The 576716-nt window shown below is 40.7% G+C and overlaps 9 protein-coding genes, 1 non-coding gene and 2 pseudogenes across 19 annotated transcripts; 7 read left to right on the top strand and 5 right to left on the bottom strand.

Annotated features, from left to right (window-relative positions):
- The first annotated feature begins 26063 nt into the window (after positions 1–26063).
- Positions 26064–26136, top strand: TRNAR-CCU (transfer RNA arginine (anticodon CCU)). Its single transcript has one exon. It is a non-coding gene; the product is annotated as a tRNA-Arg (tRNA).
- A 6771-nt stretch (positions 26137–32907) lies between these two features.
- ZMYM4 (zinc finger MYM-type containing 4) lies at positions 32908–203576 on the top strand. 5 transcript variants are annotated; one of them, XM_061184504.1, is made up of 30 exons: positions 33049–33175; positions 105224–105269; positions 142168–142692; positions 144395–144456; positions 144813–144983; positions 151831–151915; positions 152148–152403; positions 156249–156423; positions 156535–156747; positions 160290–160440; positions 160938–161053; positions 161484–161759; positions 161933–162083; positions 162883–163055; positions 163837–163987; positions 164543–164683; positions 165016–165053; positions 166006–166150; positions 168639–168757; positions 169467–169638; positions 172606–172659; positions 173064–173243; positions 173661–173755; positions 185055–185223; positions 185412–185507; positions 187724–187875; positions 190476–190587; positions 192069–192317; positions 201856–201985; positions 202855–203576. In XM_061184504.1, the coding sequence occupies exons 1-30, from the start codon at positions 33137–33139 to the stop codon at positions 203060–203062; spliced, it is 4650 nt and encodes a 1549-aa protein (XP_061040487.1). In that variant the 5' UTR covers positions 33049–33136; the 3' UTR covers positions 203063–203576. The 5 variants fall into 5 exon arrangements, with proteins under 5 accessions (XP_061040490.1, XP_061040487.1, XP_061040492.1 ...); XM_061184507.1 differs by lacking the exon at positions 105224–105269 and having other exon boundaries at positions 32908–33175; XM_061184505.1 differs by lacking the exons at positions 33049–33175; positions 105224–105269 and adding an exon at positions 106737–106771.
- On the top strand, positions 86475–96969 carry LOC133089061 (neuropilin and tolloid-like protein 2; annotated as a pseudogene).
- On the bottom strand, positions 96594–96729 carry LOC133089328 (U2 spliceosomal RNA; annotated as a pseudogene).
- Positions 203577–229490: 25914 nt separating the features above from the next.
- KIAA0319L (KIAA0319 like) lies at positions 229491–335404 on the bottom strand. 4 transcript variants are annotated; one of them, XM_061184501.1, is made up of 21 exons: positions 335293–335404; positions 331794–331960; positions 297669–298183; positions 269970–270213; positions 266998–267099; positions 264159–264256; positions 260803–260890; positions 260247–260339; positions 258278–258410; positions 255002–255230; positions 253709–253832; positions 252828–252960; positions 250929–251077; positions 249362–249513; positions 248856–248994; positions 247152–247311; positions 241949–242091; positions 240976–241098; positions 240152–240242; positions 237221–237312; positions 229491–230767 (listed from the first exon to the last, which is right to left on the bottom strand). In XM_061184501.1, the coding sequence occupies exons 2-21, from the start codon at positions 331930–331932 to the stop codon at positions 230580–230582; spliced, it is 3135 nt and encodes a 1044-aa protein (XP_061040484.1). In that variant the 5' UTR covers positions 331933–331960; positions 335293–335404; the 3' UTR covers positions 229491–230579. The 4 variants fall into 4 exon arrangements, with proteins under 4 accessions (XP_061040484.1, XP_061040482.1, XP_061040483.1 ...); XM_061184499.1 differs by lacking the exon at positions 335293–335404 and adding an exon at positions 334961–335156; XM_061184500.1 differs by lacking the exon at positions 335293–335404 and adding an exon at positions 335041–335156.
- NCDN (neurochondrin) lies at positions 335253–344345 on the top strand. The gene is made up of 7 exons (XM_061184503.1): positions 335253–335968; positions 336838–336978; positions 338068–339036; positions 340019–340260; positions 340823–341047; positions 341435–341577; positions 342853–344345. Exons 1-7 carry the CDS (start codon positions 335936–335938, stop codon positions 343287–343289), a joined length of 2190 nt encoding a protein of 729 aa, XP_061040486.1. The 5' UTR covers positions 335253–335935; the 3' UTR covers positions 343290–344345.
- A 6922-nt stretch (positions 344346–351267) lies between these two features.
- Positions 351268–367887, top strand: TFAP2E (transcription factor AP-2 epsilon). The gene is made up of 7 exons (XM_061186806.1): positions 351268–351294; positions 351619–352098; positions 352688–352739; positions 363401–363623; positions 364987–365105; positions 365664–365805; positions 367605–367887. Exons 1-7 carry the CDS (start codon positions 351268–351270, stop codon positions 367885–367887), a joined length of 1326 nt encoding a protein of 441 aa, XP_061042789.1.
- Positions 367888–373921: 6034 nt separating this feature from the next.
- PSMB2 (proteasome 20S subunit beta 2) lies at positions 373922–410726 on the bottom strand. The gene is made up of 6 exons (XM_061186805.1): positions 410506–410726; positions 406238–406360; positions 403510–403580; positions 378032–378194; positions 376463–376512; positions 373922–374156 (listed from the first exon to the last, which is right to left on the bottom strand). Exons 1-6 carry the CDS (start codon positions 410594–410596, stop codon positions 374049–374051), a joined length of 606 nt encoding a protein of 201 aa, XP_061042788.1. The 5' UTR covers positions 410597–410726; the 3' UTR covers positions 373922–374048.
- On the top strand, positions 410595–470988 carry LOC133087218 (solute carrier family 28 member 3-like). Its single transcript, XM_061184021.1, is given in 10 exon segments — positions 410595–410767; positions 464557–464641; positions 466699–466842; positions 466930–467049; positions 468872–469082; positions 469085–469876; positions 470004–470312; positions 470315–470617; positions 470620–470758; positions 470760–470988. Coding segments are annotated over 10 exon segments (2505 nt in total).
- A 6524-nt stretch (positions 470989–477512) lies between these two features.
- Positions 477513–480741, bottom strand: C3H1orf216 (chromosome 3 C1orf216 homolog). The gene is made up of 2 exons (XM_061186804.1): positions 480556–480741; positions 477513–478454 (listed from the first exon to the last, which is right to left on the bottom strand). The coding sequence occupies exon 2, from the start codon at positions 478447–478449 to the stop codon at positions 477760–477762; it is 690 nt and encodes a 229-aa protein (XP_061042787.1). The 5' UTR covers positions 478450–478454; positions 480556–480741; the 3' UTR covers positions 477513–477759.
- An 11394-nt stretch (positions 480742–492135) lies between these two features.
- CLSPN (claspin) lies at positions 492136–519468 on the bottom strand. Of its 2 annotated transcripts, XM_061186802.1 has the most exons (25): positions 519393–519468; positions 515466–515574; positions 514490–514938; positions 513706–513867; positions 512949–513026; positions 512544–512616; positions 511867–511975; positions 511099–511679; positions 506956–507147; positions 504672–504910; positions 503547–503725; positions 503381–503445; positions 502267–502466; positions 501468–501622; positions 499905–500131; positions 499175–499286; positions 497773–497848; positions 497455–497558; positions 494809–494973; positions 494576–494697; positions 494200–494327; positions 493760–493865; positions 493082–493164; positions 492650–492811; positions 492136–492331 (listed from the first exon to the last, which is right to left on the bottom strand). In XM_061186802.1, the coding sequence occupies exons 1-25, from the start codon at positions 519414–519416 to the stop codon at positions 492221–492223; spliced, it is 4011 nt and encodes a 1336-aa protein (XP_061042785.1). In that variant the 5' UTR covers positions 519417–519468; the 3' UTR covers positions 492136–492220. The 2 variants fall into 2 exon arrangements, with proteins under 2 accessions (XP_061042785.1, XP_061042786.1); XM_061186803.1 differs by lacking the exon at positions 506956–507147.
- A 21717-nt stretch (positions 519469–541185) lies between these two features.
- LOC133088748 (protein argonaute-4) lies at positions 541186–576114 on the top strand. 2 transcript variants are annotated; one of them, XM_061186800.1, is made up of 18 exons: positions 541186–541404; positions 548625–548790; positions 553406–553526; positions 555064–555245; positions 555424–555560; positions 555653–555787; positions 556476–556563; positions 558754–558901; positions 559144–559263; positions 559409–559537; positions 559779–559912; positions 561012–561196; positions 562263–562422; positions 565557–565872; positions 566023–566157; positions 572399–572500; positions 572755–572954; positions 575029–576114. In XM_061186800.1, the coding sequence occupies exons 1-18, from the start codon at positions 541386–541388 to the stop codon at positions 575135–575137; spliced, it is 2586 nt and encodes an 861-aa protein (XP_061042783.1). In that variant the 5' UTR covers positions 541186–541385; the 3' UTR covers positions 575138–576114. The 2 variants fall into 2 exon arrangements, with proteins under 2 accessions (XP_061042783.1, XP_061042784.1); XM_061186801.1 differs by lacking the exon at positions 541186–541404 and adding an exon at positions 541829–541854.
- Positions 576115–576716: the final 602 nt, after the last annotated feature.

Raw genomic sequence — 576716 nt, 5'->3', positions numbered from 1 at the left:
AGATCTTTTTTTTTTAATTCATTTATTTAATTTATTTATTTTTGGCTGCGTTGGGTCTTCGTTGTTGCACGCGGGCTTTCTCTAATTGCGGCGAGCGGGGCTACTCTTCATTGCGGTGTGCGGGCTTCTCATTGCAGTGGCTTCTCTTGTTGCGGAGCACGGGCTCTAGGCGCGCAGGCTTCAGTAGTTGTGGCACGCGGGCTCAGTAGTTGTGGCTTGCGGGCTCTAGAGCGCAAGCTCAGTAGTTGTGGCGCACGGGCTTAGTTGCCCCGCAGCATGTGGGATTTTCCCGGACCAGGGCTTGAACCCATGTCCCCTGCATTGGCAAGTGGATTCTTAACCACCTCAACACCAGGGAAGCCCAGCCTAGATCTTTAATAGCTCAGCCACCCTGATACATTGTGACAAACCACTATTCCCATTCATTCAAACCTTATACCATTCTCCTACTTGGCCATCTGAATGCTTGTTCTTAAAAGAATAAAGTACCTCCCATCCTTGAAAGACGAGAGATGAACCCATCTGGTCAGAATTTCTGCTTTGATGAAACTGTAGTGGCTCAATTTCTAGGTATGAAGAGATTTCAATTCATGGAAATGAGATTGTTTGCAAAGTTGAACGGAGGGAGAGCAGCCCTCAAACCGGAGACCAAGGACTGATCTGTGAGTTAGAAGGGTGAGCAGAATCCATAATCATAGAAACAAAAGATGGATTTCAATGCCTTGAAATTCAGCTTCTTGTGCTTTGAAAGGTCACTGATGTCCCTTTTGAGCCAGTCCACGTCTTTCTTTAGCCCTTATCCTTCTTCAATATTTGTAATTCTTCTTGGCTCTGCACCAAAGCCTTCAAGCTCCTAAGAGCTTGTTCAGGGGACAGTGGCAAAGGCACTGTTGAAAGGTTACAAGGTAGGGGGAGTTCCCTGGCAGTCCAGTGGTTAGGACTCGGCACTTTCACTGCGGTGGCTAGCCGCACTGTGCGGCCAAAAGAAAAAAAGAAGAAAGTTTACAAGGTAAAAGTTATCACCAGAAAAAAAATTCTAACTAAGTGTGGTGATGCATATTAACTAGACTTATTGTGGTGATCATTTTACAATATATACAAAAATCAAATCATTATATACACATGAAATTAATATAATGTTATATGTCAATTACAACTTGATGAAAAAAATTTTTAAAAAGGTTACAAGGAAACTCCACTACAACATAGAACAGTGGAGATAATATATAGGACAGAAAAGATGGAGGAAAAGGGATGAACTCTACCAAAAGCTGCTGGGTTAGACTTATTTCCTTCTCCCCCCTTTTCTTTCTATTTGCTTTTTAAAATATTTTTTTAATTTTATTGAAGTATAGTTGACTTACAATGTTGTGTTAATTTCTGCTGTAAAGCGAAGTGAATCGGTTTTGTATATATATATATATATATATATATATATATATATATATATATATATATATATTCTTTTTCGTATTCTTTTCCATTATGGTTTATCACAGGATATTGAATAGAGTTCCCTGTGCTATACAGTAGGTCCTTGTTGTTTATCTATTTGCTTTATTCATGCTAAGTATAAACTACATTACAAGGAGAAGAGACCTTTCTGGGGAGGAGGTAAGAGATTATAAATATGTAGAGAAGTTAATAATGTTTTTGTTTCATGATGCTTATCTAATTTACCATTTTATTAATTGGTTTCTTGGTTTTTGTCCATTACTCCACTACACTGTAAGATCCAGGAGAGCAAGGAACAGACCTTCAGTCTTGCTTATCCTTGTATCCCTAGCAACCAGCACAATGCCTGGCATATTGTTATAGATTTTGACATAGAAAACAAGCTATAAAAATACTACAAGGAAATATTGGAAGACATTTATTTTTAAATTCTTGGGGTACATAAAACCTTCCTACACAAGAGAGAAAATCAAGAAGCCATGACTGACCACACACACACAAAAAAATCTTTCCACCTGAAGTATAATAACCAGCAATTATTTGTCACTTTATATGTGACAGTTTCTGTTCTAAGCACTTTACATCTCTTAACTCATTTAAGCATCCTAATAATCTTATGATGCAGGCACTATTATCATTTCCCTTTTACTATAAGGAAACTGAGGCACAACAAGATTAAATACTTTGCCCAAGACCAGCTAATAATTGTGGAGCCCCGGACTAGAACTCATGCAGCCTAGATCCAGGGTCCATGCTCTCAACCATTATGTTACAGTTACCCTTGAAAAATACTACAGCAAAATTTTTAAATTAGGCAAAAGACTGGGAGAAAAATTTTGCAACATATGTAGCAGACAAAGGCTTAATATTCATAACATATAAGGGTTTCTAACAATCAAAAAGAAAAACAGATAATCCAGTTGAAATATTGGCAAAGAATATGAATCAAAAATTCCCTGAAGAAATAAACACATATGGTCAGTAAATATTCCTCATTAGTAAGTAGTGATTTCAAAACCTATAATAATAGTGAGCTACTACTTTTTATCCTTTGATTGGCAAAACGTACAATAGTGCTAATATCCAGTATTGTCAAGGGTATGGGGAAATAGAAAGAGTAAACTGTTAAAACTGCTTTCTTATTTTATTCACTGGGTTGTCATTACTGTCACTAATGACTGACTAATCATGAGTGTTGACTTTCAAATTGTTCTAGATTTGACCAGTGGGAGCCTCTTCAAGCTGGCTCATGTGTACTTTTGACATGTCCCATCATTCTTTGAGCACTACTTACTTTCTGGCACAACAAAATATTTGCAGGCTCATTCTGTCTCAGCCCTGTAATTAGTCATTTGTCTAAGTGTTCCTTGTTCCAAGGGTATTCAATGTTATTGTAGTGTCATTGCTTCTAGTCCTCTTGAAGGGCTAGAAAATGAATGTGCATAAAAATGCTTAATGATGGGACTTCCCTGGTGGTTCAGTGGGTAAGACTGCACTCTCAATGCCGGGGGCCTGGGTTCGATCCCTGGTCAGGGAATTAGATCCCACATGCCGCAACTAAAAGATCCCATGTACCGCAACTAAGACCTGGTGCAGCCTAAATAAATAAATAAATATTTAAATTAAAAAAATGCTTAATGGGGACTTCCCTGGTGGCTCAGTGGTTAAAAATCCTCCTGCCAATGCAGGGGACACGGATTCAAGCCCTGGTCCAGGAAGATCCCACATGCCGCGGAGCAAGTAAGCCTATGCACCACCACTACTGAGCCTGCGCTCTAGAGCCCCGAGCCACAACTACTGAAGCCTGGGTGCCTAGAGCCCGTGCTCCGCAACAAGAGAAGCCACCGCAATGAGAAGCCCCCGCACCACAACGAAGAGTAACCCCCACTCGCTGCAACTAGAGAAAGCCCGCGCCCAGCAACGAAGACCCAATGCAGCTATAAATAAATAAATAAATAAATAAATAAATAAATAAGTAAATAAATGTGCCACAGTTTGCTAAACCGTTCAAAACACATGCTCAATGATAAATGTTAAGTAAAATAATCAAGACAGAAAATTGTATACACGGTATGGTAGTTTTCATTCAAAACACACAGAGACAGATACAGCAAAATTTTGGGGGTAATTTTTTGTTTAATTAAAGTATAGTTGATTTACAATTTTGTGTTAATTTCTGCTGTACAGCAAAGTGATTCAGTTATACATATATATACATTCTTTTTTATATTCTTTTCCATTATGGTTCCTCAGAGGATACTGAATATAGTTCCCTGTGCTATACAGTAGGACCTTGTTGTTGTTTGGAATGATGTTCTTGGTTTTTTTTTTTGGCCACGCCATGCGTGGCTTGTGGGATTTTAGTTCCCCAACCAAGGATTGAACCCAGGCCCTCCGCAGTGACAGCACAGAATCCTAACCATTGGACCACCAAGGGATTTGGGAAGATTTTTCAAATTTCAATTTGTACTCCAAATTTTCTGAAACGCTGCATGTTATTTTTATTTTGAACTGCATTTTGGGGCATGTTATTTTTTAATTACTTTTTCAATAAACTTTTTATTTTAGAGTAGATTTAGATTACCAAGAAGTTGCAAACATAGAAGAGAGAGTTCTCTTATACGCCACTCTCAATTTCCCCTATTATTAACATATTTTGTCACAATTAACAAACCAATATTGATCATTATTATGAATTAAAGTCCATACTTTCTTTAAGTGAAGTGTTATTCATGCTTTACTTAAAGGATCATTTATACTTTAACTCCGTACTAAAAGGACATTAGTTTTTACCCAATGTCCTTTTCCTGTTCCAGGATCCTATCCAGGATACCACATACAGTTGTCCCTTGTTTCCAGGACTCCTGCAGATACCAAAATCCGAAAATGCTGAAGTCCCTTATATAAAATAGCATAGTATTTGTGTGTAACCTACACGCATCCTCCTGTATACTTTAAATCATCTCTAGATTACTCATAATACCTAATACAAAGTAAATGTTATGTAAACTGTTGCCAGTGCACAGCAAATTCAAGTTTTGCTTTTTGGAACTTTCTGGAATTTTTCAAAAATATATTTGATCCACAGTTGGTTGAATCTGTGGATGTGGAACCCATGGATGTGGAGGGCTGACAACAGTTTTAGTCATTATGTCTCCTCAGGCTCCTCTTGGTTGTGACAGTTTCTCAGCCTTTCCTTGTTTTTGATGACCTTGATAGTTTGGGGGATAGTCAGTTGTTTTGTAAGATTTGTTTGATGTTTTTCTCCCAATTGGACTGGAGTTATAGGTTTAGGGGAAGAAGACCACAGAAATAGTGTACCATTCTCATCATGTCAAAAGTACTTATTTCACTTGTTGGTATGTTATTTTTATAATGAAAAAATAAATGCGCTTTTAAAAGTTCTGCCTAAGAACAAACATAATGCATTTTTGTATATTAGTTAAGGAGGTAAGTTTGGTTGCTATAACAAAAAGAAAATATTAAAACATGATAGAAATTAATTTCTTTCTCTCAAAAAGGTATAGACAGCACAGTCCAGAGCTGATAAGGCAATTTGCTTCACAAGGTTGATAAAAGACCCAGGTTTCTTGTATCTAATAGCTCTGTTTAACAAGTAGCTGCTGTGGCTACAATGGAAGTTTCGGTTGTTGCATGGCTAAGGTGGGTGCTCTAGAGCCTGCCATTGCATCCACATTCAGTAGAAAAGGGACAATATACTCTTTGTTTTTAAAGACACACCTGGAAGTTGCACATTTCATTCATTCTGCTCATATTCCATTGGCCAGAACCTAGTCACATGGCCATACCTAGCTGCAATGGAAGCTGGTAACTGTAGTCTCATAGTACGCAGCTCTATGCTCAGCTAAAGCTTCTATAAAGATTAAAGAAGGGGAGGCTGAATTTTGGGGAGACCATCATCAGTCTCTGCCAAAGTTGGAGTGCAAGCATCCTAAGGGTGATATGGGAGGGCTTCCCTAGTGGTGCAGTGGTTAAGAATCCACCTGCCAATACAGGGGACACGGGTTCAAGCCCTGCTCCAGGAAGATCCCACGTGCCACAGAGCAACTAAGTCCACGCACCACAACTCCTGAGCCTGCACTCTAGATCCTGCACTCTAGAGCCCACGAGCCACAACTACTGAGCCCACGTGCTGCAACTACTGAAGACCGGGCACCTAGAGCTCAGGCTCTGCAACAAGAGAAGCCACCGCAATGATAAGCCCACACACCACAATGAAGAGTAGACCCCGCTTGCTGCAACTAGAGAAAGCCCACGCGCAGCAACGAAGACCCATTGCAGCCAAAAATAAATAAGTAAATTTATAAAAAAAAAAAATTAGTTGCCGGGCTTCCCTGGTGGCACAGTGGTTAAGAATCCACCTGCCATTGCAGGGGACACGGGTTCAAGCCCTGGTCCGGGAAGATCCCACATGCCACGGAGCAACTAAGCCCGTGCGCCACAACTACTGAGCCTGCTCTCTAGAGCCTGTGAGCCACAACTACTGAGCCCACATGCCACAACTACTGAAGCCCGCGCGCCTAGAGCCCGTGCTCCGCAACAAGATAAGCCACCACAATGAGAAGCCTGCACACCATACGTACCGAAGAGTAGCTCGCACACTGCACCGAAGAGTAGCTGCCGCTCACTGCAGCTAGAGAAAACCTGCGCACAGCAACAAAGACCCAACGCAGCCAAAAATAAATAAATAAATTTATATTAAAAAAAAAAGATGGATATGGGAAAATCCAATACAGTAGCTATTCATCATTACCTTCATTACTTTACCACCAAAAATTTCAGTGTGAACACCAGGCATTCCTTTTTCTAATGTTATTTGGCTACCCCACTGCTAAGGAATTTATACCAGCCATTTTCATTCCACATAGTCTCCAACCTCATGCCATTTCCACATTTCTCTGTCCCAGCCCATTCTTCTTTCATCTCCCTCTCAGGGGCAAAACCAAAGTCCCCAATTTGCTTGAAGTGGTTTATCCAGCCACAGTCATTCCCCTAGGGTTTCACCTTCTACTTTAAGAGGATTATCAAGATATTTTCTCAAAGAAAAACTTTCCCTTAGCAAAGCTGTTAAATTTTTTGCACCTTTACACTAAGAACATCCTTTTCACCAACAGATGAGGTAAAATTTCCTAGTGTCTAGCACTCCTTGAACATTTCTTCACATGACAACCAGGAGTATTAGCTGAAAACTATTGTCCTCTGCAGGCTCCCTGGCCCCATGTAAGACTATAATGTTGGAAAAGTTTGTTTTCAGGTACCTTCAGTTTTTTCCTACACTCGTCCCCTCTCCCTCATCCTCTCCCCTCCTTCCTTTCCCTTTATGGCACTCCCAAGCTGTTCTCCTGCCTTTGCTTTCTCAAAACAATTCATGAACCACTTTTGACTAAGTCATAAATAACAGTGGGGCATCTAGTTACTAATTTCAGGGTCATTTACATTTCAACAGGGACTAAAGGCTGAAGCCTAAGAGGTAAATATCTAAATGGGAGAATTTCAGGTATCTCAGTTCTCAGGGGAAACTTGATCCTTGATGGTATTCAGGTAAAAAAAATGAGGTAAAAACAAACTTTTACTGAAAAACTAGTCCATACTAGGCATTGCGTACAACACTTTCACATAAGTCAGTGTATTTAATCCTCACATTAATTATGAGTAGCAATAGTATCCCTATTTTATGGATAAATTGAGGCTCAGAGAGATATCGCAGTTGGAACCCAGATCTGTCTGAGTTTCCAAATCTGCATTGTTATCACTATAGCAGCTGTGAATATTTGCCTGAAGAAAAGAAATTAAGGATTACCACAATCCCAAAGGGCCAAATCTTCCCTGGAACTACCTCCAGATAGATCTTGGACCAGAATTGGCAACATAGGGAGTGGTTGCAAGAGATAATTAAATTCTATACCCAGCCAGACCCAGTCCCTTTCGTGGTGTTTCTCAAGAAGTGGCCCAGGGACTTCCCTGGTGGTCCAATGGTTAAAAATCCACCTTCCAATGCAGGGGACACAGGTTCTCTCCCTGGTGGGGGAACTAAGATCCCGCATGCCAGCGGGGCAACTAAGCCCCCGTGCTGCAAAACTACGGAGCCCATGCACACGCCACAGCTAAGACCCGACACAGCCAAATAAATAAATAAATGAATAAATAAAACTGCAGGCACTGTCTTAAACATTAAAAAAAAAAAGAGAAGTGGCCTACATCAGAATCACCAGGGGCCATTAATCAAAATGTGGCCTCCTGAATCCCTTCCCAGACTACTGATTCCAACCTCTAGGGACACAGCCCTGGAATCTGCATTTCAAATAAGACTCTCAAAAGCACACTCAGTTTGCAAATCACTGGTTCAGTGAATAAACACTCCTCCTTCCTACGCCTGCTCATATTTTTGTAATTTTATAGTTTGTTTGCACTCTTGTCAGAGACTGAGAACCAGAAAGGCTAGGATTTGTTCTTCTAAATTATTCATTTAACAATTATTTATTGCATGCCTTCAAATGTGCCACGCATAGGAAAGCCAACACATTGCTTTTGAAATGTATTAGAAGGGAAGGAAAAACAACAGGGGGGAGGGAAATTTGAAAGCAACGGTCAAGAAGAAATTGAGAAATTATTTGAATGGTCAGTCACTCACACAGACTCTCAGTGTCCCCAGTGAGGTAGCTGGAATAATCTGGGACTACACAGGAGTCTCTGTTTACCCGTGTGCTCCATGTTATGGTATTGGAGCCTACCTGCCTGGATATGCTGGTCAAAGATAAGGAAACAAGAGAACCAATTCTCTTCTGCTTCCCGTGAAGAAGCCAGATCACTAGCTATTATCTAGCTTAGGAGGGATGTGTTTTTATATATGCAGTGGATCCAGGTTTTGTAGGAACTGAGCTTCTACAGTACTGAAGGCCCTCTCCAAGAAAAAGAATGCAAAATTATGAGTACAGTATTAAGTATGAACGTGAATATTTCTTTAGAATGAGAAAAGAAATCAAGACAAATTATTGAAGACTCAGTTTCAGATACTCTTTTCTGAGATCTTCAGGCAATTTTCCAGAAATGCTTCTTCATTGCAAACTGCTTCCTCTCCTCAACTCCCAGACTACAGCTCCCAGCGACTCCCACCTCTCATGGGGTCCCCTGCAAGTGTGGGGCCCTGAAACTTAAGCTTCATTAACTTTACAATAAATCTTATTTCCTTCCTTCTTTCCTTATAGGGCAAAGTGCTAATTTTTGCTCCAGTGGCCTTTGCTTGTAGGCTAGCTCCAGCAAATATGCACAAGGCCAGTTGTTAAACTGATTTAGCTGGGGGAGCAATCTTCACAGAGTAAAGTCTGATGATGGTGGGGGTATAGGGAGGGAAAAATGAATTATTGGATCTCAGAGAGTTAGCCCACCTCATTCACCCTGGGGAATCTGAAAATGGCAAAGGGGGTCTGTGAGGATTGCAACATAGTTTATATATTTGCTTCAGCTAGGCTGTGCAAGCTGGGTAATAAAATTCTCTTGGCTTGAATTTACTAATTAACTTAGGCTGCAAGAGGTATCTTTACCCTGCTATTCAGAAATTCTCATTGACTGTCACCCCTTCTCTGAGTAATACACACCAGGAAAGAGAATAAATAATTTCTTAGTAAATGCAATTTGTTCAGTAGATAAAAACATGATGTTCAAAGTAAGGGCCTTAGTGGAAAAATTGTGAGGAGTACTGTTCTGGTCCAAGCACCTCATTTTACAGATGCTAAAACTGAGGTCAGAGAAAGGAAGAAATGTGTTCAAAACCGTGTAGTCAGGCAGTAGCAGAGCCAGAATAGAATTGCTGGTCCAGGCTTCTCTTTCACCAAATAAACTTCCCAGCTCAAAATCTTGGCTTCTAATAGAAGGTACAGGAATGACCCCAGAGGCAAATAAGAATAACCTGTTAAATTGGATTTGGAGCTGCTGACAACCTGGTGGGGAGGTGATGGGCCAGGCTAGCCCTCTGTTTATGGGAATGCAAATCAGCCTAGCCCTGCTAGAGAGTTATTTGGCAGCTAGTATCAAAAACCTTGAACAGGAACTTCCTGGGTGGCGCAGTGGTTAAGAATCCACCTGCCAGTAGTTAAGAATCCGCCTGTCAATGCAGGGGACACGGGTTCGATCCCTGGTCTGGGAAGATCCCACATGCCGCAGAGCAACAAACCCCCGTGTGCCACAACTACTGAAGCCCGCACGCCTAGAGCCCCTGCTCCGTAACAAAAGAAGCCACCACAGTGAGAAGCCCATGCACCGCAACGAAGAATAGCCCCTGCTCGCCGCAACTAGAGAAAGCCCGTGCAGAGCAAGGAAGACCTAATGCAGCCAAAAAAAAAAAAAAAAAAAAACCCAAAAAACAAAAATCCTTGAACATATGCATGCCCCCAACTTTGAAATTTTATTTCTTGGAATTGATGGTAAGGGCATAATCAGAAGTGAGTGTAAAGATATATATATTGCAGCATCATTTATAATTTTTAAAAATTAATATAAAGGTTTTAATGTACATGTAATTAAAATATCAGTATGAGCTGGCTTATGAAACCCAGTCATCCTTTGTCTCCCAGTCCCCACCCACTAATTCCACTCCCCAGACTCTCAACCGTGTTACCTATATTTTTTTCTGATATCTACTTTCATGTCTCTTAATCATATGCTCATACCACTATTTTTTTTTCTTTTTTTTTAAGGCTGCTCCATGTGTCATGTGGGATCTTAGTTCCCCAACCAGGGATCCAACCCATGCCCCCTGCATTGGGAGCATGGAGTCTTAACCACTGGACCATCAGGGAAGTCCCTGTAATCTGAGATTTCAAGAATGTGCGCCTTCACGTGAGCCTCTTTTCATTCATTTGGTAGGCTCTTTCAATCTAGAGGCAATTTCTCTTAACATAAAGGTATATAAAATATCAATTGTGCATATATTCGTTCTTAACACACAAATAGTAATAACATAGTTTGATTCTCTTACACTTTTCTGTATTAAATTCTAAAACTTCCCAGTCTTAGAAGATGCAGGGGACTTCCCTGGCGATCCGATGGTTAAGACTCCGTGCTTCTACTTCAGGGGACGCAGGTTCAGTCCCTGGTCAGGGTAATAGGATCCCGCATGCTGCACGGCCAAAAAAAAGAAAAAAAAAAAATAGAAACAATGCAGACCAGAAAGGGAGACATTTACTGAAGTTATGAATGACCACAGAAATACTGAACCCTCCTTAAAATTGTTAAATCAATACTCATTAACTTCAAGTGGAGTATGATAACAAGCCCATGTTAAATATACACATTTCCTAATTCTTCCTTCTTCTCACATTCTACTCATATTAATTAATTGATTGACTTTTGCATTTCTTTGGTTCTTGAATATGTATATGTCATTTCTTCCTAATTCTTAAAACCACTGAATTTGAGGGGATCCAAGGATATGTTGTCTTCCACTTAAATTTTTGAGTTTTAAATACTTTGGAACTTGAAGGAATCTTAGAATCTTGCATTCTCACATATTCCTAGAATGAGACAATTATTCATTTTGAATATTTAAAATATCTCATTTAATTTTGAATATCTCATAGATTTTGTGAGACTTGCAGCAACAGCTGAAAACATCATTCTACCAAATTTTGAGTGCCCAGGGTTCTCCAGGGAAGCCTAAAAAGAATCATGAGACCAAATCTGCATGAGGAAAGTCAGAGGACCATGGAGAGAAGACTAGATTTCCCTTGAAACAAAGAATTTGCTCCAAGTGTTCTAACAGCAAATGTTAGGCCTTCATAATCCTAGTATTATTTATTAATAACCAATATCAACATCACAAACGTTTCTCTAAATCCCCTTGTTGTGAATTTTACAATGCTTCCTATCAAATCTGTTGATTCGTCTGTTCATTCAACACATACTGAGGGAAGCAAAGGTCTTCTCGTTTATTGAGGGCCTACAATGTGCCTGGCACTAGGCTAGGTATCCATAGACATGACCTTATTGAATTTTCCCAGGAACTTGCAAGATGGGCATCATTATTCCCTCTTTACAAATGAGGAAACCGAAGTTAGGATGGCAGCTAATTTGCCCAAGTTCACCTAAGAAGGCGCTTTGCTGAATATGCTGTGAGGGAAACAGGCTCTTACTCTGGAAGTTCTACAATCTACTGGCAAGACAGATAGACAAATGACTACAATATAAAACAAAGGAAATAAATGAGAAGGTAAAGATACAAGCAAAATATCCAGAGAGCACACAGGTAGGGCAATCTTTCCTGACTTGGTGGGGACAGGTATTCGGGCTGGACCCTAAAGGATGAGTAGGATTTTAAATAAAATAACAAGGTAGGGGACTTCCCTGGTGGCTCAGTGGTTAAGAATCCGCCTGCCAATGCAGGGGACACGGGTTCAAGCCCTGGTCCGGGAAGATCCCACGTGCCGCGGAGCAACTAAGCCCGTGTGCCACAACTACTGAGCCTGCATGCCACAACTACTGAAGCCCTAGCGCCTAGAGCCCATGCTCTGCAACAAGAGAAGCCACCGCAATGAGAAGCCTGCGCACTGCGGCAAAGAGTAGCCCCCGCTCGTGGCGACTAGAGAAAGCCCGCGCGCAGCAACCAAGATCCAACGCAGCCCCCCCCACCAAATTAATTAATTAATTAAATTTTTAAAAAAAGAAGCTAGTCCCTAGAATGTTGCTTGAGCAAAGCCAGAGAAGTGTGAAAGTGCATTTTGTATTTGGGGAATAGCAACTGTCTGTGTGGTTGAAGCACAGAGAAGTAGACGCAGAGAAAGGAAATGAGGCCAGATCACGAATGGTCCTGAAGGCCATGTTGTGGAGTGTGGACTTCATTCTGAAGGTAATCGGGAGCCCACAGATGATTTATAGCAACAGTTCTCAAGATGTGGTCCATGCGAGTCCCTGAGACCTTTTCAGAGTGTCCATAAGGTTAAAACTATTTTAATAATAATAAATATTTTGCCTTTAAAAATGGTGGTAGTGGTTAAGACTCTGTGCTTCCACTGCAGGGGACACGGGTTCGATCCCTGGTCGGGAAGTAAGATCCTGCATGCCACATGGCGCAGCCAAAAAAAAAAAAAATGGTGGTAAAAAGCACATGCCATAAAAATCTATCATCTTAAACCATTTTTAAGTGTACAGTTCAATAGTGTTAAGTATATTCATATTGTTGTGCCACCATCACCATCATCCACCTCCAGAACTCTTTCATCTTTCAGAACTGAAACTCTACACCCATTAAACAATAACTCCCTATTTCCCATTTCCGCTAGCCCCTGGTAATCACCCTTCTACTTTCTGTTTCTGTGAATTGGACTACTATAGATACCTCATATAAGTGGAAGTATACAGTATTTGTCTTTTTGTGACTGGCCTATTTCACTTAGCATAATTCTTTTTCTTTTAATTAATTAATTTTATTTGTTTTTGGCTGCATTGGGTCTTTGTTGCTGCGTGCGGGCTTTCTCTAGCTGTGGCGAGCGGGGGCTACTCTTCGTTGTGGTGTGCGGGCTTCTCATTGCAGTGGCTTCTCTTGTGGAGCACAGGATCTAGGCACGCGGGCTTCAGTAGTTGTGGCATGCGGGCTCAGTAGTTGTGGCTCATGGGCTCTAGAGTTCAGGCTCAGTAGTTGTGGCACACAGGCTCAGTAGTTGTGGTGCACGGGCTTAGTTGCTCCGTGGCACGTGGGATCTTCCTGGATCAGGGCTCGAAGCTGTGTCCCCTGCATTGGCAGGCGGATTCTTAACCACTGCACCACCAGAGAAGTTCCATCTTTTTTTTTTTTTTTTTTTTTTTAAAGCTCCATCCTGGTCTCTTATTTGTTTGTTTATTTATTTATTTATTTATTTATTTATTTATTTAGGTTGCACTGGGTCTTAGTTGTGGCATGCAGGATCTTTACTTGCAGCGTGCGGACTTCTTAGTTGTGGCATATGGACTCTTAGTTGCGGCATGCATGTGGGATCTCTCTAGCTCCCTGACCAGGGATCGAACCCAAGCCCCCTGCATTGGGAGCGTGGAGTCTTAGCCACTGGACCACCAGGGAAGTCCCTGAATCTATATTCTTTACTGTCACATAATCCCAGTAAAACAAGTGTTCTTGATGAAGCAGTAAAAATGATTAATTTTAATTTTACTAAATTTCGACTCTCGAGGACATATCTTTTTAATATTCTTTGTGGCAAAATGTGATGAAGGCATAAAGCAATTGAGCTGCGTATCAAAGTATGAGGTTTATTTCAAGGAAAAGCTCTTGTGAGATTGAGTTGGGAGCAGATCTGGCTTTTTTCACGTAACACCATTTTTACTTGAAAGAATGATTGACAAATGATGGTTATACAGACTTGCGTAATTGGCAGACATGTCCTCAAAATGGAATGAAATGAGACTATTACCTCAAGGAAAACAACTGACAGTATTTGTTTCAAGTTTTCATGTGAAATTATAATTTTGGAAAACTTCTATCTACTATCATAACCTTGACAGGTTTGCAATACTTGAAGACTTTTATGATAAGATTTATGGGACATTAATGAATGAGATTTTTGATATTTTATAATGAAATGTGTCAGCATTTGGAAGATTAGCATAATGTAATGAATCAATATTTTCCACATGACCAATGCATGGTGTTATAAAATTATTCTTGGGTGGAGCATCTATTCAAGGTATAAGATAGACCAATGAATTTTAATGCAATAGAATACAGAATTTATTGATATGGCTTCAGATTCCACACTGAAACTAACCTTTCATAAACTACTGTGTGTATGTTGCTTATTGGTATAATACCAAAGAAGAATATCCACATCCCAAAAGGCTTTTAAAATACTTTCCCTTTTCCAATAATATATCTCTGTGAGGCCAGATTTTCTTCATAGACTTCAACTGAAATAGCATATTGCAATAGATTGAATGCAGAAGATAGGAGTATCCAACTGTTTCTATTAAGCCAGACACGAATGAGGTTTGCAAAAATGTAAAGCATTTCACTTTTCTCTCTAGTTTTATTATTTTGGAAAATATAGTTATTTTTCATAAAATATGTCACTTATATTAACACACAGTTGGTTTATTGCTATCATTTTAAGGAAACTAAAATATATTTTAAAACTTTCTCAGTTTTAATTTCAAATATGGTAAATATACATAAACAAAAGCTCAGTAATTTTTAAGAGTGTAAAGGGGTCCTGAAACAAAGAACTTCAGAACTGGTGATTTAGGGGCTGAGTGCAACATGATTAGGACTGTTTTTAAGAATGTAATTCTCAAGATGTTATCTGGAAAGTCTGAAAAGGTTAAAAATTGGAGATAGGGAGGTCAGTGAGGAAGCTATTAAAATAGTTGTGATGAACATCCTACAATCCGAATGCAAAGTAAAAAAAAGTACAGGGAAAAGGTTTCAACCCAGTAGAAACTTTAAGAATACTCAAAACTACAGGAAGATGCCATTTTTTCATCTAACTGATTGGCAGTGCTCAAGAAGTCTGGTGATGGATTTAGTAGGTGAAGGTACAGAGAAACAGTCACTTTTATACACAGCCGGTGGATGAACAGATCTTCACAAAACATTAATATCTATCAATATTTAAGGTATCCCTGTATGTTGACCCAGAAATTTATACTTTTAAGAATTTATGGGGCTTCCCTGGTGGCACAGTGGTTAAGAATCCGCCTGCCAATGCAGGGGACACGGGTTTGAGCCCTGGTCTGGGAAGATCCCACATGCCACAGAGCAAATAAGCCTGTGAGCCAGAACTACTGAGCCCGCGTGCCACAACTATTGAAGCCTTAGCGCCTAGAGCCCATGCTCTGCAACAAGAGAAGCCACCGCAATGAGAAGCCCGCGCACCGCAACTAAGAGTAGCCCCTGCTCGCAGCAACTGGAGAAAGCCCGATTGCAGCAAGGAAGACCCAACACAGACAAAAATAAATAAATTAATTGATTTAAAAAAAAGAATTTATACTACAAATATATGCACATTTGTTCAAAATTACACACACACACACACACACACACACACATTGCATACTTATATATGGAAAGACTCTAAACGTCTGTAGAGAATGGTTAAATAAGTTAAGCTATCCATACAATGGCATAGTATGAAGCCATTGAAAAGAATGAATGTTTTATGGGTACAAATATAGAACTATCTCCAAAATATATTGTTAGTAAAAAAAAAAAGGTTGAGAGCAATGGGCATAGTGTGCTATCACGTGTGAAAAATATGTGTGTGTGTGGCAGATCTGTAGCTTCTGGAAAGATATACAAGAAACTTGTAACAGTGGCTGCCTCTGAAGTGGAGATAGATGGCTGGGAGACAATAGTGGAAGGGAGATTTACTTTTCACTATATAACCTTTTATATCTTAAAACATTTCCCATCAGATATATATGTATTATTATTCAAAATTTTACTTAAATAATTAAGAAAGAGAAGATAGTTCCAGTGACAGTTGGCGAGGGTCTTATCTATGGTTGATGCAATGAAATGGAGAGGTGGAGACAGGACAGACATCGTAAAAGTGGAATTGATTGGTTCTGATAACTGGTTTGATTTTGAAGGTATGGGTGGTGATGGGGCTGAAAGCAAAGACAAAGAGGCATTAAAGATGATTTAGTTTTCCAGACAGAGTGACTGATGGTTGCCATAACCTTGAAAGAAACAAAAAATAAGGAGCAGGTTTATGGGGGTGGTAGAGAGGAGATGAGAAATCATGAGTTTCAGGTCCAGATGCTTCTATCATTTATGGAGGATGCACCTATAATTTACTAAATATATTTTTCACAAACATTGTCTCTTGAATTCAAACCAACAAATAAAATAACTGTACAAGGTAGGAATTACTCTCCCTGTTTGATAGGGACAAAGTAGCCTCTTCAATGTTAAGAAACTTGCCTAAGGCTGAACATCTATTAAGTGGGAGAGGTGGCCTTGAATGTAAGCTGTTCTTATATTCCAGAAATGTTTTTCTTCCCATATACCAAATGCCAAGCTTTAGACTGGCAGAAGAGGCTAAGAGAACAGGCTGTGGACTTGAACAGACTTGGATTCAAAACCCAACTCTGCTAATTCCAACTTGTATGACCTTGAACAAGTTACTTCAACTTTCTAAACCTCACTTTCATCCTCAGTATCTAGTAATGAGATTTAAATTAGATGATGTATCTAAAGGTTTTGGCAGACACACATGATGGCTCAGTATATGGCAGCTCAACTGTCGTATTGATTAGATATGGGAACTATCAGTTCAGTAAATTGACAGTAGAACTTTACATCTGGAGTTAAGGAGGGAGGAATATAGATTTACTTCACATAAAGATCGTTCAGATAACGAGTTTTTGCCACAATGGCTCTTAAAAAATTATTCCACTTTTCAGTCAATGACTCATTTTTCCCAGTGCTACAATTTTTTTCACTTAAAAAGCAGTATCCTCTCTTTTTATCATATAATATTTCAATACTATGGTTTTGGGTAAAGATACACTCACCACTTTATTTGGCACAACAGATTTAGAGAATATCATGTGAACAAATTTGAATTGTGCTCTAGATTTAGATGAACACAAATGTTTTGTTTTGTTTTGCATATGTACGCCAAGTGAGAAAAATGAAGCATCTTCTATGATCAGTCAGATGTGTTTATGTCATTTCCATTTTTCAAAGCGCTTTTGGATTTAGCCTTTACTTTGCTCTGGAGGTAGTTTTGCTTGTTATAAATTTATTTTTAAGTGCAGTTTAAGTGCAAGAAAACCATGCGCTCCTAGGGACTTCCCTGGTGGCACAGTAGTTTAGAATCTGCCTGCCAGTGCAGGGGACACAGGTTTGAGCCCTGGTCTGGGAAGATCCCACATGCCGTGCACCACAACTACTGAGCCTGCGCTCTAGAGCCCACAAGCCACAACTACTGAGCCCACGTGCTGCAACTACTGAAGCCCGCGCACCTAGAGCCCGTGCTGCACAACAAGAGAAGCCACCGCAATGAGAAGCCCACGCACCGCAATGAGAGTAGCCCCCACTTGCTGCAACTAGAGAAAGCCCGCGTGCAGCAAGAAAGACCCAACGCAGCCAAATAAAACAAAAAACAAAAAACCATGAGCTCCTAAAAGATTGAAAAATTGGTGAAAATGGGCAACGAAAGAGTACATCTTCTAAAGAATAACTTCCTTGTACCACTCCTCCACCAACCACCTCTCACGGTCAAGTCTTCTCTTCTTCCTTTGATAAGTTTAAAAATAATTGAATTATATTTTATGTACAAAAGATACTAACTTTCAAATAGCTGTTTATTTGAAGATTAATATGGTATATTACATGGTACACTTCATATAATATTATATTAGACAATGGTATATATTGTAATTATATGTTATATATTATAGTATGTAATGTATATCATGTAATATACCATATAATGGTATATATTTACAATTATATATTATATTACAACTGTGTACCATTATATATATAATATGGTATAACATATAACTATGATTTTTAAGTGAAAATAATTGTATATGTTATAAATCATATTATAATTATAATATATATACCATTATATAATTGTATATATATTGTATAATCTATTGCATAATAGATTATACAATATAATATATATAATTTATATGTGATATAATTAACATACGTTATTATATATTATAGATTATAATATATAGCATTATAGCATTTATTTATTTATTTATTTATTGGCTGAGTTGGGTCTTCGTTGCCGCACATGGGCTTTCTCTCTAGTTGCGGCGAGCAGGGGCTACTCTTCATTGCGTTGTGTGGGCTTCTCATTGCAGTGGCTTCTCTTGTTGTGGAGCACTGGCTCTAGGCACGGGGGCTTCAGTAGTTGTAGCACTCAGGCTTGGTAGTTGTGGCCCACAGGCTTAATTGCTCCGTGGCATGTGGGTTCTTCCCAGACCAGGGCTCGAACATGTGTCCCCTGCGTTGGCAGGTGGATTCTTAACCACTGTGCCACCAGGGAAGTCCTACAGTATATAATATTATATAAACCTATTTTCATTGCTTAACTGATATATTTCTTTATCTTTAAAAATTGTTTGCATATCTTGGGTTCCAAATTGGCTCCCAAAATTTCCATCCCTTTGTGTACATATTCTATAAAATCCCTACCCTTAAGGATGGGTGGGACCTGTAAATATGATGGGATATAATTTTGTCATTAGGTTATTTTATATAGCAAAAGTGAAGGGATTTTGGAGATGTAATAAGGTTTCTAATCAGTTGACTTTAAGGTAATCAAAAGGGAGATTATCCTGGGTGGGCCTGACCTAATCAGCTGGGCTCTTTGAAAAGGGGCCTAGAGGTCAGAAACAGAAATCAGAAAGATTTGAAGCTCCAGAGATGCTCATCTGTTGGCTTTAAAGAGGCAAGTTGCTATGTTGTAGAGAGGTCTATGTAGCAGGACATGGTGGTTGGCCTCTAAGAGCTGAGGGCCTCAGTCCTACGACTAGAAGAAATTGAATTCAGCCAACAAGCAGCAAGCTTCGAAGAGGACCCTGAGCCTCAGCTGACATAAGCTGACTTTGATAAGTCCTGGCTGACATATTGATTTCAGCTTGATAAGAACAGAGCAGAGGACCTAGCTTACCCATGCCCAGATTTCTGACCCATAGAAACTGAGATAATGAATGTATTATTTTAATCCACTAAGTTTCTGATAATTTGTTATGCAGTGGTAGAAAGCTGGTACAGATGTGTATAAATTATCTATCGCCACAATAATTCTGTATAACAAACCATCCCAAAACTCAGCAGCTTAAAGGAACTACCATTTATTATTTGTCATCACTCTAGGGGTCACCCGGGCAGCTCTTCTGACCAGGGCTGGGCTAGGCCAATCTCACTTGGACTTGTTCATGAATCCATAACACCTGTCGAATTGCCTGGGGGTTGGCTAGTCTAGAAAGGCCTCAGGTGGGATGACTTGGCTTCACTCCACATGGTCTCTCATCTTTCAGCAGGCTAGCCTGTGTTTGTTCCCATGGTAGTAAAAAGGTTAGAGAAGAATTAAAATTACAAAAGCAAATTTTCAGTTGTTTGTATCAAGTTTGCTATTGCCCCTGTAACGGAAGCAAGTCACATGAGAAAAGAAATGAAAATATATCCATACAAAGAGTTGTGAAAAAATGTTTAGAGTAGATTTATTCATAAGAGCCAACAACAGGAAACAATCCAAATGTCCATCAATAAGAGAAAGAATAACAAACAACCCAATTAAAAAATGGGTGGAAGACCTAAATAGAAATTTCACCAAAGAAGACATACAGATAGCCAAGAGGCACATGAAAAGATGCTCAACGTCACTAATTATTAGAGAAATGCAAATCAAAACTACAATGAGTTATCACCTAACACTAGTCAGAATGGCCATCATCAAAAAAATCTAGAAACAATAAATGCTGGAGAAATAAAAGGATTGTCTCACTTTAAGATTAAAAAAAAAATGCTGGAGAGGGGGTAGTGAAAAGGGAACCCTCCTGCTCTGTTGGGGGGAAAGTAAATTGATACAGCCGCTATGGAGAACAGTATTGAGGTTCCTTATAAAACTAAATATAGAACTACCATATGACCCAGCAATCCCACTACTGGGCATATACCCTGAGAAAACCATAATTCAAAAAGAGACATGTACCACAGTGTTCATTGCAGCACGATTTCCAATAGCCAGGACATGGAAACAACCTAAATGTCTATCGACAGATGAATGGATAAAGAAGATGTGGCACATATATACAATGGAATATTACTCAGTCATAAAAAGAAACAAAATTGAGTTATTTGTACTGAGGTGGATGGACCTAGAGTCTGTCATACAGAGTGAAGTAAGTCAGAAAGAGAAAAACATATACCATATGCTAACACATATATATGGAATCTAAAAAAAAATGGTACTGATGAACCTAGCTGCAGGACAGGAATAAAGATGCAGATGCAGAGAATGGAGGTTGAGTGGAAGGGGGCATAAGGGCATTCTCTGGGTTCATGGAAATGTGCTTTATCTTAATTGGGTTGCTGGTTACAAGGGTATATTAATTTATCAAAATTCATTAAATTGTACACTTTAGATCTATGCATTTCACTGCATCAAAATTTTACCTTAAACAAACACTGATGTAGTAGTAGTAAGAACATAAGCTTTGGTGTTAAAAAGCCTAGTATTTGAATACCATTTCCAATTCCCAGCTGTGTAAAGTCACTTAATCTTGATAGACTTTATTTTTTTAATCTATAAAATAGGAAATTTGTTTACTTCATTTTTTTTTATTGTGGTCAAGTGTATATAACATAAATTTACCATTTTAACCACTTTTTTAATAACCATATTCCAGTCCCAATTTCTTCTTCTTCGTTTTTAATAAATATTTATTTATTTATTTTGGCTGCTCCAGGTCTTAGTCATGGCACACAGGATCTTTGTTGCAGCATGCATGCGGGATCTGGTTCCCTGACCAGGGATCGAACCCAGGCCCCCTGCATTGGGAGCGTGGAGTCTTACCCACTGGACCACCAGGGAAGTCCCCAGTTTAACCATTTTAAAGTGTACAGTTTTATAGCATTTAGTACATTTATATCACTGTGCAACCATTACCATCATCCATCTCCAGAACATTCTCATCTTCCCCAACTGAAACTTTGTACCCATTAAACACTAAATCTCCATTCTCCTCTTCCCCCAACCCCTGTCAATCACCTTTCTACTTTCTGTTTCTATAAATTGGGCTACTCTAGATACGTCATACAGGTGGAATTGTACAATAGTCGTCCTTTTGTGAATGGCTTTTTTCACATAGCATAATTCTTCAAGATTCATTCATGTACTGTATGTCAAAATTTCTGTCCTTTTTTTTTTTAATAAATTCATTTATTTTATTTATTTATTTTTGGTTGTGTTGGGTCTTCGTTGCTACGTGCGGGCTTTCTCTAGTTGTGGTGAGCAGGGGCTTCTCTTGTTGTGGAACATGGGCTCTAGGCACGCGGGCTTCAGAAGTTGTGGTGTGCGGGCTCCAGTAGTTGTGGTGTGCGGGCTCAGTAGTTGTGGCTTGTGGGCTCTAGAGTGCCAGCTCAGTAGTTGTGGTGCACAGGCTTAGTTGCTCCACGGCATGTGGGATCTTCCCGGACCAGGGCTCAAACCCATGTCCCCTGCATTGGCAGGCAGATTCTTAACCACTGTGCCACCAGGGAAGCCCTTCTGTCCTTTTAAAGGCTGAATAATATTCTATTACATGGATATACCACATTTTGTTTACCCATTCATCTGTTGATAGACCCTTGGGTTGCTTCTACCTTTTGGTTACTATGAATAATGCAGCAATGGACGTGGGTATACAAATATCTGTTCAAATCCCTGCTTTCATTTCTTTGGGGTATATATCCAGAAGTAGATATGTTGGATCATATAATAATTCTATGTTTAATTTTTTGAGGAACTGCAATACCCTTTTCCACAGTGGCTGCACCATTTACATTCCTACCAGCAATGTACATGGGTTCCAATTTCTCTACATCCTTATCAGCACTTGTTATTTTCTGTTTTATTTTTTTATAATAGTCATCCTAATGTGTATGCAGTGGTATCTTATTGTGGTTTTGATTTGCATTTTCCAATCCTTTTCTTTTATTTAAATTAATTTTTATTGGAGTATAGTTGCTTTACAATGTTGTGTTAGTTTCTGCAGTACAGCAAAGTGAATCAGTTATACATATACATATATCCCCTCGTTTTTAGATTTCCTTCCCATTTAGGTCACCACAGAGCACTGAGTAGAGTTCCCTGTGCTATACAGTAGGTTCTCATTAGTTACCTATTTTATACATAGTAGTGTATATATGGTTGAGCACCTTTCCTTATGCTTATTGGCCATTTGTATATCTTCTTTGGAGAAATTCAAATCCTTTACCTTTTTTTTTTTTTTTTTTTGCCACACTACGTGGCTTGCTGGATCTCAGTTCCGCGACCAGGGATTGAACCTGGGCCTCAGCAGTGAAAGCCTGGAATCCTAATCACTAGGCCACCAGGGAACTCCCACCTTTACTAATTATTTAAAATTGTTTTGTGTTGTTGTTGTTGAACTGTAGGAGGTTTTTATTTTTAAATTTTATTTATTTATTTTTGGCTGCGTTGGGTCTTTGTTTCTGCGCACAGGCATTCTCTAGTTGCGGCAAGCGGGGGATACTCTTCGTTGCGGTGTGCGGGCTTCTAATTGCGGTGGCCTCTCTTGCTGCATGGGCAAGAGAGCATGGGCTCTAGGCACGTGGGCTTCAATAGTTGTGGCTCACGGGCTCTAGAGCGCAGGCTCAGTAGTTGTGGCACTCGGGCTTAATTGCTCCGTGGCATATGGGATCTTCCCGGACCAGGGCTCAAACCCATGTCCCCTGCATTGGCAGGCGGATTCTTAACCACTGTGCCATCAGGGAAGCCCAGGAGTTCTTTACGTATTCTGGATATCAAATGATATGCAAATATTTTATCCCATTCTGTGGGTTGCCTTTTCACTCTGTTGATAGTATCCTTTGATGCATAAAAGTTTTGAACTTTGATGAAGCCCAACTTATCTATTTTTTTTCTTTTGTTGCCTGTGCTTTTGGTGTCATGTCCAAAAAATGGTTGCCAAGTCCAATGTCATGAAGTTTTCCCTTATGTTTTCTTCTAAGGGTTTTATAGTTTTAGCTCTTATGTTTAGGTCTCTGATCCACTTCGAGTTAATTTTTAATACAGTGTAAGGTAGGGGTTTAAACTTCTTTCTTTTGCATGTGGATATCAAGTTTTCCCAACACCATTTGTTGAAAAGACTATCTTTTTCCTGTTGAATGGTCTCAGCCCACTCTTGTCAAAATCATCTGACCATTTATAGGAGAGTTTTTTTCTCAGCTCCCTATTCTATTGCAATGGTCTATATGTCTGTCTTTATGTCAGTACCACAGTATTTTAATTACTATAGCTTTGTAATTTTATTTATTTATTTTTAATTAATTTTTATTGGAGTATAGTTGCTTTACAATGTTGTGTTAGTTTCTACTGTTCAGCAAAATGAATCAGCTATACATATACATATATCCCCTCTTTTTTGGATTTCCTTCCCATTTAGGTCACCACTGTAGCTTTGTAATTTTAAAATCAGGAAGTATGGGACTTCCCTGGTGGCGCAGTGGTTAAGAATCCACCTGCCAATGCAGGGGACACGGGTTTGAGCCTGGTCCAGGAAGATCCCATGTGCCGCGGAGCAACTAAGCCCATGTGCCACAACTACTGAGCCCACATGCCACAACTACTGAAGCCTGCGCTCCTAGAGCCCATGCTCCACAAGAAAGAGAAGCCACTGCAATGAGAAGGCCACGCACTGCAATGAAGAGTAGCCCCGTCACCCCAACTAGAGAAAGCCCGCATGAAGCAATGAAGACCCAATGCAGCCAAAAATAAATAAATAAATAAATTAATTAATTAATTAAAAAATGAAATTTATAAAAAAATAATAATATAAAAAAATAATAATAAAATCAGGAAGTCTGAGTCCTTCAGCTCTGTTCTTCTCTTTCAGGACTGTTTTGGCTATTCCAGTTTCCCTGAGATTTTAGATGAATTTTAGGGTGGGTTATTTTAGTTCTGCATAAAGGTCATTGGGATTTTGATAGGGATTGCATTGAATCTGTAGACCTCTTTGGATAGTAGTGACATTTTGACATTAATAAGTCTTCTAATCCATGAACATGGGATATGATTTCATTTATTCATGTTTTCTTTAATTTCTTTTGGAAATGTTTTGTCATTTTCATTGTACAAGTCTTTCACCTCTTTGATTAAATTAATTTCTAGGTATTGTATTCTTTTTAATGCTATTGTGAATGGAATTGTTTTTGTAATTTCCTTTTCAGATTATTCATTGTTAGTGTATAGAAATGTAACTGATTTTTGTGTGTTAACTTTGTATCCTGTTACTTCGCTGAATCCAGTTATTAGTTCTAACAGTTTGTGTGTATGTATGTGTGTTTGTAATCTATAGAGTTTTCCACATTTAAGATCATGTGTCTGTAAAATCATCTATGAAAATTTTACTTACTCCTTTCCAATTTGGATGGCTTTAATTTCTTTTTCTTACCTAATTGCTCTGACTAGGATTTCCACTACTCTATTGTATATAAGTGGTAAAGGGGCATCCTTGCCTTGTTTCTGATCTTAGAGAAAAAGCTTTTAGTCTTTCACCATTGAGTATGCTGTTTGTTGTGGGTTTTCATATGTGGTCTTTATTATATTGAGATACTGTCCTTCTATTCCTTGTTTGTTGAATGTTTTTTATCATAAAAGTGTATTATATTTAGTCAAATGCTTTTTCTGCATCGCTTGAGATGATCATGTGGTTTATTTTCTTTATTCTGTTAATGTGGTGCTGATTGATTGATGTTCATTGATTGATGTTCATACATTGAACCATCCTTGCATTCTAGGACTAAATCTTATATGGTCACGTGTATAATCCTTTTAGTATGCTGTTGAATTTAGTTTGCTAGTATTTTGTTGAAGATTTTTGCTTTAGTTTTCATAAGGGATATTGGTCTATAGTTTTGTTTTCTCGTAGTCTCTTTGTCTGGCTTAGGCATTAGGGTAATGCTGACCTAATAGAATGCATTAGGAAGTATTCTCTCCTCTTCAACTTTTTGGAAGAGATTGAGCAGGATTGTTGTTAATTCTGTAAATGTTTGGTGGAATTCACCAGTGGTGACATATGGTCTTGGGCTTTTCTTTGTTGAGGGTTTTCTTATTATTACTGATTCAATCTCCTTACTGGTTCAGATTTTTTTCTTCATTATTTTGTCCTGGTAGGTTATGTGTGTTAGGGAATTTATCCATTTTATCTGGTTATCCAATTTGTTGGCATATAATTGTTCATAGTACCCTGTTATGATATTTTTTATTTCTGTGGTGTCAGTAGTAATGTCCCCACTATCATTTCTCATTTTAGTTATATGAGTCATCTCTCTTTTTTCTTAGTCAATCTAGCTAAAGTTTTGTCACTTTTGTTGATCTTTTCAAAGAAACAAGTCTTGGCTTCATTTATTTTTCTCTCACTAGGTTTTGTGAGGATTAAATAAGATAATGTAATACCAATTTCTAAAGAAGAAATGCAAATGGTCAAAGTCATATTTTAAAGAGTTCAGCCTCCTTAAATAATTCAAAGGAATTAAGTTAACAGTAAGATACCATTATTTTATCTAATTGTCATAGTTAGAAGCAACCCAGCTAAAAATCACCCCCTTGTGTGTAAGTTTAGTTACTAAAAGGAGAGAGTTAGAAGGGCTTTAAGGAGGCTGGTAGTATTTTATTTACTGACCTGAGAGCTGGTTTGATGTTTAAAAATTCATCAAGCAATTGTGCATTATTGTTTACTAGGTACAGAGTTTCAGTTTTGCAAGATGAAAATAATTCCTGAATTGGACGGTTGTGATGGTTGCAGAACAATGCGAATGTACTTAATACTATTTGTACACTTAAAATGGTAAAGTGGTAAATTTTATATTATGTGTGTTTTACCACAGTTCATAAAACCCATTGAGTTGGACTTCCCTAGTGGTCCAGTGGGTAAGACTCTGCGCTCCTAATGCAGGGGGCCTGGGTTCGATCCCTGGTTGGGGAACCAGATCCTGCATGCAAGCCACAGATAAGAGTCTGCATGCTGCAATTAAGAGTCCACATGCTGCAACTAAGAAGTCTGCATGCCACAACAAAGAGTCCACATGCCACAACTATGAGCCCACATGCCTCAACTAAAAGATCCCACGTGCTGCAATTAAAGATCCTGCATGCCGCAATGAAGATCCCACGTGCCACAACTAAGACCTGGTGCAGCCAAATAAATAAATAAAAATATTTAAAAAATATAAGCCTTTGGAACTTTCCTTTTGAAAAATAATTTTCATATTATTGAAAGCAATGTTATTATTGTTATTGTTATAGTAGAAAATAAAAATATCTCATGATTATTCAGCTAGCCTACAACAATTATTGCCACTTGCTAGGCTATGTCATTGATCTTTTCTTTCTGAAATTTCAAAATATCTAACTCATCAGCGTTAAATATGCTCACCTTTAATATATCCTTGTTAGTCCTGAATTTTACCCCCTCTGCTATGACCTGAAGAACAAGGTTTATACAAGCAGCAGTACAGTGATATTTACCTTCTTTCACAGAAAGAAACCAATAACTATGACAACTCTACGGAATGCATTTCCCAAAGATTAAATGTTGGATGGAGCACTGGCTTCTAAAGATGGCTTGACCCCATGATGCATGATTTCCTCTTTTTGACCCACCTCATCATCCACTTCCTGGCCTTTATCCGCTCTTTCAGCCTTGTCTCCATAGCTTGTGCCATCTTGGAGGCAGAGGTCTTTGATGTTGTGTTGTCCATTTGACCTTTCTAATATGTTTGGTGATGCTTTACTGTTTTTAATATGCTTTAATGTTTCCCATCTTAAAAAGAACTCTCTTGACCCACAATTCCCCATATAGTATAGTGTTGCCTTGAAGGGATTTTTAGGTTCTCACAAGTCATGTCAGGTCCCCATAGTTTGCATTTCATCTGCTTTTAGTTTCTTGAAGTATAAGTTTGGGTGGGGACAAAGTTAAGGAGCTCAAGTTGAAACATACTTGTAATAACTGGAGCCTACAAAGCTTGGGAACCCTTCCTCTGTGCTCCTTACCATACTGGGCTCACTTCTCTCTTACCACCCAGTTTAATTGTCTAATTGTATGTCCATATCAGTCATTATCTTATTTATAAGATAATGTGCCTAATAACGTGCCTGATTTCTGGTATGTGCCAGGCTTACAAATAAGTAAATTATGTTAAATCATCATGCAGTGGATATGAGGTTCTAGAGCTCAGAGAAAGGTCTGGACTGAAGATATCAATAGAGGCAGCCAATGAATTATGTGGTGGATGAAATTCCACCAGGGAAATTTCCCATCTTCCAGGCCCTGTAAAGCTGACTCTGCTCCAGTCTCTGAGCCTCTCTCACACACCTGGAGTACATTCATGCCTTACTGGGTCACTTTTTGTGAAGGGAAATGGGGAAAATATCTTGTTCACATGAAGACAATATAATGTGCACTCATTGTTTAGGCGTTATACCCTTCTCAATATCTGTGATAGGAGATTTGTATAAAGGACACTTCTGAAAAAATTGAATTGAAAATGTGGACATTCTGTTAATAAAAGGTACAGTAAACTTGTCATAAGGAATCCAAATAACTTCAAATCAGTAACAATTTTTCCTCTATTTCCTGAATGCTACTTTTTTGAAAAATGACAAACATGTCCCTTATTTCTCCAATGTATGTCAAGATGTAAGTCAGGAATGAGTCAGCCCAACCCCCCATACCTTCTGGTAGAGAGTTAGTATGTTTGACTTGATGACCCAGCAGCACTGCAAAATCTTGGAATGTCTTCAAACCACCAAAGCAAGATTAAATTCTACTCTGAATAGTTTTTTATGTGAATTATACTCTCATATTCTGAATTTTTGAAAATTAATTCATGCACAACATACATATTAACTATCAGTTAAACTGAATAGTCACCCTTTTTCCTAACATTTTTGGTAGATAGATGTTAATTATATTTATACTTATGTGTTCAGTCCTCTGAACCACTCTCCTCAGGCACACAAGTCCTTGAAGCTGAAAAGTTTCCATGGTCCTTTTTACTATTATTTTTTATTCCTTCAAAAAGGAACAGAAATATATTTTATTACGTGCTTAATTTTAGTTTTTCCATTGTCCTCATTTCAGAATGAGAATCTTTAAATTGTTTTTTAATTTAATTTAAAAAAAAATAATATTTGAAGGTCATTCTTTAAGTCAGAATTTTCTGCACAATGGCCTGGTATGTGAAAAGGAGATAAGCAGTATTTTCTCCATTTTAGGACAAGAAAAACAGGGGTTATCCTTTAACAAAAGAATCCTTCTTCTCCAGGTTTTGTTTTTCTTCTTCAGCTAATTAAAAGGCTTTGTTTCAAAGAAAAGCTATAGACCAGATTTCTGAGTCTTCATTACGCAAAGGGCAGTGTCAGATTGGAGGATCAACTTTTTTCCATTCCTTCTCTCCATTCCCACTGACACAACGGCAAATACTTAAAACAGTGAGATTAAATTGCTTTATCTCAACAGCAGTCACATGAGTTTATAGAATCAAAGAAATCTAGAATTAGGAATAATTAGTAGAGCATTTAATTTAGGGATGGCATATGTGATGGGCAATGTAGCTCCCATCCACCCTGTCTCATCTGTGGCAGACATCACTAATCAATTACTGAACCTAAATGTGGCCCAACAGATGTTTTCTGCATAATGCCCCCAGCTGTCATTACCAAGTAATTGGAGCTGCCAGTGAGACCCTACCTGAACTAATCTAATCACCTTACATTATAACATTGAGGCCCATAAAAGTAAGGTGACTGGCCCAAGGTCACTCAGTGTCTGACAGAGAACCCCTATTTTGTATAATGTAAAAATCTGTTCTCTTATGAGCCTTGAATCAATTGACTATGTCCCAGTTCCCAGCAAGGGCACATAAGAGTCTATACAGGGTAGATCATTTCTATCTGGGAAGACAGGTTCCTATGGCATCAAGAAACCCAAGGGAGCAGCCAGAGACAGACAGCAAGACATTACTGTTCCTCCTCGTATTCCAGTGAGGGCAGGGGATAGAGAGGAGGAAAATTAAGATCTTCTACAAGCCTTATAATTGTGGAATTCTTGAAACTGTCCCACCAGGTAGCAGGGAAAGAAGGAAGGTGTCCCTCTACAAGTGGCAGTCCACAAGAAGGGTGCCCAACTCCCCTTCTATTGTACTTGTTCATGTTCCCACAACCAAGGTTTAGAAGTTGTTCAGAAACTAAATAACTAAAGTAGTCCTACTCTAGTCACTTTTTATCCCAGCACCCTGTTTTACTTTCTTCTTAACATTCTCAGAATTTATCTAATATATCTAAGCGTGTAATTTTGTTTAAGTCATATTTGAATCTGATGGATGAAATTCCTTTAGGTAATAACCTCTTTTGGGAAGAAACACCAAGTATTTCCTACAACTTCTCTCTACTTCTGCACATGTCCCTAAGATAGCGTTGTCGGCATGTAGGAAGCGTTATATTGCTGAGGAAGCCTGAGACCTTGGATCCATTTTGTGTCCTTGTACTATTCTCTGACTTCTCTGGATGCTCAACAACCTGTTCATCGCGAGCAGTATATCTTGTAGCTTGGCCTTGCTAAGCTTGCTGAGAACATGGGGGCAAACCACAGTTCTTCCTGAGATCTGGCTATTACTACTTTTTGTTCCCAGCCCGATTTTCAAAGCTACCTCCCCCTATTCTTGCCAGCCAGTTCTCTTGGCTACCTTCCCTATTCCTCCACAGGGTGTTTGGGAACTTCTGGATACATTCCATATCACACTGGAGCTAAGGGCCCCTCACTTGCAGAGCTCCTTCCAAAACCCTGTATCTAATTTTGTATATGGAATTTTGTGGGAAGACAGAGGCATGTGTCTCTCAATCGTTGCCTCTCTTATCTCTCTCTTCCTTCTTCCCTCTACCTTTTAATTAAGAGTCAGGCTTTTCTTTTACTTCCCTATATCACAGGTTCATGGCAGAGCTGTCCTAGATGGAAGGAGTATCTCCTCTGGAATGTGGGAGAATATGAGATTCTTATGATGTGAACTTCATAGGTTAAACAGAATTAAGGAAATTTAGCAAATTCTTTTTCTCTCCGCTAAGCCTATTCTAGTCTCTCCTGATTAGGGAAATAAGTCTCAGAGTTACACTTCAGACAATAGTCTATAATGGAACATAATTTAAAGAAGAAAATTAAAATGAATCAGTTTGATATTCACAAAATATTACACCATTATATTCTACATTTTTTAAAGAGAAGTCAGAAAATTGGATTAGTACGTGAAATATCCCTTTTTAAATGTTGGCATATAATCAATATCTTAATTTAAAAATTATAAAAATATATAAAATAATATGCTCTTTTGCCGTTAGGAACCAAAAGTGTTCTAAGAGACTTAGAGGTATTAACTAATTATCCCAAAAACCTATTTTACAGATGAGGAAACTGAGACACAGAGCAAGTAACCTGACTAAACTGTACATGGTGCAAACCAAATACATGACTGTGGGAAAAATTTGTCTGCAAAACCACCAATCTGCAACCTCCTGTTTATGATATATTTGCATAAGCTAGAAAGAAAAAGGCTTTGAATTCTGACTTGGCTTCTCTGCTGAATGATATTGGACTGTCACTTAAAAAAAACACTTAACCTTGCAGTGCTCACTAAGTGGTGGTTTTCTCTTCTCTCCTTCCCCCACATGGATGATTGCTCTGAACATTCATGGTATGCTTGTATATTATCTGGAATGCATAAATCCTGCGTACTGTTCAAGACCCAACACACTCCCAATACCTCTAGAAACAGTGTGATATAGGAGACAGCCCTAGGCTGTCTATTCCAGTCCTAATGTTGTTCCTAATCCTTTGTGTGATCTCAAGCAAGTCATATCTTATCTCTGGGCCTCAGTGGCTCCGTCTTTAAAATGTGGAGGAAATCAATGGCTTTAAACTGTATTCTGAGAAACAGAACATTTCTCTAACAGTGGGGGCATGAAAGAAGGAGAACAATGAGTGCAAGGGGGAAGCTGGGTGAACAGGCGTATGGCTTCTCCATTTCCACTTCAAATTTAGCAACTCCATTTTAAGCCGCCAGATTTTATTAGAAGGAAATGACTAGACCTTGTATGTACCCAAATTCCCTGGAACTATCTTTTCTTGGCTTCTCTTTTTAAATCCTTCTTGTTCTTAACATGGAACTGAAGGGTCTGACGCGTCTTTTAAATTCTGGCTAAGATAACACTTATTATTATTATTTTTTGGCTTTCTCTCCTCTTTCCTACCCAAAAGTGAAATTAAAGGTGAACAAGAGTAAGCAAAGACCAGCATGGAAACTTCTAGCAATCTCACAGAGAGTTTTCAGCAAAATGTGATGGATTAGGAATCTTCTTAGTTTCAAAACATCTACCAAGTAACATATAAAAGTTCAAGTGACACACAAAAGTTATATCTCATTATCCTGTAATTTTATGAGTTGCTCATTTGCATTTGAATATCTCTCATCATGGGGAATGCCTTTCAGGAAGCAAATTCTTTGTATTTCTTTCTTATATGATTGCCCCTAAGCTATCATTATAACTCCATTAGGGCAATTTTTCTCCATCTGAGGGTGGGGCACTGGAATGGATGAAGAGGAATGGATCAAGCCCTCATTTTCTTCAGCCATCTTCAGCTCTGGTTTCAGGGCAAGATAGACCCAAATCTCCTTCCCAATTTTCTGCTTAGAGAATAAGATGCTCATTCTTTGAGTCAGATTCTCAAAGTTCCTTCGGTGGAGGTGAATGAGGACACACAATATTTGCAAACCATCACACATCTTCAGAGGATAATGACAGTATTCTTGAAATATCATGAACTTTCATTTTTAATCTTCTACATTAAAATGAATTTATTTCTTGTTTCGAAGACAGCTTGGTGCATTGAAAACCCTGGAGGGTTGTGACTCAAGTCTTGATTCTAATTTCACACCAACCTCTACATGCTTTGGGGCAAATTACTTCCCCTGACCAGGCTGCAATTTTACCATTGGGAACATCACAGTAGATGGTTCCTGAGATCCTTCTCGATTTAGATATTCAAAGGACAAATTACTACCGGGGAAATTATCTCCAGTTGTTTGTTCAGTCTTCAAAATCACCAAAGGATTTGGCTTTGACATTAGGCTATCAAAGTTGGCCCTTAATATTCTATGTTCTGTGCTTCAGATCGGGCCATCTAAAAGCAGGTAAGTTGGATCTTCTTGAGATGACTGGCTTGTTCCCTCATTGCTTGGGATTCTTCACATTCAGAGGTCCACTGTGAACTTCAGCTCACCACCATCTTCCCCTTACAATGGTATCTCTGCAGTCATGTGTAAGATGGTGATCTGGACCCCTCACTGACATTTCACCCAATACTCCAGATACCCCTTTTACTAATTTCTTTCATTCCTCCTTCATCACTGCGTCATGGTCCCTTTAAGGAAGCGGCCATAGTTGAGTAGTGGGAGCAGCTGCTGGCTGCAAAAAGACTTGCAGGATTTGGCCTACCCTGGGCCACTCAACGCGCACGCTCGGGACCGGGGGCTTGGTGGGAAAGGAAGGAGGGGCTTAGGGTGCGCCTGCGCATCAAGGGCGCGCGCAAGGGGCTGGTTTGGTGATCCCTTTAAGAAACCGCAGGCGGAGGAATTTCTCTGAGAGAAAATAATCCTACTCACGGGGCCCCTTGGAGGCCATTAACCCCCCGAGTCCCGGCCCCCCCCCCCCTTTCTCGGGCAGGCCGTACCGCCTACGCGCGCACCCGTGGGATATCCAGATCTCCGACCCGGCGCGCGGCATCCGCCCCCTCCCCACTCTAAGCGCCAGGCTCGGCCAGGTCCGGGGAAGCTGCCGCGAGGCGGCCGTGCCTGCAGTGTGGGCGGGGGCCGGGGGCCCGAGAGGTTCCGCCGCCACAGCGCTGGGAGCCGCAGTGGTTCCGAGCGGGGCCCAACATGGCGGAGAGAGAGGTGGAGTCCAGCCCCCGAAAGAGGGTAGGTGAGGTGAGGCAGAACTCGGGCGGCGGGCGGCGGGCGGCGGGGGGCGGGGCGGGGGCCGCGTCCCGGGGCCGGGGCCGGGGCCGGGAATGGGCCATGCGTAGGCTCGTGGAGGGGTCGCCGAGGCCCGGTTGGGGAAAGGTTGCGGGCAGGACTGAGGCAACCTTGGGTCTGTAGCGCGCTTAGAGTGGTCCTTCGGCAGGTGGGACAAAGATTTGCTGCTGGTTGGGAGGGGGAGGGGCGGGGGCTGTTGTTTGTGTTTTTTTATTTTTCCAACACTGGGGGTGGGTTATTTGGGCCAGGGGAGGGAAGGTGTCAGATACTTAAGTGCATCTTCGGTGAACCAGAGTCTGGAAGTTTAACAGGAGAGAGGTCAGGTGGGGGTGGTGGTGGCGGGAATGAGTGGTGGAGGGGTCTTCGGTGATACCATCGCGAATTCATTTTCCTGCCTCCTTTCCCCTCCCCCCCAACCATTATCAAGACCAAGGTGGAAGTGGTGCTCTTACCTGAGAAGAAGTGGGGTCGTTGGCATGCCCTGATGTATGAGAAAGATTTTGGCAACTATCAATGTCATTTTCTAGTCTAGCCTCTTTACCAACATTTAAGAACGTGGAAGAGTGTGACAAGTTTTGTCATATCAAGGATGTACCCAAACAACCTGCAGAGGCGAAGCCAATTCCACATAGTTGTTGAGTGCCTTTTAAAGTTTGTCTTGAAACTTTTCTTATTTAATTGAGTGATTTTTTTTTCAGATGGAGAATAATACAGTACTGTCGATTGAGCAGTATTTTTAGATTTTTTCTTTTACCCCCCGCCGCCCTCCCGCTTAGCGTGTTAAGCAGTAAGTTTACTACCAGGAATCTTCCTTTTTGTGAACGGTATCAAAATGAAGTTAGTGTTAAGCCAACTGCTTAAAAAATTACTGCGTAATCTTTATTGAGAATGCCCTTTCGATTTATCATAAAGTTAGCAATCTCATATAGATAATACAACTAACATTTTGAGTGCTTACCATGTGCCTAGCACTGTGCTTTATAGGAAGAATTAAACCTCACATTTACTATGTGAAACCCATTTTGCAGATGAGGAAATGTAGGCGTAGAGGGGTTAAATAGTTAAGATCAGATAGCTAGTTAAGAGGTTGAGCTGGGATTTGAATCCATGTTTGTCCAAACTACGGTGCTTGTTTTGGATGTCACATAGGCGTTTTTAAAATCTATGTTTCTCTCCTTAAAAGCTTAAAGGGTAAATAACGAGGGAAGTGTCAAGCAGTATTTTTTCCACAATTTATTAGGAAAATATTTTCAACTACATAGCTGAAAAAATTTACAGGGAGTGTCCATAGTATCCACCATCTAGATTCTACCATTAACATTTTGCTATACTTGTTTTATCACATATTTATCCACATTTGTCTCTTTATTCATCAGTTCTTATTTTAATGCATTTCACTGTAGTATTGAGCAATTAAAATTTATTGTTGCTAGTCTTAGGTTTATAAAATTTTAGATCTCCCTCATGCAATAATTAGATCTTTCTCATACATAGGACAAATTAAGCTGTGTGATAGTATGTCCAAATAGTTCACTTAGTATAAATGTTGGTTATGGAATGCACGTGTTTTGAAATTTTAAATTGTTCTTCATGCTGTGAGCCAGTTTTAAACTGGATCCTCATTATGCTTGAGTGAAGGCGTATGGCATGTGGTCCACCAATTAAAATATAAAGAATAAATTATTTTAGATGTGTAATGTTTATTCAAGGAGGTCTCTGAATCCAGTTACTACTAATGCTGTTGTCATTCACAGTATAAGGTAGAATGTTTTAGAAAACATCTATGTGCTTTGGTAACAAATTCAACTAGATATTAAATACTTCTTTCTCTTCTAATACACTTAAAAGGTGCCACACTGGTAGCAGTCTAAACTTTATTATTTTTTAACAGTATGTAATATATAGAGCACTCGTACAGGTTTTCCCCATTATTTTACCAGTTTCATTGTGGAGGAAGGTTACAGTCAGTGTCTTTTAGGCTCCATAATCCATTTTGGTTTTGATAGTTTGGTTAGAATGTTCAGTAGAGTTGTCTTAAATGGTACACATGGTGCATGTGCTTTTTTTCCTTCATTTTTTGTCTGTGCCTGTGCTTAAACTCCACATGGATTCCATATGTGTACTCCAAGCAGATTAGTGGGGACTGTGTACAAAAGTACAGTATCTTATAAAATAGTTTGCCTTGAGGTAGTTAAACAAACTACGTAGGCCTAGATAATAAGTTTAGATTATTTAATCTGAAATTTCATTGATGACATGGTATTGTATTTATGATGCTTACTGCCTTTGACTTTTATAATCATAAGTCACAAAAAATTGTTGAGTACCTGTGCTAGTTCATGAACTATATGCTAGGCATTGTGCTCTGGTATATGGTATTTATGATCATTTAGAATTATATATTCTGACTCTTCTGCTATATTGTGAACTCCATAAGGGTAGGGCCATTATATGCTTTTTGCATCTCCAACACCTATGACCTTCACATAATAGGAACTCAAAAATTGATTTTTGGTAAGAAAAGTTTACCTGTTGCATTAGAGGCTCTATGGCTTGGGTACCAAGTTATCTGGTTTGTAATTCTGGGACCTTCAGTTATCTTTCATATCACCCTTTACACCCTAAGTTCTCTTCTGTGAATCCAGATTTAAGGATCTTGTGATTGTTCTGGATTACAGTTAGATGGGAGAGTGTGTTTTTAAAACCATTGAGTTAACAACCTTAAATTCTTTGTAGGTCTGCCTGGTGTCTTATGTTTGTGGGCACTTAGGACAATAGGTATTAATTAGGTAAGATTGATTTGATTGTATTCAGACTATATCTGAATGCCAGTCTCTCAATTTGTGAACATGGGGAAGCTGAATATGTGGGTGGGTGAGCACTACATCCATCTGTCATCTCTGCCTTAGAAAGAACCAAGTTCAAATGAAGGCCAGTATTTTTTTTTTTTTTTAAGGCACTGAGGTTTGTTTTTTTTTTTTTTGATGTGGACCATTTTTAAAGTCTTTATTGAATTTTGTTACAATATTGCTTCTGTTTTATGTTGTTTTGGTTTTTTGGCTGTGAGGTATGTGGGATCTTAGCTCCCTGACCAGGGATCAAACCCGCACCCCCTGCATTGGAAGGCGAAGTCTTAACCACTGGACCACCAGGGGAGTCTCTGAAAGCCAGTATTATACACACACACTCACACTCTCTTACTTTAAAGTCAGGATACTTTTGAGATATTATTTATGAGTTTTTTTAAAGACTGTAAAATTTTTATTTTCTGAAATAAGTTTTAAAATTCATTACGTAGGCTTGTAAGTAGAGGGGTTATTTTATGCATGGTTATTGTAATAAACTATTAGAAGCATGAGATCTAACTAAATCTGGTGGCCAAATTTTTTTGTGAAATCCCTTTATCTTTTCAAAGGTTACATACAAAATAATAATAACTTTTGTAAGTGTATGTGTTATTACCTGGTCTAGTAAGTTGTGTCCATTTTCATACTTAAACTTTTCTGTATATTAAATTTGAGGTATATGTGTTTGGCATGCTTAATAGAGAGAGAAAGCATATGTATAAGTAGTATGCTTCCATTTTTGTAAAAACAAAGTGATCTTTCTTCCTCACATATGTGTCTATACTTGTATATGTATGAGCTTGGAGAAACTTGTGGAGGACACATGTCAGGCTGTTACCATTGATTACCTTCAGCAGGTGGGGATAAGAAAGGAAAGGGAGACTAAGGGGGAGAATTTTGCAAAATGGAAAAATACTCGGGGTATAATATTAAGTGAAAATGTAATCTATTTTGTTATTGTAAGTATGTAAAAATTGAACGTGCATGTAGATAGGAATAGAAAATAACATGAACAAATGAAAACATTGATTTTACTACTGATGGAATTATGGAGAAGTTTTGTTTTGGATTTCCATTATTTTAATATTTTATAATAAAATAATTGCAAAAGGTTTATCCCTCTTAATTCCTTAATGAACTTTTTATCTTTTGTCTTTTGGCTAAATGTGTTGCTTAAAAACATGGTGGTACATATCATTAAAAATATTTGCAGATCATGTGTACACAGTGTAAGTTATCTACTTTAAGAATGCATTGGCTCTTCGTATAGAGAGCATTTCGAAGAGACCATTCTAGTGTTGACAGTGATCCTGAATTGTTTTCACAGTGCCCATCTTGTAACTAGCAGAGGCTTCTGTAAATAATGATAATACCTGGCATTTATAAACATTTTAATTTCCAGTCATTCTAAATATTTTATATGTAGTATGTTTTTTAATTCTCATTAATTCCATAAATAGTAGTTACTATTACTGTCCCATTTTATAAATGAGGAAACTGCGGCACAGAGAGAGCTCAAGGTCATAATATAATAGGCTAAACCAGGATCAAGTACCACTTGAAAAATTGTACTGTTTGATAAATAGTATAGGTTAGAATTCATTATAATAACATGCAGTAATTAATAAACATACATTAGTTATTAATATATATGATATATGGTAAATGTGTAATATATGGTAATATGTGTAAATAATAGTATAGGTTCAGAATTCATTATTTGGAATTTTTGGTTGTTAAAATAATATTGAATTAGGGACTTCCCTGGTGGTCCCAGTGGTTAAGACTCCGCACTTCCTCTGCAGAGGGCGCAGGCGCAGGCTTCGATCCCTGGTTGGGGAACTAAGATCCTGCATGCCACGTGGTGCGGCCCCCTCAAAAAAAAACCAAGAAGAAACAAAACAAAAAACATTGAATTATATTTAAAACAAATCGATGTAAATTACTTATCAGGAAGCATCAAATTAACTTTCTGCCTATGAAATATATCTTGAGATAACCTTAAAACACATGCAACTCACATGTTTATTTTTAAGAAATATACACCAAATATTTTAAAGCTATGATTCATTTAAAGATGAAGCTTATGCTTCCTTTGAAAATGGAATGATTTTATTATATACTAAAGAGAATATAAATAGATAAATGTACAATTGCAATTTCTCTGGATTTTTTTTTTTTTTTAAAGATTTATTGATTGATTGATTGATTGTTATGTTGGGTCTTACTTTCTGTGCTAGGGCCCTCTCTAGTTGCGGCAAGCGGGGGCCACTCTTCATCGCGGTGCGCGGGCCTCTCACTATCGTGGCCTCTCTTGCTGCGGAGCACAGGCTCCAGACGCGTAGGCTCAGTAGTTGTGGCTCACGGGCCTAGTTGCTCCGCGGCATGTGGGATCTTCCCAGACCAGGGCTCGAACCCGTGTCCCCTGCATTAGCAGGCAGATTCTCAACCACTGCGCCACCGGGGAAGCCTTCTCTGGATATTTATAAGATATTTTTGAGTTCTGTATTAGGAGACCAACTTTTAAAGAAGACTGACTACTACTACTTTTTAAAAAAGACTGACATTTCCCTTAAATATTCTGATTATTTTACTATGAGTTAACAGTATGTAATTATTGTAGCAAAAGAAAGAAAAAGAAAGCATTTTAACATAGTATTGGGCTCTACCATACAAAATTGCTAATATTTGATGTACAGAAATGCCTTTTCATATGGCTCAACCCAATAGTAAGAGCATGGGCTTTTCAAAGTCTGGTTATGTTCATCCTCTGGTATTTAGCAATAATATACCCACAGTCACTTTCTTATGCTTAGGGAATACTTATAATGTTATTTTAATTTCATTCTTATCGTTCTGGCCTCCCAGAATCTTGAGTTAGCTGCCTTCCTGTCTTTGACCAAAGACAGTACCTGAACAAACCTTTTTTGTCCAACATATAGGCTACCCACTAATCTTTGAGGTCAAAGATCACATGTGTTCATCTTTCTTTACATTTCCCAAAATGTCTTACAAATTTATATGTAGACACTCACATGCATACTACACATTTATGGGCAAAATTTAAAAACTTTGTTTCATAATTCTGTATCAATATAGAATATAAAATATAGATTGGTACAATAAACCCCATGTTCTTAATACCCAGTTTTGACAACTAAACAGTTATCAACATTTTGCCATTCCTGTCTCATCCAACTTTTTCCTTCCTTTCTCTTTTTTTCCTTTTCTTTCTTTGATGAAATAACTTCAAAGAAATCTCAGGTATCACATCATTTAATCTATAAATACTTCTGTATGTATTTCTAACAGATAAGAAAAAAAAAAAAACAACCACAATACTATCATACCTAACAAAATTAAGAGTTTCTTAATCTAGTTCAGATTTCTCTGATTCTTTAAATGTCTTTTTACAATTGGTTTGTTTAAATCGCTATCCAAATGAGATTTACTATTTCATTTGGTTTATATGTCTCTTAAGTTTCTGTTAACTTTAACCATCCCCTCCCATCCCCTGTCCCCTATAGCCCCTGCACTTTTTCTCATGCTATTTATTTGTTTAAAAAACTAGCTCATTTGTCCAGGAAAATTTACCACATTCTGGTTTTGGCTGATCGAATTCTCGTGGTGTTTAACATGTTCAATTACCCTTCATATTTTCCACAAAATAGTTAGATATAGAGCAGTGGTTCTCTATTTTGGCTGAAACATTAGAATTACGTGGCGAGCTCTTAAATATCCTGATTCCCAGGTCAATTAAATCGGAATTCATAGGGTGGATTCTAGGCATCAGTATTTTAAAAAATTTCCCAAGTGATTTCAGTCTGCAGCCAAGGTTGAGAACTTGAATTGGTAGAGCTTTATGAGATTTAGGTTCAGTTTCTTTGGAAAGAAAAATTCATAAATAGAGTGATTGTATAATTTATTTTCCATCAGACAATTTTAAGAATGAAAGGGTGTGCTATTTAATAATTACAGTGGGACAATAGCCATGAACTGGGACTGTCCTGGACTAATTAGGACGTATAGTCACTCTATTAGGTGATGCTGCAAATTCTTAATTGCATCATTCCAGGAGGCAACTAAACAGTTATCAATATTTTGCCATTCCTGTCTCATCTAACTTCTTCCTTCCTTTCTTTTTCTTTCTTTCCTTTCTTTTCTTTCTTTCCTTGCTCCCTCCCTTCTTTCCTTCCTTTCTATGAAATAACTTCAAAGAAGTCTCAGGTATCACATCATTTAATCTATAAGTACTTCTGTATGTATTTCTAACAGATAAGAATTAAAAAAAAATACAACCACAATACTGTTATACCTAACAAAATTAAGAGTTCCTTAATCCAGTTCAGATTTCTTTGATTCTTTAAATGTCTTTTTACAATTGGTTTGTTTAAATCACTATCCAAATGAGATTTACCATTTCATTTGGTTTATATGTCTCTTAAGTTTCTGGTGGTTGTCACACTTAGTGATACTAAAATTGATCAGTTTAGGTTCTGTCAGGAGAATCCAATATAGTTCTTAACTTTTCACCTAATGGATTTATCAGCCATTGATGATTGTTGCCTAGATCCATTATTTCATTAGAAGAGTGATTTTCTATCATTTCCCCTATATTTATTCATTGGAATTCTTTCATAAAGAGTTCCTTTATCAATTATTTGGTTACCCTGTAAAATCATTTATACAGGAGAAGCAGAATAATTGCTTATTTTTTCCCCTTTACCAATTTTCAGAAGAATGAATTGACACCTTAGCAAATCCCAAAGTTGAGGTTTGGGAGGGGATACCACTATGAACTCATGAATTTTAATATAGTTTATATATTTAAATTTATTGTGGTTAGTATTCTTTTTGATGTTTAAATTTGTCATATTTTTGATCAATGGGTGTCTGTATTAGTTTCCGAAGGCTGCCATAACAAATTACTACCAACTTGGCTTAAAACAACAGAAATTTGTTATCTCAGAGTTCTGGAGGCTGGCTGTCTGAAAATAAGGTGTTGGCAAGGCAGTGTTCTCTCTGAAGGCTCTAGGAAAGAATCCTTCCTTGCCTCTTCCAGCTTCTTGTGGATTGATTTGTGTTCCTTGATTTGTGGCAGTATAACTCCAGTTTCTGCCTCCATCTTCACACTGCCGCCTTCTCTCTATGTCTTTCAGTGTCTTCTAAGGATACTCTTCATTGGATTTAGGGTCCATCCTAATTCAGGATGCTCTCATCTCAGGATCCTTACCTTAATTACATCTGCAAAACCCATTCTGCACACATTCTGAGGTTCTGGGTGGACATGTCCTTTAGGGGCCACAATTCAACCCACTACAGTCCGCCCTTTTGTCCCCAAACTTCATGTCCATTCTGCGTGCAAAATACATTCACCTCATCGCAACACCCCAAAAGTCTCAACTCATTACAACATGAATTTTTAAGCCCAACTCATCTAATATCATCTCAAAAAGTCCCAAATCTCAGTATCTCAACCATCTAAATTAGGTATAGGTGTGACTCTGGGTATGATCCATCTGGAGTAAAATTTCTCTTTATGTGTGGACCTGTGAAACCAGAAAACAAATTTTCTACTTCCAAAATACAATTGTGGGACAAGCATAGCATGGACATTGCTTTTCTAAAAGGAAGAAAATGGAAGGAATAAAGGGATCACTAGTCCTAATCAAGTTCAGAACCCACCAGGACAAGAGAATAATTCTCAAGACCTGAGAATAATTCTCTGTGACTTGATCTTCTGCCCTCTGGGTCCATGGAGGCACTGTTGACCCCTGTTTTGGGCCTGCTTCTCTAGCCTCTGCCTTTGTGCCTGTGGCTCTGTCTTTGGAGTCATTTTTCTTTTTCTTGAAGAGTAGCACTTGTTGGCAGCTGAGTAACTTTATTAGCTCTTTCCTGCCCATAGAATTCCAGAAGTCAGTTTTTTTTTTTTCCACTTCGTCTAGTTTCTTCCTTTAAGAACAGTCTGACCGTGTTTTTTCTGGTTTAATAATGCTCAAAAACCTGTGACTCTCCTTTATATATTAAGGGTATCCACACAGTTAGAAAAGAGAGTTCTTCACAGATCTTTCCTGGATAACCCCATCTCTATTCCTGACTTAAGTTGAGATGATTAATTGGATCCATGAGTCACACACTTAATATCTTCAGTAAGTGGTTGCCCAGCTACACCCTTCATCCTCTCACTAGAGCACACTTTTCTTATAATGGATTTCCTAATTTTAGCATCCTTTGCAATCTGGATAGGCTCAAATCATTAAGAGTTGTTTCCTTTTTGCTTAATGGTTCCTTCTTTAGTTTACCTCTTTCCTTTCCCTTTTTCCTATAAGCAGCAAGGGGTATCCAGGCTCACCTCAACACTTTGCTTAGAAATCTCCAAGTTCATTGCTTCCAAGTTCTGCCTTCTACCTAACAGTAGAACACAATTCAGCTGAGTTTTCTGCTCCTTTCTAACAAGGATCACCGTCTAGTTCCCAGTAACATAGTCTTCATTTCCCTCTGAGATCTCACCAGAAGCACCCTTAACATATTTTTTTCCAACATTCTGTTCATAGTATATGTATTCTCTAAAGTAATAGTAGCTTTCTCTTTTTTGCTCCTCACTTCTTTCTGAACCTTCATTAGAATTGGTGAATACAGATATGTCTATATTTGTACCAACCATCTCTTAAAGGCAATCTAGACTTTTTCTATCATGCTTCTCAAAATTCATCCACCTTGTACCTATTTCCCAATTCTAAAGTTACTTCCACATTTTTAGGTATTTATTACAGCAGCACGCCACCTCTGTGTACCAAAATCTGTATTATTTTCCTAGATTTGGCATACCTCACCAGAAACTTAGTGGCTTAAAACAGCAGAAATTTATTTTGCACGGTTCTGGAGGCCAGAAGTCCAAAATCAAGGTGTTAGCAGGACCATGCTGTCTCTGAAGACTCGGAAAGAATCCTTTGTCTCTTCCAACCTCTGGTGGACCCAGGTGTTATTTGATTTTTGTGGCAGCATTACTCCAGTCTCTGCCTCCACCTTCACATGGCCTCCTGTCTCTGTTTCTTCTTTTCTGTCTAAGGATGATCTTCATTGGATTTAGGGCCCACCCTAATCTAGGGTGATTTCATCTCAAGATCTTTATATTAATTACATCTGCAAAGAAGTTTATTTCAAAAAGATCACATTCTTAGATTCTGGGTGGACATATCTTTTGGGGGCACAATTCAGCCTACAGCAGGGTCTTTAAGGTTAGTACCTGAATCCTTTTTAAAAATTGTTATTATTTTATATTTAAACAATTGCCTTAAAATTTTGTAATGTCTTAAAATATACATAACATAAAATTTATCATTTTAATCATTTAAAGTTTATAATTCAGTGGCATTAAGTACATTAACAATGTTGTGCAACTATCACCACTATTTCATCCCAAACAAACTTTGTATGTACATTAAGGCATAGCTCTCCATTGCTTTTCCCTCCAGCCCTTGGTGTGTTTTCTGCCTATTCTAATCAGAATTTGCCTATTCTAGGTATTTCGTATAAGTGAAATCATAAATATTTGACCTTTGGTGTCTTAGTTCACTTAGCATAACGTTTTCAAGATTTATCCATGTTGAAGCATGTATCAGAACTTCATTTTTTTAATGGCCTAATAATAGTCCATTGTATGTATGTAACACGTTTTGTTTATCTGTTCCTCTGTTGATTGATGCTTGGGTTGTTGCTACCTTTACGTTGCTGTAACCATTGCCATACAAGTATCTGAGTTCCTGCTTTCAGTTGTTTTGGGTATGTACCAAGAAATGGATTTGCTGGGTCATATAGAAATTCTATGTCTGTCTTTTTGAGGAATCACCAGACTGTTTTCCACAGAGGCTGCACCCATTTCCATTCTCACTAGCAACGCATGGGGGTTCTGATTTCTCTACATCCTCTCCAACGCTTGTTCTTTTCTTTTGGTAATAGCTATCCTAGTGGGTGTGAAGTGGCATCTCATTGCGGGTTTTTTCCCCCTGTTTTATTGAGATATAATTGATGTACAGGATTGTATAAGTTTAAGGTGTACAGCATAATGATCTGACTTACATACATCATGAAATGATCATCACAATAAATTTAGTGAGCATCCATCATCTCGTATAGATACAAACTTAAAGAAATAGAAAAAAAATTTTTTTCTTGTGATGAGAACTCTTAGGCCTTATTCTCTTAACAACTTTCATGTGTAACATATAGCAGTATTAATTATATTTATCATGTTGTATGTTACATTCATTGTGGTTTTGATTTTTTTTTCAAGTATAGTTGATTTACAATGTTCAGGTGTACAGTAGAGTGATTCAGTTATACATGTATATATTCTTTTTCAGATTCTTTTCCATTATAGGTTATTACAAGATATTGAATATAGTTCCCTGTGCTCTACAGCAGGTCCTTGTTGTTTATCTGTTTTATATATGGTAGTATGTATCTGTTAATCCCAAATTCCTAATTTATCCCTCATTGTGGGTTTTTGTTTGTTTGTTTTGCCCTAGTGGCTTGGGGATTTTAGTTCTCCAACCAGGGATTGAAGCTGGGCCCTTGGCAGTGAGAGCACAGTCTTTTTTTAAATAAAATTTATTTATTTATTTATTTATTTATGGCTGCATTGGGTCTTGGTTGCTGCGCGCGGGCTTTCTCTAGTTGCGACGAGCGGGGGCTGTTCTTTGTTGCGGTCCACGTTCTACTCATTGTGGTGGCTTCTCTTGTTGCGGAACATGGACTCTAGGTGCGTGGGGTTTAGTAGCTGTGGCTTGCGGGCTCTAGAGTGCAGGCTCAGTAGTTGTGGTGCATGGGCTTAGTTGCTCCACAGCATGTGGGATCCTCCCAGACCAGGGATTGACCCCATATCCCCTGCATTGGCAGGTGGATTCTTAACCACTGTGCCACCAGGCAAGTTTCGAGAGCATGGAGTCTTAACCACTGGACTGCCAGGGAAGTCCCTTGTTTACACTGTTTTGATTACTGTAGCTTTGTAGGAAGTTTGAAATTGGAAAGTGTAAGTCCTCCAACTTTGTTTTTTGTTCTTTTTTTCAAGATTGTTTTGGCTACTTGGGGTCTTTTAAAATTCCTTATGAAATTTAGGATTTTTTTCTGTTCCTGTGAAAAGTGCCATTTGAATTTTGATAGGGATTGCATTGAATCTGTCAATCTCTTGGGTAGTATTTTTCATCCCAACACTATTAAATGTCCCAATAAATGGGATGTCTTCCAATTTATTTAGGTCTTCTTTAATTTCTTTCAGCAATGTTTTGTACAAGTCTCTCAGTGTGTAAGTTTTACACCTCCTTGGTTAAATTTTTCAAAGTATCAGTGAGTGTAATACACCACATTGATAGAATGAAGGAAAGAAACACATGATTATATTTGTTGATATAGGAAAAAAAGCATTTGAAAAAAAACCCAACACCTTTTATAAAAGCACTCAAGAAACTAGGAATAGAAGGGAACTTTCTCAACATGATAAAGGCCATATATGAAAAATCGTAGCTAACATCATATTTGATGATTAAAGACTGAAAATTTTTTCCTCAGAATAGGAATAAGACAAGCCCTATTTTGGCATTTCTACTCAATGTATATGAAGTTTTAGCCTGAGCAGTTAGGCAAGAAAGAAATAAAAGACATCCAAATTGGAAAGAAAGAAGTAAAACTGTATTTACAGAGGACATGATCATGTATGTAGAAACCTCTAAAAATCTACCCCCCACCGAAATCAAACCCTGTGAGAAATTCAAAAAAGTTCAGGGTAAAAAAAGCAACACAAAAAAATCAGTTGTATTTCTACACGCTAGTAATGAACAATCCTGAAAGGAAATCAAGAAAGTGATTTCATTTATATTAGCATCAAAAATAATAAAATTCTTAGGCACCTGTATCCTTTTGACTTAACTCCAGTAGTCCTTGAAAGAGTCTTCCCTTTTTGGCCAAAAAGATGTTTCTAGGCTCATCCTATACATTATCATTTCAGATTTGGAATTAACTCCAAGAACTTCCTTTCAGTGGGAAATGGTAGTTATAGACTACAGTTTGAACTCAGGCAAGCCTTTTGACTTTGGAGTTGTTTTGAGATGGTATCAGCTGTATATTTCCTGTTCACTCCTCAGCCGCATCTGCTTTTCCTTCTGTTTCACCACTGAAATTCTCTTTTTTTTTTTTTTAATTTTTATTGGAGTATACAGTTGCTTTACAATGTTGTGTTAGTTTCTACTGTACAGCAGAGTGAATCAGCTGTATGTATACATATAGCCCCTCTTTTTTGGATTTCCTTCCCATTTAGGTCACCACAGAGCATTTAGTAGAGTTCCCTGTGTTATACAGTAGATTCTCATTAGTTATCCATTTTATACATAGTATCGGTAGTGTATATATGTCAATCCCAATCTCCCAATTCATCCCACCCCCCGGAAATTCTCTTTAAGATCACTGAAATGATCTAATAATCACCAAATCTAATTGATGCTTTTTTGGAACTTTCCTTTTTTTAAAAAATTTATTTATTTTTTTATCTTATTTTTGGTTGCGTTGGGTCTTCGTTGCTGCGTGTGGGCTTTCTCTAGTTGTGGCGAGCGGGGGCTACTCTTCCTTGCGGAGCATGGGCTTCTCATCGCAGTGGCTTCTCTTTTTCTGGAGCATGGGCTCTAGGCAGGTGAGCTTCAGTAGTTGTGGTGGGTGGGCTCAGTAGTTGTGGCACACGGGCTTAGTTGCTCCGCGGCATGTGGGATCTTCCCGGACTAGGGCTTGAACCCTTGTCCCCTGCATTGGCAGGTGGATTCTTAACCACTGTGCCACCAGGGAAGCCCCTCCTTTTTGATCTTTGTTAGACATCTGATCCTATTGCCCACTCCTTCCTTGAAACTTCTCCCTTATTTATAAGAAGGCATTCGCATGGTTCTTTTCTTGAATTGCTTCTTTTCAGTCATTTTAACTCTTTGCTTGCCCAGTAGGTCTTGTTCCCTCAGCCTGTATTTTTCTTGGGTAATCCCTTCTACAGTGATTTTAACCACTACCCATTAAATACATTATGTGATTTCCTTTCTTCTTTGCTTCGCTGTTGTCTCTAAAACTCAAAATCAGTGTTTCCAAATGTGAGCTTTGACTTGTATTTTGATGTCTTACAAATATTGCTAAGTCAGTATGCCTAAAATGGAAGAACTCTCTATATCCTTGACAAGTACTTACTCTCCCAAATAGTGCTCTGTTCCTTCTTAACCTGTTTTTCTTCCTGTGTTATCTCACCCAAGTTAGAAACTCTGAGTTATCTTGCTTCTTCCCTTTTTCTTATTAATCCAGGTTTTGTTTTTGATTTTGTTTATTTATTTATGGCTGTGTCGCATTTTCATTGCTGCGCGCGAGCTTTCTCTAGTTGCGGCGAGCGGGGCTACTCTTTGTTGCGGTGCACGGGCATCTCATTGTGGTGGCTTCTCTTGTTGCGGAGCACGGGCTCTAGGCGTGCGGGCTTCAGTAGTTGTGGCTCGCAGGCTCTAGAGCACAGGCTCAGTGGTTGTGGCGCACGGGCTTAGTTGCTCCGTGGCATGTGGAATCTTCCCGGACCAGGCATCGAACCCGTGTCCCCTGCATTGGCAGGTGGATTCTAAACCACTGTGCCACCAGGGAAGTCCCAACTCTCGTTTTTTTATAAGGTGAATGATCCAGAAATACTAAGTTTTCAATCTTGTTGAAAGTCTTGGAAGTCCCAAGTCCCGTGATTTTTAAAACTTTATTTCTGCTGCCACCACCCTAGTTCTGGTACTTGTTTTACGTGCTTTGTCTTTTTACTTTCCTTGCCTTTACGACTCGTTTTCCCTTTCCGTTCTCTACTGTTTCCTCTACCCCATTCATTTTATACGTTGGAGACTGATTTATCTTCAGAAATGAAAATCTGTTCATCTATAAGGTAACACATTGGCTCCCTCACTACTATTCTAATTCTCCAAGATAGGTACTCTTTGGATTCTCTCCCTGTGGCAAGCGGCAGGTTGCCTCACAGTCCTTACTGTCATCCTAGAAATTTACTTTTCCTTCGTGGGAGAGTTTCTTTTTGGTTATCTCTGCTACTATCATGTTAGCTTTGGTAGGGGTTCTCCTTGGGCTCTGCAGCCCGAATGTGGAGACAGAATCTTTGCTTAATTCCACCCAACACAGCTGAGATCAGGCTATGATTTTTACACAAGGCTGTTAAAAGTTTAGCATAGTAGGAGGGAATTAGAAAACAAATACAACTGGCTCTTATATATGGCTGATCTAGGAGAAATGGGCAACATTTACCTACTAAGCCTTCAGCTTGTCTAGTGAGCAGAGGATATCTTTTCTTTGGAACTTGGAAGCAGTTTGAGATTTGGGGGGAAGAACTCATTCCCCCCTCCTTCTAAGGAGCTAACATCCTGACCTATAATTTCTTGTTTTTTGGCTGATTAACATTAAGAATAGCAGTGCACTTCAGGAGATTCAGTCTCCTTTCTTCGGAGATGTAGTGTCATGTTAGTCTTTGGCTCCAGTGGAGCAAATAGATCAACATTAGTGTAAGAGAGATTGGTTCATTCAACAAATGTTTAAGATACATTTCACACATGGTTTTAGGTGCTAGAGAAATAATAATGAACAAAAGAAAAAGAAAGTCAAGGTTCGTGCTAATGGGGGGGGCAAGATAGAAAATAAACAAGAAATTGATAAAATAATTTCAGGTAGTGAAGAACATAAGAGAGCACAGGATAATATGATAGTGAGTGACTGGGGTGGGAAGAAATAATGTTAGATATTTCTCTGAGAAGCCAGTTTGTGGTATTCAAATATGAGCTCTTAAAAAGATTCCTTTAGCTCCTGTGTGCAGGATGAACTTCAGGGAGCAAGGTGGGCAACAGGGTCAGTTAGGAGGCTCTTTGGGTGTAATCCTTGTGTGAAGGTAACCGTTGTTTGGGGTAGGTGGAGATGGTGAGAATTGGTTGTGATACATTTTGGAGATGGAGTCAATAGGACTTGTTGATGGATGAATGTAGGAAAATAAAGAAGACTGCTGACCCCTAGGTTTTCACCTTGTTAAACTAGATAGTTGGTGGCACCATAAACTGAGGTGGGAAAACTGGAAAAGAATATACATAGTAATGGGGATGAAGGAGGAAACTATTATTTCTTTATATTAGATTACTGATCTAAATTGCTCATGAGTAGTGTATAACAACTTCATTATAAAGTGTAGGTTAGAGTTTCTCAACCTCAATACCATTGACGTTTTGGACCAAGTCATTGTTTGTTTGGGGCAGGGCGAATTGTTCTGTGCATTGTGGATGTTTAGCAGCGTACCTGCACTCTATCAACTACATGCCAGTAGCCCTGATTCCCCATTTGTGGGAACTAAAAATATCTCCAGGCACGGCGAGATGTCTCCTGAGGGGCAAAGTTGCCCCTGGTTGAGTACCACTTCTCTAGATATTTTTACCATATATCCTAAAGACCTGTCCAAATTGTTCCAACTACTTCTCATTCCATTCTCTTATATAAATTCTGATAATACAACCATATTGATTGACAGGCCATTTTTCTTAACCTTTGTGCCTTTTTAAAAATCACAATATTTTATTCAAGCATAACTACTACTTATATAATTTTGTTTCCTGAATTTTTTTAACCTAAATTTTTGTTCTAAGCACTGCTTCTGTTATTAAAAATATACCTGTTAACATAATTTTAATGGCATTGTAATATTCTTTCCTACAGATAAACCATAATATAGGACTATTCTCCAGTTCTTAGGTTGTTTAAAATTATTTCCTATTAAAAATGAGGCTAAACTAGGGGAAATGCTGGGACAAGGGAGTGATAGACAAAGGGTTTGAGATTTCTTTCTGGGGTAATTAAAATATTCTAAAATTGATTGTGGTCATGGTTGTATGACTCTGAAGATACTAACACTGATTGAATTGTGCACTTTAAATGGGTGAATTATATGGCATGTGAATTATAGCTCATTGAAGTTGTTACTGAAAAAGGCTAAAGCAAACAGCATTATGTGTAATTTTTGTCTGTAACTGTAGAAGTGAAATTACTGATTCAAGGCATGGGGAAAATATATTTAAGGTTTATTGAGGTAAAATTTATGTAGAGTAAAATTTACTCTTCTTATTGTACAATTCAGTAAGTTTTGACAAATACATATATTTCAGTAGCTACCAAGATAGTCAAGATATAGAACAGTTCCATCAACCCCCAAATTCCTTCATGTCCCTTTACAGACAGCCTGTCCCCTACCTCTAGCCCCGATCTGTTTTCTTTTCTGTAATTTTGTGTTTTCAGAAAGTTGTATAAATGACATAATACAGTACGCAGCCGTATGAGTTTTGCTTCTTTCACTTAGCATAATGTATTTGAGATTCATCCATATTGTTGCATGCATCAGCAGTTGCTTTTTATTGGTGACTAACATTCTATTTTATGGATGTAGCACAATTTGTTTATCCACTTGGCAGTTGAAAGACAGTTGTATTGTTTATAGTTTTTGGTGATTATGAATAAAGTCATAATATTTGCCTATAGGTTTTTAAAAAATACTATATTATAGAAAGAATGTACTTAATACACTAAGAATATACCTTTAACAATTAGCTGTTTCAAAAAATTTTAAAGCAAAGTATACAAATGGGAAAAAAAACTCTTCATAAGTTTATTATGTTGGGTATAATTTTTTTGTTTTTTTGGCCGCACTGCGTGCAGCATGTGGAATCTTAGCTCCCCAACCAGGCGTTGAACCTGTGCCCTCTACAGTGGAAGCCCGGAGTCTTAACCACTGGACTGCCAGGGTATAATTACCCCTGGGTATAATTTCTTTATATTTGTTCAAACTTAACCCTTTCTACAATGAATTTGGGGCAGTTCATAAAAAGATACATGAAAAAAAGATTAAAAAAACAGGGACGGGGAGGTGGGAGGAATTGGGAGGTTGGGATTGACACATATACACTACTGATACTATGTATAAAATAGACAACTAATGAGAACATACTGTATAGCACGGGGAACTCTGTGTAATGCACTGTGGTGACCTACATGGGGAGGAAATCCAAAAACGAGGGGATCTGTGTATATGTATAGCTGATTCATTTTGCTGTACAGTAGGAACTAACACAGCATTGTAAAGCAACTATACTCCAATAAGAATTAATTTAAATAAAGTAGAAACAGACTTAAAAAAAAAAAAAAGGACTGTAGTAGGAAAATACAGATAATTCTAATGTTGTGATTGATCAGAGAATATGATTACGTAAGTGTGTACCATTATTAAACGGAGCAAACATTACTGGATCCGCTTAAAAAAAACAGTATTTTCTAGCAGTGATTCTAAAAGTAATTTCAGATGGGAATCTTCAGTAGGAGACACTGAGATATAAGGAACAATAACATTTTCTTTTTAACAGAAAACAACTGAATTTCTTGCTTATAGGTTTTTGTATACACATACGTTTTCATTTCCATTAGGTAAATAATTAGGTGTGGGACTGCTGGGTCATATAATGTTTCCTTACATTGCATTTTGAGAGTTATTTATGTATTTTGGCTACAAATCTTTTATTAGAGATGTGTTTTGCAAATATTTTTTCCTAGTCTATGGCTCAATTTCATTTTTTTTAAAGTGTTTTTCAAAGAGCAGAAATTGAGATTGATGAATATACACACAGACACAAATTTAATTTTGTGGGAATCAGCACATAGATCACATCAAAGGACCCAGGAGAAAACATCATGGTGTATTTCTTTTTTCTTTCTTTTTCCTATTTTTTTCCAAAACAAGTAGCTTTTTATTGAAGTATAGTTGATTTACAGTGTTGTGTTAGTTTCAGGTGTACAGCAAAGGAATTCAGTTATACATATATTTATTTTTTTCAGATTTTTTTCCATTGTAGGTTATTATAAGATATTGAATGTAGTTCCCCTGTGCCATACAGTAAGTCCTTGTTGTTTATTTTATATAGAGCAGTGTGTTTCTGTTATTCCCAAATTCCTAATTTATCCCTTTTCCCTTTTGCCTTTTGGTAACCGTAAGCTTGTTTTCTATGTCTGTGAGTCAGTTTCTGTTTTGTAAATAAGTTCATTTGTATCATTTTTTTAGATTCTACCTATAAGTGATATATTTGTTTTCTTTTCCAACTTGCTTCACTTAGTATGATAAATTCCAGGTCCATCCCTGTTGCTGCAAATGGCATTATTTCATTCTTTTTCATGGCTGAGTAATATTCCTTTGTATATATATATACATCTTCTTTATGCATTCATCTGTCGATGGACATTTAGGTTGTTTCCATGTCTTTGCTATTGTATATAGTGCCACTGTGAACATTGCGGTGCATAAATCTTTTTGAGTTAGAGTTTTCATCTTTTCCAGATATATGCCCAGGAGTGGGATTGCTGGATCATATGATGACACTATTTTTAGTTTTTTAAGGAATCTCCAGACTGGTCTCCATAGTGGCTACACCAGTTTATATTCCCACAAGCAGTGTAGCAGGGTTCCCTTTTCTTCACACCCTCTCTAGCAATTATCATTTGTATGCTTATTGATGATGGCTGTTCTGACTGGTGTGAGGTGATATCTCATTGTAGTTTAGATTTGCATTTTTCTTAGCGATGTGGAGCATCTTTTCATGTGCCTGTTGGCCATCTGTATGTCTTCTTTGAAGAAATGTCTATTTAGGTTTTTTGCCCATTTTTTGTTGTTGTTTTTTATTTATTTGGCTGCATTGGATCTTAGTTGCAGCATGCGGGATCTTTCGTTGTGGCGCGCGGGTTTCTCTCTAGTTGTGGGGCGTGGGCTCCAGAGCACATGGCTCAGTAGTTGCACATGGACACTCTAGTTGTGGCATGCGGGCTCAATAGTTGTGGCACGTGGGCCTTGTAGTTGTGGTGAGTGGGCTCCAGAGCACGTGGGCTCCAGAGCGTGCAGGCTCAGTAGTTGTGGCATGTAGGCTTAGTTGCCCCACGGCATGTGGGATCTTAATTCCCTGAGCAGGGATTGAATCCGCGTCCCCTGCATTGGAAGGTGGGTTCTTAACCACTGGACCACCTGGGAAGTTCCTGCCCATTTTTCAATTTTTTGGTTTGTTTGTTTGTTTTTTTTGGTATTGAGCAGTTTGAGCTGTTTGTATCTTTTGGAAATTAATCCCTTGTCCGTCGCATCATTTGCCAATATTTTCACCCATTCCGTAGGTTTTTTTTTTTCATTTTGTTTATGGTTTCCTTTGCTCTGCAAAAGCTTTTAAGTTTAATTAGGTTCCATTTATTTATTTTAGTTTTTGTTTCCATTACTGTAGGAGATGGTTCCAAAAAAAACATTGCTGCAATTTATGTCAAAGAGTGTTCTGCTTATGCTTTCCTCTAGGAGTTTAGTATCTGGTCTTACATTTAGGTCTTCAATCCATTTTGAGTTTATATTTGTGTATGGTGTTAGAGAATGTTCTAATTTCATTGTTTTACACGTAGCTGTCCAGTTTTCCCAGCGCCACTTATTGAAGAGACAGTCTATTTCCACTCTACATTCTTATTTCCTTTGTTTTAGATTAATTGACCGTAAGTACATGTGTATATTTCTGGGCTCTCTATCCTGTTCCATTGATCTGTGTGTCTTTTTTTAAAAATCTGTTTGATTACTGTAGCTTTGTAGTATAGTCTAAAGTCAGGGAGCATGATTCTTTCAGCTCCGTTTTTCCTTCTCAAGGTTGTTTTGGCTATTTGGGGTCTTTTGTGTTTCCATGCGAATTTTAAAATTATTTGTTGTAGTTCTGTGAAAAATACCATTGGTAGTTTGATAGGGATTGCACTGAATCTGTAGATTGCCTTGGGTAGGTAGTATGGTCATTTTAACAATATTGATTCTTCCTACCAAACAACACAGTATATCTTTTTTCTTTTTTTAAATAACAACTCTATTTATTTATTTATTTTGACTGCACTGGGTCTTTGTTGCCGCGTGCGGGCTCTCTGTAGTTGTGGTGAGTGGGGGCTCTTCTTTGTTGTCATGTGCGCCCTTCTCATTGCGGTGGCTTTTCTTGTTGCGGAGCATGGGCTCTAGGCGCTTGGACTTCAGTAGTTGTGGCATGCGGGCTCAGTAGTTGTGGCTTGTGGGCTCTAGAGCACAGGCTCAGTAGTTGTGGTGCACGGGCTTAGTTCCTCCGAGGCATGTGGGATCTTCCCAGACCAGGGATCGAACCCATGTGCCCTGTGCTGGCAGGCGGATTCTTAACCACTGCACCACCAGGGAAGTCCCCATTCAGTTTCTATCTATCCTAGACCTTTTGAAATAGAATTGAGGGAGAAAGTGGAAGATTGCAGAGTAGGAACCACTGGCAGTAGAATTTGGCTCTGTTCCTTACCAGTAACATGGTTTGTGTTTCCTTATGGGTAAAATGGAAATGAAGACACTCTAAGTCTTAGTAGTTTTCAATAGGTTATTGCACATGAAATACACTAGGTGGTGATTTCTAAAAGCAAAGGGGAAAGAGTAAGAACCAAGGGTAATGTCATGGAAGCCTTAGAAGTCATCATTGCCAGGAACTGGGAGTGAACATTACTCTTTTCTTTTCTTACATTCCATTCTGTGTGACACTTGAATTATTTTAGAAGGAAATATTTGCTCCAATTATTCTTTCATTCAACCCATTTTTTCTCCTGAAATTGATGTTTTTGGAAGTTCTCAAATTCCAGTATATCATAGTAACTTCTTTGCTTTTTTTATATGATCTTCGTATGAGTTTTCATGAATTTATGTCAAAGTTGAAATGTGTCTCTAAAGATAGTTATAGAAAATATGCGTGTTTACTGACCTTCAGTTTTTCTTCATGTTTGATGCCTTAATATATGTATTAGAGAAGTAAGTACTTTTTTTTACTGTAATTTTTATATATGGAAAATAATTTCATTTTAATTGGAAGAGTATTTGACCATAATGACCATAATGAAAAGGAAAAAAGGGTCCTGTGTCTATTAACAAAAGAAGGTTTGTTTTATTCATTTCATTGTCATTTGTTGGAAGGAAAGAATACAGAAAGGCCCCCAAATAATTATTTTTAGGGTTGTTGTAAGAAGTTTTATTTGGAAAAAAGCTGCTTGTTTAGTGTGAGGAATAACAACTGTGTTTAAGAGGTTTCTGCTTGATTACTACTTTTTTTTCACCTTTGTTATGAAAATTTTCAAATATAAATATAAATGGATCGTTCAACTAATGCTCATGTATTCATTATTTATCTTTTTTAAGAGTCATCTATTTTCTGCCTCTTGTTTCATCGATTCCTCCCACATTTCTTTGTCTATAAAATTTTAAAGCAAATCCTGGATATATTTTTTTTCATCTATGAATACGTAAAGTATGTATCTCTAAAAGATGAATTTTATTTTTAAAAATCATAATCCTAAACATTATCACACTTAATAAAATCAGCAGTAATTCCTTAATATCACCTATAATACTCTGTTCAACTGTTGAAACTGTTTATTTCAAAAAGTTAGGAGTTTAAATGAGATTCGTGTGTTGCTAAAACAAGGTCTTTGGGTTGCTGTGTCTCTTCAGCCTCTTTTCATCAATAAATCTCCCCCATTTAAAAAAAGTGCCATTTATTTTTAGAAGACACTGATTTGTTCTGCAGCATTTCCTACATTCTGGGTTTTGCTGGTTATATCCTGGTGTCATTGAACATGTTTTTCCATCCTTTATGTTCCCTGTAAGCTGTTAGAAGTATGATTGGATTCAGGTTCAAAATTTTTTTTTTTCCATAGAGTTCTTAGGTGGTGCTGTGTTCTTCCTATGACACCCCTAGTGGAAACACATCACTTTTAGTGATATTCGTCCTAGTTCAGGTGATGTCAGCCTAATCCATATATTAAGAAATTCCCCTTCAGTTTTGACCTAATGGTTTTTGTTTTTTGTTTTTTAAATTTTATTTTTGGCTGCCTTGGGTCTTAGTTGCGGTACACAGGATCTTCATTGCGGAATAAGGGATCTTTTGCGGCACGCAGGCTCTTTGTTGTGGTGTGCAGGCTTCTCTCTAGTTGTGGTGCATGGCTCCAGAGTGCGTGGGCTCAGTAGTTGTGGCTTGAGGGCTTAGTTGCCTCACGGCATGTAGGTTCTTAGTTCCCCGAGCAGGGATCAAACCCCCGTCCCCTGCATTGGAAGGTGGATTTTTTTTTTTATTTTTAAAGAAACACTTTAAAACTTTCTCTTTTTTTAAAAATAAGTTTATTTATTTATTTATTTTTGGCTGCACTGGGTCTTCGTTGCTGCGCGCGGGCTTTCTCTAGTTGTGGCGAGCAGGGGCTACTCTTTGTTGTGGTGTGCGGGTTTCTCATTACAGTGGCTTCTCTTGTTGCGGAAAACAGGCTCTAGGCATGCAGGCTTCAGTAGTTGTGGTGCATGGGCTCAGTAGTTGTGGCTCATGGGCTCTAGAGCGCAGGCTCAGTAGTTATGGCGCAGGGGCTTAGTTGTTCTGCAGCATGTGGGATCTTCCCGGACCAGGGATCAAACCCGTGTCCTCTGCACTGGCAGGTGGATTCTTAACCACTGCTGCACCAGGGAAGCCCCTGGAAGGCGATTCTTAACCATTGGCCCACCAGGGAAGTCCTTGACCTAATAGTTTTATTGTTCATTGATTAGTTCTTCATTCACTATTTCATTAGGGGTTATAAAATGATGGTGTCCTAATTCTTTTGTTTTTCCGGTATCTGTTAGCTGTGATTATTTTATAGAGAAAAAGTTTTCCTTGTCAATTAACTCCCTGGTTTCTTTATTACCTTGAAATATTGTTAATACAGAAAAGACAAGATAAATACTTTATTCTTGTATTTATCATTTTTAAGAATGAGTTGATGCCTACCCAGCCTCCACAAATGACCGCTGAAGGTTGTTTTTTCGGGGTGGGGGGATGAGGGCGCTATCCTGTTTAGTCATTAAAAATGGATTTATGTATTATTTATTGCATTGTATGTCAGTCTGTTGAACGTCTTTGGTCAGTAAAAGCCTACTCAATTAGCTCTTTAGTCGTTTTGTCATGACTTCAGTAGTCTTTGGTATTATACTTGCTTTCTGGTGCAAGATGAAGCAGTGTCAGCTGTATATTCCCTGCTGTAGATCTGATATCAGCCATTACTCCCAGGAGTCCTGGTTCCTTTTGTTCAGAAATGGTATTTAGAGACTGTAACACTTGATAACACTTTTTTTTTTTTTTTTGGCTGCGCCACACAGCTTGCAAATTCTTAGTTCCCTGACCAGGGATTCTAGAGCCTGGGCTCTAGAGCATAGGCTCAGTAGTTGTGGTGCACGGGCTTAGTTGCTCCACGGCATCTGGGATCTTCCCGGACCCGGGCTCAAACCCGTGTTCCCTGCATTGGCACGTGGATTCCTAACCACTGCACCACCAGGGAAATCCCCTTATTGTAGTTTTTATTTGCGTTTCCCAAGTAATAGAGACATTGATCATCTTTTCTTATGTTTATTGGCCATTTATATATCTTCTTGGGAGAAATGTCTGTTCAAGTCCCTTGGCCCCCCTTTTTTAATCAAGTTTTATTTTTTGGCGGTGCCACGCAGCATGTGGGATCTTAGTTCCCCAACCAGGGATTGAACCCATAGCTCCTGCAGTGGAAGTGCGGAGTCTTAACCACTCGACTTCCAGGGAAGTCCCCTTTGCCCCTTATTGAATTGGGGTGGTTGTTTTTTTGTTGGGTTTTAGGAGTTTTCTATATATTCTTGATGTTAATCCCTTACCAGAAGATTTGTAAATACAGTTGACCCTTGAACAATATGGGGGTTGGGGCATCAACCCTCCATGCAGTTGAACATCCATATGTAATTTATAGTTGTCCCTCTGTATCTGTGGTTTCTCCATATACGTGTAGTACTGTAGTATGTACTGTCGAAAAAATTCATGTGTAAGTGGACCCATACAGATCAAATCTGTGTTGTTCAAGGGTCAGCTGTATTTTAACCCATTCTGTGAGTTGTGTTTTTACTCTGTTGGTACTGTCTTTTGATGCACAAAATTTTAAAACTCTCACGAAGTCTAATTTGTTTATTCTTCTGTTTCCCGTGCATTTGGTGTCATATCCAAGAAGTCATTGTCAAATGCAGTGTCATGAAGCTTTTGCCGTATGTTTTCTTCGAATAATTTTGTTTTAGGTCTTTTAGGTTTTTGATCTCTTTTGAGGTAACTTTTACATGTGGTGTGAGATAAGGGTCCAACTTCATTCCTTTGCATGTGGAGATCCAGTTTTCCAATCAGTTGTTGAAAAGATTGTCCTTTCCCCATCGAATGATATTGGCACAGCCTTGTCAAAATTATTTGACCACATACGTGAGGGTTTTTTCTGAGCTCCCTATTCAATTGGTCTGTTTGTCTGTCTTTATGCCAGTACCACACTGTTTTGATTACTGTAGCTTTGTAGTATGATTTAAAATCAGGAAGTGTGAGTCCTCCAGCCTTGTCCTTTCTTTCAGGACTGTTCTGGTTATTTGGGGTCCCTTGAGATTCCATATGAATTTGGGGATGGCTTATTCTAGTTCTGCAAAAAAAAGTCACTGGGATTTTGATAGGGATTGCACTGAATCTGATTGCTTTGGGTAGTATTGACATTTTAACAATATTAAGTTTTCCAGCCCATGAACACACCATGTATTTCCATTTGTCTTATTTACTTTCTTTCAGAAATGTTTTATAGTTTTCATTATATAATTTTTTCACTTCCTTGGTTAAATAAATTTCTGGGTATGGTTTTCTTTCTGATGCTATTGTAAATAGAATCATTTTTGTAATTTCCTTTTCAAATTATTCATTATTAGTGTATAGAAATGCAACTGACTACTGATATTTGTGTATTGACTTTGTATCCTGTGCTACTTTGCTGAATTCATTTATTCTAAAAATAATTTGTGTGTGTGTAATCTGTAAGGTTTCCCACATTTAACATAGCATCTGAATAATCATCTGAAAAATTTTTATTTCTTCCTTTCCAATTTGGATGCCTTTGATTTCTTTTTCTTGCTGTCTAGGACTTCCATTACTATGTTGTAAGTAAGTGGTAAGTGTGGGTATCCTCGCCCTATTCCTGTTAGTAGAGGAAAAGCTTTCAATATTTCACCATTTGGTGTGATGTTTGCTGTGGGTTTTTATATGTGGCTTTTATTATGTTGAGGTAGTGTACTTTTTTAAAAATAATTTTTAGAAATATATATTTGGCCACGCTGGCTCTTAGTTGCAGCACGTGGATCTTTGTTGCCGTGTATGGGACCTTCGTTGTGGCCTGAGGGATCTTTTAGTTGCAGCATGCGAACTCTTAGTTGTAGCATGTGGGATCTAGATCCTTGACCAGGGATTGAACCCGGGTCCCCTGCATTGGGAGTGTGGAGTCTTAGCCACTAGACCACCAGGGAAGTCCCAAGATAGTGTCCTTTTATTCTTAGTTTATTGAGTGTTTTTATCATGAAAGGGTATTACATTTTTTCAAAAAGATTTTTTTCTGCATCAACTGAGATGATTAAGTAATTTTTTTCTTCATTTTGTTGTTGTGGTATATTATGTTGATCCATTTTCATATGTTGATCCATTTTCATATGTTGAACCATCCTTGCAATCTAGGAATAAATTCTACTTGGTCATGGTATATAATTCTTTTAATATGCTGCTGAATTTGTTTGCTAGTATTTTGTTAAGGGTTTTTTCTTCAGTGTTCTAAGGGATGTTGGTCTTTAGTTTTCTTGTAGTATCTTTGGCCTAGCATTAGGGTAACCTCGGCCTCATAGAAGTGTTCCTTACGCTTCATTTGTTTGGGGAAAACTTTGAGAAGGATTGATGTTAGTTTTTCTTTAATTATTTGGTGCAATTTACCAGTGAATCCATCAGCTCCAGGAGTTTTCTTTTTCAGGAGATCTTTTATTACTGATTCAATCTCCTTACTAGTTATAGGTCCATTCAGATTTTCTATTTCTTCATAATTTAGTCTTGGTAGGTTTTGTGTTTCTAGGAAATTGTCCATTTAATCTAAGTTATCCAATTTGTTTGCTTAAAATTGTTCATAGTACTGTATAAGAGTCCTTTTTGTTTCTGTAGAATCTACAGTAGGTATAACTCCACTTTCATGTTTGATTTTAATAATTCACATCTTCTCTCTTTTCCTCCTACTCCATGTAGCTAAAGGTTTTCAACTTTGTTGATCTTTTCATAGTATCAGCTTTTGGTTTCATTTTTTTCTCTGGCGTTTTTCCAGTCTCTATTTTAAAAATTTCTCCTCTAATCTTTATTATTTCCATCCTCTTGCTTGCTTGTTTAGTTAGTTCTTCATTTTTAGTTCCTTAAGCTGGAAAGTTATGTTGTTGATATATCTTACTTATTTTATAAGGTAAGTGTTTATTACCATGTTTACTCCTTAGCCCTGCTTTTGTTACGTCCCATAAGTTTTGATATGTTGTATTCATTTGTCTCTGAAGTATTTTCTAATTTCTCTTGATTTCTTCTTGGTCCTTTGGTTGCTTAAGAGTGTGTTGATTTTCACAAATTTGTGAATTTTCTAATTCTACTTTAGATAGTGATTTTTGACTTCATCCTGTTGTGGTTGGAGAAGATAGTTTGTATGATATCTATATTTTTAAATTTTTTGAGACTTAACTGTAGCCTAACATATGGTCTATTCTAGAAAATATCCCACATGCACTTGAAAAGAATGTGTGTGCTGTTGTTGTTGGGTAGAGTGTGTTGTATATGTCTGTTGAGTCTATTTGGTTTATTGTTTAAATTCTCTACTCCCTTATTTATCTCTTGTTTGGTTGTTATATCCATTATTGACAGTGGGATATTGAAGTCTCTGTTATTGTAGAATTGTCTGTTTCTCCCTTCAATTCTGTCAGTTGTTGCTTCATGTATTTTAGTGGTCTATCATTAGGTGTATGAATGTTTATAATTGTTATATCTTCTTGCTGTATTAGACCTTTTTATTAATATATAATATTTTTCTTTGTCTCTTGCACCTTTCTGATTTAAAGTATATTTTGTCCAATGTTAGTATAGCCACCCTTTGTTCTGTTTTAGTTACTGTTTGCATGGAATATCTTTTGCCATCTATCTACTTTCAGCCTATTTGTTTCTTTGGCTCTAAAATGAGTCTCTTGGAAGGGGGAAGGGTAAGCTGGGACAAAGTGAGAGAGTAGCACTGACATATATACACTACCAAATGTAAAATAGATAGCTAGTGGGAAGCAGCTGCATAGCACAGGGAGATCAGCTCGGTGCTTTGTGACCACCTGGAAGGGTGGGATAGGGAGGGTGGGAGGGAGACACAGGAGGGAGGGGATATAGGGATATATGTATACATACAGCTGATTCACTTTGGTATACAGCGGAAACTAACACAACGTTGTAAAGCAATTATACTCCAATAAAGATGTTAAAAAAATAAAAGAAGGTATTCAAAAAATAAAAAAAATAAAAAAATGAGTCTCTTGAGGACAACATATAGTTAGATCATGTGTTTTTATCAGTTCTGCCAATCTCTGTTTTTATTGGAGAATTTAAGACGTTACATTAAGAGTAATTGATGATAAGGAGAGACTTCTGTCGTTTTGCTAATTTTTTCTACATGCCTTGTAGCTTTTTTATTTCTCATTCTCTGAATTAGTTTTCTTTTGTGTTTAGTTGATTTTATTTTGTAGTGACATGTTTAAATTTCTTTCTCATTGTGTTTTGTTTATATTTTAGAGCTATTTTCTGTGTGGTTACCATGGGGATTACATTTAACATTCTAAAGTTATAACATACTAATTTGAATTTATACCAGCTTAACTTCAATAATATAGAAAAACTATGTTCCTCTATAGCTTCAGCTTCACTCTTTTTGGTTACTGATGTCACAGAATAACATCTTTATACATCGTGTGCCTAAAAACAAAGTAAGAATTTTAAAAATTGCATCAGTCTCTTAAATTATGTAGAAAATTAACTTTGGAGTTATAAACCAAAGTTATAATAATCCTAGCTTTTATAATTGCCCATGTATTTACCTTTATGAAGATTTTTTTTTTTATATGGCTCTGAATTACTTTCCGTTGTCTTTTCATTTCATTCTGCCTGACTTCCTTCAGCAGTATGAACTTCCTCAGGTTTTATGTATCTGGTAATGTCTTAATTTCTCCTTGAAGGAGAGTTTTACCGAATATAATATTCTCGGTTGTCTGCTTTTTCTTTTTTTTTTTTCTTTAAAAATATTTATTTATTTGGCTGCTCTGGGTCTTAGTTGCAGCATGCGGGCCCTTAGTTGCAGCATGCGGGCTCTTAGTTGCAGCATGTGAACTCTTAGTTGTGGCATGTGGGATCTAGTTCCCTGACCAGGGATTGAACCTGGGCCCCCTGCATTGGGAGCATGGAGTCTTAGCCACTGGACCACGAGGGAAGTCCCTGCTTTTTCTTTTAACATTTTGAATATATTAGCTTGCTAGCTTCTGGCTTCCAATGTTTCTGATGAGAAATCCGCTTATATACTTATTGAGGATACTTCGTATGTGGTGAGTCACTTGTGTCTTGCTGCTTTCAAGATTTTCTCTTTGTCTTTGACTGTCCAAAGTGTCTTTATGTGGATCTCTTTGAGTTTATCTTTATGGTGTTTGTAGGGCTTCTTGGAAGTTTATGTTCATGTCTTTCATCACATTTGGGGAAGTTTTCAGTTATTAATTTTTCAAATACTCTGCCCCTTTTCTCTCTCTTCTCCTTCTGGGACTCCCACAAGGTGTATGTTGGTCCACTGGTTTATGTCCCACAGATACCTTACTCTCTGTTCATTTTTTTTCTGTCATTTTTCTTTCTCTTCCTCAGACTTGATAATTTCCATTGTTTTGTCTTCAAGCTTGATTATTCTTTCTTCTGCCTGCTTAAAGCTGTCTTTGAATCCCGCTAGTGAATTTTTCATTTTAGATATTGAACTTTTTGTCTCCATAATTTCTTTTCAGTTTCTTCATAGGTTTTGCATCTCTTTATTGATGTTTGTATTTTGTTTATATATCGTTTTGTTGACTTTTTCCATATCGTCCTTTAGTGTTTTGAGCATCTTTTTTGTTTGTTTGTTTGTTTGGCTGCGCCGTGCTACATATGGGATGTTAGCTCCCCAACCAGGGATCAAACCCATGCCCCCGGCATTGGGAGTGCGGAGTCTTAACCACTGGACCCTCGAAGCATCTTTTTTTATTCATTTTTTTTTACTTTTGGCTGTGTTGGGTCTTCGTTTCTGTGCGAGGGCTTTCTCTAGTTGCGGCAAGTGGGGGCCACTCTTCATCGCGGTGCGCGGGCCTCTCATCATCGCGGCCTCTCTTGTTGCGGAGCACAGGCTCCAGACGTGCAGGCTCAGTAGTTGTGGCTCACGGGCCCAGTTGCTCCGCGGCATGTGGGATCCTCCCAGACCAGGGCTCGAACCTGTGCCCCTGCATTGGCAGGCAGACTCTCAACCACTGCGCCACCAGGGAAGCCCCCGAAGCATCTTTTAAGACAGTTGTTTTAGTGTCTTTCCTTAGTAGATCCACCATCAGGTCTTTTCCAGGCACAGGTTGTTAGTTTATAGTTTTCCTTTGTATGGGTCATACTTTCCTGTTATTTGTTTTTATTTTGTTTTGTTTTAGTGGAAAACTGGACTTGTGAATCTAATAGTATGGTAACTCTGGAAATCGCATTCTCCTCCTTCCCCAGAATTACCTGGTTTTTGTTTTTGGTGTTGGTTTTGTTTTTTGATGTTGTAGTCTCCCTTTGGGCTTAGGATCAGCCTGAGGTGTAAACTTAAGATCTTCTCAGGTGTTTTCTCAGTCCATGCCTTACCCTGGACATGCATTGTGGCTTTCTTTTTTTTTTATAAGTTTATTTATTTAATTTATTTATTTGGTTGTGTTGGGTCTTTGTTGCTGTGTGTGGGCTTTCTCTAGTTGCAGTGAGTGGGGGCTACTCTTCGTTGTGGTGCGCGGGCTTCTCACTGCGGTGGCTTCTCTTGTTGCGGAGCACGGGCTGTAGAGCGCAGGCTTCAGTAGTTGTGGCTCGCGGCCTCTAGAGCGCAGCCTCAGTAGTTGTGGCGCATGGGCTTAGTTGCTCTGCGGCATGTGGGATCTTCCCGGACCAGGGCTCAAATCCATGTCCCCTGCATTGGCAGGCAGATTCTTAACCACTGCGCCACCAGGGAAGCCCATGCATTGTACCGTTTCAATTTTTTCTGTATATGCAGTTGGTTTTGAACGTCATAGTCTTTTTTTTTTTTAAAAAGGCTCTATTATTTTATTTTATTTATTTACTTTAACATTTTATTTATTTATTTATTTATGGCTGTGTTGGGTCTTCGTTTCTGTGCGAGGGCTTCCTCTAGTTGCGGCAAGTGGGAGCCACTCTTCATCACGGTGCGCTGTCCTGTCACTATCATGGCCTCTCTTGTTGCGGAGCACAGGCTCCAGACGTGCAGGCTCAGTAGTTGTGGCTCACGGGCCTAGTTGCTCCGCGGCATGTGGGATCTTCCCAGACCAGGGCTCGAACCCGTGTCCCCTGCATTGGCAGGCAGATTCTCAACCACTGCGCCACCAGGGAAGCCCCAGTATAGTCTTTTTTAAAATCAATTAACTAATTAATTAATTTATTTATTTTTGGCTGCATTGGGTCTTCGTTGCTGTGCGCAGGCTTTCTCTGATTACAGTGAGCAGGGGCTACTCTTCGTTGTGGTGCACGGGCTTCTCTTGTTGTGGAGCATGGGCTCTAGGCTCGCGGGCTTCAGTAGCTGTGGCTCAAAGGCTCTGTAGTGCAGGCTCAGTAGTTGTGGCGCATGGGCTTAGTTGTTCCGCAGCTTGTGGGATCTTCCCGGACCAGGGCTCAAACCTGTGTCGCCTGCATTGGTAGGCAGATTTTTAACCACTTCGCCACCAGGGAAGCCCCAATGTCATAGTCTTTAATGTCTGGCTTTCAAAGGGGATAAAGAAAAAAGAAAAGGAGGGGGAGGGCACTGGCTGTTAAGTGAAGAGAGTTGTAGCAGTGGGGTAGGTGCAACAAAAATGGCCACCTGCCGCTTTGTCTTTATATCTGTGACGAGAAGCTGCAATGTGGAATCAGACCACAGATTCTTCATATTTCAGGATACAGTCATTTTTGCCCACCTTGGCTCTCACAAGCTGCTCCCACAAGAAGATGTGTGCAGCTGCCTGCCATGTAGTTGGAGGTGGAGGATGGGTAGCTATTAATCTGCTAAGAAAAGAAATTGATGAAAAATTTCCTTCCAAGTCCTCCCTCTGGAAGTTGCAAGCTTTCTATAGCCTCTTATCAGACAGACTCTACCTGTGTAGTTGTTGTTTAGCTGGGGAGATAGAATTTTGGTGCTTTCTTAGTCTTCCATCTTCTCAGATTTTCAATGTTTACATTAAAAAAAATTGAGATATAAATGGCATTGTTTTCAGATGTACAACACGATTTGGTATTTATTTATATATATTGAAAAATGATATCACGATAAGTCTAGTTAACATCAATTCGTACAAGTTTTTAACATTTCATTTTTCAGGTATTTGTTGCTGGTATACAAAAATAAGATTAGATCTTTGTAATTTTATCTTTTTAACTTGGGATCTTGCTAAATCATTAATTGTAGAAGGATTTTGGTGGTTTCTTAGGATTGACCATGGACGTGATTATATTGTCTGAATTAAGATGGTTTTGGGGAATGCTGTGGAGGTCCACTGGTTAGGACTTGGCGCTTTTGCTGCCAGCCCCCACCCCCCACCAAAAAAGATGGTTTTAATTTTTCTGTACTGTTTACTTTGCCTTTTCTTTGTTTTCCTTGCAATATCATGCTGGCTAGATCTTTCAGTACAATCTGAATGGAGGTGGTGAGAATAGACATTTAGATATTCCCACACATATTATGATAGTTGTAGGATTTTCATAGATTTCATCTCTCAGGTTTACAAGTCCCTTTTCTTTTTTTAACATCTTTATCGGAGTATAATTGCTTTACAGTGGTGTGTTAGTTTCTGCTGTATAACAAAGTGAATCAGCTATACATATACATATATCCCCACATCTGCTCCCTTTTGCGTCTCCCTCCCACCCTCCCTATCCCAGCCCTCCAGGTGGACACAAATCACAGAGATGATCTCCCTGTGCTATGTGGCTGCTTCCCACTAGCTATCTGTTTTACATTTGGTAGTGTATATATGTATGTCACTCTCTCACTTTGTCCCAGCTTACCCTTCCCGCTCCCCATGTCCTCAAGTCCATTCTCTATGTCTGCGTCTTTATTCCTGTCCTGTCCCTAGGTTCTTCAGAACCTTTTTTTTTTCTTTTATTAGATTCCCTATATATGTGACAGTATACAGTATATGCTTTTCTCTTTGTGACTGACTTCACTCTGTGTGACAGTCTCTAGGTCCATCCACCTCACTACAAATAACTCAATTTCGTTTCTTTCATGGCTGAGTAATATTCTATTTATATATGTGCCACATCTCTTTACCCATTCATCTGTCGATGGACATTTAGGTTGCTTCCATATCCTGGCTATTGTAAATAGAGCTGCAGTGAACATTGTGGTACATGACTCTTTTTGAATTATGGTATTTTCAGGGTATATGCCCAGTAGTGGGATTGCTGGGTCCTATGATAGTTCTATGTTTAGTTTTATAAGGAACCTCCATACTGTTCTCCATAGTGGCTGTATCAATTTACATTACCACCAACAGTGCAAGAGGGTTCTCTTTTCTCCACACCCTCTCCAGCATTTATTGTTTGTAGATTTTTTGATGATGGCCATTCTGACTGGTGTGAGGTGATACCTCATTATAGTTTTTTTTTTTTTAATATTTATTTATGTATTTATTTGGCTGTGTTGGATCTTCGTTTCTGTGCGAGGGCTTTCTCCAGTTGCGGCAAGCGGGGGCCACCTTCATCGCGGTGCACGGGCCTCTCTCCATCGCGGCCTCTCCTATTGCAGAGTACAGGCTCCAGACGCGCAGGCTCAGTAGCTGTGGCTCACCGGCCCAGGTGCTCCGCGGCATATGGGATCCTCCCAGACCAGGGCTCGAACCCGTGTCCCCTGCACTGGCAGGCAGATTCTCAACCACTGCGCCACCAGGGAAGCCCCTCATTATAGTTTTGATTTGCATTTTTCTAATGATTAGTGATTTTGAGCATCCTTTCATGTGTTTGTTGACAATCTGTATATCTCCTTTGGAGAAATGTCTATTTAGCTCTTCTGCCCATTTTTGGATTGGGTTGTTTGTTTTTCTGATATTGAGCTGCATGATCTGCTTGTAAATTCTGGAGATTAATCCTTTGTCAGTTGCTTCATTTGCAAATATTTTCTCCCATTCTGAGGGTTGTCTTTTCATCTTGTTTATGGTTTCCTTTGTTGTGCAAAAGCTTTTCAGTTTCATTAGGTCCCATTTGTTTATTTTTGTTTTTATTTCTCTAGGAGGTGGGTCAGAAAGGATCTTGCTGTGATTTATGTCATGGAGTGTTCTGCCTGTGTTTTCCTCTAAGAGTTTGATAGTGTCTGGCCTTACATTTAGGTCTTTAATCCATGTTGAGTTTATTTTTGTGTATGGTGTTAGGGAGTGTTCTAATTTCATTCTTTTACATGTAATTGTCTGGTTTTCCCAGCACCACTTATTGAAGAGGCTGTCTTTTTTCCATTGTATATTCTTGTCTTGTCAAAGATAAGGTGACCATATATCCGTGGGTTTATCTTTGGGCTTTTTATCCTGTTCCATTGATCTCTGTATCTGTTTTTGTGCCGGTACCATACTGTCTTGTAGTATAGTTTGAAGTCACGGAGCCTGATACCTCCAGCTCCGTTTTTCTTTCTCAAGATTGCTTTGGCTATTCGGGGTCTTTTATGTTTCTGTACAGATTGTGAAATTTTTTGTTCTAGTTCTGTGAAAAATGCCATTGGTAGTTTGACAGGGATTGATAGTCATTTTCACCATGTTGATTCTTTCAATACAAGACCATGGTATGTCTCTCCATCTGTTTGTTTTCATCTTTAATTTGTTTCATCAGTGTCTTACAGTTTTCTGCATACAGGTCTTTTGTCTCCTTAGGTAGGTTTATTCCTAGATATTTTATTCTTTTTGTTGCAATGGTAAATGGGAGTGTTTCCTTAATTTGTCTTTCAGATTTTTCATCATTAGTGTATAGGAGTACAAGAGATTTCTGTGCATTAATTTTGTATCCTGCTACTTTACCAAATTCATTGATTAGTTTTGATAGTTTTCTGGTAGCATCTTTAGGATTCTCTATACATTAGTATCATGTCATCTGCAAACACTGACAGTTTTACTTCTTCTTTTCTGATTTGGATTCCTTTTATTTCTTTTTTTCTCTGATTGCTGTGGCCCAAACTTGCAAAATTATGTTGAATAATAGTGGTGAGAGTGGGCAACCTTGTCTTGTTCCTGATCTTAGAGGAAATGGTTTCAGTTTTTCACCACTGAGAACGATGTTGGCTGTGGGTTTGTCATATATGGAATGGCCTTTATTATGTTGAGGTAAGTTCCCTCTATGCCTAGTTTCTGGAGGGTTCTTATCATTAGTGGGTATTGAATTTTGTCAAAAGCTTTTTCTGCATCTATTGAGATGATCATATCGTTTTGTTCAAAAGGATTGATCCTTTTATCATTATGTACTGTCTTTTTTAGTTTCTTGTAATAGTCTTTATTTTAAAGTCTGTTTTGTCTGATAAGAGAATTGCTACTCCAGCTTTCTTTTGATTTCCATTTGCATGGAATATCCTTTCCCATCCCCTCACTTTCAGTCTGTATGTGTCCCTAGGTCTGAAGTGGGTCTCTTGTAGACAGCATATATACGGGTCTTGTTTTTGTATCCATTCAGCCAGTCTGTGTCTTTTGGTTGGAGCATTTAATCCATTTATATTTAAGGTAACTATCGATATGTATGTTCCTATTAACATTTTCTTAATTGTTCTGGGTTTGTTGTTATAAGTCTTTCCTTTCTCTTGTGTTTCCTGTGTAGAGAAGTTCCTTAACATTTGTTGTAAAGCTGGTTTGGTGGTGTTGAATTCTCAGCTTTTCCTTGTCTGTAAAGGTTTTAATTTCTCCGTCCAATCTGAATGACATCCTTGCTGGGTAGAGTAACGTTGGTTGTAGGTTTTTCCCTTTCATCACTTTAAATATGTCCTGACACTCTTGGCTTGCAGAGTTTCTGCTAAAGATCAGCTGTTAACCTTATGGGGATTCCCTTGTATGTTAATTTTTGTTTTTTCTTTGCTGCTTTTAATATTTTTTCTTTGTATTTAATTTTTGATAGTTTGATTAATATGTGTCTTGGTGTGTTTCTCTTTGGATTTATCCTGTATGGGACTCTGTATGCTTCCTGGACTTGATTGACTATTTCCGTTCCCATATTAGGGAGGTTTTGAAGTATAATCTCTTCACATATTTTCTCAGTCCCTTTTTCTTTTCTCTTCTTCTTCTGGGACCCCTATAATTCGAATGTTGGTGCATTTAATGTTGTCCCAGAAGTCTCTGAGATTGTCCTCAATTCTTTTCATTCTTTTTTCTTAATTCTGCTCTGCGGAAGTTATTTCCACTGTTTTATTTTCCAGGTCACTTATCTGTTCTTCTGCCTCAGTTATTCTGCTATTGATTCCTTCTGTAAGATTTTTAATTTCATGTATTGTTGTTAATCATTGTTTGTTTGCTCCTTAGTACTTGTAAGTCCTTGTTAAACATTTCTTTTATTTTTTCTATTCTATTTCGAAGATTTTGGATCCTCTTTACTATCATTGCTCTGAATTCTTTTTCAGGTAGACTGCTTATTTCCTCATTTGTTTGGTCAGGTGGGTTTTTACCTTGCTCCTTCATCTGCTGCATATTTTTCTGTCTTCTCAGTTTGCTTAACTTACTGTGTTTGGGGTCTCCTTTTCGTAGGCTGCAGGTTCGTCATTACTTTTGTTTTTGGAGTCTGCTCCCAGTGGGTAAGGTTCGTTCAGTGGGTTGTGTAGGCTTCCTGGTGGAGGGGACTGGTGCTTGTGTTCTGGTGGATGAGGCTGAACCTTGTCTTTCTGGTGGGCATGACCACGTTCGGTGATGTGTTTTGGGTGTCTGTGAACTTATTATTATTTTAGGCAGCCTCTCTGCTAATGGGTGGGGTTGTGTTCCTGTCTTGCTAGTTGTTTGGCATAGGGTGTCCAACACTGTAGCTTGCTGGTCGTTGAGGGGAGCTGGGTCTTAGTGTTGAGATGGAGATCTCTGGGAGAGCTTTCACTGTTTGGTATTACATGGGGCTGGAGGTCTCTGGTGAACTGATGTCCTGAACTCGGCCCTTCCACCTCAGAGAGTCAGGCCTGACACCCGGCCAGAGCACAAAGACCCTATCAGCTACATGGCTCAGAAGAAAAGGGAGAGAAAAAAAAGGGAAGAAAAAAAGATATAAAGTTAAAAAATAAAATTATTAAAATAAAAGATTATTAAAAGTAAAAAATAAGAAAGAAAGAAGAGAGCAACGAAACCAAAAAACAAATCCATCAATGATAGCAAGCGCTGAAAACTATACCAAAAAAAAAAAAAAAAAGAACCCTAGGACAAATGGTAATAGTAAAGCTATGCAGACAAAATCACACAAGCATACACATACATACTCACAAAAAGAGAAAAAGGAAAAGATACATTAAAAAAAAGGAAGAGAGCAAGCAAATCAATAAACAAACTACCAATGATAATAAGCTCTAAATATTAAACTAAACTAAACATAAAGCCAGAAACAAATTAGATGCAGAAAGCAGACCCCAAGTATACAGTTGCTCCCAAAGTCCAGCGCCTCAATTTTGGGATGATTTGTTGTCTATTCAGGTATTCCACAGATGCAGGGTACATCAAGTTGATTGTGGAGATTTAATCTGCTGCTCCTGAGGCTGTTGGGAGAAATTCCCCTTTCTCTTCTTTGTTCGCACAGCTCCTGGGGTTCAGGTTTGGATTTCACCCTGCCTCTGCATGTAGGTTGCTCTCTGGTGTCTGTTCTTCACCCAGACAGGAGGGGGTTAAAGGAGTGGCTGATTAGGGGGCTCTAGCTCACTCATGCCAGGGGGAGGGTGGGGTACGGAATGCGGGGCGAACCTGAGGTGGCAAGATGCCGGCGTGATGTTGCAACAGCCTGAGTCGTGCCGTGTGTTCTCCGGGGAAGTTGTCCCTGGATCACGGGACCCTGGCAGTGGTGGGCTGCACAGGCTCCCAGGAGGGGAGGTGTGGATAGTGACCTGTGCTTGCACACAGGCTTCTTGGTGGCTGCAGGAGCAGCTTTAGCGTTTCATGCCTGTCTCTTGGGTCTGCGCTGATAGCCACGGCTCGCACCTGTCTCTGGAGCTCGTTTAGGCAGTGCTCTGAATCCCTTCTCCTCGTGCACCCCAAAACAATGGTCTTTTGCCTCTTAGGTAGGTCCAGACTTTTTCCCGGACTCCCTCCTGGCTAGCTGTGGCACAGTAGCCCTCTTCAGGCTGTGTTCACGCAGCCATCCCCAGTCCTCTCCCTGGAATCTGACCTCCAAAGCCTGAGCCTCAGCTCCCAACTCCCACCTGTCTCGGCGGGTGAGCAGAGAAGCCTCTCCGGCTGGTGAGTGCTGGTTGGTACCGATCCTCTGTGTGGGAATCTCTCCGCTTTGCCCACTGCACCTGTGTTGCTGCGCTCTCCTCCGTGGCTCCGAAGCTTCCCCCTGCCATCTCTGCCCGTGAAGGGGCTTCCTAGTGTGTGGAAACTTTTCCTCATTCACAGCTCCCTCCCAGAGGGGCAGGTCCCATCCCTATTCTTTTGTCTCTGTTTTTCCTTTTTTCTTTTGCCCTACCCAGCTACTTGGGAGTTTCTTGCCTTTTGGGAAGTCTGAAGTCTTCTGCCAGTGTTCAGTAGGTGTTCCGTAGGAGTTGTTCCACATGTAGATGTAGTTTTGACGTATTTGTGGGGAGGAAGGTGATCTCCACGTCTTATTCCTCCGCCATTTTGAAGGTGACTCCTAGGAAGTCCCTTCTATTATTTGTTTGCTGAGGGTGTTTTGTTTTTACATAATGGAGTTAAACTTTGTGAAATGCTTTTTCTGAATGTGTTGCAGAGATTATATAGTTTGTTCTATTTGAGTTTGTTCATTTGGTTTTTAAATGTTAGACTAACCTTGCATTCCTGTTGTCATCTCTGTATAATAATGATGGATAATACTTTTTATATGTTGCTGATTAGGTTTGTAATATTTTGATGAGAATTTTTGTGTATATGTTCATGTGGAATATTGATTAGCAGTTTTATTTTCTTGTACTGTTTTTGTCTGGTTTGGGTATCAGAGTAATGTAGGCCTTATGAATTGCGTTTGGGACTATGCCTTCCTCCTAATTTTTGAATAAGGTTGGGTGAGATTACTGTTATATCTTTTTAAAATCTTTGATTAAAAAAAAAAATTATTTAGGCTGCTCTGGGTCTTAGTTGCACCATGCAGGATCTTTAGTTGTGGCATGTGAACTCATAGCTGCGGCATGTTGGGACCTAGTTCCCTGACCAGGGATTGAACCTGCATTGGGAGTGCAGAGTCTTAACCACAGGACCACCAGGGAAGTCCCCAAATGTTTGATATTTTTGTCAGTAAATTCATTTGGGCCTGGAATTTTCTTTATGAGAAGTTCACTTATTCATTTGAGTTTTAAAGCAGGTACAGGAATTTCTAGTTTTTCTTGTTTTATTTTTGGTGACTTGTGTGTCTTGAGAAGTTTCTCCATTTCATCTTAAGTAGTTCAGTTTATTGGCGTAAAATTATTCATAAAATTCCCTTATTCTTTTAATGACTGTTTTACAGAGTATGTGTAGTTGTGTCTCTTCTTTGATATTTATTGTCAATTTGTGTCTTCTTTATTTTTTCTTTGATCAGCTTAGCTAGGTGTTTTTCAATTATATTGATATTTTGAAAGAAAGAACTTTTGATTTCACTAATTTTTTTTTAGTTTTTCATTTTCTGTTGAATTGATTTTTGTTCATATCTTCATTATTTCTTTTTCACTGCCTTTGGGTTTATTTTGCTTTCTATTCCTAGCTGCTTGATTTGACACCCTTTTAAAAAATACAAAGGAATTTAAAACTAAACATCTCTAAGTGCTGCTGTAAATACGTTCCAAAACTTAGTTTTGTTTTCATAATCATTTAGCTCTAAGTATTACATTATTTTCTCTGTGATTTTAAAAAATTTGACATATGCATTATTATAAGCACATTTAGTGTATAAATATTGGTGTTATTTGTTAGCTATATGTAATATGCTGGAAGTCAATGAATGTACCGTCTTTTATTTTTATTGATGCTTTTTTTTTTTTTTTTTTTTTCCTAAATTTATTTATTTATTTATTTATTTATTTTTGTCTGTGTTGGGTCTTCGTTTCTGTGCGAGGGCTTTCTCTAGTTGCGGCAAGCGGGGGCCACTCTTCATCGCGATGCGCAGGCCTCTCACGATCGCGGCCTCTCTTGTTGTGGAGCACAGGCTCCAGACGCGCAGGCTCAGTAGTTGTGGCTCACGGGCTTGGTTGCTCCGCGGCATGTGGGATCTTCCCAGACCAGGGCTCGAACCCGTGTCCCCTGCATTGGCAGGCAGATTCTCAACCACTGCGCCACCAGGGAAGCCCACCACTGCGCCACCAGGGAAGCCCTATTGATGCTTTTTTAAAAATAATTAATTAATTTATTTATTTTTGGCTGTGTTGGGTCTTCGTTTCTGTGCGAGGGCTTTCTCTAGTTGCAGCAAGCGGGGGCCGCTCTTCATCGCGGTGCGCGGACCTCTCACTATCGTGGCCTCTCTTGTTGCGGAGCACAGGCTCCAGACGCGCAGGCTCTGTAGTTGTGGCTCACGGGCCTAGTTGCTCCACGGCATGTGGGATCTTCCCAGACCGGGGCTCGAACCCATGTCCCCTGCATTAGCAGGCAGATTCTCAACCACTGCACCACCAGGGAAGCCCTATTGATGCTTTTTTTATGGTACAGAATGTGTATATCTTGGTGCTTGTTCTAGGTACACTTAAAAAAGGAGTATATAGTACAGTTGCTTGGTGTTTCATAAATATCGATTAGGTCTAGTATTTTGATGGAGTCATTAACACTTCTTGTGTCTTTAGTTGTTTTTTTTTTGTGTGTGTGTCTCCTTGTTCTAAAACTACTGACACCTAAAATCTACAATCATAGTTGGAGATTTTGTTTATCACTTAAGTTCTATTTTTTGCTTCATGTATTTTTTAAAAATTAATTTATTTTTGGCTGTGTTGGGTCTTTGTTACTGTGCGCGGGCTTTCTCTACTTGTGGCGAGCAGGGGCTACCCTTCGTTATTGTGCGCTGGCTTCTCATTGCGGTGGCTTCTCTTGTTGCAGAAGACAGGCTGTAGGCATGCGAGCTTCAGTAGTTGTGGCTCATGGGCACTAGAGCACAGGCTCAGTAGTTGTGGCTCGTGGGCTCCAGAGCGCAGGCTCAGTAGTTGTGGTGCACAGGCTTAGTTGCTCCACAGCATGTGGGATCTTCGCTGACCACGGCTCGAACCCATATCCCCTGCACTGGCAAGCGGATTGTTTTTTTTTTTTTTTTTTTTAACATCTAGCAGTTAGAAAACACTTATTTATTTATTTATTTATTTATTTATTTATTGCTTGCTTGCTTGCTTGCTGTGTTGGGTCTTCGTTTCTGTGCAAGGGCTTTCTCCAGTTGCGGCAAGCAGGGGCCACTCTTCATCGCGGTGCGCGGGCCTCTCACCATTGCGGCCTCTCCCGTTGCAGAACACGGGCTCCAGACGCGCAGGCTCAGCAATTGTGGCTCACGGGCCCAGCTGCTCTGCAGCATGCAGGATCCTCCCAGACCAGGGCTCGAACCCGCGTCCCCTGCATTGGCAGGCAGATTCTCAACCACTGCGCTGACAGGGAAGCCCTGACAAGCGGATTCTTAACCACTGCGCCCCCAGGGAAGTCTCTGCTTCATGTATTTTTAAGTTGTGTTAATTAGTTGCCAACACTTTTAGAATTATATCTTGTTGATCATTATTAAATGACTGTTTTTGTAATACTCTTTCTATTGAAGTTTTCTTTATCTGACATTAATATAGTTAAATCAGGTTTGTTATGCTTAGTATCTGAATGGCATGTGTTCCCCTCTCTCCTTTTACTTTCAGTGTATCTGTGTCTTTATGTTTAAAATGTGTTTCTTGTAATACCATATAGTTGTGTCTTACCCTTCTCTTGTGTGACACTTCTTAATTGTTGCATGTATTTCTTTTAGAGGTAATGTAATTATTTTTATAGTTCGGTTTAAGTTTTCTATCTTGAAATCTGTTTTTTATTTATCCATTTATTCTTCATTCCTCCCTTGTAGTTGTGTTACGTCTCTTTTATTGTTCCATTTTGAGTGTTTAGGTGTTCATCTTTGTGTCATTTTTCTTTTTAGAGGTTTCCCTAGAAATTGCAACATACATCTTTTCAGTTAACATCTTTAAAAATTACTTTATTTGGTAATTCCCTGGCTGTCCAATGGTTAGGACTCGGCACTTTCACTGCTGTGCCTGGGTTCAATCCCTGGTTGGGGAACTAAGATCCCACAAGCTGTGGGGTGCAGCCAAAAAAAAAAAAAAAAAAAAAAAAAAAAAATATATATATATATATATATATATGTAGTTTGTTTTCTTTTTTTATTGGTTGTTTCAGTAAGCTTTACTCTTTAGGTGTACTTTTGGAAATTTAGCTTATTTCTTTGATGTAGATTGAAAGTGTATATTTTCCATAGGTTATAAGAGTAGCTTTATCTTTTCATTATTTAGTCAATAAACATATTCATTATTTAAATTGTACCAGGTACTGTCTTAGACTTATTTTATAAGGAAAGGATAAGTTTGTTTGAATTTTATTTTATTTTTATATACAGCAGATTCTTATTAGTTACTTATTTTATAGAGATTAGTGTATATATGTCAATCCTAATCTCCCAATTCACCCTCCCCAACCCCCCCACCCCCGCTTTCCCCCCTTGGTGTCCATATGTTTATTCTCTACATCTGTGTCTCTATTTCTGCCTTGCAGACTGGTTCATCTGTACCATTTTTGTAGATTCCACATATATGCGTTAATGTATGATATTTATTTTTCTCTTTCTGACTTACTTCACTCTGTATGACAGTCTCTAGGTCCGTCCACGGCTCTACAAATGACCCAATTTCGTTCCTTTTTATGGCTGAGTAATATTCCATTGTATTAGATGTACCACTGCTTCTTTATCCATCAGTCTGTTGATGGGCATTTAGGTTGCTTCCATTACCTGGCTATTGTAAATAGTGCTGCAGTGAACATTGGGGTGCATGTCTCATTTGAATTATGGTTTTCTCCGGGTATATGCCCAGTAGTGGGATTGCTGGGTCATATGGTAATTCTGTTTTTAGTTTTTTATGGAATCTCCATACTGTTCTTCATAGTGGCTTTATCAATTTACATTCTCACCAACTGTGCAAGAGGGTTCTCTTTTCTTCACACCCTCTCCAGCATTTGTTGTTTGTAGATTTTCTGATGATGCCCATTCTAACTGGTGTGTGATGATACCTTACTGTAGTTTTGATTTGCATTTCTCTAATAATTAGTGATGTTGAGCAGCTTTTCATGTGCCTCTTGGCCATCTGTATGTCTTCTTTGGAGAAATGTCTATTTAGATTTTCTGCCCATTTTTAAATTGGGTTGTTTGTTTTTTTAATATTGAGCTGCATGAGCTGTTTATATATTTTGGAGATTAATCCTTTGTCCGTTGATGCGTTTGCAATATTTTCTCCCATTCTGAGGGTTGTTTTTTCATCTTGTTTATAGTTTCCTTTGCTGTGCAAAATCTTTACAGTTTCATTAGGTCCCATTTGTTTATTTTTGTTTTTATTTCCATTACTCTAAGAGGTGGCTCAAAAAATATCTTATGTGATTCATGTCTAAGCGTGTTCTTTCTATATTTTCCTCTAAGAGCGTTATAGTGTCTGGTCTTACATTTAGGTCTTTAATCCATATTGAGTTTATTTTTGTGTATGGTGTTAGGGAGTGGTCTAATTTCATTCTTTTACATGTAGCTGTCCAGTTTTCCCAGCACCATTTATTGAAGAGGCTGTCGTTTCTCCATTGTATATTCTTGCTTCCTTTATCAAAAACAAGGTGTCCACGTGTGTGTGGGTTTATCTCTGGGCTTTCTGTTTGTTCCATTGATCTATGTTTCTGTTTTTGTGCCAGTACCATACTGTCTTGATTACTGTAGCTTTCTGGTATAGTCTGAAGTCCGGGAGCCTGATTCCTCCAGCTCCGTTTTTCTTTCTCAAGATTGCTTCGGCTATTCAGGGTCCTTTGTGTTTCCATACAAATTGTGAAATTTTTTGTTCTAGTTCTGTGGAAAACGCCATTGGTAGTTTGATGCGGATTGCATTGAATCTGTAGATTGCTTTGAGTAGTATAGTCATTTTCACAATATTGATTCTTTCAATAACATGATTTATCTCACTCTGTTTGTGTCATCTTTGATTTCTTTCATCAGTGTCTTATAGTTTTCTGAGTACAGATCTTTCACCTCCTTAGGTAGGTTTATTCGTAGGTATTTTATTCTTTTTGTTGCAGTGGTGAATGGCATTGTTTCCTTAATTTTTCTGTTCTTTCGTTGTTAGTGTATATGAATGCAAGAGATTTCTGTGCATTAATTTTGCATCCTGCTGCTTTACCACATTCATTGATTAGCTGTAGTAGTTTTCTGGTGGCATCTTTAGGATTCTCTATGTATAGTATCATGTCATCTGCAAACAGTTACAGTTTTACTTCTTCTTTTCCAATTTGGATTCCTTTCATTTATTTTTCATCTCTGACTGTAGTGGCTAGGACTTGCAAAACTATGTTGAATAATAGTAGCGAGAGTGAACATCCTTGTCTTGTTCCTGATCTTAGAGGAGATGCTTTCAGTTTTTCACCATTGATAATGATGTTGGCTGTGGGTTTGTCGTATAAGGCCTTTATTATGTTGAGGTAGGTTCCCTCTTCACCCAATTTCTGGATAGAGTTTATCATAAATGTGTGTTGAATTTGGTCAAAAGCTTTTTCTGCATCTATTGAGATGATCATATGGTTTTTATTCTTCAGTTTGTTAATATGGTGTCTTACATTGATTGATTTGCGTATATTGAAGAATCCTTGCATCCCTGGGATAAATCCCACTTGAACATGGTGTATGATCCTTTTAATGTGTTGTTGCATTATGTTTGCTAGTATTTTGTTGAGGATTTTTGCATCTGTATTCATCAGTGTTGTTGTCTGTAATTTTCTGTTTTTTGTAGTATCTCTGTTTGGTTTTGGTATCAGGGTGATGGAAGCCTCGTAGAGTGAGTTTGGGATGTTCCTTCCTCTGCAATTTTTTGGAGTTTGAGAAGGATGGGTGTTAGCTCTTCTCTAAATGTTTTATAGAATTCACCTGTGAAGCCATCTGGTCCTGGACTTCTGTTTGTTGGAAGATTTTTCCTCACAGTTTAAACTTCATACTTGTGATTGGTCTGTTCATATTTTCTATTTCTTCGTCGTTCAGTCTTGGAAGGTTATACCTTTCTAAGAATTTGTCCATTTCTTCCAGCTTGTCCACTTCATTGGCATAGAGTTGGTTGTAGTAGTTTCTTATGATGCTTTGTACGGTGTCCGTTGTAACTTCTCCTTTTTCATTTATAATTTTACTGATTTGAGTTCTCTCCCTCTTTCTCTTGGTGAGTCTGGCTAAAGGTTTATCAATTTTGTTTATCTTCTCAAAGAACCAGCTTTTAGTTTTATTGGTCTTTGCTATTTCCTTTGTTTCTATTTCATTTACGTGTGCTCTGATCTTAATGATTTCTTTCCTTCTACTAACTTTGGGTTTTCTTTGTTCTTCTTTCTCTCCCTCCTTTAGGTGTAAGGTTAGATTGTTTGAGATTTTTCTTGTTTCTTGAGCTAGGATTGTATTGCTATAAACTTGCCTCTTAGAACAGTTTTTGCTGCATCCCATAGGCTTTGGATCATCGTGTTTTCGTTTTCACTTGTCTCTAGGTATTGTATGATTTTCTCTTTCATTTCTTCAGTGATCTGTTGGTTATTTAGTAATGTATTGTTTAGTCTCCATGTGTTTGTGTTTTTTACGTTATTTTCCCTCTAGTTTATTTCTAATCTCATAGCGTTGTGCTCACAAAAGATGCTTGATATGATTTCAGTTTTCTAAAATTTACCAAGGCTTGATTTGTGACCCAAGATGTGATATATTCTGGAGATTGTTCCATGTGCATTTGAGAAGAAAGTGTAATGTGCTGTTACCGGATGGAATGTCCTATAAATATCTATTAAATCTATCTGGTATTGTGTCATTTAAGGCTTGTGTTTTGGGCTTCCCTGGTGGCGCAGTGGTTAAGAATCCACCTGCCAATGCAGGGGACATGGGTTCAAGCCCTGGCCCGGGAAGATCCCACGTGCCGTGGAGCAACTAAGCCCGTGAGCCACAACTACTGAGCCTGCGCTCTAGAGCCCGTGAGCCACAACTACTGAGCCCGCGTGCCTAGAGCTCATGCTCCACAACAAGAGGAGCCACCGTAATGAGAAGCCTGCGCACCACAACGAAGTGTAGCCCCCACTCACCACGAATAAAGCCCATGTGCAGCAACGAAGACCCAACACAGCCAAAAATAAATAATTTTTAAAAAAAAGCTTGTTTTTCCTTCTTAATTTTCTGCTTGGATGATCTGTCCATTGGTGTAATTGAGGTGTTAAAGTCTCCCAGTATTGTTGTGTTGCTGTCGATTTCCTCCTTTATAGTTGTTTGCATTTGCCTTGTGTATTGAAGTGCTTCTATGTTGGGTGCATATATATTTATAATAGTTATATCTTGTTCTTGGATTGATCCCTTGATCATTGTGTAGTGTCCTTCCTTGTCTCTTGTAACATTCTTTATTTTAAAGTCTATTTTATTGGATATGAGTTTTATTACTCCAGCTTTCTTTCGATTTCCATTTGCATGGAATATCTTTTTCCATCCCCTCACTTTCAGTCTGTATGTGTCCCTAGGTCTGAAGTGGGTCTCTTGTAGACAGCATATATATGGGTCTTGTTTTTGTATCCATTCAGCAAGCCTGTGTCTTTTGGTTGGAGCATTTAATCCATTTACGTTTAAGGTAATTATCAATATGTATGTTCCTGTGACCATTTTCTTAATTGTTTTGGGTTTGTTTTTGTAGGTCCTTTTCTTCTCTTGTGTTTCCCACTTAGAGAAGTTCCATTAGCATTTGTTGTAGAGCTGGTTTGGTGGTGCTGCATTCTCTTAGCTTTTGCTTCTTTGTAAAGCTTTTGATTTCTCCGTATAATCTGAATGAGAACCTTGTCGGGTAGAGTAATCTTGTCTGTAGGTTTTTCCCTTTCATCACTTTAAATATATCATGCCACTCCCTTCTGGCTTGTAGAGTTTCTGCTGCGAAATCAGCTGTTAACCTTATGGGAGTTCACTTGTATGTTATTTGTTGTTTTTCCCTTGTTGCTTTGAATAATTTTTCTTTGTCTTTAATTTTTTTTAATTAATTAATTTATGGCTGCATTGGGTCTGCGTTGCTGCACACGGGCTTTTTCTAGTTGCGGCGAGCAGGGGCTACTCTTTGTCGTGGAACGCGGGCTTCTCATTGTGGTGGCTTGTCTCATTGCAGAGCTCGGGCTTCAGGTGTGCAGGCTTCAGTAGTTGTCGCACGTGGGCTCAGTGGTTGTAGCTTGTAGTCTCTAGAGTGCAGGCTGAGTAGTTGTGGTGCACGGTCTTAGTCGCTCTGTAGCATGTGGGATATTCCTGGACCACGGCTCGAACCTGTGTCCCCTGCATTGGCGGGTGGATTCTTAACCACTGCGCCACCAGGGGAGCCCTGTCGTTAATTTTGTCAGTTTGATTGCTATGTGTCTCGGCATGTTTCTCCTTGGGTTTATCCTGCCTGGGACTCTCTGTGCTTCCTGGAATTGGGTAGTTATTGCCTTTCCCGTGTTCAGGAAGTTTTCGATTATAATCTCTTCACATGTTTTCTTGGAATTTTCTCTGTCTCATCTCCTCTGGGACTCCTACAATGTGAATGTTGGTGTGTTTAATATTGTTCCAGAAGTTTCTTAGGCTGTCTTTCATTTCTTTTAATTCTTTTTTCTTTATTCTGTTCCATGGCAGTGAATTCCATTATTCTGTCTTCCAGGTCACTTATCCCTTTTTCTGAGTCAGTTATTCTGCTATTGATTCCTTCTAGTGTATTTTTCATTTCAGTTGTATTTTGCATCTCTGTTTGTCCTTTAATTCTTCTAGGTCTTTGTTAAACATTTCTTGCATCTTCTTGATCTTTGCCTCCATTCTTTTTCCAAAGTCCTGGATTGTCTTCACTATCATTATTCTGAGTTCTCTTTCAGGAAGGTTGCTTATCTCCACTTCATTTAGCTGTTTTTCTGGGGTTTTATCTTGTTCCTTCATCTGGTACATAGTCCTCTGCCTTTTCATTTTGTCTATCTTTCTGTGAATGTGGTTTTCGTTCCACAGTCTACAGGATTGTAGTTCTTCTTGCTTCTGCTGTCTCCCCTCTGGTGGACGAGGCTATCTAAGAGGCTTGTGCAAGCTTCCTGATGGGAGGGACTGGTGGTGTGTAGAGCTGGGTATTGCTCTGTTGGGCAGAGCTCAGTAAAAGTTTAATCCGCTTGTCTGCTGATGGGTGATTATCATTTATGTAGGTTATTCCAGCTCCTCGTCTGACATTACTTTCAGGAATACAGTGTAATGATTCTTATATTTGTATATATTGTGAAATGATCACCACAGCAGGTCTAGTTAACACACATCACCATAGTGTAAGAAGTTTTTTTCTTTGATGAGAACTTTTAAGATTTGCTCTTTAGTAACTTTCAAATATGTAGTACAGCATTATTAACTGTAGTCATCATGCTGTACATTATATCCTTATGACTTATTTGTTTTATTAGTGGAAGTTTGTACCTTTTGACCCCTTTCCCCGATTTTGCCTACCCCTTTCCCCCCCAACCTCTGGCAACCATCAATGTGTTCTCTGTATCTATAAGCTTGGTTTGTTTTTGTTTTTGTTTTTTTTGATTCTACGTGTAAGTGAGATCATGCAGTAGTTGTCTGTCTGTCTTATTTTACTTAGTATAATGCTCTCAAGGTATATTCATGTTGCTGCCGATGGCAAGACTTCCCCCTTTTCTATGGCTGAATAATATCCATTGTGTATATATACCACTTTTTTTAATATGTTCATCTATTGATGTATACTTAGGTTGCTTCCATGTCTTGGCTGTTGTAAATAATGCTGCAGTGAACATGGGGGTGCATATATCTTTTCAAGTTAGAGTTTTCATTTTCTTTGGTAAATTCTCAGAAGTGGAATTGCTCAATCATATGGTAATTCTCTTTTTAATTTCTTTTTTTAAATAAATTTATTTATTTTATGTATTTATTTTTGGCTTCATTGGGTCTTCGTTGCTGCACACGGGCTTTCTCTAGTTGCAGAGAGTTGGGGCTACTCTTTGTTGCGGTGCACAGGCTTTTCATTGTGGTGGCTTCTCGTTGCGGAACGTGGGCTCTAGGCTCGCAGGCTTCTGTAGTTGTGGCGTGCGGGCTCTAGAGAGCAGGCTCGGTAGTTGTGGCGCACGGGCTTGGTTGCTCCGCGGCATGTGGGGTCTTCCTGGACCAGCGCTCAAACCCGTGTCCCCTGCATTGGCAGGCGGATTCTTAACCACTGTGCCATGAGGGAAGACCTATTTTTAATTTCTTGAGGAATCTCCATACTGTTTTACATAGTACCTGCACCAGTTTATGTTGTCACCAACAGTACATAAGGGTTCCCTTTTCTCAACATTCTCACAAGAAGTTGTTATTTCTTGTCTTTTTATTAAGAGCCATCTTAACAGGTTTGTGGTTTTGATTTGTATTTCCCTGATGATTAATGATTTTTAGCTCATTTTTCTGTACCTGTTCATCATCTGTATGTCTTTGGAAAAATATTTGTTTAGATCCTCTGCCCATTATTTAATTGGAATGTTTTCTTTATTCCTATTGGGTTGTATGAGTTTTCGGTATACTTTGGATATTAATCTCGTCAGATATATGATCTGCAAATATTTTCTCCTGTATGTTGCCCTTTCATTTGGTCGATTGTTTCCTTTGGTGTGCAGAAGGTTTTTAGTTTGATGTAAACCCACCTTTTTTTTTTTTCTTTCTTTGCCTTTTATTTTTGGTGTTAAATCCAAAAAATCATCTGCAAGATTGATGTCAGCGAGCTTACTGTCTATGTTTTTCTAGGAACTTTATGGTTTCAGTTCTTACATTCATGTCTTTAACGATTTTGAGTTACTTTTTGTGTATGGTGTAAGATAGTGGTCCAGTTTCATTCTTTTGCATGTGGCTGTACAGTTTAATATGATTCTTTAGAGTCCTTGGGATTATTTGTTGTAAATTTTGAGAGAGGGCAATTCATTGTGAGAGAATGGGGTGGGGGTTAGATAGCAGCTGTCTGCTGTTATGATTAAGCTTTACACTTTGAGATCTCAGAATACATTATGTTGTTTTTTGGTGTGTGGGGGGGATAAGTATTTATTTATTTATTTATTTGACTGCATTGGGTCTTCGTTGCTTCATGCAGGCTTTCTCTAGTTGTGGTGAGCAGGGGCTACTCTTCATCCCGGTGTGCGGGCTTCTCATTGCAGTGGCTTCTCTTGTTGCAGAGCACACTCTAGGCTTGCAGGATTCAGTTGTTGCAGCACACGGGCTCAGTAGTTGTGGCATGTGGTCCCTAGACTGCGCGGGCTTCCGTAGTTGCGGAGCGTGGGCTCAGTAGTTGTGGCACATGGGCTTAGTTGCTCCGTGGCATGTGGGATCTTCCTGGACCAGGGATTGAACCCGTGTCCCCTGCATTGGCAGGCAGATTTTTAACCACTGTGCCACCAGTGAAGTCCCACGTTACGTTCTAATTTATTCATTTTTCAAGTAATACTATTTGTGAACTGTATTTAAGTGGCATACTTATAGTTTAAGTATATTTTGGTTAGTTTTGAATCATTTTATTTTATTACAAAAGCATTTAGTCATTTTAGACAGTTTGAAAGATTTTAGAAAGATATAAAAATAAAAATCTTTTGTAATTTCACTACTCAGTATATTTATTTATGATTATGTATAAGCTTATCTTGCATGTGTATGTGTATTTTATTTTAGAAATGAACAAATGCTAAAATTTCTTTTTTTGGATTTGGTGTATATTTGTATGAATTTTGAACACAGACATAGATTCATGTAACCAACACTACAAACAAGATTCCTAACAATTCTCTCACTCCAAAAAACTCTAGCGTGATATTTTTTTTATAGTCCTATTATCTGTTCCTGCTTAACCACTGGCAACCACCGTTTTGTTTTCTGTCAGTATAATTTTGTCTTTTGGAGACTTATGAATGGTGAACTGAAACAGAATGTTAACATTTTGAGACTGGCTTCTTAGAATCCATGTTTCATCACTTCAAGTGAAATTTAGATACCACCATATAGGTTGTTTTATTCTTCCCTTTTTTTGTTGTTGTTGTCATATTTCATATACATACCTAATTCCTATTGTATATTATAATTTTTATATTCAGATGTCAAACATGTTAAAAAACCGAAGGGTAGAAGATTGGTCTGTTTATAGTTATTCAGATAGTTACTAGTTTCTGTTGCTCTTTCTTCATTCCTGATATTCTGAATTTCTTTTTGATATCATTTCACTTGGGTCAAGAAACTTTCTTAACACTTCTTTTAGAGCAGGTCCACTGATAGTGAATGCTTTTAGTTTTCCTCATCAAAGAATATCCTTATGTCACCTTTATTCCAAAAGGTATATTCATTGTATATAGATTTATGAGTTAACAGTTCTTTTTTCCTAGCACTTTAAAAATAGTTTCCATTTTTTTTAGCATTCAAGATTTCTGATGAGAAATATGAAGTGATAAGTAAAGTGTTGTTTTTCTCTGCCTGTTTTTGAGATGTTTTTCTTTGTTTTTAGTTTTTAGCAGTTTAATTATGAGCGTCTTAATGTGAATATCTTTAGATATATCCTGTTTGGGGTTTGCTTATCTTAAATCTGCAGATATATATGTGTTTTTTCAAGCTTGTGAAGTTTTCAGCCATTATTTTTTCAAGTATTTTTTCTGCACTCCAGGTTTTCTTTCCTTCTCGGCTTCTGATTACATGAATGTTGTATTGTGATATGGCTCACAGATTTCTGAGGCACCATTCTTTTTTATCCCCCCAATCTTTTTTTCTCTTTTTTTTTTAAGATTAGGTGATTCTGTTAATCTATTTTCATGACTCTTTTCTCTCCATCTCTGTTTTGCTAATGAGCCCATGAATGAGGGTTTGTTTTAGTTTTATTCATTATGCATTTTTTTATTGTGGTAAAGTATACATAACAAAATTTACTATTTCACCCATTTTTAAGTGTAGAATTAATTGGCGTTAATAACTTTCACATTGATGTGTAAACCCTATCCATCTTCAGAGCTATTCCATTATCACAAACTGAAACTCTTTACCCATTAAATAATGACTATCCCGTTACCCCCTTGCCCCTCCCCCCAGCCCCTGGTAACCACTCAGTGAGTTCTTATTTTGGTTTTTTCATTTTTCAGTTTTAAAATTTTAATCTGTTTTTTCATTATATCTTCTGTTTCCTTGTTGAGACATTGGTCTTTCTGTTAGTTTTTCTGTCCTTAAGTTGTTTCAGAGTTTTAAATCTTTCTGTTTTCTCTCAGTGTGTGTCCCATTATAGTAGTATATTCAGATCTACCTTATTTGTGTGTGTGTTTCTATGGTGTTAAAATATACATAACATTTGCCATTTTAATCATTTTTAAGTTCAGTGGCAATAACTATATTCAGAATATTAGGCAAACATTTCCTCCATCAATCTCCAGAACTTTCTACCTCATTCTTTGTAAAGTCTGCATAGAATTCCATAGTATAATGTGTATTAATAAATAACTTAATCGTTTTCCTGCATAGGGACTTTTTAATAATTTTTCATAGTTGAAAATAATGTGGCAAAAATGTCTATCCTGCCTGTTTTTAAAAATAAGCTTTTATCTGTTATTTTGTTCCCAGGGACAGTTCTGGAAGTTAGGATATTTGTAAAGGGTGTGTGTGTGTGTGTGTGTTGGCTAAGATAAAGATCTTTATTGTGTTTTCAGTTGTTGCCATTTTGTTTTTAAAAAATTATATTAGGCCACTTCAGCGGGGTTTGCGCTGTGGCCGCAGGCAGACTGGCCTGCATAGGTCTGGTCCCTCGCGTCTGTGCTTCCTGGCTCTGAGGCAGTCAATGGGATGGAGCACTGTGGAGCAGGAGGTGGTACCCGTCGGGGGGCTGGGGCAGCACGAGAGCCCGCCGAGAGGCTTGGGTATGGCGGGCCCCAGACCTGAGGCCTGCCCCGCAGGGAGCAACCTGGTTGCGGGCTATGGGGACGGAGTGGGGCTGCTGCCGCCATGAGCTGTGAGCCCCGTGCTTCCACCACCGCTGCCTCGGCCCCTCGCGAAGTGCTGGGCAGCTCGGGAACACAGCCCTAGAGCAGCTCTGCTCGGTCCTCAAAGTGTTGTTAATAACAGTACTTGTAGTGGAAGGTACTGCTGTGGCCAAAAGACCCAAGATGGACAAAATATTGAATCAAGCACATTCCTGCAACCCAGTGTGGGATTTGGGTTCGAGCATTTTACTTCACCAAAGTATCCTGACTCATATCCACCAAAGAATATATCTACATTTTGGAAGCTGCTCCATGTCAGAAAACAGAGTTGACCTTTGATGAACATTATTATTATAGAACCATCATTTGAAAGTCGGTTTGATCACTTGGAAGTTCAAGATGGGCCGTTTGGTTCTCTCCACTTGTAGATCGTTACTGTGGTGTGAAAAGCCCTCCATTAATTAGATCACCAGGGAGATTCATGTGGATTAAGTTCAGTTCTGATGAAGAACTTGAAGGACTGGGATTTCCAGCAAAATATTCGTTTATTCCAGATCCAGACTTTACTTATCTAGGAGATTGCCAGTTTGAGCTGTCAGAAGCTGACGGAATAGTACGTTCTAGTCAGGTAGAACAAGAGAAAAAAAGCAAAACCGGGCCAAGCAGTTGACTGCATACGGATGATTAAAGCTACTCCAAAAGCTAAGTTGACATGGAAAGTGGATCAAGGGACTTCCATGGTGGCACAGTGGTTAAGAATCCACCTACCAATGCAGGGGACATGTGTTGGAGCCCTGGTCTGGGAAGATCCCACATGCCGCAGAGCAACTAAGCCCATGCACCACAACTACCGAGCCTGTGTTCTAGAGCCCGCAAGTCACAACTAATGAGCCCGCACGCTCTAGGGCCCATGAGCCACAACTGCTGAGCCCGTGTGCCACAAGTACTGAAGCCCGCACACCTAGAGCCCGTGCTCCACAAGAGAAGCCAGAGAAGCCACTGCAATGAGAAGCCCGCACACTGCAACGAAGAGTAGCCCCCACTCGCTGCAACTAGAGAAAACCCACACGCAGCAACAAAGACCCCACGCAGCCAGAAATAAATAAATAAATAAATTTATTTAAAAAAAGAGTTATATTCAAAGTGTATATATTTTAATTGTGTACGTAGTATAACTTATCTGGGCTTACAATTTTATTTTATGTTTATCAGAGTGATACATGATTATTTAAAATTTTGAATATTACATAAGTGGTTATAATTGAGATTATATATATCAATTTTTATATATACACACTTATGTAATTTATGCATACATATTGTTATATATTCTTGGTTTAAAGAGGTATGTTTCAGGTGTATGTATGTCCTTTCAAAAAGGGAGCAGCTAATCTTTAAATAATTCTAAAACAGCATTTATAGAATTTCATTAGTTAAGAGTTTTACAGACAAATGATTGAGTTCATCCAGTTTCTCTAGCTAGGAAATTTTATATAGATTGTCTTTTCCTCACTTTTGGAAAGAGAGAGCACATATAGACATATCTCAGAGATATTGTGTGTTCAATTCCAGATCATTGTAATAAATCGAATATATCAATAAAGCAACTCACGTGAATTTTCGGTTTCTTAGTGCATATGAAAGTTATATTTATACTGTATTATAGTCTATTGTGTGCAATAGCATTGTATCTGAAAAAACAATATGCATACCTTAATTTTAAAATACTTTATTGCTTAAAAACGCTAACCATTATCTGAGCATTCAGCAAATCATATTCTTTCTGGTGGAAGGGCCTCCTGCCTTGATGTTGATGGCTGCTGACTGAACAGGGTGGTGATTGCTGAAGATTGTGGCAACTGTGGCAATTTCTTAAAATAAGACAGCAGTTAAGTTTGCTGCATGAATTGACCCTTCCTTTCACAAACGATTTCTCTCTAGCATGTAATGCTGTTTGATAGCATTTTACCCACAGTAAAATTTCAACATTGGAGTCATTCCTCTCAAATCCTATCACTACTTTATCAACTAAGTTTATATGATGTTCTAAGTCCTTTGTTGTTATTTCAACAGTCTTCACAGCATCTTCACCAGGAGGAGATTTCTTCTCAAGAAAGCACTCTTTTGCTTATCCCTAAGGAGTGACTCCTTGTTGGTTATAATTTCATCATGAGATTGCAGAAATTCAATCACATTGTCAGGGTCCAATTCTAATTCTGTTTCTCTTGCTGTTTCTACCACATCTGCAATTACTTCCTCCACCAAAGTCTTAAACCCTTCAAAGTCATCCATGAAGGTTGAAATCAACTTCCTCCAAACTCCTGTTAATGTTGATATTTTAACCTCTTTCCATGAATCATGAATGTTCTTAATGACATCTGGAATGGTGAATCCTTTCCAGAAGGCTTCCAGTTGGCTTTGCCCAGATCCAGCAGAGGAAATCACTGTCTATTGCAGCTATAGTCTTATGAAATGTATTTCTTAAGTAATAAGACTTGAAAGCCACAGTGACCTCTTGATCCATGGGCTGCAGAATGAATGTTGTGTTAGCAGACACGAAACAACATTAATCTCCATTGGAGCGCTTGAGTGACCAGATGCATTGTCAGTGAGCAGTAATATTTTGAAAGGAATTTTTTTTTTCTGACCAGTAGGTCTCGACAGTGGGCTTAAAATAGTCAGTAAACCATCTTTTCAACAGATGTGCTGTCATCTAGGCTTTGTTGTTCTATTTGTAGAGCACAGGCAGAGTAGATTTAGCATAATTCTTAAGGGCCCTTGGATTTTCAGAATGGTAAGTGAGCTCTGGCTTCAACTTCAAGTCACCAGCTACATTAGCCCCTACACGAGTCAGCCTGTCCTTTGAAACTTTGAAGCCAGGCATTGACTTCTCTAATTATGAAAGTCCTGGATAGCATCTTATTCCAGTAGAAGGCTGTTTCATCTACCTTGAAAACCTGCTGTTTAGTGTAACCAACTTCATTAATTATCTTAGATTTTCTGGATAACTTTCTGCAGCTTCTACATCAGTACTTGCTGCTTCACCTTGTCCTTTGGTGTTATGGAGATGACTTCTTTCCTTAAACCCCATGAACCAACCTCTGCCAGCTTCAGTCTTTTTACTGTGGCTTTCTCACCTCTCTCAGCCTTCATAGAACTGAAGATAGAGTTAGAGCCTTGCTCTGGATTAGGGTTTGGTTTAAGGGAGTGTTGTGGCTGCTTTGATCTTCTCTCCAGACCACTAAAACTTTCTCCGTATCAGTAATAAGGCTCTTCTGCATTCCTATCATTTGTGTGTTCACTGGAGTAGCACTTTTTATTTCCTACAATTATTTCTCCTTTGCATTCATATCTTAGCCAACTGTTTGGTGCAAGAAGCCTAGCTTTTGCCCTATCGGCATTTGGCATGTCTTCCTCACTAAGCTTAATCATTTCTAGTTTTTGATTTAAAACGAGAGGTGTGCAGCTCTTCCTTTTACTTGAACACTTAGAAGCGATTGTTGGGTTATTAACTGGCCTAGTTTCAATATTGTTGTGTCTCAGGGAACAGGGAGGCCTGAGGAGCGGGGGGGGGGATGGCTGGTTAGTGGAGCAGTCAGAACACACACACTTATCAGTTAAATTCACTGTCTTATATAGCTGTAGTTCATGACACCCTGAAAAAATTACAATGTTAATATCAAAGGTCACTGATCACAGATCACCGTAAAAATAATAATGAAAAAATTGAAATATTGTGAGAATTACCAAAATGTGACACAGAGACAGAAAGTGAGAAGCTTTTGGAAAAAGGGTGCTGATAGGCTTACTTGATGCAGGGTTGCCACAAATCTTCAATTTGTAAAAAACTCAATGTGTAAAGTGCAATAAAATGAAGCATAATAAAACGAGGTATGCCTGTATGCATTTAACAAAAAGTTCATTTAAAATGACAAATAACTCTCATTTTTTTCTTTTTTAAAAAAATCTTTATTTATTTATTTTTGGCTGCGTTGGCTCTTCGTTGCTGCGCGTGGGCTTTCTCTAGTTGCAGCGAGCGGGGGCTACTCTTCGTTGTGGTGCATGGGCTTCTCATTGCGGTGGCTTCTTTTGTTGTGGAGCACGGGTTCTAGGCGCGTGGGCTTCAGTAGTTGTGGCACACGGCCTCAGTAGTTGTGGCTCGCGAGCGCTAGAGTGCAGGCTCAGTAGTTGTGGCGCACGGGCTTAGTTGCTCCGTGGCATGTGGGATGCTCCCAGACCAGGGATCGAACCCATGTCCCCTGCATTGGCAGGTGGATTCTAAACCACTGCGCCACCAGGGAAGTCCCAACTCTCGTTTTTTTATAAGGTGAATGATCTAGAAATACTACGTTTTCAATCTTGTTAGACATATTTTTATTGGTTTCTTTTTTACTGGTCTGTCAGATTATCTGGGATTAACATAACATGACACAGTAAATTAGGTGTGAGAACTAAGAACTATGAAAATTTAGTTAAAAATTATTTTTTAACTAAAAATAATTTTTTTAGTGACAATTTAAGTTTGATCCTTCTGGCCTCTACCTATATTATCTTGTTTAATATATTAAATGTTACACTTAAGTATAATTACATACAATCTTATTACCATACATTAATTGTGGCTTTGGAAAAAACACAGAAAACTTAGATTTTGTAAATGTCTTTCGTGATAGAAAAAGTTAGTGGGTTATCACTAAAGGAATTAATATTTTAATTTCAATTAAACTTGAACTGCCTGGGCTTGCTTTTAAGTTATTCTTTAAATAGAAGTGCTTGATCATGTCTGGTTAGTTCTATGAGATACTCTCTCTTAAGAAATTTTAAATATTTAAATCATATTTTCTTTCTAATATATATGCGTGACAGCCATTATTGGGCAGTGATGAATACACTCAACGACCAGTACAGTTTGGTGCTACTGCCTAAGGGGCCAGTAGTTGTACCCAGAATTGATTTTGTACCATTAGTGCAAATGTCAACACGGTAAAAATACAAGGAATGTCTTAGTATTACTGTGAAAATAGTTTTGACTTTGGGGGACTCCTGAAAGGATTCTGGGACCCTTATGGTCTAAGAACCACATGTAGAGAACCACTGCTTCTGGGGTTTTCTTTTTCAAAGGTTTCTTAGATGGCGGCAGATATTTGTAGGCTGAGTAATCTTTGTTTGCCTTTGTTTTTTCATTCCACAGATACTTTGAAGCTAGACATCAATTAACTTTTCAATTTTTTGTCAATATATGATTTAGGAGATTTCTTCGGATTGATTTTTACTTTTTTGGGTTGTGGCAGTTTGCATCTTGATTGATGTGAGGGATCCGAGTTTTTTATTTTTACCTTAAATAATTGAAGAAAACTTTTATTTATTGTAAGTTTTATAATTTACAAGTTTGTATTTGTTGTAGATATTAGGAAGCAGTGAAGATATTTCCCTTGAGGGATATCACGAATTTTATTATTATTTTTTCATTTTTTGTTTTTTGCTTTTGTTTTTTTCTGGCCGCACTGTGCGGCCTGTGGGATCTTAATAACAGTGAATATTATTTGTTTTGTTTTGTTTTGGCCATCTGACATGTGGGATCTTAGTTCCCTGACCAGGGATTGGACCCTCGCCCCCTGCATTGGAAACTTGGAGTCTTAACCACTGGACTGCCAGGGAAGTCCCATGAATTTTATAATAAATGTTCCTGAGCTTCCAAATGAGGAACCAAATTTATACATCATTTTGGAGTAGAAAACTTGATGACAAAAGTATAGCTAAACAGTTTCAAACATATTATAAAGAATCATGGGAGCACATATTTTCCTTGTTCCTTAGTTTATGTTTTAGGGTAAATGTAGCATTCTGTCAATACATATTCAGATTGAAAGGAAGACATTGTCCACCTATTCAAAAATGACTTTTCTTTTTACTTTTTAAATCTGGATAGCTTAATTTTCTCCTTAGCTGTTGTGAAAAAAGTCATAAAAGAAGTTATTTTAGGATGATAGCTTTTCACAGTTGAGTCTGATTTTTATTTGAAGTTTTTTTCTCAGCAATGACTGAGAATCTGTACTCTGTCTATGGTGATAAATATTGTCCATTTTATGGAGGTATTCGTAATGAGGTGGATGGAGTTAGAGTCTGTCATACAGAGTGAAGTAAGTCAGAAAGAGAAAAAGAAATACAGTATGCTAACACATATATATGGAATCTAAGGAAAAAAAAAAAAAAAGGTCATGAAGAACCTAGTGGCAAGACGGGAATAAAGACACAGACCTACTAGAGAATGGACTTGAGGATATGGGGAGGGGGAGGGGTGAGATGTGACAGGGTGAGAGAGTGTCATGGACATATATACACTACCAAATGTAAAATAGATAGCTAGTGGGAAGCAGCCGCATAGCACAGGGAGATCAGCTCGGTGCTTTGTGACCACCTAGAGGGGTGGGATAGGGAGGGTGGGGAGGGAGATGCAAGAGGGAAGCGATATGGGAACATATGTATATGTATAACTGATTCACTTTGTTATAAAGCGGAAACTAACACACCATTGTAAAGCAATTATACTTCAATAAAGATGTTTAAGAGTGTGAAAAAAAAATATTGTCCATTTTATTTATTAGGTTTTTGTAGCTATTTGAACAAATGTCTTTTTCATTAAAATATGCATGTTAATTAAGCAGTGAAATGATAACATTCTGTGAATCTTTAGTAATACATTTCTAAGTTCAATATAATTCTGAATTTGAAATTAATTCAGTTGCTTCATTTCATAGAATTATGAATTTGTAAAATCCAGCTTACTTCAGTTGTTTCTTTTGTTTTTAAAATTAATTTTTGGCTGCGTTGGGTCTTCGTTGCTGCGTGTGGGCTTTCTCTAGTTGCAGCGATTTGAGGCTACTCTTCGTTGCGGTGCGTGGGCTTCTCATTGCAGTGGCTTCTCTTGTTGCGGAGCACGGGCTCTAGGCACGTGGGCTTCAGTAGTTGTGGCATACGGGCTTAGTAGTTGTGGATCGCGGGCTCTAGAGCACAGGCTCACTAGTTGTGGTGCACGGGCTTAGTTCCTCTGCGGCATGTGGGTTCTTCCCGACCAGGGCTCGAACCCGTGTCCCCTACATTGGCAGGCGGGTTCTTAACCACTGCGCCACCAGGAAAGTCCACTTCAGTTGCTTCTAATTATAACTTTGGTTTTCTACATAGCACTTAAAAAACGTTACTAATAAGGTGTGCTGACAGTACACGAGATATTAATTACAAACACTAAGTATACTTATAGTAAGTTGATAGTGAGTCAGTTTTGTTTTGTTGGAGAAATCAAGCCTATTTAATTTTTAGTTCATGTCAAAGTAATTTTAGTGGAAATAATTATTATATTTTACTTTACGTAAATTTTAGAATGAATAAAAATGTGAAAGGAGTATGGATTTGATTCCATTTTAAGGGAAGACTTGTCAATATCTTAAGTCATTTAATTGGGAAAAAAGCACCTAAGGAGAGAGAGTGAGGTCTACTTTTTTAGTGTCTTCATCAAGTTTTCAGTCTCCGTTACACCAATTTGAGTTTTTAGTTTATGCCTAGCTTGAAGTGAATTGTGAGCCTCAAGTTTGAGAGTTTGGAGAGAACTTTTAGGATATTGTAGACCAACTTCATTCATTTATATGGGTTGAAGAATTTGAGCCCCTGAAGAGTTAAGTTTCTAGCTTAAGGTCTGTTAGTGAATTAGTAGCAGAGCAGCATCTAGAAAGAAACTCTACTGATGCTAACAGTCTTTCTTGAGACCTATTACATATTTGACAGCAGATATTTTCCACATCTAACTACATACTTACATTTTGTTTTCTCTGTACAGTCAGTCTTCACTTTGCAGGCTTCTGATATGCTCGAATTTCTGTTGGTATAGTTTAGTTAAAAAACACTGGTCACCTAACAACACAGTTCAGCTGTCATTTACCATGGTATGTTAACTGTGAATAATTGTGTAGTGTATAAACTTTGATGCTTGCTCTTCAGTTTACAAATCACTACATGTATCAATAGATAGATGCCCATCATAATTGGTGACCAGTCACATTACTTCTCTCAAAGTCTGTTGGAGGTTGGTCATTGTGCATCTGTTATTTATTTTTTGTACAGATAGCGAAGTGTACAGATGTGTTACCTCCTTGTTTTCCAATGATAAATTCATGTGACATTTTACAAAACTGGACAATCAAAGGAGAGAGTTGACCAGCAAAGATGGAAGTTTATCAAAGAAATGAAAGGTGATAATACTAGATCTGAAAAATTGGATGTTATAGAAGATTTGAAAATAGTGGCAGGTAGTGAAGATAGGACAAGTACTTTTCCTGTATGAAGGTTTGGTATGAACTGTATTGAAAACATGAGATGAATATAAAAAATAAGGTAAAATTGCTTCAACATCATATAGTTTAAATTGTAATAGAAACAGATCTCAATCAGTTTGGCTAGCATTCATGCCAAGCTGCATTGAAAGAAAACTAATTACAAGAAGGCTGAAGAAATTTTCATTACCAGTAAAGGCTGGTTTCATTTCAGAATCAGCATGGATTAAAGCTGCTAGAGCAAATAGGGATGCTGCTGTGAATTTTTTTTTTTTTTAATTTTTATTTATTTATTTATTTATTTTTGGCTATGTTGGGTCTTCGTTTCTGTGCGAGGGCTTTCTCTAGTTGCGGCAAGCGGGGGCCGCTCTTCATCGCGGTGCGCGGGCCTCTCACTATCGTGGCCTCTCTTGCTGCGGAGCACAGGCTCCAGACGTGCAGGCTCAGTAGTTGTGGCTCACGGGCCTAGTTGCTCCGCGGCATGTGGGATCTTCCCAGACCAGGGCTCGAACCCGTGTCCCCTGCATTAGCAGGCAGATTCTCAACCACTGCGCCACCAGGGAAGCTGCTGCTGTGAATTTTACTCCCAGATTCCAAAGATTAGTTGAGCAAATAATTGATCATAAACGATTTAATGTGGGATAGGTCTGTTTTGGAAGGCAGTCTCATCAGTAATTTATGTGATGGAAGACATAGGATTATGAAGTGGTCATAAGGTGGAGAATATAGATGTAAAGTCTGAGGAACTTAGTAAAGGCAAATTTATGAACATAAATGAAAAAAAGTGATTGTGACAGAAAGGATGAAGATGTCTCAGAGGAAGTGACTGGCAAAAATATCACGTTAAAGGAATTCTTGGAAGTATATGACAAGATTGAAAGGGCAAAGGATAAAATGTTGCATGTTCTACCAAACTTGGAAAAATTTATGACATTTTGCCAAGGCTTGGAAGAGATACTTATTTTGTATCATAAGTTATATGAGGAAAAGAAGGAGGTAAGCACTGTCTTACTTTCTTGGTAAGGTTTTTACAAAGAAACGAAATACTGATTTTCAATGTTTCTTATGTTTTAAATTCTAAAATAGTAAATATTACACAGTATTCTTCATTTCTCTATACATTTTAACTGACAGTAAAAGAGTCTTACATGTTTAAAAAATTTTAAATGTCACAGAACAATGTAATTTTTTCCCTTTGATTATTCAGATTGCTTTGCTTGATTTCAGATTGCAAAGTCATTTTTATGGTCCTGCACTACAGTGCAAAGTGAGCACTTCCTGTATAAAAAGTATGTTTTTCCCATAAGAAATTTGTTATATTTTCCAAGTTGATAAAATGATTATAAAGATTATCAATATGAATAAATTTGAAGCTTTAAGTAAAGGATGTTTGAATTGGAGTAGCAATAGGGAAAAAAGACTAGCATTACAGTTGTGGGGTTGAGGGAAGAGGATTGGACATTTAATTTGGAGTGGTCTGTTGCAAGCATAAAAACTATAGACGCTCCTGCTTAATTTTTGCGATTCTTGCAAATTTTAAAGTAAACGTAGGATGTTTAAGTTTTTAATATAAAATGAGTTTTAAATACTTATTAACTAGTAAAAGTAATTCTTTTGTTCAGCAAACATTTACTGATCTTCTGTATGTAAGGCGTTGTTGTAGGTGCTAGGCTTACAGCAGTATGGAACAGACACAAATCTCTTTAGACTAGAATATACTTTAACTTTCTTCCTGCTTTGAACTGATAAGAACAGATACTACACTTGATCTTAGCCAAAAGACCGAGAAGTGATTCCCTGCTTTGAGAAATGTGGAATCTCTAATTCTTTATGCGTCTTGATTTCATTTAGGTTCTGTTGAAAGAAACTAGATTATTTTTACTTTTTGTATAATTTTAAAGGCTTTTGTGTAGACAGTGTTTATTGTTCCTTTTTTAGATTGTCTCCAAAATGGGGTTACAACTCCAGGTTTATATAACCCCTGTCAATGAGATATTTCATGATACAGCTTCAGAGATGTGGATGGGTACTTGATTTCTTATAGAATCCCCAACTTGGGAGTAAAGTTTTTATAGTTGCTGTCATAGACGCATCTGTAGGTGTAGAGCTGGGAAAGAGTTGTGAATTCTACCTTGTTCAGGATGTTGGATGTTTGTGGATTATGTGAGATTATGGCATCGTTAAAGAGTTGTAACTTTAGTTTAGGCATGAAGGCTGAGTAGGCATTAGCTATTGATTTAAGACTGAAGAAGCTTAAACACTGCACAGTGGTCTAGAGAGATGAAACTATGTGATGGATTGGGTGAGCTATAGGTCATTAGCTAGAGCATTTGCTTTGGTGATGGGGATGTAATGGGTATATGAAGGCAGGAAAAGATGAAGCAATAGAGGAAGTAGGGCCAGATTGTGGAGGGTCAGAAGTTTGGGTTTTTTTCTGGGGAGCCTTTTTCACAGCTCTATGTGTGTGTGTACTTTTAAACTCTCAGTACCTCCATTTCTTCACCTACAAAATAGAGGTGTTAACTGTACTTACTTGATGAGATTTTGAGGAGGTTAAATTGAATTAAGTCATGTAAAGTGCTTGAAAAAGACCAGGCACAGGGTAAGGTTCTTGCTAAGTATTGACCACTAATCATTATGGTTTGTGAACCATTGCCTCAGGTAATCTAAAAAATTCTGTAATCAGGCAGTTGATAGAAGTGATAATCACAGATGGTTAATAACTATATGGAAAGATTCTTCAAAATTTCAAAAATGAAAATGAAAGCAATTAAATGTAAATAAAACAGCAAAATGCAAATTTAAATGAGATAACATCTTTTTCCTACCAAATTGATGATGATGAATAAAACTTCATGCCAAATGGTGGAAAAGTTCTATAATATTATATTTGGAAAAAATATCTGATCACAGAACTCTTTTTTCCTTAGGGCCCCTTGAAGGTTTTGCATAGCAAATACTGAGAAATGCAAAGTTATGATATTCACTTTATATAAAAGATATTGAGAGGTTATACAACACAATGTGCTAGGGCCTATAGGTATCCCATGATAAAAAAGATTTATCTAGAAAGTGATACGGACACATACATAAGTTAACTGTGCCACAAGTGACTGTAAATGAAATATGAATCAAGTGCTACAGAGAAGGAGTCAAGAATTCTAAATGGGTTATCAGGAAAGGCCTTATTGAAGAGCTGTATTTTAAAGAAGCATTGGAGAGAATTCTCTGGTGGTCCAGTGGTTAGAACTCCACGCTTCCACTGCTAGTGGCTCTGATTCAATCCCTGGTTGGGTAACTTAAGATCCTGCAAGCTGCGCGGTATGGCAGAAAAAAAAAAAAACAAAAAAAAAACCCAGCAGTAGCATTGGGATTTTATCAGGTAGAAGTCATTACCAGTAGAAAGAAAACAATATGAGAATGGTATGATGAGAACGTTGGGTAAGAGTAAGAAATAACCTTACTCCATAGAGTAATTGTTTTCAGAACATGAATCTTCCTTCTTGCCGTCTCCTTCAGTTTTTTTTCTTAGTTTAAAGTCCAGTGTCTAAACATGACTAATACTTAGGGTGACCAAACTGAGACTTTTTTTCTTTGCTTTTTATTTTGGCTGCACCCTGTGGCATGCGGGATCCTAGTTCCCCGAGCAGGGATCAAAACCTGCGCCCCCTGCATTGGAAGCGGGGAGTCTTAACCACTGGACTGCCAAGGAAGTCCCAAACTGAGACACTTTTGAGAGTGAAAGGGAGCACATTAACAATTACATGGGGATGATAGGCCTAAGCTGAGATGCTTTAGGCTAACTGGAATATGTGGTCACCCTGTCTGTAAAGAATGTCCAGTGTTTGGCCCATGATTTGTCATCAGCTTTATTTTACAGTGCTGACCTGCTTTACTCCCAGAATTCTTGTCCACCTAGTCTTTCTGTTTTTTGAATTCTCTATTTTTTCTCCTGCTAAGAACCTTTACATTTGCTGTTCTTTTCTTGAATCTTTTCTCCCATCTTTTCACCTGTTTTAATTCTTAGTCATCCTTCAGATCTTAAATTACGGAACAGGGTTTCTTTGTCTTTCCTGACCTCCTGTATAGGTTAGCCCATCATGGAGAGTAGTGGTTTATCTAAAATCCTAAGATGTGTTAGAAATATAAATGATAGTTCTTACTACTGATCAGTTGAAGAGAATGGAGGAAAAGTTTTGAGAGTTCTTGTTTGACTTCCAGGGTGTTGGGGCTCCTACTAAAATGAAAAAAGGTGAAAAGAGTAGGTTTTAGAGAAGAAGATGGTGAAGCACATTTGGTAGTTTTCAGTATCTGCTTAATAATTGAAAAATCCACCTTCATCTCCCTGAACTATTTTACAGCTATTGGTCTATTATTTAGTTTTCATTGAATAAGTTTATCATATAAATTCTCAAATTGTTACAAATATTAAAACCAGTTTGAGAAAAGTGTTTATGGTATTAGGCATTCTAGCAATTATGTCCAGGGAATTTGTGAAGTTGTATGGAGGATCAAAGAGAAAATTAACTTTTTTGAAATAAAAATTATTGGTTTAGGATCCAATAAGTTTCTTTTTTTTTAAAAAATTATTTTATTCTATCGGGTCTTAGTTGCGGCTCGTGGGATCTTCATTGCAGTGCGCGGGCTTCTGTCTAGTTGTGGTGTGTGAGTTTTCTCTCTCTAGTTGTGGCACCTGGGCTCTGTAGTTTGCAGCATGCGGGCTCTCCAGTTGAGGCACATGGGCTCAGTAGTTGTGGCATGTGGGCTTAGTTGCCCCATGGCATGTGGGATCTTAGTTCCCCGACCAGGGATTGAACCTCCGTCCCCTGAATTGGAAGGTGGACTCTTTACCACTGGACCACCAGGGAAGTCCCAATAAATTTCTAACTGTGATTTTTTTTTTTTTTTTTTTTTTGGCCACGCCACGTGGCATGTGGGATTAGTTCCCTGACCATGGATCGAACCCGGGCCCCTGCAGTGGAAGCACAGAGTCCTAACCACTGGACAGCCAGGGAATTCCCTCTAACTGTGATTTTTTAAATGTTTAAATTTTTTTCTGCAGGTGGCTGTGGGTGGTGTTTATCAATTCACAGTATATTGGGATTTTTAACCCCTCCAGGGTTAGGGAACTTGAGTGTTCTGTTTTGTAAGTAAAAATATACTTTATCCCTAGTGCTTAATGTTTGAAATACAGAGGGTTGAAACATTTGCCCAGTGCTTTCCTTTTATTTTAAGCAGTGGACACATTTTTACAAGTGAAATGTTGTAGTGAACCCTAATTTTTAAAACAAGGGAAGATATCTTCTATTAGTGTAATCATATTGCTCACATTTACTGTATATTTACAATTTGCTAAGTAGCATGCTAAATACTTTTCATTTAATCATCCTAACAATCCTGGGAAGTGTAAGTATCACTATATCTATATTTTGTGGATAAGGAAATTTGAAAGTAAGCTCTTAAAGTTATTTATTTTATAAGTTTAAATATGAACAGTTATATGTTTTGAATGGGTAGAACCTATGAGACTATTTTGATAACTAAAAATGAACCAGTAATTTTTGGTCTTAAATTAATATCTATATTCATTTATTTTTTTAATTTTAATTTTAGGTTTTGTAGTATTGAGAAAATCCTTGCCCATACAAAATATTTATTATGGATTTTTAAAAAAAATATTTATTTATTTGGTTGCACCAAGTCTTAGTTGTGGCAAACGGGCTCCTCAGTTGTGGCTCCAGGGCTCCTTAGTTGCGGCATGTGGGCTCCTCAGTTGTGGCATGCGAACTCAGTTGCGGCATGCATGTGGGATCTAGTTCCCTGCATTGGGAGCTCGGAGTCTCATCCACTGCGCCACCAGGGAAGTCCCGAAGTCAGCTTGGCTTTTAAGTCCAATTAAATCTTTCATGAAACTTGAGCGATGAGTAGTACATTAATTTCAAAGCTAAATTACTATTTGTATTTAATTTCTTATTTATAAATATACAGGTTGGACAAGAAGCACCCAAACACATTTAGCGAAATCACTATATTGTAACAAAGCTAAGTCTTATTACTTGTACATTTGTTGTCACCCCATTGGTGAGATTATAGGCCAAGCAGGTGTTCTGGAGTCCTGATGGAGTCCATAATTGAGAGTGATGTTAGTGTTACCTGCTTGTGCAATGTTAAGTGAGTAGTCACCAGCAGGTTTGAATTAAAACAAATAAAACTCAAAAAAACACACAACCCAATCAAAAAATGGGCAGAAGATCTCAGTAGACATTTCTCCAAAGAAGACATATACATGGCCAACAGGCACATGAAAAGATGCTCAATGTCGCTAATTATTAGAGAAATGTAAATCAAAGCTACAATGAGGTATCACCTCACACCAGTCAGAATGGCCGTCCTCAAAAAGTCTACAAATAATAAATTCTGGAGAGGGTGTGGAGAAAAGGGAACCCTGCTACACTGTTGGTGGGAATGTAAATTGGTACAGCCACTATGGAGAACAATATGGAGGTTCCTTAAAAACCTAAAAATAGAGCTACCATATGATCCAGCAGTCCCACTCCTGGGCATGTATCTGGAAGAAACCCATAATTTGAAAAGATACATGCACCCCAATGTTCACTGCAGTACTATCTGCAATAGCCAAGACAAGGAAGCAACCTAAATGTCCATCAACAGATGAATGGATAAAGAAGATGTACATATATACAATGGAATATAACTCAGCCATAAAAAAGAATGAAATAATGCCATTTGCAGCAACATGGATGGACCTAGAGATTATCTTACTAAGTAAGTCAAAGATAAATATCATATGATATCACTTATATGTGGAAACAAAAAAAATGAAACAAATGAACTTATTTGCAAAACAGAAAGAGACTCACAGACTTCAAAAACAAATTTAAGGTTACCAAAGGGGAAAGGTGGGTGGGAGGGATAAATTAGGAGGTTGGGATTAACATACATACTACAATATATAAAATAATCAACAAGGACCTATTATCTAGCACAGGGAACTCTATTCAATACTCTGTAGTAACCTATATGGGAAAAGAATTTGAAAAATAGATATGTGTATATGTATAACTGAGTCACTTTGCTGTACACCTGAAACTAACACAACATTGTAAATCAACTATACTCCAATATAAAATAAAAAAATTTTTTAAAGAAGAAAAAACCAAAAACAACAAAATCAAAATGAGTCAAAGATAGACTCTCCCTTAATTGATGCTCTGCCTTATCAAGAAGTTCAAATACATAAAGAGGTTAGCACTAAAATGAGGTAACCTCATCACACAGGAAATTGTACTTGAGGGACTTCATTGTATTAAACATATTATTTATTTAACACATTTGAATGTATATTTTAAAAATTACTGTTTAAAAAATACTGGTATATGTCCACATAACATCTCCCTGTTAATCTTGTTTCAGTAGCGCCTTTTGGTTTTTAATACCTAAACTTCATAGAAGTATTTTTCTCAATGTGTTTTTAAAACAGCTTAATAGAGATGTAATTCATATGTCATGCAGTTCACCCATTTAAAGCGCATAATTCAGTAGCTGTTAGTATTTTTCACAGTTGTGCAACCACATCAGCATTAAAACATTTTCATCACCAGGAAAGGGAAAAGCAGTATTGTACAAAAAGTGCATTATCTTCAAACACTCGGATCCCCTTCTTTCTTTTTTTTTCTTACATATTTTAATTTATTTTTAAAATTTTTATTGGAGTATAGTTGCTTTACAATGTTGCGTTAGTTTCTACTGTACCGCAAAATGAATCAGCTATACATATACATATATCCCCTCTTTTTTGGATTTCCTTCCCACTTAGGTCACCACAGAGCACTGAGTAGAATTCCCTGAGCTGTACAGTAGGTTCTCATTAGTTACCTATTTTATATGTAGTATCAATAGTGTATATATGTCAATCCCAGTCTTCCAATTCATCCTACCACCCTCGGATCCCTTTCAGTGCAGACAAGTGCTTTCATTCTTTGGCTTGCAGAGTCACATCTCCCATTTCCCTTTTATTATAGAGCATAGCTCATTGAGTGGAATGGTAGGTAGAATGACCTTTACTATTTCTTTTCTTTGCTTTCCTTTTCAGTGTTCGTATCAGTGAATTGTTACGTTAAATGTGTTTAATGAATAACCTGCACTATAATTTTTTATTTTCTCTTTTTGTTTGCTTTTGGAAACTCTGAAATTTCACCAGGATGTATCTTTTTTTTCGCTTTCTCTTTGTTATTTGGTGGACCCATTCAATCTCAAATATTCATTTATTTAGTTCAGGGAAGTTTTCTTCTATTATTTCACCTGTCTATTGTTCTCTTCTTTGGATTTGCCTTTGAGATTTCTTTTACACCTAATCATTTAATCTTCCATGTTTTCATATAAAATATCTTCCAACTGTTTGACTTTTTGTTTTTTGGAAACTGATTGAGAACTCTGTCATTAGCTTGTCCAGTAAGATTTTTATTTTTGCAGCCATTTTCTTGTTTCCAAATATTTTCTCATGTCTCCTTTTCATGGCCCATCTAAATATTTTCTCATGTTTAGTTTTTTGTATCAGTACCTTCTCAGATATCTCAGATAACCACTTAAAATATTTTTTAGAAGTTTGTTTTCTGTAAATTGTTTCCTTCTGGAGTGGTTATTCTGTTAATTCACCTTGAGCCTTCTCTTTCCCATAGTTAATTTCTTTCAGAAACCTGGGATCCTCGGTTGTCTGTCTGTTCACATTTATGAGTGTTAACTAGCTGTCGTGTTGTGTTTCATCTGTAGTTATGTCGGTAGCTAGGTAGTTCTTTTTCCCTGAAGTTTTTCCCTTGAATGGGGAGATTCACTCTGTAGCTTAGTAGGCAAGGTTTATCACAAAGCTGACTTGCTTCTGTTTTTGCCTCATTGATGAGTAGTAGGTAGAGAAGCAGGAGGTTAGAATGCTCAAACTTGCCAAAGTGAGGAGACCTTTAAAGACTAGGAGTGAAACATGCTAGTAGTGTCTTTATTAGCTTCTGGGTGGAGTTGCCGCTGCTTTACTTTTTTCCCCCCATGTCTGTTTTAGAGGCCTGAGATTACGTCAGACTTGGCTCTGCTTCTGTCTTGGGCCCTAACATGCTGAAAAAGGAACCATTCCTGTAATATGGTTTACTTTCATTTAAACAGAAGCAGAGGGACTTCCCTGGTGGTCTAGTGGTTAAGAATCCATCTTGCAATGCAGGGGACGCTGGTTCGATCCCTGGTCAGGACACTAAGATCCCACATTCCACAGGGCAACTAAGCCCGCGCACCGCAATGAGGAGCCCAAGCGCCACAACGAAAGATCCTGCGTGCTGCAACTAAGACCCGACGCAGCCAAAAAATAAATAAATAAATATTAAAGAGCAGCAGATTTCTGGCTTTAGCCTAAGAGCAAAACCTATTGATGCTGGTTGTTCTGTTCAGTTGTTTTTTTTAATTAATTAATTTTGGTTGCATTGGGTCTCCATTGCTGCACGCGGGCTTTCTTTAGTTGCCTCGAGCGGGGGCTACTCTTCGTTGGGTGCGTGGGCTTCTCATTGCAGTGGCTTCTCTTGTTGCAGAGCATGGGCTCTAGGGCGTAGGCCCAGTAGTTGTGGCGCATGGGCTCAGTAGTTGTGGCTTGCAGGCTCTATTGCACAGGCTCAGTAGTTGTGGCACACGGGCTTGGTTGCTCCACAGCATGTGGCATCTTCCCGGACCAGGGCTTGAACCTGTGTCCCCTGTATTGGCAGGCAGATTCTTAACCAATGCACCACCAGGGAAGCCCTGTTCTGTTCAGTTTTGATTAGAAGTTTTACATAGTTCTTAATAATAAGTGTTGTTAGTAAGTTCTCAGTAAGTGTTGGCTGTGTTTTTTATTATTATTATTACAAAAGTATATGATCCTCTGTATTTTGTGATAGAAAAGTGATTTTTCAAAAATTAGTAGCTTTTTTGAATCACTTTTTTGTACACCTGAAACATTGTAAACCAACTATACTTCAGTTTTTTAAAAAACCTTAAAAAATAAAATAAGTAGCTTTTTTATAGTGAGGGCATGTATTTATGTCTTCATTTTTGGGTTGGGGGCTTTGGCCTGAGAACCCTTTTATTCATTCTGAATTTTACTTTACTCTGTTTGGCGGTGTTTTTGTTTATGTTGTTGTGAATTCATATACTTTGGGTTGAAGATTACAGCTCTAAGGAGAGCAAGGAGGGACACTAAAGGGTATGAATGAAGAATATGATAATAATGTTACTTTTTCTTTTTTTGCTTTTTCAGTTTGAGCAGAAAACTGGTGCAGTTTTTGATGAAATTGTAGAGAACTGTAAGTACCGTTCTAGAAAGAAACCAATCATGTCTTTAGATAGATAATAAATATGTCTAGAGAAAACAATCTATAACAGTGATTAGTTAGGGCTAATTAATGTGATGGTCCAATTTGATTTAAGTTTAGATCTTATCACACCCTGTTAGTATTTTAATAAAGTTAATCTGAATTGTAAGAATCTTACTCTTTTCTTTAAATATTTTATTCTCATAGTTATTAATGTTGAAATGTAACCATGCTTTGTGTATGTGTGGATCATATTGAACTTATCACTCAGTAAAGGTTTCTACTTTGTTTACAGGGTCTCTTAATTTTCTCTTCATATTTTTTCCATTGTTATATGGTTTTCTTAAAAGAAACTTTGTTTCTTAGATTATAAAAGTAATACATTCTATTTTATAATACAAAAATGAATAAAGCAAAAAATAAAAGCCTTTACCATTCTCCAAGGAGAATCAGTTTTAAACGTGTAATATATATCTTTCCAGACTTTTTTCTATGAATGTAAATGTATATCTCTATGTGATGGGTGGGGATTTATGTATCCTATGAATGCTGTTCTTGCTTTTTTCATACAACTGCCTAGATATGTTCTATGTCAGTGGATATGGACCTATTGCATCCTTTTTAGTGGGTACTCAGTATTTTATTGTATAGCTGTACTATAAGTTAATCAGATTCCTCTTTTACATGTGTGTTTATTATTTTTAACTTTTTACTGTTACAAACAATATTAAGTATGCATTTCTATACACATCTTTGTCTATTTGCTGAAGTGTTTTTGTAGGATAAATTCTAAGGATAGACTTTTTCTTCCAGTTTTATTGACATATAATTGACATAATGTTTTGACTTACATACATGGTGAAATGATTACCACAATAAGTTTAGTGAATCTAAGAATAGAATTGATGAATCATCAAAGGATGTTCATGCAGTTGTTTATGAAGGATAAATTTTATCATCTAGAATTCCTGAGTCAAGGGGAATGTTCATTTCTTTTGTTTTTTGTTTACTTTCACCAGAAGGATCTGTGAGTACCTTCTTTCTCTTTGGAATTAGTTTGTTTATATTTTTTGAGTGATAACAGTTTTCAGACTACATGTTGAGAAGAAACTAGCTCTCCTGATCCTCATTGGGTTTAGTTATTGAATATCCTTTTTGTTGCATGTAAGCAAGAAAAATAGACTCTTGCTCGCTTATCCAGCAAAAATCTTTAGAAGTATATTGGGGTATTTCACAGAATTTAGGGAGGAGGTAAAGAACAAATTTCCTCCAGGGAACTCAGTGAAATGTGATTGTGGGCCTGCTCTCTCTAGTGCTGCCAGAAAGCAGTTATGCTCCAATGACTTTTAGTCTTTCTTTTTATCCATTTTAGATTTTAAGTTCCTAGGAAGAAGATTATGATTGGGCCAGCTTGCATCCGATGTTTATCTTTGAACCAGTCATCTGTGGTCAGGGGGAACAGGATCAAAAAAATAAAACATGGCTGTTAGAAGGTATCCCTCAGCCATTATGTCTCACTTTTAGCAAATAATTTTTGATTTCCTGCTTCTGGATATGCCTTTGCTCAAGTCCGTATACTAGTAATAGAAATTAATCAAATAGCTTTCTAATGATGGTTTTAATCTGATGCTTTATTTGTTAAAGATGTTGCAGTAACAACAATCTTAAAGTGGTAGCAGAAATCTTAAGGCAGTAACCAAGCTGCTATACAATGGGTCTGTACACACAACATTTGGGTTTATGTTTCTGGTGCCTGGTGCTTTTTTTGCTTCATCCCTGCAAACATTTTTAGGCTGGAGGTTTACAAGCAGGGGATTTTATACCAAATGTTAAGTGCAAATGGTATGGTAAAGATTACCTTTATCTCCCCCTTTCTGGTAGTTTATAATTAAGGGGCTGTTGAAGGCAGAGAAGTGACTAGCTTGGAAGAGGAGACTGGCCTCCCTCTGTGAAGGGAACTCAGGAACACAGACACCTATTCAGGAGAGATAAGGGCAGACTGCTACATAGATGGTATTCAGGAAGTGCTTGATTCCAAAAATGGTCATTTGAGGCCTACCATTTTGTCTTGATGTCGATGTCCAGAAAAAAAGGAGATTCACTGTTTCTCAGGCAAGTGCATCAGAATGTTTTGTGTAATACCAGACTTACCATATGTTCATTGCCCAAGACCACCAGGACGTGCGGCTTCACATATTTGGTTTTATAGATCAAGTTCAGCCCTTCTAGGGCACAATCCTTCTGAAACTTTCAGCAGACTATAGTGTCTGCTAATTATTGGGACACATAAACTGATAGAATGTAACTCCATCAGTGAGGACTTTGGGAAATTTGGTTTAAACATGAAAAAGCTGAATTGACTTTCCAAATATGTAGTGTTTTCAGTGAAAGGGATTTAAAAGAAAAAAGCCTTCAATATTTTATGCAAATCAAAAGAGAGAGTAGGGTTGTCCAACTTCTAGTTCATCGTTTGGAGGATTTGTGCTGTGGATTATTCAAGATAACATGGTGATAGTGGAAGTGACTGATATACGGTGCATTACCCTAATTCATGTTCCCTTAACCAATGCCAGTTTATGTGAAGTTTGAAAGAAGTTCAGATAGAATAGAGAGGGACTTCCCTGGTGGTCCAGTGATTAAGACTCTGCGCTCCCAGTGCAGGGGCCCGGGTTCCATCCCTGGTCAGGGAACTAGATCCCGCATGCCGAAACTAAGAGTTCGCATGCGCAGCTCAAGATCCCACATGCCGCAACTAAAAAAGATCCCGCACGTGGCCATGAAGATTTCGCATGCCGCAACTAAGACCTGGCGCAGCCAAATAAATAAATAAATATTAAAAAAAAAAATAGAATAGAGAGATTTAAAATTTTTTTTAATTGAAGTATAGTTGAGTTACAATGTTGTGTTAATTTCTGAATTGGCCCCTAGTTCACTGGAATCACAGGTTTTGAATTATAATTGTTACTTGGTAGAAATAAAGGAATAATTGGTAAAAGAGATTTCTGTGCATTAATTTTGTATCCTGCTACTTTACAAAATTCATCGATTAGCTCTAGTAGTTTTTTGGTAGCATTTTTAAGATTCTCTATGTATAGTATCATGTCACCTGATGCGATTTTAAATGGGATTTTTTTTTAAACTTTCTTTTTGTGATTTCATTGTTAGCGTAAAGAAATGCAACAGATGTCTTTACATTAAGCTTGTATCCTTTTACCTTGCTGAATGCATTTATTAGTTCTAATAGTTTTTGTGTGGAGTCTTTAGGGTTTTCTATATAGAGTATTGTGTCATCTGTGTACAATGACAATTTTACCTCTTGCCTTCCAATTTGGATACGTTTTCTTTTTCTTGTCTGATTTCTGCGGCTAGGACTTCCAATACTATGTTTGAATAGAAGCGGTGAGATTGGGCATCCTCGTGTTGTTCCAGAATTAAGCAGGAAGGCTTTCAGGTTTTCACCACTGAGTGCTGTATTGACTGTGGGTTTGTCATAAATGGCTTCTATTATGTTGAGATATGTTCCCTCTATACCCATTTTGGTGAGAGTTTTTATCATGAATGGATGTTGAATTTTATCAAATGCTTTTTCTGCATCTGTTGGTTTTTGTCTTTTGTTGATGTGATGTATCACATTGATTGCTTTGCATATGTTGAACTATCCCTGTGACCCTGGAATAAATCCAAGTTGATCATGTTGTATAATCCTTCTTATGCGTTGTTGGATTCTGTTTGCTAATATTTTGTTGAGGATTTTTGCACCTGTTTTCATCAAAGATATTGGCCTGTAATTTTCTCTTCTTGTATTTTCTTTGTCTGGTTTTGGTATTAGGGTGTAGGTGGCTTCATAGAATGACTTCGGGAGTCATTGACCCTCCTCTTCAATCATGACCCTCTTCTTCAATCTTTTGGAAGAGTTGGAGAAGTATAGGTATGAGTTCTTCTATGTATGTTTGGTAGAATTACCCAATGAAGCCTTATGGTCCTGGATTTTGTTTGCAGGGAGGGTTTTGTTTGTTTGTTTGTTTTTTATTACAAATTCTGTTTCATTTCTAGTGATTGGTTTGTTCAAATTATCTGTTTCTTCTTGATTCAGTTTTGGCAGGGTGTATGTTTCTAGGAACTTGTCTATTTCTTCTAGGTTGTATATTTTATTGGCATATAACTGTTAATAGTAATTTCTTAGGATTTTTTGAGTTTCTGCTGTATTGGTTGTTACTTCTCCTCTTTCATTTCTTATTTTATTTATTTGGCTTTTCTCTCTTTTCTTCCTAGTGATCCTGGCCAGTGATTTGTCAATTTTGTTTATCCTTTCAGAAAATCAGCTCTTGGTTTTATTGATTTTTTAAAAAAAATCTCTATTTCCTCTCTGATTTTTATTGTTTCCTTCCTTCTTCTGACATTAGGTTTTGTTTGTTCTTCTTTTTCTAATTATTGTAGGTGGTAGGTTAGGTTGCTTATTTGAGATTTTTCTTCTTTTTTGAGGAAGGCCTGTATCACTGTGAACTTCCCTCTTAGATCTGCTTTTGATGCATCCCGTAGATTTTATATGGTTGTGTTTTCATTGTCATTTATCTCGAGGTATTTTTTGATTTCCTCTTTGATTTCATTGTTGACCCATTAGTGTTTTAGTAGCATGTTGTTTAGTCTCCATGTAATTGTTTTTTTTCTTGTTTTTCTCTCTGTGCTTGATTTCTAGTTTCATGCCTTTGTGGTCAGAGAAGATGCTTGAAATAATTTCTGTCCTTTTAAATTTGTTGAGGCTTGTTTTGGGGCACAGACTGTTGTCTATCCTAGAGAGTGTTTCACGTGCTCTCAAAAAGAATGTGTGTTCTGGTTGTTTTGGCTATAGTGTCCTATAGATATCAATTCAGTCTAACTGTTCTATTGTGTCATTTAGAGTCTATGTTGCCTTATTAGTTTTCTGTCTGGAAAATCTGTCCGTTGATGTCAGTGGGGTTCTAAAATCTCCTACTATTATTGTGTTCCCGTCAGTTTCTCCTCTTATGTCTGTTAGTATTTTATGTGTTTGGGTGCTCCTATATTAGGTACATTTATCTTAATGAGTGTAATATCCTCTTCTTGTATTGATCCTTTTATCATTATATAGTGTCCTTCTTTGCCTTTTTTTATACCCTTTGTTTTAAAGTCTATTTTATCTGATATGAGTGTTGCTGTCCCCACTTTCTCGTCATTTCCATTTGCATGAAGTATCTTTTTCCATCCCCTCACTTTCAATCCATTCATGTCTTTTGCCCTAAAGTGGGTCTCTTGTAGGCAGCATATTTTATGTTCTTGTTTTATCATCCAATCAGTCACTCTATGCTTTTGATCGGAGCTTTTAGTCCAGTGACATTTACAGTAATTTTTATTTATTTATCTATTTATTTATCTATCTATCTTTATTTAGCTAGCTAGCTAGCTGTGTTGGGTCTTCGTTTCCACGCGAGGGCTTTCTCTAGTTGCGGCAAGCGGGGGCCACTCTTCATCGTGGTGCACGGGCCTTTCACTATCGTGGCCTCTTTTGTTGCGGAGCACAGGCTCCAGACGCACAGGCTCAGTAGTTGTGGCTCACAGGCCCAGTTGCTCCACGGCATGTGGGATCTTCCCAGACCAGGGCTCGAACCTGTGTCCCCTGCATTAGCAGGCAGATTCTCAACCACTGCACCACCAGGAAAGCCCTACAGTAATTATTGATAAGTATGTATTTTTTGCCATTTTTCCTTGTTTTTCTTTATAGTTTTTAACCACATTTTCATTGTTGATCAATATATTGTTTAGTTTTGCTTATTTATGAACTCTGTATTATTTTTTAATCCTACTGTATATGTTACCACTTCGTTTTATCATTGTATATTCTTTTTCTTAAAATTAATTTTATTTTTGGCTGCATTGGGTCTTCATTGCTGTGCGTAGTTTTTCTCTAGTCGTGGCGAGTGGGGGTGCTCTTCGTTATGGTGCGCAGGCTTCTCATTACAGTGGCTTCTCTTGTTGCAGAGCACGGGCTCTAGGCGTCTAGGCTTCAGTAGTTGTGGCACACGGGCTCAGTAGTTGTGGCGCACGGGCCTAGCTGCTCCGAGCCATGTGGGATCATCCTGGACCAGGGCTCGAACCCGTGTCCCCTGCATTGGCAGGCGGATTCTTAACCACTGCACCAGCAGGGATGCCTGGCAGGCGGATTCTTAACCACTGTGCCACCAGGGAAGTCCCTTATTGTATATTCTTGAGATTTGTCTGTACTGATCATTTAGTTCTCATTCATTCATCACTGATGTATAGTAATTCATTATATAAACATTACAATTTTTATTTATTCATTTTAAATTGTGGTTAAAAAACCACATAATGTAAAAATTTACCATCTTAATCATTTTTAAGTGTATAGTTCCATAATATTAAGTTCATTCACGTTTTTGTGCAGCAAATCTGTAGAACTATTTTATCTTGCAAAACTGAAATTTCTATATCCATTGAACAAAAATTTCCTCCCCTCTTAAGGTTTATACATGTTGTAACATGTATCGGGATGTCCTTCCTTTTTAAGGCTGAATAATATTCCGCTGTATGGGTAGTACCACATTTTGTTTATCCATTTATCTGTTGATGGGCATTTGGATTGCTTCTGCCTCTTGGTTTTTGTGAATGATGCTGCACTGAACATGGCGAGCAAATATCTCTTCATGATTCTGCTTTCATTTGTCTTGGATATATACCCAGAAATGGGATTGCTTGTTCATATGGTAATTCTGTTTTCATTTTTTTTGAGGACTTGCCATACTGTTTTCAGGAGCGAGCGGTGGCACCGTTTTACATTCGCACTAACATAGGGATTCCAGTTTCTCCACATCTTTGTCAACACTTGTCACTTTCTGTGTTTTTGATCATAACCATCCTAATGGGTGTGAGGTGATATCTCATTGTAGTTTTGATTAGCATTTCTCTAATGATTAGTAATGTTGAGCATCTTTTGATATGCGTGTTGGCCATTTGTCTTCTTGGAGAAATGTCTTTTTCAAGTCCTTTTGCCAGTTTTGAATTGGGTTATTTGTTTTTTTTCTTATTGTTGATTTGTAAGAGTTCTTTACATATTCTGGATATTACCCCCATCAGATGTATGATTTGCAAATACTTGCTTCCGTTCCATGTGTTACCTTTTCGCTCTGTTGGTGGTTTCTTTTGACATCCAGAAGTTTTAAAAATTTGATGTAGGTAGTCCCGTTTGTTTATTTTTGCTTTTGTTGCCTGTGTTTTTGGTGTCATATCCAAGAAATCATTGCCTAATCCAGTGTCATGAAGGTTTTACCTTATGTTTTCTTTTAGGAGTTTTATACTTTTAGGTCTTATATTTAAAATATATCAGAATTTTAAAATCTATTTTAGTGTATATATATTGGGTTGGCCAAAAAGTTCCTTTGGTTTTTAAGTAAAAATAAAAGGCACATTTTTCATTTTCACCAAGAACTTTATTGAGCAACGTATTCACCCTTTTGTTCCACTTCTACCATTTTTCAGGCAACTGCATAATTCCATCTTCCCAAAACTTTTTATCTTTTTGAGCAAAGAACTGTTCCAGGTGCCTTTTAACAGTCTTCCAGGGAATTGAAATTTTTTCCATTAAGAGAATTTTGAAAAGACCGAAATAAATGGAAATCCAAAGGTGCAATGTCTGGTGAATACGGCAGATGAATCAGAACTTCCCGGCCAAGCTGTAACAGTTTTTGCCTGGTCATCAAAGAAACATGCAGTCTTGTAGTATCCTGATGGAAGATTATGCATTTTCTGTTGACTAATTCTGGATGCTTTTAGTCGAATGCTGCTTTCAGTTGGTCTAATTGGGAACAGTACTTGTTGGAATTAATTTGGTTTTCCAGAAGGAGCTCATAATAGAGGACTCCCTTCCAGTCCCACCATATACACAACATCACCTTCTTTGGATGAAGACCGGCCTTTGGTGTGGTTGGTGGTGGTTCATTTCGCTTGCCCCACAGTGTCTTCCATTCCACATTATTGTACAGTATCCATTTTTCATCGCCTGTCACAATTTGTTTTAAAAACGAATGTTTTCCTTACGTTTAAGTAGAGAATCGCACACGGAAATACGATCAAGAAGGTTTTTTTCGCTTAATTTACGTGGAACCCAAACATCAAAGCGATTAACATAACCAAGCTGGTGTAAATGATTTTCAGTGCTTGATTTGTATATTTTGAGTATGTTGGCTATCTCCCATGTGGTACAGCGTTGACTTTTCTCACTTAATGTCTCGATTTGATCACTGTCAACTTCAGCTGGTCTACTTGACTGTGGAGCATTGTCCAGCAACAAATCTTCAGCACGAAACTTTGCAAACCATTTTTGACATGTTCAGTCAGTCACAGCACCTTCTCCATATACTGCACAAATATTTTTTTTGCGTTTCAGTTGCGTTTTTACCTTTCTTGAAATAATAAAGCATAATATGCCGAAATTGTTGCTTTCTTTCTTCCATCTTCAATATTAAAATGGCTACACAAAAGTTCACCAATTTTGATGTTTTTTTTTTTAAGTACTTGCTGATAAGACAGCTGTCACAATACAACCTAACAAAATTGTTTCGAATGAAGTTTAAAGACAGCTAAATGCTACTAGAGCCATCCTACAGAAAAAAACGAATGAACCTTTTGGCCAGTCCAATACTTCTTGATGTTTCTAGTTTTTCCATTACAAGTCTTTCCTCTATGAACATCCTTGTATGTTTTCTGATTCATACAAGAAAGTACCATGTATGGAGTTCAATGTGAAATCTATTTTTTGTGGTGAGTCTGTCAAAAACAAGTTTAGAATATATTTCTTTAGGACAGGAATTGTCAAACTTTTTCTCTAAAACACCAGATAGTAAATATTTTAGGCTTTATAGGTATGCTTTTTCTGTTGTAGCATTCAGCTCTGACTTATTAGCATGAAAGCAGTCATAGACAATACAAGAAGGGATTAGTGTGTTTGTTTCCAGTGAAACTTTATCGGCACTGAATTTTGAATTTAGTGTAATTTTCACGTGTCAAGAAATATCTTTCTTTTGATTTTTTTTTTTTTTAACCACTTAAAAATGTGAAAACCACTCTTAGCTCATGGGTTATACAAATACAACACAGGTGGCTTCTGGATTTAGCATGCAGACACAATTTACCTACCCCTGCTCTAGGGTGTATATGGAAGGTGATTGCTCAGGCATTGGATGTGTACATTCTCAACTTACTAGAAATGCAAAACTCATTTTTTTTCAGTAGTTTCATCCATTTATAATTCTACCATTGTTTAGAGTTTTGGTCACTATGCATTTGGCCAACACTTGATATTATCAGACTTTTAAACTAGCAGGTATAACATGGAATTCATTTTTTAAAATTCACATTTTCCTGATTAATAATTTAGTTGAACATTTTTTCATGTGTTTTGGCCATTTCTGATTCCTCTTTTGCAAAATCTGTTGCCCACTTGCTATTGGGTTGTTGGTCTTTTCTTAACTGCATTGTAGTTCTCTAAATATCCTGAAGAATAAACTTGTCAGTTATAGATATTGAAAATAAATTTTCCTAACTCATGACTTATCTTTATAAGTCTTTGCATAAGCAGAAATTAATTTTAATTTATTTGAATGATTATAAATGTATCAATCTTTTCCTTTATGGTTCGATTTTTTTTTTTTTTAATTTTATTTAGGTAAACCTTTTCTAGGTTGAGGTCAAAAAGATCTTTCATATTATTTCCTAAAATGTTCATTGGTTTTACTTTATCATAGAATTAACTGTTTTATGGTTTGGCTTAGGGAACTAATTTTATTTCTTTCCATAATACTAACAAATTGTCTCACCACCATTTATGAAATACTATTTCCTTTACATAGTTACCTGAAAAGCTACTCTGTAGTGTATACCTATGGGCTTTTTCTCCACATTCTCCAATGGAAGTTTTATTTATTTCTGTGCCATGTTCTTTTAATTAATTTAGTTTTATAATAAGTCTTGATAACCTGATGGTTGACATCCTTGAAAATTTTTCTTCAGGAATGTTTCACCTGTTCTTGCTACTGTTCATTTTAGAAATATCTTGCCAAGTCGCTAACAAAACAAAATCAAATAAGAGCAAAATTTTGATGGGATTGTCTTTAAGTCTATAGATCAACTGAGAGAGAATTGGCATGTTTATGATAGTGAGTCGTTCTATCTATGAACTTTATGTGTCTTTTCATTTATTGAAATCTTTAATGTTTTTCAATAAAATTTTATAATCTATAAAGGATTATCTTGGAAGATTTTATATTATATTTTAGCATTTAAGTCTTACTTAGTTTGATATTTATTTTTGTATTTAGGATAAGATTGGGGTCCACCTTCTTCAGATGAGTAGCTGATTGTGCTAACATGTTAAATAATTTATCTTTTCCTCTTAATAGTTAATATTTTTATCAGTGAACTGAATTGGCACTATGAGGTATATTTAGGTTCTATATATAAGGGAATCTTTTTCTGTATTTCTATTAAATTCTATATTTATATATTTACATATTAATATTTACAGTAAATAGTAATAGTTAACTCTATACTATTGTCATTGATTTTATTATTAGTATATATTATTATAAGAAATATTTTTTGGCTTTGAGGTATAGACATTTATCTGCTATGTCAAGCCAATGTCTTAGTTTTAATTTCTGTTATTTTAAAGCTTTTCTTTAGGCTGTTCATCCACTGAATTTTAATGTGATTGTATTGAAGATCCAAAAATAGTCTGTTGGAATTCTAATTGAAAATGCATACCTTTATATGTTACTTTTTAGGGAGAATCAGTAGTTTACTATATTTTTCTATTCAGGAGCAGACTATATCTTATACAAATTTTGGTTTATGCCATTCACTTAAATTTTATAGTTGCTTACAAGTAATATGTATTGTGCTTTTCTCGTATCATTTGAACTTTGCAAATGGAGTTTTTTTTTTCATTTCTATGTTCTTATTACAAGAACAGTCTATTATTTTACTTAATTTCCCTATTAAATCTAATAGTCTTTTAAAATTTGAGTCTAGTTATCCAGTCATAAAACCGTATCAACTAAAAATATTTTATTTCTTTATCCCAATGACTACTCAGATTATATATTTAATGTTTTTGCCAAACCTCGTAGGATTTTATTGTAAGTGATAATCAAGGTAGTTGTCACTTTTGACTAATTATTGAGTCCAGTTAAGTAGTTCTCATATTTTATATCATTTAGGGATAATTATTGTAGGTTTCTGTCACATTTGCGAAGGTTTTATTACATTTTTTATAATTATTATTCCCATTTTACATTGAGGAATGGGTGAAGAATATTAGTATTTAAAAATTACTGGGATCAATTTGCTAATATTTCATTAAGGATTTTTCTAGCAGACTTTGTATACGATTGGAGTTATAGCTTTATGAAATGTTTTATAGGATTCACCAATAAAACCATCTTGGCTTGGAGATTTCTTGGTGTGAGTTTGTAAGTTATGAATTCAAATTTTCAAATAGATACAGGATTATTTACATTTTATGTTTAATCTTGTGTCAGATTTGGTAAATTGTGTTTTTCAAGTAATTTGTTCATGTCATTTAAGTGGTCTTTGTCTTTTGAATTATAGTTTTTTTAAAAATTGGGAACGATAGTGGCAACTCATTGTGGTTTTAATTTGCATTTCCCTGCTGACTAATGATTTTGAATATCTTTTCAGTGTGTGTATTGGCCATTCTTTTTTTTAAATATTTATTTATTTATTTATTTATTTATTTTTGGCTGTGTCAGGTCTTCGTTGCTGTGTGCGGGCTTTCTCTAGTTGCGGTGAGCAGGGGCTACTCTTCGTTGCGGTGCGCGGTCTTCTCATTGTCGTGACTTCTCTTGTTGCAGAACACGGGCCCTAGGCGGGTGGGCTTCAGTAGTTGTGGCTTGTGGGCTGTAGAGCTCAGGCTCAGTAGTTGCGGTGCACGGGCTTAGTTGCTCCGTGGCAGATGGGATCTTCCCGGGCCGGGGCTTGAACCCGTGTACCCTTCATTGGCAGGCAGATTCTTAACAACTGCGCCACCAGGGAAGCCCATATTGACCATTCTTAAAATGTTCTTTTCTAAAGTGTCTGTTCAAATCTTTGCCCCTTTTAAAAGTTTGTCGGTTTTTCTTTTCTATTATTAAGTTGTAAGCATTTTTTACACATTCTGGATACAAATCTTCTGTTTTATAGATCATTAGAAATAGATGGGGATATCTCTATCTCCATCCATCTGTATCTATGTATCTCTTTCCATATCTGTCCATCCACCCACCCATTCATTCATCCATCCATCCATGTATTCTGTGGCTGACCTTTCCATTATCTCAGTGGTATCCTTTGAAAAGCACAAGTTTTAATTTTGATGAAGTTCCATTTTTTAATTATTATATTTTTGTGGGCTGTATTCATTGTATTCTGACTGGAAGACCTATTGCAAGATCAAGAATATGTTCATGTGTTTATTCCTAGAAGCTTAATAGTTTTAGCCTTATCTTTTAGTTTTTATTTTATTTTCTTTGTTATTTTTTAATTATTTATTTTCTTTCTTTCTTTTTTCTTTTTTGGCTGTGTCAGGTCTTAGTTGCAGCACGCGGGGTCTTCATTGAGGCATGTGAGATCTTTCGTTGCAGCGGGGGCTCTTTGTTGTGGTGCGCGGGTTTTCTCTCTCTAGTTGTGGCACTCAGGCTCCAGGGCACATGGGCTCTGTAGTTTGCAGCACGCGGGCTCTCTCATTGAGGTGCGGGAGCTAAGTAGTTGTGGCACATTGTCTTAGTTGCCCCATGGCATGTGGGATCTTAGTTCCCTGACCAGGGATCAAATCCGCATCCCCTGCATTGGAAAGCGGATTCTTCACCACTGGACCACCAGGGAAGTCCCTAGCCTTAGCTTTTATGACTAGGTTTATTATCCATTTCAAGTTAGTTTTTGTGTATAGTGTTATTTAAGAGTCAAAATAAATAATTTTTGCATATGGATATCTGGTTGTATCAACACCATTTATTGAAAAGATTGTTTTTTCTGATTGATTTACCTTGGTATTTTTGTTGAAAATCAGTTGATCTGTATGTTTGAATTTATTTCTGTACTCGGTCTGTTCCAAGGATCTGTATGCCTTTCCTTAAGTCAGTACTTCACTGTCTTAATTACTTTAGTTTTATATTAAATCAGATATTCTAAGTAATTTTTTTTCAAAGTTCCAGATCTTTTGCATTTTCATGGAATTTCTTAGAAGCACCTTGTCATTTTCTATAAAAAGTCTTCCTGGGTTTGTGATTGGGATTGTGTTGGATCTATAGATGAGTTTGGGGAGAGTTTCTATCTAAATACTAGTGTTTTCCAATTCATATATATGATGTGTCTTTCAATTTATTTAGCTCTTCTTTCCTTTCAGCAGTGTTTTGTAGTTTTCAAGTACAGGTTTTATGCATATTTTGTTATCCCTGTATGTTTAAAATTTCTTGTACTATTGTAAATGAAATTTTAAAAAACTAAATTTGCTGAAGTATAATTTACAGATAAAATATACTGTATCTTGAAATCATTTTTATTTATTTATTTATTTTTAAATTTTAAAAAATTGGGGTATATTTGTTTTACAATGTTGTATTAGTTTCTACTGTACAGTGAAGTGGAGTTCCCTGTGCTATACAGCAGGTTCTCATTAGTTATCTATTTTATACATATTAGTATATGTATGTCAATCCCAGTCTTGCAATTCATTCCACCCTCCTTTCCCCCCTTCATGTCCATACGTTTGTTCTCTCCGTCTCTGTCTCTATTTCTGCCTTGCAAACAGGTTCATCTGTACCATTGCTCTAGATTCCACATATATGTGTTAATATACAATATTGTTCTCTTTCTGACTTACTTCACTCTGTATGACAGTCTCCAGCTCCATCCACGTGTCTACAAATGATCCCATTTCGTTCCTTTTTACGGCTGAAATCATTTTTATTTTAACTTTAACTTTGAAATAATTACAGACTTAAAAAAAAAGTTACTATAAGTCATCCAACTCTGTTCTTAAAAAAAATTGCTTTGTCTATTCAAGTCCTTTGCATTTATACATGGAATCAACGTGTAAATGTATCAATATACAGATAAGCCATTGGGAGTTTTATTGGAATTGCGTTAAATCTGTAGATTAATTTGGAGGAGAATTGACATTTTAAATATATCCCTGAGCATGGCATATTTCTGAATTTATTTAGTTCTTTAAATCTGTAAATAATTTCTAAGTTATTAAATTTCTAAATAACCTTTTGTAGTTTTCAGTCTATAGATTTTACACATATTTAAGAAATTTAGGGCCTAGAGACTCTTTGGTGGGGCTAATGGCAGATTCTGGGAGGGCTTATGCCAAGGAGTACTTCCCAGAACTTCTGCTGCTGCAGTGTCCTTGTCCCCACAGTGAGCCACAGCCACCCCCCACCTCTGCAGGAGACCCTCCAACACTAGCAGCTGTGTGCCTGACAGGGTCTTGGTGCTCCGGCCAGGTGTCAGGCCTGTGCGTCTGAAGTGGGAGAGCCGAGTTCAGGACATTGGTCTACCAGAGATCTCCTGGCTCCACGTAATATCAAACAGCGAAAGCTCTCCCAGAGATCTCCATCTCAGTGCTAAGACCCAGCTCCACTCAGTGACCAACAAACTAGAGTGCTGGACACCCTATGCCAAACAACTAGCAAGACAGGAACACAACCCCACCCATTAGCAGAGAGGCTGCCTAAAATCATAATAAGGTCACAGACACCCCAAAACGCACTGCCGGACGCGGTCCTGCCCACCAGAAAGACAAGATTCAGCCATCCACCACAACACAGGCACTAGTCCCCTCCACCAGGAAACCTACACAACTCACTGAACCAACCTTAGCCACTGAGGGCAGACACCAAAAACAGTGGAAACTACAGACCTGCAGCCTGCGAAAAGGGGACCCCAAACACAGTAAGTTAAGCAAAATAAGACAGAGATACACACAGCAGATGAAGGAGCAAGGTAAAAACCCACCAGACCAAACAAATGAAGAGGAAATAGGCAGTCTACCTGAAAAAGAATTCAGAGCAATGATAGTAAAGATGATCCAAAATCTTGGAAATAGAATGGAGAAAATACTAGAAACGTTTAACAAGGACCTAGAAGAACTAAAGAGCAAACAGACAATGATGAACAACACAATAAATGAAATTAAAAATTCTCTAGAAGGAATCAATAGAAGAATAACTGAGACAGAACAATGGATAAGTGACCTGGAAGATAAAATAGTGGAAATAACTACTGCAGAGCAGAATAAAGGAAAAAGAATGAAAAGAATTGAGGACAGTCTCAGAGACCTCTGGGACAACATTAAATGCACCAACATTCGAATTATAGGGGTCCCAGAAGAAGAGAAAAAGAAAGGGACTGAGAAAATATTTGAAGAGATTATAGTTGAAAACTTCCCTAATATGGAAAAGGAAATAGTCAGTCAAGTCCAGGAAGCATACAGAGTCCCATACAGGATAAATCCAAGGAGAAACACGCCAAGACACACATTAATCAAACTATCAAAAATTAAATACAAAGAAAAAATATTAAAAGCAACAAGGGAAAAACAACAAATAACATACAAGGGAATCCCCATAAGGTTAACAGCTGATCTTTCAGCAGAAACTCTGCAAGCCAGAAGGGAGTGTCAAGACATGTTTAAAGTGATGAAAGGGAAAAACCTAGAACCAAGATTACTCTACCCAGCAATGATCTCATTCAGATTCGACAGAGAAATTAAAACCTTTACAGACAAGCAAAAGCTAAGAGAATTCAGCACCACCAAACCAGCTTTACAACAAATGCTAAAGGAACTTCTCTAGTAGAGGCAGGACACACAAGAGAAGGAAAACACCTACAATAATAAACCCAAAACAATTAAGAAAATGGTAATAGGAACATACATATCAATAATTACCTTAAATGTAAATGGATTAAATGCTCCAACCAAAAGACACAGACTGGCTGAATGGATACAAAAACAAGACCCATATATATGCTGTTTACAAGAGACTCACTTCAGACCTAGGGACACATACAAACTGAAAGTGAGGGGATAGAAAAAGATATTCCATGCAAATGGAAATCAAAAGAAAGCTGGAGTAGCAATTCTCATATCATACAAAATAGACTTTAAAGACTATTACAAGAGACAAAGAAAGACATTACATAATGATAAAGGGATCAATCCAAGAGGAAGATATAACAATTGTAAATATTTATGCAGCCAACATAGGAGCACGTCAGTACGTAAGGCAAATGCTAACAGCCATGAAGGGGGAAATCGACAGTAACACAATCATAGTAGGGGACTTAAACACCGCACTTTCACCAGTGGATAGATCATCCAAAATGAAAATAAATAAGGAAACACAAGCTTTAAATGATACATTAAACAAGATGGACTTAATTGATATTTATAGGACATTCCATCCAAAAACAACAGAATACACTTTCTTCTCAGGTGCTCATGGAACATTCTCCAGGATAGATCATATCTTGGGTCACAAATCAAGCCTTGGTAAATTTAAGAAAACTGAAATCGTATCAAATATCTTTTCCAAATACAACACTATAAGACTAGATATCAATTACAGGAAAAAATCTGTAAAAAATACAAACAAATGGAGGCTAAAGAATACACTACTTAATAACCAAGAGATCACTGAAGAAATCAAAGAGGAAATCAAAAAATGCCTAGGAACAAATGACAAAACACAATGACCCAAAACCTATGGGATGCAGCAAAAGCAGTTCTAAGAGGGAAGTTTATAGCAATACAATCCTACCTCAAGAAACAAGAAACATCTCAAATAAACAACCTGACCTTACACCTGAAGCAATTAGAGAAAGAAGAACAAAAAAACCCCAAAGTTAGCAGAAGGAAAGAAATCATAAAGATCAGATCAGAAATAAATGAAAAAGAAATGAAGGAAACAATAGGAAAGATCAATAAAACAAAAAGCTGGTTCTTTGAGAAGATAAACAAAATTGATAAACCATTAGCCAGACTCATCAAGAAAGAAAGGGAGAAGACTCAAATCAATAAAATTAGAAATGAAAAAGGAGAAGTAACAGCTGACACTGCAAAATCCAAAGTATCATGAGAGATTACTACAAGCAACTATATGCCAATAAAATGGACAACCTGGAAGAAATGGACAAATTCTTAGAAAAGCACAACCTTCTGAGACTGAACCAGGAAGAAATAGAAAATATAAACAGACCAATCACAAGCACTGAAATTGAGACTGTGATTAAAAATCTTCCAACAAGCAGAAACCCAGGACAAGATGGCTTCACAGGCAAATTCTGTCAAACATTTAGAGAATAGTTAACACCTGTCCTTTTCAAACTCTTCCAAAATATAGCAGAGGGGGGAACACTCCCAAACTCATTCTGCGAGGCCACCATCACTCTGATACCAAAATGAGACAAAGATGTCACAAAGAAAGAAAACTACAGGCCAATATCACTGATGAACATAGATGCAAAAATCCTCAACAAAATACTAGCAAATAGAATCCAACAACACATTAAAAGGATCATACACCATGATAAAGTGGGGTTTATCCCAGGAATGCAAGGATTCTTCAATATATGCACATCAATCAATGTGATACACCATATTAACAAACTGAAGGAGAAAAACCATATGATAATCTCAATAGATGAAGAAAAAGCTTTTGAAAAATTTTAACACCCATTTATGATAAAAACTCTCCAGAAAGTAGGCATAGAGGGAACTTACCTCAACATAATAAAGGCCATATATGACAAACCCACAGCCAACATCATTCTCAATGGTGAAAAACTGAAACCATTTCCACTAAGATCAGGAACAAGACAAGGTTGCCCACTCTCACCACTATTATTCAACATAGTTTTGGAAGTTTTAGCCACAGCAATCAGAGAAGAAAAAGAAATAAAAGGAATCCAAATTGGAAAAGAAGAAGTAAAGCTGTCACTGTTTGCAGGTGACATGATACTATACGTAGGGAATCCTGAAGATGCTACCAGAAAACTACTAGAGCTAATCAATGAATTTGGTAAAATAGCAGGAGAGAAAATTAATGCACAGAAATCTCTGGCATTCCTATACACCAGTGATGAAAAAGCTGAAAGAAAAATTAAGGAAACACTCCCATTTACCATTGCAACAAAAAGAATAAAATACCTAGGAATAAACCTACCCAAGGAGACAAAAGACCTGTATGCAGAAAACTATAAGACACTGATGAAAGAGATCAAAGATGACACAAACAGAAGGAGAGATCATGTTCTTGTATTGGAAGAATCAACATTATGAAAATGACGATACTACCCCGAGCAAACTACAGATTCAGTGTAATCCCTATCAAACTACCAATGGTATTTTTCACAGAAGTAGAACAAAAAATTTCGCAATTTTTATTTCCATACGGTCCTTCCATTTCCACAAAGGACCCCGAATAGCCAAAGCAATCTTGAGAAAGAAAAACAGAGGTGGAGGAATCAGGCCCCCTGACTTCAGACTATACTACAAAGCTACAGTAATCAAGACAGTTTGGTACTGGCACAAAAACAGAAATATAGATCAATGGAACAGGATAGAAAGCACAGAGATAAACCCACGCACATATAGTCACCTTATTTTTGATAAAGGAGGCAAGAATATACAATGGAGAAAAGACAGCCTCTTCAATAAGTGGTGCTGGGAAAACTGGACAGCTACATGTAAAAGAATGAAATTAGAACACTCCCTAACACCATACACAAAAATAAACTTAACGTGGATTAAAGACCTGAATGTAAGGCCAGACACTATAAAACGGTTAGAGGAAAACTTAGGCAGAACACTCTATGACATAAATCACAGCAAGATCCTTTTTGACCCAACTCCTAGAGAAATGGAAATAAAAACAAAAATAAACAAATGGGACCTAGTGAAACTTAAAAGCTTTTCCACAGCAAAGGAAACAAGAAACAAGGCAAAAAGACAGCCCTCAGAATGGGAGAAAATATTTGCAAATGAAGCAACTGACAAAGGATTAATCTCCAAAATTTACAAGCAGCTTATGAACCTCAATAACAAAAAAACAACCCAATCCAAAAATGGGCAGAAGACCTAAAGAGACATTTCTCCAAAGAAGATATACAGATTGCCAACAAACACATGAAAGGATGCTCAACATCACTAATCATTACAGAAATGCAAATCAAAACTGTAATGAGGTATCACCTCACACCAGTCAGAATGGCCATCATCAAAAAATCTACAAACAATAAATGCTGGAGAGGGTGTGGAGAAAAGGGAACCCTCTTGCACTGTTGGTGGGATTGTAAATTGATACAGCCACTATGTAGAACAGTATGGAGGTTCCTTAAGAAACTAAAAATAGAACTACCATACCACCCAGGAATCCCACTACTGGGCATATACCCTGAGAAAACCATAATTCAAAAAGAGTTATGTACCACAATGTTCATTGCAGCTCTATTTACAATAGCCAAGACATGTAAGCAACCTGAGTGTCCATTGACAGATGAATGGATAAAGATGTGGCACATATATGCAATGGAATATTACTCAGCCATAAAAAGAAGTGAAATTGAGTTATTTGTAGTGAGGTGGATGGACATAGAGTCTGTCATACAGAGTGAAGTAAGTCAGAAAGAGAAAAACAAATACTGTATGCTAACACATATATATGGAATCTTAAAAAAAAAAAAAAGTGAGGACACGGGGATCGGGAGCGTAAGCTGGGACAAAGAGAGTGGCATGGACATATATACACTACCAAATATAAAATAGATAGCTAGTGGGAAGCAGCCGCATAGCACAGGGAGATCAGCTTGGGGCTTCGTGACCACCTAGAGGGGTGAGATAGGGAGGGTGGGAGGGAGTCGCAAGAGGGAGGAGATATGGGGATATATGTATACGTATAGCTGATTCACTTTCTTATAAAGCAGAAACTAACACACCATTGTAAAGCAATTATACTCCAATAAAGATGTTAAAATAAATAAATAAATAAAAATAAAAGGAAATTTACAGCTTGCCTCGTGACACAGTGGTTAAGAATCCGCCTGTCAATTCAGGGGCCACGGGTTTGAGCCCTGTCTGGGAAGATCCCACATGCCGTGGAGCAACTAGGCCTGTGCGCTACAACTACTGAGCCTGCACTCTAGAGCCCGCGAGCCTCATCTACTGAAGACCGCACGCCTGGAGTCCGTGCACTGCAACAAGAGAAACCACCTCAATGAGAAACCTGCGCACGGCAACGAAGAGTAGCCCCCGCTCTCCACAACTAGAGAAAAGCCCTCACATAGCAACGAAGACCAAATGCAGCCAAAAATAAATAAGTAAAATAAACACATTTATTAAACAACAAAAAAAAGAAATTTGCCCTTCCTATTTTTTTTGTTTTCAGTATTTTGTCTGGATTTTGTGTGAGTGTGGATGAATTGAGGGATAGTTTTCCCCCATAGGACTAGCGAATTTTTCTTTTCCAAGTTAGTGAATAATAATCCATTCTTTCCTTACTAACTTGAAATGTAATATTCCTATTTTTATTCTATTATAATGATTAAAAAATTGTTTTTAAGTTTCCAGTTGATCATTATTATCTTTGTAGATGCCTTTTCTCAGGCCGAGGACCTTCTCTATATTTGCTGAACGATTTTTTTCAATGAATGAATATTTTGTCAAATGGTTCATCTTCATCTGCTGAAATGATCATGTTTTTCTTTATTGTGTTAATGTGGTGAATTGATTTTTGAATCTTAAACCCACCTTGCATTCATGGGATAAATCCTACTTTGTCATGATCCTATTATTTGTTTCATATCTTTTAAATCTCAATTTGCTAACATTTTAAGTGTGCTGATTTTTGTGTACCTATGTTTATGAAGGATATTGGTATGTAGTTTTCTTTTGTTGTCATGTCTTTCTCTGGCTTTGATTCCAGGGTGATAATGGCTTCATACAATTAGTTAGGAAGTGTTCCTTTCCCTTATATTTGCTGAAAGAGTTCATGCAAGATGGGTATTATTCTTCCTTAAATATTTTACTTAGTTTACGTCATCTGGGCTTGATGTTGTTCATATTTTCTATTTCTTCTGTGTAATTTGCACCTTTGAAGACATTTTCTCGTAAGACAGCACAGTCTGGTAGAACTTTCTGTGACAATTGAAATGTTCTATACGTACACTCTTAAAGTACAGTAGCCACTGACTACCTGTGGCAGTTGAGTACTTGAAATGTGATAAGTGCAGAGCTGCAGTTTTAATTTTATTTAAATTGTCACAGGTGGCTGGTGGCTTACTGTACTGGCTATTGTAGCTCTAAGTTGTAAATTCATTTCTATAAAATTGTTAATAAATTTAAAATATACTGTCATAAAGTTGTTCATAGTTTTAAAATTTGTTTCTATAAAGTTGTTTGTAGGGAATTCCCTGGGGTCCAGTGGTTAGGACTCTGTACTTCCAGTGCAGGGGGCCCAGGTTCGATCCCTGGTCGGTGAACTAAGATCCTGCAAGCTTCACAGTGTGGCAAATATATATATATATATATATATATATATATATATATACACACACACACACACACACACACACACACACACACACGTATATATGGAGATACAAAGTTGTTTATGATTTTTTCTTAATTTATTTTTACTCTCTAATGAAATCTTTAGTGCTCTTTTATTCCTGAGATTGGTAATTTGTGTCATCTTCTCTTTGTCTCCTTTCCTCCCCCCTCAACTCTCTTTGTATTTTTTCATTAAAATATTTTAAGGGTAAAATACACATAAACTAAAATTTACCATTTTATCATTTTTAAGTGTCCAGTTCAATAGTGTTAATTACACTCATATTGTTGTGCAGCCAACCTCCACAACTATTCATCTTGCAAAACTGAAATTCTTTTTTTTTTTTTTTTAATGTTTATTTATTTGTTTGGCTGTGCCCGGGCTCTGTTTGGCTCTGTTTATGGTCACTTTGTCTAGGAGTTTATCATTTTTGTTCTTTTCAAAGATCTTGCTCTTGGTTTCCTTAGTTTTTCTTCACTGTTTATTTTCTATTACATAGATTTTTCTTTTATCTTTACTTTTCCTTCTACTTTGTGCTTAATTTGATCTTTTTCTTGCTTCTGAAGCCAGAAGTTTAGGTCATAGATTTTAGAATTTTTCTTGATAGATGTGTATAAATCCATAAGTTTCCCTCTGAGGACTTCTTTTACTGCACTTCTCAAATTTTGGTAAGTTGTGTTTTCATTGCCATTCAGTTCATATTTTCTAAGTTTCCTTGTGATTTCTTCTTTGACCTATGGCTTTTTTTCAAAGAAGTATTTCTAAATATTTGAGGGCTTTCCACATGTGCTTTTGTTAATGAGTACATTTTGATCAAAGTAGATATTCTGTATGAGTTTCATTATTTGATAATTTTACCATGCAGTATTTCCATCATTTATCATGTGATCAGTGTTGGTGATTGTTCCATGTGTATTGGAAAAGAATATGTGTTCTGCCATTTTGGGGTTAACATTTTGTAAATGTCATTTAGGTTTAGTTGATTGACAGCATCTTTTCAGGTCTTCTATATTTTTCTTGATTTTCTGACTGTTCAATTACTGGCAGAGAAATGTTGAACCATTCAAATATTACTATGGGGTTATCTGTTTTTGCTTTTAATTCTGTCAGTTTCCAGTGTTCATTCTCTTGTTGAGATTCAGGTTTCCATCAGGTGTCTTTTTCCTTCTAGCTAAAGAACTTTAACATTTCTTGTCATGCAGGTCTGTTGGTAACATATTCTTTCAGCTTTCATCTAAAAATATTTTTATTTCATCTTCCTTTTTGAAGATTATTTTCTCTTGTTATAGAATTCTAGGTTGACAAGATTTTTTTTCCTGGCACTTTTAGGTTCAACTGCTTTAGAAAGTATTTATTTCTTCAAATACCCATCTCTCCAATTAAATATGTTAGCCTGCTTAATATTGTATCACATGTCTGACACTCTGTTATTTTTCAGCCTTAAACTCTCTATGCTTCTTTCTATATAATTTTTTACTGCCCTCTCTTCCTATTTCACTGTTATTTTCTTCTACGTGGTCTAATGTGCAATTAACCCATTCAGTTGATTTTTCATTTTAGCTATATTTTTCAGTTTAGAAGTTTCTTTTTAAAAAATACGGTTTCTAATTTTATTCTCATCAAGTTCATGTTTTCCATTAAATCTTTATACTTTTTTATAACTTTTCACGTCCTTTGTGGTAATTCTAATTCCATCATTTGTATTATTTCCAGCCCCATTTCCATTGGCTGAATTGTCTTCTGGTTATGGCTCTCATCTCTTGCTTTTTCAAATGTGTGATAATGTTTGATTGGATGCTGGGTTACACTGTTACATTGTTGAGTGTCAGATTATATTTTATATTCTATATTTCCTTTAGGAGTGTTGACTTTCATTCTGACATGCAGTTAGTTTGCTTTGGATCAGCTTGATCTTTTTGAGACTTGTTTTTTTTTAACATCTTTATTGGAGTATAATTGCTTTACTATGTTGTGTTAGTTTCTGCTGTATAACAAAGTGAATCAGCTATATGTGTGCATACATCCCCATATACCCTGCCTCTTGTGCCTCCATCCCACCCTCCCTATCCCTTCCCTCTAGGTGGTCACAAAGCAGCGAGCTGATCTCCCTCTGCTATGCAGCTGCTTCCCACTAGCTATCTGTTTTACATTTGGTAGTTTATATATGTCATTGCTACTCTCTCACTTCATCCCAGCTTCCCCTCCCTCCCATGTCCTCAAGTCCATTCTCTATGTGTGCATCTTTATTCCTGTCCTGCCCCTATGTTCATCAGAACCACTTTTTTTTTTTAGATTCCATATATATGTGTTAGCATACAGTATTTATTTTTCTCTTTCTGACTTACTTCACTCTGTATGAGAGACTCTAGGTCCATCCACCTCACTACAAATAACTTAATTTCGTTTCTTCTTATGGCTGAGTATTATTCCATTGTATATATGTGCCACATCTTCTTTATCCATTCATCTGTCGATGGACACTTAGGTTGCTTCCATGTCCTGGCTATTGTAAATAGAGCTGCAGTGAACATTGTGGTACTTGACTCTTTTTGAATTATGGTTTTCTCAGGGTATATGCCCAGTAGTGGGATTGCTGGGTTGTATGGTAGTTCTATTTTTAGTTTTTAAGGAACGTCCATTCTGTTTTCCATAGTGGCTGTATCAATTTACATTCCCACCAACAGTGCAAGAGGTATCCCTTTTCTCTACACCCTCTCCAGCATTTATTGTTTGTAGATTTTTTGTTGATGACCATTCTGACCGGTGTGAGGTGATCCCTCATTGTAGTTTTGATTTGCATTTCTGTAATGATTAGTGATGTTGAGCATCCTTTCATGTGTTTGTTGGCAATCTGTATATCTTCTTTGGAGAAATATCTATTTAGGTCTTCTGCCCATTTTTGGATTGGGTTGTTTGTTTTTTTGATATTGAGGTTCATAAGCTGCTTGTAAATTCTGGAGATTAATCCTTTATCAGTTGCTTCATTTGCAAATATTTTTGTCCATTCTTAGGGTTGTCTTTTCATCTTGTTTATAGTTTCCTTTGCTGTGCAAAAGCTTTTAAGTTTTGTTAGGTCCCATTTATTTATTTTTGTTTTTATTTCCATTTCTCTAGGAGGTGGGTCAAAAAAGATCTTGCTGTGATTTATGTCATAGAGTGTTCTGCCTATGTTTTCCTCTAAGCATTTTATAGTGTCTGGCCTTACATTCAGGTCTTTAATCCATGTTAAGTTTATTTTTGTGTGTGGTGTTAGGGAGTGTTCTCATTTCATTCTTTTACATGTAGCTGTCCAGTTTTCCCAGCACCACTTATTGAAGAGGCTGTCTTTTCTCCATTGTATATTCTTACCTCCTTTATCAAAAATAAGGTGACAGGGGGCTTCCCTGGTGGTGCAGTGGTTGAGAATCTTCCTGCCAATGCAGGGGACACAGGTTCGAGCCCTGGTCTGGGAAGATCCCACATGCCGCGGAGCAGCTAGGCCCGTGAGCCACAACTACTGAGCCTGCGCGTCTGGAGCCTGTGCTCCGCAACAAGAGAGGCTGCGATAGTGAGAGGCCCATGCATCGTGATGAAGAGTGGCCCCCGCTTGCCGCAACTAGAGAAAGCCCTCGCACAGAAATGAAGACCCAACACAGCGAAAAATAAATAATAAATAAAAGCTTGCTTAAAAAAAAATAAATAAATAAGGTGACCATATGTGCGTGGGTTTATCTCTGGGCTTTCTATCCTGTTCCATTGACCTATATTTCTGTTTTTTTGCCAGTACCGTACTGTCTTGATTACTGTAGCTTTGTAGTATAGTCTGAAGTCCAGGAGCCTGATTCCTCCAGCTCCATTTTTCTTTCTCGAGATTGCTTTGGCTATTTGGGGTCTTTTGTGTTTCCATACAAATCGTGAAATTTTTTGTTCTAGTTCTGTGAAAAATGCCATTGGTAGTTTGATAGGGATTGCATTGAATCTGTAGATTGCTTTGGGTAGTATAGTCATTTTCACACTGTTGATTCTTCTAATCCAAGAACATGGTATATCTCTCCATGTGTTTGTATCATCTTTAATTTCTTTCATCAGTGTGTTATAGTTTTCTGCATACAGGTCTTTTGTATCCTTAGGTAGGTTTATACCTAGGTATTTTATTCTTTTTGTTGCAATGGTAAATGGGAGTGTTTCCATAATTTTTCTTTCACATTTTTCATTAGTGTATAGGAATACCAGAGATTTCTGTGCATTAATTTTGTATCCTGCTACTTTACCAAATTCATTGATTAGCTCTAGTAGTTTTCTGGTAGCATCTTTAGGATTTGAGACTTGTTTTTTTTTTGAGACTTGTTTTTAAAGCTTGTTAGGGCAGCTCTAGGATTGGCTTTACTTTAGAATTAGTTTAGCCCTACTTTTATTTCACTTTTTAAAAATATTTATTTATTTATATTTTTGGCTGCACCAGGTCTTAGTTGCAGCACATGGGATCTTTGTTGACGCCTGCGGGGTGTTTAGTTGCACCTTGCAGGATCTTTTAGTTGCGGCATGCGGGATCTAGTTCCTTGACCAAGGATCAAACCCTGGCCCCCTGCATTGGGAGTGTGGAGTCTTAACCACTGGACCACCAAGGAAGTCCCCCTAGCCCTACTTTTAATGTGTGACTTTTCAGAGGTCTCCATTGATTCTCCCAGTTGTTTGACAAGGTCTCTTTTTCTTTTTTAAAAATAGACTTTAATTTTTAGAGCATGTTTTAAGTTCACAGCAAAATTGAGCAGAATGTACAGAGTTCCCATATGTTCCCTTACATCACACAAGCATAACCTTCCCCATCGTCTCATGTGTGGTTTAGTGTTCAGGCAAAGGATTTCTAGTCCTCTTTCAGTGGGTCTTTGTCTTTTCTTTGGTAATCTGTCCTGCAAATACCAGCTCCTTTAGCTTTCTCAGTCTGTTGTCTGCCCAGTTTATTGAGACTGGTGTTCTTTACTTGAGTTTTCCCTCTCTATACTGGAACTTGCTAAATGTTCCCAGGCAGAAAGCCTAGGACAGTCACCTCATTAGTTCGTTTTCTCAGAGATCACAGTCTTGTGTTGATTGTTGTCCATACTTTGAATACATTTGTTTTATATATTTTGTCAAGCTTTTTATTCACAACAGGAGGATTATTCTGCTATCAGTACTGTGCCACAGCTGGAAGTAGAGTTTTATGACAGTGGATTGTAGCTAGTGCCTAATTTACAATATCTTTGTTCTAAATCATTAAAAAAATTTTTTTAGTTTTATTTTTTGTTTGATTTTTGTCTGCGTTGAGTCTTCGTTGCTGCGCGCAGGCTTTTCTCTAGTTGCGGCGAGCGGGGGCTACTCTTCGTTGCGGTGCGCGGGCTTCTCATGCAGCGGCTTCTCCTTGTGGAGCATGGGCTTTAGGCATGCGGGCTTCGATAGTTGTGGCACTCGGGTTCAGTAGTTGTGGCTCACGGTCTCTAGAGCACAAGCTCAGTAGTTGTGGCGCACGGGCTTAGTTGCTCCACGGCATGTGGGATCTTCCCAGACCAGGGCTCAAACCCGTGTTCCCTGTCTTGGCAGGGGGATTCTTAACCACTGAGCCACCAGGGAAGCCCTGTTCTAAATCATTTTGGATATAACTCACAAATAGTTCTGTAGATAATTGCCCTAAGGACTTTCCTAGGCCTATTTAGCTTCGTATGTTTTTCTGGCATGATGCAGTTATACTGTGTGAACTACACTCAGCAATATTCCTGTAGGTAGGGCTCAGGAAATCTTTTCTGAAAAGGGCCAAATAGTAAACATTTAAGGTCTGTTGGGTGTAGTCAGAAAATATGGTCTCCTGTGTATTCTTCTCTTCCTCCTCTTCCTCCCTCCCCATCCCCTCTCTTTTGTCTTCTTTCTTCTACTCTCTCAAAAATGTAGTAACTATTTTTAGCTCAGGGGCCATCCCTTGATCAAGGGTTGTAGTTTACCAACCCCTACTATAAAATTTGTCAAGTAGGACTTTTTCTTTCTTTGTTTAAATCTCTGTTGACCATTGTCGCAGGTAATATGTGCCAGTAGAATTGGTGTATCTTGTGTTTAATGAGTTCATGAGAGTAACAGCGTGGAATTGTTATAAGTTTACTAATGCTATTGAAGGGGGAAAAGTGCAAGTTACTATGTTTCTACAGTTTTAAAGCCCTTAAAAATGATTATTTTAATGTTGCGTTTTTTTTCCTGGTTAAAAGGGATAAAAAATTAGGTTCAGGACTGGAACAGATCCTTGTTTATCTGTAAATATATTGCAGAAGTTTTAGAATTAGCAGGAATAGCAGGAATGTTGTAGAACTGTGGTTTGGGACGCAGTTGGAACTGTCTCTCCATACCTCTGTGGCACTGTGCTTCTGCAACTGTTAGCATAAAGTACTTTCGCTTTTGTTTTGTTAAAATTTCATTGTTTTCTACTTATAGAAGAAATATGTTCTCTGAAATGTTATAAAAACATATAAACATTTTACTCCATTAAAATGTATAATATTCTTTTGTAGTGATATGCTTCAGTTTTAATAGACCCTGGACAATTTTTAGGTATATGCTGAATATATCCATTTATAGATGTCTCTGATCTTCTTGATCATTGCTTTCAGAGCACTGTAAATGTCAGTGAGTAAAAGTCTTTTGTATTTATTTCAGTTTTCCTCATAATGAAGAAGAAATAATTAATGTGTTTTATTTTATAATGTGTGTTAAATTATATTTTAGCTTTAATAGTGTACAAGTGGCCTATTGAAATTAGTAAAACGTAACTGATTTCTGTTAGAGGTGTTTCAAGTGTTCACATTTGTTAATCACCTTTTAGTAAGTTATAAAATCAAGTTGTTCTAAGTATTCCACCGGTTTCAAACTGTTTTTTCCCCACTGTGGGAACAAATAAAAGCAAAAATTAGTGAAAGTAAGTTCTGTGAATCTCACTTATGAGTCTCATCTCTCCTCATTGAATGTATAGAATGAACAATGGCATACCTTAATAGTATGCCACAGTAACAACACGTATTTAAATGAAAACAAGAAAAGAGAGCTGTAATCTTTAGTCATGACTCCCTGACAAAACTAATTCATCTTCATTAGTACTTAACATGGGTTGTTTGGGAACTGTCATAAATGGTTCATCTCTGATGTGGTAGAGCATTCAGTGGGTCATCTTTGTTGGTATAACATTCAAAGGGATGGTTGACCACTTGGGGTTTTGTGGAAGAAATTCAACCATCTGATAAGAGATTGGACTTGATGAATCTGAAGATCGCTGTTCAGCCTCTGAAGTACAGTGATTTATTACCTGCAGTTTATTTATGGCTGGTTCATAAAAAACTAGAGCCTGTTACTCAAAGTGTGGTAGGGCATCAGCAGTATTAGCGTCACCTGGGAGTATGTTAGAAGTCAGGTCCTTGGCTGCCACCCTTGACCTACTGAACCAGAATCTTTAGAAGTGGAGCTCAGGAATCCATTTGCAAGCTCACCAAGAGATTCTGTTATCCAGTAATCGTTGAGAAGCATTGTTTAGTTCAGTGATCCTCAAGCATTATTGTGCATCAGAAGCAAAATTATCTTAGGGGTGCTTGTTTTTTTGTTTAAGACATTTTTTAAAATTGAGATAAAATTGACATATAACATTGTATTAGTTTTAGGTATACAACACAATGATTTGCTATATGTATATATTGCAAAATGATTACCATAATACATTTAGTTAACATCCATTACCACTGTTTTTTTAAAATTTTGAAACACTGTTAGAAATATATTTTACATTGAGACCTACTTGTGTGTGTGTGTGTGTGTGTGTGTGTACAGGTGTTTTGTAGCATTACTTGTTGTCACTCTGAATTATGTTCTTTGTTTTCCATTCTAGCCTATTTACAAAAAACAAATCATGGCCCTGGCTCACTAATGGGTTGATACTTGGAGTTTGAAAGAACACTGGATTGTTGTGTTTCAGTTATTGTCCCATTTTCATGAAAAGTTTTCTGTTGGTTATTGGCCTATTAGTAGCTAAGATTCTTTTTGAGCTAAGGATCATAATTAGGAATTACCATTCTTCTTGTTACTGTAAATTGTGCCTCATTGAGAATGAGGATCTGTCATTAAGGGAAGAAGCTAGAGTGGCTATTGAGGAGCATCTAGTAGTTTCAGACAAAGACAGCTTGATTCAGCTCTTGATGAATTGCATGCTTACCAAGAGTCAGTTGTTCCCAAACCTGTTTATTCGAGTAGTACTTGTCATTGTAATTAAATAATTTTTATTGTACCATTTTGACACTAATGAAATTTCCTCTGAAAAGTAAATTGTGGTTTCTGTGAATAATTTTAATGCTTTAGAAAGACTTAGTAGGTAAAGTCAGTAAAAAGGTGGAGGGGCAAGTGTCTTTATTTTCTCATTCCATTTTAAAAAAATATTTATTATTTATTTATTTAATTTATCTTTGGCTACATGGGGTCTTAGTTGCAGCACATGGGCTCTTCACTGCAGCGCGTGGGCTTTTCTCTAGTTGTGGCATGCGGGTTTTGTCTTCTCTAGTTGTGGCATGTGGGATCCAGGGCGTGTGGGCTCTGTAGTTGTGGCGTGTGGGTTTCAGACCGCGTGGGCTCTGTAGTTTGTGGCATGCAGGCTATCTCTAGTTGAGGCGCGTGAGCACAGTAGTTGTGGCGTGAGGGCTTAGTTGCCCCATGGGCACGTGGGATCTGTGTTCCCTGACCAGGAATCAAACCTTTGTCCCCTGCATTATAAGGCGGATTCTTTACCACTGGGCCACCAGGGAAGTCCCTCATGCCATTTTAAAGAAACCAAAGTTGCAATCATGAAGATTGCACTATGGCTGTGATTTGTTCAAGAAAGAACTCAAATTAGCATACCCATTTCCAAAGTCTTGATTGATCATCATTGATTGGCCAAGGTGCTTTTTTATATATTCCAAGTAAAAATAAATGTTTAAGGCATGTACGTTTCATTTTTAAGATTCCTGACTTCATTGGTCAATGATTGGCCAATGTGCTTTTTTATATATTCCAAGTAAAAATAAATGTTTAAGGCATGTACATTGCATTTTTAAGATTCCTGACTTTATTGGACTTTTAACTGGTGACTGCATTCCTGATCTTATAGTTTAAAGAGGCTTTTATTATTTAGGAGATTGTATTTTATTGAAAATAAAAATAAATCATCTCTTAGAAACAAAATGCAGATTTAAGTTTTTATTTAAGATGAACCAAGATTACCTCATTTTTATGCTTATTATTTGTTTTGCATTCTTTGGAGTTTGTGTTGTTGTTTTTTTTTCTTTTGATCCTTTGTTTCTTTATATAAGAGAGAAAAACAGTGTCAGAGAATTGTTAAAGAACCATAACTTCTGAAGTTAAAATTATAATTGATATTAGTTTAGTTCTGAAAATTATCCTTTGATTAAAACAAAAATGTATGGAAGTAATTGAGTAATATATTGGCAATGAAAGTAACTAACAGGCCTTTCATAATGTTCATCTATGTGGGTTCCTTAGTTGGTGGTTGTACCTTAAAATGAAACGATTCTTGGGTATAGTATATAAATATCAGTATGCCACTAAAGCAAGGACTGAGCAAAAGGAGGACAAGGAGTAAAAGTTGATTTGACATCATGAAATTTATTTTCATTATCAGACACAAATATTGTACTTAAATTGCTTAAAATAACTTCCATTCTCCTTTTACAAAATCTAACAGCCTACCTGCATTTAACCCATGTGCTCCTTTCATTCTTTCACAAAGGAAAATTATGTACTGATCACATGCCCTGTTGCACAAAGATTTTCCCTCTGAACTTACTAGTTATTCTCTCTTTTTTTTTAATTAATTTTTTTATTGGAGAATAGCTGATTTACAATGTTGTGTTAGTTTCTGCTGTACAGCAAAGTGAGTCAATTATACATACACATATATCCACTCTTTTTTAGATTCTATTCCCATAGTTATTCCTTCTTTATTGAATCATTCCCATGAGTATACTGTAAGCTGTAATATTCTCCATCTTTAGAAAAACAATCTCATCAAAAAAAAGAAAAAAAACAAAACAAAAATACAAAGTCAGAAAAACTTTTCACTCCAGATTTTAGTCCAGTTTCTGTTCATTTTCTTTAATTTAGAGCAAAACTCCTCTAAAGAGTTGTTTGTACTTAAGTTTCCCCAGTTCTCTCCTCTCAGTCTCTTTATGGGATCACCCCACTCCAGCTTTTGTGTACCCATTTTTTCACTGATATAGCTCTTGTCAAGGAAGAAGTTCATTTCAACTTTCCCAATATTAATAATCAATCTTCAGTCTTCATTTTATGTGTTATCTCAACAACATTCATTATGGTTGGCCACTTCTTTCTTATTGAAATGTTTTCTTCACTTTGCTTCTATAACATCACCCACCTAATTTTCCTCCTACCTCATTGGCTGTTCCATTTTAGCCTCTTTCTCTGATTCCTTCCTTTCTACAGATTTCTAAAAGTTGAAGTATCTCAGGACTCTCAGCTCTCTTCCATCAGTAGTAAGTACAGTCACTAGGTGATCTTAACTAGTCCCATGAACTTCATTGATGACTCCCAAATTTATATGTCATTTCTTGGCAAGAGTCTCCTCTTTAACTCTTTAATACGTCCAATTGCCTTCTTGATATCTCCATTTGAAGGTTTAATAAAGTTCTCAAAATTAATGGGTCCAAACCAAACTATTCATTCTACCCCTCTCAGTCTGTTACTCCCTTAGTGTTTACATCTCAAGAAATGGCACCCTGTTGTGCTCTTTTTGACTTCTTTTATATTCAGCTTCTCATATACCAAGAAATGCCTCTACTTTCAAATTATACCCAAGTCTGACTACTCTTTCTCACATCCACCATTACTATCCTGGTCTTAGCCACCAGTTTTCCCTTGGATTATTGCATTAGCCTCCTATGTGGTGTTCTTCCTTCCCTTCTTCACTCCCTGTAACATTTAACAGCCTTAAAGTACTCCTGCAGAAGCTGGGGTGTTCCTTGTAAAACGTAAATCATGGAATTCCTCTTTGGGATCTTTTTTGTGGTTTGCAGATTCCTAATATATCTGTTCTCTGGCTTTTTCTCTTTTGTCATTTTTAAGCACTCTTCCTCACGCTTGTTCAATTCCAGCCCTATATTCCTTGCTTTTCCTCAAACATACCAAGCCTGTTCACAGTGTCTAAAAACTAGCAAGGAATCTTCTGTGAGAAATTTGCTTTCAAGTGTTTCATTATCTACTGTGGTCCCCAAATATAATTTTAGTGTTGCATTTTTTCTGTAGATGTAGGCTTTGAGAAACAGAAGCTATTTCTTTTATTTGGGCCACAAGAATGAGTACAATTCTGTTCCAGTTAATTATATATATTAATATAACTAACATAATTTAATCTCATAAGATTTTATGCAGCCTACAGATTTATTGTGTGATAACTAGCAAAATTGCAAATTCAAATTAGATGCTTTGTTAGAAATTGCCATCTCTGAAAAAGCTTGAGTACATTCTCAAATAAGGATAAAAAAATTTTTTTCAATAAACAATAGATGCATGTGCTTCAAAACTCAAGATACAGAAAGATATGCTTTGAAGAGTTAGTGTTTCTGTCTTACAGCCACCTGATTCTGGTGTCACAGAAAATCAGTGGAAGGTATTTTAATGTATAAACAATTGTACATACACATAAATTATAAAACATACAGCAGTGGTAGGATAGCATATATATGTATATTCTTCCTCACTCAGATTGACTAATTGACCCTGAGAACTCGTATAAAGTTGCCTCCTTCTTTTTAACAGCTATATGATATTCCATTATAGATATGTACTGTAATTAATTGAGCCTCACTGTTGAACAGATAGGCTGTTTCCAGTCTTTGCTGCTTATACATGTTCTTTTTCATAGATCTTTTGAGAAATATCTGTAGGATAAATTCTTAGAAGTTGAATTGCTGGATCAAGAGGTATGTGTATTTAAAGTATCATAAATATTGCCTGGTTGCTCTTTTTTACGACTGTACCATTTTATACTTCCTCTAATAGTATTCTACTACAGGGATTGGCAGACTTTTTTTTCTGTTAAGGGCCACATAGTAAATATTAATATTTTAGGCTTTTCAGCTCACATACGGTCTATGCCACACTCTTCTTTGTATACTTTTCTGGCCTCAGGTCATAGTCTGGCAGCTTTGGCCAGTAGCATAGCTGCCAGGTTGTTATCAAAACCTTTTGTCTTTATCAGCCTGCTGTATGAACATGGTATCTAATTGCATTATTAATTTGCATTTAACTTATGAGCAAAGTTCAACCTTAGTGTTTCCTTTCCTGTGAAATGTTTGTTCAGATCCTTTGCTTTTACAAATGTATTTGGTTGTTGGTATCTTTATTGAACTATGAGTCTTAATCTTTATCCATTAGGGAAATGACCTTTCATGATATAAAGTGCAGTAAAATGTTTTCAACAACTTTGTCTTTAATCTTTTGGTTTGGATTATGTTTTCTTTAGGAATTTTTTATAGTCACATTTGGTCTTTTATTCTTTTATTCAGTAAATCGGTCTTTTATTCTAGGTTTTGTGTCATTTTTAGAGAGGTTTTTCCCCTAAAAATAATTCTTCCATGGTTTTTGTAATACTAGTGTTTTATTTTCTATGTCTAAACCTTAAATACATCTGGAAGTTATTTTGGTATGAGTTAGGGATCCAGTTTTTTCAGGTGGTTACCTTTTTTCCCAGTACCATATCCCGAATTAAAACATAGAGATTTTGGAAGTTGCTTGCAATATTACTTTTTAGTTGACTTCTTATATACTATAGAACTTAGATTAAACTGTTGATCACACGAAATGCATATTTCATTCATGAAACAGTTACTGAGCATATGCTGTGTGGTCAGGTAGTAAGGATAAACTGTTGTAAAGAGGAGGTTCTAACCCTGACCTTTAGTTGCTTACAGTCTGGCAAATTTATTACACTATATGTATGTGTGTGTTTTAACACCCTGCTTTTTTATTTATATTTTCTCCCTAACCTTCTATTACTATGAAAATTTTCAAATAGAACAATTGGAAGAACAGTATAGTGAATATCTATAGTTTTGTGCATGGTCTCTCATCCCTCCCTGCTTTTCTCTCTGTAATATATGTACTATGTGAAAGTAAGTTGTAGAAATTCGTAAGATTTTAGCATCTTTGTTTGAATTAATTACTTAGTTAAGTGAAAATGGTGATTTTTAAATTTTATTATTTCCTCCATTTGTCTGTTTTTCTGGTTCGCTGAGGAGAGGGAATCATAGCTATCTTTTTCATCTAGCATAGTACTTATCACGGAGTGATTTCCTAATAAATATGTGCTGAATGAATGAGTGAGTACTTTAGGCTGTGGGATGTTATTGAAGGATTTCAAGTGAAGGTATAATGTAGAATGATTAATGGTGTAGAAGGATAATTCTGATGTCTTTATGGAGGAGGGCAACTTGAAGAAAGCTTTCATTTGGACCCTGTATCAGTTAGGACTTGATTATAAGTAATCCAACTCAAATCAAATCAGCTTGAACAAAAAGGAATTTATCCTGGATCATGGAACCCAGGGAATAATTTGAAGATCCAACCACACAAAGGGTTCATCTGGGCTTCAGGAACAAATAAAAGCAAGGCTGTCGGTGCCGCTAATATTTTTAGTCTTTGCTTCACTCTGTGTTTTTACCAGTTCTAGTTTGTCTGCTCATGGACCAGTTAAATATGGTTTCAGGGCAGGATTTGTAAGAATATGGTTGCCTCCTAGATATCATGTGGATTGAGTTAGTACACTGTCAACAGGAAGAGATATGGAGTGTTGGAATGGTACCAAGTGGAGGAGATGGATTTGAGAGAGAGATTAATTAATACAGTTTGCAGAATTTGTCCAAGGGGAAGGAGAATTGGAGTGATTCTCTTTTTTATCTTGAGCAAATTGCTGACTTGGTGATGCTGTTAATTAAATGACGGGAAAACAAGAAAGTATGCTTGCAACGGGAACATGATGAATTTGGTTTTAGAGGTGCTAAGTTAAAGGTCGCTAGGGGACCTATAGAAGCTAATTGAATATAGATATCTGAAGTTTGGAAGAAAGGTCTAAGCTAAAACGCTTAGGAAGTCAACAGCAAAAGTCAAGGCTATAGTGGTGAATAAAATAGTCTGAGTGTATGAAATGAGATGAGAATTGGAATATTGAGCACATAAAGCAGAGGAAGAGATGTATAAAATAAATTAATAGGACAATTATAAAATTAGGGAACAATACAAAAAAACCAAAGGTATTTTATCTAGGAGGGATATGCCACATAAGGATTGAAAAAATAATTGGACTTGACCATGAGGAAATCATTGATGATCTTAATGAGAGAAGTTCCGATGCGAAGTTGGGAACCAGACTGCATTAAGTTCAAAGGATTAATGATTGGGAGATGAAGTAGAAACAAACCAATGTAAACTTTTTCCCTAGGAGTTTGTGAAAGAAAGGTGAATTAGGTCAGGAAAAAGAAAAACAGGGCTGGGGGTTTTTTGTTTTATTTTGGAATGGAAGAGACTTTAGCATGTAGTTTTGAACAGTAAACAGTTTTTAATATATATTCTGGCTTGGATAAATTTTATTTTTATGTTTAAATATTTACCATTATAAACATTAACTGCTGTAAGTGTTTATTAGAGTTAGTGCAGAGAAATTAGGACTCTGAGGTCAGAGATCTGGGTTCTAATCTCAGCTCCCTAGAGTAGTCTCTATGATAACTATAATTATCACTTTTATATTCCCTTCTATGTGTCAGTCACTGTGTTATTAGGCCCTTTTTACATACTGTCATTAAACCTCACCACAAATTAATCTCCAAGGTGAGTATTACACTGTTTTACAGATAAAGAAGCCTGAGAGTTTACTTCTCAGGATCACATAGATTTTCAGTTAATCATGCTATGATTCCAACACAGATATGTCTAATTCTGAAGTTGGTGCTCTTTTTTTCTATATTGCATTGACTTTCTTTCTAACCTGAAATAGTTTCTCAAGTTTTACGTCCCTATTTCCTTATCTGTCAGATAGGGATATTTTATCTGTCACACCTATATCAAAGTGCTAATTGAATACCACAGTATTATTATCTATATTTTGTTTGAAAAGGAAAAATATATATTTGGTTAAATGCCAGACAGACCTTATAAATATGGTCATCTTTAGCACTATCATTTGTCTAAACAGTATTTTACTTTTTAAGGTGGTGGTATCATGGATACAGAAATGTCTGAAGATATAGACCACAACTTAACTCCTACCCTTGACAGCATGTCTTATGGAATGCCGAATCAAACAGGATCTGAAAATTCATTGCTGGATGAAGATGATTATTTTTTGAACTCTGGGGATCTTGCAGGAATTCCAGTCGTTGGTAGTGACAATGAGGATGAACAGGATTTTAGTTCAAAGGACAATCTTGTTTCTTCAATTCATACTGATGATAGCTTGGAAGTAGAGAGAAGAGTCACACAGCATGAATCAGACAATGAAAATGAAATACAGATTCAAAATAAATTAAAAAAAGACTTTCCTAAGCAATTTGATCAGGTTTCTGTCTTTAAATCAATACGGAAAGATTTTAGTCTAGTAAGAGAAAACAGCAAAGAGACTTTTTCTGGAAAGGAGAAAAATAGAGACCTAACTTATCTTGAACGTGAAAAACGGTTGGATAAACCCCATAAAGAGTTGGATTCAAGGTTGAAAAGCAGTTTTTTTGATAAAGCAGGTAATAATTGTTGGAATAGAGCCATAAAACACAATAAATAACAACGTACTGATAATAATACAGCTTTTATTACTTCTGATGCTAAGCAAAGTATGAACAGTTAAATTCATTGTAAGCTTGTCATTTTTCTTTTATCCTTGTTCTTTGCAGAGTGACTGAATTTCTCCCAGTAACTATTGGTAATGGTATAAATGGTTGAAAAGTAGCTCTAAACCTCATTTCTCCCTCCCCTGGTTGCAATATTTTGATGAGAAGGCAAGATACTCGAATCACCTGTTCATTTTCTTTGGTTGAACATTGGAACCTGAAGTTGGATTTAACTTCTTTGTGCTGTAAGCACTAATTCAAACTGCTGTCCCACCAATTAGTCCAAATTAGGGAGGGTTTTTCTTTTTGATAACGTTTCTATTTTATGTTTTAGAAGTTTCTTGAGACTCCTCTTGAGCCTCTTTGCCCAGTGTACCCTATACTTAGCTTCAGTTCCATTCTTGAATATATACATTTTCTTATTTCTGTGCCTCTCTTTCCTCCTGCTATTCCATTTGCCTGAATGTCGTTTTCTCTCTTTGTATATATGCCTGTAAAAGTGCTTCTTATCCAACAACACCTGACTCATAAACCTCTTCTACCCTATGGTCATCCCTAACCTCTCTACATCAAGAATGTTTGTTTCCTTATCTATATTTCCATAGCATTTTGTTTATGCCTCATTATTTATAGTACTTATCACACGGTATTATAGCTCTATTTGTTTTGCCTTACATGCTAGTGTAGGAGTTTATTGAGGGCCAGATTGTATCTTATTCATCTTTGTGTTCTTGGGGCCTAACCTGGTATAGTGAAAATAGTAATATTTCAATAAATGTTCAATAGGTGTGAAAGAAAGCTTGGTAGAATATACCAATCCTTATATTTCTTTTGACAGTGCTAGGAAAACTGTGATTGAAAGAACAAATCAGTGTTGTTAAAAATAACAACTAATTTAAGTATCCATTATGTACAAGACTGTACAAGGGTATACTGTATTTTTCAGTATATATTATTCAATATGTTTTTTCAATATCCCTATGAGGGATAAATTATAAGGGTACTTGTCTTCAAGGAACATAGTGTCTAATAGCAGAAGGGACAAGACAAGTCAAGTAGCAGAAGTGTCAACGACCAGTTGAATAGCATACAACTTAATTTATAATTAAAGACAGTAGTAGAAGAGTTTGTTATAAGGCAGTATAATAAAATTTCTTTCAAATAACTGAAACTGTTTTAGGTATTCTTAGGGGAGAGATGATTTTTAACTCAGTGGACAAGGGCAGATTTTATAGAGGAGAGGTGAATTTTGAACTGAGCTGAGTCTGGAAGACTGTATAAAGATTAGGATAGAGGGGACTTGGAATGATATAAGCAGAAATGGGGAATAACAAACATAAGTAATTTTCAGAACATAGTGAATAAAGTAACCACTTTATTTAGGTTTGAACAAGGAAATAGCATGAGGCAAGGCTAAAAGTTAGATGGGGCCAGATTGTTTGTTTTGAGTGAAACTACCTTTTGGGTATTTTTTGGTACCCATTTCACTCTAATGAGCGTCTTCACTGGAAAAGAGAGGTGATTATCAAATGATAGCTTTTTAGGTCACTCTTCGTAAGATTTGTTATTCATATACATGTGTTTGTTTTGTTTTGTTTTGTTTTTCTTTCAATAGCTAATCAAGTTGAAGAAACATTACATACCCATTTACCACAAACCCCAGAAACAAACTTTAGGGTAAGTTTTCAGTGTGTATGTAGATTGCTGTAACTGTGGCAAGTGTCAAAGTTTTCTTTATGTGATTTTCTAAACTGTAACTATATGTGTTAGGTAGAGCGCTGATTTTATTTTTTTTAATTTCCTTTATTATTTTCATAAGGACATCTTTGGAGATGTTCTCAGAAGCCTCTGCTCTTAGATTCTTTATTTGTATTTGATATTTAGACATATATCACATTTACTTGTAAGCATAGGGACTCTAATGAATGTCCGTAGAGTTCTTCATTTCCAGTGAGCTTTTCTTTGGGTGTTAAACCTGAAGAGGAATAATTTTAAAATCTGAATATTTATTAATCCTTTATATTGTGTTTTAGGATTCCAGCTATCCATTTGCCAATAAAGAATCCATTGGTTCGGAACTGGGGAATTCCTTTGCATCAAATATTAGAATTAAAGAAGAACCTTTGGATGATGAGTATGACAAAGCAATGGCACCACAGCAGGGACTACTAGACAAAATTAAAGATGAACCTGACAATGCTCAAGTAAACATTTCACCTTTTTTTCCCCCTTCTTTTTGTTCCACACATGAATTATTCATTCAAGAAAGGAAGTTCTTGATTAAGAAGTGAAGTGTTTTGTTGATGGGGTGAGAGGAGACTCTTAATGAAGGTTGAGGCAATTGAATTATCTTATAAGAATAATACTAAGGAATCAACCAGAGTTATAGGAAACTTTGTCCAAGTAGTAGTTAAGGCTTTTAATCCACATCGTTCCTTTATACCACTGTTCTGTGATTTTTACAGTTTCAGTGCAGGATTAGGGAAAGTGAGTCTTCAAGGATTTGAGATTGATACAGCAGACATGGCTAAAAGTTTATGGTGTGATTGAGCTTATATAAGGTAGTAAGCCTTTTGCAGTTGCTGCTAATGAAGTATAGGCTATGTATGGATTTAAGTGTTTTTCAGGAGGGATTAATGGGATTAATTAATCTTTGGAAAAATAAATTGATTGAAGAGCCAGTTCATTAGATCAGTGGGTAGAAGATAAAGGAGGTTTTGATGCTTTGATGGGTGATATAGGATTCCAGTTTTGAGATCTGTGAGTAATAAGGGTAAGGATAGAGCTCTGTTATTTCAAGGTTGCTCTGGAGGTAAAAGTCATAAAGACTCTGTACGTGTGAATGCTGAAGTCAGTGAAGTTATCCATGCAATTAATGACATTGCAGTGGTTGGAACAGAATAAAGATGCTGTAATCATTTTGGAACGTAGGAAAAGGACCAAGGGATGAATATGCAATAGCAGCAATTGTTTGGGGGTGTTCTGTGTTTTATACAGCTGGTATGAGTGCAGAGGCTGAGAAGTAAAGATAGCATCAATTAGCTATTTTTTTGAAATGACATTTGATGTGGAGAAAGCTTACCTCTCCATATCTTTCTTTTATATTAGGGGGGTTGAGAATGTGAGACTTCTGTGGAAGAAGTTTTTTTCACTCAGATGTCTCTTAGCAGGGTTTCTCGGCACTATTGACATTTGGGGCCAGATAATTCTTTGTTGTGAGGGTCTGTCCTGTGCATTGTAGGATGTTTAGAAGCATCCTTGACCTCTACCTGCTAGATGCCAGTAGTACCATGTCTCCAGACATTGCCAAATGTCCCCTGGGGGACAAAATCCTCTGCTATTGAGAACCACTCTTTTAGAGTAAGGAAATGGAAGAATAGGTGATTTATAGATGTAGGTGATTTATGTGAGTCAGATTGATGCTTCAATTAAGTGAGAATGCCATGGTGCCCAGTGGAGGGTAGCTGTATAGGGTAGTGATGATAAAGCTGTAGAGTTGGATGGGTGTGAGTGTGGTAGCTACAAAGATGGTAGAGAAGGAATATGAAAATATCTGAATAATGAAAGCATGTTAATAAAAGCAGGCAAAATGGAGGTCGTGGATATCTGAACTAGAGATAAGGAAGTGTCCTGGCACCTAGGGGAGGTTCATATGGCAGTGTATGCTTCAGAAGACTACTACCATGTCTATACAGGGCAGATCTCCTGTCTTTTAAGTGCCCCAATCTGGACATGGAAATCCATAAGAAATCATAATGCTGGCAGGGTACCAAAGACATCACTTTCTCCCTGTACATGACCCAGTGACACTTTCCTTGAGCTGAAAAGGCAGTTATAGCAAAGACCAAATACATTGTGGGAAGAGGGCATCAGGAAAGGTTATTTGTATTGGGTTGGCCAGAAGGTTCGTTCAGGTTTTTCTGTAACGTCTTATGGAAAAACCTGAATGAACCTTTTGGCCAACCCAATATTACTGTTTTGAAAACAATCAGAGATTCCAGTGACTGGAGAATACCAACAGGGTGGAAGTGTCAGGACACAGAAACACCTACATTTTTATCGCTATTCAAAGTGTAATAATGTGTTATAAAATGCCGTATATGAAGTTTCATCATGATTTTGGGGAAGAACTTCCCTAAGGGCTCACCACCTGATTGACGGGACTCTTAAAAACCAAGCAGGAATCTGTGTAAGTCCTAGGCATAAGGTCCAGAAGCATTCTTTGCCCTGACCCCACAATAAGGCAGTTCCAGCATGTGAGTGAGTAAAGCTAGGTGTTCTCTGAGAAGTCCTTTCTGTTATCAGCTACACCAATCCTGTGGGATCATACCTTTGATAACTCTTCTAGAAATACCTGACCTCATGTTAAACTATGGTTACCTGGTTCTTTCTTTTTTTTCCATCCCTTCCTTACCTTCTCTCTCCCCCTCCTCTCCCTTTCCCTCCTACTTCCTCTCCCCCCCTCCTATTTCCTCTCCCCTTCTCCCACCTCCTTCTTCATTGTCCTGTTCTTTTAGGTATTTCTCCTCAGTGACCATTGGAAATCTATATTCCTTGTTCAACACTGCCTAATGCTTTATCATTCTTATTCATTTCCCATAGACTGGAAAAAGGAGTTCCAACAAATTATTCTCTTAGACTCTGAAACAGTACTATTAACCTAATGCTCATAAAATACTGATAGATTTAACAGCTGTGGTCAGTCTTTACTTTTGACCATCAGTTACTTGTAATAACTTTTCTCTTGGTGTAATAAGATCATAGCTTTAGCTTCTGGCACCTTGTCAAAACCTCCCTTGGCTTTTCTCTTTGCTTAACTTGTAGCTCCGCTCTCAACTCACTTCCTTATTCTCCTTTTTACACAGTTAATTTTGGTCTTAATTTTTTTACTTTCCCATATAAATCACTAAGATACTGAAATGTATGTTTATATATATATTTACTTCTTCCCAATTGTTCTTGATTATTTCTTCAGTTATAATTTTCTGGGTTTGCCAGTTGTCATCCTCCTGCCTCTGTTATTGGCGTAGCATCATTTGTCCTCCTGGTTACATTTCTTCATTCAAATCCTATTGCATGTTACTATAATATATTCTGTATGTAATACTTACAGATACTTTTATGTGTACTATGTTGTTTCATCCTCCAATATAAGAAGGCCAGAGTAGATGATATCAACTCTATTTTTAGGTGAGGGAACTGAGATTCATAGAAGTTAATAAGTTAGTTACTCAAGGCCATATGGCCAGGAAGGAGCCAATCAGGGGCCTTCATCAAGGCCTTATTATTATAGTCTACCAAACTTTTCTATAAATAAAAGTTGTTTAAAAAAATGACTAGAGAAGTTTTTAAAATAAAAACTTTAAAGAGCCAGAGACGTCATTTTTTCTATTCCCCTTTTCTGTAGTTTCTGAAAGCTGGAAATTCAGTAAATATTACATTAAAATCATGATTTTTTTTCTTTTTGCTCATAATAAAAGGAGAGCTAATCTATAATCTCTCATTGAAGTAAATGGATTAGAATGGGAAAGCAAATCAATTAATTGTCACAATAGTGAGTCATATAGTCTTGGAAAATAGAATGCAGTAATTAAATGTTGGGGCTTGTTTTTTTAGCCATGTGAAGTTAACTTGGTTATAGAAACTGGGTTCTTCATTTCTAAAATACTGTCTTGGGATACTGACACATACTTTATGGTAAATAAAGGGAAGGTAAAGATATTGGTAAAGGATTTTTTGGTTTTGTTTTGACACCTGTTTTTCTGTTTCTGAAAGCTTTTGGGTCATCAGATTTTCACTTCTCAAGTTATTAGTCATTGATTTTTTATTAAATATTTGTAAAATTAATCATTGTTGGGAGGATACTAACAAACATGATTATGCCTTGAAGGCATTGTGGGGTGTACAAGCAGAGTACTTAAGATATATACTTACTTTACTGTATTATATAAGTAATATGTACTTGAGGCTTAAGGAATGTATCAGAAGTTTGAAATAACTGTCACAGACAGTGAGAAAGAGAGCTGACTAGAGACCATGAAAATATGCCCATGAATACTGATTTTTTTTCTGGAGTTTTCTGAGATTTAAAAAATTTTTAACTTGTAATATGCTTTAATATACTATATAATGTAGGAATGTTATGATGAATCAATATTAGAAAATCTCTTAATATATGTAACTTCATCAACAGGTCAAATAAGACTAGATCTATAGATAGATAGACAGATGCCGAAAGACATTTCATGTAATTCACTATGCATTTCTTATAATAGATACTCTCTTGATCAGGTAAGGAAATATCTACTTCTGATCAATAACAGTCATTGAATTTAAAAGTAAAATGATGGAAACCTTCTGTTAATAATAACTAAATGAACACAAATTACTGATGTCAGCATTATTATTTAACTCTTGTTGGATTTTCGACCCAATACATGTTAAAGAAATTAGAAGAAATAATGGAAAAGGGGAGACAAAATTATCATCATTTACTGGTAAGGATCTTTATTAGAAAATTAATAGAATTCATGAAAGTTTAGTGGAGTAGCTAGTTGAATTTTAGTTATATAAAACAGAGCAATATTTCTATAAATCAGTTGTTTCCCAGTTAGACAATATGATGAAAAGATACACTGTTTCCTACAGCAAAGCAACTAAAAAGTGCTTGTATCAGATAAAACAACTTGAATGAATGCAGAGACTTTTTTTTAATATATTAGTTATTCCTAAATTAAGATACAGTTTTGATACAATTATGAAAATATCAATGGTTTCTTATGTTTTGAAGAAAAATAAATAGGCATGCACACACACATTATGTTACATGTATGTTCTAAAAATTAGAGATGTGGTGAACTATTAAATGATTAAACATCTCACAATTATTTTCATTAGGATAGTGTGATATCATAAGAGTAGTCAGCCTGATAGTGATGCAGAATAGATTGCCATAAAAGAGATACTTTTAGAGGAAGTTGATATGTTAATAGTAAGTGGAAGGAATTCATCAGCTATTCAAAGAAAGGAAAAGAAAAATGCTCATTATATATCAAAATAAATATCAATAAATCACAGATGAATTAAAGCAGGAGTTGGCAAATTATCTTTCAGCAGTGGGCCAAATCCAGCCTGCCCTCTTTGTTTCTGTTTTGTTTTTCTGCATACTGTTTTTATAGTTTTATTGGATCATTGCCACATTCATTCATTTACGTATTATCTATGGGTACTTTTGCTCTACCAGGGCACAGTTGAGTAGTTGTGATAGCATGGCCTGAAAAATCAAAAATATTTAGTATCTGGCCCTTTGCAGATAAAGTTTGCTGACCTCTGGATTAAAGGACTGTATTATAAACAATGAAAACTTTCTTAGTATTTTATTGTGGAAGTAGAACTTTGTAAGAAATAGAAGGAATCGCAAAGGTAAAAACCGTCAATTTTTTGGCATAAAAATGGAAACTTAAGTATGTAAAATTTATCTCATAGTACATATTGAGGAAATGTTGATAACAGATGCTGTCGGAGGTTAATCTTGTTACCTTATAATGCTTTTTTTATAAATGGATATTAAAAATATTGGAAATTAAAACAAGAATGGGAAGAGACTTTTAAGTGGCTTTTATCACAAATTGCTAGAATAAATAAAATTAAGGTTTTAAAAAACAATCTGTCATTGTGCATCAAGAACCTTTACTATGTACTTATTTACCTAGTAATTCCACTTTAAGATTCTTTCCTTAGGAGATAATCCTAAATGTGAGTGTATGAGTATTCACAGAGATGTTCATCATGGCATTACCAATTAAAGCAAATGTGTGGAAACAAGTGAACCAACACTGGGTTGTGGTTATGTAATTTCAATGCCATAAAGGGCTATCAAATTGGAGACTGAGGCCAAGGGAAAAATTAGTAATACTGATCCTGTCTTTACTTATTTAAAGTTTTGGTATTTTGTTTATCATGGATTATGGCATTTTAAAAATATTACTGAGATTTTTGGTGCCTTAATTTGTGCATGAGGCAAGTGCCTCACCTCACCCCAGTCTCATCCTTATGTAATCTGATATGTCTATTAAATAATATATATCAGTATTTCTCAAATTCCAGTAATGTACAGACACCTCTTATCACAAAAAAAGGGGGTATGTTGGAGTTGCCTGAGAATTCCAAGAATAAGACGTCTTTCGGGGTTTTGCAAGTTTCAGTGTGATAAACAGTGAATTAAAATAAAAAGTTAAGTCTACCACTTAGGGGTTTCACAATGCAATAATATAATTGTAAAAGCTAACAACAGCACTAAAAACTTGTTGTATAACTCAGTTATATGTGGTTATTCATGACTAAAAATATACTTATCATTCACTAAAAAAATTATTGAAATAAAAACTCAGACTTTTAAAATATTTTTTTAGAAGTCTCAGACTGCCTGGAGTACCTTTACAGACCTCAGGGATTCTTGGACTCCAACCTTAGAAACACTGATATTTAGCCACTAGAAGTTATTTTGGAGTAATATGTGATAATATGCAAATGTTCACTTGATTAACATGACCAAAAAATCATAAGAATGCTATATTCAGTATAACTACAACTGTGTGAAGAAACACATACGGCAGGGGAAAAGACTGGAAAGAAATATAACAAAAGAGTAACAGTGGTTGTTTTGGGGTAATGGAAATATGATTAGAATTTTTTTCGCATTTCTACTTGTCTAAATTTTGTATAGTAAGTGTGTATTACTTTTATAATAGATAAACAGCAACTTAAAATACTGTAATAATATTAAGAATTAAAAAAATAATTTGTGAATATCTGGTAGTGCTATAGGCTAGATAGCTACTGTCATTTTTTACCTCAACTCTCAGCGTGTATAAACATGTTATACCCTTATTGTAATTATAGTTTGCTTGCTATTATTTCTTATTAATGTTAATGTAGTAAACATTTTCCACCCCTATATAGCCATAGTAAAATGTCTTGAATATCTGGATTTCTTTAGATACATTGTATTTATTTTTTCTTTACATATTTATTTATTTTTCTTTTTAAAAGGAGTATAGTCATGGCCAACAGCAAAAAACTCAAGAAGGGGAACTGAAAATTAGTGCTGTGTTTTCAGTCAGTGGCAGTCCTCTTGGTAAGAAGCAGAACTGAATGAATGAATCATGTTTATTTATTCTGACCAGTATGAGTGAGAGGAAGTATCTACTTATATTAGTAAACTAGGCAGTTTAGAATGGCTTTAATTGTGTATTGCATAATTAGTGTTGGGTTTCAAGACTAGCTCTAGAAGAGAAAGAAAGGATGCCTACTTAAAATTCATGGTAAAAAGTAAAACTTTTTTTTTTTTCAATTTTTTTTTTTTTAAGCTCCACAGTTGACTACTGGCTTTCAGCCTTCACTGGCATCATCTGGCATGAATAAAATGCTTCCTTCAGTTCCAGCCACAGCTGTTCGAGTTTCCTGTTCTGGTTGTAAAAAAATCCTCCAGAAGGGGCAAACTGCTTATCAGAGGAAAGGGTCTACTCAGCTATTCTGCTCTACACTGTGCCTCACTGGATATACAGTTCCACCTGCCCGCCCACCGCCTCCTCCCACTAAGAAAACTTGTTCAAGTTGCTCAAAGTATAGCAGAATTCTAAATTATTGTCTTTGCTTTCTTTCTTTCAAGATACTTTGTTCTTATTTGTGTATTGTTTAATTTTCTACCTTTCTGTGTTTTTTGAGAAATATCACATTGTTTACTACGAACATGTTGTTGTTGCTTTTAGTCTTTCTGGATGCTAGGTGCTCAGTTTTCTTTTAACTTTAAGTAATGTGCCTTTTATATAATAAGAGGTGCTTTTGAAATGTACTTTACCATCCTTGTTAGTTGAGATGCTTTATAAAACAAAAACTACACCATTTAGGGGTATTACATGACCACAATATTTTATCTTATAACTGTAGGCAATAGATGCTTAAATGCAACAAATATTTAATGTTTATGTAATATTTTCTATTAGGTAGTTGGAATTCATTTAATACTTTTCATCTTAACTTTAATTGGATTCCAGTGTATGTATTTTTATTTTCTCAGTATCTCAGGTATCTCAGAGGTTGTATTTCAGTGTTTAACAACAAAAAATTATGACCTTAGATCCTAATAAAATCATCCTGATATATTTGAGGAATATGAACTAATTTAGGCTAATTTTGCAAGGTGGTCATTAGACACTGTTTAAATAAGTCAGAAAAAGATGAATAATGCTCTTGTTCTGAAATATTTTGGCTTCTATTATTAAGCTACTCAAACCATGATTTATTAGTTTCGATATTTGTACTTAGAGTACCTCACATGGATGCTGCCCTTTCTCTGTCTAGAAAGGGAAAAGATGCTCCCTCTTCTGGTTCAATTGGAAAAAATATAGAAAGAAACTTCTAAAAGAAATTTGAGTATGGTTAGAAGATTTTCTAGAAGTTATATTTGCATCCCTTTATGTTTCAAGTTTAATTTAGTAAAAATAGACTTCTGTTTGAATTATGAAACATGTTTTAAAAAAGAGTACTTATAGATGACAGATCTAATTTCTATATTCCAGTATAGTCATCATTTCTAAGATCAAATCAACTAGAAAATTATAATTTTTATAAGGTTTTTTCTTTTCCTATTTTGCTATGAAATAATTTCACGTAATAACTTCCTTTTATGTTTCTTTATTTAATTCTTACTTCAGCGATCAGCGCTTTCTAAAATTTCAGCAGTATTTCTCCTTTCATAATAATAGTCATAGATACTTAGTGCAAAGATTTAACAGTGAATTTCAAAATGACCATAGGAAACTCATGGAAGTTTTAAAATGTGTGCCCTCTTTCTGTGTTTTTTAATTCTTGTCCATACATGTTGTTCTTCTCATCTAAATTTACTATATCTCTTTGGTCTCTGGTGTTTGCCTCGCTTTATCTGGAGATGGTCATTTATACCTGCATGTCATATCTTAGCTGTGTCTGATCTTATGTAATTTAATTATTTTTAAGATTAAATTTTCTTCTTTTGTAATGTTTGGTCTTATCCATAAATTTTAACCTGTCGTTCTTTGACTTTTAACTGTTCTACCTCTTCATTCACTTATTCTGTTATCTTTTTTTTTTTTTATCTCTTGTTCTTTTCCATTCTCCCCTTTCTGTTCTTCTTTCAGGTACTCCTTGCCTGCCTATCACCTCAGCTTTTCTTTTTCATTTTCTGTCTTTCTTAATTTTCCCCCCTTCTCTTCTTACAGAATACCTTTTTCTCTTGTTGCTCAGTTCTCAACCATTTATCAGTCTTGTTTTTCTTTGTATTCCATTTCATTTTCTGTACTACTCTTTCATCTCCTTTTCACCACTTTTCCTTTCCTTCCCTTTTTTCTCTCTTATTTACACAGTCATTACAACAGTTTGGGATAGTCTGGTTTATCTGATTATAAAATTATTGATTTGGATTGTGCCTTAAATATAAGGAAATTAGACTCAAAGAAGTTAAATGATTTGCTCAGTGTCACATAGCTGGGTCGTTCTGGCACATGCATTTTCCCCCCTAGATAGTCCATGTAGTCAAACAGGTTTAATTTGTAAGTCAGTCCCTATAAGAAGGATTTTTACTTTAATTTGAATAGGTGGAGATAGAAAAGATTTACTTCCTGGTAACTACTGCTGTTTTTGTAGACCACTAGAAATATAGCAGCAGCACTTAGGTTGAAGGAAACTCCTTAGCTGTTTGGAGTAACAATTTTATTTTTGTTAATCTTTTATTAACCAAATCTCTTAGCATCTTGAATTTAACCTAAACTCTGAATATGTTTTGGCTAATCATCATTTAATTTTTAGATTTCATTAGTAATAGGGACCTAACAATTTGTTTTTAAAAAATCAGTTTAAAATCCTACACTTTAAAAGAGGTAACTTGGAGGGTACTTTTGTTAATACTGTTAGAAAGATCAGTTTTCTTGATATAATGGCAGTAAGAGAGGTAACTGTTTCAGGATTGTCTGTACCATCTGAATTTTTACTATCTGAAATGAGATTGCTCCTCATTCTGATAAGATGCAATCTGTTACAATAAAATGTAATTCAGTTGGATGTTAAGCATACTGAGAGTAGTGAGAAGTAGCTACTTTTATGATTCTATTGCCTTGATCCATGCTGTTCTCCAACTTTTATCTCCTTAGCCTTCTAGAAAACATCTATTTAAGGTCCAGCTAAAATATCACCTTTTGGGTAGCTTTTCGTGTCACATCTTATCTGAAATAATTGTGTCTTCATTTCTATTTCTGTAGTACATGTTATGTATATAAATACGTTTTTCAAAATTATTTTACTTTTTTATATTAAGAATGCTGCTTTTATGGTATTTTATATATCATTTGTCTATTTGTCCCAGTATACTGTGAGCTCCTTGAGGGCTTGTACCATATCTTGACATAGGGTTGGGCTAGTCCCTGGCTCAAGGTAACTGCTCATTAAATACCCTTATAAATGAAATAGATTAAAACCCAATAAAAAGTGGCTAGAAAGGCCAAAAAAAAAGAATGCAGATAATAGAGCACTCTCAAGCTACTAAGTATTGAAGATGAGGTGTGATGCTGTGTATTACAGCGTAGTACAATATCAGGTGCTCCTTGTGATGGGTCCCATTATATCTACTATTATCTTTTATTGAAGCAGAGATACTTGTAATCTTTTCTGAAAAGTACTATATTAGTATAATCTGTTTAAAATGTACGAGTGAATATAACAGTTTATTTACTAAATATTATGTGAGTGTATACTCATGGGAGAGAGACATTGTTTACAGAATTTCATCAAGGTATTTTTAAAATTGGTTTTTAAAATGGTTTGTACTTAAGTGATAAACTACTATGTAGGAAGAGTAATTTGGGAGTGGGTTAAGGGGTGAAGTGGTAGGGAGTCTTAATCCTTAGGGTTTTAATCTTCATTGTCTTTTACTGCTAATGCTTACAAATTGAATTATTTAGATCTGGAAATGTTCAATTTTATATAATCATGCTAGAATATGCACTGTGTAGTTTGAAATGTATTCCTACTTTTAAAAGATAGTGGCTTTAAAAATTTTCAAGTGTAATGTTTAAGAGTATTTTTGAACATATAGGAGAGCCTAAGGAAGAAAATGAAAATCTTCTATAATCCTACCTACTAGAGATAGTGAATGATAAATGTTTGATGTATATCTTTTTAATCTTGAAACATAGTGTACTAATCCTCACAACAGTTCTATGAACTAAGCCGTGTATTAGTTTCATTTTATACAACAGAGCTTGAGGATCAAAGTGATTTATCACTTTATTCAAGAAAACCCAGGTTTTCCGATTTAAATACCAATGCCCTTTCCCTACACTTTTAAATGCCTTTGTTTTATTTGATATTTTTAGTTGACAAAAAGGGGAAAAAATGAATTATACTATGGCTTATTTTATCTTTGTTGTCATTTTTAGAGACATTTTAAATCCAAAGGATGTGATCAGTGCCCAGTTTGAAAATACCACCACTAGTAAAGATTTTTGTAGTCAGTCATGTTTGTCAACATACGAACTGAAAAGAAAACCTGTTGTTACCATAAATACGAATAGCATTTCAACCAAATGCAGCATGTGTCAGAAGAATGCTGTTGTAAGTTATCTTTTTACTTTAGTGGGGGAAGGAGTCTGATATTTGTGCTTAAAGGACAGCTTTTGATGGTCTTTGCTTGTTGTTTCTAAGTTATTACTTTATAATTCCTAGATTCGACATGAAGTTAATTACCAGAATGTGGTACATAAACTTTGCAGTGATGCCTGCTTTTCTAAGTTTCGCTCTGCTAACAACCTCACCATGAACTGTTGTGAAAACTGTGGGGGTTACTGCTACAGTGGCTCTGGACAATGCCACATGCTCCAGATAGAGGGACAGGCTAAGAAGTTTTGTAGTTCCACGTGTGTCACAGCATATAAGCAGGTACATGACCATATTTAATCCCGACGTCTTTGTTCATTTCAGAAGGATCTAAATTTTTTTGGTAGAAATTATTTATGAAAATGTCACAAAAATATTAAGTTCTTGTTATTAGCTTAATTAATATTTTTTGCATGTAAATAGTATTTGTCAAATGCATGTGTGTTAAAAACTCTTGTTATAGAATTTTATAAGTACCATATACAGTTGTACCTCAGTATCCGTGGGGAATTGGTTCCAGGAACCCTGAGGATACCAAAATCTGAGAGTGCTCAAGTCCCTTATATAAAATGGTGTAGTAATTGTATGTAACCTACACACATTCTCCTGCATACTTTAAATCATCTCTAGATTATTTATAATACCTAATACAATGTAAATGCCATGTAAATAGTTGCCAGTGTGCAGCAAATTCTTTTCCTTTTTGGAATTTTCTGGAATTTTTTTCCTGGAATATTTTCGATCTACATTTGGTTAAATCTGCAGATGTGGGACCCAGGGATACGGAGGGCAGACTGTATTTCTCTTAATGCATTTGAAATATCGATACATGTTTTTAAGGTATGGATTATTTTATTTAAAATATGATTAATGTTTTTGAACAAGATTTTGAAAATGCAAAAGAGCATGAAGAAGAAAAAATTAGGCATCTCCCAGAGTTACCCAGTCCCATCATTTTGGTGTATACCTTCTAATCTTTGCTTCTGCTAATCTCAAACTCCCAATCCATCCCTCTCCTACTCCCATCCCCCTTGGCAATCACCAGTCTATTCTCTATGTCCCTCATTCTGTTTCTGTTTCATAGATAGGTTCATTTGTGTCAGATTTTAGATTCCACATATAAGTGATATCATATGGTATTTGTCTTTCTCTTTTTGACTTACTTCACTTAGTGTGATAATCTCTAGTTGCATCCATGTTGCTGCAAATGGCATTATTTCGTTCTTTTTTATGGCTGAGTAGTATTCCATTGTATATGTGTACCACATCTTCTTTATCCATTCATCTGTTGATGGACATTTAGGTTGTTTCCATGTCTTGGCTATTGTTAATAGTGCTGCTGTGAACATAGGGGTGCATGTATCTTTTTGAATTACAGTTTTGTTTGAATATATGCCCAGGAGTGGGATTGCTGTATCATGTGGTAATTCTACTTTTAGTTTCCTGAGGAACCTCCATACTGTTTTCCACAGTGGTTGCACCAATTTACATTCCTACCAACAGTGTAGGAGGGTTCCCTTTTCTCCATACCCTCTCTGGCATTTGTTATTTGTAGACTTTTTAATGATGGCCATTCTGACTGGCGTGAGGTGGTACCTCATTGTGGTTTTGATTTGCATTTCTCCAAAAATTAGCAATGTTGGCAGTTTTATTTATAATAGATTTATATTTTGTTAGTAAATTTTGATCAAAAGTTCAATTTTAAAATTGGTAAACCCAAAGGAATACTAAGAACTTTTTACATTTTCAGTTTTACAGTGTTTTCCTGTTTCACTGCATTTGCTGATCTTCTTTTTCTTAGAATAGTAAATTTTTATACAGTTTACCAAAATTGGTGAATTTAATAATGTTGATTTGGAAATTTCTCTTAAATGTTCTTAACACTTTGCAATGATTTTGTAATTTTAAACATTCTAGTGTTTCAGTTTATTTCTTGTTAATATACAAGCACATTAAAAGGGATTAGTGTTAGTTACTATTTATTTCTTCCTTAGAAACACCTTGTTTTTGTTCTCAAAGGGGGGAAAAACCTAATATCTTCATTAGCTTTATTCTTGTACAAAGGACAGTTTTCCTGATATTGTATCACGTTCTAAAAGTTACTTTGATTCAGTCCATTGAAAGGTGGTATACATTCCATAAGAGAAGTATTTTGAAATATCTTAATTTTAAATTTATTACTTTTAATTTAACCAATACCTATTAAAATTTTCACATATTAGTGTGTACTGTGGTTTAGAGAAAGAACGTGGATTTAGAAGTGAAGCAAATCTTGGTTTGATTCCCAGACTTTCTATTCAAATAGAATTTTACCTTGGGGAAAGCAGTTAAACTCCCTGAGTCCATTTTCTTATCTGTAAATGGGTATATACTAGCAATGTCACTGGGGTGTTTTTAGGATTATATGAAGTAAGAATGAGAAAGCACCTAGTATAGAACCTGGAACATTGAAGATGGTCATTTCTGCTACTTTTCTTTTCTTCCTTATATAAAATTTATTCAACAAACATTAGATGTGATTCCTGTTTTGAGGAGCTACATGTCCCCTGGGGGAGATATAAGTATGTAGAGATGTTATGATAGAAGTGTTATGGGATGTAGAGGGGCACAGTGGAAGCAAGGTCAGTTCTACTTGATAGTTTCAGAGATAACTCTTGACCTAATTCTTATAAATGAAGTTTGTGTTTGCAGTCCTGATGGAGGAGGAAAGGAGAAATAGGGTTGGAGATACAGAAGAGATTCCAGAATGTAGGAATATGCTCACTTGAATATGTATTTATTTTAATAGTAAGTCTAACAGACTTATCCTTGAAGAGGACATAGAGATCTTGAAATTCTCATAATGGGTGCTGGATATACCTTATAAGTTATCCTGAATGTATGACATGTTAATAGTATTTAGCATTATTTGCTACTAAATCACGGAGTGGAAATTTAAGATAACAGACTCTTTTGTTGCTTATATTTGGACACTTAGGATATGCAAAGTTTCCTCCCAGTTTATTGCTTAGAGTGTGCTTTGTTGTTGTTGTTGTTATTATTTGTTTTGGCTGCACCACGCGGCATGCGGGATCTTAGTTCCCTGACCAGGGATCGAACCCACGCCCCCTGAAGTGGAAACGTGGAGTCTTAACCACTGGACCATCAGGGAAGTCCCTGTGCTTTGTTATTATTAGTGGTAGAATATTTGAGTGTGAATTTTCTAGTAAGTTTATTAATTTCCTTGGATTCACATTTCATTGCTATATATAGCACCTTTTGTGGGAAGTTCTTCCAATTCTTTGAATAGTGTAAGAGCATGAGTTCCCTGTTGTGTAATTTTTTAAATAGTGGGTTTTTTTGTTTGTTTGTTTGGAGGTTTTGTACAATATATTCTTGCAGCTTATTTACTTTATACATAGTATTTTGTACTTTACCCCGTACCCTTATCTTGGGGGAAGGCTAAAATAGTGTGTTTAAAACTATAGTTATAACAAATTAATAGATCCCAAAATTAATTGCTAGGTTGCGCCCAACATATTTTTTAATGAAGTAGAGTAGAGTGGAAAAATATCAAAGTGCATCACATGTTATCATGATATATATTGTTTTATAAAACCTTTCAGTTTTATATACATACATGTTTAATACGCAAACACAAAACCTCAGAAGTATGTGTTACTGGGTCACTTTGTAAAATTTATTTCTTCCTGAGGATTGTAATCATAAAAGTTTGGAAGCCACTAATTTAAAATATTTCAACAGTGTTAAGTATAAACATTTCAAAGAATTATGCTTTTACTTGTAATTTGGTAAAAATGAATGTTATTTTATTCTCTTAATAGAAATCAGCCAAAATTACACCATGTGCGCTTTGCAAATCATTGAGATCCTCAGCAGAAATGATTGAAAATACCAATAGCTTGGGAAAGACAGAGCTTTTCTGTTCTGTTAATTGCTTATCTGCTTACAGAGTTAAAATGGTTACTTCTGCAGGTAATATTGGTTTCATAAACCTTATAAATATAATAGTTGAATAAATTATGTTATTGCTTTGTTGTTATAGCACAGATTTTTGTCCAAATTTAGTTGATTTTTAACACAAATTTAAAATACTTCAGATATGTGTTGTAAAAATATCACCTATTATGTTGATTGCTTATTTTATGTTTATTTAGTTGCTTACCTATTTGTGCATTCTTTCTTACCAAAAGAATTTATGGCTTTTTAAATGTATTTTCTTTATCTACACCTGATTTATTTCAAGATTCATTTATTTTTTAGTTTCAGGGTGTAGACTGTGACAACTTTAAATAAACAAATATTTTTAACATTGTTAGTTTTTGTCTATATGTGAGGTAACTAAGTTTAATTTCAGTTCCTGCAACTTGACTTGGCCCTTGAATTTTCATGTATCATATAATACTTATTTTCTCATACATTTGTGTACATTTGTATGTATTACTCATTAGCTTTTATTTTGATTTGCTAAGGTGTACAAGTTCAGTGTAACAGTTGTAAAACCTCAGCAATCCCTCAGTATCACCTAGCCATGTCAGATGGAAGTATTCGCAACTTCTGCAGCTACAGTTGTGTGGTAGCTTTCCAGGTATGGCTTCAGGACTCTTCCTTTTCTCCAGTTAGTTGCCTGTGATAGTAAAGTAAACTTATTAGGTGGTTACTAAGTGCCTGGATTGCCTAAATTTCTATCTCAGTCTTGTTAAACTTGGGTTCTTTGGTCCATCCTATTTTTGGAGGCATGTTATTTAATTGCCTTCTGTGAAATTAAATGGTACTATTATTACCTAGATTATCTATTGGGAGGATATTATTTTTAAAGAATATTATTAAATTATTTCATTTTTTAATATAAATATCACTCCCCCCATTCAGCTATAAGCTGCTCAAAGGCAGGGATGTTTGCCTTTTCACAAATGTATGTTAAGTGCCTAGAACTGTGCTTGACATAGGTAGGTATTCAGTACCTTCTTGTTTGACCAAATGAGTAGGTTGATCTTTTTGTTTGTTTCTTCTTTCAGAATTTGTTCAACAAACCAGCAGGAATGAATTCTTCAGTGGTGCCCTTGTCTCAGGGCCAAGTAATTGTAAGCATCCCTACAGGTTCAACAGTGTCAGCAGGAGGCAGTAACACCTCTGCTGTTTCTCCCACCTCCATCAGTAGCTCTGCTGCAGCTGGTCTCCAGCGTCTTGCTGCCCAATCCCAACATGTTGGGTTTGCACGAAGTGTTGTAAAACTCAAGTGTCAGCACTGTAACCGTCTCTTTGCCACAAAACCAGAACTTCTCGATTATAAGGTAGAGTATAGGAGCATGATAGAGGGTTTGAGTATAAACTGGTCAATCTGTAAACTTATTTCTGGCTTTTCACCTTTCAGAATTACACTATTTGTTTTGAAAATAAGAGGGATAAAGATTTCCACAAGATAAACCAAATGTTTAATTAGTACTTAATGATTATTTCTTTGCAGGGTAAAATGTTTCAGTTCTGTGGCAAAAATTGTTCTGATGAATATAAGAAAATAAATAATGTAATGGCAATGTGTGAATATTGTAAAATTGAGAAAATTGTAAAGGAGACTGTGCGATTCTCAGGTGCTGACAAGTCATTCTGTAGTGAAGGTAAAGATAGAAGATTATCTTACCTACTGAGCATGTTCGTTGTTTCAAAAGTAGTTGATGATTTAAGCTGTCACTTTGTAAGTTTATTTTATCCTTTGTGTATAACACCAAAACCTTTTTGTTTTGTTTACACTTGGTTCGCTCTTTTCTGATCTAATTCTTCATATTATATAGATGTTAAAATGAAGAAAAATCTCCTCAATGTGTATAGCAAAAAATGGTGGTGATGTGAAAAACATTTAATGTTAGTTATTAGGTTGATAGGGATCCTTTAGTTCTTGTATTTATTTCTAAAGGGAACTGCTTAAATTTTGGTAGCATCCTAAGATAATACTTTTATTGTTTTAAACATCCATTATGTTTCTGAATATAAATGATCTGAATATGTGAATCAGTGTCTTCCTTATTTAGATGACTATAAGGTTAGAATGTTTTGTTTTACTCTAAAACCATGCAGGATTAGCCTCCTAGACTAGTGGCTTTCAAACCTTTTGACCACAACACAAACAAGACATACATTTTACATTGTGACCCAGTGTATGTTCACATACCCAAATAAAACAAAGTTTGATGAAACAAAACTGACCTTTACTATATATGATACACTGTAATATTTGCTCTGCTGTCTTACTTCGTTTAAAAAAAGAAAATGATAGTATTAATCCTCTAAATTGATCTCTTGATCTACTAATTGGTGAGAACCCAAATGTGCAAACTTTGTCGTAGGGCATTTAAATTAAAGATATAGATACTTATTATTTCTCCCTAATGTTAATTTTATCTTCTCTGATTTTTTTAGGTTGCAAATTGCTTTATAAACATGACTTGGCAAAACGCTGGGGAAATCACTGTAAAATGTGCAGTTATTGTTTACAGACATCTCCCAAATTGGTACAGAATAATTTAGGGGGGAAAGTAGAAGAGTTTTGTTGTGAAGAGTGCATGTCCAAATATACAGTTCTGTTCTATCAGGTAAATATAATTCACATTCCTGGGTTTTTCAAGTCAGGGCATATTTTTCCCTTCTTTTTTTCTTTCAAATAGTGTGAAGGGCAATTAATGATTTAAAACTTTTAGGTATTAAATGTATTCTGTTCTCCTCTAGTATTAATATAAGATTTAAAAAAGACTTTAATGTCACTGAAGTTACATTACTTTTGTTTTTAATTTCCTTGTAGAAGACATATCAGTCTTAAAACATTAAAATATTTAAAATCATAATTTTATTCATTTATTAACTAAAATGAATTGTGTTCTGATGTCTTTGAGGAAAATCGGTCTATTTCCATTTCACTTTTTAAAAAATTACTATTTATTGGCATCTCTATAATGTGACCTTTTTTAATGTTGTATAAAATAGTTGATAGATAAGTATTTCCAAATTTAGGATCGTTAACCTTCATTTTTTAAAAAACTGAATTATAGTTGAGGTACGATATTATATAAGTTAACAGGTGTACAATATAGTGATTCACATTTTTTAAAGGTTATACTTCATTTATAGTTATTATAAAATATTGACTGTATTCCCTGTGTTGTACAATATATCCTTATAACTTATTTTATACATAATTGTTTGTACCTCTTAGTCCCCTACCTCTATATTGCCCCTCCCCCCAGGATAGTTAACCTTCATTTTTGTGATCTAAATTCTAAGTAAATTTCCTCACTTGTACCTGTGGCCTGCTTTTATTCCATCAGACCATAGACAGTTTGTTTTTTACTTCCATACTATCTTCTGTTTCTTTTTCAGATGGCCAAATGTGATGGTTGTAAGCGACAGGGTAAGCTCAGTGAGTCCTTGAAATGGCGGGGAGAAATGAAACATTTCTGTAACCTGCTTTGTATCTTGATGTTCTGTAATCAGCAAAGTATGTGTGACCCACCTTCACAAAATAATGCAGGTAAAATTAAACTTTAGTCTTTGGTCAATGCCAGGGACTAACTACTGTTCTACAAGTTGAGAACTTTAAATAGTTGTCAATAATTTCATGAAATGTAAATTTCATTCTATTCAAATGACATTAACATTTAGATCTCTTTTTGTTTAACACCTGAGATTAATGCCCTGTGAAAACGAGTTCTTTTAGTTTTCCCTGAGCATGTTGAGTCAAATAAACTCTGTAAGAACTTTATGGGAAAGAATAGCAGTTAATGTTTTATAATTGAAGATATACATCTTGACTTCCTTAGAAAAGGATTTGAGAGAAAGAACATAGAATCTAAATCACATAGCCTTTTAAATATACCACATGCATAGTTACGCAAGAGAAAGTACATGGAATACTTTTAAGGTTCACTAATTAAAAAACAGAAAAAAATCCAGTTAATCCTGAAGTGACACTTGGCTCCAACAGAATTTACTCTAACCTAAAAGCTTCGTTTAACCTCCTTGAAATGTTCTGTGTATGTGCATATAAATTACATGAGATTTTCTTATTGTTGTTTATTTTAATCAGCAAGTATTTCCATGGTGCCAGCTGCTTCAGCAGGGCCCCCATCTCAAAGGAAAGATTCAACTCCAGTTATAGCTAATGTAGTATCATTAGCAAGTGCTCCTGCTGCTCAGCCCACAGTGAATTCTAACAGTGTCTTACAAGGTATGACTTGATTTGAAAGCATTTATCTAGCCTTTTTGAGGTTGAATATAGGGCTTCTCTACCTTTTTTTGTCAGTGTTCATTTTCATGTGTTTGTCGCGTTCATATTAGGAACGGTGGCTCACTGTGTGCTGCTATGGCATTAAACAGTGTTTTTGTAGTTTTCAGATCTCTTTTTCTCATGTTAGGCTTTAGGTGTTACTCTTCCCCTGAATTAAAGTAAGATAATACATTTTTTTATTAAGAAACTTTGTGTTTATTTTCCAAATATCAGCTTTTAATACTAATGTTTAAATAATAAGATCCTACATTTTATGTTTTTATTTATATCAGGTGCAGTTCCAACAGTAACAGCGAAAATCATTGGGGATGTAAGTTTTATTATTTTTATTGGTATTGCCACTGTCTTTTCCCTTTTTATGCAGTATGAATATGTCTAAGCTGATTTTCCCTCCTTTATTTTTTGTTTGTTATATAAAACAAATCTCATGAGTTCAGGAACAGGATTTTCTGGTTATTTAGTTAGGTCTTTTATGTACTTTTATGTACTTTAATTTCTTTGAATGCTTGGTATCACTATAATAGTAACTATATAATAGTTACTGAAGGTTTTTGTTTTTGTTATTTTTTAATTGTACAGAACTAAAGTAAATTGTACAGAATTCAGGCATAAAAGGTTTGGGGGCATTTTGTAACGTAGTCAGATTGTAAAGTACTTATAAAATATAGTTTATTTCCCACTCAGTGCAGATTATGCTGTAAATAAGCATTCTTTTTTTTTTTTTAAACTCAATATTTTTGTGCTTTGTCTCTTAAAAAAAGAAAAAAATAAATAATGAGAAAAACTTATGACTAGAACAGTGGCATTTTTAAAGTGTTTCCTGGTCTCTGGGATAATTTTCATGTCATCTTTTTTCAGGTTACTTAAATGATCATAAGTGATCCTATTATATCTAGTTATCTTGAAACTAATTCTTTTAAGACAACTCAGTCAAGAAACAACAGTTCTCATTTTAAGCTCAACCACCATTGTTATTGATCAACAGTATGTCACAATACAAACAGCATTTTTCTTGGTAAACAGAACTGGTAATTAGATACATTCAGGGTCAATATATAGTTATCAAAGTATTCCTTTATTGCTATTGATATTTCAGGAATATTATATTCCTTATATACTTAGTTGAATATTTAAAATCTGTGTCTTCCAAGTAATTCCAATATAGTATTTCTTTTGAAATTATAATATTTTGAAATATAATATTTATAATGTTTCTTGTAATTAATGATGAGCTTTTGGTTTCTGACTTATTTTTTTACTAGGCAAGTACACAAACAGATGCCCTCAAACTGCCACCTTCCCAGCCTCCAAGACTTTTGAAGAATAAAGCTTTATTGTGCAAACCCATCACGCAGACCAAGGCCACTTCTTGCAAACCACATACCCAAAACAAAGAATGCCAGACAGGTTTGTTCCGTGTGCTTTCTTCATTTAATTTTTCCTAGGGGAAAGTAATGTGGGATCTGGTTGCATTAATTAAGTGCCTTCTATTTCATAGGTGTTGTGTTTGGTTGCTTATATTCGCTGCCCAATTGAGTTCTCACGATATCCTTGTGGGTTAGGTATTTTCATCAACTTAACAAGTTATGGCAAAGAGAAGGTAGTTGATAATACCATACTCTGAATGCTTCGTTTAATTTCCTTATTCATGATAGTGTAGTATTATGGGGTAAGCATAGACTTTGGAATTATATAAACAGGGTCTTAGTTAAGAGGAACTGTTGTTTTCCAGAGCACCCTTAAGTTTGAACTTTTCCACACTCTATTTCAAATCACGTCAGTTCCTTTGGGGAGAGCTTTAGGGCTTTCTTTTCTTATGAACTGCCTCTACCCTCTTTGAGCTACTACTTTTCTGAATGATGGGCATGGTGTGAGCTTCTGATCTTCTCAGCTTGCCTCTCCTAGCATGGAATCTCTGCCCTACAAGTGATCTGGGGTGAAGGTAGTTTGGACCCTAGTTTTCTTGGCCTGCTATTCCTATAGTAGGTTTTCTCTTTGTGGGTGGTAGCTGTACTCACTAGGAAATTAACCTCTTTAACCTGGAGTTTGAGGGGATAAGAAATGATGGTGGCCTGTCCCTCCTGGTGAGATACAGTAACCCTTGATGGGAGCTGAAGGAAGAGGAGCCCATTCTTTCTGGTCCCACCCATTCCAGAGTGGAGATTCTATCATATTGAGCTGGCTGAGGCAGGGATGTGGAGCAGGTAGTAGATCAAAAGTCATAGATGCCTACTGTTCTTAACTGTATTTAGTAAATTTTCTTGAATAAATATTTCTCCATTTGCTGTATGCCTTTAGGACAATTTCCAAAGAATTTAAATGGTTATTTTTTAGGTTTTCACCAGCTTTGCTTGTTTCCCTAGGGAATGGGTCTCTGGCATGCTGCCATCTGAAAATCCCAGAATTTTTAAAGTGGAAAGGAATCCTAGATTCTTAGATCTGGAAGGTTATCCTCTAGGCCAGTACTTCTCAAACATTAATATGCATATGAATTATTTGGGAATGTTTCTGAGTGGATTCTGATTTAGTGGTGCTGCGGTTTTGCATCTTTTAGGTTCCCAGGTAACATCAGTGCTGCTGATCCAGGGGTCATGTTGAATAGCAAGGCTGTAGATGACTTAGTCCTGTATTTTTTTTGTGTCAATAGTGACTTTATAAAAAATTTATTTTTTTTAATATTTTTTTATTTATCATTTTTTTTACAGTAGGTCCTCGTTATCTGTTTTAAATATAGCAGTGTGTACATGTCAATCCCAAAATAGTGACAATTTAGCATTATGTAGCTTGGTTATCAGACATCTCTAATCAGATAACATTTTTTTATGTCCACTGCTTCATGGTAGAATTGATCCCATATTATTTCCCACTTCTAACCCTAGTCAAATTGTCAACTTTTCACTTCTTTTTACTAGCATTACCTTTCTCTTACATTAATGATTTTACAGTTATCTAACATATTTTTCTGGCCTACAGAAAAGACTCTGTAGATACTTGTTAAATAATTGAATGACTTCTACCTCCATCCTTCCCACTTTTTCCCTACTCATGTTTAAGTTAGTTCCCAAAGTTCTGTTTCCTTTTTTTTAAATATCTTAGAACCTCTGCTGTGTATACTTATTTTTTTTCCTGCAGGTATCATAACCACCCTAGTTCAGGCCCTCATCATCTTAGCTCTGTATATTGTAGTTGCCTCCCACTTTGTGTACTTTCTATTCCATGTGAGGATGGCAGCCAAATTAATCTTTTTAAAGCCATTTTCATCACATTACTTTGTGCTAACCAATCTGTAGTAGTTCCCCACTGTCTAATGATTTTAAATGTGTATTATAGCCTCACAAAAATGGCCCTTCTACCTATTCAGTCTCCTCTTTAACATACACTACTTATTCATGTTAAGTTTTCTATACCTATCTTCTAAAATAACTGTTCCATTCATCCATCCAAATTATATCCTTCATTCATCTTATCCTCGTATCATTGATAATTATTGTGTTGCCCACTTTTTTTAGTGCTGTTATACTCAAGCCTTGCTATTTCTCCTTTCTGTGAATTCCTAGTATCATAGATACTTCTTTTTTTTTAATTTAATTTTATTTATTTGGTTGCACCAGGTCTTAGTTGCAGCATGCATGTGGGATCCAGTTTCCTGACCAGGGATCAAACCCGGGCCCCCTGCATTGGGAGCACAGAGTCTTACCACTGTGCCACCAGGGAAGTCCTTCATAGATACTTCTCTTGAATTGTAAATGTCCACATGCTTTAAAAAAATTTTTTTAATTAAAATTACACTTCTTTTGAATTATAAGTCTTCATATGCCTAAAAAAAATTTTTAAATTAAAATGTCGTTTCTAACCCTCTTTGTTTTTTTGTGGGTTTTTTTTTTTCTTCTATTAGAAGACACTCCAACTCAGCCCCAAGTTATTGTGGTGCCAGTGCCAGTACCAGTGTTCGTACCTATACCTCTTCATCTTTATACTCAGTATGCCCCAGTCCCATTTGGAATTCCAGTTCCAGTGAGTAATCATTTAGAGATTAAGGCTAATTTAGTATGCATTTTTCTCAATTAAGACTTGACAGGTCCTTAAAAAGCTTTTTACTTGTTGGTAAAATATACCTGACTCTGGTTGGCTATTAATCATACTGTTATATTACTTAAATATGGAATATATAAAGGACTGCTTCTATTTGTACCCTACCTTGTCAGAGGAGGTTATGATTTAGCTTTTTAAAAACATTTTAAACACAAAAGACCACTAACATAGAAAAAGATCAGAAACGGTGTGTGAATGTTAGAATCCTAGATTGTAGCAAGAATGAAAAGAGGAATACTATGATTTACAGGATTCTGACTTTTCGTTAAAGAAAAATGTATTCATTTTTTATTGGAAATATATATTTTCTCGGTACTGAATTCTTAAGAGAAACACTTGTTTGAAAGTATTAAGCAAGAAATATAGTCAAAAACAAAACAAAAATTCATTACTTAATTATTCTTTTAGATGATTCAGAGACACGTTTTGTTAAGTGTCCAGAAAAGCACTTACTGAATTTCTATTTAAATGGCTGCAGTCTTATAAAAACAAACTAGCAAGACTATTTTAATCATTAGCAATCGAAATATCTTGAATTTGTTTATTAATAATTTTTATATTTAAATGATCTCACAAATAATAGTTTTGATGGTCGACCAAGAAACTCTTCAGTCTATCCTTGGTCTTTCAGATGCCTGTCCCTATGCTTATTCCATCCTCAATGGATAATGAAGATAAAGTCACCGAGAGTATTGAAGACATTAAGGAAAAACTTCCCTCACATCCTTTTGAAGCTGATCTCCTTGAGATGGCAGAAATGATTGCAGAAGATGAAGAGAAGGAGAAGACTCTATCTCAGGGAGGTTGGTATAATTTTAAAGTAAAAAAAAAAAAAACACCTACAAATTTTCAGGTAGCTCATGTAATTTTAAGTATTAGGCAGTCAAGGAGTTTCTAAAAGCTTTATTTGTTTTTAAATATGAAGTCTATGGGCTTGTTAAACTTGTTGATAACTCTGGAGCTCTATCCTGTTTATGAAAGAAACTGAGTTTCGATATGGTTTCTAGTTCTTAATGATTCCAGAAAAATAGCCTATAAATCCATGTTTCATGATCATGTTCTGGTTTTATCCCCTGCAGTCAAAGCCATGGTCCCCAGATAAAAATTACTGTTGTAAAATAATCAGCATGTTGGTAGAAGGTAAAAAGAATTTTAGGGTGGAAAACCATTTGGTTCAAAATAACCTATAGATAAATCCCATTTTATGAGTGTAGAATAATGATAATAACAGTAGTTAACATTTATGTGCTTGCCGTACTCTAGGCATTGTCCTAAATGCACCGTGTGCATCACCTCATTTAATCTTCACAACAACCCTATGCGTGAGGTACTGTTTACTTTAGATTCCTCTTTTGGAAAATAGGCTTGCCATGGTTATGAAATCAGGAAATAATGGAATCAGAAGTTGAATCCAGGTTTGTCTGACTACAAAGAAAGGATTTTAACCAGAACTCAGTAGTATAAATTCCAGAACGGTTTCCAGCCTTAATTAGCACCACCTTGATTTTTGGATATAAGAAGAGATATAAGAAGAGATAAAGGAAATGGTATTAAAGGTAGTTGAAATGTATAGGTGAATTTTTGCAATGGCCTTCTTTTTTTTTTTTTTTTTTAATTTATTTTATTTTATTTTTGGCTGCATTGGGTCTTCATTGCTGCACGTGGGCTTTCTCTAGTTGTGGTGAGCAGGAGCTACTCTTCGTTGCGGTGCACGGGCTTCTCCCTGCGGTGGCTTCTCTTGTTGCAGAGCACAGGCTCTAGGTGCACAGGCTTCCGTAGTTGTGGCTTGCGGGTTCTCGAGCACAGGCTCAGTAGTTGTGGTGCATGGGCTTAGTTGCTTTGCAGCATGTGGGATCTTCCCAGACCAGGGCTCGAACTTGTGTCCCCTCCATTGGCAGGCGGGTTCATAACCACTGTTGTACCAGGGAAGCCCACAGTGGCCTTTTCATATATCATTGATGAATCAAGAAATTACTCTTTCCTGACAATTTGTTTTTTCTGTGATGGTTTTTATAAAGCTAGCCACTGGGTTCTGATTTTGCGTAATACATTCTAGCTGGTTTTCTGAACACTACAGCATTTGAAAAAACTACTGTCAACTTTTCTGTTGCGTTGCCAGCACGTTTTTAAATCAGATATACTCTGAGAGATGGGTACAAAGCTTTTTGTTATTATCCCAAAGTTTCTGGTCTCATTTTGCTCTTTGGTGTATAATCTCAATTCTGACCCATTTATATGTGGATTTTAAAGTCTTAGAATATTGCCCTTGGGCTTCCCTGGTGGCACAGCGGTTAAGAATCTGCCTGCCAATGCAGGGGACACGGGTTCAAGCCCTGGTCCACGAAGATCCCACGTGCCGCAGAGCAACTAAGCCCATGCACCACAACTACTGAGTCTACGCTCTAGAGCCTGCAAGCCACAACTACTGAAGCCCGCGCTCTGCAACAAGAGAAGCCACTGCAACAAGAATCCCGCGCACCGCAACGAAGAGTAGCTCCCGCTGGCTGCGACTAGAGAAAGCCCATGTGCAGCAATGAAGACCCAACGCAGCCATAAATAAATAAATAAATTTATTAAAAAAAAGAGTATTGCACCTATGCTTGATCTTCTAATTTCCGATACTTATTTTGCAAGTTCCAGCAATTCCTGATGAGAAACCTCATTTTAAGTTGGCTTCTCCATTCACATTAATAGTCAGCATTTATCAAATGTTTCCTCTATACAAATATTGTGACTTTGCCTTTGCCTACAGTTGAGTCAAACAGAAAAACTTTAAAGACTGAGCTACAAGACAGATAGTTTTAATCATCATAGCGTAAGTAAAATCAAATGGTTTAGAAATATAAAGGGGGGAGAAATTAATTCCAACTGAAAGGATCTGGCTCATTTATCTTTGATTTCAGGGAAAAGAGACAATTTTCCTTGATTTTTAAAAAAATCTTTTTTTTTTAAATACTTTAAATCTTTAAACTCTTTACTTTTTTCTTCTTCCTTTTTTTTTTTTTTTTTTTTCTTTCTTGACCACATTGTGCAGCCTGTGGGATCTTAGTTCCCTGACCAGGGATTGGACCTGGACCCCAGCAGTGAAAGCTCCGGGTCCCAACCACTGGACTGCCAGGGAATTCCCTAAACTCTTTACTTTTAAAGTAGTTTATAGGGACTTCCCTGGCGGTCCAGTGGTTAAGACTCTGCGCTTCCACTGCAGAGGGCACTCGTTCGATTCCTGGTCAGGGAACCAAGATCCCGCATGCTGCATGGTGTGGCCCAAAAACTTAAAAAAAAAAAAATTAAAGTAGTTTATAATTGATAGAACTTTGTTCTGTTTAGTTCCATGCGCTGATTGCTCATGTATTTATAGTCTAAGTCTGTCGGCTTTCCACTGCATGGTAAAGCATATTTTATTTAGGGAAGGAAAAAGCAATTTAAAACAGATTTGTCAACCTGTGAGTAAATCAGTATTGTGTGTGTGTGTCTGTTGCGGTTAAAAAAAAAAAAAAAAAAGAATTTCAGATAGCACAGAATCCAAAATAAAGGTCTCTCTTGCCATGACTTCTTTCATACTGCTTGGTATCTAGAAGTGTAACCACTGTTATCAATTGTAATTTAACTGTATTTATCACTAATGCCTGACTTTTATGAATGAATCATTCTTTTCTGCATATAAAGGCTATTTACGTAGAACCTCCCTAGTGCAGTCATTTCATTTGAGATGCAGTTTGTTTTTTGTATACATATAAATTGACTTATTATGTGCTTTTCCTTTTCTTTAGGATCCCAAACTTCTGAACAGGAGCTCTTTCTAGACACCAAGATATTTGAAAAAGGTTTGTAATTGTAAATGTATTTTGAATCTTAGAAATATTATCCTCTGTTAGGTATACAAACCCATAAAGTATTAGCATCCTTGGATTTAATATTTGCAATTTTAACTGTTTTTAGGGGGCACCAGACATCTATGATTTTGTGCTAATTTGTAAAGAGACTAATAAAAGTTACCTCAGATATTGGTTTTAAGGATTAATTGAAATAATGCTCTAAAGTGTATACCAAGAATATAAATCTAGTTCTGTGATATTGGTGAACAAGTTACTTCATTCTTGAGTATACCTATGGAATTGTCCAGCAACCATACCTGACTTTTTGGTATTTAGGGTTTCAGAGAGGTTTCTGAGTATGTCAAGCGTCTTATCTCATCTTGAGGGCTTGTTTGTTTTTCTGTATATTTCAGACCAAGGAAGTACTTACAGTGGTGATCTTGAATCAGAGGCAGTATCTACTCCACATAGCTGGGAGGAAGAATTAAATCATTATGCCTTAAAGTCAAATACTGTGCAAGAGGCTGATTTAGAAGTGAAGCAGTTCTCAAAAGGGGAAACTGAACAGGATCTGGAAGCAGATTTTCCATCAGGTTTGTGCAGTGTAACCTGTCTGTTGAAAGTCCTTTATTAGAAGATTGGTACAACTCTGAATTGGCATAATGAAGCAGTTATAATGTATGATAACTATCTAGGGCACAAATGGTCCCTGCCTTTGAAGGTATTAATTCATACCATATTGTTCTTTATAAGGGGTTAATTTGTTTTTGTTGTTGTTGTTTTTAAGTTTCCCACAGTAATCATATAGGGGTTTTTCTTGATTGTTAATAAAGTTTTTATACATGCTGTATCTCCTTGTTTTCTTATGTATATAAGTAAAGTCCATATTTTATCATAAACAAAATAATGAATATAGTGATGATTACCTGATATTTCCTCCTTCACCCTAAGTGTTTATTTAAGTCTGTGAGTGATTTATCTCATACTACGCTTTCTCTTGGTTATCATAGAATCCTTTGACCCACTGAATAAAGGACAGGGAATTCAGGCACGTTCCCGAACAAGAAGACGACACAGAGATGGCTTCCCCCAGCCCAGACGAAGAGTAAGCAGTAGCTTAATTTTTCTAGCATTTTCTTTTCTTTGTTGTTTTCCAACCTTGTATTTTTATGCTTTTGTTTTTGTTTTTTTGAACTCAAAAACCATATCTTTTATTTTATATTTCTTCAGGAGGGACTTTTTATTTTGTTTCTATAATCAAAGGATTTTTCTGTTTGTTTTTTATAATCGTTACACACTTTCCTCTTTTTTAAAGTCTCTAAATTTAGCTTTTTAAACATAATAATGAGGTTCACTATTTTATGTAGTATAGTTATAATAGTGAAGTTCACAAGAATGTTTTTCATGTTGACAGGGCTTTCCAATACCAAAATTAAAAGAATAATAGCCTTCTTTTTAAAATTAGCTCTATTGAGTTAGTTACATTTAAAAATTCATAAATTAAAAAAAAATTATAAATTTTAAGTGTACAGTTTGATGGGCTTTGATAAATATGTTCAGTATGTAACTGCCACCACAGTCATAACACTTTTCTTGTTCCAAAAAGTTGCCTTGTTACCGTTGCCAGTCAGTCTTCATCTCCAGCTCCTGACAACCACTGATCTGCTTTGCAGATTGATGCAAAATTGTACTGCTTTGCCTTTTCTAAAATTTCATGTAAATGGAATCGTATAATTTGTATTCTTCTGTGTTTGAATTCCTTCAATTAGCATAATGTTTTTGAGATTCATCCATATTGTTTCATGAATTACTAGTTCATTCCTTTTTATTTCTGAGCATTTCATTTCATGGATAAACCACAGTTTATATAGTTGTTTAACAGCTGATGGAAATTTGGGTTATTTCCAGTTTTGAGCATTTTAAATAAAGCTGCTGTGAACATTCTAGTATAAATCTCTTTGTGAAGAATGTATGTTTTCATTTGGGGAAAAAATATCCAGGGGTGGAATTGCTAGGTCTTATGTGTATTTTTAACTTTGTAAGAAAGCTGCCAAAATGTGTTCCAAAGTTGATGTACTATTTTGAATTCCCACCAGCAGTCTGTGAGTTCTATCTGCTCCATGACTTAAAACACTTGGTATTGTCAATTTGTAATTTTAGCCATTCTAGTAAATGTGTAGTGGTATTAATTTATGGCTTTAATATGTATTTTCCTTATGACTAATATGTGGGCATCTTTTCAAATGTATATTTGCTCTTTGTGTATCTTTGATGTAGTGTGTATTCAGAACTATTGCACATTTTTAAATTGGGTTAGTTGTCATTGAGTTGTGTTTTTATTATGGATATAATTCTTTTATCGAATATGACTTTTCCTTCTATTCTGTGACTTCATTTTTATTTTCTTAATAGTGAAAAACAACTTTTTCCCTATTTCCATGGTTCATTTATTTTCTTCCAGTTAATTTATTGAGATATAATTGACACAAGAGCACTAAGTTTAAGGTGTAGAGCATAATGATTTGACTTACGTACATCATGAAATGATCACCACAGTAAGATAGTAAACATTCATCATCTCATATAGATAAAAAATTAAAGAAACTAAAAAAATTTTTTTTCTTACTATGAGAACTCTTAAGATTTACTCTCTTCACAACTTGCATATATAGCACAGAGCAGTGTTCATTATGTATATCATGTTGCACATTATACCCCTAGTACTTACTTAAACTGGAAATTTGCGCCTTTTGACTACCTTCATCCAGTCTCCCTCCCCCTAGTCCCTGCTTCTGGTAGCCACAAATCTGATCTCTTTTTCTAAGAATTTGTTTGTTTGTTTTTGAAATATAATTGACCTACAATACTATGTTAGTTCTTGGAGCACAACATACTGATTCAACATTTCTACATATGTCAAAATGTTCACTAGGATAAGTCTGGTTACAATATGTCAACATACAAAGATATTACATAATTATAGTTGTGTGATTGTATTCCCACTGTACATTTCATAACATAACCATGACTCATTTACTTTGTGACTAGAAGTTTGTACCTCTTAATCTCCCTCACCTATGTCTCTCATCTCCCCAACGGCCTCCCCTGTGAGAACCACTTGTTTATTCTCTGTATCTGTAATTCTGTTTCTGTTTTATTATGTTTGTTCATTTGTTTTTTAGATTCCAGATATAAGTGAAATCATATAGTATTTGTCTTTCTCTGATTTGTTTCACTTACCGTAATACCCTCTAGATCCATCCCTGCTGTCACAAATGGCAAGATTTCATTCTTTTTTGTGGTTGAGTAATCATTCCATTGTATGTAACTGTGTGTGTGTGTGTGTGTGTGTGTGTGTGTGTGTGTACCACATCTTTTTTATTCATTCATCTAGGACACTTAGGTTGTTTCCATATCTTGGCTGTTGTCAGTAATGCTGCAGTGGACTTAGGGGTGCATATATATTTTTTTGAATTAGTGTTTTTGTTTTCTTTGGGTAAAAAATACCCAGAAGTGGAATTGCTGGATCAAATGGTAGTTCTATGTTTAATTTTTGGGGAAGCGCCATACTGTTTTCCACAATGGCTGCACCAATTTACATTCCCACCAACAGTGCATGAGTGTTCCCCTTTTTACACATCGTCGCCAACACTTGCTATCTCTTGTCCCTTTCATTGTAGTCATTCTGACAGGTGTGAGGTGATATTTCATTGTGGTTTTGACTTGCATTTCCCTGATGATTAGTGATGTGGAGCATCTTTCCGTGTGTCTGTTGGCAATCTGTATGTCCCTTTTGGGAAAATGGCTATTCAGATCCTCTGCCCATTTTTTAATTCCATTTTTTGTTTGTTTGTTTGTTTGTTTGTTGGATATTGAGTTCTTTATACATTTTGGATATTAACCTCTTTCCAGATATATAATTTGGAAATATCCTTTCCCATTCAGTAGGTTGCCTTTACATTTTGTTGAGGGTTTCCTTTGCTATGCAAAATCTTTTTAGTTTGATGTGGTCCCATTTGTTTATTTTTGCTTTGGTTGTCTTTACCTGAGGGGACAGACCCAAAAAATTTTACTAAAACCGATGTCAAAGTTTCCTGCCTGTGTTTTCCTCTAGGACTTTTGTGGTTTCAGGTCTTACATTTAAGTCTTTAATCCATTTTCAGTTTAATTTTGTATATGGTATGAAAAAGTGGTCCAGTTTCATTCTTTTCCATGTAGCTGTCCACTTTTCCCAATGCCATTTACTGAAGAGTCAGTCTTTTCTTCATTGTACAATATAGTCTTGCCTCTTTTGTCATAGATTAATTGACCATATAAGCATAGGTTTGTCTGGGTTATCTATTCTGTTCCATTGATCTGTGTGTATGTTTTTGTGCCACTACCATACTGTTTTGATTACTATAGTTTTTAGCATAGTTTGAAATCAGGGAGTATGATACCTCCAGCTTTGTTCTCTTTTCTCAAGATTGTTTTGGCTATTCTGGGTGTTCTATGTTTCCTAATGAATTTTAGAATTATTTGTTCTAGTTCTGTGAAAAATGCCATTGGTATTTTGATTTTATTGCATTGAATCTGTAGTTTGCCTTGGGTAGTATGGTTATTTTGACAATATTCTTCTAATTCACGAGAGTGGTATATTTTTCCATTTGTTTGTTTAATCTTCAGTTTCCTTCATCATTGTCTTATAGTTTTCTGAGTCGGGTCTTTTACCTCCTTCGTTAGATTTATTCCTAGGTATTTTATTCTTTTTGATGCGATTGTAAACGGGATTGTTTTTAAAATTTCTCTGACAGTTTGTTGTTAGTGTATAGAAATGCAACAGATTTTGTATATTTTGTATCATGCAACTTTACTGAATTCATTGGTGAGTTCTCATAACTTTTTGGTGGTGTCTTTAGGATTTTCTGTGTATAGTATGGTGTTATCTGCAAACAGTGACAGTTTTCTTCTTCCTTTCCAATTTGGATTCCTTTTATTTCTTTTTCTTCTCTGATTGCTGTGGCTGGGACTTCCAATACCGTGCTGAATAAAAGTGGCAGAATGGGCATCCTTGTCTTATTCCTGATCTTAGAGGAAATTGTTTCAGTTTTTCATCATTCGATATGATGTTAGCTGTGGGTCTGTCATATATGGCCTTTATTACATTAGGGTATGTTCCCGCTATAGCCATTTTGTGGAGAATTTTTATCATAAATGAATGTTGAATTTTGTCAAAGGCTTTTTTTGCATCTGTTGAGATGATCATACGACTTTTATACTTCAGTTTGTTAATGTGGTGTATCACATTGGTTTGCAAATACCAAATTATTCTTTGCATCCCTGGGATAAATCCCACTTGCTCATGGTATGTGATCCTTGTAATATATTGTTGAATTTGGTATGCTAATATTTTGTTGAGGATTTTTGTATGTATGTTCATCAGTGATATTGGCCTGTAATTGTCTTCTTTTATGGCCATCTGCTTTTGGTATCAGGGTGATGATACTGGCCTCGTAGAATGAATTCATAAGTGTTGCTTCCTCTGCTATTTTTTGTAATAGTTTGAGAAGGATAGGTATTAACTCTTCTCTAAATGTTTGGTCGACTTCATCTGTGAAGCTGTCTGGTCTTAGACTTTTGTTTGTTGGGAGTTTTATGATTACTGATTCAATTTCATTACTAGTAATTGGTCTGTTCATAATTTCTGTGTATTTCTGAGTCAGTCTTAGGAGAGTGTACATTTCTAAAAATTTGTCCATTTCTTCTAAGTGGTTCTTTTGGTGTATAATTGTTCATAGTAATCTCTTAAGATCCTTTATATTTCTGTGCTGTTTGTTGTAACTTCTCTCGTCTCATTTTTTTTTTTTTTTAATTTATTTGTACCTTTCTTTTTTCCTTGATGAGTCCGGCTGAAGGTTTATCCACTTTGCTTATCTTTTAAAAAGATCAGCTCTTGATTTCATTGATCTTTTCTATTGCTTTTTAGTCTCTAGTTTATTTTTGCTCTGATCTTTATGATTTCTTTCCTTTACCAACTTTCGGTTTTATTTTTCTTTTTCTAGTTCCCTTAGGGTATAAGGTTAGGTTGTTTATTTGAGATTTTTCTTGTTTCCTTAAGTAAGCTTGTCACTATAAACTTACCTCTTAGAACTGCTTTTGCTGTATCCCATAGATTTTGGATAATTGTGTTCATTTTCATTTGTCTCCAGGTATATCTTGATTTCCTCTTTAATTTCCTTGGTGACCCATTGGTTGTTTAGTAACATATTGTTTAGTCTTCTGTGCTGTGTGTTTTTTACAGTTTTTTCGTGTATTTGGTTTCTAGTCTCATAGCATTGTGGTTGGAAAAGATGCTTGATATGATTTTACTCTTCTTAAATTTACTGAGACTTGTTTTGTGGCCTAGCAAGTGATCTAGAGAATGTTCCATGTGAACTTGAAAAGAATGTGTGTTCTGCTGCTTTTGGGTGAAATATTACATATATATACAAACATATGTGTGTGTGTGTGTGTTTATTCTGTATATAGCTGTTAAATCCATCTCTTGTAATGTGTCATTTATGGCTGGCGTTTCATTACTTATTTTCCTTATTTATCATCTGTCCATTGATGTAAGCGAGGTTTTAAAGTCCCCTACTCTTGTTGTGTTACTGTCCATTTCTCCCTTTATATCTGTCAATGTTTGCTTTATGTATTTAGGTGCACCTTTCCTATCCTCTCACATTCAGTCTTTGTGTGCCTTTAGATTTGATATGAGTCTCTTTTATGCAGCACTATGGGTCTTGTTTTTGTATCCATTTAGTCACCCTGTGTCTTTTTATTGGAGCATTTAGTCCATTTACATGTAAAGTAGTTATTGATAGTTATGTACTTATTGCCATTTTGTTAATTGTTTTGTGGTTGTTTTTGTAGCTCTTTTTTGTTCCTCCTTGTTTTGCTCTCATCCCCTGTGATTTGGTGACTGTCTTTAGTGTTATTTTGGGGTTCCTTTCTTTTTGTGTGTGTATCTATTACTGATTTTTGGTTTGTTGTTACCATGAGGTTTATGTATACCAGTCTATTTATGTTTTACATGATTATTTTAAGTGCTGTTCTCTTAATTTTGAAAACATTTTACCAACCCTGAATTTTTACCCTCCCCACATTTAATGTTTCTGACATATTTTACGTTTTTTGGTTTGTGTATTCATTACTACTTATTATGGATATAGATAATTTTACTACTTTTGTCTTAATCTTTCTAGTAGATAGTACTGATCTACCATCTTTACTGTATGTTTGTCTTTACCAGTGAAATTTTTCCTTTTTTAATTTTCGTTTTTCTAGTTGTTACTTTTTCTTTTCTGCTTAGAGAATTCCCTTTAACATTTCTTATAAAGCCGGTTTTATTGTACTGAATTTTTTTAGCTTTGCTTGTCTGTAAAAAACTCTTAATCTCTCTATCAAATCTGAATGAAAGGCTTGCTGGGTATAGTATTCTTTGTTGTCGGTTTTTTCCCTTTCATCACTTTACATATATGGTGCCAGTCCCTTCTGGCCTGCAGAATTTCTGCTGAAAAGTCAGCTGATAGCCTTATGGGATTTTCCTTTAATGTAACTAGTTGCTTTTCCTTTGATGCTTTTAAATTCTCTCTTTATCCATAATGTTTGCTATTTTAATTATAATGTATCTTTGAGCGGAAATCTTTGGATTGAGTCTGTTTGGGACTTTCTGTACTTCTTGGACTTGGATGTCTGGTTCCTTTCCCAGATTAGGGATGTTTCCAGCTATTATGTCTTCAAATACGTCCTCTGCTCCTTCCATGCTGTCTTCTTCCAGGACCTCTACAATGCAAATGTTAGTACACTTGAAGTTGTCTCAGAGTTCTCTTAAACTGTCCTCATTTTTTTAAATTCTTTTTGTTTTTTCTCTTCAGTTTGAGTGATTTTGACTACACTGTCTTCCAGTTTGCTGATCTGTTCCTCTGTATCAGCTAACCTACTGTTAATTCCTTTTATTTCAGTTATTGTATTTTTTGGCTCTGTTTGCTTCTTCATTATATTTTCTAACTCTTTGTTAGAAACTTCTAACCTCTCACTGTGTTCATTCTTCTGAGTTCTTTGTGCATCTTTACAGTCATTACCTTGCAGTCTTATTGGGTAGAATGCTTCCTTTGGAACATATTCCTCTGTTGCCTTATTTTGCCTAGTTCTTTGTTTTTATTTCTATGTATTTCATAGGTTGGTTCTGTTTACCAATCTTAGATAAGTGACCTTATGTAAGAGACATTCTACGGGGCTGAGCAGCAGACTCCCCTCTAGTCACCAGAGCTGTATGCTCTAGGGGTGCCCTGTATATGCACTGCATTGGCCCTTATGACAAGCTGACTACTGTGGGCCTGCTGGTGAGCGTGCTGGTGAGCATGGTCAGCATGGCTGACTACTGTGGGCGTGCTGGGACCAGAAAGTCCCAGACTGGTTGATTGCCAGACCCTGCCTAATGCAGAGGCCTCCGGCTCTGGTGTGGTTGGCTGCAGCCTGGGGAGTTCTGGTCCTGGTGCTGGCCCACTGGTGGGCAGGGCCAGGTCATGAGTCAGCTGGCTGCAGAGCCCTGAGGAGTTCCCAGGCTAGTGCTGTCCTGCTGGTGGGTGGGACTGGGTGGAGGGTGGGTGTTCTCGGCCTGGTTTTGACCCACTGGGTTACAGGCTGGGTCCTGACACAGGTGGCTACAGGGCTGCGGTATACCCAGGGGCTAGTGTCTGCTCTCTAGTGGGCAGGGCCAGGGCTCATGGGCTGGTGCCAACCACTGGTGGGTGCAGCTGTATCCTGGGACTAGTTCTGTTCCATTGGTGCACAGAGCTGGGTCCCAGGGTCTCTGGCTGGGGGGCCTGGTTCCTGAAGCTGGTATTGGCTTGTGGATGTACTGGTCTGGGTCCCATGGTATCCTGGGGCTATTGTTGGTCCACTGGTGGGAAGAGCCTGCTCCTGAGGATCTCTGGCTGTGGGGCTCTGGTGATCCTAGAGTTGGTGTCAGCCTGCTGGTGGGCAAGGCCAGGGCCCAGGAGGTCCTGGGACTAGTGCCTACCCACTGGTGGGCAGAGCCTTGTTCGGGGTGGCTGGGGGCTCGTGGGTGCCTAAGGCAGCAAACTTGCTGGTGTTTGGGGCTGTGTCCCCAGCTGGCTAGCTTCTTGGCCTCAAGCGTCCCAGGATTGGTGGCAACTGGCTGGTGGGCAGGCTGGTTCCAGTTCTCATTTAACTTAGTGGGAGGAGTCCAGAATGGTGCTTGCTAGCAGCAGTGTTCTCATTGTAGAGTGAGCTCCCCAAAATGGCTACCGCCAGCATCTCTGTCCCCAGGGTGAGTCCCAGTTTCCTCTTGCCTCTCTGGGAGGCTCTCTAAAATCAAGTGGGTCTGACCCAGGCTCCTTTCAAATTACTGCTTTTGCCCTGGGTCTCAGATCATGTGAGATTTTGTGTGTACCCTTTGAGAGTGGGAGTCTCTTGTTTCCTACAGCCCTCTGGCTCTCCTGAAAACAAGCCCCGCTGGCCTTCAAAACCAAGTGTTCTGGAGGTTTATCTTACCAGTGCAGGAGCCCTGGACTGGGGAGCCCTATACGGGGCTCAGACTGCTCACTTCTTGGGGAGAACATCTGCAATTGTGATTATCTTCCCATTTGTGTGTCACCTAACCTGGTGGTGTGGGTCTTGATTATACCGTGTCTCTGCCCCCTTCTACCCATCTTGTAGTTCCTTCTTTATATCTTCAGTTGTAGAAGATCTTTTCTGCTAGTCTTCAGGTCGTTTTTATGGAAAGTTGCTCTGTACATAGTAATAATTTTGGTGTGCCCATGGGAAGAGGGGAGCTCAGGGTCTTCCTGCTCTGCCATCTTGGTCACCCACACCAGGACAGAACTTTTTACTTTTGAGAAGTCCACTTTATCAGTTTTTATTCTTTTATAATTTGTGCTTTTTATTATCCCATCTAAAAATCTTTGCTTAACTTTAGTAATTAAGATTTTCTCTTACATTTTCTCCTAGTTTTATAATTTTCTTTTATGTTTTCTGTGATCCATTTTGAGATAATTTTTATGTATAAGTTAAGGCGTCACATTTCATTTTTTTGTGTGTATGGATATACAGTTGTTCCAGTACCACTTTTATAAACGCTGTCTTTTCCCCTTCAGTTACATTGGCACTTTTGTTAAAGTCAACTGACCATATATGTCTTGGTCTGTTTCTGAAACTATTCTGTTCCATTGATATACATGTCTGTTTTTGTACCGGTACCAACTGACTTGATTAATGTAGCTTTACAGTGAGTCTTGAAATAGGTGTGTAGGTCTTCCATCTTTGTTCATCTTTTTCAAAGGTTTCGTTTGAATTTCCATATACATTTTAGAATCAGCTTGTCAATGTCTACAAAAAAGTCTGCTGAAATTTTGATTGGGGCTGTTCTTAATCCATGGATCAATTTGTAGAGAATTGACATCCTAGCAACTTTGAACCATCCAATCCGTAAAGATGGTATCTTTCACCTTTATTCAGATTATCTTAATTTCTCCCAACAGTGTTTTGTATTTTTCATTTTACAAGTCTTATACTTTGTCAAATTTATCTAATAAGTATTTTAATATATTTTTGATCCTGTTGTGAATAGTATTATTTTTAAGTTTTCTTTTCTAGTGTTCTTCATTGACGTAGAAATAGAGATGGTTTTGTATATTGAGTTTATATACGGTGATTTTGCTCAACTGAAATCCTTAGGATATTCTACCTACACAATCATATTATCTGTAAATAAAGGCAGTTTCACTTTTTCCTTTACAATCTTAGTGCATTTTCTTTCTTTTTTGATTTACTGCATTAACAAGGATCTTTAGTACAATGTTTAATATAAGTAATGAGTGCAGACCTTCATGCCTCCTCCCAATTTTAGGGAAGTGTTCAGCCTTACAATATTGAGTATGATGTTACCTATATGTTTCTCATAGATGACCTCTATCAAGTTCAGGAAGTTCTCTTCTCTTTCTAATTGCTCAGAGTTTTTTTGATTGTGTTTTGAACCTTGTCAGGTGATCTCTTGAGATGATCATCTGGTTTTTCTTTTCTGAGTCTTTTAAAGTGGTGAAATACATTAATTTTTTAAATTATAAACTAACCTTGCATTTATGGGATGAGCACTATTTTCTTTTGATGTTTTTATTCTTCTATATGTTGCTGGATTCAGTTTGCTAATATTTGTTAAGGTTTTAAGTGTCTCAGTTTAAAAGAGCTATTGATCTGTTTTCTTGTGATGACTTTATCTGGCCTTGCTGTCAGGATAATAGTAACGTAAGTGAGTTAGTGTTCCTCCTCTTCTATTTTCTGAAATACAGTTTATATAATTACTTTAATTCGTGAGTAGACTTCAACAGTGAAGCCATCTGGGTCTGGATTTTTTTTATGGGAAGGTTTTAAAATATGAATTGAATTTCTCTAGCTACTTAGGTTATCTATTTCTTCTAGAGCAAGCTTTGTTAAGTTTGTGTCTTTCAAGAAATTTGTTCAATTTATCTAAGCTGTCTAGTTTATTGTCATAATGACATTCACAGTTTTCTGTTATTATTCTTTTTATATGTGTGGGGTCAGGTGTTGATAATTTGTGTCTTTTTTCTTTTATCCCTGATCATTCTAGCTAGAGATTTATCAGTTTTTTTTAACCTTCTAAAAGTACCAGCTCTTCATTTTATTGATTTTTCCTTTATCTTTTTTTTTTTTTTTGACTTTTGCTCTTATTTTTATTATTTCCTTACTTTGGGTTTTAATGAAGTCTTTCTTCTAGTTTCTTAACATAGAGGCTAGGTTATTGATTTTAGACTTTTTTCACTTCTCATAGAAGCATTTTAATACTGTAAATGCCCTTATAAGCACTGCTTTAGCACTATTACATAAAGTTTGATATGTTTTGTTTTCATTTTTACTTAAGTTCAAAATATTCTCTAATCTCATTTGTGGTTTCTTAACATGTGTTGTTTAATTTCTAATTTTTAAGGATTTTTCTAACATTATTTCATTACTGATTTCTAGCTGAATTCCATTGTAGTTAGAGAATTTATTGAGAATTTATTGAGGCTTCTTTTAGAGCCATCTATTCGTTATGTTCCATTAAATAGACCAGAGTGGTAATAACATTGGGTGGGTCCAGCATCCGGAACATAGTAAATACTCAAATGTTAGTGATTATTCCAATATTACCTTCTACACTTCAATTTTCTCTTTTTTTATTTTCTCATATGGATTGGATTAGATGACTTCTAAAGCTCTTTCTAGCTCTAAGAACTCTGAATCTTTGGGATCTAATACTAAATTGCATTTTCTGTAAATTTATGCCCATTCTGTCTTTGAGAATCCCCATTCTTAAAGCTCTGAAACTAAATTTTATGTTCTGTAAATTTTTGAAATTCTTACAGGGACGGAAGAAGTCTATAGTGTCTGTGGAGCCCAGGAGTCTTATTCAAGGAGCCTTTCAAGGGTGCTCAGTGTCTGGGATGACGCTGAAATACATGTATGGGGTAAATGCCTGGAAGAACTGGGTTCAGTGGAAAAATGCCAAGGAAGAGCAGGGGGATCTGAAATGTGGTAAATACACGGCATGAATTTGTGTCTCGATTTAGGGGGTGGGAGGAATACAGATAAATAAAGTCATAGATCTACTCAAAAGGGATAAATAGTAGGTCAGAAATCCCATAAAACTTTGATTTTGGCTTTACTTAATTTTTTTTCCCATCTTTATTTAAACTTCTCATTAATTTTTCTTTCTTTGTCAGGAGTTGAACATGCCTCATCTAGCCCATGTTCTGACCCTTTAGGAAGTGCTCAAGACCATGCACTCTCTCAAGAATCTTCGGAGCCAGGCTGTAGAGGTAAAACTTTTCTCCTTGTGATCTGAATTGCTTGTAATATCATTGTTGATTTTAAATTTGTAAATGGAATATTTAAAATTATTTAAAATTTGAAGTTTATGTTTAAAAAGAGAAATTAATATCCACTCCCAATTTTAAAGAGCTTGTTATAAAGGTAAGGTTGTATCTTCTGATCATGAGTTTCTTATGCAAATATACGGAATTCTGTTTCTTTTTCTAACACTATGCAAGTAACTCAAATCTGTCTTCTTGAGCCCTATATTTGTAGAATAACCAGTGTGGAACACAGTGTAACACTTTTTGTTGTTGTTGTTGTTAAGAAGAATACCTGGAAAAGCCTTGCTGTTACTGTAGGAATTTTTCCTATCAAGGAGCTGTATATGATTGACCATGTTTGCAGGTTTCATTTTTGGTGCCAAGAACTTTGGAACCCAATAAACAGTTCAAATAGAGCAACACTGTATAATTTTAGAACCCTAATCATTAGCTTTCTTTTTTCCCTGGTTGTTCTATTCTAAACTTTGTTCTCGGTTTGTATTTTGCTTTTTTATTATCTGTGTTTTATATAAGATACTTACACAATCTTTGTGGGATGAGATGGGGCAGGAATGAATGAGTATGTCCTTGTAACTAGATTTTTTTGTCGCTTTCCAACTGTACCTTCTCTCTAATACCTGGGTGATTGCATGCACTCTTGGCTTCACCTCAGTCTACCCTCCTTATTGGAGTAGTTAGTTGCTGCTGTGGTCTGTGACTGACTCATTGAGTTCCCACAGATCAAGTATAATCTCTCTGCTCCAGAGTGATATAAATATACTCCTGTTACGGGGGTTTACTAGGCCTATCACCTTCCAGTTTGAGCCACAACATTTTTAAGAAAGAAGGAAGGGTAGGGACTACCCTGGTGGTCCAGTAGTTAAGACTTCATTCTCCCAAAGCAGGGGGCACAGGTTCAGTCCCCTATTGGAGAACTAAGATCCTGCATGCCGCACAGCGTGGCCAAAAAATAAACAAACAAAACAGTGGATATGTAAGTCAACTGTACTTCAATTTAAAAAAATAAAAATTTAAAAAAGAAAGAAAAAAGGAGGGGTAGTGAAAATGGAGAAGTAATATTGTATTAGACCACCAAACCTAAATGCAGTAGCCACAGGGGATGCCTACTCATTTCAGCTACTCATTCATCCAAAAAAATACTTACTGAATATACCTGTCATGTATCAGGCATGGTTGTAGGCACTCAGGTGAAAAGATCAGACATGGTCCTTGCCCTCATGAATCACCTATTTCAATTTGCAAAACCAACTCAGGGGAGCTCAAGTGTATCTTTGGAAACACGCAGTGTTTTCTAAATGCAGAAAAGCAATAACTAGAAAGAGTGTTTCAACTCATCCCACAGTGTGGACCAGTCTGTTGCAGTAAGATCTCTACAAGTCAAATTAGATAACTCTCCTGCCTAAAACTAATTCAGTTCTTAGTTGTCTTCAAACTCTTAATGTAATATATGAGGCTTACCATGATCTGCCCCCATCTGTCCTCTTTTCTTTTCTGCTGTTCACCTGAGTCCCCTGAACCTTTCCACTTTTGTGGCTGAGCACATACTGTGTTTTCTGGCATTTTCAAAGGCATGAAGTTATATGTTATTTGAAGTGTTCCTTATTCAAATAAATATGACTTTAAAGAAAGTTAAACAGCATTCTTTTTTGCAGATATCTCCAGAGCCTTTAATATGTTAAAAAACATTGTGAATTCTTTAGAGGCAGGTATAACGTGCTGCTGTTTTCCAAATTTATCAGATCTTAGAAACCCAGTTTTCTTGAGCTCTCACATGATTAGTATTTTGTGGAGTATACTTCGGGAAATCTTTTTATATCCTCAAATTGGAATTCTTTATCCACTTGTTTAATTCTCCACTTTTCACATCCCCCAGAATCTAACATGACCCTTCCCTGTCTGTTAGATGGCCCTTATTTTTTTTCATAGAATTTTATTTAGATAAAACCCCTGTCATAGGACCCTATTACATCATATGTGCTTCATTGTCTTTATTTCTTTACCTAAAAAAGCCTTGAGATCAGGATCTGTCTTTGATCCATGTATTCACCAGTGTACACCATAATACCTGGGGCAGTGTAGTCAGTGTTTATTCAGTGAGTTGAGTAATGTTATTATTTTTCTATAAGTTAGTATTTCAGATGTTTTCTACCTTTCCACAGTCCGCTCCATCAAGCTGAAGGAAGATATTCTGTCCTGCACTTTTGCTGAGTTGAGTTTAGGCTTATGCCAGTTTATTCAAGAAGTGCGGAGACCAAATGGTGAAAAGTATGATCCAGACAGTATCTTATACTTGTGCCTTGGAATTCAGCAGGTATGAAATTCAATAATTGTTATGAAATCTATTGCATTTTTAATAATTCTGATAGAACTTGTGAATTAAGCTGAAAAATTATAGTGTATATTGTTTGTTTGGTATTGCTCTTATACTCTCTTCTTAATGAACTACTGACACTTATTTAAAAGCCTTGGTCATATAAGCCTTTTATAAGTTAAACTGAGACTGTTAGAGTAAGAGAAATTGAGGTCAGTGCATTTTATTGGTAAATGCACAAAAAAGGCATAAATAGCAGTTCACAAAAGAAGTGACATAGGTGATTTGACATAGGTGACAGGAGACATCCTTGTCAAAAATCATTTGACTAAATATGCATGTGTTTATTTTGGACTCTCAGTTTTTAATACATTGGTTTATGGCTATTCTTATAGCAGTATTCACTATTTTGATTACTGTAGGTTTGTAGTAAGTTTTGAAATTGGGAAGTGTGATTCCTCAGGATTCTTTTGGCTATTCGAGGTTCCTTGCAATTTCATATCAATTTTAGGATCAACTTTTCCATTTCTTCAAAAAATAAAAACTAAACCATTGGGATTTTGATAGGATTGTATTGAATCTGTAGATTGCTTTGGGGAATATTGCTGTTTTAACAATTTTGTCTTTAGATCCATGAGTACAAGATGTTTTTTCTAGGTGTTCTTTAATTTCAGCAGTTTTATGTAGTTTTAAGCGTGTAAATCACATACCTCTTTGGTTAAATTTATTCTTAAGTATTTTATTCTATCTGATGCTGTTGTAAATGGAATTTTCTCTTTGGATTGTTTATTACAACTGATTTTCTGTTGCTTATACTCTGCAGCTTTACTAAGTTCATTTACTAGCTCTAATAACTAGTTTTTTTGTAGACTCTTTAGAATGTTCTATATATAGGTTCATGTCACTGCAAATAGAGATGGTTTTACTTCTTCCTTTCCTATTTCAATACTTATTATTTCTCTTTCTCACCTGATTACTCTGGCTAGGATTTCCTGTACAGTGTTCAATAGAAGTGGCATTTTTATCTTGTTTCTGATCTAAGGGAGAAGTGATTTTTTTTAAACCCATGTATTTTATAGGTACTCATATTTGAGTAAATGTACAAAACTCAACTCTGTGTATTCATAAAGGAAATTTTTTTAAAGATTGAAATAACTCCTGACTGTTAACAGTAGTTGCCTTTGTGTAGTGAGTTTGAGTATATCTTTCTTCCACCTTTTCTGTATTTTAAACTCTTTCCATAATGAGGATATAATATTTTTAAGTTGTGAAAATAACTTTATTAAAATAAAGAAGAAAATGAAGAATACTTTTCAACAACAAAACTAATCTGGCAATATGATCATAAATTGCCTTTGAAGAGGCCTATAAAAATGCACGTTGAAATGGTGTGTAATTTTTATTAGCCGGAATAAATTTAAGTGGAAATAAAAATTTACTGCAAGTCATACATAGATCAAAAAGCAGGAAACCAAGATAGCCATAGATAAATAAGTTTAAAATACCAGATCTTAAAAACACTGAAAGATTTTTAGCATATAATTATGCTACTTTGTGTTATTCTCTTGTTCTGCTCATTGTATTTCTCTGAAGTGGTTGAATCTGACCTGACCGGCACCATGAAAATATTTAACAGTAATTTACTCAAGCTGTTGTGTGTTTCCCATTCTGTGATATGATTCTTTTTTTTTTTGGGCTGTGTTGGGTCTTTTTTTTTGTTGCTGCATGCGGGCTTTCTCGAGTTGTGGCAAGTGGGGGCTAGTCTTCATTGCAGTGCGCGGGCTTCTCATTGTGGTGGCTTCTCGTTGCGGAGCACAGGCTTTAGGCACGTGGGCTTCAGTAGTTGCGGCACATGGACTCAGTAGTTGTGACTCACAGGCTCAGTAGTTGCGGCACACGGGCTTAGTTGCTCCGCGGCATGTGGAATCTTCCCGGACCAGGGCTCGAACCCATGTCCCCTGCATTGGCAGGCGGATTCTTAACCACTGTGCCACCAGGGAAGCCCCTGTGATATGATTCTTGATGGTTATAATGAGCATACTTTTAAGTCCTATAATTAGACTTGAACTTTTTGAAGGCTGGCTTGTGAGGCAGAGAATTGAGAGCTGTGGTTAGAAGCTTCCAAATAAATAGTTTTAAATTTTGGATAGCCTCAGGTTATCTGACACTAGCTAACTATGTTATTTTCAGAAAGTCATCTTGTAACTAGGCTAAAAAAAAAACAAAAACTGCTAAGAGCACACCTCAGACACTGAGAATTAGAAAAATGATTTGAGAAATTTGAATTAGGACCAATTTTTAGTATATCAGTTTTATTAACTAACTAAAAGGTACTTAGCTTATTATAATTATTTTATACCATTTGTGTTTTTAAAAGGAAATAGAAAACTTTGCCTTACAAGCTCAGTGCTCAAGATAATGTTAATTCATGTGAAAAGGATCTTTAGCTTAAATTCTGGTGTTTTAACTGTATCCTTAAAATGGTTCACAGTACTGTAAGGACAAAAACTAAGGGTAAACTATATTCCTAAAAATATTCTTTTTAAAAACTTGTGGTTTTTTTGTATCAACATGTATGTTTCCATTTTTTTCTCTTGTAGTACCTGTTTGAAAATGGTAGAATAGATAACATTTTTACTGAGCCCTATTCCAGATTTATGATTGAACTTACCAAACTCTTGAAAATATGGGAACCTACAATACTTCCTAATGGTAGGATGATTATATTTTGATTCTTTTCATGATATGCCTTCTTAAATTGCTTGTTTTGTGATTCTCTTTTTATAAATTGTTCATTTTATATTTGTCTTGATTTATAACATATTTGGACTTTTGAGGAGAAAGTCTTTGGTTTATTATCAATTATTTTAGTAAAACTATACCTTCCATACAGTACATGAATAGATACTAACTGTTGAATATAAAAAACAACTGAAGGTTGTTTTTACTTTTTAGAAACCATTTTTGATCTGGTAGTTTTGGTAAAGTTGTACATGGTATCAGTAGCTGGCACATATGCTACTTTGAGACTCTGTTAGCAGTGGACCTTTTTCAATGGTTTATAAAAAGTACCCTGAACTGGTTGTTAAAGAGAGTTAAGTCTTCATCCTTGAATTGTCTATGACCATATGTCTTTGGACAAGTCCCTAATTCACTCCTGGTCTCATGCTCCTTGGCTATGAATGGAGAGGTTGAATGTGATGCCCAGAAATGTGTGCCCTTTCTGTTGGGCTACAGGGCACCTTTGAAGCATTATGAGCAATGCGGTGGCATGATGCATTTAGCATTCAAAGAGCGGGCTAGAGACATAGATTTGGAAGTAATAAATCTGTGTTCATGGGTAGTGTTCCAGGAATAGAATGCAGAAGCAGCAACAAAGAGGATTGGGGAGAAAACGTTAGGAAAGACCTGTGTTTAAGGGGTATCATGAGGAAGGTGCATTTAAAAGTATACTTATTTTAATTTTTCTGACCTCTGCTTTTCAAGAAAAATCCAGATAAGTTATCGTGAAGTGATCGCTCTTAATATAAATTTAAAATAAGAAGAGATAGGAGGGAGAGAGGGAGCTATCTGCCCTCTAAACATATTAGCCAAATAAAACTGAACCAGTTAACAGTAAACAGAATGATCTCAAACAGGAGTCTGCAAACTGCAGCTCCTGGGCCAGATCAGGCCTGCTGCCTGTTTCCGTATAGTACATGAGCTAAAAATATTTTTTACCTTTCTAAATAGTTGGGAAAAAAATTAAAGAAAAATATTTTGTGGCATGTGAAAATTGAATGAAATTCAAATTTGTTTCTATAAATAAATTTTACAAATAGCCACACCTATTTGTTTATGTATTGTCTACACTTCCTTATCTTTTACAACAACAAAGTTGTTTTCAAAGCCCTCATGGCCCACAGTGCTTAATATGTTTACCATCTGGCTCTTCACAGAAGAAGTTTACCAACCCCTGGTCTAAAATAACAATAGATTAAAACTGTTTCAGGGGAGTGCTCACGATGTCTGCTTCAGTGGAATCATCTGCCCTTTTCTTTGCAGTGCTTTTTCTATTTTTGTGTATGAGGAAGAGGGAGAAAGAGAGGAACAGTCTTTTCCTTAGTATCTTCCTGTCTGAGGATTAGAGAAATTACTTAGTCCCATTTAGCAGGAGCTTAGTACTGTTTCTTTTTCCCCTTTCTTCTGTTCAGGTTACATGTTCTCTCGCATTGAAGAAGAGCATTTGTGGGAGTGCAAACAGCTGGGCGCTTACTCACCAATCGTCCTCTTGAACACCCTCCTTTTCTTCAATACCAAATACTTTCAACTAAAGAATGTTACTGAGCACTTGAAGCTTTCCTTTGCCCATGTGATGAGACGGACCAGGACTCTGAAGTACAGTACCAAGATGACATATCTGAGGTTCTTCCCACCTTCACAAAAGCAGGAGACAGAACCAGGTGTGTGGTGGAGTTTTTAAGATTTCTTTCTTTCATTCTTTTTTTTCAATTAAGTATAGTTGATGTACAATATTATGTTAGTTTCAGGTGTGCAACATAGAGACTTGACATTTAAATACATTATGAAATGATCACCATGATAAGTCTAGTAACTATCTGTCTCCGTACAAAGTTATTACAGTATTATTGACCATATTCCTTATGCTGTATGTTACCTCCTTGTGCCTTATCTTATAACTGGAAGTCTGTTCCTCTTAATCCCCTTCACCTATTTTGCCCATCTCCCACCCCTCTTCCCTCTGGCAACCACCAATTTGTTCTCTGTAGCTGTGAGTCTGTTTCTGTTTTGTTTGTTCATTTGTTTTATTTTTTATATTCTACATATAGGTGAAATCATACGGTATTTTTCTTTTTCTCACTGACTTATTTCACTTAGCATAACACCCTCTATGTTGTCACAAATGGCAAGATTTCATTCTTTTTTATAGCTGAGTGAATCCATTCTGTTGATGGACACTTCCATGTTTTGGCTATTATCAATAATGCTGCAATGGACATGGGGTGCATACATATCTTTTTGAATTAGTGTTTTTGTTTTCTTTGGGTAAAAAATACCCAGAAGTGGAATTGCTGGATCATATGGTAGTTCTATGTTTAATTTTTGAGGAAGCTCCATACTGTTTTTCACAATGGCTGCACCAGTTTACATTCCCACCAACAGTGCATGAGTGTTCCACTTTTTACGCATCCTCGCCAACACTTGATATCTCTTGTCCCTTTCATGATAGTCATTCTGACAAGTGTGAGGCGTTATCTCATTTTGGTTTTGACTTGCATTTCCCTGATGATTAGTGATGTGGAGCATCTTTCTGTGTATCTGTTGGCAATCTGTATGTCCCTTTTGGGAATGGCTATTCAGATCCTCTGCCCATTTTTTAATTGCATTTTTTTGTTTGTTTTTTGGATATTGAGTTCTCTGAGTTCTTTATACATTTTGGATATTAACCCCTTTCCAGATATATAATTTGCAACTATCCTCTCCCATTCAGTAGGTTGCCTTTTCATTTTGTTAAGGGTTTCCTTTGCTATGCAAAATCTTTTTAGTTTGATGTGGTCCCATTTGTTTATTTTTGCTTTGGTTGTCTTTACCTGAGGAGACAGATCCAAAAAAATATTACTAAAACTGATGTCAAAGTTTCCTGCCTGTGTTTTCTTCTAGGACTTTTATGGTTTCAGTTCTTAACGTTTAAGTCTGTAATCCATTTTGAGTTTAATTTTGTATATGATGTGAAAAAAGTGGTCCAGTTTCATTCTTTTCCATGTAGCTGTCCAGTTTTCTCAACTCCATTTACTGAAGAGTCTGTCCTTTCCCCATTGTATATTCTTGCTTCCTTTGTCATACGTTAATTGGCCATATAAGCATGGGTTTATGTCTGGGCTAGCTATTCTGTTCCATTGATCTGTGTGTTTGTTTTTGTGCCACTGTCATACTGTTTTGATTACTATGGCTTTGTGGTATGCAGTTGACCCTTAAACAATACGTAGGTTGGACCACCAACCCTACTCACAGTCCAAAATCCGCATATAATTTTACAGTCAGCCCTCCTTATCCACAGTTTCACATCTGCAGATTCAAACAGCCATGATTGTATAGTACTGTAGTATCTAATTATTGAAAAAAATCCATGTATAAGTGGATCCACGTTGTTCAAACTTGTGTTGTTTAAGGGTCAACTGTAGTTTGAAGTCAGGGTGTGTGAACCTCCAGCTTTGTTCTTCTTACTCAAGATAGCTTTCGCTATTTGGGGTCTTTTGTGGTTCCATATAAATTTTAGGAGTATCTGCTCTATTTTTGTGAAAAATGCCACTGGTATTTTGATAGCATTGCATTGAATCTGTAAGTTATTTTGGGATGGACATTTTAACACTATTAATTCTTTCAATCCATGAGCATCGTGTATCTTTTCATTTATTTGTGTTGTCTTTGATTTCTTTCATCAGTGTCTTACAGTTTTTAGAGTACAGGTCTTTCACCTCTTTGGTTAAATTTATTCCTAGGTATTTTATTATTATTATTATTTTTTAAATTTAATTAATTAATTTATTTATTTATGGCTGTGTTGGGTCTTCGTTTCTGTGCGAGGGCTTTCTCCAGTTGCGGCAAGTGGGGGCCACTCTTCGTCACGGTGCGCGGGCCTCTCACTATCGCGGCCTCTCTTGTTGCGGAACACAGACTCCAGACGTGCAGGCTCAGTAATTGTGGCTCACAGGCCTAGTCGCTTCGCGCATGTGGGATCTTCCCAGACCAGGGCTCGAACCCGTGTCCCCTGCATTGGCAGGCGGATTCTCAACCACTTCGCCACCAGGGAAGCCCTTTATTATTTTTGATGCAATTGTAAATGGGATTGTTTTCTTAATTTCTCTTTCTGATAGATCGTCATGAGTGTATAGAAATGCAAAAGATTTCTGATATTTTGTATCCTGTAAAATGTATTTACTGAATTTATTTATTCTGATAGTTTTTTGGTAATGTCTTTAGAATATTCTGTATACAGTATCATGTCATCTGCAGATGGTGGTGGTTTTACTTCTTCCTTTCCAGTTTGGATTTTTAAAATTTCCTCTTCTTATCTGATTGCCATGTCTAGGACTTCTAATACTATGTTGAATGAAAGTGGCAAGAGTGGGCATCCTTGTCTTATTCCTAATCTTAGAGGAAATAGTTTCAGCTTTTCACCATTGAGTATGATGTTAGCTGTGAGTTTGTCATACATGGCATTTATTATGTTGCGGTATATTCCCTCTGTAGCCACTTGGTTGAGAGTTTTTATCAGAAATGGATGTTGAATTTTTTCAAAAGCTTTTTCTGCATCTATTGAGATGATCTTGTGCTTTGTAGCCTTCATTTTGTTAATGTGGTATATCATGTTGATTTGTGAATATTGATCCATCCTTGCATCCCTGGGATAAATCCCACTTGCTCATGGTATACGATCCTTTTAATGTATTGTTGAATTCAGTTTGCTGATATCTTGTTGAGGATTTTTGCATTTGTGTTTATCAGCGATATTGGCCTGTAGTTTTATTTCTTTGGTGTCTTTGTCTGGTTTTGGTATCATGCTGGCCTTGTAGAATGAGTTTGGAACAGTTCCTTTCTCTTCTATGTTTTGGAATAGCTTGAGACAGATAGGTATTAACTCGTCTTTAAATGTTTGATAGAATTCATCTGTAAAGCCATCTGGTTCCAGACTTTTGTTTGTTGGGAGTTTTATGATTACTGATTCAGTTTCATTATTGGTAATTGGTCTGTTCATGTTTTCTATTTCTTGCCTGATTTAGTCTTGAAAGATAGTATGTTTCTAGGAATTTATCCATTTCCTCTAGGTTGTCCAATCTGTTGGCGTATAGTTGTTCATCGTAATCTCTTATGATCTGTTGTATTTCTGTGGTGTCAATTGTAACTTCTGTTTCATTTTTCATTTTATTTATTTGGGCCCTCTCTTTTTTTTTTCTTGATGAATCTGGCTAAAGGTTTGTCAATTATGTTCATCTTTTCAAAGGACAGGCTCTTTTCTCTTGTTTTTTTTTTTTTTTAGTCTCTGTTTCATTTATTTTCATTTTGATCTTTATCATTTTCTTCCTTCTGCTAATTTCGGGTTTTGGTTGTTCTTTTTCTAGTTCCTTTAGGTGTAAGGTTAGATTATTTGAGATTTTTCTTGTTTCCTAAGGTAGACCTATATTGCTATAAATTTCTCTCTTAGAACTGTTTTTGCTGCATCCCATAGATTTTGTCTCAAAGTATTTTTTGATTTCCTCTTTGATTTCTTCAGTGATCCATTGGTTGTTTAGTAGCGTGTTATTTAGACTCCACATATTTGTTTTTGCCAGTGTTTTTCTTTTAGTTGATTTCTAGTCTGGTACCGTTGTGGTTAGGAAAGGTGCTTAATATGATTTCAGTTTTCTTAAAACTTATTGAGATTTGTTTTGTAGCCTAACGTGATCTATCCTGGAGAATGTTCCATGTGTACTTGAAAAGAATGTTATGCTATTTTGGGGTGGAATGTACTATTTATTAAGTCTATCTGGTCAGATGTGTCATTTAAGGCCTATGTTTCCGTATTTATTTTGTGTTTGGATGCTCTGTTCATTGATGTAAGTGGAGTGTTAAAGTCCCCTACTGTTAGTGTGTTACTGTCACTTTCTCCTTTTTTGTCTCTTAATATTTGCTTTATATATTTAGGTGCTCCTGTGTAGGATGCATACATATATACAAGTCTTTCTTCTTATTGTTGGATTGATCCCTTTATCATTATGCAGTGTCCTTCTTTGTCTCTCTGTTTTAAAGTCTGTTTCATCTGATATGAGTATTGCCACCCTAGCTGTCTTTTCATTTCCATTTGCATGGAATATCTTTTTCTATCCCCTTGCTTTCAGTCTGTGTGTTTTCTTTAGATCTGAAGTGAGTCTCTGGTAGGCAGCATATATATGGATCTTATTTTGGTATCCAGTCAGCCACCCTGTGTCTTTAGATTGCAGCATTTAGTCTATTTACATGTAAAGTAATTACTGATAGGAATGTACTTATTACCATTTTGTTCATTGTTTTCTGGTTGGTTGTATTGTTCTTGTCTATTTCTTTTTCTCTTGCTCTCTTCCCTTGCGATTTGATGGCTTTTTAGTGTTATGTTTGTATTCTTTTTTCTTGTTCGTGTGTATATCTGTTATTGGGTTTTGGTTTGTGGTTATCATAAGGCTGTTATATAACAACTTATGTATATAGCAGTCTATTTTAAGTTGATGGTTGCTTAAGTTTGAGTGCATTCTAAAAGTACTACATTTTTACTCCCCCCCTCACCTTTTATGTTTTTGACATACTTTACTTTTTAAAAATTTTGTATATTCTTTAACTAATAATTATAGATTATATGATCTTACTACTTTTTTAATCTTCATACTAGGTACATAGGTGGTTGATTCACTACCTTTACTATATGTTTGCCTTTACATTGAGATTTTTTCTCTTCCATAATTTTCATATTTCTAGTTATGGCCTTTTCTTATGTTTAAAGAAGTCCCTTGAACGTTTATTGTAAGGTCAGTTTAGTAATGATAAACTCTTTTAGTTTCTGCTTCTCTGGGAAACTTTATTTCTCCTTTAATTCTGAATGATAATCTTGACAGATAGAGTATTCTTGGTTGTAAATTTTTTCCTTTCAGCATTTTGAACATCTCATGCCATTCCCTTCTGGCCTGTAAAGTTTCTGCTGAAAAGCCAGCTGATGGTCTTATGCGGGCTCCCCTATATGTAACTAGTTGTTTTTCTCTTGCTGCTTTAAATATTCTCTATCTTTAACTTTTGACATTTTAATTATAATGTGTCTTGGTGTGAGTTTCTTTGGGTTCATCTTGTTTGGGACTCTATGTTTCCTGAAATTGGATGACTTCTCCAGGTTAGTCAAGTTTTCATCCATTTTTTCTTCAAATAAGTTTTCTGTTTCTTTTTCTCTCTTCCTTCTGGAGTCCTTATAATGCAAATGTTAGTATGCTTGATGTTGTCCCCAGAGGTAAGCTATCCTCAGGTTTTTTTTCCTTTTGCTGTTCCAGTGGGGTGATTTCTACCACTCTTTCTTCCAGGTCACTGATCCATTCTTCTGCTTCATCTAATCTGCTATTGATTCCCTCTAGTGGATTTTTCATTTCAGTCATTGTATTCTTTATCTCTGATTGGTTCTTTTTTATTTTCTTTATCTCTTCGTTGAAGGTCTCACAATGGTCCTCAATTCTTCTCCTGAATTCGGTTAGTATCTTTATGACCATTATTTTGAACTCTTTATCTGGTAGATTGTCTGTCTTTGTTTTGTTTAGTTCTTTTTGTTTGTTTGTTTGTTTGTTTTAAGGTTTTTGTCTTGTTCTTTCCTTTGGAACAATTCCTTTGTCTCCTCAGTTTTCCTAGCTCTCTGTGTTTGTTTCTATGTACTAGATAGATCAGCTACATCTCCCATTCTTAAAAGCATGGCTTTATGTAAAAGGTATCCTATGAGGCCCAGTAGCACAAGGCTGCATGCACCCTCCTGTTGTGGCTGGGCCATGATGGCTGCGGGTGTGCTAGTGTGCAGCGCTGGCCCCTGACACAGCTGGCTATAATGCCCAGCTGTGACTCTTGCAGGTACTCTGGTGTGCGGGGACATCTCCTAGGGTGGGAGCTGCTTTTGGAGGGGCTCCAGTACCAGCTGAGGGAGCCTGCTGGGAGTGGCAGGATGGTGGGATGCTTTGGGCTCTAGTGCTTGCTGAAGCCACCTGCTGAGTATGATAGTGTAGGGAGTTGCTTTGGAGGAGTGCCAACTGGGGTGGATCTACAGGTGAACCTGGGGTGAGATGCGGAGAGTCATAAATGGTGCCCACAAGCACTGTACCAGCTTGGTGTAGAAGGTGAACAAAAAATCCTGGTGTTGCCCAGTGGCTACATAACCAGAGAAAATTACAAAAGATCCCTGACTCTCCTGCACACAACCTAAAATCAGTCAATGAATCTCCTTTATGTATGACCCAGGTATTTTTCAAACCACTGCCTCTGCAATGGGACTTGGAGCAAGAGAGTTTTTGCATGTACCCTTTAGGGTGGAGTTTCAGTTTCTTACAGCCCTCTGGACATAAGTCCCACTGGTTTTCAAAGCCAGTTGTTACGGGGGTTTGTCTTTCTGGTGATGGTCCCCCCGAGGCTGGGGAGCTCAGTGTGGGGTTTGGACCCTTTGCTCCTCAGGAGGACCTCTACAGTTGTGATCTCCTCCCTGCTTGTGGATTCCTGCGCCAGAGGTATGGGTCCTGGCCAGATACCATCTCCACCCCTCCTACCCATCTTAATGAGGATTTTCTTTTCATCCTTAGTTGTGGAAAATCTTTTCTGCCAGTCTTCAGGTCTTTCTCGGGGATAGTTCCTCTATGTGTAATTGTAATTTTGGTGTGTTCATGGAAGGAGATGAGCCCAGGATCTTCCTACTCTGCCATCTTGTCCCCCTCTTGTAAGACTACTGTTTGAAGTCTTATTAGTATTCAAATAGACACATTACAGAAGAGTAATTGCAAATTCTAGACATGGAAGAGTGTAGCTTTAACATTTAAATGCTTTTCTTTATTGTCAGGGCCAGGTTAAAGGCTCAACTCAAAATTAGAGGAATCACTTGCTTCGGTATGCTTCTGTTGTTTTTTTTTTTTCTTGCTGCGCTGCATGGCTTGTAGGATCTTAGTTCCCAGACCAGGGATCGAACCTGTGCCCTCTGCAGTTGGAAGCACAGAGTCTTAACCATTGGACCGCCAGGGAAGTCCTGTTTTATTGGCTTTTAAATTAGAAATTCTGATTTAATTCGTCTATAGCCCAGATAATCGGCATTTTAAAACTTCACAGGGAATTTAAATATACAGCCAAGGTTGGGAATCACTGATTTAGAGGCAACAGATAGGTCAATTCCTAGTTAAAAGGAACTTGCTTAACTTTTAAATCTACTGTTTCTAAAACTTTTTTTTTTGACCAGAGTGCTCCGTCTTAGTTAACGTTGTCAAAATATGAAGGAACTTAAACCTGACCTAGAGTATACTGCCTTCATACACAGTAGAATAATATCAGCAGTGACTGTTTTATTAGAAGGTTTATGGTCTTGCATTCCAAAAACAGCCTATTAAGTAATAGTTTGTTTTTAATGTTTAAAAAATTAATGTTGTTATTATGGAACTAGAAATTACATTTATTAACTTTGAAGAAAATTGTAAGTTCTAAAATTCCCCAAATCAAGCTGTTACTTCCTTGGGAAAAGAGTGAAGTATATGTTTTCAATGTGAGAATTTTAAATTACTGAAACTAAAATCTGTAAAGAATAATTGTGATGTGATGTTCATCGTTGTGTTAACTTTTTTCTCAGTTGCTCCTTTACTTTAGAAAATACTAAGATTATCTTGCTTTTTCACCATGTGTCCATGTCCTCTTTCCTTTACTGTGTTTATATATAGCCCACTTTATGCTCTTAATTGATATTAATTCAGGGAGGCAGAGGCAAGGAGGCAACATTTCCCTGTTTTCTGATTAGGTGCTTTACCAGATTGGTAATAAATTTAGCTTCTTTTTCTGAATGAGCAGCTAGCAAATTATTTAGGTAGTCTCTAAATGGAAAACTGGATGACTTTTGTTTAAGTCATAACTAATACAGGAAGCTGGGGAAAGTTCTGGATCAGTTGTTAAAAGTATCTATCAGAAAAAAAAGAAGAAAACCTTTTTCCTCAGGTTTTCAGATCCACCTACTACTCTCTTGAAAATTGAATGGAGAAAGTGGGAAAGAAACAGCCTACCTTCCATGTCTTCAGCCTGGCTTCTTTCTTTTTTTTTTTAAGATTTTTTTTTCTGTGATGTGGACCTTTTTTTTTTTTTTTTTGATGTGGACCATTTTTAAAGTCTTTATTGAATTTGTTACAATATTGCTTCTGTTTTTATGTTTTGGTTGGGTTTTTGGCCGCAAGGCATGTGGGATCTTAGCTCCTCGACCAGGGATCAAACCCGCACCACCTGCATTGGAACGCGCAGAGTCTTAACCACTGGACCGCCAGGGAGGTCTCACCCTGGCTTCTTTCTGATAACCCTTGGCCTCTGCAAAATTCTGTTGGTGAAAAAGGGTTTGCTCTTTCCTTATCAAATGGTCAACTTACTGAGAATTTCTTATCCCAACAAAGATTTCATTTCTCGGGCTTCCCTGGTGGCGCAGTGGTTGAGAATCTGCCTGCCAATGCAGGGAACACGGGTTCGAGCCCTGGTCTGGGAAGATCCCACATGCCGCGGAGCGACTGGGCCCGTGAGCCACAATTACTGAGCCTGCGCGTCTGGAGCCTGTGCTCCGCAACAAGAGAGGCCGCGATAGTGAGAGGCCCGTGCACCGCGATGAAGAGTGGCCCCTGCTTGCCGCAACTAGAGAAAGCCCTCACACAGAAACGAAGACCCAACACAGCCAAAAATAAATAAATAAATAAATAAACTTAAAAAAAAAAAAAAAAAGTTTATATTAAAAAAAAAAAAAAAAAAAGATTTCATTTCTCATAATACTATGCAAATGAAAGAAACTTAAACAAATGCCCAGTGGACACGGGTGCCCCACAGGAGAAATATTTTCAGAGAAAGAGATCAACTTCTGTCTTGATCTCTACTATAGAAGAACATATGGAACCCTTTTTTCTCTTTATTTTGCTGTGGCTTAACAACCCTATGCCTAATAAAATCTCTTAAAGTCAGGCTCAGAATTGAGACGTACTCTCAAGCATCAATGCTTTTTGTCATGCTGCCTCCAGTTTGGTGAGAAGGGAAACATAAATTTTATAGGACAGGGACTTTGTTTGATTAACCCAGCACTAATCTGGTGCCTCCATAGGTCCTCAATAAATGTTGAACGAGTGAGTAAGTGAAAGGAAGGGAGAGGGAGTGACTAGAAGCAAAGCTCATTGGGTGTCTTAAGACTTGAAGAAAGACTTTTCTAATACTTTGATTATAATTTCCTGTCTCAAGATAAACTAACTGTTGGCAAGAGGAAACGAAGCGAAGATGATGAGGTTCCAGTAGGTGTGGAGATGGCAGAAAATACTGACAACCCTCTAAGATGCCCAGTCCGACTTTATGAGTTTTACCTGTCCAAATGGTAAGTGATTTTCCTCTGAACTAGATATAACATGCTGCAAAAAATAGTTAAAATACTATAGATTTCAGAAATGTAGCTGGTCTGTAACTCTAAACAAGGATTTACTTATAATTTTATTTTTTCCCCATTCTCATATCTGCCTGGATTTTGAACCAAGAAACAAATTGCTTTACCTTGGTAATTTTTTTTCCCCAAAAATCTCTTGAAAAGCAAGAATCACTGCCATTGTTTGATCTTTACAACTGTTGCTCAACTTTATGTGATGTCTAAACTGCTGTGAATTTATTATTTATATAGAAAAGAAGGGGAAAAGTTGTAGTACTAACTCTATAAATAGGAAAACAATTTATTTTTAAAGAATTGATATTTTTTGAGTGGTGTTTTTCTTACAGAAACTTTATGACTTTAAAGAGTTGTAAGATCCACACTAAAGCATTTTTTTCTCAAAGAAATATAATCACTGGGTTTGTTCTTTGATAATGTGTATTGAGTGCTCTTGGGATTCATTCCAGGATATTGGGCACTGAGGATATGTGGTTCTCAGCCATAGTGTCACATGTGAGTTGAATTTTTTGTTACTCCTGGTAATGTTTTAAGTACTAAAGTTTGAAAGATTTACACTTTGTCATCTATTAACATTATACTCACTTTCAATCCAGTGTGATTCTTGAGTGTGGGAGAAAAAATACAGAGTTACAGGTTGCTCCTGGAGCATAAATGCCTATAAACTTATTTATCTCTGTGGGTACATTGTTTATTAGTCACAGTATGGAAAAGTTGAGAGCCATTATATTTAAAGAGTAGTTACATATTTCCTGTACTCTCTGATCCCAATTTTCATTCTTTTTCTTTTTTTTTCCTGTGGATAGTTCTGAAAGTGTGAAGCAGAGGAATGATGTGTTTTACCTTCAACCTGAGCGCTCCTGTGTTCCAAATAGCCCCATGTGGTACTCCACGTTTCCAGTAGACCCTGGGACCCTGGACACCATGTTAACACGTATTCTCATGGTGAGGGAGGTACATGAAGAACTTGCCAAAGCCAAATCAGAAGACTCTGATGTTGAATTATCAGATTAAAGTGGAAGTGGGGTTCCTATTTTCATACACGTTGGTATGCACCAAACTGTGAATGCATCCAGCTTTGGAAAATGATCTATAAGTCCAAGTCCTCTTGACTTGATTATAAGATAATGGAAAACAGACGACTCGTGAACCACAGTGTGGATGTACAAATGAAAACTGAAGGAAAGAATATGAACAGAGAAATGTTGTTCTTTGGCAGTGATATAGTTCTTAGACATCTTCAGAATGACTAACCAATTTCTCTGAGTGGTGCATAATCTTATTTTGTTTGGGAATAACAAATTGTGGAATATTTTTAAGGAAAATTGTTGTATAAAACTCTACCATAGTAACCTTAGACCTTAGAGAGGTAGCTTTGGAGTGAAACCTTGGCTGCAGTAGGCTACTTGGGCAAGCCCTATGTAAAAGTCAGGGGAGATATCAGTACAGAGCTAAGAGTGGCATCAGATGAGGACTGTGGGACCCAGACTTGAAGACCCAATAAAAATACTCAACTTTTTTTAAAAGGTAGAGAGTGAAGTGGTCTTGATTTTGATTTTCACTGCCAAGCCAATTCTGTGAAGGATAGAAGCCTCTGGTGCTTTTGCCATGGGGTCCCTCAAATCAGGGGAAAAGGCCTTCACTGATGTTCATGCAGTAATGTGTCCCTTTCACTTTCTGGGTCTAGCCTTCTCAGCTGTGGGTCTGGATGTGGGTAAATTAAGTTCAAGGGGCTGAAACTCTGCAAAATGATTATGCACACAGAAAATCTGTGGAGCCCATTAGACCCCAAGTGTCTTGAAATGTTTGTAGAAAACCCACTAAAATGCCCACTTCTCTGGGTGTCAGCCTTTATTGCTGCTGTCTCACAGCATGAGCTGTGGTACACAGAAATGGGGGTTCTCCTTTTGTTTTCATTTTATCCCCAAATGGCAGCTTTTCTCCCATTGTTTTATCTTCCTGTTTCCCAGATAATTCCTATTATTTTGTCTTTTGCACCAGTTTCTGGAGGCCCTTGTCATTTCAAAAAGAAGAGTCTCTCTCCTTACTCTGGCAAGCCTGTGGGTGATTCCACAAAGACCCAGTGTTACTTAGCTATCAGGATTACGGTAGAAGAGGTCCTAGTATATTCCTATATAAAGCATTTGGAAGATGAGCTTGTTGCCCTAAGAAACTTGAAAATAGGATTTTGGGGTTAGGATACAAAGACACGGACTGTCTTTCATATCCACAAGCAGGTCTTCTTATAGCATTATTCCAGACTAGCTGTTTTAGTAGTTCTATGAGGATTGCAAGTCCTGGGTGTGTTTGGCATATGGATCCTTCTTCTTCATCTCCATTCTGTTTCTTCGCCACAAAATTTTGAATCAAAGCGTTTATGATATTGGCCAATCACAGAATTTCATTAGCTGAGGCTAATTTGACCCTTTAATAGAAATGAGAGAAGTCTAAAAAGCCTCTTAGAAACTTTAACCTTGAAAGACTTTACAATATGTCCCATTTTTCAGATGGGGGTGACAGGTTGTTTTTGTTTTTTTGGGTTTTTTCCAATAAATAAACTCTTAACTACAATAAAAATTTAAAAGTAGGCCTTTTGACATTGTGTACTTATGGTTCTGTCCCTCTGCCTGTAACAAATTTTGTTTTTGTTACCAAGAACTATGTGAAAGAAGTAAATCTGCCCCAGTTCTGTATGATTAATTCCATCTGTGTTTGTCATTTCTGACTGGAAAACTTACTTCCAGACCTTGTTTGATATGGAGGGAAAACAGTTGGATTGTCTGATAAGTCTGCCAATAAACTATCCAGAAACATCAGGTGTAATAGTCCCCACTATACAAATTTTATGGTTTACATAAACACTAATATTTCCCCTTCTGTAGAAAAACAAATATATGGCATAGTAGATAAACTATTATAAAACACTAGAGAGAAAAAAAAATTCTGTATCTTTTAATTGAGAACAGCCAATATCCAGGTAAATGGCTGTACCAGGATGTCAACTGCATGTTAGTCCACAGAGTTGTCCAGATCCTGAATTAATTCGTAAAAGAAAATATTAATTATTGGTCATTCCTCATAAGCATAGCCATTGATATGTGTGTCTGGTTATTTGCTTTTTAAAATTTTATTAAAATTATGTTAAATTACATTTTTCCCCCCCAGGGGAGAAAAAATATCAAACAAGAGAAAACATTAAATTATCCATTCTGTTCTTTTTTTGTTTTTTTAAACACTTGGGTTTTCACCTTGCAGAAACCACAGAAATATTCCCTTAGAATAAAACAGTATATTTGTATTTGATGGGTGAATTATTCCTTTTTGTTATGTCTTGAAAGAATTTAAAATATTTTTTCCTGTTTGACCCTATTGGTATGACCCAACAGATGGCATATTACAAAGAAAGAGAGCATTTTTCAGAAAATAAGTTGTTTGATTTTTACTCAGTCCAGAAAACATACTGTTTCACTGCAAAATCTTTTCAAATTTTTTTTTCCCATCAAAGACTTCTGATTTTTAATCTATTAACTATATTCAAAGCCCTGAAAGCTAGAAGTATCATGTATATATTTCATTTCAGGCAGACTTTTTTTTTTTGAGATTCACAAAGCTTGCCTCATTCAACTTGAATCATTTTGAAATCATGAAATTAGAATAAAGGATATATCCATTCTTAAGTATAAATACATATTTAATTTGGGAATGTGAGACTAAGTGGCATTTTCCTTAGACTCTAGAGCTATATTGGTATTGTGCAAATATACCTTCAAATTCCACATAGATTGTTTCTATCTACCTGGCCTGTGGCATTCCTAATTTTGTATAGTAGGACTTTTCCAAAAATGAAATTCTGTAAATGAATCCCAGTTTTTCTAGTAAATTCAAATTTTAATTTTCCATGCAAATAGAAAAGTTCCCTATGGTTCTGAGTTGAAATTTTAGGAAAGAATTAAGCAATAATACCCCCAACTCCTCTTGTCTGTCATCATCATAATTTATTATCATCATTGAAAAACTAATAATTGAGAGGCATTGTTACAGAGTGGGGAGATCAGAAGCTTCGGAGCCTAGTCTTTCTACTTACTGTTTGTATAGCTTTAGGTAAGTTACCTAACCTCTCTGTGCTTCAGTTTTCTCTTGAAGTGAGAATAATAACTATTTATAACTTGTCCCTGGCACATGGTAGGTTTTCAAATGTCAACTATTTTTTACTATAACATATGCAAATTCTAGGCATATAGTAAAATTTTAAATAAGTGCTAATTCCCCCACTACAGCCTGAATTTTCACTAAGTTGAGTGCTTCAGATTGTGCAAAACATAGTACCCGACATCATCAGTTCTATATATTTGAATCAAATATTTAGAAAAACTAAATACTATATACACTAAATCATAAGTTCTTCACTCATGTGTTTATATGCATATGAATTGTAATCAACATTACAAAAATCCATTGATACACTTCACTGCATTGAAGAAGGTAAGAAGTAATACATGGTATATCAATGGATACAAGAAGAGCATGTGATATAGTTTATCTTTTTTTCGTTGGAGAAACTCTTAATCTGTGAAATTTCTTTTATTTGGTAATGGTTATATACCATCACATAGGAAGAAGACAGCTGTACAGTATACATCTTCATTCTTCTTCCTCATTACAGAGCCCCCGTCCCCCCACATTCTGAACCCCCATAGCTTCCTGGTAAGAGACTGTATTTTCCAGGCTGTCTTGCAACTAGGTGTAAACAAGTGACTAGGTTTTGACCAGTGGGATGGAAGCAGAAATAAATAACAACCAGGCCGCATCCTTAAAAGGAAAGAGCCCACCCTCCTCTTCTAATTTCCTCTTTCCCATGCACCAGAATGTAAACATAGTCAGTGGTCATGGCAAACCAGTTTTGTCTATGTGGGAAAGGGCAACGTATCTTAAGCACATTAACCTCATGGGGCAGCCACTTATCTCCTGAACTGCCTACTACCTCAGACCTTCACATAAAAAAGAAAGAAACCTTTCATCTTACTGAAGCCATTGTTACTTGGCCTCTACTAAAGTAGCCAAACCAGTATCCTAACAGACCTACTATGCCCAGTATCATGCTACTGCTTAATATAGAACTGGAAGTTCTGATCCAGACTATAAGGAAAGAAAAAGAAACAGCTTATCAATATTGGCAAGTGAGAAGTAAAACCTCATTATATTTGTCATTATTTTCAGATGTTCAGGAACATCTATAAAAAACCAAGAGAAGAGAATTCCCTGGCAGTCCAGTGGTTAGGACTCCATGCTTTCACTGCTGTGGGCCCAGGTTCAATCCCTGGTCAGGGAACTTAAGATCCCACAAGCCGTGCCACAAGGCCAAAAATAAAAAGCCAAAAGAAACATACCATTAAACATAAGTTTAAGGCTGCTAACTATAAAATAAGTTTATAAAAACTTCAAGCATTTTCCCACAAGAGCAATAGCCAATTAGATAAGGTAATTAAAAGGAAAAGATACTATTCACAGTAGCTATGCAAGCTATAAAGTATTTAGTGATTAATCATATCTGTCAATAAAGGATGACAAACAGATGACAAGCTCAGAGAAGATACTTGTGTAAAACCACCAAAGGATTTATGCCTCGAATATACAAAAAACTGCTGAATTGTAAAGAAAACTGAACAAAGAATGATAGTTCATAGATGAGGAACCCAAAAGGGTAACAAATATATGATCATGGGATTTTATAAAAGAGCTGTCACTTTACATCCTTAAGACCGGCCAAAATTAGAAAAATGGATAACGCCAAGTGGTGGTGGTGATGTAGGGACAAAAAAACCCTTACATATTGCAAGAATAAGTGTAGAACTGTGTATATCCATTCTGTAGAGCAATCTTAAACATCAAGTTAAAGAAGATTCATAGTTTTTACTAAGAAATTTCCCCTTTCCTCTCATTAAATAAATGATTAATGTTATTAAGTGGTCTTTTGTGTGTGTGTGTCCATGTAATTTTTATCCTTATTCATTTGCCAAACTACCTTGATGGATTTTTCTAATATTGAACCATCCCTGCATTCCTTGATAAAATAATTAATGGTGATTTTTAAATATATATATATACTATTGGATTAGATATATAATTTTTATCAAGTTAAGGATATTACCTTCCATTCCTAGTTTGCCATCAGTTTTTCTTTAAATTATAAATGTGTTAAACTTACCAAATGCTTTTTTTTTTGGATTTTTCTATATAGTCATCTTACTTTTCTGTCTTTGTTAATGTTGTGAAGCACATTGAATGGTTCTTGCATCCCTTGGATACACCTTTGTTAATATATATATACTGTTAGATTTGGCTTGCTAATATCTTACTTAGTTTTTGTTTTGTTTTTACATCTATAATCAAAAGTGAAAAATTTTCTTCCCTTGAACTCTCATCTGATTTTGGAATCATTGTTAGAAAAAGAAATACACAAATTTTATTCTTTTTCCATTTTGTGGAACAATTTATATAAAACTTATATTACTGAAAGTGTAGTCAAACTATAAAACTTTTAATTCAGTTTATTTTTCAAAATTCCTCTAAGGGCATGTCTTTGCCATTTTGGTTTATGTAATGCTCATTGGTCTATTCAAGTTTTTGATGTCAATTTGGATTTTTTATGTTTCTCTATAATTTTCTCAGTTTCATCTGTATGTTCAGGTTTATTAGCATATGGTTCATAATTCCTTCTTCCATTCTATATTTTTTGTTCTTCTGTTTTGTTTGCATTTTCTTTTTCCTGATCAGTCTTTTTTCTTTTTTTCTTCTTTCTTTTTAAATTTTTATTGGAGTGTAGTTGATTTACAATGTTCTGTTAGTTTCTGCTGTATAGCAAAGTGAATCAGTTAAACATATACGTATATCCACTCTTTTTTAGATTCTTTCCCATATAGATCATCACAGAGTACTGAGTAGAGTTCCCTGTACTATATGGTAGGTCCTTATTATCTATTTTATATATAGTAGTGTGTATATGTCAATCCCAATCTCCCAATTTATCCCTTCCCCCCCTGGTAACCATAAGATTGTTTTCTACATCTGTGGCTCTCTGTTTTGTAAATAAGTTCATTTGTACCATTTTTTAAGATTTCATAGATAAGCGATATCATATGGTATTTGTCTTTGTCTGACTTATTTCACTCAGTATAACAATCTCCAGGTCCATCCATGTTGCTGCAGATGGCATTATTTCATTCTTTTTTATGGCTGAGTAACATTCCATTGTGTATATGTACCACATCTTCTTTATCCATTCATCTGTCGGTGGGCATCTAGGTTGCTTTCATGTCCTGGCTATTGTAAATAGTGCTGTAGTGAACATTGGGGTGCATGTATCTTTTCGAATTATAGTTTTCTCTAGGTATATGCCCAGGAGTGGGATTGCTGGATCATATGTTAGCTCCATTTTTAGTTTTTTAAGGAACCTCCATACTTTTCTCCATAGTGGCTGTACCAATTTACATTCCCACCAACAGTGTAAAAGGGTTTCCTTTTCTTCACACCCTCTCCAGCATTTATCGTTTGTACATTATTTTATGATGCCCATTCTGACCAGTGTGAGGTGATACCTCATTGTAGTTTTGATTTGCATTTCTCTAATAATTAGTGATGTTGAGCATCTTTTCTTTGCTTTTTAACCATCTGTATGTCTTCTTTGGAGAAATGTCTATTTAGGTCTTCTGCCCATTTTTGGATTGGGTTGTTTGTCTTTTTGTTATTGAGCTGCATGAGCTCTTTGTATACTTTGGAGATTAATCCCTTGTCAGTAGCTTTATGGCAAATGTTTTCTCCCGTTCTATGGGTTGTCTTTTTGTCTTGTTTATGGTTTCCTTTGCTCTGCAAAAGCTTTTACGTTTCATTACACCCCATTTGTTTATTTTTGTTTTTATTTTCATTACTTTAGGAGGTGGATCAAAAAAGATCTTGCTTTGATTTATGTCAGAGAGTGTTCTGCCTATGTTTTCCTCTAAGAGTTTTATAGTGTCCGGCCTTACATTTAGGTCTTTGACCCATTTTGTGTTTATTTCAGTGTATGGTGTTAGGGAGTATTCTAATTTCATTCTTTTACATGTAGCTGTCCAGTTTTCCCAGCACCACTTATTGAAGAGGCTGTCTTTTCTCCATTGTATATCCTTGCCTCCTTTGTCATGGATTAGTTGACCATAGGTATGTGGGTTTATCTCTGGACTTTCTATCCTGTTCCACTGATCTATATTTCTGATTTTGTGCCGGTATCATACTACTTTGATACTGTAGCTTTGTAGTATAGTCTGAAGTCAGGGAGCCTGATTCCTCCAGCTCTGTTTCTCAAAATTGCTTTGGCTGTTTGGGGTCTTCTGTGTTTCCATACAAATTGTAAAAGTTTTTGTTCTAATTCTATGAAAAATGCTATTGGTAATTTGATAGGGATTGCACTGAATCTGTAGATTGCTTTGTGTATTATAGTCATTTTGATAATATTCTTCCAATCCAAGAACATGGTATATCGCTCCATCTGTTTGTGTCATCTTTGATTTCTTTCATCAGTGTTTTAGAGTTTTCTGAGTATAGGTGTTTTGCCTCCTGAGGTAGGTTTATTCCTAGGTATTTTAATCTTTTTGTTGCGATGGTAAATAGGATTGTTTCCTTAATTTCTCTTTCTTTTGTTGTTAGTATATAGGAATGCAAGAGATTTCTGTGCATTAATTTTGTATCCTTCAACTTTACCAAATTCATTGATGAGCTCCAGTAGTTTTCTGGTGGCATCTTTAGGATTTTCTATGTGAAGTATCATGTCATCTGCAAACAGTGACAGTTTTACTTTTTCTTTTCCAATTTGTATTCCTTTTATTTCTTTTTCTTCTCTGATTGCCATGGCTAGGACTTCCAAAACTATGTTGAAGAAGAGTGGTGAGAGGGGACATCCTTGTATTGTTCCTGATCTTAGAGGAAATGTTTTCAGTTTTTCACCATTGATAATGGTTTGTCGTATATGGCCTTTATTATGTTGAGGTAGGTTCCCTCTATGCCCACTTTCTGGAGAATTTTTTCGTAAATCGGTGTTGAATTTTGTCAAAAGCTTTTTCTGCATCTATTGAGATGATCATATGGTTTTTATTTTTTAATTTGTTAACATGGTGTATCAAATTGATTGATTTACGTATATTGAAGAATCCTTGCATTCCTGGGATAAATCCCACTTGATCAGGGTGTATGATCTTTTAATGTGTTGTTGGATTCGTCTTGCTTGTATTTTGTTGAGTATTTTTGCGTTTATGTTCATCAGTTATATTGGCCTGTAACTTTCTTTTTTGTGGTATCTGTGTGGTTTTGGTATCCGGGTGATGGTGGCCTCATAGAATGAGCTTGGGAGTGTTTCTTCCTCTGCAATTTTTTGAAGAGTTTCAGAAGGATAGGTGTTAACTCTTCTCTACATGTTTGATAGAATTCGCCTGTGAAGCTATCTGGTCCTGGACTTTGGTTTGTTGGAAGTTTTTAAAATTACAGTTTCAATTTCAGTACTCGTTATGGGTCTGTTCATGTTTTCTATTTCTTCCTGGTTCAGTCTTGGAAGATTGTACCTTTCTAAGAATTTGTCCGTTTCTTCTAGGTTATCCATTATATTGGTATATAGTTGCTTATAGTAGTCTCTTATCATCCTTTATATTTCTGTGGTGTCAGTTATAACTTCTCCTTTTTCATTTCTGATATTATTGATTTGAGACCTCTCCCTTTTTTCTTGATGAGTCTGGCTAAAAGTCTATCAATTTTGTTTATCTTTTTAAAGAACTAGCTTTTAGTTTCGTTGATCTTTTCTATTGTTATCTTCATCTCTAGTTCATTTATTTCTGCTCTGATCTTTATGATTTCTTTCCTTCTACTAACTTTGAGGCGTTTTTTTTTTCTTCTTTCTCTAATTGCTTTAGGTGTAAGGTTAGGTTGCTTATTTGAGAATTTTCTTGTTTCTTGAAGATTGTATTGCTATAAACTTCCCTCTTAGAACTGCTATTGCTGTGTCCCATAGGTTATCTTTTGTTTTTTTTTAATATTTATTTGGTTGCGCTGGATCTTAGTTGCAGCACGCAGGGTCTTCGTCGCTGCGTGCGGGATCTTTTTTTCTTTTTTTTTTAAGTTGTGGCATGCGGGATGTTTCAGTTGTGGCATGTGAGATCATTAGTTGCAGCATTCAGGATCTAGTTCCCTGAGCAGGGATCGAACCCAGGCCCCCTGAGTTGGGAGCGCAGAGTGTTAAGCCACTGGACCCCCGGGGAAGTCCCCCCACGGGTTTTTGATCATGTTTTCATTGTCATTTGTCCCTAGGTATTTTTTGATTTCCTCTTTGATTTCTTCGGTGATCCATTGCTTGTTTAATAACATATTATTTAGTCTCCATGTGTTTGTGTTTTTTACAGTTTTTTTTTCCTGTAATTTATTTCTGATCTCATAGCATTGTGGTTGGAAAAGATGCTTGCTATGATTTCAATTTTCTTAAATTTACCACGGCTTGATTTGTGGCCCAATATGTGATGTATCCTGGAGAATGTTCCAATGTGCATTTGAGAAGGAAGTGTATTCTGCTGCTTTCAGATGGAATGTTTTGTAAATATTAAGTCCATCGGGTCTAATGTGTCATTTAAGGCCTGTGTTTCCTTATTGATTTTCTGTCCGGATGATCTGTCCATTGGTGTAAGTGGGGTGTTAAAGTCCCCCACTATTATTGTGTTACTGTCAGCTGTTAGCATTTGGCTTATATATTGAGGTGCTCCTATGTTGGGTGCATATATATTTACAATTGTTATATCTTCTTGGATTGATCCCTTGATCATTATGTAGTGTCCTTCCTTGTCGCTTGTAACAGTCTTTATTTTAATCTATTTTGTCTGAGTATTGCTACTCCAGCTTTCTTTTGGTTTCCATTTGCATGGAATACCTTTTTCCATTCCCTCACTTTCAGTCTGTGTGTGGGTCTCTTGTAGACAGCATATATATGGGTCTTGTTTTTGTATCTATTCAGCCAGTCTATGTCTTTTGGTTGGAGCATTTAATCCATTTACATTTAAGGTAATTATCAATATGTATGTTCCTATTGACGTTTTCTTAATTGTTTTCAATTTGTTTTTGTAGGTCTTTTTTCTTCCCTTCCTCTTTTTCCTTTGTGATTTGAATGACTATCTTTGGTGTTGTGTTTGGGTTGCTTTTTCTTTTGTGTGTGTGTATCTCTTGTAGTTTTTTGGTTTGCTTTTCCCATGAGGTTTTGATATAGCAGTCTATATGTATAGAAGGTTGTTTTAAGTTGCTGGTCTCTTTCCTGCCTAGAGAAGTTCCTTTAGCATTTGTTGTAAAGCTGGTTTGGTTGTGCTGAATTCTCTTAGCTTTTGCTTGTCTGTAAAGCTTTTGATTTCTCCATCGAATCTGAATGAGAACCTTGCTGGGTAGAGAATTCTTGGTTGTAGGTTTTTCCATTTCATCACTTTATATATATCGTGCCACTCCCTTCTAGCCTGCAGAGTTTCTGCTGAAAAATCAGCTGATAACCTTATGGGGATTCCCTTGTGTGTTATTTGTTGCTTTTTGATCCGTCTTATCTATCTTAAAAATCTTTTTAAAGAACCATCATTTAGTTTTGTCAGTCTTCTCTTTTCCATCTCTGATTTTATTACTGTTTTTCCTCTCTTTTCTTGTTTTTTTCCCCTGTTGTTTATTCTTTTTTTCCATCATTTTTGCCCTAAATTGCTGGTTTTTTTTTTTTTTTTTAATATTTCAGCTTTTTTTTTTTTTTTTTTAACTTTGGGTTTATTTATTTTATTTATTTATTTATTTATGGCTGTGTTGGGTCTTCGTTTCTGTGCGAGGGCCCTCTCCAGCTGCGGCAAGTGGGGGCCACTCTTCATCGCGGTGCGCGGGCCTCTCACTATCGCGGCCTCTCTTGTTGCGGAGCACAGGCTCCAGACGCGCAGGCTCAGTAGTTGTGGCTCACGGGACTAGTTGCTCTGCGGCATGTGGGATCTTCCCAGACCAGGGCTCGAACCCGTGTCCCCCGCATTGGCAGGCAGACCCCCAACCACTGCACCACCAGGGAAGCCCAATTGCTGGTTTTTTAAAAAAGAATTCATATTGGGTCTCTTAAATTTTTTATACATTTATGTATATCAGTATACAGTCATAGATTCCTATTTTATTTATTAGGTTATAATTCGATACTCATTTATTTTGATACTCAAATTGTCCTAGACTTAATCAATGGAAGCCCCTTCTGGCTGGCTTCTTTGTCCTTCTGACATGTCCCCATTATTTTTTCAGCATTTAGTTACTCAAAACCAGATGTTCCAGCATTATTTTGTACTTGACCTTCCCCAGTCTTAGACTCAGCGATGAAGCCCTAATGCCTGAGCAACTGGTATGCTTGTTGCTACTAAGATAAAATTGTTCCTATGCCCTGTCAGTGGATAGACTCAATCAATCCATAAGCAAATATATACACGTTTATATAACTATATACAACTCTACCATCTATCTGCCTATCATCTATCTATCTATCTATCATCTATCTGTCTATCATATATCTGAACCTGTGAGTTCATACCAGTTCTTCCAATTTGAGTTCAATACCTTGGGAGAAAGCCTTCTCCCTTTCCATGTTCATAAATCCTTTCTTGAACACTGAGAAATCTGTCTCCCATTATCCTCAATATATATATTTATTTTCTCAATCAGTTAACGTATTTGCACAATGTAATCAGTCTCCTATTCCAGTCACCCACTGTCTCACTTGCCCTGTTGCTGGGCTGCTTCACTGTGGCCCCCTTCACCAGTGGGCTTTCATGGGCTCCAGGCCCACCAATTACTCCCTTTACATGCATTTACTTCCTCAAACACTAATGTCCATTCAGGGAGGGCAAGTGAAGATGGAAAAGAAGGGGTGAGTCTGTCTTAAGTTTAAGATGTTTACATTCATTTTAACCACTGCTATTAAACCATATTTCTGCTGTTATTTCACAATTTCCACTTACTGTACTTTTTCCCCCTTGCTTTCCACTGAGTAGCAATAGAAAATTTTCTTCTACCTGTTTAAAAGTAATACAGTCTATTTTTTTTATTGATGTTAATACTAAACATGCTTGTTTACCCCTATTGGTTTCTTTAACTGTCATCTAAATCTTCTTCCTAGTAAGATTTTGGTCTTCCCAACCCTACCATATTGCTATTTTTTAGAATTTTGGCTCTGGATTGTTAATATACTTCATTGTTTTCCTTTCCTTCCCCTTCTTTTTTCCCGCTTCCTCTTCTCTCCTCCCCACTTCCTCTCCTTTCCTTCTAGCTGTTTCAGACTACAGATCTTCCTCAACTTACGATGGTGTTACGTCCCAATAAACCCATCATGAGTTGAAAATATTGTAAGTTAAAAATGAGTTTAATGGGACTTCCCTGGTGGCGCAGTGGTTAGGAATCCGCCTGCCAATGCAGGGGACATGGGTTCGAGCCCTGTTCTGGGAAGATCCCACATGCCACGGAGCAACTAAGCCCGTGTGCCACAACTACTGAGCCTGCACTCTAGAGCCTGCAAGCCACAACTACTGAGCCTGTGTGCCACAACTACTGAAGCCTATGCGCCTAGAGCCCATGCTCAGCAACAAGAGAAGACACCACAGTGAGACGCCCATGCACTGCAACAAAGAGTAGCCCCCGCTCACGTCAACTAGAGAAAGCCTGCGTGCAGTAATGAAGACCCAACGCAGCCAATTAATTAATTTTTAAAAATGCATTTAACACACCTAACCTGAACATCATAGCTTAGCCTAGCCTACCTTAAAGGTGCCCAGAACACTTAAATTAGCCTGCATTAACATTAATTGGGCAATACCATCTTACACAAAGCCTATTCTATAATAAAGTGTTGAATATCTCATGTAATTTATTGAATATTGTACTGAAAGTGAAAAACAGATGGGTTGTATGGATACAAAATAGTTGTGTCGGTTTTTTACCCTTGTGATCGTGTGGCTGACTGGGAGCTGTGGCAGCTGCCACTGCCCAGCATCACGAGAAGGTGTCCTTCCACGTATTGCTAGCTCAGGAAACGATTAAAATTCAAAATTCAAAAGATGGTTTCTACTGAATCTGTATCACTGTCACACCATCATGAAGTTGAAAAATCTTAAACCATTGTAAGTTGGGGACCATCTGTACAAACTTTGCCAAAGTATTTATTTGCTCACCCTTACTTCCTATATGTCTTCCCATGTCTAAATTTGTTTTTCATATTTAACCACTTCTAAGTATATTTTAGGTGGATCTATTGTGAAAAAATTCTTAAGTTTTGTATCCCTGAGAATATTTTTTATTCTACTTTCATGTTTAAATGGGTTTGTTTTGATATAAATTATGGGTTCAAAATTCTTTTCCTTCAGCATTTTGGAAACGTGATTCCTTTGTCTTCTTTCATCTAAGGATACTGTTAGGAAACCTAATGTCAATCTGATTCTTGCTTCTTTGTAATTGATCTGCTATTTCTCTCTGGGAGCTTTCAGAATTTTTCATTTTCTTAGGTGGTCTTAAATCTCTTACTACAGTGCTTCTGGTTGTATGTTTTCCTTAATCATCCATGAGTTCCTTCATCTTTCTTTAATTCTGATCAACCTATTCTCATTATTTCTTCAAATATTTCCTCATTTTTTTCTCTCGTCTTCTCGGACTCCCATTTATTCAGATGTTGGCACTTCTACTCTACTGCTGGACTGCTCTGTGTGTGTGTGTGTCTCTTCTGACCATTTCCTGCTTCCTTTTGGTAAAAGACCTTGAGATGATGCTCCAACTAATTGGTTTTGACCTGTATCTGTCCCTCTATCCCATTCATTATATTTTTCATACTTAATGTTTTCACTTGGTTCTTGTTCCTGCTTCATATTGCTAATATTTTCCTGTATTTTTATTTTGCTTTATTTTCAATTCTTGGTTAGAGAGTATATGTTTAGTTTGCTGTCTTTGGGGGCCAGGGGTTGTATTCTGGTTATTTTGGCCTGTGAGCTCATGTCCCTCCAGAGCATTAGCTCTTCTGTCTGGTAGTATTTATTGGTGAAAGGTCAAGGCCATGCTCTATGCTGTCCCTTTCAATTAAGAAGGGGAAGGTAATGACCTCTGGGTACCTCACAGTCACTGTCAACCACTCTACCAGTAACTGCTCAAAGATTTACTTTCAGAGCCTTAGGAAGAAGCAGCAATTCCTAATTGTCATCTACCAGCCCTGGGGCTTTGGAGGGGGGAAAGGTTTTAATCCCAAGAGCAGCTACCTAGCCCACCCCCTCTTTTCACCCCAGCAGAGCTTTTGGGCTGACTCGGTAGTGTCCCTCTGACACCAGTGACTTGGCTGTGTGTCTCATGTTCAGCAAGAGTAAACAACTCACTGATGTCCTACCTGCCCTTACAGTTTCTGATGACCTTCAGTGTCCTAGGGGTTCTTAACAGGATTGGGGGAGATTTCTTGTCGGTTTGGTTTTTGGTGGTGGTTCCTCAGATTTATGCTATTTCCTAAGGTGTATTGTTTTCCTAGGGTTAGTTTTTGAGGAAGGGAGCCAGTAGCCTATGCTACTTCATTGTCTTAATAGGAACCAAAACTCCCAGTATATCTTTGCTGTCCTTTTATTTTCAATCTCTGTATGCTATATTTTAGGTGTCTCTTGTGAATATAGTTTTACAGGTATGTCCCATCTGTTAACTTCTGTTTGGAGGTGGTAGTGGTGGTTGTTTTTTAATATCCAATCTGACAACTTCTGCCTATTAAGTGATCAAATTTTTAATGCTGCAGTTTTACCTCTATTCCTGCTTTCCGTTTGGTTGATTGAAGTATTTTAATTTTTTCTTTCCTCTTCTGGTTTAGATATTCTAGTTCTGATTTTTTAGTGGCTTACTCAGTATTTATAACATGAACACCTGACTTAAACTCTAAAGTTAATCAGCATTTTTACTGTCCTATGAAAGGACCTTAGATGATTACTTTCATTTCAATTACCACCCTACCTCTATCTTAAATGGCATTCATTGTTTAGTATTTTAATTCCGTCTTTTTATTCTTCCCCCCAAGTAACATTACCTGGGAACTTATTCGGCCAGGTTCCCTTGGAGTGTCAGCTCAGCTCAGCAGTGACTAGATCCTCTTCCCCTCTTCAGCTGGCATTTCTTTTGAGAAGCCATCTCTTCCACATCCCTGGCTTGGTCAGTCTGTGCCGGGCTGTGTGTTCATCATAGGCACACTTTCAAGTGCATGCCAGCCACCATAAGATGACATGGGCACTTTTGGAATGCTGAAGTTGACAGTGCTTTTCCAAATAAGAATATGGCATTTTGGGGCTTCCCTGGTGGTGCAGTGGTTAAGAATCCGCCTGCCAATGCAGGGGACACAGGTTCGAGCCCTGGCCTGGGAAGATCCCACATGCCGCGGAGCAACTAAGCCCGTGAGCCACAACTACTGAGCCCACGTTTCACAACTACTGAAGCCCGCGTGCCTAGAGCCCGAGCTCCACAAGAAGAGAAGCCACCGCAATGAGAAGCCCACGCACCGCAACGAAGAGTAGCCCCTGCTCACCGCAACTAGAGAAAGCCCACAGGTGGCAACGAAAACCCAACGCAGCCAAAAATAAATAAATATATAAACAAATAAATTTAAAAAAAAAAAGAATATGGCATTTTAATAGATCCAAAGAGTACCACGTTTAAAAGCGCTTCATGCTTTTGATAGAGATAGCTTGGGATTTTTGAGCAAAGGTAGGGATAGAGTGGTGTCTGTGGTTTCTCCAGAGCTGCCTGTTGTTGGCATTAATCAATCACTGATGAGCACGTGCAGATTATGGGCAGCATGACGGGAACCCTCTTTGTCTGAGGCACAGGTGTTTGAGACTTGTGTTTTGTCTCCATGTAACCCATCAGAATCAGAAGAGTGTTATAAAACATAAGATGTACTGAGCCTGCGCGTCTGGAGCCTGTGCTCCGCAACAAGAGAGACCGCGACAGTGAGAGGCCCGCGCACCGCGATGAAGAGTGGCCCCCGCTCACCGCAACTAGAGAAAGCCCTCGCACAGCAGTGAAGACCCAACACAGCCAAAAAAAAAAAAAAACAACACAAGATGGCTCCACAGCCTCATGAACTTGTAAGCAAGTAGGAGGCAGGAGGTTGAGTGCTGTATAGAGTGTAGAGGCACATGAGTCACTGTAGCCCCAGATGTAGCCCCGGGTTTTAGAGGAGATTCTAGGCTGCTAGGAGGCAGCCTACTTGAATCTAGTCTACTTGAAGGCTGGAGGGCATTGCCTGGGGGAAAGCTTAAACTGCTCTAAGGGGATGGCACTTTATCTGCTTCAATTTATTTAGCCAACTAATAAATGCCAAGAAAAAGCATGTGACTCAGATCTTCCCATGATTCAATTCCCCATTTTGGGCTCTACAGTTCAAACTGGGAGCCGAGGTCTGACTCCAAGTGTATATTGACATTGTATTTCTTAATGGCACTGGACTCCTTCAGAGACTCAGGGTGTGTGTGGTTACCTGCAGATTACAAAGATAATGACTTTCCTTCATGTAGCCATATTTCCAGTTGAATACTAAAATGCTGTAGTCATTTACAGCACAAAGTTTGAATTAAACACTTTTTGCACTGGATTTGTCCTGGCTCTTCCTTTAAGCTTTTTAAATTTTATTATTATTATTTTTTAATCATAGAAATGGGTGTTTGAAAATCTTCAGTTTTCTGGGCTACAAGATATAGTAACAATTGAGATACTGCCTGTCAACAGATTGGAAGTTCCCCCCCCACACAGATCTAGTTTAAGTTTCAGATTGCTGCTGATTATTCCTCTCCAAGCCCTCAAATTCCCAAACCACACACTACAGGTAATCATACCCCCAAGGATCCCTAAGCATGTTGCCCTTTATCCTAAGGGAGGATCTGAGTTATTACTGTCTGCTCTTCAGAAAACAAATAAAGAGCATGTGACCTAGAACTGTATGGCCAAGACGGTGGTATGCCTTAGTTCTCCAGCTGCCCCTCCTGCAGCCCACGTGGCTGTCAGAGAGCCCTGGGCTGAGGCATCTTTGTCAACCCTGCTAGCTTACTTGGGCCCAGGGAGGCCTGTCAAAGGAGAGCCTGGGCCCACAATCTTAACACCAGCCATTAGTTTTTTTGTTGTTTGGCCGCAATGGCATATGGGATCTTAGTTCCCTGACCAGGGATCAAACCCATGCCCCTTGCGTTGGGAGTGCAGAGTCTTAACCACTGGGCAGCCAGGGAAGACCCCTACTTTTTAAAAAAAAAATGCATTGGCTAGTACAATAAAGTTCATTTCTCTCATCACAATCCAATGGCCATTCTGGTAGAGCAGCTCTCTTCTAGATGGTGGTTTAGGAACCGGGCTCCCTCCACCATGCATGTCTCTCCCATGGCCTCAGAGTCCCCCGAGTGCTCCTCTGCATCTGGCCAGCAGATGGAGGAGGGGGGAGTCACACAGAAGTTTCTAATGGGTCAGGGCTGAAGATGGAACACCTCTCTTCTGCCCATATTGTGCAGAAGGCTGGAGACGAAGTGAGTTGTGTGTCCCTGAAAAGGACTCTGGTTTGGCAAGCAGCTGATCTCTGCCACACCCAACTTCAAGGTCTCCCTGAGGTGGTTAAGAGGAACTGGGTGTCTGGGTACTTTCCCTCTTTGTCTCCAAATCCAGCTGGTTTGCAAGTCTTTTGAAGCTGAGCTGCTAAGGGCCATTTTCCCCCTTGTCAAGGGCATGGTATGGGTGCACAAATATTCTGAGGAATTAATAAAAGATCACTTACATCACAATAACCTATGGGGTGTGGGTTCCAGGCATCAGTATGTTTTAAAATTTGCACAGGTGATTCTAACGTGCAGCCAGTGTGAGAACCACTGATGTCGATACACAAGAACGGGATTAGTTAGAAGTGGGGAGAGGAACCAAGATGGCGGAGTAGAAGGACGTGCTCTCACTCCCTCTTGCGAGAACACCAGAATCACAACTAGCTGCTGGACAATCATCGATAGGAAGACACTGGAACTCACCAAAAAAGATACCCCACATCCAAAGACAAAGGAGAAGCCACAATGAGACGGTAGGAGGGGTGCAATCAGAGTAAAATCAAATCCCATAACTGGTGGGTGGGTGACTCACAGACTGGCGAACACTTATACCACAGAAGTCCACCCACTTGAGTGAAGGTTCTGAGCCCCACGTCAGGCTTCCCAACCTGGGGGTCCGGCAACAGGGGGAGGAATTCCTAGAGAATCAGACTTTGAAGGCTAGCGGGATTTGATTGCAGGACTTCCACAGGACTGGGGGAAACAGAGACCCCACTCTTGGAGGGCGCACACAAAATAGTGTGCGCATCGGGACCCAGGGGAAGGAGCAGTGACCCCGGGAGAGACTGAACCAGACCTACCTGCTAGTGTTGGAAGGTCTCCTGCAGAGGCGGGGGGTGGCTCTGTTTCACCGTGGGGACAAGGACACTGGCAGCAGAAGTTCTGGAAGTACTCCTTGGCATGAGCCCTCCCAGAGTCTGTCATTAGGCCCACCAAAGAGCCCAGGTAGGCTCCAGTGTTGGGTTGCCTCAGGCAAAACAACCAACAGGGAGGGAACCCAGCCCCACCCATCAACAGTCAAGTGTATTAAAGTTTTACTGAGCTCTGACCACCACAGCAACAGTCAGCTCTACCCACCACCAGAGCCTCCCATCAAGCCTCTTAGATAGCCTCAACCACCAGAGGGCGGACAGCAGAAGCAAGAAAATACAATCCCGCAGCCTGTGGAACAAAAACCACATTCACAGAAAGATAGACAAGATAAAAAGGCAGAGGGCTATATACCAGATGAAGGAACAAGATAAAACCCCAGAAAAACAACTAAATGAAGTGGAGATAGGCAACCTTCCAGAAAAACAATTCAGAATAATGATAGTGAAGATGATCCAGGACCTTGGAATAAGAATGGAGGCAAAGATTGAGAAGATGCAAGAAATGTTTAACAAAGACCTAGAAGAATTAAAGAACAAACAAACAGAGATGAACAATACAATAACTGAAATGAAAACCACACTAGAAGGAATCAATAGCAGAATAACTGAGGCAGAAGAATGGATAAGTGACCTGGAAGACAGAATAATGGAATTCACTGCTGTGGAACAGACTAAAGAAAAAAGAATGAAAAGAAATGAAGACAGCCTAAGAGACCTCTGGGACAACATTAAACGCAACAACATTCGCATTATAGGGGTCCCAGAAGGAGAAGAGAGAGAGAAAGGACCCAAGAAAATATTTGAAGAGATTATAGTTGAAAACTTCCCTAACATGGGAAAGGAAATAGCCACCCAAGTCCAGGAAGCGCAGAGAGTCTCATACAGGATAAACCCAAGGAGAAACACGCCGAGACACAGAGTAATCAAATTGGCAAAAATTAAAGACAAAGAAAAATTATTGAAAGCAGCAAGGGAAAAATGACAAATAACATACAAGGGAACTCCCATAAGGTTAACGGCTGATTTCTCAGCAGAAACTCTACAAGCCAGAAGGGAGTGGCATGATATGCTTAAAGTGATGAAAGGGAAGAACCTACAACCAAGATGACTCTACCCGGCAAGGATCTCATTCAGATTCGATGGAGAAATCAAAAGCTTTACAGACAAGCAAAAGCTAAGAGAATTCAGCACCACCAAACCAGCTCTACAACAAACGCTAAAGGAACTTCTCTAAGTGGGAAACACAAGAGAAGAAAAGGACCTACAAAAACAAACCCAAAACAATTAAGAAAATGGTCATAGGAACATACATATCAAAAATTACCTTAAACGTGAATGGATTAAATGCTCCAACCAAAAGACACAGGCTTGCTGAATGGATACAAAAACAAGACCCATATATATGCTGTCTACAAGAGACCCACTTCAGACCTAGGGACACATACAGACTGAAAGTGAGGGGATGGAAAAAGATATTCCATGCAAATGGAAATCAAAAGAAAGCTGGAGGAGCTATACTCGTATCAGATAAAATAGACTTTAAAATAAAGAATGTTACAAGAGACAAGGAAGGACACTACATAATGATCAAGGGATCAATCCAAGAAGAAGATATAACAATTATAAATATATATGCACCCAACATAGGAGCACCTCAATACATAAGGCAACTGCTAACAGCTATAAAAGAGGAAATTGATAGTAACACAATAATAGTGGGGGACTTTAACACCTCACTTACACCAATGGACAGATCATCCAAAATGAAAATAAATAAGGAAACAGAAGCTTTAAATGACACAATAGACCAGATAGATTTAATTGATATTTATAGGACATTCCATCCAAAAACAGCAGATTACACTTTCATCTCAAGTGCGCACAGAACATTCTCCAGGATAGATCACATCTTGGGTCACAAATCAAGCCTCAGTAAATTTAAGAAAATTGAAATCATATCAAGCATCTTTTCTGACCACAACGCTATGAGATTAGAAATGAACTACAGGGGGAAAAAAACGTAAAAAACACAAACACATGGAGGCTAAACAATACGTTACTAAATAACCAAGAGATCACTGAAGAAATCAAAGAGGAAATCAAAAAATACCTAGAGACAAATGACAATAAAAACACGACGATCCAAAACCTATGGGATGCAGCAAAAGCAGTTCTAAGAGGGAAGTTTATAGGTATACAAGCCTACCTCAAGAAACAAGAAAAATCTCAAATAAACAATCTAACCTTACACCTAAAGGAACTAGAGAAAGAAGAACAAACAAAACCCAAAGTTAGCAGAAGGAAAGAAATCATAAAGATCAGAGCAGAAATAAATGAAATAGAAACAAAGAAAACAATAGCAAAGATCAATAAAACTAAAAGCTGGTTCTTTGAGAAGATAAACAAAATTGATAAACCATTAGCCAGACTCATCAAGAAAAAGAGGGAGAGGACTCAAATCAATAAAATTAGAAATGAAAATGGAGAAGTTACAACAGACACCGCAGAAATACAAAGCATCCTAAGAGACTACTACAAGCAACTCTATGCCAACAAAATGGACAACCTGGAAGAAATGGACAAATTCTTAGAAAGGTATAACCTTCCAAGACTGAACCAGGAAGAAATAGAAAATGTGAGCAGACCAATCACAAGTAATGAAATTGAAACTGTGATTAAAAATCTTCCAACAAACAAAAGTCCAGGACCAGATGGCTTCACAGGTGAATTCTATCAAACGTTTAGAGAAGAGCTAACACGCATCCTTCTCAAACTCTTCCAAAAAATTGCAGAGGAAGGAACACTCCCAAACTCATTCTATGAGGCCACCATCACCCTGATACCAAAACCAAAGATACTACAAAAAAAGAACATTACAGACCAATATCACTGATGAACATAGACACAAAAATCCTCAACAAAATACTAGCAAACAGAATCCAACAACACATTAAACGTATCATACACCACGATCAAGTGGGATTTATCCCAGGGGTGCAAGGATTCTTCAATATACGCAAATCAATCAATGTGATACACCATATTAACAAATTGAAGAACAAAAACGATATGATCATCTCAATAGATGCAGAAAAAGCTTTTGACAAAATTCAACACCCATTTATGATAAAAACTCTCCAGAAAGTGGGCATAGAGGGAACCTACCTCAACATAATAAAGGCCATATACGACAAACCCACAGCCAACATCATTCTCAACGGTGAAATACTGGAAGCATTTCCTCTAAGATCAGGAACGAGACAAGGATGTCCACTCTCACCACTATTATTCAACATAGTTTTGGAAGTCCTAGCCACGGAAATCAGAGAAGAAAAAGAAATAAAAGGAATACAAATTGGAAAAGAAGAAATAAAACTGTCACTGTTTGCAGATGACATGATACTATACATAGAGAATCCTAAAAATGCCACCAGAAAACTACTAGAGCTAATCAATGAATTTGGTAAACTTGCAGGATACAAAATTAATGCACAGAAATCTCTTGCATTCCTATACACTAATGATGAAAAATCTGAAAGAGAAATTATGGAAACACTCCCATTTACCATTGCAACAAAAAGAATAAAATACCTAGGAATAAACCTACCTAGGGAAACAAAAGACCTGTATGCAGAAAACTATAGGACACTGATGAAAGAAATTAAAGATGATACCAACAGACAGAGAGATATACCATGTTCTTGGATTGGAAGAATCAACATTGTGACTATACTACCCAAAGCAATCTACAGATTCAATGCAATCCCTATCAAACTACTACTGGCATTTTTCACAGAACTAGAACAAAAAATTTCACAATTTGTATGGAAACACAAAAGACCCCAAATAGCCAAAGCAATCTTGAGAAAGAAAAACGGAGCTGAAGGAATCAGACTCCCTGACTTCAGACTATACTACAAAGCTACAGTAATCAAGACAATATGGTACTGGCACAAAAACAGAAACATAGATCAATGGAACAAGATAGAAAGCCCAGAGATAAACCCACACACCTATGGTCAACTAATCTATGACAAAGGAGGCAAGGATATACAATGGAGAAAAGACAGTTTCTTCAATAAGTTGTGCTGAGAAAACTGGACAGCTACATGTAAAAGAATGAAATTAGAACACTCCCTAACACCATACACAAAAATAAACTCAGAATGGATTAGAGACCTAAATGTAAGACCGGACACTATAAAACTCTCAGAGGAAAACATAGGAAGAACACTCTTTGACATAAATCACAGCAAGATTTTCTTTGATCCACCTCCTAATGGAAATAAAAACAAAGATAAACAAATGGGACCTAATGAAACTTCAAAGCTTTTGCACAGCAAAGGAAACCATAAACAAGACGAAAAGACAACCCTCAGAATGGGAGAAAATATTTGCAAACCAATCAACGGACAAAGGATTAATCTCCAAAATATATAAACAGCTCATTCAGCTCAATATTAAAGAAACAAACAACCCAATCCAAAAATGGGGAGAAGACCTAAATAGACATTTCTCCAAAGAAGACATACAGAAGGCTAAGAAGTGCATGAAAAGATGCTCAACATCACTAATTATTAGAGAAATGCAAATCAAAACTACAATGAGGTATCACCTCACAGTGGTTAGAATGGGCATCATCAGAAAATCTACAAACAACAAATGCTGGAGAGGGTGTGGAGAAAAGGGAACCCTCTTGCACTGTTGGTGGGAATGTAAATTGATACAGCCACTATGGAGAATATGGAGGTTCCTTAAAAAACTAAAAATAGAGTTACCATATGATCCAGCAATCCCACTACTGGGCATATACCCAGAGAAAACCGTAATTCAAAAAGACACATGCATCCCAATGTTCATTGCAGCACTATTTACAATAGCCAGGTCATGGAAGCAACCTAAATGCCCATCGACAGACGAATGGATAAAGAAGTTGTGGTACATATATACAATGGAATATTACTCAGCCATAAAAAGGAACAAAATTGAGTCATTTGTTGTGATGTGGATGGATCTAGAGACTGTCATACAGAGTGAAGTAAGTCAGAAAGAGAAAAACAAATATCGTATATTAATGCATGTATGTGGAACCTAGAAAAATGGTACAGATGAACCGGTTTGCAGGGCAGAAGTTGAGACACAGATGTAGAGAACAAACGTATGGACACCAAGGGGGGAAAACCACAGTGGGGTGGGGATGGTGGTGTGCTGAATTGGGCGATTGGGATTGACATGTATACACTGATGTGTATAAAATTGATAACTGATTAAAAAAAAAAAAGTGGGGAAAAAAAAAAAAAAGAAGTGGGGACGGGGACCTAGAGCGTAGCTCAGAAGGTGAGACTAGGGCATGGCAATAACCGGCCAGCCAGCGTTTTGTATCTGCACTGAGAACTGGACAGAAGGCTGGCCTTCCCATGAAAGGTAACTTTAGTTTTTTTCCTTGTGACCAAAAAAGCCTGATCAATACCCTCCAATGTCAAACCCCAGCAACTCAGAGAGGCCCCCGGGGTGGGGGAATTTACCTGTTCGGCAGCACTTGGACACAGAGGCACACACCCCACCTGGGCCTTTGTGGGGAGGCATGAGAGTGGACAGCCCCAGCCCTGGCACTGGAAATCCTGGATATTAAGTAGGCACCACCAGCACCAACCACAAACTGGAGGGTTACAATGGTGGCCTGGGTTTTTTGGGTTTTTTAAGTTTTTAATTTTATTTATTTATTGTGGCTGCATTGGGTCTTCGTTGCTGCGTGCAGGCTTTCTCTAGTTGTGGCGAGCGGGGGCTACTCTTCGTTGCGGTGCGCAGGTTTCTCATTGCGGTGGCTTCTATTGTTGCGGAGCACGGGCTCTAGGCGCACAGGCTTCAGTAGTTGTGGCGCACGGGCTTAGTTGCTCCGCGGCATGTGGGCTCTTCCCAGACCAGGGCTCCAACTCGTGTCCCCTGCATTGGCAGGCGGATTCTTAACCAATGTGCCACCAGGGAAGCCTGGTGGCCTGGGTTTGACCAGAGACTAAATAGGGGCCTTTAAACCTCAACACAAATTCCACAAAGGAGTCAGGGGCCTGATCCATGCTCCTCAAACCCTCCTTCCCAGGGGCTCATGGCTCCTGACTGCACGCACCTTCTTTCCATACCTGCTTGTTTTCAGAGAACAGCTCTCAGTGTGTGTGCCCACCTGTGCCGGCTCCTTTCACTGATCAGATTGGCCAAAGGGAAGCTGGAAGAACAAGATTCAGAATCTCCCCCACCTTTGCTCCCTCAGAAGGAAGGCCAGTGCTGCAGCCTTCCAGCCTGAGGGGTTTTCTTTGAGTGTTGCTTCCTGGTGACTAAGTCTCCTCTCCACACATAGTACCTGTGGGCTTCAAGAAATGCGAGGATGCCCTCTATTGGCCTTCCCTCTGGCCATTCTAGAAAATGAAAGATGGAGGCCTCTGAGGGTGGAGGAGTGTTTGTTTAGCTAAGTTTGGTCAAGGCAGGGGCTCCCAGGATCCTGAAATTCAGGATTATTTCAGAAGGCTTCCTTTGGGGTGACAGGGTTATATGGAAGTAGCCTAGCTCTCCCTAAGCAAGCCCAAGGATTTCTGGCTCTTTCATGAGTCAGGCAAGAATAGGGGCATGGCAGTCTTCTCGATGCAAGACCCCAAGCCAGGAAAGCAGCACTGGTTTCTGGGTTTTGTCCCTTTTTTTGGTGGGAGGAGTAGGGGATGAAAAATTATTTTATTCATCTCTGAGACTGAGATAAAAATATATCCTTCAATGAGCTGTGGCTGAGATAAGATATAGGAATGAGGCCCAAAGAACACAGGAAAAACCTACAAAGCCAGTAAGTTATCAAGTCCTGTAGCTCCTTCATGGATCCTTCAAAGTTCTTCCAATACACCAACCTCACTAAGTCCTGACCGCCTGCCCACCAGCTGCTCCTGGGCAGTCTGGCCCGCACACCTGAGAAAACATGCACCCCTGGCCCACAGCGCACCCCGGGCAGATTCAAGCTCCCACTCCTCTGAGCTTCCTTCACCCTCGCTGAGAACAGGTCAGCTGCCGCCTCCTATTCATGACACACTGAACGTGCACTTCTAGACCAGCGGTTCTCAAAGTGTGGTCCCCAGACCAGCAGAAGAGCATCTCTGGGAACTTATCAGAAAGGCAAATTCTCGTGTTTCATCCCAGTCCTACTCAATCAGAAACACAGTGGTGGGGCCCAGCAACCCATTTTTAAAGGTGATTTTGATCCAGACCACGCACAGGCTCTGCTGGGCCTGAGTTCTAATTCTGTCATTTACGGTGTGTGGACCGAGTTACTTCTTGTATGCCTCGTTTCTGTTCCTGTAAAAACAGAACCAATACCGCCCACCCTCAGCTGGTTTTTGTGCACAGGGCCTTGGGGAAAGAATGAGTTCCAAGGTCCTTCTCTCCCCTCCCTTTCCTGGGAGTCCAAGACTGAACAGCAGCCCTCCTTCTATCCCACAGGCTCAGCAAGCTGTTCCTCCAACACTGCACAGTGTTCTGGGGGCACGGGGCCAAGCCCTACTGCTTTGGAAACCCAAAAAAAGAAGGGCAGGGCCCCTAAAGGCCAACCTGGGCACTGGGACACGCTGTATCCCCAGCTTGTTCATGGGGTAAGGGTAGGGGTGAGAGGGGGTGGTGGTGTTTGTGTGTATATGCATCAATTTTGTGTTCACAAAAGGTTGAAGGAAGGACAGAAAACTCCCCTCCCTAAAAGCCACAGGAGCAGCTGGCCAGCAGGGGCCAGGGCGGTGACTCCTCCATCAGCAGCCACTGAGGTAGGGTCCCAGCACCACACATGCTGATGCCAGGCCCGTGACTTCCCTGCCGGAGGCCATCATGTCACACGGACATACAGGTGCCTGGACCTGTGTGGTACAGGCCAGCAATGGAGCACAAAACAGCACACCCAGCAGGCAAACGTACAATTAAATAGCATGTTTAATCATCTCACAACAGACTGTAGTGCAGTAGTATAAACTGTAAGTTTCTTTTTAAAAAGCCACTCCCCCAAAGCTCCCATTCCTCAACACCCAGAAACCATGGCTGAGGAACCAGTGACAGGGCCGGAGGGATTCAGGAAGTTTCTGTTCCATGAAGCTGAAAGTCTTTCCAGGTCAAGGTTGCCTTATGAGTAGCCAAGAGCCCTAGGAGGAGTTGATGCACACACACTCACTCTAACACACACACACACACACACATATGCAAGGGACACAGAGAGAAGACACTCGGACAGACGGACACAGAGGAGACCGCCGTGAGGCAGTCACACACGTGCACTCTCATGCCGTAACATTCCAGTCTGTTGGTGGCTATCTCCTCTGGGCACAGGGAGTGGTGGCCTGATCCCTGAAGCAGCCGGGGTGGTCAGGAGGAAGAGGGTGGCAGTCTGGGTCCAGCCCGGCTACTCCGACACAACCGCCCAGCAGCCCGAGGGGCCCCTCTGCATTCCTGAAACAGCCAGCCCTCCCCTAGCCCAGCAGCGGTGGTGAGGAGGGGGCACCACCTCCTCTGGGCCCAGCAAGAGGGCGCACTCGGTCCCAAAGACGAGAACAAAGAACATGCCTGCAGGCGGGCTTCTGGAGCCCGGGGCTGGCGGCGCTTGGTTCTGTACCCAGGTGTGGAGGACACAGCCAGGCCTCGCTGTGCAGATGCCCCGGAAGCAGCCACCCTGCCAACAGAGAGCTGGAGAGGAGGCCAGGAGCTGGCAGTGTCCATCCTCGGAACAGAGGAGGGGTTCCAAAAAAGGAGGCCCTGAGGTGAGGACATTTTGTGGGACCTACCAGACGGGTTTAAAGAGGAAACCTCTTCATTCACAGCTTCATTCAGGGGTTCCTGGAGAATGTCTCTGGATTCAAGTACCAGCAGCTCTAGTTGAGGGTATTAGGGTGGAGTGACCAGCAGACGCTGGGAGAACAGCTGCCCTCAGACATGGGAGGTATGAGAACCAGCCTGGCAATGCTCTGCACCCTAGCACTGCCAACCCCTCACCTGAGGAGACAGACCAGGTGGCTACAAGATCTCCTCCCGCGGGCTCCTGGCCTTAAGCGGGGTGTGCCCGTTGGGCACGGAGCCGTTCTGACCGTGCAGGAGCTTGCCCTTCTCTCGGTCTGGCCACGTGAAGATGGCGTCGTCACTGTCCAGCTCCGACTCCGAGTGCATCAGGCTGCTGCTCAGCATCGGGCCTTTATGTTTGACACCTGCAAGGGAGTCAAGGAACCCAGCGTCAGGCGCACAAATCTTCTCTTCCTTGAGCCACACCCTGCACCCTCCTCCCAGCCTGAAGAGGAGCCGAGGGGCAGGGACAGTCACGGTCCCCTCTCCTGAAAAGGAGGCTTCCCAAGTCCTCCCAGCCCTGGCTACACGGAACAGTCCATCAGGGAAGCCTCGGAGAGCGACTGATCAGGTTCCAATGGGGATTCTTTATTTTCAGCATCTATTAGCTTTGGTTAGCGCCACCCAACGACATTCTCTTTTCTCTCTCTTAAATGTAGAATGTTTTATCATCTCCCTTTATGCAGAGGGTGGAGTTCTATGGGGGGCAGGAAATACAAGGAACAAGAACTTAGGCTCTAGAGAATGAGCTTTGTCACTGTACCCTGGCTCAGTATGGATGTAAAGTGCCTGCCAGAGGTGCTGACACTGAGTGAGGACACAATTTCATTCTACGTAGACGTTTACTCTGGCTTCACTGAGAGGGTACAAGGGGTGGGAGAGCAGGCATGTGGCCCGGAGAGGCCTCTGCTGCAGAGCCTGACTGAAGCAGGGACTGTCCCAAGCCGTCAGCTGGTCAGAACACACAAACGAGGACCCATAAGAAGAACCTGAGGTCAGAAAAGACGCCTGAGATTTTTTTTTTTTTTTAATAAATGTATTTATTTTTTTATATTTATTTTTGGCTGTGCTGGGTCTTTGTTGCTGTGTACGGGCTTTCTCTAGTTGCGGTGAGCAGGGGCTACTCTTCGTTGCATTGAGTGGGCTTCTCATTGTGGTGGCTTCTCTTGTTGCAGAGCACAGGCTCTAGGCACGTGGGCTTCAGTAGTTGTGGCTCACGGGCTCAGTAGTTGTGGCACACGGGCTTAGTTGCTCCGTGGCATGTGGGATCTTCCCGGACCAGGGCTCGAACCCATGTCTCCTGCATTGGCAGGCGGATTCTTACCCACTGCGCCACCAGGGAAGTCCCAAGATGCCTGAGATTCTATAAGTCACTGTAGTTACCTTCACTACTCATCCTTATGGCTGCAGAGGCCAGACCATACCACGAGGTCTGGTAATAGCTTTAGGGCAGATCCCATCCAACAGCAAGATGGCTGCCCTCTGGCTGGTACAAATACTACTCCAGAGTAAGCAAAAGGTAGGCTGAGACAGCAGAACTAGAAGTGGGACTTGCCAACATCAAGAACCCAGCTTGGCAGTGTTCTGGGCCTGGCATTGCCCACCCCCAGGACCTAACCTACCTCCTTTCTTAAAAAGGGGACCAGGGATTCCCTGGTGGCGCAGTGGTTAAGAACCCTCCTGCCAATGCAAGGGACACGGGTTCGAGCCCTGGTCTGGGGAGATCCCACATGCCGTGGAGCAACTAAGCCCGTGAGCCACAACTACTGAGCCTGCGCTCTGGAGCCCCTGAGCCACAACTACTGAAGCCCGCGCGCCTAGAGCCCGTGTTCCGCAACGAAGAGTAGCCCTCGCTCACTGCAACCAGAGAAAAGCCTGCACGCAGCAACGAAGACCCAACACAGCCCAAAATAAATAAATAAATAAAATACAAATAAATAAATTAAAAAAAAAAAAAGGTGACCAGTCAGGTGAGCTGTGTTTGAACCCTCATCCTCCAACAATCACTCTCCCTCCCCCTGGTCCCATCCAGATCCCCAATAAACACTGAAAGAAGGTCCTGGGATGATTCTCAGGCATTCTGCCCTTTCCTGGCCAGACATGACTTCAGGCTGTGAACGATGAGGGCATCTAGACTCTGACTGCACCTGGCACTCGGGAACCACAGCCCCACAGACCTTGCCCGTGTGCTGGTCGTCTGTGCAGTGTGCTCTGGGGCCCAGCTTGTCCATCTCAGGGGCACAGTTCTGGGACATGACTGTGGACGGCCACAACTCCCACTGATTCTCAGGATGGCAGAGCAGCAGGGCCAGAGAAGAACACCAGCTTCCCAGGCTTTTCCAATGTGGTAGGGGACAGTGGCAACATAAGAAGCGTCAAGACCTGGGGAGCGTCAAGGTTCTCAAAACCTCTGTTTTGCCCCTATAGATGAAATATCCTTTGGGGGCTTTCTCCTCCAGCATCCAAGCACTTGAAGCTTCCCTTGTTCCCTAAAGCCCTTCTGGGCCATAGGTGCGGAGGACAGGAGCCTGAGGGGGGACGTGTTGCTGGCTCCAAAGTACACAGCACTCACCCGGGCCCTCCTACCTCTAGCTCCCGCTCTGCTTGAAGAACTGAGTGGGATTCATCCACTAAGCAATACAAGCTGGGAAGCTGGTTATATCAGTGGGTGCTGAACTCATACATCTCCTCTGACTCAGCAATCCCGTTCCTAGGTCTACACCTAACAGAAATCCATGCACAGGTCCACCAAAGGACATGGGCAAGAACGTTTACAGCAGCACTCCCCATCATAGCCCAAAATGGAAAGAACTCAACTGCCCATCAACAGTATACCTGACAAATAAATATATTCCTACAAAGGAAATTACTCGGCAATGGGAACGAACGAACTATTGCTCTACCTAACAACATGGATGGATGTCCTAGATGCAATGTTGAGGGACAGGCGCCAAGCCCAATGATTCCATTTATATAAACTACTCCAAGATACTAGAAGTAAATTGGGGGGAGGCAGTGACTGGAAAGCAGCACAAACGGGGCGCTTCTGGGGGGCTGATTACATGGGTACATTCACTTATGAAATGTGCTTATGATTTTCTGTACACATTAGACTGAATCACAGAAAACTGCTATTTTTGTAGGTCAAAAGTCAATTATCAGTAATCTTATATGGTTCAATCTAATAGACTTCAATAGAAAGTCTTGAAAAAAAGTCAACAGAATAGCAAAACCAAACCAAACCAAAAACCACAACTGCTGAATGTAAACCACGTCTCCTGAGGGTGGGCACCTGTCCCACTCCGCCTGCTGGTCTTCGGTGCCAGTGGCTCCGAGCTCACTCAGGTGGGCCCACGCCACTTCCAGTTCCTCTTCCTCCCAGCAGCATCCGTTTCAGCTCACTTCCACACACGTCACGCTCCACTAAATTCACTCTTCTTCCAGCTGAACTTCTTCAGTTCCAGACCTTATACAGTTTGGTCCTGAATCCCATTCTCCTCATCCTACTAGTGACTCTGCTCTGGGTTGCACCCACTAATCCACTGCAGAGCCCAGAACAACAGCCGGGACTTCTGGCCTGGTCAGACCCACACCAGATGCAAGGCGACTCTCACCGCCTCCTCGTGTGGACACCACGCACAGAAGGGCCTGCCGACCCTCATCTAGTCTCATCTTGGTTACCTGGGAGCAGCTGGCCACCTGCAGCCCTCCCCGCTCCCTCCCTTTCCCCACAAGTCTGCCTTCCCATCCTGCCGTCACCCAGCAGGCATCTTAAGTCCTCTACCCACTACTCCCTGCTTCCTGCGCAGGAACCTCACCTCTATCTTCTGCACCTCTGCCCACAACGTGCTCCTGAACCCCATCCACCCTGTCCTGAATCTCCACTTACTGTTGCTCAACTTCGAAAAGGACTTTTAAATATTTAGGGCCTCCACTGTCTCACCACCTACGTACTTCCTAAATAAACTGCACTTTGACTTCTGCCATCTATCACTCACCATCTACTCCAGTTCTTTAGGTGACCAGAAACTTCTCCAGTGTCGTCACTGCCGTCATCACCAATTCTTACCCTTTTCTTCTGCAGCAGCAAACGTGCTGACTGCTCCCTGGTGACACCCCTCCTCCCTCACCTCAGCTCCTTAGCCCTGGACTCTTCTTTTGTCCCTCGACACTCTCCCCAGAAGGGATGTGATCTACTTTTGCAGAGTCGACCGTCATCAGCATACAGAAGATTCCTATCCAGTCCTGTTCTGCTGAGTTCAATTTAATTCGTCTTCTCTTACCCAAACTGCACCGACTGTCCTAATTCTGTCGTCAGGGCTATCAGTCCCTGTCTCTCATGTCAGAAGGCAGCCTGGACCTTTCCTGTCCCTCCATCCCACTGATACCAAGCTGTCTGAGCCACCATCATCCCTCCTCGGACCATCGCAAGAATCTCCTTGCTGGCCTCCACCTGTAATCTCTTCAATGAATGAAATGTTGTCACTAGACTAATTTTACTATGCCAGCATTTTCAAGACGTCACGTCTCATCACCATCAGAATAAATGCTTAACTCCTTAGGCTGATGTTCAAAACTCCCCATAATTTCATCCTCCAGCCTCATTTCCTCAACCCCATTCATAACTGTTCTAAACCAAATGATCTTCTCCAGTGCTTCTTCTGCAGTCTTTTGCATCTAGGGTAATAAAACCACCCAATCCACAGATGCTCAGAGAAGATGCTTGGGCACCATCCTTTACTTCTCCTTTTCTCTCACCACCGCTTGGAAAACATATCATGAACCTCAGCAAGCCTTCCCCCAAAATGTATCTGGAACCCATCTGCCTCTCTCCATCTCATCATCTCTCCACCATAAGGGCATTCTATCTAATCTCCTCTCACCCACTTTTGCCTCTCCAATTCCTTCACATAGCAGCCACAGTTGTCTTTTTAAAATGTAAATCTAACTGCACCATGCACCTCCTTAAAAAAACTACCCATGGCTCCCCATTGCTCTTAGAAGGAACCCACAGCAAGGTCCCTGTTACCCTGTCCAGCCTTGTGCCACTCACCCCATGCTCACCATGTCTTGTTCAAATGCCCTCTGCTCACTCCAGCAGCTGGGCCTTCACCAGCTTTGCCTGCAATCCTATTTCCCAGAGTCTTCACGTGCCTTACTCTCCTTCTCGTCGTCCCTTGGGTCTCAGCTTAAGTGTTATTCTTTATAAAGACCTTCCATTATCACATTTTGTATATTTGTGAATTTGTTTGTTTAATGTCAGCCTGACATAAACTACACAAGAGCAACGTCTTTCTGTTTAGTTCACTGTAATATAACCAGTATCTGGCATAGGGCCTGGTACACAGTGGTATTAATCCACATTTACAGATGAATAAGGTACAGTCCCTGCCCTCAAGGGTATTACTGACTAGTAAGGGGACAAACAATAACATAACTGATATAATACAGTGAGAGAAATGCCAAAACAGACATGTGGGAGAAAGATAAGCATGACTTTAATTGGCAGGTTAAGGGAAGGATGAGAAAGTGCTTTCTGGACAGAAATATGAACCAACAAAATTTGTTTAGAAAAGAGAGATATCAGCAAGGAGGAGGATCTCAGAAAAGCACAGTGACGTAAGCTCACCTAGGCCATGTCTACCCGACCAAAAGTAAGTCGCGAATGACTTCAAGGAGTGGAAAAGCCTTGCCAGAGCAACATGAACACAACCTTGGCTACCTTGCGGACGGTGCTGTGCAACATTCTCCCCTCAAGGCCTCATCCTCAGTATCCTGTGTGGCGCTCTGGCTGCACTTCTGTGGTTCGCTAGGCCCCAGCCTCCAGGCACCGCCCCACAGTGTTCCCTAACCAAGCTGCCTGGGTGCTGACAGAGCCCAGACTGCCTATGAGCACTTATTCTCTTCTCATATGTCTTCTCCCTCACTACAGTGAAATTCTGAGGGCAGAGCCTATGGTTTAGAACTCTCTATAGTCCCCTTACAGCCTCTCCTAATATGAAGCTTTAAGTATGAGAGACGTTTAATAAATACTTTGTATAAAAACAGTTCTACTTGCAGAGTGTTCAGGAATAGCTCTATATAGAGTCCAGCTCCCATAAAGAGATGAGGCCTGTCCTGTGGCATCCATGATAAATGGGAACCTCACCAATAACCTAGTCCAGACAAGGACGGAGGGCCCTCTACCCACCCTGGCCCTCCGAGCCCCATCACTGAAAGCCGTCTTAGTGCTTGTGCAGCTGGAAATTCTTTGACAGATGAGCCCAGTGCACCTGGAGCCAGCAGGGGAGCTGCCCTCCACCTGCTCTAAGACAATGATGGAGCCTGTGGATCTACCTGACAAATACTGGAGAGAGGAAGATGGGAGAGGATGGCTGGCTGGCAAGGAGGCCAGCTGGCAGACACTGGCTTTGATCTCTTCATGGCCTCACCTTGTCTGCCCAGAAAGGACAGACTGATCAGGAATAAAAGACCAAGGTCCCTGAGTCCGACTACAGGGGCAGCTTGAAAAGCTCAACTCCAGGCAGGAACCCTGAGGGGAACGAGCAGGCAAAGAAAAGCAAGAGGCTGAGCCCCTCGGCACAGTCAAAGGACCACTAAGGAGTGAGCCCTGGAGTCCGAGCTTGTCCAGTGGGCAGCTTCTGTCCCAACAGGGCAAAGCTGACCCTGAGCCCTCATCAGGGAGGGGACAAGATGCTTTTCCAGCACAAAGAGCTGCCAGCAAAAACACATTTAGGAGGGACTGGTGATGGTGGTGGCTCTTCAGGGAGAGTGCACCAATCTAGACGCCCCCGGTTCCCAGTTCCCGGGGCCATTACCTGCTCGGGAGGTTGGCTTCAGTTCCAGGCTTTCCTGATCCGTGGCATCCAGGATCCTGTACTTGCTTTTCCTCTTAGGTTTTCCTTTTTGCCTGAAAAACACAATCCCCTGCTCAGGAAAGAGGTTCTGTGTGAGGTTCAGGTAGCCCACCACAGGGTGGCAGCCAGACTGCATGCAGAGCCCTGTCTTGGGGGATGCTGCTTAATGGAAGGGCTGTTTCTCCTTGTTTCTCAGCTGGGAAAGGTAGCAACTGTGATTTGTTATTCAAATAGTCCTCACCAATTTGGGAAAAGGTACAGGAAACATTATCATTTTATCATGGACTCACCACTCCACAGTGGCAATGAAGGAAGGATAGATGGGTTAAAAATGTAAATAAAATGACACTCCTATGCTTGAAGGGTAGAGAGTGGAGGAAAGCATTAAACCAGCAAAACGTTGTTAATGGTGGTTGTCTTAGGCTGGTGGGAATTTTTAAAAATTCTTTTAATTTTCTAAGTTTTATTGTGAGATCATATTGCAGGTTGAATCTCAGTTCTGCCATTTATTAACTGCGTGTCCATGGAAAATGTCATTTTCCTGAGAAAAGGTTGTTATGCATATTAAAAAAGATATTACCTATAAAATGTATAAAATGTTATACAGGAGCTTCCCTGGTGGCACAGTGGTTGAGAGTCTGCCTGCCAATGCAGGGAACACAGGTTCGAGCCCTGGTCTGGGAGGATCCCACATGCCGCGGAGTGACTAGGCCCGTGAGCCACAACTACTGAGCCTGCGCATCTGGAGCCTGTGCTCCGCAACGGGAGAGGCCGCGATGGTGAGAAGCCCGTGCACCACGATGAAGAGTGGCCCCCGCTCGCCGCAACTGGAGAAAGACCTCGCACAGAAACGAAGACCCAACACAGCCAAAAATAAATATAAATAAATAAATTTATAAAATGTTATACACATTTTATACATTTTTGCTTGGTACACAGTAAACATAGAAATGAAACCTATTATTAATAATTAAAAACATAATAAATGTTACCATTAAATATTATAAGACTAGATAGGAAGACTAAATGAAAAAACCTAAATGAAAAAAAAAACTAAATTAAATTAAAAATTTAAATTAAAAAACTAAATGAAAGACTTAATCATGACTAACCTAAGTCTACAATTATGTAAAAACATGTACACACGAGAATCCCAAACTGAAAGGGAGGCAGACAAATTAAGAACCCATGTGCTACAGCTACATGTAAAAGAATGAAATCAGAACACTCCCTAACATCATACACAAAAATAAACTCAAAATGGATTAAAGACCTAAAGGTAAGACCAGACACTATAAAACTCTTAGAGGAAAACATAGGAAGAACACTCTTTGACATAAATCACAGCAAGATCTTTTTTGACCCACCTCCTAAAGTAATGAAAATAAAAACAAAAATAAACAGATGGGACCTAATGAAACTTAAAAGCTTTTGCACAGCAAAGGAAACCATAAACAAGACGAAAAGACAACCTTCAGAATGGGAGAAAATATTTGCAAACGGAGCAACAGACGAAGGATTAATCCCCAAAATATACAAACAGCTCATGCAGCTCAATATCAAAAAAACAAACAACCCAATCAAAAAAATGGACAGAAGACCTAAATAGACATTTCTCCAAAGAAGACATACAGATGGCCAAGAGGCACATGAAAAGCTGCTCAACATCACTAATTATTAGAGAAATGCAAATCAAAACTACAATGAGGTATCACCTCACACCAGTTAGAATGGCCATCATCAAAAAATCTACAAACAATAAATGCTGGAGAGGGTGTGGAGAAAAGGGAACCCGCTTGCACTGTAGGTGGGAATGTAAATTGATACAGCCACTATGGAGAACAGTATGGAGGTTCCTTAAAAAACTAAAACTAGAATTACCATACGACCCAGCAATCCCACTCCTGGGGATACACCCTGAGAAAACCATAATTCAAAAAGACACATGTACTCCAATGTTCATTGCAGCACTATTTACAATAGCCAGGTCATGGAAGCAACCTAAATGTCCAACGACAGATGAATGGATAAAGAAGTTGTGGTACATATATACAGTGGAATATTACTCAGCCATAAAAAGGAACCAAACTGGGTCATTTGTAGAGATGTGGATGGACCCAGAGACTGTCATACAGAGTGAGGTAAGTCAGAAAGAGAAAAACAAATATCGTATATTAACGCATGTATGTGGAATTTAGAAAAATGGTACAGATGAACCTGTTTGCAAGGCAGAAATAGAGACACAGACGTAGAGAACAAACATATGGACACCAAGGGAGGAAAGGGGTGGTGGGATGAATTGGGAGATTGGGATCGACATATATACACTAATATGTATAAAATAGATAACTAATGAGAACCTGCTGTACAGCACAGGGAACTTTACTTAATGCTCTGTGGTGACCTAAACAGGAAGGAAATACAGAAAAGAGGGGGTATATGTATTCATAAAGCTGATACACTTTGCTGTACAGCAGAAACTAACACAACAATGTAAAGCAACTATACCCCAATTAAAAAAAAAAGAACCCATATGCTAAGGTGGTGAGGCTAAGGTGTGGAGTATTAAAGGCCACACACCCTAGAGATAAGAGCCAGGTCCACACCCCAGGCCCTCCCACTCCCACTCCAGCCACAGCCACGTTTTCCAGGTGGCAAATCACTGCAGTGACAGTCTCTCAGCCTAAAGGAGTGTGCTTCTGCCCTCAGGAGTGTCAGAGGTAAGGAGAACTTTTCTGTGCATGCCGTGGGTGGGCCATAGCATGTAACAGTGACGGGAAGGGAAGAAACCCAGGACGCAGCGCCCTCAATGTAGAAGGTGCCAGATACCTCTCTAATGAATAAATATGTAATTAGAAGCCTGAACAAACTTCCAGGCAAAGTCCATCTTACCTCTTACAACAACAGATTACAGTCCAGGAGAGGATTCCCAAGGCAACAACAATGACAAAGGAAGCAATGATAACATATAATACGCTCCACTCTGCCAAGAGAAACAAAATATTAGGGCAGTGAAGAGAGAGCCTATAAGGGAGGTCTGGGCTGCCCACCTTGGGCAGGACATGGCTTCGCTCTGTAAACAAGGAGGCCCCCGGGGCTCCCCAGGGAAGGTGAGACTTTGGAGTTAAAGGCAGCTGAAACTTTAAACCTTATGAATTGCCCCTGTTTTCTAGCTGGTGCTCTGAGACCCTGGGGCAGTGGGGCAGGTTGTAAGGAGCTTTAACAGAGGGAAAGGGGGGAATGGAAACCTATGGGCTACCATGGGGCCAGAGTACATAGGCACTCCAAAAAGACAGGAGGCCTTGCGGCTCGTCTGATTTAGGCTGCATTTTGTAGTTGGTTTGATTTAAGCTTGTTTCTTCTTAAACAACTGCTTCAGGGGAACTCCCTGGCAGTCCAGTGGTTAGGACTCGGCGCTTTCACTGCCAGGGCCCAGGTTCAATCCATGGTCGGGGAACTAGGCAACTAAGATCCCGCAAGCTGTGCTGCGAGGCCAAAAAAAAACAAAAACAAAAACAAAAAACTGCTTCAGAGCTTTCCTCTAACCTTGAGAGAGTGTGGAGGAAGGAAGTAAAAGTCCTCTGCAAACAGAAAATACGCAAAGTTCTTCTCCTTGCTTTTGCTCATCTGCCTTGGAAACACCGACACTCACCCACTCAACTCAGAGCCACATTCAATGCCAAACCAGCTGGCACAGTTCCAAGCAGAAAACTCACCACAGTTGCTATCTCCATCCCTCAGCTGCACCTTGATGAAATTCTCCATCCAAAAAGGGTCACAGATACAGCGTTTGGTGAATGAATCACAGTGGCCATGGTCAGAACAGTTCAACTGGCATGCTGAAAGTAGCAGGAAAGGGAAAAAAGTCAACGGGAGTCAGAGCCGGGGGTTGACCAAATTCCAGTGCCCCCGAAGTTACGAAGGGATCCCCTGCTCAATGGCCTGTGATGACATTTCCTGGAGACCTGCCCCAAGAACCGTTATAGCTGGACACAGTGCCCATTATTATCATCATGGATAAAACTGGAGCAGTTAGAAAGGCTCCAGATTGTTTTTACTTGCTGTTTCTCCATATCAGCAGTTCTTAATCTTTCATGTCCCACAGACCCCCTTCTCTGAATAACTGCCAAAATAAAACACATAGTATTACAAAGGAAGGCAATTATACTATACATGTTTTTGAAGTATTTAAGAATACAAAACTTTAAAATCATATGTGTGTCTTTATTAAAATATTAAGTAACAAGATCTAGAAGTGTGTGTAACAACTGTCATAATTTTGAAGTGGTGATGAGTAAAAATGCTATTTCATTATGTAGTATGATACAAAATTATCTGAGATTTCTATTGCCTGAAAGTCACATGTTCTGTTAATACTAACTGAAGTTTCTTGCCTACCTTCATGATTGAGGAAAACAATAAATTTCAGCTAGAGGTTCGTGAAAATAAAGATGTAATTTTTTTCCCATTCAAACTCACAGCCCCTCTGAATGCTATCTCAGGGGCCCATGGAAGGTTAAGAAGCTCTGCAACGAGTCGAGACTCTTTCAAAAAAAAATGGTAGTTGAGGAAAGTGATTATCTCCTTGTTCCCAGAGAACAGGAAATGAAGCCCAAGGACAGGAGGGACTGACAGGTGAGCTGTGGACACTGGGTGGACTCTCGTTCCCAACTTCCCAGAATTACTCACTGACAGTATTGATTTCCAGGGCTCTGAATATCAGAAAGTCTGCCTTTTGCTTCCGCAGCTCACTCTTGAGCATCACTGCCACCTCATGGCCTTTGAAGATCTGGTGAGGAGGCTCATTTTGAACAAAAAATACCATCTTGGTGCTGCAGAGACATGCAACAGTATGAATGAGCTGAAGCTGTCAACACGATAGCAGTAGCTATCATTTGCTAAGTGCCTTCTGTTTGTGCCAGACCCTGTGCTAAGTGTTATACACATTCTCTCACAGGAAGCCCGTGAGAAAGGGGTTATCAGCATCATCTCCATTTTACAGAGGACAACATTGGGGCTCAGAGGGGTTAAGTAACTTGCCCAAGGTCACACAGTTAATTATGGCAGAGCCAGATCCCAACCCTGATATGTCTGACTCTAAAGCCTATGCTTTTAGAAAAGGCCTAAGCTGCCCCAACTAACAAGAAGACCTATTCCAAAAGGTAACTGGAGGCCAGAAAAATGGAGATTTGGTTATGGGTACATCCCTGCTGTTAGCCTTTTAACAGCTAAGAGTGTGGTGCTGTTGGGTTTGTGCCTGGGTTATCTGTAAGACAAACCACAGTGCTTTGTAAAATATAAATTGTTGGACAGCATCAAAGCATTATCCACAGGTCAAAACATAGCCAAAATGATCATTACTATGACAGCAACAATAAAGACCCTACACAATGGTGTGGCCGGTGCAAGATTATGTTATTCTAGGCCCAGAATCTGTTTGCTTTCTGACCGTCAACTTCTGTCCAAGGTAGACCATGTCTGAACTCACTTCTGGGTGGCACAAAATCTGTTCTCTCTGTCTTGGTCTCCATTTTTGGCAGCCTGCTTCGTGACTCCGTGTTAGTCTCACAAAACTGAACTTTCCCAATCAGTGGGTCACACTGGGTTTATAGGTGAGCCCCAGGTATTGATCCCCACAGCACACAGGGTGGCTGGGTGGGACCTGGGTATCCCAGAGGCCCTGGACCAGCTGCTTCCAGTGTAATTGTCTATTTATCCCAAAGTGCCATATAAACAGCATCATTTTCTATGGGTGGATTGACATGAAAGTTTGGGAAGCCCTGTCCTAAAAGACTTTTAAAAGCTTGCTGCATAGTGAGGCTAACAATGGGGTATTATAAACTCCAGAATCAAGAAACAAACCTTTTCCATAAAAGATTTGTGGTCATTTCTCATATATACACTACTATATATAAAACAGATAACTAATGAGAACCTACTATATAGCACAGGGAACTCTACTCACTGTTCTGTGGTGACCTAAATGGGAAGGAAATCTAAAAAAGAGTGGATATATGTATATGTATAACTGCTTCACTTTGCTGTATAGCAGAAACTAACACAACATTGTAAAGCAACTATACTTCAATAAAAATTAATTTAAAGAAATATGTGGTCATTTCTCATATTTTCTCCTAGTTACCTAATTCATGCTTACAGTTTCAATTTCTGTCTATATACAAATAACCCTCAAATCTTTGTCTCCTCTTCCTATGTCCCTCCTGAGTGACCAAATCTGTATCTGCAAATGCTTGCTAGAATATCTATACCAGATCTTCCACAGGCATCTCAAATCCAACATGTTCCAAAATAAACTTATAATAATCACTAACTCATTATGTGTTAGAGACTACACAAACATTATCTTATGTAATCTTCAACAACCCTGTAATATGGGTGCTAGCATTTTTATAAGTGAAGAACGGGTTCAGAGAGGCGCAGTAATCTGCCCATTGTCACAAAGCTGCCACTAACAGAGCAGGGCTCAGAAGCCAGGTCTGCCAGGTGTGAGGCCCATGCTCTTTCCCACTGTAATACACTATCTCCCTCCAATCATATCCTCCTCCTGAATTCCTCAGCTAAGCCAATCTAGGCCAAGCCTGAAACCCAGAGTCACTGCGATGCTTCTCTCTTCCTCGTGTCCCAGATGCAGTGATGGCAAGTGTGCAAGCAAACCCTTCCGCAACGCTCTTACCCGCACTCTCGCTAGTGCCTTCCACTGCTTTGTCCCAGCCAGTTCCCACCAGCTTGATCGATCCCAGCAGCCACCTTCCCTTTTCCTATTCCCAGGCTGCTGAGCAGAGGTTAAAAAGAGTCCTAAACATCATGCTGTCTCTGACCCAGTGAACCCTGACTGCATATTAGATTCACCTGGGGAGTTTTAAAATTTTAGGTGCCCAGACCTCACTCCAGACCAACTGAATCGTAATCTGTGGGGGTGAGGCTTGGGTAATGGTATGTTCATAAAAGCTCTAGGTGATACTATTATGCAGCTGGAGTTGGGAATCGCTGCTCTCACCTCATGTCTCTAACCTTGGTTGAGACCCCAATATTGCTCAAAGCCAGCATCCTTTCCTGGAGCTGCTGTTCTCAACCTTTACCACTTTCCTCAGGCTGCCCACCTCATTCTCACCTCCTCAAAGCAGATGGCCTTGCCTCCAGTTTCAGAGAAAAAACAGGACGTTGGTACCAATACTCTCAAATTTCACCCTTCTATACTTCTGAATTCACCCATAATAGCACATCTTCCCTCCTTTCCTCGTACCTCCAGGGAAAGTCCTGCTCCTGCTCTGCCCACAGCCAGCGCCCCAGACCTACCTCCATTTATAACCCGCCTCCCCAGTCTCCACCATCTACCTTTCCTCTGCACCTTCCCCTCAGTCTATAAAAATGTTCAAGTATTTCCTATCTTTAAAAGGTGTTCTTCTGAGCTTGTCTCCCATACTGTTTTCAACACCAGCCTCTGCAAAGACGCATTATACTTACCATCTCTGTATCCTCAAACTATGAAAAAAATTGTCTCCCAGCATCTAAGTAAAATGATCTCACTATAGTTCTGACGATCTACTAGTTACAAACCCAAAAGCCTGTTCTGCGTGCTCACCACACCTGTCTCTATAGCACCTGAATCCTTTGGCAGCCCCCCTTACTGCCAGCTTGTCCCTTAACTGCCAGCAGACCGCTCCCACCTGGTTTTCCTCCCATCTCTCTGATGGCTGTTTCTTAGTTTCCTTTGCTGGCCCTTCTTTCCTTGCCTCCCCCTTAAATATTGATGTTCTCCAGAGCTCTGTCCTCAACCCTCTTGACACTCTCCCAGTGTGACTCATCTGTCCTCATGGCCTTAATGCCTGCCTGTATGTAGTGACTCCCTATCTCAGGCCTTTCCTTTCACCTCAAGTTCCAGCCTATACGTGCTACTACCTGTCCCTATGTAACCCATAAGATACCCCAAATAAAGCAGTCAAAACTGAACTCATTATCTTTTCTTTGAAACTGGTTCCTTTTGTATCCCTAATCTCAGTTAATGGCATTCACCATCTATCTAGGCATCCAAACAAAAATCCTCATATCTGATGACTTTCATTCCGCAAAGGTCACCAAGTCCTACTGATTTACCTCTGAATTTCTTTTAATTTCCTCTTCTCTTCTGCCATTTCCACTGCCACTACCTCAATTCAGGTGTTATCACCTTTTTTACTAGACTAGTCCAAAAGCGTCCTGATTGGTCTCCCAGCCTTTGGTCTCTCCCTACTGTTTTTTTTTTTTTTTTTGGCCGAGCCGTGCAGCCTGTGGGATCTTAGTTCCCCGCTGTGTGCCATGCGGGATCTTAGTTCCCCAGACCAGGGATCGAACCTGCACTCCCTGCAGTGGAAGCGCGGCGTCTTAACAAATGGACTGCAAGGGATGTCCTGATCTCTCCCTATTTTAGTCTAGCCTCCACACTACCGATCTCCCTAAGGAAAAAAAAAAAATCTAATATCCCTGCTTCAAAAACAAAACAAACAAAAAATCCACACATATAAAACCAACTAACTTGAGTCCTCCTATCCAAAGTATTAAAACTAAACTGCTTGGCTTGCTTATGACTGTTCTCAGTCTACAGAGCCAGCCTTATTGTCCCCCATATCCTAGGGCCCAGTAAATGCTCTGAACCCCAGGACTTCTTCCAGAGGAAACTCTGTACTTTCATACCACAGGACCATTGCTCATGCTGTTCCCCTATTCTGAATTTCCTCCTAGTCCTTCTATGCTTGATCAGTGCAAGTTTTACTTCTGGAAAATCTTTGGACTACATCAACCCTCCTGGAAGAATTAATCGCCCTTGCCTGTGTCTCCATGATTGTGTTACCTGAAAACTGGGTTCTCTACGTGGTGTTGAGCCAAAAGACACAACCAAGCCAAAAACGAGGAGAAGGAAGACTTTTATCACTTGCGGCAAGTAAGGAGAACACCGGGATCTTTCCCAAAGCAGTGTCTCCGTGAGCAGCAAAACTGCGGAAGCTTTAAGCTCAGGGTACATGCATATTTGTGAAGGGGCTTGAGCAGAGGAGAATTCAGCATAGAATTGGGACAAAAGTCGACAGAGTCCAAGCTTTAGCTGAGGGTCATGAGGGTCAGAAAAGGTCGATATCATCATTCCTTAGGTTCCAGTTGATCTGGTTGTCGAGTACTTCAGGCTACCTTTACCACTGAAACAGAACTGGGAGTCTTTACAACTGATTTACTATTTTTGCTATTGTTACTTCTCTTGCCTGAAAAGAGTCATTTGTTCCTGCATTCTTTTTTGTTTTGTTTTGGCCACACCATGCGGCTTGTGGGACCTCAGTTCCCCGACCAGGGATTGAACCCGGGCCAAGGCAGTGAAAGCCTGGAATCCTAACCACTAAGCCACCAGGGAACTCCCTGTTCCTGACTTCATTTTTTCCCTTAAGATCATTCATTACTGAGACCTGTTCAAGGGCAAGTACTGTGGCCAGGCTTAGATCACAAAATGGCTTAGGCCAAAAATGGCTTTGCTTAGGTCAAGAAAGCCATGTCTGGTTCTCTTTCTCTGGGGACCCCCTACACTATCTGCTTACAATAGCACTTATTCTGTCAAATCCACCCTGTACTGATGCTATATGTTAACCTGATTATCTCCCCTACTAGACTATGGTCTTCAAACATCATAGACCTCTTCTGACCTTGCACCCTGCTGCAGTGTCTAGTACAGAGTCCATTACCTGTACTAGAAGAGTACATTTCTTCTTCATTAAAAAAATGAACACCATGAGTGGTTCCTGGTCAGAGACCCCACCCTTCTCTACCTACCCACGCTATTTCTCGGCTCAGTCAAGAAGCCCAGGGGACCCCCTGGTCTTTCCTTTTCTCCCCCCATTCATTGCCCAGCTACCTCTGCTCCGTGTACGGCTGAATCTTTTGCACAATGATGTCGGAATCCAGCACCCCCAGGAGGACCCCAATCTGGCGGATGAACATCCCCTTCAGCCTCTCAGTTAGCTGACTGACGTTGACATCCAAGATGATCTCCACCAGGTTGTTTTTCCTGGGATCTGGAAAGCATGTGGATCAGTCATGGCTTTAGAAGTAGGAGAGTTAACATAGACCTGCCACTGTGCATGTGCTCTGGTCCAGGAGAGAATGTGGTGAGAGCACTCAGAAATGCAACTGCCCTCCTTCAAAATGGAAAGGCACAATAGTGAATTCCCCATTGCTTTGTCCTGGTCCCCAGCAATCTGGGGCTGGCTTGGAGAGCTTCAGAAGCACGCCTGGTCTCTACACCAACCTGGCAATTACCACATATGTGCTGGGGACCAGGCCGAAGTGATGGGGTTTAGTGAAGGAAGTGGGGAACAGAGAAACACTTCAAGGTTTATTTTAAAAGTCTCTGCCCAGTTGGCTTTGCTGAACTCTCCAGGCCAAGTGGCAGGTATCTAGCAATCTCTCCTGATCCAATCTGATTTTCAGTAACTTGCTGTACTTTGTCTACAACAATGGGAGGGAAATTTTCCATCTCAACAATCTTATGGGAATGCATCTGCCCTACAGTGTTGAAAACCATAAACACAAAGGAAATACAGGCAGCCAAGAAACAAGGATTTCCTTAAAACAACATCACAGCTGGACGATGTTTTTACAACTCTAGAACTATAAGACCATTGTGCTTTACACTTCTGATTATGTCCTAAAGACTATTCTACACTTGCAACTTAAAAGTGACTATTCAGAATACCTATTCACATACTTGGATGCACCATTTGCCTGTCCTGATGTATAATTTATATAATTAGTAGACTATCTGTGATCTGATTTTAAACACAGAAGAGACTTTACAGTGTCTTGGCTGTTGTCCTTCCGAGAGGTAGGACAAGGACTGGAAGACCTGCCAAGATCCCTTCCCATCCAAGACATCTGTACATTAGCTTGGCCTAGATAATAAAGAGTAGGTTTAAAGTTAATACCTTCTCATCAGTTGTTCAGGAATTTATAAAGCTCTACCTCACCCTGTACTCACTTCCTCCCTATTACCAAATTAGCCTCGATACAAAACAAAAACATGGTTCTATTTAAGAAAGAAATTTTATTTCTGCAAATCTTAAAAATGTAAAGGATGCCAGTTACTTTACCTTCCCTGAGGGTTGTCAGATAAAGCCTGAGGCTCAACTTACAAAAATAAATCATTTTCTGCAGCTGGGTGCTGATAAGACATCATGACTCAAGTTATTCCTGTGCTCAGATTCCCAAAGCACCCTGAGCCCTCTCTCATCAGTCACACGTAGAGGAGAAAGCGCTGGAGTAGGGGCCCAAAGGCCTGGCTCTGACACAACTGCTGTGTGAAGCTGAGCAAGCCCTGCCCTCTCTGAGTTTCTGTTTCTCCATCTGAGCTAAGTAGGGGGAGGTCCATATTTCTGCATGTGTAGGAGAGGTCTTGTTGGAACAGAAAGTCTCTAAGGAGTTCTTAGCTTGGGGGTTCTAGATTTTTTTAAAGCTGGATATGCCATCTGGCTCTGTCCATGCTGGGCGAAGGGTCTCAAGATCGAGGCCCTGCTAGGCTGATCTAGCAATTCCACTCCAACTCCTCACTAAATGAACTCACCAGGTTTCACCTCCACAGTGGTCCGGTCTGTGTCACTCTCACCCTTCGCATCAGTCACTTTCAGGTGAAATGTGTAGGTTCCCTCGACCAGGTTGGAAAGAAAGAGGACAGGGTGGTGGTCAGAGTGATTTAACACCTCCTGTGGGGTTGAACGACATGGCTATATGGCAGAACAAAACCACACTCCTTTCGTGGAGTCAGCTGTTGTGTCTGTCATAACTAAGTCCCCTCTGGGCTAGACGGCTTTGACTCGGGGCAGTTCCTGCTCTGTGATGGCACTATAGCCCACAGCAACCAGGATCAGGGAGAAGAATCACATTCTGTTCCACACTAGCTTGAGGGGTGACCCTAAGCAAGTCATTTAACCTCCCTGGATTTCAGAGCACAATCCAGGTTTGACATAAGAGACCGCTTGGTTAAAACAGGTACTGGAGTGTTTAGCTCAGCCTCCTCTCCTCATCGCACCACCTTGACCTGTGTAGCTCTCCACCTGCTGGCACACTCACCCCTGCAGCTGGGCTCCCCTCGTCTCGAGTCCAGAGGTAGTTGACTATCCCCTTGTCATCTGAGGACTTGGAGCCGTCCAGCTCTGCCGTGTCTGTGGGCAAGGTAATTACCACATTCCCAGTTATCTTGGCTATAGGTGGTTTGTTCATTTCTAAACAAAGAGAAACCATGGAAAAAAATGTAACATTCAGAAAAAGAAGAAATGCTTCTCGTGATGCTTATAAGGAAATTAAACTTCAAAATTATCTTAAATGGAGAACTGTTTTAAGTGCTTATCCATGCCAGCAACTAACAGTGTAGAGTTAACGCCACCAGTGCCACAGGTCCTGAGGCTCCAGTCCCACCCAGAGAAATGTTCCCCTGACACCAGTACAGTAGAGGGGACAAGTATAGTTTCCTCCTGTATTCTCATAGCAGCCTCCCCCAAAGGAATTCATTTCTCTGCTTGGGGATATATGATGATTGGTAACGAAGGCCTAAAGTGGATTAAAGCCCTGAAGTTCAGGTTTCATCAGCTGATACCACAAATTATCTTCAAAATATGGCTGAAAATGTTATTCTCTGAACATCTTTTTTGACTCCTTCCTTAGCACTTTAATAGAGAAAAAGAAGAGCGACACTTTTCTTATTCTGGGCCCCACCTGCAGCTCTGTTTACTCAGTGTGTGCTCTCTACTCACTGAGTTCAGTATACTGTGTTTGGGGATCACCTGCATATCTGATAGTTTTTCCTACCATCAGCTTATAGACCTCTCCCAAGACCATCACTGATCACTGTGCCTGCAAACCAGAGCAAGGCCAATCCACTTTTGTTCAGGTTGGCCTCAGCGTGCATGCTCCTAGGATGAGCATAGGAAGCTACAGTGCAGGGCAGTCATTCTAAGGTCTGACAGCAGGTGTCACTGTAGCTAGCAGGAGAGTCACAGAAACCCCAGCAGCAGAGGCAAAATAAAAATGCAGGGCTTCCCTGATGGCGCAGTGGTTAAGAATCCGCCTACCAATGCAGGGGACACGGGTTCGAGCCCTGGTCCGGGAAGATCTCACATGCCACGGAGCAAGTAAGCCCGTGCGCCACAACTACTGAGCCTGCGCTCTAGAGCCCGCGAGCCACAACTACTGAGCCCGAGTGCCACAACTACTGAAGCCCACGTGCCTAGAGCCTGTGCTCCGCAACAAGAGAAGCCACCGCAGTGAGAAGCCTGCGCACTGCAACGAAGAGTAGCCCCCGCTGGCCGCAACTAGAGAAAGCCCATACACAGCAACGAAGACCCAAGGCAGCCAAAAATAAATATATTAATAAATTTATTTATAAAAAAATACAAAGGAAAAAAATCTTAATTCTTTCCCTATTCAACTGAGAAGGAAGGGAGGGAAAACAAGAAGTTAAAATTCACCTTAAAAGTCGCTCACTCAAAGGCTGTTGTAGAAAAGCAACTAACAGCTACCCTAACCTCTAACTTCCTTCCCTACTTTGTCTCTAATCAGTTTCTGCAACCAAACAAGAGATGATGCATTCTTCGGTTATCTGACCCAGAGGCTGCTGCACCAACCCAAGGCAGTGAGGTACCTTCTTTGACAATGACATTCACAGAGCTCTGGCTTTGCAGGTTCCTCTCATCCTTGACGGTCAAGGTGAACACGTAGGTTCCCACTTGCAGCCCAGTCACAGTGGCGACACTGCTGTTAGCATTCTCAAGCTGTACTCCGTCAGGTCCCCTGGACAAAGAGAGAAACCAGAGGGTGGAGTTGTACCTGTCTACTGCTCTCCTGTCCCCGCAGGAGCAGACAATTATTGCCTCAGCTAAAACATGAACTATTGTTTCTCACACCTTGAGAGGGCATGTTTAAAAATATTCCATTTGGACAGAGTGTCATTTGGCCCCAAAATACAGGCTACCTGCTGATCAGAAAATTCCATTCACCAGCTTTCAAACACATCTAGCCTTATCCTTTGTAAGAGCTTCTAGAACATTCAAACTCTTTGCTGCTCCAGTAAAAGGAAGAAAGTGCTCTGAGCAGGTCTCTGATCAAAAGAATGATTTAAGAGTGATGTTTCTGAAAAGCATTTCTGGCCCAGTGGTTGGTTCAGCTCTTGCCAGAAAAGAAGCAAAATGCATTTCTTAATCACATGCCAAACTCCCTCTTGCTGAAAAGTCAGGGAAAGGAAATGGGCCAAGGCTACAGAGGAACTCTCAGGGAAAAACCATCCTCTTCTTAGCAGTTCTACAGGCAAAACTCCCTCCAGCTCCTGGACAGGGGCCACAGAGGACCCAGGATACCCCGTAGCTTTCCCTCCCCCCCGTGGCCTCACGCTGCAGCAGGTGAGCGAGCTCTGGGCCAGCGTGTAGGCACAACACTGCACATGTACCAGAAAGCCCTTCTGCTCAAGGGTCAAAATGCCTCGGAGCTTTCCTTGACACTGCAGGACAACCAGAGAAACCTGTAGACTCCCAGGTTTTGCTCTGTTTTGTTCTGCTGTTTAAATGTATAACCCTGACCCTAGCAGCCCCCCTTGAAACAGATTCTCCTCCAAGAAGCTATGCTAAGGATTATTTCTGCTGTAAACACTAATAAAACTCAACTAAAAGGTTTATCTGCTGTATCTTCAATAAAGTTATAATTAAAACATGCTGGGTTGAGGAAAATTAGGTTCTCCAAAAGATAGAAACGAAAGCTAAGGAAAATCATTTCTAGAATCCAACTCACTAATCATAAGTCAAATGCTTTTACAAGTCAAATTACAGCCCCTCCCCACCCATCTCTAACATCCTAGTCAAAAACAAAAGCAAAAACAAAAAACCCAGTCTGTCCTATGGTTGCTACCTTTGGAAATTGGGAATGCTTTTAACTCTTCCTTGGAATTGCTTCCTGTGGGATCCTGCATATAATCTGAGTTCCGTTTGTTATGGTTTAAAGGAGCTGAAAGAAACTGTGAGAACCAGGAATGGTTCGATTAGGTAATTCCAATTTAATTAGTATTATTTTGGTTATTGTCTTTGGCCTCTGGCTAACATAAATGGTATATGGTATCTTCAAGGAAACAATAAGAGTAATGCTTTCATTTTGGAGATGAATTTTCAATTCTCCTCAAAAGCTGCTCTGTCCCATCCCCCTGACAGCCTTACCCAATTAATTTTGAGCAACAGTATTTTTCTGCTCCATTACCCCTTCCATCCTGCCTCTCAAGAGTAATTAAACTATGCATTTCAGCAAATGGATTGTACCTGTAAAAGCACCAGGACCACAAAGTACTACCTGGGGACAGCTAATGGTAAGCATTCTTTTTTTTTTCTTACAAAAATTATATTTTTCTTAGAGTTGAAGTTTGGGATTGCAAATATTTCTTTCTCAGTAATCCCCCTTGGATAAGCTAATAAGAGAAAGTAAACTCTTAAAAGCAAATAAAACCTTGCTCTTCAAAGGTCTGGAGCCCTTGCATACATAAGGATTTTGTGTCAATACTCACTGTGTTTTTTCCCAGAGATATGAGATAATTTTCTGATCATCTGAGCTTCTGCTGCCATCCAGGGTTGTGCTATCCATGGGAAGGGTCAGCTCTTTATCTGGACCTGCATCTGCCTGTGGAGGCTTGTTGTTTTCTAGAAGACAAGAGACTTGGAGTTCAAAAGCAGGCAGTCCCGCTGGGAAAGGAGAGGAACCAATTGGGACATATGTTCTGGAAGCCTCAAGGGCTCTGCCTCTCCACTCATAGAACTGTCAGATACTGTGTGAGGTAAGGGTATGGTCAGGGAGCTCGCATGAAGAATATAAGACTGAAACGTATAAAACAACTCTGAAGGAACATGGAAGAATATAATGAAGCTACAGTTCCATGCTAAATTTGAAGTATAATGCTATAGGAGTTCAAATGAGAGGGTGTGAAAGATAAGGTAGGGCTTTCTTGAGGAAGTGGGCTTTAAGCTGGCCCTTAAAGGACATGGTGGGAGGAGTTCCCTGGTGGTCTAGTGGTTAGGATTCGGCGCTTTCACTGCTGTGGTCCGGGTTCAATCCCTGGTCGGGGAAGTGAGATACTGCAAGCCACAGCCAGAAAAAAAAAAAAAAATAGGACATGGTAAGATTTGAGCTGGCAGAGACTCTATCTGCTAGCTCCCCTTGAAGGCACAATAACGAGCCAAGAGCAAGGGCACAAGCGAGGCTGTGAAATACTCCTTCTCTCTAGCTATGAAGAAAGCACTAGGGGAATGGACAATAGCAGCTGCCAGGGGCTTGGTGGATTGCTAACTCCCACTTCCACCCTCATAGAGCTCAGAACCCAAGCCCTCTTCTCCCCCCAAGGGCCAAGGGACCAGCCAACAGAAGAGCCTGCACCACAAGGTTAGAACTTACCAGGCTGCACAATAACAGTCACTTGAGCGGTGGCCTGCTGTCCTATTGTGTCAGTCACTGTGAGTTGGTAAGTATAGTCTCCTTCTTGCATGGCAGAGAGCTGCAGGGTCGGTGTTCTAACACCCTGGATATATAAATACAGACAAGTGGGCTCCCGGAATCACATCATACAAGAAGTCCTACTCTGGTCTAAATGGTTTACCCAGTTTTCTAAACCTAGGTTGGTAGTGGGCCATTACCTCCCAATTCAACATAATTACTGAATGCTCAATCAGACACTGTGGGACATCTTGTTAAAAGTTTCACCCTTCAAGGAAATAACCCTCTGACACAGCAACAGTTTCAAATAAAGTCAGAGCTCTCACAAGGTAGGTGAGTACAGGAAAATGTGCAGAGATAATCAAGATCCATTTCTATGACCCAAGCAGAAAGAAAACCATGAACATATAGAAAAATAACACAATTTACAAAACAATGTTCTTCCTACTGAAGCCACACAGCATGATCCTAACAAAGCTGCCTCGATAAAACATGGCAGCAACGACTCAAGATGCTTTGTAATGCTGTGCGTGCCCTTACAGGTCTGTACAGATTCTGCAACAGCGGAGAAACCTAACCTAATACCTTGCAGACATTTTATTTGGCCTTAGGGTTCTTAAAAGTTGGAAAATTTCACATAGAAGTCTAGGTTTCTGTCTTGTCTTGAAAAGCTGGAGGACCTAGCAACACTAGGACGATACTCCAGCGTGGCAACAACCAGCTGCTGACCCCTTTGGTCAGGGCTTACGCCCTCTGGTTTGCCACAGTCCCCATCCAGTTTTCTTCATTTACTTATGTTACCTGCCTGGTGACAGATCTAGTCTCTTCTTAAATATCTCCAGAGAGAAGATGCTCACCATCTAGTCAGGCAATCTCCTCCAATTTGTAATAGAGCTCACTAAGATTTGCACCCTTCAGCAGAAACTAGCACATTTTAAAGCAACTATACTCCGATAAAAATTAATTAAAAAAAAAATTTGCACCCTTGTAGCTTCTAAAGAATTTGACTCCCTGAAATTATCCTAGAGCAGCTACCAGTCTTTTCCTCTAATACTAAACATTTAAGATAAGGTTTTTGCTAATATGTTAACTAAAGGCACCTTAATCTTTCTAGATTTTTTAAAAAATTCAAATGTTCTATTCACTAATCTGACTTTGGTTATTAAGATGGAGAAAAATAAGCCTTGGATGGGTGACCCAGTCCAGCAGCTCTAATTCCCTGGGCAAGAAAAGACAGAAACTATTCCCTCCTACCTGCATCTCCATCACTTTCCCTTTGCTGTTTGGGCTGAGTGACCACTCATAGCTGGTGATGCCGTGATCATCAGTGCTCTGATTCCCAAAGAGGGTGATGGAGTTTTGGGGCAGGGTGATCACTTGGTTGGGGCCTGCATTGGCCACAGGGGGGTAATCCACAGCCTTGTTCACTGTCAGGCTTGCAGTGGTAGAGTTGGTAGCTCCATCAGAGTCTACTACAGTCAAGCTATCAGGAAAGAGAGAGGAATGCAATCAGGGATGGTCTTAAAGAAAGAGGAATAAACACGGAAGAAATGAAAATCAAGGCTAAAAAATACCAATGTGGCAGGATTACCAATCGGTAACCAATTCTAACCCATTCTTTTTGGAAAGTTAGAATAATACTAGAAGCTAACACTGACTGAGGGTTTACTGTGTGCCAGGCACTGTTCTAAGCACTTTGTATCTCATTCAATCCTCACAACAGCTCTATAAAGTACTATCCCCATTTTACTCCTTATACATATGAGGAGACCGAGGCAAAAAGAGGTAAAGTAACTTGCCCAAGCGTGAAAGCTTGAAAATAGTGGAGTCAGGATCTAAATCTAGACAATATATCTCTAGCACCATTTCACTCTGCTGCCTGCATGTGTCTGTGGCTGGGACCTTTATAAGCATTGTCTGATCTGGCCCTCACAACAATCATATAGAATAGGTATCATCAACCTCACTATTACAGAAGCATTAGAGAGGTAAGAAACCTGCCCAGAGCTAAACAGTGAGCCAAGATGCAAGCCCAGTTCTCTGACTCCAAAGCCCAGAACCAAGTCTTAAGAAGCAATAATCCCTGGCCACTATTCCTATGGGGTTCAAAGACGCTACACTAAATAAAGCAAGCTCTGACTGCAGCAGGCTCTCCTCCCATCATCCTGTTTTGGCTGTGTACACAGCACAAGAATGGACTTCCTGGGCAGACAGCCTCTAGGATGGACCAGGAGGGCTAGCTCCAGTAAGATAGGAGCCTGAGATGGAAATGAATTCTCCTACGCAAGCATCCCACAGTTTGTGCCAGTGTGAAAGAGAATTTGCAAGAGAAAAAAAAATGTTCATTTGTAAGAGCAGGCTTCTACCTAAATGATGCCTTCCAGCTGAACAGCCTAAAGCTTCTCTTGCCACCTCAAAATGTGAGCATAAGCAAGCAAGGAGGTTTGGGCTGCTTCCATTTTGCTGACAGAAAGAGGAAAAGCATATAAAAGACATGTCGTTTGTTTAAATCTCACAACCAGCCACAGAAAGAGCCAGACATCTGTGGGGTTTTTATCCCACAATCTCACTTTCTACCTATGGTCTTAAGGGGACTTCTGATATGACAGCCTTTAGAAAAAGAACACAGAAACCAGACACACAGACATGTGCAAATCAGCAAACATCTGAAAAAGAAAAATCCACAGAAGTTTTCCTCTTTCCAGTTTCTCTGTTTTCAGTTTTTTATTTTTTATTTTTTAACATGTCTTATTTGTCTCCTATTTCAGAACAAAAGCAAGTTATAGACAGATGGCAAAATGGCAGCTGCCCATTACGCTGACTTTCACCTCAGACAGTCCCTGGCTTGCACGTAAAAGTTCTGGAACCAAACAGCAGCTGACCACAGGGCTGGGGAAAGAGGCCACTGCCATGTAAAAGCAGGGGAGAGGAAAAGGTAAGTGGAATCAAACAGATTGGACCTTAATGCTAATCAAACCCAATCCCATCATTTCATGGACTGAGGCTTAGAAAAAAAGAACTGCACCCAATATCCCATTCACCCAAAACGCTCTAGGTTAACATTGTGGTTAAAAGCTCAGACTCTGGAATCAGACAACCTGTGTGACCTTGGGCAAGTTACTTAACCTCTCTGTGACTATATTTCCTAATCTGTAAAATAAGAGCCATTATAATATCAGGTACAAGGGTTAAATGAGCTACTGCATGCAAAGAGCTCAGAACAGTACTTAAAACAGTAAATGTTCAAGAAGCAGTAGCTATTATTGTTACTATTTCAAAAAGGATCAACATCGCCCAGGCTAAATTCCATAAATGTTAAAATTCCTATATTAGAAATCCAAGGCGAAAACCAACTCACATTTCCATTTTAACTCAGTGAGAAGGCTCCTACCTTGTTGTAATGGCAGCTACCCTTCATTCACTTGAAGTCTTGAGTCAATGAGAGTGCTGCTAAGTCGGAACTTGTATATTTATTTATATGGTAGGTGCTGTGCTAGGACATTCCTTGCTGCGTCTCTGGTAGTGTCTAAAACGTGATTAATCTCAGATCCAGTGGGGAAGACAGATACCCATGAACAAGCCGTTGCACCATGGCAGGCACCACATAGAGGCACTGAGTGCAACAGGGAAAGAGGAGGGACAGACCCTCTCCTCTCTGGAGGGATCTCAGAGAGCCTCACAGAAAACTGAGGAGGTCCTTAAAGATAGGCGGAGTCCCAACAGATTGAGAAGGGCATTCAAGGAAGCATAAACAAAATATATATAGGCCAAGTCAAGGAGCAGAGTAGAATGAGTCCTGACTTGGGGATTAGAAAATCTGCATTTCAGCTCTAGCTGTGTGACCTCAGAGAAGTTAGTAAATACACCAAGCCTCATTTTTCTCAGATGTAAAATGAGGATGGTATAGTGTACATATGGTGTTTGCGTGACACTCGTGTACGAGTGCTTCGTAGCCTACAATGAATAATGCAAATATAAGGAGGATTACTCTAGGGTCAGCCTCACACTCATTAATCACAGTCTAGTATATCAACACTAGTTCCCAAAAGAACTGACTTTGAATCAAATTCTCTGAAAAGCCCCAACAGAGAAAGATGCTACAAATCATATTCAAATAAACCACTAAGTCAAAAGTAAAGATTTTGATATATCCTAAGTTGAGGAAGCATTTCCCAAAGGGGAGAGATGAGAGTAGATTCCTTCTAGATTTTTCCAGAGAAAAGGCAAAGGAAGATGGGCCCTTTCACTTAATGACAGAAATTCTAAAAAAAGGTTTGGATATATGCCAAATAAGGCTTTGAGAAGGATTAGCTGTGTGGATCCTGATCTATTATGCAAAGACCTTTGCCCTAAAAAGTTATCACTATTGTGACCACAGTTACAACATGGCTCAAAGAACCAGTGGAACCAAAGGCTATATCAGCCAACTCTACAGGGAATTTGATATCTGTCAGAGTGACTCCTATAAGAATGTAAAACCCACAAGGGGAAAAAAATGGCCTATGGTAAACTTGAAGGATCCAAATTTACCTGAAAGTGTAGTTCCCAGGGACGAGCTTACTTAGTTTTAATATGGCCGTATCTTCAGAAATCTTCTCTTCTCTCAGAGGTCCCTTAAGTTCTTCCCAATGGTACTGGACGATTTTATCATCATCCGTGCTTTCTTGACCATAAAGAAATATCAGTTACAGCATGAGAGCACTGGGTCTTAGCACTTATCCAGTTTACACAAACCAGGGCAACTACCCAGAGATTTGAGGCTAGGAAAACTTCATGAAATTACAGACTATCTCTCCAGAGTGTTTCTTCCCTCGGATTATTGGGTCATTCTGCCTCTCTATGAATATTCCACTGCGTAGTTTTCCAAGGACTCCAACACAGGCAACCTCTGGTTAAAACGGTACTGTATTAAGTATATGTATAAAAAAAGGAGAATCAAAAGGTCTTAAACACATGAAAAGATACTCAACCTCACGTAAAAAAGAAATGCAAATTTAAATTACACTTGAGATAGCATTTTTTAACCTCTCAAATTGGTAAACACCGAAGTTTCACAACACATTATGTGGGTAAAAGTGTGGGGAAAGAGGCCCCCTCATAAGTCATGGTGGAAGCATAAATTGATACAACCTCTATAAGGAGCAATTTGGGAAAATTTATCTTTGTCCCTGTAATTCCTCTTCTAAGAATTTAAGCCTTCAGATATACTTGCACTTGTGTTGTGTATCTGTAGGACATTTAATACTTGTGTTAAATGTCATGCTTACAAGATTATTCATGATAACGTTATTTGTAATAGCAAGTCAAAAATAATCTAAATGGTCATCAATAGAGATTAAAAACAAGTACATATTCATACAATGAAATCATATATTCATATCATGGAAGGCTATGTAATCATTAAAGGAAAAAAAGAATGAAGAAGTATTGCATGTATTAATTCAGAAAAATTCTCCAACATATAGAAACAAACACTGTACGTAACAGTGCGCGTAATGTGTGTCACAAGGACAGTATATGTATTTTCTCATATACGCATCAAATATCTCTGGAAAGATACATAAGATAATACCATTGGTTGTCTGGAGGAAAACTGGATAGTTGGGAGACCGGGAGGGTAGTGATTCTTTTCACTGTGTACCTTTACATATTATTCAACTTTGATCTAATCAAAAATATAAAATAAAATGGTACTAAGTGAACCCTTTCTGCCACTCTCACAAGTGTTTCTTCCTATTCTGCCTCTTCCTCTTGGCCTGCTACTCTTCTGTCCTCCTCTTCTGGCCAGAATCACCTACATGAAAGGTTTAACCCGCTAGAGATCCCTCTGTTAAAGTGGCAGCTGCCTCTGCCACAAGCCCCTGTTGTGCCAAGACACTCAGGGGTGACAGGGCCTTAACGGGCCTCCAGGGAGACCAAGCCAATGCTGGAGGGCGACAGGCCCGAAACCTCTTGCACACATAGAGCCAAGGCCCAGAAATCCTCTCATGTCACCCATCAGGTGACACTACTCTGAAGGGTGACATGTTAACAATGGGCCCAGGCAGGGGTGTGTGCTCCATTCTATGAGTCTCTCCAGGAGAAGGCTGACGAGAATCTTGCTAGGCAGTGATGGCTGAGTGAGAGCTCTTTGTCAAGACTCTCAGTTACTTATCTTGTCATGATAGGAAGGAGCTTTGTTTCCATAGCTAAGGATGGCAACTCCAGGCAAGCGAATTTGAAAACCAGCAAGTTTCAACTAAAATAATGCTAAATACATGAATAATCCTACTTTCTTACCATCTCAGGGCAGAACTATTACTGCAGACAGGCCACACGGGGATTTTAAACAGGGCCTGTCTGGTTTTTACTTCCTAATCAATTGCTTCAGATGGTTGGTCTTCCGCTAACACGGCCAAGAGGACTGGCCTAAACAGTATGCAGACATAGCTGGCCCCAAACCTTCTACCAGTACACAGTGAAGGCTCTTCTAAAACATCATGCCTAGACAAGTACTCACGGCTGCCATCAATGACTGTAGAAGTGGTTGGCAGAGAGATCTCCTGGAACTGTGGTGACACAATGGCAACAGGAGGCCGATTCTTACGGGGCTCTGCAAGAACATGACCCACAAGAAATTGGAAGAGGGTCTTTATAAATCATAGGAGAAGCAGGCCATATCTGGGTGGAGCATAAGTCAGTTTCTATTACATAACTGAGAGCTGAGCATCACCAAATGGGAAAGTCACAAGATCAGGTTGCCATTCTAACCTAAGACACCTGGGAGTGTTAAAGCCTCTTCTAAACCTGACGACTGCTAAGGCCATGCCCTGCGTATTCTTTCAATGCTCATGTCCTATCTACTACATCAGAAGTACTATAGCAGCAACTGCCTGCTTTCAAGCAAGCTGAGCAGAGGTGGACAACAAACAAGCTTTGTGAACTAGGAATTGCCCAATACGTAAATATATTACAAAAAAAGAATGAGAATTTCAAACCCCTAAAATCAAATCTCCATCTCCTTGGGAATCCTGCAGAGGGAGCAGTGGAGACATGGCCAGGGCTGGGTAACATACCTGGTTTCACTGTCACATTCACATAGCCTTCCCCGTGGGCATTTTGACCATCTACAATCACTTTGAATTCATACAGGCCTGGAGTGAGCTGCAGAAGTGAGAGAAGATCTTTTAGACAACCACAAACAGCGGCAATTATATTTAAAATAACATATATATCTGAATTTTCCAATGCTGTTTCTTGAATTCTCCTCTTCTTGCACCATTTCCAAAATGGAGAAAGTAAACTAGCTGAAGATATGGAACAATGAATTATAAACTAAAAAACCATAGCTTTTCATGTGAATCTCATTACTAGCTGACTCGGAACAACAGAAGGGATTTCAATATCTCTGTACTCCCATTTTCTTTTCAGAAGAACATTAAGGGTCCAACCATCCTACTTCACAGTTATGAAATTAAAACAATCATCTCTACAAAGAAAAACATTTTGTAAAAACACCAAATAGCTCTCAAATATCTGAATATTTCCCCCTCCTGATTTCCACTAACTGTATGAACATAACATAAAAAAAAATCACCCACAATCCCATTGTCCTAACACCCCAATTAATCACATTTTTCTTATTTCCTTCTAATCTTTTACCACATCCAAAAAAAGAGCTATAAACAGTACATCTGTTCAACAAACATGTATTAAGAATCAATTATATGTGGTCATTGTCCTAGGCTTGGGGTTTGGAGAGGAATTAGATAAGGTCCCTACCTTTGAGGAGCTCATATTTCAGTGGTATTCAGGGCCTAGCTAAAATCATGATATATCAAACTTTTTATTATTCTTTCTTCCATTCATTTAGCATGAACACTTTCCCTATTAGAACAGTCTCTTAAATAGTCATTTTAATTTTTTTAAATTAATTAATTTATTTTTGGCTGCATTGGGTCTTCGTTGCTGCACACAGGCTTTCTGTAGTTGCGGCAAGCGGGGGACACTCTTCGTTGCGGTGAGCAGGCTTCTCATCGTAGTGGCTTCTCTTGTTGCGGAGCACGGGCTCTAGGCGCACGGGCTTCAGCAGTTGTGGCACACAGGCTCAGTAATTGTGGCTCACGGGCTCTAGAGCGCTGGCTCAGTAGTTGTGGTGCACGGGCTTAGCTGCTCCGTGGCATGTGGGATCTTCCCGGACCAGGGCTCGAACCCACGTCTCCTGCATTGGCAGGCGGATTCTTAACCACTGCGCTAACAGGGAAGTCCTTAAATAGTCATTTTAATGGCTGCAGAAGAGTATATGAATAAAAGTGCCATAATTCACATAAGCATTTCACATTGTTGGATATTTGGGTTGTTTCCAAAATTTTACTATTATAACTAATGCTGTGGTGAACATCTTTCAGCTAAAATGATTTTTTTCTTTCTTTTGAATTATCTCCTTTGGGTAAATGCTAATTGAATGCATGGAGCATTTCTGACCACTTCCTTCTTCTTGTAATGCTCTCCTTCCTTGGCTTTCACTTCTAGGCCTACTCCTCATTTTCTTCCATTTCCTCTTCCTTCCATACCTTTAATGACAGTGTTCCCCAGGATTCCAATTGCAATCCGTTTATTACTTCACTCTACACACTCTCTGGATGTTTTCATCTATTCATGGCTTCAGTTGTCAACTATTTGACGCTGGTGTACAAATTTATCTCTCCAGCCCGGACTTGCATCCTGATCTCTAGCCCCTTACCCGCAACTACTTATTGGTCCCTCCACTCAAATGTTTCACAGGTACCTCAAACTCACTCTGTCCCAACATGAATTAATTATCTGCACACCTCTTCCAAACCTGCTCCTCTTTCTATGTTCCTCATTTCAGTGAATATCACCACAAATATACCAACATCCAAAGAGGTGTCTAAGCCAAAAGGCTAAAATTATCCTGGACTTCTCTTCCTCAACACCTCCACCCAATTAATTGATCACCAAGTTGACCTCCATAATATTTCTCAAATCCACCCACTTCTCTCCATTCACACTGTCATCACCTTAGTTTTTAACCATTCATCGTAGCACAGTTGTTAAGAGCATGGGCTTAGAGATGGAAAGTTCCAGTTCAAATCTACCATTTAATAGCTTTGCACACTTTGGCCAAACCACTTTGTTTTTCTAATTTTTAGTTTCGTCATTTGTAAAACAAATACTAATATTTACATCTTGGGGTTGTTAGGAAGATTAAATGAAATAACTGCATAAAATAATTAGCACTGTTTCTGGCACATGGTAAGAGCTCAATAGGTGGTTTTTAAGTTTTATTTTATTTATTTAGTTTTTTTTCACTCAGACTATTATCATCTCACACCTACATTTTTCAATAGATTCCTCCCTGGTCTCCCTAGTTTGAGTCTTATCTCCTCCAATCTGCAGTCAGGGTGATCCTTCTAAACTGAAAATCTGAACATGTCACTCTCCTGCTTAAAACCTTTCAAAGGCACCATATTCCCTCTGGATAAGAGTCAAAGGCCTCACTCTGGCACACACAAGGCTCTGTGCAATCTGGCACCTGCATCTCTCCAACTTACTTGTGCCATTGTTCCTCTCATACCATGGGGTCCAGTCAGGATGAACCACATAAAATTCCCTTCTTCCCACATTTCTCTCTATTATTTGGCCCAGTAGACATATTGCTTCCTCTCCTTGGGGTATTACCACTCCACCCTTTACCCAGTAAGCCAGTCACCTTTCATGACCCAACTAGGCCAACTCTAAGAAATCTACTCTAACTCCCCAGGGCTTCAATACCCCATGCACTGACCTAGTGTACTCCTGTTATAACTACCTGCTTCTGGTCAGTAGCACCTACTAGACTGTATTTTCCTTAAATGTTAATATTATGATTAATTCACTAGTAAATCCCCAATACCTGCCACATAACTAGTGTACAATGAACAGTTGTTGAAAGAAAGAGAGGAAAGAAAGGAAGGAAGGACGGACGGAAGGAAGGAAGGGAGGAAGGAAGAAAGAAAGAAAGAAGGAAGGAAGGAAAAAGAAATTGCTTGGCCAAAGAATATGAACATTTTTATGGCTCTTAATAACTACACTGAATCCTAAAAAAAGACTGAGCCAATTTACACAGTCATGTGGCCACAAATAACCTAGCTTATCTCCCAAATTCTGAAATCCTTATGTTACCCTTAAAAGCTGTTTAGTGTGTATTTTCAGCTATCACCACTATGCTTATACAATATTCTCACCATAAATGAAAATTTGAGAATCATACACTAACAAATACTGGACGTCAGCCAGCCAGACTTCTGGAGGATTTGCTTCTGAAAGACTGTTCCTAAGTTAAGTGTGGACAGAAAATTCTCTATTATACATGTTAGAAAATGGTCAACACCTCTACCCCATCCCTGCAAATGAGAGGAGGCAAATTCACCTTGGATAGTTTGAGGATCTGGGAATGTTTCCCTTCCATTTCTCCACTGTAGTCTTTAGGATGAGTAATCAGTTGCCAGTCGTAGGTGTAGGTTTCTCCTATAGAAGGGCAGTTACAAAAATCATGAAAACACACACCTACACACAAAGAGGGCAACCACATAGCCTGCGAATAACAAAATTTTTCTAAATCTTGACAAGACCTTAGTTTTCAAGATTTCACCCCAAAGCCAAAGGGAAACCAAACATTCTGTTGAAAGAAAAGGTGGATTCTGCTGACTCAACTACAGTTAGGGCTTCTTCCACTCTCTCCCAGCAATGCTCATTCCTGCCCCATACCCATGCTGCTTTGGGCCAATCCTCCCCAAAATACCAGGTTGCTCATGGTATGGCATCCCAGTGAAAATACATGCCCTACCAACCACTATGGATGAACTCACTGGGAATAAAGGCCATTTTCTTGCAAAACTTCTTTTGCAACAAAGAACAGCAATGACTTCTAAATAACATGGTTCAAAAATACCTTTTTAAAGAGTGCTAACAATGCTCATCTCACTGAGGTCATCACACCCTGGTGAGTTAAAAGAGCCACTTCATTCCTGCTGAGCTAAGTAACACACTGCGGAAGGTGGTAAGGGATGGCCCATTTAAAACAGGCCCCACTGAAATTAATTAAGATCAAATGAAGCATTAAATGGTCCTCATTTGTAGCTCAGACTGTATGACTGGGTAGGGTGAGGATAGAATCCTGTTATCTAAATGGAATCCCTCCCCAGTTAAAGTGGTCTTAAATATTTTTTGGAACAAGATGCATTTATGGCTAGGAAAGGGTGGGATTCGGTAGGAAGGTTTCATTTAATTTACTACCCAAAAAGGGAAAAATAAAAGGGAAAAAAAAAGAAGTCTCAAATGCTTAGAGAGAACTGGTCATCTTTTTCTTACTTCATGAGTTCAAAAGTTAAAGTTAACGCACAGAACTTAATTCCAAACAGTCTTAAGACTAGATTTTACTTTATAAGCCTGAGATACAAGATCTATTACTCTTCCTTCCTCCAGAGAATACTAGCTTTGTTTTGGCCAGTTGTCAGCCCCAGGCAGCTCTCATAAATGTATACGTAGAAGTTAGGTTAGGTGAGGAGCAGGAAAGAAGAAGTAGAAGTAGGACTGGTGCTAAGAGATGACATTTCTTGAACTGTAGTTAGAAATTTTTTTTCCCACACAGAAAACAGACTCACACTAGCTTGGGAATTGACAATTTTATAACATCTAAGGCTAGCAACACAAATTTCAACAAATGACAATACTCTTAGAACAGAAAAGCTCAGGGGACGAATTATGCCTTACAGACAGGAATTTGCCCAAGGGTAGGAACAACTGAGTGTAAGTCTGTTAGACAGAATGCTGGTTTTAATGATTTAGGGCAGTGGTTTTCAAATCATGCCTCTGAACCCTAGAGGGATCCTGAGAGGTGCTGCAGGAGCTGCCATAGGAGATGAGAGGGATGAAGAACAAGCAGAGCTGGTCCTGCCTCATCGTCCCCAACCTTTCAAAGTTTGAAACCATCCATCTGATGTATCTGATTAAGACTGAAGAAACTGGGGAGCGGAGAGTTACAAGAATCTGTTTTTGAACTGATGTGTTTTGGAATACTGATATACAAGGTGATATCAACTCACAGAAATGTATATGCAAATAGGGGTTAGAAAAGAAAATACAGTAGAGCCAGGATATCTTTCACAAAAGAGTGGAAGCAACTGCAGCTCAAAGCAGTTCTTTCTTTACCTGCATCTTCAAAGGCCACCAAATCCATTCACCTTAACTTATCCCCAGAGGAGGAAAGGAATATGTTTCTCTATAGGAAGGTGGAATGAACTGATAAGGAAAACTCAATGTGAGGGCAGAAATAAAGAACAGAGAGGGCATTTAGGTTCTGGAAAAGTACTTTTTGCATAAATACACTATTTGGTACTAGGCCCAGAAAGTAGGGATATTGTGTTGGAAACATGTGTACCTAAAATGGAAGGACCCCATCCTGAATACAGTAAGGCATTTTGCTTAACTAGCCTTACAATGAGCTACTTGATTAACCTTATAATGAGAGTTAACACAAAGCCAATGCAATCATTTTCCATCAACATATGCTTCACTTCATGTCACAGATAATCTTAACAGAATACGTGTTTATAAGTCAAACTTTGTTATATTAACATGTACTTCAAAGGTTAAAGGGATGCGCATATTACAAAAGTTTTCTTAAGTAATAAATTAATCATCCCCTAATTTATATATTTTATAAATTTGAATATTGTATATTACATTGGGCTTGTCTTTTTTTTTACGTGACAAATCTATTAGTAGTAGTCTTGAATAACTTCTCTACAAGTTCTATATCTGCTACTTACTAGTTGTTTGGCCAAAACAGACAGGTTAACCTGAGTCTCAGTTTTAAATGGGCATGATAAAATCTACATTTTATGAGCATCAGCTATGTGCTAGGCACTGAGGTATATAGGTACGTTATATACCATTTCATTTTGCCCTTAAAGTAACCTTATGAAGTAGGGATTATTATCCTCATTTTACTGAGAAAGAAATGGAAACTTAGAGAAGTTAAATAATTTGCTCAAAATCATTCAGCTAATGACTTGGCTGAGCTCAGATTTGAACCCAGCCTTGACATCAAAGCCCATGATCTCAAACATTATATTGCCTCTCATATCACATAAATATTTGTGCATGTTCAAGCTATATCTTATTCTCTTAAGACTTTTACAGAGAGTAAATGTATGTAGATTCCATTATGAATTAAAACATTACACAAATATAAGTGGATGTTTTACCTGCATCTGGCTCTTGGAGAACATATGCATTTAACTGAACTTCATTCTTAGGCAAGGTAATCTGGACACTGTTTCCAGCAGATACCACCAGTTCCTTTATAACTGGAAACGAAGAAAATACACAAGAGATAAGAAATTAGATCCAGACTATCTCATTTCTCTCCTTCCTTTTGTGGCCAAATTTCTTCTATAAACAATATTAAGCTACTGCCTTCATTTCCTCATTATTTACCCACTCTCTAATCCCCTGAAAAGTGACTGTGCCCCCACTTTTCCACCGAAAAGGATCCGTAGAGGTCATCAACAAACTGCTCCTTAGCAAATCTAATAGCTGTTTCTCAACCCTCATCCTTCACCTCTGTGGTATCTAATACTGCTGACTGCCTCCATCTTAAAACTCGTGGTTATCATGACACCATATTATTCCACTTTCTTCCTTTCTCTCTGGGTTTTTCTCCACTGTATTTTAACTATGATCTTTCCCTAAGCCCTCTTTATATAGTACTTTCCACAAAATTCAATAAACAGAGTTCAACTCTGTTTCAAGGATCATCTTTATGCTGATACATAACTTTCTAATAAAATACATATATAAAGTTCCTAGAGGAAAAGGCAAGTGTTGGCCGCAAGGCCAGCCTTAATTTTCTTTCCATTTCAATTGATACAGCCATAGACTTAGATAATTCCAAGAATCTTAACTGGTCTTCCCTCTGCTAGCTCTCCCCATTCTAATCCATTCTGTCTCCCTAAAACACCCATCACCATGAATTCTTCTAAAATACTCACCCACCATGATACTCTCCTACTTAAGACCCCCACTCCCACACCATGTTTCAGTCCAAATTTCCAACCTGGCATCAGAGATCCATCATCATCTGATCACATCATCTCACCCTTCCACCCAATTCTGCCTCTAGTTATACTCATTTTCCCTCTTGTGCTCCATAGAAGTCTACTCTTGGGGACTTTGCTAAAGCTTTTTTCTTCAGTTGGGGTGTGTGCTTACTTTATTATAAATACAGTACTTTGTTTCTAGCTTAAAAGCCAGGCTTCTCTCCAAAAAATCTTCCCAGACCATTTCAGTTCGAACTGATCTACTTCCTGAACTACTTTAGCATTTTTGGAACATCCATATCAGCTAATAGCTAGATACTACATTTCTGCTTTTCACCAGCTATTCCATACATGTCAAAGTTTCTCAACTATGGCACGACCAATTCTTTGGACCAATTCTCTGGACCACGACATTTTGGACCAATTCTTTGTGTGTGTTGGGGTTGGGATGGGGGGAGATTGTCCTGTGCACTGTAAGATGTTTAGTAGTATCCCTAGTCTCTACCCACTAGATGTCAGTAGCACCCCTCCTCCACGGTTGTAACAACGAAAAATGTTTACAGGAAGTTGAGAACCACCGATTATATAAATCTTATTTCTCTAACAATAACTGTTCACTTGGTATGAGACCTAGGAACTAGAGAGCTTAAAGCAAACAACTGGCTGGTTCACCCATATTCCAAGACTGGAAGGTGAAAAGGGTTTCCTAGACAAATATGAAATTTGAGATTTATCTCTCTGCTTGGGAACACTGCACTTGGGGAGAAATGAAACCATCCATTATGGAAGCTTCAGCATTTAGACACTCCAGGAGGTGGAATAAGAATTGCTGCAGTAACTTTCAAAAAAAAGAAAAAAGAAAAGAAAGAAAGAAAGAAACCACTATACTTAGAGAAAGTATAATGGTCAAAAATACAGCGCAGGCCTTCCCTGGTGGCGCAGTGGTTAAGAATCCGCCTGCCAATGCAGGGGACACGGGTTTGAGCCCTGGTCCGGGAAGATCCCACATGCTGCGGAGCAACCAAGCCCGTGCGCCACAACTACTGAGCCTGAGCGCTAGAGCCCGCGAGCCACAACAACTGAGCCTGCATGCCACAACTACTGAAGCCTGCATGCCTAGAGCCTGTGCTCTGCAACGAGAAGCCACCGCAATGAGAAGCCTGCGCACCACAACGAAGAGTAGCCCCCACTCACCGCAACTAGGGAAAGCCCGCATGCAGCAACAAAGACCCAACGCAGCCAAAAATAAATAAATAAACTTATTAAAAAAAAAAAAAAATACAGCGCAGCCCAAAACTTTCACAGTTACACCAAAAATTACAACCATTCTGCCTGAATACAAAAATTACTTTAGTGCCTCAGGATTGAAACACTAAAATTTTATGTTATATTACCACTGAAGGAAACCTTAGGAAATTAAAAATTGGCAAAAATTCGTTTTCACTGGCTTTGCTTCACCCTGTTGACTTTTTCAGGGGATAAAGATCAACTTAGTTCCCTTGATTAAGCATTTCCTCCTAATGCCTTAGAACGGAACTTATGAAGCAGACTTGTTGTTAAGGCAACACTCTGTATAAATCTCCTTCCTATGAGTTGCTTTAAAAATAAAGATGCAGAATTCCCTGGCAGTCCAGTGGTTAGGACTCGGTGCTTTCATTGCTGTGGCCCCAGTTTGATCCCTGGTCAAGGAATTAAGATCCCATAAGCCGCATGGCACGGCCTAAATAAATAAATAAATAAATATTTAAAAAATAAAACTAAAGATGCTATCGAAATCACAGACAGAAATATCTGACCCACAATCACCCATTCAGAAGGCAAACAGTTATACAGATCCGACTCTTTCTTCCCAGTGGCCTCTGCTTGCTTGGCTCCTTGAACATTACTTAATTGAATCTAGGCACAGTGGAATTTGGCTCTGGAAAGAGCCTCAAAATACCCATAGGCTGGAGCTTATTGAAAAAAGGATTGAGAGACCAAGTCCTATGATTACAGGGACATTAACAGGATTATTATTTTTTTAACCTACAGTATTTAAAAGTCATGCCTCCCTCCTTTCTTTCCACGAAAAGGGAACACTTTGATCAAAATCTCTATTTCCCCATCCTATCTCCAAGGACAGAAGAAAAGGGCCTCACCTGGGTATGGTGCTGAGGTGCTCTGGAAAGAGGCCTGGGGGGTAGGGGTGGCATAACTGTAGGAAGGAGCCACTGGCAGAGGGGTAGCAATTGAGATTTTCCCAGGGATTTTTACTTGCTGAATGCTAGGAGTAGCACCCGGGTCCTCTGATGCCTCAGGTTGAACTGATACATTTGACCAACCAGGAATCTTCGCAGTCAGATCTGTGGTTAAGGGATTAGAAATTGTATCTGTGTTGTGGACCTAGAGAAATGCAAAAATTCATTTGAATAGGCAAAAGTTATACAGCCAGTTTTTTAGGTCATGTCTCATGAAATAACTGCATGTTAAATTTTTTTTTTTTGAAAAATGCAAAACTGTCAAAAATATTAAAGAAACTAATCTTACCACCCAAAATGGTGTTAAAATGTTGATATAAATCTTCCCAGTATTTTTTTTCTATGCGAAGAGTTTTGCTTAAAACAAAGTAGTAATAATTACACTATGTATACTTTTACCTTCTTTTCTCACTTAATATTTATATTCAATCTTTCTACAAATATGTATTAAGCACCTATTATAAAACAGGCCTGTGGATCCAAAATATAATTAAAACATAATCACTGTGCTCAACAAGTACATAATCTAGTGGGGAAGAAAGGACTAGAAACATAATAAGCCAAAATGGTAAATATACCTATAAGAACTACGACTGAACCAAAGAAACTTCAGAGTACTTCTCTTTCTTGGAGAGAGGAAGCATGTGAAGAAGGATGGTTTAAATAAATAAATAAAGACCTTCTGGAGGTGGAGAGTCCTGAGATGCATTTTAAAGGGTAAACTAGGGGAGAGGCTGAGGGGAGAGATGAGTATAAGCACAAGAAATGAGATTAACATGGCTAGTGTTGGGAAATGAGAGTCATAAGCAAAGTGAGAGGCAGGGAGTAATAGAAGATGAGCTGGAAAGACAGTGAGGGGTCAGACTAAAGAAGACATTAGATGCTACTTTAAGAAGCCAGATGATGATGACAATTAAAGAGTTATATACAGGAAAGTGACAAGGTAGGTCAGGTTTTTGTTTTAAATGAATCATTCAGGTTGCTGCACAGTGTATGGGTTTGAAGAAGTAAGACAACAGCAGGAATACCCCTTAGGAGGTTACTGCATTCATCCAAATGAGAAATGATGAGTGGTTAAACAGGGCGGTTGTATGGATTTTTTAAAATCAACTAATTGAAGTGTAATACACAAAATAAACTGCACACATTTAAAGTGTATAGGTCAATGAGTTTTGACAAGTGTATACACCCATGTAACCACAATCAAGAGAAAGAACATTTCTATCAGCCACAAAAATTGGTTCATGCCACAGACTAATTTCCAGTAATGAAATTATTAAATCAGTCATTAAAAAAACTCCCAATGAACAAAAGTCCAGGACCAGACAGCTTCACAGGTGAATTCTACAAAACATTTAAAGAAGAAGTAACACGTATCCTTCTCAAAATATTCCCAAAAATTGAAGAGAAAGGAACACTTTTGAACTCATTCTACAAGGCCAGTGTCACCCTGATATCAAAAACAGACAAAGCCACCACACAAAAAAATAAAATTACAGACCAATATCACTGATGAACATAGATGCAAAAATTCTCAACAAAATACTAGTGTACCAAATTCAACATTACATGAAAAGGATCATACACCATGAGCAAGTGGGATTTATCTCAGCAATGCAAAGATGATTCAATATCCACAAATCAATCAATGTGATATACCACATTAACAAACTGAAGAATAAAAATCATATGATCATCTCAATAGATGCAGAAAAAGCTTCTGACAAAAATTCAACATCCATATATGATAAAAACTCTCTAAAACTGGCTATAGACAGAACATACCTCAACATAATAAAGGCCATATATAACAAACCCACAGCCAACATCATACTCAACAAAAGACAAGGGTGCCCACTCACGCTACTTTTATTCAACATAGCATTGGAAGTCCTAGCCACAGCAATCTGACAACAAAAGGAAATCAAAGGAATCCAAACTGGAGAAGAAGAAGTAAAACTGTCACTGTTTGCAGATGATATGACACTATACATAGAAAATCCTAAAGACGCTACCAAAAAACTATTAGAACTAATAAATGAATTCAATAAAGTTACAGGATGTAAAATTAATACAGAGAAATCTGGTGCATTTCTATACACTCATAATGATCTATCAGAAAGATAAATTAAGGAAACAATCTCATTTACAAGTGCATCAAAAATAACGTAATACCTAGGAATAAATCTAAACAAAGAAGTAAAAGACTTATACTCTGAAAACTGTAAGACATTGATGAAAGAGAAAAGGGAGCCCTCGTACACTGTTGGTGGGAAGGTAAACTGGGGCCACCACTGTATAAAACAGTATGGAGGTTTCTCAAAGAACTAAAAATAGAACTTCCATACCCAGCAATTCCACTCCTAGGTATATATCCATAAAAACAAAAACAAATTCGAAATGTTCAATGCAGCATTATTTGCAATGGCCAAGACATGGAAGCAACCTAAGTGTCCATCAACAGGTGAACAGATAAAGAAGATGCGGTATATATATACAATGGACTACTACTCAGCCATAAAAAAGAATGAAATTTTGCCATCTGCAATAACATGGATAGACTTGGAGGGTATTATGCTAAGTGAAATAAGTCAGACAGAGAAAGGCAAATATTGTATGATATCACTTATACGTTTATGTGGAATCTAAAAAATAAAACAAACTAGTGAATATAACAAAAAATAAAGTCTCATAGATATAGAGAACAAACTAGTGGTTACCAGTGGGGAGAGGGAATGGGGGAGGAGCAAGATAGGGGTAGGGGATAAAGAGGTTCAAAATTCTATGTATTCTATGTATAAAATAAATAAGCTACAAGGATATATTGTACAACACAGGGAATATAGCCAATATTTTATAATAACTATAAATGGAGTATAACCTTTAAAAATTGTGAATCACCTGAAACTTATACAATACTGTACATCAACTATACCTCAATAATAAATAAATACATAAATACATAAATAAATATTATGAGGATTAAAAAAAAGACATTGATAGGAATTCCCTGGCAGTCTAGTGGTTAAGACTCTGCGTTTCCAGTGCAGGGGGCGTGGGTTCGATCCCTGATCAGGCAACTAAGATCCCACATGCAGCACGGTGTGGCCAAAAAAAAAAAAAAAAAAAAGACATTGATGAAAGAAACTGAAGATGACAAACAAATGTAAAGATATCCCATGCTCACGGACTGGAAGAATTAATATTGTTAAAATAACCATACTACCCAGAACAATCTAGAGATTCAATGCAATCCTTATCAAAAACAGAACAAAACAAAAAACATTCATTTTTCACAGAACTAGAACAAATAATTCTAGTATTTGTACAGAAACACAAAGACCCTGGATAGCCAAAGCAATCTTGAGAAAGAAGAACAAAGCTGGAGGTATCATGCGCCCTGACTTAAAACTATACTACAAAGCTACAATAATCAAAACAATATGGTACTGGTACAAAAACAGATACACAGATCAATGGAACAGAGAGCCCAGAAATAAACCCATGCTTATATGATCAATTAATCTACAACAAAGGAGGCAAGAATATACAATGGGGAAAAGACAGCCTTTTCAATAAATGGTGTTGGGAGAACTGGACAGCTAAACACGAAAGAATGAAACTGGACTACTTAATCACACCACATATAAAATTAAACTCAAAACGGATTAAAGACTTAAATGTAATACCTGAAACCATAAAACTCCCTGAAGAAAACACAGGCGGTCAGCTATTTGACCTCAGTCTCTTTTTTTTAATTGGGGTATAGTTGGTTTACAATGTTGTGTAAGTTTCTGCTGTACAACAAAGTGAATCAGCTATATGTATATATATATATATCTCCTCCCTCTTGGACTTCCCTCCCACCCCCCCATCCCACTCATCTAGGTCACCACAGAGCACCGAGCTGAGCTCCCTGTGCTATACAGCAGGTTCCACTAGCTATCTATTTTACACATGGTAGTGTATATATTGACATCGGTCTTAACATAATATTAATATTGATTTTTTTTGGATATGTCTCCTCAGGCAAGGGAAACAAAAGCAAAAATAAACAAATGGGATGACATCAAACTAAAAAGCTTTTGCACAGTAAAGGAAACCATCAACAAAATGAAAAGGCAGCCTACTGAATGAAAGAACATATTTGCAAGTGATATATCTGATAAGGGGTTTAATACCCAAAATATACAAAGAACTCATACAACTCAACATAGAAAAAACATCCAATTTAAAAAATGTACAGAGGACCTGAATAGACATTTTTTCCAAAAAAGACATACAGATGGCCAACAGACACATGAAAAGAGGCTCAACATCACTAATCATCAGAGAAATGCAAATCAAACTGCAATGAGATACCACCTCACAACTGTCAGAATGGCTATCATCAAAAAGACAACAAATAGCAGGTGTTGGTGAGGATGTGAAGAAAAGAGAATCCTTGTGCACTGCTGATGGAATTGTAAATTGGTGCAGCCCTTATGAAAACCAGTATGGAGGTTCCTCAAAAAATTGAAAATAGAACTGCCATATAATCCAGCAATTTCATTTCTGTGTATTTACCCAAAGAAAATAAAAACACTAATTTGTGCCAACAAACACATGAAAGGATGCTCAACATCACTAATCATTAGAGAAATGCAAATCAAAACTGTAATGATGTATCACCTCACACCAGTCAGAATGGCCATCATCAAAAAATCTACAAACAATAAATGCTGGAGAGGGTGTGGAGAAAAGGGAACCCTCTTGCACTCTCGGTGGGAATGTAAATCGATACAGCCACTATGGAGAACAGTATGGAGGTTCCTTAAAAAACTAAAAATAGAACTACCATACAACCCAGCAATCCCACTACTGGGCATATACCCTGAGAAAACCATAATTCAAGAAGAGTCATGTACCACAATGTTCACTGCAGCTCTATTTACAATAGCCAGGACATGGAAGCAACCTAAGTATCCATCGACAGATGAATGGATAAAGAAGATGTGGCACATATATACAATGGAATATTACTCAGCCATAAAAAGAAACGAAATTGAGTTATTTGTAGTGAGGTGGATGGACCTAGAGACTGTCATACAGAGTGAAGTAAGTCAGAAAGAGAAAAACAAATACCGAATGCTAACACATACATATAGAATATGAAAAAAAAAAAAAAAAAGGTTCTGAAGAACGTAGGCGCAGGACAGGAATAAAGATGCAGACGTAGAGAATGGACTTCAGGACACGGGGAGGCGGAAGGGTAAGCTGGGACAAAGTGAGAGAGTGGCATGGACATATATACACTACCAAATGTAAAATAGATAGCAGTCGCATAGCACAGGGAGATCAGCTCCGTGCTTTGTGTCCACCTAGAGGGGTGGGATAGGGAGGGTGGGAGGGAGACGCAAGAGGGAGGAGATATGGGGATATATGTATACATATAGCTGATTCACTTTGTTATACAGCAGCAACTAACACACCATTGTAAAGCAATTATATTCCAATAAAGATGTTAAAAAAAACCCCACTAATTTGAAAAGACATATGCACACCAATGTTCACTGCAGCATTCCTTACAATAGCCAAGTTATGAAAGCAACCTAAGTGTCCACTGATAGATGAATGAATGAATGAAGAAGTGGTATTATATATACAACGAAATATTACTCGGCCATAAAAAATGACATCTTGCCATTTGTGATAACATGGATACATCTAGAGGGTATTATACTAAGTGAAATAAGTCAGATAGAGAAAGGTAAGTATCATATGACCTCATTTATATGTGGAATCTAAAAAACAAACAGATAAACAAACAAAGACTCACAGATACAGAGAACAAACATATGGTTGCCAGAGGGAAGTGGGTTGAGGGGTGGGGGTGAAAAGGGTGAAAGGGATCAAGAGGTACAAACCTCCAGTTATAAAATAAATAAGCCATGGGGATGTAATATAAAGCATAAGGAATATGATCAATACTATTGTAATAACTTTGTATGGGGACAGTCTGTCACTAGACATATCATTTCATAAACTATGCAAATGTCAAATCACTATGTAATACACCCGAAACTAACATAATACTATACGTCAACTATATTAAAAAAAACAGTTGGTTCATGCCCCTTTGCAGTAAATTCCTGCCTCCAGCCCCAGGTTCAGACAACCACTGATTTGTTTTCTGTCACCATTAGTTAGTTTGGGCTTTTTTGGTACTTCATATAAAAGGAATCATATACAAACTATTTTTGTTTCTGGCAGCTTTCACTCAACATAACATTTTAAAGATTCATATCAGTATATCAATAGTTCACTCCTTGTTATTACCGAGTAGTATACCATTATAGAGATATACCAAAATTTCTTTATCCATTCATCTACTGATGGAGGTTTAAGTTGTTTTCAGTTCTCAGCTCTTATAAATAAAGCTGTTATAAATGTTAGAATACAAATCTTTCTGTAAACATAATTTATCTTGGGTAAATTCTTAGAAATATTTATTGCTAATTACATATATGTTTAACTTTATAAGAATCGGTTAACTATTGTCCAAAGAAGCTGTACCATTTTGTATTTCCACAAGCAATGTATGAGAGTTCCAGTTGTGCCACAAGTTCACCAATACTTAGTATTCCTGGTCTTTTTTCTTTTTTCTTTTTTTTGTCATTCTCATGGTATCTCACTGAGATTTAACTTGTACTTTCCTGATGACTAATGAGGTTGAAAATTTTCTCATATGTTTATTGGCCAGACATATATTTTCTTTGAAGTTTATTCAAATCTTTGTCCATTTTTTTTACAACTTTATTAAGATATAACTGACATATAGTAAACTGAACATATTTAAAGTATACAATTTGATAAAATTTGACATATGTGTACACTTATGAAACCACCACCACAATCAAAACAATGAACATATCCATCACTCCTGAAGATTCCTCACGCTCCTTTGTAGTCACTTCTCCTCCCCACTCCCACCTCCAAACAACCACTGCTCTGTTTCTTGTCACTATAGATTAGTTTGCATTTTCTAGAATTTTATATAAGTGGAATCACACAGTACATACTTTTTTTGTTGGTCTGGCTTCTTTCACTCAGCAAAATTATTTTGCTATTAATCTGTTGCTGTGTGTACCAACAGTTCTTTCCTTACAGTTGCTGAGTAACATTCTACTGAATGCTACAAGTGAATATACAAATATATTTATACAAATAAAATATATAAATATACAAATATATTTGAATATACAAATATATTTATTCGTTCAGCAATGATGGACATTTGAGGTGATTCCAGCTTTTGGCTATGACAAATTGAGCTGCTATAGATATTCCACTACAAGTCTTTGTATGAGCATATCCTTTCATTTCTCTTGGTTAAATATCTACAAGTAGAATGCTTGGTCATATGGAAGATGTACCTTTAACTTTTTAAAAAACTGCCAAACAATTTTCCAAAGTTGTGCCATTATATAGTCCCACCACCAGTGTGAGCATTCCAGGTTCTATAACCTTGCCAGAATTTGTTATAAGTCTTTTAATTTTAGCCATTTTAATTTGCATTTTTCTAATGGTGAATGATGTTGAGCACCTTTTCATGTACTTTCTGGACACCTGTATAACTTCTTTGGTAGACTATCTGTTGAAATCCTTTGTTTCATTATTAGTTTTCTGAGTTACAAGAGCTCTTTGTATATTCTAGAAACAAGTCCTTTGTTAGGTATTTAATTTGGAAATACATTTTCCCAGTCTGTTGCTTGCCTTTTCATTTTTCTTAATGGTGTCTTTTAAACAGCAAAAGCTTATAATTTTGATGAGTTCCAATTTATCAGTTCTTACTTTTATGGTTCACGATGTTAGTGACTTATTTATTTATGTATTTATTGACAAGATCACAAAAATGTTTTCCTGTTTCCTTCTACAAGTTTTATAGTTTTAGCTCTTAAATTTAGGCCTATAATCCATTTTGAGCTAGTTTTTCTGTATTGTATGAGGTAAGGGTCAAGGTTCATGTTTTTCCATATCACTATCCAATTGTTCCAGCACCATTTATTGAAAAGATTATCCTTTCCCACTGAATTGCGTGGACACATCAACTGGCCATATTTGTGTGCGTCTTTCTCTGGAGTCTATTCTGTTTCACTGGTTTAATCTACCTTTACACCAATGCCACTGTATTTTTCCTAGCAGGCAAGTACTTATCTGGATTTAATCTGTAGAGTTTGCTTCCCCTGCAATGTGCAGCAACTGATATCTCTTTGTAATTCTTGCAGCTACTTTTTCAGCCTGGTCCCCTGGTCCCCTGACAGCCTGGTTTTCTTGTGAATCTGGTAATTGGCCAAGAATTTGGCCATAGATTATACTCACATTCAGGGCCTGTTCTGACTGAGATTACTCCCTAATTTTTCAGTCTTAGAGTCTGTCCTCTGATACCTCAAGTAAATAAAACATCAGATTTCTGCCACCTGAGTTACACATGGTTGGGTAATGAATTCAGTTAAAAAAGCAGCAAACTCACAGAGCTCACCTGGTTTAGGTTCTGTCTTTCAAAGACAGGACTCTGCCTCTCTGATCTCTGTATGCTTTTTCACCAGGCCCTCTGGAATTTCTCCATGTAGGTGTAGTTTAGAGGTTCAGCCAGGGGATTTTAGTGGGGTTTATGGTCAGGTTATGGGTTTCACCTTCTTCTGTGTTGTTGGTTTTTTTTTAACTTTCAAGAGCTCCTCCCCTTATGTTTCCAGGTAATTTTTCTACCCTGAACTCTGTTCTTTGCCACCATAAGAAAGTAAAACTGAGGTTTTCCACTGCCACTTTCCTCTGCTATGGGGGTTGATGAATGCCCTCAGGCAAAAATTTTAAAAAGCTGCAAACTCACAATTCTTATCATTTCCAGTTACTGTTTTTCAAGAGTAAACTCTCCTCTAGCTTCTTTCTGCTTTTGGATACTTTCCACTTTATTTAAATATATTTTTTACATATTTTATAATTATTATCTGTGGGAAGGTTCAAGAGACTGCTTTACTCTCCACCATTACTGGAAATTCCCCCTGTGGGATGGATTTTAAAATATTAAGAATCTAATATTTATGAAGCTGAAATGTATCTTGGGCTTCAGGAAAAAAATCTAAGGTGAATCCCACGTTTCTACAAGGATATTAAAATCATTATTATGATTGGATTCCATATGTTCAAAAAGCTTTAGGAAAGACTGCATATATTAAGTAGAGACATGGAAGATATATTTTTAAAAGACCCAAATAAAGCTTCTGGAGATGAATATTACACTGTCTAAGGTGAAAAATACACTGTAAGAGATTTAATGGCAAAGTAGACAATGCAGAAGAAAACTCAAAGACATATCAACAGAAACTATTCAAAACAAAACACACAGAGAAAAAAAAAGACTGAAAAGAAATGAACAGAACATCAGCAAATTGTAGAACAAATTCAAGGGGCCAAAATGTTTCTAATTGAGTTCCTGGTGGCGCAGTGGTTAAGAATCTGCCTGCCAGTGCAGGGGACACAGGTTCAATCCCTGGTCCAGGAAGATCCCACATGCTGTGGAGCAACTAAGCCCATGCACCACAACTACTGAGCCTGCGCTCTAGAGCCCATGAGCCACAACTACTGAAGTCCATGCGCCTAGAGCCTGTGCTCCACAAGAAGAGAAGCCACCACGTTGAGAAGCCCGCACATTGCAACAACGAGTAGCCCCCGCTCGCCACAACTAGATGAAGCCCATGCGCAGCAACGAAGACCCAACGCAGCCAAAAATTAATTAATTAATTAATTTAAAAAAATTTTTTTTTAAAAAGGAAGCACAGAAAAGTATTTGAAGAAATAATTTCCACATATGATAATAACTATAATTTGAACCCAGATTTGAGAAGTTCAACAAGTTCCAAGTATAAGAAACATAAAGAAAACTACAAGTAGTAATATAATCAAATTTCTTAAAACAGTGATAAAGAGAAAATCTTAACAGGAGCAAGAGAAAAAAGACACATTATACATAGAGGAACAAATGTAAAAATTACAGCAGATTTCTCAATAAACACAAGCAAGAAGAGATTGCTATAATATAATATCTTTAAAGTACTGAAAGCAAAAAAAAACAAAACACAACAGAAAACAACAAAAAAACCCACAAAAAACCAAAATCCCTGCCAACTTAGATTTACTTAAATAGTGAAAATATTTTTCAAAGACTAAAGTGAAATACTGAATTTTCAGACATACAAAAGTTGAAAGAATTTATCGCCACAAACCTACACTACTTGAAATGATAAAGGAAGCCCTTCAAGATGTAGAAAAATGATACCAGACGGAAACCTGAATCTATACATAGTAATAAAGAGCACTGGTAATAGTAACTAACTAGGTGTATATTTTTCTTACTTTCAAATCTCTTTAAAAGATAATTGATCATAAAAGATAATTGACTGTTTAAAGCAAAAAAAGTAACAATATACTGTGGAGGCTATAACATATATAGAAGTAAAATGTATGATGACAATAGCACAAAGGCCAGGAAGAGAGAACGGAAGCATACTGTTGTAGGGTCTTTACACTATACATGAGCTAGTAAAATATCAGTTGAAGTTAGTGCTTGATAAGCTAAAGATGTATGCTACAAACTTCACAGCAACCGGTAACACGGTAACACGACATAAAGAATTATAACTATGTATTAATTTCTTTGTTGTTGCTGTAAAAAATTACCACACACGTTAGCAGCTTAAACCACACAAATTTATCATCTTAGAGTTCTATAAGCGAGAAACCCAACAAATACAGATCTCACTGGGCTATATCAAGTGGTTGGCAGGGATGTGCTCCTTTTTGGAGGCTTTAGGACAGAATCCATTTCCTAGCCTTTTCCAGTTTCCAGAGGCCAGGCACTCTCCTTGGCTCAAGGTCCCTTTCCTCCATCTTCAAAGCAAGTAATGTTACACCTCTCTGTGTCCTCCATACATCTTCCTCTTCTACTTTTAGAAGAAGGACCCTTGTGACTAAAATGGGCCTACCCACAAAATATGATAATCTCCCTATTTTAGAGTCAGCTGTTTGAAAACCTTAATTCTATCTGCAACCCTAATACCTCTTTGCCATGTAATGTGACATATTCACAGGTTCCTGGGATTAGGAAAGTGACATCCTTGGGGTGAGGGGCGGGGGGTCATTTTTTTGTTTTGTTAATTAATTAATAATTAATTAGTTTATTTATTTGGCTGCGTTGGGTCTTCGTGTTGCTGCACACGGGCTTTCTCTAGTTGTGGCGAGCAGGGGCTACTCTTCGTTTTGGTGCGTGGGCTTCTCATTGCGGTAGCTTCTCTTGTTGCAGAGCATGGGCTCTAGGTGCATGGGCTTCAGTAGTTGTGGCGCGTGGGCTCAGCAGCTGTGGCTCGCGGGCTCTAGAGCACAGGCTCAGTAGTTGTGGTGCACGAGCTTAGTTGCTCCATGGCATGTGCGACCTTCCCGAACCAGGGCTTGAACCCGTGTCCCCTGCATTGGCAGGCAGATTCTTAACCACTGAGCCATCAGGGAAGCCCGGGGTGTCATTTTTTAACTATCACAACTAATAAGTCAATAAAAAGAGGTAAAATGGAATGAAAAATAATTAATTCAAAGAAAAGCAGAAAAATAGGGATAAATGAACAAAGAACACATGGGACAAACAGAAAACTAATACTAAGTAGGTAGATTTGAATCCCATCACATCAATAATCACATTAAATGGTCTAAACACTCCAAGTAATTGACAGAGATTGTCAGATTGGATAAAAAGCAACACCCAGCTCTACGAAGCCTATAAGAAAGCCACCTTAAATATAAAGACACAAATAGGTTAAAGGTAAAAGGATGGGAAAAGATATATCTTGCTAATACTAACCAAAGAAAGCCTGACTGGCTATATTAATATCAGACAAAATAGATTTCAGAGCAAATAATACTACCAGAGATAAAGAGGATAAATTTTATCATGATAAAGGGGTTAGTTCATCAAGAAGACACAACAATCCTAAACATTTATACATCAAATAATAGAACTTCAAAGTACATGAAGCAAAAGCTAATCTAACACTAAGGAGAAACATATATCTACAAATATAGTGTGATATTTCATCACCTCTCTAAATAACTGATAGAAATTAATAGAAAATAAGCATATAGAAGATCTGAACAACATTAACCAATTTGATCTAACTGACATTTATATAACACTTGCCCAACAATAATAGGATACATATTCTTTTCACGTGCACTTGGAACATTTACCAAGATAGACCATATTCTCAGCATTGAAACAGGTCTCAATAAATTTAAAGAGATTCAAGTCATACAATGTTCACTGGCTACAATGGCATTAAATTACCAATCAATAATACAACAACATCTGGAAAATCCCCCAAAACATTTGGAAACTACACAATATACTTCTAAATAATCCAAAAGTCAAAGAAGTAGTCAAAAGGGAAATTTAAAAGTACTTTGATCTGAATAAACTGTAAACACAATATCAAAATCTGTAGGATGTGGTTAAAACTATACTTAGAGGGAAATTTATAGCACTAAAATACCCATGTTAGAAAAGAAGGAAGTCTCAAATCAACAACCTCAGATTACACCTTAAGAAACTAGAAAAGAGCAAATGAAATCCAAATTAAACAGCAGAAATGAAACAATAAAAATTAGACAGAAATCAATAAAATAGAAAATAGAAGAGCAATAGAGAAAAAGAAATGAAACCAAAGATTGTCTTTGAGAAAACGTAGCCAGTCTGATCAGAAGGAGGGAGAGAATCCATTTCTTAGCCTTTTCCAGTTTCTGCAGGCCACGTACTCTTCTTGGCTAATGTTCCCCTTCCTCCATCTTCCAAGCAAGCAATGTTACATCTCTCTGTGTCCTTCCACAGTTACATCTTCCTAAGATACAATAAGTAATTGTATTGCTATACACTAGCAACAAACAGAAACTGAATTTTTAAAAATATCAATTATAATAGTATCAAAAATGAAATACTTAGGGATAATTCTGACAAAAGATGCGTAAAATCTGTACCCTGAAACACACTGCTGAGAGAAGTTAAAGATGACTTAAACAAATGGAAAGATATACTGTGTTCATGGATCAGTAGACAGACTCACTATTATTATAAGGCTATGAATTCTCCCCAGATTGATCTACAGCCTTAACATAACCCCAATCAAAATCCCAGAAAGCATTTTTTTTTTTTCCTCTTTTTTTTTTTAATTTTCTTTGAATGTTCTGTAGAATTCTGTGTTGAAGCCATCTGGGCTCAGCCTTTTTTTTTTTTTAAGTATTTATTTATTTATTTATTTATGGCTGTCTTGGGTCTTTGTTTCTGTGCGAGGGCTTTCTCTAGTTGTGGCAAGCGGGGGCCACTCTTCATCGCGGTGCGCAGGCCTCTCACTATCGCGGCCTCTCTTGTTGCGGAGCACAGGCTCCAGACGCGCAGGCTCAGTAACTGTGGCTCACGGGCCCAGCTGCTCCGCGGCACGTGGGATGCTCCCAGATCAGGGCTCGAACCCGTGTCCCCCGCATTGGCAGGCAGATTCCCAACCACTGAGCCACCAGGGAAGCCCCAGAAAGCTTTCTAACAAGAAATTGACAAAATGATTCTAAAATGTATATGGAAATATAAAGGACTTAGAAGAGCCAAAACAATTTTGATAACAAAGAACAAAACTGTAAGATTTACATTATCTGATTTAAAGACTTATTACAAAGCTATAGTTAACAAGACAGTGTGGTATTGATGTCAATATAGACAAATAAATCAATGGAACCAAATAGTGTCCATAAATAGATTCATAAACATATGGTTAACTGATTTTCAATAGACGTGACAAGCAATTCACTTGCTTGAAAATGGATGGTAAAAATACGGTGCTAGCACAATTTGATACTCATATGCCAAAAAACAAAACAAAACCCTCCCATCCACAGCTCTCTCCATGCACAAAAAAAATTCTAGACCTAAATTTAAAACCTAAAACTATAAAACCTTTAGAAAACTTAGGGGAACTCTTTCTTAGATACAATATCAAAAGCATGATCCATAAAAAAAAACTGATACACTGGACCATCATCAAAATTAATATCTGCTCCTCAAAAGACACTGCTTACAAAATGTCCATTGACAGATGAATGCATAAAGAAGATGCATACAACGGAATACTACTCAGCCATAAAAAGAATAAAATCATGCCATTTGTAGCAACATGGATACAACTAGAGATTATCATACTTAAGTGAAGCAAGTCAGAAAGAGAAAGACAAACACCAAATGATATCACTTATATGTGGAACCTAAAATATGGCAAAAATGAACCTATCTATAAAACAGAAACAGACTCACAGACATAGAGATCAGACTTGTGGTTGCCAAGGGGAAGGCACGGAGGGAGAGGGATGAACTGGGAGTTTGAGGTTGGCAGATGCAAACTATTACATTTAGAATGGATAAACAAGGTTCTACTGTATAGCACAGGGAGCTATATCCAGTCTCCTGGGATAAACCATAATGGAAAAGAATATTAAAAAAAGAATGTATCTGTCTGTCTATCTATATCTGTACATATATAGATAGATAGATATGTATAACTGAGTCACTTCGCTGTATAGCAGAGATTGGCACAACATTGTAAATCAACTATATTTCAATTTAAAAATCAATTTTAAAAAAAAGACACTGCTTACAGAATGAAAAGCAAGTCACAGACTGAGAGAGAATATTTGTAAATCCCTTATCTGATAAATGATTTACATGCAAAATATATATGTGTGTATATATATATATGAAAACAGCCCAATTATTTTTAATGGGGGAAAATATGAACACTTTACCAAAAACATATGGATGGCAAATAAGCACATGAAAAGATGTTCAACATCATTAGTATTTAGGGAAATGCAAATCAAAACCATAATGAGAATATGGGGATATATGTATACATATAGCTGATTCACTTTGTTATACAGCAGGAACTAACACAAAACTGTAAAGCAATTATACTCCAATAAAGATGTTAAAAAATAAATAAATAAAATAAAATGGCACTATAGAGATACCACAAGGGAATAATGAAAGAAGCATTAAAAGTACTAAAAAGCAAAGCTTAAAAAAAAAAAAAAAGAGATACTATTACACACCTATTGCAATATCTAAAATGAGAAAGACTCACCATACCAAGTGATGGTGAGAATGCAGAGCAACTGGAACTTTCATACATTACTAATGGGAATGTAAAATGGTACAACTATTTGGGAAACAGTTTGGCAATTTCTTAAAATATTAAATATAGACCTATAATATGACCCAGCTATTCCACTCCCAGGTATTTGACCAAGAGAAATTTAAACATATGTCCATACAAAGACCACACAAATGTTCACAGCCGCTTAAAAAATCTGGAAACAACCCAAATGTCCATCAACAGGTGAACAGATAAACTATGACATGTCCATACAATGGAACACTATTCAGTAATTAAAAGAACCAACTACTGACACATACTACAACAAGGATGAACATCAAGACATTATGCTAAGTGAAAGAAGCCAGACACAGAAGACTACATGTTGCATGGTTTCATTCACATGAAAAGTCCAGAAAAGGCAAAATTTACAGAGACAGCAGATTAGGGGATACCTGGGGTTAGGGGTGGGAGTAGGAATGGCACAAGGGAACTTTTGGGCAAATGAGCACCAGGGAAGTTTTGGGGGTTATGGAAATGTTAACTAACTGGCTGTGGTTATGATATACAACTCTATACATTTACTGAATTGTACACTTATAAGGAATGGGTTTTATGGTACGTAAATTATACCTCAATAAAATTGTTAAAAAGAAGAGTACATAGGGGACTTCCCTGGTGGCGCAGTGGTTAAGAATCCGCCTGCCAATGCAGGGGACACGGGTTCGAGCCCTGGTCCGGGAAGATCCCACATGCCACGGAGCAACTAAGCCCGTGCGCCACAACTACTGAGCCTGCGCTCTAGAGCCTGTGAGCCACAACTACTGAGCCTGTGTGCCACAACTACTGAGCCCAAGTGCCACGACTACTGAAGCCCGCACGCCTAGAGCCCATGCTCTGCAACAAGAGAAGCCACCGCAATGAGAAGCCCGCGCACCACAACGAAGAGTAGCCCGCGCTTGCTGCAACTAGAGAAAGCCTGCACGCAGCAACGAAGACCCAAAGCAGCCAAAAATAAAAAAATAAAATAAATTTATAAAAAAAAGAGTACATAATGTAAATATGATTCTGTTTATTTAAAAACCCTAGAAAATCTATAATAACCTAAAGCAGATCAGTGGTCACCTAGGAATAAGGGAGGGAGTGGGAAAGACATTACAAAGGGACAGGAGAAAATTTGGGGGGTAATGATATGTTCATTATCTTTTTTGTGGTGATGGTTTTATGGGTATATACATATGTCAAAAATAATCAAATTGTACACTTTAACATATACAGTTTAGGGAATTCCCTAGTGGTCCAGTGGTTAGGACTCTGCGCTTCCACTGCAGGAGGCACAGGTTTGATCCCTGGTCAGGGAACTAAGATCCCGCAAGCTGCACAGCATGGCCAATAAATAAACAAATAAACCATTAAAAAAAAAAAACATGTAAAGTTTATGATATGTCAATTATACTTCAATAAAGCTGCTTTAAAAAAGTATGGTATCCACAGAAAAGCAAACATTCCATTCAGTGTAGCTGGAGTGGAAAGTAGAAAGGAGTAACAAAAGAGCCATTCATGCAGCCAAAAATGTATTGTTAATGGCTGCACTATGTCACTTTCCCCTTATTAGATAGACTGCTTCCACTTTTTAATTAAATAAATACCAGCTCACCATTGTGAGTGAAGCTCCTTCTTTATTAAGGAATTACTGCTTTAGAATAAATTCCCAGAAGTAGAAGCATACGAATATTTTTAAGTAAGGCAGGCAGATTTTTATTTTTAAAGAAAGTTTGTTTATTATTATTATTATTTAGTTATTTTTAAAGAAATAGGAAAAGGAGATATGGAGCAAATTATTTTACTTTAGAAACTATGAAGTAATACTGAAAATTTTCAGAAATGGTATAGGGTCAGGGAGACTTGGGTGGAATTTCCTTGGGACAATTTTTTCTGGCACTTGACAGAAATCATAAAAACGAATCCAATTGTGAACAAACCATAAGTCATAAATCATGCCCCAGATGGATACACCTGTTTTTTCTTCAAGGAAGCTTTATTTAGAATGATGAAAGGTTTCTATTCACATTCTTTTTCTCCATCTCTTCATTTCTCTCTCCCTCCTTCTCCCTCTTCCTCCTCTCTCCTTCTTCCCTGTCTCCACTCTGGGGCTACCCTCTCCAAATACAGCAAGCCAGCCCCAGTGATTAATACCATAATTCAAAATGACAAAAAATATCCTCCATCATGAGCTATTCTGTTTTGAGTAGGAGCCTGCAGGGCACACACAGGATGTTCATGCTTATCCAGGTAGTATCACCACAGACCAGGTAGGAGCCCTCCTTGGTAAGACACATGCTACACTAGTGCCTACTTAATATTAAAAAATGACTCACAAAAATTCAGCTTTCAACATATTTTTATTTGAGACACAATTGTATTAAAATAAAACAAGGGACTTCCCTGGTGGCACAGTGGTTAAGAATCCACCTGCCAATGCAGGGAACACGGGTTTGATCTCTGGTCCAGGAAGATCCCACATGCCGTGGAGCAACTAAGCCCATGCACCACAACTACTGAGCCTGCGCTCTAGAGCCCGCGAGCCACAACTACTGAAGCCCTCACGCCCTAGAGCCCGCGCGCCACAACTACCGAGCCCACGTGCTGCAACTACTGAAGCCCACGCACCTAGAGTCCGTGCTCTGCAACAGGAGAAGCCACTGCAATGAGAAACCCGTGCACTGCAACGAAGAGTAGCTCCCACTCGCTGCAACTAGAGAAAGCCTGCATGTAGCAATGAAGACTCAATGCAGCCAAAAACAAAACAAAACTATTATTGTCACTAACAAAAATCCTACTAGAGGAAAGACAGTATCTTTCTGCAGTAGCAAAGCCAGTGCAGCTGAATGATACATCCCAACCCAATTCTCAATAACATCCCAACCCATATTCTCAGAATATGGCAGGGTTTATCTTTGTAATAGTTAGTTACAAAGTTATGTCTTCTCAGAATCTCCTTGAGAAACTAAGACCACCCATGAAAGGAGAAAGGGGGAGGGATGACAGGAGTGTTAACTAAGATATGGCTGGTTTTGAGACTGTTTGTCCTGTGGCTCAAGTTCTGCCAATTAGCAAGGAGCTGTTAATGGATCCACAACAAAACCCTCTTCACTTCATAACTTAACTTACAAAGTAGTCAACAAACACATTTTCAAATTCATTTCACACAGTAAAAAAAACAGATAATCACATCAACAAAAGACAAAAACCACATGATCATCTCAATAGATGCAGAAAAAGCATTTGATAAAATTCAACATCCATTCATGATAAAAACTCCTACCAAAGTGGATATAAAGGGAACATATCTCAACATAATAAAAGCCACTTATGACAAACCCACAGCCAACATAATACTAAACAGTAAAAAGCTGAAAGCCTTCCCACTAAATTCTGGAACAAGACAAGGATGCCCACTCTCATCACTCTATTCAAATATATTGGAAGTCCTAGCCACAGCAATCAGACAAGAAAAAGAAATAACACATATCCAAATTGGTAGGGAAGAGGTAAAACTGTTATTATATGCAGGTTACATAATACTCTATATAGAAAACCCTGAAGACTCCACACAAAAACTATTAGAACTGATAAATGAATTCATCAAGGTAGCAGGATACAAGATTAATATACAGAAACCTGTTGCATTTCTTTACACTAACAATGAAATTATCAGAAAGAGAAAGTTTAAAAAAATCCCATTTAAAATCACATCATGTGAAGACCAGATACTATAAAACTCTTAGAGGAAAACATAGGCAGAACACTCTCCGACATAAATTGCAGCAAGATCTTTTTTGATCCACCTCCTAGAGTAATTAAAATAAAAATAAAAATAAACAAATGGGACCTAATGAAACTTAAAGGCTTTTGCATAGCAAAGGAAACCATAAACAAAGCGAAAAGACAACCCACAGAATGGGAGAAAATATTTGCAAACGAAGCGAACAACAAGGGATTAATCTCCAAAATATACAAACAGCTCATACAGCTCAATATCAAAAAAAACAAACAACCCAATCAAAAAATGGGCAGAAGACCTAAACAGACACTTCTCCAAAGAAGACAAACAGATGGCCAACAGGCACATGAAAAGATGCTCCACATAGCTAATTATTAGAGAAATGCAAATCAAAACTACAATGAGGTATCACCTCACACCAGTCAGAATGGCTATCATCAAAAACTCTAAAATAATAAATGCTGGAGAGGGTGTGAAGAAAAGGGAACCCTCCTACACTGTTGGGGGGGGATGTAAATTGGTGCAGCCACTACAGAGGGCAGTATGGAGGTTCCTTAAAAAACTAAAAATAGAACTACCATATGATCCAGCAATCCCACTCCTGGGCAGATATCTGGAGAAAACCATAATTCAAGAAGATACATGCACCCCAGTGTTCACTGCAGCACTATTTACAATAGCCAGAACATGGAAGCAACCTAAATGTCCATTGATAGATGAATGGATAAAGAAGATGTGGTACATATATACAATGGAATATTACTCAGCCATAAAAAAAGAAAAAAATAATGCCATTTGCAGCAAACATGGATGGACCTAGAGATTGTCATACTGAGTGAAATAAGTCAGACACAGAAAGACAAGTATCATATGATGTCACTTATATGTGGAATGGAATCTAAAAAAAAGGGTACAAATGAATTTATTTACAATACAGAAGTAGAGTCACGGATATAGAAAACAAACTTATGGTTACCAGGGGATGGGGAGGGGGATAAACTGGGAGATTGGGATTGACATATATACAACATCTTATAATAAACTATAATGGAAAAGAATTTTAAAAAGAATGTAGATACATATATTTATATATATATATGTATAGATATATACATTTATACATAACCAACTCACTTTGCTGTACACCTGAAACTAACATGATAAATCAACTGTACTTCAATTAAAAAAAAAACCCCATATAATCAGATAAAAGAACCAGAAGATGTAGAAGATTAGAGGAGAAAGTGTGCAGGTATAGTGAGAAAAAAATAAGGAAAAAGTATTATGGTTCAGGCACTAATACTTTTGAAAAAGGAAAAGTACAATAGCAGGGATTTTTGCATACCCACACACAACAAGGAAACAGACTGCCCAGTTTTTCTCTTGATGCAACAAGCCACTCATGTAAGATTAGAATGGCGGGAGTTGGGGGGTGTTGAGGGAGCACTTAGTGAATATATGCACACAGTACAGGAAGGGCCTAGGTCAGTGAGGGGTGAGAAACCCACAAAACTTGTCCAGGCCAGAGGGCTGGAACGGGGTCTGGGGCTGAAAAATCTTTGGTGTCTGCTGCTCAGATAACTGAGAATGAGAATCTGGAGAAAACTAGGTCCTGAGAGATTCCAAATTTGTCAGGAAGTAATAATAGCCAGAAGAATAAATGAACCCTTGGCAAAAATTTCACAAGCCTAAAGGATTAAAGGGAAGATTTTAAAACAAAAACCAAAAGAAAGCAACCAAGCAAAAAACCTTAAAAAACAAACCAAAACAAAACAAAAATATGGATGAAGGGAAAGAGAACTGCTTGGGTTTCTGTCCTTGGTTATGCAAGGCTCTTCTCTGTTGCTGCCCACATCCCACGCCTCTACCTTGGGGTAAGAGGTAAGTAAGTTCCAACCTTCTGTAAAGTCAGCACAAGAGTTTTCCTTGGGGATAAAAGGCAGCAGAGAGGTGTCCAAGAGCTTGGCCCACTTATCCTTCTCAGTCACCTGTTCTACAGAAAGCCACCGGCTTGCAGGGGTTGAAATGCTGTAATATTGACTAGAAACGGGGAAATGGTGCCAGTAGAGAAGGGAGCACCTCAGTCTTTCTAAAGTCAAACCATACGTGTGGGGATACCTAATTGGACCTTCATTCCCTGGGCTCAAAGAGGACACTCCTCCTTTCACAAAGCAGGATTGGCAGCAATTAATTGCCAGTGGCTCAACTCCTCATACTGTAAATGTGCCAGTACCCAATTAACAAGCCTTCATGCTCCTCCCGCCAACAATTCAGAGGTTCATGATACAGAAAGGATGAAGTACTTAAACCAAGCAGTACAAGCTTCTCCTTCTCTAAGTTGAGAAAGGGGAATAAATTGATGACATTCCTTTCCACTTCTGGAATTGCTGAAGGTCCACAATACCTACTCTTGAATGTAATATATATATGTTTTCAAAAGAATGAAAAATGCTACTGACAACCCCATGCGTTTGCAACTCTGCAGGTATTTCAGGCAAGACAAGAGTAATTCATGATACAATTTCTTCCTCCTTTGGATGCAGACTTGCTTGACTTACCTTAGTGAAAACAGTACAAACTAAAATTTTAGTACAAACTATTGCTGCTAGTCAGTCATCCCTAATTAGAAGGAGATCTGCAGTGCACACATTTCTTTCACTCTCCCTAATGTATTGAGCAGAAGTTTGAACTCCAAGTCCTCTCCTAAAAGAAATGCCTAGCAATTAACTATTCTGAATGTACAAGGAGTTCCTACCACCCTTCCAGAGCCATCCATGGCCTTCAGCATGAGAATCAAGCTCCTAAGCATGGCATATAAGGTCAAATGTAACTTGTCTGGATCTGAAGACTTCACTTTGCCCCATTTTTCAGCAATGCTTGCAGTTCCCAACATGTGATGCCAAATGCCTATGTGTGACACTGCACAAAGACCACTCCCACTCCTAGGGCTTCAAAGTTCAAGTTCAATATTCCTCCCCCCTACGTCCACCCACTCTCCATGTTAGACCATAAAGCCTGAGATCCTGTTCACTAGCAGCAATTTATTGCCACTGCCTATGACTGGTGAACAACAAGAAAAAGAACTCCCCAGCCAACACAACTTCAGGATCCTCCCTCCAGCATATACCTGAATTTCGTAAGGCCTAAGTTTGAGTTTTTATCATCTTCCAGAAGACCGTCAGGCCTAAATCTACAATAGTTCTAATTTTACTGGTCCAATTTTATTGATCATAATTATCCTGTGGTGTGCTAGAGCCAGGTCATATGCCGACTGTGTTCATCTCTGCCAACTCTGTGTTCAGTGACTTCATGTTGGTAGCTTGAAATTGGTCACGGTGGTAGTATTGACACCATGAAAACTGGCAAAGTCTACAACTCAGGGCTTGACTTTGTTTTCTGGGGGAAAACCCAGTTGTGAACCATTTACCACACCACACTGTTATCCCTACAATGATCTATACTTCCTCTCCTTTAAAACCCAACCTCCTTTTCTTCCAAATATTCAATTCAAATGATAAGAAAGTCACCTGTACGCTCAATCATTTCATGTTTTGTTCCCTATACCTCCTGCAGGAGAGGCTACATAAATTTTCAGGATCTGGTGCAAAATGAAAATGTGGGCTTCCATGTTCAAAAATTAAGAATTTCAAGCTAACGAGAGCAGAGCATTAAATCAAGAACAAGGCCCTTCTAAGTGTGGGGACTGCACAGGTCACATGCCCATAAAGTGATTCCTGACCTCCTACTTCTTTTTTTTTTTTGGCCGTACCACATGGCACGTGGGATCTTAGTTTCCCGAGCAGGGATCGAACCCAAGCTCCATGCATTGGAAGCTCGGAATCTTAACCACTGGACCACTGGGGAAGTCCCTGACCTCCTATTCTTAAGTGTAAGCCTGCCCTCCCCTGAGGATACTGTTTCCCATCTATCTCTGCAATATGATGGCTACTTATTCTCCCACACTTTAGGATTAAAGGTAGGTTGCTATTTTATTTGCTCCCCTTCTCAATGCCTTTGCAAATCATTACTCTTCTATCTTCTTTGTAAAAACCTCTTCTCCTTTGCTATCTTGCTGCACAATACTTCAACTCTCATCATAGCTGTCATCTCTCAACTTACTCATTACTCCTCCTACTTTACTGATGGCTTTGACATCTGGATCTCAAAATTCCTCTTCACTGCAAGTCTTGCCTCAAGAGTAAGCAGATTAAGAAGACAGACTCCGAATAGAATCAGACTGCTGGGTTCAAGTCTTGGTACTACCACATATAGCTATGTTGCCATGTTCCTTAACCTTTCTTTTCCTGAGTTTCCTCATTTATAAAATAAAGATGGTAATAGTAATTCACAGGATTTGTTGCACAGATTAAAAGGGTTGATTCATGTAAAGGGTTCGGAATAGTACCTGACATAGTACTAAGTACATAGTACTTACTAATAATAGTAAGTACTCAGTAAACATTAGCTACTACTGCTGTCATCATTATCATCATCCTTATTAAAGTCTATCTCAATGTCTACATGGATAACTCATTCAACATGTTCTATGAGCTCCCTGTCACCAATAAATTTCTTCTCTGCTCTACCCCAGCAACTCTCTTCCATAGCTTCACCCTAGATCCTCTAATCACCATATCTTCTCCACCTCCAGAATATTAAATTCAAATATCTCACTCTCTGACGACTACCTTCTGTCTTTCCAGCACATTTACCTGTCCCCCATATCTGCTTCCCATCATCGAAACCTCTGAATGCCAGACTCCTCTACTGAATCCCTTTCAGCCCCTCCTATTTTTGTCTCTTTTCCTTTCTTCTTATATCTCTCTTTCATCCACTCTCTTGACAACAACCTCAGTCTCAACGCCCCAATTTCCTTCTATACAAAACTGGCAAAGTTCTAATCTTGGATGAATCAAACTATCAGCCTTTTCTTGACAGGTTTGCTGAGAGCTACTGAGGAGAATCATACAACTATAATTATAAATTCATGGTCTCCACCTTCAATGCCACCCAGCAATCTTTCTATTTCCTTACCTAGTTTACCATCTCCTGCCCCTCACAATGGCCATTTCAGGCCTTTACCACTCTCTCCAGACCTCTCATTTTCCTGCCTACTACCCACCTAACCCCACTCCACCTACCTCTGCTTCTACTTTCAATAAATGATCTATCCCACTTCAGAAAAAACAAGAATGAGATTAGAACTACCACAATTTCCTCCTATCAAACCTAAAAGTCCACCTTAGCTGCATCTATATCCACCCATTTCTTCCTTCCTATCACAATGAAGGAGATGTCTCTCCTCCTGCTTAAGGCTAATCTTGTGCTCTGTGCTCTGGATTCTTTTTTTTTTTTAATAAATTTATTTATTTATTTATTTATTTATTTTTGGCTGCATTGGGTCTTCATTGCTGCACGCAGGCTTTTTGTGTGTGTGCGTGTGTCAGGCACTGCCTTTTTTAAAACTTTTTATTTTGCAAAGTTGCAAACATAGTACAGAGTTCCTAAATACTCTTCACCTTGTTTCTCCTAAGGTTAACATCTTACATATATATTGAAGCCAGAAAATTAACATTCATATAGTACTGTTAACTAATCACCTTATTTGAATATTGCCTGTTTTCCACTGTCTTTTTTCTTGTCCGTGACCCATCCAGCATCCAACACTGCATTTAGTTGTATCTCCTTTGTTCCCTCCAGTCTATGACAGTTCTGTCTTTCTTTTTCATGATCTTGACATATTTTAAGACTACTAGTTTTGTAGAAGGTCCTTCCATTTGGGTTTTTTTTTTTTAACATCTTTATTGGAGTATAATTGCTTTACAATGTTGTGTTAGTTTCTGCTTTATAACAAAGTGAATCAGCTATACATATACATGTATCCCCATATCTCCTCCCTCTTGTGTCTCCCTCCCACCCTCGCTATCCCACCCCTCTAGGTGGTCACAAAGCACCGCGCTGATCTCCCCGTGCTATGTGGCTGCTTCCCACTATCTATTTTACATTTGGTAGCGTAAATGTCCATATATGTCCATGCCACTCTCTCACTTCATCTCACCTTACCCTTCCCCCTCCCCGTGTCCTCAAGTTCATTCTCTACGTCTGCGTCTTTATTCCTGTTGCGCGTGGGCTTTTTCTCTAGTTGCGGTGAGAGGGGGCAACTCTTCGTTGTGGTGCGGGGGCTTCTCCTTGTGGTGGTTTCTCTTGTTGCGGAGCACAGGCTCTAGGCACGCCGGCTTCAGTAGTTGTGGCTCACGTGCTCTAGAGCACAGGCTCAGTAATTGTGGCACTCGGGCTTAGGTGCTCCGCGGCACGTGGGATCTTCCTGGACCAGGGCTCGAACCCGTGTCCCCTGCATTGGCAGGCGGATTCTCAACCACTGCGCCACCAGGGAAGCCCTGTGCTCTGGATTCTAACCCACCTGCCTTACAAGGCATGGTTCTCAAAGTGTGGTTCCCAGACTAGCAGCATCAGCACTCTAGGAACTTGTTACAAATGCAAATTCTCAGGCCCCACTCTAAACCTACTGAATCAGAAACTTTGGAGCTCGGGCCCAGCAATCTGTTTTTAACGAGGCCTCCAAGTGATTCTGACACTTGTTAAAGTTTGAGAACCTCAGCTCTGAGGGAGTATTTATCATTTATCCCCTTTCCCGTATCTTCAACTGCCTTCTTTAGTGAGATGGTTCCCTTGCCTGAAGAGCCTCCTACTTGATTGCTCCATGTACATTCTTGCACTTCTCCAGTCTACTCACCACACAGTAACATATCTGATCATTTCATTCCCTGCTTAAGATAAACTAATACTTTAAGAAGGTCTCAAGGTTCTGCACACCTCTGAAGCCTGTTCTTTCTCCACTAGCTCTCCTGCTCTGTCTGCCAAGCAAGACCAGTCTCTCCCAACTTCCTGATCTTCCAATGTTCTAGGGCACCTAACAAACTTTGAAATTGTTATTCCTTCTGCCTGAATTACTCTTTGCCTGTTTCTTTTCCGAACTCCTACTTCTACTTTAAGTCTCAGCTTAAGCTTTCCTTACTTAGGGTGGCCTAACTTTACCCCTCAGTCTCGATTAGGTCTCCATTAGATGCTCTTATAGCACTCCACTTACCCTCTCATAATGCGCATCAAGCTTATAATTATTTAATTATCATAAATGTCATGTCTATTTTCCTTGTCAGAGTGTAAGCTCCTTTAGCACAGGTATCATGATCTTATTTGCTATAATATTCCTAGTGCCTTGCTTTTAGTACAGGACCTTGCAGATAGTAAATGTGTAACCAAGCCTTTGCATACACTGGATCTCCCTCCAGAATGTTTTTTATTACCTTTAAACCCCTAGTGAAATCCTACACATGCTTCAAGAAATAAGTTAAGCATCTCAGTGAAGGCTTCCCTGTACATACACATCACCTGCCTGCTCAGGAGGATCACTTCTTCTTTTGTGTTCCTACTGTTCCTAAATCAACTAATGCAATAATTATACACTATCATAAATACCCATCTTCATGCCTGAGTCTCCACTAGACTGTAAACTCCCTGAGGGCACAGATCATGTCTTGTTTACCTTTATATCTCTAGCGCTTAGAAAAGTACCTGACATTTGTAATAAATGTCCATAAATGTTTATGGGCATGCTGAAACTAACACTGTATCTCTAATATTGCACTGAAAGGTTTTTTTCTTAATATTAAATCTGGGTTCCAATTCTAACTTTGTTATTCATTACCTGTATGATCAAATTGTTTAACCTCTTTGGGCCTCAGTTCCCTCACTAGTAAAACGGGGCTAATAATACACACTTGGAAATACTGCTATGAAAATTAAACAAAATGACATAATATAATGATTAGCACACACAGTGCCTAGCATGTAGTAGCCTCCCTACTATGGCTTCAACTTGATAGAGACAACTAGGACAAAAAAATACAAAAATAAGTCACAGCAATCAAGGGAGAATGAGCACAGAGTGAGTCATTCCTTTTAATCATTCGCCCAGGAAGATGAACAATGAAGAAACATAATAAGCAGAATAAACTCTACCGGTGGTATCTCCCTTGGCATACAAAGCTTGGTAAGAATTCACCCGAGACCTCTTGGCTAATGGCCACATCCAGCTCCCCAGCCCAGCAGGTCAGGTCTTAATCTGCAATACCAGGCATGGTTACTTCAGAGTGGAATAGAAACTACCTCATAAGGAATGTGTTTACAGGAGGGAGATGGGGGAGGAGGAGGAGAACTTGACTGCAACCACATCAATCAAGTGTTTTGCAATCTGGCAGAAAACACTGCAGAATTGTTGGTGGAGGCTAACACCCACACAACTGCACTTACCTGTAGCCAAGAACCAGCTTAGACTAGATAATGAGCAGCTTTCTGCTTTTACCAAAACAATGGTCAGACTTGCACGGAAAGAACATCTCTAAGGTCAAATTACCTTGAACATCTGGGCAGCACCACCTACCAAGATGACACCAACCAGCTTTATACATACACTCCTCAGCCTATGAGCACTGCCCACAAGCACCAGCTTCATAGCTCATGTATGCCAAATGTAAAAGCAGATTAAACAGTTTCTTTGCTCCTTATTCATAATATGCTTACCTCTGCAGAGCTAGTGGTATTCAGATCACCTCGTTCATTCATTTTAGAAGGCTGTGTCACTGTAGCTACTTCTTCACTGGGACTCTCTCTCTTCCGAAGCTTCCTGATGAAGCTCTGTTGGTCACTGGAAGATAAAGTAGGTCTGAGTGGAGTTCTGGGTGGGCTCTGCCTCCTCCAAGATACCCTGCTCCAACCTAGCCCCAGAATATGTGGTACATCATCTTCAGGTAGAAAGTCCAAGTCATCTGCAATTTGGAATTTTTTTACAAACACCAGCATAGAATTGGAAGAGTCTGTCCTAAAAGTCTGGCAGCTCTGGGGCCTGCTGCAGTCTGCCTGAATGCACATCCCTTCTAACCACCAAAAGGCATGACAGGCAGAGTCCTGGCAGCAGGCAGCCCAACATGTCTGGAGAGAGGGGGTTCCTTCAAGAAGCCGGAGGTGATTTTCTCCCCCAGATCTCAGGCCAACTCCAAATTGTGTCTTCGCCTGCTGGCACCTGCTCTCTTTGGCATCTAAAAACAAAGAATGAAAACATTTAAAAATGAAAATAAAAACAGAGACTACAGCTCTGTAAAGAGTCCTGAATACCAACATTTGAGGCTATTTTGAAGACTGGTTTTTAAGAGGGTGGGAAAGCTGTCTAGTAAGTGGAATAAAAGACACAAAAGAGAGAGTTTTTTGGCTCAGGGTATTTTAGCTTGTAGAAGTACTGCTCCACATTCATCACTGGCTCCCCTCCTCAATGAGTCCCTTGCATGTAGACCTTTTAAACAGAACTCCAGTTCATGAAACAGAAAAAACAAAAGAGCTCTTCTGATGGAAGGGTACTGAAGGATGGGGGCAGAGTCCCACCACTTGACCTCACATTCACCTCCAAGGCATTTCTCAGGGACAGTATGAAGATTATGGGACCAGAAGAGCAGCCAGCTGAAGAAGATGGAGTACTCTGCCCACTGAACTGGGAGCAACACAAATTGAGTACTCTTGACCTATTGCAGGATTCAGGTTCATCCATTCTCTAATCAATGGTTTGCCAAAGTCAGGTGGTTTTGCATATCACTGCATCAACCAGAGCAGTAGTCAGTCAAGCTTACCAAAAATTTTAATCATGAGAGGTATTCTGCTAGAATGAACTTCTTAATGATAAGCCATGTCATAATAAGAAATATTGGAGGCTAACACAACATTGTAAAGCAACCATACTCCAATAAAAATTAATTAAAAAAAAAAGAAAAAGAAATAAAGGAATAGAAGTACAACAGTGACCTACTGTGGTTAACCTAGATAACATGGTCCAAAATTCCGGCTAACGTCGCTTACAGATAAACTTTTGAGCCATTGAATGTTTTCAGGCATGGTATTGATTTTCCTGAAATATCACCTCATTTGTGTTTTCTTAGATGAAATAAAGTCAAAGCATGCTCTGAATTAAAGTTTTTATACAGAGTTCATTTTAAGGTCTCAGTTGTATAGGTGTCTGTAACCAACTATGGTCAGGGTTATACAAGGCCAGACCAGGATGAGGCAAGGGAGATGCCTCGGGCACACTCTTAAGAGTACTCACTCTTAGAGTCATGAAGTGCTCACTCTTAGAGTCATGTAAGTGCAGGGCTGGCCTACCCCCACCTTTTTTTAAAAAATATTTATTTATTTGGCTGCATCGGGTCCTTAGTTGCGGCATGCGAACTCTTAGTTGCTGCATGTGGGATCTAGTTTCCTGACCAGGGATCGAACCCGGGCCCCCTGCATTGGGAGTGCAGAGTCTTAGCCACTGGACCACCAGGGAAGTCCCAGCTTACCCCCATCTTGAGAGTGTTTCCTGAAATTTCATACCCTAGGTACCTCTTTCTTCACCCTAGCCCTCGCCCTGGGGTTATAACATAAAATTTTACTGTAGAATTACATATAGAAAATATGTAGTAGAATCAAACCACTGAATAGATGGATAGTCATGTCTGCATGTATACATAACTGAAAAAGGGCTATGACTGACTAAAGCAACAACTGGATAATCTGCCAAAGCCATCGTGACTCCCAGGAAACAATTACTAAATGTGGACGCTAGCCAACTGAGAGATAAGAGAAAAATAGGCAGCCTTCTGGATTATGGAGTCAAGCACTATGGAAGCCAATCTGCCATTGTTCTTTCTTTCTTTTTTTAAATTTATTTATTTACTATTTATTTATTTTTGGCTGCGTTGGGTCTTTGTTGCTGCACACAGGCTTTCTCTAGTCGCGGTGAGCGGGGGCTACTCTTTGTTGCAGTGTGCGTGCTTCTCATTGCGGTGGCTCCTCTTGTTGCGGAGCACGGGCTCTAGGCGCGCGGGCTTCAGTAGTCGTGGCATGTGGGCTCAGTAGCTGTGCTCGCAGGCTCTAGAGCACAGGCTCAGTAGTTGTGGCGCACAGGCTCAGCTGCTCCGTGGCATGTGGGATCTTCCCAGACCAGGGATCGAACTCGTGTCCCCTGCATTGGCAGGCGGATTCTTAACCACTGTGCCACCAGGGAAGTCCCTGCCATTGTTCTTTAAACAAAAAGAGAGAAATATGGGCACCAACCTAACATCAGACAAGACAATTTAGAGGCCAGAAAAAAATAGAACTTACTTAAGAAAAGATGAATAAATAGAAACTATGAAAAAAATGAAGTTACCAAAAGCTATGGAAATGCTCCTCATTTCCTCATCCACCTTCCTAAACAATAACCAATGGTATGAATCTTGGTAACAGCTGAGTGTACAGAGTTTGCTGAAATCAGTAAATTGTTACATCAGTAACTACTGTCAGTTACCTTTATATCAACTTTCCATCATTCATCTCAGAAAAAGTCTCTCATATTTAATATAGTGAAAAGGTCCACAAAGATGAAAATAACTTGCAGTTTTCTATAAGCCACTATTTTATTTAATTTTTTTTTAATGTACTGTAACCTCCACTTCTGCCCTTAAAGGAGAAATTGCCATAGGACTTGCTTTCCTACCATGAGAAACTAGAAAACTAGACGAAATATATGAAGCAATTGTTTTTGGACACTGAACAACATGTGGTCTGGGGCTGTGATCCCAGAGAGAAAGGAAATAAACAAGGGTGAGCCCTAGGACCACCTTGGCTTTCCGTTTACAGGATAGGCATGCTGCAGACTGTGGAACAGGAAGAACCCAAGCAGAGTAGAGTGGTCTTGCTGAGTTGAGGAAACAGAGTTCAGGGTGACTATGATAGATAGAAACTACCAGAAAGGAGGAAGCTACATAAAGACCTCCAGACAGCTGGATAGTGGTTCCCTTGGTATAGCACTAATTTACACCAAGTGTAGGTTAAAACTGCATGAAAGTTTAGAAAGTATTTTGAACTAAATGAAACTGAAAACAGAACATATTAAAATTAGTGGGATGCAGGTAAAGCAACGTTGAGGGACATTTATCACTTTAAATGCTTATTTTAGAAAAGAAGAAAAGTCTAAAATCAATGATCTAGAAAGACATATAGGGAGAATGCCATGTGATGACAGAAGTGGAGACTGAAATGATACAGCTGCATGCCAAGGAAAGTCAAGGATTGACAGTGACCACCAGAAGCTAGGAAGAGTCAAAGAAGGATTCTACTCAGAGTCTCAGAAGGAACCAACCCTGCCAACACCTTGATTTTGGACTTCTAGCATCCAGAACTATTGGCCTAAGCAGCGTTCTCTGCCCTTGCATGGAAGAATACTTCAGAAGACAGATGGCTCGAAGACTACCAAGAGCCTAGATCTAGGGATCCTTGACATTTGGGGATGAGGCTATGGCCTCTACCCAGATTGAATGAAGACACCTGGATGCCATTCAATGGACATGTACAGAGATATGATGTTGGAAAACTATAAGAATCTGTTGTTATGGGGTTTTTCTCTCTTTCAAACCAAAATTAATAGCCCAACTGGAGCAAGGGGCAGAGCCCTGAATGGAAGTGTGAGAAGTTCCACCAGGTACCTGTGCAGTCCAGGCGTACTGGTTTGAAACAAAGATGTCAGCCCTAAAGCAAAATACTTCTGAACCGTCTGCTCTGAAAGGGCAAACAAAAAGTGTCATAATTGATATAGGCCTGAAGTGGGAGGACAGAAGCTCCACAGAGAAGTAGTACTATAATGTAGAAAAGTCTTCAAATATAATTCCTCCTTTATTAGACACCAGAGATATCATACTGGTAAGAAATCCCATAAACATAAACAATGTTTGATAGCCATTATGAACAGCTCATTTCTTTTAATCATCATAAAATTCACATAAGAAAACAACCTTATAGATGTACTGAATGTGGGAAATTCTTCAAGAAGCATTCAACAATTAATAATCATTAGAGAATTCATTCTAGAGAAAAACCCTATAAATGCAATGCATGTGGAAGAGCTTTCAGAAAGAACTCTATCCTTTTAGGTCATCAGAGAATTCAGACCAGTCAGAAACCCTTACAAATGTAAAGACTGTGAGAAAGTCTTTGCTCAGAAGGTAGCCCTTACTCATCATGAGAGAATATATAGTGGAGAAAGGCCTTTTATATGTAATGAATGTGGGAAAGCTTTCAGGGATAACGCAACTGTGTTGGAACATAAGAAAATCCATACTGATGAGAAACCATACTGGTATGATGAATGCGGAAAAGCCTTTAGGAAGAGCTCAACTCTTATTAATCATCAAAGATGCACACAGGAGAGAAACCCTATAACTGTAGTAAATGTAGAAAATCTTTCAGGTACACATCCTTTGCTGGACATCAGAAGACTCATAGTGGAAATAAACCCTACTGATGTAATGACTGTGGGAAAGCCCATATGAAGAGCTCAGTTCCTACTGGACATCAGAGAAGCCATACCAGAGAAAAGTCTTATAAACAAAATTAATATGGGAAGACTTTTCCCCAAAGTTCAGCCCTTAAACAACATAAGATAATTCATAGCAAAGAAAGAGCCATGAAATGTAGTTATTGTGGTAAATCACATAGAAGTAGTTTATTCCTTCTGAGCATCAAAGAGAAGACATTCAATAAATTATACATCTAACAAAAATATTCTGTGTACCTCTATCCTGGAGAACTTCCCACTTGTGAGGATTTCATTATAGTATAGTTTGTACTGTAAAATATTTGAAGAACCTAAATGTCTATCAATATAGAAATAGTTACTGCAGAATACTATACAGCAAGTGAAAAGAATTAGGTAGAGTTCTATATGCAGCCAAAGAAACATCCCCATGATACCTTGTTAAGTTAAAAAAGCAAGTTGCAGAAAATTTATATATTATGGTCTTATTTATATTCTTTAAAATGAAGTTTTTTTGTTTGTAGATATATGCATTCAAAAAGATCTGGAAAAATAAAGGCCAAACTTTAACAGGAAAAAAAACAATGATCTTATGCTTTCATCATAAAAGACAGAAAAAAAAAGAGTAAATTATATCCAAAATAAGCAGAGAAAGGAAAAGACAAAGATAAGAGTAACCACTGAAACAGAAAACAAACAAAAAACAACAGAGAAAAATCAATGAAACCAAAATCTGGTTGTTTGAAAGGTCAATAAAACTGAAAGCTCCAGTCAGACTGATAACAGAAAAAAAGAGAAAAGTTACAAATTGACAATATCAGGAATGAAAGAAGGGTTATCATTACTGATTCATTAAACCAGGGGAGCCAACTATGGCCCAAGGGCCAACTCCAGCTGCTGCTTATTATTGTAAATAAAGTTTCACTGGAACATAGTCACATTCATTTATTTATGTATTACCTATGGCTGCTACTGTTCTAATGGCAGAGTTAAGTAGCTGCAATAGAGTTATCTTAAGACCAGTAAAGCCTAAAATATTTACTATCTGGCCCTTTAAGAAAGTTTGCTAACCCCTGGTGTAAGAAAATATACTTTTGTTTGACTTACTATTTACTATTGAGTAGAGCCTAAATTTAGATATTAACTTATAGAAGAGATAAGTTCCAAATGACTTTGATTTTTATAGAGATGCAAATTATTTCTGTCTGGTGTGAAAGATAACCTCAAAGCTTTAACTAATAAGGCGCCCTTACTTCCCATCTAGCTATTATCCTTATCTCCTTATTCATTCAGCCATTCAAAAAAAATTTTTTTTTAGCTTTTTTTTGGCCGCACTGAGCAGCATGTGGCATCTTAGTTCCCTGACCAGGGATTGAACCCGAGCCCCCTGCAGTGGAAGCACGGAGCCTTAACCACTGGACCGCCAGGGAAATCCCCAACAAATATTATTGAGCATCTGTTTCATGCTAGGTATCTCTTTGATGGGGCTTATAATTTAGATGGGGGAGACAGTGATTAAATAGACATAATAAACGTAGAACTGCAAACTAATGGAGTGCTATGAAGAAAAGAAATTCAGTCTTTACAAAATAAAGGTAGCTAACTTTGGAACTTATTTATCAGATACATTATCATATATGTGACATGATATCAAAGATAGTTACTGTACATTGTTTGAAATGAAAAATATTGGAAATAACTTATGCATCCCTCAACAGAGAACTGGTTAAATAAACTAAGGAAGATTTATGCAGTTGCTGGGATGAATAAGGCCACTCTCTATAGTCCTGATATGAAATGACGTCCAGGAAACATTAAAACGTTATGTGGAAAAAGAAAGGTGCATAGCAGTGTGTACAGTATGCTACAATTTGTGTGTGGGGAAAAAAGAATACAATTTTGTGTGTCTGTGTGTGTGTGTATATATATATGCATAGACTATTTTTGGAAGAATATTCAAGAAACTGGCTTGGTTGCCTTTAGGAGGGGAAACTAGGTAGATGAGAGACTTGTTTGTTCACTAAATACCCTTTTATACCTTTTGAATTTGTACAATGTATATGTATTATATCTGGAAAAATAAATTTTAAAAATATTAAAATTTTCAATGGCTTCACTCACTTGAATGAATCAAAATCCTTAACATAACCTAAGAAGATCTTGTATGATCTGGACCCTGCCTACCTTTCTAGCCCCACCTTGTATCATGCTCTCCCTCCTTCATCATGTTCCACCACCAGACTTCATTCATTCCTCAAATGGACCACGCTCCCTCTCCTAACTGGGCTTTGTACATGCTGCCCCCGCTATTTGGAATTTTCTTGCCTCCTTTCTTTAACCAGTTAACTCCTCATACGAGGTTGCAGTTCAACCATCATTTCCTCAGAGAAGCCTCCATGCTAAGACAGGTCTCTCTAGTACACCCTTTGGGCCCTGTTGCCTCTCTCCTTCAAAGTAATCATAGCACTTATAAAGTTACATGTATTTGTGTGATCATCTGTTCAATGTCCTTCCCCCACAGCTTCACTGTAAGCTCCAGGATGAGAGGACCACATCTGGCTTTTTTCCCCCCTCACCACTGTATCTCCAATTCTAGCATAGGACTCGGCACATTACATTGTAAGTGATCAAAAACCCTTTTTGAATGAATGCACAAATAAATGCATGTATGCATGAAGGAAGTATTGAAAGAATGAACAAATGAACTGTCAGATGGCCAGGTATTGAGAGGGTCATACTGAAGACATCCAGGCTGATGGCAGGATTTTTTTTTTTTTTTTTTTTTGGCTAAGTTGGGTCTTTGTTGCTGCGTGCAGGCTTTCTCTAGCTGCAGCAAGCAGGGGCTACTCTTCATTGCGGTGGCTTCTCTTGTTGCAGAGCATGGGCTCTAGACGTGCAGGCTTCAGTAGTTGTGGCTCGCAGGCTCAGTAGTCGTGGCACACGGGCTTAGTTGCTCTGCAGCATGTGGGATCTTCCTGGACCAGGGTTCGAACCCATGTCCCCTGGATTAGCAGGCGAATTCTTAACCACTGCGCCACCAGGGAAGCCCTGATGGCAGAACTTTGAAAAGAGACGAGGTCCATATGCCACAATAAATGAGAGAGGGTGAATGACAGTTGGTAGATGAGTAATGATTAGGGGTAAGAAGTGTTATAAACCTCAAAAAGAAGAAGTTTTTACATGAAAGTGGAGGAGTAATGTTCAAGAAATAACAGTGAGGAGTCAGCTCCACCTCCAAACTCAGAGGTAAATGGGATATGGGAGAATGAGCAACCACTGCCTGCAGGCTAGAGAGAGAAATAGGTATTTCCCCAAGAGAAAGCCAGGTCTCAGAACATTCTCTCTATCCAAGGTCCTGACTGACAAGTTAGAGTATAGAGAGGGTTTAGTAACTCAGTGGATTCTTGTCACAGTTAAAAAGTTAGGAAGGGAGGGGTGGTAAGTGCCAGTGAGTTGAAAAGCACAAATTTATATGGGAACGTCAAATCAGACTCACACAAATCGTAATGGTTAAGGCACTTCATAGCAAGAAAAAAAGAAGATGGAAAAATATGATGAGGAACTGATGACAGGATGGCTGCCTATCCATCCTTGGTATAAAATGGTGAAAGCTTTCAGGCAAGTTACGGAGGATGTCTTACCAATGGAATGCGGAGGAGAGGGGAACATATTTAGACTCCAGGGAAATGGTCAAGGGGATTTATGGAGATTACAAGGTCGAAGAGAAGGTAGCAAAAAATTCTAATTCCCTAGTTGTTACCAGCAGCTCTGGTTAAATTAAGATCTTGAAAGAGGAGGAGATAAAAGCAGGTGGGGAGGACTTCTTTTGCTTCCATGGCTCCGCAAAGAATGTCGCATAAGCTATACAACTATCTGGTAGTATAAAAGAGAAATGTTTCATAACCCAAACACTCTCCCTGCTTTGTGAGGTGACCTAGAAGCCTCAGTTACAGATCTCATCCACTACTCTGGGCTGGAGAGAACATGTTCAACGAGGGAAGGAACAACCTGAGGGTTCATACAGGATGTTCCAGACTCTCCCTACTTCACTTATATCTCTTGATTTCCATATTCTCAAAGTATTACTAAAGCTTAGTAATGGATAAGATCTCTGATTCTTGTGAGTCTTATCTGACAATTTGATCCTTTGTATTAGCTCAAAGGAATAGAGCCTGGGAGAGAACAGATGATCAGAAGCACTTATATCTTCAACAGTGACCAGGAATAACTGATGAGGAACTGATGACAGGTAATGTCTGGGGGAGGTTAGCTGGCTTTAGTGTTGCTAAAAAAATTAATCCCAATAGTTCCCAATAAGGGGAGCAGGTACTCTGATCTGTTAGTTCATATGTTCAGTTAGTGGGAATTTGAGGGGTTTTTTTAAATTAAATGTTATTTAATGTCGCTCCATTATGTGTTCAATAACAAAAATGTGGGAGAGGGAGCAGTTCTTTTTCATCTATTCAGTGGATCATAATTCTTCCTCTTAGATTAAAAGACAAGGGTTCTAGTTTCAGCTCTAGATCTATCATTTACTAGTAATGTAACCTCTGAAAAGTAATTTAACCTCTCTGAGATTCAGTTTTCATTATTGTTACTCTTGAGAAAAAGGATGCATCAGAGGAGGAAGCAGGGAAGCAGTGGTAGAGTCAATATTGGATTCTAGAAGTAACTTGGATAAAAGGTAAGATGAAAATAAGCTCCAATTTTAGATCAGTTCCTCTCCTGCCCACACGGCCATAGCCGGGCTCTGCTCCCAGGGCCTAAACAAAAGTAATATTAAATCCTTACCAAAAAGGGCTTACAGTTGGTAGAATCTTAGACTTTTCCTTTGGGAAAGTCTAGAACTCACTGTTAGTAGGAGCACACAGAAAGCTTACCCAGGGTGAAAACAGTAAGGCAGAGCCAATCCCTTTCTTTCTAAAGTCTTGACAAAGCAGAGAATACAGGTCTCTCATATGAATTACCTGGAGGATCCCGAAAACAGGAGGCTCTGGAACTAACAATGCTTACTTAACATTACCACCTCTCAAAAGATAGACTTCTAATAATCTGGCACAAAATCTAGACCAGGTTTCATAATTCCAAGCAGCAGAGTAGAAAAGCCTATAGAATATAAGAATTATTGCCAGAAGGAAATTCATCAAATACTTTTAGAAAGCTGTGAACAACTCTGGAAATATTTAGACAGTGCTGTTGCCTCCGGCATTCTTAAATCGCAGGTAACAAGCTTGACTTCTCCAGCTAACTTGGAAACTGTGCTGGCTGGCAACCAAGAAGGAAGTAGAGACAGAATGCCTGCTATCTTAGGAACTATACGGTTAAGGTCATTTGGGAATTCATACTTTAACCAAATTCATCAAATAGTATCCCAATGGAAGGTCTGAGATGGTGGGAATGGGAGTAGAGAAAATGCCCCACTGGTATTATTTGAAAAAAAAGAGCAGCTGATAAATTCTCCTGGGAACTGAGGGTGGGGGGTGCAGGGGGAACCAAGTTTCTGTGGAAAACTATACACGGTTAGGATATTTTATAGGCAAAATTTGCACGTACTTTTTTCTTGAGGGGGGGAATTGCATCTTTATTTTCAATTAAGGTATGAAAGCATTTCCATTGATTATGAATATAGGCAACAAATCACAGTAGTATCAGATGTGTGACTTTGTCACCAAGGGAAACCATAGATGTTCTCGTGTTCCAACTGTCACATCTCAAAATATTTCATTTCAAAATTACATTAAAATTACAGCAGTTATCAGACCTAAAGCTACATCTTTTTTGTTATTACTAGAGCACACATACTACTGTATCACAAATTAGGCCTTTGAATATTATGCTAACTGTATATGACAAATTGGGTTATTTTCTATTTTCATTAACTCTTTTTCTTTATTGGAGTATAATTGTTTTACAATGTTGTGTTAGTTTCTGCTTTACAATGAAGTGAATCAGCTATATGTATACATATATCCCCTCCCTCTTGGACCTCCCTCCCACCCATCCCCCATCCCACCTATCCAGGCCATCACAGAGCACCGAGCTGAGCTCCCTGTGCTATACAGCAGGTTCCCACTAGCCACCTATTTTACACATGGTAGTGTATATATGTCAGTCTTAATCTCCCAATTAGTCCTCCCCCCTCAGCCACCCCGGTGTCCACATGTCCGTTCTCTATGTCTGCGTCTTTATTCCTGCCCTGGAAATAGGTTCATCTGTACTATTTTTCTTTTTTTTAATTTCTCTGTCTACCTATCTATTTATTTATGGCTGCGTTAGCTCTTTGTTGCTGCATGTGGGCTTTCTCTAGTTGCATGAGCAGGGGCTACTATTCGTTGTGGTGCGTGGTCTTCTCACTGTGGTGGCTTCTTCCGTTGCGGAGCACAGGCTCTAGGCGTGCAGGCTTCCATAGTTGTGGCACGCAGGCTCAGTAGCTGTGGCTCGCGGGCTCTAGAGCGCAGGCTCAGTAGTTGTGGCACACAGGCTCAGTTGCTCTGCGGCATGTGGGATCTTCCCGGATCAGGGATCGAACCCACGTCCCCTGCACTGGCAGGCAGATTCTTAACCACTGCGCCACCAGGGAAGTCCTGTACTATCTTCCTAGATTTCACATATATGCATTAATATACAATATTTGTTTTTCTCTTTCTGACTTACTTCACTCTGTATGACAGACTCTAGGTCCATCCACATCTCTACGAATAACCCAATTTCACTCCTTTTTATGGTTAATATTCCATTGTGTATATATACCACATCTTCTTTATCCATTCATCTGTCATTGGACATTTAGGTTGTTTCCATGTCTTGGCTATTGTAAATGGTGTTGCAGTGAACACTGGGGGTACATGTGTCATTTTGAATTATGGTTTTTCTCAGGGTATATGCCTAGTAGTGGGGTTGCTGGGTCATGTGGTAGATCTATTTTTAGTTTTTTAAGGAACCTCCATACTGTTCTCCATAGTGGCTGTATCAATTTACATTCCTACCAACTGTGCAAGAGGGTTCCCTTTTCTCCACACCCTCTCCAGTATCTACTGTTTGTAGATTTTTTGATGGTGGCCATTCTGACTGGTGTAAGGTGATACCTCATTGTAGTCTTGATTTGCATTTCTCTAATAATTAGTGATGTTGAGCATCTTTTCATGTGTCTCTTGGCCATCTGTACGTCTTCTTTGCTGAAATGTCTATTTAGGTCTTCCGCCCATTTTTTGATTGAGTTGTTTTTTTGATATTGAGTTCCATGAGCTGTTTGTATATTTTGCAGATTAGTCCTTTGTCCGTTGCTTCGTTTGCAAATATTTTCTCCCATTCTGAGGGTTGTCTTTTTGTCTTGTTTATGGTTTCCTTTGCTGTGCAAAAGCTTTTTTTTTTTTTTTTTTTGGAGGTTCCCTCTAGGCCCACTTTCTGGAGAGTTTTTATCATAATTGGGTGTTGAATTTTGTTAAAAGCTTTTTCTGCATCTATTGAGATGATCATATGGTTTTTATTCTTCAATTTGTTAATATGGTGTATCACATTGATTGATTTGCATATATTGAAGAATCCTTGCATCCCTGGGATAAATCCCACTTGATCGTGGTGTATGATACGTTTAATGTGTTGTTGGATTCTGTTTGCTAGTATTTTGTTGAGGATTTTTGTGTCTATATTCATCAGTGATATTGGTCTGTAATTTTCTTTTTTTGTAGTATCTTTGTCTGGTTTTGGTATCAGGGTGATGGTGGCCTCATAGAATGAGTTTGGGAGTGTTCCTTCCTCTGCAATTTTTGGGAAGAGTTTGAGAAGGATGGGTGTTAGCTTTTCTCTAAATGTTCGATAGAATTCACCTGTGAAGCCATCTGGTCCTGGACTTTTGTTTGTTGGAAGATTTTTAATCACAGTTTCAATTTCATTACTTGTGATTGGTCTGTTCATATTTTCCGTTTCTTCCTGGTTCAGTCTTGGAAGGTTATACCTTTCTAAGAATTTGTCCATTTCTTCCAGGTTGTCCATTTTGTTGGCATAGAGTTGCTTGTAGTAGTCTCTTAGGATGCTTTGTATTTCTGCGGTGTCTGTTGTAACTTCTTTTTCATTTCTAATTTTATTGATTTGAGTCCTCTCCCTCTTTTTCTTGATGAGCCTGGCTAATGGTTTATCAATTTTGTTTATCTTCTCAAAGAACCAGCTTTTAGTTTTATTGATCATTGCTATTGTTTTCTTTGTTTCTATTTCATTTATTTCTGCTCTGATCTTTATGATTTCTTTCCTTCTGCTAACTTTGGGTTTTGTTTGTTCTTCTTTCTCTAGTTCCTTTAGGTGTAAGGTTAGATTGTTTATTTGAGATTTTTCTTGTTTCTTGAGGTAGACTTGTATAGCTATAAACTTCCGCTTAGAACTGCTTTTGCTGCATCCCATAGGTTTTGGATCGTCGTGTTTTCATTGTCATTTGTCTCTAGGTATTTTTTGATTTCCTCTTTGATTTCTTCAGTGGTCTCTTGGTTATTTAGTAACGTATTGTTTAGCCTCCATGTATTTGTGCTTTTACGTTTTTTTCCCTGTAATTCATTTCTAATCTCATAGTGTTGTGGTCAGAAAAGATGCTTGATATGATTTCAATTTTCTTAAGTTAACTGAGGCTTGATTTGTGACCCAAGATGTGATCTATCCTGGAGAATGTCCCATGCGCATTTGAGAAGAAAGTGTAATCTGCTGTTTTTGGATGGAATGTCCTATAAATATCAATTAAATCTATCTGGTCTATTGTGTCATTGAAAGCTTCTGTTTCCTTATTTATTTTCAATTTGGATGATCTGTCCATTGGTGTGAGGTGTTAATGTCCCTCACTATTATTGTGTTACTGTCGATTTCCTCTTTTATGCTGTTAGCAGTTGCCTTATGTATTGAGGTGCTCCTATGTTGGGTGCATATATATTTATAATTGTTATATCTTCTTCTTGGATTGATCCCTTGATCATTATATAGTGTCCTTCCTTGTCTCTTGTAACAGTCTTTATTTTAAAGTCATTTTATCTGATATGAGTATTGCTACTCCAGGTTTCTTTTGATTTCCATTTGCATGGAATATCTTTTTCCATCCCCTTACTTTCAGTCTGTATGTGTCCCTAGGTCTGAAGTGGGTCTCTTGTAGACAGCATATATATGGGTCTTGATTTGTATCCATTCAGCAAGCCTGTGTCTTTTGGTTGGAGCATTTAATCCATTCAAGTTTAAGGTAATTATCGATATGTATGTTCCTATGACCATTTTCTTAATTGTTTTGGGTTTGTTTTTGTAGGTTCTTTTCTTCTCTTGTGTTTCCCACTTAGAGAGGTTCCTTTAGCATTTGTTGTAGAGCTGGTTTGGTGGTGCTGAATTCTCTTAGCTTTTGCTTGTCTGTAAAGCTTTTGATTTCTCCATTGAATCTGAATGAGATCCTTGCCAGGTAATCTTGGTTGTAGGTTCTTCCCTTTCAATACTTTAAGTATATCATGCCACTCCCTTCTGGCTTGTAGAGTTTCTGCTGAGAAATCAGCTGTTAACCTTATGGGAGTTCCCTTGTATGTTATTTGTCATTTTTCCCTTGCTGCTTTCAATAATTTTTCTTTCTCTTTAATTTTTGCCAATTTGATTACTATGTGTCTCGGTGTGTTTCTCCTTGGGTTTATCCTGTATGGGACTCTCTGCGCTTCCTGGACTTGGGTGGCTATTTTCTTTCCCATGTTAGGGAAGTTTTCGACTATAATCTCTTCAAATATTTTCTCTGGTCCTTTCTCTCTCTTTTCTCCTTCTGGGACCCCTATAATGCGAATGCTGTTGTGTTTAATGTTGTCCCAGACGTCTCTTAGGCTGTCTTCATTTCTTTTCATTCTTTTTTCTTTATTCTGTTCCTCAGCAGTGAATTCCCCCCTTCTGTCTTCCAGGTCGCTTATCCATTCTTCTACCTCAGTTATTCTGCTATTGATTCCTTCTAGTGTAGTTTTCATTTCAGTTATTGTATTGTTCATCTCTGTTTGTTTGTTCTTTAATTCTTCTAGGTCTTTGTTAAACATTTCCTGCATCTTCTCGATCTTTGCCTTCATTCATTTTCCGAGGTCCTGGATCATCTTCACTATCATTATTCTGAATTCTTTTTCTGGAAGGTTGCCTATCTCCACTTCATTTAGTTGTTTTTCTGGGGTTTTATCTTGTTCCTTCATCTGGTACATATAGCCCTCTGTCTTTTCATCTTGTCTATCTTTTTGTGAATGTGGTTTTTGTTCCACAGGTTGCAGGATTGTAGTTCTTCTTGCTTCTGCTGTCTGCCCTCCTGTAGATGAGGCTTATCATGTGCAAAAGCTTTTAAGTTTCATTAGGTCCCATTTGTTTATTTTTGTTTTTATTTTTATTACTCTAGGAGGTGGGTCAGAAAAGATCTTGCTGTGGTTTCTGTCAAAGAGTGTTTTTCCTATGTTTTCCCCTAAGAGTTTTATAGCGTCCTGTCTTACATTTAGGTCTTTAATCCATTTTGAGTTTATTTCTGTGTATGGTGTTTGGGAGTGTTCTAATTTCATTCTTTTACATGTAGCTGTCCAGTTTTCCCAGCACCACTTATTGAAGAGGCTGTCTTTTCTCCATTGTATATCCTTGCCTCCTTTGTCATAGATTAGGTGACCATAGGTGCATGGGTTTATCTCTGGGCTTTCTATCCTGTACCATTGATCTATATTTCTGTTTTTGTGCCAGTACCATACTGTCTTGATTACTGTAGCTCTGTAGTATAGTCTGAATTTGGGGAGCCTGATTCCTCCAGCTCCCTTTTTCTTTCTCAAGATTGATTTGGCTATTCGGGGTCTTCTGTGTTTCCATACAAATTGTAAAAATTTTTGTTCTAATTCTGTGAAGAATGCCACTGGTAATTTGATAGGGACTGCACTGAATCGGTAGATTGCTTTGGGTATTATAGTCATTTTGATAATATTGATTCTTCCAATCCAAGAACATGGTATATCTCTCCATCTGTTTGTGTCGTCTTTGATTTCTTTCATCAGTGTTTTATAGTTTTCTGAGTATAGGTCTTTTGCCTCCTTAGGTAGGTTTATTCCTAGGTATTTTAATCTTTTAGTTGTGATGGTAAATGGGATTGTTTCCTTAATTTCTCTTTCTGATCTTCTGCTGTTAGTGTATAGGAATGCAAGAGATTTCTGTGCATTAATTTTGTATCCTGCAACTTTACCAAATTCATTGATGAGCTCCAGTAGTTTTCTGGTGGCATCTTTAGGATTTTCTATGTACAGTATCATGTCATCCGCAAACAGTGACAGTTTTACTTCTTCTTTTCCAATTTGGATTCCTTTTATTTCTTTTTCTTCTCTGATTGCCGTGGCTAGGACTTCTAAAACTATGTTGAATAAGAGTGGTGAGAGGGGACATCCTTGTCTTGTTCCTGATCTTAGAGGAAATGCTTTCAGTTTTTCACCATTGAGAATGATGTTTGCTGTGGGTTTGTCATATATGGCCTTTATTATGTTGAGGTAGGTTCCCTCTATGCCCACTTTCTGGAGAATTTTTTCATAAATCAGTGTTGAATTTTGTCAAAAGCTTTTTCTGCATCTACTGAGATGATCATATGGTTTTTATTTTTTAATTTGTTAACATGGTGTATCAAATTGATTGATTTGCTTATATTGAAGAATCCTTGCATTCCTGGGATAAATCCCACTTGATCACGGTGTATGATCCTTTTAATGTGTTGTTGGATTCTGTTTGCTAGTATTTTGTTGAGGATTTTTGTGTCTATGTTCATCAGTGATATTGGTCTGTAATTTTCTTTTTTTGTGATATCTTTGTCTGGTTTTGGTATCAGGGTGACGGTGGCCTCGTAGAACGAGTTTGGGAGTGTTCCTCCCTCCGCAATTTTTTGGAAGAGTTTGAGAAGGATAGGTGTTAGCTCTTCTCTAAATTTTTGATAAAATTCACCTGTGAAGCCATCTTGCACTTACTTTTAACATTCACTGAAACTAAAATTCTTTTCTTGAAATTTCACAATTTTATAATATGGTCAAGAATCCATTCAAAGCATTCCTTTGGTAATTATACCTGCAATGAACTATTACCAAGCAGCAAGGCAAAAGCTTTAAATTTGGTGCTTCAGGCAGTGACTGAACTATGGCTCCACACCATCTGTCTTCCTGAAGCTATCATCAGAAGTATGCATTCTCTCAGAAGCAGTCGGTCTCAGCCAATATGCCTGCCATATGAAAATGAGACCAGCAGGCATATTGTCAATCCCAAAAACAACTCACAGGAACTGTTCAAAAACAAACCACCTCAGGGGGCAGCCTCCACCTTCCTTTTGACTATCAGCATGTCTGTCAGCTGCACACCCACTAATAAACAAATACAAAAATGGTTCCATGTTACTCTCCACACCAGTTCTCTCCTGCAGGGGGTTAGCATATTCAGAAAGCAAGGCAGAGGGGGTAACTAAATCCTTTGAAAGGCACAATCAGGTATGAAGTTTGGCAAAAGCCAGGGTAATGCCCATTGCCCTCTCTCTTCCTTTTCAAAAGGGCCAATACTTTTTTCCTCAACTGCATACAAGTTAGATTGAAAGGTGGCAGTAGCCTCACAAAGCAGCCCTTAGAAAAGAAAATAATTACTATTGCCCTTGCTGTGTGCCTAGCTTTGTTAAGAGCACGGTTTGTTAAATGTTATGGTTTAGGTGATTTGTTGGAACTAAACTACTGCTAAAGAAGAATCAATAGTATTTAAGTCCATATTCTGACTCCTTTCCCTTGACTGGAAAGTTTCCATTTTTCCCAAAGACCATTCTGATCAAAGGCAAACGCTCCGTGGAACTAGCTGCCCACCAGGTACCTTTCAGCCACTATTCACATTAACTCTTGATTGTCTGCTAGGTGGAAAAACAAGCTTCCAAGGACTCGATCACAAAACCTGAGCCTTTTAGCACTTCTCTAGTTAAGAATACTTAGAAGAGTAAGTTCTCTTCTATAAGACTGTCAATAAAGAAGCCTCAAAGGTACTGGATTGCGGCAAACTGCTGAGGAGAAAAACAGTACCTTAACGTCTCCTTAGAGGAGGGCAATATTTACAGGCAAAAGAGGGGGGAAATGTTCTTTTAATCTACCTATAACTGTACTTTACAGATTAAAGGAACTATGAAAACCACCCGCATTTAATCTTGGTTTAATAAGAAAATACATCCAGCCTCCAAAGTGAGGTTGGAGGTTCATACAGAACCCTCAGAAAATTACATAAAAACATTTTATATCCAGAAGAAAATCCCACACCAAGATTAACACCCTTATTCCATCGCACCCCATATTCTGACCCCCACCCCACAAGTCTGGTTAAGACTTTGGCCTCTGAAATAAGACTGCCTGGGTTTTAATATCAATCCAGTCAACTTACTAGCCGTGTCATCTTGGGTCAAATATCTTGGTTTCTTCATGTGTAAAAATAGGAATGATAACAGGGTTATAATAGATATAGAAGGAGATAAGCTATGCAAAGTACTTAACACAATGCCTGGCATGTAGTTAAAGCTCAGTAATTATCAGCTGCCATTACTTTGTGTTGTCGTTATTGCACTTCATTTCAGCTCAGGCACCACTTCTTCCAGAAAGTCTTCCTTGAAACCTTCACCCAGGATTCCTCTCATCTGCATATCCTACATATACCTCTACCATAGCATTTCTCTCACTGGATCATATTTGTTTGTCTACCTCACACTCTCTGCCCTCTTTTAAGTGCTAGGGTTGTATCCTGTATCTCTGTATTTGTAGGCCCAGCAAAATGCTTGGCACATAGTAGGCATTCAAAGAATTATCTGTTAATTTTTAAAGTTTACCCAATATTTAAATAAATTTATGTTGTTTTTTTTTTTAACTAACAAAATCTGGCAAAAGATGTCAGTTCTAATATGGAATTACTTAAGTTTTAGTCAGATTCTTAATGTTATTTCATTTCCTTGGCTAAAAGAAGGGAGGGACAGGAGAGAAAAGCAAAGTTCCCAGTTCACTAAGAAATGAGAAAGAGCTTTTTGAATCAAACTGGGGAGAGCACTGAATGGGAGGTATGATGAGAGATGTGCAAAATGAGAAACTAACAAAAAGCCAAATGGATTAAAAAGAGATAAAGGAATCTAACATAACCAGCTAGGAAACAGCCTTTCCTGCCTAAACACTGAACTGAAAAATCTTTTCAAATCACAAAGCAATCTTTCCTCATGAAAGGACCAACCAAATTTTAGTTCCCTGAGCTATCTATTTCAGACCACTCCACTTCACTCAAAGGCAAGATAGGCTTTCACCATGGAACTTTCAGAACAAAGCAACGGTGGAGAATAGCTTCCCAGTTCACCCAGGCAAATATTCATCCATCACTGATGACATCTAGATCCATTCAATTTCCCTTCTCCTGAGTAATGAGGAAAAGTAAAAGAAAAAAACACATCTAAGTTCTGGTCACCTGGATGAAAAATGGAAACCAGTCTATCACAATTCTAATGCCTTTAATTTCTACCTGATATTTATTAATAAATCAGAAGTTTGCCTTAATTGGATATAGTTGCTATAAAGTTTCAAAAGACCTATCTGTTAAGGTTTAGTTCAAAGCCATTTTCACAACCAAGTCATAAGTGAGAATACTAATCGAAACACTGGTATAGCTGAAAATAGCTCTCCTACCATAAAGTCACCTGCTCAGAAATGAGCCAGTCATCAAGGGCTTTATAATATTTAAAAGCAGATTGAAGGCAAATGATTAAACCATGTACTTAAAAAACAAAACAAAAAAAACTGTGACTGGGGGTTACAATGCTGCATATAATATTCTCAGAATCTCCTGCTTTGCTTTTTCTCCCACCACTTTATGACTAAAAGACTATGGAGAATCCTGTCAGCAAGGAGAGCACGCCTCCAAGCCACAGCGTGAAGGAGCCCACACCTCTCTATGAAACACTGTCTTCGTACTTCAAAAAGCACAGGTATCAAATGATAACAGATAAACTTTGGCCTATACATAAAAGTGGTCCTAAGAAGAAAGATTTTTTTTTTCTAAAGAGAAAAGCCCCAGGATATGATGTCATGAATCTAGCAATTCCCTATATAGCCCCCTTGTAGATGTTATTGTTAAGAACCTGCAGTTGATTCCTGTCTCTGACTGCAGGGCTGATAAATTATTTGCATTCACAATCACACCAATCTTCTTTGGAAATCCACACAGTAAACCTTGAAACAGAGCACTGTTTTGTTTCGGGGGAAGGTTTTTTGGGTTTTTGGTGGGGTATTCTTTTTTTTGGTTTTCTTTTCTTTCCTTTCCTTTTCTTTTTTTTTGCTGGCTGGTTTTGTTGTTTCTAAAGAGAAGGTCATTTAGAGGGCTGCAGCAGAGATATGTAAATTAAATAAATCAGCAGTAAGCTTGAGAAGAAATAAGGAAATAATACAGCAAACCATGAAGTGTTACTTCAGCAGATATGGCCAATAGAGGAAATTTTTATGTCAATTTATCCATTAAAAATCTCTCTTTTTGGAGTATTATGTAAGTCTCATAAAAAAAAAAAAAAAAAAAAAAAAAACCTGCAGTGGGCTGAACTGGGACATGTGAGGACTCAATACAACCAAGCTTCAGATACTTAAATATCTCGTACCACTTTTTGCTTATAACAAATAAAATGCAGAGCTACAGATGCTTTCTCATCTGTGTGTAAATGAAAGCGAAACTGTACGAGTAGTTAGTATTCTTAGAATTTTTAAGAGCCAGTTTATTTAAATTAAATCAAAGCCAATCTGTATCTGTACAGAAATAAAAATAAAATTTTCTTAGGGCTCTTATTCTCTAGACTTTACAGAGCTGTATATACTCTTCCCTCCACCCCTCCCTCTGCGATAAAGAAATGAAAGAGCTCTGCAGGTTAAAAACCACTTCAAATGAATCTGAGAGAAGGAAGTTCAAAGGGATTAGAATATCACTTGTCTCACCAGCCTGCTATAGAGTAGGGTTCAGCTCTTCCCTGCCCCACTCTTTGTGCTCCCATAACACGTCGTGGAATTTACCATGCTTTTTTATGTTTCTACATCTATCTCTGCCTCCATAGCGTGAACATTCTGATGGCAGGAACTGGGTTTTATTTAGCCAGGGACAGCCCTTGTTGACAGGAATTGTATGTACATAACACCTAGATACTAATTATCATTAAGTGATTTGAATTAAGCATCCTAGAGAAGGTATTAAAAATGCAGTAAGCATATTTTAAGGCACTGAATATGACCACACATATAAAGCACCAGAGATCACAAATATTAGAAAAGTGTAATCTAGTTAAAGTCATCAACATAGCGTAGCACTGACATTCAGATAATTAGGCATTGTTTGGTTTATTTACTGCAGATGTATGGCTTTCAATAACTTCATTTGTATGACATGTACACACACGCACACACACACACACACACACACACACACACACATCATTCTGTCTTTCTCCTATACTTCCATTGTCAAGTTGATTGTAATTCACACATTCCACGGACAGAAATAAAAATCTGGGCAAAACAGTCAACAAACATTCCTTACTATCCAATTATCTAGTACAGACTCTGTCTAGCCACAGAGAAACTGGCCTTTCCTTATCCTCACCTGTAAAATGGCAATATTTCTCTGCTGCTTAAAAGTGACATTAATTCTAGGCAGGGCAACAAGGATGCCCAAATGCGCCTGGTCTCTCTGTCTCTCTCTCTCACACACACATACACACACCCCGCACAGGCACACAGAGAAACCCCTGAAGACACACCACACACAGAGGGCCTTCATTCTTTGCCTCTCCCTCCCTCCTGACAGAGGCAGCCGCTGCCACGTGAGACTCGAAAGAGTGGGGGCGGAAGAGCTCAATCAAAACAGCTTGGGGAAGGAAAGGAGGGTATGCTCGTCAGCGAAAGTCTCCGTGGAAAAGCCAGAAAACCTTCCCTTCTGCCCTGACTATCCTGGGCAAATAACCTTGCTCAAGATCTACTTACTTGAGCTTAGAGGTCAAGCCCTCCCTTTAACCTTTCAGAGAAGGGGTAATATGAAAATTCACCCCATTATTTCAAAAGTGCATTATGAGAAATGTCAGGGTGCAGCTTATACACATACTCTGGGGAGCATAGCTGAGAGCAATTTTGAAAACCAAGCAGTTAGACAGGAAGAGCCAGGAGCTTCTGTCAGGCTGGGACAGGGCCTTTGCAAGAACAGAAAATCTCCCTTCTACCAGGTCCAGAGATGGCTGGTGCCATGGCGGCCTCCAGTAACTGAGCAGAGCAAGCAAGCTCTCACAAACAGAACTTCCCCAGCGATACGCTTGAAACTACAGCCACAGGTTCACAGTGGTCATCTCTGGCAATGGGTTTCACAGGATGTAGTTATTTCTATCTGGAATAATCGTTTCCTAAACTTTCTACATTAAGCATGTGTGACTTTTATAATCAAAAAAGAAAGGGTTAAAGAGGAAGGAAGGGAGGGAGGGAAGAAGGAAGGAAGGAAGCAAGCAAGCAAGCTAGAGCAGCCAGAGAGACTGATGAAGTAGAATGCACAGGTAGAAGAGAAGCTTGGCACTGCTTCAGCACAGGGGGCTGTTTTCCTTCAGGCCAAAAGCCACAGACTGACCCAGCAGGATGCAACTTTCTCAGGTGGAACCTAGCTCTTCAGCTTCTCTCTACAAGGTTGCTTCATTTATTCTGATTAAGACTCACTCATTCTAGCAGGCCTACTTCCATAAGCTTCCAGCTGACTCAGGTTGCCCACAGTTAAGGACAATAAGCACTGAGTTGTGTAAAAAAAAAAAAACCAAAAAACAAAAAACAGAGAAGCCCCTTCTTAATAGGCAGAATGGCAGTCCCTTTAAAATTTTAAACCTAAATCTGAAATTAGAGTACAGAAGTAAAATTAAATCAATATAAACTTCCCATCTCCCAGGTCTGGTGATACGAGTGATTCCCTTTATTACCTAAAAGTGAGAGAATCCATAAGCATTTACTTTAAATTGCTCGATTAGAATCAAAGCATAACGTTTAAGCCAGTTGGAAGAAAGCAAGCACTCCTAAAAATCCTGTCATTTGCTGGGAGAGTTTTAAAAGGAGAAATGGGATGAGCTACACTAGGCGTCCATCTTTAGGGGCAGAGTCTGCAGTTGGTGGAGCTGGATAGGCCTTGGCCAGCATTCCTCTCTGCTTCTGTTTCTCCTAGAACAGCACCTGTGACAGTTAACTCATCATTCAGGAACATTCATAATTCCATCTCATCTCAGGGTATTTTACAGTTTCCTTTTGTGACTGACCAGAGAAGTTCAAAATTTATATAATTTGGTGCTTGCCTTGCACTGGAACTGTTCACCTGAGGGCCTAAAGTAACAAACCTGATGCAAAAAATATTTTCAAGAGCTGACTGGCTGGGTATATCTAATACCCATGAAATCACCAGAGGACACGCATATACTTCCAAATTGGGGCAAGGGCTGCAGCTGTCGCACTTTTTCCAAATCTCCAGATAACCACCTCACTGCTTATTCAGGGATGTGGGTTATTAATGGTGGCAAGAGTGGGTTGGATTGAAAGGAAAGCTGGATATACTGCATTAATAGACAGGGGACTCACATAATTCTTAGCAGAAGGTTACTCTTTTTTTTTTTATTTATTTTTGGCTGTGTTGGGTCTTCATTTCTGTGCAAGGGCTTTCTCTAGTTGCGGCAAGCGGGGGCCACTCTTCATCGCGGTGCGCGGGCCTCTCACTATCACGGCCTCTCTTGTTGCGCAGCACAGGCTCCAGACGCGCAGGCTCAGTAGTTGCGGCTAACGGGCCTAGCTGCTCCGCGGCATGTGGGATCTTCCCAGACCAGGACTCGAACCCGTGTCCCCTGCATTGGCAGGCAGATTCTCAACCACTGCGCCACCAGGGAAGCCCAAGGTTACTCTATTGAGCCCAGCTTGAGACATCAAATTCCCTAGTCTCTTAGGATTCTGCAAGTAAAACTGGGTCTCTCCTGTCATTGAATTACCTTGAGACCCTCAGCCTCTTTGAAGGGAACCTTGATACCAGTAACAACATCCCTCTTGAAGAGAACTTCTGTTCCCTAGTAATGGCTAAGGAATCACTAGACTGCAAGCTCCAAGAGGGCAGAGACCATGTCTTTCTTACCACTGCATTTCTAATGCCTAGGATAGTAGGCATCCAATAAATACATTTTGAAGGAAGGAACTAACTCTGCAAGCTACTTCTGACATAAAATCCAAAAAATGCTATTGAAGTAGCCCCAGGCAAAACACTGCCCTGACTAAAAGACAAAGCCAACCTGGCCTAGCACAAGAGTTTGCCAAACATGGGCATATCATCAGTGTTGGGGGAAGTGAACCAGAGCTGAGGGCCAGATGGTGTCATGGCAGCAGAACAAAGTCCTCTTCCAGAGGAAAAGTATCCCTGGCTGAAGGAGGAAACAAGTAGCCAACAAGCAGTCGTGCTCCTTAGTGGCATGTTACAATTACAGGAAATGCACAACACAGCCCACCCTGTCGTGGGCTTCAACCAACCTCAGGCCTGAATGGAGGCCTACTTCTCCTGACAATGCAGAAAGGCCAGCTGCCTACAGTATACTTTTAAAAAATGTGGGGATTGACATCCCACTGGACAGAGGTTTAAGAAGCCAGCAGAAACCTCAAACCTACTGCCTACGGGGTCATCTTGGGATGAGACAAGAGTCTAACCAAAGAGGATTTTATGTCATCACATCATAATGACTACTACTAACATTTGCTGAATTGTTATTTATGCACCTGGGAGTAGGCTAAGCACTTTGTGTGAACATTTCATTTAATCTTCGTAACAATCCTATCAAAGGTACTGTCATTCTTGTTTTGTAGATGAGGAACCTGATGAAAGGTGGGTTTCAGTAATACCACCCAGTATATAATAGAACCAGGACTCAGATACAGGCTTGTCTGACTCCTGAGTCCATGCTCCATGCTCTTGGCCACTCTGTCTCCCGTTTCTTGCTCTATTGATGAACTAGGTAGGTGGTCAAGACCAATTCTTACAACTCCTCTCTAAAACATATCCAGTACTGTCTGGAATCAAAAGTGGCTAAAGGATCTTAACCACACGGGCTGACTTTTCTTATGGAAGCTCTTGGATGGAGGATCAGAAAGAAAGTTCAAAGGGCAGGAGCTGTGCATTTTAACCCAAACCAAGAGCTGTGCATTTTAACCCAAACTCTTCAATACTACTCACCTGAGAATAGATGTCCAAAGGGTAACCACACACATAGTCTTGATCATGTTCCTGCTGATTCCACACAATGTCTGGACCAAGGCCTTGCTTTGGTCCTGCAATTATTCTGTTTTTATAAATTCCTCCACTACTGTATTATTTCCTCTCTGAGGAATTCCTAAGGAGAGTCAATTTAAGACAGCTTTTAAACTGAATTGGATTTACTGCCCAATTATGCCATTTTCTTAACCCTCTTCACTTTATCACACAAGTTAGGAAATAAGTCTGTGTTTGCATAATGTTTCTAAAGGGCAAAAAGAACCCACCAAAACTATAGTTTTCCTAGCTAGAGAGAAGGACTTAAGATGATTATCTTTTACTGAAGAGTATTTAAGCAAGAGACAATTACTTCATTTCATTGGGAGAGAAGCTAACTTTAGATAATTCTGATTGGTCTTACCGAAGTCAATTAAATTGTGATATAAAAAGATCCCATAGACTTGCTCAATGCTAGCTGAATTTTAGAATCAAAAAGCTTGCATGGTTTATGTTAGCAGCCAGAAAACTCTACCTCCCCCAGCTGCCATGTACTCAAGTCATTATCACAATCTGAGGAGACAGATTTAGGATTAATAATTTATTACCTTCCTGTAGTGCAATGTAGTTAAGAATATAGGACAGTTTCGCAGGAGAAAGTTCCTGCTGAAGGCTCATCGCTATGAGGTGTATTCCATTAGTCATCCACCTTAAATTAGGTGCCCAGCAGATACAGAAGAGCAGGGATATAATGCCACCTAAAAAATCTCTGGAAAATGCTTTTCTCCTAAAGATAAGACTGATGCATGTTCAAAATATATTATTCTCTTCAAGGAAAAAAGATACCACTTGGTCTGACTGGTACAACAGGGGCTATAGCCCTCAAAGTACAACTAAAAGGTGGGGGCAAAGGAAGAAAGTGAGTTCAGGTGCCTTCTGTCTGCCAGGGGCAAATGCGAGCAGTTTTAAGACCAAAATGGGAATGGCAACTAGTGGGGAAAAGACCTCTTGCTAAGCCAGAAGCTATCTCTGTCCCATATGCAGTCTCTGTGGGGGCTGAGGGTGATAATTAATCTCTCCCATCCAGAGTTTAGGACTAATTAAAAAAATAAAACATGGCAGTTAGAGGTAGATGGAGACCAAAATATCATCTTTATAAGTGTGAGGTGACTGGAGAACATAGCTTAGATGTACAATCACAAATGGGCTTCCTAATACTTTCCTACACTGAATTAAACTTACCAATTGGACAAATGCAGGCTGTCCTGGCATGGGCAGACCAGTTAGAGCGTGGCAGGGTGAGAATACATGAAAATCCTGAAGACTAGCCATTCCACACAACAGAATTCTTGTCCAATATCACCAAACAGAAAAATCGCTCTTCCATTCATGGAGCAAGTCAGAGAAAGGTAGGAAAAAAAGAACAAAAATAACCTTCCTGGGAAATGAAGTGCCCACTTAATTGGCCAAGACTGAAAAACAGAGTATGAAAGATTGATTCTCCTTAACATGTATATTCCAAGGTGGTCCTATTTCTAGCATTATTTTTAGGTTAACGCAACAAACCTTTATTGCTACCTACTACATGCTATATGTTAGGTATGTAACTATGAGTAAAACAGTTTCATGAAGTAGGCACATAAGCAAGTAATCATAGTAGACTTCTGCTCCCAGCCATGATGGAGTAACTGGTACCAGACTCACCATCTACCATAAATAACTACGAAACTGGACAGAATACTTAAGACAATTGTTTTCCATAAGAATATAATAGTCAGTGCAAGATTACAATCCCTGGGAGAAGGGAAACTTGAAGTGAGCCCCATAATTGCCCAGTTCTCTTTTAAGGGACAGCTTCTCAACCACAGCACAGAAAGCTGGAACCCAAACAGAACAGAGGGTTCTCACCAAGCTCAAGGAGCAGAGATCTGAATTTGGCTAGAATTTGAGTGGTAGGACACTGGAGAAGGAGCTGTGAAAAGAGGGGATCCCAAAAGGCTGAGGGCTGGGACATAAAGGCACAGGTTTGTCATATACTAGATGTTACATCGATGAGAAGGAAACAGAATCACTAGAGGTCAAGCAGTGCTGGGGTAGGAGGTAGAAGCATTTTAGAATTCCTGCTCTGCCAAAGTGAAGAAATCACATGAACACCACAGACCAGCAGACACTAGAAAGGCCTTCAGGAGTAAGGACCACATTCTAGGGCAAAACCTACTCTGAACCTCTCCTCACAAAGCCTAAAACACAGTATAATATGGCATAATAATAGAAAAATATATAGACACTATGAGAACACTAAAGAACAAGTTCAAATCAAGGCTTCAGGGAAAGCACCAGAAAGGAGCTTATGTTTACCTGAATCCGAAAACATCAGGCAGGGACTTCCTTGTTGGCACAGTGGTTAAGAATCCACCTGCCAGGACTTCCCTGGGGGCGCAGTGGTTAAGAATCCGCCTGCCAACGAAGGGAACATGGGTTCGAGCCCTGGTCCGGGAAGATCCCACATGCCGCGGAGCAACTAAGCCACAACTACTGAGCCTGCGCTCTAGAGCCCGCGAGCCACAACTACTGAAGCCCACGTGCCTAGAGCCCGTGCTCTGCAACAAGAGAAGCCACCGCAGTGAGAAACCCATGCACCGCAACAAAGGGTAGCCCCAGCTCGCCGCAACTAGAGAAAGCCCGTGCCCAGAAAAGAAGACCCAATGCAGCCAAAAAAATATATAACTAACTAACTAAATAAATAAATAAATAAATAAAATAGAATTTTTTAAAAAGACCCAATGCAGCCAAAAATAAAAATAAATAAATTTATTTTAAAAAAAAGAATACATCAGACAGAATGGTAATGGCACAGGCAGAGGAATGGAGTACTCTATGTGGAAACATGAAACGGCACTCTATGAAAAGCGATTTGAATGTGGAAGAGAAAAAGGAGTATAGGATGCTTCAGGGATTTCTACCTAAGAATATGAGTAGAGGTGATCTTTGCACCGCTACAGGGAATAAAGGAGGAAGAGGGGTAAAAGATCGTGAGTTCAGTCTTGATATATTAAGTTGGAGGTAGCTGGGAGACATCCAGTTGGAGATGTGTGACATACAGGTGGCTATGTGGTCTGGGGCCCAGGAGAGAAGTGAATGAACACGTATAGACTTGGGAGTAGTGAGCACAAAGGTTACAATTATGGGAAAGAATGAGATTGCCCAGGGAGAGCGCACAAGTGCGAGAAAAGAAAGGGTAGAAACAGAACCCTGAAGAACAAAACATTTAAGGGACAAGCTGAGAAGGGAGTGAGGGAAGAATTAGAAAGTGCGATGCATCAGCTGTAAGGGAGAGCAAAGAAAAGCATGGTGTAACTTAAGGCAACTGAGGAAAGGGTATCAAGAAAGTAGTCAAAGGTGTCAAATGCAGCAGAGATGTTAAGTAAAGTAAAAAGTAAAGGTGTCAAGCTAGGGAGGTCACTGGTTACCTTGGTAAAAGCCAAGGTTTAGGCAGAAGCCAGACCTCACTGGATTCAGAAGAGGACAGAGGTGGGAGAATAGAGACAGCAAATGTGGTCTGCTCATTCAGAAAGCTTCCCTGGCTGGGAAGGCTAAGCCAGGAACCTGGCTAGAGGTCCCTCACAAAGAACAGTGCCTGGCTCAATAAATATTTGTTGAATGAATAAGCAATAATAATAAAAATACAACAAATAAATGATCTGTACCCATCTGGTTGTTTGACCAGTCCTTGTTTCTAACTGTATCAGTTTGTCTGTCTGCAAACTGGATATGTATTAGGCCCAAGCCAAGTTCCATTTCCTTCACGAAGCCTTCCCTGATTCTTCTAACCTTCAACAACCTCCTCTATGACAATCAAAAAACAGACACTAACAAGTGTTGGTGAGGACATGGAGAAACTGGAACCCTAATACATTGCTGGTGGAAATGTAAAATGGTGCAGCAGCTGTAGCAAACAAAAAGTTAAACAAAGAGTTACCATATGATCCAGCAATTCCACTCCTAGGTATAGATACAATGAAATATTATTCAGCTATGAAAAGGAATGAAGTACTGATACATGTTACAACATGAATGAATCTTGAAAACATTACCCTAAGTGAAAGAAGCTAGACATAAAAGGCCACATATTGTATGAATCCATTTATATTAAACGTCCAGAATAGGCAAATCCATAGAGTCCAAAAGTAGATTAGTGGTTTCCAGAAGCTAGGGGAGGGAGAAAGAGGGAATGACTGCTAATGGGTATGAGGTTTCTTTTAGGAGGTGAGTAAACTGTTCTGGAATTAAATAGTGGTATTATATCTCAATTAAAAAAATAAATAACCTCAGCTAATCTCTTACTACAGAACTCCTAAATTCTACCCATCTACTTAGCCCTACATCTACTGATTTGTATTGAGTAAAATTACTCTCTCCAGTGAGAGAGAGGTTCCTTGAAGACACAGAGCCTCATCAATTTTCTCCTGGACTAGTATTTCATTAGCTTCCTAACAGATATCCTTACCTCTAGCCCTGACCTCCCTCCCCTTTCCATCTTTCTCCCATCCCCACCATTACCATTCTTCCATATTCCAGCAAAAATGTTCTAGAAATTTACCAGTATTACTCTTCTGCTTAAACTTTTCAATAGCTCCCAATTTCCTAAGGCAATGCTCTCCAAAGTAGAGTTTTTGCTTACCAGAAGTGCACAAAACAAATCATTGGGATATGAAAAGAAAATATTAAAACTATTTATATTTGTTTTTGGCATCTCTCATAAACATAAGACATTAGTACAATGGTGCTTGTTATAATGTATAAACAAACATAAACTGGGGCACATCTTCAACTTTTTTTATGGATATAAGTACATAATCAAGAAAATTTGTAGACCATCTGCCTTAAAAGATTAAAATCAAAGCTTATTTCCATGGCATACAAGATCCTTCATCACCTGGCCACCATCTACCTCTTCAGGAGTTGCCATTCCAGCTTTGCTCTTCGTATTCCAGCAGCACTAAACTGTGTATAGAGTTTCCTTTATTTACCAAGCTTTTTCATAATTTTGTGCTTTTGTTCTTACAATCCCACTGCCTGGGAATACCCTTCGAATCCCTCAAATTCCACCTTCAAAATTCTGTTCAGGCATCAGCTTCTCTGGAGAGAATTCTTCAGTTCTCCCCCTTCATCTCTAAGCTAAATGCTTCTCTGGTTGCAGTAGCACTCAGGGCATGGTATCCCTCTATCTTTTCACTTACCACATCGTAGTATTTATACATCTAGCTCCCTCATTAAACTGGGAGTTCTTCCAGGGCAGGAATTGTGTTGTACTCATCTTTATTACCCTCGTGCTTAGCCCAGGACCAAACTCCTAATAAGTTCTCAAAAATTGGTTCTGAATTGGATACTTTTTCTCTGTACTCAAAATACTTATTAACTAACTCTGTAATCTATTTCCCAGAAGCAAGAGAATAACAGTAAAAGTTTTCATAGCCAATTGTTAGCTTCTGGAGTACATTAGCCTCAATGACTCTCCTTGGTTTAGGTTTCCAATGCTGGTTCCGGCCCTCTCCTGTGCATGCACATATATAACTCTTCAGATGCACACATTCTTTCTTTAGATGTTAAAATATTTGTGAATATTTTAATCAGATCTTGTTGTTCTCAAAGGCATTATGTCTCTTTAAAGTGCCTTCACATACCTCTGCCCCGATTGTGTTCATTTTAAGCTTTAACTCTCAAATGATAGATTGTGTTGATTTTAACGTTTAATTCTCAAAGGACAATTCCCTTATTGCTAACTTATTATTCAGTCAACAAACATTTTTATGGTGCATCTACTATATATCAAGCCCTTGGTACTTGCTAGGAATAGCTGGCGTGAGCAAAACAGGCAAAATCTCTGCTCTCAAGAAGCTGACAATCTATTACAGGAATTTCCAAATTCTTGGGGTCACTTCATGTTTTTCTCCAGATACTGATAATCCCCAGGTTCAAAATGCTATTTTAAGCCATGTAACAATAAAGTTAGACAGAAAAATAGTAATTCAATGGCTCACAAGGAAAACACAGAGCATCTTTTATCAAATTGTAATCACTGCTTCCTAGCAGTGCGCTCCAGCATTGAACCCAAAGCTGAAATAAAAAATAAGCCCACTATACATAAGTCAATGGGTACCTGGGGCTCTCCCAAAGATGGAGAAACTGCTAAGTGATAAACAGAAATGGGGATAATTGGAGAGCTGCTTTGTTTTGTTTAGTTTTTCAGGAATAATTTCTATAATCCATGAGCTAAAGACAACAGCAAACAATCAAGAATGTATTTTATCAGGGAAAACGTAAGAGCTCAGATAAAAACTGAACGAATTCATGAGTAGATAAATACTGACTCAGGCTACCAACAATAGGTTTTTGCTGCTATTGTTTTGTTGTTGCTTCTTCAGATAGGTTTTACCCCCCCTTATAAAAAGAGTTAACATGTACCCTGGAAAACACAGAAAAGTATAAAGAGATAATAATTCCACTACTCAAAAAAATATATAAACATTTAGTTATATATCTTGTTTCAGACTTTCTATTACATAAAAATATTTTTTTCTTTTCATAAAATTGACACCAATTTTGAATATGAATATGCAATTGTATATCATGCTTTTTCATGCTTAACATTGGGAGCATTTCCCATGTACTTGTTCTTCTAAAATGTGAATTTTTAAGTCAGGTAATATTCCACCATGTGGACATGCCATAATCTCACCACTCCTATTGTGGGGCAGGTTGTAGCAATGTTTTGCAACACAGAATAAATAAGTGTTGATGACTGCTCTCATTCACAACCATCTAAATATGTCCTTGAGGTAAATTCCTAAAGGGGGAATTACCAAGTCAAAGAATATGAACTTTTTAAGGATCTTGATTTATGCCAAAAAGTTCTCTGTTCAAACTCTCCAGCACAATAGGAGGGCAACCACATCACCCCTTGGCAGCACTAGATATTTTTACTTAGATTTTCAACAATATGATAGGTTAAAAAGGATTTCTCATCTTAATCTGCAGCTCTTCGGTTAGTAATGAGAATGAACATCTTTTTTTAATGTGTTATAAATCATTTTAATTTCTTATGATACTCTGCTTATGTCTCATTCATTTTTGCTATTAGGACACTGTGTTTTTTTAAAAATTGATGTAAAAGAGCTCTGATAAATTAAAATACATTAAAAAATCTGTCATGTGTTGCTTGCATGTTCCCTCAGTTTGAACACATATGGCTCTTGGTTCTTCCATGATAAAAGCTTCAAACTTTTCTAAAATGGAACTGGTACAGTCTAATTCCCATCAGAACCACTCCTACCAATACCACCTTTGCACCTTTATACTCAATCTGTTCCTTAGGGTGCTGTTTTGAAGCACCAGGCTCAAGGGATACTAAAGACTAGCCCAGTGAGACCACAGTACCATGTTTAACCAACTAGCTTGGCAAATACAGAAACACTCAGCAATGCTTCTTCCTCCCCTATACTCAGAATTCCTCAAATAACAAGCTCATCCTGGTTCAGGGCAAAAAAACTGTCTTTGGTCCTCCAAAAGATCACCTGTGGTTGGAAGGCAGCATAGCAAAAGAAAAAAAGCGTGAGCTCTAGAGTAGAAAAAGCTGCGTTTAGATTCCTGGCTCCGTCATGTTCTTGCTGTATGACCTTGGTCAAGTCATTTTGCCTCCCTGGGCCTCAATTTCCTAAGTACAAAATAAAACTATTTGTTTTCAGGTTATCATAAGGATTAAATGAAACATGTAATGTTTACAACCAGGGGTCTGGTATATGGTAGGTGCACTTCAAAAAGTGTGATTTTCCTACTCTGATGGTGCTAAATCAGTTACTTATTTAATTCAAATGATCTTACATAAAATGTTGGCTTGAAATAGTTAGCTGTCCCAGCAAAGCAATCATCTGGGTAAAAAACATTTAGGTCAGCTTTCTGTCAACTGCAATTTCCACTGCTATAATTATGCAATCATCAATCACCACTGCAAAACAACAAAAACCCCAAAGCTGATGTTACTGAAATTGTTAAATACAGTAATTACTTGATTCTCAAGATCACGGCCACCAACTGCTTTTGGAAAGCAACAGAAACTTTTCTAATTATGGGGGCAAAAGACGGATTAGTTGTCCCAGACAGTGGTCTCTACAACAGAAGTCTTCTGGTCATTGCCCAGAACAGTAACATACTGAGAAGTCATTCTCAAATTGCTGTTTCCTCACATTCCATACTCTGAAAGGAACAATGTCAACAAAAGAACCAAAAGAAAAAAAAAGACAGAAAAAAAGGATATTCTTTGAGATTTAGCCTTTGTGGCACTTTTTCCTGGCAAGACGTAATAGGCTGGTGAAATAATCTCTAGGAGGAAAGCATACTTTATAAAATCTATCAGCATAACCCCATGCTACGGAAGAAGCAAGGAACACATTCTCCTTCTAAGTATAGAGTGTAGATTCCTTCAGGAAAGGAAAGAAAGCAAAGTATCACTTATGTTCCGAGAACTGTACTACACGCTTTAATTATATTATGTTTTAAATCAAGTTATGAGGTAGGTCTTATGTTTCCTTACAGACAACAGGTAACTTGCTCAATGTTTTATAGTTATTAAGTGGAAAGAAACATCCAGCTCCAGGACCCAGGTCCTTCTAACTTTGAAACCTTTTTCTTTTCATTACATCTTCATCAAATCTCAAAATGACCATGCCAATTCTCCTTTATGAGAAATAACCCAGGGACTTCCCTGGCGGTCCAGTGGTTAAGACTCCATGCTTCCTCTGCACGGGGCACGGGTTCGATCCCTGGTGGGGGAACTAAGGATCCCACATGCCGAGTGGCAGCGGCCAAAAAAAGAAAGAGAGAGAAAGAACCCAATTTAAATTTTGGTTTAAAACAAAACAGACAAATAAACCCAACAAACTAAGTGTCCACCTAAAGGATGACCACTTCTGTCAATTAGCAGGTTGCTTTTCTGGCTCCTACTAGTCTTTAAAATGAACTGAAAGACTCACACTGAGTACCCTTTTTTAAAAATCTTAAATATATAAAGAAAATGGTACCTGTTGACAGCCACAGAGCACTGAAGCAGAAGCAAATATAAAACAGGTACAAGCTTCTCAACCACTTCACAGATGTCTGCCAACAAAATCCTGATAAAATCCAAGAAGCACGGCTTGGCTTGATTCCCAGCTTCTCCATGGCCTTCCAGACAGGCAGAACCAGTCCACTAGAAAGACAGAAAAAGAAGAAATTATATGCCAAGTAATTAATAATTGATTCCTCGAAATGCAGAGTGCTAGAGAGTGTGACAGATTAGGGAAAAGGGAAGTTTCAAGTTTGTCTTTCACTGCTCATACCTGCCTATAAATTTCAAAGCTGAGCTTTGGCGTAGCCTATAATTATCAGGATAAAAACATAGCCAGGAATATGAAATGAATCCACTGTAAAACTGAAACACTTTATATTCCATATTTTCTATTCTAACAGTTAATCGTCTATGTGGAACAATGGAAAGCATACCAGACTGAAAAAAAAGATCTGAATTTCAGTTCCAGTTCTGCTACTAACAGCTTTGTGACTTTATACAAATGCACTTTCTTACCTATGAAAAGAAGAGTTTGGAGCATCAGAGGTAAACTAATCTGAAGGCTTTTCTAGCCATGTTTTTAAAAAATTTTAATGTGATTGTCTTTAGGCAGGGCAGGCACTCTCCAGTTTGCTACTGTCCCCACCACTCTTATCTTTAAAATCTATCCAGTTTACACTTTGATGTCACCTCCCTGATCCTTAGTATCATTAGCAATTCCTGACTTAAATTCATATATCCATTCAACAAGTATTTACACAGCCCCTATTTTGTACTAGGCATTGTGCTGGCTACTCTATAATCCAGAGACCGAATGATTTAGGTCCCTTCCAGAAGAAAAAATGACTTTCCATCAGTTTCTTCTCTTACACAACTTCCCTATATTGTATAAATTATTATATAAATCTTGGCAGTATTACGAGGGTTGACTGAGTTCTGAAGAAGCAATTTAAAAATCTTCTGTCCCGGACTTCCCTGGCAGCACAGTGGTTAAGAATCCGCCTGCCAATGCAGCGGACATGGGTTCGAGCCCTGGTCTGGGAAGATCCCACATGCCACGGAGCAACTAAGCCTGTGTGCCACAACTACTGAGCCTGAGTGCCACAACTACTGAAGCCCGCGCGCCTAGAGCACGTGCTCCGCAACAAGAGAAGCCACCGCAATGAAGACTAGCCCCCCCGCTCGCCGCAACTAGAGAAAGCCCATGCGCAGGAACGAAGACCCAAGGCAGCCAAAAATAAATAAATAAATAAATAAAAATAAAAATAAAAATCTTCTGTCCTAAATATGCACCTGTCATCCACATCTGGAAAATGGCACAGACTGACAACCCCAGCCCCAGCCAGCACTGTATGGGTTGGATATCAATACTGATTAATACCAGGAAATAGACAAACACACACAGAACTGCAAAACTAAGGTACAGCCCACCCAAGAAAAAGCTTTCACTGAGCCTTAAGCAGCTGAAGGACTTCATCTTTCTCATTCACTTCCATCCATTCTTATTTCTAGCGGTTTGTCATTGTACGTTAGGGAGCAGGGGGCAGAAAGGAAGTGTGCAGGTCAGACACATGCTCAAAAGATTATGAAATGGAGCCTAAGTTAGAAAGTATATCCAGCAACTTTTCTAGCCTCCCAAGATGGAATGAGTGTGCATATGTGCGTGTGTGTGTGCGCGTGTGTGCGTATGAACCTTACCCAACACATTTCTGCCTACCACAAAAGGATTTTAAATTCAAGGTGACTCAACACCTGTCATCAGTAGTGTGGCAGGTGGGCGACAGAAGCATCAAAGAAATGAATAGGTTTTGAAATGGGAGTAATAAACACCACTGGATTAGCAGGCTGATTAGAAGGGCAATGTCTCACAAACCATGCATGAGAGAGAGGCAGTTATTTTCATGTGAACTCCCAAGCAGTCATTCCTCTGAAACCTACAATTGCCTAAGGGCACAAATCACTGCTAGGGTCCAGTCAAAGGCTTGCTGACCAGAGGCAGGAACAACACCACATCAACAAGATCCAAATGGCTTGTTATAGAATCAAAGGGAAACAGCCCAGGGAGAGAACACACACCCCCACAATACTTGACAAATGAAAATCTAGAAAAGCTTGCAAGAGTTCTGGCATTTAGGGCGTTACAAGTACACCCGAAATAAAAGCACTCTCTGTTGCAGCAGCTGTTCAGACAGAGCAAGGGGTAATGTTTACTTAATGCTTCAGGTTGATGGGGGATGTATCAGAGTTCAGTCTGTCAGCTGCATATGTGGAACTCCATTTATGTACCCAGAGATAAGATATGTTTGAACAACGACAGAGCACGTCTGAAAGAGCCTATTCAGCTGGTATGAGTAATTAAGAGTAAAGCTCTTAAAAAAAAAAAAAAAGTCTCAGATATTTGGGAAAGTTACAGAACACACTGCCATGAATAGCTTTGCTTATATTTGCAGACACTGTTTTCCAAATAGCTGGAAAAATGAACAGATTGTTCTGGGAGGTCGTGTTTCCAATTTGTTCCTAGCTTCCAGTCTGTTCATCAGATAAGAAAGCACAAGGAGAGTCAGCTAATACTCTTCACCAACTGCATCTATCATCGATTGCGCACAACCACGGTGAGAGGAAAGAAAGCAAAGCTTTCCTGGAATCTCGCCTGAGGTCTTTTCTCTTGACTTCCTTTATTTCACCTTTGTGCTCACTGCAGCCACCACAGGACCCCTCGGTAGGGCATAATTTCCAAGTCCTGAATAAGGCAGGTTTCGCATCGTAATTTACACGTAGTGCTCAGCCCCGCCCCCCTTATTCAGCATCAACTTGCTGTCTTGGTGGGGAGAACAAACACCAGAGACTGAAGCTAGGGGCCAGGGAGGAAGAAGGCCAGCAGCGTCTCGCGGCCGGTCTGTCTGTCTGGGGATGGAGGGAGCCGCAAGACCAGGCCCGGGCCCGAAAGAAGCGGGGTTCAGCCTGAGACTCGAGCTCCGCACCTGCAAAGCCAGAAGCAGCTGGCTGCCCTAGCCGGGCCAGGAGCGCCACCTCCGGGTCCCAACACCCGGCCAGCGCACCCCCAGAAACAGCCCGTCCCGCTTGCCCCTCCCCTGAGCTCGTGGTCCTCGGCCCGGCAGCCAGCCGCCCCCGGCCACCTACCGGGGCTCAGGGCCACAAAGCGGGGCCCCGGCTCTCGGCGGCCTCCGCCTCCTCCCGGTCCATGGGGTCGGGGTCCCAACCTTCGCTCCCCTCACCCGGGGGAGGAGGAAAAGGAAGAAGGCAATGCGGACTCCCCACCCGGACAGCTCACTCTCGCTTCAGCCTCCCTGGACAGCGACGGCGGCCGGAAACGCCGCCCCCTCCCACCTCCCGGACTCAACCCGGAAACACACTCTTCATGCTAAACAAGCCCTCCTGTCCCCCCGGAAGCTCAATTCCAGCCGCGAGCCCGAGGGGGAGGAGGGGTAGTGCTGGGGGGTAGAACTACGCACGAGCGAAGGAACCTGGGTCCCCAGGCTGTCGCCTCCCGCTCTCCAGAAGCGGTCTGCACCTTCGCCCGCCCTGCGCGAGCCCCAGGCCCCAGACTCGGGCAATACCCACAAGCAAGATGGCGGCAACGGCAGCACCCCCTACGGCTTAGCGCCCAGCTGTGCCATTGGCTAGAGCCTGGAGTGAGGCCGCCGCGGATTGGTCGAGAGTGCTGCGGGGGTGGGGGTGGAGCTGCAGCAGCCTGGAGCCGGGAGTGGGCAACGCGGCGTGAGCAGCGGCCCCAGGCTCCCGGAGCATCGCGCTCGGAGAAGACTTCGCCGCTCGGGGCCGCAGCCTGGTGAGCTCAGCCCCCTTCAAGCCCTCCCTTACATCCCAGCCGGGGCCACTCCGAGCCGGCGCCTATCGATGCCGACAGACCCCGGGGACCCTATCGCGACTCCATCGCGCCATATCGCGACATCATCGTGCCTTGTCGAGACTCCATTTTGCCACAGCCCTTCTCAATATATAGCTATATCTTTTTAAAAAATTTGCCCTGTCATCTTTGGGGGCTGTCCCATGTCGTGATTTTGCCGTGATCTCTCCGTGACATAACCGCGCCATCGTGAAGTGTGATCTCATCGCCGCCCTGTCGTGACTTCATCAATGTCGTGTTGTGACCTGGCTGCGGCGGGACAGGTGGTGACCGTCAGGAACCCTCCTTCCCTTCTCATCTCCCCATCTCAGCAGCCCGTCTTCGATTATCCGGCTTTTGGAGTCTCCGTTGTCCTGGGAGCTACCCGGGACCCCTTCTTGCTTCTCCAGCCCCTGCCGGCGTCCACAGGCTGGTAGCCGGGCAGGGAGGGTGAGGAGAGGGAGCGCAAGGGGTTAATTCTGCTGCTGCTTCTGCTGCTCTGCTGCTGCAGCTTCTGCCCGAGGGAGGGAAAGGAGAGGAGGCAAGGAGCCTGCGGGGGCGACTGAGAGCCCTGGCTGGAGGGATGGGGTCTCCAGAGGGCCCTCTGAGCTTTCCCTGGTCAGCACCTTGCTTCCTCACTTCTGCTGAAGCTTGTCTCCTGTCTCTCCTGAAGAAGGGAGGGGAAAGGAAACCTAGGATGCCCTTTTCCCTCATGCCAGCCTGAGTCCGGATAATCGAACTTCACCCGTGTATGTCTCCATTCCTCCCTGTCTGTCCTCACCACTCCCTCCCTGTACGCCTGGTGGAGGGAAACAACACCTGGCCTCTGGTGCCAGGGAGCAGCTGAGCAGTGGGGCCAGCCCCCTCCCACCCCCAGGAGATTGGTGAGGAGAGCTGTCCAGCTGAGCAGCAGGATACATGGTCCTTCTTTCCCACTTTCTGGAGGTGACCTTGGACCAGGGTCCCTTCTTCATCCCTAAGGACTTGAGGGTCCAGCCCCTTAAAGGGGCTCCCCCAAGGGAGGTCAGTCCTGAGGAGTCCATCCCTCCTGATCCTCCCCTCCCTCTGTGCTAATCCCTCCCTCCCTCCCTCCTCCACTCCCACCCCCACCCCTCCTCTGCAGAGGGATGCTCAGTCCCTCTTGTGTTCACAGTTGGGCAAGGCGGGCATCATGGCCTCGGATTGCGAGCCAGCTCTGAACCAGGCAGAGGGCCGAAACCCCACCCTGGAGCGCTACCTGGGAGCCCTCCGTGAGGCCAAGAATGACAGCGAGCAGTTTGCAGCCCTGCTGCTAGTAAGGAACGGACTGACAGTTGGGAGGTGGGAAGCGCTGGGTGGTTGGGCTCCCTAGGAATGGGGTCAACAAGTCCCCAAGGATATATAGGTGGTGCTGGTAACCCTGGAGGCACCAAAGAAGGCCCAAGGCACCTACCTGTGGACTCATTTTTGCTCCCCTGAGTATGGGAGCAAAGGGGAGAATGGGGGTGAATAAAGCTTGTGGCCCTAGGAGCCTTGGAGGAAGCTGAGTGGGTCTGCTCTCTGGGGCGTCCCAGAGCAGATGGGAGCTGACTCATAGGGTTACAGCAGCAGGTAGTAACTAGTGCAGAATACCTGAGGGCTGGGGATGTTTGTTCTGGAGGTGGAGAGAGTAGCAGGACTGGAAGTGACTGGGAAGGGGTCCTAGGGGATGGCCAGGATGGGTATGTAGGTTGCGGGTGAAGGATCTGGTTCGGGGCTTAGCCCTGGAGGAACCCAAGCTGGGGACAGCAGAACAGGAGCTGCAGTGCTGGGAAAGGGGGGGGGGTGAAGGGAGGAGGGAGTACAGCCTGCTTGTTTGCCATGGCAACAGGGAGAAGGCTCCAGAGTCAAGGGCTCACACTGCAGCAGAGGAGGTGTTTAGGTGAAATGTAAGGGGAAATGTTTTGACAGGCAGAGCAGGGAGACACAAGAGCCATTTCCCCTGAGAAGGTGGCGGGAATGGATCAGAGACTTCTCTGGAGAGAGCAATTAGGGAGGGACCCCAAATCCTTGGAGAATTTTAAACACTGAGTTCTAAGCCTCTTCCAACTCAGGATGTGGGCATCTAGCTTAGACATCAGGAAGAACTTCCCAACTAACCAGGTAATGAAACGGTAGAATGAGTAGTTGAGGAGGACCTGACCTCCCTTCCACAGGGATCACAGATGAGGGATCCCAGAGGTCACACCTGTCTGCCTCTGGGGAGAAGGAAGGAGCTGGATGAAGTGATCTCTGGGAGACCTCCTGACCCCAGAGTGAATCTTGTTATATAACCTAGTCCTGCTAATGGTCAACCCCCAGAGTGCAAGGGACAGTCTTTGCCACCCCTTCCTTTCATCCTGCTGATAGCACATACCTCCCTTAGGTGACCAAGGCAGTCAAAGCAGGTGACATCGATGCCAAAACTAGGCGGCGGATCTTTGATGCTGTCGGCTTCACCTTCCCCAATCGTCTCCTGACTACCAAGGAGGCGCCGGATGGCTGCCCCGACCATGTTCTCCGGGCCTTGGGTGTGGCCCTGCTGGCCTGCTTCTGCAGTGACCCTGAACTAGCCGCCCATCCCCAGGTCCTGAACAAGATCCCCATCCTTAGCACCTTCCTCACAGCCCGGGGGGACCCTGACGATGCTGCCCGCCGTTCCATGATTGATGACACCTACCAGTGCCTGACAGCTGTGGCAGGCACACCTCGTGGGCCCCGACACCTCATTGCCGGTGGCACCGTGTCTGCCCTGTGTCAGGCATACCTGGGGCATGGCTATGGCTTTGACCAGGCCCTGGCACTCCTGGTGGGGCTGTTGGCCGCTGCTGAGACACAGTGCTGGAAAGAGGGGGAGCCTGACCTGCTGGCTGTTTTGCGGGGCCTCAGCGAAGATTTCCAGAAAGCCGAGGATGCCAGTAAGTTTGAGCTCTGCCAGCTGCTGCCCCTCTTTCTGCCCCCAACAACTGTGCCCTCTGAATGCCTCCGGGATCTGCAGGCCGGGCTGGCACGCATCCTGGGCAGCAAGCTGAGCTCCTGGCAGCGCAACCCAGCACTGAAGCTGGCAGCCCGCCTGGCGCACGCCTGCGGCTCCGACTGGATCCCAGCGGGCAACTCCGGGAGCAAGTTCCTGGCCCTGCTGGTGAATCTGGCATGCGTGGAGGTGCGGCTGGCACTGGAGGAGACAGGCACAGAGGTGAAAGAGGATGTGGTGACCGCTTGCTATGCCCTCATGGAGTTGGGGATCCAGGAATGCACCCGCTGTGAGCAGTCACTGCTTAAGGAGCCGCAGAAGGTGCAGCTTGTGAGCGTCATGAAGGAGGCCATCGGGGCTGTCATCCACTACCTGCAGCAGGTGAGGGTGCAGTGCCCCACCTGAGGGGGCCCAGTGTGGGAGGGGGAGTCAGAAGGCAAGGGAAAGGGGGAAGTGAAACCCCGAACCTGGGTATATGGGGAGACAGAGAAGACGCACCTACCTACCTACGGAGGGCTGATCCTGCGGCACTCCAGGGAGTAGTGTGTGGCCAAGCCTCCCTCTCCCTCCCTGAGCCTCCACACAAGCACCATACCACACGCCATATGTGCACTCCCATCACAGTACACACACGCGCACACACAACACAGAAACCTCCTACTCACAACCCTCCCCCCAGTCCACACACACGAGAGTGAAGCAGTCTGTTCTGTTCAGTCTCCAGCATGGCCTTACACGCATACACATACAAACTTGTCACAGTACAGGGAAAAGGAGCGGGGCTGCCTGCTTCCAGTCCTCCGTGGAGGGTCTGCCAACTCCATTTGATCACCTGCCCCAACATCCCCTCCTCCCTCCTGCCTGAGAGTCCAGCTTGCCTGTCCTGCAGGGGTTCCCTCAGAACTCCGGTCTCTTTAGTAGCCTGCTCCAGCCGCATACCCCACACACCGTGCCAAGCTCCCATTGTCTCATTCTTTCTGATTTAGCCCAAAGTGGGGCTTCTCTCCTGGCCTCCCACCCCAGGTCAGAGCCACTGTAGAGGGAGTGTTTTCTTAGCTTTGGACCTGTGGGTCTCCTTCTAGCCTTGAGATGCTTTAGAGGCTGAGTCCCAGCAAGTGCAGGGGCATCTTGTCTAAAGTCCAGCTCCCTCAGCAGGCGTGCCCTGAGGGCCTGCTCTGTGCCAGCCCCCCGTTGAGTGTGTCCCAACCATGCGCTGGCTTCTGGGTACACAGGGCCTGCCTTTGCAGGGCTCACAGGCCAGAATTCCCTTCTACTTGTGTTATTCCTAGACTGGCCGGCGTGCTGGCCAGGCAGGGGAGGTTCTCTGGTCCTGCTCCATCTCAGGGGAGTCCTTTGGCAACAGGTGGGGCCAGAGAAGCAGAAGGAGCCCTTTGTGTTTGCTTCCGTGCGGATCCTGGGTGCCTGGCTGGCCGAAGAAACCTCATCCCTGCGCAAGGAGGTCTGCCAGCTGCTGCCCTTCCTCGTCCGCTATGCCAAGACCCTCTACGAGGAGGCCGAGGAGGCCAATGACCTCTCCCAGCAGGTGGCCACCTTGGCCATCTCCCCCACCACCCCAGGGCCCACCTGGCCAGGGGATGCTCTCCGGTGAGTTTGTAGTTATGGTCTGTTCAGCCAGAATGTGCTAAAGGAGTAACACAGGGATACCTCCTCTCTCCCCAAACGGGGCTGTGCTGGGCTTCCTGACGGGGGCATGAGATTTAGTAGTATTTCTGTTTGTCGGGGGTGGGGTGAGGGGTTGTTCCCTCAGGACACCTGGGCTTCCTAGTCTCACTTGCCAACCCCAGGTTACTCTGTAAACAGAGAACTGCTATTGAGCATCGACTGCCTGCCAGGCATTTTACTGTACCCTTTACCATTTTGATCTCATTTGGTCCACGCAGCAAATCTAGGACAGAAGTCTCATCCACATCTTCAGGATGAGGAAACTGAGGCTCCAGGAGGTTAAAGTAACTTGCCCACACTCACAGCCCAAGTTTGAGCCCAGGCCTGTGCAACTCCGAAGCTTGTGCTCTTTCTGCAGTGCCTACAAAGATGTGTTCTCCTTCTCCCCTACTTCCCTTTCTCTTAGATGGGGTGCCCCTCCAAAATGGAATCCTGGTGCCTTCATTTCTCCCCACACACATCTGTCCCTTCTACCCCCCCCCAGGCTCCTCCTGCCCGGCTGGTGCCACCTGACGGTCGAAGATGGGCCCCGGGAGATCCTGATCAAGGAGGGGGCCCCCTCACTTCTGTGCAAGTATTTCCTGCAGCAGTGGGAACTCACGTCCCCTGGCCATGACACCTCAGTGCTGCCCGACAGCGTGGAGATCAGCCTGCAGACCTGCTGTCACATCTTCCTCAACCTCGTGGTCACTGCACCGGGGCTGATCAAGTGAGGCCGGGGAGGAATTGGAGGAAGCAGGGGTCCTGCTCAAACTTGCCCCAAATCTCAGTCTCCTACTTTGCTTCCCTGTGCCCATGGGTTCCTATTAGTGTTAGAGTGAAAGGGTCTCAGAATGGAGAGAGAGCCACCCCACACAGGGATTTGGTATATGTGGAAGCCCTCTGGGCATGTATGTCTACCTGCTCCAGCCATAACCCAGTCTCTGCTCCCCAGATGCCACGGATGGGGCCCAAAGTTAACTGTTCACCCTGCTGCCTAATTTCTTGCCAAACCCTGGCCTGGTAAAGCTGGGAGCCCAGCATCCCAGGTTTCCACAGGGCTTGGTCTGGCTCTACTAATCTCCCGCCTCCCATCTTTCACTCCCTTTCTCCCCAGGCGAGATGCCTGCTTCACTTCTCTAATGAACACTCTGATGGCGTCACTGCCCGCACTAGTACAGCAGCAGGGGAGGCTGCTTCTGGCTGCCAATGTGGCCACCCTGGGCCTCCTCATGGCCCGGCTCCTTAGCACCTCTCCAGGTAAGCCCTGGGGACCCAGTCCTAACAGATGGAAGCAGAAGACCTGGGTGGACCTGCTATGTTCTGGGCATAAGTCATCATTTTCTGAAAATGGTTTTACAGAATTTTCCAGTCAAGGAAATCTCTGAAGTGCACCTCCCTCCCCTGCCCCACCCCACCCTTCTTCCCCAAATGATAACATTTTCTTCCTTCTGAAGCCTTTTAAGGCAAGGTCTGGTGGGTGTAAGTACAGGCCCGCTCCAAGGCACAGGCATAAGCACCTGGAATCCCCAGCAGCCCAAGGAATCTGAATTCTGTGTTTTCAAGGTGGAGCCGCCCCCTCCTAGGCCTTGAGTCAGAAACATGACTTTTCTCCATTGAGGTTTTTCTGTGCTCGGCACCGCACCTCCCTCGTGACAGGCTTCAGTGCTCCTGTGCACTTACCTTCCCCACCTCCCACCTCACTCTGGCTGCATGCGGTGGGTAGGGGCATCCACTTCAGCCCCCTGCCAGCCCTCTGTGTCTCCCACTTTGGCCGTGGGTGTCTGCTTGGGTCCCTCTGTCCCTGCCTGTTCCCTGTACCCCATCTGTCAGGTTGGAGGAGCTGCACAGATGCCTGGGAACAGGGTGTAATGAGCCTGTACCCTCAGCTGCCTCTGTTCCCTGTGCAGGGGGGCCCCAGTAGGGTACCTGGCAGCTGGAAGGGGAGCACGTCCCAGTAGACCAGGAGCTCCCCCCCTCCCTCTAGCCCCTGAGCTCCCTCAGATCCAGGCTGCATCTCCACAGCCCCTGAGTAGAGCCACAGTGCTGGTTCACCCACAAATGCCACCAGGTTAGCCTAACAACCTCGGGAAAGCATCTGCAGTGCAGGAGGCGAACCCCTGCAGGCAGGCGAGCCAAGCCTGGACCCCAGCCCATGGTCCCCTCTGGCACCCTCTTCTGGCCTGAGAATCAAATTGCTGCACCTTCCTCAGCCTATAAAGTGCTAGGCCCAGCGGAAGCTCCCGTCACTACTCAGACTACAGGAGGGTCCAACCACGAGTTAGTGTCCCAAGATTATTACATTTCATTCTCACGACAGAGTTCTAAGATTAGCACTATTGGCCCCATTTTACTAGTGAAGAAACAAGACCCAGAAAAGTGAATTAACCAAGGTCACACACTGAAGTCAGAGGTAGGGTTTGAACGCAGGCAGGCTGATTCCAGGCTATGCTTTGGCTCCTGAGTGTGCCCACCAGGAAGGGAAGGGGCTGGTGAGGCAGCCGGTTCATGCCCCCCTCCCTCCTTGCCTTCCAGCTCTTCAGGGAACACCAGCATCCCGAGGTTTCTTCGCAGCTGCCATCCTCTTCCTGTCGCAATCCCACGTAGCACGGGCCACACCTGGCTCAGACCAGGCGGTGCTGACCCTGTCCCCCGACTACGAGGGCATCTGGGCGGATCTACAGGAGCTCTGGTTCCTGGGCATGCAGGCCTTCACAGGCTGTGTGCCCCTGCTGCCCTGGCTGGCCCCCGCCGCCCTGCGCTCCCGCTGGCCACAGGAGCTGCTCCAGCTGCTGGGCAGCGTCAGCCCCAACTCTGTCAAGCCTGAAATGGTAGCCGCCTATCAGGGTGTCCTGGTTGAGTTGGCACGGGCCAACCGGCTGTGCCGGGAGGCCATGAGGCTGCAGGCAGGCGAGGAGACGGCCAGCCACTACCACATGGCCGCCCTGGAGCAATGCCTGGCAGAGCCCTGAGGGGGCATCCACTGGGGACAGAGCCGGGGGCGGGCGGCAAGGGAAGGGGGGGAGGAGGCATCTCCCCTGAAGCCCCCAAATTGGACCCTCTCCCCCAACTTCCCCCCCAAACATCCCAGCTTTCTGGCTTTTCCGAGGGTAAGGGCATGGTGCCCATCCTTCAAGTGTAAGGAACTGCGTCACGCCCCCTGGGCCCGCTCAGGGGCAGGGATTGGCTTGGAAATCATCATGGCTGTCCCCGCCAGGCCGGGGGAGGTTGGAGCAGCCCGCAGGGAGGGGGGCACTAGGTGTCATTGTGCCCTATGTCTGGCTCCCTCACAGGAGGGAGGCCCCCAGATGGGACAGGGCTGGCAGGAGCTGGCTGCTTCAGCCCATGTGCCCTGCCGGCCAGGGCGTGGGCTCCCCTAGACTGGTGCCCCTCTGGACTTCCAGGTCCACGTCCTTTAAATTGGCCACTTGGTTCTTGCACTTGGCCCCCTTGGGCAGAGAGCAGGCTCAGGCCCTTGACATCACAGTTCTTCCTATCAACTTCAGTGACCCAGGGTCTGAACTGCCCCAGCCTTCCAGAGCAACCTGGGGCAGACAGCCCTGGTGGGGGGGTCGGGAAACCTCCTTCCGCCTGAGCTTCCTTGAGGGGACCCAGGAGCCCTTGGATCCTGGTCTCTAAGCTTTTGTGTTGTGTTGCAGCAGAGTGACAGTGAGGGTTGGGGAGTTATTTATTTTGCCTGCCCTTATCCCTGCTTGGACACCTGAGCATCTGATCCCTGTCCCCTTGGTGCCGTCTGGCCTGGCTGGAGCCAGGAACCGGAGGGATGCTTTCCCAGAATCCGCATGTTTCCCTAGTGACCGCACCCCATCGCCATCGTGGTGCCTGGCTTTAACTCCCACCCCTGCTTGTGATTCCTCTCTGCAGGGAGACGCGACTGGCGGCTCCAGCAGGGACTACCTTTCTTATGAACCTGATCCCTTGCTTCCCTCTCCCCTTCCCTCCCCCAGTGCGTTCAGTGATCGCCCAGTTCAAAGCTGTGCACATGTGGACACTCAATAAATGTTCATTGGTGACAAGATGGCTCCCGTGTGGTTTGTCCTGCACCTTCTTCCTTCCAGGCCCCAGCAGCTCACAGCACACATGCCCTGCGAAACACACTTCACAAGTGTGATCTCATTCAGAGATGACAAGAATCCAATCCTCCCAAGAATCCAATGAAGCAAGCGTCATCCTGATTCTCCAGGTGAAGAAACTCAAGCATGGGTAGGTGATTTGTTCAAGGTGTTACAGCCAGTACGTGCCAGAGTCAAGACTCCATGTGGGCCATCCAACTTCTCAGCCCACACCCTTCAGTGCCAGATCAGGTGGCAAACTCATATGTTGATGTGGCGAGGCCTCTGCGGGGGCTCTTGTGCTCCTGTGTACAAATGAAGTTCTGCCCCTCCATGTCAGCAGATTGTGGCCAAGTAGCACTGCCACATCCTCCAATGTTTAAAAGGAAGTCAGAAATCTTAGTGTTTATGTGAAATCTGATTTTGAGTGTTGATATTTTTAATTAACTCAGTACTACCCCAACAGAACATCTGCAGGCCAAACGTGACTTTCAGGCAACCAGCTGTTTACTTCTGTTCTATGCCAAGTGAGAAGGGAAAGGGTCTGAGAGCTTCGGCGGAGACTGGACCCAAGTACCCACTGCCTCACCAGGCCTGAACCAAAGCTGTAAGTCTGGAGCCAGACCAGCCTCTGGCCCACGTTCTGCAGACTCTTTTCCACCTAGGCCCTCAAGCCTACAAGCATTGGTTGAGCACATCCTAAGTGCCTACCTGTGGTTGGCTATGCATAGACAGGAACATTCATTTATCTATTGGATGTACTGGAAGTCATGTCCTTGGCATGGAGTCCCTGAAATCCCTGAAAAATATGCCTGGTGTGCCAGGCTAAGCAGTTTGGATGTGGGGTCATGCTCAGACTGTGGATTTTTGAGCAGGTTGAACGTGATCCATTTGCATTTTAGAAAGATGACTTCGGCTGCAACAGGGATGACTGAGTCAGGGAGCTCGGAGAGGAAGTGGTAAGTCTGAATTGAGCCAGTGGCGGTGAGGGTGGAGAAAGTATAGGTCAGAGTTAGCTAATTGGGCTTGGTGATTAATTGGAAGTGAAGAGGGATAAAGAGGGAAGGATGACTCCCAGGTTCCTGATCTGGGCCAGTGACTGGATAGTGGGGCCATTCACTGTCACAGGGAACACTGAGAGAAAAACAGGTTTGTGTAAAATATAAGCTCATTTTGGTAAATGGTGAATGCGTATAGCTTATATCCAGGAGGAAGTCGCTCTCTGCAGTCTGGAGCTCAGAGAGAGGCCTGGGCAAGTGACAGATTTAGGAGTTGTCAGTATAGGGGGTCCTTAAAGTCATGGAAGTGACTGAGATCATCTGGGGAAGTGAAAAGAGAAGAGAAGGGCCCCATAGCCAAAGGCAACTACCCTTGGTCCTTGCTCTCAAAGTACTCTCCCTTGTGCGGTGGGGAGGAAAAACCCTGCATAAAGCCTCAAAATGCAAGGCAGACTGAGCTCTGTACTTCGGTGAGGGATGGTCAGAGAGTTCCCGGCTCTGGAATGGGGAGGGGACTAGGCTAGCAGTGTAAGACCAAGTTTGCTCCTGGTAATTCAGCAGCAAGGGAGAAAGGGGGACCTGAGCTGCAGTTGTGAGATCTAACCACGAGGTGGCGCCTCAGCATCTCCTTGTGCCTGATTTCCCCCACCCTGCAAACAGCCCGGCCCAGAGCAGAAGGTTGTCTAAGGCTGGGAGGAGGGTGGCTGTGTCAACAATAAAGGAGGCCGGCCTGAGTCTTTTCTTAACATAAAGTCCAAATGCAAACTCAGGGCTTCCCTGGTGGCACAGTGGTTAAGAACCCGCCTGCCAATGCAGGGTACACGTGTTCGAGCCCTGGTTCAGGAAGATCCCACATACCGCGGAGCAACTAAGCCCGAGTGCCACAACTACTGAGCCTGTGCTCTAGAGCCCGCGAGCCACAACTACTGAGCCCACGTGCCACAACTACTGAGACCCGCGTGCCTAGAGCCCATGCTCTGCAACACGAGAAGCCACCACAATGAGAAGCCTGTGCACTGCAATGAAGAGTAGCCCCCGCTCGCCGCAACTAGAGAAAGCCCGCGCGCAGCAACAAAGACCCAATGCAGCCAAAAATAAAATTAATTAATTAAAAAAAAAACCCCAAAACAAATGCAAACTCACTTTTTGAAAAGAGAGGGAAAGATTTGAGCCTGGGAGAAGAGCAGTAGGGCAAGTATGCCAAATGGGAGCCCATGTATGTTTGAACATACGTACCTATGTGTCAATATATGTCCTGTGTTCCCATGTGTCCCATAAGTGTCTCTGTGCCCTCTGTGTCCAGGAGTGTCTGCACATGTACCCCTGTGCACATTCCAGGGCTCCACATGTGTGCGTGTGTTCCAGAGAGTGGGCAACCAACAATGCCCACCTCCATGCCTCAGAAAGTGAGGAGCCCCTTGGTCCTGAGCAAGAAGGGCAATAGAGTCTGCAACCACAGGACCCGGAAGCTTGAGGAGCCCCCAAAGCAGCAGCAGACCATACAGAACATCCATCTCCCTAGTAGCCATAAGCGAAATCATTCATTTATCAGGTGACTTCCCCAGATTATACCTGGGTTCTATGTCTAGCTACCCAGGGTCATGTTCACATGCAGGCTTCCTAAAGGATCCCTCAGTAGGCTGAGGGATTCATAAACTCATTCATTCATTCGTCATTTATTTAATAAGCGTTTGCTGAGCACCTGCCATGTACCAAGCCCAGCGCTAGACTAGACATATTTTCTCTTTCTCCTTTCATCTTCTTCTTGTGAACTGGTTCATGAGGCAGGAAAGGAAGATTAGGTTCAGCTGCAAGGAGCCTAAAATGCTGGTTACGGTGTTTAAAATCTTTTTCCCCAAAGATGAGCCATGAGGAGCCGCAGGAGAGTTTTCAGTCAGGAGGTAACATGGTCCAGTCATTTTTGTGGAAGAAGAGATATGAATGAAAGCAGGAGACCATTTGGGGGTGGGGGGTTGTTGCAATGGTCTAGGCAGTGGTTCTCAGACTTGACTTTGCTTCTGAGCCACCTTACAGGCAATGGCTGGGCCCCACTCCCAGAGTTACTGATTCAGTGGGTCTGGGTGGGGTCCACGAACTGGCAAGTTCTTCTAACAAGTTCCCAGATGTTGTAGGTGATGCTGGTCCAGGGACCACACTTCGAGAACTACTGGTCTATGAGGAAGAGTATGGTAGTTTAAGATGCTGACAGAGGATGGAGAGAGATGTTTAAGGATTAGAAATGACAACACTCTATGAGGATTAGCTTATGGAGGTGAGGGAAAGGACAGAGGCTGGGATGGCTCTTCTTAATTGAAGGATGGTGGTGCCATTTAAAGAACTATAGAACACAGGAGGAGAGGCAGGCTGGGGTTGGTGGTGGGGGCAGAGGAAATGTTGAGTTCAGTTTGGGCCTTGGAAAGTCTCAGATGGCTGCAACAAGGTGTCTGGAGGAAATATCCAGCTGGCAATTGCATCTATGGGTCTGGATTTTTGGTGAGAGATACAGACTGGAGATAACAAGGTTGGGAGATAACAGCAGACAGGTAGTCATTAAAGTCTTGAGAGGGGATGAACTCACTAGTGAAGAGTGTAGATAGGAAGAAAAGGCAGAAGCTGCAACTCTGGGAATGAATAACTGACTTTAAGGATGTGGGTGAAAAGAGGGGAGATAGAAAAGGAAACTGAGGGACTTCCCTGATGGTCCAGTGGTTGAGAATCCACCTTCCAATGCAGGGGACGTGAGTTCGATCCCTGGTCGGGGAACTAAGATCCCACATGCTGCAGGGCAACTAAGCCCATGCTCCACAACTATTGAGCCTGCGCGCTCTGGAGCCCACGCCACAACTAGAGAGAAGCCCGCGTGCCTCAACGAAGATCCCACATGCCACAACTAAGACCCAAAGCAGCCAAATAAATAAATAAATTTTTTTTAAAAAAAGAAAGAAAAGAAGACTGAGAAATGGTCAGATTAGAAAGGAGGAGAAAGAAGCAAGAAGAGGTTGTCTTAAGCTGCAGGGAAGTAGGGTGAGGAAACCCAAGGAAGTCACTGGGCAGGCAGCTCTTCCTGTCATTCTGGCCTTCCCAAGCCTACTGGAGAGAGCAGGAGAGCCCCAGAGCTAGGCACAGGCATCATCAGCCTCGCTGCTCCTGGACGTCTCCCAGAGGGGTCCACCGACCTGCATGCATTCACTGTCACACATACACCAGTCCTGGAGCCTGATGTCTAATGTCCTGTGGCTGAAGTTGAGGGTCGGGGGAAGAGGGGTCTCACCATTGACTCACATATCCACACATATAGACACACACACACACACAAACATACTCTTGACCTCTGATCTGTCCTAGGCATGAAGTTGCAGAGCTGCCCAATTTTGCTTCGTTTACCACCCTAGCTGGTGGTTCCACCTTCTGGAAAGTTCTTAGTGATGAAACCTTGCCTGCTTCTAGCCTCCTCATTCCCCCAAAGCCTCCCAGGCTGAGATGACCCAGACCTGAGCTCTGCACCTGCCGTGTGCCTTCTGGGATGCCCTCCTCAAGTCTCTTCCACATACCTCCCATGGGTTAATGGTGTCACCTCTATCTCCCTTTCTCCTCTAATTTAGCTCAATATTTTTACCTTTACTTTCTCATCTTCCACTTCATTAGAAAGGGGCCTAAGAAAACATCTCGTCTTCTTTTCCTTCCCATACCTTTTTTTTTTAAATAATTAAAAAAAAAATTTTGGCTATGCCGCATGGCGTGTGGGATCTTAGTTCCCTGGCCAGTGATTGAACCCACGCCCCTTGCATTGGAAGCACACAGTCTTAACCACTGGACCGCCAGGGAAGTCCCCCTCCCATACTTTTTTTTTTTTTTTTTTTAAATGAGGATCTTGAATCAGATGCGTATGTTTGATTTATTTATTTATTTATTTATTTTGGCTGTGTTGGGTCTTCGTTTCTGTGCGAGGGCTTTCTCTAGTTGTGGCAAGCGGGGGCCACTCTTCATCGCGATGCACGGGCCTCTCACTATCGCGGCCTCTCTTGTTGCGGAGCACAGGCTCCAGACGCGCAGGCTCAGTAGTTGTGGCTCACGGGCCTAGTTGCTCTGCGGCATGTGGGATCTTCCCAGGTCAGGGCTCGAACCCGTGTCCCCTGCATTAGCAGGCAGATTCTCAACCACTGCGCCACCAGGGAAGCCCCCCTTCCCATACTTTTTTATTGTTATTGTTGAAGTTGCAGAAACTGAGGTCAGAGAGGAAAAAGGTCTTGCCCAGAATCACACAGTCCATCGGAGTCAGGACTAAATTCTAGGCACCTGAGTCTAAGGCAATATAGAATAGTAATTCTGAACCCAGAAAGAGGCTAGAGGCAGACTACCCCAGCTCTGCCACTTAACTAGCACCTTGATCTTGGGAAAGTCATGTCACCTCTCTGTGTCTCACTTTTCTCAACTGAGAATGAGGGTGATAAGGGTTTCTATCTCATAGGGCTGTTGTGAGAGTTAAATAACTCAATACTCATCAAGTACTTAGCATAGAGTCTGGCACACTCTGTAATGTTTGCTGTGATTATTTCTACTCTGCCCTGGTCTGAGCCTCTTCCTTTTTTTAATTTTTATTTTTATTACTTTTTTTTAGCACCTTCCATCTGCTTTCTTAATTCCCATTCCCCTTAGCATTCCTCTCATTTCCCTTTCTGTAATCCTTGTCCCTGTTCCTTAGGAAGGGAGGGTTGGGTTTTGAAGGAAAGAAAGACAGAGTGACTGCAGGAAGTGGAACATGCTTGAGAGCCAGCCAGTGCCTGCCATGGTAACACACAAACACACAGCCTGTGCATATTAGTGTGATGATAGCACACGGTCCACATGATGTCAGTTACACACAGCTTCACTCAACATCCTCTGGGTATAGACCAGCCCACACTCAGTCAGTCCAGGCCCTCATGGCTTCAGAAATATCTTGAGCCCTTCTCAGGTGGAACTCATGATGCCCAACCCCAGTGTCAGGCAACTCTCTCTGTCGGGCCAGTTTGTGTCTCCAACTTCCTCAGACCCTGGCTTGGCAGTGGGAGTTACCAGCTGGGGGAAGCCTGAGCGAAGTAAGCACCCTCAGATCCAGAGGGATCTGGATCACCCTTGATCCAGAAACGTGCAGAGAGGCTGTGATGGCCCCCAACTCACACACACACACACACACACACACACACACACACACAGGTGTGTGGGCAAGACTGCCCACCTCATCCGTAATCCGGTGAGGTGGTTAGAGAAAGGACTGATACCCATTTTACAGACAGGGAAGCTGAGGCCGAGGAGGAGTAGTGCTTTGCTCAAAGGCAAAGGTGCAATAGGGCCGAGAGCAAACTAGGGCCCTTATGTCCCAGCCTCGAATCCTTCTCTGTTTCAAGGTGACTGGGACCTTCGAGCCTAGAAAGCGATCAGACCAGCGCGGGTTGGAATCACAACCCTATATCCTTCCCAGGGGGTTGCGCCAAAGCCACGCCTCCTCTTGGGCTGTCGCTGGGGAGCTGGGAGAAAGCGGCCCTAGCGTGTCTCTTTAATGCGCGCCCCCGGAGGCCCGGCGCGCCCCCGCCACTATAACTGGAGTGCATGGAGCAAGCTGCGTTCAGAGGAAGAAGGGCGGGCGCTGGGCGCCCATTGATCGACTTTTCCAAGTGCGATCAGCGCCCGTCCGGCCTACATCCCGCCCCCATGGACCTGCCCAGGGGCGCCCACTGCTGAGGACCCGATGCCTGTTGGGCTCGGGGCTGGGTTGCACCCCGCCACCGCAAAGTGACCCCCCGCGGGCCGTGCAGGCTCCCAGTACCTCTTCCCGCAGAGCTCGCCGTCGGGCGAGGGCTCCGCCGCCGCCACGCCTCGCGCCCCGCGCTGCCCGCCCCATGCTGGTGCACACTTACTCCGCCATGGTGAGTAGTCTCGGGCCCGGGGACACCGGGGCGTACCGGGCCGGGGATCCGGGAGCCTGAGTGCTGAACCTTCCGAACCTCCTCCTCCAACGAAATTTCGGAGGGAGGGGGCCACAGCGACTCCGCCCGCTGAGAACTTTGCGCGCCGGAGACCGCTGTCCCCAGCCCAAGGCTCCCGCGCGCACGGGTCATTCAGAGATAGACCTCGGGCCCCGGGAAGCGGGCAGGACGGCAGCTGGCCCCTCGGGAGCTGCGGAGGGTCCTTTCGGGCTGGGTCCTTTCAGCTGCCGATGGGTCGCCTAACGCGCCCCTCTTCTTCCCCAGGAGCGCCCCGACGGGCTGGGCCCAGCGGCTAGCGGGGCCCGCCTGTCGTCGCTGCCCCAGGCGGCCTACGGGCCGGCGCCGCAGCTCTGCCACACGCCGACCGCCGCCGCCGCTGACTTCCAGCCGCCCTATTTCCCGCCGCCCTACCCGCAGCCGCCACTGCCCTACGGCCAGGCGTCCGACGCCGCCGCCGCCTTTCCCCACCTGGCCGGGGACCCGTACGGTGGCCTGGCGCCCCTGGCACAGCCGCAGCCTCCGCAGGCTGCCTGGGCCGCGCCCCGCGCCGCCGCCCGCGCCCACGACGAGCCGCCCGGCCTGCTGGCGCCGCCCGCCCGCGCCCTGGGCCTCGACCCGCGCCGCGACTACGCCGCCGCTGTGCCGCGGCTCCTGCACGGCCTGGCCGACGGCGCGCACGGCCTGGCCGACGCGACCCTCGGCCTTCCCGGGCTGGCGGTGCCGCCGGGCCTGGAGGACCTGCAGGTGAGGCCCGAAGGGTCCAGGATGGGCCAGCATCCGCTGCGGTGACTTAGGACCTGGCTGGAGGCAAAGAGTGACCAATGCAGGAACCCGACTTTTCTCCCAGCCTGCCACTTCTTGCTCGTGACTCCCAGGATGCGTCCCACGTCCTGAGTTAGACGCTGCCTGGCCTTTCGGGCGGCCTGGCACTGAGTCCGTGAGCAGGTGCCTGGATGGCGGCGACCCTTTGCCGAGTAAATGGGCAGGGGCTGAACCACTTCTGTCTCTCTCCGCTGGGCAACGTAGGGCACCTATGCCCAGTCGTGGTCTACTGGAGCAGCCTGTGCCTGGAGCGAAGCGAAGTGGAGGAGTTGCCTGTCTAAGGTTCAAAAATGCCCCTTTTGCACGGCGTGGCGAGGCACCCAGGGCTCCAACTCAGCCGCAAATGGTGGAGCGCCGGTGAATCCTGGTCCCGCCCGTCGCCGGCCGCAGGCGACGGGTGGTGCGCATTGGGTGAAGCAGACAGGACAGGGAGCGGGGACAGCAGGGGCTTGGGAAGCGAAAGGAGACTAGATCTACAAGCGTCCTTACCACCACCCTGTCCTATTTGCAGGCCATGGACGAGCCGGGAATGAGCCTCCTGGACCAGTCCGTGATCAAGAAAGGTAAGGAATGGCGTGCATCTGCCAGGGCAGAACCGGGCGAGATGGTGCAGGCCCCGGCACACAGACCCAGTTTCTTCCCCTGTGGCGTGTCCCTCCTGTGCGTCGCCAAGCTCAGTGGCCACCGGTCACTCTTTACAGCCCAGTGGAGGGGCTGCGGAGGCTGCAGGCCTGGCCAGAGCTTGGGCAGCTGCGGTGGTTGGTGAGTTGGCCCCAGAGCCGGCAGTCTGAGGTGGGCGGGAGCCCCACCACACTCACTTGGCTGGCCTGGCCTTTCCCTACCAAGGTGAGGGCACTCTTTTGGATCTGGAGTTAATTTGCAAAACGAGTTAAACCACTTCTCTGTTTCCTAAGAGGTGTTAATGGGAGTGCTATTCCCATGGATGTCGTTAAATGATTTCCACTTTACCAAGCCTTACCATTTCCTAGCCTGTCTAGTGCTTTCTGCCCCTCCCTTCCTAGCAGGACCTTGGGGGGCCTTGAGGTTTCCCCCTCTTTCAGCAGTTTAGGATTAGGGGAGCTGGTGTGTGACTATTGTGTCGGGCTGTGTGCAGGAAGGTCAGGGCCTGGGTGTTGGTGTCTATGTGAGTTTGGGATCCTGTACATGTCTATATGTTGCTTTCCTAGTATTTCTTGGTGTCTCTTGCTGTGTGTGACGAGTGTCTGTTATGTTGGTGTAATTTCCATGTGTATGGGGGTCAGGGTCCCTGTTGTATCCCAGAATTTGTTCTTTGGCACTGAAGATCTTTAAGCATGTAGGGTTGCTCCCTGTGTATTTTCAGGATGTTTGTGTCTCTCTGCCCTTGGAAAAGCTAGGGGTTTGAGATCTGCCCTCCAGTGGATTTTCGGGCTTATGAGTTCTGACTGTGACAGGGAAAGGTGAGAAAGACAGAGATTCAGAGAGGCCCAGTGATAAATTTGGGGCAGGTGCAGAGAGGAATATGCAGGCACAGACAAGCCCGCTGTACCTGGGGCAGGCACTGCTCCCCCCGGGATTGGCTCAAGTTGTTTTTCAAATGAGTGAATTCAAGCCTGGGCTCTGTTTGCCCTCCTTGAGTCCTGGGGAGGGGTTGGGGGGAGCTGGATTTCAGGAGTTGAGATTGAGTTACCTGGGGCTGGGAGTTAGCTGGACCACCTGGTGTACGTGTGGGTCAGATGAGGAGACAGGCCTCCCAGAACTTGGGAGAAGGGGGCTCCAGGTATTGGGGCTGTTACCTGGAGCTGGGGGTTTGGGGAGGCTGCCTGCAGTCCGGGCAGAGGTGTACACTCAGAGCCAGCTCCTTGCTGGCGGCCGCTGCCTTGCTTTAGTGGATTTTTTTGAACCCGACGGGAGAGCTCGGTCTGCAGCGGCAAGAGCCTGCCGCTGTGCTGTCCACCCGGAGATTCAACCATGGTCTTGATCCCCAGTTCTGACTCCTGCCCTGGCTCCACAGGCTATGGGGGCTCGGGCTCACTGACTCCCTCCGAGAGGCCAGGACCTTGCATTTTGGGAAGGAGCTTGGGGATTTCTGCCCTGGGGGAGGGTAGAAGGATCAGGTGGGGCTCTGAGTACCTTAAACCCCAATCCCCTGGCCAGAGCCAGGACAAAAGACTGGCTACCAAGAAGGAACCAAAATTGCCTCGAGTTAGTTTCTTTCAAAGGACATCAGCTTTCATAAATCCCGGGTCCTAGTGGTGCGCCGGGATCCCCAAAGAACACAGTGAGTGCAGCCCGGACTGTCCCGAGTGCTGCGCACGGGCTCCGGCGGGTGGGGGGTGGACGTGGGCGCTGGTGCTGTTCGGGATGTCGCCGACGCGGGCGCGCACACCGGCCGGACACCAGTGTCAGCCCGTCGGTGGCCCAGTGGAGCCTGGCGACCTGAGCTGGGAACTGCACCCTGGGGGCCCCAACCCGGACGTCGAGTCACAGCCCGGAGCAATGCAGCAAAGGGGGAGGGGCGAGAGCCGGGGCTCCCAACGGAAGGAAGAGGCTGGTTCCTGAGTCTCGAGCTTGTCCTTCGGCTGGCGTGGCGAGCCTTTGAGGAGGAGAGAGGGTCATTGCGGCAGAGCCAATCTGCGAGGTCGGGACCTCGGGGCGGGGTGCGTGGGCGGGGGACCCAGCTGTGGCTAAGCAGGTGGCCCGGTTGGAGCCCTGCGCCCTGGAGCCTCCACGCCCCACGCGGCGGGTAATTTTCGTTCGGACCCTCCGCAGTCACTGCGGAACTCCGGCCACGCCGCCAGCCACTTGGGCGCAGTTGATTAGCGTCCTTCTTCGCCCTCAGGCCCTTCTGAAGGCATCAGGAGCCCCGGTCAAGTCCTGAAGTCCTCTGGCACCTGCCAGGGGCGGTGGAAGACCATCCCACTCAGACCCGGGCCCTGGAATTATAGAAGGTCGTTCTTGGCTAGCTGAAGCAAAGGATTCATTCCTCCAGCTCCTCCCGGCCCTGGCGGGAGGGGCAGCTGTGTCACGGGCGGTTGGAGTCCTAGGTTGTGAAAGGGAGGCGGCCCCAGCCCTGCACCAGAAGCAGCCTTGCTACCGCAGGCAGGCCTCGGGTCTCGACTTCGACAGTGCGTCCAGGGAGGTTGTAAAATCTTCACTACTCCACGCAGGGGAGGGGAGGCGAAGTCCCCGCCCCAGCACACACTTCCAGGTCGGCAGCCCGTCGTAGCCAGGGTTGCGTGGGGCAAGGATGGCAGATGGGGCTGAGGCTGACCCGAAGGGAAGTGGGGAGCCCTCAGTTTTCTGCCCACATTTGTCACTTTCAGTTTTGTGACCTGTCCTAGAGGCACAGAAAGCAGGCAGGACTGGCCTGAGAGACAGACATGGACAGGAATATTTCCCAGCCAAGAAAGGCAGTGAACAGGGTCTGTATACCTTGTAGTAGGAGCTCAGAAGAGGAGCAGTGAGTGCCTGAACTTGGGAGGCTTCCTGAAGGAGAGACAGCAGGGGGCTCAGTAGGTGCTCAGGAGATTTGTTGAATGACCGGTTTTGAAGTCTGAGTGCATTTGGAGAGGGGGTGTACAAAGGGCCGAGCTACTTTCACTCCATTAGGAACAGCACGTGCGTATGCCCTCTCTTTGGAAGGCCAGACAGGTTTAAAAAGGTTAAAAATCTCCGTGGGTTTCAGGCTATACAGTCACAGCTGGAGGGGAGTGGTTTGGGGATGAGAATTGAGATAGTCCTCCTTTCCTCCGAGGAGAGGGGGTAGTTGCCTCATTGGGGGTGGGGAATCCCTCTCTGCTGGGCTCTGTTGTCCAGTCTCAGGACAGGGGATGATGTAAATTCTCTGCTCTCCCTGGATCTGAGGAAAGAAAAGGGAGATGGGGAGTTTCTGGGATTCCAAGTGAATCTACAAGCAGGGCCAGGACTGGGGTGAGGTAAGTGAGGAACTCACTTGAGGCAAGATTTAGGAGGGCGCCTAAAAGCTCAGTAATCAAGATAAATAATACATCTTAGTGCAATATGTTTAAGATTTTTTAATGCAAAAAATATCCACAATAAACGAAATATCAAAATTTTATGTAAAGACGGAATCTGACCCTGCACTTCTACAACCCTGTCTCACTTGCCTCCCAGGCTACCGTTGGCCCGAGAATGAGACTAAAAAACCGGTGCCCATGCAGATAGACTGTGGACTGTACCTGAGGGCAGCATAGAGCAGGGCAGTGAACGGTAGCAGTTATATTTAAAAGAAACCCTCTAGGGGAGAGGGAAGGGGGGGGGAAGATAGGAGTGGGGGATTAAGAGGTACAAACTTACTATGTATAAAGTAAATAAGCTACAAGGATATATTGTACAACACAGGGAACATAGCCATTATTTTATAATAACTATAAGTGGAATATATCTTTAAAAATTGTCAATCATTATGTTGTACACTTGCAACTTATATAATATTGTACATCAACTATACCTCAATTAAAAAAATAAAAGAAACCCTCTAGCAGTTGGTGAGAAGGAAACTTAACCAGCAGGTCCCACTGGGGAGATGAGGGGACTCAAGTGGGCTGGGAGGAGGGTCACGACCCCTCCTGTCTGCCTTCCTCCTGCTGCCCCTTCCCCCCAGGCTTTGGACCAGTGGTACCTTAAGTGTGATCTAAGGGACCACATGCATCAAATCCCCAGGGGTGCTTGTTAAAAAATGCAGATTTCCTGGACACCATTTCACATCTACTGAATGAGAATCCCTGGAGTTATGGCCCTGGAACTTCATTTCTTTAACTGATTGATTGAAGTAAAATGTACATACCTGAAATTCACCCATTGGAAGAGTACAGTTCGATGATTTTTAGTAAATTTATAGAGCTGTGTAACCATTACCACAGTCTGTTGTAAGACATTTCCAACACCCACCAAAATTCCTCCATTCCCAATTGTAATTAATTCCCACTCCAGGCCTTAGGCAACCACTGATCTGCTTTCTGTCTATATGTTTGCCCATACTGGACATGTTATATAAATGGAACATATAAATATGCTGACTTTTGCATCTAGCTTCTTGTACTTATAATGTTTTTGAGGTTCATCTGTGTTGTAGGCTGTATCAGTAGGTCATTCCTTTTTTATTGGTTAGTAGTACTCCATCGTGTGGATGTAACACATTTTGTTTATTCATTCTTCAGTTGATGGACACTGGGGTTGTTTCCACTTTTTGGCTAGGATAAATAATGCTGCTATGATCATTTACACGCATGTCTTTGTGTGGACATACGTTTTCACCGCTCTTGAACTCCTAGGAGTGGAATGTCTGGATTTTATGGTAAGCTTGTCTTTAATTTTTTAAAGAAACTCCCAAACTGTTTTCTAAAGTGGCTGTACTGTTTTACATTCCCACCAAGAAAGTGTGAGAGTTCCAGTTTCTCCACATCGTCATCTGCACTTGATATGTCTGTCTTTTTGATTACAGCCTTCCTGATGGTACCTCAGTATCCTTTTAATTTGCATTTCCCTAATGACCAAAGATGTTGAGCACTTTTCCATGTGCTTACTAGCCATTCATATATCATTTTAAGTGAAATGTCTACTCACATATTTTGAACATTTTCTAATTGGGTTGTATATCTTACTATTGAATTATAAGAATTCTTTATGTATTCTGGATACACATCCCTGATAAGATATAGGATTTGCAAATATTTTCTTCAAGTCTATGGTTTGTCTTTTCATTTTCTTAATAGTGTCTTTTCAGGTGCAGAAGTTTCTGATTTTGAATGAAATCCAGTTTATCATTATTTTCTTTTATGGATCATGCTTTTGGTGTTATATTAGGAACTCTTTGCCTAACCCAAGGTCATAAAGATTTTTCTCCTGTATTTTCTTCTAGAAAGACTTGCAATTTTAACCAACTTTCCAACAGAGTCTATTGCACACTCCCCAGAATCAGTGGTCAGACCATATCTACCACCTGTGGACACAGTGTGTAGACTTGTGTGTGTGTGAGAGTCTTGTCTGATAGATTGGCTAACTAAGAGCTCTGTCTGTAGGACACTCCTATGTCTGTAGGAGTGTGCACATGTGAATGGCTTCTGCGTTCATGACCAGGGGGACACCATGGGTAGACCACTTCAGCTTTAGGACTCACTGTGGTGTGGGAGACAAACACCGGTCCCTGCTTTGCAATCTGTGCTAGTTAATTCCCACCTTCATGACTGCTCCTGTCCCAGGCTACCTGCTTCCCTAACCCTGGCCTCCAAACCTCTGTCATTTTTGAAGGAAGAGGCTCTGAGGAAAAGGGTACAGACAAGTGGGGAAAGCAAAAAAGTCTGTAATTCGTACACGCAAACACATGTCCACCTGTCATGTGCTACATTAGCCGCACCTATGTTTGCATAAATCTGGCATATACTCTATGTTTAAATATATCAGCAGGAGCAAAAGCACTTGCAGATATCCTTACGCACGTTGCCACATTCTTGCAACAGTCGGGCAGAGCCTATGTGTCTATAGCTGGGGCTCGGTATTTGTTGTTGAGTAAGTGTGCATACGCATAGTCTCACCCTCAGTGCTCTATGGCAGGGCATGTAGTTTTTATGTACGTCTGTTTGTGTGACACGTGTGCTCACATATGTCCCTGTTTGTACATGCACAAACAGCTTCACCCAGCTTTGGTCTCTCTCCCCTCTCACAGTGCCTGGCCTCAGGGGTCCCCAGATTTTAATAAAAGCTGGATAGAGGAGGCTGCTGGGGGAGAGAAGAATTTTCTGTTCCTCTGACCATTCCCTCTGGCTAGGAGTCACGGGAGAGAGGACAGTCACTTTGCCCTTCTTGTTAATTTATTAATTCATAGTTTTAGTTTTTTAAGTCGCGCTTGAGGTATAATTTACATATAGTACAGTTCACCCTTTTTAGATGTGCATTTCTATGAATTTTGACAAATGTAAACATACAGTCAAGATATGAAATATGTTATAGTTCCATCACCCCAGAAAGTCCCCTCAAGGCAGAGGGACACAGGTGATGAGGGAGACCGTGCACGGGCCCGGGAGACACTGGGGGGGGGGGGCGTGGCGTGGCTGCTATTGCGTGTCCAGTGTCAGTGTGTCTGTTGGGTCAGGACATTCTTGCTCCTCACTCTGGGGCGGAGGCTGGGATTAGGATAAGGGGAGTGAGGCAGGGTCGTGCAAGAGCAGGATCAGAGCCTGCTTCTATGTAAATTTGTGATATTGTGTTACCGTGGATTTTTACATTAATTTTTACTTTTAAAAATATTGCATTAAAATACTGTTTGTCTTGATTGCTGAGTTTTTTGGTGCCTCCTTAAATTTTGCACCCAAGACAAGCGCCTCACCTGCCTCACCCTAGTTTTGGCCCTGCTCTGGGGACAGGGAACTTGCCTGGGGTAGGGTGTGTGCTGCTACTCTCTCCACCTCCCCCCACCTCTCCACTTCTCCCACTCAGCCCCATCCATGACCTGTTGGCCCTTCGCTGGTGCCTGAATAGGGACGACCCAGGGAGGAAGGGCAGTTTTACCATCAATTGCTAAAAAAGGAATGAGGTCCCCCTACCCACCCTCCCCCACCCCCACCCCGTGCATACATTGGCTGTGAGCCTTCACTCTTTCTCCCATTCCACGTTTCAAGGGCCCTTGCTTCACTCATTTATTCCACATTCACTGACACCCCCTTGTGCCAAGACCCTGCTCTCAGGCACTCCCAGTTGGTGGGGAAGACAGAGGAGGAAGCAGACATGAGGTTCAGTGTGGTAAGGACAGCGACAGAGGGTGAAAAGGAGCAGGGGGTGAGGGCTTAGGAAGCTTTGCATTGGGGGTGGTGCCTGGACTGAGGCTTGAGAAGGAGGAGGCCCTGCTTAGTAAAATGGAGAAGGGCGCCTGAGACAGACAGCAAGCAGTTCTGCGGGGCTTAAAGAGCTCACACGCTGGTGAGCTAGTCATCCCGCATCCCAGGTGGTGCTTCACACGTTCCATTTGACCTGTCCTGGGTTTCTAAATTTTTGAATCAGTTGCCAATGTTTAAAAATCCAGGGACTTCCCTAGCGGTCCAGTGGTTAGGATGCTTCCATTGCAGGGCACATGGGTTCAACCCCTGGTCGGGGAACTAAGATCCCACAAGCTGCACAGTGCGGCCAAAAAATAATAATAATAAAATAATAATAAAGTAAAAATCCAGAGATTTCACCTAGAAATCTCAAATCCTTGTCTCTCCAGCAAAAACAAAAACAAAAAACAAACAAAGAGTTCCGGCAATGTTGGTGTATCCTCCATGGTAGCACTCGGCCAAGTAGCAGGTCTCCCACATCTCACTTACTTATGTTAACTCCTGGGCTCCCCCCTTTGAAGTCTAGAACTGTGCTGTCCACTGTGGGAGCCACGGGCCACGTGTGGCTATTGAGCACTTGAAATGTGGCTAGTCTGAATTAGGATGGGCTATAAGTGTAAAATACATGTTGAATTTAGAAGACCAAGTACAAGAAAAGAATGTAAAATAGCTCATTAAGGGATTCCCTGGTGGCGCAGTGGTTGAGAATCCGCCTGCCAATGCATGGGGCATGGGTTCAAGCCCTGGTCCGGGAAGATCCCACATGCTGCGGAGAAACTAAGCCCGTGCACCACAACTACTGAGCCTGTGCTCTAGAGCCCACGAGCCACAACTACTGAAGCCCGCGCACCTAGAGCCCGTGCTCCACAACAAGAGAAGCCACCGCAATGAGAAGCTCGCACACAGCAACGAAGAGTAGCCCCCGCTCACCACAACCAGAGAAAAGCCCACAAGCAGCAATGAAGACCCAACGCAGCCAAAAATAAAATAAATAAATTAAAAAAAAAATAGCTCATTAATAATTTTTAAAATATTGATTGTATGTTTCAGTGATAATATTTTTATTTTTTATTTTTTTTAATTTTAAAATTTTTATTATTATTTTTTTTTGGCTGTGTTGGGTCTTTGTTGCTGCACGCGGGCTTTCCCTAGTTGCAGTGAGCGGGGGCTACTCTTCGTTGCGGTGCGCAGGCTTCTCATTGCGGTGGCTTCTCTTGTTGTGGAGCATGGGCTCTAGGAGCATGGGTTTCAGTAGTTGTGGCTCGCAGGCTCTAGAGTGCAGGCTTAGTAGTTGTGGCTTAGTTGCTCCGCGGCATGTGGGATCTTCCCGGACCAGGGCTCGAACCCGTGTCCCCTGCATTGGCAGGTGTATTCTTAACCACTGTGCCACCAGGGAAGTCCCGATAATATTTTTATATATGCGGTAAGTAAAATATATTAAAATTGGTATTAACATGTTTCTTTTTAAAAATAGGGCTACCAGAAAATATAAATTTATATATGTGCCTTACAGTATATTTGTATTGGTCAGTGTGGGTCGAGAGCCTAAAGGGCAGATGGAGGGCCAGGCAAAAGGGGTAGGCAGGGCCGGACCACAAAGGAGGGTGAAGGAGGGCATTATGACAGTTAAGAATGTGAACTTTAAAGTCCATTGTCAGAGGTCAAGATCCATGTCTGCTCCTTATTGCTGTACTATCTTAACTTCTTTGAACTTTTAGTTTCTTCGTCTTGAAATGGGGACAGAAAATAGCATCTCCACAGAGCTGTTAATGTGAAGCACTTGGTATATAGTTGGCACTCACTGAAGGATAGGCAGCATCATTCTGCTCAGCTGTGGAGCTGGAATTTAATTCTCAGTCACTGACGGGTTCTAGGCTGGGGAGTGATGGGTGTTTCAGAAAGATCCCTCTGGAGCAGGGGCTGTGCAGAAATTCAGGTGGGAAATGAGTGAGCGTCCCTGTACACCTGGAGAAGTGGCTGCATCCAGGGCACGTGGAGAAAAGAAAGCCCTGGTACATGGTGATGGATGGGATGTGGTGGGAGAGGGCAGTGTGGAGGGCCTCACTGAGGTTTCTGGCTGGGCGATGGGATGGAGGGTTTGAATGTGCATCCAGAGAGGGAAAAGCTGGAGGGGCTCTGCCAGGCCAGGCACTGGGCCAGCCTTGCTTACCTCTGCCTTCCCAAGGCTTAGCACAGTTCCTGGCACACAGGTGCTCAGCAAATATTTGCCAAATGACTGGAGGGCCAAGTGCTGCCTTTGAGACCATAGTCCAGGGCTTGCTACTGGTACTAAGTCTACCAGCTGTGTGATCTCAGGCACATTCCTTTACCTCTCTGGGCTTCAGTCTCCTCATCTGTAAATTGGGAATAATAAACATAGCCCCCTGGTGGGTTGTTCTGAGGATTCAGTGAGGTTATCTGTATGGTGAGTGCTCAGTGACTATTGGCCTCAGGCTCCCCACTTGATCCCCCTCCCCAAACACACAAGGCCTGCCTTTTCTACCAAGGCTCTCACTTCCTTGAAAGAAGAGAAGCCCAAGGGGAAGCAAGTGCCTCAGTCATTCTCCCTTCCCCCTGAGGCTTAGCAGGAGAATGGAGGTTAGACTGCAGGAAGAACTTTCTTTTAGAGCCAGGAGTGTCCAAATGGGTGTTAAAAAATAAACTCAGATTTCCTTCCCTGTCCTTCATAGATATTAGTAGATAATTAGAGAGCATTTGGGGGAGGGGGTGATAGGGTGTGTCTCTTCATTCTTGGTCTCCTTGAGCATCCATCCCAGAGAGACTTGGCAGGAAAGGGGCCAGGGCTGGAGGCCTAATGGGGCCATAACCTCCCTGTCCCTGGGATGTGGGAGTCCAAGGCCCCCAGGGATCTGGGGTTGTGGGTGAGACATGGGGATCACAAGTGAGCGGGGGTAATCAGGGATTGCTTGTGATTGCGCAAATCTGGCTGGGCTCTGCTGCACTGACCCAGGAATCCTGCCTCCAGCTCATACTCCATTTCCTTATTTCCAACTCCCTCTCTGATTACACATGGCAAAACTCCAAGACTGCTGAAGCTGTTTGAGTTTTAACAGGGAACCAGCCTGACTCAGTGAAAGAACAGGGGTTCAAGAGCCAGAGAACTTTGGGTTTAATGTCTACCACCCATTAGCTGAGTGAGCTAGAGTGAGTCACGTTAACCTCATTGTGCTTCAGTCTCTTCCCTTGTAGAGCAGGGATAGTAGAACCTCCTTCCGAAAGGTGCTGGGACATACAGATGCAGCTGTGTGTGCACAGCATGCTAGCATGGGGCCCAGCACACAGCTGGTGCTTCAGCAATGCGCTCATGCCACAGCTGGCTAGTGCCCATGTCCGGTGGCCCCTGGCTCAGTGTTGTCTCTCTCTCCCTTGCTCTTGCTTCTGCTTCACAGTCCCCATCCCCTCCAAAGCCAGCAGCCTTTCGGCCCTCTCATTGGCCAAAGACAGCTTGGTTGGCGGCATCACGAACCCCAGTGAGGTCTTCTGCTCCGTGCCAGGCCGGCTCTCTCTGCTCAGCTCGACGTCCAAGTACAAGGTGACAGTGGGGGAGGTCCAGCGGCGACTCTCACCTCCCGAGTGCCTCAATGCCTCTCTCCTGGGTGGTGTCCTTCGCAGGTAGGAAGGCCAGCCCACAACTTCCTGCACAGTGCCAAAGCTAAAATGTGTGGTCGTTTCAGACTTTCTCAGGGGATCGGAGAGGGGCCGGCCCCACCCCAGGCCACAGGGTCATCTCCACCTCAGTCTCCCTGGGGAATTGTGCATGCTCTCTGGGCAGGCCTAGGTCTTCAGCAGCTCCCATGGGTCTGTGGGCTTGGGGGTCGGGGGTAGAGAGGAGCCCTGGGTACAGAGAAGGGATGGAGGACTCACCCACACTGGACACGATGGACAAGGCTGGGTCTGGGGAAGGGAGAGTGCCATCTTCATCCCATCCCTCAGGAAGAGGATCCCCAGGACCTAAGGCCCATTCCCTGTGTCAGTATAGGCCTCTCTGGTGCGTGTGTTTTGGGGTGGGGAGCATGGGGTCCATGGTTTGTCTCCATAGTTGTGTCTGTCTCTCTCTGTGCCTGTCCTTGTGCCTGGGTAGGGTATTTCTGCTTCAGGGCTATGAGCTTTGATATGTTTGAGGATAGTGTTTGTGTGTATGCATGTGTGCATGTGTGTGTATATGTGGTGTAGGAGTGGCCAGGAGTATATGTTTCCGTGAGTGTGAGTTTCCTGTGTTACCTTTAGTGAGATGTGTTGGTTACAGTGTTCTACTCTGTGTGAGTGTGTATGTTGTGTGTGTGACTGCATGCGCACGTGGAGCTAGACATATGTGTGTTTACCTGTCTACCTTTGTGTGGGGCTGCATCTGTGCAGGTGTGGGAGTATCTCCTTATTCCTGGTCTCTTTGAGCATCCCAGAGCGGCTTGTATGAGTCCGTGAATGTCTGTACAAATGTCCCTGGGATCCTGACTTGGTGTGAACATGTGTCTCTGACTGTGTCCCTGGGTGTTTGAGTCTGTGTGTCTGTCTCTATTGGTGTGTGTGTCTCTATTCTTGGCCCTCAGTGTGTGTTCATCTGTGTGTGTGTCTATGTGCCCCTGGGCAGCTGTGTGTGTAACAGTGTCTCCCCATGTGTGTGTGTTTCCCTGTGTGTCCCTGGGTAGCTGTGTTGGTGTGCTCAGGTGGGAAAAAGGACCCTAAGATGCTGGTCCATCCTGCCCCACCTTGGGCTGTCCCTGTTATTGAGAGGATTAGGGAGAAGTGAGGGGTTCCTGGAGCTGCGTGCTAGGCCCCCCATTCCCGTCTTGGCTGCAAAACCAGTGAGATTAGGAGGAGATTTGGATCAGGTAAATAGAGATCCCAGAGTGTCCCCAGGGCCAGACCCAAGCCTCAGCAGGGTTGGTGGAGGCAGCAAGGCCCTGTTGGGCCACTTAGCATACATGCTTCATCTTGTCTTCATAGTGTGTGTCCGTCTTTCTGTGTGCATGGCAAGGGCCAAGTCCAAGAATGGGGGCCGGTGCCTGCGGGAACGGCTGGAGAAGATTGGGCTCAACTTGCCAGCTGGTCGTCGCAAGGCCGCCAATGTGACACTGCTGACTTCACTAGTAGAGGGTGAGGCCTGAGGGGACCTGTGTCATCCAGTGTGACTGTGTGTGGCTGTCTCTAATGCAGGAGGGTGTGTTTAGTCATGTGTGTGTTCTCTGTGCACCATGTATAAGTAAGGGGTGTGTGTGATATATGTGTACAGTCTTTAAGTGTATATGCAAGCACACATGTGCATGTGCTGGTGCAGTAGAGAGCGTGTGTGTGTGTGTGTGTGTGTGTGTGTGTGTATGGGGGGAAGAGTGGCCAGTGTTTGGATGTGGTAAAGAGATGAGGGGGTCAGAGTCCCTTCCTTGGAGGCTGGTGACTCTCAGCTCGATCATCTTGAGTTCAGGCTCTGGGACAACTGGTGGGCTCAGCTCCCACCCCTGAGCTCAGAGCCCATCTGAGGTAGCCCCAAGGGAGGGCAGCGGGGTTGCGTCTAGAGCTGAGAGGGGAATCAAGAGAAGATATATATAGAAGCAGGATGGCGCTGGTCAGGGGTTGGAGGGTCAAGGCCGTGCTCCAGGCTCAAAGGTACACCTGGCTGTAGTGACGGCTCATCTCTCTGCCTCCCCTCCCTCCTAGGAGAGGCCGTACACCTGGCCCGAGACTTTGGCTACGTCTGTGAGACCGAGTTCCCAGCCAAGGCAGCTGCCGAGTACCTGTGCCGCCAGCATGCTGACCCTGGGGAACTGCACAGCCGCAAGAGCATGCTGCTGGCCGCCAAGTGAGTGAGGGCGCCACGCACAGGCTGTCATGGGTGCCGTGTACAGGCACATGTTGGTGCAATGCACACAGACACCAAGCATGGGCACAACGGATACCACTCGTGTACATGTGATGTACACATGGTACATGCGGCACTGCACACAGGCACACCTAGGCTCCATGCTGTGCACGCGACAGGGCACACATGGATACATGTGAACATATCTGGGTTCTATACATCAGCACAGTGTCACAGACAGGCTTACATAAGTCCATGTGTGGGCACCACCAGCCCCAGTCCCGTCATGGGTCTGAGGTTCTCTGGCCTTGCTCCCCCTGCCTGAGCCTTGCCAATCAGCCCCTCTGCTCCAGTGACCTCCATCAGGGCACCAACACCCACCCAGACCCCTGGGTTGACCCCCCTTTGTCCTTACTTCACACCTGACCCCTCTGCAAGTCTCACTGATGCCTCCCTCACCACCACTTTCATGCCACCTCAACTCTGGTCTCCCAATCTCACTCCTGGACGTTCACCCCAGCGCCCCTCTGTTCCCCCAGCCTCCCTGCACATGCACTGATCCCCACCCAAGAGCCTTCAATGGCTCCCACTGCTACTGCAATTGATTTTCAAAATAGGTTCTGTAGGGATGCCGCAGGGCCTGTTTAATGAACTCGTGTTCCATTAAGATTTAGTTTTTAGAAAGGGTCCCATTGCAAGAAGAGACAGACACAGGGGCGGGTTTGAAAACCACCATTCTGTCAAGTCAGACTCCTTTGAGGGCCCCCATAATCTGGTCTGCACAAACTCCACCCACTCCAACTGACCCACTTGCTCTCTCCTGCCCTCCTGTCCTTGGGCTTGCTCTTCTGCTTAGAACACCATCCAGTCCCCCACCTAACACAGTCCTTCAAATCACAACTCCATCCTCCCGCCTTCGAGGTTTCCTCAGGTCCCCTAGGCAGAATTGGAATCACAGACTCATGGGACTGCCATGACTCATGGGGCCTTTGAGGCTGCTCATATTGGAGCTGGAGAAACGTATCTAGGGCAGGGCTCACCTCACTCATTAATCAGCTAACTCATCAAGCACTTCCTGGGTCCCAGTCATGTCTAAGATGCTGACCAGGTTCCTTGGTGATGCACAGGTGAGACACAAGTGATTCTCCTGCCTGAGCCACATACAGGATGCATAGAGAAATGAATAATGGCTGCAAACTGGAGATGGATTCAAATCCCAGCCTAGTCACTTGGGCAGGTCATCTAACCTGTCTGAAACCACCCAGTTTCCTCTTCCATGTGATAGGAATGATAATAACAGTATAGATTTGTTGTGAGGATTAAGTGAGATGATACACACAGTGTGCTTGGCACAGCATCCAGGCCTCAATTCATGTTCACTGCTAGCTATTATTTCAGTTATTTAAGGCAGATTCTGGATTGTTCCCCAAAAATTTCATAGACAAACCTCTTGAAGCACTGGCTGTTTTGGGTGGAGGTGGCAGTAGGAGAGGGAATCAAGGAAAGTTTCCTGGATACGGTAGGAGTTGAGCTGGACTTGGAATGTGGGCAGGACACCCACAGAAAAAGAAATCGTAGGCTATTGGCATGTGCTATTTATTAGCTGTGTGATATTGGGCAAATCAGTTAACTTCTCTGAACCTTAGTTTACTTTTCTCTAACACGGGTATGATCATCATTTGTAGACTATTGGGTCAGCAATCATATATATAATGTATATAAAGTACCCAGTATGTGGTGGGTCCTTCCCTGGACTCAGAACTTTGTCCTCTAACCTCTGACCCTCCTTCCCCCACCAGGCAGATCTGCAAGGAGTTTGCAGACTTGATGGCGCAGGACCGTTCACCGCTGGGGAACACCCGCCCAGCACTCATCCTGGAGCCCGGAGTGCAGAGCTGCCTGACACACTTTAGCCTCATGACCCACGGCTTCGGCGGGCCTGCCATCTGTGCTGCCCTCACTGCCTTCCAGAACTACTTGCTGGAGTCACTCAAGGGGCTGGACAAGATGTTTCTAAGCAGTGCAGGCAGTGGGCATGGTGACACCAAGGCTTCGGAGAAGGATGCCAAACATCGGAAGTAACTGCTTCCCCCACCCCATCCCTAAGGGGCTCCCAAGGTCTGAAATGAGGTCTCTGCTCCTGGGGGTGGGCCTGACAGGATTAAAAGGTGGGGTTGGAGTCAGGCCAGAAAGAGAACATTCCTCCAGAAACCCATGAGTTAGGGGTCTGGGCTGGAGTAAGGGGAGGTGGCCTCTGTGGTGGTTTGTAGATAAGGGCCCAGGCGTCTGCCTCGCGTGTGCAATTTTCTGACCCTTGACTGCTCAGAAAGGCTTGGACAGGAAATTGCATGGAAAAGCCTGATTCTTGGGGCCAGCACTGCTCATTAGGGTGCCCATTAGGGTGATGGGTGCTCCTAGAGGCCAAGGCCTTGCTGTTTTCACTAACAGCAGGAGAGGAATTAACAAACCAGAGGTGCTACTGAGGAGTTGGTGCCCTTCATCCCAGAATCTCCTTCCCCCAGAAAAGGGGTGCTGGCAGGAGGCCCCAGTGGGCTCTTTGGACCCCTGCCACTCTTGGAAAGAAGTGGGCAGGAGGGGCCCTCAAGGAACAGAGAAGATAAACACAAATTGGATAACTTGAATCCAGGCTGCACTTCAGTCCTGTTGCTGTCTATTTATTTATGTTGTAATTTAAAGTTTAAAAATGTTCAGTGCAACTTATTTATCCCAATGAGTTGAGGACTCTTGTTTCAATGTCTTCTGCTCTGCACCAAGATGTCCAGCTGGACCAGGATGGAGAGGGTGTTTTTGCTTGCAAAGGGCTGTTGGTGGGCCGGGAGGGAAGAAAGATGTCAGGGACCCTGAGGTTGTTGCTGGGATTTTGTATTTGCTGTTGTTTCTCTTGACCCTGCAGTAATGTACCTCCCCAACTCTCAGATTGCTTTCTCATTCTCTTAATAAAACCTTTTCATTGGATATGAAGCTCTCCCTGTCCTTCTTCAGCCCAGGCCTGGATTTGCCTCCCAAGAGGGCAAGGTCACAGGGGAGAGGCAGGGCCTGGGAATTGGGGGTGGAGTGGGAGGGGGACTATAAGGGGGAAACCTCGGAGTGGGCTGTGGGCACCTGTTTGTGAGAGGGTACAGATGGTGGGTCTATCTGGCTTGTCAGTGTGGCGTGTGTGTGTGTGTGTGTGTGTGTGTGTGTGTGTGTGTAGTGAATCTGGGGGGGGGCTGTATGTGTATTACTGTGACTTACTGGGCCTGTGTGTGAATGTGTCAGTCCAGCTATTAGGTCTGTGTGATGTGTTAACATGACCATTGGTGGTGGGTCTGTATGTGTGTCAATATGAATGCTGCTGACGATTATGTGTGTCTATCTGGCTCATTCAAATCCAGCTCTTTTGTCTCCTTGAGGATTTCATTCTTGAGGCCATTTTTCTTTCCTGCACCTTATTCTCTCCCTCTCTACTGAATCATCTATACTAGATCGTTCCCCAAAGGACACATATTCTATGATCTCTTACCTTACAAAACATAAATCCTTTCCCCATTTACTTCTTTTGCAGTTGGAGAGTTTTTAAAAGATTGCTACACCCCTACCTCCACTTCCTCACCCACCCTCAATTCACTCCTCAACCACTTTAATCTGTCTTCTATCCCTACCAGCCTATGGAAATCCACTCAGCAAGGTCATCAATGGCCACATGTCAAACCCAAAGGCCCTTTTTCTGGACTTAGCAGCATTTGACATGGCTGACCACTTGCTCTTCTCTGAAATTCTCTCTTCTATTTATGTCCAAAATGGAGTACTTGACTCAAGTACTCAAATCTTGACCTCGCCACCTTCTTGACCCAGTTGCTCAAGCCAGAAATTAGGGAGTCATATTTGATTCTTTCCCTACACCCAATCCATCAGAAAGTCCACATCCTTTTCTATCTCCTCTGCTACCACCCTAGTCCTCGAGACTATTACAATAGTCTTCCAACTGGTCTCTCTGTTTTCACTGGTACACCTTCATACTAAAGCCCTGCAACAATCAAAACTTTGCCTACTTCTTCAACCATATCTTAAACTATTCTCTTCATCACTCACTTTGCTCTAGCCACACTGGTTTCCTTTCCATTCCTCAAATTACCACTGTTATGCCTCAGGGCCACTGCACTTACCGTTCTCTTTGCCTGGAATTCTCTTCCCCCAGTTCTTTGTAGGTGTGCTGCCAGAGACAGATGGTCAGGTGTTTTGCAGAAATGAAAGGTCTGGGCGTCATCTCCCAGGGGAAAGGTCCAAAGATGTGATTTCTTCTCCCAAGAAGTTTCCCTGCCTCAGCCCACACATATGAAAGGAGGATTGGAGGAAAGGCTGAAAGTATGTTCTGCTTTAACGAAAGCCGTGGGCCTGCAAGAGACATTCTACTACTAAAATTATTTTAGACTATGGGAAGTTGAGGGGATTAAATGAGGTAAGACATATGGCACTTAAACTATTTTCAGCACCCTCTTCCATCTCTTAGGGGTTCCTTGTCAGCCTCCCTAACCTCTTCACTAGTCAGAGCTAAGCTTCCCTACCCTAAGGCAAAACAGGTGCTCTCTTCTCCAACCTATCCCCTCTCACCCCAAGCCTGGGAAGGAATAAATTGTTTTCTGTGTATTAATCACCTGAAAGCAGATGGGAACCAATCGGGAGACCATTCTGAGCAGTGTTTGGCCAGGAGTGTTAAAGCATCGGTGCATTCCCAGTGTTTTTCAAACTTGAGGAAATTGATTTAGGACATAGCTGGCATTAAAAAAAACAAAATCTGGTAGAAGAAAACAGATTAGAAAATATCAGAGTGCACTACATCACGACTCAATCATACATATATACATACCTGTAAGAAAAGTTCCAGGAAGCAATGCTTACCCTTCTTACAGTAGGTATATATATATACAGGCGTGAAGTAAAAAATGTATGCTGAGGCCGTATCAATTCAGTTGGGCCATGGCTTTATGAGGTACAGAAGAGGGAAAGGAAACTGGGGAGCTGGGTTGGTAAAGGATTATGAAATGTTTAGCATGTCAAACCAAAAAGGTGGGCTTTATTCTATAAGCAATGGAAAACCATCAGAAAAGTTTTAAGTGAGGAGAGGAATGGATGATCCAATTTTGAGAGTACAGAGAAAAAACTGGAGAGGGAGGAGATTAAAAGTAGAGAGAAGTTAGGAAGCTGTTAAAATAGCCCAAGAGGGACTTCCCTTGTGGCGCAGTGGTTAAGAACCCGCCTGCCAATGCAGGGGACACAGGTTCGAGCCCTGATCCGGGAAGATCCCACATGCCACGGAGCAACTAAGCCCGTGCGCCACAACTAATGAGCCTGCACTCTAGAGCCCGCAAGCCACAACTACTGAGCCTGTGTGCCTAGAGCCCGTACTCCACAACAAGAGAAGCCACCACAATGACAGGCCCGCACACCGCAATGAAGAGTAGCCCCTGTTGACACAACTACAGAAAGCCTGCGCGCAGCAACAAAGACCCAATGCAGCCAAAAATAAGTAAATAAATAAATGAAGAAAAAAAAAAAATCCAAGAAAGGGAGTTCCCTGGTGGCCTAGTGGTTAGGATTCCAGGCTTTCACTGCCATGGCCCGGGTTCAATCCCTGGTCGGGGAATTGAGATAATGGAGATGGAGATTTTCATCAAAAGATTTAGGAAGGTAAAGCAAGCATACTCCAATAAAAATTAATAATAATAAAAAAAGATTTAGCAAGTAAAACTGCCAGAACTTGGTGACTATGTGAAGGTTGGAGATAAAGAAGGCATCAAAAATGATGCCCAGCTAAATGCAATATGGTATCCCGGATCATATCCTAGAAGAGAAAAAGGACATTAGTGGAAAAATCAGTGAAATCTGCATAAAGGCTGGAGTTTAGTTAATATCAATACTAATGTGCCAACCAATGTTGGCTTCTTAGTTTTTACAAATGTAACATGTTAACATCAGGGGAAACTAGGTGAGGGGTATAAGAAAACTCTGTGTTATCTTTGCAACTTTTCTGCAAAACCAAATTTATTGCAAAATAAGCTTATCAAAGATAAATGATGCCTAGGTTTCTGGCTTGGGCACTTGGGAGCTGGGGGCTGATGGTAAGGCTCAGATTTAGACATGCTGAGTTTGATGTCCCTATGACTAGAGGGTGAGATACCTAGAATTAAGTGTATCTTGAGCTCAGAAAAGACATCTGGATTGGAGAAAACAGACTGGAAGTCAGGGTGGGCTGGCGGGCTTGCCTACGAGACTGCCCTGGGGACACTTATATTCAAAGGCAGAGAACAATGTCATTCCTGGTGAGGCTTGGATGTAGAGTAACAAGTTTACCAATAATTATGTACTTATTGAGCACTTACCACATACCAGGCCCTGTTCCAAATGCTTTATATTTGCACATGGAATCCTCATACAATTTTGACCATTCTACAGATGGGAAAACCATGAAGCATGACTGCTCATGCCTTAGTAGTGGCACTCAACTGGGGCAAGCATAAGAATCACCTGTGGAGCTTTAAAATAGATGCCTCGGAAAGAGATTCAGGAATCTAGCCAGAAGCCCACACCTATGCATACTGATGGTGGTGTTTGATGATGAACCAGCTGTGGTCATGTGAATCATCTCTTTTGCCCATTTATTCAATGATTAGCTTGCTTCTTATGGTATAAAGCATTTACCATTGGTGTATTAAAAAGTGTACGACATTCAATTTGATATTAATCCAATACTGTTAATACAAATGTGCTGATCTATACGGAGAATCTTAGAGAGATGATATATTTCGCCTCAGATAAACCAAAAACCTATTGTATGTGGTATTAAGAGTAGCACAGAATGGAATAAAGTAGGGCTTACTTTAGTTTAAGACCAAATGGTGCTCACAGTATGGTTCCCAGACCAGCAGCATCAGCATCAATTGGAAATATTAGAAATGTAAAATCTCAGGCCACACCCTAAACTACAGGAGTAGGACCCAGCAAGCTGTGTTTATAAGGAAGTTGGGATGCATGCTAAAGTTTGAGGACCACTGCTCCAAAAAAGCTTCAATCTGGTGGTTCTCTATCATCACCTAAGATTAGAAGCTTTAAAAAAATATTCCTAGTCTAGGCCCCAAACCTGTTTGTTAGAATCCGGGAGTGAATGCAGCCTAATCATGTAGACTAAAAAAGAAAACTCCCCAGGTGACTCATACATACATCTGGTTAAGAACCACTGTTTTAGTGGCACCAATCAAAAAACATATACATTACTCATTTCCAAAAAGCTAGGTTAGGAAGTAAAACAGATACCTGGTTAACCACCTACAGTACACCAATTTCATGGAATATTATGCAACTGTCAACAACAATAAGGTAGCTATTTAGGTAGTGATATAAAAACAATCTCCAACACAGTGTTAAATGAAAAAAAGCAATATGCAGAACATTTAAAAATATTTTTTAAAAGGGACATGTGCCTGCATATATTTTATACAAGAACAGCATACCTCTTTAAGGTTAGATAAGAAATTAGTAGCTGAAGTTTCCTCTGGGAAGGGAAGACGGTGATTAAATTATAGGGATGGGAGAAACATTTTTACTGTGTGTTTTTGTACTGTTTGCATTTTTTTTTTAATGGCCCAATAACAATTATTTTTTTGGGGGGGGTTCTTCTAGATGTTTTACAGTTTTACTTTTTATTTATGTTTCTTTCTTTTTTTTTTTTTTAATTGGGGTATAGTTGTTTTACAATGTTGTGTTAGTTTCTACTGTACAGCAAAGTGAAGTAGAGTTCCCTGTGCTATCCACCTGCTTTTTATTAGTTACTTATTTTATACATATTAGTGTATATATGTCAATCTATAGGTACATGTATTACCTATTCAAATTAATTAAGTTAAAAATGTTTAAGCTTAGGGGCAATAAAGAACCACTGCTTTAGAGGGAATGAAACATTAGCAAGCAAGCTGTCAGCTGCTAAAGGGCAATCAGAGCATTAATGAAGGGAAAGGGGCAGGAGAAAAGACAGTCCTGGCAAAAAGTCCAATGCAGGTAATCCTCCCTCCACTTCCTTCCTGAGGTGATGTTAGGTACACTGAGACTCAACCCAGAGCACTCAATTTATCCACAGTCAGCTTTATTCTGAAATAACCATCTATGGAGAGCACACGTCAAAAGAGTAGAAAAAAATAAAGGAGCCCATCAAAAAAAGTTCCCTGGCAAGTGGGAGGGAGGGCATGACGTTAGGAGCCCTGTTTAGGGAAGGAAATGTTGTCCAGGTCGTGGATGCCATTCTTGTCAATGATTCGAACACTGAAGGCTGGCAGATTCAGGATGAAACGTTTCTGGAGCTGCAGAGAAACATGAAGGAAATCAGTCAACAAATTTTTATTGAGAACTAACTGTGGTCCAGGCTCTGTTCTAGGCACTGGGCATATAAGCAGATAATGATCTCTGCTTTTGTGGCGCTGGTATCCTACTGGAGGCAGTTGGTACTAGGACACTGAGGAAAGCCCAAACTGCAGGTGGAGGCTGACTGGAAGGTAGTGAGCAAGAGCTGAGGGCTTGACTCTGGTCAGCCAGCTGATGAAGAATGAGACAATCTAATGCTCTATTCCTCACAATTTGCCACCAATTAGCCTGGTAAACACAGACTTCTCTTTTAAAGTGTCTCAAGGTAACAAGCCAACCAAGAAGCGACTGCCCTAGGAATAAGCTTTGGACCAAAGCCATGTACTCCTAGGTCCCAACAGTTTGCTCCCGTCACCCGCCCACATTATAAGGACCAGATGTGTGTGTGTTTGTGTGTATAGCTGGGGGGTGGTGGGAAGGATGGCCTCAGAACTACTCTTGGAACAACTCCTGCTTCTGTCTCCTCCAATACAAGCTAACCTGTCATTAAAGAAACACCTCTGGACTTTCATGAGACTCTCTGCTTGAGAGGCTGTTCCAAAGGAGCTGTGGTCTATGTGCATAAAACCAGACGGCCCCATTAACCTGGCTGGAGATTACTGAGAAACACAGCTGGAGGAAATCTTTGCTTCTGTGGGCGACTCTTCCTGGACACCTCACTTCATCTCTAGATAGAAGGCCCAAAGCTCCACGTGCTCCCTTAGGGGCATATCCTGGAAATGTACCCCTCTCCAGGCCTAAGCCCTCCCTCTCTTGATGTTTCCCATCTCCTTTACAGATGAGGACTGGACAGCAACAACCATTTCCATTCCTACAGTCCTCTCTGGCTGATGACTCCTGTGTCCAGAAACAAGCTCCAAGATCAAGAAAAGGTGACAATAAGGAAATGTGGGTTTATAAAATAATCATATTTAGGATCCTTGGGGAATAAAGTCTCAAAGCATTCAATATTCCAGTGGCTTCTTCCTGGCAGCCCCTTGCAACACTTGGGGCTGCTGGACTAATACGGCCTCTTGGCTGAATGGTTAATAAGAAAAGCACATGAGTTTATTCTCAGCTTCTGCTTTGGAAAGGGGATTTACAAACAAGAGGAAAAAGGGGCACTATGGACTGAAAATGACAGGCTTGTGTAAGAGGCAAACTGACATTATTGTCCAATGCTACCACCTGCTCTCAACCTCCTACTCTCTTCTCACTAGACCACGAATTCAAGTTCATCCTTAGGCTACAAGAACAGTAAAAGAATTAAAAAGCCTACAGGAGCTGCTTTCTTTTCCTCCTCATCTTCCATTCATACCCCAGAGCCTTAGACTCCTAGGAGTAGTATTGGAATGGGCAGGGCCTGTGTTCCTGGCCTCATAAACTAAGGGCTACTCTCCCCTACTGCCCAAAGCCTCTTAGTTTCCTTCTATGGCCTCCTGAATTCCCAGCAGAGGCTTTCCCTCCCAAACTTATGTACTGTTAAGGGAGCAGACTTTTTTTTTTTTTTTGGCTGCGTTTGGTCTTCGTTGCTGCGTGCAGGCTTTCTCTAGTTGCAGCGAGTGGGGGCTACTCTTCGTTGAGGAGCAGGGGCTCTAGGCGCAAGGACTTCAGTAGTTGTGGCATGCGGGCTCAGCAGTTGTGGCACACGAGCTTAGTTGCTCCACAGCATGTGGGATCTTCCCAGACCAGGGATCGAACCCGTGTTCCCTGCATTGGCAGGCGGATTCTTAACCACTGCACCACCAGGGAAGTCTCCAAAGGAGCAGACTTTATGACAACTCCAGGTAGCACAAAAATAGAGCAGGTATAAAATCTAGCACAATAGTTCTTAAAGTATGGCCCCAGTTACCACCTGCAGCAAAATCACTTGGGACTGCTGGTTAAAATATTCTCAAGATCTACACCAGGACCACTGAATCAGAAGTGGGTGGGGAGTGGGGTGGAAAGCATGAATCTGCCTTTTTTAGGAAACAAGCTCCCCAGATGATTCTTATACATGCTAAAATTTGAGAACCACTAGTCTGGATGAACCAAAAAGAAAATTAATTAAATTATAAAATTGACATTGATGAGAAGGTGACCCATGAGCGAAAAAATAAGCTTGTTATGTACCAAACTCTACCCCTGGTAGCAACTTCACATCTGGTTAGTGGATATTTATTATACCTTCTGGCAAGGATCAGAAAAAATGCAACTGAGGAACGGGAACAATATTGGCAAACAGAGAAAACATTCCTTTCAGGATCCCATGGGAGCTACTCACCTCCTCCAGACATTTCCTAAGAAGTTCCACTGCCTTCTCACGTGAGATAGCTGAAAGAGAACACAGAGGCCAGGCACTCAAGGTGCTGACATTAAGTCCAACTCTCTGCTGCAACTTTTGACTAAGTTTCAAACTTTTTCAGGTCAGCATGCCACACAAATGCCACACAACAGAAAAGGCAAAAAAACCAAAATGCCTAGCCTTCTGGCTTGCAACAAACTTATTCCATATGCAGTTGAGGGTGCCCCACACCCAATGCTCAGGCAGCCACAAGCCATTGCAAATTGATTTGCTACAGAGAAGGGAGAGCATGACGGAATTCTGCCTCCCATGGCCAGGGCTTGCCTCTAGAGAAGTCCAGCGGCCTGCCTCTTCTTTATAGCCCATCCCCCAACTCCCAACGCCCCCAGCCCCCCTTTAGACCAGGGCTTAAATCAGCTCCATCTGCCCTAGCCAGCTGCAAATCAGGGAAAGGGAAGACAGGGCCAGTGTTTTAGCCTCACTTTGCCAGCTGGGCCTCAGTTTAACAATGGAAAGAGAATTCATAGGATGGGGCTGAGTCTCTCATAAAATAGGAGCCAAAGGAACTGTCCACAGGCATGGCAAACTGGGATGACATATTATGCAGTTAGGCTTCAGGGGTGGTTGGTGGTTATTTTGGTGGGCAAATCAGCTGTATTACTGACAGATGCCAAATCAAGAAACAGTCACTAGGAGGCCAGGCTAATTCTTTTTAGGATGTGGCCTGGAGCTCTGGCATGGCTGAGGTTGAGTGAGAGGGCAGCACCTAAAAAGGAATGAACAAGCCAGATTCTTACTATACTGACAGGGACGAATGGAATGTAAGGAGAAAACTGGTTATCTGTGCTACATCTATAGCTTGTAAAAGCTGAGAATCCCAACTGCCTATTGCTCACAGTGGCTGAAGTTGAGGTTAGGATTGGGGTCAGAAAATAGAACTTAACACAAAAGCACCCCAGTGTCTGGAGGTTTGCCAAGCTGATGGTTCATGGACAAGTAGAGAGCCAGCTTTTTCTTATAGGAGGGGGTAGCCATTAGGTGATAAGAACCAAGGGAACAGCTCAGGCTATGGCCTTAGAAAGCTTTGATATTTAAGAAAAGAAACCCTCAGTTGTCATGCTGGAGACCTGTTCATTACCACAAGCTCAAAACAAACCTACAAACCCCTTGGTTTACTTGCTCATTCTTTACACCTGAGAAGCTAATGAGCACCTAACTAGGGCAAAATGAGTGAAAAAACTGAACTTTTGTAACTGAAGAATTATAGTTTTACTCCAACCCCCCTTTAAAACAAAACAAAACAAAACCCAGCTCTGGGCATATGCAATACCTCGTTTTATCTGGCAGAAGAGGGACTTTGATCAGCTTTTCCATAACCCTAATGACCTACAGGAGAAAGCTTCCAGAGGGCACCTGCATGTGCTTCTTAGGATCCATCCTCTATTCAAGCCCTGGCCACCCAACTCCAGGGGGTTGTGCCCAAAACCAGGAAGCAGCTGAGGACAGGGCTCTGCTACTGCTCCCTACACTTAGAGAGCTGAAACTTACCTGGTGTGTAATACCGGTCCAGGATACTGAGAGTCAAGAAGGCACCGTAGCCATGGGCTGCAAAAGGGGCTTTTGCCAAGGCTGCCAGGTAGTCCATGTAGTAGAGCGCTGGACCCTCATGCTCATCATAGCCAGCCAGGAGGAGGTTGACATGATATGGGGTCTGCAAAGGAAAGACACTGCAAAGTGATGGTCAAAGCAATAACACCAACACCTCTCCTCATGGAAATAGGAACGTTCCAACTCTTGATAAATAAGAAAATAGCAGCAGCTGAGTAAATCATGATGAAAGTAAAGATTTAGACAAATCTAAAGGACCCAGAGTGTGGTCAGAGGTAAACGGAGGTCAGCTTGTTTTCTCTGAACAGAAGAGCATTTGGAGCACTTTAACGTACGTGAAAAAGCTGCTTCTTAAAGCCCATGGACCAAAACCTGTTACAAAAGCATTTCAAAAGCAAAGCATGGCTGTTCTTGCATTGTTCCTAATAGCTGAAACCAACACACACAATTCTGAGAGTGTCAGGCCACAGGCTAAAGAAAGCTGCAGCTCCAACCACATCATCCAAAATAAGAAGGCTCAGTCTGGACAACTGGACCAAAATCTCAAATGGTAAACTGTATGCCTCACTATTAAGAAACAAGTCTTGGGCTACAATTAATAAATGCTGGAGAGGGTCTGAAGGAAAGGGTACCCTCCAACACTGTTGGTGGGAATATAAATTGGTGCAGCCACTGTGGAAAATAATATGGAAGTTCCTTTAAAAACTAAAAACAGAGCTACCATATGATCCAGCTATTCCACACCTGGGTATATGTCCAGAAAAGACAAAACTCTTAATTCAATACACGCACCCCAATGTTCATAGCAGCACTATTTACAATAGCCAAGTCATGGAAACAACCCAAATACCCATCAACAGACGATTGGCTTAAGAAGATGTGGTACATATATACAATGGACTATTACTCAGCCATAAAAAAGACTGAATTATTGCCATTTGCAGCAACATGGATGAACCTAGATAATATTATACTTAGTGAAGTAAGTCAGAGAAAGATAAATATTATATGATATCACTTATATGTGGAATTTAAAAAATAATACAAGTGAATCTGTATACAAAACAGAAACTAACTCACAGACATAGAAAATAAACTTATGGTTACCAAAGGGGAAAGGAAGCCGGGGTATACATTAGGAGTATGGGATTAACAAACTACTACACATAAAATAGATAAGCAACAAGGATTTACTGTATAGCATAGGGAACTATATTCAAAATCTTGTAATAACCTATAATGGAAAATAATCTGAAAAAAAAAACTGAATCATATATAAAACTGAATCATTTTGCTGTATACCTGGAACTAACATAATATTGTGTATCAACTATAAAAAAAGAAAAGATTAAAAAAAGAAAAAGAAAAAACAAGTCTTGCGGTAGGGAAGGGTAGAAAGTCGCAAATATTTAAGTCAAATCACTAAACTTTTTTTTGGCTGTGTCACACAGCTTGCAGGATCTTAGTTCCCCGACCAGGGATTGAACCCACGCCCCAGGTGGTGAAAGCTCGAAGTCCTAACCACTGGACCACCAGGGAATTCCCAAATCACTAAACTTTTAATGCAGACAGTAATAATGGAAGTTCATAAATACAAAGAAATGTGGTAACTCTAGAAGAACTGTAGATTTAGGTGAAATGCTAATATTTTTCTAATACAATAAGGCTCTGCTAAGGTAACTAAGAAGTAATTTTTATCTGTGAGATAAATAAACAGTACTTATAATAACCTATTTATAGGTATCCTTTCTCTGTATTACCTGCAAGTCTAAAAATGCAAGTTTCTACAGAGAACCTTAACTAAGTCTGCCTTGCCCTTCATCTCCAAATGGATGATTCTTTTTCGATACCAGGTGGGCCATTTACCATGGCCCGTCTATGCTCCCAGGCATCAGTGGTGAGACTCCCATGTAAAATGACTTCCTTTTTCTCTGCAAAGTGTGTTTTTCCTCTTGCATTTGCCACAGTGGCTAGTGAGCAGGCCTTGCCCATGGTTATATGCCCGTCCCTAAACTTATATATTCGATTAAATGCACATTAAATGAAATCAAATACATTTATGCATCCTATTATGGGGCATAAAGTAATAACAGCTAATGGTCTTAAAAGTGATGCTTTGTATTCTTTGAACACTGATTAACATGGGCACTTGGCAGCCTGAAGAAACATTCTAACTCATGTTAGAAGAACACATGAAAATATCATATACTTACTTGGAATTCCAAGCCAGCTGTGCTAAGTAGTATTTCCCTTAGACTACAGAGTAGCCCTAACCTGCAAACAAGTTTCTGCCTTGGGGATAAGATGGTGAATAGTCTCAGGAGTTAAGAATTGACCAGCAATAGTCAAGTCTTTAGAGAAAATAATCTGCCTATCACATTTCCCAGTAAGTAGCGTGCTACACTTTGCCAGGCTCTGGAATTCTCTGCCACATTCTGTGACTACATTCTTAGTAAGTCTGACCTTAGGCAAGACACTTAACTCCTATGAGCATATGTTTCCTTATGTGTAAAACTGAGTTAATCCTTCCCCTTTCTGTCTTCTAGGAAATATGGTGAGAAAAAACTAATAGAGGTGAGGCATCCCAAACTCTGGAAGAAAAAAATGCTACCTAAATTCTTAGTATATTAGCTACACCCCAGTCTCCTTTTGATAGCTTACCACTTTAAACAACAACAACAAAACTGTCTGAATTACCTAAAAATAAAGAATATAGGGAACTTCCCTGGTGGCGCAGTGGTTGGGAGTGCGCCTGCCGATGCTGGGGACACGGGTTCGGGACCCGGTCCGGGAGGATCCCACATGCCACAGGGCAACTAGGCCCACGCGCCACAACTGCTGAGCCTGCGCTCTGGAGCCCGTGAGCCACAACTACTGAGCCCGCGTGCTGCAACTACTGAAGCCCGCGTGGCTGAAGCCCGTGCTCCACAGCAAGAGAGGCCACTGCAATGAGAAGCCCGTGCACCGCAACAAAGACCCAACGCAGCCAAAGATATATAGATAGATAAATAAATAAATTTATTAAAATATATATATATATATAATATATATTTTTTTAAACTGTGAGAACAGTAATGCAAAATCAGGCAGACAAAGAATACTGTAGTGTTCTTATAGTTAAAATTCGAATAGCAAAACAGAGAGAGAAATATATAGCAAGGAGATTCTAACTGGTTTCCTTCCCCAAGAGGTTTAATAATACAGTTTCTTACCTATCACAAAGTAAGTTCATCTTTTTGCTAAGAGGATAACTCTACTCTTCTCCATTCACTGGAGAATACTCCTTTTACAGCTAACCAAAACAATTTTATCAAGTTGCAATGGTATATTAAGGATCCACCCAGATAACTAGAAAGCTAACCAGCAGAACCTACATATGCTCTGTCTCCAGTGAGGCTCTTGCCCACACTCAAACTGTGTTTAAAACAATTAATGTGATCTTTAAAAGCCACCACCAAAAAATTTTTACATGAAGATGTCAACGGAATTTCAGAAGCAAACTGTATTGCTTAACTGGTCTATATAATATCATTTACTTATGCTTAAGCATCTGACACACACACACATCAAAGCTGGTATTCAGAAGCTATAACACGTGGTATAGAAGATAACTCATAAATTATTGTGTGATTTCGAATCACCAACTTTTGCATGTGTGAGATGCTTAAGCATAAATAAATGGTGTTATCTAGACTAATTAAATCAATACATCTGTGTAACAACTTGCAGTTTCTGAAATTCTTTTGACAATGCTCCATCAAAGATCTCTGGCTCACACTTTTTTTTTTTTAATTTCAAATAAAGTCTCGTATACTGCCACTCTCTTACTCCTCTAAGAATCATGACATTCAAAGTGACAAAGCCATAGTGATGGGTTTCTTGACTGTTACATTTCCTCATATTCTTGATGCAACAGTGTTTTCCTGGAATAAGACAAATTCCAAGCCATTCGATTTTGTGAAACTCTTACAGCATATACATGTGTGACTGTGGTGTGTTTAGGGAAACACATAGTATGTGTAAGACACAATCCACCTATTCAAATATTTATACCAATTATAAACTCCATGAAGGCAGGATTGTGTCTGGCTTGTTCAACGATGTATAAGCATATAGTATATGTTCAGTAAATATTTGCTGAGTGAATAATAATCATACCAGAAGGCATTAAATATGTTTTAATACATATGTGGCTAATGCCTAATATCACAAGAAGAAAGATTAAGAAAATCACTAAACAAATGTCAGAAAGTGATATGTCCTACTTCTGAGAACTGGTTGAAGTTTAAGTTGACTGCCAGTATCCTACGATTGCACATAATATTGCTGCCTTTTTCTAGGCTCCTAGGTCCTTCTCTTTCTACTTTACTTTAGACATAGGTTGCTAAGTAAATAAAAAAATTATGCTATAGGCATTTAGAATTAAATGAAGAGGAGAACAGTAGCTTAAATAAATATCTCAGGAAGAAACAGCTGGGCTACATTACAGTTAGACCTGAGTTTGAAATCCAGCTCTATTACCAGACGTGTAGCTTTAGAAAAGTTAGTAACCTAACCTCTCTGAAAATGTTTTCATTGAAAACATGGGATAATACCTACTACAAAAAGGCTGCACTGAAGACTCAAAGAGATAATGCATATAAACAAGCATAGTACCCAAAACATAGTAAAGCCTCAGTAAATGCTAAAATAATTACTAGGGAAACACAATCACCTATGAAGTTCACAGTGTCCATGAAATAAACAGGGTAAGCACTCAAGAGAAGCCCATCTACTCCTAGCACTGAGATATAAGATAAATTCCTCATATAGTCAAATATACACCAAATAGCCAAAACAATCTTGAAAAAGAAGAACAGAGCTGGAGGAATCATGCTCCCTGACTTCAGACTATACTACAAAGCTACAGTAATCAAAACAGTATGGTACTGGCACAAGAACAGACACACAGATTAATGGAACAGAACAGAAAGCCCAGAAATAAACCCATGCACTAAAAGTCAATTAATCTATGACAAAGGAGGCACAATGGAGAAAAGACAGCCTCTTCAAAAAGTGGTGCTGGGAAAACTGGACAGCTACATGTAAAAGAATGAAATTAGAACATTCTTTAACACCATATACAAAAATAAACTCAAAATGGATTACAGACCTAAATGTAAGACTGGATACTATAAAACTCCTAGAGGAAAACATAGGCAGGACACTCTGACATAAATTGCAGCAATATCTTTTTGGATCCGTCCCCTAGAATAATGGAAACAAAAACTAAAATAAACAAATGGGACCTAAACTTAAAAGCTTTTGCACAGCAAAGGAAACCATAAACAAAATGAAAAGATAGCCTATGGAATGGGAGAAAATATTTGCAGAAGATGCAACCAATAAGGGATTAATTTCCAAAATATACAAACAGCTCATACAACTCAACAAAAAATGGGCAGAAGACCTAAAAAGACATTTCTTCAAAGACATACTGATGGCCAAAAAGCACATGAAAAGATGCTCAACACTGCTAATTATTAGAGAAATGCAAATCAAAACTACAATGAGGTACCACCTCACACTCATCAGAATGGCCATAATTTTAAAATCTACAAATAATAAATGCTGGAGAGGGTGTGAAGAAAAGGGAACCGTCCTACACTGTTGGTGGGAATGTAAATTGGTGCAGTTATGGAGAACAGTATGGAGGTTCCTTAAAAAACTAAAAATAGAGTTGCCATACGATCCAGCAATCCCACTCTTGGGCATATATTCAAAGAAAACTCTAACTTGAAAAGATACATGCACCCCAATGTTCACAGCAGGACTATTTACAATAGCCAAGATATGGAAGCAACCTAAATGTCTATCAACAGATGAATGGATAAAGAAGATGTGGGGGGTGTGTGTGTATATATATATATATATATATATATATATATACACACACACACACATATACACACACACACATATACATACACACATACACACACACACAATTAATTATTAATCAGTCATAAAAAAGAATGAAATAATGCCATCTGCAGCAACATGGACATGGATGGACCCAGAGATTATCATACTAAGTGAAGTCAGTCAGACAGAAAAAGACAAATATCATATGCTATCACATATATGTGGAATCTAAAAAAATGATACAAATGAACTTATTTACAAAACAGAAAGAGACTCAGACACAGAAAACAAGCTTACGGTTACCACAGGGAAGGGGGGGATATATTTGGAATTTGGGATTAACAGATACAGACATATAAGGATCTACTGTATAGCACAGGAAACTACATTCAGTATCTTTTAATAACCTATAATGGAAAAGAATCTGAAAAAGAAAAAAAAAAAAAAAAAAAAAAAAAAAATATATATATATATATATATATATATATCTGAATCACTTTGCTGTACACCTGAAACATTATAAATCAACTATACTTAAATAATTTTTTTTTAATTTTTAAAGGAAAATAAATAAAATTTTAAAGGAAAATAAATAAACACCTCATATACATCCTCCTAAAGGGATATGGTGGGATGTTTATAAAAAGTGCCCAGCACACTGCCTGACACATGGTACAAATGCATGACAGTTTCCTCCTCTCTCCTTCCTGGACTCTTGGAAGGAGCCCTAAGGTGAAGGTATTCATTGTCACAAACATTCATAAGCACTGACACTTAGAGCATATCTACTTCACAGTACACCCACCCTAACCTATCTTGAAATTGACACAGGCACAGAGACATTTTCCTGGAAGCCTGAAAAAACAAAAACAACAAATCCTACATCCAGATTTGGAGAGCAAATTACCACTTAGTAAGTACCTTCATACTATTTCCACCCTTACAGATATGTCCATCCTGAGTGCTAAGCCTCACTTTCTAGCTACTTTTTCATCAGTTCCCTTCTTTCCCATGATCAGTACAACACGAGAATTTGCCAATTAACCTGAAGGAATGCGAACACTAATCAATCATGAAAAAATTGCCAGGAATCCTGTATCTTTTACGAAGTAATCCTTATCCTGTGCATGATATAATCTGTCTTTGGTTGTCTCCACTATTCTAATTATTTAGATAGTAAGTCTAAGTAATAAAGCAAAGTTATGAGGTCTCCCAGGAGAGGAACAGTATCTATACATAATTCTGAACTAACCTAAACATCCGAGTGACCAATAAATGAATTTAAACATTTAGCTGAGACATTCTCTGTCCAATGGCCATGAGGATCACCATCAATGGTTTGCAGCACAAATGCCAACGTGCTTAGTTTTAAAGTTGTATCTAACTGACACACAAAGAAAAAAATTTAAATGAACCATCCTGGGAACTCAAAATGAACTTTAGTTTCTAAAATAAAATACCACCAAAATTTTGTCTCTTTTTACAAGTAGGGAAAGAAGAAGAAAAAGAAAAAAACCTAGATAAATTGGTATCTCTTGCTCCCTTAAAAAAATACATGAGGTAAGCTTATTTTTAAAGTGAAGAGCTTTAAGGCATTTTGAGATTTCCTCATCTATACAACAGGGATAATAAGAGTATCCAGCATTACGGGGTTATGGCAAGGTTTAAATAAATGTAAACTGCTCAACGAAATGCCTGTTACATAGTAATAACACCACCACCACCACCACCATCACCACCACCACCACCACCACCACCATCATTTTTAGGATCTGACCGCATTATTAACAGATCTGATTAGATAATAATAAGATCAAGAAGATGTACCAGGGAATTCCCTGGCGGTCCAGTGGTTGGGACTCCAAGCTTTCACTATCAAGGGACCGGGTTCGGGTTCAATCCCTGGTCGGGGAACTAAGATCCCAAAAGCCGCGAGGCGAGGCTCAAAAAAAAGAAGAAGGAGATGTACTACCACAGAGTGCCAATAAATTATCCACCTTTTTTTGGTTGCTAAAAGGAATACAATTTAAGCCAGGGGAATTAGCCAATAAGCACATCTCTTATGTCCCTCTCCCCGGGATTGAAATGGACTTCCTAAGTACCTCTGAGCCCTGCAGAACTGAGTTCAGTTTCACTTTGTACATCTGAGCTCAGTTCCTTTGTACATTTGGGAGTGGGGTGTGTACATGGCACACACATGCAAACTTTCCTTCAGTTCGATGGAGTATTTCCTTCCCTCTAACTCTTGTGCATACAACTCCTTGTATATTCCCTCTCTCATGAAACTGTAGTGATTAAGAAGAGTGTGAAATTCCATAAATTTTACAGCTCAAGAGAACAGTTGTGATAAATACACAGAAACAACAAAATCAGTGAAGAGAGTCTGGGCGGTGACAAGCAGCGGTGTGACATCTGGCGGAAGCCGAAGTCACAGCAAGGGGGAGAGAGGTGGGCGTGAGGAAGCATCCTGCCGAGCGTGGACACAGAAAAGGAGAGGAATTGACAGTCTTCCTTTGGAGCCAGGCCAGCCTTTGCCACCTCTAATTGAACAGGACGACGCCGCTATGAGTGAGGTGCCTCGGAGAATGATGCAGTTTCTTTTGCGATGTGCTGCACACCTTGGAACATTAGCGTGTGAAGCATAATCCCATTCCTTGTGGGTCGGGAATTTGGTAGGAGAGGCAGAACCACCAACGGGACAAAGGATTTAGCTAATGATGACAGTGTTTCAATAAACAGACTTCTAAACAGAGACTGGGCTTTGAAGGAAACAGTGCCTGCTATTTCATTTAGTCCAGCCGATTGCCAAAGCTGCCTAAAATTCCATCTTTGGCACCGAGAATATTTCACAAAAATGCAGTTTACAGAGTTAGAAGGGATCTAAGAGCTCATCTAGTTTATCCAATGTCCCGCTCACAAATGTGGGGACTCGGGTTCAAAGAGGGGACAGTGACTTACCCTAAACCACAGGGCTAATTAGAGTCAGGACCAGAATTCAGGCTTTCTGATCCCAAGATTTGTGTGCTTTTCTAGGAAACGATGCTGCCTCCACAAAATGGAAATTAGTGTGAAAATATGATTCAATATGTAAATGTCAGTTTCACACTCAAACAGTTCAGAATGTACTATTTTGCATACCAGCATCTATTGTCCTCTATTTCATGTATTACATCTTATATGACCAATAATATTTTAAGTTTTAAAAGGGCAGGTTTAATGTCAGACCATTATGACTCCTCTAAAGGGTCTACAACGATGCAAGATATGTAGTAGGTACTAAATAAATATAAATAGATGCCAACACCTTAACTGCTTTGCCAATGCCCAATTTTTCAACTTTGTTAATAAATAAAATGGATCCACTGTTATTTTCTCACACTGGTGCTCTGAACTCTCAATCAGGAGCTTGTGTCCAATAACCAATGGAATTTATTAGCTATCTGCTTTGGCTGGGTTTGGTGGTATAACTTTAAAATTTCAATGTCAATTTTGCCATTTTAATTAAAGAAAGACTTTGTACCTATACTGGAATTTCAATGTTCACTATTTCAAACACTTTTAAAAAATCAAAAAGATTTCAGCAGCTTCCAACTGTCCTTGTGACCAAGTACTTTTCCCAGCTCTAAGAGATTATGGTTCTATGGATGGGGATAGGGCTGGGCGGGGGAACAACTACTTATCCCTAATGCCTAAGCAATACAGAATCATTTGCACCTTGATTTTAATCCTCTCTGACAGAGTCCTTTTTAAGGAAACCCATCAATCTCTTTTTCTAATAACAGTGGTGACTATGCCTTAAGCAAAAACATAGAGTTTACAAAAGGCCTCAACCAAATCCTGCAAGAGTTCTCCGAGACTGCACAGGATAATTATGAAATGAGTGAATGCCCCAACCAACTTCACTTTTGCATGTGGAATGTGAATACATTATAAATACAATAAATGTTATCGAGCATTTACTATGTGAGAAGCATTGTGCCAGGTGATAAAGATGGAAACCTGGATCTGGAAGGAGCTGAGAAGGTAGACTGGAGTAGGAAAGATTTCAGATGGAGGAAACAGCATATGTGAAGGTAAAGAAACATGGAATATTTGGGTATTGGTGAATATGGGACATGTATACTTAGTGAATTAGGTGATTTCAGTAGGAAGCAGAGAGGAAGTGGGATAACAGGAATTGAAACGATACTGTCACTGGCTTCCTAGACTAAAGAATATGAACTTCAGGGGAGTTCCCTGCTGGCCTAGTGATTAGGATTCTGGGCTTTCACTACTGTGGCCCGGGTCCAATCCTGGTCGGGGAACTGAGATCCTGCAAGCCATGCGGCTCAGCCAAAAAAAAAAAAAAAAAAGAGTATGAACATCAGTATGTAAACCATGGAGAAACCAGTGAAAACTGCTCCCATTCCCATGACAATACAAGCATTTTTCATGTGTTAGAACATTGCAGAAGCAGTAGGGATGGAGGGGGAGATATGGAATATAAGATATATCAATATTTAGAAAGCAGAATAGATAGGAGTTAATGAATAGTAGAATAGAAGATGAGGGAAAAAGAGGAGTTAAGAGAATGCTCAATAAAGGGAGAGGTGGCGGAGTCTCAACTGAGACCCAATGAGGCTTAAGTTGAGCTGTTCAGAAGTAGCTGGAAAGAAAAAATAATGTATAGCTGAAATCATGAGACTGAATGAAGAGTCAGCCAGTTGGGAGGTTTTATTTATACAAACACACATTCCTAAGTTCACATGTGGAAGACAATAAACGAAACAATTACAACAGGACACTATGGCACAGGTATTTGTAGGTTGCCATGAGAGCACAAAGAAGCTCTCATGAGTGACGAACATATGTGGAGAAATACAGAGTTTCCCTGGAAAATGATGAATTGAGTTTTAACCAGCAATTAAGAGTTAGCCTTTGGAGACGTGGAAGTACATTCAGGGGAGAATGACCAGCAAAGTGGTGGAGTAGGCAAAGGCAGAGATACAAGAGAGAACACACAGCAGGTTAGGGGAAGTACAAGTAACTCAGTATGAAGCAGAGAATGCCAGTGAGAAAGGGGTGACAGGTAGGTCTGGAGACAAAGCAGAGGAATAAGTGAAAGAAGAGAGATGAAGCAGAGAGGCTAATTTTGAAGACTGTGAACACCTAAGTTGAAGAGAGCAGTTCTGGGAGCTGAGAAAAAATTGGCCTATTGCTCCTTCATGATCACAAGCTGGGACCAGTCCTGTTACCTACTGTTGCCACTCAAGAGAAAAAAAGGAGGTACAATGTTGGAAGTTGAAAATAGTTTCCTCTTAATCTTGTGATGGAAAAAATAGTATGAGTTTAAACTGATCAGAATCAGAATACTATACTGAGCTTCACCATAGAGAAGTTAAATTAAACTGACCGAATTTCCTTGTTCTTTCCCGCTTCAGATACACTCATCTTCTGTTGCGCTAAAACACAAACCAGCCCATGTTTATAAATTCTCACACTAAATTAAAAAATAAGGAAGCAGGGGCTTCCCTGGTGGCGCAGTGGTTGAGAATCTGCCTGCGAATGCAGGGGACACGGGTTCGAGCCCTGGTCTGGGAAGGGAAGATCCCACATGCCGCGGAGCGAATAAGCCCGTGAGTCACAGCTACTGAGCCTGCGCGTCTGGAGCCCGTGCTCCGCAATGGGAGAGGCCACGACAGTGAGAGGCCCAAGCACCGCGATGAAGAGTGGCCCCCGCTCGCCGCAACGGGAGAAAGCCCTCGCACAGAAACGAGGACCCGACACAGCCAGAAATAAATAAATAAATAAACTTAAAATAGTTGCATCTTAAATGCAAAAAATAAAAATAAAAAATAAGGAAGCAAGTGTGCCTCAAATGAAGCAAACCTTTTATTTTCAGAAGCCCAAGACAAAATAAAAGAAACTTACACTGAAAATCAGAGACAGTCTAACCAAGGTTTCCCATTTCTTTTGTCCGCCTTAGTTCATTCTCTGAAAGTGTATTTGGCATACTCGTTTGATGCTGGCAGATGCAAAAGCATAATATAAAAATTGTCTTCATTCTCCTTTAACAATGATTAGCTCATGTTCAAATATTTTTGCTTAACACACTGGCAAAAATTCTTATAATGGATGATTTCTTGAACTTAAGCTCAGGAATGTCACTGCATTTACAACCAACATTTTCCCCCCCACCCCACTATTGTTTTTTTCTTTTCTTTTCTTTTTTTTTTTTTAATAAATTTATTTATCTTATTTATTTTTGGCTGCGTTGGGTCTTCGTTGCTGTGCACGAACTTTCTCTAGTTGTGGTGAGTGGAGGCCACTCTTCGTTGTGGTGCGTGGGCTCCTCATTGCGGTGGCTTCTCTTGTTGCGGAGCACGGGCTCTAGGCGCGCGGGCTTCAGCAGTTGTGGCACACGGGCCCAGTAGTTGTGGCTCGCGGGCTCCAGAGCACAGGCTCAGTAATTGCGGTGCATGGGCCCAGTTGCTCCGTGGCATGAGGGATCCTCCTGGACCAGGGCTCGAACCCATGTCCCCTGCATCGGCAGGCGGATTCCCAACCACTGCGCCACCAGGGAAGCCCCTACAACCAACATTTTATTTTATTTTATTTTTATTTTTGGCCGCCCCGTGCAGTTCCCTGACCAGGGACTGAACCTGTGCCCCTGCCAGTGAAAGTGCAGAGTCCTAACCACTGGACCGCCAGGGAATTCCCACAACCAACATTTTAAACTTTAAAAGCAAAACACCTTTTAAATTATTATTTGAAAAACCTATGTTTTTAAAATGCCATTAAGTGAAAAGTTAGGCATGTGTTTTTGTGAAAAAAAATAATAAAGGCTCAAGGTCAAAAGTGGCTTTATCGCTTTACAGTTGTACTACAAAAGACAGCCCACTTGGCCTTGAAGTCTCACGTGCCCCATCTGAATGTGCAGGACAGTATTGCTTGCCTGATAGCTGTGAGGAATGAAAAGTACTCATCTGTGTTAAAGTTCCTAGAAGAAGGCCTAGGAAGTAGTAGGTGCCCAATAAATGTCAAATGAATCTGAATTTTAGGAGCAAAAAATTAAACATTGTGTATATCTCAATTTTTAGCAAAATTATATTTGAAAGTTACCCCTCAATAATTATGAAATTTCTGTAAATTTTACTTTCTAAAACCATCACTAACCCCAAGTTTGAATGGTTCTTCTATGAAAGTTGTAATCTTCTCATAATTAGAAGTTTAGAAATTTAATGAGTTGAAATGCAACAAGGCACAGATGCCTTATTATACCAACTAGTTAACACAGTATTTGTTTTCTACATTAACTTTACTTGTTAATCAAAAATACTGCTTTCTCCCAAATAACATCAAAATAAAATTGCTGATTGTGCAATGGTAAAACCAACAATACCATGTCCGCAACAAGGCCACTTGAATTTTTTTTCATGAGCTGGCAGTTTCCAGGGAAAATATAAGACTCCATATACCTTTAAGTCAGTTCTCAAAAAATTCAAGTGCAGAAGCCATGCTCTGTACACCCCAAGGCATATATATTAAGTTGTACATGCTAAGCATGCCCATGAATATCTTTGTTTTTGGGGGGTTTTTTTGTTTTTTTGGGGGTGGGGGAGTTTGGCTATGCCACTCGGTATATGGGATCTCAGTTCCCCAACCAGGGATTGAACCTGGGCCACAGCAGTGAAAGTCCAGAATCCTAACCACTAGGCCACCAGGGAACTCACACCCATGAATATCTTTGCATGTTGAACATCTGAGCTGATTCATCTCCCTGAGTTAAGAAGTTAAGTCTGCTGGAAAAGACTATTTAGGACTATATATAATTGTATATGTTTTCAGATGTCCATAGCAACTAGGAAATCCTGGAGAAAAGACTATTTAGAAGCCCTTCTAGGGACTTCCCTGGCAGTCCAGTGGTTAGGACTCTGTGCTCCCAATGCAGGCGGCACAGGTTCAATCCCTGGTCGGGGAACTAAGATCCCGCATGCCGCACAGTGCAGCCTAAAAAAAAAAAGCCCTTCTATTAGAACACCGTGCTCCCCATTAGCAGCCTAGGCCCAACACAAGTTACTCCTACCTCTTCAATGGACATGAAAGCTCCTCACTGGTCTCCCTGCTTTCTTCTACTTTCCCTAAATGCTCTACCAAAGAGTAGCCAATGATCTAACCAAATCTCATCTGATCATGTTAACCCCCTCTTAGCCAACAAGCTTCCAGAGAGGCCCACTGCTTTTAGCACAATGCTTTTTCATCAAAGTCCTGGTAACATGGACTAACTCTCTAGTTTCAATCTCTTACCATTCCCCTAAAACCCTGAGCCACATTTAACAAACTACTTTAGATTATGGATTTTGTATATGTGTTTATGGTAAAAACTATATAAGGATATTTATTTCTATTTGTTTTCCCATCAATAGAGCCCTACTTTGTATTCTGTACCCCACTAGTTAAAACAGATAAAAAATTAGGAATAGGAGGCTCAGAGAACTATTTGTGCCTGCCCCAAACATCATTAGAAAATCACTGTGCCTAACCTAACCTACTCTCTCACACTCCTTCAGGTCTGCACTTCCAGTTTTCCTTTCTGTTTCATCTTTGCTTTAATGACAGCTGGTCCTTCAAAGCTCAAGTTAGGCTCTATTCGCAGAGCAACTACCTGTAAGGCTACTGCAGTACTTGTCACTCTGCAGTACAGTTGACTATTTACTTCTCTATTGCCCCATCTGAAGGCACACACTGAGCTTTGCACCTTTGTTTCCTCAGCCCCAAGGACAATGCAGGCTGTAGATTTGTTGAATGGATGGCTATCAGCACCTACGGAACTTCTCAGCTGTACGAAACTGTACAAATTAGGAGGCATCAGAAAGGGAAATGTGGAATTCTGGCAGGGCATTTCAGTTTATAAAGATTCAGAGATTATTTCCTCTCCCTTCCCTTTTTCTTTCCAATCTAGTTCATGCTATCTGCTCCACTGTCTACACTCAAAAGTAATGGTAAATCTGAACTTTTTTTCATTTTTAGCCCTTAAAAAATGTGTTACGCTTTCCTACCCCTTTACTCTTCCATTTTATTCTCTTAAACTTTTTTGGTGAAACAACACACTCACATAAAAGTACATAAAATATACATGTACAGCTTAATGAATAAAGTGAACATACATATAACTACAACCAAGGTCAAGAAATAGAACAGTCAACTATTTCTCCCTCCAAAGGCTTCCTATTCCCCTTCATTTTAGATAACTGTGGGAGAGAATAAAGAAAACCTCACAGTTTTTTGGATCAGCCCCTGAATTCATATCTCTGCACCATCCTGGGCCATGGCAGGTAAAGAGAAGCACTAAGATGCCAGGGTACATGTGTATTTGTATCTGTACGTATGTGTGAGGGCATGCCCTCACAGGCGAAGGCACTGGTGAAAAGCAATCTTAAAAGGTAGGGTAGGGCTTCCCTGGTGGCGCAGTGGTTGAGAATCTGCCTGCCAATGCAGGGGACACGGGTTCGAGCCCTGGTCTGGGAAGATCCCACATGCCGCGAAGCAACTAGGCCCGTGAGCCACAATGACTGAGCCTGCGCGTCTGGAGCCTGTGCTCCGCAACAAGAGAGGCCGCGATAGTGAGAGGCCCGCGCACCGCGAGGAAGAGTGGCCCCCACTTGCCGCAACTAGAGAAAACCCTCGCACAGAAACGAAGACCCAGCACAGCCATAAATAAATAAATTAAATTAAATTAAATTAAAAAGCCAGACCCTTAGCTCTATTAAAAAAAAAAAAAAAGGTAGGGTAAATCTATATTTCTAATGGTAAACACTCTGCTGCTTAGTAAAACAGTACTCTGCTGCTTACAGCTTAAACCAAACCTTAACAAACAGGAAACCACATAATTTTCAAGACACAAGTTTCAAAACAACACAAATTTAAGACCAATTACCTATATTTGCTTCACCCCCATTGTGGATAGGAAAGATGCTTTAAGTGAAAAGTTGGCATTATGGGGTCACACAGTCCCAGCCACCCAATAGGCTCACTCCATTCAACCAGAAGAGGGGTTCTCTATGCTCACAGCAGGCATACAACAGGGTAGCACATATATGCTCTCTGAGTGAGAAAGCAACACCTTCTCACATACAACCCCCTGGAGAGAGATGGGGAAGGGGAGGGGGGAGGACTTTACACCTGCAAACTCCTAACTCTATCAGCGCTAGGACTGGGAAAAACAGCACATATTTTAAAAAAAGAAAAAAGGTTTCCTGATAAAGCCAGTAACTTTTAAAGAAGGATGTTCTTAAGCCATTTTTTCCTAGGAGACTAGTAAGCGTAATGACTCAACATCCAAGTCTTTGTCTCCTTAATGGACTGAGTCAAGCCCTAATGACTGTATAAGCAAACTGCTTAAAAGGGCAGCTGTCAGAATTCTTATTCTTCTTGGCAGAAAAACACTATAAGCACAAAGTGTTGTCATACTAATTAAGGCATCTCAACTTCAAGGCACATCTGTCCCTGGGCCTTTGGATAATCAAAATGACCACTAAAAATAGAACAGTGGTATCTCCAATGGGGCAGATATGAGCCACTCCCAATCCTAAGAGATTCCAGTGAGAAGTGACCTGGGATGCACACGTCTTACAATACCATTGAATGTCCATCTATATGTAGCCATATGTTTTAAGTTTTTACTTTATGTTCTATTAAGGTTAGTAGACAAAAGTAATTAACAGACATATAACTCTTGGCCCATAGTGAAAATCCAGCTAGCTGACTAGCTAACTGAGGTCTGGCAGGGAAGAAAACTGCTCTCCAGGTCTAAAAAAAAACACTGCTTGCATTGAAACTCCATGAGTTTCATGATGAACATCTTGGTATTTTTTTTCAATTTCCCCATCATCAAAAGTAAGCCAGCTCTGTCTGTCAAGATGCCCAGGCTGCACGGCAGCAGTGTCAAAGGCTGCCATTTGCTTCAAGGCACTGCCATATGCAGAAGCACAACATTTTGTCTCTGGAAAATAAACACTTCTGCCTTTGCCAGTGTCCTCCCACTGTGCCGCCCATCTGGAGCAGGTGAGCTGGGAGGCAAGCCTGGGAATGGGTGAGACGCGGGTGAGCAGGGGAGATGAGGCCTCAAGGGAGATGGCACATGGAGGAAGAAGGCAGTGCTGTGTCATGTCACATCCTGCTAACCACATTTGCCAAAAAGCTTGTGAAATTACCCTTATTAGTGATATTTTAATCACATGTAACAAATGGTTGGTTGTTTTTAGGGGACAAGACCTGCAAAGTCAAGGTTCCACCTGGGCCATCTGTTCACAGGGTCACATGACCTCACTGATACCAATAAACAGATGATATCTTTGTGCCAGCCACCAAAGGCACGAGGACAATATTGTCCTTTGAATAGAAGGCTCAAAGCAACAGGGTTCTTCTAGGACAGGACCACACAATACCTGCCTACTATTAACCAGACCAAACACACTCAAATTCAGGCCAGAGTGCTGAGACGAGTCACTTCTGGAAATGACTGATACCTGAAATTCTTTCCTTTATATTCTTTCCCTTTCGCTGAAAACAATAAATTCAAGTCTGGTTATGGTCTTGACATCAGATCTTTTTTTTTTTAAATTGAGTATAGTTTTGATTTACAAGATTGTATTCATTTCACGTGTACAGCAAAGTGATTCAGCTATATATATTTTTTTCATATTGTTTTCCATCATAGGTTATTACAAGATCTTGAATATAGTTCCCTATGTTATATAGTAAATCCTTGTTCCTTATCTGTTCTATGTAGAGTAGTTTGTGTCTGTTAATCCCATACTTCTAATTTAACCCCCACTTGTCCCCTTCTCCTTCGGTAACCATAAGTTTGTTTTCTAAGTCTGTGAGTCTGTTTCTATTTTGTATATAGGTTCATTTGTATTATTTTTTTAGATTCCACATATAAGTGATATCATAAAATATTTGTCTTTCTCCACCTGACTTACTTCACTTAATATGATATTCTCTAGGTCCATTGTTGTTGCTGTGAATGGCATTATTTCATTGTTTTTTACGGTTGAGTAATATTCCATTGTGTATATATACCACATCTTCTTAAACCAGTTGTCTGTTGATGGGCACTTGGGCTGTTTCCATGTTTTGGCTGTTGTAAATAGTGCTGCTATGAACATCAGGGTACATGTATCTTTTCGAATTAGAGCTTTTGTCTTTTCTGGAAATATGCCCAGGAGTGGGATTGCTGGATCATATGGCAACTCTATTTTTAATTTCTTAAGGAACCTCCATAGTGTTTTCCATAGTGGCTGCACCAATTTACATTCCCACCAACAGCGTACAAGGGTTCCCTTTTCGCCACACGCTCTCCAGCATTTATTATTTGTAGACTTTTTGATGATAGCCATTCTGACTAGTGTGAGGTGATACCTCATTATAGTTTTGATTTGCATTTCTCTAATAATTAACAATGTTGAGGGCTTCCCTGGTGGCACAGTGGTTGAGAATCTGCCTGCCAATGCAGGGGACACAGGTTCGAGCACTGGTCTGGCAAGATCCCACATGCCGTGGAGCAACTAAGCCCGTGAACCACAACTACTGAGCCTGTGACCTAGAGCCCGCGAGCCACAACTACTGAGCCCGTGTGCTGCAACTACTGAAGCCCGCGTGCCCAGAGCCTGTGCTCCACAAAAAGAGAAGCCACAGTGAGAAGCCCGTGCACCACAACCAAGAGTAGCCCCCGCTCGCCTCAATTAGAGAAAGCCCGTCCGCAGCAACAAAGACCCAACACAGCCAAAATTAAATAAATACAATAAATAAATTTATAACAAACAAACAAACAAAAAAACAATATTGAGCATCTTTTCATGTGCCTGTTGGTCATCTGTATGTCTTCTCTGGAGAAATGTCTATTTAAGTCTTCTGCCCACTTTTTAATTGGGTTGTTTGTTTTTTTGATATTGAGTTTTATGAGCTGTTGTATATTTTGGACATTAACCCCTTGTCAGTAGCATCATTTGCAAATATTTTCTCCCATTCCGTACTTTGTGTTTTTGTTTTGTTGACGGTTTCCTTCACTGTGCAAAAGCTTTTAAGTTTGATTAGGTCCCATTTCTTTATTTTTGCTTTTATTTCTTTTGCCTTGGGAGACTGACCTAAGAAAATATTGCCACAATTTATGTCCAAGAATGTTTTGCTTATGTTCTCTTATAGGAGTTTTATGGTAGCATGTCCTGTATTTAGGTCTTTAAACCATTTTGAGTTTATTTTTGTATGTGGTGAGAGGGAGTGTTCTAATTTCACTGATTTACATGTAACTGTCCAGCTTTCCCAATACCACTTGCTAAAGATTGTCTTTTCTCCATTGTATATTGTTGCCTCCTTTGTCATCGATTAATTGACCATAGGTATGTGGGTTTATTTCTGGCTCTCTATTCTGTTCCATTGATCTATATGTCTGTTTTTGTGCCAATACCACGTTGTTTTGATTACTGTAGCTTTGTAGTATTTGACATCAGATCTTTAAATCATGCTATTTGGGAGCTGGAAGAAACCATAAAAATTACCCATATGCTTTTTCTCCCAAGGTTTTTCATCTAGCTCATGGGAGAGCTAGTGCTATACCTCCTGCAGCAGGGATCTTTCAATTACACTAGTTTTCAAACTTCAGTAGGAAAGGGACAGAGAAGTCACTTTTTCAGATAAAATCTTACATGGAATTCCTATATATAAAATAGATAAAAGTTGGGAATTCTCTGGTGGTCCAGTGGTTAGGACTCGGTGTTTTCACTGCCAGAGCCCAGGTTCAATACATGGCCGGGGAACTAAGATCCCACAAGTCATGCAGCACGGCCAAACAAAAAAAAAAAAAAAAGCAAAAAAATTAAAATAGATAAAAGTTGAGCTGATCTATATGAAGCAGAGCTAAAGTTTCACTACACTGGTCTTTCTTGGTGAGTTTCCTGAGGCAGCTTCATGTAATAAAGTTTGAAAACCACCATACCAGGCTGGATGATATTTTTCCAACATTATTTCTATTGTTTGCTTGCTAAGCATTTACAGGTATAGCCCCATAAGAAGATAAATTACCAAAGGCTCATCAAGCACTTCAGAAAAGGTTCTCTGAAAACACTTTGGCCAGTGAATAGCAGTAGTAAAGCCCTGAAGATTACACACCATGGAGGCCAGCATTCTACTCTAAGCCTTGTCACAAACTCTGCGTTCCCCAAGGATATCAAATCCGGCTGGTTCATCTCTCAGTTCCCACACATGTAAAATGGAGATATCCATGGATAATAACAGATAATTTTAGGGCATTCATATGGACTACACCAAATGTGCCACATCTGACCATAGGTATGTGGGTTTCAAGCAAGAAATAGCTCCATAATTAATCACTCTCCCTTCTGTAGTCCTTTAATCAAATTATAAGGAGAATTTAAACAAGCATCATGCAAACTATGCCTGTAAGTCATTACAAATTTTTCAAAATAATCCTGTTAAAAATCTAGCAGTTCCTTAATGATGGAGTCATTTATTAAATACTTATTATTTTTCAGGGAGTTACCATTCACTCATTCAAAATATATTTTATTAAATTTATTAAACCAATGGCATACATAATTTGCCACAATTGATCACTCCTTCCTTCTTAACAGATGAAGAAAGTGAGGCTCAGGAAACATAAGTAACTTATTCAAGATTACACAAGCTAGTACATACCAGAGAAGAGATCAGAACTTTGGTATATCTGACTCCAAAATCCATGCTCAAAGAAGCCTCATAAACATTTAAGATTGGGGGAAAAAAAAATATTTGAGATCGGGGAGTCAAACCTATAGCAAAAGCCTAATAAGCCCTTTCTCTGCTCGTTGGGGTCTAACCAGGAGCCGACCAACTTAATTGTACACATGAGTCTAAATAAAAACTAAAACGAAGGCTCTTGATTTTTTCCTCCCATATGTGTGTCTTTTTCATCTTCTCCTGCTGATTTCATATCTTTAATTCTTACATGAAGTAACACCTATTCATTAAGAATACTTTAATAAAATTCCCTTCCAGTGTATAAATGCACAATAACATTTTCAATGGTATATGTGGACCTAACTGGATGACATTTATTCAGCAAACATTTATTGAACACCTACCATGGGCACATATTTATACCTTAACTATATAATCCTATGTGGGGATCTTGACTTTTTAGTAGAACTGAATATTTCATGCCTCCCCAAATGAACAAGCACACTTGTACATTAGTCCAGTAACTAATAAAGGAGATAGTATGAAAGAGTATGGTATTTGAAGTTAAGAGTCTTACTTCAGCCTTTTATAGGCGATATATGTGCCTCTGGTATACTTGGACACACAAGAGAAATATTTAACCCTTCTATTAACCAGTCTTAGCATCTCTGTAAGCAAAATGGGACTAACTCATCTTATGGTATCATAAGAAGCATTAAATAAGGTCCCATATATGGTTATCTAGGATAGCACTGTCCAAGAAAACTTTCTATGATGATGAAAATGCTCTATATCTGTAATGTCCAATATGGTAGCCATTAGCCACATGTGGCTATTGAGCACTTGAAATGTGGCTAATGTGACTGAGGAACCAAAGTTTTTTAAAGAAACAAAAGTTTATTTCTCTTTCAAAGTCCAGGAGACTCTCACCTAGGAACTGAATTTTAAATTAAATTGAAATAAAATTTTTTATTGAAACATAGTTGATTTACAATATTATATTAGTTTCAGGTATCTAACACAGGGATTCAATATTTTTATACATTATACTCCATTTAAAATTATTACAAAATAATGGCTATATTTCTCTGTGCTGTACAATATATCCTTGTTGCTCATTTATTTTATACGTAGTAGTCTGTATCTCTTTTTTTTTTTTTTTTTTAAGATTTATTGATTGATTGAGTGATTGATTGCTATGTTGGGTCTTCGTTTCTGCGCGAGGGCTCTCCCCAGCTGCGGCAAGCGGGGGCCACTCTTCATCGCGGTGCGCAGGCCCCTCACTATCGCGGCCTCTCTTGCCGCGGAGCACAGGCTCCAGACGCGCAGGCTCAGCAGTTGTGGCTCACGAGCCCAGCTGCTCCGCGGCACGCGGGATCCTCCCAGACCAGGGCCCGAACCCGCGTCCCCCGCATTAGCAGGCAGACTCTCAACCACTGCGCCACCAGGGAAGCCCAGTAGTCTGTATCTCTTAATGCCATACTTCTATCTTGCCTCTCCTCTCTTCCCTCTCCCCACTGGTAAGCACTAGTTTGTTCTCTGTATCTGTGAATCTGTTTCTGTTTTGTTACATACATTTGTTTGTTTTATTTTTTAGATTCCTCATATAAATGATAAGAGTACTTGTCTTTCTCTGACTTATTTCACTAAGCTTAGTATCCTCTAGGTCCATCCACATTGTTGCAAATGGCAGAATTTCATTCTTTTTTATGGCTGAGTAATATTCCATTGTGTGTGTGTGTGTGTGTATATATATATATATATATATACCATATCTTTTTTATCCATTCATCTATTGATAATTTTAATTATTTTAAATTTAATTAGCAACATATGACTAGTGGCTACCAAACTGGACTGTGTCAATCTAGAAAAAAGCCTAGCACATAATAGATGGTCAATGTTGGTTTATTTCTATTTTCCTTATCAATATCAGTATCCCACTCTTTACCAGCAAATCAGTTCAACTAAAATAGCACAACAAACAATCTCCAATAGGAAACTAACTTATAGCTATTAAATTGCTTCTTCGACCAAACAGTAAGAGCAGCATAAAAACAAAAGTGAATTTATTAATTAGGTCTATGTGCCATACACTGTGCTAACAGCTTTGCATGATTACCTCATTTAATCTTTATAATAACTCTATGAAGTAGGTGCCATTACTTTATAAGTAGGGAAATTAAGCTTAGAATTTGTCCAAAGACACATAGCTAGCAAGTCAGTGGGCAAAGATTTAAACCCAGGCAGTGTAATTCCAGACACTGTGCTTAACCAACAAGCTAAACCACCTGCATCTTAAAGAACCAATTTACATAAAATTGGCAAACAGCACAGTACACAGCAAACTGGAACTCAAACAATTTGAGCTACAGACACAAAGTTACACATGCTAACTGGCTGACTCAAAGTAAGTCTCATGTGCCAACTGATGTGACTATACAAATGTACCAAATCTAGTGACTTTTTAGTTATTAGGAAGACTGAAAAACTACCATCACCTCTCTCCCCATAATAAAATGACTGAAATATGAATTAGTATTTTAGAACTAACAATGTATTTTGACTGGAGGGTGGGGGAGCAGGGATTGGACCTAGAAGCACAAGGCAGAGGTAATCAATATTTACAAGAGCCCCATGTCACTGTCCACAAGGGATATTTATTTGCTAAGACATCAAACATTTCTGCTAGGAGATTAACCGAATTTACTACATTTGCATGAAGCACACTGCCACTCTTATCTCAATTCTAAAAGAAGCTTAACTCACTTATGTCTGTAGCATTTAAGACAAAGTGTTTATTGTGCCCAAAGCTGGAATTCTTATTCCAATTCTGCCTGACAAGTCAGAGGAATATTTTACACAGCAAGCCACAGCACACTCTTTACTGAATACCACAGGAACTTCTAAGTGGCAGGAAAGGTCATATGTGATTCATTTTCCTCTCTCCTGGAGAAATGAACAAAAAAGGCCACTGACCTTTCACCCAGATCAAAACAATGCATGTAAATTTGTCTCCTCTCCCCTATCCATCATGTTTCTAGCTTCTCTTCAAACTTCATAATCCTTCATATTGCACAAACCCCTTGGTCAAAGACAGCAAAAAGAGATCCTATTTATTGAAGATAATTAATGAGAACCTACTGTATAGTTCAGGGAACTCTACTCAATGCTCTGTGGTGACCTAAATGGGAAGGAAATCCAAAAAAGAGAGGATATATGTATATGTATAGCTGATTTACTTTGCTGTACAGTAGAAACTAACACAACATTGTAAAGCAACTATACGCCAATAAAAATTAATTAATTTAAAAAAGAGATTCTATTTATTGAGAAGTTCTCAATTCAGCATTATTAGGCAGTAGAAAATAAACTGCTTTAAAGATCTGTAAAAAATAACTAAAATAAACCAAAAGCCTGTACTTGTTTTGATTTCTGTCATAACTCAGCTTAAGCAAGTCCAGATGGAAAAAAAAAAACCAAAAACCTATGTTTCAGAAACATTACTGAAAAACCAAGGAGCTGTCAAGGCAGAACAGGCAAGTAATTATGGCACCATTACTGTAGCTTTTGCCTGACCTGCTGTGTGACCTGGAGCTAATCCCTTTGCCACTTTATGCTTTTCATTCCGTATCATTGATAGAGAATTAACTGCTATATATTTCAGCGGACTAGTGAGTAGATTAAATTATTAAGCAAAATGCTTTGGGCAAAAGTCATATGAATGTTAAATATTATGATTTACAAGCATTCATTTTCCTAGCACTCCTGTGGGGTTAGGAAGTTATCTCGATTTCATAGATGAGTAAACAGGCACAGGGGGTAAGGTCACATGGTAAAGCTCTGTTTACAAAGTCCCTGTGGGAAGGGAATAATACACACCTCTAGCAATCATACGAACATTCTTAGCACATCCTATACAATCTTTAATACAGTCAATCCTTTTTTTCCCCTTTCTTTCTTTCTTTTTTCATTCAATTCTTAACTTAATGTTGCATCTTTTAACATGCTGTCAATGGAACAGTGACAGCTCTAAGGTAACAACAAGGCCAGAATAAGTGAGAAAGAATAATTCTGTGTGCCTAGGCAAGAAGAGTCATTGAAAGACACAGTTAAGGGCTTCCCTGGTGGCGCAGTGGTTGGGAGTCTGCCTGCCAATGCAGGGGACGCGGGTTCAAGCCCTGGTCTGGGAGGATCCCACATGCCGCGGAGCAACTAAGCCCGTGAGCCACAACTACTGAGCCTGTGCGTCTAGAGCCTGTGCTCCGCAACGGGAGAGGCCGCGACAGTGAGAGGCCCACGCACCACGATGAAGAGTGGCCCCCGCTCGCCACAGCTGGAGAAAGCCCTCGCACAGAAACGAAGACCCAACACAGCCAAAAATAAATAAATAAATAAATAAATTTATTTAAAAAAAAAAAAAAAAAGACACAGTTAATCTCAAAATGAAATTTGCATTATTATTTTTAAGGTTTTATCTCTACTATGGAGTAATTCAACCATGGGAAATAAGAAACATGGTTTGCTATGAAAACACTGAAAAAAAATTAAAAGGCCATCACAGGGCCTTCCTGTTGGTGTACCCCATCCAAATTCTCTGCAATGTATATTCACCCTCTGGGCTTTAATTAGCAACTATGCAGAAAGAAAAAACAAATCCAACAAGACTGAAAAATAACAAGTAGCAATGGTAAGGGCTCAGGAAGGCCGAACAGGGCAAAAATACTACTCGGGTGTAACAGGAACAGAAAAGAAGCACAGACTTCTCTGCTCCTAAGGCTGCTCGTTATATTGCTTACCCGACTCCGAAGATAGTCAGCCAGGTTTCGGCGAGTGAAATTAGCTGCTGCTGTGGGAGACAATTCATAACCTGGTATGAAAGATAAATAATCATATTTAAAGTGAAGCAGAAGGAATATCAGTACCCAAATCCTTCCACTACTCCTGTTCTTACAGCCTACCACCCTCTGGACATTCAGAGTATACACCGAATAAAGAGTACAATCATACTTCTTGTCAACGGTTGTGAAATAGCTAGTCAGTACTGGCAGTAATTACTGTTCATAAAACAGAACCAAGGTAACTATTCTACAGTGAGATCAAATTCATAGCCTTGCTCAAGCTATTCCTTCAACAGACTGCGGTTTCCTCTGTAGAAGGAAAGAGGTACAAATACACAGGTGTTGGAAAAAAAGAAAGAGGTCTTGAGATGACAATTTTTAAAATTTATATAAAAAGGGATATCGGGAAAAGAGAGGCTGGAAATTAGCATAGCCTCAGAGACATACTTTATGAGGTTTTCTTTTCTTTAAAAAAAAAAGACACTTTATTAAGAAGTGTAATATTTTCAAAAGTACAAGCCACAGGGAAAAAACGTTTCTATCACTATCTACAATACTTTAAAAATAGAGGATCTCCAGCATAAAACCTCTAAATAAAGTTGTAATGCCAGCAAAAGTACAGCCCAGAGGAATGGCGTCAGGTGTGCATTAACAATGCACTCACTTTGGGAATTAATACCCCAGTAAAATGGGGCTAGTGCCAAAAGACACAAGAATGACCCACAATTCAGTAGACCCACACAGAATATGCCAGTTTGGAAAGACAGCATGTGGTTATTTCCTACAACATTCCAAACACCAGTGTCACAGCAGGTAAGATGTAGATTAAAATTCTAACAAATATTTATACAACAGCTACTATGTTTCAGGGTCTATGCTAGGTGCTTTCACATACATTACTGAATTTCATCCTTATAAAAAGTCTACTAGTACATGTTAAACTATGATGGAAGCAATTCTGAATAAGCAGGAATGCTTTTCAATTCTCTACCTAACCCTCTATAAACAGCACTAAGGATTTGACAATTATCTTAAAGGCAGAAAAGTCTGATGCCTGACCATCTGCATATAGATTTTTCTTTCTTTCCCTTATTTTGGCTTAGTTCTTAAATTTTAATATGCATAAGAGTAACTGTGTAGGGATACATGCACAAAACTATACTTGACAGGTAACTTAAGGGGTCTTTTTTTTTTTTTGGTTGCACCATGCAGCATATGGGATTTAAGTTCCCCCACCAGGGATTGAACCGCGCCCCCTGCATTGGAAGCGTGGAGTCTTAACCGCTGGACCACCAGGGAAGTCCCCGGCTTAAGGGGTTTTAAGGGCAATTTTAGTCATATACAATTTTTGGTTTATGCTCTGACTTTGGACCCTGACAGCTACGTAACAGAAGCTCTCTTGTTCATTCCTCCTCCCTCTCCTGGGACAGGACAGTGAAGTATTGCTCTACTGACTGTACTTCAGAAACACTGGTATCCTTCGCAGGCCATGTAGGCAATAAGTAGAGTCGTTAAAAAATAATTATTAAACTATTCTGAACTTGCTTAAACCTAAACACCATGTACTTTAAGTTCCTGAATGGCAGGAACTGAACCATATTCATCTTCGAATTCTCTGTGGTACTAGGCAGAGTGCTTAACATACATGAGGCCCTCAAAAATATTTACAGAATCGAATGCATGATGCTAAGTCTGCTGCCTAAAAAACTATACAGATAGATCATGCCTAGTCATTTTACACATACAATTATATTCAAATTAAGCTCCTTCACAGTGCCACATTATAGCAGTGCTGTGTATAACAGTATTATTACACTGTGAAGTAAGTAACTGGAAGGAAGGTTCTTTCTGCTGAAGCATCACTATAAACGTCCCTGGATCAGAGGGCTAGTGGCTAGTATTATTTCACAGGGAGGTTTTCCCAGTGGATAACAGTTCATCAGCCGCAGAGAGAGCTCACAAAATATCTCACAAAAATCCTAATTATCTCCCTAGACAAGAACCTACCAGAGAGGCAAGGCAGAACCCTTTTATGACACAGTAAATCTCCTACAATTACACAGAGTTTAAAGTTTGCAAAGCATTTTCATACATATTATTCATTAATATTATTATAATACCATTTTATTTGTTTGTTTGTTTGTTTTTTGGCCATGCCACACGGCTTGCAGGATCTTAGTTCCCTGACCAGGGATTGAACCCGTGCCCCCTGCAATGGAAGCGTGGAGCCCTAACCACTGGACCGCCAGGGAATTCCCAATAATACCATTTTAGAGATAAGGAAAATAAAGGTTCAGAGAGGATAAGTGATTTGTCACATAAAAAAAATAGTAAAACCAAGTTTAACTTAGGTCTTTTAGCTCTGAGATTTCAGATATACTTTAGCTCAAATCACATTCTCTAACACTTAAAAAGTCTGATATTAACATGCTCATTTTTCAAGATGGTATTAGTTTTATCCCCCAAGTATTAGTGTTGTAATGGTTCTCTTTTCTGCTCTGGGATTTTTGTAGAAAATCTTTAGGATCAGAAGGAGGATCCAGCTAAGGCTTTAAAAATAAGAAGACTCAAATAAAAATAAGACCACATTGGTCTGCTCATGTATAGAACTGCCAGTAGAGAATATTCTCGTTCAATACAAATTTAAAGACAAACCCACCAAAGCCATTTTCTAAGTATTACCCACCATTTCGCATCTTATAGAGCTGCACGTTTTTCTGAATATATTCTGCAAACTGTACAGTGTCTCCAGCCTCTCCAACACATAGGAGTAAGATTTTTTCACTCATCTTAAACATCTTGTCATGATCTGCTCAAAGAAAAAAACACACAGTGTTAGAAACTGCCTTATCAGAAATTTATTCTTATTACATAGGCAACCACAAACAGGTTTATCAATTACTATACTGAATAATTTTATGAATCACTGTTTTTAGAAGACTTTAATGGGCAACTGTATCAATTACTCTTTCACTCTGCATGTTAAATTCATCTGCATATTTTATTAATATCAATTTCAGCTGGAGAATATATGTAAAAGCTGATAACTGAAAATATACATAAAAACATCAAGACACTTGAAATGCAATGAACAACAATTAAAGAAACTGAAGAAATCAAGCCAATGGCCATTATCTTTAGGCTCATGATTACAAAGCCCTGAAATGTCTCTACAAATACAAATGTTGATTATTACATATACACATACAAAAACATATATGAAAACTACCAGTGCTACAATTAAGGAACCACGTCAAGAAAGAACAAAAAATCAACTGAGAATATAAATCACCGTAGAAAGTAAACCAACTCCATTTCCAAAGCAAAGAGAAAGCTAAAATGAGTGCCAAAGCAAAAATTCTAACAAATATTGTAATACTAAGCTATTTAAAAATACCTCAAAAATCCCAATGCTCTAATCTTATCTAACTGAACCAGACTCATTCAGATTAAACAGATAAATAAATATTCAGATAGCAATTAATGCCCAAGGAAGAAAACTCCATATTCAGTCTGTAGCTTCAGAAAAAGGCTAAATCTCCCTATCTTACTCTCACTTTCACTTTTCATTTTTCAAATAGTGCTGAATAATCTTCCCTGGGAGACATGCTTCCTGTTTGAAAGCTTCTGAAATGTCAAAATCTCTTAATAGGATTTAAAAAACAGAATGCTACAGTTAAGTACTTTACAAGTGTTTGAGAGTTGTAGATACCAGTAATTTGGTTTCCTAGACTTTGCGGGGGAGGGGGGGGAACCACATAAAATGTGCCTGTAGATAGTATCAAATTGCCTTGAAACTCCTATATAAACACACTTTTATTTGTTACAGGCTACAGGAGATTTAAAGACTATTAATTTGCAAAATTGTTTATGAAAGAAAAAAATTCACTTATAAATATATTATCTATGCAAAGAAAAAGAACCAAAAGAGAATTAGATGCCACTGGCATCTGAGTTCTTGCCAGTGGCAAAAGTACAGGCAATTTTTATTTCCTTCATTATGCTTATGAGTATTTCCTAAAATGTCTATACTTAATATGCATCATCTTTGTAAGAAAATATTACTTAATAAGTTTACTTTATTATCATAATGAGAAAAAAAGCTGTTCTTATTTCAGGGGGGCAGGGGAAGCTTGTTTACAAAGAATTTATGTTACAATTAGAAGAAATGCTAAATTTTGAGACAGTAAACTGTTCAATTTTGAAATGAACTTAATTCAAGGCCAAAAGCGTTTTTTAAACATCTATTGTGTGGCCAGTGATTGGTGAAGGGGGATATAAAAAAAAAAAAATGATAGATGCTAATTACTCCTTGAGTTATGCAGGAAATAGCCTATGTAGCTCTAGGAAATTTCTGATCCTTGACAAAGAACTTACAAGATCCACATACATGATACAAACGGACAACAAAATAAGCAACATGAGTGTACAATACTCTAGACTGGAACCCAATAGACCTTGGTTATAATCTGGGTTCAGCACTCTGAACTCGGGCAAATTATTTGCCCTTTCTAAGCCAGTTTCCAAGTGTGTAACATGGTAATACTATCACTTACACCTGCCTAACTCATAGGTGGGGAAAACTGTACATGTACAATATTATCATACTCAGTGTGAGACAATGTAGTTCAGATTATACATGTTACAGGAATTCAGAAAAAAGACCAATCTGTGTGGGCTGAGGTACTGTAATTTAAAAGCAATTCTATACAGGCCAAAACAGAAATGAAATGTGGCATATAACCAAACTGAAGAATTGTGCCATTTTAATAAGCAAGCAATCTCTGGGAAATATCTTCTCTATAGTATCAAAATATCTTACAAAGTGACAAACCAAAAAACTGATTGGAAGTATCACTCTCATTTTATACCTGGAGAAAAATGAATCTCAAAAGGTTATTCATTTTCAGCATTCTTGCCTACTCTACACAGTTCCTTCATGAAAAGAAAGGTAGGAAAAAGTCCTCATGCTACTCCAAAGCTTCTACCATAAACATTTTTATATCGGAAAATCAGAGCTGAGTACAGTTATTTCCAACCATTTTTCAAGAACTAACTCAAATTCATCTTTCTTCTACAGACCACAGTGATTTCTTTTCTCTGAATACCATAAGGATTTACTTTTGAAACCACTGATTTAAAAACTAACCTAATACTTACTAGTGATACTTCTTTCATCATACAAAATCATCTTGTAGTATTTATTTCCTGGTTTTTTAATGTCTTAGATCCCTTTATGGATTATACCCAGTACACTGCATACCCTATAACACCTAGAAGTACTGTGTACGTAGGTAGGCTTAAAACACATTTTATTTTTCATAATTATTTCATATTCATTAATGTAATGAAACAGAACACCTATAAAGGTACTGACTTTGTTATAACTCTATCTAGACACTACTTCATGCTAAACTCACTTGCATGTCAAAGGTCTTAATATTCAAAATAATGGACAGATTTACCCTCAAAAAAACAAATTGACTCTTTTGGAAAACATGGTTTACAAATAAACTTCTACAAACTAAGCATGGAATTTCATAATTTGACTTGAGGAACAATCCATACCATAAATGTTTTAAAATTTAATAATTTTTCTTTCTTTAAGCCCAAAATGAACTGTTATCTGCCCTCAAAGCTTTCCCTAGTCTCTACAACTAGAATCTCTTCTTCCTCTGGAGCACCTAAAAACAACTCTGCTTCCTCTGCACTACTTGAGAAGCTTGATTGTACTTTTCATATGCAGCATTATTTTCTAGCTTGTGTCATAATTATTTGTACACATATCTGAATCCCTTATTAAACTGTAACTTCTAAGATAAGGGCCACATCTTATTCTTCTTTGCATCCCTTCAGCACCTAGCACTGTAATGGACACATAGGTGCCCAAAACCTATTTGTCAAATGAACATTAAATCATCTGAGCCAAAGAATAATACTCTTTTAACAGCAGTATGCCTATGATCAATCACGAAAACCCACTCTTAAATTCCACAGATCAGCAACCAAAATCTTTTTAAAATTATTTATTGAGTACTGACTGTAGGGAGACAGTATAGTATAGCAAAAAGATATGGAGTCAAACTGCATAGGTTTGAACGTGGGTTCTGCCACTTGCGGCCTTAGGCAAGTTTCTTAACCTCTATGCCTCAGAACTGTCATCTGTAAAGTGGCAATGTAATAGCACCCATTTCAAAAGGGTAAATGAATTAATGTAAATTGCTTAAAATAATATGTACATAAGTGCTTAGTATGTTTACTACTAAGTATTTGTCATGGTGTTAAACATTTGCACAAAACTTTTTCACTCAATCCTCCCAACAAGCTTTTGAGGTTGGTATTACTAACCCGATTTAGCAGATGAGGAAATCTGGGCACTGAGAAAAACCTTGTACAAAGTCATAAAGCAAATAAGTGAAAGGGCTCCAGTTTCCTAACTCCACTAGCTACTTAAATGTAAGGAAAACTAGGCAGCCAGTGCCCTGGAAAAGAAGGATCAGAGCTAAGACTCGGGAAGATACAGGCCGCGGAAGGGAAATGCCAGGTTTCTAGTCCCACAGTCTCTCACTCTCCCCAGGATCCCACCTTATGCTGCCAGCAAACTAACGTCATCAGCCCGACAACAGGAAATTTATCAGAGATTAGGGGATCTAGGAATCCTGGAGCCAGGCTGGCGCTTAGACACTTAAAAACTTAATTCCCTTAAGCAAGTCTCGCCCAGCAAGCATTCAGCAAAAGCCAGACAAGAGTACTGACCCAGGAGCCCTGGGAGGAGCGAAAGTCAAGGCCCTAAACTTGTCTTCCTGTTTCCTAATTCTAAAACTAAGCAAGTGCAGACCAGGGCAGTCGGGGTTCCACCTCCCAGACCTCCCTGGTACTCACCCAACCGCCCCCCGACGAACCCCTCCCGGCTGCCCCTATACCCAGGCCCGGGCCTCCCCTGTTTCCTCTCACCGTCCTTCATCTGGACAATATTGCTAGCGGCCACCCGGTCGGAGGCGACAAGGACATAGTCGGGGCCCTGGATGCCGATGAGGTACTCCATGGTGGCAGGAGGCCGGGGACTGCAGGTTCGATGGAGCGCGGGACCAGCGGGCTTCTCGGCCTCACCGGTGAGACAGCACAACCGAGCGAAGCTCCGCGCGACGCAGACCTCGCTACCGTCCCTGCCAACGGCGCTCTTGGATGACGTACAACTGTCGCGAGAGTTTGGAAAGTGGGCGTGGCGTTTGGTGTGAGAAAATTCTTCCTCGCGTTTTGGCCCTGTCCAGGTCTCTTGCAATCCCGGCAGTACAGACCACTTAACTTATGTAATGCCTAGTTTCTTTATTTATAACTGAGAGTTTAAAACTCGCTTGAGGAGAGAATCATGCACTATATATAAAGTGCTGAGCACACGTGTGTGCCAAAAGGCATGCGTCTCTGGATGGCCGTTTCCCTTCGGTGCTCGGTAAGATATCGCCAGAAACCCCTTTCCTGCAAGCTAGTAGAAAAAAAAAAACTTGAAAGGACCCCTTTTTACATGTTTCATAAAAGTAAAATATGAATGAGTTAAAGATCTAAGCATGAAGACTAAAATCGTAAAAGATCTTTTTATGATGTTCCAACCTCAAATTATATGTAGTTGCTACCTCTAGTAACGGTGATTTGAAGGGAGCACTTTCACTTTTTATTTTGTACATATGTGTATTATTTGAATGTTTCACAATGCTCACGTATTAGTCATATGTTAATAGGAAAAAGCACAGCCATCCCTTTATATGTTGCAGCCATTCTGGGGAAAGCTGATATATTCCATGATTAGTTTCTGACATTTGAATGGTTTCACAATTGAGTCTTCATACTAGCCATACTAGCTGCCTCAGAAATGGAAAACCGGTTGCAATTGTATCTCCAAACACAACTATGCAATTCACTTGCTTCTGCAGAAATGTGTAGTCCTTACTCCCTTCTGACTGTTTCTTCCAGCCCTCTGCCCATGAAGGAACATAGAGCCTGAGGAGTTTGGGGCAGCCCATCTATCACGGGATGATGCCAGAGGCAAGTGAGGTCATTAAGTCAAGCATTCCACTATGAACACAGATGCATCCATCATCCTAGAAAGATCCTTTTTTAAACACCACTGGGAAAGAAGTCTCTCAAGCCTCTCTCCCTTTCTCTTTCTCTTTCTCTGTCATTTTGCTTGTGTTTTACAATTGCAAAAATTACATAGTTATACTATACACACACATACACAAATAATACAGAAGCGAAGAGTGAAATATTTCTCCTCCTCCCACTCGAGGTAACTACTCACCGAATGTCTGTATCCTTCCAGACCTTTTTTCCTTTGTATATACCAATATTCATTCGTTCATTCATTCATTCATTCATAAAGGCTGCAGAATTCTGAATTGGAAAATCTAATTTTTAAAAAGGACCCAAGTATCTTTTAAACCGGCTCTTTCCTCCTCCTCCCCAGGACTCTTCAAATCCCCTCTAGCTAAGTCAAACTAGAGAGTCTCTAACTTCTCATTAATATAAAAGAAAGTAGATTTTCAAGACATAACTTGTTCTATTTTACTAAGAATTAGAATCCCTCCTTCAATTAAAGTCTTAGAATAACCAAATCTTAGATTAGAAAAAGTGTCTGTGGAGGTTCCAGAAACAGCATGATGTAGTCAGTTTTTCTGTAAATGGCCAGATAGTAAATATTTTGGGCTTTGTAGGCCATAAGGTATCTGCCACAACTACTCAATGATGCCATTGTAGTGCAAAACCAGCCATAGCCAATATATAAATCAGTGAACATGCAGTGTTCCAATAAAACTTTATTTACAAAAACAGGTGAGGGAGAGAGGTGGATTTGGCTCATGCCACATAGTTTTCAGACCCCTGAAGTAGTGGGAGACCTGTAAATCAACAAATAACTCTGGTCCCAGCTCCACCTCTTCCAACCCTGGTGCAAAATTCATTGAGCCTCAGTTTCCTTATTTATAAAAGGGACATTTAGGAGAGAGATTTGCTTTGTATTTCTCTTGAGATGGGAAGGAGTTGCAGGTTTGGTTGGCTCCATGAGTATAAGAAATCATATCCTGCTCCTTCATGAACCCTGGGAAGTTTAGCAGGACCATAAAGAAGAATGACCACATTGTACCTAGGGAATGTGGCCATACTACGGGAGGCTACCAGCGTTGCCAAGACTCCCAAGCTTGACATGGAAGCATCAGCGCACCCCATACTCAAAAGATTCTGTGAGCTTAGATAGTAAGGTTGGGACAAAGATAGACTGGAGATCAGTGGCCCACCCCTAAATATTCAGGGATGTTAATGTATCAGATACTGTTGATGCCCTGCCCATAACCTTTTTACCTACTTATGGTAGCTAGCTGCCATCCCCTAGCTGCTGTAAATCTTGATTAATAACAACTCACAGCTTTGCCTTTCTTCAGAGAATTTCCCTCAACCACATGAGAAGCATCTTCGCCTGCGAGGCTATGCACCTATTCCCATTCCCCAGCCATTGACTGACTGACACAGGGATAAAAGGTCAATTCCCTTAACTTAAAGTGGGATATAATTTGTCCTCCAGAGTTTCCCTGTGGATCAGTCTAAAGCTAAGCTCCAGCCAAGACCACATTCTTGCTTAGCTTTATTCCCTGCCCTATCTTGCTTCTGTTACTCCCCTTCTCCTACTACAGAAGCTAAAAGGAATTCTTTAGCAGATATTAATGTTAACAAGCTGCTGTGTCTAAAGTCCTTAGGCAAGAATCTCTTATAGAACAGAAAAACAAAATTATGGAGAGGTTCACATATTACATCATATTACACAAAATCTGGCCCCCAACTTCATATTTTACATCAATTAACATCACAGGGAAATGGAACAATTTACATCTAAGCTAAAAGAAAACACAGCCTGGCTATCTAAGGTAGACTCAAGGAGTTGTTTGAACATGTTCTCTTGGTCAGGCCTGAGAAATCTTGGATCACATTTCTCCAGTGACTTCAAAATTCCGTTTATGAGTTTTGGCTGAATGAAAATCAAAAGGGAAAACAGAATTTAAAAGTTCCCACATTATTATGAAAAGACTGATTGTTTTCTGAGGTGATGGTATCAAGCAAGAATCTGTTTCAAACCTGTCTAATCAATAAATGAGAGTTCTATACCCTTGGTAACAAATCACCAGAATGGGTTTTTTAATCAATCAATATTGATATATCAATTACCTAATGAACATGTTTTTGCAAGCCAACCACTCAGTGACAACTCCTTATCTCTAAAAGTCAGCCAGTCAAGATTTGACTGATTCCAATGAACATACTTCTGAATGCCAACTAATGAACAGACTCACCCAAGTAACCACACTTATTAGGATTATGTCAACCCCCTCATGCCTCTGAAAATCCACCAATCTCTGAATTCCATGCTTTCCCAAAACTCTAAGATCAGCAGTCTGCTCTTCTTGGAGAAACTAAGCCTGATCAGCATGTACTTAAGTAAGCAATAAATTAAGCTTTGTATTTTTTGTTTTAGTTGTTGATTGGTGGTCTCATCTATCGACATGTGGAGGGTCTCTAGCTTTGAGTGGGTCCAGAACAAGAAAGTGCTCTGCAGCAGTGTCAAGCTACAATATAAGCAGCCTGGCTACTTGGACCATTTGCTCCCAGTTGACTGCATGTTACTAGAGTTGTCTTTGGTAAACAAATATGCCATCTGGAACTTCTGTTAATCCACAATGGGAGAGTTGTAGCTCAGACCTCTATGATTCTAGAGCAAGGGCATACCATCTTGGTAGAAGTGTCTGACCATAGGACATCAAATGACCATATAGTTAGAACTTCTCATTATGAGCTGAGTTCTATCTAACCCCCAGATTATAAGGTGAAGTGGGCCCAGCAGTAATACATCATAAAATGAAAGTGATACATCTAGGATCACGTCTGAGCAGGTCCAGAGATCACAAGTAAACTGCACAAATAGTTTGGCAGGGATAATTGATCCTAATCATCATGAGGAGATAGGGCTGCTGCTACATAATGAGGGCATAGAGGAATATGTTTAGCACTCAGGTGATCTACTGGGGCATATCTTGGTACTCCTATGCCCAGTTGAACTATAAGTGGGCAATTATAGCAACCATGGCCTGGTAAGGGTCTGGTGACCAGGAGACCAGACACCTTAGAAATGAGAGTGTGGACGTGTATCAAATTATCACATTATACACCTTAGACTTAAACAATATTATATGTCAATTATATCTCAAGCTGAAGGGAAAAAGAAATTAGGATGTGGGTCAACTTACCAGGTAAGCCAAAGGGGAGGGAGATCTAAAATGAGTGGTGGTGAGACTTCCCTGATGGCACAGTGGTTAAGAACCTGCCTGCCAATGCAGTGGACATGGGTTCACGCCCTGGTCCGGGAAGATCCCACATGCTGCCTTGCAACTAAGCCTGTGCGCCACAACTACTGAGCCTGCACTCTAGAGTCCGTGAGCCACAACTACTGAGCCTGTGCGTCTGGAGTCTGTGCTCCACAACAAGAGAGACCACGATAGTGAGAGGCCCGCGCACCGCGATGAAGCGTGGCCCCCACTTGCCGCAACTGGAGAAAGCCCTCGCACAGAAACAAAGACCCAACACAGGCAATAAATAAATAAATAAATAAAAATTAAAAATGAATATCTGCTTATAAAAAAAAAAATTACCTCCGTGCAAAGGCTCTGTCTCCAAGTATAATCACATTGGGGGTTAGGGCTTTAACATATGAATTTTGTGTGGGACACAAACGTTCAGCCCAGAACAGCTACCCTCTCTTCTAGAGAACTGTCTTCCCCTCACTCGGGAGGCTGCACCCCACCTTGAGCAATAACTCATTGACACAGGGATACAAAAGACTGGCTCTTTTGCCTCAATGGGTAACTAATTCTGAGCTCTATTTTGTGCTCCAGAGCTTTCTTGTAGAATCAGCTGAGACCACATTCTTTCCGGCTCTTAACTCTCTGTCCCATCCTGCTTCTCTCACACCCTCTCTCCAGAAATCACTCCCCGAATAAGTCACTTGAACAAGAATCCCTGTCTCAGACTCTGCTTCTAGGGAACCTAATCCAAGCCAGTGTACATTGCTCAGAATTTTTGTGTGGTCTTAGGGAGTGGGAGAGTCCCCAAAAACATTTCTGAAACTGAATTTCTTATTAACCAGGGTGAGTGAGGGCTCACGTGATATTTATCTAATGTAGAAAAATGCACCGCTTCTTACGTGTGACAGTTGTAGGGTAAAATTCACACCCATTACAGGTGTATATCTCTTGTCCTGTGGTTTGCACCACACCCCTTCCAGCAGATGAATTTATTTTGAACAAGGTACATCCTTCCATTGCCAGATGCAAGTCAGCACTTTTAAAACAATCCACAATGTGATAGGAAACTGTCTCTTAATAGCAAGGCACCATCTACCAGAACCATGCTTAACTGAATGACTGTCCCCCTCTTCAGTCTTCCATGTTTCCTGTTTCATTTGCTTCTGCCAGTCAGAGCCCATTCCCTTGGCACATTCTGACTGACCTTCAGTGACTATAGCTTCCCCTTTGGCCCTACCTTTGCCTCATAGGCTGGTCGTGATATTCAGCCACTGATATTCATTAGTTGTCCTTGGCTTCACCTCTCAATGATGCCCTTGACTCCACCTCTCAGTGATGCCCTTGACTCCTTGATTACATCTGACATATGCTACCTGCCCCTCTGGAATGGGCCCTGATACTCCCAAGGTTCTGGTCTTATCAGGCCCACTCTGTATAAACCACTCTCTTACACATTCAAGTCCCATTCTTCTCAGCCTTGGTGGTACCTCTGAGGTTGTCCACCCCAGATGGATAAATATGTCATTTAAATAGTTCATTTTTTTGTCATCCATATTTTGTTGATGATTAGACACTTCAAGTCATAAGCAGCATTTCTAAATCCTCTTCCTTTTCTACAAGGCACCTTTCTATATCACATCTTTGGCCTTCATGGTATCTACTTTTACTTCAGCCTGGATGTTCATCTCTCCTCATCACATTTCTGTTTAGCACCTTCTGCATCAGGTCAGGAAGATTTCTTCCAAACACACGTTTCCATAAAATGGTCTCTATGCTTACCACTGATGTTTGTCACGTTCCAGAAAACTCAATTCCTCCAACTTGGATAGACAGTGCAAATGATGGTTAAAAGCTTATATTTAGAAATAAAACAAACCCAAGTTTCAATCCTGGCTTTACCACTTACTAGCTGGATGACCATGACCAAGATGTTCAACTTTTTTGAATCTTAATTTCGTTACCTATAAAATGGGGAATGAACGTGATAGTACTTACCTCAGAGAGTTGTTGTGAGGATGAAATGAGATAAAACAAAGTGTTTAGCCTAGTGTCTGGCATACAGTATGCATGTAATAAATGATATTATTATTACGTATTCACCATCTTCAAAGGCAGCTGTTCAAGTCCCAGAGCTGTCTGGTAGTTATGCAAATGGCCAATAAATGCATAGTAAGAACTATCCATCAGAGCCATTCACCACTGTGGGAGGTGGATGTACCAAGGATGTACCAGAAGGAAGTTCATTACAGGAGAGGTTGGGCCAGAGGGGAGTCAGTCCAGACAGAATGCAGGGTACCAAACCAAAGCATAGAAGGCGGAAGGCAGCCCACCCAAGCCTCAACTGGAGAGGCAGGGCAGGGGAGAAGGCCAGGGATGAATGAGGGTATGTTTCGGGTAAACAGAGAAAGATTAAAGTACAAATGGGTGAACTGTATGGATTTGGAATGAAAACCCCGAAAAGCAATGTCCTTCCTGGGCAAGGTACCCTGAGGTGATAGAAGCAGTCTTAGAGAAAAAGATGCAGGACAGATAAGCACCTTCTCAAATTTCAAATTCTCTTTCCTGCTTTCCCACTACTGACCTGGGAAAAAGAAGTTTCGCTTTCAGTTAGAAGGCTTTGGGATGGAGCCAGTCCTAGGGAAGAGGTTAAGTTAAAAATCAGGAACCTAGAGATTGGACAAACTCTATGAATACATCTTGTGCTCCAGGCCTTAGCTTTTCCATCTGGAAAGAAAGAATTTTCCCAGGAAAATCTCCCATACCCCCCAATCCCTGGGTTGTGTGATTGGCCTAAAACACAAACACCAGGGCTGGCTGGTGTTTTCAGCAGCAGGCTCCAGCATCCTGGAAGCTGTCAGACAAATGACACCTTTCTCCTCCTTGCATTACCCCCAGGGACCAAAGTGGTCACATCTGCTGATGGCCAAAAACACAACTCTTCTTGTAGGTCCCACAGGAGCTGACGCAGCCCCAGTAGAATTGAAGTGGTCCGTAATCAGAGACCTGTTGCTGTCTTGTACTGTCTGAAACTGACAGCACCAAGCATGTCACTGGCACATGATTTCTATTTACCACCCATAACTGTTTTAACCTCTTGCCCAGAGGCAGGGGAAAGGACCTAATGACTTTTAGAGAATTCCAGTGACCCAAAAGGCTGTAATCATTAAATACAGTGATTCTGGGATCCTTTAGGAAAAGTCATAGAGGACTTATGAGAATTCTGCATAAACATCAGAAGTATCATTTGTGCCATCTGATTTTTGGTCCCCAAGGAGATTAAACAGAACCAGGAAGCCTGGTGTACCTCCTCCCAGGGCTTGAAAAAATAAACCATGTTAAGCTCTGCCTTACCTGTCCCCCTCCCATTCTCATCCCAAATCCATCTTCCACCTGGAGCCCACCCCTAACTATCCCATCACCCACTCAGGCTCTGAGCCAATGAAAGTTGATGAGCTCTCTTGATTAGGGCCCTTTAATCTAATGGATCCTGCTCCAAAGCACCCCCTTCTATATTCCTGCTCTCTGATATATCTAGGGCTTTGGACTGTGGAGACAAGAGTAAGATACAAATGTGCCCTGACTCCAGCCACCCAGAACTGATGTTTGGATTGTTGAGACTCCGGGCTGAAAGCCCATCCTGAGCCTGGTCTTCCTTGCTGCTCATCTTCTGAAAGCATTTGCTTCCCTGATGCTTCTCCTGCCATGAGGAAGTATGGCAGGCCAGCTTGCTGCTGGCACCTGCCACACTGTAGCATAACACAAACACTAATGGCAGAAATAATCACAGTGACAACGGCTTGGTCTACATGCAGAAGGTACTTGTCATCTCCCCAGGAGCCTCTTGGCCTAGGGCTCAACTGTGATGATGTACCTGGCCCCTGGCCCACACTGTCATAGTCACACAGCAGATTCATCTGAATGGTTGACATTATCATTACTGTCAGCACCATTCTTGATAACTATTCATTTATTCCTGTGAAACACATTTGCCGAGGACAAACTGCCTGCCAGGTACTGTGCAAGATTCTAAAGGAGTTACAAAGACGAACAGTTTCAAGGAGGAGGCCCCAGAGAAGAGAGAGATCAACAAATCATTCCAATATAGGATTGTACAGATTGCTGTTGTAGGTGGATGGATTCTCAGTGCCTAGAAAAATGACTGGCCATAGTGAGTGCTCAATAAATATGTTTCAATGAAGAATGAATGAATGAGTGAATGGATTGATTGATTAATTAATTAACTGGTTAAGAACATGGAGTCTAGATTCAGAGTGACTGGGTCTGAATACCAACTCTGTGTGGTTTGGGACAGGTTACTTGACTTCTCTATGACTTAGTTCCCTTATCTGTAAAATGGGTTAATAACAGTACCTTCCTTATGGGGTTGTTGTAAAGATTATTTGTAAGGTGTTTAGAACATAGCACTATTACTGCATAAGTAGTAATACACAATACTACATAAGTGTTTGGTAAATAAAAACAACTGGCTAGGAACTCATCATGTTGACAGGGTAGAAAGTCAAGGGTGTAAAGAAAAGCATTTCAAACAATGTAATGGTATTGAGGTTTCCAACAGATGGCATCTTCAAGAAATGTTTCCCCTAATGGGAACATCCTAAAGGGAGGCATTGCTTTTAAAGCAAGAGCATGACTCAGTCAAGGATGCATTTGAGAAAAGTTGTTGTGGCCATTGTGAAGAGGAAGAATTGGAGGGAAAGAGAGTTGACCCCAGAAGACCAATGAGGGGGCTGTTAGCATCACCCAGTGGGGAACAATGCAGTCAGGACAGAGGCTGAAAAGGAAGGCATGGATGTGAGAAAACTTCTGAATCAGAGAAGCTGGCGATAAATGCTCTGGAAGAAAAAGAAGCAAGAGCACAGTCAGAAGATGCAGGCCCTGGGCTGGGCAGCCTTCTCTTTGAGGCATTTGCCAAGCAGCTATCCATGTGAGTGATTTAGCATCTCTCACCAGGAAGCTCCCTGGAGAGATCAGCATGCTGGCAGGTCTGGGGAGTTCAGATGGCTGTGCAGAGCCCAAGGTAGGATGAGCAGTGGCCAGGGCTCCTTTCCAGTACCCTGGACCCAAGTTTTGTGCACTGCTTTGGCTCCAGAGGTGGCTGATGCAGCTCTCCGCTCTTCATGACCTGTTAGATCTGCTCAGCTTCCTGGCTCTCATCTGGGGAAATGGGCCCAGGTGAGACCAGGGGAATTGATGCAGATTCATCTCTGACTTAGGATGTTATTCATTTGTACTGATAGTATAATGTAATGGTTAAGTGCATGGGTGATTAGCACCAAGTAGACTGGGTTCAAATCCCAGATTCAACACTTAACTGTGTGACCTTGGGTAGGTTACTTAAGTTCTCTGTGCCTCCATTTTCTAATCTGTAAAACAGAGATGATAATAGTATCTACCTATAAGGATGATGTAAGAATTAAATGAGGTAATTTGTTTATGAAGAGAACCTATAACAGCTTTTAAGATATATTAAGTCCTATGTATGTATTTAAATTGTTTGATTATCGTGTTTAAATTAAATGTGTTTTGGTTATTTAATACTGCTACTATTTCCATTTTCTATATGAGAAAAAGTGAGCCCAACAGAATGCAAGCTTCATATGAACAGAGAGTTTGTATCGCTCCCGTTGTATCCCCTGTCCACAGTAGGGTACCTGGAACCGTATTACTTGGTTTTTTCCTGAATACTTTTTGAATGAGTGAATGATTGGTACTCCACCTCCAGGATACGTGGGGTGTACAGATGCTAATTCAGAAGCACTTTGGTAGAACTGTTCCACGGCCAAACAACCTCCATTTCAGTTTTTGGTAATTGTCCCACTTAACGTGTCAATATTAGCACTAGGTGTCTAAAAAAGAAAAAGTTAAAGCACTAGTTGCACACTTGAGGTCTGCTCTAGAGGACTATTTGGCAGCAAGGAAGAGAAATCTGCCCAATCCAGCTTAATAAAGTGTTTTTTACATTGGAAGAACACAGGAGAAACTCATTGAACCCACCTCCAACAAGTCCAGTCAATATGCTTGGGAACTAAGAAATCATCAGGCAGTAACTCCCTCCCGCCATTTCTGTCTCTTAGAGCCTCCTAATTTCCTGCCTCTATGTTTTTCTGCATGTCTGCTCCATTCTTCTCTCAGAGACTGGTTTCCTCTGTTTCCACATACACTATTATGGCTGCCCCAATACGCGTGAAGCGAGAAAGAATCTGACTGGCCCAGCTTTAAGCAACTGTTCCCTACTCCCATCTAATCATCTATGACTAGGAGGTAGGATTGAGGGATTCAGAGGACTCCTGCTTTTGGAAGAGGATATCCACGAGAAGAATATGAAGGGCATCTCTAGAACATGGTCCTTTCCCCGGAAATTAAATAAAACTGATGAGTACTGACAGAGTATCTGTCCTTATGGGTGAGCTTTCTTTTTTGTGAGCAGGATGTAAGCCCAGAAATTTACCCAGAGTCCTAGACACATCCTTTCCACAGGCACTCCACCTGGCTTAGCTGAGTTCAGCTCCTGCCTGCCTGGTTTCTGGTACTTCCAAGCTCAGTTTCCAGAACCCAGTGGCCCTCACCAGAAGGTCTGATCATGCCAGGAGAACAAGGACCCAAGAGCTGTTTTTGACTACTTAACATAACCCAAGAGAGGAGATAAACCTCTCATAGAGCTGTGTCAACAGACCTTCCCTCCCAGAATTGTCAGATCTCAAGGATAGGGCTTGGGGGGAAGGGGGAAGACCAGGTTTGGGAAAATAACCTATTCTTCTAGCCTGTGCTTTATATTAGCTACATTTTGCAGTGTTTCCCAACTTTACATTCAGTAGATATAGCTGGGATCCTCACAATGACCCTGCAGATCTGAAATTTTTATCCTCATTACACAGCTGAGAAATATTGAAGTTGGAAGAGGTGAGGTGACTTGTCCAAAGTCACACAGTTAGGTGCTGATCTGAGACTGGAACCCAGGTCTGTTGGATGCCCAGCCCAGAGTTCCACTGTACTGCTACCTGGCAATGGTTTGGGGAGTGAGATTGTATCTGGAGAATATATAGAGAAGGCCAAAGCTTGCAGGTGGCTGGAGATGCAGAGAGTTAATTCAGCATCTCAGCCCCTCAAGGATGGATGGCCTGATGAAGCTGGTCAGGGACTGCAGAGAATGAGGAATTGATCTGCCATTTCATGTGAAAATGGATTGTAGCCCCAACCTGTGTGTGTCAATGGAGCTGATTAGCACTTGTGTGAGTCTCCAGCCATCGATTGGCAGGTGAGAATCATTCTGGGAGCAGCAGGGAACTCTCCCACCTCCATCCCCACCAGCTTCCTCCCTCCACAGAGGTTTCCTCCCCCTCCCTGCTACCTGAAGTCTCCAAACCTCCTCCAGCTGCCAGGCCTAACGTGTGCTCAGAGCTCCTCTACCTGCTTTTGACCAAAAGAGGAGGCATGGCTGGTACTTACCTCATTCAGCTATGCTAGGTGCAGCTGGTAGAAAGGCAGCTGGCCTTTCCAAAATGCACTGCCTGCTTGGAGGATAAAGTGTATTCGAGTGAGTGGGTGCAGGGTTCAAGTTGGAGCTTACACCATGCAATGGAAAAAGCAAGGGCTCTGACACATATTGACCATGTGACCTTAGGCAAATCATTTACCCCTCTGGGCTCCGGTTTCCCTATGTATATGTGTGAAGGTTAATTTTGTGTGTCAACTTGACTGGGCTAAGAGATGCCCAGATAGCTGGTAAAACATTTCTGAGTAAGCCTGTGAGGGTGTTTACAGAAGAGATTAGCATTTGAATCAGTAGACTGAGTAAACAAGATCTACCTTCACCAGTGTGGGTGGGCATCATCCAATCTGTTGATAGGCCCAAATAGAACAAAAAGATGGAGGAAGGGTAAATTCTCTCTCTCTCTTCTTGAGTTGAGACATCCATTTTCTCCTGCCCTTAGACATCAGAGCTCTTGGTTCTCAGGCCTTCGGACTCAGGCTGAATTATACCACCAGCATTCCTGGTGCTTCAGCTTGCAAACAACATATTGTGGGACTTCTCGGCCTCCATAACCATGTGAGCCAATTACTATAATAAATATCCTCATATATGTGAATATATATATCCTATCGTTTCTGTTCTTGGAGAACCCTGACTAATACAGTATGGGATAAAAATAGCTTTCTCACTGGATTGTTTGGATTAACAAAGGAAGTGTGTGGGGACTTCCCTGGTGGCGCAGTGGTTAAGAATCCGCCTGCCAATGCAGGGGACACGGGTTTGAGCCCTGGTCCGGGAAGATCCCACATGCGGCTGAGCAACTAAGCCCGTGAGCCACAACTACTGAGCCTGCGCTCTAGAGCCCGCGAGCCACAACTAATGAGCCCACATGCCACAACTACTGAAGCCCGTGCGCCTAGAGCCTGTGCTCTGCAACAAGTGAAACCACTGCAACGAGAAGCCTGCGCACCACAACGAAGAGTAGCCCCCGCTCGCCACAACTGGAGAAAGCCTGTGCACAGCAAAAAAGACCCAACGCAGCCAAAAATAAATAAATAAATAATAAAATAAATTTATTTAAAAAAAAAAAGGAAGTGTGTGAAAAAGTATTTTGCAGTCCTTGACACATAGTAGGAACTAAAAATATTATTTGGAAATTGACTCTCCACTCTTCTCAAGAGGCACCCACTCTGGGAAGCCTTCTCTGGTTGATCCAACTTCTATCTCTCTTTTCATCATTTGAGTGTCATGCACAAGTGACAACAAGAGCCTCAGTGTTTTCCCTAACCTGGAGAAGTTCTGCCTCCAAGGCAGCTCAGCCCATAGTATTGAGTTGCCTTTGGGTGAGTGAACAGTCAAGTTCTAGCAAGGGAACCAAACAGGCTCAGATTCATCGCCCCCGCCACCCCCCCACACCAGTCTATCTGGACTTAGAGGTTCTATCCTAAGCTTGTCACATGGTTTCTAGGGATGCCCTGGGCATTCTTGTACCTGTCAGGCTGTGACCTCTTTCACTGCCTCCAGGTGTACTTGGTCCACATGGCAGGCTTCCTTCATTAGTTTTCTCTCCTGTTCCTCCAAGGCTGGAGCTCTGCCCAGTTGGTAGTGGCCTTGATTTTCTGCTTTGATCTTGCCAGACTTCTCCTTAGGGGCCTGGACTTGCCTACTGATGGCTGGCCTTCTGCCCTAAGTTGTTTATGCCTTCTGTTACCAGAGCTTGGCCTCAGCCTTGCCTGAATTGGGCACTGCAGGACCATCAAAGGTCTCTGAAGCTACAGCCAGAGAGTGGGGGGTGGGAGTATCTTCTTGAGTTCCCAAATTTGGAAAGTGTGACTAAGCTCTGTTACTGACTCCTAGGGCTGTAGTGGTAAATGAGGATTGTGGTCAGGACCATGGACAGAGCCCACAGTGTCCAGGGTGCCTGTGGTTGAGGATGAATTTCATGGCCCTGACTCCATGCTGAAGAAGTGAATAGGGGCACACAGTCAGCACCACGAACAGATGTCAGAGGCTCTGTTGTCCTGGAAGTAGTCTTTAAGACTGTGGATTAGTCAAGATTCTTCTGACTACAAGAAATGGAGACCTATTTCAAACTAGCTTAAGCTAGTCTTTGAATGAGCCAGATGAGTGAGATGGTGGCACTGAGTGCTGAGACTTGATGCAACAAACAGTGGGAAGTAATAGGCACATCCCCTTTTACCTTAAAACAAGATGTGTTTTCTTTAACAGACATGGGGCTATTCAAGCTATCTATTTCTTCTTGAGTAATTCAAGGAAATCGTATTTTTATCCAAGTTGTCAAATTTATTGGTGTAAGGTTGTTCATGGTACCCCCTTATTATCCTTTTAATTTTTCTAGGATTTGTAGTGATAACCTTTCTCTGTTTCCTGATATTGGTGTTGGTAATTTGTATACTCTCTCCATTTTTTCTGATTAGTCTGACTAGAGGTTTATAAATTTCATTTATTTTTTCATTATTCCTGCCACTGCCTCCATTGTGCCACTTTAGAACATTATCATTTCATTGAGGCAACCTCCTAAGAAGTGTTTATGCCCCAGCCTCCCACTCCAGTACACTCTGCATACTGCTGCCAAATGAAGAATCCTACAAGGCCTTTCATAGGAAGATTTTCAATGATTCTACATTGCTTTTGAATAATTTCCAGGCCCCTTCACTTGACGTTCAAGGCCCTCCCCCACCATCTGACAAGCATTCACATCTCCAGAGTTGTTGCCCACTCCTCCCCTGCATGAGTCCTCCTCTTTTCCAGCCAAACAGATCCATTTGTCATTCCCATTAAATCTAGGTGATTTCTCAGCTCTGTGCTTCTACAATTCTTCAACTGTCGGCTACTGAAGGAAGAACACCAGACTTGGAGTCTGAAGACCAAGATTGGAATCCCATTTATGGGCTCTATGGCCTCAATTTCTTCATCTGAAAAATGGGATAATGCTTGCCTTGCAGAGTCATTCCTAATTCGTTCAGCAAGTACTTGAAGGAATATGCCCTGAGACTTACTGCATACTTGTGTGCATGTGTGTGCACATGTGCACATGCATGATGAGAAGTAATGCTATTGCTCCAGCATGAAAGGATGTGCCCTGAAGACAGATACAGAGAATAAAATATATAGCATTTATTGAGTGCTTACTGTACTTGTTTACTGAGTCACTACTATACTAGGTTCCAGGGATATAGCAGTGAGCAACAGACAAAACTCCCTGTTCTCTTGGAGTTTACATTTAATCCCTACATTCTAATCCTACACTTAACCTTTTGGAAATCTAAGTCAAAGGCTGCATTCTTTATTTTAATTAAAAATTTATTTGTAGTAAAATATATATAACAAAATTTACCGTATTAACCAATTAAAAAATTACTTATATTTTTTACATTGTGGCCAAATAAACATAAAATTTACTATCTTAATCATTTTTAAGTGTGCAATTCAGCAGTATTAAGTACATTCACATTGTTGTGTGACCATTACCACCATCCATCTCTAGAACTCTTTTCATCTTGCAAAACTGAAACTCCATACTCATTAAACAATAACCCCATTCCCCCTGCCCCCTAGCCCCTGGCAGCCACCATTCTACTTTCTGTCTCTGTGAATTTGACTACTCTACCTCATATAAGTGGCATTACACAGTATTTGTCTTTTTTTGTAACTGACTTATTTCACTTAGCATAATGTCCTCAAGGTTCATCAATATTGAAGCATTGTCAGAATTTTCTTCTTTTTTAAGGCTGAATAATATTCCATTGTATGTTTCTTTTTCTTTTTTTAAAGCAAATCAATACATGTACATAGTTTTAAAAAGCCAACCAGTACTACAGGTCTTATCACAAAAGACAGTAGTCCATACCCCACACACAAGTCTTACTCCTCAAGGCAACCATTTAAAATCACTTCAGCTGTGCCTACTGGTATTTACCTCTGAGCATCTAAATCATATGCTTTTTATGTTAGTTCTTAATCTACTATGAAAGATAATAATTTAATATTCTTGTAGCACACCCACACCTCTCCCTCTTGCATCTTTCTAGTATAATTATGTAACAATTTTCATCAAATCAATACTCAGGATTTGCCTTATTGATTTTCCACACATGGTTCACTGTCAAAACTAATATTGTATAACCTTTCTTGTACAGATTTTTCTGTCTTCCCTTATGTTAATGGCTTTTTTTTTCTTTCTCCCATTTTCTTTTTTTTAAAGATTCTTTTTTTATTTAATTTTATTTATTTATTTATTTATTTTTGGCTGCACTGGGTCTTCGTTGCTGCGCGTGGGCTATCTCTAGTTGTGGCAAGCAGGGGCTACTCTTCGTTGTGCTGTGCAGGCTCTAGGCACGTGGGCTTCAGTAGTTGTGGTGCGCAGGCTCAGTAGTTGTGGCGCACGGGCTTAGTTGCTCTGCAGCATGTGCGATCTTCCTGGACCAGGGCTCAATTCCGAGTTCCCCGCACCGGCAGGCAGATTCTTAACCACTGCGTCACCAGGGAAGTCCCTCTTTCTCCCATTTTCTTAGTTTTCTATATCCTTATCATGAATTCTTCCCAAACTCCTTAACAGAATGCAAAACCTTCTAAATGCTAATTTCCACATGGTGAAACACATCAGGTAATCTATTAATTCCACCGTTTTGTTTTTCCTAAAGGCATCCTTCCTGGAGTCTTCCATCTCCCTGCTCAATGTGTACAGTTATCCCTTGGTATCCTTGAGGGATTGGTTCAAAGACCCCCCCCCAGATACCAAAATCCACCAATGCTTAATAAATGGCACTGTATAAAATGGCACAGTATTTGTATTTAACCCATGCATATTTCGCACATACTTTAAATCATCTCTAGATTATTACCTTAATACAATGTAAATAATATATAAACAGTTGTAAATACAGTGTACATGCTATTCAGGTTTTGCTTTTTGGAACTTTTTGGAACTTATTGTTTTCAAATATTTTTGATCTGCAGTTGGTTGAATCCACAGATGTGGAACCCACGGATATGGAGGGCTGACTGTAGTTACTCTCTGGGCCTTCTGCACAGCCATCATTCAGGGGATTGTCTTTGTAATTTTTCTGGGCTGTATCCCCTTTTTCAGAACCCACAACTTTTTTGTTTCTTGGTTTAGTCCTTCATTTTGATGGAGCACATCCTTCAGTAACTTCCTGAGAAAGAATAGATGAAAAGTAAAACATTTGAAATCTTGAATTTCAGAAAATTCTTTATTCTACCACACGGTTGATTCATAGCTAGGCTGGTATAAGAATTCTTCAGAATTTGGAAGGCGTTGGTCCAGTATGGCTATTGAGAAGTCCATTGCCATTCCTGGCTTTATGTTATACTTTGTGTGTACCCTGTCCTTTCCATATGGAAACTTTTAAGATTTTATCTGTATCCTTGCCCATCTAAAAGTTCAAGCTAATGAGACTTGGTATGCGCCTATTTTCATTTAATTTATTTGTCACACCTTTTGTAGGCCTTTTGATTCTGGAAGCTCATGTCTTTGAGCTCTGAGAAATTTTCTTCTATTATATCTGTGAATCTCTTCTCTCCATTTTATCTGATCTCTCTTAATATCTAAAGATATTTTCTATGCTCAGTTCCTCCGGTGAAGAATCCACCAGTCCCCACCTGAGAGGTTATGCACCTGAGCATGAGCATTCTAGAAACAGTGTCTCATGGGCCCTAGAGCCTCACTGTTCACATTCCCCCCCAATGTTCCTCTTTTTATTATGACATTCTCCCCTGATTTCCACTGTTCCCAGTGTTCCTGGCTGGAATCTTTGTGGTTCACTTTTTTTAAATTGAAGTATAGTTGATGTACAATATTATATGTTACAGGTTTATAATATAGTGATTCACAGTTTTTAAAGGTTATACTCCATCTATAGTTATTATAAAATATTGGCTATATTCCCCATGTTGTACAATATATACTTGTAGCTTATTTTATACATAATAGTTTGTATCTCTAGTTCACTTTTTAAGTAGAATAAAACCTCCAGTCCCTGCCAGGGTGTGGAAGATATAGTCAGCTGTCCGTGTGTGATAAGGAAGGGACTTGCTTCTTATGCAGACTTTCAACCCATTCCCATGTTCTTAGCCCCATGCCTCATTCCCACCTTCTGTGATAAATGTTGTCTCCAATTCCTTTGTTGTTCCACTGGTCCTGGGTCTCTAATTGGCTGACTCCTCTTTGGCATCCTTTGCTGTAGCACTTAGTATGTAGCTATCTCAGCTCTGCCAACTCTTCCATCCACTTGCCATCTTCCAAAAATGTGTTGACATCTGTGGTTCACCATGGCCTCTTTTATATTCCTTTACTTTTATTTTAGCGAGGTTTTTAAAAAGGAGCAGATATAAATGCATGTATTCCATCTGCCACATTTAACCAGAAATCCAAAGACTGCACTCTTAATTACTACGCTATACTGTCTCTCAAACAAGACAGTACCTCTGGGATCCTACAGCCCAATGAGGATGAAATGAGACTACACATGTGAACATACTTTGTAAGTTCTGAAGAGCTATGTGAACGAGAGGGTCTATATTAAATTCCTCTACAAAGTGCCCTCCTTCCTTTTCTCTGCTCTCTGATTCTTCCCCTTCTCCAAGGTACAACTCAAGCTTTTCTCCTCCTTGGGGCCTTCTCTGATCAACCTAGCTAACAAGGATGGCCCTGAGCCCTGAGCCACCACAGGAGTCTCTGTGCACCTCTCTTGGCCCTAAGCAAAGCTGCTTTATTTGACTATGGGCACAGAGTTCCTGGCCAAGATACATAGTCAAATTTGGATCTTTCAGTGTGCAAGAAAAAAGCTTTCCTTGGACACCAGGTGTGTGCGCCCACAGAGGAAATGCCATATGAGGACACAGCGAAAAGGCAGCCATCTGCAAGCCAAGGAGAGAGCCCTCAGGAGAAAACCTTCCAACACCTTGATCTTAGACTTGATTTTGGATCTTGATCTTGGACAGAATTGAGAGAGAGGAACCAAGATGGAGGAGTAGAAGGACGTGCTCTCACTCCCTCTTGTGAGAACACCAGAATCACAACTAGCTGCTGGACAATCATCAACAGGAAGACACTGGAACTCACCAAAAAAGATACCCCACATCCAAAGACAAAGGAGAAGCCACAATGAGACAGTAGGAGGGGCGCAATCACAGTAAAATCAAATCCCGTAACTGCTGGGTGGGTGACTCACAGACTGGAGAACACTTATACCACAGAAGTCCACCCACTGGAGTGAAGGTTCTGAGACCCACGTCAGGCTTCCCAACCTGGGGGTCCAGCAAGGGGAGGAGGAATTCCTAGAGAATCAGACTTTGAAGCCTAGTGGGATTTGATTGCAGGACTTCAACAGGACTGGGGGAAACAGAGACTCCACTCTTGGAGGGCACACACAAAGTAGTGTGTGCATCGGGACCCAGGGGAAGGAGCAGTGACCCCAGGGGAGACTGAACCAGACCTACCTGCTAGTGTTGGAGGGTCTCCTGCAGAGGCAAGGGGTGGCTGTGGCTCACCGTGGGGACAAGGACACTGACAGCAGAAGTTCTGGGAAGTACTCCTTGGCATGAGCCCTCCCAGAGTCTGTCATTAGCCCTACCAAAGAGCCCAGGTAGGCTCCAGGGTTGCCTCAGGCCAAACAACCAACAGCGAGGAAACCCAGCCCCACCTATCAACAGTCAAGTGGATTAAACTTTTACTGAGCTCTGCCCACCAGAGCAACAGTCAGCTATACCAGCCACCAGTCCCTCCCATCAGGAAACTTGCACAAACCTCTTAGATAGCCTCATCCACCAGAGGGCAGACAGCAGAAGCAAGAAGAACTACAATCCTGCAGCCTGTGGAACAAAAACCACATTCACAGAAAGATAGACAAGATGAAAAGGCAGAGGGCTATGTACCAGATGAAGGAACAAGATAAAACCCCAGAAAAACAACTAAATGAAGTGGAGATAGGCAATCTTCCAGAAAAAGAATTCAGAATAATGATAGTGAAGATAATCCAGGACCTCGGAAAAAGAATGAAGGCAAAGATCGAGAAGATGCAAGAAATGTTTAACAAAGACCTAGAAGAATTAAAGAACAAACAAACAGAGATGAACAGTACAATAACTGAAATGAAAACCACACTAGAAGGAATCAATAGCAGAATAACTGAGGCAGAAGAACGGATAAGTGGCCTGGAAGACAGAATGGGGGAATTCACTGCTGCGGAACAGAATAAAGAAAAAAGAATGAAAAGAAATGAAGACAGCCTAAGAGACCTCTGGGACAACATTAAACGCAACAGCATCGCATTATAGGGATCCCAGAAGGAGAAGAGAGAGAGAAAGGACCCGAGAAAATATTTGAAGCGATTATAGTCGAAAACTTCCCTAACATGGGAAAGGAAATAGCCACCCAAGTCCAGGAAGCGCAGTGAGTCCCATACAGGATAAACCCAAGGAAAACATGCTGAGACACATAGTAATCAAATTGGCAAAAATTAAAGACAAAGAAAACTTATTGAAAGCAGCAAGGGAAAAACGACAAATAACATACAAGGGAACTCCCATAAGGTTAACAGCTGATTTCTCAGCAGAAACTCTACAAGCCAGAAGGGAGTGGCATGATATACTTAAAGTGATGAAAGGGAAGAAGCTACAACCAAGATTACTTTACCCGGCAAGGATCTCATTCAGATTTGATGGAGAAATCAATAGATTTACAGCGCCTAGAGCCCGTGCTCCGCAACGAGAGAAACCACTGCAATGAGAAGCCCAGGCACCACAACAAAGAGTAGCCCCGGTCGCCACAACTAGAGAAAGCCCACGCACAGCAACTAAGACCCAATGTAGCCAAAAAATAAATAAAATAAATTAAAAAAAAAAATTTACAGACAAGCAAAAGCTAAGAGAATTCAGCATCACCAAACCAGCTCTACAACAAATGCTAAAGGAACTTCTCTAAGTGGGAAACACAAGAGAAGAAAAGGCCCTACAAAAACAAACCCAAAACAATTAAGAAAATGGTCATAGGAACATACATATCGATAATTACCTTAAACGTGAATGGATTAAATGCTCCAACCGAAAGACACAGGCTTGCTGAATGGATACAAAAACAAGACCCATCTATATGCTGTCTACAAGAGACCCACTTCAGACCTAGGGACACATACAGACTGAAAGTGAAGGGATGGAAAAAGATATTCCATGCAAATGGAAATCAAAAGAAAGCTGGAGTAGCTATACTCATATCAGATAAAATAGACTTTAAAATAAAGAATGTTACAAGAGACAAGGAAGGACACTACATAATGATCAAGGGATCAATCCAAGAAGAAGATATAACAATTATAAATATATATGCACCCAACATAGGAGCACCTCAATACATAAGGCAACTGCTAACAGCTATAAAAGAGGAAATTGACAGTAACACAATAATAGTGGGGGACTTTAACACCTCACTTACACCAATGGACAGATTATCCAAATTGAAAATAAATAAGGAAACAGAAGCTTTAAATGACACAATAGACCAGATAGATTTAATTGATATTTATAGGATATTCCATCCAAAAACAGCAGATTACACTTTCTTCTCAAGTGCGCATGGAACATTCTCCAGGATAGATCACATCTTGGGTCACAAATCAAGCCTCAGTAAATTTAAGAAAATTGAAATCATATCAACCATCTTTTCTGACCACAACGCTATGAGATTAGAAATGAACTACAGGGGGAAAAAAACGTAAAAAACACAAACACATGGAGGCTAAACAATACGTTACTAAATAACCAAGAGATCACTGAAGAAATCAAAGAGGAAATCAAAAAATACCTAGAGACAAATGACAATAAAAACACGACGATCCAAAACCTATGGGATGCAGCAAAAGCAGTTCTAAGAGGGAAGTTTATAGCTATACAAGCCTACCTCAAGAAACAAGAAAAATCTCAAATAAACAATCTAACCTTACACCTAAAGGAACTAGAGAAAGAAGAACAAACAAAACCCAAAGTTAGCAGAAGGAAAGAAATCATAAAGATCAGGGCTTCCCTGGTGGCGCAGTGGTTGAAGAATCTGCCTGCTAATGCAGGGGACACGGGTTCGAGCCGTGGTCTGGGAGGATCCCACATGCCGCGGAGCAACTAGGCCCGTGAGCCACAACTACTGAGCCTGCGCGTCTGGAGCCTATGCTCCGCAACAAGAGAGGCCACGATAGTGAGAGGCCCGCGCACCGCGATGAAGAGTGGCCCCCGCTTGCCGCAACTAGAGAAAGCCCTCACACAGAAACGAAAACCCAACACAGCCAAAAGTAAAAATAAAATAAATTACTTTAAAAAAAAAGAAATCATAAAGATCAGAGCAGAAATAAATGAAATAGAAACAAAGAAAACAATAGCAAAGATCAATAAAACTAAAAGCTGGTTCTTTGAGAAGATAAACAAAATTGATAAACCATTAGCCAGACTCATCAAGAAAAAGAGGGAGAGGACTCAAATCAATAAAATTAGAAATGAAAATGGAGAAGTTACAACAGACACTGCAGAAATACAAAGCATCCTAAGAGACTACTACAAGCAACTCTATGCCAACAAAATGGACAACCTGGAAGAAATGGACAAATTCTTAGAAAGGTATAACCTTCCAAGACTGAACCAGGAAGAAAATGTGAGCAGACCAATCACAAGTAATGAAATTGAAACTGTGATTAAAAATCTTCCAACAAACAAAAGTCCAGGACCAGATGGCTTCACAGGTGAATTCTATCAAACATTTAGAGAAGAGCTAACACCCATCCTTCTCAAACTCTTCCAAAAAATTGCAGAGGAAGGAACACTCCCAAACTCATTCTATGAGGCCACCATCACCCTGATACCAAAACCAAAGATACTACAAAAAAAGAACATTACAGACCAATATCACTGATGAACATAGATGCAAAAATCCTCAACAAAATACTAGCAAACAGAATCCAACAACACATTAAACGTATCATACACCACGATCAAGTGGGATTTATCCCAGGGGTGCAAGGATTCTTCAATATACGCAAATCAATCAATGTGATACACCATATTAACAAATTGAAGAATAAAAACGATATGACCATCTCAATAGATGCAGAAAAAGCTTTTGGCAAAATTCAACACCCATTTATGATAAAAACTATCCAGAAAGTGGGCATAGTGGGCAACATCATTCTCAATGGTGAAAAACTGGAAGCATTTCCTCTAAGATCAGGAACGAGACAAGGATGTCCACTCTCACCACTATTATTCAACATAGTTTTGAAAGTCCTAGCCATGGCAATCAGAGAAGAAAAAGAAATAAAAGGAATACAAATTGGAAAAGAAGAAGTAAAACTGCCACTGTTTGCAGATGACATGATACTATACATAGAGAATCCTAAAAATGCCACCAGAAAACTACTAGAGCTAATCAATGAATTTGGTAAAGTTGCAGGATACAAAATTAATGCACAGAAATCTCTTGCATTCCTATACACTAATGATGAAAAATCTGAAAGAGAAATTAAGGAAACACTCCTATTTACCATTGCAACAAAAAGAATAAAATACCTAGGAATAAACCTACCTAGGGAGACAAAAGACCTGTATGCAGAAAACTATAAGACACTGATGAAAGAAATTAAAGATGATACCAACAGATGGAGAGATATACCATGTTCTTGGATTGGAAGAATCAATATTGTGAAAATGACTATACTACCCAAAGCAATCTACAGATTCAGTGCAATCCCTATCAAATTACCAATGGCATTTTTTACGGAACTAGAACAAAAAGTCTTAAAATTTGTATGGAGACAGAAAAGACCCGGAATAGCCAAAGCAGTCTTGAGGGAAAAAAACGGAGCTGGAGGAATCAGACTCCCTGACTTCAGACTATACTACAAAGCTACAGTAATCAAGACAATATGGTACTGGCACAAAAACAGAAACATAGATCAATGGAACAAGATAGAAAGCCCAGAGATAAACCCACGCACCTATGGTCAGCTAATCTATGACAAAGGAGGCAAGGATATACAATGGAGAAAAGACAGTTTCTTCAATAAGTTGTGCTGAGAAAACTGGACAGCTACATGTAAAAGAATGAAATTAGAACACTCCCTAACATCATACACAAAAATAAACTCAGAATGGATTAGAAACCTAAATGTAAGACCGGACACTGTAAAACTCTTAGAGGAAAACATAGGAAGAACACTCTTTGACATAAATCACAGCAAGATTTTTTTTGATCCACCTCCTAGAGTAATGGAAATAAAAACAAAGATAAACAAATGGGACCTAATGAAACTTAAAAGCTTTTGCACAGCAAAGGAAACCATAAACAAGACGAAAAGACAACCCTCAGAATGGGAGAAAATATTTGCAAACGAATCAATGGACAAAGGATTAATCTCCAAAGTATATAAACAGCTCATTCAGCTCAATATTAAAGAAACAAACAACCCAATCCAAAAATGGGCAGAGGACTTAAATAGACATTTCTCCAAAGAAGACATACAGATGGCCAAGAAGCACATGAAAAGCTGCTCAACATCACTAATTATTAGAGAAATGCAAATCAAAACTACAATGAGATATCACCTCACACCAGTTAGAATGGGCATCATCAGAAAATCTACAAACAACAAATGCTGGAGAGGGTATGAAGAAAAGGGAACCCTCTTGCACTGTTGGTGGGAATGTAAATTGATACAGCCACTATGGAGAACAGTATGGAGGTTCCTTAAAAAACTAAAAATAGAATTACCATATGATCCAGCAATCCCACTACTGGGCATATACCCAGAGAAAACCATAATTCAAAAAGACACATGCACCCCAGGGTTCATTGCAGCACTATTCACAATAGCCAGGTCATGGAAGCAACCTAAATGCCCATCGACAGATGAATGGATAAAGAAGATGTTGTACATATATACAATGGAATATTACTCAGCCATAAAAAGGAATGAAATTGAGTCATTTGTTGAGACATGGATGAATCTAGAGACTGTCATACAGAGTGAAGTAAGTCAGAAAGAGAAAAACAAATATCGTATATTAACGCATGTATGTGGAACCTAGAAAAATGGTACAGATGAACCGGTTTGCAGGGCAGAAGTTGAGACACAGATGTAGAGAACAAATGTACGGACACCAAGGGGGGAAAGCCACGGGGGGGTGGAGATGGTGGTGTGCTGAATTGTGCAATTGGGATTGACATGTATACACTGATGTGTATAAAATTGATGACTAATAAGAAGCTGCTGTATAAAAAATTAAATTAAATTAAATTTAAAAAAAAAAAGCTTTCCTTCTTCCTATGGGTAGGAGCTTTGCTAAACCATGATGAGCTTTGGGAATAGAGAAAGAAGTGTTTTGTATCTTTGGTAGTGAGTTAAGGGGTTAAAGTGGCTTCTGTTGTCCTGCAGTCTGAGCTGTGGCCATGGCCCTCAAAGCTCACCTTCTTCCTCTTGCCTCCTCTTCTCTCTCCAGACCTCTCCTCCAAGCAGTGGGGGCTTGTGTGTGCCACTGGTCCAGAGGCTGTGTCCTTTCACTCCTTTCCTTTTACCAGAGTTTCCATGTGCATTCTGAGAGATTCAATTCATATTCGCAGAGAGCTTAAGCCAGAGTGGCAGTGGAAACAGATGAGTCTCTGGCTAGAAGCAGTTGATCTTTGCCTCAAAAAAAATTCCTAATTAGCTTTTTTTTCTTATTTATTTATTTATTTATTTATGGCTGTGTTGGGTCTTCGTTGCTGCACAGGCTTTCTCTAGTTGCGGCGAGCAGGGCCTACTCTTTGTTGTGGTGCGTGGGCTTCTCATTGAGGTGGCTTCTCTTGTTGCGGAGCACAGGCTCTAGGCGTGCGGACTTCAGCAGTTGCAGCACGCAGGCTCACTAGTTGTGGCTCGCAGGCTCCAGAGCACAGGCTCAGTAGTTGTGGCCCACGGGCTTAGTTGCTCCGCGGCATGTGGGATCTTCCCCGACCAGGGCTCGAACCCATGTCCCCTGCATTGGCAGGTGGATTCTTAACCACTGCGCCACCAGGGAAGACCCCTGATTAGCTATTATTGACAATAACTAAAATGTGAAAGCAAGCCAAGTGTCCACTGATGGATGAACGAAGAAACAAAATGTGTATACACATATTGGAATATTATTCAGCCTTAAAAAGGAATGCTACAACAGGGAACCTTGAGGACATTATGCTAAGTGAAATAAGCTGGTCACAAAAAGACAAAAACTGTATGATTCCATGTATATGAAGTACCTAGATTAGTCAAATTCATAAAGACAGAAAGTACAATGGTGGTTGCCAGGGGCTGGGGGAATGGGGAGTTATTGCTTAATGAGTAATTGAACAGTTTACAAGATGAAAAAGTTCTGGAGGTGGATCATAGTGATGGTTGCACAATATAAATGTACTTAATGCACTTAACTGTACACTTAAAAGTGGTTAAGATGGTAAATTTTATGTTATATATTTTTTACCACAATAAAATAATTGGAAAGAGAAAAGATCCTGATTATTTTCTAAGAGACAGATTCCATCTGACAGTCCTTACAGAGCATTCCACTGGAGTGAAATGTGCCATCTCTTGTACATTGCCTGATATGATTATTATGAAGGAAACAGCTTTTCACAAGGACTGCAGCTGCAGGGAGCTCTCTGAGGGTCAGTGCTCATGTCCTGGAGCACCTCTGAAACACACAGGTGCATAGATGCACTCCCACTCGCAGACAGCAGGACACAGCTCTGTGTATAGCAGTGGCACTGCCCTGCCCCATGTTGTATGCACCAGGGCAGAAATCCAGTCCCTCTGGAATCTCCTCTGTCCTTCCCAGACCCTTCATCTTGGAGACCCGTGAAGCTAAGGCTGATTGGGCTGGAAATTTCCAGGAGGCGCAGCTAGGTGGGAGAATGGCCAAGGAGAGGAAGACAATGAGGAGGTCATGTCAATTGGGTCTGCCTCCACCCTGCTGCAGATTGCCCCAGGGCTTAGGATCTCAGCCCCCCACTTTTTTTCTGTCTAGAGCTGTATCGTCCAATATGGGAGCAACTAAGCTTGTGCGGCTATTGAGCACCTGAAATACAATTATTCCGAATTGAAATGGGCTGTAAGTGTAAAATACATACCAGAATTTAAAGACTTAATGCAAAAAAAGGTAAAATATCTCATGAAAAAATATTTTATATTAATTATATGCTGAATGATAGCCTTTGGGTCAAATAAAATATATTACTAAAATTAATTCCATCTGTTTATTTTTATTTTATTTAATTACATTTGTGGTTTGCATTACACTGCTATTGGAAGCACTAGTCTGCAGCCTGTCCTGATCCCAGACTGCTTGGCTGGGCCCTGATCCCCCACTTGAATCTTATTCCTTTCCGCACAAATGGGACCCTTGTCACTGCTGGGGTCCCTTGTTGAATGGAATAATAAATGGAATAATGTACCCACCTGATATGACATCACCTCCTACCTGGACTCCTTCCCACTGTTCCTTCTGGTTTGGGGGCCAGAGCACTCCCTCCCCTCCTCCCCAGTATCTATTCTGTTTGAAGTCCCAGCAGATGCAGGGTTGCTGGACTAGACACAGGTCCAGAACTCTCCAGGAAGCCCCCTATAGGCTGGACCCACCTATTTGCTAGGGTAAGGGCAGGTGGCCAGAAAAGCCACGTCTTTTCTTATTTTTCCTCCTTCCCTCTTATTTGCTCTCTCCTCCTCTTTCTTAAAAGTCTAATTCTGAGCAGCCGGCTCTGTTCAGCCTGACTGGTTTGTTATGGCTTATAATCTGCGCCAGGATTAATTAGCTAATTACTGACAAACATCCGCTGGCAAGATTCTGCTCCAGCTTGTCAGCTTGAAGTGTTTAATTATTTTAATCATTTACTTTCATCTTCAAAATTTATGCTGCCTAGAGAGTTGCAGGGCATCATTTAATTATGATTTGCAGTTTCTGCTGGGCTACGTTCTGTTCCTGGGGATAGGGGATACTATTTTTTTTACTAGTCTTCCACCAAGGCCTGAACACCTTCTACCCCAGAGCCTGGAGTCATGCTCCATGGATGGGTGGTGAGGAGGGAACCCAGATCATCTCTGGACACCACCCCTTCTGTATCCCCAGAACACATGCATGGGAGCATAATGTAAATTTGCATTTTGTAAGTTGCTATTGTGTGTTGGACACCATGTTAGTCATTTCTTCTTCTTCTTTTTTTTAAATTTATTTATTTTTGGCTGCGTTGGGTCTTCGTTGCTGCGCGCGGGCTTTCTCTGGTTGCGGCCAGCGGGGCCTGCTCTTTCATTGCGGTGCACGGGCTTCTCATTGCAGTGGCTTCTCTTGTTGCAGAGCACGGGCTCTAGGCGCGAGGGATTCAGTAGTTGCAGCACACGGGCTCAGTTGCTGTGGCTCACGGGCTCTAGAGCACAGCCTCAGTAGTTGTGGTGCATGGGCTTAGTTGCTCCGCGGCATGTGGGATCTTCCCTGACGAGGGCTCGAACCCGTGTCCCCTACATTGGCAGGCAGATTCTTAACCACTGCACCACCAGGGAAGTCCCTAGTCATTTCTATTATTTCACATTTGTGAGCATTTGTGAGCACAGAGAGTATGGAAATGGCCTGAGAGCTGGACAGAGAGGCCTGGGGTGATCAGTGATGAGAAGAAAAGTAAGGAATGGGTTTATTTACTTGTTTGCCTATGGCCTAATTTAATTACAGTAAAGTGAGACTATCTTAAATGTAGAACTCGGGTATACATATGTGTACACCCCCCACCAGATCAAGGTAGCCTAGAGACTCCCTCATGCCCCCCGCCAAAATCAATACCTCCCAAAGGTAAGCACTTCTGACTCCTTTCACCATAGATTTGTTTTTTCTAGTCTTTCACGTTCATATAAATGGAATTATATGGTATATCCTCTTTTATATGTGACTCTTTTCACTCAACATTTTGACTGTGAAAGGAAAGGTTCTTTAATATAAATCATCTTCCCTGACCAAGGTTTTGGTTTGGGTCCAGCTAGGAGATTCAACCCAAGTCCTTAGAGACTTTGCCTCTGACTCCTTGCTTACTAGCATGGTCCTGAAATCAGTTTGGATGTAACTTTTCTCCCCCATTCCCTCTCCTTCTCTACTTCTTCTTCTTTCCTCTCTTCCTCCTCCTCTCTTTTCTCTCCCCACTGGCAATAGACATGTCTATCACCATGTTGTACTAGGAAGTCATTTCTGAGCTTTAGCTCTTGCCATTCTGGATGCAAAGGATGCAAAGGTGTTTCCTAAAGACACACGGTGTTCAGAACGGGATTGAGAAGGGCAAAAGATTGTCCCCTGTTATAGGTTGGATTCTGTCCTCCAAAAGAGGGATGTTGAAGTGCTAGCCCCAGTATGTCAGAATGTGACCTTGTCTGGACATAGGGTCTTCACAGAGGTAACCAAGTTAGAAGGAGATCATTAGGGTGGGTCCTAATTCGGTATGACAGGTGTCCTTATAAAAGGGGGAAATTTGGACACAGACACACTCAGGGAGAATGCCATGTGAAGATGAAAGCAGAGATGGGGTGATATTTCAAGCCAAGGAATATCAAAGATTGCCAGCAAAGCATCAGAAGCTGGGAAAGAGGCATGGAACAAATTCTCCCTCACAGTGCTCAGAAGGGACAATCCTGCCTATACCTTGATCACAGACTTCTAGCCTCCAGGACTCTGAGACCATAAATTTCAGTTGTAGAAGCCAGTTAGTCTGCGGTACTTTGTTAAGGTAGCCCTAGCCAACTAATCTACCCCCAAAGGGAGCTCTGATCATTTTTTTCTAAATTTGTGCCATGGGACCAACAGCAACCTCTGCAGAATCCTCTGTGCTGGAGCCACCAAACATTAACTCAGCCCCAGGATGGGAGTGACAGAGGCGACAGCTCAGAGCTGGGAGAATGAGGAGAGGAGAAAGATCAATTTAATGAGCTCAGCAATGCCATTAATGAGGCACCAGGCAACATCCAGGGGGCTTCTGTGAAGGCTTACACCAGGGCAGGACAAGCTGAAGGATGCCATGAGCCAGGCCATGCCAGGTTCTGATGTGATGTGATCTGTCCTCTTGATGCCTTCCTTCCACAGGGCCCAGGATGGAGATGGGAGTGGACACAGAAAGTCCAGATGCACTGGGACTCCCGTCCCATTCTCTGGATTTGGGGCCTGGCCCTGTGCATGACATCACACTCTCTAATACATCTCATACCTGAGTCCACCCTCATACGCACCTGCACGCAACCGTGCCAGGCTTGGCAAAGGCAACTCTGTTCTATATGTGTTTCCCTCCTCCCACTCCCACCCACCTTTGAAGTTCCATCTGGAACAGTTTGCTTCATAGGAGTGTGACTGAGTATCTTGCTAGCCTGTCTGGCAAATGCATAGGGAGCTTCCTGCCCAAATCCTACACCTTCTTTTTTTTTTTTTTTTTTTAAATTTATTTATTTTATTTATTTATTTTTGGCTGTGTTGGGTCTTCATTGCTGTGCAAGGGCTTTCTCTAATTGCAGCTAGTGGGGGCTACTCTTCGTTGTGGTGCACCGGCTTCTCACTTCGGTGGCTTCTTTTGTTGCGGAGCGCGGGCTCTAGGCACGCGAGCTTCAGTAGTTGCAGCACGTGGGCTCACTAGTTGTGGCACACGGGCTTAGTTGCTCCGCGCATGTGGGATCTTTCCGGACCAGGGCTCGAACCCGTGTCCCCTGCATTGGCGGGCGGATTCTCAACCACTGTGCCACCAGAGAAGCCCTACACCTTCTTTCCCTGCTATTTCATACTAGAAATCCCCCCCCCACCATCTTCTACCCCTAAGGTCAGAGCCAGGTCTCACTGCTTTCTGCCAGAGCCAAAGACTCTGCCCAACGAGCTCCCTCCTCACCTACAGCTAAGGGCTCCCCCTATTCTGTCCCTGAAGATCTGGGTGGGGTCTGAGTCCCTGTCTCAGGCTGTGTCTCCTGTAACTAAATCTAGCTTATGATGATTTGCACGATGAGGGGGCGTGGGACAGACCCCCACCATGAGCTATCTTAGAATCTCAGTCACTGGTGAGCCTGAGGCCTGTGCCTGGGGGCCTTATAATGAAGTAAGTAGTGAGGAGAGAAGCAGGATGGGACCTGAGTTCTAGCCCTGGTTCTGCCTTTAGGGGAAGCCACTTCCCTTCTAAGTCTCAGATGATTTCTAAGTCTCACCTGAAAAATTAGGACAATAATCTCTACTATATAGAGTTATGCAGATTAAATAAGTATATAAAATATAAGTTGCATGTGGTATACACATACAGTAGAATATTATTCAGCCTTAAGAAGGAAGGAAATTTTGACACATGTTACAACATGAATGACCCTTAGGGATATTATGCTAAGTGAAATAAGTCAGTTATATGAGATACCTAGAGTAGTCAAATCCATAGAGACAGGATGTAGGATGGTGGTTGTCAGGGGCTGAGAGGAGGGGGGAATGGGGAGTTATTGTTTAATAGGTACAGAGGTTTTTATGCAAGATGAAAAGAGTTCTGGGGCTTCCCTGGTGGCGCAGTGGTTAAGAATCTGCCTGCCAATGCAGGGGACACAGGTTCGAGCCCTGGTCCGGGAAGATCCCACATGCGGCAGAGCACCTAAGCCCATGCACCACAACTACTGAGCCTGGGCTCTAGGACCCATGAGCCACAACTACTGAGCCCACGTGCCACAACTACTGAAGCCTGCGCACCTAGAGCCCATGCTCCACAACAAGAGAAGCCACCACAACGAGAAGGCCACGTACCACAATGAAGAGTAGCTCCCGCTCGCTGCAACTAGAGAAAACACATGCGCAGCAACAAAGACCCAACACAACCAAAAATAAAAATAAATAAAATAAATAAATTTATAAAAATAAAAAAAGAGTCCTGGAGCTGGATGGTGGTGATGGTTACATGACAATGTGAATATGAGAAAGGGGAGTGGAGTCCAATAGGAACAGGATAAAAGTGTCCAGATTGCAAGTGAGACATCTGGGCAGCAGACAGACTAGTGAGTTGGAAGAACATGACTTGGACATAGATGAGATTTATAGATAAAAGGAGAAACAAATTGGAGCCCACCCCAATATTTGAAGGGTGGGTGGAGGAAGTGGAGCACAGGACCAAGAATGAGGTCTCACAAAGGAGGAAGAGGATGAGCATAGAGCATTGTCATAGAAGCTAAGGGAGGAGAGGGTCTCAGGAGAAACACAAGCATCTGCAGTGTCAGATGTTTCGGACAGGTGGTGAGAAAGCCCATCAGGACGGATATTTGTACTTGCTGGCAACTCTATCAAGAGTGGTGGGGCAGAAGTCAGGTAGCCAGGTGTGGAAGAGAGAATGGAAGGGGAGGAAGTGTATCCATTGACCGCAACTATTCTTGCAAGAATTTTGGTAGCAAAGGGAAGGGGGGGATTTGAAATGATGGCTTGAGGAGAGATACGCCTGTTTGTAATGGAGAAAACCTAGGCAAGTTTATAGGCTAAAGAAGAGGCAGTAGATCAGGAGAAGGTGAAGATACAGATTGAAGGCACAGAAGAGTAAAGGGTTGACCTAGGGCCAGATATGTCCAGGCTTCCTACAAGCATCACCTGCCCACCCTGTGTGTGCAGTGAGAGAATCCAGACCAACCCAGGCTCCACCTGTGCTGACAAGAGGGTACCCCTTTGCTCTTTGACAAGGACAGATGTGGGTGTGTCGAGACTATGAAGGGGTGTGCTTGTGTCCGTGGCTACACCGTCCACACTGAGATTGACCACATACACCCTCCCTCCCACATCCGGCCTCACATATACCCTTTCCAACACACTACTGGTACATAGTAGACATAACTAATTTACGTGGGATTTTTGTTGAATATTCTATCTTATGGTCTTCACAAGGTTGTGAGGATCAAGTGAAAAGCATAGCTAAGTGCTCTGTAAAACTATGAATAATACAAATATTAGGAATTATTATTATTGAGAAACAAGCTTCACACACGTAAGCCCATGAACACACACTGAGGTTCTCATATATCAACCTTGCACACACAGACTCACAAGCTCATACTGTTTGGCTAGGGCATGTATGTTCACATGGATCCATGAATCCACTAAGACACACTCACACACTCCCCTGTAAGGCCTACACAAATATGTTTGGGCTCATACACACAGTCCACCAAATTGCCCTACAGACTCACACACACCCAAGTTCATAAGCACGCTCTCACAGACAAGCACACTCATATATGCCCACCTTGGTTCACATATGTGCACACGCACACACACACACACACACACACACACACACTGGAAGAATGAGAATCTTCCAGCCCGAAGAGGGCTGAGTTAACTCGACATCCATGAGCCAAAGGAGGACTTCTCAGTTAGTAAATGATTTCACCAACCTGCTGCTTTGCTCCAAGACATCGGTATCAGCAGAGAATCAATCTGTCTGGGGCCAAGGCAGGGAGGCAGAAAGAGAGGAGCGGGTTTGGAAGAACAGACCTCTCCCCTCTCCCTCCTTGTCTGTCTCTCTCCAGATGCCCACGGCACCTCCCCCCATGTCCCTGAGCAGAAGCTGGGGATCCTCTGAGCCACAGTTCCTGTCTTCGGAGAGCCCTCAACCCTCAGGCCAATGCCACACTCATCAAAAACATCTCATGGGACATCTGCACAAACTCAGCTGCCCCAAGCCCCTTTCTCCTTTCCTGGTTTCACTGCTGCATGCCCCACAGGTGGGCAGTGTGCAGATGGGTCCCCACTGGGGTGATGCAGACATTGAGTTCGGGAAGAGGAAGAACTTTATCCAGGGAACACGTGTTTGTTGTGCTGTCATCAGGGCCTCAGCCTTGCACATGGCCTTTCACAAGCCCCAGTCAGTTACCAGCCATTCTCCGTAACAGCTGCTTCAAACCCTCTTGTCAAGCCCACGTCTCACCACCTCCTGGCTTCACTCTCAGGACATCATTCTCTTGAATGATGAGAGAGAACATCACCTCTTTATTTACAGAGAACATAAATAGATTAGGGACCATCAGAAGCAAAACTTTTAACTTCCTGAACCCCTTCCAGTAGAAACCCAGTCACATTTGTTCTCATCCTTATCTCCTCCCCTCTCAGCAATGTCCACAGCTAATTGCTTACTGTTGCTCTGTATCCCACTCCCACCTCTTCTAGAAACTTTCTCCATCAACTATCCCCCTGTCTCCTGTATCTTCAGTCTCTTGCTCTTTATTAGATCTTTCCCTTCACATATAAATATGCTCACCATCTCTTCCATCTTAAGAAATAAGTTATTCTTCTATACAGCATTTCACTATCTGTCACTCTGTCTCTCTCCTTCCATTCATTGACAATATTCTTGAGTTGTCTCCACTCACTTCTCCTCTTCTTACTACACTCTTTCTTTTCCCAAATCACTGCTGTCTTCTGCACAAGATCCCATCCCCTTTCCACCCACATACAACTGCCCCTCCAAGGGCATCAACCATCTCGTTTGAGTTAGACCCAGCGTCCACTTCCCAGTCCCTATAGTTGGGACCTCTTGGCGACATGGGATACTGTTGACCATTCCCTAATTCTTGAGACTCTCTCCCCGCTGGCTGTTTTCTCTCTTGGCAAGTATTGACTCTTTCTCATCTTCTTCTTACCTCTCTGACCACTCATTATTGGCCTCTTCTTCCTCTACCTTATTCTTAAACTTCCCATATCCGATCAATATTAATTCTGTAGCCTCTACCTTCTAAAGATTTCTAAAAGAAGTCCACTTCTCTTCTTCACAACTGAGACTCTCAGCTTTAACCTGAAGTCAAACAACACCTCCCTAACTGGGTTCCCTGGACCCGCTCTTGCCTTTTCTAACTTATGTTTGCGGGATCTCAGTTCCCTGACCAGGGATTGAACCTGGGCCATGACAGTGAAAGCCCGAAATCCTAACTGCTAGGCCACCAGGGAACTCCCTAAGTGATCCTTTTAAAGTGCAAATCTGGGACTTACCTGGTGGTGCAGTGGTTAAGAATCCGCCTGCTAATGCAGGAGACACGGGTTTGAGCCCTGGCCTGGGAAGATCCTACATGCCGCGGAGCAACTAAGCCCGTGTGCCACAACTACTGAGCCCGTGTGCTGCAACTACTGAAGCCTGTGCGCCTAGAGCCCTGCTCTGCAAGCCCCTGCTTGCCGCAACTAGAGAAAGCCCGCTCACAACAACGAAGACCGAACGCAGCCAATAAATTAATAAATAAATAAATTTATTTTTAAAATAGATAAATAAAGTGCAAATCTGACTATATCTTTTGCTGCATAAAATCTTTCGTTTGCCCATAGGATAAAACCCAAACTCTGAGAGAGTGCTTAAGGAGACCCTCTGTTCTCAGACCCCACCTTCCTCTGTACCTCATCTATCACACCTACTCCTTTGCCTTCTACATGCCTTCTCTGTTCAGCTGAACCGTTTTCAGCTCCTCAAATACAGCAGGATTTGGGCTTTTAAACACTTCTCGGCATTTAAACATGGTATTATCTCTGCCTAGAACACCCTCCCCTACCCTCGCTTCCCCTCTGTACCTAAGTATTGTCCTTCTGGGCTCAATTCAGCCATCAACTCCTCCTTAAAGCCATGCCTCCCATCCATCCATTTATTCACTGGTCCATTTATTCAGTGAGGGTAGCCACTTGTAAACTTTAAGAGCCTCAAGAAGAATGCTCAGTCCACCCATGGACCCTCTAGCGAAGTGAGGAAAGTGGAGGAAGAGGACTGTAGGGTCCTAATAATTTGACGGGAGTCAAAGCTACTGAGAAAACAAGGGTTCACTGAACATAGAATGATAATACTACATAGAAAAATAGAAAGCCAATAAGGAGAGCTATGGGATCCCTCCTGTGTATGTTTTAGTTAAAGGTTCTCCTCTGGCTGTAATAAACTTACAAAGGGTGTAGAGAATCCTACACTGACCAGGAAAGCAGATTTAATAACAAGTCATAGTTATTGGGCACTACAAGTACTAGACGAAGCATGTAATGTACATTATCTAACAATCCTTGGGACAAGATAAGTATTACTATTCTCACTTTGCAGAGGAGGAAAGTAAGATTCAGAAGGTTAAGTGGTTTGCACAATTTCTCACAGTGAATTAGTGGCAGAGTCAAAGTTCAAATGTAAAGTCTCTCTGAACCCAAAGCCAAGTTCCTGACCTTGACATTCTTCTGCCTGTGATTACTTACCGGGGTGGGTTTGGAGGGAGGTTCAAATATGCCAAGGAGATGGGGAGCCCATCGGTAGTTCCCACACTTAATGTCCCCATGGCACCCATCCTGTGTGTGTTGACAGTTTGACAACTTACACAGCTGCTGGTTTGCTTGGAGGAGATCTCTGTTAATTAAAATAGCACAAAGGGAGAGCAGCACACAAACCATGTCAGTGGATAATTAATGCAAAGGAGGGCCCAGGCACACAGGAATGCTCAGCCTTTACCTGCCAGAGCCCATCTTCACTAGTATCTCCCAGCCTGAAGTTGCCACTTTGTCCCTCTGGCCATGAGCTGCTGCTTGCTTGCCTACCTCCATGGATGGGGAAGGGAGGACCTGTTCTCTGGGGACAGAACCTGGGCTACTACTCTTACTGGACTCTGACCCCTCAACCTCCTCTTAACTGTCCATGTCTCCCAGGAGATCCAGAAGGACAGGATGAGCCAGAGATAAGCCATCCACGGCCCAGGGCTTTGGGGCATCATTTCTGAGGAAGTGTTAGTCTCTACCTGCCCCTGCCCCATCAAGAAGATCACTGCCTTATCTCCCAGGGCAGGGGTCCTGAGTCAGCCTGCTTCTGTATACAGTGTATTGGGATGAACTGAACCCATCTTCTCCACTGCCTCTGCCAGAGTTTGTGCTTGCTTCCCTACGGGACCTACAGCCTGGTCCTGAGTCTCACTGCTCTGCTGGGGTCCTGACCTCCTTCCTGTCTCATTTCATTATCACCATATCCCCAGCAGGTACACTGGGGATGTGTACACTTCACAGCAATGAAGACCCAACGCAGCCAAATAACTAAATAAATACATAAATAAATAAATTTTAAAAAAATCCACCTTCCAGTGTAGGGGGGCATGGGTTCAGTCCCTGGTGGGAGAACTAAGATCCCACATGCCACAGGGCAACTAAGCCTGCTCACCGCAACTACTGAGTCCCTGCACTCTGGAGCCCACATGCTGCTACCAGAGAGAAGCCCTTACGCTGAAACTAGAGAAGCCCACACGCCGCAGCTAAGACCTGACACGGCCAAATAGATAAATAAATAATTTTTTTTTAAAAGTCTTCTGAAACATCAGTTTATAGATGATAGTTGAAAGCATTTGTGTGGATATGATTGCTCAAGTAGAATCAGAAAAAAAAAAGACAGAATTCGAAGGAGCAACAATACTTAAGAAGTAAATAGAAGAGCAGTCTGTCAAGAGGTGAAAAGTTTTTTTTGATATTTGGAAACATTTTTAATGTTATTGCTCTTGCATCCTACACCTTCTTTCTGGATTTAATGTCTTTCTTGCTGACATATATCCTTTAATAATTATTTTAGAAAGATTGTCTTTGTCTTCATGTGACTGAAATAACTTTATTTTGCTCTCACCTTGCTGTGACAGGTCAGTGAGGTATAGAACTCTAAGTAGACAGTTGTTTTCTTTCAGCACTTTGATATTATTCCATTGCCTTCCAGCATCTATTGTTGCTGTTGAGAAGTCTACTGTTGGTCAGATAGCCATTCCTTCCCACCCCCCACCCCCGGCCACACAGGCGGCTTGTGGGATCTCAGCTCCCCGACCAGGGATTGAACCTAGGGCACAGCACTGAAAGCGCCGAATCCTAACCACTAGACCACCAGGGAACTCCCATGATTGCCATTCCTTCTTATATAATATATTTATCTTCTCTTTTTGGTAGCTTTTAAGATTTTCTATTTTTTCTTAATGTTCTCTAGTTTCACTGTGATGTACTGGGTATGACTCTGTATTCATTTATCCTGCTTGAGACACAATGTTTAATTTCAATCTGAGAATTCATGACATTCAACCAATTCTAGAGAATTATTAGCCATTATCTCTCCTAATGTCTTTCCTTCATTCTCTCTGTTCTCTCCTTCTGGAGTTCCTATTAGATGTATTTTGAAGCTTACCATCCTATTATCTGATTCTCTTAACTTTTTTCTCCAGATCTTTATCTTTTTGTGATAAATCCTGGTTTTTTCCCACTGATCTATATATTAGAATTCAACAATTCTCTCTTGAGTTATGTCTAGTCAACTGTTTGACTCACTATTGAATTATTTTTTTCAAAGACTACAATTTCGATTTTTAGAATTTATTTCAAATTCACTGTTAATTTTTTTTTTTTTTTTTTTTTTTTTTGGCTGCATTGGGTCTTCGTTGCTGCACACGGGCTTTTTCTAGTTGTGGCGAGCGGGGGCCACTCTTCGTTGTGGTGCGTGGGCTTCTCATTGTGGTGGCTTGTCTTGTTGCGGAGCACGGGCTCTAGGAGCGCAGGCCTCAGCAGTTGTAGCACGCAGGCTCAGTAGTTGTGGCTCACGGGCTCTAGAGCGCAGGCTCAGTAGTTGAGACACACGGGCTTAGTTGCTCCACGGCATGTTGGATCGTCCTGGACCAGGGTTCGAACCCGTGACCCCTGCATTGGCAGGCAGATTCTTAACCACTGCACCACCAGGGAAGCCCCCACTGTTAATTTTTTATAATGTTGTATATATGCCTCAAATATTTTCTTTCTCTCTTTGAGCACTTAAAAATCCTATTAGATTATTGTATTACCTCTGCTTCGCAGACTATCTCTTATGATATTTGATTTCCTTACTTGCTTTGTAATTTTTATTTATGACATCTTCTGGGAAATTTTCTCCCATGGGAGTCTATAAACACCCTGGGTTGTACACTAGGTTGTGGATTACCTATGACCAAGGTGGTTCATTGGATCTGGATCAATTTTTTTTCTTGGGCTGGGGCTATTTTGAGGTTAGGCTTTCTGTATCAGGAAGGTAACGCAGAATTGTAGCCCTCTACTCACATATTGCTCAGGCCAGGGGTTCAGAGTTCTCAGGGTTGACATGAATACTTCACCTAAGCTGGACTAAGTGGCCCATTTCCACGTCTGTCCATATCCCCCAGGCAATGGGCAGGTAGAGAGTTTGTAAGTCCAAATTAACAGACCGTACAGCCCTTTCCTGCCTCCAGCTTTATGCAGAGAGCCCAATTCTCACCTATGGTCTTGCCTCCTGCCCCAGCATGTAGTGTTGTAAGCGCAGCCCTAAAGCTTAGATCTCAACATCTTCATGGGCAACAGAGCTTTGGCTCCAACCCACCCCTGAAGTAATTGTAGTGTTGTTTTGATATTTGAAATTTTACCTTTGTTGCTTTCCAGCTCAGCTATACACTCTTTATAATTGGAAGAAAAAAAAACTAAAAGCTTCTGTCTCACATTTCTATGTTTTTGGAGCAAAATGCCAACTCAGTCTGACATCTTAAGCAGAAATGCTAGGAAGAAACTATTACAAAGGTATGGTAAGAACATGGAGACAATGATGTCCCAGAAGACAATAGATAAAAAGGTTTCAAGAAAGGGAATCAAATGTATCATATTGAATATTGCATTGTGGACAAGTGAAATAAGGACTGAATGAAAACCATTAAATCGAAGACATGAAGGTCATTGATTACCCTGGTGAGAACCATTTCATGGAGTAGTGGGAGACAAAAGCTTAATTAATTGTAGTGATCTAAAAAGTGAAAGGGAAGCAATAGAGAGAGGGAGATAAGAGGTTCTTCTGAAGTGGGACTTTGCAGAGAGAAGACTGGGCTGGTGGCAGTGGGATGAGGGGGAGCAGGAAGGTGTTTTTGGGCTGAGGGAAGGAAACAGTGGAGGCAGAAGATACAGGAAAGAGAAGAAGCCCACAAAGGCTAGAGAAGGCAGGGGTCAAATCCAAAGTTGTTGGTGGCCTTTCCCAGAAGGAGAAATCAGGATCCAGAGGGAAAGAAGGATGGGGAGAGCACAAAGATCATTTGATGGGGGGGCCGGGGGGGTCGAGGGGTTGGGCAAAGTGGGAGCTTGGCCCTGGTTGATGGAATGAGGAGGAGCCGCATGGGTAGGGGCTTAGGGAAGGAGAGTGGGGAAGGTCTGAACATGTGGAATGGTGTGGGAATAGGAGAGGGAGCATCCCTGAGCGCCCCTCAAGAGCACCCTCCCACAATCCTCAGTGGGCAGCCTAGTGTGGATATTAGTCAAGCAGGTGTTGCAGGAAGCCAAGGGTGAGGGAATTTGGGTGCTAGTGAGAAGGTAGAACCAGTACAGGTGGGGCTGGGTGGCATAAGGGTTCAGAAAGAGAGAGAGAGAGACAGGGGGGATGGTACAAACCATCCCTGGGCAGAGAATGGAAGCAAGAGAGGGAGTATTGGATGAAAGTTAAAGTTCCCAAAAGTAGAGCTTGGAAATTTTTTCTTATATGTAAATTGTTTTGCAAGTCTACTTGACTGGGGTTTGATCAGTAAATGAAGAATGAATGAATGAATGAAAAATAATAGATCAAAGGAGAACACGGAGAGAGAGAAGTGGGGAAGAGAGACAAGCAGGTGGGCAGGTGGCTGGGAGAGTAGGTGAGTATAAAATAGCTGGACAGACAGACCGACTCTTTTCTCCCTAAACTTGATCTTTCTAGACCCAGTTATATTCTCTGCATTTCTCTTCTGTTTCCTTCCTCTGTCTACCCCTATTCTCTAGGAGCTCAGCGCCAAGGCTGGAGTGGGGCTGGGAAGTTATTTTGTGAAGGGCTGGTTCTGAGGGCTGGCACTGGGGTGGGAGGGAGCAGCTTCAGGGATGCTGGAGTGCGGTAGGCAGCTGAGGCACAGAGGGAGAGGGGGAGGGGAGGCAGAGGTGCCCTAGGCATGGAAGCTGCAGAGGTGTCAGAGACAGAGACTTAATGATGAGCCCGAGGTCCACCTGCACAGATGAGCAGGGCTGGGAGGTGGAAGCTGTGGGGAAACTGGAAAAGGGACACATTCATTTTTCAGTGCACTTCTCTCTCCTTACACACACCCCCCCCACACACACACACACATCTTTAATAAAGAGCCAGAGGCTTACTCTGTTCTGGCTGTCACTCCATTTCCGCAAAGGACCCTCTGGGAAAGAGGCTGCAAAAAGGGGCCAAGAGGGTCTTGGGGAAGGAATGGAGCTGCTTTCTCCCCTGGGCTTTGCCTGTCTACGCACCTGTCTGGGAGAGACCCAGCCAGTCAGGTCTCTGGTGAGCTGGGATTGCGGCGGGGGAGGGTTAGAGCACCCAGAGCAAGGCCAGGAGGCTGAATGGGTGCTCAGCTCAGGAGCAGGCACTTGGCCAGAACCCTAAGCCTCTGGTGCCCCAGCTCAGGCCCTCAGAAGAGGCCTAACTGCAGCCTGGGAAGCTCCTCAGTGCCCCTCCCCAACCCTAACACACTAGCGTCACGGGAACCCAGGACACCCACTGAACACAGGGCCATTAGCTTTTGTTCTGCGTCCTCCTTCTCTGACCCTGGAATTGGGACAGTGGGGGCAGGGCTGAGCTAAACCACTGCACAAGGGAGGGGCTCAGTTGCCTCTAAGGTCAGGTTCTCAGGACCCCAGTTCCGACCCTCACAGCCCACAGTCATTCACATCTGTTCTGGAAGAGCGACTAATCTATGGGAGTTGTACAAACACCATCCTAACAACCAAGGGTGTCACACCCAGTTCCTGGCCCTAGGGATAAAGACTTTCCCTCTGCTCTCACCTGCTTGAGGAGGGGTCCAGCAAATACACATCTGCTCACACATAAGCTGGAGACTCCCTGATGTAACTACCTGTGCCTTCGAGGCTATATTCAAATAACAATAATCCCAACCCCTATCCTGGGTGACCACAGAAGTCCATCCCCTCGCTCTTGTATTTCTGAGCTTTCTGGGAAGTGTTTACATGTTCCTCTAACTCATTGCTGGCCACTCAGGGAGCTAAGTATGGTTGTGAGATTGTGGACTGTACAACTCTATGTACCATTCACATAGACTATGATGATCATATAACCATCTTTGTACTTCTTTCCATCACCACTGGCCGTCAAGTCCACTGACACCAGTTCAGGTTCTTCTCTCTCTCTCTCTCTCTCTTTTTTTTTTTTTCCAAAAGGCACTGATTACCCAAGGCAAAGAGGTGAATCCTTCCAAAATCAGAATTTGAGTTTTTGTAACACCTGATTCAAGCTGTCCATGCTCATTACTTGTAGACTTTTTTTTTGGTAGTGGGTATAAGCTAATTATTTTGTTGGTCACCAACCACAAGTAATTCATTTTTCAATTATGACTTATAAAGCGCCACATCACCTATAGAGTTTTTTGGTCCCTAAGCTCAGATGGCTGGTGTAACTTGTGTGCTACTTGCTTGCAAATTGTGATGATGCTGAGTGTGGATTGCGTGAGGTCACTTAGGTCTGATTGGTCCAGGCAAGTCAGGGATGGATGCACTCTCACAAGAGTGGAGTTTGTGGCAATCACTTTTTTGGTTTGTTTTTATGTGTGTGGTAAAATACACATAACATAAAATTTACCTTCTTCATCATTTTTTTTATCTTAATCATTTTTAAGTGTACAGTTCTGTGGCATTAAGTACATTCACATTGTTGTGTAACTAAAACCACCATTCATCTCTAGAACTTTCTTTTCATCTTGCAAAACTGAAACCCCTTACCCACTACACAATAACTCCCCATTCCTCCTGCTCCTTGGCCCCGGCCAACCACCGTTCTACTTTCTGTCTTTCTGAATTTGACTATCCTACATTATCTAAGTGGAATCATATTTGCCCTTTAGTGACTGGTTTATTTCACTTAGCATAATGTCCTCTAGTTTCCTCCGTGTTTTTGCATGTATCAAAATTTCCTTCTTCTTTAATGCTGAATTATATTCCATCGTACGTATAGACCACATTTTGTTTATCCATTCACCCACTGATGGACACTTGTGTTGCTTCCACCTTTTGGCTACTGTGAATAATGCTGCTAAGAACATCTTTGAGTTCTTGCTTTCAATTCTTTTGGGCACTTACCCAGAGGCAAAATTTTCTGGATAGTATGCTAATTCTATGTATATTTTTTTGAGGAATTGCCATACCGTTTTCCACAGCAGCTGCACCATTTTATATTCCCATTAGCAATATACAGAGACTCCAATTCCTACACATCTTCACCAACATTTGTTCTTTTCTGGTTTTGTTTTCCAAATTCTGATGAGGTCAGCCTCTGCTGACTGTAGGGCCTAGTGCAGGGAAAGGTAGGACAATCAGTAGCCTGGAGAGACTTTTGGAACAGGCTTCATATTTATGAAGAGCCTAAATTTTGTACTTTTAGTTCCAATGAGATTATATATAGGTTTGGGTTTTTCTTGGTATCACTATTAAAATAATTAATTTATTAATGGAAGCATTTAAATTATATCACATTTTAGGAGTTCCCTGGTGGCCTACTGGTTAGGATTCTGGGCTTTCACTGCCGTGGCCCAGGTTCAATCCCCGGTCAGGGAAATGAGATCCCGATCTGCAAGCCTCGAGGCGCGGCCAAAATAAATAAATAAATAAACCTTTGGAAAAAAACAATAAATTATATCACATTTAAAGCACACTGCTTTGGTATTAGACATTTTTTAATGTACCCTGGACCCTCATAGAAACAAAAGTGGCCTGGGCTCAGTCAGCCTCGGAGAGGCCCTGATTGGTGGCCCTTTAGAAAACACTAGTCTCGAGCTTCCCTGGTGGCGCAGTGGTTAAGAATCCACCTGCCAATGCAGGGGACACGGGTTCGAGCCCTGGTCCGGGAAGATCCCACATGCTGCCTGTGCACCACAACTACTGAAGCCCGCGCTCTGGAGCCTGTGCTCCGCAACAAGAGAAGCCACCGCAATGAGAAGCCCGCGCACGGCAATGAAGTAGCCCCTGCTCTCTGCAACTAGAGAAAGCCCACTTGCAGCAACGAAGACCCAACACAGCCAAAAATAAATAAATTAATTAATTAAAAATAAAAAAAGAAAACACTAGTCTCAACTTATGTTGTCATGCCTCTGTTCCCTTTTCTGTATATTCTTCCTTTTCCACCCCCTCCATGTAGGCCTTTATTCCCTCAGATGCAGCCTCTGCTCTCTGGCCCCTCATCTCCCATCATCTTGCCCACTGCCCCACGTCTACCTTGATACAACTAACAGTCCCCAAATCTTCATCTCTCAAACAAACTTTTCTCCCAAGCCCAGATATGTGCTTCCAACTGTCTAAAGTTGGTTCCCTGAAAATAGAATCTGAGGCGGAGCTCTGCAAGCAGGAAGTTTATTGGGGAGGGCTCTTGGGGTCAACATCAGTGGGGAAGGGGAGGAAGTAGAATTGGGCAGATGAAAGAACCTAATGGTCAAAACAAAAGCCACAATCAATCCTAAAATGAGTTCTGGAATGTGGTCCTGCCTTGAGCAAGGGTGCCTGGCCTTTGTATCCCCACGTTGGTCAGTCGTTGATGTTGGCTGCCTGGGAAGGCAGTGTGACCTTGGGCCAGGTGACTCTCTTAGCGGAGGACAAATACAGAGAGGGACTCAGCTGAGAACTCTCAGCCACCCACACTTCCAGAAACGGGGGAATGACTGTTTTGGCCCTGAAAGAGGGATCCGGGGGATGTACCACAACAGTCACCACTTGGACATCCTTGGGTACCTCAAAATCGATATGCCCCAGATTGAACTGAACCTGCTTCTTTTCTGGGTTTCTCTCATGTTATGACCAAACTCCTAGGCTTGTCAGGTCTGAGCCAGTTATCCTCTCTCACCATTACCCTTCATCCAACTGGTACTTCATTTCAGAGAGGGTATTAGACTTTGCCTAAAGTCTCTTGAATTCATCCCCATCTCCTCCTTTCCCACTATCACTGGCCTGGCTCAGGCCCTCACAACCTTATGGCTTCAATTGCCTTCCAAAAGGTTCAGTGGAAAGAGCCAGTTAGCACAGAATAGGTGCTACATGAAAGGTTTATTGGGATACTGTTTAAAAAAAGAGAGATACTCAACCTCACTAGAAATCAGGAAGGAAGGAAGGGAAAGAGGAAGGAGGAAAATTAAAATAACAGTTTAATAATATATAGTTAATTGTAGTATTATATATAACAATATGTAATATAGTTTATTAATTTTTACGTATACAATCATATCTAATATTATTAATTTGTATTCATTAAATTTGCAAAGATGTCTTTTTTTTTTTTTGGCTGTGCCACAGGGCATGTGGGATCTTAGTTCCCCAGCCAGGGATGGAACCCGTGCCCCCTGCAATTGAAGCACAGGGTCTTAACCACTGGACCGCCAGGGAAGTCCCTGTAAAGATGTCTCTGAAAATGACTTCACGATATCTCTCAAGAGCAAAAAAGACACTTTGATCCAGGAATTCTAACGCTGAGCATCTACCCCAAACACAGTTGACCCTTGAGCAGTGTGGGGGCGTTTCGTGGCGCTGACCCTCTGAGCAATAGAAAATCTGCATGTAACTTACAGTCATCCCTTCCTGTTCATGGTTCCTCTGTATCTGCAGTTCTTCATGAAGGGATTCAATCAATCACATGGTCCTATAGTATTTACTGTTGAAAAAAATCTGCATTTAAGTGCACCTACGCAGTTCAGACCTATTTTGTTCAAGGGTCAGTTCTAGTTTGAAATATGAGGGGCAACATGAGGGAAAATAGGAACAAAGATGTTAATTATAAGCATTATTCATTAGAGTGAAAAAAATGTTGGAGGCAACTTAAATGTCTAATAGAGGATGAGTTAAGTAAGTTGTGGTTTTTTCTATGTAACATTATAAAATCATTAAAAAAATAATGGTCAAAAAGTCTGTGCAACAGCATGGAAAGTGATTACTGCAAGGTTAAGTCAAAAAATTAGGATTCACCATGCTTATACATTATGATTGCATGTAAAAAAATACGATCAGGGAAAACAATCTGAAAGAAAATACACCAGCATGATAAGAGTCCTTGTATTAGAGAAAAGTCATGCCTGGTATCTTTAGCCCCTCTCCCCTCACCATAATCTCCCCCTCATTCTTAGATGTTGACAACATTGTTTTCTTAGTATGTAAAGTACTACAGAAATGCAACTTCAAGCCATCTATATGGAGCCATCCATAATCCTACAACCCTATTTTTCAAACTTGTAGTTGGTGGCCTTATTACTTTTATAATATGAGATGATATGATATATAATGTAATATAATTATGAGATGATATGATATATAATGTAATATAATTATAATATAATAAATTAAAATGCATCAGTATTTTTTATTGCTGGGTAACAGTCCATTGTATGGGTATGCCACATTTGTTTATCCACTTATCAGTTAATGGACATTTGGGTTGTTTCCACTTTTGGCTATTATAAATAATGCTGCTATGAACATTCGTATATGTGTTTTTGTGTGAATATATGTTTTCAATTCTCTTGGGTGTATATGTTCTAGGACGGAAATTGCTGGGTTGTGGAATCATGGTAACTCTATGTTTAACCTTTTGAGGAACTACCAGATTGTTTTCCAAGCAGCTGCATCATTTTACATTCCCACCAGCGGGTCATGAGGGTTCCAATTTCTCCACATCTTCACCAATATTTGTTATTATCTGTTGTTTTGGTTATAGCCATCCTTGTGGGTGTGAAGTGATTATATCACTGGGGTTTGATTTGCATTTTTCTGATGGCTGATGATGTTCACCATTATTCATTTGTAACCAAAAGCACTGTTTTTTTTTTAACAAAAGAAGGTTGAACCCCTACCATTATAAAAGTAATTCATGCACATTATTAGATATTTTGGAAACAGATTTTTTTAAAAATTAAACTACACCCAAATAGCACCATCTAGAGGTAACCACTGTAAATATTTCAGTGTATTTCCTTTGAATTTTTTTCCCTCTCTATTCTTTCTAGAATATGGTTGAAGTCATATAACATTTGCAATTTTGCTTCTGGCTTTTTCACCTAATATGATAAAATGGGGATTTTCCCAGCCTCTTCCTAAACATTACTAGATGTTACAACTTCCTTAGCCATTCCCCCATTGATGGACCTTGGTTGTTTCCAGCTGTATTTAATACTGCAAATAATGCAAAAATACAGTGTTTTGATATTGCTCTTTTTGATCTGTGTTCCATCTGTCCAGTAAAGCTGAGATCTTTCTCTTCCCTTTCAATCCATCCACCTCTTTCCAGAACAGTACTTGGTACAGAGTAAGACTTCTTTTTTTTCTTATTATTGAGAGATAATTGACATAAAACACTGTATAAGTTTAAGGTGTACAGCATAATGATTTGGCTTATAGACATCATGAAATAAGTTTAGTGAACATTAAGTTCACAATAAGTTTAGTGAATATTCATTATCTCATATGGATACAAAATAAAAGAAATAGAAACAAATTTTTCCTTGTGATGAGAACTCTTAGGACTACTCTCTTAATAACATTTGTATATAACATACAGCAGCATTAATTATATTTATCATGTTATACATTACATCCCTAGTACTTATTTATCCAATAACTGGAAGTTTGTACCTACTGACTACCTTCTTCCAATTCCCACCCCCCCACCTCTGGTATCCACAAATCTGATCTCTTTCTATTAGTTAGTTAGTTAGCTTGTTTTTAAAGTATAATTGACCTACAACACTATGTTGGTTCCTGGTGTGCAATATAGTGATTCAGTATTTCTGTACATTTCAAAATGATCACCATGATAAGTCTAGTTACCATCTGTAACCATACAAAGATATCACATAATTATTGACTATATTCCCTACACTGTACAGTTCACACTCATGAGTCATTTATTTTGTGACTGGAAGTTTGTGCCTCTTAATCTCCCTCACTTATTTCAGAGTAGACTTATTGAGACCTTATTACAGGTCAGGCACTGTTCTAAGCACTGGGTATATATCAATGCATTTAATCCTCACAACTTCCCTGTGACGTAAGTAGTATTATTATCATCCCCACTTTATACATGAGGAAGTTGAGGTGAAGAAGTTTGTCCAAGGTCATCAGCTAGAAAGGGACAGAAGTAGAATTTGAATCCAGGCAGCCTGGCCCCAGAGTCTAAACTCTTAACCTTCAGCCATACAGCTTCCCTATGATGGTGGAGGTAACGGGAATTGCAGATAGGATGACAGCCAACAGGGCTTTGGGGATGGGTTGGTCTCAGGTTTGAAATTTGGCACCCAAGCTCTGTCCCTTAGTTGGGAAGGGAAGGTCAGGAAGGCTCGGGAGAGAGAAGCGATTCAGGTGCAACTCTCAGGACAGGAGTTTCCAACGGTCCCCAGCCTGGCACCTTCCTATTAGCCCACAAAGCACCGGGGTGGTCTTTCTCAAATGCAAATCTGATCCTGTCACTTCCCTGCTTAAAGCTCTCTATTGCCCTTGGGATAAAACACCCAAGCCCTTAGCTGAACTGCAAGGTCCTCATTAGCTCCATCTCAACTCCCCACCTGGCCTCTCCTCTCCACCTGGCTTCTCCTTTCTGCCTCACTTGGGGTCCTGCACACTCCACCACACTGCATCTCACTCTTGTACCTTTTGGACCATTGGCCTAGAGAGCTCTTCCCTACCTCACCCCTACTCACCCCACTTTGGCCCTGCTCACTCTAAGTCTCTGCTTAAACACTCCTCTCTTCTAGAAAGCCTGCTCCAAACCCCTCAGACTGGACTGCTTTCCCCTGCTAGACCCACACTTCCCTTCTAACATTCACCACATTTCTTGTAATTGCTTTTCTTAAAAACAACAATCTTTTAATCATAGAAAATTCAAATATGAGAAAAAAAAGAGAACGTTTTCACCACACAACTTCAATTATTAGCTCACACCAATCTGGTTTCACCTGAACTCCCAACAACCTCCCTCCTCCTGTATTACTGTTAAGCAAATAATACAGATCATTTAATTTCATCTGAAAATGTTTTATTTAGCCAGTGTCTCTAAAAGATAAGGACTTTAAAAATATCATTATCATGCTTTTAAAAAGCTAATTAGGGGCTTCCCTGGTGGCACAGTGGTTGAGAATCTGCCTGCCAATGCAGGGGACACGGGTTCGAGCCCTGGTCTGGGAGGATCCCACATGCCGCGGAGCAACTAGGCCCTTGAGCCACAATTACTGAGCCTGCGCGTCTGGAGCCTGTGCTCCGCAACAAGAGAGGCCGCGATAATGAGAGGCCCACGCACCGCGATGAAGAGTGGCCCCCACTTGCCACAACTAGAGAAAGCCCTCGCGCAGAAACGAAGACCCAACACAGCCATAAATAAATAAATAAATTTTAAAAAGCTAATTATATTTTTTTCTTTTTTCAACGTTTTATTTTGAAAAATTTCAAACCCACAGAAAAGTTGCAAGAATAATTCAATGAACAAACCTAAATTTCTCACCTAATTCACCCATTGTTAATATTTTGCTACATTTGTTCGCTGAACCATCTGAGATTAAGTTGCAAATATGAGATTTTACCCCTATACATTTCTATATAGATTTCCCCCAAACAAGGAGACTCTTCCGTGTAACCATAATATGATGACCATATTCAGGCAATTTAAATAGATACAATAAAATATGTATAATACAGGGACTTCCCTGGTGGTCCAGTGGTTAAGACTCTGCTCTTCCACTGCAGGGGGCACAGGTTTGATCCCTGATGGGGAATTGGGATCTTGCATGCCTCACGGCGTGGCCAAAATTTTAAATAAATAAATAAATAAATGGTTAATTTTTGTTAAAAAAATATGTATAACGCAATCCATATTCACATTTTGCCAAACGTCCCAATGCTGTGCTTCACAGACATTGTCCTTTTTTCAGTCCAGTATCTGATCCAGAATCGTGCACTGCAGGTTTAGTTGTCTTGTCTCTTTAGCCCATTTAATCTGGAACAGATCATTCTTCTTTCATGACATTGATATTCTAAAGAGCCCCTGCCAGCTGAGCCTGACCTTGAATTTAGGTCTGTCCTGTGGTTTCCCTTCTGGTTCTTCATTCCTCAGATTCTGCATCTTTGGCAGTTGTGCTGCCTAGGAGATCGTGTCCATGTTAGGGGGTGGATGTCCATTTTATCTCACTATGATGACATTGATTTTGATTGCTTGATTTAGATGTCTTCTAATTGCTTTTCAACTTTTAAATGGTCTGGGGGTTTTTTCCTGCTAGACTGTGAGCTTCATGAGGGCAGAAGCCATGTCTGTTTTCTCCATCTCTGTATCCTCCAACCACAGCAGGTTTAAACTGGAAAGGTGCACCTACTCTGCGGCGGCCCCGTGCCTTTCCCTCGGTTCAGCCTCACTGCAGCCCAGGGAAGGACTAATTGAGATCTCAGATGAGGAAAATGAGGCTCAGAAAGACGCAAACCCCGTAACACAGTGATTTCCTCAAACTTCTCCCTGAGCTGTTCCCTCCCTTTTAAGACTCTCCTTTTGGATGGCACATGGGAAAAGCCCCCCATCCCCCTAAAAATTGGTTTCAATGGAAACAGAAATTCCCAAAAAGAAGGAAATGCATTAGCTGTCCAGGGCCTTGGGGCTGAGGGAGAGAGGTGGGAGGCCTTATTTGCATTTTTTCCATTAACAAGCTGGAGTTGAGCTAGTTTGCCTGGGGAGATAATTTGAGAGGGAAATCTTTGCATATTTTATTTAAAAGCACGCTGCCATAGGCGGGTAATAACGCAGAGTGTGGCGATTAGGTGAGGCCTGCAGCGGGCGGGGGTGGGGTCCTTTCCCTTCTCTCTCTATCAACCGCCCCGCCCCGCCCGTCACTGTCCCTCCCACCCCCAGCCCCGTTAGTCCTGGGAACCAGCTTCCTTAAAGGAACAGCCTCCTTAAGCCTCAGAGCCATGGGGCTCAAGCCTCAGTAACTCTTGACGTTTTCTGGCTGGCAGAGTCCAAGAGGGAGGTGAACTGCCCTGGGAGAAAAGAAGGATGGCAGGGGGTGGACAATAGAAAGGGGGCCAGTGTCCAAAGCTGAGACCGTAGCCCTGTGGTTCTAAGTGGTGAGGAGAGAGAAGTGGGAGGGATACCACCCCTATAGGGGGCTTTAAAAATATGAGGGAGATGTTTTGTTCGTCTCAATAAATGGGTAGGCAGTCCTATTGGTATCTCATGCCTAGGGGACAGGGCTGCTAAATTGGGACCCTGCATTGCCTAGGACAGTCCCACTCAAAGAATTATCCAAATGCCAAGGCACTCCCACTGAGCCAGTAACCCTCCCTGCACGCCTGAGCAACCCTTTCCTTTAAGTCCTGCCACATTGTTGCCGTGGGATTCAAGGCAGACCTGGGTGAGACCTGGGCAGTTGAGTGTTTAGTTGAAGGAGTAGGGTCCTTGCTCCATTGCAAGCTGTTCAACTTTGTGCAAGACACTTAGCATCTGTGACTGTCTGTTTCCTCTTCTATAAAAAGGCACACCATTGCTTACCTCCCAATGTAGTCATGAGAAAGCAATGGGGAAATAGAGGGAAAGGTTCTATAAACTATAAAACTCTGACCACATATAAGGGGATGTTATCACAATGGGGAGCAGAGCCATAGGCTGCTAATTTAGTAAGGGACTTCTGAGGGTAATTAACCTTCTCTGGGCGAAGTTCATTAGGCGTGATGTAGCCATTCAGACTCCCCATTCCCAAAATGCACATGTGCATGCACAAATGCACACACACAAACTAGAAGATCTCAGTAATAATTAGGGGAGTATCTGAGTGTCTCATATAAACGGAGTTTCATTATGGAGATCAAGGTGGTGACTGTACCTGAGACAAGTTAGGGGAGAGGAGGTCAGGAAATCAACCTAGAAGATTCTGCTCCTATCTGGGTGAGTTTTGGGGGTAGGAAGGAATTCAGGGGCGAGGGGGTTTGTGAGTCCTGGGAGGCCGTATGAGGAAGTGGAAGAGGTAGCACCTTCCCTTCCCTCCATTTTCCCATAAGAAGGAGGAAACAGGCATCTGGAGCATTAACTGTAAAGCTGTAGCATGAAGCAGACACCTGCTACCACGTCTCCCTCCCCTTTCCATCCCAATGGCAACTTCCCACCTCTTGCTCAGTTCCACTGAACTTAGTCCCAGGTGGGTCATGGGGATGCTCCCTATCTTAGAGAAACCTTTCTGGGTACAGACGAGCCGTTTCTCAGGGAAGGAGTCTGTAACCTTGTTTCTTTCTCGTAGGCATTTGAGGGGAAATGTGAGAATAGAGAGTACTGTGTCTGTCCTGCCAGAAATGGAACCTACCTAAAGAAATTTTGGCTTATTCACCTATTAAATAGGATAATAAAATAGGGTGAAATGGCACATAGGAAGGCTTGATACAGCTTGGTCATTCTTTTCTCACCTGTATCCCTTCACTGCTCTTTATCTCTACCTTGTTCCCATCCAGTTCTCCATCCTCTTTCCCATTCCCCACTCCCATCTCAGCTCCTTGCCATCCTGTCCTAGAGCACCCTCATTCACAACCGTTCCACTTTTAGGACCTCCCGTGGAAAGTAGTCCCAACCTTGTTAATACAAGCAACATTTACTTTTCTTTTTCTTAAATTATTAATAATCACAAACAATAAAGATTACCATTTCAGTAGCCTCCGTTAAAATTAGTTTCAAAACAGCATAAGAATTTCACTGTTTAGAAAACAAATGGTCAATTACTGAAATTAAAACATTTGCTTCTAGAAGGGGTAAAAAATAATATCAAGGCAAATTAACAAAACAACAACAACACATTGGGCTGTAAAATATTTTGCAATTTACAAAGCAATTTCAAGAGCATTATTTAATACTCACAGCAATCCTGTAAAGTAGATGGTACTTGCTTTCTTATCCCTTTCAAACAGATGAGAAAACTAAGGCTCCAAAAATTTAAGTGAATGTATCTCTTGTTCAAAGCCTAGTGAACTTGAAAACCGACTCTAAAGCCAGTTTTCTAAGGGGTACAAGGAAGAGGAAGGGAATAGGAATGGGGAAGAGTCAAAGGTTGGGTGGGGGGGGTGAGGAATGGGTATGAAACTGGGCATGGAGTAAGTGGGATGGGATAATATGTGCAGGACAGGATACTAATGGGAATGAGATTGGGATGGGGATAGGGTAGGAGGATATGAAGATGGTTATAAAGGCAGGTAGGGAGTGGTTGTGGGGCAACGTGGAGTTAAGGTGGTGAGAGCACTGATTCTGCAGCCAGACTGCCTTGGTTTGAATCCTGGCTTTGCCTCCTACCAGCTACGTGAATTTAAGCAAGTTGCTCAACACCCCTGACCCTCAATTTCTTCATCCGCAAAATGCAGATGATAATAGTATCTTTCTCCTAGGGATTAGATGAGCTAACACAGGTAAAGCACCAAGAACAGTGCCTGTCCTGACACAAAGTTAGCACTCTAAGAAAATACTCTTCTCCTACTCCCCTCTGCCTTCTCCTCTTCCTTCTTCTTCTTTCTCTTATTGCTGTTGTTGTTAGGACGATGCTTTGGGCTGAAATAGAGAAGTGAGTTGGGAAAGATGGTATTGAGAATGGGGAGAGGATGAGCTGGCTACGGGGATAGGAATAACACACGGATGCAAGTAGGAATAAAACTGGGGGAGGGGAATGGGGAGTATGGCATTGAAACCCACCAGACCCACCAGATAAAAGAAGCTTTGAACTTCTTCACAGGGGTTTGGACACAGACATATACATCTGTGTACACCTGCATGTTCTGGACTGAGCCTATGTTGTTGGGTTCCTGCAGAACCAAGTTTAGCTGATATTAAGCAGGGAGGGTCTTTTGCGGGAGTATTGTTGGTTCCCATAATGAAGCCCAGTGGCCTGGTGCAGAAGCCCTTTCTTCAGAGGACTGGCTTCTGGGGTTCCCGGTCTGTACCTATTACTACCCCATATACTCCCAAACTCTGAAGGTTCTCAATGTACCTGAAGACAGAGGCTTGTGTGGCTCACAGACAAGTGGGATACTTTACTGAGTTCATTATACTGCCCAGCATCCCAGGAAGTGATGTGATGTCTCAGGCCAACCTCATGAGAGCAAGCATTCATAACAGTTGTACAGGTAAAGCCTCGCTCCTCATTGCAGTTGCCGGCTCAGAGAGACTCCTCTGTCTCTTGGACAGTGCCCTGCTTCTGAACTCTCGGAGGCTCCTGGTTCCTGGGTCCCCAGGGTAAGTCCTCTTCACTTTTCCTAGGATGCTGTTTACCTACTTTTACTCATCCTCCAGGTCACATCCTCCACATCAGCTCCTCTGTGAACGCTTTCCTTTTTTTTTTTTTTTTTTTTCTTTATTTTCTTTTGGCCTCCCCCGAGTGGCTTGCCAGATCTTAGTATCTTAGTTCCCCGAACAGGGATTGAACCCGTGCCTTCAACAGTGAAAGCACAGAGACCTAACCACTAGACTGCCAGGGAATTCCTTGTGAACGCTTTCCTGATCATTCCCTTTGAACTTGGAAATCTTTTACTTCCCACCTATTGGAACATGTTTTAGAAAGTGCTTCCACAGCACCATGGACAGATTTGTATTAGCACTTATCACACTGCACTCTTATTACCCATGTCTGGGTCTCCAGGAATTGACTGTGAAGTTCCAGTGGGCTGGAACTGTGTCTGATTCATCTGAATCACCACTGCCTACCAGAGGGGCTGGCACATGGTAGACAGTAATAAATATTTGTTGAATATAGGAATTTCCTGTCTGACTAAGACGGGGGCTTGAGAGCGTCTTGGAAGCAGGTTCCTGGGAGGAGGTGTCTGGTGACAATGGTGACAGGAACAGTGTGACACAGACATGCTCACAGACTGTGGGGTTCTGAGCCCTCTGGGGATGTGGTCCATCCTGAGAGATCTGGGGCAGAGACAAGGGTGTCCAGCAGCCCTGAGGATTCATGCACCTGGAGTGGCCTCTGCAGCCACGGTGGCCTGAGGAAGCCCAAGGAAGGGCAGGACCACATCAGCTGGGGAGGAGCCCTGCTGTCCTGAGTGTGGCAGGCATAGTGTGGGCAAAGCTGAACCAGCATGCACTGTCTCTGGAGGATCTGGTTCCCACTGCCCTGTAGTTCCCTGGACCTTGGGGCTCTGAAGGATGGTTCTGTGAGGAACAAGGCTACTCAGAGATTTCATGAGAAAAAATCTCCATGAAGGCTCTTGAGAAACGTCTTTGTGGACTAGACAGTAACTTGAGAACAACAGACCCTGAGGAAAGATCAGGCCAGTGAGGATGTAGGAAGCAGTCAGAGAAGGCCTTGCAAACCAAGCTAAGCAATTGGAGAGCCTTGGAAAGGTCTTAAGTTGGAGGAGTCTTATGGAAGCCCACTCCAGAGCAGTGTGGTGAATGGAAGGGAGGGAGCCAGGCTAGGAGCCCTTCCAGTTTTCTGGGTGAGAGATGACAGTGGCCTGAACCAAGATGGGGAAGCGGCGGAAGGGACAGGACCTGGTGACGGGTGTGAGGAGTGACCAGGAGGACCAAGGCTTACACCCCAGGTGACTGAGTGGGGTGAGCAGGTTTGTGGGTGAGGAGATGAGCTCAGTTTTGGACATGGGAGGTTTGAGGTGCTGTGGGTCATCCGAGTGGAGCTGTCCAGTGGGCAGTTGGAGGCAGAGACGCTGCTGGAGTCCAGAGGATGGGCAGGGGCCAAGGCACGGAGTGGAGGAGATCCCAGGAGGAGTAGAGACAGGAGGTCCCAGGAAGCCCAGGGAGCATCAAGGTCTAGGGAGTTTCTTGCCCTGAGAGCTGTCTGATCACTGAATGTTGGGGGCCGGCCAGAGGAGTCCAAGAAGCATGAGTAACAACCCGGGTCCCCTCCAGTCCGCTAACTTGCACCCGCTCATACGTGTCCCCCTACGGTTCCAGTCCCACATCTATGCTCTCACTTGCAGGCCCACATCACTCGCACAGCCCTACATTCGCAGAAGGCGCACCCCTCAGCCCTCTCTCTCTCTCTCTTCCCTCCACAGTCCCACCTCTCCCTGCAGACCCTGGGGTTAATCCTTCCCCTCCCCCAGATTAGGGGCACTGCCCCTCTTTGTGCGGCCCAAGTGCCCGAGGCGAGAGACCTGGGAGGCTTGCGGCCATCCGGGCAGCTGAGTTGGGGAGGGCGGAGAGGGGCGCGGGGGAGGAGACACAAAACGGGGGAGGGATCCCGGCTGCAGCTGTCCCGCGAGGGGCCGGGACAAAGGGCCTGCTGGCGGGCCCGCTGGAGCCGTTTTCATGCTTGTTGGGATTAGGCGCAGGAAACGTCGCTCGCAGTCGTGCGGATCAACAGTCCCGTGAGCGCCGGCGCGTGGGGCGGGCTCGGCTCCACCCGCCTCCAGCTTTGCGCTGAGCCCTCGGCTCCAGGCGGCGCAGGGGTCCGGGGAGGCCGCCCCTTTGTCCGTGCCTTTCGGGGGACGAGCCCCGCCCGAGGACCGCTGGACACCAGCTGAACGCCGGCCTCCTGCCCTCTCCTTCCTCCCCAGCACGGAGCACTAGGGCTCCACCTTGCGCCCCATTATGGGGCAAGCTCACGGTCCCCCAAAGCACCGAGCCCCTCGGACTGCTCCCATCCCACGGCCCGAGCCCTCTTTCATCCCCGGTTGGTGAGGGGGGGGGGAAGGTACAGGTCCTTGGGGGACCTAGCCCCTCCCCCGGCCCTGACCTCAGTATGATGATTCCCCCTTTTCCCTGAGCCACCTCCCTCCTCCCGCCGGCCAGTCCCACAACCAGCCGAATCTCTTCTCAAATCTACTGGTGATAAAGAAGAGTGGAGCAAGTAGAAGATCGACCGCCTCTGAGCCTAGGGGTTTGGGAAGAGGAGCGGGGAAGGATAAGGTGTGGCTAGAAGCCTTCAGGCCTGGAGACGGCGGAGCAGACACATTTCTGGCTGTCCGGCGCTGGGGCTGGGAGAGTCTCGGGGGTCCGCTGGGGTGTGCAAACCACCCCCCACCCCAGGCTGGGTGCAGTTTTATTTCTGAGAGGGGTTGGGGAAGGAGGAGGAAGCACGCGTGTGGGTCTGTGTCCAGGAGTGTGTGTGTGTGTGTGTGTGTGTCTGTGCACGGGCGCAATGCGTAGGCATGGGGTCTAGTGCCCCTGTGTCTGTGGGTGCCTGGTGGGTGTGGGCATGTATATGAGTGTGGATTTGAGGTCTGATTTGGAACACCCCCATCTCATGCTCCTCACCACCAGCATCCCCATTAAACTCATAGGTCTGGGAGTCAAGGCCCTTTAGCAATTATTTTTAATATACAGCACAACTGCCCAGCTGCATCTCCTAGCTCTGATGACCTCCCCATCCTCTCCTAGTCAGATAGTAACAGCTGACATTTATGGACTCCTTCCTATGTGCCAGGCTCAGCTCTAAGCCCTTTACATGTGTAAACTTATTGAACTCTCACAAAATGCTGAGAGAAGCACTAACTGCCCCGTTTCACAGTTGAAAAAAGTGAGGCACAGCTAGTAAGTGGAAGATCCAGGACACCTGGGTCCAGTCTGCGCTAGGAATCACTATCCTTTGTTGCCTCAACTTCTACTCATTCTCTAGGCTCTTCTTCCTCCAGGAAGTTTTCCTTGATCAGGTGTTCAGAGATCTCATTGCTTTCCTGTTCTTGTTACCTGTTCTTGTTACCTGTTCATGCTGTGATTAGGAAGAAACACTAACACTGGGTTTGGGGTGAGGCCTGTAGGAAACAAAGGCTGGCAGACATGTCACAGGCTGCCATCAGGGGCCATTCAATCTCCTTAGAGATAGCCACTACAGATCTTTCTCCACTTACAATGGGGTTCCATCCCAGTAAACCCATTGTAAATTGACAGTATTGTGAGTAAAAAATGCATTTAATACACCTAACCTACCGAACATCATAGCTTAGCCTAACCTACATTAAACATGCTCAAAACACTCACATTAGCCTACAGTTGGGCAAAATCATCTAACATAAAGCCTGTTTTATAATAAAGTGTTGAATATTTCATGTGATTTATTGAATACTGTACTGAAAGTGAAAAACAGAATGGTTGTGTGGGTACAGAATGGTTGTAAGTGTATCAGTTGTTTACCCTGATGATTGTATAGCTGACTGGGAGTTGCCACTGCCCAGCATCCCGAGGGTATTGAGAGACTGACTATCATATCGCATATCACTAGCCTGGGGAAAGATTAAAATTCAGAATTCAAAGTAGGTTTCTACTGAATGCTTATCAGTTTTGCACCATCAAAAAGTAAAGTCAAAAAGTCATAAATCGGATTCTCCTAGGTGAGCTGGGGAGTGAATCTGGCATCTGGCCCTCCATCCGACACACCAGGGAAGAGGCACCAGAGACCATCTCTGGTTCCCATGCACAGGAGTCTTCTTCCTGGAGTAGAAATGGGCCAGAAGGAATGAGGATAACGAGAAGGATTAGTGAGGTACAGGGGATCTCCAGCCCAGACATTTGAAAAGAATTCAGAGCCCAGCCAAATCCGTGAGCCGCAAAAATTCTGTGGAGCTGCAGAGGATGGTAGCCCTCACAGCCGAGGACTGCAGCAACACCGGCTTTCAGAGTGATGAAGACTGCTTTGAAAACCAGAACACATCAGGAAATGACAACTCACTAAGGAGTAGAATTGTGCAAAACAGAGAGCAAGAAAAGGGCAAACGGGGGACGAGCAAGTCACCATTGAGCAGGATTCTCCAGGAAAGGACGAAGATGAGGAGGATGATCAAGAGACGCATCAAAAAGGGTGCCTGGAAAGGAAGTGTGGTCCAGTTTATGATTTTTGTAGGGAACACAAAACAACCGTTAAGTATATCATCTGGGGCATTTTAATAGCAAGTTACCTGGCTCTGGTGATTGCGGCCCGTGTGCTGAACTTTCGCAGAGCCCTTCCTCTTTTCGTGATCACGGTGGTTGCCATCTTCTTTGTGATCTGGGATCACTTCATGGCCAGATATGAGTCTCAAATTGCTCAGTTCCCCTCTCCTGGCCAAAGGCTTCTGGACAGTCATTTGTTCTGGCTGAAGTGGGTGATTTGGGCTTGCCTGATCCTGGGAGTTATTTTCTGGCTGGTCTGTGACACCACCAAATTGGGCCAACAGCAGCTGGTGTCCTTCGGTGGACTCATAATGTACATTATCCTGACATTTCTATTTTCCAAGCACCCAACCAAAGTTTACTGGAGGCCTGTCTTCTGGGGTATTGGGTTACAGTTTCTTCTTGGGCTTTTGATACTAAGGACAGAAACTGGATTTATGGCTTTTGACTGGTTACGGAAACAAGTTCAGACGTTCCTGGAGTACACTGATGCTGGCGCCTCATTTGTCTTTGGTGAGAAATATAAAGACCACTTTTTTGCATTTAAGGTCCTGCCCATCGTAGTTTTCTTCAGCACTGTGATGTCCATGTTGCACTACCTCGGATTGATGCAGTGGATCATTAAAAAGCATTCCTGTGTCCACATGGAAGCAGGAAGGAAGGAGAGAGGATGCAACAGGAAGTCCCCATTCTGAGGAGGGCACCACAGTCTCTGGTTGGAAGGACCACTACAAATTGGGACCATCAACCATGTTTGTTTGAGAGGTTGGATGGGTAATGCTAGTGACTGTGGGAACATCTCCTGTTGAATCTGTAGTTGCTTCTGGCAGTATATTTGTTGGACAGACAGAGTCTCCACTGCTGCTCCAACCATATTTACCATACGTCACCAAGTCCGAACTCCACGCAATCATGACCACTGGGTTCTCTGCCATTGCTGGAAGTGTCTTAGGTGCATATATTTCTTTTGGGGTTTCATCCTCTCACCTGTTAACTGCTTCAGTTATGTCCACACCTGCAGCATTGGCTATTTCTAAACTTTCTCGGCCTGAGACAGAAACGCCTAAAATAACCCTCAGGGAGCATCCTCATCCATTTCCCTGGTGGCGAACATCGCTGTGAATTTGATTGCCTTCCTGGCCCTGTTGTCCTTTGTGAATTCAGCCCTGTCCTGGTTTGGAAACATGTTTGACTACCCACAACTGAGTTTCGAAGTAATATGCTCCTACATCTTCATGCCCTTTTCCTTCATGATAGGAGTGGACTGGCAAGACAGCTTTATGGTTGCCAAACTCATAGGTTATAAGACATTCTTCAATGAATTTGTGGCTTATCAGAAACTCTCAAAATTGATCCATTTAAGGCAAGAGTGTGGACCCAATTTGTGGATGGTGTGCAGCAATATATGTCGATTCGTGCTGAGACAATTGCCACTCATGCTCTCTGTGGCTTTGCCAATTTCGGTTCCCTAGGAATAGTGATCGACGGACTCACATCCATAGCACTTACCAGCAAGCACTTCTGTAGACATCAACTGCCATCATGTTTTGGAGAATGCCTTCAACTCCAGCTCAGTTAGAAACACAACCAATGCAGTATCTTGCTGCCAGAGTCTACTGAGCAGCACTGTTGCCAGGGGTCCTGGTGAGGTCATCCCAGAAGGAAACCATAGCCTGTATTTGAAGGACTGCTGCAATTTGTTGAATCCACCAACACTAAACTGCAGTTGGGTTCCTAATGCATTTTGAGTTCAGCCACTTCTCCAACAGAACTCTAAGTACAGGTGCTGAATTTTCTGCTTTGGGGAGGGAAAAAAAAGCCATTTCCACAGATTGATACTTCTGTCATGGAATCAGCTTTAATTGGAAAGAAGGAAAACAGGAGTGAACACTTCAGTCTCCAGTCCCAGAAATGTTTTCTGTCTCAGAAGGAAATTCTAGAGACAATGCTGAGATGCTTTTTAATGAAATGCTTATCACCAATGCTCTTAATAGCATAAAGACTACGTTTTATGAGAAAACACAAACACTAATGACTGGAATAAAAGGGGATTCATACAAAAGAAAGAATGTGAAAAAGGTTTTGGAATACCTTAAGTAATTTATTTGTGTTTTCATTTTTGTTCATACACAAGAGTAATATTTTTTAATCCATGTGTAAATAGTTGATTTGTGTTTGTGTGGGTGTGTGTGTGTGTGTTGGTGATGGTGGTGATGATGAAGTAGGGACTCTTTATCTCCGAAGTACAATATACTAGGATATTTCTAATTATTTTTTTAAAAAATCATAAATCGGGGACTTCCCTGGTGGTCCAGTGGTAAAGAATCCACCTTACAATGCAGGAGACGCGGGTTCGATCCCTGGTCAGGGAACTAAGATCCCACATGCCACGGGGCAACTAAGCCCATGCTCCACAACTACTGAGCTTGCGCGCCTCAACTAGAGAGCCCGCGTGCCGCAAACTACAGAGCCCACGCACTCTGGAGCCTGCACGCCACAACTAGAGAGAAGCCTGCGCGCCACAAGGAAGAGCCCGCGTGCCACAAGGAAAGATCCCTCATGCCTCAATGAAGATCCCATGCAGCCAAAAATGATAAAATAAAATAAATAAATAATAAATAAATCTTTTAAAAAAATCATAAATCGAATCATCATAAGTCAGGCACCATCTGTACACAGAGCCCGATATATGCCACGCCTACAGGGCTTGGGAGCCCACCTACCTTCTGCAGTCTCCTTATCCCCGTAACTCCTCACACTCCTCCTCATTCCCACTTCACTCCCTGCCTCTCTGCACCCCAGGTTTTAATCCCATCCCCTCTGACAACACTTGATGGTGCAGACCTATTTGGGGTCCCTGGAGAGAAAGTTTCCATGGACCCAGACCTTTCTTCTCCCCAGAGGACCCAGCCCTGCACTACCTCCCTGCCAACCCCTTCCATGCTTCAGTCCTGTCCCTCGGGCCTGCTCAGGCCTCTGCTGTGTGCCTTGACCTGTGGGTCTCTGGGTCTCAGCCCCAACCTCATCCCTCATTCCTCCTATTAAGCAAGTCTCCTCAGGTAGGACCAGAAACCTGAGTTAGACTTCCCTGCTCCTGGTCATGGGGTTTCACTCTGGCAGGAAGGGGGAGGTGGCTCACTGGCTAAACCCCTCCCTAGTGCGTGAAACTTCCGCACTCTTCTCACTGTTCCAGGGACTAAGAAATCACCACCCAGTGACTTTAAAACAACCTCCCAAGTATAGAAGTCTCAGGCAACAAGACCTTCACAGAGGTCAGCCACAGCTCCCCCTCTCCTTGGCTGAGCGGCTAGTGCATTAGTCTTTTGGATGCAAGTCTTATCTACCTGTGCAGGCAAGACTTGCTCAAGGGCAGGGCTGGCACTGTAGGGCCTTGTGCAGGGGGGCCTTGATTGTTTTAATGCATACAAAGCATCTTCAGACCCATTTCCTCGTTCAGTCTGTACAGTTGCCACAGGCAAAGAAACAGAGGCAGTCTAGACAGTCTCTGGACCAGGTCTTCCCCACACAGGTACAACAGTAGCCTCATAGCTTCCCGCAATCAGGCCTGATGGCCAGCGTGCCTGATTGGAAACAGCAATTATTGGCTGGGTCAGCTCATCCACTGGGGTCCTGCCTCAGCATCCTGGCCCCAAACTCTGCTGGCCTGGCTCCAGCCCTGACTCCCTGCTCTTGTCAAGCTCCTTCCCTAACCCACCACCACACCAGGGGCTGGGTCTGTCCCTAAACCCAGGATTGGCAGGGCTCCTGTCAACATGCAATTCACCACACTTGTTCCTTGGTCTGGCTTTCATCTTTTTCTCAGCTCAGAAAGCTCTCTTATGGAGAGGAATATTAGGCAGCTTTATTTTTTAAAAGGCTTTTTAAAATGATGTCTTTTAGTGGCTTCCTTGGTGGCGCAGTGGTTGAGGGTCTGCCTGCTAATGCAGGGGACACGGGTTCGAGCCCTGGTCTGGGAGGATCCCACATGCCGCGGAGCAACTGGGCCCGTGAGCCACAATTACTGAGCCTGCGCATCTGGAGCCTGTGCTCCGCAACAAGAGAGGCCGCGATAGTGAGAGGCCCGTGCACCGCGGTGAAGAGTGGCCCCCGCTTCCACAACTAGAGAAAGCCCTCGCACAGAAACGAAGACCCAACACAGCCATAAATAAATAAATAAAATGATGTCTTTTAAATTTTAGATTCAGACTCCTTAAGGAAAAATTTGATTGTTTTTCTGTGAAAAAGTTAAGTGTGCATCACAAAAGCACTATCTATAATAATAATTATAATTCTCATTAACATAGTTTACTATGTGCCAGGTACAGTATTTTGCATATTATATATCCATTTAACCCTTGCAACAATCCTATGAGGTAGTTACTACTATTGTCTTCATTTTAAGATGAGGAAACTGGAGAACAGAGAAGTTAATTGATTTGCCCAAGGTCTCAGAGACAGAAAGAAATGGCGCCAACATCCAAATCCAGGGGTCTGGCTTCTGAGTCTGTGCTCTTAACCACCGGTTTAACTCAGAAAAGCCTTCACGCATTCAGGAAAGGGGCTTTTTCTGAAAATTCACCCTCTTGTGCTCTGAGGGCTTGATGTTGTCTTGTTAGAAATCCTCACAGTTGAAGTTATTCAAATTTAGCTATAGCCCTTTGCTAGAACAACGTCTTTTAATAAATGGAATTTGTTAAAACTGGTCCAGTATCGAGACTTCCCTGGTGGCGCAGTGGTTAAGAATCCGCCTGCCAATGCAGGGGTCACGGGTTCGAGCCCTGGTCTGGGAAGATCCCACATGCCGCAGAGCAACTAAGCCCGTGCGCCACAACTACTGAGCCTGTGCTCTAGAGCCCGCGAGCCACAACTACTGAGCCCATGTGCTGCAGCTACTGAAGCCTGCGCACCTAGAGCCAGTTCTCCGCAACAAGAGAAGCCACCGCAATGAGAAGCCCACGCACTGCAACGAAGAGTAGCTCCCTGCAACTAGAGAAAGCCCGTGCGCAGCGACGAAGACCCAACGCAGCCAAAAATAAATTTTAAAAAATAAATAAATAATTTTTTTTAAAAAAAAAGAATCCGCTCGCCAATGCAGGAGACATGGGTTTGAGCTCTGGTCCGGGAGGATCCCACATGCCGCGGAGCAGCTGAGTCCGTGCTCCACAACTACTGAAGCCTGCGCACCTAGAGCCAGTGTTCCGCAACAAGAGAAGCCACCGCAGTGAGAAGCCCGTGCACTGCCACGAAGAGTAGCCCCCGCTGTCCACAACTAGAAAAAGCCCGCGCGCAGCAACGAAGACCCAACGCAGCCAAAAATAAATAAATAAAATAAATACATTTATTTTTAAAAAAAAGAAAAAGAAATAATGAGACACACCTTAAAAAAAAAAAAAAAATTGGTCCAGTATCGTTTCTGTTTAAATGTCAAATGTCGAGATAACAAGAATTATTAATGTCCTGGGTCACTGATTGTTTCAGCAAGAAGTATACTTTGTGAGGTTTAAAATATATATACCTTGTTGGGGAGGGATAAAAGGAAACATTAGATTTCTCTGAAATGTTTCCATTTTTATAAGTAGAATTAATTTTTATTTGTATAATTAAAAACAATCAATAAAATATGCCTTTATCTGATCAATCATAATATGCCTCCTGTAGCACGCAGCCTCTAAAATGGCCCCTGATGACCCCCCCTCCCGGTTCTCAGAGCCTTGTGTAATATTCTCCTCTTAAGCAACTTATTTTTAACCAATAAAATACGGCAACACTGAGGAATGTCACTTCTGTGATTAGGTTGCAGAAAACTGTGACTTCTGTCTTGTTAATACTCTGTAACTTTCTTGGCTTGCATGATTTGATGAAGCAAGCTGCCCACATGGAAGGAACTAAAAGTGATCGCCAGCCTACAGCCCTCCGGGAACTGAATGCTCCCAACAAAGGAGACCAGGGACCTTGGACTGACATCTTGATTGCAGCCTGGTGAGAGAGTCCTGACCTACAGAAATGGTGATTGTTTTAAGTCACTAAGTTTTAGGGTAATTTGTTATGCAACAGTAAATACTACAGTACTACACCATCCGCAGTTGGTTGAATCCAAGGAGGTAGAACCATGGATATGGAAGGACTGCATATATGGAGGGCTGATTATACGTTACACACAAATTTTCGACTGCGTGGTGGGTTGGTGTCCCTAACCCCTGCGTTGTTCAAGGGTCAACTGTAATATACTTTCTTTATAAAAGTATTGAATTTTTGAGAAACTAATTTATGAATCATCATACAAACTAATGTAAAATAGAAGATCTAATCTAGATTGGCGTCAACACATATCTGAAGTCATGTACATGTATTATAACTACATCTGTGTCAGAACCATCTAAGGACCCTAACTCAGTCTTTCACAATCAGACCCCCCCTTCAGGGAAGTGGGGGCTCCAGGGCAGATTGAGTATGTGAGTGTGATATATGAGTGTCGGAGGTGCATATATGTCCCTCACAATTGACGCCCCTCCCTTTCAGGCCCAAAGGTGACTTAGGACAAGGACAATCCCATATGGGGCTCTTGGGCAGAGGCCAAAGTCTCCCCTGTCAGACTGAGAGGCCCCTGAAGAAAGATTCCGCCCATATCCACCTCCCCATAACCCCCATGAGACTGCCAGCCATAGCAGAATGAATTCCTCCCCCCAGTGTCTTTCCCAACACCCCCGCCCCAGCTCCCAGCCCAGAACCCTGCTCAAAAAGGGAGCTCAGACAGTGAGGAAAAGAGGTCACCTAACAACAGGTAGAATAGAAACACAAACCCAAGAAATGAATTTCTTTGCCGCAGTTTATCTTCGTTGGTCCAGAGGCCAGGTTCACACTCAACATGCAAAAGTGAGACACAGAGTTCCCAGGGCCATTGCTTCAGCCTCACTCCCTATACCTTTCACCTATGCACCCACACATTTTACAGATAGGGAGGCAGGGCCAGAGGCATCAGTGACCTCTGTGTCACTGCTCACCTATCAGGATTTTGCATCCTCTTGGCTCCCAAAAGCAAAGCAGGGAGCTCAACTACTTTAGTCTTTGGTTCTCTCCAGAACTCACCCGCTCTCCACCTCACGGAGCCTCTGCTGGGGCCTATCAACCCCATGCAGTCACAGAAGAGGGTATGGCCCAGCATCCTAAGAGCTTCTAGTGGCTGGACTGACACTGTTCAATGCCCACTCTGGAGAGCCAGACTGTGGCTCCTCCTGGCCCAGACAGTCTGATTTCAGGGAAATTAACCAAATTAATTTGACACCTAATGTTGCTACAGCCAGAGAGGCACAGCAAGTAGAAGCACAGAGAGGGAAGTAAGATTTTTCTCCAACAGCCTTGGAACACCTCTCCACTCCTTGCAAGCTTAGAAAGCACACATTCCTTTTCTTTTTTATTTTTTATTGAGGTGTAGTTGACATATGACATTATATTAACACAGATTCCTTTTCATCAGAAGCTTAAGTCAATATGGTTTGCAACAGCTCCCTTGCAGTAGAGAGGTGTGATTTGTTTGGGACTGGTACTGTAGAATTCCCATTCTCCTAGTCTTCTCAGGGTTCTGCCATCATCATCTCCCCCATCCCCATCTCCCACGTGCCCAGTGGCAGAGTTCAAGTGGGACAGTCCCCTATCTTCTTCTCTGATCCCGCCTCCAAGCCTGCCATGGTGTCAATCACCATTCTAGCTCCCTTCCCTGATACCAGTTCTCTACCAATTGCCTTGGCAAAATTGCAGCCAAAAAGCCATAGTAGGCCAGAGTAGCGACCTAACTTCCTACAGCAAATCCACCATCAGGGACAACAGCCTTAGCAGAGCAAGATGTGGGAGGAGTGAAGGGGAGGGATAAGGAGAGGTAGCCGAGAAATCCAAGAGAAAGGATCAGCCACAACCTTCAGATAATGAGAGCAGGCTAGCCCTCTCTCCAGGGAGCAGTGGGACCCTGTGGAGAAAAAAAGGCTAGTGGAGACCACGGGTAACATAAGGTATGGATGGATGCCCCATGTGTGCAATTGAACATATATTTGCACACACTTGCTCCTGAGTCAGCCTGCAAATATACATGCTCCTAATGTATACATCCCATGCACGCACCTGCACACATGCACCCCTACACATAGGCCTGCACACACAAGGGCTCACTCACAAACACCCACCACAAATCTGCACGCTCAAACTCACTCATACATAAACACACATCTTTTGCATATATATCTTCGCTCATGCACATATACACACACCGTGAGGTACCCATCCACACATGCATATACAAATTTACTTCCTCCTACATACATATTATACATACACATATGTACATACTCACACATAGGGCTGCCGATTCTCACACGGCCTGTGCACATCTGCCTACATGTTAGCACTGACATACTCACTTATGCTTCCCTGCACTCATACCAGCAAATAATCTGTAGTTGCTTGTGTACAACCACACACATGCCTGCAAATATATACATAAACCCTTGCACCCCTGTACAGAGACACCCTTAGCCCTGGTCCTGGGGTGTGGATGGTGCTGCCCTCTGTTGGAGACAGCGGATAAGCTCCTTCCGGTTGTCTAGAATGGTGTCAAAGCTCTCCTGCAGACGGGCCTGCTGGTCAACCAACTGGTGCTGCAGGCCCCGGATCCACTGGAGCAGGGCCAGGCGACGGTACATCACCACGTGCACATGGTGCTTCTCCTTCTCCTGCTCTTTATAGCGCTCTTGAGCCTGCAGCTGCTGTACGGCCTGGGCCACCGAGGGCAGAAGGGGAGCTGGAGGGCCAGGGCCGGGAGGGGTCCCACAGGCAGGCTCAGGGCTGCAGCTAGGGCTGTCAATGCTCAGGGAGCTGCTGGCATAGCCGTTGTCCTCCAGAGGGGAGCAGGCTGTGCTGGCACCACCCATCTTCTCAGGCCCAGCTCCAGGGATCTCTGCCCCTTCTGGTGGGCTGCGGACCTCCCCCTCAGGGAGTCCAGGATCCTGGAAGGCCTGGTTGTCAGAGGGCAACTCGGAGAAGCTCCTCAACAGTATGGGTTCCACTTGGCCTGGCATCCCATGCCAATTCTCATTGGTATCTTTGGCACTTGCCATGAAGTTGGAGTTGCTGTCTGGTTGAAGCTCGGGCTGACATACTCCAGGAGGCGGGTCCCCCAGGAACTGCCCCCCTTCAGCTACCCCTGGCTGGATGGCAAACATCTGGTCTGTAAAAGGGAAGCAGAGAATGAGTCAGGGCAGGACAGGGTGGGGTGCCTGAAGTGGAGGCAGCCTAGCAGCAGGGACAAGGCTGCTCCTTTCCCTTGGCTCTGGTAACACCTCCCTCGGTGGTTTTCCTCTTCCCTCTCTGACTGCTGATTCTCAGTCTCCTCACAGGGTTTTCCCTCAGCCCTGAGGCAGGCTGTCCTCTCCTTCTATGCGCTTCTCCCAGATGACCTCATCCTCTGCTATAGCTTCCAGAACCACCATGTGTTGGTGACTCTCAGATCTGTCTCCAGCCCAGATACAACCGCTACCGAATTCTGCATCCAACCTTAGGCCCCTCAAATTCTACATGGCCCACCCCACTCCCCCTCTTCAGTGTACTCAGCAAAACGGCCCCACTCTCCAGTCAGTCACGCCAGCCAGAAACTGAGAGCAGCCTGGACTCCTCATTCGGCTTCTTTCCCCCTCTCACTGGCCATCAAATTTGGACACTTCTTCCTCTTAAAAACCTTCGAGTGTATGTGTGTGTGCACGCGCACACACGCACGTGCATGTACATACATCTTCCCTTTCTCTTGGTTTGGGTCATTTCTAACCTGGATTACTGACTGCTATGGCTTTTTACTGATCTCTCTGCCTCTAGTTAAAAATGTAAGTTTGTAATGGCTCCCTCCCTAACCTCCTGCTAACCCTCTTCCCGGCCTGTGAGGCCGTGCTTCATCTGGCCCCTGCTCACTGCTCCAGACTTGCCTCTTGCCACTCTGCCTCCACACTGCTCAGAGATCTCCAGACACACCATTATTCTCCTCATACAACTCCCTAGGCCTATAATATCCTTCCTCTCCCCTTCCCTCCAAGCTCTTCCCTTCTGCACCCAGCAAATTCCTTTTCATACTTCAAAATGCAGCTCTAATACCCCCACTTCCCTGAAGCCATACTGATATCCTCCCCACTGCCCCGATATACACAAACACACACAGTTAACTATGCTTTCCTCAGGATCCCCACTGCCCTGGGTACATGCTGTCTTATTCATGTTTGTTTCTTGTCCCCGGCACATAGTTTATGATCAATAAATGTCTATTCAGCTTTTTTTTTGTTTTTGTTTTCTATCTTGTAATAGCAGCTTACTGGCTCCCTAGCTAGACATGGAATTCCTCTATATACCCTCCATCATATTCAGGAGCCAGCACAGAACGTGGCACTAAGCAGGCATCAGCACATCCTTGCTGAGTGAGTAAGTGAATGGGGGAGGGGGACTGCAGTGGGATATCTATGCTCAGGGAGACGGGCCAAGAGTAGCAGAGGCTACTGCTGACTGCCCAGGGCTGGAAGAGCTGGGTTGGGTTCCCTCCTCTGCCCAGTGAGGAAGCCCTTCTCCCACTGACAAGCCTCTCTTCTGACCTTGCCCCTTTCCTCCATGTCTAGTACTATCCCGGGTCCCTGCCTCTAGCTTGCTCCATCCTGAGGCCCTAGAGAGAGAACACACCACATTCTTCTTTCCTCCCCAATAACCGACTTCTCCCAAGATAAGGGTTTAAATTGACAAGAAGTTCCTACTGACCATAAATTACTAGGATTAGAAAAACTGGGGATCAGTAAGAGTGAGGGAGAGTGTAAGTGGAGGTGGCAGGGACCCTCCCCACATCCAGTAGTGGGAAGAAGTCCTGGGGGCAGTGGTAGGGACAGTCCCTTCGTAACCTACAGACTCCATCCCGCTAAGCAAGGTGCCTGGAGATCGTCCCCGCCCAAATGTTTTCTATTTTCTAAACTTGGGCGGGGCCGTGAAGGCAGCTGGAATGAGGTGGGGGTCTTGCTGAGGATCTAGGGGTTCTCGGAGACGGTAAAATGGGAACCGAGACACCCCAGGATCAGGCTTCTCTCTAAGCTAATCCGCAATTTGTGTGTGGGAGAGCGCTCTGTAAGGATGGGGGGAGGCGGCCTCCCTTCCTGCCTAGCCTTGCGGAAGAGGGAGACTACCCCCAGGAGACAGAGGATACAGACCGTCCATCCCTAATCTCTCCAAAAGAGGCAGCTGGGCAGAGGCTGTGACCCCCGCCCCCTGCTGGGGTCCAAACCCTCCCGCTCCGGGCCCCGACTCACGGCCTGGAGGCGCCTCCCCGCCCGGCTGGCTCTGGTTCCGAGGGCCTCGCGGCGGGAACTCGTCCCTCGGGGCTGCGAGGAAGGGGGGCTGGATAGAGGAATCCCTAGGCTTGGGCGTCCACGCGGGCCGGCGCGTGGGGTGTGGGATCCCGGGCCGTGCGCCCAGCGCAAGCCAGGACTGCCGAGTCAGGCGGCGTCAGCGCGGCGGGGCGGGGCAGCCTGGCCCACGTGTGCCGGTTCGGTTTTCCGCGGAGCCGCGCGCCTGCCGGGGAGTCGGAATCGCCTCCCCCGCCTTCGGCAGCCAGGACTGAGGCCTTGCAGGTCCTGTTTAATTCCCTAACTGCAGTTACTGGGTCCCTCCGATCGGTTTTCCTCACTGCACATGCAGTGACATTTTCAGAATGAAAATCTGATCTTGTCACCACCCTCCTGCCTAAAACCCTTCAGTGGCTTCCGCATTGCAGGGTAAATCCTTAAGGCTGCAGCCGCAGGGCTCTGAGCATCCTGCTCTATCTCTCCAGCTTCAGCCTTTGCCCTTCAGTCTCTGGAACTGGGCCTCACGCTCCTTTCTGCCACACTGTTCCCTCTGCCTAAAATTCTCTTCCCCCTCTCATACTTAAGATCTCTTTTCAGATGAAGCTTCTCTGACCTCCTAGGCCAGATTAGTTCCCCCTTTTATATTATCCCAGGGCATTTTGATCCTTTTCTTGATAGCATCTATCACAATTTGAAGTTATATGTTCATTTTGTGCTTATTTAATTAAAGTCACTTACTGAACAGAGTAATTGCTGACTCTAATGAGAAAACCAAAAAGCACTGGCTGCTGTTAGGGAGAGGCAGCCCCAGAAAGAAGTCTGGGACAAGTTTAGCCTTTAGGGCACATGAGCTTCCAGGAGGTCCTTCCTACCCCCCAGCTTTACTGAGTAAACCAAGCAATTGGCTATACCTTCCTCATGCTACCCCCTCCATGCCACCAATTAAAAACAAACAAAACAAAACTCATATGGATTCATCTTTGAATCATAATACATTAAAAAATACCCTTGTCTTTCCCTCCTTCTTTTCTTTTGCTTTTTTTGTTTTAAAAGAAGAATTTGAGTCTGATCTCCATAATGAGGCATCCTCTTCCATTTCCAACTTAATTCCAGTTTACCATTCTGCAACCTAGAGATTAAATGGCAAATTAAATCACACCAACAAATCCTATATACAAAATAAGGGAAATGGAAGAGAAAAAAAAAACATTTCATGATTACGACAACTCCTATTTTAAGAGGGAAAAGGAAATAAAAAGGAAAAGGCAGAAGTAACTCAAGCTTTGGACACTCCCCCAGCTAAAAATATATATGTGGAGACCTCAGCCCCATTTCTACATCAGGTCCTGAGGCCTAACTAGTCTCCCTTTTCCCTTATCCACTGCAAGTTCCCCTTACCTTCAGCTGGAGTTTTTTTCCTTATGAGGTGACCCAAATCCTCACTTGTAAAGTCTCTGAGCTTTGGTGGTCTGCAGTGATACGGGTCTTCCTATGTCATAAAGTCACAACAAAATCTAATTGTTTGTTTGGTGGGCCCTGAATAGCGCCTCCTCCTACCTCTCCTGTCTCTCCCAGCTCTAACTAGGTGGGTCATATGGAAGCCTGATGAATCTAGGAATAGGACTCCCACTCTAGGTGTCAGAGTCCTTCTCTGGGACTTTTTGAAATAAAATTAAAGGAAGACAAAGCAGGGAAGATGTGAGCCTAAGGCTGTAACAATCACATTTCCTGCCAAATAGAAGTCAGTCTGTAGTAGGAGAAAATAGTGCTGACATACAGACACAGAAAGACAGAAGTCCTGGTGATGGTCCTGTCCTGTTTCCTGAGGCCTAGGTATACCTTACAACAAGGCCCTTATTTTGCCAAGCCTAACTTGAGTGGAATTTCTTTCACTGGCAATCAAAAGAATCTTGATTAATACAAGAGCACAAGGTGGACCCCTGGGTCCCACTGACGCACCTCTCAGCGCTCATTAAGTAGTAGCAACTCTGTTTCCCCTTAATAGCCATTATCAGCCTACAAGTGTGACCTCCTTTCTTCTATTCCTCTAGTATTATGAGGAGCCCAAAACGCATTGGAATCGTCTCTGCATTCCCTGGTTAGAAACATTTCTCCCTAGATGCTAAAACCTCCTGAACTGCAGAATGTAGAATGTCAGAAACAGGAAGCAAGCTCTCTGAGAAAGTCATTAGGTACAATCATATAACATGCCACACCTACCTCTACCTCTTCCTATGTATTCTGGTTACAAAAAAACCAAGAATTATATATTGATTGTTGATCTAAAGCCTGTATTATACTCAGCGTGCAATAAGCTGACATAGCTGAGTCATCAGTTGGTCACTCCATTGTTCTATAAAGCTGATTATTTCTGAATAACATAATACCTGACAGGTAAAGTGAATTCCAAGGGCATCAGAATGTAGCTTCTCTTTTCTTAGTCAAGGATAATCTTGGGTGGGATACTCTAGCAAATATAATTAATGCAGTAAGTGCTCAGACAGTGGTCCTGGCAGCTCCATGACTTTCAGAGAGCTGGGAGCCTGGAGAACAAAAACCCCCAGGAAGGCAGGGGCATCCATGACCACAGAAAAGCAGATATACAGATGTCTGTTATTCAGTCACCAGAGGCTTCCTCAGTCAGGATGCCAGGGACTCAGTCACCCCAGGTGAAGGGGTGTCTGTGTCTGTGTCCACCCAGCTACATAGATTGCAGGGACTTAACTGGCAGGGACACAGAAATCACCAGAGATGGACAGTACCAGCCCGAACAGGGCTCTGCAGAAGGCCAGCCCATCATGAAGATCTAGCAGTGGGCAGTGAGTCACTATCTTGGTGAGTAGACAGATGTCAGAGCCAAGATTGGCTAGCAGTGAGTAGCCAGATCCAGGCCCTAGGGGCCTGGGATGTTAGGCAAGGAGACAAGGGAGGCTGAGAGGAATTTCTACTTCAGGGAATAGGACCGGCATGAGTTCCTCTATAGGTGGATAATTTCTCAATGTCAGTACTCCCAGGAAAAAAGAGATGGCTAGGATCAAGGTGTTTTAATCTCAAGGACCTTGACCCTTCCCATTCGTTTATTCACATTCAGGACACAGCTACACAGGGCTACTTTGTGCCAGGTAATGTGCTGAGGATTAAGAGCAGAATCAGAATTGGTGGTGGCCTCGGAGAGCTCTCTGTTTAGAAAGGGAAATAGAAAAGAGTGGGCTATACAACGTGATAGGTCCTACAACAGAGCTAGAAGGCAAAAGTAATGAGCCCAAGAGAGGGGAAGGAAAAGGCTTCACAAAGGTGATATTTGAGCCAGGTTTTGAAGGATGAATAGAAGCTCACCAAGAGAAAGCCGAAGTCAGCGGAAACTGTATGCAGTGTGCGTGTTCAGATAACACAGAGGAGGCCAGTGTGGCTGGAGCTTGGGAGGAAATGGAGATGGGAGATGAGGTTGGAGGATAAAGTTGGCCCAGTTGTGAAAGGCCTTGACCAGCATTCCAAGGAGCTTGGGCTTCATCCTGTGAACAGCAGGGAAATAACTGAGGAAGCCCCCAAAGATTCCACATCAAAACAAAGCACAGGCATCTAATCCTGGGGGACAAGCTACATTGTGACCTGCTTTCTTCTCTTTTCCTGAGCTCATATCATCTGTCAACTTCCCACATGGCTTCGGGAACTTGGACAAATCAAAGCATTTTAACCTTTTTAGGTTAAATAAAGATAATATGCCTTGAACATTGTTAAATAACATTAAAATTGTGAACACTGTTACTTGGGCTCCTAAGGCCAGGCAGAGCCCTGGAGGACCTTTGAAGTACCTGAGAGCCCTTAAGGCAGAAAAAAAACATTCCCCAGAATTAGCTCAGCTCAGGAAATGAAGGCCTAGGAAGCTGGTGACCTAGTTGTTTTGTTCATCCATTTCTCTACCACCTCTTAAAGGTAAAGTGTCACTCTAATCTATCCAGAAATTGATGTGTGATCACCTTAGGTAAGATGTGTCCCTTCTCCACCCCCAACATGGCTGTTTTCTCAGCTGTAAAATGAGGGGGTGGTACATCAAATCTGAAGTTTTAAGGCTTTTTTTCCCTTAAGCCTTAGAATCGTCCTTTTCCAACAAAATCTTTGTAATATACCCAGTTTGAGATCTCTCCTACCCTGAACCATCCACCCTGAACAGCTCCTGAGGGGCCTCCCAGGAAGCTTTTAGAGCTCAGTGGGGCAGTTCCAAATGCACTGCTCCACATGAACCTAGGAGATAAATTTCTCTACCCAAGCCCCCCTGCATCCTCCCTCCTGACCCTGAAGGGAAAGAGGAGAAACTGAGGGGTGTTTTGGAGATGCTGGAAGCCTGAAAGGTAGTATAGACTCTTTCTCCCCAATGCACCCAAATGGTAAATAGCCTCTCTTCCACCAGCAGCCCAGAGAAGCCAAATCCAAGGTCCCAGAGCCCACAACAGAGTGAAGTAGAGAAGGCGATCTGAAGGGAGAATGAGAGAAAGGAGTGCCTGTTCCACCCCCTTCCTAGCAGCTGCCTCCATGGACTCCATAATCCCCCTGCCCTCACCCCCACCCCACCCTCGGGCCGCCCACCTCTCCTCCACCCACCCATTCATCAGTAGGAGGGCACGCTATCAGCACAGCCTTTCAGGAACTGACAGGTCCTTTCTGGGTGCCCCCCACATGTAACCACTTAACCTCCAGCACAAAGGGCCAGGCTGAATGGGCTTGGAGCCGGTGGCTCGTGCAAAGGGGGAGGCCTCAATAGGATTTGGGGAGCTGGGTGTATAAACTGCTCTGCTCCAGCAGCCCTCAATGGATGAGCTGAAGTCGGGGCATGTGCCGAGGGGAGGAGCCCGGCAGCTGCATCCCACCCCTGAACAATGATTTATTCATTCTTCTGGCACACACAGAGAAAACAGACTGGGGGAACGTGGCTCCACAAATCGCCCTCGGCCTCAGCGGATTCCCTCGGCAATCAGGCAATCACTGTGCACCGTCCCACCCTGCCCCTCCCGGTCTCCGTAAGGAAGTAGAGTACACCATGGGAGGCCTTTAGTAGCCTGCAGGTCAGGCAGGCACGCTCTTTGAATAGGCTCCACTCAATCTCAATCTCCCTCTCTGAAAGCTTCCTCGTCAGGTTTTCCTCATACCCATTTCACAGCCAGAGAAACTCTTGCAGGGAAAAAAAAAAAAAAAAGCACGTAGCTTGGCCTGTCTCAGGACTGCCCCAGGGGAAGGGCTGAGAAAGAAGCAGGAAGTTGGGGAGCTTAGCCTAGAAATAACTGACTAGTAATGGGAATGCAATAAAGGCTTGCTGATAAGTTAATGGCATTCTCTAGCCACATCTGGCTCCAATTCCTGGAAGAATCATCGGGAGAAATTTGGGGAGTAGGGAACAGAATGAAGGCAGGTAAGCAAAGATGCTAAAACCAGTAGACCAAAAAAAAAAAAATGTCGGGTGGGTGGTTTCAGGAAGCTAAATTGTGACAAGAATAAATTCACTTTTGCCCTCTTACCTCCATACCTCCTGTCATCGGAGCCAGTTCACACAGAAAAATCATCATAATAAATAAAACTAAAAAATCAATAATGTTAGCAGAACAGGCAGAACCAGATTGAAGTGACCATCCTCAGACTGGCCCCTAGGCCTCCTATCCCCAAGCTCATAATTACCTTGTCACACAGAAAACAAATCTATTGTGGATGGTGAGTGTGGAGAGGTGGGAGATCCTGGGCAAGGAGGTTGCCCACTGAGGAGGGGGATGGGGTCCACATTAGGAAGACAGATTGGCCTTGGCACTGGGGGGGGAGGGGGCCGTGTTGAGACTGACAAAACTAAGGCCTAGACAGTTTCCCAAAGTTTTCTTCCCTTAGGAGGGTGATCCTGCCTAATACTCAGTACTAGGGGTGGGAAATTGGAGGGGGCTGGGGGAAAGACCTCCAAGCGCACCCCACTGAGCCTCAGGAGGACAGGTTGCTATGCTGCTGCTGCCCTCTGGTGGACATAAAAAGGCAGCATGGACACCTCCAACGCTGGAAACAAATGCTGGAAACTGCAAAGGAGTCTCTGTCCTTTCCTGTCCTAAAGCCTTGGCCACCAGGACTAGCACACTCATAGGCTGGATTCCCCAGGAAGCAGACTCAGACAGTTTAGGATGCCGGATATTTCCTAAGAAGTGCCCTTGGGATCAACGTCTGTGGAAGTGAGGGGAAAGGAGCTGAACTACCATACAGGTCCATGACAGCCTCAGCCAACCTCCCAGGGAGCTCTGAAGTGAGAATGGGCCCTTTAGAATTGTCCCAAAATGAGCTGAGGTGGCCAGGCCTTTACACTCCTGTCATCACTGGATGTGGGCTGTGCTGGAATGGGGCGTGAGCGTTGGGTAAGGGGTTCTCTGCAGCTGAGGCCGTCCCCTCACTGAAGGCTGTCTGCAGCGGGGCCAGCAAAGCCTTCACTAAAGGGGATAGGGTTGTGCATCACGGGGCCTACCCCACATACCACAGATACTCATTAAACATGTGTTACATGAATGGCAGGGTTAGATCATGCCTCAGGCTCCAGGCTCCACAGGACAGCCCACAAGCCTGTTATTCGAGCTGTTACACACTGACCGTTGGAAATGGTCAAGGGAGCCTTAATGCTCCAATTCACGGATTCATTCATTCAACAAGCACTCACTGAGATTTACTATGTGCTGGACCTGGAGGCAGACACTTTACAGATTTCTCAAATTTAATCCTCACAACTGTGGTGCTAGTATTAACTCAGATTACACAGATGAGATCAAGTTATTAAGTGGCTTTCACAGTCAGATGGCACTGTGACAATGGGTGAGTGGGCCGGGCAGGGCTCAGTGACAAATGACACTCAAAATGGGACAAGTGCTCTTGCTGCTGCCAAAGATTCTTCAGGCCAGAAAGGGTCTTGGCTCTGTTCTGTGAGTGTGCATGTGTGTATGTAGAGAGAGGGCTCTCTCTATGCTTTCAGCCAGAACATTTCCTCTATTGCAGCCAAAAGTCATGCCTCCATAGCCTCCTACTTTAGTTCCTTCCTAATAATGTTGCTGCCCAGAGGTAACAGAACCACAAGCTTTAAAAATTCCTGGTTGTAGCCACAGAGCTGGCTCCTTCCCTGGATATTTAATGGACTTACAGCCCTTAACCCCCAGTGTTCTTTGGCCATAATATCATCACAAAGTTATGAAAGGGTAAGTTCTTCCCCTAATGTCTAACTTCCATAACTGCTGTGATCATTTTGGGATGATAACATTGAAGGGACAAGAGGTGGACCAGGTCTCTGCTCTAGAAACCTCTCTGTACCCTGACACTCTCACTAACCCAATGGATCTGTGGGAGGAGGCGAGGGCAGGAGAGCTACAGAAAGCCGTCGGCTGCTGTTCTGCTACAGCCCTGACATGTTCTCATTCTTGGCCAATTATACCTTTCAGCACTCCCAGCCACCAATATAAAGATTTTAGTTTTCTCATTTAGATTGTAATCATAAAGAACTTGAAGGAAAAAGAGGGAGGGGGAAAGCTTGGATGTTATGGAGGGATTTCCGGGTCTGACTACAGAGACATAAAGTACTTTCAATACTCCTCATCCCCTCCCAACCATACACACACACACACACACACACACACACACTCTCTCTCTCTCTCTCTCATACGCCTTTCCTCCTGGGCCCCCAGAACCTAATTTTTCACGTTTGGAAAACCCAGATGATTTTTGCCTGGGTCCATCTGGTTTTCCAAATAACCTGTCTTTTTGATAAATAACATAAGTTAGACAAGACAAACAAAGAGAGGGGCGGGCAGTCAGCTTTTTTCCTTCCTTCAGCCTCTGAGAAAAAGAGATGGGGACTGAAAAACCTACAGGACTCACTCCCAATCCTGCCCCTGCACCTTCCACCCCTTAGATTGGGCCCAGTGATTCTCCAGCCTGGAGCTGGGAGCTGCCTCTTCACCCCCACCTGTACCCCACCAGCCATCAAGAATACCAGACTGTGGTTCCTTCTAAAATGAAGGGAGGACTTCCCTGGTGGTCCAGTGGTTAAGAATCCACCTTCCAATGCAGGGGATGCGGGTTCAAGCCCTGGTCGGAGAACTAAGATCCCAATGCTGCGGAGCAACTAAGCCCGTGCGCTCTAGAGCCCTCGCACTGCAACTAGAGAGAAGCCCGCGTGCTGCAGTGAATAGCCCAAGCGCTGCAATGAAAGATCCCATACGCCACAACTAGAGAGAAGCCTGAGTGCCGCAACTAGAGAGAAGCCCACACGCCCCAACAAAAGATCCCACATGCTGCAACTAACACCCGACGCAGCCAAAAGATAAATAAATAAAAAATAAAGAAAATAAATAAAATTAAAAAAAAAAAGAAAAGTCCATTTGAAAAAAAGGGGGGGAAGGCTCTGAAGCTTTGTGTAATGTGAATGGAGAACAGTGGATGATAGGAGGTTGGGAGGCACAACTATATCAGGGAGGGTCTTGTAGTTTGAACTTAATCCTGAGTGCACTGGAAGACAGAAAGGTTTTGAGTGAGGGAGTGGCATCCTCCGATTTAACTATGCAAATGTCGCCCTTTGGCTGCTGTGCACAGATTGGATGGAAAGGAAGCAAAAATAGGAGTGGGGAGATCAGGAGGCTACTGCCAACACCCTGGTAAGAAATTATGGAATCCTGGATTAGGGCATCGGCTATAGAGGTGATTCAAGATGCAATCTGGAAGTAGAAATAAGAAGACTTAGAGATTGCTTGATTATGGGAGTAAGGAAGGAGGGGTCGAGAATGTCCTTTGGGTTTCCAGCCTGAGTGACTGGGTACGTGGAGTACCTTTTACTGAAATGGGAAACACAGGAGGAAGAGCAGGTTTTTAGAGAAGGAACATCACATTTTTAAAGATGTCAAGTTTGAGATGCTTATGAGACAACAGGCCTTTGAGGAGTGGTCCCCAAAACATGATGCAGTTGTAATATTGGCAAATTCATATGCTTGCAGAGTAGTGTTCGACATAATGCATCCACATACATCTTCCAACAAGCCTCACAGCAACTCTGAGACAGGCATGAATGATTATCCTCATTTTATAGATATAAATGGAGGCTCTGAAAGGTTTGGTATTTTTCATTCACCCTTTACTGGGCAATTCCACATTCCAGACCATATGCCAGGCAGTGAGTAGGACACAAAGGTAGAAGATATAATGCCATCTCAGGGATGATACCATCAGAGAGTATCATGACAATATTCCTCCCAGAAATACTCTCCCCTATTCTGAGGTGTACAAGCCTCGGGACAGGAAGCCCCAAGCGATATTAGATCTATCTGTGGGAGATAAAACCCTGAAACACTCACATTGAGCCATTAGAGATTCTCAAAGTGGGGTAAAGTTTGTAGAGAGGCAGTTGAGAATTTGCACAGGAAGCTGAGTACCTTGTCTCTACAGCGCTTTGGTGAGTATAACCTGATGCTTTATGGAAGAGACCCTAGTATGGTTTGTGCAGCTGTGGACTGAATTGTTTAAATCAAGTAAATACCACATGTCCCTACCCCAGCGTGTGGAACACAGAGGAGGTGAAAGGACTGACACTGAGCACCCTCATCTCCCAGACTCAGGCGCTCTCATCCCTCCAAGCAGATAATTTCCAAGCTAGTGAAGCTGAGTCCTAGCAGGAGCCACAGCACAGGCCCTGGGCTTCAGTTTCACTAGAATGGAGCTGAAGCTAGAGGCTCAGTGCTCTGGGCACAGGTCATATGGTCAGGTCCCGACTCTCCACTTCAATCTTATTACCAAGGCTTAGCTTGCCTTCTGACAGCTACAGTGACGTGGGGAAAAGCGACCCAGAGCTTAAGACTCAACTTTTCTTTCTCCAAAGAGTGCTTTCCTTCTGGAGCCTAGAATAGAAACCCTTTGCTCCCTAGATTTCTCAGGCACTGATTTTCTTATCCTTAGTGGTCAATCCTAATACTCTTCTCCATCTCTCCCTGCCAAAAAAGGATATGGGAAAGCAAAACGGGAGAAATATCCAGCCCTCCTCCCTAGTTCTCTATTGCCTAGCAAGGGCTGCCTAGCCTTGGCCACTGTTTAGAGAGCTCAAAGGGAGAGGCAATAATGCTCACCTTGGACCCACGGCTGCCAATCAAAGGGCTATAACAACAGGCACCATTTATGTAAACTCTCCTCACCTGCACTGAACCCAAACCACTTGGTTAGTTAATGCGATCAATTCACCAGAGTTGAGAAGACAGTGAGGGGACAATGGCAGCAGCCTCTCACTCCAGGCCCAGAGGCCTCCCCTGAGAGACAGATACTCTGAAAACAAAATGCTGAACATTAGACAGGCTCTGACCTAAGAATGAGCATTCAATCTGGACAGCAAATCCTGCCTTCAAGGCATTGGGATTTATTGAAAAACTACATACATATTAAAACATCTTTATATACATTTTCACCATTACAAGATTACAAATATACAAATGTAAATTCCATCGAAGTCAGCATCTTGCATATTACAAACAACTGTAGAAAACCTATATCCTAATTCCACCAGTTAAATTGGTATTCCTTATCTGCCAGTGAAAAACTGGCACAGTTCATCCAGCTTCCCAAGTCCAGCTCCTGACAGTGAAACCACAGTATTTACATGGAATGTTTATCCAAAGCAGCAGTGACACTTGGTTCTGAGAAGAAAAAAAAAAAATCTGTCTAAAACTCTGACAGCCTCATGGTAGTTCAGGGAAAATTGGGAGTGGTGGCAATCCTAACAATATTTTGATGAAACTCCATGATGATCTTTTCTCAAAATAAGTAATGAAGTATTAAATTGCCCTCTGCTCAGGACAATGTACTCAACCCAGTTTAATGCAATGAATAATGATTATATATAACTCTTCCAGTCAGAATGAGAAGGAAGGTCCTTGAGCAACAGTGCTTCAAATCGAAAATTCAGTCCTAAGAGAGAGCTCTCTGCCCCATGGAATATCTAATGTCGACGGACACTGGATGTAACCTTTTATCTTCATCCTCATACTCCAGAAAAGTTGCTCTTTCTGACTTGGGTACCAGTTTGAGTCCTTATTATAAAGGAAGCACAGGTTAATTGGAAATTTGAGACTGCATTGGGAAGAGGCATAAAAGAAAATGGAAGGGGCAAAACTAATAAAACAGCCCATCTGTCGATTCCTAGGTCCTCTAAGAAGTCTCTCTTTCACTGAGTCCTGGTCACCATGGTGCAGATCATAGGGGTGTGAAGGAGTCATCCCAGTTTTGACGTTCACTGCTGTCTGTAATTTTCTGTCATGCCACACTTTTTCTTCCTCCAACCACCCCTTTCACCAAAAGTTATCAACCCAGGAAGCTGCTAGGATAAAATGTCAAATATTTAATGGAGGACACCCAGGTATCCCATAAGTTGATGTTGTAAACACTGAAGAATTAAGTTAGTGGCCAACCCAGGAAGTAATACTAGGAGAGATGTCCAGAGCCATGCAGTGGAAAGAACTGGAATCTCTGTCCTCAATCTTAATGCACTGATTATGAAGGAAGGGGGGATCATCCACATGAGCATCGATGCCAACCTTCAATGCCAGAAACTTCTCAACGAAGTCTCAACACAGGTGCTGGTGCCCTTGTGGTGTTAGCTTTCCAAGTATCTGAAGATGCTTTGCTTCGATCCTGAAGTGCTATCATCTGTTTTGAGGCGCTTAGGTAAAGGGGATGTCATTAAAGATGGACCCCTTCTCCTTACCTAGAGAGCAGAGAAAAAGCCAACTCAAGACCTTCATACAAGTACTTAGCTTCAATTAGCTCTTAAGCAGCTCATAGTTAAATCACGGATCATTAGAAAAAAAGAAACAAATTTTCCAGGCAAGTTTCAAAGCTGATTACTTACTGCGGGTAGCAATCCCCTTGTACCTTATTGGGAGTGCAAGATTAACACTGCAGCATTTAAGCCTTTAAGCCAGAAATATATATATATATTTTTCAATTCAATTCAATTCAGTTCATTCATTCACTCATTCACTCTGCTGTGGAGAGTCACCAAATCAGTTCTCAAATTCCCTACCCGAGGCTTAGATGATTCCTTTGCTGCCTCAGCCTTGACAGGAGAAAGTGTGTGGAAGACAAAGTTTCTTGAATTTCGGGGAGCACTAGGGTTGAGGTCAGACAGGGCAGCCAGTTTCTGAAGCACAGCTTTGGGCTGGTTTAGCAGTGAGCCCATCTTCAGCTGAGGAAAGAAGAGTCATCAAATTCCTGGTATCAAATTCCAAGTGCCAAGGGAAGAATGAGAAGTCAGCTCCTCCCTGCCTCCACCAGGTATTGAGGGGACACAGTCCTACCCTGCTCAAGTAGAAAAGAAATGGTAGGCTCCTTTGACATCTACTTCCATTTCTTGCAGCCACCTCCCTCCCCTAATGAAAGAGCATTCCCTTAACTTCACCCGGGCCTTTATAACACTGAAGATCATGACATCAGGCTAACAAGGTCCCCAACCAACCTGGTTGTCACTTCCCGGTTTGGTGGCTTCAAAAGGATTTCTGAATAAAGACTCTGATTCTTGAATAACCACAGTGCGACTGACTGAAAAGAAAAGACAGAGAGGCTTGTTCTGGACAAAGCTGCATAGAATTACTTTTAAATCTAAACAAGCTAAAAAGCCTTTAACTAAACCGATAAACTAAAGCCATAGGAACTCTGATTATTTTATAATCATGACTTGAAAGTACAGTTAAGTGGCTTAAGAGAAGACAGACAACTCAGCTGAACTTATTGTCTAATTAACAGTAATAATAAGAAAAAACAAGAGTGGTAAGAGTGTTAAGGAGTGTTTAAGAGCTTCAGCTCTGGGGTTAGGCATATCTGGGTTCAAATTCCAGCTCTAACACTTAAGTATATAATCCTGGGCAACTGAATAAAGAAGCCAGAATTCACTCCTCTGAGCTGCCTTAGAACATAAAGCAAAACCAGCTACATATACTCACAATCACAATGTCGACTGCCCAATAGTCTAAGATGGAAAGAATACTGTCTCTCCCCATCTGAGGGACCTCTTTAAGATAACATTAGACACCGGCCCATGAGTAAGCTGCAACAGCCCCTGAAGGCTGGAGTCACCTCTAAGGCTCCAGCACTAACAATCCAGGGGGCTAGACCCTGAGGAGGACTAAGAGCTCACCATTCTTCTGCAGAGCTTTGGCTGTAACTTTCTTGGCCAGCATCATAAACTGACTATCTTCCCCAATCTCCTCTTCCTCTTCAGCTGCAATTTTCCCCTGCTGTGCCTGAAAATAAAAATCAGACAGCATTAACAGAAGCCCACAGCTCCCCCAAATAATTAGTATAGCCTGGAAGCCAGAGTACTTGGGACAGCATTTGTTTTCCTTTTTGCAACTCTTTGTTGCTTTAGACAAAAAAAAAAAAAAAAAAAAGGATTTTGGACAAAAACATGACTAGAACTGCCCATGGTAACCTTCTCAAAGCACAAAAGAAAATTCAAGGATTAAAAGGGACAGCAATATATTGCCCAAGATTTTGACGACTATCATGACAAGCTGGGTGACGGAGTGACCCTCATAAGTAGGGTCGGAATAGGAGAATTTCTTGCAGGCTTCCTACCTGGTCCCGAAGCCACTGCTCTCGTTCAATTCGCTCCTTCCTCCATCTGGCTTCCGTCTCATCAAGCTGTTCTTCAGTCTGATCATCATCAGAGTCTCTGTGGAACAAGTCCATCTGGGAAGCATCATCTAAAGCAAAGAGTTAAGGCTATTAGCATTCTGCAATCCCCACAAGAGAGGGTGTCTCAACAGACACAAGTGAACCCTTTTCATTTACAATATACTGACACAAGCTTTTCCTATCCATTAATAGAAAATAAAGGTCAAGGCAAGGTCCTCCACAGCTGCCTGCTATAGTTTTGATTTCCTCTTGCTGTCTTAAACTGGACAAACATGTACCTTGTACCATTTGCTTCTAAAGGCAACAATCAAAATACCTATGTTTTTCCATCGGAATTTCCTCATTCGTCCAGGACCATCACTGTGCAGGTCCCCATCAGCAAGGTACCTTTCCTGGTACAAACGTAACTGTCGCTTATCATCATCCAACATTGTTTTCCTACAACAGGAGAAATACGGTGTTCAAAATCAGGACCACTCTGGCTGGTTATAGGGCCTGCCTTAAGACATACCCCATTCATTATTCAGAAGGGCTTGCTGGGATACTGACATGTGTATTTTCTTGATTTGACTCTGCAGTTCCTCATCAGAAGGAAGTAATTCATCAATTACATCCTCTTCATATTCATCAAGCTCTTCCCCATCATACTCATCTTCACTTCCCACGTCACTCCCTGACACCTCTGCCTCATCCTCCAGGTATTTCTTCAATCTCCTGGAAAATTGAAAATTAGAAAATACAACAATGAATATACACACAGCAATGAGAAAAGCAGAACACAGAGCCATCTCTAATAACTGTGCTTTGGAGCATTACTGCGTTATCTCAGGGAGGGGTATTATTATTCCCTTCAATTTTCAGTTGAAGGAACTGAGACTCAGAGAGTGAACAACTTACCAATGGTCACACAGCTGGGAGGCAGCAGAGCCTGGATTCAACCTAGGCTGGTGACTCTAAAGCCAGAACTCTCAATCTCCTCTATATATTTGGGACATACCTGCCAGAAGGTTCAAACTTTTTTGTTTTCTATTTAAGCTTACCAGCTTCAGGAGACAGACTAGAGATAGTATAGTATGGAAAGGTAATAGACTGGGGTCTTCTTACAGCCCGCCAATTCTTGACCCTCAAATTAGAGGTATGACTGAAGCTCAGAGTTAGTAGTAATCAAAACCACTACAAGTTAGTTTTTCTGACTTCAGCTCACATCGAGAACAAATCTGCTGTCATCTGAGTTCAAAGTGCTGTCACCTATGGTCATGAGTGGCAGAAGCTTGATGGCTTTCTGAAGGCTGATTTTTTATCAAAGACTTCCATTATTATTTTAAAGCTGAGTTCCTCTAACTCCTAGGGTTCCTGAAGAATTCCTTCAGGGGGCCAATAGCCACTAAGCTTCTCAATCTTCCCATCTACCCTCTTTGAGCAGTTCAATTTTTAGCTGCCATTCTTTATAAGATTTCATTTGAACAAAGGACTCTATAGTTAAATAAGGTTTAAGAACCATTGCCTTAGAAAAAAAATCTATAGATGGCCCAAAGCTGTATGAATAGTTAATTTGACAGGTGACAAATTAGAAGCCCAAACTGATCTCAATAGAATGGAATGATGGGCTAAAAACAACAAAATAAATCTAATAAGGATCAATATGATGTCCTATATTTGAATTTCAAAAGTCATCCACAAATAATAAAATGTGGAATACCTATTAAAATGGTTTTTATAAAACCTTCAATATCAAGGAAAAAGGCTTACAGATACGGGGTAAGTAGGGAAAAAAAGCAAGATGCAAAATTGTACATACAAAAAAAATTGTACAGGGCTTCCCTGGTGGCGCAGTGGTTAAGAATCCGCCTGCCAATGCAGGGGACACGGGTTCGAGCCCTGGTCCGGGAAGATCCCACATGCCGCAGAGCAATTAAGCCCGTGCGCCACAACTACTGAGCCTGCACTCTAGAGCCTGCGAGCCACAACTACTGAAGCCGGCGTGCCACAACTACTGAAGCCCATGTGTCTAGAGCCTGTGCTCCGCAACAAGAGAAGCCACCACAATGAGAAGCCTGCGCAATGCAACGAAGATTAGCCCCCGCTTGCCGCAATTAGAGAAAGCCCACGTGCAGCAAAGAAGACCCAACACAGCCAAAAATAAAATAAATAAAATAAATGAATTAAAAAAAAAAATTGTACAGATCTCAACCACATAAAAATATATGCCTGAAAAAAAGTTATGAGGTAATAATAACCACCACCACCACTTTCACAAATATCCTGGACAGTGGACATGGATGACTTTTTTTTTTTTTGGCTGCGTTGGGTCTTCATTGCTTCAAGTAGGCTTTCTCTAGTTGCAGTGAGCAGGGGCTACTCTTTGTTGTGGTGCGCGGGCTTCTCTTTGCAGTCGCTTCTCTTGTTGCAGAGCACGGGCTCTAGGCATGCGGGCTTCAGTAGTTGCAGCACTCGGGCTCAGTAGTTGTGGCTCTCGGGCTCTAGAGCACAGGCTCAGTAGTCGTGGCACACAGGCTCAGTTGCTCCGCAGCATGTGGGATTGTCCCGGACCAGGGATCGAACCTGTGTCCCCTGCATTGGCAGGTGGATTCTTAACCACTGCACCACCAGGGAAGTTCCTGGATGACTTTTTATTTATGTCTTTCTGTATTCTTTGAAATATCCCAAAATAAATGGCTTACTTTCATGATCAAAACGACAACAAAATATTAAAAAAATAAAGGGGGGTCATTTGCCTGAGACTAGAATGAGGAAAACCTGGAATGACAGTAATTCATAGGAAAAAAGACATGGGGAATTTTAGTCATCTACTAGATCCTCAGGATCTACAGTGACTCAGCTCTTATGCTCTTTGGTTACTTTATAAGTAGTATGCAACCAGAACAAGGGATGTGTTGTACCATTATATAGAGCGGAAGTCAGACCACACCTGAAGATAAAGAAAGTATCCATACATGTGAAGAGTCTGGAAGCAATGTCACGTGAGAAACAGCTGAAGAACTAGGGATGTTTAGTATAGAAATCACTTGAGGAGGACGTGACCATCTTTGAATACTCAAGAGATATCACGTAAATGGATTTTATTCAATCTGTGTTAACCACAAAAAGCAAAAATAGAACCAGCAAATGTAGCAAGCTACAACCCAACTGTCAGCAGAACTTTCTTGCACCTGAAGGAAGGGACATAACACCTACATTTGCCTTTTCAACTTCTCGGATTGCTGCAGGAGGTCTTCCTCATCATTATCTTCATGGTCTTCTAGGGCCGGGTCTTCATTGTCAGAGTCACTGTGTTCATCCTGCAAAATCATATAGTATCACATGCAAAGTTACACAGAATAAAATGTGTCCTCAACTAAGACAGGATTTATAAACTTCTGCCCAAACATTTCATTCTAGGAAATTGCTTCTGATAACATGCCAAACAGAATTCTCAAGAACTCAAACTACAAAACAAACACAGCAGCAATACGTGGAGTTCAGTTATGATTACTCTGTCCCCTTCAAACTCACCTCATCACTATCAAACTCATTATCATTTGGGACAAGCTGAAAGTCTCCAAATTCCTCCTCTTCACCTTCTTCTTCCCTAAAATGCAAATCAACAAATCAATAAACAAGTTGAAGGCAAACTACAAGCAGTCAGCCAACTTAGGAATTGAAAATATTTTATAGCACCAACAATCTCTTCAAGAAACAGGAAACGAGATATCTTGCCTTTAAAAAAATTTTTTTAATTGTGATAAAATACACACAACATAGGTTACTATCTTAACCATTTTAAGTGTACAGTTCATTAGTGTTAAGTACATTCACATTGTTATGCAACCAACCTCCAGAACTCTTTTCATCTTACAAAACTAAAACTCTATACCCTTTCAATAGCAACTCCCCATTCTTCCCTCCCCACAATCCCTGGCAACCACCCTTCTACTTTGTGTCTCTATGAATTTGACTACTCTAAGTACCTCATGTAAGTGGAATCATACAGTATTTGTCTTTTTGTGACTAGCTCACTTCACTTAGCAAAATCTCCTCACAGTTCATCCATGCTGTAGCATGTATCAGAATTTCCTTCCTTTTTAAATGCTGAATCTTATTCCACTGTGTATGTATCCACTTGGGATGCTTCCACCTTTTGACTATTACGAATAATGCTGCTATGAACATGGGTGTACAAATATCTATTACAGATGCTGTTCTCACTTCTTTTGTGTATATACCCAAAAGTGGAATAACTGCTGGGCATGAGGTAGTATCTTATTATGGTTTTGATTTGCACTTTCTTTTCTTTTTTTTTTTAAATAAATCTATTTATTTTATTTATTTTTATTTTTGGCTGTGTTGGGTCTTCGCTGCTGCGCACAGGCTTTCTCTAGTTGCGACGAGCAGGGGCTACTCTTTGTTGCAGTGCACGGGCTTCTCATTGCGGTGGCTTCTCATTGCGGAGCACGGGCTCTAGGCGCGTGGGCTTCAGTGGTCGCAGCACGCAGGCTCAGTAGTTGTGGTTCACAGGCTCTAGAGCACAGGCTCAGTAGTTGTGGCGCATGGGCTTAGTTGCTCCGCAGCATGAGGGATCTTCCCGGACCAGGGCTTGAACCCGTGTCCCCTGCATTGGCAGGTGGATTCTCAACCACTGCGCCACCAGGGAAGCCCCTGCATTTTCTTAATTATTAGTGATGTTGAGAATTTTCATGTGCTTTTTCTTGCCTTTTTTTACCCTGTTCCCCACCAACTAAATGAAAGCATTATAATTTCCTTACTATGCAAATATGAGACTCAAACAGACTGTAAGACTCTCAGACAGGATATGAAGCCCCTAAGATGACCATTTATTCCTGAGCCCAGAGAACCTACCCCAGTATTTTATCAGAACACCGGACTTGCCAAGTTCCCTCCAATCACTGAGACTCACCTGTCTGTTGGGAAAGAGCCTGAGCAAAGAGCAAGTGCTTCTTCCATTGGATCACCCAGACTGCTCTCCTTCTCCTGCTTATTTAACTCTGATGGAGCCAGAGTAGAGACATCTACATCACAACGAAGAAAAAGATTTGTCACCAAGAAGTGACAGCTTTATCCTCTCTCCCCAGCCATCTGAAGACATGCCAGCTCAACGCAGTTCTAAGGTAAGCTTGCCAAAAAGAGCTCACCATTCATTCATTCAACAAATCCTTATTTAGTGCTTACTATGTGCCAGGCACCAGGGAGACAGCAGCAAACAAAACAAAGATCGCAGCTCCCAAACAGCTTACATTCTAGCAGGGGTGTGAGGGGGAGAAAGGGGTGTGCAGGTGGAAGTAATAAGTTAGCATTTATATGAAATTTTCTATGCAGCAGACACTCCTCTAAGCTTTGCACATATATTAGCCATAAATGACAAGTCATATGGCCAAAGCTAAAGCAGTTTTAAGTTGATACTTCACCACTCTAAGAAAGTAAGAGCTCTAAATGTCAGGAGCTAAGCAGTGAATTCAACCTATGCTCAAGAATCCACCACAAAAAAAAAAAAAAAAAAAAAAAAAAAAAGAATCCACCACAGCTCTGTTTTCTGTGATCTTCTCACCTGAGAGTAAGGGGCTTCTTTTCAAGGACACTGACTTAAGATATTTGGCTGTGGTGAGCCTGATGCTCTGTTGGATAATTACCCTGAGAAGTAAATTTTCCTGAACAAAGATCCAGAAGTTCCTCCATGTTCTCTTTCTTGTCGCTCTTCCTGGACAGAGGTTTTTCAGCCTGAGATGTGAACTTCCCTGTACACAAATCCAGCAGCTCATCCATGTTGGCGTCCATGGCGTTCTCATCCATACTGGCCAATGGCAATCGAGGCTTCAAAGCTTGGTACTGATTCCTGTGGTTTCTAACATTTAAGAACCTACAAGCCCAATGAAGAGTGTAAGAAATTCTCTAGGAAAAAAACAAAGCGGTGGGTGAAAAGCCCAAACTCATCTCCAATACCAAAGTTAGAAGCTGAATCCTGAACCAGAAGACAAGAATGTCACACTTTAGCCTGTGACAATCTAAAGAGGGAGGGGGAAGTTTATGAAAGAATAAAGGCTATTCAAAAGGTAAAGGGTATGGGACTTCCGTGGTGGCGCAGTAGTTAAGAGCCTGCCTGCCAATGCAGGGGACACAGGTTCATGCCCTGGTCCAGAAAGATCCCACGTGCTGCGGAGCAACTAAGCCCGTGCACCACAACTACTGAGCCTGCGCTCTAGAGCCCACGAGCCACAACTACTGAGCCCACAAGCCACAACTACTGAGGCCATGTGCCACAACTACTGAAGCCCGCGCACCTAGAGCCCGTGCTCCGCAACAAGAGAAGCCACCACAACGAAGAGTAGCCCCCACTTGCCGCAACTAGAGGAAGCCCATGCACAGCAACAAAGACCCAATGAAGCCAAAATTAAAAAGATAAATAAATTTATTTTTTTAAAAAAGCCGATTATAAAAAAAATGGTGAAGGGTAAAGGATAATTTTTGGCTTCAAATGGTGCTAGAGTAGGGCTTGGTGTTATGGCCATGTAATGTGCCACAGAAGTGTCAATTCTCAATCCCATCCAACAATCCTAACATAGTAGGATGGATGCAGAGAAATCTGATGACCTTATAAGAGCTATGCATGTCAAACAATGCAAAAATTGAAGGATCAGAATGCCAGCAAGGCTATTTACTTTTTTTTTTTCTTTTTAATAAATGTATTTATTTATTTATTTATTTATTTTTGGCTGTGTTGGGTCTTCATTGCTGTGCACGGGCTTTCTCTAGTTGTGGCGAGCGGGGGCTACTCTTCGTTGCGGTGTGCGGGCTTCTCATTACGGTGGCTTCTCTTGTTGTGGAGCACAGGCTCTAGGCGCCCGGGCTTCAGTAGTTGTGGCTCGCGGGGTCTAGAGCGCAGGCTCAGTAGTTGTGCGCACGGGCTTAGTTGCTCCATGGCATGTGGGATCTTCCCGGACCAGGGCTCGAACCCGTGTCCACTGCATTGGCAGGCGGATTCTTAACCACTGCGCCACCAGGGAAGCCCAAGGCTATTTACTTTTAATTTTCTAGACAGACTTTGTTCAAACGTGTGGAATGTAATACTACTGGTCTGTTCACCTCTCTTTCTCAGAAGAGAAAGCACAGATGGAGCGACAGAAGCTCACTTTATTTTTAAACAAAATTAAGCAGTACCCAGCACCATCCACCCACAGAAACATAAAACTACCTACCCATCTGCATCCAACAGTTGGCTCTGAGTGTCATCTTCTAAACAGAACTGGAAGTCTCCTGCTCCTAGGAAAAGTGTCTTAGGCTCTGGGGAGGCGTTATACAGATCCTGGGAATCCTCTATGGGAAGTGAAGGCTCAGACAGCTTTCCTGAACTCTGGCACCAAAACAAAACCAAACAAAAACAAAACATTTTACAAATGTCATTCACTGTCATGACAACAACAGAAGTTGCTATTTGTAAAATTTAATCAACTCTCAGGCAATTGCAGTTGAGGAGGACAATGCATAGCCAAGAGGAGCATAAAGAAAAATATCTTCAAGAAAGTAAGAACCTTGGATGAGGCTTGTTTTTAATACACAAAGCGGGGGACTTCCCTGGTGGCGCAGTGGTTAAGAATCCGCCTGCCAATGCAGGGGATATGGGTTCGAGCTCTGGGCTGGGCAGATCCCACATGTCACGGAGCAACTAAGCCCGTGAGCCACAACTACTGAAGCCCGCGCGCCTAGAGCCCACGCTCCGCAACAAGAGAAGCCACCACAACGAGAAGCCCGCGCACCGCAACAAAGAGTAGCCCCCGTTCCCCGCAACTAGAGAAAGCCCGCGTGCAGCAACAAAGACCCAACGCAGCCAAAAATAAATAAATAAAATAAATTTATATATATATAAAAATACACAAAGGGGTGGATTTTTTAAACTAAACATACACAATGTGGTGGGAGTTGTTGGCTTGGACACACTTTATTTAGCAATGTGGGAAGCAAAAGCGGAAGGAGATTAGAAAACCACTGCCATCTTACCTTAGAAGCTGAGCTGACCAAACTGGCTCGAAATAGTCCAGGGGAAGGAGATCTGAATCCTCCTGCCGTAGGGAAAAGACTGGCCCCACGGCCTGTTTGTCTGTTGCAAGGCTGATAGGATGGAATTGTGGAGCCTATCAGCTCAAAGCTGCTATTGTGGCTGCTCTCCTTTGTCAGTAATGAGCATGAATCATCTTCATCTAAAGAAAAATAACTTTTAAGTGCATGATTCCAGAAATAAGTTAGATTTGTTTAGGAAAAAGAGTTGAGAATGAAACTGTCAGGTAAGACCCATTGGCAAACCTCTCAAGTTACAGGTTCCAAAACATTACATTAAAGGTCAATTACGGGGGCTTCCCTGGTGGTGCAGTGGTTAAGAATCCGCCTGCCAATGCAGGGGACACGGGTTCGAGCCCCGGTCCGGGAAGATCCCACATGCCGCGGAGCAACTAAGCCCGTGCGCCACAACTACTGAGCCTGCGCTCTAGAGCCCGCGAGCCACAACTACTGAAGCCCGCGTGCCTAGAGCCTGTGCTCCGCAACAAGAGAAGCCACCGCAATGAGAAGCCCGCGCACCGCAACGAAGAGTAGCCCCCGTTCACCGCAACTAGAGAAAGCCCGCGTACAGCAACGAAAACCCAACACAACCAAAAATAAATAAATAAAACAAATAAATTTTTTTTTTAAAAAAAGGTCAGTTATGGTACTAAGATAACATTATATAATCAGGGTTTATCACTGTGAGCTAAGTGACACCTGAAAGTTCCTGTCTTTCTGCCTAATGCCTATGATCACTCTCTCCATTATCCAGTCACTTACACATCTTCCTTTGATCTACATATGATAGAAATGTTTCATGTTTCGTTCAATCAACACATACTCACTAAGGACCTATTACATGCTCATGGTCAATTGTAAAGAAACTGCATTTAAGTTTTCAAAAACTGGACCAAGAAAAATATTCTAATTCATAAATACCTGTCACTACCACAGGTAAGACTGGGAAAAGTCCACTAGGGTTCCAAAAAATGGAACCTTAAGGAATTGTAGTCCTTAAGTGTCAAAGCTGGAGGATCAGAGAAAAGTCACGTTCTGCGAAAGAGTCACTACTTACCTAGTTTGTTAGGTCTTTTGCCTGAGTTTTCATCTATTTCTGATTTTTCTTCACTAGCAGAGTAACTACAAAATAAGAAGGTAAATTGTTTGAGTATCTGTTTCTGCTTCTTACTAGAGGGGCAAATACCAGGGAATCTTATCTTTCCTTAGAGAGAATTACTTACCCCATCTTGGAAGAGTTGTCCTTAAATAGAAGGAAGGTAGAATCTGACAAGAGAGGCTTGGGGACAGAGAGAAGGCCAACTGACTTGCCAATTTCACCATTGCCATCATTGTTTTCTTTATCCATTTCTTTCTCATCTTTGGTTTCTATTTCTTCACTACCGAGAAGGAATTCTGCAATCTTTACCAATCACACAACCCAAAAACAGAATAATACAAGTCAAAAAATTTAAAAGCAAACACACTGTCAGCCTGAAATATGGCTGCTTAGTTACAAGTCACATCTTAAATCTGAAAAGGTAAACCTGAAGGAAGCTCGGCCTAACCATTATCATTAACACAATTTACACTGACACTTCTAAAGCTCTTTTATACTTATGTTACTTTACCTTTACCCTCCCCAAACTGCCACAAGATCATGAAAGAACCGGATTATCATTTTATTGAGTCAATGAGAGGTTACATGATTAGCCTGAGATTGCAGGACAACTACTGACCTCCAGCCAACCACAAACTATGACATCCTGCACAGTTCAGCCACGGCTTTCCTCTTCCTTTACCCAGGGTTAAACATTAACCAGTTCTTTTAAATGACTCCAGTGTTCAAACAAGGACGATTTCTTTTTTCTAATACCAAAAATCCTATCATCATCTGTCTTATCTAGGTGGAAAACAATACTATAGAAAAAGGGCAAGAGGCCCTTCTACAAATACCTTCCTCAACAAAGAATGAAATTAACTCAGGAAGGTCTCGGCCTGTCTGAGAATTTATTCCAGACCTCAACCTGGGCAAGGTTAAAAGTGCTTTTTATTGTCAATAGAGAAACCTAAATGAACAACAAAGATAAAAGTCTCTATTAATACAAAGCCATTTCGATATTAGCATGATAGTGCAATATGTAAACCAACAAGTAGAAGCCAAGGCTATGGCTCTGTGAACTGCAGGTGTTCCGTGGTGCTGAAAGGACTGAAAGCACTAATGTTTAAGTACATATGAGCTGCATTTATCTCTGCCCCTGAAATCTCTTATACAATTGAACATGCTCATTATATTCTTACTCAAATCTGATTTTCTCTCTTCCTTATTCATCATGACCTAGTAACGAAATCACATAATTGCCAGAAACCTCCTGATTGCCTTCTTCCTCCTCTTCCTCCTCTTTCACCTCTTCTTCCTCCAAAGCTTCCTCTCCCTCCTCTTCTCCGTCTTCCTCAGACTGATCCGTCATTTCTTCCTCCTCCTCCTCTTCTTCAAATCCATCTTCATTATCTAACTTGAGTAATGCTTGGCGCTTTTGGCGCTCCTCAGACCTTCGGAGTTTCATTGCTTCTTGCAGCTTAGCTTTCAGCACCTGAAGCTTTTCCCCTGAACAGAAATATGAAGAGATGCTTTAGATGTAATGACCAACTACACACTACAACAACACAAGTGTCCACTTTAGGCAACTCCAGAGGTGTTCTAGACACATCCCAAAAGGAAAATCAGAGACCTTAGGAGTCTAGGCTTTTGTTACCTTAACAAATGGAGAATATCATGAATTGAATGTAGGAGATAACTTCCATAATTATGTTCTACACCCTGGGATAATATATTACAGAGATTATAAAATTATTATTTAAAAGGGTAAAAAAATAAAAGATGGGTGGGGAGGAGTGGGCCTTCAAAAGTCTCTGGTTCAGAAGCCATGAAGGAAAATATTGATAAATTTATCCACATTAAAGAAAAAGAGAAACAACTCAAGAGTAAAATGGGCAAACGATATGAACTGGTAGTTCACAGAAGAATGAACATATATTGTAAATAAAATTAAAAATAATGCTTAAGGGCTTCCCTGGTGGCGCAGTGGTTAAGAATCCGCCTCCCAATGCAGGGGACACAGGTTCGAGCCCTGGTCCAGGAAGATCCCACATGCCGCGGAGCAACTAAGCCCGCGAGCCACAGCTACTGAGGCCGCAGGCCACGACTACTGAAGCCCACGCACCTAGAGCCCGTGCTCTGCAACAAGAGAAGCCACCGCAATGAGAAGCCCATGCACCGCAATGAAGAGTAGCCCCCGCTCGCCGCAACTAGAGAAAGCCTGAGCACAGCAACAAAGACCCAATGCAGCCAAAAATAAAATTAAAAATTATTTTAAAAAATAATGCTTAACATCACTTCTCATTAGAAATACAAATCAAAATAACGAGATACCATTTTTTATATATTTGGCAAAAATTTGAAGGCTTGATAATATCCGTTATTAACCGGAAGAAACAGGAACTCTTATACACTGTGATTCAGAGTGTAAATCGGTGCAACTATTTTGAAGGACAATGGGATGATATATATATATATTTTTTTCTTTTTTTTGGCTCACTGATTCCACTGTAAGGAATTTTGCATCAAAATTTACTAACATATATCTGATACTAGGACACAATATTGTATGAAATACCAAAACTGAAACAAACACAATGTCCATTAATAGGAGTATGGTTAAACAAATCATGTTATACTTGCACAATGGAATATCACGCAGCTGTTAAAAAAAAAAAAAGCCCCCAGAGCAATATGTGTATCTGAACTCTTGAGTTAGGTGGTCTGGATTAGGCTTCTAGTTCTACTACTTACTAGTTATATAAATTTGAGCAAGTTGTTTAAATGCTTTGTATATCAGTTTCTTCACATATAAAATAAGGACACTAATGTTATTTACTGTAAAGCACCTAGAGCAGTGCCTGGCAGAGAGTATAAGTGTTCAGTGTCTCTCCCTCTCTCTCACTCTCACACACACACACACACACACACACACACACAATGGCATATGCATATGAATTTTCCCAGAACACACAAGAAATTGTTGCCTTTGGGAAGACTAATTTTTCATTTTATACCTTTTCCTCAGTGTTTTAATTTTTTTCTATGTGATATATTACTCATATTTTCAAAGTGGGAGTAGAAACAACAGACCTGTCCCTAATACAGATTACAAAGCAGAATGCACAGTATGACTGCATTACTGTTTTATTTTTTAAACAGACATGTACTGTCTGTTTAAAAAATACACGCAAAAAGTTTAAAAGGATATAAAACATGGTTACAGAAGATGTCTCTGATAAAGAACTGTAGAAGTTTTTTGTTTATTCCATGTATTTTCTACAATGGATATTTTTTTTTAAACAATAAGACAAAGGCTAGTTTAAGAAATAATTCCTCTTACCCACCCCACACAACTAGGTAATGCTACACACATGAATCATGCTAGAGGTACTGCTGTCCCATCTCCAAAGTCTCCAAGGAAAAAGATTCTGTAACGTCTCACTATAGGGTCTTCAGTAGCCATAAAGACCTGCCAGAGTACAAAGAGTGAGGCACCCATCCCCGCCCCCAGCCAAAAAAATAAACAAAGAAACCCCCATGAACGCAAATACCTGGTTTTGTGTGGCTTGCTCCATCCAGCTTCTCAGCTGCCAAAGTCACAGGTACCACATCTGCCTTGAGCTCTTCCTTTCCATCAGTGCCCACATCTTTCACTATGATGTTCACATTCACCTTCTGACCAGCCCTGGGTTTGGCTGCTGGATTAGCATGCTTCAAGAAACGCTGCTTCAAGGCTTCCAGTTCTAAACCAAACGCCAACCAGTAGGTCAGTTTGCCTTTAAGATTCCAGTTAAGAATTACAAGCTATGTTTTTTAAGTTCAACAAACTTGTAGGGAAAAAAACACACACAGAGAAATACCAAAATCTCCTTTGCTACCAACACCTGTGTCCAATTCATATAACTTAACCCAAACTAATGGACTGCTGCAACTTCCTCAATATACTTCAAAACTCATTTTAGGGTAGAAATTTACAATGAAGTTTCTAAATATGTGCAGTTCCTCAGGGAGATCAGCTCGGTGCTTTGTGACCACCTAGAGGGGTGGGATAGGGAGGGTGGGAGGGAGACACAAGACGGAGGAGATATGGGGATATATGTATATGTATAGCTGATTTACTTTGTTATGAAGCAGAAACTAACACACCATTGTAGAGCAAGTATACTCCAATAAAGATGTTAAAAAAATAAAAATAAAAATAAATATATGCAATTCTTTTTAAAAAAGTATTAAGCTGGTAGAAAAAATACCATACTCCTCAATTATTCAAGGATTTAATTTCTCATGGGTTTCAGTCTCCTTTTAAAAAATTCCCTTTTTTGAACATTTCACTGCTTATTAGCAATCTCACTAAATACGAGTAAGGTCAATTTAAAAAATGGAAAAAGAAAATAACAATCAATGCAATGAGTGATGTAACTCAGCGGCAGGACTGGAAAAGTTTCTTCGTGAAAATTTTACAGATATAATCAGTACAATCAGAAAGGAAATCCCAGTTAGAAGTGGTCCCTGTACCACACGCCCAACTTGTATATAAACAGGAATATGAATACACACACACACACACACACACACACACAGGTAGTATGAGTTCAATGGTCTAATAGCAACAGGGCCTTTCCCTTCTTCCCCACTGCTATTGCTCAGAACTTTCTTTCCTTTCTCCCTCAGCTAGCTGTTACCTCTCTCACTCTGTTTAACAAGTCAATCATACCATAGTGGGATCTGGTGTAAAAGAGCTGACAGAAAGGAAAGGAGAGGAAGAAAAGCTCCTTTGGGGTTGAGGGATGCTGGCTATTTTCACATGCCGTGCGTTCTCTTCCATGATAAAATGTCCAAGATACTCCAAGTTTGGCTCTTTTTCTAAAATGCGCTCAAATCATACTTTAGTAGTTTTGTGCTTAGCATGTAGATGTGGGTTTTCCCTCCCTAGAGCGTCTTAGTATAAAAAGAGAAGAACTGGAAAGAAACCTTTTTATTCTGAGTCCCTAACGTTATTTATTAGTAGAAAAAATCCAATTCCAAAGGATGGCATGTTTACATTGCAAACCAAAGAGTAGGGAGAGAAGCTGTAAGTCTGCATCCCATTTTATATTATTTCAGTAAGTTGGAAGCAACAGGTAGTGGCAGTGGAAAGGGAACAGAAATAGGCAGCTCATCACTGGTGCCAAGAGAATAAAAGAAGTGGAAGGGAAGATTACTCAGGACCTTAAATAAGAGTGAGGCAGGAGTTGCCTTCATTCTTCTGGAGAAAGCCAGGTCCCTCAAAACTCTTCATCCCCCAACCCACTGGAGCACCCCTTTTCCTTGCCCTTTACTACGTGACTCAACCACCACCCTCCTTACTATAGAACCCCTGTTCAAGCTCCTCTCTCTCCATCAGTCTTTTCCCAACACCTTTCATCTCCTCTCTAAGTGAAAAGTCTCTGCTCCAGCTCATGTCTCCACCTAAAAGCCCTGCATGATCTGGCCTCTAGTCACCAACCTCCTTGCAATCTTCACTTCAGCTAACCAGAGCTTTCTCTTGTCTTTCTGTCTTTTGTAGGTCTGTCCCCTCCACCAAGAAAGCCCTCCCTCACCTCTCTGCCTTGGTATCTCCTACTCAGCTTTCAGGACTCAGCTCAGGTATGAGCTCCTTTCAGAAGCTTCCCTGACTCCCTGTGAGGAACTCTTTCTCTAGGCTCAAAGTATGCACAGCACTTAACATCCAATTTTTCTGCCTGTTACTCCTACTAGACTTTAATTTCCTTGTGAGAAGGGACTACATCTTGCATACACAGCACCCAACACCATGCTAAATAAAAGTTTATTGCATGAATGAATAAATGTTGATCCTAACTTCATATATTATGAAACAGGCTGATCTGGAAACCCAATATTCATGTCAAATACTATTTCTGAAGGAAAACATATTCTGAGTTAAAAATAAGTGCCTACTATGAGCCAGGCATTGTGCTAGTTCCCTGTATAAGCCAAGTGTAATGTTGGAGAAATTACCCAACCTCTCCAAACCTCAGGCTCTTCGTTTGCAAAATAATATCTGGGGCTATGAAAATTAAGAAAGATAACTAATAAAAAGATCTATCAGTGTCTAATATAGTAGGTATGCAAAAAAAAAAGGTTTCTTCCCTTTTCTGTTTCTCAGTCCAAGACTGTTTAGAAAACTTCTAGTCCCATATAACAAAATTTCACAGTATTAGTATAGTAAGTACTCAAAAAGTTCTACCGCACCTTTTAGTCTGAGACTATTTAGATAACTTCTAGTCCCACACAACAAAACTTTCCCTCCCTGCTCTGGGCAACAGCTTATTCCCACACTTCTTTGCTAATAGAGCTATGCTAGTTGTTACAAAACCCTTCCACCCCCACAACTGCTCCAGTCAAACTGACTTACACGTCCTCCCAATATGCACCACACAGAGCTCTTTCTGTCCCTTCTAAGAACGTCCTTCTCTCCACTTCCACAAAGTCCACCCATTCAATCAACAAAGACTGATACTGTGGCTGACCTAGCACCTGCCAACCATATGTTATTTAATGAAGGACAGTCTTGATGTAAATAATTTCACTAATAATAGAAAAAGCAGCCACCATTTGAGTGTTGCTTTATGCTATCCACTTGTATGCATTATTTCAACAAATCTTCACTAAAGCCCTGTGAACTAGATAGCGTTATTTCATTTTTTTAAAAAGATGCCTTGGAGAGGTCAAATAGCAGACTCAAGTTTAAACAGTGAGTAGTGTAATCCAGATTCAGATCCCAACCTTGCTATAGACCCTAAGCTCTTAATTATCATATCACACTGCAGAGGAGGGAACACCTAATTTTACCGACAAGTCAGGAAGTCTACCCAATGTGGGTAATACTTGATTTCTCTCTTGAAGGATCATTCATTCACTCTTTCATTCATTCAGTAAACACAGCTGCCTACAATGTGTCATCCACTGTGGAAGCACATGGGACAGAGTAAGGAATAAGCCAGAAGATCCCTACTCAAAGATAAAGGGGAAGGTAGTGAACAAGTAATTACATCCACTTATTCTTTAATCACCTATTGTAAGAAACGTATCCCTCCTCTTTACTCCTATGATTCTTTACTCTAAATGTTTCTTTCAGCAAAGAGTACTCTTCCCTTTTCTCCATGTTATTTAACTTTTTCCAATTATCAGTGACATATGTTCATGATAGAAGATGTCACTTCCTTGTATTACTGTTATTTGCCTACTTCTTATCTCCCCGGCTACAGCGTAAGTACCTTAAGTGTAGGATAAATGTCAGATTTCTCAAGTATGCCTTACAGCAACTTGCATGTAGTGGGTAGTTTAATATTTGTTGAATGAATGAAAAGAAAGAAAAGAAATTCAGTTTTGCAGACAATTTGCTGAACCAAGATATTTCTAACTGTGAAAAACTGAATAATGCTTTTATCAAAGTCATACCATAAAACAACAGCAATGTACCCTGCTTTGTACATTAACTATCAACAGGTTTCCATTTAAACAAGGTTTAGAACATTCTAATACCCTGCCAAATGTATCTAAATGATTTCTATCTGGTATCTGGTACATCTATAGAATAAGACCATGTGTGATTATTTGTTTCTCCTGTATTCCCTGTCCTCCACAGTGGCAAATAATAGAAAGCTGCCAGAACAAGTCACTCTAGAGAAGCGCCTCACAATTCAAAGGATTACCTCTGTTGGTTTCAGGTTCTTCAAGTATCACAAAAGAATCTTTGTCGGCACCCAGCCGAGGTTGAATGAAAACATCTACTCCCAGTTGCTTAAGTCTATCCACAGTGAACCTCCTCACTTTCTCAGGTGGCACCACTGCTGCTGATTTAGTTTGTTGGCTGGGCTCTTCCACCTTCTCATCTGCTTCTTCTGTTTTTTTCAGGCCTTCTTCTTCCTCCAGGGCACAAGGTTCAGGTGCCACAAGCCCTCCAGCCTGATACTCCTCACTGTCCTTATTCCCAAGGAAGCTGCATTCCTGTTGTGCCACCGAGACGTCCCCAGGTGAAGGTCTAGCATCACTCTGCTCCTGTTTCTCGGGAATTTCTAGCTCTTCACTTCCTGTCAAATCCTTACTGCAAGACTCATCTGATCCAGTAGTGATCTGGGGTTCCTTTGAAACTGCAGGGAGTGCATTAATTTCCATTTCATACCCTGCACCTGTTGTCTGCTCAGAATCTTTGCTATGGTGGTCACTATTTATCTCAGTTGTATTTTCAGTGTCTGTGATTTCTTTGTGATGGCTTGCCTGATACTTAGATGACCTAGAGAAGGGAAAATAACCTGGAGTTGAAAATTATCCTAAACGTGAAACATTCTTATCCCTTAGCACATAATGAATCGGTTAAATCAATTTTAAGGAAGTGAGGAATCTGAACTCTTTACACCAGGTGTTTGCCTCAAAACTGAATATTTATGAAAATTATAATTACAAGGAAAGAAGGTTCTTACTTCAGTAGCGCCATGGCATTTCCCTGGCAAGTGGGCCGGGGTTTACGTTTGAAGAATTCATGAACAGTTTTATTCTCAGGCATATGATATGGAAGATTAAGTGCAGACTCTATAAAATGGAACAAAACAAGCAAATACATATATTGTACATTCTGAAATGTCACTTTACATTCAGTTAACTAAACAACCAAAGCCATCACCAGAAACAGAAAACAATCCTGCCTTTAATAAAAGGAGGATCCAACTACAAAAACATTCCCTGAAGACCAGTGGCTTTTAAAACTAGTTGTGAAATCAAATTGATCCAGTAAGTTTTTTAAAAATAGAGATTCTTGGACCCCATTTCAAGCCTACTGAATCAGAATTTCTGTGGGGCCTAAGAATTTATAAATTTGAAACGTTTGTAAAAGGGATCCTGATGCAGCCAGGCCATAGACAACCCTTTAAAAAACTCCCTCATTACCACCACTACAGTTCCGAAAGTTTTCTCAGTTTATACTAATGTTCCAGGGGCTTCAGAACAATGGCCATTCATCAAGATCGATTCTAAACTTGATTATTATAATCTCATTCATATTAAGATTGTTAAAAAAAAAAGGAAAGTCCCCAACATCCAAGTTGAGCTTACAAAGAAATAATGTGATTTGCCTCAGTGTTTACTGTACTGGTTTCTTTACCTCGAATAAGGCGCTGAGTCTCACTATGCAATTTTTTTAATGATTCCTTATTTAACTTGGCTGCCTTTCTTTCCTTAAAGAAAACAAAAAGTGAGACTACATTAATGCTATTATCCAGAAAGATTGATAGATATTCATCCCTTAAAAGTCTGCTCTCTCCAAGAAAAGAGGATGGAGAGGGAACAGTAAGCATTAATAAGATCAAAACAATATAAACTTCAGGAGCTCATTTATTTGCAAGCCTCATAGAATTAATTCAATCCAATTCATATTTGTGTCCCTACTATGTACAAAGCAATATCCTGGGAATCAGGGTAATACGATAGACACAATAAAATTCCTGAAAAACCCACAATCGCCTGGGAAAAGGGCTCAACATGACAACTATATAGGGCTCTATGTCACCTTCCTCGTGGTGCCTTTTGATAACTCAGTTTCTTCTTCAAATGAATAGACCTCACTCTCCAAAGATGGTTCCTTTTTCTAAAAGAGAAGATTGCAAATGGATTAACAGGGAAAAAAATTAAACTGACACAAGAGGATGTTGCTTACGCAAAGACTGCTTTTGCACTCCAACATCACATCACGCTACATTAATGATAAATCAATAATTATCAAATATAAAATGTTAGACACACAGCATCCTCTAATGCCTAGAAAACACATTAGTTGTCTCCAATGGAGCTTGGGCCCTCATTTCTTACACCTCTATATTACATCTTTCCCTAAGGAGGGACAATGACTTCCAGGAAGCTAATCTCAGGAAGGATGATTATGCTTCCAAACACTCAGGACAACGATGCTTTGACTGATGCTTCTCTTTGATACCCTTCCTGAAACCCTATAGGTTCATTTCCTAGAGGCCACCAGATTATAAAATTTACATCTCTGACCCCTTTTTTACCTGTTTCTTACAAAACATAAAGTATCTTACTTTCCTCAACATTCTTATTAGGGCAATGAAAATACTAGTTTCCAAACAAGGTAGCACGTCTACCACTTGTACTACATAATTCCAAAATTAACAGCTGAAAAACTTAAATCAATTGACATGTGTTTTTCTTCAGTTAAAAAAAAAATTAAGGTTCCAACAGTAAATCAGAAAACAAAGCAAAGGTTAGAAGCAGTGGGTTAGCTCTAATTGCAGTCATCTTCTACTTGCCTTGTGCTTTTTTACTTTGTTTTTCACAGCTGCCCTTATTGATTCTAATGACTCTTCATCTTCTAATGGAGAGTTATTTTCCTCCTCCAACCCAGTTTCAAAAAGGTCTTTATCCACAAGTAGACAGCCACTGTCATTAAATAGCTGTTTCACATCATCTTCCTGGGTAACACACAGAAAAAGCAAGATCCAATCATTTTCAAATCCAATGTTTTACAACACCATATAGCAATTTGCATCAGGACAGAAAAAGCTCATGCTTCATCAACAGACAAGTATATGGCATCCTAGAACATTATCACTGGTTCCTAATCCATAGTCATCCTTTGAAGTCCATGCTGTGATTTTACACAATTGTCCAAAACTAACTTAATAAATAGTACACTTGTTTTTGAAAAGTCAATTAAATACTTCATTAAGCAACTAGCTTATAAAATTTGAGGATGGTTTTTCTAGTTAACAAACAAGACTTCTGACTGATGGAGGCATGAAAAATCCTATGAAAGTTAATTTTCATCAGATCAGAAACAGCAAAGAATAATTCCACGTGCTCACAAAGAAAATCAGAAACCCATTTATTTGGAAGGTGTCCTCTTACATCCAAAATGGAGAATGAGACCAACGGATTTGAAATCACATACCTCACTGCATGACAATCAACTCGAAGGTATATTCTGAGTGCAGAAACAACCTCAAGAACTAAAAGCAACTTTTTTTCCTAAAAGCAACTTTTTCTAAAACATTAACCTGCCTTAGAAACAGCAAATTATTATTTTAAATGTACCTCATTTTTTGTTTCCTTCTTTTTCAGCTGCCTAATTTTCTCCATCTTTCTCTCCTCTTTCTCGAGTCTTCGCTTTGATTTTACTTTTGCTTTTCGTCCAATTCCTTCTTTATCATGTATGGGTTTTTTGGAAATCTTTCTGTCAACTGTAAAATCCACAGAGTTTTCAGATTGGAGACTCAGCTCTAAGCAAGGTGTCACTTGGGTTTCAAGATTTTCCTGACACAAAGACTCCTCGATGTCACTCTCATCACTGTTCACCAGAGTTCTGTAAATCCTTCTGACTTTTCCATTTTTTCCGGCATGTAAGTTCTCCTTATCTTCCTCCTCGATATCGTCATAGGTAGTTTTCTCTGGAGAGGCATTTGTGCCCTCTTGTTCAGAATCACTCTCTTGTAGCACCTTCCTGCTTTTCAATTTCTTACTCACAAATATCTCTTCATCTGAATCTGGAGAAAACACAATTTTTTTTAGAGTCTACCGTCATTTGGCCTTCTTCCTAGTCCCCGTACTCCTCAAAAAACATATCCAATTATCCAAGTGATATATCACCTTGTGAAATTATGTAACTAACACTAAGAACTGATTGTAGCAAAGCAAATCTAAAAATATATTTTTAAAAACATTTTCCCTGGAAAAATATCTCTTACTAAGAAATGTAATTATATATATTTACAATGTGTAAAGCTGTTCTGATCCTTCTGGCAGGTGTTAAAAGTCCTTTTATTATAGGATGAATGCATTTAACCAGGCAATATGGTATCTTCTAGACACTTTATACATTCAATAATATAATAGAAATGGTTATTTTCAAAAGGGTACAAGCACTATTATTTTGCTTTTATAATAAACAGAACAAACAAGGTTAAGCATTAATAATTTAATAAATCAGAGAATAATGAAATTAATCCAGTCCCCTTACAACCCAAGCTCCCACATTCTATTCCTAAAAATAAAAGTACTGACTGTTACAAACCTTGTTCACTCAAGAGCCCAACTGTTTCACAGCTGCCCTGTCCACTGTCTGAAGGACTATCTGCTTCTTCTTGTGAAATGAGTTTTGAATCATTGATTTCTAGGTGAACCTAGAAAATAAGAATATACTTTGTATTAACCAGCAGGTGACAGAAAGCTCTAAGTACATAAAGATACACAAATTATCATGGGATCATCAGGCTGAAATAAGGAAAAACCAATACAGCGGTTTAACAAAAGCATGACATTAAGAATTACTGGACAGGACTTCCCTGGTGGCACAGTGGTTAAGAATCCGCCTGCGGGCTTCCCTGGTGGTGTAGTGGTTGAGAATCTGCCTGCCAATGCAGGGGACACGGGTTCGAGCCCTGGTCTGGGAAGATCCCACATGCCGCAGAGCAGCTAGGCCCGTGAGCCACAATTACTGAGCCTGCGCATCTGGAGCCTGTGCTCCGCAACAAGAGAGGCCGCGATAGTGAGAGGCCCGCGCACCGCAATGAAGAGTGGCCCCCACTTGCCACAACTAGAGAAAGCCCTCGCACAGAAACGAAGACCCAACACAGCCATAAATAAATAAATAAAAATTAAAAAAAAAAAAAAAAAAAAAAAAAAAAAAAAAAAAGGGCTTCCCTGGTGGCGCAGTGGTTGAGAATCTGCCTGCCAATGCAGGGGATGCGGGTTCGAGCCCTGGTCTGGGAAGATCCCACATGCCGCGGAGCAACTGGGCCCGTGAGCCACAACTACTGAGCCTGCGCGTCTGGAGCCTGTGCTCCGCAACAAGAGAGGCCGCGATAGTGAGAGGCCCGTGCACCGCGATGAAGAGTGGCCCCCGCTTGCCGCAACTGGAGAAAGCCCTCGCACAGAAACGAAGACCCAACACAGCCATACATACATACATACATAAAAAGAATGTAAGCAGACCAGAATAGCATTAAAAAAATAAAAAATAAAGATAGCAAAGAAAAAAGTATATCCCAAAGAAAATAAAAATAAAAAAAAAAAAAAAAAAAAAAAGAATCCGCCTGCCAATGCAGGGGACACGGGTTCAATCCCTGGTCCGGGAAGATCCCACATGCCGCAGAGCAACTAAGCCCGTGAGCCACAACTACTGAGCCTGCGCTCTAGAGCCCAAGAGCCAAAACTACTGAGCCCATGTGCCACAACTACTGAAGCCGCACACCTAGAGCTCGTGCTCCACAACAAGGGAAGACTCCGCAATGAGAAGCCCACGCACCGCAACGCTCGCAGCAACTAGAGAAAGCCCGCGCGCAGCAACGAAGACCCAATGCAGCCAAAAATAAATAAATAAAATAATTTATAAAAGAAAAAAAAAAGAATTACTGGACAAAAAAACAAACTAAAATTCATTGTTCACCTTTGAAGGATATTATAGGACCAACTCTTTGAGTTATGGTAAATAAATTTAAAGAATCAAGCACTTATTGCGTTTTACTGTGTGAACTGTTTCTCAGTGTATCCAAATGACATGATAAATGACATCACAGAGAGGCAATCCAGATGTGGGAAACTCTATAGGTCAAACTCTGTGGTTTCTTTAACAGTAAATTGCAAGAAAAAAAAGAGGGAGGGGGACTTATAAAGAGAGTTAAGATATTTACACACACACATACCACCGACTGCAATATGCAGGCTTTGTTTGGATCCTAATTCAAACAAACTGAAAGTATATGTATGAGTCAAAGAAATCTGAACACTGATTAGCTATTTAATATCAAGAAATAATCCTAAATTTTTTAGGTATGGTAATAATAGAGTAGTTATCTTTTTTGGAAAGCCCTTACCTTTTAGAGATTCATGATGAAATATCTGTGGATGAAATATGTGTGGAATTTGCTGCCAAATAATCCAGTTAGGGGGGAAGTGGGTGGGGGTATAAATGAAACAAGATTGGCATGATTTGATAATTGTTGAAGTTAGGTGATGGGTTCATTATAACAGCCTTTCCATGTTTATGTCTGAAATTCAGCCCCCCCCAAAAAAATTTTTTTAAGTCACAAGTGAAAAATCTAAGGAGACGGGGGTATGTTGGGTGACTTGACTGGTTAGTGACCAAGCTTAGTTCATAGAACTCTGAATCAACTTATTAATAAGGGGGAAAATACATCTGTAATGTAATAGGTCACAAGGCCTCACCCTAATGGTTTCTCAAACAACTATTAAATTGATTTGAATGTTTAGTACAATTATATTAAAATTATAACCAAAAATAACACAAACGGAGGAATATCACTTAGGATCATGATGTATATGCTGATGATCCTCCCAACAATGGAAAGCAGCAAGACTATTTGTGGATATGGAAACTGAGTTCAGGTAACCACATTGCTCAATACATGGTGATACTCTTTTTTTTTTTTTTAATAGATTGATTGATTGATTGATTTTTGGCTGCGTTGGGTCTTCGTTGCTGCCCGCGGGCTTTCTCTAGTTGCAGCGAGCAGGGGCTGCTCTTTGTTGCGGTGCGCGGGCTTCTCACTGCGGCGGCCTCTCCTGTTCCGGAGCACGGGCTCCAGGCGCACGGGCTTCAATAGTTGTGGCGCGTGGGCTCAGCAGTTGTGGCTCGTGGGCTCTAGAGCGCAGGCTAAGTAGTTGTGGCACACGGGCTTAGTTGCTCTGCGGCATGTGGGATCCTCCCGGACCAGGGCTCAAACCCGTGTCCCCTGCATTGGCAGGCAGATTCCCAACCACTGCGCCACCAGGGAAGCCCCATGGTGATACTCTTAATCACTGTATTCTAGGCAATCTGCAGCAGAACCAGCAACAGTCAGGGCCAGGAACAGGGTGAGGCTAGAAGGTCTCAAAACACTCAGCAATCAAGATACTTTAGTGCAATATTAAAATAAAAAATCAAATGGGCAAATTATGACTCATGAGGTCAGCTGCTTGCTTTTGTAAATAAAGTTTTTTTGGAACCAGGGCCAGGATGAGTGTGAGGTGAGTGAGACAGAGTAGTGCAAACACAGGGTCGGATCTTGTCTTCATTTCAAAGTTTGATATTTTGTTCAAAATCAAATAATGGAATTTTTTGCATTAATTTTTATTTTTAAAAATACTGCATTAAAATATTATCTTGAACCACAAGGTCCTACTGTATAGCACAGGGAACTCTATCCAATATCCTTTGATAAACATAATGGAAAAGAATAAGAAAAAGAATGTACATATGTGTATAACTGAGTCACTTTGCTGTACAGCAGTAATTAACACATTATAATTCAACTATACTTCAGTAAAAATAAATTTTTAAAATTATCTTGAAGCGCCCCGTTAAATTTTGCTCCCAAGACGAGTGTCTCACTCCAGTCCCAGCCCCAGAAAAGAACACAGATCTGGAAACAGATGTCGTTTCTACGCCAATTCCGACAGCGACCAGCCAGTCACCTCCCGGAAGGCTCCGAGACTGGTAACTTCACCTCTCGGGACCCTGTGTGATGACCTCAGAGGCCTCTTCCAGACCCAATTTCGAAGTCTCTAAGACTCCCGCCGTCCATTTACAGTTAATGCTGCCCCTCACCCTAGCGGCCCGGTTCGGCCTGGTCCTTCCTCCTTTTTGGGGCGCAGTTGGAGGAAGAGCTTCCGCCGCAGGAAACGCGCCAAAGGGGCGGGATGAGCAGGCTGAGCAGAGGCTGGCGGCGGGCTGCGCGCGCCGCAAAGACCAGGAGCAACCTCCCCGAGGGGACCGAGGCGCGGGGACCCCAGCGCCGGGATCGACCGCGGGGTCCCGAGCGCGCGGGGCCCGTGGTTTTATCTCCGCGGGGCCGCGAAGCCGAGCTGCCGCGGTGCACGCCGCGGTGCACGTAGTCCTCCCAGCCTCCACGACCCACTCGGCCGGCTCGACCCCTGCCCCACCCCACCCCTCCGCGCCGGGCCTCCGCAGCTGCAGATAGAGGCAAGTGCATAAACTCACCTCGGAGGCCACTTCGCCCGTCATGACTCCGGCCTCCGCAGCGCGCCGCTCGGGAAGAAGCAGGTCCCCGCTTCCCCCACCCGGGACGCAGCTGCTCCCGCAGTCTCCTGCCAGGCAGCGGCGTTCGAGCTTTCGCGCCCAGCCAGAGTGGAGGCCCCGCCCTTAACGATTTGCACCAATCCGGAGGAGGCTTTCTACATGAGGCCACGCCCCCATCCTGTCCTACCAATTGAAGCTCCTTCGGCCAGCCGGTTGAATATAATCTGGGTTAGGTTGGCGGGTCGCGACTCCTCTTGTCAACTGAGGCAGGGGGAGGCTGGAGGTGTCCTGGCCGCCTGGCGGCCAGACCCTCTGGCCTTGAAAGACATTACCGTGCGAGTGGTGATCTTTGACCTTTGACCTTTACCGTAGCGCGGCAGCTCCCATCAAGCGCATTTTGAGGAGTAAGCCCTCCAGGCGGGAAGTGAGCCAGGAGAAGATTCCTGGGCACCTGAAGTCATCCCCGTGGGGATTTTCTCCAGGACCTCCTTTCCTGGAGCAGCTGGATCCCACCTGCTCTTTCTTGTACATGGCACTCACGCCACTGGACATCAAAAAAGAAAAGTTTTGTGGGCTGCTCAGATACCAAAGAATATCCTTGGATAACCTTTATTATTTTGTTTAAGGTTAATTCGAGTATGCAGAAAACACACACTCATCCCACTTCCATACTCTTTGGACAAGGCAGGAAAAAAAATAAAAGGTCGGGAGTCAGACTAATTCCAGACAGTTCTAATCCCTTGTCATTGTCCTGGTTACTATCTTTTTGCCCCTTCAGGTCCATTCTCTCTCTTTCCTTATCCTGCTCTGTCCAGGCAAGGCTGACTTCTCCCCACTGCATTATTCGAGCTCCCTTGCCCTCCAGATTCTTGTTGAGTCTAGCTACTGGAAGGTATTTACAAGATTACTGTAAGGAAGAGATGAGGGCACCAAGAAAGAAAGGTCACGTTTACCTCCCCCACTTCACCGGCCATGATCCTATCCACTGACAGGGTGACCAACTCATTCCAGTTTTCCCAGGACTTGCCCAGTTTTAGCATTGAAAGTCCCACCTCCCAGGAATCTCCTCAGTCCCAGGCAAACCAGGATGGTTAGTCACCCGATCCACTGGCCTTCTCTTCCAAGTTTCCAGCTTTAGCCGAGTTCAAATAAAAGTTCTCTCTCCTCATCTTCATTTCTTCACCTCCTTTCAGCCCATGTCTGCTCCCACCAACAAGATCCCATCTTCCATCCTCTTCTCTCACATCTCAGTCTATCCACCTTTTCACGTACTTTACTATTAATTTTTACATTGATGATTCCTAAATATACATCTACACGCTCTTCCCTCATATTTGGAGGGCTAACATTTATTGGGGGCTTACCTTGAGACAGAAACAGTTACAAGAATTTTGCAAGCATTATCTTATTTAATCTTTAGAGTCACTTTGTAAGGTAATAATACTATCTCCATTTTAGCAGCTGAGGAAACTAAACCTTTCAAAGGCTAGTAACTGGTGGAGCCAATATTCACACCCTGCTCAGTCTGACTCCAGTGCTCATACTCCTCAGAGGGACTTTGCCTGCACACCCTCTACATTCTCCCTCCATCCCCTGTACTGGTTTCCCTGATAGCACTTACCTCTGCCCGAAGTTTTATTTTTGTGTGTTTGTATATTGTTGCTTCAAGATGACAAGCACTTTTTTTTTCTTTAACACCATATGCTCCTGATCTAGAATAGTCATTCTCAAACTTGAGCATGCATCAGAATGACCTGAAGGGCTTGTAAGAACAGATTTTTGGACCCCATTCCCAGAATTTCTGATTCAGTATGTCTGATGTGAGGGCCAAGAATTTGGATTTCTAACAAGTTCCCAGGTGATGCTAAAGCAGCTGGTATGGCGATCACACTTTGAGAACCAAGGGCTTAGAACATACCTGGATCATGGTAGAGAAATCAATCAATATTTGTTAATCTAATTAACTCAGTCACTTGACAACTACATTATTCTTCTTGAATTCCCTCTGGGAAGTGAATAAATGAGGTGACACTCCTAACATTAACATTTTCAGAATGATTAGCATTTTCCTTTCTGTGGGGAGCACTTCTTCAGTCACCTGAGAAACTAAGAGAGCTCTGATTTGGACAATAGGTGGAAGGAGTGAGCTAGGAAGGGGAAACTTTTTATTCTATATATTAACTTGTGCCAAGCTAAAGCAAGTCTGTATTTGAAATTAGCAATCTATATTCTCAGTTTTGGTGAGAATATAGCACCGTAATCCAAGTTACCAATTCAGAAATCTGGAAGTCACGTTGACTCCTCTCTGTCTCTTGATTCTCAAGATTAATCATCCAACAAGCTCTGTTTATGAAGTTGATAGATGGCAGTGAGGGAAAGATCTGGAGTGTTCACTTTGCAAGGATGAGCCTGAACCTATCGCATAAATGGCTTTGTGATCAAGTCATTTAGCTTCTCAGAGCCTTGTTTTCTTTATTTGTAATTAGAAAACATTGGATTAGATCATGATTCTCAAATGGGTTTGATTGGCAGAGCACCTGGAAGTTAGGTACTCTACAGGAAATACTTTACAATACTGACACACTTATTTTGGTCATAGAATTTGGGAAATTGTTTCACTAGTAGAATCTATCATTATATCACAAAAAATCAATATAAGAAAGCAATTATGAAAAAATAAGCCTTGTAATTTAACATGCTCAGCCCAGTCCAAAGTTCTATTTATATTTCCTTGCTGGCCAACAAATAAAAGCAGATTCCAAAGGCCCACGAAAGTTTGGAGGGAGAAAGTTGATTAAATTATATGTTTTACTTCATGTTTTCTGCAAATTGAGAGAGTCTACCATGTTAAATTTTTAGTACTCTTCCTCCTCTGGAGTTAAAGTGTGAGAACATGCTTTTCTGAAGTCCTAGGCCACTAAATCCTCATCCCTGGAGAAGCACTGCCACCATGTGGCAGGGATTGGTCACGTCATTCCATCTGTTACCTGTAGCCTGTAGCCACTCTATCCTTTCTTTTTTTTCCTTCATTTTAAAATTATTCAACAAGTTGTTTAAACTTTCCTTTGGAATGGTGAAATAATTACATCTCCCAGAATCTTCTTTCAAAAATAATTTTGTACTGTAATTCCATATAGTTGTAAAGCGTCTCTTGGAGAGTACCTGCTTGAAGGCCAGGGCTGTTTTTCTTGCTTGATGTCCAGTATTCACTGACCTTTAAAAATGGCACAGGACCTGACACATAGTGGATGATTAATAAATCATTGTCGAATGAATTATTAAAATACACCTAAAAAACAAAACCGAAAAATACCAGGGCCTCTTTCCAAGGCATGACAGCACACACACCATCAGCTGTTTTGTATGCAGAAGCTCCTTTACTGCAACTTTTGGTAACCTAAAGTACCAAAAAGTATCAAATATCCATCTATTCCTTCAACAACCTTGAGCCCCTATTTAAGCGTACGTTAGACACAGAGAATATGAAGATAAATAAAATACAGTCTTGTTCTCAGAGAGTTTCCCATTGCTGGTTGAAGACAGGCAAGTAACTAGGCATGTGTAATGGAAGAAGTGTATACAAGCAGCTGTGGGGGCCCTGAAGGAGGGGAAACTGATTTTGCCTGGGGCAATTCAGGGGGACATGACTCCAGAACTGAGTTTCAAAGATGGATTGGAATTCTCCAGGCTGGCATGAGGAGGAGAAGGTATTCCAGGTATGTGTAAGGGCTTGATAAAGTATGTCGTGTTGGGGAACTGAAAGTAGGTCAGTGCGTCTAGAGCACAGAAGTGTGTGTTTGGGGGAGGGGGACGGATGGCCAGAATGAAGGCTGAAAGTTAAACAGGGCACAAAAAGTCTGGAGCGCTATGCTTAGAGTTTAGTTTTTAGACGATATGAACCGGGCAGCTGGTGGATGGGGGTGTTGTTAAGAAGGAGGGCAACATGGTTAGATATGTGCTTGAGAAAGATTATTCTGGCAGCATATGAAGGATGGATTGGAAGGGGATTAAACTGCAGGCAGGAAGACCAGTTGTCTAGGTGGGAGATTATAGGGACCTGAACTAGGTCAATGGTAGTAACAATAGAGAGGAGGAGATGGATTGGAAAAAAAGAGGCAAAATTGACAGGGCTTGTTGATGATTAACCTTGAGGGGCAAGGGACAATAGAGTCAATGTAAAACTACTGACTCTTAGGTTTCTAGATTGCTTGAGTGACAGATTAGGGCGCCAGTCACCAAAATTGAGAATATAGGTCACTAATTTCAAGCACAGACTCACTTTAGCTTGGCACAAGTTAATATGTAGAATAAAACGTTTCCCCTTCCCAGGTCACCCCTGTCTGCCCCTTGTCCACAATGGAGCTCTCTCTCTTAGCTTTTCTGGTGACTGAAGAGGTATTCCCCAGGCACAGGTCCTTATCTCCTTTCTAGTTCCAAACTTCTATCTGTGCAGCATCCAAAACCTTAACTCAGCAGCTTTTAGTACTCCATTCATATATTTTCTCTTCAATTCCCTTTTCCTTTCTAGCTACCTACCCAGGAAAAATGTATAAGAGAAATTCCTCTGCCCTGCTTTATTCAATTTTCTGCCCAGGCTTTTTGCTTCAGCTTTTGAAAAAACCCAAGTGTTTTTCACAACCCAACCCTACCCTAAGCTTTATAGAAACTTAATGGCTTTTGGTGTGAGTAGTGTTTATTTAGATATTAGCATCCTCAGCACTTGGGGTCAACTCATATATGTATGTTTGGAGGAAGGGAATTCCATCACAGAAGGAAAAAAGGGGTCTGCTCCACTCCTAATTTCTATTACATTTCAGCAAATTGGGTAAGCTAGTGCCTGACCTTCTTCAGACATGCCAGATAATTCAGCTGTACCTAGAAGGGCACAGACTTACAGGAATAGAGTAACTTCTTCAAGAACGATGTAGTTGGAGTAGGGAAGGAACACTTCCTAAGACAGGAGGTGGTACTGGACAGACAAAACAATATTGTTCCCACTGTAGGCCCAAAGGATAGTCTACTAGTGATATTTAACCAGGGGATTTATCATGGTTGTCATAATGACCCTGCCTCTACTGGAATTTAGTGGGTAGGGCCAAAGTTGCTAAATGTCAGTGAGAAACACTGAAATAAGCAAAGAGGAAGAAGGAGAGTATTTTAGGAGGGGAAAATGGAGTGAGTAAAGGCATGGAGACTGGAATAATGATAAGATTTTCAGGGAAATGTTCAACTAGTGACTTCATGATGATGGAATGGAAGGTAGGGGATAAGATGTCAGGGTTGTTAAGTTAAATTAAACTCATTAAAGACCAACAGAGTGTCTCCTTGGAGCCTGGATATCTGATAGATACATGGGATATACCGAGAGAACAAGATAATGTCCTTCCTGTGAGGATAAAACACACACACAAATAAATAAATTATAGAGCAGATTTGATGAGTGCTTGGGAAAGATATGCTATTTGTGCTCTGGAAGCAAGATCACAGCAGACCTTGAATATGAAGCATGGAACTTTAGACATGATATAATAATACATTCATTCACTTCACAAACCTTTATTGAGCTTTGTAATAGATTGTTAGAATAATCACAGCTCTTTGTGATTTCAGTGTGATTTTGCTGCACCTCTCATCTAATTTTTGATCTCTTGAATCTGGGCTGTCCTTGTTACTTGCATTGATCAACAGAATCTAGTGAAAGTAACATTGTATAGATAGCTTCTGAGGCTAAGCCTTAAAGAGCTTTGCAGTTTTCACTTCTATTATCTTAGAACACTGCTGCCACCATTTAAGAAACACAAGATATCTTGTTGGATGTGCCACATAGAGGAGAATCAAGGCACTTCAGCCAACAGTTAACTACTAGATTTTACCATCTTGGACCATCCAGTCCCATTGAACCTCCAGATGAATGCAACCATGTGAGTTACCAAAGGTCAGATGAAAAGAAGAACTGACCAACTAAATCTAGCCAATTACAGAATCATGGGCTTTAAATAAACAAGCCACTACATTTTAGTATGATTTGCTATGCAGCAAAAGATAAAACAAACTTCTACCCTCTATGCCTGACTTCTATGCAGGTCAGGCATAGAAAGTACAGTTTGAAGCAAAGTTTCTACTCTTAGGGAGATTATATTCTTGTAGCAGAAGATAGACAATAACAAATAAGTAAATAAATATATAATATCAGATAGTGATAAAGGTTTTGGAAAAAATAAAGAATAATAAGGAGTTACAGGGTGGACCCCAAATAGCCAAAGCACTCTTGAGAAAGAAGAAAAAAGCTTAAGGCATCACACTTTCTGATTTCAAACTGTATTACAAAGCTATGACAATCAAAACAGTATGATATTGTCATAAAAACAGACACATAGATCAATGGAACAGAATAGAGAGCCCAGAAATAGACCCATGTATATATGGTCAATTAATTTACAACAAAGGAGTCATGAATACACAATGGGGAAAGGACATCTCTTCAATAATGGTGTTGGGAAAACTGGACAGCCACATGCAAAAGAACAAAACTGGCCCACTATCTTACACCATACATAAAAATTAACTCAAAATGAATCAACAACTTGAGCATAAGACCTGAAACCTTAAACCTCCTAGAGGAAAACATAGGTGGTAAGCTCCTTGACAGCAATTTTGGTGATAATTTTTTGGGGTTTGACACCAAAAGCAAAAGCAACAAAAGTAAAAATAGATAGGTGAGACTACATCAAACTAAAAGCTTCTGCACAGCAAAGAAAACCACCAACAAAATGAAAAGACAATCTACTGAATGAGAAAAAATATTTGCAGATCATATATCTGAGAAAAAGTTAATATCCAAAATATAAAGAACTCATATAACTCAACAGCAAAAACAAAAACAATTTGCTTTTTAAATAATGAGCAGAGGATCTGAATATTTTTCCAGAGAAGACATACAGATGGCCCACAAGTACATGAAAAGGTGCTCAACATCACTAATCATCAGGGAAATGCAAATCAAACCACAATGAGATAACACCTCACATCTGTTATCAAAAAGACAAGAGGTGGACTTCCCTGGTGGCACAGTGGTTGAGAGTCTGCCTGCCAATGCAGGGAACACAGTTCAATCCCTGGTCTGGGAAGATCCCACATGCCGAGAGCAACTAAGCCCGTTCACCACAACTACTGAGCCCGAGTGTTGCAACTACTGAAGCCTGCATGCCTAGAGCCCGTGCTCCACAACAAGAGAAGCCACAGCAATGAGAAGCCCGCACACCACAACGAAGAGTAGCCCCCACTCACCGCAACTAGAGAAAGCCCATCTGCAGCAATGAAGAACCAAAGCAACCAAAAAAAACAAAACTACAAGAGATAACAAGTGCTGTCGAGGATGTGGATGAAAGGGAATACTTGTACACTGTTAGTGGGAATGGAAATTGGTGCAACCACTATGGAAAACAGTATGGTGATTCCTCACAAAATTAAAAATAGAACTACCATATGATCCATCAATTCCACCTCTGGGTATTTACCCTAGGAAAACGAAAACACTAACTTGAAAAGATATATGCACCCCCATGTTCATTGCAGCATTATTTACAATAGCCAAAATATGGAAACAATCTAAAAATCCATCGAAGGGTGAATGGATAAAGAAAATGTGATATATATATGAAAGAATGAAGTATTGGCATTTGTGACAACACAGATGGACCTTGAGGGCATTATTCTAGTGAAGTAAGTCAGACAGAGAAAAACAAATACCACATGATCTCACCTATATGTGGAATCTAAAAAATCAACCGAATTCATAGATACAGAGAACAGATTGGTGGTTGCCAGAGGCAGGGAGTGGGGGGGCAGGTGAAATGGGTGAAAGGGGTCAAAAGGTACAAAATTCCAGTTATAAAATAAATAAGTCATGGGAATGTAATGTTCAGCATGGGAACTATAGTTAGTAATACTGTATTGCATATCTGAAAGTTGCTAAGAGAGTAGATCTTAAAAGTTCTCATCACAAGAAAAAAAATTGTAACTGTGTGGTGATGAATGTTAACTAGAATCATTGTGGTGATCATTTTGCAATATTTACAAATATCAAATCATTATGTTGTACACCTGAAACTAATATAATGTTATATGTCAATTATACCTCAATAATTTTTAAAAATGTTTATTTTTAAAAGGGGGTTAGGGACTTCCCCAGTGGCCCAGTGGGTGAGACTCTGTGCTCCCAATGCAGGGGGCCCGGGTTCGATCCCTGGTCTGGGAACTAGATCCCACATGCATGCCGCAACTAAAGTTCTCACTGCAACTAAGATCCCACGTGCCACAACTAAGATCCTGTGCAACCTAAGTAAATAAATAAATATATATATATATATTTTTTTTTTTTTTTAATTTTTAAAAATAAAAAAGAGGGTTAGAGGATGACAGGTGTGGTTGGGGCTAAGGATATTTATTTAGAAAAATAAATCCTTTGAAGAAAATATGAAAGTGTTCTAGAAAAGAGGTTTTCATGCTTGATGATAACTGTCAGTAAGTTTTTCCATGATTCTAACCCAGATCCTTCTAACTGCATTAAAATCCACTTATAGAATCATGGAAGAAACTTTAGAAGTTAGCTCATCCTATCTCCTCACATAAACAAACTGAACCCCAGTGAAGGTGTTATGTTGTCTGTAATTTACTTATATTAAATATTATAATATATCATGTAAAATATATGATATATAATATGTTAATATATGTTTAAATATTTCAGACTAGAAAGTTTTATATACGTGTGTGTTAACTAGTTTTAGTGTAAAGCTTGGAGGCTATTAGTTCACATCTGAAGTACACTAATGAGAAATAAACACTCTAGGAGTGGTTAGTTAGTATCTGAGGAGTTCTAATCAATATCCCACATTCCAGTAGCAGTTTACATCAAGAACTTCAGTTATCTTTATCGTCAATCAGCATTAGAAGACTATTAAATAGGATTAGATATTAGATATGTTTTTTCATGGGTGAAATAAATGGCGTCAAGATATGTGATTTAGCTAGAAGCATTGTATTATATAGATACCTCCACCCTTGCTTGACCAACATATAAGAATCTAGTGAGCCCAGCAACGAGGTTCTTTAGAGAGATGTTATGGGCTAGGACCTATTCAGTATTTTCCTCCCCATTAGTGGAAGATCATGTCACCTGATTCTGACTAGCAGGCTAGATGAATCCTGCTAATAGAATATTGTCTTATTTACTTAAAGTTAACTTTTCAGGCAAGGTAGTTGGCAAAGTGTCTAAAAGGATCAAGATCTGGGACTTCACTGAGCTTACAAGTTGTATGACTGGTTTTGCCTGCTTGTTAATAAATACGTTGAGCATGTAGTAGATTTCAGTCTGAGACTTGCTTTCATTGTAACACACCACTTGGTAGTAAGGTTTCCAGAAAGAACATGTAGCCCATCTCTCACTGTTGGAGGCTACTGATATCTTCCTCTCACCCCTGCAATAACAACAAAACACCACTCAATAATTAGTAAATAAATGTTTATTAATATAATATAGCAAGTTGGCTTGGGTCAGTTTGTGACACCAGATGATTTGCCTAAGGTCACGTAGCAAATTGATTCTTGACACCATTAAATGCCAAACAAACAATATGGACCCACAGTACCAAAGAGAAGCTAACCAGTGTTGAGTCAAGGTAGACAATGCAGTGTTTTAGGAAGTTCAGCTTGCTGCCATCCGGAGAATGGATTGGGAAGAGAAACACTGGATACAGGAACACCAGTGAAGAGATTGTTGCTGTATAGCCCAGGTGAGGCAAGGGCCAGAGGTGCAGCATGGTGCCATGGAAAAAGCCCGGACACTGGCATCAGAGAGATCTTGCTTTGTTCACAGGCTGGCTCTGCCACTTATCAGCCATGTAACTGTGGGGAAGTCACTTTTTTCTCAGGTTCAATTTTCCCCAAACAAAATCCATTAAAATGAGATGGTGTATGTTAAGACCCCTAACTCACTGATTGGTACGTGGTAGGCATTAAATAAATGCTAATTCCTTTCACCACCGTTAAACCATAAAGTGGAATGATGGAACGGCTGCAGAAAGACTAGTCTAAGCCTAAAGCAAGGGCTTAACCTCTTACCTGTCACCAAACATTAGAAGCAAAACTGGGGCTGGGAATTCCCTGGAGGTCGTGGTTAGGACTCTGGGCATTCACTGCAGAGGGATTTACATTTAATATAATTGTTAGTGTGCTTGGGTTTGAGTTTTTCATCTTGGTATTTGTTTTCTCTTGGTCTCACTTGCTCCTCATTTCCTGCTTTCTCTTTAGTGAATTTATTATCACATTTATTTCCTCTACTGTTGGCTATAATTCTTTTAACATGCATTTTTTACTTAACACAATCTAACCTTCAAATGATATTGTACTCTTTTATGAATAATGTAAGAAATCTTACAATAGTATAATTTCATTTACCCACCTCTGCCCTTTGAGTCCTTGTTGTATATTTATACATCCCACAATATATTATACACACATTATATATATATATATATATAAATTATATATATACATTATATATAAATAAAATTAGATATTATTTTTGAAAAGGTGTTCTATATTTATCCAGATATTTACCATTTCTGGTACTCTTCATTTTTCCCTGCAGATCGAATTTTTATCAGCTTCTAGAACTTCTTTTAGCATTTCTTATAATGCAGGTCTGTCTGAAACAAACTATCTCAGCTTTGTCTACCTGAAATGTTTTTATTTCATTTTCTTTTTTGAAGGATATTTATGGTTTTTGTTTCTAGTACTTTAAAGATGTCACCCATTGCCTTCTGGCCTTCATTTCTGATAAGTCATCCATTCTTTGTGTCATTACTCCCCTGTATGTAATATGTCTTTTTCCCCCTCTGGTTCCTTTTAAAATGTTATCTTTATCTTTGGTTTTCAGTCGCCTGAGTAGGATATGTCTAGGTGTGGTTTTATATGTATTTATTCTGCTTAGGATTTGCTAAACTTCTTGGATCTGTACATTTTATCTCTCATCTATTTTAGAAAAATCTCAGCTATTATCTCCTCAAATACTTTTTTGTTGTTGTTGATTTTCTCTCCCCTCTTTGTCTGAAACTCCAATTACACATATGTTAGAACATTTCATTTTGTCTCTGTTCTTGGGCACTCTGTTCCATACTTTTTGCTTTTTTTTTTTTTTCCTGTTTGTATTTTAGTTTGGATAATTTATACTGACCTGTCTTCAAGCATCTGATTCTTTCCTCTGCTGTGTTCAGTCAGCTGTTAAGCCCATCAAAAAACATTCTTCACTTCTTATATCTTATTTTTCATTTCTAGCACTTCCATTTGATTCTTTTTTTATAGTTTACACTTCTCTACTAAAATTCTCCATCTGTTCATGCATTTTATCCACCTTTCCACTAGAACATTTACATATTTATCATAACTATTTTAAAGTCCTTGTCTGATCATTTAAAATCTGAGCTATTGGGCTTCCCTGGTGGCGCAGTGGTTGAGAGTCTGCCTGCCAATGCAGGGGACACGGGTTCGAGCCCTGGTCTGGGAGGATCCCGCATGCCGCGGAGCGGCTGGGCCCGTGAGCCACAACTACTGAGCCTGCGCGTCTGGAGCCTGTGCTCCGCAACAAGAGAGACCGCGACAGTGAGAGGCCCGCGCACCACGATGAAGAGTGGCCTCCGCTCGCCGCAGCTGGAGAGGGCCCTCGCACAGAAACGAAGACCCAACACACCCATAAATAAATAAATAAATAAATAAATAAATAAATAAATAAATAAATAAATAAATAAATAAATAAATAAATAAATAAATAAAAATCTGAGCTATCACTTCATCTGCTTCTAGCACTATTTCCACTCTTGACCATGGGTCTTTTTTTTTTTTTTTTTTTTGGTTCATTGTGTATCTGATAGTTTTTAATTATATGTTCTTGTGGAAAAGGACTGTAGAAACCAGCACAGATTAAAAAGGGCAATCCCCTTTTTGTCAGGTCACTAGTATGGGGGAAATTAGTCAATCTAACATGTAGTTGAGCTGGATCTCAGCTTTGCTGAAGCTCTAATTACATTCAGTTCACTACTGTTTTCAAATATTTTGAAGGTGGATCAGGGCTTTCCCTTCAGCAAGACTTGGACTCTTGAGTATCAGCAATATTTTAGTAAACTTTTTATGCTTTAAGCCAGTTCCCAGCTTTCTGAAACATGGGAGATCTCTTTCTACTTCACAGTTTAGATGCTAGCTTTGGGAGTTACTGGATATTTAGTCTCATGCCTGGTTTTCTGTCCCTCAGGATATCTCTTTCCACCCTGCTGCTCTGCTTCCAGCTTTTGCAAAATGACTGTGGTATCCTTGGCTGAGCCTGCAGTGCCCCAGCTCATCCTTCCTCCTCCTCCAATGCATGCATCCATAAATAGATGAAGAAAAGATTTTTCCTTTTATATCTCAAATAAGAAAAAAAGGAACTGTAATCGAATTTTAGTATGAGCCCAAACTTGCCCCTGGGAAAATAATAAAAATGATCAGAATGACCCTTCTTGTTGGAACTGCAACCCAGACCAAGCACTTAAGTACTCGGAGACTCTGTTGTAAGGTTGCAGACATCCATTCCATCACTGACTCCAACTATAGGGAAGCAATACCACCTCTGGGGGCCAGAAGTATCCAGATGGTTGAAGAATCCCAATTAAAAACAGAAGGCCAAAATTAGTGAGGGTACCATCAAGATGTGGTCTGGGTGTTAAATGTAATAATAAATAAATGGTATAGGAAAACTTTGATTAGTTTCTGACACTTGGTATCCTAAAATTGTCATCTAATGAGTTAAAGGAAGCAAAATATGATCTAGCCCGAAGAAGAGAGGCAGCATAGGCTAGTGGTTAAGCATCTGAACTCTGGAGTTTGAACGCCTAGGTTCAATTCCTTCACCGTAGCCTTGTATTTAACTCCTGTGTACTTTAGTTTCTTTAGTGGTAAGTTGGAGATAATGGTAGTATCTACCTCATAGGGTTGTTGACAATTATGTAGTTAATATGTAATGATTTATTTTACAAGTTAAGAGATCAACATTTAGAATAGTACTGATTTATAACAAGCATTATAGAAATGTTTCCAATTATTATTAGCATTAACTTTGGCATATTCAGAAACACCGGGATGTGTGGATAGTGATATAAAATAAAATTTATGGTCTAAATCACCCCCACCCACTCCATATACATTCTCTCGGCCCAAAGTTTCCAAACATTTTCCCCATATAACTTGGAGATTCCCTTTCATAACCTACCATTACTTTCCGGACTTAGTAGAGTTATGCATATATATTCCTCCTGTGTGGATATCATGGACATAGAAGGATAGACAAAAGGGAGGAGTCAACCTGAGTTGGCTCCTTGGCAAGTAGGAAATGCCTCCACAGTTAGGTAACTGGAAAATAGATGAATTAACCAGGCAGAAATACTTCTGGCCGAGTTCTAGCCTCTGGGAAAAAGAAAACAAGAGATACTCTGGAAGACCAGAGGCACCAAGAATTCAAGGAATGTGGCTTCTCCAGGGAAGAACTCACGTCTCTCTTGAATTTCTGGCCCCAGACACTAGAAAATTGCTCTACATTTGATGACCTCAAAATACTGTTGTTGAGAAGGAAAAATGAACACATGTGTTTATCTCTTCTAGTTCTTCGAGCCCCACAAAATGAAAGCAAGTGAGTAAGACCAAAATAAACCCACAAGGATAAAGAGAGTGGGAGAGGAGACATGAGAGGATGAGAAGGTGGAAATCCAAGTGGAAAAATTAGCAGGGCTGAAAAAGCTGCATACCAACTGTCTACAGAGGTGGTGCTAATGAGAAGCAAGCCATTTCCTGCCACAGAACTCCAGCTCAGCTCAAGTACTAGAGGACCCAGAAACCCAGGGAGAAGAATGGGTTCAAGACAAGAGGATTGGATGAAAGTCTCTGTAAGGATCCATTAGCCTTCAGGTCCCTTCTATAATCTTGCACCTGTCAGATGACTACTACTCCTCCCGGGCAGGAATCTGGAGGTTTAGTCTGTGCAGTAATTGAAACAGAGAGGTACCTTACTAGAAAAAGGGAGAGTCATTGGAAGTCTACATACTGAACGAAGAGGCCACACACTTCTCTGTCCACTCTCACTCCATCCCCCACCCCATAATCTCCTTATTTGGTGACTAGGCTATTCCCTCCCTCGGCTTGAAAACGGGGAATTCTCTGGAGAAACTGAACAGTCTCAGAGAAATGACCTAGAGTTTCAGCTTCTACTATGAAAGCCACCAAAAGACAAAACCCGTACATGGATACAGAATTCAAATCAACCTTCTAAAACCCGACTTTTCAATGTGAAAAGACAAAATATGACCACCAGACATTTGAGGAAAGCCTCCAAAATAAATGAAGGATACTAAAACAAACAAAAAGAAGGGACTGATATTACACTTGCTTCCCTTAGTTTCTGGGATTTCACACATTCTTCTTTTCCTCCAACTTCGCTGGCCATTCCGTCTCAATCTGCTTTGTGGGATCTTCCTCATTTCCTTGACCTTTAAATGTTACAGTGCCAAGAACCCTACTAATCCCGGGACCTCTTTTCTTCTCCAGCTACACTAACTCCTTTAGTGATTTCATCCAGGCTCATGGCTTTCTTTAAATATTATCTCTATGTTGTTGACTCCCAAATGTAAATCTCTAGACCAATCTCTCTCCTGACTCCAGACTGTATATCTCTAAGCCTATTCAACCTCTCCATTTGGTGACCTAACAAGCACCTCAGAACTATTGTGTTCAAAATGTTCTACTGATCTTCCCCCCTCCAAGAATCTGCACCTGTCAAAGTCTTCTCCATCTTCATAAATGTCAATTTATTAATTAATAAATATGAATAAATATCTTCCCAGTTGCTCAAGCTGAAAATCTTGTGTATTAGTCTGGGTTTCTCCAAAAGCAGACTCTGAGATAAAGATTCAAGTGCAAATAATTTATTTTAGAGAAACAAGGGTCACCAGTAGGAGAGATACATGGAAGAGAAGGCAGATGTGTTGGTAAGCCAGCTACCACTGAGTGATTGGAGCTTAATCTTGTGGGAAATAGTGTAAAACACACGTGTCAAAATTATCCCATCTGAGGGGCAAAGGAGCTGGGATATTTATACACCAACTCCTGAGAATCACTGGTTGAGGGCTTCCCCTAGGTGGAGTTAATTTCCCATCACTTCCAGTCTAAGGTAGGAATTGTTAGATTGGCTTTCCTTTTGCACTTCTGGGAAAGGCCTCAGGCACAAAGATGCAGACACCTGGGGCACTAACAGCACTGAAACTTTAGAATTATCCTTAATGCCTCTCCTTTTTTTTATACCTCATACTCAGTCCATCAGCAAAGTCTGTCTTCAAAACATATCCAGAATCCACAGCTACCACCTTGACTCAAGCCACCATCAACATTCACCTGGATCATTGCAATAGCTCGCTTCTTGGTCTCCCTATTTCCACCTTTACTCCCTATTTTAGTTTCCTAGGGCAGCTATAACAAAATACCAAAAACTGGGTGATTAAAACAATAGAAATTTATCATCTTGCAGTTCTAGAGGATAGACGTCCAAAAATCAAGGTATTGGCAGGGCTATGCTCCCTCTGAAACCTGTAGGGGAAATCCATCATTGCCTCGTCCTAGCTTCAGGTGGTTTGTGGGCAATCTTTGGTGTTCCTTAGCTTGTGGATGCAACACTCCAATCCTCCATCTTTACATGGTGTTTTCCCTGTATCAATTTACATAGTCTTTCCTCTGTGCATGTCTGTGTATGAGATCATATGGTATGGACTTATATATGTGCAACTATAAATGCACAGAAAAAAATTAGGGATTATACATATAAAATATTAATGGTAGTCACCTCCAATGAAGGAATTGGGAGGCAGCCTAAAGAGAACTATACATTTTACCTCCGTGATACACAATTTCAGTGAGATCACTGTGCATCTTATTCTATTGTACTGGATTTTTTTTGCAGTTTAACAGTGTATTTTAGGGATCCTTCCATGTCAGTACATATAGAAGCATCTCATACATTTAATACATACAATTTACTTATTATTCCATAATACGAATGTAATCTACTTTTAAAACCATTCCCTTTTGATGAATGTTAAGGTCATTTCTATTTTTTTCCTATTGCAATCAATGCTATAATGAACAAACATCCTTGTTATATGTTATGTGTGTACAGATGTTCAAGTTTCTTAAGACAGAGACCAAGAATGGAATTAAGGGTTTGAAGGGAGGCACAATTAAATTTTTGATAGACACTGACAGACTATTTTCAAAAAAAGTTGTCCCAATTTACAATCCCACCAATACTGTGTGAGAGTATTAATTTCCCTCACCTTTACCATCTGGATTTACTCAATTTAAAAATATTTTTCAAGCAATGAATTTTTAAAATAGCTCATTTTTGTACTTTGCTTTTCTGATTGTTAATGATTGCACACCTTTTCATGTTTGTTAGCATTTGTATTTTTTCTGTGAATTGCCAATTTTTCTACTTATGAATTTGTAGGAAAACTTTTTTTTAATATAAGTTTATTTATTTATTTATTTTTGGCTGCGTTGGGTCTTCGTTGCTGTGCGTGGTCTTTCTCTAGTTGCGGCCAGCAGGGCTGCTCTGTTGCGGTGCACGGGCTTCTCATTGTGGTGGCTTCTCTTGTTGCGGAGCACGGGCTCTAGGAGTGCGGGCTTCAGTAGTTGTGGCACGCGGGCTCAGTAGTTGTGGCTCGCGGGCTCCAGAGCGCAGGCTCAGAAGTTGTGGCGCATGGGCTCAGTTGCTCCATGGCATGTGGGATCTTCCCGGACCAGGGACCGAATCCATGTCTCCTGCATTGGCAGGCGGATTCTTAACAACTGCGCCACCAGGGAAGTCCTGTAGGAACTCTTTATATTTAATTTTATGGTGGTTTTTGTGAGAAGTTTTAATTTTTCATGTAATTAAATCTATCAGTATTTTTCTTTGTGGTTTCTAAATTTTCTGTCTTGTTAAGAATGCCTTCCTGGGACTTCCCTGGTGGCACAGTGGTTAAGAATCCTCCTGCCAATGCAGGGAACATCGGTTCGAGCCCTAGTCCGGGAGAATCCCACATGCCGTGGAGCAACTGAGCCCATGCACCACAGCTACTGAGCTCACATGCCACAACTACTGAAGCCAGTGCACCTAGAGCCTGTGCTCTGCAACAAGAGAAGCTACTGTAATGAGAAGCCCGCGTACCACAACGAAGAGTAGCCCCCGCTCGCTGCAACTAGAGAAAGCCCGCGCGCAGCAACAAAGACCCAATGCAGCCAAAAATAAATAAATAAATTTATTTTAAAAAAGTGTAAAGGAGCAAGGCTGCTGATGGAGTAGGAGGAGGGGGGCAGAAATTCCGTTGGGATGCCAGGTGGTGTCTCTTGGCAAGCTAGTCTAGTTCAGTAGTGTGCAATGCAGGTCTCTTTCCTCAGACAGAGTGGCTCCACTTCAGCTCCCACTTAAGATTTTTGTTTGAATAAGGGGGTCCCCAGCTAAAGAAGAGTTTAAGTCCCTAGCCCAGCTGATCGACTGCAAAGAAGTTCGTCCTCGACTTCTAAGCTCCAGACTTGTGGAAAGATTGTATGAGGAGAGGCTGTGGAGTCAAAACACCAACAGAGACCAGCAGCCCACACAAGGGTTGGAGTGTCTCAAGCAGCATGGGTGGCTGGAGCCCTGCCATCTGGCACAAGGTCCACTAGCAAGGCTCCCTCTGGCACAATCTGGTCTCAGGGGAGCATCGACACATTCAAAAAGTCCAGTTTCATTCATAAACCTCGCCTGAGCGTGTTCTGGCTCTCACCCTCAGGTGAGTGCGCCAAGTCCCTGTCCTCAGGTGGCTCAGACAAAGGCTGTGTAAGCATGCTTGGTCCCTGACAACTCTGCTTCCCTCTCTTGGACTAAGCCGAGATCATGAGCTCACTGTCTCTCAAAGGACAGCAAGACAGCAGCAGGGGAGCAGCTTTGAGCTGGGGGAAAGGAGGGAAGGGAGGAGAATGACTTACTATTGGGCACTTACTCTGTGCCAGACACACAGGAACATGCACATATATGGTTTAACTTCCTCCTCACAACATCCTTGAGCAGTAGGTGAAGGGACTTGTCCCAGGTCCTTAGAGCTAGTATGTTGTGGAACTGGGATTTGAACCCAGGACCACCTGATTGGAAAGTCTGCACTCTGGAGAAGCTGGGGATTCACCCAGGGTTTTTTACCTAGGCCCCTCCACTGGACCATTTCTAGTTCCCATGGTTTACGCATTAATTGCTCATTCATTCATTCATTCATTCCATACATTTCCCTGAGTAGGCATTTGATGCCAAGTAACATGTTAGGCAACAGAAACACAAACCTGAATTCCTGAATAAGGCATAAGCCCTGCTTTCAAGGATTTATAATGTAATGGGAGCCAGGCCTGAACTGAGACAGAAGACCAGGAGCTGAGTTAATTATACCACCAAGGGAGGCCCTGTGGTAGTCCGGCCAGAGGGCAAGTAGTTCTAACATGAGAATGAGAATTCAAGGTTTGGTGTCATGGGGGTGCAAATAGATGGCCAATTCTCTGCCCATTCCCCACCCTGTCCTGTAGGTGTGTGGGGTGTGGGAGAATGAGCAGGCACCATCAGAGAGAGCTGAGGGGGAAGTGGTATTCTGGGGCAGAGCTTCCTCTCAGACACAGCAGGAAGTGGAAGGAGAGCTTGTCGAACAGACTGAGGTTTAGGAGAGTTTATTGACTATAGAACATTGGTTTGGGAGGGCTCAGAAGGGCTCAGTCGGAAAGGGGGCAGTGGGTGCCTGAGCGGGAGTGAGTTTTGGAAGAATGTAGATCATTAGAGCAGTCGAAATTGGCAGGGGTGAGAGACTGAGGAATTGAGGCATTGCAGTCATGACTATGGCCTAAATACATTTCATACTCAGGTTTCTGAGGTTATTTTCAGTACAGGAAACAAGCTATGGTCTCTGCTCAGTGTACCAAATAAAATATGGGGGGAAATCTGTTAGAAAGTGAGAGGGGGAAAGTCAGCCTCAAACCAGGCTGGAAGCCACCAGCACTGTGTGAATAGGAAGAATTTAGCCTGGAGTGGAGAAGGGAGGTGGCTACTAGGCTTAACTCAAAACTTGACCTTTGGGGGCTTCCCCGGTGGCACAGTGGTTAGGAATCCACCTGCCAATGCAGGGGACACGGGTCGGGCCCTGGTCCGGGAAGATCCCACATGCCGCAGGGCAACTAAGCCTGTGCACCACAACTACTGAGCCTGCACTCTAGAGCCCGTGAGCCACAACCACTGAAGCCCGCGCTCCTAGAGCCCGTGCTCCGCAACCAGAGAAGCCACCGCAGTGAGAAGCCCATGTACCTCAACGAAGAGTAGCCGCTGCTGGCCGCAACTGGAGAAAGCCCGCGCGCAGCAACGAAGACCCAACGCAGCCAAAAATAAATAAATTTATAAAAAATTAAAAAAAAAAAACTTGGCCTTTAGTTGGTTTTCCTTATCCTCTTAACTGTCAACCAGTCTGTTCTTTTAGTGAATACTTCCTCCCCTTCAAACTTTCTGTCCCCTATCATTGTTTCCAGTGAATATCTGGCTTAACGGAGAAGCAGCATGGCACTATGGAAAGAACTTGGAGTATGGTATCAGTAAACTAGAGTCCAGTTACTTGATTAAAAGTCTCACTTCTATAGCCAGCAGGGGATGGAATCAGCCAGGACTAGAATGCAGGATTTAGAACTCCAATTTTTCCATGCTTCTCAGCCATATCATGTAATGCAGAGCCTGATTTTCTTAGCTCCTCTGAGGTTGTTTCCTCATCTACACAAATACCTTTCTTAATAATATCTACCTGGGCTTCCCTGGTGGCGCAGTGGTTGAGAATCTGCCTGCCAATGCAGGGGACACGGGTTCGAGCCCTGGTCTGGGAAGATCCCACATGCCGCGGAGCAACTAGGCCTGTGAGCCACAATTACTGAGCCTGCGCGTCTGGAGCCTGTGCTCCGCAACAAGAGAGGCCGCGAGAGTGAGAGCCCCGCGCACCGCGATGAAGAGTGGCCCCCGCTTGCCGCAACTAGAGAAAGCCCTCGCACAGAAACGAAGACCCAACACAGCCAAAAATAAATAAATAAATAAAGTCAAAAAAAAAAAAAAAGAGGAAAAGCCAGAAGCATGGAAACCAGATAGAAGGCTTTAAAAAAAAAAAAAAAAAAAAAAAAAAAAAAATAATAATATCTACCTTATAGGTGGTTGCGAAGATTAGATGACATGTGAAGCCCATAACAAAGTGCCTGGCCATGGTGTGCCCCGAAAAATTTTTTAAATCATTTTTATCATACAAAAATTGCTTGGCTCTATGGCTGCACATTGTAGGTGCTCAAATAACTATCTCACTACACGTGTTATGAGCTGAATTGTGTCCCCTCAAAATTCACACCTTGAAATCCTAAGCCTCATTACTTCAGAATTCACTGTATTTGGAGAGAGGGTCTTTAGAGAGGCAATTAACTTAAAATGAAGTCTGTAAGGTGGGCCTTAACCCAGGATGACTAGTGTCCTTATAAGAAGAGGACATTTGGACACAGATGTGTACCGAGGAAAAACCATGTGAAGACACAGGGAGAAGATGCCGTCTACAAGCAAAAGAGAGAGATCTCAGAAGAAACCAATCCTTGATCTTGGATGTTTAGCCTCCATAACTGTAATAAAATTAATTTCTGTTGTTTAAACCACTCAATCTGTGGTACTCTGTAATGGCAGCTCTAGCAAATGAGTACAACACATACACATTGTCCCTTTTTAACTGGTGGGCACAGAGCTGCCTCATTCTGAAGACTAGAAACTCCTTCTTGGCCTATGTTCTCCAACTCAAAGTCCCAACTGAGAGCCCCAAGGATGCTGGGTCTACTGGGCTGACCGCACCACCCTGGAGTGTGGTGTTGCTCCTTTGGCTCTTGGCTGCTATGGTGAAGTCATCCAAGAAAGCAACACTTTTCTCTTTGAAGTGACTGGTGACTTGCTGAGCAGAGGTCATAGACAGCGAGAGAACACATCATTCATCATAGTCCATTCCCGTGGTGCTTTCGGCTGCATGGGTCGGGAAGAGCACCTGGGTGTACAGTCTTGGATGAAGAAGTGGAAGGAAAATGCTGCGTCCGTGGTGACCCCGGTGTTCTCAGTCCCAGGACAGTGGAGAAAGAGGAGACAGAGGAGAAAGAAGTGGTCTGAGGTGGCAGGAAGGAGGAGAGGTGTCCGACGTGAATCTCAGGACACTTTCCACAGGCGGAAGTGGAGAGCTGTGTCTGGACCAGCGGGGTCTGCAATCCCGATCTTTCTCCGGGCACTTGTGTGTTGGGATTCTCTGGGAGGACAGCATGCAGGCCCCCAAGAGCCCTTCGCCGGGGAAGGCCTCCCTGGGCTACAGTGCAGTGCGGGCGGGCGGGCGCGCCCCCGACACGTCCTCTGGGCGCTGCCCCCTGAGGGCGCGCGCTCGCCCACCCCCGCCCCTGCCCCACGCCGGGCCGGGTGGACCCGGCTTTCGGAGCTGTGCACGCCCCCTCCGTGAGCCGGGACCCCTGGCCGCGCGCGCCCCGCGCCCTCTCCCCGCCCGACGGGCGCGCGCGCTGGCTCCCGCTCCCGCTCCCGCTGGCGGCGGCGGCGGGGATTGTTTTTGTTGTCGCTGAGGCCGGAAGAGCCGCGGGAGCCGGGTCCCTGTCCCCGGGCCGGGCGCCGCCGCCGCCCCTTGCTTAGCGCCCGCGTCTCCGCGGCGCCCCCATAGCGCCAATATTCCGGAGATCAAGCGTTACGCGGCGGCGGTGGCGGCGGCGGCGGCGGCGGCGGGGTCCGGAGCGGGAGGCGCCGGGGACCGCGGCGAGGCGTCCCCCGCCGCCGCCATGGAGGCGCTGGGACCCGGTGAGGAGGACGCTCGGGCCGGGACCAGGACCGGACCCGGGGACGGGTGGGTGGGCGGGCGGGCAGGCAGCTCCCCGTGGCCCCCATCGGCTTGTGCGTGCCTGGGTTGGGCCGTCAGGCCTGGGGGAGGGGGACCCCATTGCACAAGGCGGAGGGAGCTGACCCTGGCCTCGGCGGGGGCGGGTTCCGCGCCCCAGCCTGGATTGCTGAGCCAGTTCTCGAGGTCTAAGGAAGGAACGAGGTCACCGAGGAAGGTGACCCGCGTCCCCAGGTCTCAGGGAGACCCGACCCAACCTCAGGGAGGTGGTCTGTGCTCCAGGGTGGAGGCGAGGCCAGTTTGGGCTTCAGAAGGGACGCGATCTGTGCCAGGTGCGCAGCGGAGGCCTGGCCCGGACCGGACCGGACCGGACCGGACCGGACCGGGAAGGACTCCACCATCTACTACCAGGGGTATTCTTGGCTTGGGGCCGCACCCCTATTTTTCTTTGCACTGACAGACAGTCCAGAGCCCTCAGATAAGGAAGAATGAGAACTTCCCCTAAACACTTCTCATTAGCCCCGAAGGCCAAGGGGCAAAGTGTCCACCCTTTCTCAAAGGCCCTGAAGTCTTGGGGAGTGTGGTCTTCTGCCTCTGTCTACCTGTCAGTCTGTGCAAGAGACCCAGAGTGGTCTGTCGTAGCTCCTCAGTGACAGGCGAGTTACCAGCCAGAGGCTCCAGCTCAGGCTTTAATACTCCGAGTATCTTCTAATTGGGTTAGAAGTAGTTGTGAGGATCAAATGAAGGAGAAAGTGCTTTGGAAACTGTATTATGAATGGCCTCTGGTTATCTCCCCGACTCTGCCCAAACAAGAAGAACCATTCCAAGTTGTAACAAATGCCCTGCAGATTGGAGTCTGCTGCTCCCACCTGGAACCCCAACAAGTTTCTGATGTCTTGGCTAAGTAGGGCAGGGTTTAGGGGCTGTGTTAGAATTAACTTTAATATCATACCTTACCTACATAGTAGACTTAGTTGTAGAGCATTTCATTTTTTTAGCGCATAGAAAACTCAGTCTACAATTTGAGTTTGGAAACTTTGCAAGTTTGTTTACTTGAAACTTGTTTACATAGCTGAATGATTCAACTCCACTTTAATTTGCTGCTTAGAGTATTTTTTTTAAGTCTTTATTGAATTTATTACAGTATTGCTTCTGTTTTATGTTTTGGTTTTTTGGCCACGAGGCATGTGGGATCTTAGCTCCTGGACCAGGGATCCAACCCCCCACCCCCTGCACTGGAAGGCGAAGTCTTAACCACTGGACTGCCCGGGAAGTCCCTAGAGTTTTGGGGTTTTTTTAAAATTAATTAATTTATTTTGGCTGCTTTGGTTCTTCGTTGCTGTGCATGGCTTTCTCTAGTTGGAGTGAGCAGGGGCTACTCTTCGTTGTGGTGCGTGGGCTTCTCGTTGCGGTGGCTTCTCTTGTTGCGGAGCACGGGCTCTAGGCACGCGGGCTTCAGTAGTTGTGGCTCGCGGGCTCTAAAGCACAGGCTCAGTAGTTGTGGCGCACGGGCTTAGTTGCTCCGAGGCATGTAGGATCTTCCCGGACCAGGGCTCAAACCCGTGTCCCCTGCATTGGCAGGCGGATTCTTAACCACTGCGCCACCAGGGAAGCCCCTTAGAGTATTTTTTAAAGGACTTCGTAGTCAAATTTCATATGCCTTTTAAAAATAAATTGGTTTTGTCACATTAATATTATTTGATAAACCTCAGTGTATTACACCGGGTTACTTCAGCTATGTCCCCTGGCTAAAGGCATGATCAGGTCTTTAGGAATGTAACAGACTTCTGTTCAAATCCAATCTAGTAATTTAATAGTTGTATAACCTTGGGCAAATTACTTAATTCCTTTGAACTTTCATTTCCGCATCTATAAAATAAGGGTAATAATAATTATGTGCTGCAAGATTGTTGTGAGACTGAAATAATGTAATGTATGTGGGAAGTCTTGTTGTAGATAGTAATGCATTGGAGATACTCAACAAATGTTTCTTCCCTCCCTCCCCTGCTAGAAAGTCATAATTGAATCAACTGTTGCATTTATGAGCTGATATTGAAAGAGACTATGTAACTGTGTATACAAACCAAATTTCTCATGGAATAGATCAACCTGGCGGTGTTAGGAACATCCCAGGGACTCTCTTTTTGGTTTGATTTTAGATTTTGCAGGACTTATCATTTCACCCAGGATTGAGGAAAATTAATTCTCACTAACCACATTTATAAGACACTAATGAATAAGCCACAATGTCATGTAGATCTTTTCCGTTGACTGGAATATTTTCTTGCCTGCTGTCTAGCAAACTCCTTTTTTGGTGTCACAGTACCTTGGAAACCCAATTAATAACAAGAAGCTGCTTGCTGAGCATGGAATTAGAGCAAAGGGAGTTGATAGTCTTGTGGGATATTTCATCCAGGCTAAGAACCTAGAGAAGCTTTCCTGCTTCTTTGTTAAAGCACATGGATCTAGTGCTCTGTTCCCTCCTAGCTTGAACAATCATTGAAGCATGTTTAGTCTTGCTCTGCTCTCCCTCACCCAATTTCGATTTCTGACAACAGTAACTTGGAAATAAATATATTTAATTATATTACCATTTATTTTGCTTATATTAATAGTAATATTGATTTTTACAGTGCTTTACAGTTTGGAAAGTGCTTTCTTAGCTGTTAGCTCATTTAATTCTCTGTGAGGTAGGCAAGGCAGGTATGATCCCCATTTTACAGATGAGAAAAGAGGTTCAGAGAGCTTAAGTGACTTTATCAAGGTCTCAAGGCTGAGTGGTGAGGGTGAGTCTGGGTCATCTGACTCCTAGTCTAATGCCCTCCTCTTCTATTAAGCTGACTTCATCTAATCTCTGTTGAGTCATATTTGTTACCTTTTTGGAAGATGTCATTCTCTGACTTTGTCACCAAGTTTTGAAGACGCTCCCCACATGAAGACCTTTGAGCAATAACTATAATATTTATGCAAGCGCAATCATAATAGCTAACATGTATCGAGTGCTTACCATTGTGAAGCACCATGTTAAGCCTTTTATATACATTGTCTCATGAGATCCTCACAGTAGCCTTATGAGATGGATGCTATTATTATCATACCTCCTCCATTTTATAGATAAGGAAACTGATGCACAGATTGGCTAAGAAACTGGCCCTAGGTCATGCAGTTAGGGAGTGGTAAAACCAGGACTGAAACTCAGGCAGTTTGGTTCCAGAGCCTTAGCCACTGTGATTTATTTCTTCATAAGTCGTTTGATAAATTCAAAGAAACCAGCTTTGGGGATGAACAATTTTAGAATATATCTTTCTAAATAAGTCTTCTAAACTTATTAAAAGGAATGATCACTCACCTTCTAACTTTTCTCTCTTGCCATGGAAAAGAAACACACTCTGCTTTTCTCCACTTCTTAATCCCTTTCCTTCATTTCTTCTGCCTCTGCCTCTTTAAAGGGCATCAAGTACTTTAGAGAGGTATAGATGCCATAGGATTGTGAAGTAAATTGGAGAAGAAAAAGCCCTGAACTGGAGTTAGGAGACCTAGTCTAGACATACGTCCTTAGGCAAGTCATTTGATCCAAATTTCTGTTTGCAAATTTCTGTCATAAAGCTGGATTTGCGATACAAAGATTGCTTAAGCATATCTTGGAATATTCAGGGCTGACTTTTCTATATGATTTAATTGGGTTAATTCAGTATGCCTGTCTACCTCTGATATTATTTATTATCTGCTTCTCACCTTGTTTATAAATGCCGTATCACACCAAGAGTAGATCCCCTTGTTCACCAGAAGTGGAACTCAACTCCAAGGAATAATATTTTTAGTATAAATTAAGTGCTTTTTTGTTTTAATGAAAAGATAACCGTCAATTCTTTTGTTTTAGAAATGACTAGGTTTCTGTTTAGTTTCTACCTGGATCTGCTACAGGGATTATTGGTACTGTTCAGTTCAACGTTTATTGAATAACTACAATGTGCTCGTCATTGAATTAGGTATTGAGATAACAACGAACTGGAAGTCCATTTCTTGTAAGAGTTTGCAGTCTAGTGAAGGAGACAGTAATTTAACAAGTTGTTTCTAGGTACTTGTCCTAAGTGCTCCCTTATACAGAAGGTCTTGGGAACACAGAAGATGCATCCTCCAGCCTGGGAGATTCTGGAAAGGCTTTCCAAGGAGGTTGCACTCAACCTGAGTTTTGAAGGATGAGTATAATTTAGGGGAAGAAGGAACAGTGAATTTAATACGTGAAAAGATTTTCAGGACTTTAAGAATTAGTAGGTGGTGATCTGTCAACACAAATTTCATTAAAGTGTTTGCTTTGATTTTCCTAAGTGATGTTGGACAGAACAGCTTCTTGCTTCAAAGTTTTCTCTCCTTAGTGAATTGTCTTTGTTCTTGGTGAAATACCATTGCAACAAGAAAACCTGTTGTAACTTTCCTTTGTAAACACAGCTCACTTTACTCAACACCTATTCATAGCAGAAAAGATGTTTATTTTTTAGGCCAGTGTCCATTTGACATTATAATCAAAAAGGAGTAAGATTTTCTGTAGACAGATATTTCCCAGACTGTGTTTCCCTAAATCCTTATCTACTGAGTATTGATAGATGTTTGATTTTAAAAACAGAGAGAGGGACTTCCCTGATGGTCCAGCGGTTAAGACTTCGCATTCCAGTGCAGGGGGTGCGGGTTTGATCCCTGGTTGGGAGCTAGGATCCCACATGCCTAGCGGACAAAAAACCAAAACATAAAACAGAAGCAGTATTATAACAAATTCAATAAAGACTTTAAAAATGACCCACATCAGGGGCTTCCCTGGTGGCGCAGTGGTTAAGAATCCACCTGCCAATGCAGGGGACACGGGTTCAAACCCTGGTCAAGGAAGATCCCACATGCGGCGGAGCAACTAAGCCCCCACAACTACTGAGCCTGCGCTCTAGAGCTCGCGAGCCACAACTACTGAAGCCCGCGCACCTAGAGCCCGTGCTCCGCAACAAGAGAAGCTGCCGCAATGAGAAGCCTGTGCACCGCAACGAAGAGTAGCCCCCGCTTGCTGCAACTAGAGAAGGCCTGCGCACAGCAATGAAGACCCAACGCAGCCACAAATAAATAAATAAAATAAATAAATTTATATTAAGAAAATGGCCCACATCAAAAAAAAAAATCTAAAAAAATAAATAAAAACAGAAAGAGTGTGTGTGTGTGTGGGTGTGTTCTAGGGAAAAGCAAGTTAGGTAAATGATGAGTTAAAGTTTAACAGGTTTATTTATTACATGACTTAGAGAATTTAACATGATAGTATACATTGGAATTTTAAGCAGGGGAGGGAATATGCAGTTTCTTTAACTTATGGAATCCTTTCTTTTTATGGACTATCTTGTGAACCATCAATGGAATAATTTGGAATGACTGCCGTATCTAGACCAGGGTTTCTCAGCCTCAGTACTGTTTTGTTTTTTTTTAATTTTATTTTTTTAAAATTTATTTATTTTTGGCTGCGTTGGGTCTTCGTTGCTGTGCACGGGCTTTCTCTAGTTGTGGCGAGCAGGGGCTACTCTTCGTTGCGGTGCGCGTGCTTCTTATTGCGGTGGCTTCTCTTGTGGCAGAACATGGGTTCTAGGCGCACAGGCTTTAGTAGTTGTGGCACGCGGGCTCAGTAGTTGTGGCGCATGGGCTTAGTTGCTCTGAGGCATGTGGGATCTTCCTGGACCAGGGATCAAACCCATGTCCCAGGCATTGGCAGGTGGATTCTTAACCGCTGTGCCACCAGGGAAGTCCCAGCCTCAGTACTGTTTGATACTTTGGACTGAATACTTCTTTGTTTTGGGGGGCTGACCTGTGCATTATAGGATGTTTAGCTGTATCCCTGGCCCCTACTCACTACATGTCAGTATCACTCCCCAATTTGTGACAACCAAAAACGTCTCCAGACATTTGCCAAATGTTTACTGGGGAACAAAAGCTACCCCAGGTTGAGAACCACTTGTCTAGACTGTAAGTTCCTTGAAGGCAGAGGCTCTGTCTTTTTCCTGAGTCCACAGTACATGTTAGACATATAATAAATGAATAAATGTTTGTTGAAGAAATGAACTAGATCTTGATCAGGAAACATCAGACTGTCCAGATTTTTAAAATATCACGTTATAAGCAAGAAAGTCTAGCATTATTGGTGTTGTTTCACTATGTAAGTTAGCAATTAAATTGATAAATATAGCTGCTGTTTAATCTCCTACAGTCTGTACAAACTATAATAATACAGGCTAATTTATGGAGGATTAATGGATCATCTTCAGCCTGAACTGGTGATGGCCCCCAGAGTTTAGAGATAGTTTTATTTATTTATTTATTTAATAAATTTATTTATTTATTTTTGGCTGCGTTGGGTCTTCGTTGCTGCGCAGGGGCTTTCTCTAGTTGCGGCGAGCAGGGGCTGCTGTTCATTGCGGTGCGCAGGCTTCTTATTGTGGTGGCTTCTCTTGTTGCAGAGCACAGGCTCTAGGCACGCGGGCTTCAGTAGTTGTGGCACGTGGGCTTCAGTAGTTGTGGCACGTGGGCTTCAGTAGTTGTGACACGTGGGCTCTAGAGTGCAGGCTCAGTTGTGGTGCACGGGCTTAGCTGCTCCACTGCATGTGGGATCTTCCCAGACCAGGGCTCCAACCCGTGTCCCCTGCATTGGCAGGCAGATTCTTAATCACCACACCACCAGGGAAGTCCGAGATGGTTTTATTTTTAAATGCATATAATTTTGTAAGCCTAGCTGTAGACCTACTGATGCTGTTAAAAGGTTTTAGACAGTAGATTGCTTCTGAGGGTTCATCATACTGTGTCTAATGTTGACATCCCCCATATTCAGAATAATAACAACATGGCAAAATATTTAGAAATCTAGAGAATCTTAGGTCAAAAAACTTTTGACCTTTGTATATCAGAGTATGTTCAGTGAATAATAAGATCTCAATAATTGTAGCTATTTTTGTTTTGTTTGGGTCGTGCTGCGTGGCTTGTGGGAATTTAGTTCCTGGACCAGGGATTGAACCCCGGTCCTTGGCAGTGAGAGTGCACAGTCCTAACCGCTGGACCACCAGGGAATTTCCAACTGTAGCTATTATCATCATCATCATGATCATGAGGGGAATATTATCCTTCACAAACAAGTAACACATCAAATATCTTTCATTCTCTTCAGGACCTCCAACCAGCCTGTTTCAGCCACCTCGTCGTCCTGGCCTTGGAACTGTTGGAAAACCAATTCGACTGTTAGCCAATCATTTTCAGGTTCAGATTCCTAAAATAGATGTGTATCACTATGACGTGGATATTAAACCAGAAAAACGGCCTCGTAGAGTCAACAGGTAAGGATTAGAAAGAGTAGGCTTCTTATACGTTTAAATACATGTAATTTGTTTATTATGAATCGTATTGTTCTCTAAACTCTTTGAACATGTAGGCTTTTTTTTTTCCTCTAAGATGTTAAGTTTCTTGATAGCAGGTTTGCTGTCTCATACTTGGTTATCCTCCACAGATTCTAGCAGAATGCAGGATACATCATTGTTCAGTCAGTAAATACTTAATGAATGAAGAAGAAAGGTCACTCTTTCACTGTCCAAAGGTAGCAGAAATTTATAAAAATAGGTGAAGCCACTGGTGTCTATGGAAAATAGAACTATCTGGAAATTCAAATTTTATTATCATGTGTTGGTATTGGACATGAGAAAAATATAAGTGTAAAGACAGAAGAATCATCTTGGGGTATTGAAGAACGTAAACTCAGAAGCTCTGTTTAATTCTAGCATTATCCAAGAGGGGTCTAGATAAGATGATTTAAGCATTGTGGTCTGTATGACAGGAATTTACCAATAGTGAATATAGCCCTATAGCAGATGTTCTTACAGTGTGCTGAGATCACCCACTTTCCTTTTCTCTGTTTTCATGCTGTGATATTCAGGCAGTCCTTAATATTATAGTTCTTGCCTTTCCAAGGATGCTCTTGCTGTCAAGTGAAGTATTTCTTTGTGGCTTGGTTTTTTTTTCTCATTACAGATCAATTATTTGGCTTTCTGGTATAGTTCAATCTCATGCAAGCCCTTAATTGTTTGGCTGTTGTATAACTGAAATCAATAATAACAGAAGTGGTGGCAATGGCTAATATTGATCCATTTGACATATATTCTGTTGGATGCTCATTGTGTATCAGGTATTGTTCTATGTTCTGGGAATACAACATGAACAAACAGGCAAAAGTTCCTACCCTTGAGGAACTTATATTCTAATGGGGGAAAAGTCCAAAAATAAATGAATAAGCAAACAAAACATATTATTTGTTAGTTGATGATAACTGCTGTGAAGAAAAATAAAACAGGGATGGAAGATAGGGATGGAGGATGGGCCACTGATTTTACATATATATATATATATACACACACACATACATATAGTATATATAGTATTTATGTATATTGTAAATACGTATATATTTTGTATATATGTTACATATATATTATGTAAGATGTTTGTGTGAATGCATGTGTATGTATATATATGGGTACACGCACACACATATATATGTAATATTTTAATAGTATAGTTAGGGAAGAGCTCACTGAAAAGTGACATTTGAGGAGAAACCTAGAGGAGGTGAGGGATATCTACATGACAAGAGTCCCAGGCAGAGGCAGCAGCTTGCGTGGTATATTCAAGGAATAGCAGATAAAGCCTGTATTGCTGGAGTGAGTGAGGGGGAGAGTGATAGAGAAACTCCAAAGGGCCTTATCATTGCAGAGGCTTGTAGGCGGTCATAGAACTTTAGTGTTTACTCTGATTAGATAGGTTTTGAGTAGACATTTGATATGACTAACTTAGATTTTTAATGGATCATTTTGGCTGCTGTGTTGAAAATGAACCCTAGCAGGTAAGGGTGAAAAGCAGGGAAATCAATTAGGAGGCATGTGTAATGATTCAGGTGAAAAATGATGGTGGCTTGAACTTGGGTAGTAAAAGTGATAGTGATAAAAACTGGTCAGAGACTACAGATATTTTCAAGGTAGTGTCAACAAGATTTGTTGATGGATTGAACAGGAGGTATGAAAGAAATGACTCATCATTGATTCCAGGGTTTTTGTCCTGAGCGGATGGAAAGATGGAGTTGCCATTTATCGGGCCGGGGAAAACTATGGGAGAGGCCAACAGGGTTGACAGATCAGGATATCTGTTTTTTGGCCATGTTAGGATAGAGATGTCTATTGGACATCCCAGTGAAGATGTTGAGCAGGAAGTTGAATACATGAGGTTGGACTCAGCAGAAAGGTCCAGGCTGGAGACAAACATTTGAAAGTCATCAGCATATTGGTGGTAAAGCCATGAGACTGGGTGAGACCATGTAGGAAGTGAGTGTGGTTAAAGAAAATAAGATTTCAAGACTGAGTCCTGAGGTAACTCAATACTTACAAATGGGGAGATGAGGAAGAATCAGCACGGAGACTGGCATGGAGAGGCCACTGGGATGAGAGATAACCAGGGCAGAGTGAGGAGGCAAGGGAAGAAGATGTTTTAAGCTGAAAGAATTGATCGTCTAATGTTTGAGGAGCATTGAATTTCGCAATGTGGAGCTCACTGGGGAGCTTGATAAGAGTAGCTTTGGTGGAGGAAAAGCCTCACTAGAGAAGATTGAAGAGAGAAAGGAGAAGAGCAATTAGAGACAGCTCTGTCAAGGGATTTTGATGCAATGGGGAGCAGAGAAATGGAATGTTCAGACGAGGAGGAAATGGGATCAGGAAATTTCAATTTTTTTTTAAGATGAAGAAATTATAGCATATTTATATGCTGAAGGCAGTAATTCAGTAGAGTGGAAAAATTTGATGATTCAGGAGAGAGGAAGATTCCTGGAGTGTTATCCTTGAGCATACCAGAGTAAGTAGGCTGGTTAGCAGCCATTTAGTCTTGTCCAAAATATCGATAAGACATTTGGTCTACGTCAAAAGGTCCCTGAAATTTGGTCCTATTCAAAACGTCCGTGAGCATATTTGGCCCATGCCAAATTTTTGTTTTGGACAGAAGTGAATATCAAGGACCTTTTGGTGTGGACCAAATGTCTCCATGGACATTTTGGACAGGACCAAATATGACCAAATATCAAGGACCTTTTAGGATGGACCAAATGTCTTATGAATGTTTTGGACAGGATCAAATGTCCTGCAAGCAGTAGGCTTATTGCATGACAAGCACTGTTCTAAATATTCTGTGTCTATTTATTCACTTAATACGACAACTTTTGTGGTGGGTGTTATGATTACCATAATTTTACAAATGAAGAAACAGATTTGAGAGATTAAGTAACTTGTCCAACATCATACAGCTCTGCCACTTAATCATTGTGTGACCAGGGGCAGTTTACTTACCCATTCTGAATTTTTATTTTTTCTCTTTAATATGAGGACAATAATTATTGCCCTGCTTGTCTCACAAGGTTGTTGTGAAGGTTAAATGAGAATAGAGGTGAAAATATGTTTTTTACTGTAAAACTTTATGGTTACATTTTAAGAAAGTAAGATAAATTACCCTTCCAGTCTGAAAATATACTGTTCTTTTTTTTTTTTTTTTATAAATAAGCTCAAGCCTCTTGTCAGTTAACAACAGCCTGTATTTATTTATTTTTTATTTTTATTTATTTATTTATTTATTATTTTTGGCTGTGTTGGGTCTTCATTTCTGTGCGAGGGCTTTCTCTAGTTGCGGCGAGTGGGGGCCACTCTTCATCGTGGTGCGCGGGCCTCTCACTGTCGCGGCCTCTCTTGTTGCGGAGCACAGGCTCCAGACGCGCAGGCTCAGTAGTTGTGGCTCACGGGTCCAGTTGCTCTGCGGCATGTGGGATCTTCCCAGACCAGGGCTCAAACCCGTGTCCCCTGCATTGGCAGGCAGATTCTCAACCACTGTGCCACCAGGGAAGCCCCAAATATACTGTTCTTAAGTCAGCTTTTTAAAATTGGGAATGTATGAGACTATATTTCTCCATCAGTTTTTTTCAGTTGCATGATTTGGTTTGAAAACATGTGACTTTCCCACAGATTTCATTTGTAGTAATATTAATGCCTTAGCTAGTTGTGATGTATTTTAAGGTACAGTTCCCCTACATGGGGCTCACTAATGTTGGTAAGACATAGCACCTGACTTTTCATTGACGCTAGCATTCCAAAATCGCACAGACCCAGATCTGTCCATCTTAAACTGTAGACTCTGGTTCCCCCACAGCTGCATTTGTTTCAGAGCCTGCATACAGTGTGATCCGGCATATATGCAGAAACATTTAAATAAAGCTATTCATGCTCGATTGAGAGAAAGGCTTTCTTTCTAAACAGAAAGAAACTACATTGGTAATCTTTACGGAATGAGGATATTTTACGACATTCCCTTTTCTATACTGCTTGGAAGCAGTTTGGAATATAACAAGACAGTATGAAGAATAGTAAATTTCTAGCATTATCAAAGGGGTTGACTTAGTCCTTTGATTTTGATGCATCTTAGATTTATTGATCCCCAGATTTCTGAATTCTGCTCACTCTCTTTTCCAAAGCCAGTATACTTGAATAAGGATGCTTATTTGATAACACACTTATCATTGTTCAGTTATGAACATACCAAACTTAGATACCTAAGACAGGTTATTCTTATAAGGCTCTATTTATCATAGGAGAGGATTTTGGAAAGCAAGAATTTGAGAGGATGCTATAAAGTTTATTCTCTTCTTCCTTTTATTCCCTCCTTTTTGTTGTCATCTCATGATTGCTTTTGTTCACTTGCCTACCTTTCTTTAGTTAACTATTTTTCTAATTACTTGAGTCAGTTGTAACTTTAACTGTTACTTTTTCCAAGGAGTTTTGAACTGAATTTAGATGATTAAGGTATGGTGATAGTTTCCTTACTGTTCACCACCGCTTCTCAGAGCTAACCTACACTATCTCCATTACTGTTAAGGGACGTAGTAGATACAATGGTGCGACACTTCAAGATGCAGGTATTTGGTGATCGGCAGCCTGGCTATGATGGCAAAAGAAACATGTACACAGCACATCCACTGCCAATTGGACGGGAGAGGGTAAGTGTTAACAGCAAGAAATATTGATTAGACATATGTCATTTAGTAGTAATTACATAGGACAACAGTGTTTCCCTTTCTAATAACAATTCAACGCTTAAAGTTGTTTCTCATGCTGATGATAGATTTGTTATTCTGTCCATATTCTCTTGTCCCTTAGTTAACCAATAATTGAGCATTAGAATTTAGGTTGATTATGTCATCTTTACGTATATTCCGGATTTCTCACAGTGTTAAAGTGCCACCTGAATCTGAAGAGTGGAATTTTTATAACTTGTAGAATATTATATAACACCCACTTATGAAAATATTTTTAATACCACAATAACTTAAGACATTTGTTTTAAAAATTTAAAAGCAATACATAAATATATACTCATTATAACCTTATTCAGACAATCTAGAAATGCTATGGTTTCCTGCCTCCCAACGTGCCTGTACCCTCAATCCCATTTTCACTTTCAGAGGAAACTACTATAATAGTTCAGTATATATCCTTTCATATATTTTTTTGTGCCTTAGCTATTTATATATATTCTTTTTTTTTTAAATAAATTTATTTATTTATTTATATTTTTGGCTGCGCGCGGGCTTTCTCTAGTTGCAGTGAGCAGGGGCTACTCTTCGTTTCGGTGCGCGGGCTTCTCATTGTGGTGGCTTCTCTTGTTGCGGAGCTTGGGCTCTAGGCACGTGGGCTTCAGTAGTTGTGGCACGTGGGCTCAGTAGTTGTGGCTCGCGGGCTCTAGAGCGCAGGCTCAGTAGTTGTGGCGCACGGGCTTAGTTGCTCCGTGGCACGTGGGATCTTCCCGGACCAGGGCTCGAACCCGTGTCCCCTGCATTGGCAGGTGGATTCTTAACCACTGCACCACCAGGGAAGTCCCTATATATATATTCTTATTTGTTTGATATTGTTCTATGATTTATTTTTTCATTTAACAATATGCCTGGGAGATCTTTGCATTTCTGTACATTTAAATCTACCTTATTTTTTTAATTCAATTTTTTTATTGTGGTAAAATATATATAACATAAAATTTACTATTTTAACCGTTTTTAAGTGTACAATTCAGTGGCATTAAATATATTCACATTGTTATGCAACTGTGACCACTAGCCATCTCTAGAACTATTCATCATCCCAAACTCAAACTCTGTGCCCATTAAACAATAACTCCCCATTTTCTCCTCCCCTATCCCTGGTAACCGCTATTCTACTTTCTGTATTTATGAATTTAACTATTCTAGGTACCTCATATAAGTGGAATCATATAGTATTTGTCATTTTATGTCTGGCTATTTATTTCACTTAGCATAATGTTTTCAAGGTTCATCCATGTTGTAGCATCTACCTTATTTTTAACTTTACATAATATTCAATATTAAATTATTCCTCTACTGATGCAACGTAGGTTGTTTCCAGTGTTTTGCAATTATAGAAAGTGTTAAACATCCTTATGCATATACTATATGAATATTCCTGGGATGTCTCAGCCTTTGTAAATATGTATGTGTATGTATTTTATGTATTTTTCCTTAGGTTGATATGGAAGTGACCCTTCCAGGTGAGGGTAAAGACCAGACCTTTAAAGTGTCTGTTCAGTGGGTATCAGTTGTGAGCCTTCAGTTGCTTTTAGAAGCTTTGGCTGGGCACTTGAATGAAGTCCCAGATGACTCAGTTCAAGCACTTGATGTTATCACAAGACACCTTCCCTCCATGAGGTTAGTTTGAATTCTTTGCTACAAATGTCAGACTTTTTTTGCTAGGTTGCATTGGAGACATTGAAAGGTTTCTGCATAAGTCATAGTTCAAACTTGGTTTCAGTTTACAAAATTGAGAGTGAAATGAAAGACTCTTTCAAGTTTTTATTGTGAAACATGCAAACTCTTGTTTCTTCAGGTACACTCCAGTGGGTCGCTCCTTTTTCTCACCTCCTGAAGGTTACTACCACCCTCTGGGAGGGGGCAGGGAGGTTTGGTTTGGCTTTCATCAGTCTGTGAGACCTGCCATGTGGAATATGATGCTGAATATTGATGGTAGGTGGAACTCTCTTTACCCTTTACTCTTTTGGCTGGTTTTTTGGTCTTTTCCCTTTCCCTGAAGCTAAGTATCCTTCTCTGTTTGTTAGTATCTGCAACTGCTTTCTACCGGGCTCAGCCTATCATTGAGTTCATGTGTGAGGTTTTAGACATTCAGAACATCAATGAACAGACCAAACCTCTAACAGACTCCCAGCGTGTCAAGTTTACCAAAGAAATCAGAGGTAGGAATTTGCATTACTGTGGTCTTGGAGAGGCAGCTCAGCATGGTGCAAGGAACATGGTCTTGCAGTCAGACACACCTGGGCATCAATCCCATTCCTGCCAGTTCTATCATTGGGACTTTGGGCAAGTTATTTAACCACTGTGAGCCTTAGTTTATTCATCTCTAAGATAAAGATAATGTGTATCTTGTAAGATTGTTGTGAGAATTAAATGCAACTAAGTGCATAAAGCTTCTTTATACAGTAGCACAGTACCTGGCACATGTCGGGAACTTAGTAACTGTTACTTTTACTTACTTGAAAACTTCCATTTTAATAAAATAACACAAGTTCATTTATTCTCAGAGTTTCTTTGCTTCTTTACCTGTTAGCTATCTTCTCTCATTATACCATAAGCTTCATTAGGGCTATCTCCAGACCCAAGAATAAGCACCAAAACATAGTTGATGCTTGATAGATACTTATTGAATGAAGTAATACATCAAAGTAGGTTGCAAGTCTTAAGTCATCTGGGTTCTAATTTTTTCTGCTTGGCTGAGGCTTTTTTGCCTATGCATGATGAAATTGTTCCCATATCCTTGCAACTTTTGTCCTGTACAATGCTATGCCTTTCTGAAGACAACCTTTGAGTATTTTCTTGTCACTGTGATTTTAATTAATACTGCTCTTTTGACTGTTTTGACTTCAGGTCTTAAAGTTGAGGTGACCCACTGTGGACAGATGAAACGAAAATATCGAGTGTGTAATGTGACTAGACGGCCAGCCAGTCATCAGACGTATGTTAACCACATCTAAAATTGTACCATTATATTTTTTGTAACAAAGGAAGCTACTATAATAATTTGAGAAATTGGTATCCCATATTGTAATTTAAAAAATCACCTAGATCTTCACTTTAAAGCACCGAAGCTTTAAAAATGTTTTAAGGGACTTCCCTGGTGGTCCATTGGTTAAGACTCCACGCTTCTACTGCAGGGAGCTCAGGTTTGATCTCTGGTCAAGGAACTAAGATCCTGCATGCCACATGCCGCACACAGCGCGGTCAAAAAAATAAAAACTAAAAATAAATAAAATAGAAAATGTTTTAAATATTTTTGATAGAAATATTTATAAAACATATTGCATGCCTTTAATTCATTTCACCTCTTTTTTTTTTTTTGTAAGTGTAATTATGATCCAGCCAGTTTTTCTTTCTCTTTTTTAAAAAATATTTATTTCTCTATTTGGTTGCACCGGGTCTTAGTTGCAGCTCGCCGGCTTCTTTAGTTGCGGCACACGGGCTCCTTAGTTGTGGCCTGTGAACTCTTAGTTGTGGCATGCATGTGGGATCTAGTTCCCTAACCAAGGATCGAACCCGGGCCCCCTGCATTGGGAGCACAGATCTTATCCACTGCGCCACCAGGGAAGTCATTTCACCTCTTAAACAGAGTATGCTAAACATAGATCAACTTTTATATAATGATGCAGAGTCATCATTATGAACATCATTTATTCTAGTGTTGTAATTCTCAATGCATGGCCTGAAGGATCTATTAAGGCCTGTAAGTCATAAAAGCTGTCATGGGAAGATATATATTGCTTTGTGCTTTATGTGGATTTTTCTCCCCCCTTTTGTAGCTAGCTGTCACTTCTTCCAGCTGTCAGTGTGTATGGTATGCCTCCAGCAGCACATTCATTTGTGCTCATGCAATCTCAGTTTTCTAATCACCCACCTTCTAGTCCACTGTGAGCTATACCTAATGAGAAAATATATATTAAAGTGCTTTTTAAATTACCATATATGTAAGTTTTATTCTTGTAATCAAGATCATTAAACTCATGTCTGACATAAATATGAATATTGGTTTTTCTAAGTAAAGAGCATAAACTTAACTATATTAACTTTACATTATTTTCCTCACTCAGAAGGCTTTTTCAAACAAGTGTACATCAAAATCACCTGGAGGGCTTTGTTCTAGATAACTGAAATTTTGGGGTGGCCTCTGGATAAATGTAGTATATAAATTCAGTCTGATTTGAATAAATTCTTCAGTATGAACTCATGTACACATCACATGAATTTCTTGAGTTGTAAAGTGATGTTCCATATATTCTTCATGTTATACCATTGACTTCATTCTCTAAGGAAAAAAAATGAAGTCACTATTGAGAATTATAGCATTTGTTTCAAAAAGAACTATCTTTCTCATTATATAATTACTTCACAGTACCCTGTAAGAATAACTATACTTATAGAACTATATCATCTTTGCATGAAAATTAAAAGCACATACATTTAAATATCACATAGGTGATCCTCACTGCATTATTACTTTGTGGGCCATTAACAGCTAAGAAAGCAAGATTAAAGTAATTATTGTGCCAAGTGTTTGAGATAATTTGTCCACTGGAAGAGCGAAATCAGGAGAGTCTCTTAAATCCTGCTCCCCAGTTTATACCAAATATCTTGACACAGTCTCAAGTTCATGTATCTGGTCTTGTGGCCTCCAAATCCACATATGTTTGTCCTGGTTTGGGGATCTGAAGATGTGGCCCCAGTAACTGTGCTACATTCATTTTATCAAAAGTTATCTTAAGTTATCATCTGTGGATGACCCAGGACCTTATTTGAATTTACTCATCTCTAAGAAGCCAGCAAGAGATTGTATTTGTATCTGTAGGTGTTAACTGACCTCTCTAGTAAGTCTGTGTATTTTCTGGTTCTGCGGCTTCTTCTTGATTTAAATTCTTTTTCCATTTTAATTAAAAATGTTCTCATCTTAGCTTCAACAAACAAACATGGAAAATTCCAACAAAATCGCTATCCTGATTAAACCCTAAAATGGCTTAAGTGAAAATGGGCAAATAAAGATTGACCTTTTTTTTTAAGTCAAGGTAGAAAATGTTAGTAGGCTTTTGTTTGTTTGCTTATTTGAAAAAAAAAAAAGAACTTGAAGAAATTTCTAAAAAGACATTCTCTTTTATAGTTTTCCCTTACAGCTAGAAAATGGGCAAGCAATGGAATGTACAGTAGCTCAATATTTTAAGCAAAAGTATAGTCTGCAACTGAAATACCCGCATCTTCCCTGTCTCCAGGTGGGACAAGAACAAAAGCATACATACTTGCCACTTGAGGTAAGCTAAACTAAATTTTCTTTTGCCAATCTGCCAATCTCTTGAATGTGTTTTTTAAAAAAGAAATGTTCTAAACTAGTGATAGAATTTAATAGTAATCTCTAAAATACTTTGGACAGATAACTTCACCATATAACAGAATTTTCATTTTTTTGGAAATGGAAGATGTAAGGTACAGTTCAGCAAAGGCTTAAGATATAGAAGCCCATTACACAAACTAATTCCTCTTTGCCTCTTGGTAGGTTTGTAATATAGTGGCAGGACAACGATGTATAAAGAAGCTCACGGACAATCAGACTTCCACGATGATCAAAGCCACAGCAAGATCTGCTCCTGACAGACAGGAAGAAATCAGTAGACTGGTCAGTAAGGCATGGTCTTTAAGATAAGCTAGCTTTCAGATGGGAAAAAAACGAAAAACAAAAAACAAAAAAAAACAATAGAAAATGCCTGATGGGACACAGTTACTCTTTGGTTTTTATATATGCAGGCTTTCCTGTTCTTTAGGTGAAGAGTAACAGCATGGTTGGTGGACCTGATCCATATCTTAAAGAATTTGGTATTGTTGTCCACAATGAAATGACTGAGCTCACAGGCAGGGTACTTCCAGCACCAATGCTGCAATACGGAGGCCGGGTAAGCTTTTTATTTTATTCAGCAAGCTTCTTCCAACAACCAATCAAAAAGGGATGAATCCAGGGTTTTTCCACTACACCACACTGAATTTACTCATAGCTTTGCTCATTATTGCTTTTTGTCTTTTGGCTAATATCAAATAGAGTTTTGTTTATCCCCTCATCAACTTTAAAATGGCCTTAGATTGTAATGTCTTTTCTCTTTTCTTTTGTTTCTTTTTTTGTGTTTTTTTTTTTTAAAGAATAAAACGGTAGCCACACCCAACCAGGGTGTCTGGGACATGCGAGGAAAGCAGTTTTATGCTGGCATTGAAATTAAAGTTTGGGCAGTTGCTTGTTTTGCGCCTCAGAAACAATGTAGGGAAGATTTACTAAAGTGAGTATCTTCATATTTTCAGCTTAGTAATATCCCTTCCAGATATGAAAATATCATCTTTATGTGAATGTGCTGTGTACACTGGCACTGAATCCCAGACTCCTATAGTGACACCATCTGGCTATAGGAAAAAGACCTTGTTCTTATAGTAAATCGCAGACTTGGGAATTACATTAAGAATCTGACGCAGCTTCCTACATTTAGAGCAGAAATTTGTGACTAACAAGGCTGAAGCAGTGCCGATTGGCAAATTCTTGAGTTCTTAGAGAAGCTTCCTTTGGGGTAATTGTATCTTTTCAGCTAAGATAAAAACTAGTTCATTTTTAATCATTACAGTATACTAGAGAGCTTGTTTTGCTGCAGGGTCACTGACTAAGATCATTGGTTCACATCTTACAGCTGCAGTTATCTATATACAGGAAGTTAGTGAAAAGGGTGGAAAAATCATGACGGGAAAAGGGAACTGGAGTGAAAGAAAGGAATCCTACAAAACATTGGCAAATGCAGAAAACAAATCATTCTGAAAGCTTTCTACAAATCCAAAATTTAAAACTTGACCATGAGTTTTGCTTTTTCTTAAAGTGATGATTTCTTTTGACATCGTTATTGAATCAAATCTATTACAAGTTTGAATGTCATCCTAAATATGGTGACTTTGTGACAGTGTGTTTCTGTGTTCTCAGCTGAACACAAGCTTACCCAACTATTCTTGTACCTGGCTTACCAAAATACACGTTACCTGAAATTTTGACCTTGCTTTTTTCTTCAGTCCGGAATTACTGACTTGAATGTTTAAAAAAATCTTTGAACAGGAATGCTATTCTAGGCCCTGAGACCCAGCTGAGGCACAATTATTTAAAAATTCAAAATGATAATCTGATAGTTTAATAATACAGAGTCTTCTGCATTATAATTAGTGATACAACTTCCAGGCTATTTTTGGCAACCAGTTAAAGATGGGGGTTTTTTGTTTGTTTGTTTATTTGTTTCTAAATTTGGCTAAGAATTTACAGAACTGAAAGAAATATCTTAGAGGGAAATAAATGCTAAGAATGTGCCCTGAAATGAAAGCACTGTGCCACCGGTTCTATTTTAACAGGAGTTTCACTGACCAGCTCCGTAAAATCTCTAAGGATGCAGGAATGCCCATCCAGGGTCAGCCATGTTTTTGCAAGTATGCACAAGGTGCAGACAGCGTGGAGCCCATGTTTAAACACCTGAAAATGACATATGTGGGCCTACAGCTAATAGTGGTTATCTTGCCTGGGAAGACACCAGTATATGGTATGGACCCCTTTAATGTTGAATGAGGGATGATTTCAAGTAGTAGTTGTAGCAGTCAGGATAAACTAGGTTATGCTGCAGTCACAAACAATCCAGAACTCTCAGTGGCTCAAAGCAACAAAGTTTTATTTTTTGCTTTTGCTATGTGTCCATTGAGGGTAGACTGCAGCCTCTGCTCCATGTCATCATATCATTTTCACTCTGGAACCCAGTCACTATTTGGAATGTTGCTGGCTCCATGGCAGAGAGAAAAGAGAGCCTGGAGGGTTCTTAACTTCTGCAGTTTCTTGGTCACAACCAGCTATATGGCCCACCCACCCTACGTGGGGGAAGTGGGATGGTGGGCAGGAAATGCAGTGGTAATGAGGGTAGTGCCATTTTACCATAGTCCCCAAAGCAGGGAGAACTGGAATGTCTGGTGAAAAGCATTTAGGAATATCAGAGTGGGGGAGCCTACCACTTCCAGAATAGGAGCTGCTTAGTTTGTATCTCTTATAAGAAGAATGATACAAAGTTCTTTTGGCTATCATCTAAGTAAAGGATTTGGAACCTACATAGACCAACCATTTGAACTTTATAAAATGCCTTCAACCCTCTCTATATTTGTTTCTTTTGTTAGCTTCTTTTATCTGTAGTGTTTGGGGGAGGAGGGAAAGGAAGGAAAAAAAATCCCTTAGAATTCAAAGGGCTGGTGTGTGTACTGAGAGGGAGGAGCTGGGGAGATTGATTTCTTTGCCAGACCAGTCCTGTGGGAAAAGGAACCTCAAGGGACTTGAGTGAGTGGTGAGTGGTGGCAGGCTGCGTGGTAGAATAAAGGAAGTGGACTAGCTTCAAAGCCTGCAGGAGGGAAGAAAAGGGTAGGGAGAGAGCCTTCCAAACTCAAAAAAATTGCCCTGGGGGTTTAGCAGATGAAAGGACCACACATGAAAAGCATCTAGCACAACGTACAGTATATAGTAGGCACTCTGTAAATGTTAATGTGTGTGTGGGGGTGTTTCCCTCTACTTTTAGTAATCAGGAGAATATATCAACATTTTTAAATTAATTAATAAACTTATTTTTGTAGCGGAGGTGAAACGTGTTGGAGATACCCTCCTGGGTATGGCTACACAGTGTGTCCAGGTAAAAAATGTAGTGAAGACCTCACCTCAAACCCTTTCCAACCTTTGCCTGAAGATAAATGCGAAGCTCGGAGGAATTAACAACGTGCTTGTACCTCATCAAAGGTAAGATCCTGAACTCTGTGTTTTCCATTTGTTTCTTAAGCTCTAACTTACATAATTTACAATAAAGCACACAAATCTCAAATATACATCTTGGTTACTTTTTCTTATATATGTATGCACTCATGTAACCACCACCCAGGTTAAATATAGAACACATCCAGCACCTCATCAGGCTTCCTCGTGGCCCTTCCCAATAGATAACCCCCAAAGGTTCTGACTGTTCTGACTTCCAGCACCGTAGATTAGTTTTGCCTGTTTTTTTTCTGGCCACACCCCGCGGCTTGTGGGATCTTAGTTCCCCCGACCAGGGATCGAACCTGCGCCCTTGGCAGTGAAAGCTCAGAGTCCTAACCACTGGTCCGCCAGGGAATTCCCTAGTTTTGCCTGTTTTTGAACTTCTTATAAATGGAACCATACAGTATATACTATTTTGTGTCTGTCTTCTTTTGCTGAATATCATATCTCTGAGATTCATTCATGTTGCTATTTTACGTAGAAGTTTATTCTTTTTTGTTGTGTATTATTTCATTTTATGAATATACTACAAAATTTTAGATATTCTTATACATTTATTATACAAGTCTTCTACATTTTTGGTGGAATTAAATACTTTTTCTCCTCCAAGAGTGGAATTGCTGACTTATAGAAAATATATGTATTTAGCATTGATAGATACTATCAAATGCAGTAGTCCCCCCTTATCTGCAGTTTCACTTTCCCTGGTTTCAGTTACCCGCAGTCAACCTCTGTCCGAAAATATTAAGTGGAAAAATTCCATAAATAAACAATTCTTCAGTTTTATTTAATTAATTAATTTATTTATTTATTTATTTATGGCTGCATTGGGTCTTCATTGCTGCGCGCAGGCTTTCTCTAGTTGCGGCGAGCGGGGGCTACTCTTCATTGTGGTGCGTGGGCTTCTCATTGTGGTGGCTTCTCTTGTTGTGGAACACGAGGTCTAGGCGCACGGGCTTCAGTAGTTGTGGCACGCGGGCTCAGTAGTTGTGGCATGTGGGCTCCGTAGTTGTGGCTCGTGGGCTCTAGAGCGCAGGCGCAGTAGTTGTGGCACATGGGCTTGGTTGCTCCGCGGCATGTGAGATCTTCCCGGACCAGGGTTCAAACCCGTGTGCCCTGCATTGGCAGGCGGATTCTTAACCACTGCACCACCAGGGAAGTCCCAATTCTTAAGTTTTAAATTGCATACCATTCTGCGTAGCCCGATGAAATCTCGAACTCTCCCTCTCCATCCAGCCCTGGACATGAATTATCCCTTTGTCCAGTGTATTTAGGCTGTTTATGCTACCCATCCATTAGTATAGGAAAGAAAACTAGTAGATATAGGATTTGGTACATCCACTGGGCATCTTGGAACATATCCTCTGCAGATAAGGGGGGACTACTGTAGTTTTCCAAAGTGGTTGTACCAATTTATATTTCCACTGAGAGTTCTAGTTGCTCATATTCTTGCCAACACTTGGTGGTATCAGTCCTTTTAATTTTAGCCATTTTGGTTGGGGTAATAGTATCTCCTGATGGTTCTAATTTGCAATCCTCTGATGACTAATCATGTTGAGCACATTTTCATATGCTTATTGGCTAAGTGGACATCCTCTTTTGTGATGGGCCTGTTCAGTCCTTTGCCCATTTCTTAGATTGGGCGACTCCTTGTTAATTTGTAGTTTCCTTGTCTGTTGAGATAATATCTGACTTGTCTACTCTACAATGTTTTTATGTGAAATCCTGTATGTGGAAGTGATTTGGGAAGTTAAATTTTGTCTGTGATATTAGTCATTTTCATACTTGAGAAGAAGGTGAATTTGAGTGCCTTCCTCTTATACAGTTGTATCACAGTTCTCGTTTTTGTCCTTGAATGAAACGTCTAGGTAAATAAATCCTTCCTGCAACATTGGTAGATGAGGTATATAGACCATAGGGGAAGTTAACCTAAAGCATGATTTAATTTTACCCCAAACAATGTAGCATAGTGGCATAGAGTACAGACCTTTTTGTCAGGCTTCCTGGGTTTGGATTCCAGCTTTATCACTTCCTAACTGTGTAATCTTGAGCAAGTTCCTTATCCTCTTATATCTCATTTTTTAAACCTGGAAATCTGAGATAATAATTGTACTACCCTCATAGAATTGTTGTGAGGACTAAATGAATTCATACGTGTGAAGTACTTAGCACAGTGGTTGGTACATAATATATGTAAGCTGTTATTATGTTCTGTGTGTGTATCTTATGTATATACATTTGCTCTTATACCCTACTATGCCAAACCCATGTTGTATGATGATATATAGAGAGAAATACAACCCAGTCTCTGCCCTCATGGAACCTCATCTTTAGTACCTATTACATGAGATTGTCAGATTTGGGATGCCTCCTAGATATACTTTAAAAATCAGTATTCACAGTCCCAAATCCTACCTTTCAAATTTATCAGAGAAGTAATACATGCATGATATTTTTCTCCTTAATTCCATAGATAAATTAGTGCCAAATAAATGATTTCATTCTTTTAGCAAATATTAGTTGAGTGCCAACTGTGAGCAAGGCAGTGTTTTAGGCACTAGGGATACAGCAGCGAACACGACAAAGCAAAACAAAATTCCTGCCTTCATGGAGCTTACATTCGTGTGTGTGTGTGTGTGTATACAATAAGTAAAATAAATAAGTAAAATATGTGGTAAAAGTGATAAATACATGGAGAAAATAAAATAGGGAAGGAGATAGACTTTATTCTCTTCCCTAAGTCTCATATATTGGGGGTTTTGTCCCAGTTCCATGTACATTGTACAATTCAGTATCCATTGTAGAAATCCTAGGGTCCCAAGAAAGCCTGTTCTGGGAAAGTTTTCCCTTTACACATAGAGATTTTGTTAAATTTGGGTCGGGTCCTCTTCTTGACTCTACCCTGCCTACTATTGCAGAAGAACCATGTTGGCTTCTTCAGTCAATTCAGATTCATTGTACTGGGTGGCACAGATACTCAGTGGGCCTTAGAGTTCTCTCCCAATGGGCACGTCTTTATTCTCATAATATTATGCCTGTGATTATGTCTGGTGATCTTGCTAAACAGAAACATTTTCATCCATATGTCTGAGTGGCAATGTCTCCTTAAATCTGAGCAGGCCCTCGGTGTTCCAGCAGCCTGTCATCTTCCTGGGAGCGGATGTCACGCACCCCCCAGCAGGGGATGGGAAGAAGCCTTCCATTGCTGCTGTCGTTGGCAGTATGGACGGCCACCCCAGCCGGTACTGTGCAACCGTTCGGGTGCAGACGTCCCGCCAGGAGATCTCCCAGGAGCTCCTCTATAGTCAGGAGGTAATCCAGGACCTTACTAACATGGTTCGAGAGCTGCTGATCCAGTTCTACAAATCCACACGCTTCAAACCCACTCGGATCATCTATTACCGTGGAGGGGTATCCGAGGGACAGATGAAACAGGTACTCTCTTAATCCCATAGTTGCCTTCTGGGGCTTCTAGGTATCTGATGGAGTTTCCTCCCATCTGCCACTCCGAGTAAATCAGATCTGAGAGATGCCTGAGAGATAGGCAAGTTCTCTATTAAACATCATTCTATTTCTGACTCCTAGGTAGCTTGGCCAGAACTAATAGCAATTCGAAAGGCATGTATTAGTTTGGAAGAAGATTACCGGCCAGGAATAACCTATATTGTGGTGCAGAAAAGACATCACACACGACTCTTCTGTGCAGATAAAACAGAGAGGGTAAGAACACATAGGGTAAGCTTTATTATCTGATGCAAGTGAATATGTTTTTGGTTTTTTAAAAATGTTTATTTATTTATTTTGGCTGTGCCGGGTCTTAGTTGCGGCATGCAGGATCTTCATTGCAGCGTGCGGACTCTTAGTTGCAGCATGCGAACTCTTAGTTGCACATGCATGCAGGATCTAGTTACCCGTCTAGGGATTGAACCCAGCCCCCCTGCATTGGGAGCGCAGAGTCTTACTGACTGGACCACCAGGGGAGTCCTGTGAATGTGTTTTTGAGTAGGCATACATATAGTTTTTTTTTTAAAGCAGAAGTGCCTAATAATAATTTAATAAGCATACTAACTCCAATTGAGCTTAGATGAGCAATTTTGAATGATACAGGTTTCAAGACTGAATATTTCTCTTATGTGACAGCAATACTGGTTTCTAGAGTTTTTAGAGGGAGAAGTTAAAAAATGCCATGTACACTATGGTGATACAGGAAACCTCCAAAGGGAAGGTTTACTACTTGGACTTTATTGCCATTTGCTATTTTTTGCTACTGGCGCCTAAGGCATGGTTCTAGAGTATAAAGAAGAATTTCTCTTCCAAATGATTTTACATCAGTGCAGGGGATTCTTAGGGTACACACTTTGAATGCCTGTGATGTCACATTTACTAACCATGGGCAGGTTAACTTCTCTAAGCCGTAATGTTCTAACTGTAAAGTGTGATAAGAACAATACCTATCTCACAGGGTTGTTGTTAAGGATTAACTTAGTAAATGAATGTTAATTTTGGGTACAATTTCCAGCATTTGATAAAAGGCATTTTGTGTAACCTATTTATAATCTGATATTAATGTGTAAACTAGGTAAATTTTAGGTACACAGTGTTGGATGACTTTACTTCTATGATCTTTTCTATGACATTACTTCAACTTTTTCAGGCCCTCCCTGATCCACTCCCAGAGAGACCAGTTCTTTCTGTTTCCTGATCTTGTTGTCTTGTGGGTCACTCCCACTGTTTTTTAGTACACGCTTAGTTTGTTTTATTTTTTTAAGGATTAGGTTTTTCTTTTTAATTAATTAATTAATTAATTTTTGGCTGCGTTGGGTCTTTGTTGCTGCACGCGGGTTTTCTCTAGTTGCGGCGAGCGGGGGCTACTCTTCGTTGCAGTGTGCAGGCTTCTCATTGCAGTGGCTTCTCTTGTTGCGGAACACGAGGTCTAGGCGCGCGGGCTTCAGTAGTTGTGGCACGCAGGCTTCAGTAGTTGTGGCACGTGGGCTCAGTAGCTGTGGTGCACAGGCTTAGTTGCTCCGCGGCATGTGGGATCTTCCTGGAATAGGGCTCAAACCTGTGTCCCCTGCATTGGCAGGCAGATTCTTAACCACTGCGCCACCAGGGAAGTCCCACATGCTTAGTTTTTGTCTCTAATCCAAGGCTGAGCTGTTTCTTCTTGTTTTCTGAATCATTAGAGAACTAAGGTTTTACCTTTGGGCCACAGGTCCACCAATCAGCTCAGATTCAAAATACTGTCTTCCAAATTGCCAAACTCTGACTTGGTAATACTTCTTAAATTCTGCTAATTCAAATTCTCTGAGCTCTTGACCGAGCTCTGGACACAAAACATCCTGCCATCCCCTCCTTAACTGCAGAGTCACACTCCATCCCTCTGCTGACTTGCTATTCATGTAACTTTAGGACCTGGACTATCTTTCTAAACCCCCAAGCTATCTCATAGCTTTGTTCTTGACCATCCAGTGTCACTCCTGACCTTTGAAGATTGACAGTCCCAATCCTTGGTCTACTTTGCACCCCTGACACCAGTATCTTCAATTCTCTAAACATGCCTCTTGCCAGTCTCCAACTCTGAAGTAGTGTACTTGCCCATTTCTTTTGCTTCTAGTCTTAGGCTGATTGAGGTTTCTGAGGAAAAAAGTCATTTATTTACTAATGAACCATAATACAAGTTCTTGACAGCAAATCTCAGCAAGGCCTTTGATGCTGCAATTTCTTTTCACTTATTGTATTCCCCAAAACATCTGTTCTAAACCTTTATACTCTTCTCAAGTCCCCAACCCCATCCATGACACATTCATTGCCAACAATTTACATTGCCAACAATAGAATACCCTTCTATTTCCTCCAGAAAACAAAATTGAGAAGGCATGAATTTTCTCGGCTTCCTCCCCTTTACTTTCAAATTTAGCTAAATCTGTGTTTTCTTATTTTCTTCCTTGAATCTCAGAGGCTAATCTCTCCACCTATGCTTTCTTTCCCTCCACCTATACTTTTGTTTTTAATGCTTTCTGCCTTCTCTAGAGTCTCACTTCATTAATTATTCATTTTTTTTCAAAATTTCAGTTTTCCCCATTCCATTGCCTCCCTCTCCTCACCTTTTAAAGTTTCTCAACTCTTCCTCAGTCTCCCTCAAAACTTCCCTTCTCCCTCAACCTACCTGCCGTTTTTTCTTTCCTCCCTTTCATGACCAAACTTATGGGAAAAAAAGACTTGATTTTCTTTTTGTATCTTCTCACATAATACTTCAGTTCTCTGTTGCCTGACTTTTATTTTAGTGACTCCACTGAGATCGTTCTCTCAATGACTTGCTCATTTTGAATCCAGCGATATCTTGTCAAATTCCCACACTGACCTCTTTGAAGCACTTATGGATGTTTGCCTTCTTTGGCCTTATCAATATGATTTTCCAGGTTCACTACCCACCTCTGTAATTAGGCTTTCTTTGACTCCTCTTCTTCCTCTGTCCATTAAAACATTGATGCTTCCTGGCATTTCATATTTCTCTCTTCTCTTCTCAATTTCAACTCCCTTAGTCTCACCTACTTTTCCGGATTCACTTATTTGCTTATAGATTCCTAAATCTGTATTTCCAGCCCCAGATTTTCTTCTTTTTTTTTTAGATTTAAATTATTTATTTATTTATTTATTTATTTTTGGCTGTGTTGGGTCTTCATTTCTGTGCGAGGGCTTTCGCTAGTTGTGGCGAGTGGGGACCACTCTTCATCGCGGTGCGCGGGCCTCTCACTATCGCGGCCTCTCTTGTTGCGGAGCACGGGCTCCAGACGCGCAGGCTCAGTAGCTGTGGCCCACGGGCCTAGTTGCTCTGCGGCATGTGGGATCTTCCCAGACCAGGGCTCGAACCCGTGTCCCCTGCATTGGCAGGCAGATTCTCAACCACTGTGCCACCAGGGAAGCCCCAGCCCCAGATTTTCTATGCAGCTCCTGATCTGCACTTCTAACTGTCTACCAGTTTACTTAGATGCTCTGTAGGCATTGCATCAGTCAAGATAGGCTAGGCTGTGCTGTGGTAACAAAAGACTCCAAAGTCTTAGTGGCTTACTAAGATTTATTTCTTGTTCACATTACACATTCATTGTGGCACTGCTGCAGCTGGGACCTCGCTGTCCTCCCTTTGGAATCTAGGCTGACAGAGAAGCATCTGTCTGGAACTTCACCAGTCATTGTAGTAGAGGGGAAAAAAGATACATGACAAGCCATATGCTGGCTGTTAAAGCTTCTGCCCAGAAGTAGTACATTTCAGGCCACATTTTATTAGCCAAAGGAAGTTACATGGCCACTTCTGAGTTAATTGGGTAGGGATGTATAATCCTCCCCCAGGGAGGGGCATGGGAATATTTGGCACCAGTGATACAATCTACCACAGGCATTTCAAGCAAAGCACATCTAAACCTTCTCCTTATTGTTTTATCCGCATCTAAAAGCTATTCCTCCCCCAATTTTCTATTCTTCTATTGCTTGGCATCACTGTATATTAGTCAGCCAAGTGAGAAACTTCAGAGTTGTCTTTAAATTCTTCTCCTCTATTCCTGTCCCCCCTTCCCATGTCCAGTGGGTCAAACTATTCTCTGTGTTCTGCCCTGAAATCTCTTGTCTCAACTCTTCCTCTTGTGTGTTCCATCTGCCCTAGGCAGAACTCTTCAGTATTGCAGGAGACTTCTAGCAGTCTCCCTGTCTCCATTCCTCCTTCACAAATGCATCCTCCGCCTACTGTCAGGGCTAGGTTTTTAAAATACAGATCTTATCCTGCCACTCCACTGCTCAAAAATCTTGATGTTCCCCCTATTGCGTACCAGATGCTTTCTTATGGTGCTCAGTGTTTTCCCACGGTAGCCAAAACACATTTTAGTTTGATCTTTCACCATGCCCCCATACACCTTCCATTAACAATGTGACTATTTCCATTTCCCATATACATTGTGTATTTTTATCCCTGGAATGACCACATCCATCCCACCTTTTTTTCCCCATTATGTTTATAATAAGATATAATATAGACACAGTAAAATTCACTCTTTTTAGTGTACTGTTCTGGATGTTTTGACAAATGCATACAGTTGTGTAACTACCACCTTAATATATAGAATGATTCTGTCACACACAAAAACACACAGAAACTCTCTTATGCCCTTTTGTAGTCAACCCTTTCCCTTACCTACAGCCCCTGACAACCACTGATGTATATTCCATCCCTATAGTTTTGTTTTTCCCAGTATGTCATATGAAAAGAAGTCATAGCCTTTGGTCTGGCTTCTTTTACTTAGCATAATGCATTTGAGATTCATCCACGTTATTGTGTGTATCAGTAGTTTGTTCCTTTTTTATTGCTGAGTAGTATTTCGTGGTATAGATGAACCACAGTTTGCTTATCCATTCCTGACTGTAAGGGGTATTAGAATGTTTCCATTTTCATTCTATCCCCTCTATCCAACCTGTACTTATCCTATAAGGCATGGCTCAACCATTTCCTCCCACCAGCTTTTCTTCCATAAGGCCCTTATTACATTGCATTGCAGTTCATTGCCTGTGACTTTCATGAAGAGCAGGAGGGCAGGTTCTTTAGTTCTCTCTGTGACTTTGTCTCTCATCCCCAACATCTGTTGCAGAGCCTTGCACATGGTGCTCAAGCAATAATTATTGAAATGAACATGCCTGGACCCCCTTTTCCCTAGGGCAGCACCTCTTTAGGTTCTCATCTGTAGATTCCAAGAGATTTTTAAAAAGGGATTCTATGGTCAAATAAGTTTGGGAAATGCTGTATACTTCATCTCCCTCTTAAAGATTATACATTACTAGATAAAGGTTCTGAGAAGTCATACAATAGAAAAGTCTTTCAACTGTGGTTTAACCCAGTATCACTCAAATTTATTTGACCATAAAACACCTAAACACATCCTGCAGAACTAATATTTCTAAAGCATACACTTTGGGAAACAGTACTAGAATGATTGTAGCTCAGTTATATTTCCTCTTGTCCAGCTAGGTACCCAAGGTCACATATGAATTTCACGGAATGAGACTTTTCTATACTCACGTATGTTATTATTATATGCATTGGTGCATGATCTTCAGCTGAAGTTAACAATAGTTAGAATGGAGCCAAATAAGTTCCCATCAAATTTGTGCCAATATGCTAAATGTACTACCTCGTGTAGAACCCTTGTGTACAGCAGAAGTGGATGAAAACTGACCAAATACCAAGATTTAATTCCTTTCCTTGAAGTTCTCCTCTCTGCTTTTCTAGAAGTTTGATTTTAGAATTTGGCTATAGAAGAACTTTAGAGTTTTAAAAGTATCAGAGATCATCACCTAATTTTATGGATGATTAGATTGAGGCTCAAAGATATTATGCTTTGTTCAAGGTATGTAGTTGCAAGGCTGGGCTTAGAACTGAAACTATGGTTTTCCTAATTCTCATTTCAATGCACTCTTCCTGATAATGCATGTGCCAGTGAATTCTTTTATTGATCCTGTAAAAGTATTAATTTTGTTGAACCTGGTGAACCAGTTCAAAGAGTCCTTCATCTTAACTTTTACTGAAAGTTGTAGGTTGTTTTTTTTTTACTCCAAATAAGGAATAAAACTGATTTTTTTTTCCCTCAGGAAGCTTATCCATCTTAAATGTCTTTTTTTCCCCCTCTGTGAACACACCAAAGTGTCATCTGTAAAATAGATGACAATAATGCAGCCCAAAGCCACAGGTAAAATAATTCTTTGTCTGGATTCCCTTAGAGAAACCGTGGAGTATATTTGAGAAAATATCTAAGGTTGAAATAGTTGGGCTAAGGGAAAGTTACAGAAAATTCAACATCTTGAATTAAACTGATTTTCAAGAGTTCATTTAAGAGCAGTATACTAACTTGTTACTAATGGCTTGAGCTCAATTTAGCACTTTGATGACTAGTTATACTTTTTTTTTTTTTTTTTTTTTTAGGTGGGGAAAAGTGGCAATGTACCAGCAGGCACTACCGTGGATAGCACCATCACGCATCCATCTGAGTTTGACTTTTACCTCTGTAGTCATGCAGGAATTCAGGTAATTTGGAAGGTAGTCCAGGTCTTTGATTTGATAGGGAGGTGTTTGCAAATTCAGCAACTAGCTTGAGTAGACTTGTTATTAAACACTGTACATAACTTTGTTAATGCTTGTATCCTAGAACTGTTATCTTTTGGTCTAGGTATCTGCTTGTAGGTGTGCTAGGCAGGAATATTTCTGAATTTAAGTAGGTTTCAATTCTCTCAGGTAGTCAACCCATGTCAGAGACATTAATCATAAAACTCTTTCTCCAGGGAACCAGCCGTCCTTCACATTACCAGGTCTTGTGGGATGACAACTGCTTCACTGCAGATGAGCTCCAGTTACTAACTTACCAGCTATGTCATACCTATGTGCGGTGCACACGCTCAGTCTCTATTCCAGCGCCTGCCTATTATGCCCGCCTTGTAGCATTCAGGGCAAGGTATCATCTGGTGGATAAAGATCATGACAGGCAAGTTTCTCAGGCAAATAAAATCTTTCTGTCTGTGTTAGCAGCATATTTAAAAAAATGAGCTACTATAGAAAACTTTTAGGAAGAGTTAAACTTCCTTTTAGGGTTTACATTTCAAGGAGCAAATAAAATTGCATGTGCCTTTAAAAGCTGATAATGTGACTTTTGGTCCAAAAATTGCCCAGGCTTGTTCATACTTGTATGATGTGTCTAAAGTCTGCCCCAAAAAGCAGTCTCATTTGACACTGCCTGTGGATTTCCCATAGAGCCAAATGCATTTCAGTTCTGCTCAGGTCCTAAGCAGCCTCAAAAGATGTCCAGCCCAGTGCCCTGGCTCCAGTCAGAGCAGTCACAGGCTGTGGATTCCACTTCATGCAAGGGGGAAGTCCTGACCAGTTCCTTTACTTTCAGTACAGTCTTGGAGAATGCATCAGAGGGAACCTGGGTTTGTGTCGGGAACAGGTGGGGTACCGGACCATTCTCACCCCCAAATAAGGATCTCAGGAGAATCAGACATATTGACCTGTTATTGAGCTACTATTAAATAACTAAACAAGCTTTCTGCGTTAAATTTTTTTTTCCAAATGACCATCTGTGAAGTGTAGCCGTTTCTGGGCTCTTCCCCAAGTCCGAATTCAGCTGCTAAATAGTAGACATTCCACTGCAAGTCTATTTCTGTACGGGTTGAAAGTACGCTATTATGGAAAATGCCCAGCTGTGGCTTTGTACCTTCCATTCTGTAATATACATATTCATTCAACACATTTACTAGGTATTGCCTGTGTGCCCAACACTGTACTAGGTACTAAAAACTGTAAGTTGAGGATGACATGTTTCCTGGGATTTTATGCTTCAGTATGGGATACAATACAGGCAAACATAAAACTGACAATTAGCCCATAACAGTATAGATGAAAGTGCAATTGGACATCAGAGGAAAGTCTGTTAGAGATTTCATAGCTGGATGGGTAGGATTTGGCTCTACAAAGAAGAGAAAAGAATTTTCCAGGCAGAGGGAATAATGGACACAAAGAAGAGAAGACAAGTGACATGTTTGAACAATAGCAAGTTTTCTTTGGTTGGAGCATTTGAAAGGGGAATAGCAGGCATGAAGCTGGAAGAATATGTTTGTTAGAGCAAGATTACCTTTGTTTAACGTAAAAGGCTAATCCTGGGATAAAATAGATATTACTCAACAGTTAATTGGATGTGAGTGACAGAGAAGAGAATGAAGTAAAAAATGACTAAGATTTTGAGCCTAGATGATAAGGGTAATAATAATTTAAGTAGAGAAGTCAGAAGAGGGATGGTGATTTCCCATTTACTAAGCCCTTTATCACATGGTGCCCTTAAAAGGTATGTTCAGAAGTTGTTACTGTTATCCTAAAAGATCAAGTTCAGAGTAGTTGTTACTTGTCCAGAGTCGTATAGCTAGTGAGGGGAAGACAAGAAAGGCTGGTGGCATAGTAACATTTGCTGAGTATCTGTTATGTTCCAGCACTGTGCTAAGCACATTCATTCATTCATCCATTCAACAAATGGTTATTGAGGCAATGCTATGTGGCAGGCACTAGGGATTTAGTGGTGAGTAAGACAGACAAAGTTGCTGCTTTCTTGGAGATTACATCCCAGTAGGGAAATAAATAATTATCCAAATAATAATCCTTCAAATAAAATAAAAGTAGAGGATTCTGTGAAAGTATATTCCAGGTGGCTCTGACCTGAACTTCAGAATCAGGGAAGATTTATTTGGGGGAAATGACATTTGACTGAAGCCTAAAGGACAAGTAGGCATTAACCAGACATAACAGACAATGGAAGTCCTTGTGTAGGCACTGTTGAAGATTTGGGTCTTTGCAGACATTATTCTAATTAATTGCAACAGCCCATTAAATAAGTTGTATTGCATTTTCAGTTGAGCAAACTGATGTTTAGAGAGACGTTACAAATTATTTAAGGAGCCACACCTTGAGCCCAAGATCTTGAGTCTAGTACTATTCATGCTATTTGAAACATGTGGAGTTTGAAGTGATCTTTTGTTACTCTTGGTTTTTTTGCTTTCTTTTCTTTACAGTGCGGAAGGCAGTCATGTGTCAGGACAGAGCAACGGCCGAGATCCTCAGGCCTTGGCTAAAGCTGTGCAGATCCACCATGATACCCAGCACACGATGTATTTTGCCTGAGAGTCTCAGAAAAAGAACTCAACCAGTTTGGCACCCCATGCAGGCTCAAAATGTTTCAAACGCCTACTGCCTCTAGAGAGAGCCAAGTTGACTTCAGGTGGTCTTCTACCAGCAACTCAGAATAGTTGCACTGAATCTATACTTCGCAGCACTGTCTGATGCATCAACAAAATTGAGCCATTTTTTTAAAGTAATAGATACTCATTGATTATCTTTTCTGATGCACTGGACTGAATTTTTACCTCATCATGCAAAGGCTAATCAGCCTGAACTTTCTAAAGGACTTTATGAGAAAGGTTTCTATGGACTATTTTGCTAGCTGTGGTGTTCACCGCATCCCTCTAGTCTTACAAGAGAAGCTTATTCCTTTTTTCTGTATTCGTCGAGTGGGGTATATACATAAATGGGAGAGAAAAACCAAACAATCTACTTCAGTTCAGTGTAACTATTTAATTGTGTGGGTCCATAGGCTTTTTAATGGAGATTTCTGACTTCACCACTGTAAATGCCTTTAACGAGCATTAATTTTTGAAAGTTTTACAGAGTTTTATTAGTTTTACTACTTTATCTATTGATCTCTACAGACTTGTGCTGGTGCAAGTACAGGCTGCCAGGCAATTGCACTATATTTGGCTGCAGATTCAGACAGGCAGTTCTCTTATTTGGTTGACTTTTGTGAATGTGTAACACATGTAATGCATGTCGCGGTGACAGGTAACACTGCCATGGTAAAAGTACTCATGTTTCCCCCTCTTTGAAAAAAATTAGCTTTTAGTATTTTTCAGAGTTTTCAAAGGTGCCCATTTTATGCTGCTGTGTGGTTTGTTAGATCTAAATGATTTTTAAACTTTTCTCATAGCAAGTTAACTTTGGCAATAAACAGTTTTTAAAGTCCCTCGTCTTCCTCCCCCTGACAGTGTAGTTTTTTAGGTGAGATTTCGGTATGATTTTTATCAGCTATTTCTTATAGATCATAATCTGGCAATTTCTGAAACTGGTCAGAAAAGACATATATTTCCATGCCTTTTTAAAGAATTCTTTTTATCTGTTTTATAGTCACAGTTGGTGTCCTGTCACTTTGTTTTAAAATAAGCTAGAACCAGGATGCTTCCTTATTGAATAGGCTTTGCCAGTCCTTAAAGTACCTTGAGTGATGCTGCAACTTGCAAAAATGTACCAGCATTTAAAACTTTATTCCCTGGGAATCAAGGTTACTCACACAATTACTTGTAGTGCAAATTTTTTGCTTCTCTTTCAACCTGAAATGTACTTGGTGGGGTTTCCTTCCTTTTATTAAACTAAAACTGCACAGAAAATGTTGATTTTTCTTAATAGATTCTGGATTCCGTTCACAGAGAGACAGGATTCCTTCCTTGTCCAAACAAAGGGAGTTGATCTAAAGCAAGCATCAGTTAAAATGTGGGGGAAAAGGTATTTTGTATTTAGTGTAGATAATACTTTGTGAATGGACGACAGTTACATAGAGTCTTGATAGTTCCAGCCAGTGTTTCCCAGCCCAAATTTTACTGACTTGGAATTCTCTGTCCTGGAACCTCAGGAGTGAGAGCTGAAAGGAGGG

Source organism: Eubalaena glacialis, chromosome 3, assembly GCF_028564815.1.
Source record: "Eubalaena glacialis isolate mEubGla1 chromosome 3, mEubGla1.1.hap2.+ XY, whole genome shotgun sequence".
Classification (NCBI taxonomy): domain Eukaryota; kingdom Metazoa; phylum Chordata; class Mammalia; order Artiodactyla; family Balaenidae; genus Eubalaena; species Eubalaena glacialis.
The sequence above is the reverse complement of the archived record's forward strand: the minus strand, read 5'-3'. Positions and strand labels throughout refer to the sequence as shown.

Bases quoted from the DNA above. Each gene is read 5' to 3' on its own strand.
- KIAA0319L (XM_061184501.1), bottom strand. From the start codon at position 331,932: ATGGAGAAGCTGGGAATCAAGCCAAGCCGTGCTTCTTGGATTTTATCA. The intron at 252,961-253,708 runs GTAAGTTCTAAC...CTTGTCTTCTAG, and splicing joins GACTGTTATTGTGCAGCCTG to AAAACAACAAGCCTCCACAG. The intron at 241,099-241,948 runs GTGAGTAATTCT...TGCTACTTTCAG, and splicing joins CCTGGAAATCAATACTGTCA to CATGCCAGTTGAACTGTTCT.
- PSMB2 (XM_061186805.1), bottom strand. From the start codon at position 410,596: ATGGAGTACCTCATCGGCATCCAGGGCCCCGACTATGTCCTTGTCGCC. The intron at 403,581-406,237 runs GTGGGTAATACT...CTTTCATACCAG, and splicing joins GCTCTATAAGATGCGAAATG to GTTATGAATTGTCTCCCACA. The intron at 374,157-376,462 runs GTGAGTAGCTCC...GTTTCTCTGCAG, and splicing joins TTAGGAAATGTCTGGAGGAG to CTCCAGAAACGTTTCATCCT.
- C3H1orf216 (XM_061186804.1), bottom strand. From the start codon at position 478,449: ATGTTTGCCATCCAGCCAGGGGTAGCTGAAGGGGGGCAGTTCCTGGGG.
- NCDN (XM_061184503.1), top strand. From the start codon at position 335,936: ATGTCGTGTTGTGACCTGGCTGCGGCGGGACAG. The intron at 335,969-336,837 runs GTGGTGACCGTC...TTGTGTTCACAG, and splicing joins ACCTGGCTGCGGCGGGACAG to TTGGGCAAGGCGGGCATCAT. The intron at 340,261-340,822 runs GTGAGTTTGTAG...ACCCCCCCCCAG, and splicing joins TGGCCAGGGGATGCTCTCCG to GCTCCTCCTGCCCGGCTGGT.
- CLSPN (XM_061186802.1), bottom strand. From the start codon at position 519,416: ATGACGGGCGAAGTGGCCTCCGAG. The intron at 513,868-514,489 runs GTACATTTAAAA...TGTGTTACCCAG, and splicing joins AGAAGGAAACAAAAAATGAG to GAAGATGATGTGAAACAGCT. The intron at 493,866-494,199 runs GTAGGAAGCCTG...TTTTATTTTCAG, and splicing joins AGCAGTGGCTTCGGGACCAG to GCACAGCAGGGGAAAATTGC.
- ZMYM4 (XM_061184504.1), top strand. From the start codon at position 33,137: ATGGCGGAGAGAGAGGTGGAGTCCAGCCCCCGAAAGAGG. The intron at 160,441-160,937 runs GTAATATTGGTT...TGATTTGCTAAG, and splicing joins TAAAATGGTTACTTCTGCAG to GTGTACAAGTTCAGTGTAAC. The intron at 168,758-169,466 runs GTGAGTAATCAT...TTGGTCTTTCAG, and splicing joins CATTTGGAATTCCAGTTCCA to ATGCCTGTCCCTATGCTTAT.
- LOC133088748 (XM_061186800.1), top strand. The intron at 553,527-555,063 runs GTAAGTGTTAAC...ATTTTTCCTTAG, and splicing joins TGCCAATTGGACGGGAGAGG to GTTGATATGGAAGTGACCCT. The intron at 561,197-562,262 runs GTATGGACCCCT...TTATTTTTGTAG, and splicing joins TGGGAAGACACCAGTATATG to CGGAGGTGAAACGTGTTGGA.
- TFAP2E (XM_061186806.1), top strand. From the start codon at position 351,268: ATGCTGGTGCACACTTACTCCGCCATG. The intron at 351,295-351,618 runs GTGAGTAGTCTC...CTTCTTCCCCAG, and splicing joins TGCACACTTACTCCGCCATG to GAGCGCCCCGACGGGCTGGG. The intron at 365,806-367,604 runs GTGAGTGAGGGC...TTCCCCCACCAG, and splicing joins AGCATGCTGCTGGCCGCCAA to GCAGATCTGCAAGGAGTTTG.